General features: G+C 47.8%; 1 protein-coding gene and 1 long non-coding RNA gene across 3 annotated transcripts; one reads left to right on the top strand and one right to left on the bottom strand.

The window, feature by feature from the left end:
- Window positions 1-152,090: 152,090 nt before the first annotated feature.
- On the bottom strand, window positions 152,091-253,560 carry LOC140391435 (uncharacterized). Its single transcript, XR_011935067.1, has 3 exons — window positions 253,436-253,560; window positions 253,102-253,156; window positions 152,091-153,647 (listed from the first exon to the last, which is right to left on the bottom strand). It is a non-coding gene; the product is annotated as an uncharacterized lncRNA (long non-coding RNA).
- Window positions 253,561-295,191: 41,631 nt separating this feature from the next.
- pdgfd (platelet derived growth factor d) lies at window positions 295,192-561,363 on the top strand. 2 transcript variants are annotated; one of them, XM_072476742.1, is made up of 7 exons: window positions 295,192-295,894; window positions 476,935-477,121; window positions 489,637-489,823; window positions 501,945-502,004; window positions 513,176-513,377; window positions 531,683-531,897; window positions 559,118-561,363. In XM_072476742.1, exons 1-7 carry the CDS (start codon window positions 295,783-295,785, stop codon window positions 559,247-559,249), a joined length of 1,095 nt encoding a protein of 364 aa, XP_072332843.1. In that variant the 5' UTR covers window positions 295,192-295,782; the 3' UTR covers window positions 559,250-561,363. The 2 variants fall into 2 exon arrangements, with proteins under 2 accessions (XP_072332843.1, XP_072332842.1); XM_072476741.1 differs by having other exon boundaries at window positions 295,194-295,894; window positions 476,917-477,121.
- The last annotated feature ends 15,353 nt before the right edge of the window (window positions 561,364-576,716 follow it).

Raw genomic sequence — 576,716 nt, 5'->3', positions numbered from 1 at the left:
TCCTAAGCATGTCCCCATTTAGAAAATAGGCTATGTCTCCATTCCTCCTTCCAAAGTATAACCTAACACTTTTCCACTTTGTAATTCATCTGCCACTTCGTTGCCCACTCTCTAAGTCTGTCCAAGTCCTTCTGCAGTCCCCCTGCTTCCTCAAAATACCTGTCCTCTACAGATCTTTGTATCATCTGCCAACTCAGCAACAGTGCCTTCAGTTCCTTCTTCCAGATGATCAATGTATATTGGGAAAAGTTGTGGTCCCAGCACAGAGCTCTGAGGCACACCATCAGTCACCGGCTGCCATCCTGAAAAATACCCCTTTATCCCCACTCTCTGCCTTCTGTCAGTCAGCCAATTCTCTATCCATGCCAGGATCTTACCCTTAACACCATGGGCTCTTAACTTATTTAACAGTTTCCTATGCGGCACTTTGTCAAAGGCCTTCTGGAAATCTAAATAAATCACGTCCACTGGTTCTCCTTTGTCTAACTTCCTTGTTACCTCCTCAAAGAGCTCTAACAGATTTGTCAGACATGATCTCCCTTTGACAAAGCCGAGCTGACTCAATCCTATTTTATCAAGCTCTTCCGAGTACTTTGCGATTTCATCTTTAATAATGGACTCTAAAATCTTACCAAAGTCAGGCTAACCGGCCTATAATTTCCTATCTTCTACCTCCCTCCCTTCTTAACCAGTGGTGTTACATTAGCCACTTTCCAGTCCTCTGGGACCCTCCCTGCCTCCAGTGATTCCTGAAGGATCACCACCAATGCCTCCACAATCTCCTCAGCTACCTCTTTTATAACCCTGGGATGTAGTCCATCCAGTCTAGGTGATTTATCCACCTTCAGACCTTTCAGTTCCCCTGGAACCTTCTCCTTAGTGATGGCCACTGCACTCACCTCTGCCCCCTGGTTCTCCTGGAGCTCTGGCATCCCACTGGTGTCTTCCACCGTGAAGACTAATGCAAAGTAACTATTCAGTTTGTCTGCCATTTCTTGGTTTCCTATTATTACTTCTCCAGCCACGTTTTCCAGTGGTCCAATGTCAAATTTTGCTTCTCTCTTACCTTGTATATATTGAAAAAAACTTTTCCTATCTTCTTTTAAATTACTAGCTAGCTTGCACTCATATTTCATCTTCTCTCCCCTTATTGCTGTTTTACTTGTCCTCTGCTCGCTTTTAAAGGATTCCCAATCCTCTGGCTTCTCACTAATCCTTGCCATTTTGTATGCTTTTTCTTTTGCTTTTATGCTGTCCTTGATTTCCTTCACCCGCCAGGGATGCCTTGTCCTCCCCTCAGCATGTTTCCTCCTCCTTGGGATGAATTTCTGTTGTGCCTCCTAAATAACCCCCAAAACCCCTGCCAATGCTGTTCCATTGTCTTCCCTGCTGGACTCCTTTTCCAATCAACTCTGGCCAGCTCCTCCCTCATGACTTTGTAGTTACACTTATTTAATTGTAATATCGTTACATCTGGGGCGAAATTCTCCTACCCGCCCCGCCACATTTCTGCATCGACCAGCTGGCGGGAGTCTCCGTAACACCGGCCGATCAATGGGGTTTCCCATTGTGGGGCAGCCCCACGCCGTCGGGAAACCCCCGGGCGCCGGCAAAACGGAGACTCCCGCCGGCGGAGAATGACGCCCCTGATTCCAGCGTCTCCCTTTCAAACTGCAGGGTAAATTCTGTCATATTGTAGTCACTGCCCCCTCAGGGTCCCTAATCAATTCTGCCTCATTACACATCACCAAATCCAGAATTGCCTGTTCCCTAGTCGGCACTGTCACAAGCTGCTCCAAAAAAACATCTCTTAGACATTCCACAAACTCCTTTTCTTGGGATCCACTACCAACCTGATTTTCCCAGTCCACGTGTATATTGAAGTCCTCATGATTATTGTGATATTGCGTTTTTTACATGCTTTCTCTATCTCCTGATTTATTTTCTGCCCACATCCTGACTACTGCTAGGGGGCCTGTACGTAACTTCAATCAGGGTCTTTTTACCTTTTCGATTTCTCAACTCTACCCACAGAGATTCAATGCCTTCTGATCCTATGTTGCTTCTTGCTTGCCAAGACCAGTTTTCTTACGAATTCTTGAACTTCTTACAAGAAAGAAAATGAGTCAGCGTGGTTTAGGCTGTCACTCTTGCAGAGTGGGGCCTCAGAGCCGGAAACTGGCTCCAAAGAGATCAGGGCACCATCTTCAAAGGGCACCCCGATAAAGGCTGCTACCTATTGGCCCTCGACCCCATCACGGCGGTCCTCGCCGGCCTTCTGCTCCATCCCCACCCCACAGCCGACATTGAACCGCCCCCCCCCCCCCCCCACGCCCCACCCACACACACACACACAAACACCCCGGAACTATAGCCGACACTTCCCCTGCACCAACTTCAATGCATCCCCTCCATGGGGCTCCAATAAGAGCCTGCCCCAGCACTGTCTCCCGGTACAGATCGGCACTGCCAGTTTTGGTACTGTGCCAACCTGGCAATGCCAACCTGCGCGAGGGCTCTGCCCAGGTATGTCCCTCCCCTCTGGGGGCTCTACTTATCGCCACACCCCCAGATGGATCCCCTTTGCTGCCTCACGCCTGGTCAAACCTGTATGAATATGAGGTATTTAGTGAGAGGGGATTATTTGGCGTTGGGGGGAGTGGGGGGGGGGGTGGGATTCGCTAGTAATCTGTAAATCAATGCATTTACATTAAGATAATGTTCATGCCCTTGCGGGAATGAACCTCATGACATTGTTGGAGAGAGGTGGGGGAAATTGGGTAACGCAACCTCTCCGGTGAGAATCGCATTTCCTGATTCTCTCGGGGTTTTCCACCCATGCTGCGGATCCCACAGACGGTGACTGCGGGCTTAAGATTGCGCCGACCAGTGTCCGGTTTTCTATTAATTTCGGGCTCTTCAAAGTGTCAGGTTGACTGTCGTTTCTGATGAATGGAGAGCAGGGGCTGGATTCTCCGATTCTCAGGCTATGTCCTGACGGCGGCATGGGAACGGAAATTCAGCGCAAAACAGCCACCGATCTTCCGTTTGGCTGGGGGTTAGCAGTAAGGCAGCGTAGAGCATCCGGCTCTAGCTGCCGATATGGCTTGGAGAATTGTTGGGTCCCTGCAACATGGCGCCGGCCGCATGCGGACTCAGCCTGCAAAATAGTACCCCCATTTGGCGGGCTCGCGAGCCTGGACCACCCCCCAACAGGGCCCCCGGGTCCGCAGCCGCCACGCCGAGTTCCCGACAGGTAAGACCATGAGAGACGCACATTGTTGGGAACTTGGCCAGTTGGGGGCAGAGCATCGGTGAGGGGGTGGGCCTCAGGCAACAACCTAAGGCCATAGATACGGTGTTCAGCATACTCCTCGAGTACGCTGCTTTGGAGGGGGCGGAGCATCGTAAAGGCGGCGCCCCCCCCCAATTTTGTCGCAAACTGGCCTATCGCCGAACGTGTTTTCGCCATCGGCGACCGGAGAATCCCGCCCCTGATTCCTTAGGTTTCTATATACAGTATCTTCTGAAATATGTACAGGCAGTTCTCCACTTTGCACCGTTCGAGTTACGATGAACAGCACTTACAAGAACATAAGAACTAGGAGCAGGAGTAAGCTGATCTGGCCCCTCGAGCCTCCCCCACCATTCAATGAGATCATGGCTGATCTTTTGTGGACTCAGCTCCACTTTCCGGCCCGAACACCATAGCCCTTAATCCCTTTATTCTTCAAAAAACTATCTATCTTTATCTTTAAAACATTTAATGAAGGCGCCTCAACTGCTTCACTGGGCAAGGAATTCCAGAGATTCACAACCCTTTGGGTGAAGAGGTTCCTCCTAAACTCGGTCCCAAATCTACTTCCCCTTATTTTGAGGCTATTTTGAGGCTAGTTCTGCTTTCCCCGACCAGTGGAAACAACCTGCCCGCATCTATCCTATCTATTCATATTTTTATATGTTTCTATAAGATCCCCCCTCATCCTTCTAAATTCCAATGAGTAGAGTCCCAGTCTACTCAACCTCTCCTCGTAATCCAACCCCTTCAGTTCTGGGATTAACCTAGTGAATCTCCTCTGCACACCCTCCAGTGCCAGTACATCCTTTCTCAAGTAAGGAGACCAAAACTGAACAAAATACTCCAGATGTGGCCTCACTAACACCTTATACAATTGCAGCATAATCTCCCTAATCTTAAACTCCATCCCTCTAGCAATGAAGGACAACATTCCATTTGCCTTCTGAATTACCTGTTGCATCTGTAAACCAACGTTTTGCGACTCATGCACTAGCACACCCAGGTCTCTCTGCACAGCAGCATGTTTTAATATTTTATCATTTAAATAATAATCCTTTTGCTGTTATTCCTACCAAAATGGATAACCTCACATTTGTCAACATTGCATTCCATCTGCCAGACTCTTGCCCATTCACTTAACCTATCCAAATCCCTCTGCAGACTTCCAGTATCCTCTGTACTTTTTGCTTTACCACTCATCTTAGTGTCGTCTGCAAACTTGGACACATTGCCCTTGGTCCCCAACTCCAAATCATCTATGTAAATTGTGAACAATTGTGGGCCCAACACTGATCCCTGAGGGACACCACTATCTACTGATTGCCAACCAGAGAAACACCCATTAATCCCCACTCTTTGCTTTCTATTAATTAACCAATCCTCTATCCATGCTACTACTTTACCCTTAATGCCATGCATCTTTATCTTATGCAGCAACATTTTGTGTGGCACCTTGTCAAAGGCTTTCTGGAAATCCAGATATACCACATCCATTGGCTCCCCGGTATCTACTGCACTGGTAACGTCCTCAAAAAATTCCACTAAATTAGTTAGGCACAACCTGCCCTTTATGAACCCATGCTGCGTCTGCCCAATGGGACAATTTCCATCCAGATGCCTCGCTATTCCTTCCTTGATGATAGATTCCAGCATCTTCCCAACTACCGAAGTTAAGCTCACTGGCCTATAATTACCCACTTTCTGCCTACCTCCTTTTTTAAACAGTGGTGTCACGTTTGCTAATTTCCAATCCGCCGGGACCACCCCAGAGTCTAGTGAATTTTGGTAAATTATCACTAGTGCATTTGCAATTTCCCTTGCCATCTCTTTTAGCACTCTGGGATGCATTCCATCAGGGCCAGGAGACTTGTCTACCTTTAGCCCCATTAGCTTGCCCATCACTACCTCCTTAGTGATAACAATCCTCTCAAGGTCCTCACCTGTCATAGCCTCATTTCCATCAGTCACTGGCATGTTATTTGTGAACACCTACCCAAAAAACCTGTTCAGTTCCTCAGCCATTTCCTCATCTCCCATTATTAAATCTCCCTTCTCATCCACTAAAGGACCAATATTTACCTTAGCCACTCTCTTTTGTTTTACATAATTATATAACGTTTATAAATCGACACCCTGTTTTGAATTTACAATGGTGTTTTTGACTTTACGACATCACACCAGTGAACAAGATCAAACATTCATCTGTGTGCACCAATATTCTGCGCCAGCCATTCCTGACTCAAGACATTTAGTTGCTGTTCCGATTCGTTTTTACTTGGTGAATCTTTGTGTTTCCAAACCTTTACCTAAAATTCAATGGAAGAAATGAAAATAAATAGATAAAAATAAAAATGAGGGGCAGCTCGGTGGCGCAGTGGATTAGCCCTGCTGCCTCATGCACTGAGGTCCCAGGTTCGATCCCAACTCTGGGTCACTGTCCGTGTGAGGTTTGCGTGGGTCTCGCCCTTACAACCCAAAGAGGTGAGAGTTCACAATCTGAAGTTGTTGAACTTAATGTTCAGTCCGGAACGCTGGAACGTGCCTAATCAGAAGATGACGTGCTGTTCCTCCAGTTAGTGCTGGGCTTCAATGGAATATTGCAACAGGCCAAAGACAGACATGTGGACATGTGACTAGGATGGTGTGTTAAAATGGCAAGCAACAGGAAGGTCTGAGTCCTGCTTGTGGATGGACCAAAGGTGTTCTGCAAAGCAGTTGCCCAGTCTGAGTTTAGTCTCTTGAATGTAGAGTAGATCGCATTGGGAACAGAGAATGCAATCGGTCAGATTGAAGGAGGTGCATGTGAAGCACTGCTTCACCTAAAAAGTGTCCAGGCCCTTGGACGGTAAGCAGGGAGGAGGTAAAGCAGCAGGCGTTATACCTTTTGCGATTGCATGGGAAGGTGTCTGAGGAAGAGATGAGGTGTTGGAGTGATGGAGGAGAGGGCCAGGTGGGAAAGGTCCCTGCAGAATGTTGACTGGAGGAGTGAGGGGAAGATGTGTTTGGTGGTGGAGTTGGTGAAACTGGCAGAGGATGATCCTTTGAATGCAAAAGTTGGTGAGGTGGAAAATGAGGACAAGGGGGACCGAATGCTGCTTCTGGGAGGGAGGAGAAGGATTTAGGATAGAGGTGCAGGAGATGGGTCGGATACAATTGAGAGCCCTGTTGGCCACAGTGGGTGCATCCCCAACCCTCGCTGAAGCACCCCCCAGCCAGCAGCACAGCTCCCGCCCCCCCAACTATGGTGGCGCTGGACACCGTCCACAGCCGTCGCGCGAGGTACCCAAAAACTCAGAGCACGCGTGTTTCGTGCCGTCAGGAACTCAGCTCATCGGGGGAGGGCCTTCAGGTAGAGTCCTGAGGCCGTCCCAATGGCGTGAGGCATGCGGCGTACTCCCCGAGTTTACTTGGTTTAGCTGGCTGAGGGGCTGGTTTAGCACAGTGGGCTGAATAGCTGGCTTGGAATGCAGAACAATACCAGCAGCGCGGGTTCAATTCCCATACCGGCCTCCCCGAACAAGTGCCGGAATGTGGCGACTAGGGGCTTTTCACAGTAACTTCATTGAAGCCTACTTGCGACAATAAGCGATTATTATTATTGTTATTATAATACCATTTTGGAGGGGGCGGAGCATCCAAAAACAGGCACCACCCTAAAGAGCCATTCTCCGCCCGAGCTCCGATTATGAAATCAGCGTCGGCAAGCAGAGAATCCCGCCCGCATTGTTTTGCATTTCAAGTTTCCCTTGTACTAGAGTGTTGTGTGTAACTTTATCTTGACTTTTAGCCTAATGTTTCATAGAATCCCTACAGTGTAGATGGAGGCCATTCGGCCCATCAAGTCTATACCGACCCTAACTAGGCCCACTCCCCCACCCTATGCCAGTAACCCCATAACTCCATGTAACCGTTGGACACTACAGGCAATTTAGCCCAGCCAATCTACCTAACCCACACATCTTTGGACTGTGGATGGGAGGAAAGTGGAGCACCTAGAGGAAACCCACAAAGACATGGGCTGTACAGTTGGTTTTCTATTGGCTGCAGGAAATGTGTTTGATAAGAATTTGCATTAATTGCACTATCTAGTTTAAAGTTGATGGTATGTCCGTTGACATATATGCCTGCAGAATATCCAGAATGCATGACTGGGGCACTTAATCTCACCCAGCAAATATGTTGTGTCTCTTTGGGTGTAAATTCTTCAACTTCATTAATAACCTTGTGTGAGAAGAGCTTTTCTTCGAAAACTGCCATTCAAAGTTTTACTTCAGCACATCTTCCTGGAATAGTCAATTACTCAGCAGGGATAGTCTTCTGCAGTATTTTTCGGACATTCTTGGTGCCTGTAGGCCTTTATGATGCCAGAGTGTTGTACAGCACTTTTATGACATTGTGTACCATCCCTCCAAATGGTACCATCTGTTCTGATCAGCTTAAGGAACTGTAAGGCCACCTGAGCCAAGGTTTTTCTTCACCTATCAGTATTGCCTTGTTCAGTTTATGGACGTCTGTTTGTCTCACCAGATGTGTCGCTTTTTCCAATGTGAAGTCTTCCTTAGATTATAATAAGTCTGTTATGGATTCATTGGTAACCAGACTACATATTAATTCTGTATTTAGGTCTCCATGCTCGCATCCTTCAACCAACCTGGAAAGGTAATTAAAAAAAGCATTTCCTGGATCACTTGGTTTTTGGACCCTTTTGTTGAATTAGGCCCGTCCAGAATCTTTTGCTCCTCAGATTGAAATAGTTTTAAGACTTCTTCAATTTTGCCCAAGGTCTCATTGATGCCCTGTTTTGCAATAACATTTCTGCTCTTATTCCTATGGAATAAAGTAATGAGTTGACCCGCTTAGCTTCAGACTTGTTGTTCAACCCTGAAGCAATACTGAATCTCAGAATAGCTTTCTCCAAGTTGCCCAGTTTGGAGTTGGATTTGCTCTTTCCACCTGTCCAAACATCTGGGGCGAAATTCTCCCCCAACGGCACGATGTCCGCCGACTGGCGCCCAAATCGGCGCCAATCAGACGGGCATCGCGCCGCCCCAAAGGTGCGGAATGCTCCGCATCTTTGGGGGCAGAGCCCCAACATTGAGGGGCTAGGCCGACGCCGTTGGGATTTCCGCCCCGCCAGCTGGCGGAAATGGCGTTTGTTGCCCCGCCAGCTGGCGCGGAAATGCGGCGCATGCGCAGGAGCGTCAGCGGCCGCTGACAGTTTCCCGGCGCATGCGCGGGAGCGTCAGCGGCCGCTGACAGTTTCCCGCGCATCCGCAGTGGGGAGAGTCACTTCCGCCTCCGCCATGGTGGAGACCGTGGAGGAGGCGGAAGGGAAAGAGTGCCCCCACGGCACAGGCCCGCCCCCGGATCGGTGGGCCCCGATCGCGGGCCAGGCCACCGTGGGGGCACCCCCCCGGGGTCAGATCGCCCCGCGCCCCCCCCAGGTCCCCGGAGCCCACCCACGCCGCCTGGTCCCGCCGGTAAATACCAGGTTTAATTTACACCGGCGGGACAGGCAATTTCTGGGCGGGACTTCGGCCCATCCGGGCCGGAGAATTGAGCGGGGGGTCCCGCCAACCGGCGCGGCCCGATTCCCGCCCCCGCCCAATCTCCGGTACCGGAGACTTCGGCGGGGGCGGGGGCGGGATTCACGGCGGCCAACGGCCATTCTCCGACCCGGCGGGGGGTCGGAGAATGACACCCCCTGAAGTAGGATAAATCTAAGATCCATGGCTTTTCTATGCTTTTAGGTGATTTACCAAAATTATAAAGTTTTCTTCCAGTATTTGAAGCCTTTGTACGCTGTACAGCCTCTCACTGATAGCCGCTGTGTCGCTGTCTCCCCCTGAGGGATCTCTCAGGTAGACTTCCTATTTATTTCATGAACAACTTAAAAACTGCTTTGCTTTAAGCTATTCCATTAATCTCTTCACTCCCTTCCCCTGGGGTAGCAGGTATTTGTGTAATGGCATCAACCTCGGTTTTCCGTAACTTGCCCTTGTTAGGGATGTGTTCTTCCCAGTGCTGCCTGCTCAGTGCACCGTTAAAATCGAGTTTTACCTTTTTTAAGGGATGCTCATCAGTTCCATGGCCTTTGCTTGGTTTCTGAGAGGAAGATGCCGATCACTGGATCAGGATTTTCTTCACAGACCTCCAAGTGTTGCAGCCCTGAATGACTTTAAACGGTGATTTTCTGATGCTCCCTGTCCCCACTTCATCTAAGCAGCAGCTGTGGAGTTCTGCCACGGTGTGGCACAGAGTTCTGCAGTTTTGGTGCCACTTTCACAGGTCTGACATTTAATTTTCTTTAAGGTTGAATTTTCAGTGTTTTGGGGTCAATCATCACTGTCACAGTTTGCATATTGGTTAGCCTCACATCAGAATGATTACTGAGATGTTGGTAAGTTCAAATAGCAGCTGTTTTACATTTAACAACTGAATACGCATAACTATTCATGACTCAGTATTACACTGCTGAAACTATGAACATTCTCCCTCTCCTCTCCTGGTCATGTGTTCTCTTACATCATCATTCTGGGAGATACTATTTACACAGTATCACACATTACAAACACTGATACTACAGCATGCTCACCAAAGCTACTGCCTTTGGTTTCAGTTTCCACCAGTTGGCATTCACATGCCCCTTCTTTGGCAAGGGTAGCATTTTGGGCTTGCTGAAACATTTTATTTACTCTTAGAAGCATCTATCATTTTGGGCGGGATTCTCTGGTCCTGAACTCCACGTTACTCGGTGGCACACCGTTCGCTGGTGGATGGATTCTCTACTGCCACCGCTTGTCAATGGGATTTCCATTGAAGCCATCCCAAGCCACCGGGAAACCCGCAGGTGGACGCCTGCTGCCCGCGGGAATAGAGAATGCCAATGGCCAGAGAATTCCGGCCTTCATTTCTGCTATTCCCCTCATCATAATTGGTATTGTTAAGAAACTATAGTTAAGAAAGCCCACCAACGACTCTACTTTCTCAGAAGACAAAGGAAGTTTGGCCTGTCAGCTACGACCCTCACCAACTTCTACAGATGCACCACAGAAAGCATTCTTTCTGGTTGTATCACAGCTTGGTATGGCGCCTGCTCTGCCCAGGACCGCAGGAAACTACAAAAGGTTGTGAATGTAGCCCAGTCCATCACGCAAACCAGCCTCCCATCCATTGACTCTGTCTATAATTCCCGCAGCCTCAGAAAGGCAGCCAGCATAATTAAGGACTCCACACACCCCGGGCATACTCTCTTCCACCTTCTTCCGTCAGGAAAAAGATACCAAAGTTTGAGGTCATGTACCAACCGACTCAAGAACAGCTTCTTCGCGATTGCCATCAGACTTTTGAATGGACCTACCTCGTATTAAGTTGATCTTTTCTCTACACCTTGCTATAACTGTAACATTATATTCTGCCTATGTACGGTCTGCATTGTTTGTCGAGCATGCAAGAAACAATACTTTTCATTGTATACTAATACATATGACAGTAATAAATCAAATCAAAAATCTTGTTCAATATTGACTCATGCATCTCTACAGCTTGTGTGTGGGCCTGGAAACAGAGGTTTGCTGCCACCTATGTGCTTGAGGAATATGTCAGGGAGATCAGAGAAAACGGCTATCACTCTTATTTTAGAAACATTATGGTCCTTGAGGTGGGACTTGATTCCAAAATGAATGCTGTTTTAAATTATTCCATTAACAACAACTATCTCAGGTTTGCAAAATCTTGACATAGGCAATTAATTAAACACCTTCCTTTTTTCTCGAACCAATTCCGCAAAAGTTTAAATCCTTCTTGTTCTCAAATTTCTAAATTTTTGTGGATAAGTTTCTGGAACTTGCTTATATGCATAAACACAGCAGTATTAACAGTACCATAGTCTGCGGACCGTTCATGCAAGAGTCAAATAAACCTCCAATGCTTTTTCTACTGAAACATTGGGGGCGATTCTCCAAAATGGAGACCAGGGGCGAAATTCTCCCCCAACGGCGCGATGTCCGCCGACTGGCGCCCAAATCGGCGCCAATCAGACGGGCATCGCGCCGCCCCAAAGGTGCGGAATGCTCCGCATCTTTGGGGGCCGAGCCCCAACATTGAGGGGTTAGGCCGACGCTGGAGGGATTTCCGCCCCGCCAGCTGGCGGAAATGGCGTTTGTTGCCCCGCCAGCTGGCGCGGAAATGCGGCACATGCGCGGAAGCGTCAGCGGCCACTGACAGTTTCCCGCGCATCCGCAGTGGGGAGAGTCACTTCTGCCTCCGCCATGGTGGACACCATGGCGGAGGCGGAAGGGAAAGAGTGCCCCCACAGCACAGGCCCGCCCGCGGATCGGTGGGCACCGATCGCGGGCCAGGCCACCGTGGGGGCACATACCGGGGTCAGATCGCCCCGGGCCCCCCCCAGGACCCCGGAGCCCGCCCACGCCGCCTGGTCCCGCCGGTAAATACCAGCTTTGATTTACGCCGGCGGGACAGGCGATTTCTGGGTGGGACTTCGGCCCATCCGGGCCGGAGAATTGAGCGGGGGGTCCCGCCAACCGGTGCGGCCCGATTCCCGCCCCCGCCCAATCTCCGGTACCGGAGACTTCGGCGGGGGCGGGGGCGGTATCACGGCGGCCAACGGCCATTCTCCGACCCGGCGGGGGGTCGGAGAATGACACCCCATGTGTTTGCGCTGTTGTGAACACCGTCGCGTTTCACGACGGCGTGAAACGGGCCCGGTTACGACCGATTCTGTCCCCCACAGGGGGCCAGCATGGTGCTGGAGCTGTTCACGCCGCTCCAGCCTCCCTTCCTGGTGCCAAATGGGCGTCGCGCATACCCGCGCATGCGCAGTTGGGTCGTGCCAACCTGCGCATGCGTGGGGGACTTCTTCAGCGTGCCGGCCCCGACGCGACATGGCGTCGGTGTTCAGGGGCCGGCTGCGCAACAAAGTAGGCCCGGGGGGGAGAGGCCGGCCCACCGATCGGTGGGCCCTGATTGCAGACCCCATCGGAGGCCCACCCCGGTGAAGGATCGCTTTTCCCCGCCCCCACGCCGCCCCTCCGACCCTCCGCGCAGAGTTCCCGCCGACAGCGACCAGGGGTGAACGGCGCCGGCGGGACTCTGTCGTATCCACGTGGCCGCTCGGCCCATCCGGGCTGGAGAATCGGCGGCCCCGCCGATTCCAGCAGCCCGCGCCCAGCGCCGTGTCAAACACACCGGCGCCGGAGAATCGCGCGCCAGCGTCGTGGCGATTCTCTGGCCCGGCACAGGGCTCGGAGGATCGCCCCCATTCTGAAATAAGATTGTTTAAAAGTTACTGTCATGTTGTCACTATTTTTTCAAATAAGACTAAATGTATTTCAACTGTCTTCACTGAAATTAGGCACTAGGCAAATATTCCTTGCTGAATCAAAATCAGGAGTTAAAACTGACCACTCACCAAAACTTTCCTCTCATTCTTTGAAACGCTCGTCCTCTCACTATTTCTTTCTCTGAAATTCGAATCCAATGTTTTTGCATTTCTGCCTCCAATTATATTTGTTTCTTGAGTCCCAGCCAACTCAACCCTGCATTTTATCAGCATTACTTTTTTCTTCCTCAAGGTTCAAACGATAAGCCAATTCATCAACTATTTCTGCTTTCATAGTGCCTACTCTTAAATCTATTTCCAACTTTTCTGCCATTGATTTTAAATTAGCCTTTGCTAACTTGCAAGGCACTCAAAGACAAATCCTCTCCTTTGGTAAGAGACACAGCTATTATTAACTTTTCAATGAATACAACAAAAGTCATTGCGAAGTCTTGTACAAGTAAAATCTGGGTAATTCCACTTTACTCATCTCAGCCTATGGATTCAAAATTCCACAAAGAACCCCATATTTTGTTGGGCGGGATTTTCTGGCCGTTCATGCTGGCGGGATCTCGCTGTGGGTTTCGCAGTGGCAAAGGATATATTCAACAGGAAACTCCGTTGACAATGGCGGGACCAGAAGATCCCACCACCAGCCGCTGGTGAGGCACCCTTTGCTGCTGCACAACACACCAGAGGGGGAGGAAAATCCCACGCTCATCTCCATAGAGAAAGAACTTCAGAAAGAATGGCATGACAAGATTTCATGTTTGCAAACTTTTACTGTATTAAATGAATAAAAATGATCCTCATGTAAGGATAATGGCATGTCATCATTCCTGCCAAAAGGCTATTGGGAAGCTGTTCTGTATCTCATTGTTAGGGTTCAGATTAACACCTTATCGAAATTACACTGAAGATGGTGCGTTTATAACGTAGTCAAATGTGTTGAATTGTCAACCTGCAAATCCTTCCGAACACATCAGAGGCTGGTGGTAAGAGTGGGAGAGAGTCCTGGTCAGCCACTCTTAATGTGGGATGGCAACCTCTCTGGCAAAGGCTAGTGACCCATCCCAGGAATTACCAACGATGGAAATTGACAAAGTCTGACCCCGTACACCATGACGTATTGATGTCAGGAGAGTAAAGAGAAAGAGAAATGGCCAAGAGCTACACAGAATGTTTATGTTGGAATAATTGGACTACTTTACTAATCTGGGGCAAAATTCTCCGTAATCGGCGCGATGTCCGCCGACCGGCGCAAATCAGTCCGGCATCGCGCCGCCCCAAAGGTGCGGAATCCTCCGCATCTTGAGCGGCCGAGCCCTAACCTTGAGGGGCTAGGCCCACGCCGGACTGACTTCCGCCCCGCCAGCTGGTGGGAAAGGCCTTTGGTGCCCCGCCAGCTGGCGCGGAAATGACATTGCCGGGCAGCGCATGCGCAGGAGCGTCAGCGGCCGCTCACGGCATCCCCGCGCGTGCGCAGTGGAGGGGATCTCTTCCGCCTCCGCCATGGTGGAGACCATGGCGAAGGCGGAAGGAAAAGAGTGCCCCCACGGCACAGGCCCGCCCGCGGATCGATGGGCCCCGATCGCGGGCCAGGCCACCGCGGGGGCACCTCCCGGGGCCAGATAGCCCCGCGCCTCCCCCCAGGACCCCGGAGCCCGCCCGCGCCGCCATGACCTGCCGGTAAGAGAGGTGGTTTAATCCACGCCGGCGGGACAGGCAATCCAGCAGCGGGACTTCGGCCCATCCGGGCCAGAGAATCGCCGGGGGGGGGGGGGGCCCGCCAACTGGCGCGGCGCGATTCCCGCCCCCGCCGAATCTCCAATGCCAGAGAATTCGGCAACCGGCGGGGGCGGGATTCACGCCAGCCCCCGGCGATTCTCCGACCCGGCGGGGGGTCGGAGAATCCCGCCACTGAAAACTTGTGTTGCAGAAATTATGATAGAATTCCTACAGTGCCGAAAGAGGCCCTTTGGGCCATTAATCTGCACCAACCCTCTGAAAGAGTAACCACCTCGGCCCACTTCCCCCCCAGCCCCAATCTTTGGACACAAAGGGACAATTTAGCCTTTTCAATCCACCTAACCTGTAGATCTTTGGACTGTGGGAGGAAACCCATGCAGACACAGGGAGAAGTGAAATCTCCACACAGTCACCCAAGGTTGGAATTGAACCCAGGTCACTGACACTATGAGGCAGCAATGCAAACCACTGTGCCACAGTGCTGTCATTACTGGAGTAAGACAAATTTCTGAGTCATTTTTCAAGGTGTACATTGAGTTCCTCATAGACTGTGAAAGGAATGTGCTTGTTGAGCTGAATAGTATTTTCTTGCAGTACAGCCTCATTTTTATTTTATTCATTTATGGGATGTGGACGTCGCTGGTTAGGCCAGCATTTATTGCCCATCCCTAGTTGCCCTTCAGCAGGTGGCGGTGAGTTGCATTCTTAAATTGCTGCAGTCCCTGGGGTGTATGTATACCCACTGTGCTTTTCGGGAGGGAGTTTCAGGAATTTGTCTTAGCGACAGTGAAGGAACGACAATATATTTCCAAGTCAGGGTGGTGAGTGACTTGGAGGGGAGCCTCCAGGTGGTGGGGTTCCCAGATATCTGCTGCTCTTGTCCTTCTAGATAGCAATGGATGTGGGTTTTGAAGGTGCTGTTAAAGGAACCTTGGTGAGTTACTGCAGTGCATCTTGTGGATGGTACACACAGCTGCCACTGTTCGTCGGTGGTAGAGGGTTTGAATGTCTGTGGAAGGATGAGCAATCAAATGACCTGCTTCGCATTGGATGGTGTCAAGCTTCTCGAGTGCTGTTGGAGCTGCACACATCGAGGTCAGTGGAGAGTATTCCATTACATTCCATTACACATTACACATTACACATAGAGATTGTCGAAATAGAGTTAAGAGGGAAATCAGGAGGGCAAAAAGGGGACATGAAATTGCTTTGGCAAATAATGCAAAGGAGAATCCAAAGAGCTTCTACAGATACATAAAGGGAAAAAGAGTAACTAGGGACAGACTAGGGCCTCTTAAGGATCAACAAGGACATCTATGTGCAGAGCCACAAGAGTTGGGTGAGATCCTGAATGAATATTTCTCATCGGTATTCACGGTGGAGAAAGGCATGGATGTTAGGAAACTAAGGGAAATAAATAGTGATGTCTTGAGAAGTGTGCATATTACAGAGGAGGAGGTGCTGGAAGTCTTAAAGCGCATCAAGGTAGATAAATCCCCGGGACCTGATGAAATGTATCCCAGGATGTTGTGGGAGGCTAGGGAGGAAATTGCGGGTCCCCTAACAGAGATATTTGAATCATCGGCAGCCACAGGTGAGGTGCCTGAAGATTGGAGAGTAGCGAATGTTGTGCCCTTGTTTAAGAAGGGCAGCAGGGAAAAGCCTGGGAACTACAGACCGGTGAGCCTAACGTCTGTAGTAGGTAAGTTGCTCGAAGGTATTCTGAGAGACAGGATCTACAAGCATTTAGAGAGGCAAGGACTGATTCGGGGCAGTCAGCATGGCTTTGTGCGTGGAAAATCATGTCTCACAAATTTGATTGAGTTTTCTGAGGGGGTGACCAAGAAGGTAGATGAGGGCAGTGCAGTAGACGTTGTCTACATGGACTTTAGCAAAGCCTTTGACAAGGTACTGCATGGTAGGTTGTTGCAGAAGGTTAAAGCTCACGGGATCCAGGGTGAGGTTGCCAATTGGATTCAAAATTGGCTGGACGACAGAAGACAGAAGGTGGTTGTAGAGGGTTGTTTTTCAAACTGGAGGCCTGTGACCAGTGGTGTGCCTCAGGGATCGGTGCTGGGTCCACTGTTACTTGTGATTTATATTAATGATTTGGATGAGAATTTAGGAGGCATGGTTAGTAACTTTGCAGATGACACCAAGATTGGTGGCACAGTGGACAGTGAAGAAGGTTATCTAGGATTGCAACGGGATCTTGATCAATTAGGCCAGTGGGCCGACGAATGGCAGATGGAGTTTAATTTAGATAAATGTGAGGTGATGCATTTTGGCAGATCGAATCAGGCCAGGACCTACTCAGTTAATGGTATGGCGTTGGGGAGAGTTATAGAACAAAGAGATCTAGGAGTACAGGTTCATAGCTCCTTGAAGGTGGAGTCGCAGGTGGACAGGGTGGTGAAGAAGGCATTCGGCATGCTTGGTTTCATTGGTCAGAACATTGAATACAGGAGTTGGGACGTCTTGTTGAAGTTGTACAAGACATTGGTACGGCCGCACTTGGAATACTGTGTGCAGTTCTGGTCACCCTATTATAGAAAGGATATTATTAAACTAGAAAGAGTGCAGAAAAGATTTACTAGGATGTTACCGGGACTTGATGGTTTGAGTTATAAGGAGAGGCTGGATAGACTGGGACTTTTTTCCCTGGAGCGTAGGAGGCTTAGGGGTGATCTTATAGAGGTCTATAAAATAATGAGGGGCATAGATAAGGTAGATAGTCAACATCTTTTCCCAAAGGTAGGGGAGTCTAAAACTAGAGGGCATAGGTTTAAGGTGAGAGGGGAGAGATTCAGAAGGGCCCAGAGGGGCAATTTCTTCACTCAGAGGGTAGTGAGTGTCTGGAATGTGCTGCCAGAGGTAGTAGTAGAGGCGGGTACAATTGTGTCTTTTAAAAAGCATTTAGATAGTTACATGGGTAAGATGGGTATAGAGGGTTATGGGCCAAGTGCGGGCAACTGGGACTAGCTTAATGGTAAAAACTGGGCGGCATGGACTGGTTGGGCCAAAGGGCCTGTTTCCATGCTGTAAACTTCTATGATTCTATGATTCTATGATTCTATGACTCCTGACTTGTGCCTTGTAGATGGTTGACAGACTTTGGTGGGGTCAGGAAGTGAGTTACTCGCCGTAGGAGTCCTAGCCTTTGACTTGCCCTGGTAGCCGCAGTATTAATGTGGCTAATCCAGTTCAGTTTCTGATCAATGGTAACCATTGTGGGGATTCAGTGATGGTAATGCCATTGAATGTCAAGGGGTGATGGTTAGATCCTCTCTTGTAGTAGATGGTAATTGCCTGGCATTTGTGTGGCACGAATGTGACTTGCCACTTGTCCGCCCAAGCCTGGATATTGTCCAGGTCTTGGGACACGGACTGTTTCATTATCTGAGGAGTCACGAATGGTGCTGAACATTGTGCAGTCATCCACAAACATCCCCACTTCTGACCTTATGATAGAAGGGAGGTCATTGATGAAGCAGCTGAGGTTAGTTGGGCCTAGGACACTACCCTGAGGAACACCTACAGTGATGTCCTGGGCTGAGATGATTGAACTCCAACCACCTATCTTCTTTTGTGCCAGGTATGACTCCACCCAGCGGAGAGTTTTCCCGATTCCCATTGACTCCAGTTTTGCTCAGGCTCTTGATGCCATACTTGATGTCAAGGGCAGTCACTTTCACCTCACCTCTGGCATTCAGCTTTTTTGTCCATGTTTGAATCAAGGCTGTAATGAGGTCAGCAGCTGAGTGACCCTGGCAGAACACAAACTGAGCATCCGTGAGCAGGTTATTGCCTGTTTATAAAGCTAAGAGAACCTCTTCATTTGAATTACAGCCTTGTAATATAGTCGCTCAAGTATTTATTATTCTAGGTTTACATATATATATATATAGTATGAGTAATTCTTAGGAATAATAAAATCACTTCTTTGAGAATAATGTGAGGGGTTAAAATTTATTCTAATTACATACATAGATTTGAACACATGGCCAAAAGTTGCAACAGCCAGTTTTACTATTCCAGTAAAACCTATAATCTTTTTGGTTTATTTGGATATGAGTCAGTGTATAAACATATTGGCTCGTGCAGTAAATATTTTAAGTAGCACAGAATTAAAAGGCAACTCTTTAGTCAATTTTGCAAAATATTTGCCCAATGTGCTTATCAAGACTTATCATAACACAGACAAAAAAGTAATTGTGTCCTGAAGAACATAGGTCTCAAATTTTGCCTCAAGCCCTGTCATTGGCTGATCTTTAAGTCTCATGCTTCACACAGCAATGTTCCTCACAATATGGCAGCTCGGCGGTGCAGTGGTTAGCACTGCTGCCTCACAAAACTGAGGACCCAGGTTCGATCCCAGCCCTGGGTCAATGTTCGCGTGGAGTTTGCACATTCTCCCCGTGTCTGCGTGGGTCTCACCATTGATGCACCGTCAATTACCACAAAGACGAAAACGGTGTAACAATCGAGGCTTTATTGAGCAAAGATGTTGTGCCTCCTGTAGCTGGAACCAGAATGGCTGCAGCGGCGGAGAGCACACACTTTTATCCGCCGCTTACTGATGTACCATTGCACCTCTAATATACGGGCAGTGCCGTAATACATATAATATACCACTCGTGCTGACTACCACAACCACCACAACCCAAAGATGTGTAGGATAGGTGGATTGGTCAAGCTAAATTGCCTTTCTGGTGCCTAACTGGCCGGCCTTATATCTGCAAGGTTCACGGGAAGTTCATTTTTCCAACCCCATAAGATCCTTGTGGGTTATCCTTGCACAGGCTGCAGGGTTGCTGGGAGAGGTGAGTGCATATTTAAAAGAGACTTCAGTTCCTGGAGCACGCCACAGGCTGCAGGGTTGCTGGGAGAGGTGAGTGCATATTTAAAAGAGACTTCAGTTCCTGGAGCAGGCTGCAGGGTTGCTGGGAGAGGTGAGTGCATATTTAAAAGAGACTTCAGTTCCTGGAGCAGGCCACAGGCTGCAGGGTTGCTGGGAGAGGTGAGTGCATATTTAAAAGTGCTTAGTTTACAGGTCGAGTGGCAGTTGGAGACTTCACTTCCTGGAGCGGGCCTATTGGCTCATTGTAAATCAGGCAGGGTACAAAAGGTGTGGCAGGCGAGCCTTTAGTCACGGAGTGCTGATTGGAACAGAGTGCATCTGAGTTTAGGTGAGTGACTGAGTTCGGGTGAGTGGCGAGAGAGGGCTGTGTTTTTGTTGGTGTTCGGGTTTATCCTTGAGGTTCTATGAAAAAAATTGTTTTTAATTATTTAAATTAATTAACTAGTTGAATATGGCTGGTCAGGTGATGTGCTGTTGCTGTATGATGATGGAACTGGTGGATCCCATTGAGACCGTCAGTGACCACATCAGTGACCAACAAGTGTTGGCTGCTCGAGGCACTTCGACTCAGAATTGATGAGCTGGAGACCGAGCTGCACACACTGCGGCACATCAGGGAGGGGGAAAATTACCTGGACGCTTTGTTTCAGGAGGCAGTCACACCCGGTAGAATAAGTACTGTTAATTCGGTCAGTGGTCAGGGACAGAGTGGTGTGACTGCAAGGGAGGCAGGTAGGGGGATCCTGAATTTAGGAGTTGAGGAGCCTCAGCCCTTGACCTTGTCCAACAGGTCTGAGGTACTTGCTCCCTGTGTGGATGAGGAAGAAGGCTGTAGGGAGGATGCGTTGACTGACCACTGCACCGTGGTACAGGAAGCCATTCAAGAGGGGGGAGCAAAAAGACAAGTGGTAGTTGTAGGGGATTCTATAATTAGGGGGATTGATGGCATCCTTTGTAGGCCAGATTGAGAGTCCCGCATGGTATGTTGCCTGCCCGGTGCCAGGGTGAGGGACATCTCTGATCGGCTTAAAAGGATTTTGGAGAGGGAGGGGGAGGATCCAGTTGTTGTGGTCCACGTTGGGACTAACAACATAGGTAAGACTAGGAAAGAGGACCTGTTTGGGGATTATCAAACACTAGGGACTAAATTAAAGAACAGGTCCTCCAGGGTTATAATCTCTGGATTACTACCTGAGCCACGTGCCAATTGGTATAGGGTTGAGAAAATTAGGGAAATTAACACGTGGCTAAAGGAGTGGTGCGGGAAAGAGGGATTCCATTTCATGGGGCATTGGCATCAGTACTGGGGCAGGAGGGACCTGTACCGTTGGGACGGTCTTCACCTGAACCATTCTGGGACCAGTGTTCTCGCGAATAGGATAAATAGGTTGGTCACAAGGACTTTAAACTAGCAAGTTGGGGGGAAGGGAAGGGTAAAGCTATGCACAGTATAATGGTTAATGGAGACCAAGGCAGCAGGTTACGTGACAGGTTATTATGTAGAGATATGGGTTCAAAGACAAGGAAAATTAGGAGAACGGGTAAGAGGAAAAATAATTTGCGAAAAGTTACTGATCAAGGTGTTCGGATTCATAACAAAGACATAAAAAACAGCATAAGTGTACTTTACCTGAATGCTCGTAGTATACGGAATAAGGTGAATGAGTTGATGGCGCAAATCATCGTGAATGACTATGATTTAGTGGCCATTACTGAAACATGGTAAAAGATGGTCACGACTGGGAGTTAAATATCCAAGGGTATCAGACTATACGAAAGGATAGAATGGACGGTAAGGGCGGTGGTGTAGCTTTGCTGTTTAAGGATGGCATCCGGGCAATAGTAATGGATGATATTGGTGCTATGGAGGACAAGGTTGAATCAATTTGGGTGAAAATCAGGAATAGCAAGAAGAAAAGGTCACTGATAGGAGTAGTCTATAGACCACCAAATAGTAACAGGATGGTAGGGCAGGCAATAAGCAAAGAAATAACGAATGCATGTAGAAATGGTACAGCGGTTATCATGGGAGATTTTAATCTGCATGTCGATTGGTTTAACTAGGTTGGTAAAGGCAGCCTTGAGGAGGAGTTTATAGAATGTGTCCGGGATAATTTCCTGGAACAGTATGTAATGGAACCTACAAGGGAACAAGCGGTCCTAGATCTGGTCCTGTGTAATGAGGCAGGATTGATTAATGATCTCATAGTTCGGGATCCTCTTGGAAGGAGCGACCACAATATGGTGAAATTTAAAATACAGTTGGAGGATGACAAGGTAAAATCAAACACTAGTGTTTTATGCTTAAACAAAGGCGATTACAATGGGATGAGAGAAGAACTAGCTAAGGTAGACTGGGAGCAAAGACTTCATGGTGAAGCAGTTGAGGAACAGTGGAGAACCTTCCGAGCGATCTTTCACAGTGTTCAGGAAAGGTTCATACCGACAAAAAAGAAAGACGGTAGAAAGGGGAAAAATCGACCATGGATATCTAAGGAGGGGAGGGAGAGTATCAAATTGAAGGAAAAAACATACAAAGTGGATGAGAAGGGAGATTTAATAATAGGAGACGGGGAAATGGCTGAGGAGCTGAACAGGTTTTTGGGGTCAGTCTTCACAGTGGAAGACACAAATAACATGCCAGTGACTGATGGAAATAAAGATATGATAGGTGAGGATCTTGAGATGATTGTAATCACTAAGGAGGCAGTATTGGGCAAGCTAATGGGGCTAAGGTAGACAAGTCTCCTGGCCCTAATGGGATGCATCCCAGAGTGTTAAAAGAAATGGCTAGGGAAATTGTAAGCGCACTAGTGATAATTTATCTAAATTCACTAGACTCTGGGGTGGTCCCAGAGGATTGGAAAGTAGCAAACGTGACACAACTGTTTAAAAAAGGAAGTTGGCAGAAAGCGGGTAATTATAGGCCGGTAAGCTTAACTTCGGTTACAGGGAAAATACTGGAATCTATCATTAAGGAGGAAATAGCGGGGTACCTGGAGGGAAATTGTCCCATTGGGCAGACGCAGCATGGGTTCATAAAGGATAGGTCGTGTCTGACTAATTTGGTAGAATTTTTTGAGGACGTTACCAGTGCAGTAGATAACGGGGAGCCAATGGATGTGGTATATCTGGATTTCCAGAAAGCTTTTGACAAGGTGCCACACAAAAGGTTGCTGCATAAACTAAAGATGCATGGCATTGAGGGTAAAGTGGTAGCATGGGTAGAGGATTGGTTAACTAACAGAAAGCAGAGAGTGGGGATAAATGGGTGTTTCTCTGGTTGGCAACCTGTAACTAATGGGGTCCCTCAAGGATCAGTGTTGGGCCCGCAGTTGTTCACAATTTACATAGATGATTTGGAGTTGGGGACCAAGTGCAATGTGGCAAAGTTTGCAGACGACACTAAGATGAGTGGTAAAGCAAAAAGTGCAGAGGATACCGGAAGTCTGCAGAAGGACTTGGATAGGTTAGGTGAATGGGCTAGGGTCTGGCAGATGGAATTCAATGTTGCCAAGTGTGAGGCTATCCATTTTGGGAGGAATAACAGCAGAATGGATTATTATTTAAACGGTAAGATGTTAAAACATGCTGTTGTGCAGAGGGACCTGGGTGTCCTAGTGCACGAGTCGCAAAAAGTTGGTGTGCAGGTGCAACAGGTGATTAAGAAGGCTAATTGAGTTTTGTCTTTCATTGCTAGAGGGATGGAGTTCAAGACTAGGGAGGTTATGCTGCAATTGTATGAGGTGTTGGTGAGGCCCATCTGGAGTATTGTGTTCAGTTTTGGTCTCCTTACCTGAGAAAGGACATATTGGCACTGGAGGGAGTGCAGAGGAGATTCACTAGGTTGATCCCAGAGTTGAGGGGATTGTATTATGACGAGAGGTTGAGTAGACTGGGACTGTACTCATTGAAGTTTAGAAGGATGCGGGGGGGGGATCTTATTGAAACATATAAAATTATGAAGGGAATAGATAGGATAGATGCGGGCAGGTTGTTTCCACTGGTCGGGGAAAGCAGAACTAGGGGGCATAGTCTCAAACTAAGGGGAAGTAGATTTGGGACCGAGTTTAGGAGGAACTTCTTCACCCAAAGGGTTGTGAATCTCTGGAATTCCTTGCTCAGTGAAGCAGCTGAGGCTACTTCTTTAAACGTTTTTAAGAAAAAGATAGATACCTTTCTAAAGAATAAAAGGATTCGGGGATATGGTGTACGGGCTGGAGAGTGGAGCTGAGTCCACAAAGATCAGCCATGATCTCATTGAATGGCGGAGCAGGCTCGAGGGGCCAGATGGCCTACTCCTGTTCCTAGTTCTTATGTTCTTATGTTATAACACCATAGCTAATTAAAACAGCATATCCAAAATAAACGCAGCTAGATAAAGTAAAGTTTTGCTTTAAATACCTGCTGTTTTGGGACAATGTCAGGACCTGGGATTTTTTTGAACTCCCATTTTTTTCAACAGTGATACTTGAAACACCTCCAATTCCACTGTTAGAAGTTCATCAGTAAACATCACCACAAGAATTGAGATTTAAGTCTTGGCTGTAAGTGAAGAAAACTGAGGTTGACTGTCACTTCAAAACTAAATGTGGTTAGCGGCTAATTCCACATGGAGAAAGCTACTCATGTTCTCATAAATGGCCACAGATCGATGGTTCAGCCAACTTGCCACTTATATCTACCTTTCAGGAAGAATTGTCTAGGCCTATACAGTGCTCTTTCATAAGATAAAACAGGAAATGCTGGCCGTGCACAGCAAGCTAGTAGGATTCTTGTGAAGAGAAAATATAAGGCGGAATTTTACGGTCCCTCCCACCAGCGGGATCTTACGGTCCCGCCGAAGACAATTGAGATTTGAACGGTTCGCTGCATTTTCTGGCCCCGTCCCCTGATCCACCCATAGATTCTTCCGTTTCGGGCTCTAATGAAAATAGAATGGATCCTTAATGAAAGAGTGATAGATTTGCAGTACACTCTCAACACCAAGTGCAAATTTGCTGCTGGTGTCTGAGTACAAAGTGCGCTTCTAAGTAACATACCTGGATTTGAAATAAATAGTTCTCCAGAAAGCTAATGAGGGGCAATCAACGCCAGATTGCCACTCCATTCTCAGTTTTTTACCCAGAGTCCTGTCTTGCCCGTCATTCCTACTCAGGCCAGATGACACTCACTCACTCTGTGGAGCAGGTCCCCAGCATTGAGGGCAGCTCTGTCGAAGGGAAGGAAGCCACGCCCCATTTTTACAGCACTAGCTGCTCTAAGCAAGTAAGTTAAAGGTCCTTGACAGGACAGCGAAATGGTAAATGTAAAAGGTAAGTGGATAGGGTTTGAGAGGTGTGGATAAGGTTTGGAGGGAGTAAGGGGCGTCATATTCTCTCTTCCCTATCCTCGATTGTAATTTGCGTCACTGAGATTAGGAGCAAACATACATCAGTGAAGACAGAGGTAATGGATTGACACTACCTAATTAATTAGAATTAGAACACCCCTAGCAATTACTCTTCTGCCCACTTCAACACTATTAGCTTGGGAGTCCTCCAAGGATCAATCTTTGGTCGCTTCTTTCTCCTAGTCCCCAAATGATATGGAATTAGGGTAAAGGGACCAGAGTTTGTAACGGGGGATGGAAATGATGGCGAAAATTTCCCAACTGTTTGGTTGAAAGAAATTGTGGCTCATCTAAGACTGAATGTTCAATAAGCAGTATGAAAGTAAGAATGTGCTGGGAGGACCAAGAAAGGTTGTGGACAGAATGTGCAATCAATGCACATGTGGAAGCTGACCCCACCCTCCTTATGTTGTTGCCAAGGGGAAGCATATAGATAAGAAAGAGGAGAGTACCAAGGAGAGACCATTGGAGGACTGTAACAGTGTGGTAATGGCAAGAGTGGCCATTTCTAGAAATGCTCCAGCTATGATTGGATAGGAACTAAGAGAGGCCAATCCCACCAAACTGAAAACGAAGCAGAGATAACAGAGAGAGATTGTGTCATTAAGATGCAAAGAAGTTATGGAAAACCAGGAGGAAATGTACCACGGTGCCAGAGAAGATGTTTATAATTCATGGTGCTGTGGAGGAATAGCAACCTGATTGAAGGGATTTAAATCGAGAGGTCTAGACAGATGGGTATGAATTTGTGAAGCAACAATGCATTTGAGGATTTTTAGGGAGAAGCAATGGTTATCCAGTTGCAGGACATCACTGCAAGAGTTCCTCAGGATAAGGGTCCGAGGCCCAAACATCTTCAATTGCTTCAGCAATGACCTTCCCTCCAGCATAAGGTCAAAAAAGCGAAGTTCAATGTTCAGTACAATTCACGACTCCTCAAATACTGAAGCAGTCTGCTCATATGCAGCAAGACCTGGACAACATTCAGGCTTGGGCTAATAAGTGGCAAGTAGCATTTATGCCACACCAGCGGCACGCAATGGCCATCGCCAACAAAAGAGAATTTAACCATCGCCCCTTAATATTCAGTAGCAGTACCATCACTGAATCTGCCTCGATTAACAATGTAATGGTCACCATTGACCAGAAGCTGAACTGCACCAGCCATAAAATTACAATTGCTACAAAAGCAGGTTAGAAGCTGGGAATACTGCAGCAAGTAGCTCACCTCCTGACTCCCCAAAACCTGTCCACCATCGACAAGACACAAGTCAGGATTGTGATGGAATACTCTCCACTTGTCTGGATAAGAACAGTTCCAACAGCACTCAAGAAGCTCAACACCGAGGGCAGCAAGGTGGCACAGTGGTTAGCATGCTGCCTCATGGTGCCGAGGATCCCGGTTCAATCCCAGCCCGGGTCACGATCCATTTGCATATTCTCCCCAAGTATGCATGGGTCTCACCCCCACAACCCAAAGATGTGCAGGGTAGGTGGATTGGCCACGCTAAATTGCCCCTTAATTGGAAATGTTTTTTCAAAAAGCTCAACACCATCCAAGACAAAGCAGTCCACTTAATTCATATCCCATCCACCACTTTAAACATTTACTCCAATGAGCACAGATGCGCAGTGGCAGCAGTGTGTGCCATCTACAAGATGCACTGCAGAAATTTACCGAGGATCCTTCAATAGCACCTTTCAAAGCCATGACCTCTACCACTGTTATGTCCTTTGTTGTAGCCGCAAAGAGAAATAATCAGAGGTGGCACACGTCGAGTTCGTATAACATAGTGCAAGGGATTTAAAAACAAAATGCTGTTCAAACAACGTGCAATGATGGACATTACATCAGCCAACGGTGTTAGGCTGATACGTAACAATTACCTAGGAGGACAAGGGGAGCAGACAGATAGAGACACCACCTGCTGTAAGTTCCCCTCCAAGTCACATATCATCCTGATATGGAACTATATCGACATTCCTTCACTGTCACTGAGTCAAATCAAAGAGCTCCCTTTCTAACAGCACTGTGTGTATACCTACACCACATTGATGCAGCATTTCAAGAAGGCAGCTCACCACACCACCTTGTCAAGGAAATTTCAGGATGGGAAATAAATACTGGCCTTGCCAGTAATGCCCAATCCCATGAATGAATAAAGGTTAAAGGGAAATGGAGGAGCGATTGTGATTATTGATCCACAGGCAGTGTGTAAAATAGGACAGTAGTGAGTGAGGTGAGTGGAATGGTGAAGTTAGATTCCAGCAGGCATTTCAGTGAGACTGACTGATGGGGCTGTTGGGGTTGATGAACGTAAGGAGGCAGAAACGAGTGCTGTAATGAGTCCATCAATAAATGGCAAGCAGAGAGAGTAGCTCTGAGTTTGCTCAGAGAGCATTTGAATTTGTCTAGACAGTTGGAATTCAGTGGAGTTGCGATGGACTGTGATTGGGTTTGAAGAAGGAAAATATCTGAATGGGGAGAAATGAAAGGTGACATGGCTGGGTGACAAAGAGGAGAAATATTATGGGCCAAGAAGGGCTGAAGATAAAAAAGTACATAAGAAGCATTTTGGGGGGGTAATGACCCTTTACCAGGTCCTTCCCACATTACCTAGAATAGGAAAGAATGTGACTTTGTACTACCTTGCTGTTTATGAAAAGTCTGCAGTCCTCGCTAATTCGGAGGCAAAATAATATTTGACATGTGCATGTTGGAGCTGGAAGGGAAGAGAAAGCATCTGCTATTATCATTTGACGTATAACTCAATTTATAAGCCGACAAAGTTGTTTTGAAAAGTAATGCCTGACATGCCCTTCCTTTTGGTGGTGAAGTCAGTTATTAATTTGTAATGGTCTTCGAATAAAACATCTGCCCAGGTTTGTAGCCAACTTTCCAATGTGGGTACCCATCATTTCCTGCTTTGTTTAATTCCAGACAGCTTTTTAGTGTGGTTATGACTTTTTAAATGGTATATTCTGGTCATTATCCTCCTAGAAATTAACCACTGGTCGCTGAAATTTCTCCAAGACACAAGGTGGAATTGATGATCCACTCTTACCCGTTACTCTTACCGAGGATAAAACACTCAGAACGTAAATAGGGTTTGTTTTGAATGACTGACTGCAAAAAGGTTGTCTGAAAATGTTTAGTTCCTCTGAGTCATCATGCATATGCATCCTTTCCAAGCATTCTTTCCAAGACAATTTTCCAGACTACATCTTAAAGCAGTAGCAAGCTAATGTTTTGGTTGGATAGGTATGGTAATGGATGGATGACTATATAAAGAGCACCATTTTTCAGTTACACGTTCATCCACCTGCAGTAAAATTGGGTCTGGAAATCCACTTATAAACGGGCAACTTTGCAACATAGAAACAGTTGGTTAAGCTGCCAAGTTTAGCAATGGGTTTCTACACCAGCCCAATGACTTAGTCAATAAGAATAGGCTGAATTTTGTAGATGCCATGATCCCTGCTCCCCCACCAACCCAGTTAAAAAAGTAAAGGGGTGCCTGCTCATGATCCCTATGGCAAGGCATTTTGACAGCACTGGAGGTCAAGCAGCAACAGACATGCACAGTGGCCACTTGCTGGGTTTAGAGACAGTCCCACCTGATCGAGGATTTCAGATAAGTCATGGGTAGGGGATCTCTCGAAGGGGGTGAGGTGAGTGGGAGCCAGTTTCAAGAGACTGGAGGTTGGGGTGGGTGCCTCTGCTGGGCCCAGGGAACCAGCCCAAAGGAGGAATACCCCTCACCCCACAGTAGCCTGCACAACTAAAACTGCCAGGCTTCCGCATTGCTTGAAATGAAAAATGAAAATCGCTTATTCTCACAAGTAGGCTTCAAATGAAGTTACTGTGAAAAGCCCCTAGTCGCCACATTCCAGCGCCTGTTCGGGGAGGCTGGTACGGGAATTGAACCGTGCTGCTGGCCTGCCTTGGTCTGCTTTCAAAGCCAGCTATACAGCCCATACTGTTTGAGCTTCATCTCCTCCAAGGGTAAAATACCATCGACGGTGGAATGAGAGCCTTAAGTAGACATTAATTGGCCACTTAATGACCTCAATGCACTCAAGAGTAGACTGAGCTACCTGACATCAAATTGTAGAGGTGGTTGGCTTGCAGGTTGCATGCTAGATTTCATGAGCCCTCGGACCTCATACCCACTGGCGAGGGAACATGAAATCCAGCCCCATGTGTTTTCCTTTCACGGATCTGTTCGATCTTTGTGAGCCACATTCCAAATTTAAATAAATGTCCACTATGAATTTCATGAATCTCAACCTGATGAAACAAAGAAACCATGAGGTTCTGATTTTGAATTTATCTAGCAGTAAGGCAATCCTTGTGAAAACTTCTCCCATGACCATCTCGGTTCACATTATCCCTCTTTTCTTCCTGACACCATCCTCCCCTCTCAGTTCATGCTGGCATGCTTATCTATCCACCTATCCATCCTTTCTAGGTGTAACATGTGCATCATGGATTGATTTACTTGTTGATTTTTACCTTGCCATTCCCATACCAATCATTGTGTGGAATTTACTTCCTGTGTTCATTGATTCTTCTGGGCTGCAAACAGAAGTTCACCTTTTGTCCAATCAGCACAGCCCCCAACATCTCCCAGCAGCCTTTCGAAAAGGGTCAAACCTTTCCTGAGAGGAGGAATTGTTAATCTTGTGAAACTACTGAGAGAGTTCCAACCTATAGCAGCAGTACATCCATTGGAGGATCAGGAGCATTAGGTGGGAGGCAGGAGGGAGAGACCTGGAAAGTAGAACTGACATTCACCATCGATGGGGACAACTGAAACAGAACCTCTAAAACGCCGACTGTCGACATTTCATTGTTGCACAGGGAAACCTTTGTCTGCCCAAATGATCAAATGGTAAATTTTACAATTGAAGTAAAGTCACATGCCAACTGAGAAAAGATGCAAAAGCTGACATCTCTTTCTTCAGGTACCATGCCATATAACCATGGTAACCATGGAGCTCCATGTTAGCCTTGCACTGGGAGCATGGATCTTCTTCATTGGTGGCACATTCATCCTTTGCTGAGCTCTTTAGAAAGGTTGCTCGTTGTCTACCTCAACCTCTTTCACCATCAATCTTTCCAATCAGCACCAGACTTTCTAAATCATCATTTCTTATAACATGCTCAGACATCTGACATGGCTGCGAGAAAATAACAACAGAGCATCCCCGAATATTGGGCTAAAGGAGAGAATTCTGTTTGAGAACGCTTTGTTTATTTGTTCTTTGTAAGGAGATATTTCTTATTCAAAAACTCTGAGGCTGATTGGGGACGTTGCCATTTTGGTTGGTGTGGACTAGTTTTCAAAATCTAGGGGTCCAGGTGGTGGGGGATTTGGGGTAGCTTCGGATGTTGAACTGTACAAGCCTCGAGGATAGAGTTAAGGCGAACTGACAGAGCTGGGATAGTCTCCCGTTATCATTGGCAGGCTGGGTCAAATCGGTTAAGGTGAACAACTTGCTGAGATTTCTATTTTTATTTCAGTATCTCCCCGTGTTCCTGCCCAAGTTGTTTTTCATATTGGTCGAGTGGTTTATTTCCGGTTTTATTTGGACGGGTACGGCTCTCATGATTCGGGAGGGGTGCTTCAGAGGTGGCTTAGCGTTGCCAATATGTTGCGTTATTATTAGGCAGCTAACATGGAGAAAATGAGGGTGTGGATCGGGAACCAGGGGCTCTCTGGGTTCAGATGCAGTCAGAATCATGGAAGGGGATATGTTTGGGAGCATTTTATCAGCACCACTTCTATTGACGCTGGGTCACTATCTGTGTGGCGTCTGCACGTTCTCCCCATGTCTGCGTGGGTTTCCTCCGGATGCTCCGGTTTCTTCCCACAGTCTAATGACATGCAGGTTAGGTGGATTGGCCATGATAAATTGCCCTTAGTGTCCAAAAAAGGTTAGGATGGGGTTATTGAGTTACAGGGATTGGGTGGAAATGAGGGCTTAAGTGGGTTGGTGCAGACTCGATGGGCCGAATGGCCTCCTTCTGCACTGTATGTTCTATGTTCTATATTCATTGTGTGCGAGACTAAACCTTATTCAGTTAAAGGTGGTGTTTCAAGTGCACCTTAGGCGAGGATGAGCCATTTTTGGGGGGGAGGAGGATACGTGCTGGCGCTGTTCAAGAGGGTCCGCACACCACACACGCATATTCTGATCCAGTTCTAAGCTGGTGGGTTTCTGGAGGTCCTTTTTTGATACCATGTCAACGATTCTAAATATTGAGCCAGAACGCTGCCTCCTGGTGGCTATTCTGGGAGATTCAGATGTACTGGAGCTCCAGACGGGCAGATGTCTTGTCCTTCACCTCGTTGGTGGCACAGAGGCACATTCTGTTGGGTTGGAGATTGGCAACACCTCCGACTGCTTCGGCATCACGAGGGGATATGATGGAGTTTTTGCACCTCGAGAAGGTCAAATACATGAGATGGGTTTTTTCAGAGCTAGTGGCTGTTTAAATTGCATTTCAAAGAATTAGTCACTGTGGCTGTTGGGGGGAGGAAGGGGGGATGGGCAGATGAGGGGAGGTTTGGCTTTTTTCTGTTTTGTTTTGGTTGCGTTGTGGTAAGTTGTGGAGGGGATTTGTATGGGGTTGGTGGTTTTTCAAGGTATTTGTTTATATATTTTGTAATTTTGAATAAAATGCTAAAAGTTTAATAAAATAATTTTTTTTAAACTCTGAGGCACGTTTTAGAATTCATGGGAGGTCAATTCAGAAATGACTCTGAAGTTTCAATTCACCCAAATAAGGGAATTGCAAACAGGCAAAAAAGATGGGTCGGAGTCTCTGTCAGCCGACGCCGGAATTGGCAAACGCGATTGGATGGAGCATCTATTCCAACATCGAAATCGTGGCGGGCGCCCGTTTCACGGCAAATCGCAATTCTCTGTCACCTCAACAGCAGCGTCAATGCATTCCAGAATGCGAGTACAGTAAACACCATTGGCAAATCATTAGGGGGCCTGTCCCGGTGTTCTCCGGGGCCTCCGCGTTACTCAACCTCCAATGGGCCGAAGCCCTGATGGCACGGTTCACTTGTCCTTTTAAAAATCATGAACCCAGCGTTGTGGCTGATGAGAGAGAGAGAGAAGGCGAGACCGTGGGCTGCCGGGCCAGACACATGACAGGGCATCACACGGCCCCACCCCACAGTATTTCCCACAAGGTTGCGTGATGGGGGCCGCGGAACGTACTGCTGGCATGGGCAACACTAGCTGATGGTACCCCGGGCAGCAGTGCTGGGCACCGATGGGGCCCGATGTGCGGAGAGGAGGAGGGAGGGAGACACATGGAGGCTGAGTCCGTAATGCCAACCCGCAAGGCCACTGTGTACCCCGGTGGATCTGGTTGGGCACGGGGTATGCACCATGCTAACATGTCTGTCTTTTACCCCCTGCAGACAATGGATATTGGAATTCAACCAGAAATGGTAAGGTGCAGGAATAGGCCTTTTGGCTCTTCGAGCCTGCACCACCATTCAGTATGATCATGGCTGATCATGCAAATTCAGTATCCCACCGCCGCTTTCTCTCCATCTTCCTTGATCCCTTTAGTCGCAAGGGCCACATCCAGCTCCCTCTTGAATATATCCATGAACTGGCCCCAACAGCTTTCAGTGGTAGAGAATTCCACAAGGTCACAACTCTCTGAGAGAAGAAGTTCCTCCTCATCTTGGTCCTGAATGGCTTACCTCTTATTTTTAGGCTGTGACCTCTAGGTCTGGACATCCCCGCATTCTTCCCGCATCTAGCCTGTCCAGTCCCATCAGGATTTCATATATTTCTATGAGATCCCCTCTCAGTCATCTAAACTCCAGTGAGTACAAGCCCAGTCGATCCAGTCTTTCTTCATATGTCAGTCCTGCCATCCCGGGAATTAGTCTGGTGAACCTTCGCTGGACACCCTCAATAGCAAGAATATCCTTCCTCAAACTAGGAGAACAAAACTGCACACAATACTCAGGTGTGGCCTCACCAAAGCCCTGTATAACTGCAGCAAGACATCCCTACTCCTGTACTCAAATCCTCTCGCTATGAAAGACAGCAAACCATTAACTTTCCTCACCGCCTGCTGTACCTGCATGCCAACCTTCAGCGACTGTACCACCATGACACCCAGGTCTCGTTGCACTTCCCCTTTTCCTAAATTGCCACCATTCAGATAATAATCTGCCTTCCAGTTTTTGCCACCAAAGTGGATAACCTCACATTTACCCACATTATATTGCATTTGCCAAGTATTTCCCCACTCAGCCAGCCTGCCCAAGTCACCCTGCAGCCTCTTTGCATCCTCCTTACAGCACACACTGCCACCCAGCTTAGTATCATCTGCAAATTTGGCGATATTGCATGCAATTCCTTCGTCTAAATCATTAATGTATATTGTGAACAGCACTGAACTATTGTGGATATTTTGAAACAAATATTAACCTAGTATTATGCACAGATCATTATCCGCTGCTACTGATTGAAGACTTGTGTGCTGGACTTTTTGGTTGGTAGAAATTCAGTAAAATTAACCTTACACAGGCATATCTACAAATGAATGAGACGGCAAAATCACAACCACTGTCAACGCACAAAGATCTGTTTCAGTACAGAAGACTTCCTTTTGGAATAATATCTGCTCCTGCTTTTTTTCCGAGATCTATGGATCAAGTTCTAAGTGGACTAAATAGGGTGCAATTTTAGTCAAATTACATCCTCATCACTGGTTCAGGTGAACAGGAACACTTGAAAAACTTGGAAACGACGCCGAAACATTTACAGAACCACAATCTGAAGATTTAAAAAGAAAAGTGTAACTTTTTCAAGATATACATAAATTATCAGTTTCACATCATAGTAAAGATGGTTTACACAAGGAGCTGAAGAAATGTCAGCAATCTTAGAAGCACCACATCTACAAAATGTTACACAGGTAAGGTCATTTTTAGGATTGGCTAATGATTGTGGTAAACCTGTGCCAAACATAGCAACACGATTGAAGATTTTACACACCTTGCATTGTGTCAAACAGGTATGTCACTGGTCAGAATAATGCAAGAGGGCGTGCAATGAGATAAAAGGTACCTTACCGAAGTCAGACCTAGTGATTCACTACAATCCCAAGCTGAAGTTACAACCTGTTTGCAATGTGTCACCCTATGGGGTTGTGTCTCGCACATAATGCATTCCGGAGAGGGACGACTGATAGCAGTTGCATCACAAACTCTTACTAGCACATAAATGAAATACGCTCAGCTAGAAAAAGAGGCTTTGAGCATAATTTTGGGGTTTGTCATTTTACTCTTTTGATGGATCATCCACCTTTGATGACAATCTTTGGGTCATATAAAGGTATCCTTCTTTGGCAAAGATGGTCTTTGATATTGTTGGCACAAACGTCCGATATTCAGTATTGTAAATCAGATTAAGACACAAATGCTGTGCTTTGTAAAGATTGCGGTTAAAAGCCAAAAGTAAATCTGAAGAACATTCGTCAACATTCTGATTTGATTGATTTGATTTATTGTCACATGTACCAAAGTACAGTGAAAAGTATTTTTCTGCGACCGAGGGAACGTACGCAGTACACACATAGTAGACAAAAGAATAATCAACAGAGAACATTGACAAATGATATATCGACAGTGATTGGTTGCAGTGCGGATCAAGGGGCCAAACAAAGTTAATAAGTCAAATACATGAGAAAGAGCAGCATAGGGCGTCGTGAATAGTGTTCTTACAGGGAACAGATCAGTTTGAGGAGAAGTCGTTGAAGAGTCTTGTAGCTGTGGGGAAGAAGCTGTTCCTATGTCTGGATGTGCGGGTCTTCAGACTTCTGTACCTTCTGACTAATGGAAGGGTCTGGAAGAAGGCAATGCCTGGGTGGGAGGGCTCTCTGATAATGTTGTCTGCATTCCTGAGGCAGCGGGAGGAGTATACAGAATCAATGTGGGGGTGGCAAGCTTGTGTGATGCGTTGGGCTGAGTTCACCACACTCTACAGTTTCTTGTGATCTTGGACCGAGCAGTTGCCATACCAGGTTGTGATGCAGCCAGATAGGATGCACTCTTATCGCACAGCTGTAGAAGTTTGTGAGTGTCGATGCAGACATGCCAAATTTCTTTAGCTTCCGTAGGAAGTAGAGACGTTGTTGGGCTTTTTTGACCATTGCATCAATGTGTATTTGTCGCTCGTGGATAATGTACCTGTGACTTGATCTCAAGTACAGAGGTACACAAGAACCAATCCAGTGAAGGGGAAGGTGATGGACATGATCCTAAAAGGAACAATTCCACACTTCAAGCCCAGCATCACACAAAGGCTTGAGTTGACAGGTCAGAATGGAGTTTTATTAAGGGGAATCCGAGTGACTATTCCTCCGTGCTTGCGTAATATAGTCTTTGACCAACTACATGAGGGACATCCTGGTGTGGTGAGGATGAAGGGACTGGTACACAGTTAGTTTTGGTGGCCAGGATTAGATGCTCAAAGTGAAGAGAAATTGGGGCAATGTCAGTCCTGTGCAAAACTAAGGAACACTTCACCAGTACAACCATTATGTCCATGGGAATGGCCGACACAACTATGGCAGAGAACTCACATAGATTAAACTGGTCTCGTGGAGGGTCACATTTTCTTCGTGATTATGGATGCTCACTCAAAATGTCCAGAAGTCATAATTATAAAATCCACAACGAATGAGTAGACCACAGCGAAGCTGGACAAAATATTCACACGATTCAAAACACCGGAGCAGATTGTAAGTGGCAGTGGTGTTCAGTTATTTTGAAGGAGTTCGATGATTACTTGAAGGAAAATGGTATACACCATATCAAGTCGGCTCAGTATCATCCGATAATGAATGGATTGGCTGAAGGTTTTGCTCAATCATTAAAGCATTCTATCAAAGCATCAAAGGACCAGGGGACATTGGCAAGAAGAGTGAACAAATTCTTAATATTTTTCTTGAACACTGCACACACAACAACATAGCAGTGCAGCTGTTGAAAAGGAAACTGCGAGCACACTTTGATTTGTTAATTCTGCCTGATAGTTAAGAGACTGTCAACCAACAACAACAAACACAGATTTCTAGGATGAGTATTCAATCAAGAAGAGCGAGTGCTAGCCAGAAGTTCACCACCAACGAAAAATGGCTATCTGCTGTGATCCTGGCAAAGACAGTTCCGATATTATCCACTGTACAGATGGATGATGGAAAGGGTTGGTGATATCATGCTGACCAGCTACTAGTTTCATGAAGTGAAATCGCCGAAACTTCTCAAGAAGCGATCAGTATGGTGGCACAGTCGTTAGCACCGCTGCCTCACAATGCCGGAGACCCGCGTTAAATTCCAACCTTGGATCACTGTATGTGTGGAGTCTGTACATTCTCCCCGTGTCTGGGTGGGTTTCCTCCGGGTGCTCCAGTTTCCTCCCACAGTCCAAAGATGTGCAGGTTGTCGTGTTATTCACCCTGGGCTAACACGGACTGCAACTGGATGCAGTTGTACTGTAAAGTAGACACCAAACTTAGACGTTAGTTCAATACCTTTTATTGAACTTCTGGAGCAGCGCACACAGCTTGCTGTGGGTTGACACTCTACTAATCTAAGTGTGCTAACTATAACTAAATAGACCAGACTAGCTCTGAGCCACATGTAGAAGGTGCTAACTGATGTATACATCCTGACTGTCACTACAGTTGTCACCAGTGGAAAGAGGCAGAGTGTTGATGCCTTGTGTGTTTTATAGTGGGAAACCCCCCTCTAGTGTTCTGCCTGGTGATCGGTTGTGTTCTGTCCTGTGTGTTGATTGGCTGTACTGGGTGTCTGTCACTGCCTGTCTGTATCTCATTATGTGCATGAGTGCATATCATGACATCCTCCCCTTTAAAAAAAAAATGTGTCGATTGCTTAGATCATATGCGACTGTATGTACATGTATAACTATTTACATTAAATGGCGAGTGAATATGTACATGAAAGGTGTCTAGCGTGCAGATATAGAACAATATTTATTAGATAAATGTCTATAAGTCCAATCTTTGGAGCTGGTGTTGGATCCTTGTCGATCGCCGTAGAGGTGGAGGTGGGGACGATGGCGCCTTGACAGGCGGGATTGCTGCCAGATTGGTGGCCTCTTGGTGCGAGGTATCGGATGAGGCATAACAATATCTGGAAAGGTGAGATTTGGTGGCGGGCAGGCAAGTTTGCGTAGTGCCCTTCTGTTGCGCCTGACAATGGAGCCATCAGCCATACGAACCACAAACGAGCTGGGAGCAGCCTGTCGAACAACAACAGTTGGAGCTGACCAGCCTCCATCAGGTAGCTCGATGCGAACAGCATCTTCCGGAGATAGCACAGGCAAATAGGGAGCATGAGTATCGTCCGTCGTATGTCAGCTCCTGAGTTGCTGATTTGAAACGGGAGTACCGATTTCTCGCCTGTTCATGCACTTTACACGTCTCGATTGCGACCGACAGGGTCATGTTTTAATTTTGAGGAGCTGCTCCCGCAAAGAGTCGGAATGGACCCCAAACACGATCTGATCTCTGATGATGGAATCAGCGGTGTCACCATAGTTGCAGGACTGCGCTAATATACGGAGATGAGTTATAAAGGATTGGAAAGGTTCATCCTTACCCTGAAGGCGTTGCTGGAAGACATAGCGCTCAAAGCTCTCTTTCATTTTGACTTCACAGTGACTGTCGAATTTAGCTAAAACGGTCTTGATTTCGGTCTTGTCCTCGCCGTCGGCAAAAGTGAGCGAGTTGAAAATTTGGATGGCTTGGCCCCCGCAGTTGATAGGAGCAGCGCAAGTTTTTTGGCATTGGACGCATCCTCGATGCCCGAGGCCTCAATGTAGAGAAGGAACCTCTGCTTGAAGACCTGCCAGTTGGCGCCGAGATTGCCGGAGATCCGTAGCTGTGGCCTGGATATTCTCCATGCCGCTGGAAGGCTCTCGCTGGTCGTCACTGACTCATTTGAGGTAAACCACTTAGATAAAGTAGACTGGTACCATGTCGTGTTATTCACCCTGGGGTAACACAGACTGCAACTGGATGCAGTTGTACTGCAAAGTAGACACCAAACTTAGACGTTAGTTTAATACATTTTATTGAACTTCTGGAGCAGTGCACACAGCTTGCTGTGGTTTGACACTCTACTAATCTAAGTGTGCCAACTATAACTAACTAGACTAGAGTAGCTCTGAGCCACGTGTAGAAGGTGCTAACTGATGTATACACCCTGACTGTCACTACAGTTGTCACCAGTGGAAAGAGGCAGAGTGCTGATGCCTCGTGTGTTTTATAGTGGGAAACCCCCCTCTAGTGTTCTGCTTGGTGATTGGTTGTGTTCTGTCCTGTGTGTTGATTGGCTGTACTGGGTGTCTGCCACTGCCTGTCTGTATCTCATTATGTGCATGAGTGCATATCATGACACAGGTTAGGTAGATTGGCCATTTTAAATTGTCCTTTAGTGTCCAAAGGTTAGGTGAGGTTATGGGGTTACAGGGATAGGATGGGGGAATGGGCCTAGGTAGGGTGGTCTTTCAGAGGGTCGGTGTAGAATGTTGAATGCCCTCCTTCTGCACTGTAGGGATTCTATGATTCTATAAAGTACTTCCCTTGGAAATTATCGACAGTAACTCTTTGGATCAGACACAGCGACAAGTTCAGATTTTGTTTCTCAAGACTTTTCAATACCTATAGTGAGAGATACTGGAGTAACCTTCCAGGAAGTACCATCTATTGAAGGAACAAAGGACACTTCCAAGGTCTCGAGTAGCTAGGTTCCAGGACGTTGAATACAATCTAAAAGGAATAGACTTCCACCTGAGAAACTGTCTGATTGAATTGTATATATATGTCATAAGTGGTTCAGTTGTATAAAGGTAAAGTCACCATAGTCGCTTATGGCATTGGCCATGCACTCTGAAACAGCTTCCTAAATCCGCACTGACCTGCCTGCAATTTTGCATCCTCTATAAACTTAAGCTTGGCTAAAACCCTGTGTGGTAGTCACCACTGTTGTATTATATTGTATATACTGCACTGCATACGAGGGTGTTACGGTAAGGCCCCTGTACTACAGGTACGGGGGTAGATCTCTGCCTGCTGGCTCCACCCAGTAGGCGGAATATAAATGTGTGTGCTCTCTGAACTGCAGCCATTTCAGCAGAAGCTGTAGGAGGCCATACATCTCTGTGTAATAAAGCCTCGATTACTCTCTACTCTCATCTCATTGTAATTGATAGTGCATCACCCTGCTGGCTATGTTCTAATTCTGTCCAAGTCCCATTCACCCATCAGCCCTCTGCTTGCTGACTGACATTGTCTTCTGGGTCCACAACATCTCAATTTTTACATTCTCTTCATTATTTTCAATTATCTACTTGGCCTTTCTCTTCCCTATCTCAGTAACCTTCTCTAAACTTACAACCATTTCTGATATTCAATACTGGCCTCAACATTCCATTATTTCCAACCATAACTGCTTAGGTACTAAGTTCTAAAATTCTCTTTCTAAATCTCTTCACGTTTCTCTCTTTATTTCCCGCTGGTCCTTAAAACTAACCCTATCTGTTTTAATATCTCCTTATAAAGAAATTCTTGCATTTATATGTGGAGGAGGGGGCGGGATTATGGCCTTCAGTGGCTGTGTGGAGTTTACATGTTCTCCCCGTGTCTGCGTGGGTTTCCTGCAGGTGCTCCAGTTTCCTTCCACAGTCCAACTATGCACACATTAGATGGATTGGCCATAATCAATGCGCGGGGTTACGGGGATAGGGTGGGGGAATAGGTCTGGGTCGAATGCTCTTTCGGAGCGTTGATGCAGACTTGATGGGCCAAATAGCCACCTTCTGCACTGGAGGGATTCTTTGGAAATGCAAGCTAAGGCTACAGACCATAAGATATAGGAGCTGAATTAGACCATTCGGCCTATCGAGTCTGCTCCACCATTCAATCATGGCTGATATGTTTCTCGTCCCCATTCTCTTGCCTTCTCGTGAACCCTGATTCCCTTATTAATCAAGAACCTATCTATCACTGTCTTAAGACACTCAGTGCCTTGGCCTCCACAGCCTTCTGCGGCTATGAGTTCCACAGATTCACCACCCTCTGGCTGAAGAAATTCCACCTCAACTCAGTTTTAAAAGGTCGTCCGTTCAATCGTATTCTCTGTCCTTGGGTTCATGTTTCTCCTACCAGTGGAAACATCTTTTCCATGTCCCACTCTATCTGGGCCTCTCAATATCTGTAAGTTTCAATAAGATCCTCCCTCATCCTTCTGAACTCATTTGAGACCAGGCCCATAGTCCTCAACTGGTCCTCATGTAACAAGCCCTTCATTCCAGGGATCATTCTTGTGAACCTCCTCTGGACCCTCTCCAAGTTCAGCAAATCCTTCCTTAGATACGGGGCCCAAAACTGCTCACAGGGCACAACACTCGAGGGTGTTTGTAGAGTATTGGTTGATTGTTTACTAAAATCAACAGAACGGCATGTGATTGCAGTAAGGAAAGAAACCTAGATGCTAAATGTTGAAATGGTCATAACTGGAGTACAGTGTGCAATTCAGGTTGCCATACTGCAGATATTGGAGGCACTGAAGAAAGTAACCAGACACTTACCAAACTTAAAGGATCTGAGTTACGAGAAGACACACAAGAGCCAATATGGTTTACACTGGAGGAGAAAGTGCAAGCAAGATGTTATTCAAATACTCATGATCTGTAAAGGAATAACATGCTTGCCATTACCACAAAACAGAGGATATGAGTCAAGAGGTGAGGTGCATAAACAGTTTAAATTTAATTACATCATACAGCAGGTGGTGAATATGAGGAACACATTGTCTAGAAATTATTGGAGGTAGAGTGTGGAAAATTTAAAGGGAAATTAAATCCGTATTTGGGGGAACGAATGATGGTGAAGTGAGTGCTAGTTTTTGGAATCTGATAGATGGATTGCAGAATCTTTCTTTCCTGGATATTTTCTTGTGATAGTTTGCTCAATGAAAAAGAAGAAAAGATTAGAAAAAGAAGAAAAGGAAGGGAGTGCCTCAAAATGGAGAAAGGTGACTAAAGGTGTTCCACAGGGATCCGTGCTCGGACCACTGTTGTTTGTGGTATACATAAATGATCTGGACGAAGGTATAGGTGGTCTGATTAGCAAGTTTGCAGATGATACTAAGATTGGTGGAGTTGCAGATAGCGAGGAGGACTGTCAGAGAATACAGCAAAATATAGATAGATTGGAGATTTGGGCAGAGAAATGGCAGATGGAGTTAAATCCAGGCAAATGCGAGGTGATGCATTTTGGAAGATCTAATTCAAGAGCGGACCATACGGTCAATGGAAGAGTCCTGGGGAAAATTGATGGACAGAGAGATCTGGGAGTTCAGGTCCACTGTACCCTGAAGGTGGCAACGCAGGTCGATAGAGTGGTCAAGAAGGCATACAGCATGCTTGTCTTCATCGGACGGGGTATTGAATACAAGAGTCGGCAGGTCATGTTACAGTTGTGTCGGACTTTGGTTAGGCTACATTTGGAATACTGCATGCAGTTCTGGTCACCACATTACCAGAAGGACGCGGATGCTTTAGAGAGGGCGCAGAGGAAGTTCATCAGGATGTTGCCTGGTATGGAGGGTGCTAGCTATGAAGAAAGGTTGAGTAGATTAGGATTGTTTTCGTTGGAAAGACGGAGGTTGAGGGGGGACCTGATTGAGGTCTGCAAATTATGAGAGGTATAGACAGGGTGGATAGCAACAAGCTTTTTCCAAGAGTGGGGGTGTCAATTACAAGGGGTCACGATTTCAAGGTGAGAGGGGGAAAGTTTAAGGGCGATGTGCGTGGAAACACTTTGCCAGCGGAGGTGGTAGAGGCGGGCACGATAACATCATTTAAGATGCATCTAGGCAGATATATGAATGGGCGGGGAACAGAGGGAAGTAGATCCTTGGAAAATAGAAGACAGGTTTAGAAAAAGGATCTGGATCGACGCAGGCTCGGAGGGCCGAAGGGCCTGTTCCTGTGCTATAATTTTCTTTGTTCTTTGTATTGTAAATCTGAACCAAAACAGAACCTTCTAGAAACACATAGGAAGAGAAATGCACAGAAAACCATCACAAAGAGAGAAGATTGGTCATCAATCTCATAACGGCTGTTTCATTTGGCAGAGTAAAGTTAGCAATGAATCACACAATGGGCGGGATTCTCCGGGAATCGGCGGGGCGGGCAGAAACGGCGCAGTGGGGTGGCGGGAAACACTCCGGCGTCGGGCCGCACCTTCAGGGGCTAGGCCGGCACCGGAGCGGTTTGCGCCCTGCCGGCCGGTGTGGACGGTCTTTGGCGTCGTGCCAGCCGGAGCCGAAGGGATTCCGCCGGCCGGTGCAAGTCCGTGCATGCGCGGGAGCGTCAGCGTCTGCTGATGTCATCCCCGCGCATGCGCACATGGAGTCACTTCCCCACAGGGAATGGCGGATGACCACGGCCTCCGGTGTGGAAGGAATAGAGTGCCGCCAAGGCACAGGCCCGCCCGCGGATCGGTGGGCCCCGACCGCGGACCAGGCCACCGTGAGGGCACATCCCGGGTCCAGATCCCCCCCGCGGCCCCCCAATAGCCACGGAGGCCGCCCGCACCACCAGGTCCCACCGGTAAGGGACCAACTCCAATTTACGCCGGCGGGACTTCGGCCCATTGCGGGCCGGAGAATTCGGGCGACCCTGGGGCCCATTAAGTCGTGGCGGACCCCGCCATTCTCCAAGGCGGGCAGCGCGACTCACGCCATGCCGGTTTTTGGGGGGTGGGAGAATTCGGAGGCCAGCGAGGACGGGATTCACGCTGACCCCGCCGATTCTCCGACCCGGCGGGAGGTCAGAGAATCCCGCCCAATATGTCTAAATGTGTGAGACTTCACTTGGCACATTTGTTTAATTAATAAGGCTTAAGTTAGCAAATTGTACTGTACAACCTTAGTGATGAAAAGCCTTAATTTGTATGTATTATTCAAATGTTGTTAAACAGTCTTTAAGTTGTCATCTCTTTAAGTGGTAAAGCACTTTATTGTAGCTTTAAGAAAGAACATATGGAATTATAGCTGGGGTACATTTGTATATTTGGGTTCCAGTGAGCCGAGCATTAGCAGTAAACAGAAGCCAAGATTATAATGCTGATTGACTAGAAGATGGCCTGAGGGCTAGATGTGCCAGGTCCTTTAGTCAAAACAATACAAGTTAAGGTTAGTTTGTTGTTGGGAAATCAGGAGCACTCTTCCCATTCGTCAAAAGTTGTCAATTTGGGTGAAAGTTAAGGTGAACTTGTAGTGAAGTGAGAAACATTCTTCTTTGTGGTCAGGAATTGTAAGTATTTGGTTAGAGTTAGGTGCACAGACTTGCAGATGATGCTTGTGTATGCGTTCACTCAAAACCTGAGCTCCGGATTTGACAATTTGTCACAACACCTGGAAAAGTAAGGTCCTTTTCCAACCAGCTCCCACACCACATCACCTCCCCGCGTTGATTAATATCAAGGATGAGATACTGGAAAATGTGGGATATTTTCCATCTGGGAGCATCCTCGCGACAAAGGCAGACATAGACAACTGAATTCATCATCACCTCCAATGTGGTTGTAGGGAAAATGCTGGAATCTATCATTAAGGAGGAAATAGCGGGGCACCTGGAAGGAAATTGTCCCATTGGGCAGACGCAGCATGGGTTCACAAAGGGTAGGTCGTGTCTGACTAATTTGGTAGAATTTTTTGAGGACGTTACAAGTGCAGTAGATAACGGGGAGCCAATGGATGTGGTATATCTGGATTTCCAGAAAGCTTGTGACAAGGTGCCACACAAAAGGTTGCTGCATAAACTAAAGATGCATGGCATTGAGGGTAAAGTGGTGGCATGGGTAGAGGATTGGTTAACAAACAGAAAGCAGAGAGTGGGGATAAATGGGTGTTTCTCTGGTTGGCAACCTGTAACTAGTGGGGTCCCTCAAGGATCAGTGTTGGGCCCGCAGTTGTTCACAATTTACATAGACGATTTGGAGTTGGGGACCAAGTGCAATGTGTCAAAGTTTGCAGACGACACTAAGATGAGTGGTAAAGCAAAAAGGGCAGAGGATACCGGAAGTCTGCAGAAGGATTTGGATAGGTTAGGTGAATGGGCTAGGGTCTGGCAGATGGAATTCAATGTTGCCAAGTGTGAGGCTATCCATTTTGGGAGGAATAACAGCGGAATGGATTATTATTTAAACGGTAAGATGTTAAAACATGCTGCTGTGCAGAGGGACCTGGGTGTGCTGGTGTTCGAGTCGCAAAAAGTTGGTGTGCAGGTGCAACAGGTGATTAAGAAGGCTAATCAAGTTTTGTCTTTCATTGCTAGAGGGATGGAGTTCAAGACTAGGGAGGTTATGCTGCAATTGTATAGGGTGTTGGTGAGGCCGCATCTGGAGTATTGTGTTCAGTTTTGGTCTCCTTACCTGAGAAAGGACATATTGGCACTGGAGGGAGTGTAGAGGAGATTCACTAGGTTGATCCCAGAGTTGAGGGGGTTAGATTATGATGAGAGGTTAAGTAGACTGGGACTGTACTCATTGGAGTTTAGAAGGATGCGGGGGTATCTTATTGAAACATATAAAATTATGAAGGGAATAGATAGGATAGATGCGGGCAGGTTGTTTCCACTGGTCGGGGAAAGCAGAACTAGGGGGCATAGCCTCAAAATAAGGGGAAGTAGATTTAGGACGGAGTGTAGGAGGAACATCTTCACCCAAAGGGTTGTGAATCTCTGGAATTCCTTGCCCAGTGAAGCAGTTGAGGCTCCTTCTTTAAACGTTTTTAAGAAAAAGATAGATACCTTTCTAAAGAATAACGGGCTGGAGAGTGGAGCTGAGTCCACAAAGATCAGCCATGATCTCATTAAATGGCGGAGCAGGCTCGAGGGGCCAGATGGCCTACTCCTGTTCCTAGTTCTTATGTTCTTATGTGCCAGTTCAGCCTTCGGCTGACTGAGGAAAAGAGTACTTGAGAGCCAGGATCTCAAAACCGAGTCTACAGTCATGGTTTACTGAGCAGCAATGATCACCATACTCCGATATGCTGTGGACTGAGTCTACCTACAGCAGACACTAAAGCACTGAAGAAGAACCATCTTGCCTTCACAAGATCCTTATCATAGACAGCTCGCAGTCACAACACAGTCAAATCTTTGTCAAGGTATCACAGATGTTGATCTGCAGCTTGGTAATATTTCAAGTTTACACTATGCTACAAAAGCCTCAAATAGTGAGATTAAGTTTTCTCTGTTTTTGGTCGCTTAGTCTAGCTTTGTCTGATATAGGTTGAATTAATCTATTCTTTATTCAATAAAGTGAACGATTTGTCAATTTACAAAGACCTTCAGACTAGTATATGTATTGCATCATCGACATTTGTATGGACTACTTATTTATGAACACACAATCTTGGTCAATGGGCCCTGTGGGAAAGGAGGAAACTTACCCACACATTTGAAATTTGTATATACAATGCAAGAGGTTCATCTGGAGGTAGTGACATCCATATTTCCTGCAATACCACAAGTTTGGATGAAGTGAACATCCTCCAGATGATTCATGATGAATTGTCTTTAATTATTACTCTCCACGCTGTAAAACAGTTTTTTTATGGACTCACATATGTCTGCAGTAGAAACAACATGCTGCTTGACTGCATTATCATTAACTTTGTAAATTGGAAAAGTTCTTTATATCAAACCTGAAACAAACATTCAGCATACTTTAAGCAACCATTTGCTTTAATTAAACAAAAGCTCTTTGTCTATTTCTCTCTATATCTATGCTTCTAACTGCGGCTCTGCTTTTCATGCATCTATAGAAAAAAAGAAAGCCTTTCACATCCTCAGAATATCCCAGCGCATTTTACAGTCAATGACTTATAGTCACTGTTGCGATGTAGGCAAAATGGCAGCCAAGTTGTACACAGCAGGATCCCACAAACAGCATTGTGATAATGCTTGGACGATCTTTACCAATATCTTAAAAATAAAAAATAAAACAAAATACCTAGGTTTATACAGCAGCTTTCACAATCAGTTTACAGCCAATGAAACATTTTTGAAGTGTGGTCACTGTTGTAATGTAGGAAATGCAGCAGCCAATTTGTGCACAGCACGCTCCCACAAACAGCAAAATGAAATGAAAGTTGCCTTAGCCCTGAGGGCCATAGGTCGCTCTCCCCTGTCGAGAGAGAGCTGACTGATGGTGATTTACCCTGAGGGTCACCACAGCTAAGGCGAGGGGCAAGGTTGAGAAGGCGGGGTCTTCATGGATAACCTCCCACAAACAGCAATGTGGTAATGACCAGAAAATCTGTTCTGTTGATGTTCATTGAGGGATACGTATTGGAAATGACAGCAGGGATAACTCTCCTGCTCTGTTTTGAAATGTTGCCTGAGATCTTGTACATCCACCAAAGCAGGCAGGTGAGGGATTGGTTAAATGTCTCATCATAAAGATGGCACCTCCAACAGTGCAGCACTCCCTCAGTACTGCATTGGAGTGTCAGCCTTGTTCTTTGTTCTCAAACCCTGGAGTTGAACATAAATATGAACTTAAAACCTTGAGAGTGCCAACAGCTGACCTATGGCTGACATTAATAAAGATAATGGGGCAGCACGGTGGCGCAGTGGTTAGCATTGCTGCCCCACGGCGCCAAGGTCCCAGGTACGATCCTGGCTCCGGGTCACAGTCCATGTGGAGTTTGCACATTCTTCCCGTTTTTGCATGGATTTCGCTCCCACAACACAAAGATGTGCAGGGTAGGTAGATTGGCCACGCAAAATTGCCTCTTAATTGGAAACAATGAATTGGGTACTCTAAATTTATTTTTAAAAATAAAGATAATGATCCTTTCTGTTCAATATATTTTTAAAATTTTTTCCAATTAAGGGGCGATTTAGAGTGGCCAATCCACCTATCCTGCACATCTTTTGGGCTGTGGGGGTGAGACCCATGCAGACAGAGGGAGAATGTGCAAACTCTACGCAGACAGTGACCAGGGGTCGGGATCGAACCTGGGTCCTCAGCGCTGTGAGGCAGCAGTGCTAACCATTGCACCACCGTGCCACCCTCTTACTGTTCAATATTAATACAACCTTTTATAGTTCATGCATAAGGCCGTCACTTTGTGTAAAGGAAGCATGATGAGGGGGGTAGATTTCTTCAAAGTTTCCAAGCTCTATATTAACTCACCTTGCTGATTTGACCTCTCTCAGCTCTATTAAAGGGAACAGATAAGAATTGTGTTACATTATGGAACAGAAATGGATATTTAGTTTATGACATTCTGCTTAGTTCTGCAAATAACTCCTTGCAACTTGAAGAATGAAATCTTGGAATGATCCTCGCTGCTGTCCTTTGAACCTTGTTGACTGTGTTATTTGGAAGGTGGGATGCTGAAAACTTCACTGATTCAGGCCAATTTTCCGACTGGCAACATCATTCCGACCAGTGTGATTTGGGCAAGCAAAGATCAGGAAATATCATAAATTCCAATGTTGTTGGCTCCCACTGGATTCACACAGCATGCTATTTTCCATCCAGGCTTTTATACACAATGTGTGTGCTTGGTTTCTACAGTTGAATTAACAATGAAAAACTCTCACTCACTTTTCAAGTTTTATATTATTAATATCTCAGACCAGACCCCAGCAGTGGCTAGGGTACTGGACCAAAACCCCAATATTTTTGTTTATTTTAAGACTGTGCAGAAAAAATGGTTCGCTTCAGGTGCGATTGCATGAAAAAATAGTAAGAAGTCTTACAACACCAGGTTAAGGTCCAACAGGTTTGTTTCAAACACTAGCTTTCGGAGCGCTGCTGCTTCCTCAGGTGAATGAAGAGGTATGTTCCAGAAACATATATATAGACAGATTCAAAGTTGCCAGACAATGCTTGGAATACGAGCATTAGCAGGTGATTAAATCTTTGCAGATCCAGAGATGGGGTAACCCCAGGCTAAAGAGGTGTGAATTGTGTCAAGCCAGGACAGTTGGTAGGATTTAGCAGGCCAGTTGGTGGGGGGGGGGGGGGGGGGGGGTGAATGTAATGCGACATGAATCCCAGGTCCCGGTTGAGGCCGCACTCATGTGTGCGGAACTTGGCTATAAGTTTATGCTTGGCGATTCTGCGTTGTCGCGCGTCCTGAAGGCCGCCTTGGAGAACGCTTACCCGGACATCAGGGGCTGAATGCCCTTGACTGCTGAAGTGTTCCCCGACTGGAAGGGAACATTCCTGCCTGGCGATTGTCGCGCGATGTCCGTTCATTCGTTATCGCAGCGTCTGCATGGTCTCGCCAATGTACCATGCTTCTGGACATCCTTTCCTGCAGCGTATGAGGTAGGCATCGTTGGCCGAGTCGCACGAGTATGTACCGCGTACCTGGTGGGTGGTGTTCTCACGTGTAATGGTGGTATCCATGTCGATGATCTGGCACATCTTGCAGAGATTGCCATGGCAGGGTTGTGTGGTGTCGTGGTCACTGTTCTGAAGGCTGGGTAGTTTGCTGCAAACAATGGTTTGTTTGAGGTTGCGCGGTTGTTTGAAGGCAAGTAGTGGGGTGTGGGGATGACCTTGGCAAGATGTTCAGCTTCATCGATGACGTGTTGAAGGCTGTGAAGAAGATGTTGTAGTTTCTCCGCTCCGGGAAATTACTGGACGACGAAGGGTATTCTGTTGGTTGTGTCCCATATTTGTCTTCTGAGGAGGTTGTGCGTTTTTTTGCTGTGGCACGTTGGAACTGTCGATCGATGAGTCGAGCGCCATATCCCGTTCGTACGATGGCATCTTTCAACGTCTGTAGATGTCTGTTACGCTCCTCCTCGTCTGAGCAGATCCTGTAGAGATGGGGAGCTTGTCCATAGGGGATGGCTTCTTTAATGTGTTTAGGGTGGAAGCTGGAGAAGTGGAGCATCGTGAGGTGATCCGTGGGTTTGCGGTAAAGCGAAGTGCTGAGGTGACCGTCCTTGACGGAGACGAGTGTGTCCAAGAATGCAACTGATTTTGGCGAGTAGTCCATGGTGAGTCTGATGGTTGGATGGAACTTATTGATGTCATCGTGTAGTTGTTTCAGTGATTCTTCACCGTGGGTCCAAAGGAAAAACATGTCATCAATGTATCTGGTGTATAAAGTCGGTTGAAGGTCCTGTGCGGTGACTAGGTCTTGTTCAAACTTGTGCATGAAGATGTTGGCGTATTGGGGGGCGAATTTGGTCCCCATGGCTGTTCCGTGCATCTGGATGAAGAGCTTGTTGTCGAATGTGAAGACGTTGTGATCAGAATGAAGCGGATGAGTTGCAGAATTACGTCTGGAGATTGGCAGTTGTCGGTGTTGAGTAGTGAGGTTGTTGCAGCAATGCCGTCGTCATGGGGGATGCTGGTGTAGAGTGCTGAGACGTCCATTGTGACGAGGAATGTTCCTGGTTCAACTGGTCCATGGGTGCTGAGTTTCTGTAGGAAGTCCGTCGTGTCGCGACAGAAGCTGGGCGTACCTTGTACGATGGGTTTCAAGATGCCCTCGATGTAGCCAGAGAGGTTCTCACACAGGGTCCCATTGCCTGAAACGATAGGACGGCCTGGTGTGTTGGCCTTGTGTATTTCCGGGAGGCTAATGCTCGTATTCCAAGCATTGTCTGGCATCTTTGAATGTGTCGATATATATGTTTCTGGAACATACCTCTTCATTCACCTGAGGGAGGAGCAGCGCTCCGAAAGCTAGTGACATAAGACCATAAGACATAGGAGCGGAAGTAAGGCCATTCGGCCCATCGAGTCCACTCCACCATTCAATCATGGCTGATTTCAACTCCATTTACCCGCTCTCTCTCCATAGCCCTTAATTCCTCGAGAAATCAAGAATCTATCAACTTCTGTCTTAAAGACACTCAACGTCCCGGCCTCCACCGCCCTCTGTGGCAATGAATTCCACAGACCCACCACTCTCTGGCTGAAGAAATTTCTCCTCATCTCTGTTCTAAAGTAACTCCCTTTTATTCTAAGGCTGTGCCCCCGGGTCCTAGTCTCCCCTGCTAATGGAAACAACTTCCCTACATCCACCCTATCTGAGCCATTCATTATCTTGTAAGTTTCTATTAGATCTCCCCTCAACCTCCTAAACTCCAATGAATATAATCCCAGGATCCTCAGACGTTCATCGTATGTTAGGCCTACCATTCCTGGGATCATCCGTGTGAATGTCCGTTGGACCCGCTCCAGTGCCAGTATGTCCTTCCTGAGGTGTGGGGCCCAAAATTGCTCACAGTATTCTAAATGGGGCCTAACTAATGCTTTATAAAGCTTCAGAAGTACATCCCTGCTTTTATATTCCAAGCCTCTTGAGATGAATGACAACATTGCATTTGCTTTCTTAATTACGGACTCAACCTGCAAGTTTACCTTTAGAGAATCCTGGACTAGGACTCCCAAGTCCCTTTGCACTTCAGCATTATGAATTTTGTCACCGTTTAGAAAATAGTCCACGCCTCTATTCTTTTTTCCAAAGTGCAAGACCTCGCACTTGCCCACGTTGAATTTCATCAGCCATTTCTTAGACCACTCTCCGAAACTGTCTAAATCTTTCTGCAGCCTCCCCACCTCCTCCATACTACCTGCCCCTCCACCTATCTTTGTATCATCAGCAAACTTAGCCAGAATTCCCTCAGTCCCGTCATCTAGATCGTTAATATATAAAGAGAACAGCTGTGGCCCCAACACTGAACCCTGCGGGACACCACTCGTCACCGGTTGCCATTCCGAAAAAGAACCTTTTATCCCAACTCTCTGCCTTCTGCCTGACAGCCAATCGTCAATCCATGTTAGTACCTTGCCTCGAATACCATGGGCCCTTATTTTACTCAGCAGTCTCCCGTGAGGCACCTTATCAAAGGCCTTTTGGAAGTCAAGATAGATAACATCCATTGGCTCTCCTTGGTCTAACCTATTTGGTATCTCTTCAAAGAACTCTAACAGGTTTGTCAGGCACGACCTCCCCTTACTAAATCCATGCTGACTTGTCCTAATCCGACACTGCACTTCCAAGAATTTAGAAATCTCATCCTTAACAATGGATTCTAGAATCTTGCCAACAACCGAGGTTAGGCTAATTGGCCTATAATTTTCCATCTTTTTCCTTGTTCCCTTCTTGAACAGGGGGTTACAACATCAAAACAAACCTGTTGGACTTTAACCTGGTGTTGTAAGACTTCTTACTGTGCTCACCCCAGTCCAACGCCGGCATCTCCACATTATGAAAAAATAGGGCTTTGGAATTTTAAAAATAAAACATTATGAATACAATATTAAACTCTTTAATTTCACACCCCAAAAGAACAGCTTACATTTACCTTTCTACTCAATCCCTCATTAAACAACCAGAAAAGAAACATACAGCTCTCAATCCAGTTTAAAACCAGCATGGCATAAATTAATACTTGCTTTTTAGAACAGATTCTGGCTCTTGTTATAACCCCTTCAGAATTTAGGTGAATATCTTCAAATAGCTGCTTCAACTGGGTTGTTTCAGACACTTCCTTGTCTTCAGACAAGCTGCTCTTCTTTTAAATATTATTAATCTTTTGAAAAAAAATTCTACTGGGAGAGAATTGTCTTTACTTGTGGTCAAAACAATGGTTACCAGATCAGACTTCAACTCCTCTCCCAAAAGGTTTCTCAAAAATCTCTCTCTGAATCTTTTAGCTCCACCCAGCAATGGCATCATCTCCCCAAACTGAAAAACAAATGAACTTTCCAGGGACTGAACACACATTAACTCCCCAGGGACTGTCCCCAGTCAAACCACATTGCATTAGCCCAGACTGAAAAACACATTCCTCTGTCAATTTCACCTTCTGGCTGCTAAAAGCTCCCAGGACCTGCAAAACAAAATCCGTTTTTATAAAAGAACATGAGCACTGCAGTCAGTCACACTCTAACCCAGGCTTTTAACTCTTAAATTACCCAATACTTACAATATTATTTCTAATATCCACCGTTTGTCACAATATATGGATTGCGTACAAGTTCAATCCAAACATTCTAACTCAGCATTGCGGGTCAAGCATGCTCTGGTCCTTCAGAGAGGAATCTAGAAATTGGTTAGCCCTATTTTGTGACTCTGGGAGTCACAATTCATGACCTGCCCGCATCCTTTCAGATAAAGTTGTGCAACACACAAACTTCATATAGCCACCTTGCCTAAATGATTGTAGCATGGCCTGAGTGGCTCCAGCACAACTTTCTACTTCTGAAACCTGCCTGCAGCCTTTATGTACATCAGGAGGGCCCAGCAGCATTGTTTGCATACCAGGTGGTACAGCCCGCCTGCACTGCTTAAATTTAGGCTGCATCTTAAAAGGAAGCTGCACAAAAAATATTGCTGCAATTTAAATTATTGTAAAGTGAGCACCAGGATGGATGGAGTGATTCCTAAATGTCTATGCAGCACTGGAGGCACTAATGCTGAAGGTGGGCAGGAGGAAAGATGCCATGGGCCTGCAGAGGATCTAGGAGATCCTCATCGACCATCCACAGAGCAAATGGCCAGGAAGGCCAACTCCCAGAGTCTGAACCAAAAGACCTGACAACAATGCTACAAGAAGTTGAATGATCACATGTCGGTCAAGGTCAGTGAATGCGTCTTTACATGACTACTCCAATCCATTGTAGCAGCAAACTCTCATACTTCTTAATGCCTAAGGCAGTAGCACGTCCTGACATTCAGGACTCATGCTTAACTTCTAGATGTTCCACCTTATCTTCACACAGCTAATAACGCTAAACCTCACACACATACCTCACTGGAAATCTGTAAGGCAATATTTACAGACAGTAGACACTCCAACTTTCCTTCATCAACCATGCTAATGAACTCCTCAAAACAGTTTTAAATAGACACCGTTTTAAAGTGTACCGTCCGAGTCCCTTCTAGCCATTGGGTTTTCCTGTTTTCCAGGCAGCAGGCACTATGAGATTTCACCTGTGTGGCACTTCAAATTCCACTGAAACGCCACTGATATCATCAGGTCATGACTTTTGAACCTTGAGTATGTCCTTTTAATGGGAGTCATGTCCAGTGCTTCAGATCAGGTCCTGGAATGCAGCAGTGTGGAAATGGATCTCGTAATTTAGGGTATTAAGCTCTTGTCCGATCCTTCCCTGTTCATTGGTGGGTGCTGAAGGGGTTTGTCAGGATTAAAATTGAGGTTTATAATTCCCTAAATCATGGAAAATGTCATCCCTATATGCTCTAAAATTATTTTTACAGTTGTGCTGCTCCTCAAAGAAGCAATCTTCACCTGCAGTGAGCTCCGGAGTTTTTGATCTCTCCAGGTGTATGATGTTGAGGAGCAATGGAAAGGCCTATGCTTCCAGAAGGAAGTGGGGGATCTGTGCTAGGGAAAGATATCCACATGCTGAGCAGAGTAGAAGAAACAGGCTAGATGTTAGCTCAGCTGGAGAATGGTATTTAAGGGGAATTACAGAAGTCCAGCTTTTCGCCCTTTATAGAACTATTGGTATAGTTTAACTCAAAATCAGCAGTCGAAGAACTTTCTCTCATTTACTACAAGAGAGCACAGCTATCCACCTCCATATTATCTTTCATTTAAGTTTTGCAGGTCTGTTATACATCAAAATTTAAAGGAAATGATAGTCTGTCAGATCTTTATATTAGAATTTTAAAAGCTCTGAGAGTTGCACATGGCTCCACAGCAGGAGTCCTGAGGGCCGAGCATCTATCACTGAGGATTGCTGACACTCTCATTGCCATCTGTTTCATTCGAAAGAAATATGAGGAAGAAAATAAAAATTAGGTTAGAGTGAAAGCTCATTTTAAGACACAATAACAGCAAGAGAAATATTTATTAGAATTAGTGTCGAATTAGTTCTCATTTGTGATATTTGAGAGGATTAAGCAAATAATGTATTCATATGGAAGGGGAGAAGGCAGATCATCATCCAAAGGTCATCATTCATGGCTGATTACAGTTCCTTATATTAGGAACTGACAAGGTCTGCTGAATATATATGTGCTATAGGCAGATAGTCACTCATGCATTCTTCTACGTTTTTTCATATGGTTAGTGGAATGGTGCATTAATGCAGTTGACTTGAAGGTATGAGTTGAAAAACATGTTTGATGTTTACTTTTACGATCAGACTGCACCCAGATGGTGAGTTGTTGATCCTCGTCAGCTTGACTGGCATATTAGCAAGTAGAGGTGAGGTACCTAGCTGAGAGAAGGGACATAAAGGCAGCAGGGACTCCACCTTGGGTGACATTTCAACACTTTCTGTCACTTGTCACAGTTATCACAGTAACCTACCTATATAGTCCAGGAAGGCAGAAGGAGGAAAATAGTTAGAACAAAAAAAGCCTTTGGAAATAAGTCTCTGAAAACATTTATTTTTCTTCCTAGTTATTCTCCCATTTCATGCCTATGCTGCTCTCCTTTAGCTGGAAACAGATTAATTTTAAATGGTCCCTGTTAATAATGATGGGACACGGATTTTAACAACAAAGGAAGGATTCCATTATTCATTTTCTATAGCTGAGAGAGGCTGTATTACTGGTGGAAGACATTGATCAAATTCTGGAGGAATGTATGTATTATACCTATTGAGGAAAGATGCGCTGTTATCCTGAAATATATCTCCTTCCGGCAGTATAGTTTGGCAAAACTATAACAATAACAAAATTGTTCTCCAGCTTGCCTATTAATCTCACAAAGGATTTTGGTTCATATTTCTTCTCCTTTAAGATTAAAAACTCATGAGTTTTACAATACATCTTCACTTTGGATAACAATAATCTCACTCTTACCAGAATGCATTAAATAATATAGTGATGATAACACAGCTCTGGTAATGGTAAAAGATGAACTTTGTGCATATTTTCCATTGTTCTGAACACAAAGCAAAGATGATATTTGTGAGGAAACTACTTAAATGTACGGTTTTGAACAGAATAAAATTGTGTTGTACTATATTTCCAGATGTGTCTTTTAGAATTTAATCAGGAATCTTAAAGATTCAGGGGATCACAGAATCACACAGTGCAGAAGAGACCCTTCGGCCCATCGAGCCTGCACCGACACATGAAAAACCTCTGACCTACCTCCTAATCCCATTTACCAGCACTTGGCCCATCGTCTTGAATGTTATGACGTGCCAAGTGCTCATCCATGTACTTTTTAAAGGATGTGATCCAACCAGCCTCTACCACCCTCCCAGGCAGTGCATTCCAGACCGTCACCATCCTCTGGGCAAAAAGGTTTTTCCTCATCCTCCCCCAAACCTCCTGCCCCTCACTTTGAACTTGTGTTCCCTCATAACTGACCTTTCAATTAAGTGGAACAGCTGCTCCCTATCCACCATGTCCATATCCCTTATAATCTTATACACCTCAATCAGGTTACTCCTCAGTCTTCTCTGCTCCAACAAAAGCAACCCAAGCCTATCCAACGTCTCTTCATAACTTAAATGCTCCATCCCAGGCAACATCCTGGTAAATCTGGTTTGCACTGTTGCTTCACAGCGCCAGGATCCCAGGTTCGCTTCCAGGCTTGGGTCACTGTCTGTGCAGAGTCTGAACATTCTCCCCGTGTCTGCGTGGGTTTTCTCTAGGTGCTCCGGTTTCCTCCCACAAGTCCCAAAAGACACGCTGTTATGTAATTTGGACATTCAGAATTCTCCCTCAATGTACCCGAACAGGCGCCGGAGTGTGGCAACTAGGGCTTTTCACAGTAACTTCATTGCAGTGTTAACGTAAGCCTACTTGTGACAATAAAGATTATTATCAAATCTATTCTGCACCCTCTCCAGTGCAATCACATTCTTTTTATGGATGCAATTTAACCGGCACAAAAATCAATGTCCGGTTTTGGGCAGGTTTACCTGGGTGTTTCTCAGTGGCTGCAACACCGAGAAAGACCCCGCTATTCAATGCTACTTTGCCTTTATTTCCGTCTTGGTGATTTTCTCTCCGCCGAAGCCACACTTCGAGTAATTTCCTACTGGTGAGCCCAGCGGGAAAGTCTCCTCGCAGATTGGGGTACCATTTTGTCTGACTGACCCGACCTTCCCCCGTCTTTTCAGCACCCCCTGTTTTCGACATGACCCCTCACCCCCCCAACTGCGGGGAGACCCCTGGAAAGACGCACTCACCCCCTCACCACCTGGCCCGATCTCTGACAGTGCAAACCTAGCACCCGGGCACCCTGGCACTGCCACCGTGGCAGTTCCCCTGCCAGTCTGGCAGTGCCACCTGGGCATGCTGGCAGTGCCAGGCTGGCAGTGCCTGTATGCCAAAGGGAGTGGAAGGATGCCACCCTGTCCTGACCCTGATCACCCAGGAATCTCCAAAGATCTGGGAGACTCCTCCCTCCCCACTAGGTGCCATTACAATTGGTTCACATTTGTGGAACCCAGTACTAAACAGCGCCCTGGTGAGGACTCCCTAATGGCTCATTTAAATATGCTGATCTTGATCATGACCAGTGAGGGTGAGATCCAGATCGCAACGTCTCATCAGATTCCATTAAACTTTGTGAGGCATTTTGAGCCAAATCACGTGAGACTCAACGACTTTGTCCTGACACCAACTGGGGCGGAATGAGGTTGTTAAATTGCACCCATAATGTGATGACCAGAACTGCACACTGTACTCCAGCTGTGGCCTCCCCAAAGTTCTATACAACTCCAACAAACCTCCCTGCTTTTCTAATCTAGTCTTCAATTGACAAAGGCAAGTGTCCCATAAGCCTTTCTCACCACTCTATTAACCTGCCCTTCCACCTTCAGAGATCTATGGATGAACACGCCAAGGTGGCTTGGTTCCTCAGAACCTCCCAGTGTCATGCTGTTCATAGAATATTTCCTGATCAAATTACTCCTTCGCAAGTGTACACCTCACGCTTTTCAGGGTTAAATTCCATCTGCCACTTATCTGCTCATCTGACCATTGTGGTGTTGGGTGCTCTGGTGGACAGATGAGCCAACACAGTTGTATGTGGTACAACTCTATTTAATTTTAACTCTTATAATACAGTTCGTTCTGGATACTCTGCACGTGCTGTCTCCCTGAGTGTGTCGTGTAGCAGGTCTGTCCTGGTACTCCTCTCCAGCTAATACTGACCACCAGGTGTCGTGTTTGTGCTTTTATATCTTTCTGTGATTGGTTGTGGTGGTGTGTGTTCTGATTTGTCTGTTGGTGTGTCTATCATGATGTGTGTGTTTGAATATCATGACAACCATCCGTCTATATATTTCTGAAACTCAAAACACTCAATCTCATTGTTAAGCACTCAGCCAATCTTTGTGTCATCCTCAAACTTACTGATCCTGCCCCCACATTGTCATCAATGTTATTTATATAAATGATGAATAATAGGGGACCCAGCACAGATCCCTTTGGGTCTGGATTCTTCCGCCCCGCTGCTGCAAGAACGCCATGGGCGAGACGCAGACAATGGAATAATCCATTAACCTCGGGCGGGATTATCCAGTCGCCGGGCGAATGCGGCCGGAGAATCCCGCCCTCGGTATGCCACTGAACATTGGCTTCCAATTACTAAAGCAGCCATCTGTCGAGGCAGCATGGTGGCGTAGTGGGTTAGCACTGCGGCCTCATGGCGCTGAAGTCCCAGGTTCGATCCTGGCTCTGGGTCACTGTGCGTGTGGAGTTTGCACATTCTCCCCGTGTTTGCGTGGGTTTCGCCCCCACAACCCAAAGATGTGCAAGCTTGGTGGATTGACTGCGCTAAATTGCTCCTTAATTGGAAACAATGAATTGGGTACTCTAAAATTTTTTTAAAAAGCAGCCATCTGTCATCGCCCTCTGTCTCATGCAGCTAAGCCAAGTTTGAATCCACTTTATCAAGTTACCCTGTATCCCATGTGCAGTTGCCTTCTTTATAAGTCTCACATGTGGGACCTTGTCAAAGGCTTTGCTGAAATCCAAATAAATGACATCAACTGCTCTACCCTCATCTACAGACTTGGTCGCCTCCTCAAAAAATTCAATCAAATTTGTTAAGCATAACCTCCCTCTGACAAAGATATACTGATCAATTGGGCGATATCATAAATGGGATGATCACAAATCAGTTGTCAATTTTACACCGCATTCAATTGTCTTTCCCATTGGCTGTAAATATTCACCTCGATTATACAACCGTAGATGTGAAAAATTGCTGATCCTTAACATTTTGCTGCTTAACCATGTTTAAATTCACATCATTGTGTGCGGCTTGCAGACGTTGGCTGAAGGTATTTTAGCTCCTTATTTGCTGCTTGTGTGTAGAATTGAATATAGACTTGACACAATATCAGACATGAGTGAAGTTGCTTATCAGTCACACTTACTTGAACATATTCATCACTGTTTGCTCTGCTACCTTTTGTGATATTTTCTCTTATTGCCAAGGTCGATGCTAACACCAGCACTTATCAGTCACAGGCGAAGATTCAAAAAAAGCACAAAATTACTAAAACATCTAACATACTGGTCATTTCAAAAGATAGATGAAATAAACTCAAACTTTGTGATGTAATCATAACTTTTTGATATACTGGGAAGCAACTTTTTGGTATACTGAGAAGCAAAAAAACCAAGTTTAATACATTAACAAAGGCGACAGGAATTTTAATTTTGAAGTTAATATGTGAGTGCTCTAACCTCTGCAAAGCTTTCTTTTTAAGCTTCCTAAATTTCAAAATATTAGCATTAACGGATAAGTACAATTCCTTTCTCATACATTTAAAAGCACTTGAATTAACTATTTCTCCCTGCCCACATAGTTTTCATTGTTCCCCTTTTCACACTTCATATATCATTTATTTCACATTATAATTCTTACATTTAAAATGTTATTCTGCAATTGATGGCAAATCATTCCTGGACATTTTCAACCCAATCCTGAGAGTTTGGGATTCAAGTCAAATCACTATAAATCTGAGAAGATTTGCTCATGCAATAACAAAGAAGAGGGCTCAAAAGCTGCTGTTTATAGTGGGGCATAATTCTTTGAGACACTTGCATTTCAGAAATGTCTATGTGCACCACAGTAATTGAAGTGACCAACAAACTCTTATTCCAAATTAGGCTTCACTGAATGAACAATTGCAAATTGGAGTTAAACTATGGAATTCCTCAGAGGAATTTATCCCTGTGCTCTATCTCTGAACTAACTTGCAGCTGGCAATGTTGTCTGGTATTGGTCCCAGCAAATCTTATACATTTAGTTTATTTGCATGTCCTTTGCTGGTTGATCAGTGCAAACCCCATGTAACTTGGCAACATTGGACAGGGAACCCCAAAATGAGCAGCACAACCTTTCAAAAAGGAAGTGTGAATATTACAGCAGCAGCTTTAGCAACAGCCAGTAAGTAGTAGGAACTTCGCTCAGTTGAATTTAATTTCAGGTTTATGTTCAGTGGTTGTTAAAAAGTGCTGTATAAATTTAAGTCCTTTTTCAACAAAATCTTCATTCGATCTGCATGATCAAGGAATTCTTTAGTATTTTTGAATTTTAAATATTCGTCACGTTCTTGTTAATAATTAATGATGTCATCAAAGTGAAGAATTAAAATGAGTTGTGTTCAGTGATACTACAAAATTTCTACATTTGTTTCACTAATATAGTCCAAGATGACGTTCATCTATTAAAAGCTTAAGATATAAATCAAAATTATGTTTAATGTAATGTATATGTGCAGTGACTAGAAAGGCTTACCAAATAAGGATTTTTTTTTAGACTTTTCTAATTCTTCTTCAAAATACCTCTAGCCTCGAGTGAAATATTTTCTTGCCTTCTCCTGCCAAGGTGTAAGTTTACATTGAAGCACTATTTAATTTTCCTCAATGTTTAAAAGACCAGTTATATAACATGCTTTACATCAATGCCAAACTAGCTCCAGAACCCAAATGTGCCACGTAGCAAGCCACTTGTGAGCATTTTGAGGAGGTTGTCTCATACCACTTGCTGCAAAGTCACTGTCCTATTGGCCCATAGCTGACATTGAAAAGCAAGTCCTTTGGATGCGTGACTTGAGTGCAACATGTAAGTAACTATGAATGCTATAGTGGCAGTTATTTTGACCCTGGGTGAGAAGCTGATAGTTAGTGCAGTAATAGGCCTGGTCTATATTAACATCTTGGTCTACATTAACATTCCACCTGAAACTTCCTCCTTGAAAGAGGTGTCCAGATGCACTTACCAACTTTGGGCCTACGTGGATCAGGCTCCCTGGACTAGACCAACAGACAAATAGGTGGGCGTGAGAGAATATTGTCGGGTTCAGGGAAAAATTAGATGAGTCCAGAATGGAATGGCACAAACTTTCTTTGTGGGATCCAAATCCTTTGAGTTCCACAAAGATATATACTTAACGTATAAAAACTCCACTAGGTTTTACTGATTTCCATGTAGGCATGCCATTCCGTAGTGTACTATCTAAACAATAGTAGATATCTATTCATCTTGGGAAATGATGGACTGCTCCCCAGGGCGTATGTAACTTCTGGATTGAACATCATCCATTTTGGTTGTAGAGGCCAACTCCTGAGTGGTGTTCCTTCCACAACTGGCATAGTTGAATAGCCTGAGTTTGACTAATGTTAGCCCTGCTGGGTTCTCTTTTCCGCCATTTAGAAGTTTCTATTGTCTTTTGTTTTTTCCTTGCCCTTCCTAACTGCTGGTCTCTGGGAACTCCAGTCAGCAGCAAGGTCTTCCCATGCATTGACTCCATCAAAATTAATGTGAGGTCTTGCTTACAGCCATCTTTATATCACAGGCGTGACCTGTTGGTTTTATGCCGATAATGAACTCGCTACAAAGGGGTGACACATATTTCAGCTATTTTAGTCTTCGTGGGAAATGGTGTCACAGAGAGGACACAATTTAACTGATGCAGTCAAAAACACTCTTTCACGCAGGAGCAACCAGCAGTTCAACCTTTCCATAAAGTGCTGGGATGAAGGCAAAGAAATTAGACAAGAGAAGAAAAATCTCTGCTGATTGACCTCCTTTGGTTCTATTACCAGTCTGCCTCTGCTATATTTTACCTGCGCTATTTCCTTCGTGGCTGCCTGCTTTCTCCGCTGGTGAGCCAATAGGCGGCCAGCCTTGTCTCTGTGTTCGGAGGAGGTCCCCCATGTCTTGCAGAGTTGGTACACTGCTTTCCTAGTGGATAGCAGGTTAAAGTCCATTTACAGCTTTTTCCTCTCCGCCAGTAGCTCTGCGATCGGGGCCTCGGAGTATTTGCTGTCGACTTCCAGAATGGAGTCCACCAGTTGTTGCCTGGCAACTCTCCTTCCCATGTAGGCTACGATCTCTCCTCTAATCACGGCCTTCAGTGCCTCCCAGAACGTGGCGACCTCCCCATTTTGGTTGTTACTACTAACGTAGTCGCCTATGGTCCGCGATGTCTTTTGGCAGAAGGCCTCGTCGGCCAGGAGATCCATGTCCAGCCTCCACATGGGGCGCTGGGCACGGCCTGTCTCCATCCTCACATCCATGTAGTGTGTAGCGTGGTCAGAGATAATGATCGCGAAGTATTCCATTCCCGTGACCCCTAGAAGCACCGATTTCCCCACTGCAAAGAAGTTGATACGGGTGCATACCTTGTGCACTTGTGAAAAGTATGAGAATTACTTTACTCCCGGGTGCAGGAACCTCCATGGGTCCACCGCCCCCATCGGCTCCATGGAAGCTCCTAGTTCCCTAGTCATGCCAGTCTTTTTCTCTGCTCTGGGGATTTGATCGGTCAGTCAGTGGGTCCAGCATGCAGTTAAAGTCGCCCCTCATAATCAGTCGGTGTGTGTCAATGTCGGAGATTTCCGCCATGGTCTTCTTTATGAATTCTGTATTGTCCCAGTTGGGAGCGTACACATTTACCAGTACGACCGGTGCCCCTTCCAGGACACCGCTGACCTTGACGTACCGTCCCCCTGCGTCCGTAACTCTTTTGGTTTCCGTAAACCTCGACCTCTTGTTAATTAGTATTGCTACCCACCCGAGAATACGTCTGTCCCACCCAGCCCTTCCTTACCAGCCGCCGGTCCTTCTCCCTCAGGTGCATCTCTTGTAAGTAGATTATGTCTGCTTTTAGGCTTCTTAGGTGGGCGGTACAGGAAAGATTTGGGCTAGGAGCGGGGTTCACCACCTGGGTGAGGCTCCTGTACAACGCTCCCAAAGCGAATGTCCGAACTAACACCACCAGCTCTGAATACTTCCAGCTACAGAGAGTAACAAGACAGGGCTGCCCCTTGTCCCCACTCAACAAAGAACAAAGAAAAGTACAGCACAGGAACAGGCCCTTCGGTCCTCCAAGCCTGTGCGGACCATGTTGCCCGTCTAAACTAAAATCTTCTACACTTCCTGGGTCTGTATCCCTCTATTCCCATCCTATTCATGCATTTGTCAAGATGCCCCTTAAATGTCACTATCGTCCCTGCTTCCACCGCCTCCTCCGGCAGCGAGTTCCGGGCACCCACTACCCTCTGTGTAAAAAAACTTGTCTCGTACCTCTCCTCTAAACCTTGCCCCTCGCACCTTAAACCTATGCCCCCTAGTAATTGACCCCTCTACCCTGGGAAAAAGACTCTGACTATTGACTCTGTCTATGCCCCTCATAATTTTGTAGACCTCTATCAGGTACATCCTCAACCTCCGTCATTATAGTGAGAACAAACCAAATTTATTCAACCGCTCCTCATTGCTAATGCACTTGTTCACGCTAGAGATCTAACCCCTGGCGATAGCCCTGCGGGACACGAAAAGCTGGAAGGGAAACCGGAGAGGATTGAGAGAGCACAGAGTTTCACTCTATGCAGATGATCTGCTCCTCTATGTCTCAAAGCCACCACGTTGACCAGAATTCTACTGGGATCCCCTTTTCCCGCTGACAGTGCACCCCCGCACACTGGTTTCCCAGGAAATACCATTGACAAGCGGCAGGAAAAGAGAAAAATGCCACCAGCGAACAGCACGCCACAGATAAACACACGGCTGGAAGGCTGGAGAATCCCACCCAACATTTGTAAATAGTTAGCCTGTAAATAAATCTATTTTCACAAGACTATTGCCTCCAACAAGATCTTTTCTAGAGTAAGAAGTCAACAAATCCAGAGGTAAAGTCACATTAACAAACTCACCATAGTGCATGGTCTGAATTCTCCACTTCGCGATGCTGGATGCGAGAATTGCGATTGGGCAGATAATCGCGTGAAATGGAAAAAAATCTGTTTTGCATCTGACACAATTCCAACAACGTGCTCTGGTCTGGCTGGCGGCGATATCGAGGTTTGCGCCCCACGCCGGCAGATCCATGCAAAACCATCATTTACATGGATTTTTATATCAATAACGGCTTAGACACATCATGCTCCACCCCTCCGTGATTCTCCGCCCCTCTTAGGCGGAGGTCTGATGGTTGCAAATTGGTACATGTATATACAAGCAGGGCCTGGGCACCATGGCTGAAGAGGGCGGAGGGGGAGGCTGGAAAAACTCTCAAAAAGCATCAAGGATTGTCAGGCTTGCTGGGGCTGGCTGCCCATTCATACCCCAGCTGTTTCATCAAGGGCAGTGGGTGGCCAACTCCAATCAGCTGCCCACTAGGTGTTGTCGTTCCTCAGAAGCGCTGCCCAACTGGAGAGAAAGCAGGGGATTAGTGGAGCTCACCCCAACCAGAGGACACCGGCATCATTCCCTTTGGAGCTGTAGCCACCTAAGTTGGCCAACTCCGGCGAACGGCAAAGGCTGAAGGGAAATTCAGCCAACACAGGCAGAAACCAGCAGGTGCAGGTTTGCTGTGTATTAAAACTCTGCAAAAGCCCAGACAGCATCGGGACCAGCGACCATCAGCATAATAATGTAGCAGCCATCTACATGCTAATGCGCAATATGCGGGTGCAATTGAAACATTTGGGATAAACAAAGCAAAGCCAGACTCCCCGGCGCCAGCAGGAGCCAACACAAAAGAGGTTAACGGACACCTCAAGACCGCCCATCGATCAGGGAACCACTCCAGTATTGGAGAAATCGAACCAAGCGATTGGGACAAAGTCCAATCACATGCGACCAGGTACGGGGTCCGCCCGAAAGGCGGGAAGCCCCTGGGGACTATAAAGTTAAGCCTCCAAGTTCAACTCGCTCTCTTCTTCCTGCCCTGGTCACCCAGCAACGCGAGCCAACCTTGACCGTGACCGGTGCAGTGACCACCGAAAGATCGTAGGTCTTAATTCAACGCTCGCTACGAGACAGACGCCCCTAGCTACCAATCCATACCAACTTCGAATCCCGCAGACTCAGAACCTGAATGAAAGGCCATTTGTTTCCCTGACCTGGTGGGCCAGTCCAAAGTTAAGTACAGGCCTGTTAGTTGTAGAAGTAGCTTAGACGTAGAATGTGTGCATGAGTAGCTATTACTATGTATAATAAATGTGCTTTTATTTGAGTCTTACTAATCGGTGTATTGAGTTATTGATCATTACTTGGACTTGAACCTCGTGGCGGTATCATAAAGATACCTGGCGACTCGAGAGCAAAGGTAATAAAACAGAGCAATTGACCAACCGAAAAGTTAGCAACAGAGCCCTCCCCGGTTCTCTGTCCGTCTCAGGGCAGAGGCCTCACCAGTGACCCCACCCCACAGATCACCAGCTTTCTCTTCCTGGTGAGGCTGGCAGCACTGACTGCTTCTGCCACCACCTCCCAAGAAGTGTTCAGGCGGGCGAGCTTGAGTCTGCGGCCCACCCTGAGGAAGAAGGTGCTCCTTCGCTCCTCACTGACATGGAGCTGTGGATCCACCTCAGACTCCCGACCTTGGGGGGCAGGTCTTCTCTGAGCCATCTTGGTGGCTGCAGTGAGTGTGTGGGAAGTAGAGCGCTTAAAAACGGCTCCAGCTGTCGGGCTGTATTGCGCGACCTCTGGCCCCATCGGTTACAATGCATGGTGGGCCGGGAATTGCTCTCAATTCACGTCATCCAAGTGCTGGCCCATTTTCATGTCCTGACTCGCTTATCAAATAGCGTCCCTAACGGAATTGCAAATCGCACACTATCCAGTCCCGGTAGGAACTCTTAGGGTGGGATTCTCCGTTCCATTGCACCTGTTTTCTGGTTCTTCACACCACAACTGGCAGCGAGATTCTCCATCCCTGCAGCCGGCCAAGGGTTTTCCCATTGTGGGCATCCCTGTGCCGTCGGGATATCCGTGGGTGTGTGTGCGCTGCTAGTGAAACAGAGGATCCCGCCAATGGAAAATCCAGCCCTTAGTCTCCCAAATGGAGAATTAAGGCCCATGTGTTTGGGAATGCGGAAGCGATCCATGCCACACACATGACCCAGTCAACAAAGTCACCAGTGACTCAAGAAGGCAAACATGCTGGAAAGCAAGATTTCATAGAATTTATAGTGCCGAAGGAGGCCATTCGGCCCACCGAGTCTGCACTGGCCCTTGGAAAGAGCACCCTACCCAAGCTCACACCTCCACCCAATTCCCGTAACCCAGTAACCCCATCCCACCTTTTGGACACTAAGGGCAATTTAGCATGGTCAATCCACCCAACCTGCACATCTTTGGACTTGTGGGAGGAACCGGAGCACCCGGAGGAAACCCACGCAAATACGGGGAGAACGTGCAGACTCTGCACAGACAGTGACCCAAGCCGGGAATTGAAACCGGGACCCTGGAGCTGTGAAACAACTGTGCTAACCACTATGCTACCGCGCTGCAAGCCTACCAAGATGTATGATAACAAGAAACGGCTGAAGGCACTGAATACTGCAAAGGCTATGGGCCCTGACAATATTCCGGCAGTAGTACTGAAGACTTGTGCTGCAGAACTTGCCGCACCCCTAGCCAGTCTGTTCCAGTACAGATGCAACACTGGCATGTACCCGATTAAGTGGGAAAAATGCCCAGGTATGTCCTGAGCACGACAAATCAAACCCAGCCAGTTACTGGCCTATCAGTCTACTCTCAATCATCAGTAAAGTGATTGAAGTGGTCATCAAATGTGCTGTCATGCGTCGCTTACTTAGCAATAACCTGCTTACTGAGGCTCAGTTTGGGTTTTGCCAGGGGCACTGAGCTCCAGACCTCATTTCAGAACATGGTTCAAACATGGACAAAAGAGCTGAACTCCAGAGGTGAGGTAAGAGTGACTGCCCTTGAAATCAAGGAAGCATTTGATTCTCAGCAAAACTGGAGTCAATGGGAATCAGGGAGAAAACTCTCCACTGGTTGGGGTCATACCTGGCACAAAGGAAGATGATTGTGGTGATTGGAGGTTAGTCATCTCAGTCCCAGAAAAGCACTGCAGATGTTCCTCAGGGTAGTGTCCTATGCCCAACCATCTTCAGCTACTTCATCAATGACCTTCCTTCCAACACAAGGTCAGATGTGGGGATGTTAACTGATGATTGCACAACGTTCAGCACCATTCGTGACTCCTCAGACACCAAAGCAGTCCATTTGCATATACAGCAAGATCTGGACAATATCCAGGCTTGGGCTGTCCAGTGGCAAGTTACATTCATGCCACACAGGTGCCAGGCAATGACCATCTCCAATAAGAGAGAATAAAATCATTTCCCCTTGACATTCAATAGCATTACCATCACTGAATCCCCCACTATCAACATCCTGGTGGTTACCATTGACCAGAAATTGAACTGGACTCGCCACATTAATACTGTGGCTACATGAGCAGATCAGAGGCTAGGAATCCTGCAGCGAGTAACTCACCTCCAGACTCTCCAAAAGCTGTCCACAAGTCAGAAGTGAGATGGCCAGGTGGTAGATGTTTCAGTAGGGGAGCATTTCGGAAACAGTGACCACAATTCAGTAAGTTTTAAAGTACTAGTGGACAAGGATAAGAGTGGTCCGAGGATGAATGTGCTAAATTGGGGGAAGGCTAATTATAACAATATTAGGCGGGAACTGAAGAGCATAGATTGGGGGCGGATGTTTGAGGGCAAATCAACATCTGACATGTGGGAGGCTTTCAAGTGTCAGTTGATAGGAATACAGGACAGGCATGTTCCTGTGAGGAAGAAAGACAAATACGGCAATTTTCGGGAACCTTGGATGACGAATGATATTGTAGGCCTCGTCAAAAAGAAAAAGGAGGCATTTGTCAGGGCTAAAAGGCTGGGAACAGACGAAGCCTGTGTGGCATATAAGGAAAGTAGGAAGGAACTTAAGCAGGGAGTCAGGAGGGCTAGAAGGGGTCATGAAAAGTCATTGGCAAATAGGGTTAAGGAAAATCCCAAGGCTTTTTACACTTACATAAAAAGCAAGAGGGTAGCCAGGGAAAGGGTCGGCCCACTGAAGGATAGGCAAGGGAATCTATGTGTGGAGCCAGAGGAAATGGGCGAGGTACTAAATGAATACTTTGCATCAGTATTCACCAAAGAGAAGGAATTGGTAGATGTTGAGTCTGGAGAAGGGGGTGTAGATAGCCTGGGTCACATTGTGATCCAAAAAGACGAGGTGTTGGGTGTCTTAAAAAATATTAAGGTAGATAAGTCCCCAGGGCCGGATGGGATCTACCCCAGAATACTGAAGGAGGCTGGAGAGGAAATTGCTGAGGCCTTGACAGAAATCTTTGGATCCTCGCTGTCTTCAGGGGATGTCCCGGAGGACTGGAGAATAGCCAATGTTGTTCCTCTGTTTAAGAAGGGTGGCAGGGATAATCCCGGGAACTACAGGCCGGTGAGCCTTACTTCAGTGGTAGGGAAATTACTGGAGAGAATTCTTCGAGACAGGATCTACTCCCATTTGGAAGCAAATGGACGTATTAGTGAGAGGCAGCACGGTTTTGTGAAGGGGAGGTCGTGTCTCACTAACTTGATAGAGTTTTTCGAGGAGGTCACTAAGATGATTGATGCAGGTAGGGCAGTAGATGTTGTCTATATGGACTTCAGTAAGGCCTTTGACAAGGTCCCTCATGGTAGACTAGTACAAAAGGTGGAGTCACACGGGATCAGGGGTGAACTGGCAAGGTGGATACAGAACTGGCTAGGCCATAGAAGGCAGAGGGTAGCAATGGAGGGATGCTTTTCTAATTGGAGGGCTGTGACCAGTGGTGTTCCACAGGGATCAGTGCTGGGACCTTTGCTCTTTGTAGTATATATAAATGATTTGGAGGAAAATGTAACTGGTCTGATTAGTAAGTTTGCAGACGACACAAAGGTTGGTGGAATTGCGGATAGCGATGAGGACTGTCTGAGGATACAGCAGGATTTAGATTGTCTGGAGACTTGGGCGGAGAGATGGCAGATGGAGTTTAACCTGGACAAATGTGAGGTAATGCATTTTGGAAGGGCTAATGCAGGTAGGGAATATACGGTGAATGGTAGAACCCTCAAGAGTATTGAAAGTCAAAGAGATCTAGGAGTACAGGTCCACAGATCACTGAAAGGGGCTACACAGGTGGAGAAGGTAGTCAAGAAGGCATACGGCATGCTTGCCTTCATTGGCCGGGGCATTGAGTATAAGAATTGGCAAGTCATGTTGCAGCTGTATAGAACCTTAGTTAGGCCACACTTGGAGTATAGTGTTCAATTCTGGTCGCCACACTACCAGAAGGATGTGGAGGCTTTAGAGAGGGTGCAGAAGAGATTTACCAGAATGTTGCCTGGTATGGAGGGCATAAGCTATGAGGAGCGATTGAATAAACTCGGTTTGTTCTCACTGGAACGAAGGAGGTTGAGGGGCGACCTGATAGAGGTATACAAAATTATGAGGGGCATAGACAGAGTGGATAGTCAGAGGCTTTTCCCCAGGGTAGAGGGGTCAATTACTAGGGGGCATAGGTTTAAGGTGAGAGGGGCAAAGTTTAGAGTAGATGTACGAGGCAAGTTTTTTACGCAGAGGGTAGTGGGTGCCTGGAACTCACTACCGGAGGAGGTAGTGGAGGCAGGGACGATAGGGACATTTAAGGGGCATCTTGACAAATATATGAATAGGATGGGAATAGAAGGATACGGACCCAGGAAGTGTAGAAGATTGTAGTTTAGTCGGGCAGTATGGTCGGCGCGGGCTTGGAGGGCCGAAGGGCCTGTTCCTGTGCTGTACATTTCTTTGTTCTTTGTTCTTTGTTCTTTGTTTGTTCTTCTTTGGAATGCTCTCCACTTGCCTGGATGAGTGCAGCCCAACAACACTCAAGAAGCTCGGCACCATCCAGCGCAAAGCACCCCTTCCACAAACATACATTCCCTCCACCACTGACGCATAGCAGCAGCAACATGTACCAGCGACAAGATGCTCAGCAGAAACTCACCAAGGCTTCTTAGGCAGCACCTTCGAAACCCATGACCACAACCATCTAGAAGGACGAGGGCAGAAGGTACCTGGTAACACAATCACTTGGAAGTTCCCCTCCAAGTCAGTCACCATCTTGACTTGGAAATATATCGCCGTTCCTTCGCTGTCGCTGGGTCAAAATCCTGGAATTCCCTCCCTAACAACATAGTGGGTGATCCTACACCTCAGGGACTGCAGTGGTTCAAGAAGGCAGCTCACCACCACCTTCTCAAGGGCAATTAGGGATGGGCAACAGATGATGGCCCAGCAAACAAATTCCACATCCCGAGGGTAAATCCCTCGGTGCTGATATACTTTTGGATTCGGCATTCTGTCTTGTGAGTAGATGTGCAATATTCGTCTGAGGCAACAGAGGTGAAAACTGTTCAGCCACATTCCGTACATAAGTTGTCAATGCTTCGTTACGGTAAAGGAGGGTGCCGAGACCTCAAGCTCGGTACATGCGGAGATTAGAATATTTGGTTAGTTTGTTATTGCCCACATTTACTTTCTCAAACTTTGACTTGATGTTTGCAGCCTTGGCAATCCTGGTGTTAATTTTGGTATCAAGGGACTGGTTGCTGGTGATTGTTGATCAAGAGTATGTGAGGCTGTCGCGACCACCAGACTGAGGTTATCAATGCTTGTCTTCCTGACAACGATTGTCAGTCCAGACCCGTGCAGGCCTGGGAGAACCAATCTACAAACTGCTTCAATTGAGTTTCAGCAGAGCATCATCAGTAAACAGCAACTCATGGACAAAGACATTATGGACTTTGGTCTTGTCGTGCAGTCATCTCAAGTTAAATAGCTTACCATTAGCTCTGATATGCAGATGAACACCCTCATTTGAGTTGTCAGTAGTGGGCAATCACAGCATGGAGAAGAATATGCCAAGAAAGTCAGTGCCAGGATGCAGTCCTGCTATACCTTGCTGCTGATCGTGAAAGCCTCTGATGTTGCGTAAATGATAGAACCATACGTGTTCTTGTGGAAAGAAGAACTAATGTCCAAATGTCCAGGACAGCAACCTATTTTCTGTAGCAGTTTGAAGAGTCTATCTCCGCTAATGAGATTAAAGGCCTTTGTGAGGTCAATAAAGGCAAGGCTTTGTGGTCTGCACTTTCAGAGCACTTCTCCTGTAAATGCCTGTTACAGACAACGTAAGAGAGAATTCTAAAATTCATACTCCCTTCAAAACTGTCCGCAATCAGTAAGCTTTTGAGAGGAACATTTCTGCGTGTGCTTTTTAACCCCTGGTTGTGTGGACAATTTGAATACCAGCAGCAAGCTATTCATGTGTTTATTTGAAGAGGGTTGTTTATTCAGGAGCTCACCCCAAAATCCAAAACTACGACATACACTCACACAGTTGCATACAAACGGTTAGAGAAAATACTGCACTTTTCCATGATATTAGCAAAATAATAGTTCAGAATGCACGTGATTGGCTTGTTCTGGAAAATGCATGTTGTAATCCTCATGAAGGAAATGTCTTCATTATTGAAGGGTAGTTTAGGTCAATTCAACAGCCAAAGTTTTATGTCAAACCCATTTCAGGATCCTCCCAAGAGGTCACAAAGTTATTTACTTCCAGGTTTGTTACCAGGAGGTCAGTTTGCTGTGTTGCTGGACCCAAAAAGGAACAGGCATGGAGAGTTGTGATGTTACAGCCTTTGGTACTTTTAAGGAATTGGTGTTGCTGCTGTGTCTCACTTTCTGCAGTCAGCACTTGGGGGACAGAATGGCTGCCATGTCTCTCCTCTCAATTGAAGTTCCTTTTCCAGATATGGCGGCGGTCTTAGATGGATTAGTCACATCCAGGTTGAGCTTTGACAAAGGGTCATCTGGACTCGAAACGTTAACTCTTTTCTCTCCCTACAGATGCTGCCAGACCTGCTGAGATTTTCCAGCATTTTCTCTTTGGTTTCAGATTCCAGCATCCGCAGTAATTTTCTCTTATGCAGGTTTATTGTTTTGAGCCACTCATCCTGAGGGGGATTACAATAATCATCTTCTTTGTTTCAAAAAGACCTGTCCAATTTTGAAATATCTCCTGATGGGTTCAGGATGGGTGCAGTTGACAACTCTGAGATAAGAATGTATCGTTTTGACATTGTGAGACAGTGAGACAATTTTTGAATACATAAGCCAAATCTTCTGACCTTGGATGGTTATATTTGCAACACATTAGCTTTTCATTTTAGAAATATCCAATTTCACAGAGCCCACATTAAATAAAGTCAATATCTTGAAGGTTATGAATATCATATGCCTTTACTGGACGTAACACTGGTGAGATGAGAAATTCACGTTGATCGTTGATCTACCAAATCTGAGGTAATGCTGTGACTCAGAATCGATGCATGATGCCAGGGTCTGCAATCTAGTCAGAACAATGCATGCAAAGATCTTCCCACAATACTTAGCAAGGAGATGCCTCAGTAATTGTTGCAGTCATTGGGATCCCCTTTGCATCACTCATTACCAGAGGTACAAATCTTTCCTTCCAACAGAAGCTCATGAGTTCATGGAGATGCTGTAGCAGTGTTGGATTTCCACTTTTGATGAGTTCAGGTGGAAGGCCATCGTTTCCTGGGGCTTTACCGCTGACAAGATGGTCAATGACCTTGTTGAACTCTACTATGGTCGGCTCACTGCGCAGCTGCTCCATGACAGGAACGTCTGGAATGGAGTTAAGAGATCTCCAGTGACAAGGTTCTCCATTGCCTAAAATTTGATATAATGCTTCACCCACCTTTCAATCTGCTTGCTACGTTCAATGATGATCACCCCGGCTCTGTCTTCAAGGGAGCTGCTGGGCCCAATGTTTTCCCAATTCCTTCATACGGCCCTGTAGCACCCCCAGATTCAGCAGCATGTTGTATGCTGTTGCAGTGTTTGAACCAGTATCGAGTGGTACAGTCTTGATTCTAGCAGCTCTGAGAGCTTACAGACTTTGTTTGCTGGGGACTTGCTTGTTGTTCATGAGGGTTCCACCATCGGAAGTAACCCTGGTTACTTGTCTTCTATACCAATCGAGGAAAGTGTCTAACTGTCATTTCCTGTTCCGGGCAAACATTAAACCACAAAAAAAGAATGTCTTCTCTGGGGCGCAGGCCTGGGAAAATAATAAGGAGAGCCTGAGTTGCCCAAGTATCAGGGTGTACTGACCCCCACCTCCATTCCAACTCTCGGCTTAAGTGGGTCGGTGCAGACTCGGTGGGCCAAATGGCTTCCTTCTGCACTGTATGTTCTATGTTCTGTGTTCATTGCCAGTATCACCCACAGGAAAGGATAAAAGCAGTACTGTTTTGTACCAGTTCTGCTTCAGGAGATGCCCGAAAGCTGCCTGATAAGTGATATGTAACTGCCTTAGGGACTTAATTCTGGATTTTTTATTAGGGTTTATGTCATAAATATACACCAGTATATCATGGTGCAGACACACACACACACACTGATGGACATGCAGTGGGACCAATCAGCATACACAACACCGCAGCCAATCACCAGTGAGAGCACACGCACTATAAAGACAGGGGACAGGAGAGTTCCCGCTCATTCTAGTAGCAGCCAGCTCAGAGCACAGAGCTCACAGCCTGCAACACAGACATTCACCATGTGCTGAGTGCATCACCTGGTTAGGACTAGGCAAGGGTCAACAATTAAAGCTGGTATTACATTTACCCACAGTTCAAGTATGTTAATATAGTTAACCTTATAATAAAATAGAGTTGCACCACTTCCAGTGTTGGTGACCTGTTTGTGATCCAGAACACCCAACACATCATGGTACAAGGAGTGGTTGCATAATAGCACTTCTGAGACCCACCTGAAACTAATCGGCATTCCGGCATCCTGAAGTATGGAGATCATCAACCCGCTGCTGCCGCTCCGCATCGCCGGCAATCTCGGGGTCAATTGGAAGATTTTTAAACAATGCTTCCAGCTCTTCCTCGAAGCCACGGACAGGGAGAACGCCTCGGATACCAGGAAGATTGCTATGCTCCTCTCCACGGCCGGGCAACTCGCCATCCACATCTTCAACTCCCTCACATTCGCAGACGACGAGGACAAGACAAAGTACAAGACGGTTCTCCTCAAATTCGATACCCACTTCAGAATAGAGGTCAATGAAAGCTTCGAAATATACCTGTTCCTGCAGCGCTTGCAGGGTAAGGACGAGCCTTTCCAATCCTTTTTAACACACCTCCGCATCCTTGCACAGTCCTGCGGCTACGGGCCCACCACTGACTCCATGATAAACGACCAGATCGTACTTGATGTTCTGTCGGACCCCTTGCGTCAACAGCTCCTCAAAATTAAGCAACTCACCCTAGCGACTGCCATCGAGCCCTGCATGAAAATGCCACCAGCTGGTACTCCCACATACAGGCAGCTGAAACGGCGCGGCAAGGTCCCCATGAGGCGGAATGGATCCAAACAATTGAACACCTCCAAGGCTGTAGCCTGGATGAGGGCGGCCACTTTGCACGCTTTTTGCGGCCTCCCGCGCTTGTACGCACCAAACGAGGGGACGGTGAGGTGGAGGAACGTGATGCGCAGGACCACACAGGACCGCACCATGCATGCGCGGTGGCGCAACGAGCGTACTGTCATCACGACGTGCAGCAACTGTGGCTCCACCCATTTAAAGCGGCAATGTCCTGCAAAATCGCGACAATGCCTACGATGTGGCAGACTTGGCCACTATGTTGCCTGCTGTCGAGCAGCTCAGCCTGCCAATTCGCATCGCTTCTGCCAGCCTCACAGGAATGTTCGGGCAATTCAACCCACATTCACCGAGTCCGATTCCGACTTCCCGCAGATCAGTGACACCGAGAACCCGAGGGAGCCTTTTCGAGTCGCTGTTATAACAAAGAACAGGCTGTCCCCGAATCAAAACCACCAGCCGCTGTCGGTGCACAGCATTGATCCAGACGACGAGTGGTGTGCCACCCTGACGGTCAACCAATCACAGATACGATTCCGCCTGGACACTGGTGCTTCCGCTAATCTCCTAGCGTGGTCAGACTTTCAGACCCTTGGGGTTAAACCAACCATTCTTCCGTCGACCTGCCAACTAGTGGATTACAATGGCAAAGTCATTCCTGCTACCTGTTCATGCCAACTCGAAGTGACGCACAACTCGCAAAAAGCCATCCTTCCCTTCGAGATCGTGGGCCATTCGAAGGACTCTCTGCAAGGCGCACAGGCGTGCAAACTCCTGAACCTCGTTCAACGAGTACACTCTCTCTCTCCAGAGGACACGTCTGCCTTCCAGGATGCGGACTTCAGGGCGCAACTCAATGCCATCATCGACCAGCACCGCGACGTTTTCGAAGGCATGGGCACGCTTCCATACACTTACAAAATCCTGCTCAAACAAGCCTGTGGTTCATGCACCTCGCAGAGTCCCAGCACCCCTCAAGGACCGCCTCAAGCAGCAGCTGCAGGACCTCCAGGACCAAGGAGTGATCTCCAGAGTTACGGAACCAACCGACTGGGTCAGTTCCATGGTGTGCATTGACCCAAAGGATCTGAATCGCAACATAATGAAGGAGCATTGCCCTATCCCCAAGCGCAAGGAGATCACATGCGAGATGGCTCGGGCCAACACCTTCACCAAACTTGACGCCTCGAAAGGATTCTGGCAAATTCAACTAGACAGGTCCAGCAGAAAGCTGTGTACCTTTAATACACCGTTTGGCAGATACTGCTACACCAGGATGCCGTTTGGGATTATATCGGCATCAGAAGTATTCCACCGGATCATGGAGGGCATTGAGGGTGTTCGCGTCTATGTTGACGACATAGTCATTGGGTCCACCTCGCAGGAGCATATCAGTCGCCTCCAGCGAATTTTCAAATGAATACGGGACCAAGGCCTTCGCCTCAACAGAGCCAAATATTCCTTCGGCCAGACGGAACTCAAGTTCCTAGGGGACCACATCTCCCGGTTGGGTGTGCGGCCGGATGCGGACAAGGTGGCAGCCATCACGGTCATGCAGAAGCCAGCGGATAAGAATGCGGTCCTCTGATTTTTGGGCATGGTCAACTTCCTGGGGAGGTTCATCCCCAACCTCGCCTCCCATACCACAGCTCTCCGGAACCTGGTCAGGAAGACGACAGACTTCCAAAGGCTTCCCGCCCACAAGCGTGAATGGGAGTAGCTTAAGACCAAGCTTACCGCGGCCCCGGTATTGGCATTTTTTGATCCCACGAAAGAAACAAAAATTTCAACGGATGCCAGCCAATCCGGCATTGGGGCGGTGCTCATCATGGGCCCCCGTTGCATATGTGTCACGTGCCATGACCCCCACGGAACAGCGCTACGCACAGATCGAAAAGGAGTGCCTGGGCCTGTTGACTGGGTTCGACAAATTTCATGATTACGTGTACGGCCTCCCCCAATTAACTGTTGAGACCGACTATCGCCCGCTGGTCAACATTATACAAAAGGACCCGAATGATATGACCCCTCACCTCCAGCGCATTCTGCTTAAACTCTGGTGGTACGATTTCCGGGCAAGGACCTGATCATAGCCGACACTCTGTCCAGGGCAGTCAACACTCTGTGTGACCCAGAGGGGTTCGTCTGCCAGGTTGACGCCCATGTGGCCTTCACGGCCACGGATGAACGCCTTATCCACATTCGCCACAAAACTGTTGCTGACCCCCTACTACAACATGTCATGCGCCACATGACGGACGGGTGGCTCAAGGGCCAATGCCCGCAGTTCTACAATATCAGAGACGATCGGTCAGTAGTCGATGGTGTCCTCCTGAAGCTGGACTGCTTCGTGATCCCGCACGGCATGCGCCAGCTCATTTTGGAACAGCTACACGAGGGCCATCTTGGCGTGCAGAAGTGCCGACGGAGGGCCCGAGAGGCTGTGTACTGGCCCGGCATCAATGAGGACATAGCTAACACAGTGCTCAACTACCCCACCTGTCAGCAGTTCCAGCCGGCCCAACCACGTGAGACCCTATAGCCCCATGAGTTGGTCACGCCCCCTTGGTCTAATGTAGGCGTTGACCTGTTCCATGCGCTCGGCAGGGACTATCTTCTGATTGTAGACTATTTTTCGAATTACCCGGAGGTCGTACGCCTGCATGACATCACATCATCGGTGGTCATCCATGCCTGCAAGGAGACCCTTGCTCGTCACGGCATCCCACTCACTGTGATGTCGGACAATGGCCCCTGCTTCGCGAGCCAGGAATGGTCCAACTTTGCCAGCAGGTACAACTTTGTGCATGTGATATCCAGTCTCCTGCACCCCCAATCCAATGGCAAAGCGGAAAAGGGCGTCCACATCGTCAAACGGCTCCTCTGCAAGGCTGCCGATGCAGGATCCGACTTCTACCTCGCCTTGCTGGCCTGTCGTTCGGCCCCACTCTCCACGGGCCTGTCGCCAGCCCAGCTGCTCATGGGTCGCACTCTCAGGACCACGGTGCCGTCCATTCACGTCCCAGACCTCGACCACATTCCAGTCCTTCAGCAGATGCAACAGTCTCATGCACAACACAAGGCGGCGCATGACGCTCGGGCGACTGATCTCCCTGCTCTGGCGCTGTATGGCAACGCCCGCATCCATCTTCCGGAGGGTGGCTGGTCTGCAACTGCTGTGGTTCTTCAGCAGGTGTCTCCCCGTTCGTTCCTGGTTCGTTTGCCAGATGGTTCCATTCGCCGCTGCAATCGGCGTGCCCTTCGTCTCGTTCCACGCTCGCTACGAGATCCTCCATTGGTGCCACGCCCTCCTGTTGTCCCCAACCTGGACTATGTGGAGATTCCGAATACTCTGCATCCTCCTCACTCTGCCGTGGCCCAGCCCGTTCCTGAGCCGGTGGCTCCTGACCCACCATTGAGGCGGTCAACCAGAATTCGTCGCCCACCTCAGAGACTTGACTTATGAGTTTTACAATGTTGGACTCTTTGATCTGTTATGTTATCCTGTTTCATCGTTCCAGTAGTTTGTATATAATGTTCATTTCGTTGTTGGTGTGACACCCTATTTCTCTGCACCAGGCACCTTCCCGTGTAAATATATTATTAGCCTTATGTACATAGTCATGTAAATAACACGCGCACACGCATAGTCAGGTACATTCACTACACGATATTTATTGTCACGCAGGCACTTGTTCTTTATATAAAAGGGGGGATATCTTAATATACACCAGTATATCATGGTGCAGACACACACACACACACTGATGGACATGCAATGGGACCAATCAGCATACACAACACCGCAGCCAATCACCAGTGAGAGCACACGCACTATAAAGACAAGGGACGGGAGAGTTCCCGCTCAGTCTAGTATCAGCCAGCTCGGAGCACAGAGCTCACAGCCTGCAACACAGACATTCACCATGTGCTGAGTGCATCACCTGGTTAGGACTAGGCAAGGGTCAACAGTTAAAGCTGGTATTGCATTTACCCACAGTTCAAGTATGTTAATATAGTTAACCTTATAATAAAATAGAGTTGCACCACTTCCAGTGTTGGTGACCTGTTTGTGATCCAGAACACCCAACATATCAGTTTACTCCTATAGCTTTCTGCTTTCCTAAGGCACCCACAAGGTAGTTATCTAAACAAATTACTTCTCTAAATGACTGGACTTCAATTTGCATATACATGCAAGGCACCCGCCTCGATCAAGCAGGCAGCTTTGCCTCTTCATAAAAATGACATTAAAATGCTAACAGGACAGGTAACAAGCAGTAAGCCTATAGTTTTAATTTTTAACTACGGTTCTGCCTGGTCTGCACCAGATGGAGGGAGTTAAGATTTTCCTAACTAGGTTCCTCAACGCTCACAAATAAGCATCTGTCTCAAACCAGTGCTTATAGCCTGTGCCCTGAAATGCATTTTGTGCCATTTTATTGCTCGTTTTCTTGCTTCGCAATATATTTATTTGAAGGCACATTTATTATGGAAAACAGCACTATGAAGAGCCAAAGCACCCTGTTGATACACTGTTGCAAAGGTTTAATGAGCCATAAATTAATTCTACTACATTTGAGTTGACCTAAATGCGATTTTTAATATGAATATACTTCACGTCCTTTTTTTGGAGAAGTATTTTGAAACGATAATTGTCTCTTGGATAAGTTTAAAATGTAAAACATTTTCTGGAATGTAGTATTGTTAAAGCCACTTTTGTTCCTAAATGTAAGCTTTGGACAACATTTCCAAACAAGATAATATATTTTGCTTGAAATAATGACATGCACATGGTTAACCTTGCAATTAAATATGAATTCAATGTTAGAACACGTACATAAGCAAAAAGACTCTTTGGTGGAAAAGACCATACAAACTACATTAGTTCTAGAGCTTTACATTTTTAAAAAAGCAATATGACACTTTGCCTTGTGGATAGATATACGATTTGTTATTGATTTAAGGTTCTTTTATAAACGCATAGTGAATTCCATTTGCTGACATAATGGTAATTAAAAGCTGTTTAGAAAGCGGCTAATGGGCTTTTAGCTGAATGCTTGTTGACTGGCCAACAAGCATGCCTATTTTATCTACAGCTCTCCCTGACATTATCTCAGATGGACAAACTCAAGTAATTTTGGATCTTGGTCAAATTTGCATTTGCTTCATAAGCCATTGTGAAATTTGCAGAATTTCACCCAAGTGAATAAAACCAGATTCAGCTGCTATTTAAAGATCCTTTTTCGATGTAGAATGAGAGTCATTCAGTTGACTTCTGCTAATTTACCTACTGTCTTCCAGATCCAATCAAACAATAACCAAACTGTTATAAGTAATGCCACAAATAACCACAGTGCAGAATGAGGCATTTAGCCCAACATGTCTGTGTAGCTCTTTGCTGGACCAATCCAAAACTAATTCCACTGGCTTACTTTCTCCTCAAAGCCTTTCATCTTCCCTTGTTTAAAATATTCATCCAATTTTCCCTCAAAATAAGCAGTGGCCACAGTCTCAACTATTCCTTGTGGCAAAGCATTCCATAAAACAGCTCTCTACAATGGTCACGGCATTCCCAATCGCGGGAAGAAGTGTGCCAGCAGCCGCGACCGACTTTTAAATATGTCGACCGCGACCGGCTTTCAGAATACCAACCGTCCCACGCATGGATACCCCCTCAGCAGTGCACAGGCCAGGAGCTAAGGCTCCTGATGTCAGCACGTTGACCAGGAGCAGATTCTTTTTTTTAAATCGATGGACTCTTCTCTCCAGAAGCAACAGCAGAGAACAGGTCACTCGCTCCGTACACTGATGTCACAGACTCTGGGCGTGAGAGAGATTCCTCGATTTTGTAGCTGCTGGCAGTGCTGGTGTCAGCTCTAGGGCCTCTTGTGAACAACCCAAGAAGAAGGTGAAAACAGGAACAAAGCAGCATAAAGATGATTTCTTGTGGTATTCTTGTTTATTAATTGTGCCACTGCAAATCAAGATTCAAAGTTTGTGTTTGTTATATGCAGGGCAGTACTTGCAAACAAAAGATTAAAACCCTGGGATCTGGGAAGCTGAAAGTCATACCCCTTTCAGGTGGCATCCAACATTCTCTGACCTCCCTGGCATTCTCTTTCACAGCACTCCTCTGACTGACAAATCTGGCAGCTTGGCAAATTCCGTTCTCTCCAGCTTCCTCCTCACATCTCCATCTGAACATAGAACATAGAAAACTACAGCACAGAACAGGCCCTTCGGTCCACGATGTTCTGCCGAACCTTTGTCCTAGATTAATCATACATTATCTTAGAATTTACAGTGCAGAAGGATGCCATTCGGCCCATCGAGTCTGCACCGGCCCTTGGAAAGAGCACCCCACTCAACACCTCCACCCTATCCCCACAACCCAGCAACCCCACCCAACACTAAGGGCAATTTATCATGGCCAATCCACCTAATCTGAACAGATAACACTCCCATCACCCACATTCTATTGCCCCATTGCACCTGTTCCTCACAGTCATCCTCCTCCAATGTTATCATTCCATCCTCAACATTAATTCCACTTCACACATTCGTACCGCACTGCGTTCTCCCATAGCAGGAGAAGAGAGCTCACAACTCCAAGGAGAGGCAAAAAAACCAAGGGTAGATCTGTAACCGTTGCAACCTTGACCAATTTGGAGCAGGACAACCAGGGGATGGGTCCATTCAATGGACATCAGTGATCAGGAGGGGTGGGGGATGTGCAATCTCAGAGACCAGCTGACAGTGTGAGGGAATGCACTTAGCAGTTGTTCAAGTTGAATTGATGTCACCACTATGTGAACTGTCATAATAAGCAGTATCCTGAGTTTATACCCTTTGACACTCTCAGCACTACTCCCTGTCTTTCATCCTTCATAGGTGACAGAGGAGATGATGAGGCGACAGGCTGGCGAGCCCTCCAAGGAGGGCCAACACTCTGAGGATGTACCGACTTCTGTGTATACATCAGTTCAGAAATGCCTACCTCAGTGAATACTGCATTGGAGATAGCTAGGTTGTCACGTGAGGAGCACCTCACATGTGAGCAGGAGCAAGTGCTGAAGACAGGGACATCAGATTTTCTGATGGAGTTTGCACATTACTCTGCTCAGCTAGAAATAGATGCTAAGTCCTTGGGGGGGGGGGGGGGAGAGGGGTGGCGTCATCCATATCAAGGGACTTTGTAGAGCAGTGATGGGAAAAGTGCATTTGTTAGCATTTCCAGAGGAACTGTACACCCTTGTCAAGAGAATGAATAAGTCTATCTCTATCATGGGTACCATGAATGCTCAGATATTTGCTCTGATGGCCAGCTTCACTGGCCACTTGCATGGTGATCAGACACAACAGGTCACCAAATGCATGTTGGCCTAGAGTCTAACTGCCACTTTACATAGGATGGGGGAATACTTCACTGCTATGCAGTTAATTGCTCTCCAGCTCTTGGTTAGCAAGGAAGTGGGGTGCACCATGAGAGGAAATATGGGGAAATAGTCTATGCCAGTGGCGGCTCTTCTCAAGGCTCATCTCACTGCTCATCCCTGCTCTCCCTCCGCGGAGAGATCCACGTGCTGCCTCCTGTCCCAAGGCTGAGTCCATCCCTGAACAGGCGCAGGTCGGATAATCTTTGCTGGGGCCCTCACAGGCTCCAAAACCCATGGAGGTCGAGCATCCTGCCTCTAGCTCTGTTGAAACCACAGGGGCTAATCACATAGGAGTGATAGGAAATGGATGGGGAAAACATGAAGTGTACAAGGGGATTCACGTGTTTGCTAGTGCCAATGTTAATGGAGCTGTAATGATATTTATTTCAGGCCGTCAGAAGTAATCCTGCAAGAACAACTTAGTCACTATAGCTGGCAAATCGCTCAGTGCTTTCAGGCTTTAAAGTGTTCCCAGCATGTTAATTTCATGAAACAATTAAACTCTGCCTCATAGACCCTGGACAGATGTAGAGAGCTTGTGGAACCAATGTGCTGGCTATTCAAAGCCATGTGGATGGGTCAAAATGAAACTTAATTACCTATTTGTATATTCTAACCACTGCACAAATTGTGTGCACTCGTCTGATTGTGTGTGTGGGGGGGGGGGGGGGGGGGGGGATTATGTCAAGTTTGCAACCTGACACCAGGATTTAACCTCATGCCCACTCTGCAGTGTCCTTCCCAATGGCAGATAAAATCCTGCCCGATGACTTTGGATTCAAACAATAAACCTCGCTGTTTTGCAAAAGTTAACTTTGGAGATCATGGGCGTCATTCTCTGCCGGTGGGAGTCTCTGTTTTGCCGGCGCCCGGGGGTTTCCCGACGGCATGGGGCTGCCCCACAATGGGAAACCCCATTGACCGGCCGGTGTTACGGAGACTCCCGCCGGTCGGTCGGGGCAGAAATGTGGCGGGGCGGGTAGGAGAATTTCGCCCCTGAACTGTCACCTTCTTAAAATAATCATTGGGGAGAGAAATAGAGGGCATGATTTTAATGGAAAAGATTCTAAGGCCGCGATCTAACGGAAACGTTTCTAAGTGTAGTAGCGAGCGGATACACGAGCTTCCCAATGGTCGAACTGGCAAGGCCGTCATTGGTATCAAACATTGATTGGTGCACTTAACAAAGCCCCATGAGCTTCATGCTGCAAAGGAATGTCCCACCGGCTGATTCACCAAGACCACACTCGCCTGCTGCCCACTAATGAAGGGGAGTAGCACTAAAACTGATACTGCAGAGATAATCCCACACAGCATGGAGCCATGCCACCAAGGGGACTATCCTGCTGGACGCAATGGAGTCATAATGGTCCCTTTTCCCCAAGGGACTCAGTAGGTCACCCATAGGGCAGCTAGTGCCTCCTGGGAGGAAGTGGCAGTGGCCGGCAGTGCGGGGAACATGACCCGGAGGACTGTCATAAAGTGCCGCAAAAAGCTAAATGACCATCACCAGACCGCACAGGTGAGTTGGCATCAGCCCCCGGCACTGGTCTCGCCTGTTGCCCAGGCCACCCTTCCCTGACAACGATGTGCCTGGTCCTGCCCCTGCCCTTCACCCTACCCCATCCCCCCCAACGTCCAGCAGTGGTGCACACCCATGCCCCAACCCCATGCGTCCCAGGAGAACACCACAGAGGAGAGCTCCGAGGATGCCACCATAATAGTCACGGCACAGCCATCATTCCCACCCTCCATCAGTGCAGAGACATACACCTGGGTGGGTGAAAGTAGTGGACTTCTGCAGAGCACCACATAGTTGCTGATGCACATCAGGTGGAGGCAGGAACATCCAGGCAAGACACAATTTGAAGGCCTACTGGATTTCAGGACACAGCTGGGTCCCACTCAGATGCGGAGGCTCTGGACCAGGCTTGCACGGAGCTGATGCAGTCGATAGGGTGCGGCCGTGAGATGCAGAGGGGGATGTCAGCGACATACCAGCAGGTCCACAGTCAATTGCAGGAGTCCCAAAGGTTGAGGGCACAGGAGATGGCGCCGGCAATGCGTGGCACCGAGGCCAACAGTGCTAGAGTGGTGACCGCAGTGGAGAGCATGGAGCACAATGTCAGAACTATGAGCGGTGGTGTCCAAGGCGTTGCCCATTCAGTGACGGCCATGACGGAGCACCTCGGCAGCATGTCCCAGTCACTGGGGGGCATGTCCCTGACACAGGTGGATCTCTCTGAGGCACTGCGTGGCATTTCCCAGTCTCAGGTGGGCATTGCCGAGATGCTGCAAACATGTCCGAGTCTCATTGCTGAAGTGCTCCAGAGCATGCACTGGTCACTGAGGACCATGTCCCAGATGCAGGTGGACATTGGCGCGGCACTACAGAGCATGCACTGGTCACTGAGGACCATGTCCCAGATGCAGGTGGACATTGGCGCGGCACTACAGAGCATGCACTGGTCACTGAGGACCATGTCCCAGATGCAGGTGGACATTGATGCGGCACTACAGAGCATGCACTGGTCACTGAGGACCATGTCCCAGATGCAGGTGGACATTGATGCGGCACTACAGAGCATGCACTGGTCACTGAGGACCATGTCCCAGATGCAGGTGGACATTGATGCGGCACTACAGAGCATGCACTGGTCACTGAGGACCATGTCCCAGATGCAGGTGGACATTGGTGCGGCACTACAGAGCATGCACTGGTCACTGAGGACCATGTCCCAGATGCAGGTGGACATTGATGCGGCACTACAGAGCATGCACTGGTCACTAAGGACCATGTCCCAGATGCAGGTGGACATTGGTGCGGCACTACAGAGCATGCACTGGTCACTGAGGACCATGTCCCAGATGCAGGTGGACATTGATGCGGCACTACAGAGCATGCACTGGTCACTGAGGACCATGTCCCAGATGCAGGTGGACATTGATGCGGCACTACAGAGCATGCACTGGTCACTGAGGACCATGTCCCAGATGCAGGTGGACATTGGTGCGGCACTACAGAGCATGCACTGGTCACTGAGGACCATGTCCCAGATGCAGGTGGACATTGGTGCGGCACTACAGAGCATGCACTGGTCACTGAGGACCATGTCCCAGATGCAGGTGGACATTGGTGCGGCACTACAGAGCATGGCCCGCTCACAAAGGAGCCTCGTCGAGAGCATCGCCACCAATGGTGCAGACATTGGGAAACTGCCAAGGCTGGCAGAGCCAGATGACACAGGGGCATCCGATGCTCAGTCCAGCTGCTTCTCCAACCCGTTGTGACCCTCAGAGCCTTACAAGCACCGACTGGGAGGAGGGGATGCTGGGGCTTGACCCGGAGCCTCCCTAAAGGGTGGCGACGGCGGCCACTTGCACCCATGAGCCACTCGCGCGTCTTGGAGTCAACATCCGGAACAAGGTGGCATGGCAGGGCATGTTCCGCTGGCAAGTGGGCCGGAGCCCTCTGGCCCCGAGGGGACACCCACCAGGGTCATCAATGGCCACGGGATACGGTAAACAGCAGGCTGCCTCCACCCTTGCTGTGCATCCTGGGGAAATATCTAGATGTAGTGGCAGAGCACAAAGGGCTAAGCAGACAGAGAATCACTGAGAGGGAACTGGGGAGGTCGGGGTTGGGGAGGAGGGGTGGCGGGGAAGAGGATAGGTGGAAGTGGGGAAGTGTTGGAAAGGGGGCGACACCATTGGGGGCTAGGAGCAGTTGGGGTCATTATTGTACAATAATTGAAAACGCTGCACTCGAGACATGTAAAGCTTCTGGCACGTTATTCCGCAATGCAGGCCACCCTTCAACCCCCTGCCCCAGTCTGCCCTGGCTCAGTGGTCTGGATCTGTGCCCCCCCTCCCACCCAAGGCATACCACATGTGGGTGATGGGCACGACGAGCACACTGGGCTCTGGAATGGCGAGGAGAACCGGTGCTCAGCGCACAGTGGGTTATCATCACCCTCCTGTCCATGACATGGACCAGCTGACAGTGCCAACACAGGCCCATCCCCCTGGAGTAATGTAACACAGACCCTGGGAGGGTGGAACAGGGCGATTGTTTGGGAGCGAGTTGGTGAAGAGAGGGAAGATGAGGTGGGTCGGGTTGGGGGAACGGGTTTGGCAAGACAGTGAGTGGGAAGGAGGGGGGTGGGATGACAGACCAAGCCATGTCCTATGCGAAGCAGGCAAGGACGAGGTCCTCCCTACCCTCCAAGCATGCCTGACCCCCGCCGCTACCCCCTGTCCTCCATCCTTCGGCCAGTCCTGTGGGTCCTCCCCGGATTCACTCTCCAGCCCCTCCTGGTCCACTGCGTCCTCATCCTCCCCCTCGGAGGTGTCTGCATATTCCTCCTCCCCACCTCCAGCTCATTAGCCCCGCTGCTCTGCCAGGTTGCAGAGGGCACAGCAGACCAACACAAAGTGGCCGCCCCTCCCAGTTGGGGGGGGGGGGGTGCACTTCAATGCAGGGTGGTCGAGGCATTGGAACTGCATATTCAGCAGTCAGATGCACTACTCAATGAAAGCACAGGTGGCCTCATGGGCCTCGTTAAAAAGGGTCTCCACATCAGTCACCAGCCTCCACACTGGCATCATTAGCCAAGTCCTAAGCAGGTACCCCTTATCGCCCAAGAGCCATCCGGACACCCTGGGGTGTCTCTCAAAGATATCGGGGATCTCCAAGTGTCCTAGGATGTAGCTGCCATGCACACACCCTGGGAAGCATGCAGACACGTACATGATCTTCATGTGGTGGTCACACACAAGTTGGACGTTCAGGGAATGGACTCCTTCCTGATGTTGAAGGGCATTCACTGATGTCCTGGTGTGCGCAAAGCAATATGCGTGTCATCTATTACCCCCTGGACCTGGGGAATCCTGCTGCCCCGGCATCTTGATGGACTTGGTCCAGGTCAAAGTTTATGTAGTCAGCTGACCAGGCTGTGACTTCAAGGATGCACTTGTGAGCTATTGGTTGGGATAGGCCGCACAAGTCCCCACTTGAGGCCTGGAAAGATCCTGAGGCCTGAGACAGATGTGGAAACACTGGCAAGTTTCTGCTCCCTGGACCTAGAATACCTAAAATGCTGCTCCTACTACCTTCCGCGGGAGTTCAGCTCCGTTATCCTGATGGCAGTTTACATCCCACCCCATGCGGATGTGAAGATCGCGCTGGACAAAATATACACCACCACAAATAGCCTTGAAAGGAAACATCCCGAGGCCTTGTTCACCGTGACCGGGGACTTCAATCAGGCCAAGCTCAAGAGCGTACTACCAGGTTACCAGCAACAAGTCGCCTGGTCCACTAGAAGCCCAAATATCCTGGACCACTGCTACACAAATATCAAACATACCGACCATTCTATCGCCCGCTCACACTTTGGCAAATCTGACCACAAGGCTGTGTTCCTGCTCCCGGCTTATGAGCAAAAACTGAAGCGAGAGAATCCGTCACAGAAAGTCGTGCAATGTTGGTCTGAGGAATCGGATGATCTCCTACGGGACTGGTCAGTATTTAAAATTTCTGCGACCAGCCTGAACAAGTACGCCACTACAGTAACTGACTTCATTAGTAAGTGTGTAGAAGACTCTGTGCCAAAGAAGCAAATCCGCGTGTTTCCCAACCGGGAACCCTGGATGAACAGGGATCGCCACTGCTTGCTGAAGTCTAGGTCTGAGACGTTCAAGTCAGGCGACCCTGATCTATACAAGAAAGCCAAATATAATCTAAGGAAATCCATCAACACTGCCAAAAGACAATACCGATGCCCCAGGTCCAGGCTAGCCACACGGACCCCCGCTGACTATGGCAAGGTCTGCAAGACAAAACGGGCCACAAGATGAAGGCATGCAAAATCTCTGTCTCCATCGCACCCCTCCCTGATGAGCTCAACGCATTCTTTGACTGCTTTGAGCAAGAGGTCAGCGAGAGCGAGCCCTCCACCTCGTAAGCATCAGATGAACTTGTATCTGAGATCACCATTGCAGATGTCAGAGCAGCCGTCTCGAAGGAAGGTCAACTCACGGAAAGCCACTGGCCCCATGGGGTACCCGGACGGGCACTCGGGTCTTGCACGGATCAGCTGGTGGGGGTATTCGCAGACATCTTCAACCTCTCTTTACAACAATCTGAGGTCCCTATCTGCTTCAAGAAGACGACCATCATCCCTGTACCAAAGAAAAGCCAAGCAGCGTGCCTTAATGACTATCGTCCAGTGGCTCTAACATCTATCATTATGAAGTGCTTAGAAAGGTTAGTCATGGCACGAATCAACTCCAGTCTCCCGGGTTACCTTGATCCACTACAGTTCGCCTACCGCTGCAACAGGTCCACAACAGACGCCACCTCCGTGGCCCTGCACTCAACACTGGAACATCTAGATAACAAAGACATCCATGTCAGACTCCTATTTATTGACTACAGCTCAGCCTTCAACACCATCATTCCTACAAAATTCATCTCCAAACTCCATGGCCTGGGCCTCGGCTCCTCCTTCTGCAACTGGATCCTGAACTTCATAACCCACAGACCACTATCAGTAAGGATAGGCAACAGCACCTCCTCCATGATCATCCTCAACCCCCACAAGGCTGTGTCCTCAGCCCCCTACTATAATTTTTATACTCCAATGACTGTGTGGCCAAATTCCCCTCCAACTCGAATTTCAAATTTGCTGATGACACCACTGTTGTGGGTCGGATTTCAAACAATGACGATACAGAGTACAGGAATTAGATAGAGAATCTGGTGAACTGGTGCAACGACAATAATCTCTCCCCCAATGTCAACAAAGTGAAGGAGATTGTCATCGACTTCAGGAAGCGTAGTGGAGAACATGCCCCTGTCTGCATCAATGGGAATGAAGTAGAAAGGGTCGAGAGCTTCAAGTTTTTACGTGTCCAGATTGCCAACAGCCTGTCCTGGTCCCCCCCATGCCGACTCTATAGTTAAGAAAGCCCACTAACGACTCTACTTTCTCAGAAGACTAAGGAAATTTGGTATGTCAGCTACGACTCTCACCAACGTTTACAGATGCACCATTGAAGCATTCTTTCTGATTGTAGTACAGCTTGGTATGGATCCTGCTCTGTCCAAGGCCGCAGGAAACTACAAAAGGTCGTGAATGTAGCCCAGTCCATCACTCAAACCAGCCTCCCATCCATTGACTCTGTCTATAATTCCCGCTGCCTCGGAAAGGACCCCACGCACCCCGGACATACTGAGCCGGATTCTCTGATCCTGAGGCAGGTGTTGACGCCGTCGGAAACGCCGTCCCGTTTCTCAACGGGGTCAACACGGCCTCAGGATCAGCAATTCTGGCCCCTACATGGGGGCAGCATGGCACTGAAGCGGCCCACGCCGGTCCAGCTGCTGATCCCGGCATCATCTGGGCGCCGCGGAGTCCGCGCATGCTCAATGGCACCTGCGCCAACGCACGCATGCCCAGTGGCTCCCTTCTCCGTGCCGGCCCCGACGCAGCTTGGCGTAGGACTACTGGGGCCAGCGCGCAAGAATGGAGGCCCCCAGCCCGAGAGGCCGACCCGCCAATCGGTGGGCCCCGATCGAGGGCCAGGCCACAACGGAGGCACCCCCCCCCCGGGGTCGATCCCCCCTCCCCCCCCACAGGCCGCCCCCGGACCCTTCGACGCCAAGCTCCCACCGGCTGAGAGCAGATCAGAATAGAGCCGACGGGACTCGGGTTCTTTGCTACGACCGCTCGGCCCATCCCGGGCCGAGAATCGGCGGGGGGGGTCGCGTAGAATGGCCCCTGACCGGTGCCGCGTTGACCACGTCGGCGTTGGGGCGGTGTGCCGCGATTCACGCCAGTCGCGGGGATTCTCCGGCCCGGCCCCGGGCTGAGAGAGTCCCACCCACTCTCTTCCACCTTCTTCCATCAGGAAAAAAATACAAAGGTTTGAGGTCACGTACCAACCGACTCAAGAACAGCTTCTTCCCTGCTGCCATCAGACGTTTGAATGGACCTACCTCGTATTAAGTTGATATTTTCTCTACACCCTAGCTATGACTGTAACATTACATTCTGCAGTCTCTCCTTCCTTCCCCATGTACAGTATACGTTGTCTGTATGGCATGCAAGACACAATACTTTTCACTGTATACTAATACATGTGCGGCATTGGGCGGCAAGGTACCACAGTCGTTAGCACTGCCGCTTCACAGCTCCAGGGTCCAAGTTCGATTCCCCGCTTGGGCCACTGTCTGTGCGGAGTATGCACATTCTCCTCGTGCCTGCGTGGGTTTCCTCCGGGAGCTCCGGTTTCCTTCTACAGTCCAAAGACATGCAGGTTAGGTGGATTGGCCATGCTAAATTGCCCTTACTGTCCAAAGGGGTTGGGTGGGGTTGCTGGGTTACGGATATGGGGCGGAGTTGTGGGCTTAAATGGGGTGCTCTTTCCAAGGGCCGGTGCAGACTCGATGGGCCGAATGGCCTCCTTCTGCACTGTAAATTCTATGTCTATGTGACAATAATAAATCAAATCAAATCAAATGCTGTCGGTCATCTGTTCGAAAGACCGGTGACGCCTATACACCTTGGGCCATTGCTGGCCTCCCGCTCTGAGTCCTTCTCTGAAATGATGGGCAGCCGGGTCCTCAGGTTTGGGGCAGAGCCCTGCGAATGGGCCGCCACCTCGAGCCTCTGTCGATGCTGCTGCCATTGTCTTTTCCGATGTCTGGCCACCTGGCTTGCAAGCAGCACCGCGAGGGGAGCTTCCGTGGGGTCCAAGATATCATCCACCCGTGCAATAAATGTAAGGTATTGACAAAGGTGAGGGACAGCCAATCAGTGATGACCTCCAATCCCCCATTGCTCCCTCCCCTCACATTCCCAGCCATCCCTCATGCCCTGCACATGCACCCAGGCTGCAACGGGAGCCTCTGGGAGCCTGTACCCCAGATACCCACTGATAATGTGACCTGGACCAGGCACTGGTCCCCTCCCCAGTGCGCACATTCGCCCTCTGGTTGTGGGCATGTCCCCAGTGCTGAGGCTCAGCTCTTGGGTGTTTGGATGTTGCCTTCTACCTCTGTGGTGTTGAAGCCTCCGGCATTCAGGCAGAGTGTACAGGCCTCACAATCTGGCTGGGATGCACGGCAGTGACTTTCACCTGCAACATGGCATGTGTACCCACAGGAATTCACTTGGAGGCTGTAAAGTGCTCATATTTCTACAATTGCCAATTCCCTGTTAGCAATGACCTTGAGCTGTGAGGACACCGCACTATGGGGTCACTGAGAGGCCCCCCTTTTCAGGCCTTCCTGCAGCCCCCTTCAGGCCCCCACCCCTTCCAGGATCCTCACCCTTCACCCAGTCCAACCTTCTGGAAGTCTCTTCTTACGTGCCCTTCACCCCCCCCCCCCCCACCCTTCATACCCCAATCCCCCCTTTCAGGGACGTAGTATTCTTCAGGCCCTGATCCTTGGCAGTGACACCCTGGCACATAAGCACCTTGGCAGTGCCACGATGGCAGTACTCCTGCCAGCCTAGCAGTTCCAAAGGTGCCCGGGTGTCAGGGGGAGATTCAGGGTGCCACCCTACTTGTGCCTGACCACCCGGCAGATGCGGGTGCATGGTGGGCGCTGGGTTCAGTGGCGGCCCAGTGCAAAGTTTAACGGCAGCTGCCAGAGGCTACTGAAGGTAATGGAGGTGGCAGAGGGAGGTCTTCATCATTTTTGCTGCAGCACCAGGAAGACACAGCAGGCAGGAGAGAACTTCAGGCAGTCAGCGAGCCCCTTGTTTCTCTGACGAGTATTTGCATTCCCTTGTGGAGGTAGTGACAGTCAAGTGGGATATCCTCATGCTGAGGGATGGAAGGAGGAGGCCACCCCAGCTAACCAAGAAGACCTGTGCAGAGTGGTAACTGAGGTCAGCGGGCATAGCCTGATCTAGCGCACATGGATCAATTGCCAGAAAAGTTTCAATGATTCTCTTCGTACATCAATGGTGAGTTCTGAGTGGACATTGTCCAGTGTGGTGGACTGAGGAAGTGTGCCCGTCCATAGTTGCACTCAAACGTGTGGACAATCGGGCGGCATGTAGCGCAGTGGTTAGCACTGGGACTGCGGCGCTGAGGACCCGGGTTCGAATCCCGCCCCTGGGTCACTGTCTGTGTGGAGTTTGCACATTCTCCCCGTGTATGCGTGGGTTTCACCCCCACAACCCAAAGATGTTCAGGTTAGGTGGATTGATCACACTAAATTGCCCCTTCATGGGGAAAAAAAAATAATTGGGTACTCTAAATTGGAAAAAAAAAAGTGTGGAAATCAGGGAGTTTCAGAACACACCACTGCCCATGTGTGTTAAGGCTGGAAAGAAAATCTGAAGCCCTGCGTGCATCAAGGTATCAGGTGTAGAAAGGGGTTGGGAACGTCCAATTGCCTTGCTGGGGTGGAGGTCGTGTGAGCCAGCATGGTCTGTTGCTACAGGTGGAGGGTTGAGAAGTCAGTGAACTTACACTGTTTGCACCTGCAGGAGAAATGTTGCCATCACAACTGTGTGATTTGTTACTGATGGCGGGGTTCCCAACCTGTCAATTGAACGTCGGGATCCCCATTTGAATATGTTTACGTGCCATTATCAGGTTTTCACGCATGATCATGCCCCCACTCCCACTGTTAAATTGTGCATCACGAAAGGCCTCCCATGATGCGCATCTGGTCAGCAGAACCCCCTGGAGGTGCGCAGCTGAGTACATCCCCCACAGAACTCTCCCCGACGCTGCTCCCTGTGGGGGGATGAGGGCCGATGTAGGTGATGGGGTTGTGTGCGTGTGGTAGCCTGTATTAGGGGTATTACGGTACCTAGGTTGAGGCTGTAAGACCATGGGTGTGGGAGGTACCTGAAACAAGACGATCATTGGCGAAGCCTGCCTGCTGGTTCCGCCCAGTAAGGCGGAGGATAAGAGTCTGTGTCTCCTTAGCAGCCGCATTCTGTACCTGCGCTGCTGCGGGAAACATCTAGTCCAATAAAGCCTTCCATTGTCATCCAATCTCGCTTCTGGAGTTATTGATCGAGCATCAGGGGTGTGGTCTATTTTTATTTTAAAAGTGTGCCCCAATCTTTTAAATACCTCCCTCAGTTGCTGGCGGGACTTGCTCAATCAGTGCTCACCCCATCAGCATGGCATTGTGGGACCTGGCCCTTTACTGTTTTTTGACTAAGCTTAAAAATCTAGTAGAGGAAGCTGCCCTTGGGACCGGTGACTCCCAGCCTGATTTCCCGCCCACTGTGCCACTCTGCAAAAAAAATGAGAAAATCCCGGCCTTTGTCTTTGACCTTACATTAAACCACACCCCAGTCTACAAGAATTAACAAGATGTCAAGGGCTCCACGGACTCTGGTATCTTGTTTTTTTGGAAGTATGAGCAACAAAGTCATTACAAAGTACTGCACCTGGTCAATTGTTTTATTAATAACACTGAAGCAGAGGCTTTTTGTGATCTCAAATGTGAGGGTTACTGTGGCTGAATTCAGGATAAAACCGATAATGCAGGTTATTCTAGCCTTGTGTTATGAGAACAGTATTTCAAATTCTCTGATTTCCACGTTTAATCTGCAGTTTGCAGTAAATATCTACTTTAAAAGCTGCAGAAGATATTTTATCAAATTGTAATGAAGTGTGGATACACTGTTGACATTCATCAAGATAACTGAATGTTCATATTTTAGAAGCTAAGTCTTTACAAATATTGATTTCAGTAAAAATGTAACAGTTTTATTCTCACATTGTTACAACAGCTCATATCACATTCATATTTTGTTCTGTGATTGTTACAGTCTAGCTGGTATCACATCAAAAGCAATGTAAGAAGCAGATAAAGAGATGTGCTCATCTAGCTGTGTTGTTGATGTAAGGAGTGGATAAGAATAGCCATCCAGAGGATATTTATTTTATAAAGCTGAACCTTCATTTGGCTTTATTGATTTACCTGTGTAAAAAGGATACCAGATGCAAGCGACAGTAGAGAATAATCATTGCAGAAATAATGAGAATGAATGCCCTTGTGTGGCAATGGAACATATTACAGTGGGAAAATTACATTGTTCAGGCATATATAAGAGGCACAGTAGTGCTTTGGTAATGTTACTGGAGACCTAGACATTACTGAGGCAATGGGAGTTCAAATCTCACCATGATGTTTGAAAATTGAAGATCAGGGGCGGGATTCTCCGATCCCCCGCCAGGTCGGAGAATCGCCGGGGGGCGGCGTGAATCCCGCCCCCGCTGGCTGCCAAATTCTCCGGCGCCGGGGTTTTCGCGGGGGCAGGAATCGCGCCGTGCCGGTCGGTGGCCACTGGCAGTGGCCCCTCCGGCGATTGTCCGGCCCGCGACAGGTCAAGTAGCCACCCATTTTCGCCTGGTCCCGCCGGCATAAATCACAACAGGACCTTACCGGCGGGACCTGGTTCCACGGACGGCCTGCAGAGTCCTCGGGCGGGCGGGGGTTGGGGGGGGGGATGTGGCCCCGGGGCGTGCCCCCACGGTGGCCTGGCCCGCGATCGGGGGCCCACCGTTCCGCGGGCGGGCCTGTGCCGTGGGGGCACTCTTTCCTTCCGCACTGGCTGCTGTCAACCTCCGCCATGGATGGTGCGGAGAACCCCCCTGCGCATGAGCTGGGATGAAGCCAGCACACGCTGGCGCTACCGCGCATGTGCCATCTCGCGCCGGCTGGCGGAGGCCCTTCGGCGTGTTGGCGTGGCGCCAAGCCCTTCCGTGCCGGCTGGCGGGCGGCAAACACTCCGCCACCGGCCACCTTCAGGGCAGCCCGCCGCCGGAGTGGTTCACGCCACTCCTCGGCGCCGGAGAGGCCCGCCCACCGGTTCGCGGAAAATCCCGCCCCATGAATCTGGGGTGGGATTCTCCATCGGCCAACGTCAGAATCGAGAAACGCGATTGGACGGTGAATCCGTTTTAATGCCGAAATCGTGGCGGGTGTCGAGTTCACGCCAAATTGCAATTCTTCTGTCCCTCGACAGCAGTGTCAGTGCGTTCCACTCCGCATGTACAGTAAACGCCATTGGCATATCATTAGCGGGCCTGACCTGGTATTCTCCGGGGCCTCCGTGATTCTCGGTCTCCACCGAGGGGAATTCCCGACAGCAAGGTTCACTTGTGCTTTCAAAAATTGTGAAACAGGTGCCGTGGCTGATGAGAGCGGGGGTACGGAAAGTGTCTACCATAGTGTGCTGACAGTTATGCTGCTGACAAGGGGACTTCTGTCAGGGCTGGGGGGAGCAGAGTGAGGCAGCCAGGAGGTGGGCTGTGGGATCAGAATGGACGGGCATGGAACACCATTGCCAGGCAGACATGCAACTGTACACGCCGCTGACTGCCCACTGTGAACTTATGCCACAGGTCGTATGGGGGTCCCCTCAGGCCACCCCTCCTACGTACCCTCTGCCCCCAGCCGACCCATCAACAGGATGGGCGTGCTTCAGTGCAACCAGTGCCATCTTGTTAGCCGGGATGAGTGTGTGTGGGGAATGGAGTGCTAATATGCGGCTGCCTCCCGAGTGTCAATCCCAACCCTGACGAATACGACACCGTTTGCCATTGTAATCAATCATGTTCACGTGGCTCCGTTGTTTGCTCCTCAAAGGTGTGGCGCCAGTTTTGCTGCGGAGAACTCCACTAATCCTGCCCCGGCATCAACACTTAGTCTCAGGAATGGAGAATCGCTGCTATTGTTTTGTCTTAAAAATCCAATGGGTTCACTAATGCCCTTTCGAGAAGGAAGCTTGGTGTCCTCCTGTCTCGTTGATCAGCAATTAACAACAACCTTACCAGCAATGCCCACATCCTGAGGATGAATGAAAGAAATGTTCAGAACCCTTTGGGTTGCAATCCAGGGAAGGAATCTGATTATCCATTCGGAAAAAGATGACATGAATCCCAATTGCAAGGCTGTATACAGTAAGTTATCATGAGGGAAATGTAACAATGAGCAGATATCTGCAGGAACTGTGCACAGGGGAGCATGATGGGACACCTAGTGGTATTGTAGTTCAACCTGATTCATAACGTATTCAATATTGCTTGCATAGATAACGGTGCCTCGCATGTTGGTTATGATTGCACAGATAAAGCACAAGTTATTAACTTTATCTGTAATTTTACTAAATTACAATACTGACTATACTTTGAATGTACCTCATTCGCTCCAATGTCCTGATGTTGTAAAAGATGCATTGCAAGTTATTTCTTGCTTTTTTCTTTAATTTGAGCAATATCAACTGCAGTGTAAGGATCTGGCACATAAAGGGGTAATGTGGAACAGAGTACAGTATTACCCACACAATGATATGATGGAACATAAGACCCTCATCTGGAGGTCAGTGTAGTGTTGGGCAGAGCCATGTGTCGAAGCAAGCACGGAGGTAACTTCTAGCTTGGAGTCTGTCAACAGGTCCACCAGTATAAGTTTCAATGACTGAGGCAAGAACCAGGTGAGCCTGCTGACAATTTCTTAACAAGATTGGAAAAAATACACCAGAAAATGTAAATTCAAGGAAACAGATGAAAGGCTGGTAGATCATCTAATTCAGGGTTTTGCATACCTTGTAGTGCAAAATGGTCTGATTAGAAAAGGCAAGTTCACAATATCACTGGCTCTCGACACTGCCAGAACACAAGAAGCCACGAGTAGTCAACTGAAGACATTAACTAGCCAAATGGCTAGCCTTCAGTTAAATCAAGGGAAAGGCAGCATTGAATCAGAAACAAAAGGCAGCTTCTTATTGAATTCCTCTGCTCTCTGATTCTGTGCCCTATGTTGTCACAGCCAAATCAAACTATTATTTTGCTGAGCACAATTTTGGCAAATATTTGCAAATGAAATTGGTAGATCCCTAAATGGAGAGGGTGGCATGGTGGCGCAGTGGTTAGCACTGCTGCCTCACGGCATCAAGGACCCGGGGTCGACCCCTGCCCCAGGTCACTGTCCATGTGGAGTTTGCACATTCTTCCACTTGTCTGCGTGGGTCTCACCCCCACAACCCAAAGATGTGAAGGTAGGTGGATTGGCCACACTAAATTGCCCCTTAATTGGAAGAAAATAATTGGGCACTCCAAATTTATTTTTTAAAAAGATACAAAAGAATGAGCACCAGACAGTGAGAAAGATGCATAGGATCTGTGGACATCCACATGAGTTCACAAGCAGAAGGAAATATTCCATATATAGATCAAACAGCTGGGCTTGTGGAGCACCCACTCACTGGGGAAAATGTGAGTCAGAACAACAGTGTGAATGTGAAGGAAAAGAAACCAAACCATCCACGCCCTGGAAGATGACGATGAGTTTGAGAACAAAGGAGGCATCAGAACCATACAGCTGCATGAAATGGTGAGATGTGACAGTTCAGAAAACAAAATCACACAACCATTATATCAAGCAGAGGATGAGAAATAAGCCCACCACCATAAATCTGAAGCGGACAATACCAGAGGATCTTTCCTGAAAACTTGAAAGAAAATGGTTACCCATGGAAAACCAAGCAATGGCATGCTCTGTCAATGGGGGAACTGAAATTTGACAGCGAGGAACAACCCAAGTCAAGGACACGCACAAAGGAAAAGATATTAACCCTATGTTCTACAGCACTGAGACAGATGGTCCAGATATCCTTGAGTGGAGCATTCGCAAAGTACTGCAGATCATCTTACTAAACTATACAGTGAAGGAGGCGGTCTTCATGGTCGAACATTGTACACGCATCAGGGACATGTCCCCCAGTGACTGCGACATGGCCATCATAGACTGAGCAATGCCTTGGACACCACCACTTATGGTGTGACGTTGTGCTTCAGGCTTTCGCCAACCTAGCACTGTTGACCTCAGTTCTACGTATTGCCGGCACCGTCTCCTGCGCCCATAGCCTTTGGAACTCCTCAAATCGGCTATGGACCGGCTGGAGTGTCGCTGACACCCCCGTCTGAATCTCATGCCCGCACCCTAGCTTATGCACCAGCTCTGCGATGACCTTGTCCAGAGGCTAGGTGTCAGACTGGGACCCAGTTGGGTCCTGGGATCCAGCAGACCTCGACTGCTGTCCACCCCCCCCCCCCCCCCCCCCCCCCCCCCCCCGGATGCTCCTGCCTCTGCTTAATGTGCATCCGCAACTGTTTGGTTCTCACCAGACTTTTCCCCAGAAGCCTGTCCATGACTTTCGCCCACCGAGGCGTGTGTTTCTGCACTGGTGGAAGGTGGGAATGATAGCTGTGACACATTGATGGTGGCATTCTCAGAGCTCTCCTCCGTGATGTTTTCTTGGAAGGTGGGGGGTGGCACTTTGGATAGGCCGGAACCATCACACGGAGCTCCTGCAGTATAATGGACATGTGGCCAGTGGGAGGGTATAACCATTAAAAAAAATGTTTTTTAAGAGTATCCATTTGTTTTTCTTTCCCAATTAAAGGGCAATTTAGTGTGGCCAATTCACCTACCCTGCACATCATTTTGGGTTGTGGAGGTGAGACGCGGGGAGAATGTGCAAACTACACATGGACAGTGACCCGGGGCCAGGATTGAACCCAGGTCCTCAGCACGTGAGACAACATTGCTAAGGGAGGGAATAATCATTATGTCTGGCATGAACAACTCACGTGTGACAGGTCATCTGGGTGCGGATCAGTGGATCCTCACCTCTATGGCACAGGCCAAGTTCGATGTAGGTGTCAGCTCTTTCCTCGGTCACCCCCGCGACCTCCAGGGACCGTTCCTCATAGAGGGTGAGGACTCTGTGTCTGACACTCCATCGCCCATCATGGCCCTTTCCCACCTGTTACGGGCAGCACGATTCATGCATCGCAAGGGCAGGAACAGGTGTGGGCACCGCCACTGGGCATGGGTAGGGTGTGCTGGTGGGTGCCAGGGTGTGTTGGGGCACAGGCATGGTATCGTATTGGGCAGGGGGGTGCGGTGACAACCGTCGGATTGTCCGGACAGGGCAGCGGGGGTGGCAAGCGAGACCAGTGCCAGGGTGCTGATGCCAACTCATCCGCGCAGCCTGGTGGATGTCATTGGGCTTCTTACGGCACTGGGTGACTGTTCTCCTTGTGACACTCCCACACCGATGGCTGCTATCGCTGCCTCACAGACGGCACTGGCTGCCCTGTGGCTGACCCTCTGACCCCTTAGGGGAACAGAGTGCCCAGTCGCGACTCCACCGCGTCAAACATCCGGGCCTGGTCGGCATACCTGAATCGTGGGGCTGGTGTGCGTGGTGACATGCTGTGTGCTATCTGGGGTTTGTTCCGAGGGGGTGGTTTACGTGCTGTTCCCCCTCATTAGCGGGGAGCTGCTGGGCGTGGTCCAGGCAAATTATTTGGCGGGACAGCCATTTCCGACGTGAAGCCATGCGGGGTTGTTACCGGCCCTAATTGGCGTTAACATATCGGTTGCAGCCTCGCCGGGTTGGCCATCGGGAAGCAATCCCTGTTAGCTACAGCACTTAGTGCTTCTCCCGTTAGATTGTGCCCAAAGACTCTGGCCTGCCGGGTGCGCAAGGCGTCCTGCACCAAGCTGAAAAGAAGGATAAGGAAGAGAAACTGCAAGTTGTACAGTTAGCAGAGGAGATATCCAAGAGACTGATCCTCAGGTCAAAGCTAACAGCAGATGCTTCAAATAGAAGAACTTGCAAAAGAGAAAACTAACAGTGCTGAGTTCAGACTGTAAATTAGTGAACTGCAAATGCAGCTTAACATGATGTTACAGTCAGAGAATAATTTACTCGAGACCAATAACAAATGACGGGCAATGCTGGAGAGTTTAAAAGAGGAAATACAAAATACAAGGTCCAGCGAACACAGCAGAAAGGTGAAAACCAGTGGAGGACAGGCGCAGAGAGGTTTGTAATAAAAATGTACGCTGTAGAATCATAATACACAGCTTGAGGAGAAGTACTGCCAAACCTAATATACTGACTGCGAGGCACTGCTTTGCCTCAGAAGAAGGGTCATCACATCTTATCATCAAAGTGTTACTCTGAATAATGTTATTTGAGAAAAGAAAACAAGCTATAACAGGAAAGGCATTCCATTTAATTGTAAAAGGCAATTGTTAATCTTCTTTTAGTTAGATATAATATAAATATGACAAAAAAGTTAATTTAGGCAGCTATATTGAATAGGGGAATTGTATTTTTTAAAGAAAGACTCGGAACTAATTGTTATGTGGATATACAACTAGTCTGTCACATTTGCTGTTCTGTTGTACTGCAAGCCAGGTGCTGAGCAACAATGTATCACTCCACCAGCCACATGTAGAACTGAAACAAATTCACTTCATGAAGCTCCAGCATTTGGAGACTGAAAGTGTAATTATTTTGAATCTCTGAGCACGAGATGATAGGATAGTCCCCCACAACTAGAACTAGGAATTAACCTTTTTAAAAATCTTTAATACCTATATAAGCAATACCACGACTCAGGAATCCTAACAGAAAACCCTCAGTCTAATGAACTGTAACACAAGCCATTGTGAATATTCTCTGCATTATTGAAGTGGGATTGAATAAGCACTCTGCCAAAATGAGGCACAGGCTTCAAACCAGTACTGTTTAATTTACATAGATTAAAATAAGGATAAAATAGTGATATTATTTATTTCTCTGCCATCCTCGTTTTTTGAAATAATAAATACCGCTGGCTTTCTCCCTAAATGGGGGTCTTCCAAACGAAAATTACTGATTTGATTTGAATCCTTCAAAGCCAGTCTGCCTCATCCTTTGACATTTACGGACAGCCGTATTTTTTGCTGGATTCAAAACCACAAACAATCTTTTGATTAGGAGAAAGAGAGAGGGGGCGAGAGAGAGAGAGAGAGAAACAGACGATGTGGGCATCGCTGGCTGGGCCAGCATTTATTGTCCATTTTTAGTTGCCCATGGAAGCTCGTGGGGAACTGCCTTCTCGGACTGCTGCAGTCTCTGACGTGTACGTACATGTGATGTTCCTGTCACAAACAACTACCTCCTTAAGACAATAAGTTGTGTTTGCTACAAAGTTATCCGTGCAATTCCCCATAGTCTTTTCATTTCCTCGTTCTCAAAAGTGATTTTTAGTCTGGCAAGGAAGATATTTCGACCGAGAAGTTGGTTTTGATTCTGAGCACAAAGCTAGCAGCAAATGCGAAAAACCAGTTGGTGGATGATCAATAAAAAGTTGATCCTATTGCATCAGCAGGATACGACTGGTGTACTGGGGGATATCCGTCGTGCTATATGAGTCAGTGTGGCAGACATGCTGAAGATTGGTTGGTGAGAATATTGCCCCAAGAGCAACTGGAGGTGAGGATGGAAATGATCAGGAGACGTACAAATAATGGCTGGCAGTGGATTTAATGACATGATGACCTCCTCCACCTGGTTCCACATTAAAATATCCTCTGTTGCATTCAATTTTGGGAAGTGGTCTGAAACATTAATTTTAACCCAGATTTGAACAGGCCGAATGACTAATTTTGGCCTTTGATGTTATATTTAAACCAGTCTGATTTTGAAGGCAAGAATCGAACTAGAAAGCCCCAAAACACTCAATGGTTTTAAACAGTATTAACAGCCCTATTGAGCAGTGATTTCTAGACTCTCTGATCATTAGGCTCATGGAGCTTTTCCACTGCAGCATCTGTGGTGGAGCAAAGGAAACTCCATTTTTCCCTGAACTCTGAGACTTTTTTGTAAGGGCCACGACGAATCCAGCACGAGTTTTAAGGATACAAAGTAATAACATTTATTTACTATAACATATATACATAACAGTAGCAGTAACTTCCCTTGCTACATACTCCTTCCTGCTGGTTCCTGAACTGACCAGCTTTATTTATACTAGGAGTTTACTAGTGGTTTCTCCGCCCCCCTCATTGGGGAAGCTCATACTCCCACAGGATTGTGGGATAGTCATTAGTCCCCAGCCAATGGTAAGTAGGCAGGTTATAACACTCTTCCACTGAAGTTATGATGAATAAATGATCCGCAGCAATTCACATACTGCCGCAACCGGTTCACAGTAGATGTTTTCTCCCTGGCCCTGCACTCAACCCTGGAGCATCTCAACAACAAGGACTCCTATATCAGACTGCTATTCATTGACTATAGCTCCACATTTAACACCATAATCCCAGCCAAGCTCATTTCAAAGCTCCAACACCTAGGACTTGGCTCCTCCCGCTGCAACTGGATACCCCACTTCCTGACCCATAGACCACAATCAATAAGGATAAACAACAACACCTTCTGCACGATAGTCCTCAATAATGGCGCCCCGCAAGGTTTCATACTTAGCCCCCTACTATACTCCCTATACACACATGACTGAGTGGTAAAGTTTGGCTCCAACTCCGTCTACAAGTTTGCTGATGACATGACCTTAGTGGGTCGGATCTTGAAAAACGATGAGTCAGAGTACAGGAGTGAGATAGAACAGCAAGTGGCATGGCGTAATGACAATAATTTCTCCCTCTGAGAGGAGCTCTCTGAAGAGCTAGTCATTGACTCCAAGAAGCTGAGTATCGTACACACCCCTGTCTGCATCAATGGTGCCGAGGTGGAGATTGTTGAAAGCTTCAAATCCCGAGGTGCGCACATCACCAACAATCTTTCCTGGTCCACCCAAGTCAACGCTTCGACCAAGAAAACACAACAGCACCTACACTTCCTCAGGAAACCAGGGAAATTCAGCACGTCAGCATTGATTCTTACCAATTTTTACAGATGCACCATAGAACTGGGGCGGCACGGTAGCACATTGATTAGCACTGTTGCTTACAGCGCCAGGGACCTGGGTTCAATTCCCGGCTGGGTCACTGTCTGTGTAGAGTCTGCACATTCTCCCCATGTCTGCGTGGGTTTCCTCCCACAGTCCAAAGATTTGCGGGTTAGGTGGATTGGTCACGCTAAATTGCCCCATAGTGTCCAAAACGTTAGATGGGGTTGCTGGGTTACGTGGATAAGGTGGAGGTGTGGGCTTAGGTAGGCTGCTCTTTCAGTGGCTGGTGTAGACTCGATGGGCCGAATGGCCATCTTTTGCACTGTAAATTCTATGACACTATGAGAAAGCATCCTACCTGGCTGCACAACAGCTTGGTTGGAAACTGCTCAGTCCAAGACCTTAAGAAATTACAGAGAGTCATGAACACAGCCCAGTCCATCATGCGAACCCACCTCCCATCCAATGACTCTGTCTACACCGCCCGCTGCCTTGGGAAAGCGGGCAGCATAATCAAAGACCCCTTCCTCTTGGGTTATTCTCTCTTTCAACCTCTTCCATCGGGCTGGAGATTGTTGACTTCTATCTTTATTATTATTAATAACCACAATATGTGAGTGTGTTCCGTGTATTAGACAAATGACCACACGACCAGTATTTTAGTACAATTATAGTTTATTATCAAACATAGGATTGGTTCTATACTTAATAACTTACACGCTATTATGCATTGGACTATATCTAGCGGTTTAAATGACCTTTACTTAACTTTCAAGTGACTGGCTCTGTGCAGGTTAGATAAGGCCTTTGTCTGGTTCCCCACGTGTGGTGGCTGGAAGTTGTCTGGTTTGTCTAGGGCGCGGTTTGTCCTTCAGGTGGAGATTGCGGGTCCTTGAACTTGGCTGGTCGATTTGCTGCAATTGGTAGACAGAAGCCGGTCCCAAAAGAGGCAGAGCGTTGATCGCGCAGTTCTTCTTATCCTCCGATCTTTTGCACTCTTTTGGGCCGTCCCAGGTAGGGATCCAATGGATCAATAGGATTTCAATCACCCAAATCGGTTCTGGCCAATTAGGGACGAGTACCTCAATAGCTGGGCGGGTCCTAGTTGTTATTGTCCAAGGCACGTATGCATTCCCAAATAAAGTCAATAGGCACCCCTGAGTCTGCTACTAATGTTATGTTTCAATCTGAGGCCCATTATCCTGGGGAGATCTGTGAATGACCTCTAGCAGGTGTGAGTTTCTGTATAGGTCTGGGTTGTTATTTGCAAATACACACAAGCGGTGTCTTGTCTGTGTCCCAACCTGGCCACAATTCCCATCATCTTTTCCGGGCGGCCATTTTAGATGGCCACAAATCGAAAGGTTCAAGAACATGCACTAACTGGTTCAAAAAAAGCTTCTTCCCCGTTGTTACCAGGCTCCTGAATTACCCTCTTATGGACTGAAGTGATCTCTCCATACACATTCTCTACTGAGTAGCACTATACTCTGTATGCTTCACCCAATGTCTATGTCTATGCATTTACTTTGTGTATTTATCGTATGTTCTGTTTTTTATGTGTGGAACGATCTAACTGGACTGTATGCAGAAAATACTTTTCACTGTACCTCCGTATACACGACAATAAAACAAATCAAAATTCAAAGGGAGAATTCCACTCAAAATTCACCCCTTCTGCACATTTAAAGACTTGTCTTTAAGTCTCTCGTCATTGGCAATTTAGACTTCAGAGACTGAAGTAAAGTGATAATTTCTGACTCGGGAAATGGTCTTTGATATTCCCGTTCCTGACTGGGAATGTGTCCAATGAATAGAAACACAAATTAATCATTTCACCATTCCTTGGCAAGAGAGTACTGCCACCTCCCAAAAAAGATCCAATGGCTTTCACTAATGCTGCTCATCTGACCCTTCTTATCTAATATTGCAATAACCCACTCCATTTCCTGTGTAATTGCAGAGTATGGGGAAAATGTCACCAAGTGCAGATTCCCTGGCTCTGAATGTACAGTTTCATTAGAACTAAACACCAGTTACAACATGATTCAATGTCACCTACTGGATCTTTTTGTTATCTATATTACTGGGATCAACATTCTGGTAAACTGTATGGTAGGGCTGTGTATAGGGCATTAAACTAAAAAAGGGGAGAAAGGTCAGGAAAAGTGGAATTTCAAAATCTAAAGAGATTGAACAATGTAGCTATTTGCTATGTTAAGACCAGCAGTGTGGGACAAGAAGGCACAGAAAGTTTAATGGTAATATTCTTCAGCGATCACTCACTAACAGGTTTGATTGTCCACCTAAGAAACTCTGTGTTACTGGTCATGGGTTCTCTGGGTTCGTGCATGGCTGATGAGCTTGATTCTAGAGCCACATCTTCGATTGCACACTTCTGGGAAGTAGGAAGGTCCTTGGACTCCACATCGCTGGTTTACTTTCTCAGGCTCTTTCCTCGCCTCCTCTTGCCATCGGGTGTCCTTGAAGAATTGTGTCCCTTCAATCAGGAGGTTCCTCCAAGTAGATCTCTTCTGAGCGATGTTGATGTTGCATTTCTTGAGGGAAGCCTTCAGGGTGTCTTTGAAGTGCTTCCTTTGTCCTTTTGTTCGGAAGCTTCCCTTGAGCTGGGCAAAGAAGATTTGCTTTTGAACTCCAGACTCTGACACCCGAAGTACATGGTAGTCCCAGGAGAGTTGGTTTTGGATTATCATGACCTCGATGCTGGTACTCTTGGCTCCTTCATGGACACTGTTATTAGTATGCTTGTCTTTGCAGCAAATCAGAGAATCCATCTCGGACAGCGATGATTGTACCTCTCCAGGGCCTTGAGGTAACGTCTGTTCAATGTCCAAGTTTCTGAGGTGTATCGGAGTTGGGAGGGTGACCGCCTTGTTTACGAGGATCTTGATATCAGCACAGATGTCACGGTCGTTAAAGACTCTCGTCTTTATGAGTCCAAAGGAGGCGCTGGCGGATTGGATACGATGTTGGATCTCCGCATTGATGTCAGCCTGAGAAGAATGGTGGTTGCCCAGTTATGGGAAATGTTCCACATTTGGGAAGGTTTCTGATGTTGCTCTGGGACAGGTTGATAAAGGACTTGAGTCTTCTTGAGTTTGAGGCTGAGACTGATTCTTTGCCATGCTCCCACGAAGGTGTCAAACATGTCTTGGAGATTCTCTTCTGAGAGAGTGAGATGGTGACGTCATCCACATACTGAAGCTTCATGAGCAATGTCAGTGTTGTTTTCTTCTTGGATTTCAACCAGTTGAGGTTGAAAGGTTTTCCGTTCATCCTGTAGACAATATCCACTCCACTGGGAAGCTTGCTCAAGGTGAAGGATGGAGGCGATGAAGATGGAGAAAAGGGTGGGGGCGATGACACATCCTTGTTTGACTCCAGTCTTGACCTCAAAAGTTTCTGTCTTACTTTCATCGGTGAGGACTGTGGCCAACATCTTGTCTTGGTGGAGTCAGAGGATGTTGATGAATTTCTCTATACAGCAGGCTTTTGACAGGATCTTCCATTGCACTTCCCAATTGACAGAGTCAGAAGCCTTGGTCAGCCCCACAAAGGCCATGTGGAGTGGTTGATATTGCTCCTGGAATTTCTCTTTAGGTTGTCGAGCAGTGAAAATCATGTTAATGGTTCCACGGTTTAGTCAGAAGCCACACTGGCTTTCGAGAAGGATTTCTTCAGACTGGGAGACGGTTGACTCATGAGGATTCAGGCGCTGATCTTCCCAGCGATGGAGAGTACGGAGAATCCTCGGAGTTCCCACAGTCTGCTTTGTCTCCTTGCTTGAAGACGGTGGCAATGACGGCATTCCTGACGTCGGCAGGAATTCTCCACTGTCCCAGGTTTTAACAACAGCTGATGGAGATGACTGATGATCTCTTCACCTCCAAGTTTGGAAGTCTCCGCTGGGATCCCATCCACTCCTGAGACATTTCCCTTCTTCATGTGCTTCATGATGACTTTGACTTCGTCCACACTTGGTGGGAGTCCAAGATCATCTTTGATGGAGATTGGGGAGATTTCCTCAAAACATCCACATCTATGGTTACATCATGGTTTAGGAGATCTTTGAAGTACTCTCTCCATCAAAGGCCAATGTTTTATCTGTCTCTCAAGAGGGTTCTGTCCTTACTCCACACCGGTTTGAGGCCTAGGGTATTGGGTCCATGTGTTGCCTTGGTTGCGATAATATGCATAAAGCCATTCTGTGCATAATGTTATACACGACCTCCGACCACTAGGTGGCAGTGTAATCCCACCACGTGACCCTGTGGCTGGGAAGTTGGGAGTTGGTTGTTTTGGAGGATAGACGTATTTTGCAGTAACTCTACAATAGTTAATTAGTGTTCGTAGTTCATTATTTTATTTATCCAAGTTATCTTTATCTCGCAGTTGTTTCATAATAAATTATTTAAATTAAATGTTCTGTAGTGCATCATTCATATTGGCCAGTCTACAGGACATAACATTGGTGACACTGAAGAAGAAGCCCTGAGTGTCATGTTTGTTAGTGAGAACATGCAGCTTCTTAGATTTCTCAGTCCACCATTGATTCTTGATTTCCCACAGTGGTTAGCACTGTTGCTTCACAGCGCCAGGGACCCGGGTTCGATTCCCGGCTTGGGTCACTGTCTGTGTGGAGTCCACATGTTCTCCCCGTGTCTGCGTGGGTTTCCTCCGGGTGCTCCGGTTTCCTCCCACAAGTCCCGAAAGACGTGCTTGTTTGGTGAATTGGACATTCTGAATTCTCCCTCAATGTACACGAACAGGCATCAAAATGTGCTGATGAGGGGTTTTTCACAGTAACTTCATTGCAGTGTTAATGTAAGCCGACTTGTGATACGAATAAAGATTCTTATTCTTATTATTATTGTACCTTCACCTTGGCTAATTGGTTTGTTTCGATGTCACTAGCTTTCGGAGCGCTGCTCCTTCCTCAGGTGAATGAAGAGGTCTGTTCCAGAAACACATATATAGACAAATTCAAAGATGCCAAACAATGCTAGGAATGCGACCATTAGCAGATGATTAAATCCTTACAGATCCAGAAATGGGGTAACCCCAGGTTAAAGAGGTGTGAATTGTATCAAGCCAGGACAGTTGGTAGGATTTCGCAGGCCAGATGGTGGGGGATGAATGTAATGCGACATGAATCCCAGGTCCCGGTTGAGGCCGCAATCATGTGTGCGGAACTTGGCTATAAGTTTCTGCTCGGCGATTCTGCGTTGTCGCGGGTCCTGAAGGCCGCCTTGGAGAACGCTTACCCGGAGATCAGAGGCTGAATGCCCTTGACTGCTGAAGTGTTCCCCGACTGGAAGGGAACATTCCTGCCTGGTGATTGTTGCGCGATGTCCGTTCATTCGTTGTTGCAGCGTCTGCATGGTCTCGCCAATGTACCACGCTTCGGGACATCCTTTCCTGCAGCGTATGAGGTAGACAACGTTGGCCGAGTCGCACGAGTATGTACCGCGTACCTGGTGGGTGGTGTTCTCACGTGTAATAGTGGTATCCATGTCGATGATCTGGCACGTCTTGCAGAGATTGCCATGACAGGGTTGTGTGCTGTCGTGGTCACTGTTCTGAAGACTGGGTAGTTTGCTGCAAACAATGGTTCGTTTGAGGTTGCACGGTTGTTTGAAGGCAAGTAGTGGGGGTGTGGGGATGACCTTGGCAAGATGTTCATCGTCATCAATGACGTGTTGAAGGCTGTGAAGAAGATGACGTAGTTTCTCCGCTCCGGGGAAGTACTGGACGATGAAGGGTATTCTGTCGGTTGTGTCCCATGTTTGTCTTCTGAGGAGGTCGGTCCGGTTTTTCGCTGTGGCGCGTTGGAACTGTCGATCGATGAGTCGAGTGCCATATCCCGTTCGTACGAGGGCATCTTTCAACGTCTGTAGATGTCTGTTACGCTCCTTCCCCGGAGCGGAGAAACTACGTCATCTTCTTCACAGCCTTCAACACGCCATTGATGACGATGAACATCTTGCCAAGGTCATCCCCACACCCCCACTACTTGCCTTCAAACAACTGCGCAACCTCAAACGAACCATTGTTTGCAGCAAACTACCCAGTCTTCAGAACAGTGACCACGACAGCACACAACCCTGTCATGGCAATCTCTGCAAGACGTGCCAGATCATCGACATGGATACCACTATTACACGTGAGAACACCACCCACCAGGTACGCGGTACATACTCGTGCGACTTGGCCAACGTTGTCTACCTCATACGCTGCAGGAAAGGATGTCCCGAAGCGTGGTACATTGGCGAGACCATGCAGACGCTGCAACAACGAATGAACGGACATCACGCAACAATCACCAGGCAGGAATGTTCCCTTCCAGTCGGGGAACACTTCAGCAGTCAAGGGCATTCAGCCTCTGATCTCCGGGTAAGCGTTCTCCAAGGCGGCCTTCAGGACCCGCGACAACGCAGAATCGCCGAGCAGAAACTTATAGCCAAGTTCCGCACACATGAGTGCGGCCTCAACCGGGACCTGGGATTCATGTCGCATTACATTCATCCCCCACCATCTGGCCTGCAAAATCCTACCAACTGTCCTGGCTTGATACAATTCACACCTCTTTAACCTGGGGTTACCCCATTTCTGGATCTGTAAGGATTTAATCACCTGCTAATGGTCGCATTCCTAGCATTGTTTGGCATCTTTGAATTTGTCTATATATGTGTTTCTGGAACAGACCTCTTCATTCACCTGAGGAAGGAGCAGCGCTCCGAAAGCTAGTGACATCGAAACAAACCTGTTGGACTTTAACCTGGTGTTGTAAGACTTCGTACTGTGCTCACCCCAGTCCAACGCCGGCATCTCCACATCTTGGCTAATTGATGAGCTCTCCTCTTTGTCTTGCTGGTTCGGTGAGTTCTTGGATGGTGTGGTAGTTCTCATCGAACCAGTCTTGGTGTTTCCTGGTCTTGTAGCCAATGGTTTCGTCACAGCTTGAAGATGGCTGTCTTCAGCTCTTCCCAGTTTTCCGCCACTCCATTAGAATGGACATGTGGAGATTTTGGAGAAGACATTGTTGGAAGTTCACTTGCTGGTTCTTGAGAAGTTTTATAAAAATTAATTTTTACGGGATGTGGGCATCGCTGGTTAGGCCAGCATTTATTGTCCATCCCTAGCTGCCTTTCCGAAGGTGGTGGTGAGTTGTCTTCTTGAACCGCTGCAGTCCTTGAGTTGATGAGTTTGTTCTTGATGGCGAAACCAATTCCATGCAACCTGTGCTAATCCTTGGGTCTTCCTCTCCAGAAGATGGTGTACCCACTGCGATCTTCCCTCAGTCGCCCTTCGCTTGCTCTTCAGGTCTCTTACAGGGCAGTGACGTCAAGGTTGAAGTGACTGAGTTCAAGGGTAATAAGGGCAGTTCTCCATTCCGGTCAATTGTTTTGTTCATTATTCATGAGGGCTTGCACATTCCGGGTTCTGAAATTCAGTTTAACTTTGATTTCCTGATAACGGGTTGATGTGCCTGCTGGATGCCGTTTTGCAGCCAAGTCGGGGACAGAACAGGTTATTTTTAGGGCACCTTTTCTAGCCCTTTCCCCATAAGGGGTAAGCAGAGTGGATCCTGAAGAGGGCTGCTCAGTCATGAAGGAAGCTGCCAAAGTGCTCTCCTGTTCCTATTCCAAGAGCGAGACAACTGAATCAAACTCCACACCTACGTGCCGGTCTGAAGCTAGGGAGATGCAGATCTCACGGTACTGTCCCCGTCACCTCTCGCCATTCACCGCAGGGCTTGTCTGTGCGTGGTGTGTACTGGTTTCCACTAGCTAGACGCCTGGTCCAGGACATCGTTTAACGCGGATATGCTGTTGCACATCAGCAGACACATGGTCCTTGACGAAGGGTAGCTCCAGTTCGGTGGCAAGGGAACCTCAATGACTGGGGATCTCCCTACTGCCTCAGCCCTCATCCACCATTGCAACCGTTAATACCATATGAGCAACTTCCGCCTGGTCCGCCATTGAAGACTTGTTTTGGATTTTGCTTTGTCTGGTTCCTCTCCTCTGACTTTACCATCATGGGTGGTCCTGCCAAGAGCTTAACACTCTTGACGGCATTGCTCTCGGGATCAACGGAACGTTCAAGCCTCTCCACAATGGCAAGGTGGCAATTCATGCAGTTTAACGGTAATAGTACAGTCAATAAGGGCCGACAAACTGAAAACTCTTTATCTGAAAACTCAAAGCTTTCTTAATAAGATTGACAAACAAGCAACACAAATACAGATAAATGGGTTTTTACCGAATAGATTGTGGAGACATCGGGTGGAATTTAGTGGTTGAAAAGCTGGACCTAGCAAAGAAATGAAGAAGAAAGAAAGCAGGAAACGACTAGCCAGTTAGCCTGACATCAGTCATTGGGAAAATGCTGGAATCTATTATTAAGGAAGTCTTAAAAATTTACTGAGAAAATCACAGATCAGACAGTCAAGAAAGTTTTATGATGTTTGACAAATGTATTACAGGTTTTTGGGAATATAACTAGCAGGGTAGATCAAGAGAAGCTGGTGGGTGTTTTATGTTGTAAGGGTTTGTTCAGTAGGTCTCATGAAGAGGTTCAGAGGCATTTAAACTTGAATGATAGTATTCATTGGTACCACAGAACTGTGTATGTGCAAAGTATAGCCCAGCCTAGAAGCTAACTTCATGCTGACTTCTCTTGAGTCTCTCCATACATTTGTGTTTCCTGTCTACCTATGTCTCTGTATATCATACTGTGGGTCGTATTCTTCTCCAATCCCACATTAACCCTTGCTATGCCAAACACCCATACAATACATAGTGTACTTGGATTTCAAAAAGTCACCCAGACAGGTGCCACACACAATGTCAGTATGCAAGATAAGGGCTCATGACATTGGGGGTAATGTATTAGTATTGATGGAGAATTGGTACACAACAGGAAGCAGAGAGGAGAGATAAAAAGGACATTTTCAATTTGGCAGGCTGTAACTAATAGAGTGGCGCAAGGATCAATGCTGGGCTCTATGCTATTTACAATCTATATTAATGACTTAGGCAAAGAGATCAAGAAGAACGTATCCAAGTTTGCTGATGATGCAAAGCTAATTAAGAATAGAAACTGTGAGGAGGACACAAAGAGGCTACAAAGGTTAAACGAGGGCCGATGGAATATAATTAAAGGCAATGTGAGGTTATCAAGTTTAGTTGTAAGAATTGACAAGTAGAATATATTTTAGAAGGCATGAAAATTGTAAATGTTGATGTTCAAATGGAATTGGATATGCTTGTACAAGGAACACAGCAAGTTAGAGGTGCAGCAAATAGTTAAGAAGGCAAGTGGCATGTTGGCCTTTATTGTAAGGGAATTGAAGTGCAAGAATAAGGGAATTTTGCACAATTGTGTGGGCCTTTAGTGGTACCACAGCTAGTGCACTGTGTGTAGTTCCTATCTTCAAATCTAAAGAAGGATATACTTACAATTGAAGCAGCACTGCCAAGGTTCGCTAGGTTGGTCCCTGGGATGAGAGGGATGGCCAATGATGAGAGACTGAGTAAATTAGGCCTCTACTTCTGGAGTTTAGAAGAATGAAAGTTGATCCCAGAAGATTCTGACGGGGTTTAACACTAAGCGGTTGTTTCTGCTGGGTGGGGAATCTGGAACACAGGGCACAGTCTCAGAATTATGGGGTCAATCATCTAGCACTGAGATTGGAGGAGAAATGTCTTCAATCAAAGGATTGTGCATCTTTGGAATTCTTTACCACTGTGGGCATTGGATATTTCACGGTTCAATATATTCAAGGCTGTGATAGATTGTGGTTGTCTCAAGGAGTCAGAGGATATGGGAAGTAGGCAGGAAGCTGGTGTTGAAGCACATGATCAGCCGCAATCACTTTGAATGGCAGAGCAGACTCGAGGGACTGCATGGTCAACTCGAGCTCCTATTTCTTAAGTTCTTACACCAGCAGCATCTGTCACCTGGTGTTGTTGTCCATGTGCAATTTCTAGTTTTTTTGCCCCTTTTGCAGTTTGGGTAACACACATCCAGATGAAAGAGACACAAAATCTCCCCCATCACCTGAACCAAATAGTTATGTCAAGTTTCCAAGTTTTGAAGGACGGAATAATCTGGTTGTTACCACATTGCTGTTTGTAGGAGTTTGCTGTGGGCAAACCTGTTGCCCCATTTCCTATATTACAACTGTGACTAATATTCAAAAGCACTTCACTGTCTGAAAAGCACCTTGGGATGTGCTGAGGTTGTGCAAGGCACTGTATAAATGCAAGTCTTTCTTTTTTTTGTTTATTAACAGCTTCATTGTATTTTCAACAGTGACATCCATCCCCACAAACTGTAAATTGTTGAGGGGATGGTGATGTACTGGAGGAGCAATCCCAAGGGTTAGGCTAATGCTCTGGGGAAATGGGTTCAAATCCCACCATGGCAGCTGATGTAATTTAAATTCAATTTATACATCTGGAATATAAAGCTAATGATGGTGTATAAATGAGTAATTATGATGATTAAACTATCGTTCATTGTTGTAAAATGCCATCTGCTTCCTTGATGTTGTTTAAAGAAGGAAGCCTGCCATCCTTACCTGGACTCCAGGCCACAACAATGTGACTGATTCTTAACTGCCCTGAGCAAGTCTCACAGTTCAAGGGCAATTAGGGATGGACAATAAATGCTGGCCTTGCCCGTGATGCCCACATCTCATGAAAAAAGAAAGAAAAAGAAGCATGGCATCCTCTTGCAGTGATGCTGTAGTCCCTCAACATAACAATTTCTGAAAATTGCAGTAAACTGCTTATTGGTAATGACAGTGCATGCTACATTCTCAATTCACTGTGGCACGCAGACTAACTCTCCAGTTGGTAGTCCACGTTTACTTTTTGCTTCAATACATCACACTATTCTATACACCAGTCCAGGAAAAGAGGAAAAACAAGAGGGAAAATTAAGTCCTGAGCAGTTGGGTTTGTGCAGCACTATGTTTAGTCCCACTAATTAATACGTTTGTGTAAATTTACCCCCACGCTATTGTGATGAATAAAGAAAATCCTACTTCTGCTCATCCCGCAGGCCTCACATTTAACACTACCCCAGTCCAACAGGCAAGTATGGACAGATGTTGTGACTCTACCTGCAATTTAGTTGGAATAAAACAGTTTGCATTGCATTGATGTTGGATTCCAGTCAGTGATGTTCTCAGTATGAGCACTCAGTATGCTTGTACATATTTCTTCTGTACTATTTTTATACAGGTTTAACTACCAGGATCAATTACAATTCTACTGTGCAGTGCAAAGGATGATAACAAGAGTGATTTTCTACTAACTACTGTTGGAAATTTCGTCAGATTTCTCCTGATCGACTGCCATAAACTCAGCCTTCCATAAACCCCAGAAAAATGCATAAATTTAGATTTAGATTTATTGTCACGTGTACCGAGATACAGTGAAAAGTATTGTTCTGCATACAGTCCAAGCAGATCTTTCTGAAAAAAACATAGGACATATGAAAAATACAAAATGTAAATACATAGACATTGGGTGAAGCATACAGAGTGCAGTCCTACACAGTAGAGAAGATGCTTAGAGAGATCATTTCAGTCCATAAGAGGGTCATTCAGGCGCCTGGTAACAGCAGGGAAGAAGCTGTTTTTGAACCTGTTGGTGCGTGTTCTCAGACTTTTGTATCTCCTGCCCAATGGACGAGGTTGGAAGAGAGAATAACCCGAGTGGGAGGGGTCTTTGATTATGCTGCCTGCTTTCCCAGGGCAGCGGGAGGTGTAGTCAGAGTCAATGGATGGGAGGCAGTTCTGTGTGATGTATTGGGAGTTGACATCAAATTTACAGTGGCTCGTTTATAAAATGCTGATGTGAATGCAGAGTGTGAAAATTTTAATGACTATACTCCCTTAAGATAACAGTTGACTTAAGAACCTTTGGTATTATTTTGGTCAAGAACATGAATAATGAGGTTAGGAACCATCCAACACAGTCATCTGTCAACTGCATGGCCCTGACAGTTTAACAATGAAGCACTCAATGGAAAGAAGATTATAAATATCATGAATCCAGGAAGAATTTTGCATGCTATGCTTATCAAGCACTACCTTACTGCGGTAGAAATTGTCCACCAACTCCATACATCTTTCAAAATAAATATCACCATCATAAATATTTCCACTGTTAATGAAATATCAGTTGTATGTTTATGAACAATGGCAATTTATGAAAAATAATTTGAGGCTGCATTATTATAACAATTTATTAACGCTCCCTGGTGACAGTTGATTGTTAGTACTGTGATAACACTTTGAGGTGCTTCATGTTGTTATTGAAGACAATATAAAAGTATGTTCCATACCCAACCATCCATAAATAAATATCGAGTGACTTGCTAAAATTTAATTGACAGCATTTTAACTAAATTCAAAGTGCACACTGTGCAGGAACTAATGTTAGAAGTGTGGCAATGCAACCCGCAGTCCTTTATTTTTTTAACTGTTAACTTTGTTATCCAGTGCTTTCCTTTTTGTCATCTGGAACTGGAATTGCCTGCACCATGGCCAACTACAAATACTATATTTGTGCAGTAGATTACGTGCTCCTGTTGATTTGTGCGCTTGCCACCAAATGAACTGTTACCACAGTGGAGTTTATCTCGTGGTTCAACCAGGAAACAATACAACTTACCCATGGAAATAACTGATTCTGAATGTTTGTCATGGTAGAGAATCAATGTTGAAAGGGATGGTTGTCTGACTGTCTTCTTTTGTGCCCTTGAACTGCTAACATGCCTGGATGGCACTGCCAAGCCAGCAGGAGTACTGCCTAGGTGCCAGCGTGGCAGTGCAAGGGTGCCTGAGTGCCAGGTGGCACTGCCAAGGGTCAGGGGGCAAGAGGGCTCATGCCCATGAAACGATGGTGGAGGAAGGATTTTAAGGATGGGAGAGTGCAGGGCAGGTAGGTAGGCAGGGGCCTCCGAGTGGGTGGGTGATGGGTGGGAGTCCTAGAAGGAAGGGGGTGCTATAAGGGTGCTTGTGGGGGCCTAAAGAGGAGGGAACCCGCAGGGTTCCCTTTGGGGCTGAATTCTCTGGGCGGCATTCTCCGGTCTCCTTCGCCGAAATCGATTTCGGTGATTGGTTGTAGAATCCATGTTGGCGCCGAAATCGGGGCGGTGCCGCTTTTGTGAGGCTCCGCCCCGTCCAAAACAGCGTACTCCAGGATTACGCCACTCGCCGAAAGGACGGCCTCAGGACGTTACCTGAGACCCTCCTCCTGATGCTCTTTCCCTGATGGGCCGAGTTCCCGACGGCGTTGGTCACTTGTGGTATTTATTTTCGGGAACTCGGTGTGGCGGCTGCGGACTAAGTCCAGCGCCGCCACAGTCGGTGGGGGGGGTGCGGATCGGCGGGCAGGGGTTGCTTTGCTGGGGGCTAGGGGCACTGGTGTGGCGTGGTCCAGGGTGGCAAGCCTGGCCAAAGGGGGGCACTACTTGGCAGGCCGGGTCTGCGCGTGGTCGGCGCCATGTTGCAAGGCGCGGCCGCTGCAGGCCGCTGCCATGCGCATGCACGGCCACGGACCCAGCAATTCCTCGGCCGTATCCGCAGCTAGAGCTAGGTGCTCTATGCTGCGTGCCTGCTAGCCCCCCACTAGATGGGGGATCGGTGGCTAACGGAGAATCCATGGACTTTAACGACTGGAAAATCCCGCCCCAGGAACATACGATATACGTCTGAGGATCCTGGGATTATATTCATTGGAGTTTAGGAGGTTGAGGGGAGATCTAATGGAAACTTACAAGATAATGAATGGTTTAGATAGGGTGGATGTAGGGAAGTTGTTTCCATTAGCAGAGGAGACTAGGACCCGGGGGCACAGCCTTAGAATAAAAGGGAGTCACTTTAGAACAGAGATGAGGAGAAATTTCTTCAGCCAGAGAGTGGTGGGTCTGTGGAATTCATTCCCACAGAGGGCGGTGGAGGCCGGGACGTTGAGTGTCTTTAAGACAGAAGTTGATAAATTCTTGATTTCTCGAGGAATTAAGGGCTATGGAGAGAGAGCGGGTAAATGGAGTTGAAATCAGCCATGATTGAATGGTGGAGTGGACTCGATGGGCCGAATGGCCTTACTTCCACTCCTATGTCTTATGGTCTTATCACAACAATTAACCTGCCCTTTCCACGCCACTATGAGCGTGGCTTCCAGTTCAATCCCCGATAATCGTTATTTATAATTTGTGTGCTCCATCAGCAGCATCATTCAGAAGCCTGGGGCGTCATTCTCCGACCCCCCGTCGGGTCGGAGAATCGCCGGGGGCTGGCGTGAATCCCGCCCCCGCCGGTTGCCGAAGTCTCCGGCACCGGAGATTCGGCGGGGGCGGGAATCGCGCCGCGCCGGTTGGCGGGCCCCCCCGCTCGATTCTCCGGCCCGAATGGGCCGAAGTCCCGCCGGCGTGGATTAAACCACCTTTTGAACGGCGGGACAAGGCGGTGTGGGCGGGCTCCGGGGTCCTGGGGGGGGTGCGGGGCGATCTGGCCCCGGGGGGTGCCCCCACGGTGGCCTGGCCCGCGATCGGGGCCCACCGATCCGCGGGCGGGCCTGTGCCGTGGGGGCACTCTTTCCCTTCCGCCTCCGCCACGGTCTCCACCATGGCGGAGGGGGAAGAGACTCCCTCCACTGCGCATGCGTGGGAAACTGTCAGCGGCCGCTGACGCTCCCGCGCATGCGCCGCCCGGGTATGTCATTTCCGTGCCAGCTGGCGGGGCAACAAAGGCCGTTTCCGCCAGCTGGCGGGGCGGAAATCCCTCCGGCGCCGGCCTAGCCCCTCAATGTTGGGGCTCGGTCCCCAAAGATGTGGAGCATTCCGCACCTTTGGGGCGGCGCGATGCCCGTCTGATTGGCACCGTTTTGGGCGCCAGTCGGCAGACATCGCGCCGTTTCGGGAGAATTCCGCCCATGGAGTCAGTTCCTACATGTATGCTAATGTATACCCACATCTACAACTTGGCTAACACCACTCCTACGCGTTCTTCCTCCTTTGCCATCATAACTTTGCTGAAAATGTGGCGGAAACTCATTTTAATACATAATCTTTATTGTCACAAGTAGGCTTACATTAACACTGCAATGAAGTTACTGGGAAAAAACCCTAGCCGCCACATTCCGGCACCTGTTCTGGTGCACGGAGGGAGAATTCAGAATGTTCCAATTACCTAACAGCACGTCTTTCGGGACTTGTGGGAGGAAACCGGAGCATCCGGAGGAAACCCACACAGACATGGAGAGAACGTGCAGACTCTGCACAGAAAGTGACCCAAGCCGGGAATCAAACCTGGGACTCTGGCACTGTGAAGCAACAGTGCTAACCACTGTGCTGCCGGGCAGCTACATGCACAAAAGGGGGGAGTCTTCATTCCGCTTCCAATGAAGTTATCATTGTGATGCAGGAGCAGTTCACAGGAAACTCCTACCTACAGGTTGATACCTACAGTGATGGTCAGCCGGCACAGGTTTACCTTAAAAATTGGTCACATCAGCAATGATTTGGAAGGTAGATGGGACCTGCACCATACCATAAATTGATAACTCAGGATAGTCAAGCAGGACATTGGAAAAATAAATTCGGAAAATTATTCTCTCGTTTACACTTTCGGATTGCAAAGTTGCTCACTGAAGTATTGACAGAGGAAAAACACTACTGCAAAATTAAGAATAACTGGTGCTGATAACTACGGTCACCTTTAATGAATCACTGTCCCACACCCCTAAGCAGTTGAGTATTATAAATATATGTCTGACTGACTGGTTTCTTGCCATCAGTATGTTTGCGTGCTGTCTAGACCATAACCATATAACCCACCAGCTTTGTGCATTTTCCTTGAGGGAAACAAAGGCATCTACCTCCAAATATGATCGGCCCCAAGGGAAGGAAATCATCTGACAAGCTCAGGCTAAACATTCAGCTGCAGCTCATGCAGAAAGTCAGAAATAATATTCAGCTCGTGTTATTAAATTGAAAAGATTGGTCAGAACTGCTTCAGAAAAGCTGGATCTATTCATATGTTTCTGATAAACGTGTTCTGTTGGCAAAAAAAAAAATGCTTTCAGCATTTTCCTCATTTTAATTTTACAGCTTTGGATCCTTTGCCTTTTGGGGAAATGCTATTAACCGTACACATCATAAAAACATCTCTTTCGTACTACAAGCACAAGATGACGGTCAGAAAGAGGTCAGAACATTTTTTTAAATGCAAATGAATCTGAAAGTGAGGATGAGCACATGATATTAATTTTGTACGATTACATTCTTAAAGTATTCACTCAGGGAGATATGAATAACCTGATCTCCCAAAAGAAACTCCAATTGTAAAATTTAGAATTTTGATATAAGTGAGATGGAAAGAACCTCAATCAAATGGACTCCCTCTATTGAGTTCTTATATATCCCTGAGTGTCAAGACTCTAGTGATGATCATGAGGTATTTATTGGTCACTGCAGAGTGTCATGATATTCAAACACACACATCATGATAGACACACCAACAGACAAATCAGAACACACAACACCACAACCAATGACAGAAAGATATAAAAGCACAGACACGACCCCCGGTGGTCAGTATTAGCTGCAGAGGAGAACCAGGACACATCTATTGCCAAACACACTCAGGGAGACAGCACGTGCAGAGTATCCAGAACGAACTGTATTATAAGAGTTATAATAAAATAGAGTTGTACCACATACAACTGTGTTGGCTCATCTGTGCACCAGAGCACCCAACACCACATGGTACAGGAGTGGATCGATACCTGCCGGCATACCTCAGTGTACACAGACAACCAGCAGTGCCCAGGCATGATGTACGAGCTCCCGGTTCCGCAGGCGCTCCAGTGCCACGGCGACCTCCACGAAAACTGGCGGCGATTCCGGCAAAATTTCGAATTGTTCCTGGTGGCAGCTGAACTCAAAGACCTGGATGATAGGGAAAAAATTGAATTTCTCCTCACCGTCGCCGGTGCAAGGGCAAGAGAAATATTCAGAAGGTTCAGGTTCTTCAGGAGGCAGCAAAGGTACGATTACCAGGCAGTCCTGGGCAAATTCTCCAAGTACTGTGAAGAATACGCAATCCAATGGGCACTTAAAGGTAAGGAAAGCTGCAGTACTCACCTCGTGGCTGGGATCCCGGAGCCCGAAATCCCGGGCCTGAGAGAAGGCTGGGTCGAGGTCGGCGGCCATCTTGCTAAAGGTATAACGCTAGCACAGTTGCGCGAGAAGTGCGCAGAACCGGAAGTTTCGTTTGCGCATGCGCGAGATGCTGCGCATGCGCAGTCAAGAAAACGGCCATCGGTAAAGGAACAGCGATCTGAGCATGCGCAGTCGCTTCCTACGTGCTACATACCGAGCGTCAGGATGTCAGAGGCCCCAGACTGCACCAATTTAAAAGGGAAATGTCCCAAATCCAATTTAAAAGGGAAACGTCCCAAATCAAAAAAACAAAAATCTGTTAAAGCTGTAAAACAACCTTCCCTCACCTGGAATGACAGCACAGTGCCGCAAATTGACCCAGGAGATGAATTTGACCTCCGAAGAACCCTCCGACAAGCAGTTACCTACGCACAAGCCGATGATTCTGACCTTGAATACTTCGATGACGATTTTTACAGTGTTTCCGGACCTCGCGAGCCCAATGATAGCTCCGTGGTCCTATATGACTATGACTCGGACGAACCTTTCGTGTTGCACATTGGCGGCCCCCACATTGAATCCGACGCAGATGCGGATTCATTTTTCGGATTTGAGGATCTTCAATCCAGCAGATATGACGTTCCAACTTATCAGTACCGGATGATGCTGCAGCCTGACATTAACAGACAGGGAGCGGTGCAAGCACACGGAGAGTGCCCTGCTGCCACACAGAGCGTGGTCCACGTCCCGCTCAACGTTCCCGACTCTATGAAAGAAGACATGCAAGACTCCAGAGTGCAGTCCTCGCATGAACCAGAAGTGACTCCAGTGTCACAAGCTTCCACAGCAAGCTCGTGGACAGACTCCACAATTGCAGAAATGCAAGACTCCAGAGCGCAGTCCTTGCACGGACAAGAAGTGACTCCGGTGTCACAAGCCTCCACAGAGAGCTCGTGGACAGCCTCCACGATAGAAGCAACGCAAGACTCCAGAGCGCAGTCCTTGCACGAACAAGAAGTGACTCCAGTGTCACAAGCCTCCACAGAGAGCTCGTGGACAGCCTCCACGATAGAAGCAACGCAAGACTCCAGAGCGCAGTCCTTGCACGAACAAGAAGTGACTCCAGTGTCACAAGCCTCCACAGAGAGCTCGTGGACGGACTCCACGATGGAAGGAACGCAAGACTCCAGAGCGCAGTCCTTGCAGGAACAAGACCATGAGGGTCTAGCAACCTCTCCTGACCAACCAGCGGCAGACGATGCAAGTCTGCCATGCTCACGTGAACAGCAAGAAGGCTATAACAGCCTACCATGCTCCACTGCACAGCAGCATGACCATGACGGTCTCTCATGCTACAATGAAGGGCACAGCGCTGAAGACTGTTCAAGCCCAACTGAAGACAAGCCAAAGGAATCGCCTCGTCCAAGCCCGAAGAAAAAAGGTTTATGCGCTGACCTTCAGGATCATTGTAGCCGAACAGAGATTAATAATGCTGCACGGCCACAGAAGGATGCTGAGGATTTGCTAACGAAATTAATTGAATGTTTAACTTGCAAGGAGCAGACTGAGAATTGCCAGTGTTTTAGTACGGATCGAAAAAATGGACAAGACATTGATCCTCAGGTAATGGAAATAACACAACCTGAATCATATCTACAGCAGGGACAAATGTCTCCCTTCAACACAATGCCGCAAAATCCCAACTTCGGAGACCAGCAGTTAGTCAGTAATGACTCTTCAAACCTTGAGGGGAACATTAATTGCATTGAACCTATATACACTCCACTGATTATTGAGCAGAACATTGGAGCAAGAATCCTGAGGACACCGACATCGAGTAGCCAGATAACGAATTTAAAACCCACAGCAGTTTCAAGTGAACCAAGTGTGCTTTCCACTAATGGTGAAGATGCAGATAAGGTCGACCCGATTATCCATTGTACCACACTAACCCCAGTGATTAAGCAGTTATGTATGGGGAGTATAATGTGGGCAATTGAGAACAGTAAAAGAGAGACTGTGACCATGCCAGTCCCAGCAAAATCAGACCCAGAGACCATGAAGGCATGTACATTAAACAAAGTTACATATGAGGTACCTGAGAAGAAAAGTGAAACGGAATGTTCTTTGGAAAATGGTACAATGTCGATAGAAACAGTGGATCCTATATTCGAGACCATACATATGGGAGAATTTGGGGGTAATAAACAAGGTTCTGCAATGTCTGGGGGAAGATTTAAAGTTCCAAAGAAGAAAAGCCCAAATGAAGGACAATGGCAAGACAATGACAGTCCACCGACATGGTGTGCACCACCAGATGAAAACTCTGACAATTTACCCAACCCTAGTGAACAGCAAGCTGCTAATGACGATCTATCCACGGGATGTGAGACGAGTGACGACAGCATCCCACTTCCCATGCAAAAGGTGCAAGGTGACAGACCTCGCCTAGTGCGTACCGAGGCACTCGACGATCACGGTGGGACCACTGACGACTGCGGTGGCGGCGCACTGCTTCCACCCTCGACGGCTCGAGCCTCTCCACTGGTTGGTACATTCCTGCATGTTCCGACTCCAGAAGTGCAGCTTCAGGGAATCTCGGCTGCCTCCAGTGAACCTGTTGGGACTCCGGACGGGGGGCATCGACGGAAGGCAGACCGGACTCCAGATGGGGAGCAGCCAAGCGCCGACTCTGATTTGCGCACGCCAGACCTTGCTCCGGACGGGCGGTGTCGCGGCCTCGGTGATGGCACGCTCAGGGTGACGGCAGATGCCACGGCGACAGGGAATGGATCGCGTGGCAGTCCCACTGGGTCGGCAGTGGCAACCAGCACCGGCGGTCCAAGATGGACACACCAATTCGCGCCATTGCCAGACGTTGATGCGAGCAACAATTCTCTCTCCAAGGCGACATGCTTCGACGTTTCTCTGCGGAGTCGCCCTTCCGGCACAGCAGGTGGCCGGAACCAGCGTACACGGTCTCGGCCAACTTCCACATCTGGCACAGTCATCGCCTTGCATGATATTAGTGATGGTGCTACTTCGATGGCAACGACCCATCGGCTACAAGATGCCGTCCACCACAAACATAAAAAGAAAACAGACTCCACCTTGTTCCTGGCATGCAGGGCGGATGGATTGGTGCGTAGGCGCAATCAGCGGGCTTTGTGCCGCCTTCCACGCTCGCAACTGCACCGTTCGCACACGCCGGATCCTCCACTGGTTCCCAAGGATGACTTCGTGGAGATGCGACGGATCATGCCCCTTCCATCGCCACCAGAACCAAACCACAGCCAGGGCACCACTAACAAAGATGTTGAATGTTATATTTGCACGAATGAAAAAACCAAGCACTGCACGAAGTACAACAAATGGTAAAGTAGAGACTTCGGCAACAGCATCACCTCCAACAGTGCAAGGTGAACCAGTGTGACCCCAAATCTCCACAGCTGAACCGGCTTGAGGGCCAGCCCATTCTTGGGGCGGTCACCCATTAGACTGGACTTATAACGCTGTTCATACGTTCAAAAAGTCAAACACTTCTGTATTATAACCTGTTGTTGTTTATTGTTCCAGATATCGTCTGACCGGACCAATGTTCAAGTTTTTTTTTTTTTCTCTCGCATCCAAGTTTTGTTATGGTACAACCTTGTTAGTGTGACGCACCCGACATCGCCCCATGTAAATAGTTACGTCATAAACACACGCTGTACACAACACACACACACACTCTTAGATGCACTCACGACACAATTATATTTATAACCACGTAGGCACTTATCTTTGTAAAAAGGGGGGATGTCATGATATTCAAACACACACATCATGATAGACACACCAACAGACAAATCAGAACACACAACACCACAACCAATGACAGAAAGATATAAAAGCACAGACACGACCCCCGGTGGTCAGTATTAGCTGCAGAGGAGAACCAGGACACATCTATTGCCAAACACACTCAGGGAGACAGCACGTGCAGAGTATCCAGAACGAACTGTATTATAAGAGTTATAATAAAATAGAGTTGTACCACATACAACTGTGTTGGCTCATCTGTGCACCAGAGCACCCAACACCACACAGAGGTGCCAGCGGTTTGGATCTAGGCGAACATTCAAAAAGGGAAATAAAGGGGAGCGGTTGCATTTTTGCGAGATTCGGCTCCGTTCACCTTTTAATCCATCGTTTCATCCTGGGCCTTGCCTTTAGTGGAGCAGTTGCTTTTGAGCGGGCTCCTGCCCTAACGGTGCAGTGTGCATTGACGGAGGATGACAGTCAAAGAAGATGCTGTTCTGGCTTGAAATCACAGCTCTAAGGTACAGGTCGTCAAGGCCCCATTCCAAGAGTTGTTAGGTGTTTTTGTGGAGGCATTGGAGTTGCACGAGGAGGTTCTTGCAATAGAGAGAGCACTGCCTCTGGCAGGCGCCTGACTCTGTATGGTCGAGTTCCTGATGCATGGCCTGTCAATCATCCTGATAGAGTCGGGGGAGAGAGAAGGGGAACAGGAGAGGAGTGATTTGAGACCGATTTCTGAGGTGATGGGTTGGAGAAGTTTGAGAATTGGATGCCATGTTTCAGGAATCCCGATCTGGAGGCTGGGCAAACTAAATTAGATGGAGCACATGTAATCCTGTCTTCTAGACCTGGGGTTGATGTGGTCTTCCAACCGTTGGTCCTGTCTTGTCCTGTTCTGGATGTCGGTTGTCAGGGGTTGGAGGTGACCGAGCCAATCGAGTCATCCCTCCCCCCTGGCTGGAGCCTAGGTTGTTGACCGCTTGGGTTCTGTTGAAACGGCATGATGGGAGTAGTGCTAACTTGTGCTTCATTCATGAAAACCCTTGAGAGATCCTGATGAATGCTCATTGATCCTGCTTCATCCTTGATTTTGGTCTTCTTCGTGCGCCAGTCTTTAGCCTGAGGACTGCCATATATTTCATCTTGGTTATTATACTGGACCTCACTCCCTGTTTCTCATGTTGTTGTCTGCTTGATGTTGTCAATTTTGTCCGTTTACAGGGGAGTGAATAATGAATAATATTGTTGTAATGACCTGTACCTTTGGTTATCCTGATTTAACAAGTTGATAAAATCTAAAAACAGGTGGGGGCGGGGAGTCAATTCAGGCCAATTTAAAAAGAGCAACTTGTAACTCACTCCCAGTGAGTTCTCCCAGTGAGCCAGAGAAGACACAGCCAGAGTGAGACACAACCAAGAGTGAGTTTGGGAATCTGAATCTAGGTGGGAATTCGAAGCTTGGGGGGGAGGAGGTGTTTTTTATCCCTGGTAAGTGACTGGTAAGTAGTTTTTCTTTTCATTGTCTAATTTATTTATTTTTTCTTTTGTTTTTTGGAATTGTAGTCGTATAAGTTTACCTAAGATTTAAGACATGGCAGGAGATCCCAGACCCGTGTCATGCTCCTCGTGTGCGATGTGGGAGCTCAGGGACACTGTCCCTGGCTCCTTCACGTGCAAGAAGCGTGTTCAGTTGCAGCTCCTGTTAGACCACTTGACGGCTCTGGAGCTGTGGATGGACTCATTTTGGAGCATCCGTGATGATGAGGATGTCGTGGATAGCACGTTTAGCGAGTTGGTCACACCGCAGGGAGATAGAAAATGGGCGGCCAAAAGACAGAGCAAGAGTAGGAAGGCAGTGCAGGTGCCCCCAGCGGTCATCTCCCTGCAAAACAGATATACCGCTTTGGATACTGTTGAGGGAGATGGCTCACCAGGAGAAGGCAGCAGCAGCCAGGTACATGGCACCGTGGCTGGCTCTGCTATGCAGCTGGGCAGGAAGAAGAATTGCAGGGCTATAGTGATAGGGGACTCAATCGTAAGAGAATAGACAGGTGGTTCTGCGGACACAATCGAGACTCCAGGATGATGTGTTGCCTCCCTGGTGCAAGGGTTAAGGGTGTCTTGGAGCGGCTGCAGGACATTCTGGGGGGGGGGGGGTGAACAGCCAGCTGTCGTGGCGCACATAGGCACCAACAATATAGGTAAAAAATGGGATGAGGTCCTACAAGCTGAATTCAGGGAGTTAGCAGTTAAACTAAAAAGTAGGACCTCAAAGGTAGTAATCTCAGGATTGCTACCAGTGCCACGAGCTAGTCAGAGTAGGAATGTCAGGATAGATAGGATGAATGCGTGGCTCGAGAGATGGTGCAAGAGGGAGGAATTCAATTTCCTGGGGCATTGGAACTGGTTCTGGGGGAAGTGGGACCAGTACAAACTGGACGGTCTGCACCTGGGCAGGACAGGAACCGATGTCCTCGGGGGGATGTTTGCTAGAGCTGTTGGGGAGGGTTTAAACTAATGTGGCAGGGGGATGGGAACCGATGCAGGAAGTTGGAAGGTGGTAAAACAGGAACAGAAACAAAAGGCAGTAAGGGGGAAAGTGTAAGGCAGAGAAGCCATAGTCAAAAATCAATAAGGGTGACAGTACAAGGTACAGTAACTGAGGGGAGCTCAGTGAATAGGCCCAGTAATACTGAAAGGAATAAAACGGGAAGTAAAAACATTAATGGTAAGCGACACGGCAGGTTGTTACATGAAGATATGGGTTCAACAACAAGGAAAGTTAGGAGAAAAGTTAAGAGGAAATATAACTTAGGAGAGGTTACTGATTGAGGTGTTAAGATTCAAAACAGAGGTAAAAAAAGCCAACATAAGTGTACTTTACCTGAATGCTCGTAGTATTCGGAATAAGGTAAATGAGTTGATGGCGCAAATCATCGTGAATGACTATGATTTAGTGGCCATTACTGAAACATGGTTAAAGGATGGTCACGACTGGGAGTTAAATATCCGAGCGTATCAAACTATTCAGAAGGACAGAGTGGATGTCAAGGGAGGTGGTGTAGCTCTGTTATTTAAGGATGACATCCGGGCAATAGTAAGGGATGACATCGGTGCAATGGAGGATAAGGTTGAATCCAATTCGGTGGAAATCAGGAATAGTAAGGCAAAAAAGTCACTGATAGTCTATAGGCCACCAAATAGTAGCATTATGGTGGGGCAGGCAATAAACAAAGAAATAATGGATGCATGTAGAAATGGTACAGCAGTTATCACAGGGGATTTTAATCTACATGTCGATTGGATTAACCAGGTCGCTCAAGGCAGCCTTGAGGAAGAGTTTATAGAATGTATCCGCGATAGTTTCCTCGAGCTGTATGTAATGGAACCTACGAGGGAACAAGCGGTCCTAGATTTGGTCCTGTGTAATGAGACAGGATTCATTCATGATCTCATAGTTAGGGATCGTCTTGGAAGGAGTGATCACAATATGGTGGAATTTAAAATACAGATGGAGGGTGAGAAGGTAAAATCAAACACTCGTGTTTTGTGCTTAAACAAAGGAGATTACAATGGGAAGAGAGAAGAACTAGCTAAGGTAGACTGGGAGCAAAGACATTTTGGTGAAACAGTTGAGGAACAGTGGAGAACCTTCCAAGCAATTTTTCACAGTGCTCAGCAAAGGTTTATACCAACAAAAAGGAAGGACGGTAGAAAGAGGGAAAATCGACCATGGATATCTAAGGAAATAAGGGAGAGTATCAAATTGAAGGAAAAAGCATACAAAGTGGCAAATATTAGTGGGAGGCTAGAGGACTGGGAAATCTTTGGGGGTGGGGCAACAGAAAGTTACGAAAAAAGCTATAAAGAAGAGTAAAATAGATTATGAGAGTAAACTTGCTCAGAATATAAAAACAGATAGTAAAAGTTTCTACAAATATATAAAACAAAAAAGAGCGGCAAAGGTAAATATTGGTCCTTGAGGATGAGAAGGGAGATTTAATAATGGGAGATGAGGAAATGGCTGAGGAACTGAACAGGTTTTTTGGGTCAGTCTTCACAGTGGAGGACACACATAACATGCCAGTGACTGATGGAAATGAGGCTATGACAGGTGAGGACCTTGAGAGGATTGTTATCACTAAGGGGGTAGTGATGGGCAAGCTAATGGGGCTAAAGGTAGACAAGTCTCCTGGCCCTGATGGAATGCATCCCAGAGTGCTAAAAGAGATGGCTAGGGAAATTGCAAATGCACTGGTGATAATTTACCAAAATTCACTAAACTCTGGGGTGGTCCCGGCGGATTGAGAATTAGCAAACGTGACACCACTGTTTAAAAAAGGAGGCAGGCAGAAAGCGGGTAATTATAGGCCAGTGAGCTTAACTTCGGTAGTAGGGAAGATGCTGGAATCTATCCTCAAGGAAGAAATAGCGAGGCACCTGGATGGAAATTGTCCCATTGGGCAGACGCAGCATGGGTTCATAAAGGGCAGGTCATGCCTAACTAATTTAGTGGAATTTTTTGAGGACATTGCCAGTGCGGTAGATAACGGGGAGCCAATGGATGTGGTATATCTGGATTTCCAGAAAGCCTTTGACAAGGTGCCACACAAAAGGTTGCTGCATAAGATAAAGATGCATGGCATTAAGGGGAAAGTAGTAGCATGGATAGAGGATTGGTTAATTAATAGAAAGCAAAAAGTGGGGATTAATGGGTGTTTCTCTGGTTGGCAATCAGTAGCTAGTGGTGTCCCTCAGCGATCAGTGTTGGGCCCACAATTGTTCACAATTTACATAGATGATTTGGAGGTGGGGACCAAGGGCAATGTGTCCAAGTTTGCAGACGACACTAAGATGAGTGGTAAAGCAAAAAGTGCAGAGGATACTGGAAGTCTGCAGAGGGATTTGGATAGGCTAAATGAATGGGCTGGGGTCTGGCAGATGAAATACAATGTTGACAAATATGAGGTTATCCATTTTGGTAGGAATAACAGCAAAAGGGATTATTATTTAAATGATAAAATATTAAAACACGCTGCTGTGCAGAGAGACCTGGTTGTGCTCGTGCATGAGTCGTAAAAAGTTGGTTTACAGGTGCAACAGGTGATTAAGAAGGCGAATGGAATTTTGTCCTTCACTGCTAGAGGGATGGAGTTTAAGACTAGGAAGGTTATGCTGCAATTGTATAAGGTGTTAGTGAGGCCACACCTGGAGTATTGTGTTCAGTTTTGGTCTCCTTACTTGAGAAAGGACGTACTGGCACTGGAGGGTGTGCAGAAGAGATTCACTAGGTTAATGCCAGAGCTGAAGGGGTTGGATTATGAGGAGAGGTTGAGAAGACTGGGACTGTAATCGTTGGAATTTAGAAGGATGAGGGGGGATCTTTTAGAAACATATGAAGGGAATAGATAGGATAGATGTGGGCTGGTTGTTTCCACTGGCGGGTGAAAGCAGAACTAGGGGGCATAGCCTCAAAATAAGGGGGAGTAGATTTAGGACTGAGTTTAGGAGGAACTTCTTCACCCAAAGGGTTGTGAATCTATGGACTTCCTTGCCCAGCGAAGCAGTAGAGGTTCCTTCATTAAATGTTTTAAAGATAAAGATAGATAGTTTTTTGAAGAATAAAGGGGTTAAGGGTTATGGTGTTCAGGCCGGAAAGTGGAGCTGAGTCCACAAAAGATCAGCCATGATCTCATTGAATGGCGGAGCAGGCTCGAGGGGCCAGATGACCTACTCCTGTTCCTAGTTCTTACGTTCTTATATCACTGATGTGTTATGTACTCTGGGATAACACAGGCTGCAACTGGATGCAGCTTTGACCAAAAGATACTCCAGACCTTGAAGTTAGTTCAATCTGATTTATTGAACCAGTAGCACAGTTCTCTATGAGTTTGACTCTCTGCTAACCTAAGTGTGGTTACTCTGTCTGACTGAACCAGACTAGCTCTTAGCCACGTGCTGGAGGTGTGATACTGTACATACACCCTGACTCAGCCTGTAGATGTTCATCAGTGGAAAGAGGCGGAGTATGAATGCCTCATGCCTTTTATAGTGAGATACCACCCCTGAATGCCCTGCCTGCTCATTGGTCATGTCCTGTTCTCTGTGTTCATTAGCTGCCTGTTTGGGCCTGTCTGTATATCATTATCTGCATGTCTGCATATCATGACATCTCCCTTTTTTTCTGTATGTTCTGTTGGCATGTGGAAATTTATATACAAGTGGTGTCATAGACTAATATATTTACAAACGGTGGCATATGTGAATGTATTTACATGTGAAGACAGCTGTCTAATGCGAGAAAACAGAACATAACAAACAACACAAGTGTTCATAAGTCCAGTCTCTGGGGCTTGCGTCTGATCCTTGTCGACTGCCAGAGAGGTGGTGGTGGGGACAATAGCGCTTGACAGGCAGGATGGAAGCCTGACTGGTGGCCTCATAGTTTGAGGTATCAGGAGTTGGCAAAACAACGGACAGAAATGGAGAACAAAGCGGATGCGGGCAGGCAACCTTGCGCAGTGCCCGTCTGTTCCATCGCACAACAGAACCATCAGCCATATGTACCACATACGAGCGGAGCGCAGCCTGTCGAACGACAGCTGGAGCAGACGAGCCACCATCCGGTCTCTTGATCCTGACAGTGTCTGCCGGGGATAACACGGGCAAATCGATGGCATGAGCATCATAGCCCTGCTTTTGCTGGTTTCGGAGCTGCTGCACCTTCTGCAGCAACGGGAGGTGATCAGGGTTGGGCAAGTGTATGGCTGGAAGTTCGTCCGCCGGTCCCTATTCAGCAGGAGCTGAGCTGGCGACATGCCAGTAGACAGTGGGGTCGCCCTGTACGCAAGCAGCGCGAGGTAGATGTCAGAAGCAGAATCCACTGCCTTGCAGATGAGCTGTTTCACAATGTCCACCCCTTTTTCAACCTTCCCATTGGACTGCGGATAGTGTGGGCTGGAAGTGACATGTTTGAAATGGTACAACTTGGCAAACATAGACCACTCGTGGCTGCTGAAGCACGGGCCATTGTCACTCATGACAGTGAGTGGGATACCATGCCTGGAGAAGGTCTCCTTACAGGCCTTGATGACATTCCGAGAAGTGAGGTCTGAGAGCTTCACGACTTCAGGGTAATTGGAGAAATAGTCAAGAATCAACACGTAGTCATGATCATTCGCACAAAAGAGGTCGATGCCAACCTTGGACCACGGGGAGGTCTCGATCTCATGCTGCTGGAACGTCTCCTTGCTCTGCGCTGGCTGGAAGCGTTGACAGGTCACACAGTTGAGGACCATGTTCGAGATATCCTGGCTAATACCGGGCCAATAGACAGCCTGCCTGGCTCTGAATTTGCACTTCTCGATGCCCAGGTGTTCCTCATGGATTTGGCTGAGCACCAAGCTCTGGAGACTGAGTGGAATGACAATCCAGCCCAGCTTGAGGAGGATACCATCAATCACCGTCAGGTCGTCCTTTACATTATAAAATTGAGGGCACTGCCCTTTCTGCCAGCCATTGGCGAGGTGGTGCATGACACGCTGCAAGAGGGGGTCTTTGGCTGTCTCCTCGCGGATACGAACAACCTCCTCATCAGACGCCGGGAGGGTGCTAGCACACAGCTGCACCTGTGATTCAATCTGCCGGATGATTTGTGGACCAGAGGCCTATGATCCGTCTCGACAGTGAACGTCGGCAGGCCGTAGACATCGTCGTGAAACTTGAGAATTCCAGTGAGAAGACCCAGGCAATCCTTCTCTATCTGCGCATATCTTGTTTCGGTGGGCGTCATGGCCCTCGATGCGTAGGCTACCAGTGCCCAGGATGAAGTGTCATCACGTTGAAGCAGCACCACACCAATGCCATCCTGGCTCGCATCTGTTGAGATCTTAGTCTCCCTGTCAGGGTCGAAAAATGCCAAGACGGGCACAGTGGGAAGCTTGGTTTCAGCTCCAACCACTCTGCCTGATTTGCTGCCTGCCACTCAAAGGCAGTGGACTTTTTCACCAGGTTTCGTAGGGCCGTGGTGTGTGAGGCCAGGTTTGGGATGAACTTGCCCAGAAAATTGACCATGCCCAGGAAGCGCAACACCGCCTTCTTGTCCTCAGGGACCTTTATAGCTTTGATGGCCTTGATCTTGTCTTTGCTGGGCGCACACCCTGCTGAGAGATCTGGTCACCTAGGAACTTGAGTGTCGACATGCCAAAGCAAAATTTGGACCTGTTCAGCTTCAGGCCATTGGCATGGACGCAGCGGAATACCTGCTGGAGACGGGAAACATGCTCTTCAGGGGTCGTGGACCATATGATGACGTCGTCCACGTACACACAAACCCCTTCAATGCCCTCCATCATCTGCTCCATGATGCAATGAAAGATCTCCGATACCGAGACAATGCCAAAGGGCATGTGATTATAGCAGTATTCGCCAAACGGTGTGTTGAAGGTGCAGAGCCTTCTGCTGGACTCATCCAGCTGGATTTGCCAAAATCCATGTGACGCATCTAATTTGGTAAAAAAACGTGCGTGTGCCATCTCACTGGTGAGTTCCTTCCACTTCGGGATGGGGTACTGTTCACACATTATATTTTTATTGAGATCCTTGGGATCAATGCAGATGCGCAGGTCTCCTGAAGGCTTTCTAACACATACCATCGAGCTGACCCAGTCAGTCGGTTCGGTTACCTTGGAAATGTTGCCCTGTTGCTGAAGATCCTTGAGCTGTGCCTTCAGGCGCTCCCTCAGCGGAGCCGGGACCCGGCGTGGTGCGTGGACCACTGGCTTGGCATCAGGTCGTAGCAGAATCTTGTATCGATATGGCAGCTTGTCCATCCCGTCAAACACATCCGGATACTGAGCGAGGATGTCGTCAATGCCGGCCTGATGATCCACATTGGGTATGTTGTTGTGTAGACCCGCTGCTCGAGGTTCAGCTGCTTGCAGGCATGCGCGCCAAGTAGGGATGCCCTGTCTGGCTTAATAATTTCAAAACGTAACCGTGCATCGGTGCTCCGGTTGGAGACGAGTAGATGGCAGGTTCCCAGTGCCATGATGGCATTCCCATTGTAGTCCAGGAGCCTGCAAGCTGCTGGAAGGACCTTGGGGGGCTTCTTGATGGGTTTGAAATCTGGCTGTGAGAGGAGGTTGGCAGAAGCACCTGTGTCCAGTTTAAACTGGATGGAGCAGTGGTTGACCTGCATCACCGCACACCATTCTTCTGCAGAATTCACAGCGAGGATGGATTGAATTTGTGATGAGTTGGATGTGGCATATTCACATTTGGTAATGATGCCCACACAGTAGGCGAAGTCCAGGCATTCTTCCTCTGGATCCGTTGTGCTGCCAGGATCAGAATCCTGTAATCGTTGTTGCACATTCTGAACGCGCCGTCTTCGGAATTCGGAGCGCTGGCCCCTGACTGGTGGTGCAGACCTGCACAAGGCTGCAGAGTGTCCAGGCTTCCCGCAGTTTAAACACTGCCTGCCACTTGCAGGGCAGTGTTTCTTTCAGTGGTTGTTGCCGCAGCTCGAGCACGTCATGACATCGGCGTCCTGATGCTCCACTCGCCGTCGCACATGCGCAGTGCGGGTGTTGGCCGCTTCGTTATCCTGTTCGCATCGCGCATGCGTGGGGCCCCTTGAAAACGTGCGAAATGGCCGCTTTCATCAATGCTGAGGTGCTGCATCCAGGAGATGGCCTGCACACTCTCTGCATCGTGGGAGGTAGGTTTCTAATTTTCAACCGATTTGGACAGGGCATAGTGATTTTTGGTGTGCTTATGCACTGTGCATGTTTCAATCGCGACTGGCAGGGTCATATGCTTGATTTTCAGTAGCTGCTCTGTCAGAGGATCAGAGTGAACTCCAAAAATGTTTTGGTCTCTGATCATAGAGTCAGCAATATCACCAAAGTTGCAGGACAGCGTTAGCAGGTGGCAGTTAGTTAAGAAGGAGTTGAAAGATTCAACTTTACCTTGTAGGTGCTGTGTCCACTTCACAGTGACTGTCAAACTTGTCCAGGATGGTCGGAAACTTTGTCTTGTCCTGGCCTTCGGTGAAGTGAAAAGAGTTGAAGAGTTTGATTGCTTGATCACCCGCTGTTGAGAGGAAAAGCGTGATCTTCCTTGCATCAGACGCACCCACGAGGTCTGATGCTTCGAGGTACAGCAGAACCTTTTGCTTGAATGTCCGCCAATTGACACTGAGATTGCCAGAGGTCCTGAGCTGGTGAGGAGCCTGAATCTTCTCCATGGTGCCGGGGTACATTCGCTGGTCGTCACGGAACGGACTGAAGTAAACCACCTAGATTAAGCAGTCTCCTGGTATCATGATGTGTTATGTACGCTGGGATAACACAGGCTGCAACTGGATGCAGCTTTGACCAAAAGATACTCCAGACCGTGAAGTTAGTTCAGTCTGATTTATTGAACCAGTAGCATAGTTAGCACAGTTCTCTATGAGTTTGACTCTCTGCTAACGTAAGTGTGGTTACTCTGTCTGACTGAACCAGACTAGCTCTTAGCCACGTGCTGGAGGTGTGTTACTGTACCTACCACCTGACTCACTCTGTCGATGTTCATCAGTGGGAAGAGGTGGGGTGTGAGTGCCTCATGCCTTTTATAGTGCGATACCACCCCAGAGTGTCCTGCCTGCTCATTGGTCATGTCCTGTTCTCTGTATTCATTAGCTGCCAGTCTGCATATCAGTATGTGCATGTTTGCATATCATGACAATCATGTTAAGCCGAATGTTGACTATGGGATTTTTTTCACAGCCTTTATTCTTTATCCAAAGTGTATTTTGGACTTGCATGCTCTGGTGATCCTCATGGTGGATAGTGGAAGTAAGTTTTGTTGCTTTCCCTCCTGTCTCACCTAGCAGGAAGATGAGTAGAGCCGGAACGGGGTGAAGGGTGGATGAAGGCAGTCGATAGGGTTAGTTTGTACCCGTTGTGTTCGAGGAAGGTTCCCCCCAGTTAGAGTTAACCAGTTTCAGTTTGCTTTCTGTTTTATCCTTTTAATTCCAATCCAGAGTGTGGTAGTATGCATTAGGGGTCATGTGGGACTGAGAAGCCGTGATGTCATTGGCTGACAGATCCCGGGTCCTGGTTGGCTGTTGACCTCTAGCTCCGCCCTGAAGGCGGAGTATAAGAACCTGGAGTTCTCCCCCGCAGGCCAGTCAGCTACTGAACTGCGGGGAACTAAGTCACGCTTAATAAAGCCTCATCGACTTCATCTCTATTCGTCTCTCGTGAGTCTTTGTGCGCTACAATTTATTAAGCGTGCTTAAAAGAACTATGGAGCTCAGGATCATCCCGGAATGCATGAGGATCAGCCCCAACGCAGTGAACTCAGCAGCAGTTTTCAAACACTGGCAGACTTGTTTCGAGGCCTACCTCAGAACGGCCCCCCGGCCGGGTCACAGAAGACCAGAAACTACAGGTCCTGCACTCGAGGGTAAGCCCGGAAATTTTCCCTCTCATCGAAGACGCAGAGGATTACCAGACGGCGTTCGCAGCACTAAAAAGCATCTATGTTCGCCCAGTGAACCAGATCTACGCACGCTACCAACTCGCAACGAGACGGCAAAGTCCCGGAGAATCGATAGATGATTTCTACGCCGCGCTACTAATTTTGGGACGGGCCTGCAGCTGCCCGCCGGTAAACGCGATGGAACACACGGACATGTTGATGCGTGATGCTTTTGTGGCTGGTATGAACTCTTCCCAAATCCGCCAAAGACTTTTAGAAAAAGAGTCGCTAGGACTCTCAGAGGCACGGGCCCTTGCAGCCTCACTAGATGTGGCCGCGCGAAACGCCCGTGCCTACGGCCCCGACCGCGCGGCAGCCCCTTGGGCTCCGTGGACCTCCGTCGCGACAAACCCCCCCCTCCCCCCCCCACCCCACAGGCTTGCGCGGTTCAGATGCAAAGTCGTCCCGGGGGAGCCCGCTGCTATTTCTGCGGCCAGGCGAAACACCCCCGCGCAGCGACTTGTAAGAGCTGCGGGGAAAAGGGCCATTTCGCGGCTGAGTGCCGGTCCCGGGAGGTCGCCGCGGTCCCCGGCGAACAAGGATTCCTGCGCGCTTCTAACGCTCCCCAACCCCCCCAGCGCCCCATGTACGACCCGCAGGCGCAACCAGTTTGGGTCCCGGCCACCGCTGTCCAGCGCCCCATGTACGACCCGCAGGCGCAACCAGTTTGGGTCCCGACTACCGCTGTCCCCGGAGAACAAGGCGATCTGCGCGTTTCTGACGCTCCCCAACCCCCCCAGCGCCCCATGTGCGACCCGCAGGCGCCGCCATTTTGGGTCCCGGCCACCACGAGGGGAGGAGGGGCGCCGCCATCTTGGGATCCCCCAAACCTGTGCGACGCATGGGGACGGCCATTTTGTCCACCCCCGCCGCCATCTTGTGATCCCCAGCCATGTGCGATGCATGGGGGCGGCCATTTTGTTCACCCCCGCCGCCATCTTGGACGGCAACAACGGACCCCAGTGTCGACGGCTCCACGGGGTTCGAGGAAGAAGCTCAAACACTACGATCACGTCTGGCCTCAATGATGCTGGACCAAGCACAGCCCCGGACGCTCCAGACGACGACAACAACGGTGCTGATAAATGGGCACGAGACACCATGCCTGGTCGACTCCGGGAGCACGGAAAGCTTCATCCACCCCGACACGGTAAGACGCTGTTTTCTGACCATCCGTCCCAGTGCGCAAAAGATTTCCCTAGCTGCAGGATCCCACTCCGTACAGATTAAAGGTTTCTGCATAGTGACCCTAACGGTGCAAGGGAGGGAGTTTAAAAACTATAGGCTCTACGTCCTTCCCCAACTCTGCGCGCCCACATTACTGGGATTAGATTTCCAGTGCAACCTGCAGAGCCTAACGTTTCAATTTGGCGGCCCAATACCCCCACTCACTATCTGCGGCCTCACAACCCTCAAGGTTGAGCCCCCATCCTTGTTTGCAAACCTCACCCCGGATTGCAAACCCGTCGCCACTAGGAGCAGACGGTACAGCGCCCAGGACCGGACATTCATTCGGTCCGAAGTCCAGCGGCTACTGAAGGAAGGCATAATCCAGGCCAGCAACAGTCCCTGGAGAGCACAGGTGGTAGTAGTCAAGACAGGGGAGAAGCAAAGGATGGTCATAGACTATAGCCAGACCATCAACAGGTACACACAACTAGATGCGTACCCTCTCCCCCGCATATCCGACATGGTCAATCGGATTGCCCAATATAAGGTCTTCTCCACCGTGGATCTCAAGTCCGCCTACCATCAGCTCCCCATCCGCCCAAGTGACCGCAAGTACACAGCCTTCGAGGCAGACGGGCGATTATACCACTTCCTAAGGGTCCCATTTGGCATCACAAACGGGGTCTCGGCCTTCCATCGAGCGATGGACCGAATGGTTGATCAACACGGGTTGCAGGCCACGTTCCCGTACCTCGACAACGTGACCATCTGCGGCCACGATCAGCAGGACCACGACGCCAACCTCCAAAAATTCCTCCAGACCGCGAAAGCCTTGAACCTCACATACAACGAGGACAAGTGCGTGTTTAGCACAAACCGGCTAGCCATCTTGGGATATGTAGTGCGCAATGGGATAATAGGCCCCGACCCCGAACGCATGCGCCTCCTCATGGAATTTCCCCTCCCGCACTGCTCAAAAGCCCTAAAACGCTGCCTGTTTTTTTTTTCATATTACGCCCAGTGGGTCCCCCAGTACGCAGACAAGGCCCGCCCCCTAATACAGACCACGACCTTCCCCCTGTCGACAGAGGCTTGCCAGGCCTTCAGCCGCATCAAAGCGGATATCGCAAAGGCCACGATGCGCGCCATCGACGAGTCCCTCCCTTTCCAGGTCGAGAGCGACGCCTCCGATGTAGCTCTAGGGCCACCCTTAACCAAGCGGGCAGGTTTTTCTCCCGAACCCGCCACGCTTCAGAAATCCGCCACTCCTCAGTGGAAAAGGAAGCCCAAGCCATAGTGGAAGCTGTGCGACATTGGAGGCATTACCTGACCGGCAGGAGATTCACTCTCCTCACGGACCAACGGTCGGTAGCTTTCATGTTCGATAATGCAGAGCGGGGCAAAATTAAGAACGACAAGATCTTAAGGTGGAGGATCGAGCTCTCCACCTTCAACTATGAGATCATGTATCGTCCCGGAAAGCTGAACGAGCGGTCCGACGCCCTATCCCGCGGCACATGTGCCAACGCACAAATTGACCGCCTCCAAACCTTCCACGAGGACCTCTGCCACCCGGGGGTCACTCGGTTCTACCACTTTATAAAGTCCCGCAACCTCCCCTACTCTGTGGAGGAGGTCCGTACAGTCACAAGGAACTGCCACATCTGCGCAGAGTGCAAACCGCACTTTTTCAGGCCGGATGGTGCGCACCTGATCAAGGCTTCCCGTCCCTTTGAACGCCTTGGTCTGGATTTCAAAGGGCCCCTCCCCTCCACTGACCGCAACATATACTTCCTGAACGTGGTGGACGAGTACTCCCGTTTCCCCTTCGCCATCCCCTGCCCTGACATGACAGCGGCTACAGTCATTAAAGCCCTTAACACCATATTCACACTGTTCGGTTGCCCCGCATACGTCCACAGCGACAGGGGGTCCACCTTTATGAGTGACGAGCTGCGCCAGTTCCTGCTCAGCAACGGTATAGCCTCGAGCAGGACGACCAGCTACAACCCCCGGGGGAACGGGCAAGTAGAGAGGGAGAACGGCACGGTCTGGAAGACCGTCCTACTGGCCCTACGGTCCAGGGACCTCCCAGTTTCACGGTGGCAGGAGGTCCTCCCGGACGCTCTCCACTCCATCCGGTCGCTACTGTGTACTAGCACTAACCAAACGCCTCATGAGCGCCTCCTTGTCTTCCCCAGGAAGTCCTCCTCTGGAACGTCGCTGCCGACCTGGCTGGCGGTCCCAGGACCCATCCTGCTCCGAAAACATGTGCGGGCGCACAAGTCGGACCCGTTGGTCGAGAAGGTTCGCCTCCTCCACGCGAACCCGCAGTACGCCTCCGTGGAGTACCCCGACGGCCGACAGGACACGGTCTCCCTGCGAGATCTGGCGCCCGCCGGCAACACACACACACCCCCGACACCAATCACCCCCTCCCTGCCACCGGCGCACCCCGCGAGCGCCCCCTTCCCGGGAGGATCGGTCCTCCTCCCAGGTCCGACCAGAAGTGAAGCGGAAGCAGAAACCATAAGGCTCCCGGAGACGACAACACGGGAACAAGCACCACCACCGGGGCCAAGGCGATCGACGAGGACGACCAGACCGCCCGACCGACTTGTGGCATCAATGTAACATTACTATATTGTGGACTGTAGCGAGAACGTTTTTTCCTTTTCCCCTTTTACTGTAAATAGTTCAAAACAAAAAAAAAAATTCTCTGTACATGCAAAAGTTTTCCTCCCAGGACCAGCCTTGTAAACCCTTACCACCATACGAAGCACCACCCCGCCGGGTTCATTTTTAACAAGGGGTGAATGTGGTAGTATGCATTAGGGATCATGTGGGACTGAGAAGCCGTGATGTCATTGGCTGACAGATCCCAGGTCCTGGTTGGCTGTTGACCTCTAGCTCCGCCCTGAAAGCGGAGTATAAGAACCTGGAGTTCTCCCCCGCAGGCCAGTCAGCTACTGAACTGCGGGGAACTAAGTCACGCTTAATAAAGCCTCATCGACTTCATCTCTATTCGTCTCTCGTGAGTCTTTGTGCGCTACACAGAGCATGTGTGCTTTTATCTTTTTAGGCCCATGCCTGTTGTTGTGATGAGCAGTGGGCTATATTTGTCTCTTTGTTTGCTCGGGTCGAGTCAGTCTTTTCTTCCCCATACAGATCTCCATCTCTGACCATTTGCATTGCTGTTGGAACTTTTCAGAGGACAAGGCCAGCCCCGAGTATCCCTGGATGTGTGCCTCCCCACTTCGTGTTTTTTTCTCTTCTTCTCTCACATCTGGGAGGGTTGTGGTGTTGGTTTTGGTGTTGGCATGGCCTCGTGGGAGGCCCCGAGCCCTTCCTCCCAGAGTATCCGTGATGTAGGTATCTTAACAGTTCTTCTTCCACCATGCTGGGGTTCCCCATTGGTTATGGCCAATTTGTATGTCCCTTCTTCCTGGAGGGGGGAGAAGTGCCTTGACTTGATTAGGATTTGGCTGGCACAACTTCAGTGGGCTGGGGTCATATGATAGTTCCTGCGTTCTGTGTCTTTTATGACGGCGCTGGACTAGGCCAGGTTTGGTATCCTGCTGGCCCAAGGGCACCCATAGGGGGAGTCGTGTGTCACTGTGTCTGGCACCTAGCTGCGCAATGACTTTGGGATGGCCCGAACATTGTACCCAAGGGTTATTCTTTTCTTTTTCCCTGGGTAGGAGTGAAGTTTCCCCTGTAGCTCAGTTGGCAGGCTCTTGTCCATTTTTACATGCCTTGGGTGGCACGCTGGGCAGCTCTGCCATCCATTATACGAATAATTAGTGCTGATAGTTCTTATTCTTTCTTCTTGTCTTTTTCTTCTTCTGAGAAACCCTGGAGGTGTAGCTTCTGTTGGGTCCCTCTCTTTGTTCTTGGTTTTCTCCTGAGCACATTGTAGGGGCGAAACCCATGCAAATACGGGGAGAATGTGCAAACTCCACACGGACAGTGACCCAGTGTCGGGATCGAACCTGGGACCTCGGCACCATGAGGCAGCAGTGCTAGCCACTGGCCACCATGCTGCCCCTTCTCCTGAGTACATGTGGGGATGTTAAAATGGCGGGTCACGATGCCATGGTTAAATGAACGGGCCTTTTTGGTAGGTGGTCTTGTGGTAGCCTTACCCCTTTTTTCCAAGTGGCCCTGATTGTCGGGTTGAGTGCCATGGTGTTGTGGCCAGGCCCTCCCTCCCATGGTGCCTCCCCCCCTCTTTTCAGGGGATACTAAAACGGCCCTCCTCTCCTTGGGGCAGGGTTCCCCCTTTCTGACTGGTACCTGTTGATATCCTTTTTGACCTTGTGCTTTCTGGCTACTCTGGTACCCCCTGAAGGGATCTGTCGCTGTTCGTTGGTTCAGTGGCTTGTTCTTCCCTCGGAGCTGAGATCCGATGGGCGGGGTCTGGTGGCTCGAGTCTTGCTTGCTGTTTGTTCTTACTCTTTAATCTTTTGTTAATTTTCTATGTGAGAGTCTGGGTTTAAGGTTTGAAGTCCTAGACCTGAGATTTCCTTGAACGTGTGGTACCTGGCCCTCTCTTTATTGTCTTGTAGCCGTATGATAGTTGCCTGCTCTGTCCTGGGCCAGGAAGGGAGTTTCATTGTGTTGCAGGTGTCAGTGTCATTCCCCAATGGCTCTGGGGCTCTTGGCTTTTTGTTATTCTGCAGTCCTGTGTTGTTGACTGTATCCTACTTGGTCCATTCTTGGGGGGAACATGTTATGGATTTAGTCCCCAACTCACCCAGTCTTGTTTGTTGTTTTGTTGGCAATGACTCTTGTGATGTCCTGTACCTGTTTTGCGTTGATATCTGTGGGTTTTTTCTCTCTTTTCATTGTTTTGACGTGACAAATGTCAAAAAAAATGAAAAAGTCAATAAAAATACATTTTTTAAAAAAGGGGAATGAAACAGACACAGGCCAATTAGTCCAAAATAACAGAATCAATTATCTGGAATGTGTTTAAGGACTATTTGTACAACATTCACCGAGAAATGAGCAATGCTTTCAGTGGGGGAGATCCGGTAAAACAATCCTTCATGATTTTGATGAAAAGCAGCAACCAAAGTGAACTGTGAGAATGCCAATTTCAAAAGGGGCATTTAAAGAAGTTTCCCACAATAGCCAAGGAGCAAAGCTCAAAGCTATGGGTAAAAGTTGAGAACGGACAAGAAACTGCATCGACTATAGTGTCATTGAAGTTGATTGAATGGGAGAAATCCCCAAATCATTTTTGTTTTGGGATGAATGTTGTTTCTAATTTACATCGACCACCTGCACTGAAAAAAAAATGTGGACATCAGTCAAGTTTAGAGACCGTATTAAACCAGGGTGGACTTGAAGGAAGACACAGTTAAGCAGACGGAGGGTGAATTTCTGCAGCTTTCTTCAGATCTTCCGCTACAAATCAGTGAAGAATTATTCAGACACCCCAGGGAAAGAGCATAATGATTATTTTTTTGAATATATTTTATTCCAAACATTATCAAATTCTCACATACAAAGGCATAACTACATAATACAAACTGTTTGAACAAAGTAACAGGAACAACCTTCCAATCCTCTCAAGGCATACTTTAATCTTTTCCAATCTCAGGAAATCTGCCAAGTCTCCCAGCCATGTTGAGGCCTTGGGTGTCACTGCCGACCTCCATCCACCAGGGAAGCAAAGGCCAAGACATCAGCCCTCCTCCCCTCAAGAAGCTCTGGCAGTCCGACACCCTAAAGATTGCCACCAGTGGGCACGGCTCCAGATTGACCACAATGATCTCTGAAATGATCAAAAAATGAGACTGTACAAGTCTGAACTACCGAAGGATGTTTCAGAGTTGTAACAGTTTTTGGGCGGATTGGACTTCCCGGTGGTGAAGAGGATGAAGAGTCAAGGGTAGGAGGCACCGTTGGGGTTGGAGGAAGATGGATTGTATTAGTTCCATGCAATCGGGGATGCACCGGGGCCGGATGGTTTGCCGGCGGAATTTTACAAAGTTTCCGGCCTAGTTGGCACCGCATTTACTGGGGATGTTCAATGACTGTCTGGCAAGGGGAGTACTGCGGCCACGTCGGCACAGGCATTGATCTCTCTGATCCCCAAAAAGAACAACGATTCCCTGTTTTGTGGTTCCCACAGGTCTATTTCACTGTCAAATACTGATGCGAAAATAATAGCAAAGGTTCTGGTGAAGCGTCTGGTGGGAGCTAGCCAGAGGTGATCGCTGAGAACCAGACATGATTTTTCAAGGGTGACAGTTGCTGACCAACATCAGGAGGCTTTTAAACGTGGTCATGTCACCCTCTGTGGAGCAGGTCCCAGAGATAATCATCTCCGTGGATGCATTTTTAGCTGTCACACCATTTCTCATGGAATTGCACCTATTTCCTAGTGGAAAACCCTGCTCAAATCCCAAGCAAATATCTCACTCTCTCTAGCAGTCACTCAAAGTGAGAAGGATGAGAGCCAGTGACATGGGTTTGTACGAGACATCCTTTAGTGTGTCTAGGCTGTTGCACTGTCCCTGCTACACGGTTCTGGGCTGACCAGAAAACTCTCCCACTCTTATTGCCTGCAATAGACATACCAGATGGACTTACAGGTTGACAATTAACCTGCTTGGCCACACCACAAACATACCTTCCTTGGCCATCAAGTCCTGGGTAGGACTTGAACTTGCAGCTTCCAGCTCAGTTATCGGGGCACCACCCACTGTGCCATAAGATTTCCTCAAAGCAAATTTATGAATGGACTGAACAATAAACAGTGATATTTAATGCAGAGAAATATAAAGTTCTGCAAATAAGAAGGAAAATGGGTGCAATGCATTCTATTTGTATGGTATTGATACATAAAAAGGATGAAGTTGCAATAGGTCCAGGAGACTTAATAGACTTAAAGCTAAAAATGTCCACTCCTTTGCAGGAGTGTATTATCATTCTGGATGAAAGAATTAAGATGGGCCATATGGCCTTCATCATCTGAATCTCAGTAGCTTCCAAGATACTGAATATCTTATGATAGTTGAAGAAGACTAGAAGGCACGTATTCTGCTGGGAAGGTGAATCTATATACCAGTTGTAGAGTTGTATTGAATTACATTTGTTTAGGAAATTGTGCATTGACTTTTTGAAGATAACATACTTAAATGAACAATTTTCAAACCCATTTTTCCTTGGGCTACAAATTTTCCGATTTAAAAGAAAATGGGGCAGGATTCTCCGCTTGCCGATGTCGTTTTCGTAATCAGCGATCGGGCGGAGAATCCGTTTTCCCGGGCCGGAGCTTGTTTTCAGATGCTCCGCTCCCTCCAAAACAGTGGCACCGGGGGAATACGCTGTACGCCCTCAGGATGTTACCTGAAGGCCCTCTCCCGATGCTCCGCCCCCAATGGTCCGAGTTCACGACAGCGCGGTTCACTTGTTCTCTGTTTTTGTGAACGTCGCGTGGTGGCTGCGGACTGTGTCCAGCGCCGCCACATCGGGGGGGGGGGGGGGGGAGAAGCCGTGTTGCTGACTGGGAGCCTTTGTTGAGGGCTGGGGGAACTGGTGATGGTTGGTCCGGGGATGGCGAGGGGAGATGCAGGGGGCACTATCTGACAGGTCGGGTCCGCTCGCGGCCAGCATCATATTGTACGGCACGACCGCTGCAGGTCGTCACCTTGCATGTGCGTGGCCACGGACCTGGTCAATCTCTGCCCGTTTTTGACACGGGAGCCAGGAGTTATGCCCAGCGCCACTGCTTGCTCCTCACCGGTCCCGGAATCGGTGAGGGTTCGGCGCCGATTTTAGCATCGTAAAACGTCACAGTTCCCATGCCGGCACCAGCACTTAGCCACAGAATCCAGCCCGTGATTTACTGTCAATATACTATTACTATGTTTCAATTTTTGTGGTTCAAGTTAACACTATATTCATCTGAGTTTTAAAAAATTACTTTGCATTTTCAACTGAGTAGTTAAGAAACACCATTTGCCTTGCAGAAAATTGTTCAGTTTATACAAATGCAATGTGACCATTGATGTAATGTCATTGAATATTGTTGCACAAATAGAAATCTAGTATGAATTAGTTGCAAAGTTAATTAAGAACACCTAGGAGCAGCAAACTCAATTGTAATTTAGAAACTAGAATTTTTCCCATTATACCTGTAAGGAATTACTTTTGATGGGAATGTACTCTTTAAACATGATACCCATTATCAAAAGGGCATATTATTCGTAGATCTATCAAACCATTGTTTCAGGACACATTTCAATATGCTCTGGGTCAGTTGCATGTAATACCCGGTGCTCCTCAGAGCTAGCGAAGTCTTTGAGAAAAATGTATTCTTGTGTTGTGGTAAACTTATGAAAACACTTATTATCAAATAAAATATCCAGTTCATCAAAGGAAGATTTAAAACCCAAGTTATTTTCCATTAATATTAAAGTCATGACAACAACTTTATTTTAAAAACTTTAATAATTGTTTTCAGATATATCAGCACAATGGTGCTGTAGGTGAATGTTTCAGCTTCCAATAGTACCTTCCCTAATCATGAATTTCAGTGAATAATGCCTTTTAATAATTTAAAACTTCCATTTCATTTCTGCTCTCAACTATGGCAGTATATTCTGAGAGACATCTGTTCATACCTTCCATTTAATTTTTTAATGGAATGTATAAATTTTAAATGATTTGGCCTGCAGAAATGCTTAATAGATGCTTACCACTGTAACCTTTAGTAAATGCACTTACTTGGAGCATCAGATTAAATTCTAAATTCAGGGTGACCTGAATGGGACTAATTTAGGTCAATTCACAGATTACTTTTATTCCAAATGAATTCTTGCCTTGTAGGCATCACTGACAAGGCTGGTTATTATCCATCCTTAGTTGCCCCTGAAAAGATGGCGTTGGACCTTCTTCTTGAACTGCTACAGTTCAGGAGTTGAAGGTGATCCCACATGCTGTTAATTAATGCACTCCAGCACTTTGAACCAACCACAATGAAGGAAAGGTAAAATATACCCAAGCCATGATGGTGAGTGACTTGAAGGGGAACTTGGAGCTAATGGACCTGCTCTCCTTGTCCTGCTAGGCGGTGAAGGTCACGCGTTTGGGAGACATGAAAGAAGATGTGTTAAGTTGCTGAGTGCATCCTGTCGATGGTACATACAGCTGCCAAGGTGAGTTGGTGGTGGAGGGTTTGAATATTTAAGAACATGTGAACATAAGAACATAAGCAGCCAGTGGATGGCATAGACAGTGGCAAGTTTATTTAATGTTGTTGGAACTGCACCTATACGTTTCGTGGGGACTATTCCATCCTTGTCTTGACTTATGCATTGTATGTGTGGAGAGAATTTGATGAGTCGGGGAGTGAGCCAGTTTCCCCACAATGGCCAGCTTCTGACCCGCTCTAGCAGCCACATTACATATATGGTGGATCCAGTTCATTCTCTGGGTATTGGTGACCCCGAGAATGTTAATGTCGGAGGATTAGATGATGCTAATCCATAGATTGTCAAGGGCAGGTAGTTATGCTCTTTCTCGTTGGAGATGGTCGTTGGCCAACAATTGTTGGGTGCAATCGTTACTTTCCACATCAGCCACAAATCTGGATGTTGTCCAGTTCTTGTTTCATGTTGCCACAGACTGCTTCAGTATCTGAGAGATACAAGTAAAGCAAAAAATGCAATCATCAGTGAAAAGGCTCAACTCTGACCTTATAAAGCAGGAATATCAGGATGAAGAAGCTTAGAATGGTTGGACACAGAACACTGTAAAGAACTCCTGAAACAATGTTCCAATGCTGGGGTAATTGACCTCCAATGACTAGAATCATCTTCGATGTGTCATTGAAGATTTTGCCCTGGATCACAATTGACCAGTTTTACAAGGTAGTCTTGGTCCATACTGAGTCAAACACTGTCAAAGAGATTACATATTACAGTGGTGTGCAATTCCCTTTTTGAAGATGTATAATACCTCTTGGATGCCCAGTTTGATCTGCAAGGTCTGTTCATTGTCTATATAACTTAGCACAGTTACAGTGCCACAAAGCACAAAAGAGTGTGTGCTCAGCTGTAGCCATCATGTCACAGAGGTCTACAACACAGAAAAGGCTCTTCGGCCCATCGCGTCTGCGCCAGTCCAAAGCAACCACCTCACTATTCTAATCCCATTTTGCAGCATTGCAAGTGCACATTTAAATACTTCTTAAATGCTATGAGGGCCTCTGCCTCAAAACCCCTTTCAGGCAGCGGGTTCCAGACTCCCACCACCCTCTGGGTGAAAATGTTTTTTCTCACATCCCCCTAAACCTCCTGCCCCTTATCTTAAGTCTATGCCCCCTGGTCATTGATCCCTCCACCAAGGGGAAATGTTTCTTCCTGTCTACTCTATCTTTGTCCCTCATAATTGTGTACATCTCAATCAGGTTCGCCCCCTCAGTACCCTCTGCTCCAAGGAAAATAATCCAAATCTATCCAATCTCTCTTCATAACTAACACTCAGGCAACATCCCAATAAATCTCCTCTGCACCCTTTCCAGTGCTATCACATCCCTTCTATAATGTGGATATCAGAACTGCTCACTTCAGCTGTGGCCTAACCAATGTTTTATACAGTTCCAGTATAACCTCCCTGCTCTTAAACTCTATGCCTCGGCTAATAAAGACAGGGATGCCGGGCTGAATTCTCCGTTTGGGAGACGTTCTCCTGCTGGAGGTGAATTGCAACTTGTTTACATTCCCCCTGGGAGCACAAACCGGCAAGTAATTCAATATTCCTTGCCATGCAAATGTATGTGTGGTATGGAATACGAGGGATTCCCGGGGGAATCCATTATTGGGCCGTGAATTTGAATGGGCAGCCTGCTAGCAGAGTCCCGTGGCTGACCACCACCCCCAAAAATGGCAAAGCAGCCCCATACCACCCCCCCCCACCCCCGCCGCACAGCAGCCCCTCATCCCCAATTATCTCAGTGCCCCCTACCCCTATGTACGGGGGTTAACCAACCTGCCCCCCCTTCTGTGGGTCCCCTATAATAGGAGACCTCCCAGGGACCCTTATAATAAGGCAACTCCCCCGGGACCCCTGTAATAGAGAGACCCCACAGGGATCCCTGTAATCGGGGAACCCCCCTCCAGCGACCCCTGTAATAGGGATACAACCCCCAGAGCCCCTCATCTTAGAGGACCCCCTTACAAGGATCCCTGTAATAGGGGGGCACCCCACAAGGACTCCCTGCTGAAAGGGACCCCCCTACAGACACACACAGACCACGACCCAACACCCCCCCAGAAAAGAGACCCCTTCCTGGAAGCTAGAGAGCAGCCCAGACAGGGGCCGTGAAAAGTATTCCCGCTTGAACACATATTTTGAAGCTTCATGTGTCCATTCCGCGAAAGAGATCAGCTGCGACCTGCTTCTGGTTCCCATGGATCCATTAGCTGCAAGCCATTAATAGCTTTCTGGTAATATGCTGTGCTTGACAACTTCGACAAACAATCTGAAGCTTTGATTCATTAATTTCCTTTCACGGTGCAGTGGCCTAAGTGGTGAAACCCCAATGTTTACAAACATTGACCACATTAAAGAGAGGGAAGTGCATTTCGAGCACTAGGTATATTCCAATCACTCAAGCATGTGATTGCACTGCACTTATCTCTCTGTGACCCCACCGTGGGATCCACCATGCCAGGGCCATGCTGGTGGAGACCACAAGTAGTCCGCACTCACGTGATTCCCGGCCGCGGGGATCAGAGAATCGTGGAGGGCCAGACCTTGGGGCGCCTGGCCCGCTAAATTGATGCAACTGGGTCATTAAGACCCATTTTCATTAATTTACCTGCTCCCTCTGGCGCGTGGTGTAGATCTCAATTTTGGGGTTTGCAGCATCATGTTCGGGTTGCTGCCTACCGTTGATATCGATTTTTCCCAGACGCCCAAATCTCCGTCATATCAGGGAACGTGATCAAGGCGTCCCAGGATGGAGAATCCCACCCATCATATGCAAATTAATTTATCCACCTACCCTGCTATTCTAATACACTCCGGAACTGAGTGCCTTTTCCGAGTATTAACGTCGCCCGTCGATGGTTCTTAAATACCACCAAGCGTTTTACCACAGCCCATGAGAACTGTGTGGTGGACCAGGGGATCTTGATACAGCACGAATGACCATTCATTACACGGGATCACAAGCGTGGTGTCACCACCCACCAACTGCAAGCTGGGAACCGGTTAGTTGTAATACAAAGTGTCTGGAGACGTCCTACCCGCAGGTACAGACTGACAAGTCATCATTTGATTATCTAGGTTTATTAACAGCAGACAAATAATGTAACAACAACTGGGGGCTACACAAGTATATTGGAGGCGACAAGCCAGCTCGCACATCTCGGGAGAAGGCCATCCATCTGCCTTCACCCAACCCTTCGGAGATCGGGCAGATGGGACTGTCGAAAGTCAATTCAATGTTTTGTGTGGTTCCCCAGAACCTCTCCTCTCACGTCACCACCGATATCCCCACGAACGAACCGACAAGCCGAGATGAATGAGAGCTCTTGGCCTAGTGTTCCTTCTCCATCATGACCGCCTGGGCATCCGAGGGTTCTCGGGCATTGTAAATTGCTCGATCGAGCTGACTTCCTCAAGATGTAATGAGGCGGCATACATTTCTCTCCTCTGGCTGGTGCATCCAAGGATGTCGGATGTGGCGGAGCTCCCCCTTTTACCGAAGTAAACATTCCACGTTTTTCATGGGTGCTAGCGAGGGTACTAACATGTTGGTTATGCTCGGCCAGCTGAATTCCTTGCCTGCGGAACCAATAGCCAGGCTGACTGTGGTGTAGAACAAGCAAGATTCCCACAGCTACTGTGTCAGCATCCACCGTCACGTGAGTAACGCGTTCACGATCTGGAGGTCTCGCCGCCACTCCGCAAGTTCTTCGAGGTCGCTTTGGCGCAACCACAGATGTTATGTGGAGGCGAGGTGGGACCAGCCCAGGCACAACCCGCTACAGTATAGAACTCATGATTTCCGTAGCTAAAGTAACCGTAGCCCGCCACCGGCTCTCTCTCCAGGGAGACACACGAGATACCTCCACCTTTTCTCGGCCAGTCGCTTTTTATCGTTCCTCCCAGTGCACCTGGGGGAATCGGCGCGGGAATCCCAGGCAACTGGGGTGCAACTCGTTGGGGTATAGAACCCCTGATTCCCGCAATTACAGGTAACTGAGATCTTCTCTGTAGAAAGGGTGAGTGGTCACTACCATCCCCTCATTAAGAGATCCCAGTTACTCCTGCTTTGTTCTAGGCCAGTTGTTCTTGGCCAGTTGCTTTAGCCGGTTCCATGCTCCACTCCCCCAACAATGGAACCGTTGCCCGGCGGGACCGATGCGGAGCCGCAACTCACTACAGTATGGAACCATGCTTAATTTTTAGATTCCCGTAGTTACCATAGCCATGACTCTGGCCATTAAGAGAGTCATAGTTACTCCCGTTAAGGGACTGATGTGTACATATACACAAAGGTCCCTCTGATCCTTGCTGCATCCCAGGATCCTGTTGTTCATCATGTATTCCCTTGCCTTGATTGTCCTGCCCAAGTACATCACCTCACACTTATCTGGATTGAATTCCATCTGCCACTGATCAGCCCATCTGACCATTCCTTCTACATCCTCCTGTAATCGAAGGCTATCTTCCTCACTACTTATGACCACACCAATTTTCATATCATTCACAAACTTACTGATCAACCTTCCCACATTCACGTCAAAATCATTTATATAAACCACAAGCAGCAAGGTCCCCAATACTGATCCCTGTGAGACCCGCCGCCCCCAAACTGGATACAAGCTTCCAATCCAAAAAACACTCCTTGACTATCACCCTCTGCGCCTGCCGTTCAACCAATTCTGAATCCAATTTACCAAATTTCCTTGGATCCCATGGGCTCCTACCTTTGCTATCAGTCTCCCATGTGGGTCTTTATCTATAGCCTTGCTCAAGTCCAAGTAAACAACATCAAACGCATCGCCCTTATCTATACACTTGGTCACCATTTCGAAAAATTCAATCAAGTTAATCAGACATGACTTATCCTGAACAAAACCGCGCTAACTGTTCTTGATTAATTCTTGCCTCTCAAAATGCAGAATTGCTTCCTCTCAGGATTACTTCCAATAGTTTCCCCACCACTGAGCTTAGACTGACTGGCCTGTAGTTTCCTAGTTTATCCCTACCTTTCTTCTCCAATAATGGTACCACATTGATTATCCTCCAGCCCTCTGGCACCTCTCCTGTGGTCAGAGAAGAATTGAAAATTATTGCCAATGCCCCTGCTAATGCCTCCCTTGCCTCATTCAACAACCTCGGATGCATTTCATCCAGCCCTAGAAATGTATCTACTTTAAGCCTGCCAGACCACTCAGCACCTTCTCTCTGTCTATGTTAGTTTCTTTAACTTATCACAGTCCTTCTCCCTGATTTCTATCTCAACATCATCCCTTTCACTAATTACCTGCACAAAGTATTCATTTAGAGCCCTATCTATTCCTCCAGCTCCACACACAAATGACCACTGTGGTCCTTAATGGGTCTACTCTTTCTCTAGTTATCCTTTCGCCATTAATGTCCTTGTAAAATAACATGTTACTTTTAATAGGACTTGAGCATTCCTACCAATGCTGCCATGGAGAAATTAATCTGAGAAAGGTGAGAAGGACAAACAGATTATTGTCTTATGTTGGTTCTTTCAGAACCATTGTAAGCTCAATCTAACAGCGATATCCATCTAGACTTGACTAGTTAGGTCAGCAATGGCACAACCAAGTCATACATGGTGATTAACATTGAGGTTCCCCAACTGGAGTACATTCTGCATCTTTGCCATTGTTGCAAATGTCTAGTTCATAATTCATTTGTTTTAGAATGTAATTTATAGTTTTAGGAATTCAAAATTTTAACTGTGAAAATGGGAGCAACTGATTGAGAAACTCTGAAATAATTGTAAATAAAACAAGCTTGGTATTAATTGCAATTAAAAGCTAACTTGTGTTTGTCTTACAAGGTCAGAATGATAGTGAAAAAAACTTGAATGGTGAATTATCCACCTCTAAGTTTGTAATGTAGCCGGTGAGGCTAAAGAAAGGGAGATTAAATGAATATAAATTATTCATATGTGTCACAGCATTGAAGTGTTGTGTTGAAGATAAAATAATTTGTTTGCATTTCTGTTTGAAAACATCCAAAACTATGCCATGTTGCCACAGAGACAGTGATTCAGCAAGGTTGCTTCACAGCGCCAGGGTCTCAGGTTCGATTCCCGGCTAGGGCCACTGTTTGTGCAGAGTGTGCACCTCCCACCCCCCCCCCCCCCCACCCCCGTGTCTGTGTGGGTTTCCTCCAGCTGCTCCAGTTTTCTCCCACAAGTCCCGAAAGACGTGCTGTTAGGTAATTTGGACATTCTGAATTCTCCCTCCGTGTACCCAAACAGGTGCCGGAATGTGGCAACTAGGGACTTTTCACAGTCACTTCATTGCAGTGTTATTGTAAGCCTACTTGTGACAACAAAGATTATTAAATTATCAAATTAGAGATTGGAGGCTGCCGGATGCAGAGGTGGGTTGGACAAAATGTCAGTCTTGGTTTTCTAGCACTTACTTGGAGATATGAAAAAATGAATAAAGCAAAGAACAATCCTTTATCCCTTAAACCCTTTTGCACACACTCCCATTCCCCACCCATGCCAAGACATGCCTTGGTTAGAATTTTCTTTTGTTTCATTTGATTTGTTTGCTGGCAGAGGCAGGATGCACAGTTTAGATTTCATGAGGAAAAGGTAGCTGGAAGATTTACTTTAGCTTTCAGCTAGTGGAAGAAATCTACAGTGGTCCTCACAGAACCTTGTACCAGAATGCAGTCAACATGAATAACCAGCAGGAAAGATTTGTACAGAAGTTGTTGGAGTAGTTTGTACGTCCAAACGAAGGGAAATTGAAGTAAATCCTGTCAGGCTGTAGTACACCTTTGGGTTCATCCCACGAAAAGTAACTCAGTCAAATGTCACAGTGGCACAGTGGTCAGCACTGCTGCCTCTAGTGACCCAGATTCAATTCCAACCTTGTTGACTGTGTGGAGTTTGCACTTTCTCCCCTTGACTGCATCAGTTTCCTCCGGGTGCTCCGGTTTCCTCTCACAGTCCAAAGATGTGCAGGTTAGGTGAATTGGCCATGTTAAATTGACCCTTAGTGTCCAAAAGGTTAGGTGGGGTTACTGGGTTAGGAGGATTGGGTGGAAACGTGGGCTTAAGTGGGGTGCCCATTCCAAGGACCAGTGCAGACTCGATGGGCCGACTGGCCTCTTTCTGCACTGTAAATTCTATAAACGTCGACATATAGGCTGCAAACGGCGGTATTCTGAAAATTACCACAATTCTGTTTTGTCACTATCCAGCGTTCTAGTAATTGAGTTCAGGGGACACACATGATTTCACCAACTAATGGATAGCTGTGATTTCATGGAAGTAATGTTTTCTTTTTTCACTTTCATATGCACATAACAGCCTGGGCTACATGGGCTATGGGCTTTTGGCAGTTGGAAATAAAATAAACCCTGTAGTATTTTCTGCCGAGGTTAAGGATTGCTTTATTTAATACTTCATTTAAATTTCAGTTAATTCTTCAGATACGGCTGACATAACAATTGATAAAATTTGAAAATTATATTTCATCGCAACTAAAATATGAAACATATTTATACACTAAACAGATTATTATTATTAGTAGTATTTCATAATCCTGGCTTCAGCAAGTGTGAATCTACCAAATTGTTTCTTTTCTGGTACAAACGTAAACTACAATTTATTGTTTGAATCAGTGACCTTGGACAACATCATGCTGAGCTGATGTACCGGGGGGGGGGCAAGAAGAGCCACAACAATGTCTCAGCCTTTGAAGCAAGAATCGAGGAAAATAGCTTTGTCACTTTTTTCATATGTGCCATGGCTTCAAAGGAGCAGAAATGTTGAATCTAGTTTATGCTAAGCAGTTGGTGGTGTCTCACCATGGAAATGATCATTAAACATCTTAACACTGAAGAATGAAGGTTACTATCAATTAAAATGGGATGACGTATGGGTCTCCCTGTGCAGGGAAATGATAACATTAGCTCAAAGAACTGACAGGAGAAAGGAACAAGAGAAATGACAACCAGCAGGAGGTTAATTGTGAATGTAATACATTAAACACGAGCTCTTTATAGTGCCTGTTAAAATGCCAGCTGAAAGCTTCTCAGAAAGTGAAGTTAATTTTATGATTGTCATGAACTTTCTTCAAAGTCCATGAGAATTAAGAAAGAAATATCAATTGATTGTCAAAAGCATGCACGTGGAAACTTACAAGATTAATTTTTTCTTCACCCATGCCAGGTGTTTTAAAATATGACATATAGTTCATCTTAGAATTGTAAACTAAATGGTCAAGCTGATATTAAAATTCATTGTCTGCCCTTCACTGACAAGAACCTGGGTTGTGGCACAGATCTATCATTATTATAACATCAGTTAACCACAGTGAACTCAATCCTCTACAGTAACCTACTAAGCACAACCTAAACTGAAGAATCGTTAGGAATTTAGATCTAGAATTAATCTCTCTGGTACCATGCATGTCAATGGGCAGCAAGACTCTGCCAACATCTGAGGTGCATCAGAATTTCTTTTGTTTGAACCTAGGTGTTGTCTGCTTTTGAAGGCCTTGGCTTCTTCAGCCGCCCTATCTTCTTTTTCCATCTGTTGGTCTCCATTCTTCTATCAATCTGGCAGGGAGAACATCTGGGAGGCGAAATACATGTACTGCTAATCTCAGTTGTCTCTTCATCATGGTGTCTTGCAGTCACTTCTGGCCAGTTCTCTGCAGCACTCATTCACTGGTGATACTGTCTCTCCATGTGATGCCCAGGATCATAAGTAGACAACGCTGGTGAAAGTCACCCAACGTACGCAGCACCTTTATTGTTCTTTTCCATGTCTAACTGGCATAGATTGAAGTTCTATGGACATGTAGAGTGTTATATATGTGGGTTATTGTGCATGGTATTTTATGAGTTTAGTCACGTGATAGCCTGTGACTTTATTGGCTACTTCACGGGGTTTCTCTGAGTCTAGATCAAGTGTATAGTTCACAACCATCTAATAAACCTCTGTTAATTATGGTGTTCAATCCACGTGCTTCAGCATTTCCATTCTTTTTTCCTGCAAATACAACACACAACATAGAGTTTTTAAAGAAATACATCTTACTCCAAACACCGTCAAAGACAGACAACAAATAACACCTCAAAATAAATATATCACACACAGTTTGTCCAATTTTCCCCCTTATTCACTCCAATTCCCCCCATCTCGCCCCCCCTTCCCCCCCCCCCCCCACCCCCATGGAGATCTCTTTAATCACTGATCGAAACGGTCTCCACCTATAAAGTCCCACTTGCAACCCCCGAAGGACGAACTTAATCTTTTCCTTTTTTAAAATGTTTTTTCCAATTAAGGGTCAATTTAACGCGGCCTATCCACCTACTCTGCACACCTTTGGGTTGTAGGGGTGAGACTCACGCAGACACGGAGAGAACGTGTAAACTCTACACAGATAGTGACCAGGGGCCTGGATTAAACCCGGATCCTCGGTGCCGTGAGGCAGCAGTGCTAACCACTGCTCCACCGTGCCGCCCCAACTTGTCTTTTCCAACCTCAAGATTCGTACAGATCGGGGCAACATGTGCCGCAGTGGTTAGCACTGGGACTGCGGCGCTGAGGACCCGGGTTCGAATCCCGGCCCTGGGTCACTGTCCGTGTGGAGTTTGCACATTCTCCCCATGTCTGCGTGGGTTTCACCCCAACAACCCAAAGATGTGCAGGTTAGGTGGATTGGCCTTGCTACAATTGCCCCTTAATTGGAAAAAAATTATAATTGGGTACTCTAAATTTAAAAAAAAAAGATTCGTCCAGATCCCCCAACCACGCCGTGACCTTCGATGGCACCACCGACCTTCAACTCAGTAATATCCATTACCGGGCAATCCGAGAGGCAAATGCTACAATTTAGGCCCCCCTCCCCTCCAGCAGCCACCGCAATAGCGACACACCAAAAATCACCAACAAATGCCATAGCGCCATCCAAACCCCCATACTCCCCGACAGAGTCTTGAGTACCATCTCCCAGAAGTTCTCCAGCTTTGCACACCCCCGGAACATATGAGCATGGTTCGCTGGCCCCCTCCCACACCTGTCACATACATCTTCCACGCCTGGGAAAAACCCATTCATTCGGGTCCATTTCATATCGACCCTGTGCAGCACCGTAAATTGTATAAGGCTCATTCTCGCTAAAGAGGAGGTCGAGTTGACTCGATGCATTATTTTGCTCCAAGCCCCCCATCCCATCTCAATGCCCAGCTCTTCCTCCCACCTCCGCTTAATCCTTTCCACTAGTGCCTTCTCCTTCCCCCCCAACCACCCACAGATATCCCGATCTTCCCTTCCCCCTACTCATCCGGAACCAACAACTTCTCCAACAACGTATACTCTACGAGGGAAACTGCTTCCGTGCAAAGTCCTACACCTGTAAATATCTAAACTCACTCCTCCTCGGCAACTCAAACCTCTCCCACAGTGCCTCCAACCTTGCAAACTTATCATCTACAAACAGGTCCCTTACCCGCTCTATATCTTCACCACGGCACCTCCCATACATCCCATCCATCCTTCCAGGTTTAAACGTATTGGGGCCTATATTGACATATGTCCTAGCTTAAAATGCCTCCTCAACTAGTTCCAACTTTGATCGATGACACCGCTACTGGACTGCTAGTATACCTCCCACGAGAAAACGGGAGCGGAGTTGTCACCAGGGCCCTCAAATGCATCCCCCTGCAAGAGGCCTCCTCCACCTGCACCCATTCAGACCCCCGTCCCCCCCCACCATCGGTCTCACCTTCTCAGCACTCGCCACCCAATAATAATGCAACAGGTTTGGGAGAGGTAGTCCCCCCCCCCCCCCCCCCCCCACCACCAAAGCTGCCTATCCCTCTGGCATAAAAGCCCTATTATCCTTGGCATCTTGTCTGCCAAAACAAATTCAGAAATCAATTTATCCACTCTCAGGAAAAAGGTCTTGTGAAGGAAAATTGGAAGAGGTTGAATGATAAATAAAATTCTTGGCAGCAGGTTCATTTTCATGGTCTGTACCCACACTGCCAACAATAACAACAGGGCATCCCACGTCTTCAAATCCCCTTTGACCCCTTCTACCAGAACAATCAGATTCCAGTAGTGTACAGTTGCCCAGTTATGAGCCACCTGAATCCCCAAGTATCAAAATGACAAGACACCAAGATTCACACTTCGCCCCTGGGCATTCACCAGAAAAACCTCGCTTTTTCCCTCATTCAATTTATACCCAGAAAATGCCCCAAATTTCCCCAACAAGTCCATAATTCTGCTCATACTCGCCAGTGGATTTGCAACAAACAACAATAAATCATCGGTGTACACCCCCTCACAATCCCCTGCCATTCATTCGAAGCTCAGAGTGTAATCGCTAAAGGCTCATAGCCAATGCGAACAACAGAGACAACGGGCATCGCTGTCTTGTCCCCCTATGCAACCTAAAATACCCAAAATTCATTACCTTTGTTGTCCCTTAACAAACCCTGTCTGATCCTCCGATACCACATCTGGCACTTACCCCTCCAACCTCCTATCCCAGAGCTTGGTCAATACCTTCACGTCCATATTCAGTAATGAGATGGGCTTGTAGGACCCACACCGCGTCGGGTTCTTATCCTTCTTGGGGATCAAAGAGATAGAAGACTGTGCCAGCATCGCTGGCCAATCCCCTTTGCCAACGATTCATTAAATTTTCTCAAAAATGAGGTGCCAACCCTGCCGAAAACCGCTTATAAAATTCAACCGGAAAGCCACCAGGCTCTGCTGCCTTCTCCGATTGCATCAACCCACAGACTCAATTATCGCCTGCAGCTCTAATGGCGCCTCCCCTGCCTGTTGTTTCTCCTCTTCCACCTCCAGAAACACCAAACTATCCAAAAAGTGCCCAATATCCGCGTCCTCCCCCCCAGGTTCAGATCTGAATAACCGCCGGTAAAAGGCATCAACTGCCTCATTGATTTTCTCCAGTGCTGACAACAACCCCCCCCCCCCCCCCCCCCCCCCCCCCCCGCCGCCACACTCAGCTGCCCAATCTCCTGTGCCCCTGCCTGCCACCTCAGCTGGTAGGCTAGCGGGCGCCTAGCCTCTTCCCAATACCCAAACTGAACCCTCCTTGACCGGCGAAGCTGACCCACTGCCTTCCCCGTTGTCAACTAATCAAACTGCCCCTGCGATTTCTTCCTTTCAACTCTCTAATCGTGGCCACCGAATATCTACGATCCGCATCTACAATACCTTCCAAGAACCTGTGTCTCTCCTCCCTCTCAACCCTAGGGTCCAATACACAATTAAAATTACCCCCAGGAACCAACTGATAGGAATCCAAGTCTGAAATGGACACTTCTTAATAAAGTCCCAGTTGGCGCGTACATATTCACTCGTAACACTAACACTGCTAACACCCCACACACCATCACAAATCTACGCACTGGGTCCCGCACCTCTCTGGCCACCACAAAGACCATCTTTTTATTGAACAGTATCGCAATCCCCCTCGACTTAGAATCAAACCCCGAGTGGAATGTTTGGCCCACCATCCCTCCCTTAGCTGCATCTTATCCTTCACCCGTAGGTGTGTCTCTTGCAGGAAAACCATATTCTCCCTCAAACTCTTTAGGGTGTGCAAATACCTGAGACCAGTTAATTGGACCACTTAACCCACGCACATTCCATGTTAAAATCCACACCGGGGATTTCTGACCTTCCCCTTTGCTAAGGTCTGCCATTGCCACCTAACCCAAACCCCACACAACCATCTGTCCCCTTGCTAACCTGGGCCCATCCAAAATGGCCGCACCCTCCATACTCATCTAATCCCAGCCCAAAAAATCGACTGCATCGCCAAGTCCACTCCCCTCCCCCATCCCTCCCCCACCCATCCCTCCATGCAAGCCCCACCCCACCCTTCCCCGCACACCTCTCCCCTCGTACCGCTTGGGCTACTCAATGCAGCTCCCACCCCACACAGCTTCTGTTCACTAGCATACCCTACTAGCATGGCGATTCCAACCTTGATGTCCAAACAAAGGACCCCATCCAAACCACGCAACCTGCTCATCCCCCCACTCTGTTTACTCCACACCATCCCCTCTTCGACCCACCCCAATAACCAGCCACCCTGTGCAAAAACAAAAAATGGACTGCAAACCAAATATTACATGTCTTATAAAAGCTCCATTCATAATAAAACAACAACAGTAAAAAGCACACATGTGCTAAAAAACACCACATATCAATTGCAAACAAAAGTTGGCATGAACATAATAAATCATAATCCATACAAAAGTTCCAACATGACCCCTCCCCTACCCCATACTCCTTGGCAACATCGTTAGCCTCCTCCAGGGTCAAAAACTAATGTTACCTGTCCTGGAAAGTCACGCACAGTTTGGCTGGGTACAGCACCCCATACCGAATCTTGCTCCGAAAGAGCGCCGTCTTGGCTTTGTTAAACCCCACTATCGCTTGGCTAGGTCTGCCCCAATGTTTTGGTAAATCCAGATCTGATTCCCTTCCCAGGCATCACCCTGTCCCACCTCAGAACCTGTTCCTTCTCCTGGACTTTGTGCATAGACATAATCACCGCCTGAGGCAGCTCCCCAGACCTTCGACTCTGTCTCAACGATTGGTGGGCATGATCCACTTCTGGGGCCTTATCGGAGATCCTCTCCTTCACCAACTTCTCAAACATCCTCGAGACATAGCCCGTGGCACTGGTTCCCTCCACTCCCTCCGGTAAATCCATGATTCGCAGGATCTGCCACCTGGACCGATTCCGCTGGCCGTTCACCCTCGCTCGCAGCACCATGCAGGACTCCGCCAACCTCCGCCCCCAACAAAACTCACGATGGTCCAACATCGCCTTTTCCACATCTTGGATCGACACACCTTGTGCTTCCAAACACTTCTTCACACAATTCAAAGTCCCGCAAAGAGGGGATTCTGCTCCTTCAATCATTCTAGACCAGTCACCCTGCATCTCCTTTTGCTGTTGACGAAATTCCCCCTTAATAAAGTCCATCAATTGCTCCACAGGCAACCTGGCAGACCACGATGACCCTTCGTCCTCTGCCATTTTTTCCAAAGGTGCTGCACCACGAGCATCCTCCAACTCATGAGCCAAGGCTCTCATCAACATTTGCCTGGTTTGGTATCCTGCCGACATTCCACCACCATCCTCCTCCCACTTCACACTTTATCTACAAAGGTTACACATTAATTGGGCAGCAAGTTTCAAAACCAACACCTCCAAGCAGGATCCACATTGTGTGCGACCGATCAGACCATAGCTGCCACTGAAAGTCCCACAACATGGAGTTGCAGCTTCATGGCGGTATTAATGGTGTTGGATGCCCACACTGTGTGGAACCGCTGGAAGACTGATTCTTGTGTAGACGTAATCTCTACATCACCCTCCCTGGAGCTGTTGCTTCCTGGGTAGGGGAAATGTTTCATCTCCCGTTGCGCGATGATGATAGGAGGGCCTTGTTGCGGTTCAGCCATCAGTAACTTGGTCTCCTCACAGATGATGCATAGACCAACCTTGGTGCCACTACTCTCAAGATTGGTGGTCATGTCTTAGAATGTATGTGATTCATTGGCCACCGAGGCAATGTCATCTGTGAATTCACATTCGTCAACTGGTGGCGTTGTAATGGGATACCAAAATTTAAATCCACCATTACCTTCCTCATGGTGACATCAATAACCAAGAGGAAAAGGAATGGGGAGTAAATACATCTTTCATGTGTTCCTTGTGATGTTGTTTGTTGTGTCAGTCATGATAAAAGGCTTTGAAGATGTTAATATACTACTCCAGCATGCTGTATTGTCTTGTGATGTTCCAAAGTAACTGCAGGTGGATGCTATTGAAAGCCTCCTTGAAATCGATGAAGTTGATAACATGTGGCTTCTGATACCCTAGGCTTTGCTCCACAATGTTCCTGAGCATAAAGATTGTTATCATCTACCAACCCTGGTATTCACAAAGTTACTGTCTACTTCTGCTTTCAGATTGTCATAGAGTCATAGATTCAGAATTTTACAGTACAGAAAGAGGCCGTTCGGCCCATTGTGTCTGTGCTGGCCATCAAGCTCTTACTAGTCTAATCCCATTTTCCAGTACTTGCTTCATAGCCTTGTATGCTATGGCATTTCAAGTGCTCATCTAAATGCTTCTTGAATGTTGTGGAGATGCCAGTGTTGGACTGGGGTGGAAAGTCTTACAACACCAGGGTAAGTCCAATAAGTTTATTTGGAATCACGAGCTTCCAGAGCACAGTTCCTTCATCAGGTGAGTGGAAAGATAGGTTACACAAACAAAGCATATATAGACAAAGCCAATCATGCAAGATGATACTTTTAATGTGACTCTTTGCAGGCAATTAAGTCTTTACAGGCCCAGACAGTGCGACTGGAGAGAGGGATAAACCAGGTTAAAGAGGTGTGAATTGTCTCAAGCCAGGACAGTTGGTAGGATTTTGCAATCCATGGCCAGATGGTGGGGGGTTAAATGTAATGTGACATGAATCCCAGGTCCCGGTTGAGGCCGTACTCATGCGTGCGGAATTTGTCTTTCAGTTTCTGCTCGGCGATTCTGCGTTGTCGCGGGTCCTGAGGCCGCCTTGGAGAACGCTTACCCAAAGATCAGATACTGAATGCCCTTGACTGCTGAAGTGTTCCCTGACTGGAAGGGAACATTCCTGCCTGGTGATTGTCGCGCAATGTCCGTTCATTCGTTGTCGCAGCGTCTGCATGGTCTCGCCAATGTACCCGCCTCGGGACACTCTTTCCTGCAGCGTATGAGGTAGAGAAAGTTGGCCGCGTCGCATGAGTATGTACTGCGTACCTGGTGGGTGGTGTTCTCATGGGTAATGGTGGTATCTATGTTGATAATTTGGCACGTCTTGTAGAGGTTGCCATGACAGGGTTGTGTGGTGTTGTGGTCACTGTTCTCCTGAAGGCTGGGTAGTTTGCTGCAAACAATGGTTTGTTTGAAGGCAAGTAGTGGGGGTGTGGGGATGGCCTTAGCAAGATGTTCATAATCATCGATGACGTGTTGAAGGCTCCAAAGAAGATGTCGTAGTTGCACCGCTCCGGGGAAGTACTGGACGACGAAGGGTACTCAGTTGGTTGTGTCCCGTGATTGTCTTCTGAGGAGGTCGGTGCGTTTTTTGCTGTGGCTCGTTGGAACTGTCAATCGATGAGTCGAGTGCCATATCCCGTTCTTACGAGGGTGTCTTTCTGCGTCTGTAGATGTCTGTCACGTTCCTCCTCGTCTGAGCAGTTCCTGTGTATAAGCATGGTCTTATTCATAGGGGATGGCTTCTTGAATGTGTTTAGGGTGGAAGCTGGGGAAGTGGAGCATCGTGAAGTTATCCATTGGTTTATGGTAAACCAAAGTGCTTGATGGAGATGCGTGTGTCCAAGAATGCAACCGATTCTGGAGAGTAGTCCATGGCGAGTCTGATGGTGGGATGGAACTTATTGATGTCATTGTGTAGTCGCTTCAGTGATTCTTTGCCGTGGGTCCAAAGGAAAAAAATGTCAGCAATGTATCTGGTGTATAGCATCGGTTGAAGGTCCTATGCGGTGAAGAGGTCTTGTTCGAACTTCTGCATGAAGATGTTGGTGTATTGAGGTGCGGATGTGGTCCCCATGGCTGTTCTGTGTGTCTGGAAAATAACTTGTTGTCAAAAGTGAAGACGTTGTGATTGAATATGAAGCGGATGAGTTGTAGAATTGTGTCTGGAGATTGGCAGTTGCCAGTGTCGAGTACTGAGGCTGTTGCAGCAATGTAATCGTCATGGGGGATGCTGGTGTAGAGTGCCGAGACGTTCATTGTGACGAGGAATGTTCCTGGTTCAACTGGTCCATTGATGCTGAGTTTCTGTAAGAAGTCCGTAGTGTCATGACAGAAGCTGGGCGTACCTTGTACGATGGGTTTCAAGATGCCCTCGATCTGGCCAGAGAGGTTCTCACATGGGGTCCCATTGCCTGAAACGATAGGATGGCCTGGTGTGTTGGCCTTGTGTATTTTCGGGAGACAGTAGAGATCTCCAACGCGGGGAGTATGTGGAATGAGAGCATGTAGGGTGCTCTGAAGGTCTGGATCAAAGGTCTTGACCAGTCCGTTGAGCTGGCGGGTGTGTTCTTTGGTCGGATCTTTGAACTTAAATGTTGTGAGGGTTCCCGCCTCAACCACCCTTTCAGGCAGTGAGTACCAGATTCACACCACCCTCTGGGAGAAAATGTTTTCTCTCAAGTCCCCTCTAAACCTTACCTTAAATCTATGCCCCCTGGTTATTGACCCCTCTAATAAGGGGAAAAGTTTCTTCCTATGTTCTCCATCCATATCCCTCATAATTTTGTACACCTTGATGAGGTCCCCCCTCAGCCTTCACTGCTCTAAGGAAAACAACTCCTTCATGGCTGACATGCTCCAGCTCAGGCAACATCCTGTTGAATCTCCTATGCACCTTTTCTAGTCCAATCACTTCCTATTGTGTGGTGACCATAACTGCACACAGTACTCTAGCTGTGGTATAACAAGCGTTTCATACAGTTCCATCATAACTTCCCTGCTCTTATATTCTATGCTCAGCTAATAAAGGCAACTATCTCATTTGCCTTCTCAACCACCTATCTACCTGTGCTACTGCCTTCAGGAGGCGCACAGTACTAAAGTCCATGCCAGGTACTGAGTGCAATGTTATGCTCCTCCAGCTGTTGAGTCACTGAGGTGCCCCCTCTTTGGCAGCTTGACGATTCCTCCTTGCCTCCAGTAACCTAGGCTGTCCTCCACGGTACAGACACATCAATTCCTGTCTGATCTTGTCATGTAGCTTGATCACAACAGCCATTTGTTCTCCATTTCTGGCTTGCTTAAAGAATCTTTGAGCTACACAAGTGTTCTCAAATCAAGACTTTCTAAAGACTTATAAAATGCATCAAATGTGATGCTTTAGAGATGACAAAGGTGTTAGGGGAGGCAATGGCATAGTAGTATTGTCACTGGACGAGTAAACCAGAGTAATGCTCTGGGGACCCAAGTGCAAATCCCGCCATGGCAGATGGTGGAATTTGAATTCAATAAAAATCTGGAATTCTAATGATGACAATGAAACCATTGTTGATTGTTGTAAAAACCCACCTGGTTCACTAATGCACGGTAGCACAGTGGTTAGCACTGTTGCGTCAGAGCGCCAGGGACCCAGGTTCGATTCCCGGGAGCTCCGATTACCTCCCACAAGTCCCAAAAGATGTCCTTGTTAGGTGAATTGGATAATCTGAATTCTCCCTCCGTGTACCCTCACAGAAATGTCATTGCAGTGTTAATGTAAGCCTACTTGTGACACTAATAAAGATTATTATTAATGTCCTTTAGGGAAGGAAATCTGTCGTCCTTACCACCTGGCCTACATGTGATGCCAGACCCACAGCAATGTGGTTGACTCTCAACTGTCCCCTCAAGGGCAATTAGGGACAGACAATAAATGCTGGCACAGCTTGTGGCACCCAGGTTCCATTAATTTTTTAAAAAATTAACTAAAAGCCGAGGGACTTCAATGGCGCGTTTAGCAGGGTGTTTCTTGGTGGCTGCAGTGCTGAGAAACACCTCGCTATCCAATGGCACTTTGCCTTTTTTTTGCCTCGGGGAGTTTCTCCCCACTAAGCCCACACTTCGAGGGGTTTCCTGCTGCCGAGGAAAGGTTCCTCGCAGGTCGGGGCATCATTTTGTCCAGCAGCACCGATCTCTTCCACCCCACCCCCTCCCCCCCTTTCAAGCCACCCCTGCATTTTTGACACACCCTCTCACCCCCCAACCCTGGGAAATACCCCCCCCCCTTCCCACCACTCCCCGGACCTGACCTCTGCCAGTGCCAATGTGGCACCTGGGCACCCTGATGCTGCCAGCCTGGCAACTTGACCATTCCCCTGGCGCCCCGGAAGCACCACCTGGTACCTTGGCAGTGCCAATATGGCGCTGCCAAGGTGTCAGACTGGCAGTACAAAGGTGCCCAGGTGCCAGGGGACTGCCAGGATGCCACCCCTGCCCTGTTCCTGACCACATGGGGTCTCCAATGGCCTGGATGATCCCCAGATGCCATTACAACTGGTCCACATTTGTATGGACCAATAAATGGTCCCCTGGCAAAGCCTCCCAGGTGCGGTAGGTGAGTCACGGGTGCCAGGTGAATCCGGCGTCTGGGTATTTAAATGAGCCCCAACGAGGGCGAAACCCAGATCTTGTCAGGCAGAGTGAGTCGTGTGACTCGCCATCGGCCCGACGCAGAGTCCAATTTGGGGCTTGGTGCCTGGCGCAACAGGGTCACTGAATCACGCCCAAGAGCATTTACAAACATTCTCACCCCAGTCAACAGTTAATTACAACAGTGTAAATGATGTGATTTTTTAAATTGAAATAAATGGCACAGTAACCACATGTGACAACACATTGCTACACATGCATTTCATGAACAATCAAACATAGTTTTCAAATGATGCTCTCCTCAATTATATCAACCCTAACCTTTGACTTCTCTGATGAAAATAGTTCCAACTCCTTCAGGATAATTTAGACTTTCCAGTGATACAAAAATCAATTGCGATGTATAAGGGTGCACGATTCATTAATGCCAGTCCTCTGTTGCCACCAAAACTGAAAATTAACCTATCTTGACACCAAGCCATAATACTTTTAGTTACCTTCCTCTGTCATGTGTGGAGATCAAACCTGACCATAGAGCTCCCAAGTACAATCATTGTTAGCACCGGCCCCCTGGCACCGGTCTCGCCCGCCACCCCTTCACCCCTCCACCCCCGATGAACATGCACCTTCCACCCCCTCCTCCCACCACCCCCTGTCCAGCAGTATACCCCCTGTCCAGCACCCACCCATGTCCAGCAGTGGTGCCCATGCCTACACCCCCCCATCCACTCTCCCCCACAACCCCACGATTCACGAAGTGTGTGGCTTACAATGCCCTTTCTGTGTCCCCACAGGAGAAGCTGGCCCACAACAGCCTGCGCAACAGGGTCTGCACGGTGAGGAATGTGCCAAGTGGTCCGGGGCCCTCCAGCTCCTGGGACCCCAGAGAACACCCACCAGGGACCACAGAGTGTGGTTAGCAACAGGCTGCCTCCACCTTCGATGTGCATCCCGGGGACACATCGAGATGTAGCAGCAGAGCATGGAAGGCTAAACAAGTCGAGGAGCACTAAGAGGGCACCTGGGAGGAGGGGGTCAAGAGGGGGCTGGAGGTGTGGGAATAGGAGGAAGAGGGGGGTGAGGAGGAGGGGAAGGGGGCACCATCGGGGGTTAGGGACAGTTGGCGTCACACTTGCACAGCATTATAAAGCATTGCACCCGAGAAATGTGACACCTCTGGCACGTTATTCCACAATGCAGGGTGACCTTCAAGCCCCTACCCCAGCCCCCGGTCATGGTGGTCCTGGATTTCACCCCCCCCTCCCCCTCACTGAAGGTATACCACATGCAGTTGATGGGTGTGAGCGAGCACTCAGCGGACAGGCAGGAGTCAGACTATGGCATAGATTGAGATGCACCAGAGCTCAGCTTGCACGAGGGTATCATCGGCCACCCTGGGGTTGTCCTCGAAGAGGCAGAGGATATCTGACTACCCCAGGATAGCTTTCATGCACATTCCCTGGGAAGCATGCACCGGAGTGCATGATCCAGAGGTGGTGGTCACACATAAGTTGAACACTCGGAGTGGAATCCCGTCCTGTTAATGTCGGGCAGTCTCTGATGCCCCGGTGTACACAAGGCAACCTGCATGCCATCAATTACTCAATGGATTTGGGGCATTCCAGTGATGGTGGAAAATCCTGCTGCCCCGGCATCTTGTTGGGTTGGTCCAGGTCAAAGTTTATATTGTTAGCTGCCCAGGCAAACAGGGCATCCATGACTTCACGGATGCATTTGTGGTCTGTAGCTTGTGAAATTCTGCACAAGTCCCTACTCGAGCCCTGGAAATAACCCGATGTGTAGAGATTTGGGGCTGCGGTGATCTTTGATGGCCACCGGGAGCCTCCTTCTCCATGTGGTGGCAAGCCTGCAAGGACATGGCACAGGGGCCGCACGGTCCCCTTGTTGAGTCGGAGCCACCTGTGGCACACGCTGACCGTCATCTGTTTGAAAGACCAGCGACACCTGGACACCTTGGTCCGTCGCCAGTCTCCCCCTCTGGGAACCTCCCTGGCCTGATGGGCATTCAGGTCCTCAGGGTGTGAGGCGGGGCCCTGCACTCAGTCCGCCGCCTCAAGCCTCTGTCAATGGTGCTGCCGTTGTCTTCTCCGGCGTCTGGCCTGCCACCAGCACTGCGGGTGCAGCTTCCGCGGGGTCCAAATTATCCTCCACCTTGTGTAATATCTGTAAGAAATTGGGGAGGGTGAGAGAAAAACAACCAGTGGTGGCTTCCACCCTGCGACCCTCCAGTGCTTCATGTCTTCCCCACCTCCCCCCTATACATCCCATGCCATCCTTCATGGATGCCATGTGACCCACCGTGCATGACCGGCCACAACGGAAGCCACTGGGAACGGATTCCAGCACCTGTACCACAGACACCTGCTGATAACATTATCTGGACTGGACGCTGGTTCCCTCACTGGTGCACACATCCACCATCTGGTTGTGGGAATGTCCCCAGTGCAAGGCCCAGTCTCTGGGTGTTTGGATGTTGGCTTCTAAGTCTGTGGTGTTGAGGCCTCCAGTGTTCAGGCAACGTCTCCAGGCCTCGCAGTCTGATAGGGATGCTAGGCAATAACTCTCATCTGTGACTGACACACTATCCACAGGAATCCACTTGAGGGGCGGGATTCTCCGACCCCCCGCCGGGTCGGAGAATCACCGGGGAGCAGCTTGAATCCCGCCCCCGCCGGCCGCCGAATTCTCCGGCACCGGAGATTCGGCGGGGGCGGGAATCGCGGCGCGCCGGTCGGCGGCCCCCCCCGGATATTCTGCAGCCCGCGATGGACCGAAGTCCCGCTGCTGTAATGCCGGTCCCGCCGGCGTGAATTAAACCACCTCCCTTAACGGCGGGACCAGGCGGCGCGAGCGGGCTCCGGGGTCCTGGGGGGGCACGGGCCGATCTGGCCCCAGGGGGTGCCCCCACGGTGGCCTGGCTCGCGATCAGGGCCCACTGATCCGCGGGCGGGCCCGTGCCGTGGGGGCACTCTTTCCCCTCCGCGTCGGCCATAGCCACCGCGATGGCCGACGCGGAGGTGACCCCCTCCTGCGCATGCGCGGGGGTGACGCTCCTGCACACGCCCGGACTTCCGCCGGACGGCGGAGTCCCTTCGGCCCCGGCTGGCGTGGCGCCAAAGGCTTTACACGCCAGCCCGCGGGATGGCAACAACTCCGACGCGGGCTTAGCCCCTAAAGGTGAGGGCTTGGCCCCTAAAGGTGCGGATCGGGTTGGGGAGAACCTCGCCCGAGATGTGTGAAGTGCTCACTTTACTACGATTGTCAATTCCCTATTAGCAATACCTTTAGCCGCGCAGCCAGAGGCCACCACGGTCAGTGGGAGTTGTGGGTGGTCGGTGGGTCAGACGGGCAGGAGCTGGAATTGCCCCCGTTATGGGAACACGATCCAGGGGTGACATGGAGGACCTGCAGGTGCTGAGTCACCCACCCCTACATCCCAAGGCTGATTCACACACCCCCACCACTCCCCCACTGATGGCGGCCCACCCCCGCTCCCTCGGCTGAGGCCGAACCCCGGGGGCTCTCCCAACGTCCCCCGAGCACTGGGGCAGCTACCCCAATGCACGGGGCTCACTGCCCGGGATCGAAGATGGCTGCTCACCTCTTCAGATCCCACAGCAGCCATTCCACCAGCTTCACGTTTTCACTAATTGGCGCCCAGATAACCGTTTGCCGGGGAGCAGTTAGATCACCGGAAGCCATTAGATAGGGGGTCGTTCACGATAATTTCATGGAGAGTTGCTTTAATTGGTGACTATTGGTTTCTCACTACGCCACACCAGGATTCAGTTCCCGCCAATCTGTATGGGTCAGTTAGATTGCAAACCGATCGACACCCGGCGCGCATCTCAATTTTGGCCTCTTCCGTGATCTAACGGCCACATTGCGCCCTTGCTCAAGCACGGCACGGCCGTTAAAGCGTGCCCGTAAGGTCTGTTACAGTCACGTTTAGTAGCTTACCAGTATTCTTGGCTTTATATAATATTGTCAGAGCAAAGCAACTCAATGGCCTATTTACACAGTTCTAAATTTTAATAATTTATCAGTTATAATGCCTAGATCTTCCTCTTGCTTTGTAATCTTTAATACATAGTCCAACATCATGTGTACATGCTTGCAGTTTCCCAGATCCCAAAGCAGATAACACTATGCTCATCCATATTGAAGGATATCTGTCATGCACTCGCACATTCTCCTAACTTACTGAAATCATTCAGCAATCTATTTCTAAATCCCCTGGGCAGGATCTTCCGTTAGCGACGCCGAAATCGGGAACCACGACTGGGCGGAGAATGGCTTCCGACGCCAAAATCGCTGCAGGTGCCGATTTGACACCAAATCGTAGACAAAAATGTCATAGACACAGATTGCATATCATTAGTGGGCCCGATCCGGTATTCTCTGGGGTCTCCATGATTCTCCGCCTCCGATGGGCCGAGTTCCCGTTGGCGTGGTTCACCTGTGCTTTTAAAGATCGTGAAACCGTCGTAGCAGCTGCTGAGGGAGAGAGAGGGGATGCGGAAAGTGTCCAACATTGCCATAGTTTGCTGACAGTTGTGCAACTGGCCGGGGGGCTTCTGCCAGGGCTGGGGGGGGGGAGTAGTGGGGGGTGGCCAGGAGGTGGGTTGTGGGGTTGGGGTGGACAGGTAGGGAACACTGTTGCCGCAGCCGGCAACGCAGCCATGCAGCTGCGCACGCCACTAACAGTCCACTTTGAACTTGGTGCCATGGATCGTGTAGGTGTCCCACCGGGGCACCCCCTTGAGTGCCCTTTGGCCCCAGATGATCCATCAGCTGGGCGCAGTCCAACACAACCAGTGACATCTTTTTGGCTGGGATGAGTAATGTGGGGATTGTAATGTGTATGTGCGGCTGCAGCTTGTCAGCCTCCTGAGTATCAATCACGGCCCCAGCAAATCCCGCGCCGTCTTTTATTAGAATGGATTGTGTTCCACGCGGCGCCGGTGCTCGCCCATTAATTGGGGCAGGTGCGGCGCCGATTTTTCTGTCGCGGAAGTCCACGGATTCTGCGTTGGCGTCAACACTTAAGGCTGGATTGTCCGATTCTGAGGCTATGTCCAGAGGAAGCGTCTAGTTCTACGATGAAAAAATTGGCGAGGCCCCAGCACCGACCCTCCGACCGGTGAGGGCTAGCAGCCACACCACGTAAAACATACGGCCATCACAAAATAAACGGCCGGAGAATTGTCGGGTCCGAGGCCGTGCATGCGCATGGCGACGACCTGCAGCGGTCGTGCCTTACAACATGGCGCCGTCCGCACGCGGACCCGACCTGCTAGATCGTGCCCCCCTGGACACCCCCTCGCCACCCCCGGGCCACCCACCAGCAGTCCCCCCAGCCCTCGCTGAACCCCTCAGGCCAGCGGCATGGCTTCCCCCCGAATGCAGTGCCGCTGGACACAGTCCGCAGCTGCCATGCCAGGTTCTGGAAAACTGAGAGTACATGTGCCCCGTGCCATCGGGAACTTGGCCCTTCGGGGAGGGAGCATCGGGGGAGGGCCTTCAGGTAATATTCTGAGGCCTTCCCAACGGCGTGCACTGTACTCCCTGATGATACTGTTTTGGAGGGGGCGGAGCATCCAAAAACAGGCACCGCCTCCCATTTGGTCATAAAAAGGGATTCCCGTCCGATCGCCGATTCCAAAATCGGTGTCAGCAGGTGCAGAATCCCGCCCTTAGTCTCAGAAATGGAGATTCCCGCCCCCTATGTCTTGTACAGATTTTTCCCTGTACAGATTTTTGTGTTATCTGCAAATTTGTACATGGTCCTATTAATGAGCTCATCCAAATCATTAATGAAAGTAATGACCGATGGGCTTCACTTGCAGCCATGATCAATGCAGATCTCCTTCACTAAAGATTTTGGACATAATGAAGATTATCCTGAAGTCTAAAATGACAATTTACAGTATTATTACATCATGGAAAATGGGTCAAGGTCAAATCCTCGGACTAAATACGATTCTAACCAAACAACACTTTTTATGTTTTCTTGGAACTGCCTTCCTAACAGCGCTATGGGTGTACCTACATCAGATGGACTGCAACGATTCAAGAAGGCAGTTCACAACCACCTTCTCGAGGGGCAGTTCAGGATCAACAATAATTGCTGGCCTAGCCACCATTGATCCCATCCTATTTGTAATGATGCACTTTCACAGACTTCATTAGAAACACAAAAGGATTTATTAATATGAATAATTGTGTAGCAGTACAGCAGCCACCTGGCTCTACCTAGTGTGGCACAACCAATTACTCACGAGACGAGAAGTGACAAAGTCAATCGAAGGCTTTATTAAGCAAGACTTGTTCCCCAGCAACTCAGTTACAGAATGTGGCTGCTGGGAGAACCCGGGCTCTTATACTCCGTCTTACTGGGCGGAGCCAGCAGGCGGCAGATCCAATCAGGATCCAGTGTCTGTCTACCAATAGCCTCTCAGCATCACAGGTACCGTACTACTCCTAATACATACCACCACACCTAGTTCAGGACAGTTCTTCAGCCTAAGAGAGGACTCCACGCCCTGGGGTGATTACCCACTTTGAAATCTCAATTGGTCCCCCAAGCCAAGTGACCCTTACTCTGCTGTGTTGCACTTAAAGGGACAGTCACCACAAATCACCACACTATTATATAATTTTAAAAGTAATCAGACATATGCACATTGATAGAAATTACAAAAGTCCTAGCCCTCTTCGTTTGGAGGAAGATACAGAATACACAAATGGAATAGTTGACTGAATTAATTTGTACAAAAGTACAGTGATTCATAACTCAACTGTGATTCAATAATCATTGTGACATATATTTTATTTCTATCGGAAGCTGTACTTTTCCACCATGAAGGCCACAATGGTTTAAAACATTAGGAGCCATTGCATGTTAAAGCTTTTGTGTCCTGTTGCTTCAACATCTGGCACAACATGGTCCCAGAAATAAATAGAGAGGTCTCATTTACTTCCTTCAACCTCCCACGCATTCATAAGAAACTATTCCAATGAATGACCACATCCTGGATGTGTTTTTAGACAGGAAAGTCTGAGCATTTCCGCTTATCTTAAATAGAATTAGTAGGCTTAGCATTGCTTTTAAATTGTCTAGAAAAGAAAGTTTGCTGAGGCACATTAGATCTTGTAGGCTGGATTTTCAATCCAGGTTGGAAAACCAATGCCGGGACATTTTCAGTGACACCATTTTCGAAGTGAAATCTACCAATTGACCCAGAGTCAAATTGGTCACCCAATTTGGGGTGGCGGCAGGACAGGGAGAAAACAGGGATGAGTTATGGAGGGTGATTTTAAAAGCAGCCATCACTGGAGTTGCCACTGTCTGAAGGAATAGAGCAGGCAGGAGAGTAGAGGGCCAATGGCCTCATGGCCCGCACACTCACTCCTGAAGTACTCAAGCTGCCTTGCTGAAGCAATGGCAACTTTGTACCACTGCATGAGCACCTCTGTGTGACTATCTAATAATCTTAATAATAATAATCTTTATGAGTGCCACAAGTAGGCTTACATTAACACTGCAATGAAGTTACTGTGAAAATCCCCTAGTCACCACATTCCGGTGACTGTTCGGGTATAGAGGGTGAATTCAGAATGTCCAATTCACCTAACAAGCACGTGTTTGGGGACTTATGGGAAGAAACCAGAGCGTGCGGTGAATATGCAGACTCCGCAGAGACAGTTACCCAAGCCGGGATTCGAATCCAGTCCCTGGTGCTGCGAAGCAACAGTGCGAACCACCATGCTCCCGTGCTGCCCTTTTTTATACAAGATTTTTCATCAGCAATTCCAAAGCACCCCTAAGTTTCCCACAAGCTTGTGCAGTGCGGCAGCCAGGAAACCCCGGGGGGGGGGATGCTATTTTTGCGGGCAAAACAAACACCCCCGGCAATGCTGCCCGGCCCGATCCGCAATCTGCAAGGGCTGCGGGAAGAAGGGGCACCTCGTGGCTGTATGCCAGGCCCGGTCGGCCGCCGCTGTCTCCACAGGCGAACCGGGCCCGCTGCCATTCCTCTCCTCACAGGCCATGTACGATTCATGGGGGAAGCCATCTTGGATGACGTCTCAGGACCCCGACTCGGCTAGTCATGTATCGACTGATGAGATCTCTCAGCTTCTGCCACAACTTGCCTCAGTGACACTGGACCAGTCTCGGCCCTGAACGCTTTCAACCGCTACGGCGTCGGTACTCATCAACGGGCACAAGACATCCTGCTTGATCGACTCTGGGAGCACGGAGAGCTTCATCCATCCCAATATGCTAAAACACTGCTCCCTCCTGTACACCCGATTAAACAAAAGATCTCCCTGGCCTCTGGGTCCCACTCTGGAGATCCGGGGGTACTGCATAGCCAACGTCACGGTCTAGGGCATGGAGTTCAATAACTTCCGACTCTACGTCCTCCCCCACCTCTGTGCTGCCACACTTCTGGGACTGGACTTCCAGTGTAACCTGCAAAGTTTAACGTTCAAATTCGGCGGCCCCATACCCCCCCCCCCTCACTGTCTGCGGCCTCGCGACCCTCAAGGTCAACCTGCCTTCCCTGTTTGCAAACCTTACCCCCGATTGCAAACCCGTCGCCACCAGGAGCAGACGGTACAGTGCCCAGGACCGGACCTTCATTAGGTCGGAAGTCCAACGGTTACTAAAGGAAGGCATTATTGAGGCCAGCAACAGCCCCTGGAGAGCTCAAGTGGTGGTTGTAAAGACCGGGGAGAAACATAGGATGGCCATGGACTACAGTCAGACCATCAACAGGTATACGCAGCTCGACGCGTACCCTCTCCCCCGCTGATGCACGATCAATGATCACTAAAGCGAGGTTGTAGTCCAACTGAAGGCTTTAATAAGCTGGATGTTTCCCCAGCAGCTCAGGTACAGAATGACGGCTGCTGGGGCGGCACGGGTTCTTATACCCCGCCTATCAGGCCGGAGCTATTATACACTCTAGCCAATAGAAAGCGTACAGTTTCCACCAATGGTGCTTTAGCCTATCAGGTACCGTAATACCTATAATACCACATTCACCCCCTGTTTAAAAAAAAAGAGTCCGGCGTGGGTGGTGGCCAGAAACGACAAAACATAACAACATGTTATAATTAGTTATGGAGGTACTGTAATACCTCCGTACAGTGTTTAGTAACTATTTACAAGTCTGGTAGCTATGTACATTTGATGGTTTATATTTACAGATTACAGTTAAAATGAAGCAATCAGTCGATCGGGGACCCTGGTCATCCTCTGTGATCGTCGGAGCCACGGTGGCGACTCCGGTGGAGGCTCGGGCGTCTGTGACTCCGGGAGCATGGCTTCGATCTCCATGGCAGCTTCGTCACCCCTAGACGGCGCTGGTGGGGAAAATGGCTGACCTGAGAAGGGAGCGCCTCAGGGGGGTGTCGGTGGGTGGGGGGGCCTAGACGGGGGTGGCAGAAGGACCAATCCTCCTGTAAGGTGCTGTGGTGGAAGGGAGGGTGGGACTGATAGTGACACAATCAATTACTCACGAGTCGAGACGTGATGAAGTCAATCGAGGCTTTATTAAGCAAGACTCGTTCCCCAGCAGCTCAGTTACAGAATGCGGCTGCTGGGAGAACCCGGGCTCTTATACTCCGCCTTACTGGGTGGAGCAAGCAGGCGGCAGATCCAACGAGGACCCAGTGTCTGTCTACCAATAGCCTCTCGGCATCACAGGTACCGTACTACCCCTAATACATACCACCACATTCACCCCTTGTCAAAAAGGAACCCGGCGGGGTGGTGGGTCGCATGGTGGCAGGGGTTTACAAAGCTGGTCCTGGAATTATTTTCATACAGTGGCTTTGCATTGATGTCAACAGTTAACTATTTACAGGTTTTGTCAGAATTATTTACAGATTTTTGTTTTGTCACACGGATTCCATGGGTCGAGCGGGTGCCCTGGTCATCCTCGTCGATCGTCTCAGCCCCGGTGGTGGTGCAGGTGCTGGCTCGGGCACTGTCGTCTCTGGGAGCGTTGCGCAGTTTGTCCCTGTTTCCTTACTCCTGGGCGGGCACGGGAGGAGGACTGATCCACCCGGGAAGGGAGCGGCCGTGGGGTGCGCCGGTGGGAGAGAGGGGGTGATTGGTGTTGGGGGGGGGGTGGTTCTGGCGGGCGCCAGGTCCCGCAGTCCTGTCGGCCGTCGGGGTACGTCACGTAGGCGTACTGAGGGTTTGCGTGGAGAAGGTGAACCCTCTCGACCGACGGGTCTGATTTGTGCGCCCGCACATGCTTTCGGAGCAAGATGGGTCCTGGGGCCGCCAGCCAGGTCGGCAGCGCCGTTCCGGAGGAGGACTTCCTAGGGAAGACAAGGAGGCACTCGTGAGGCGTTTGATTAGTGGTGGTACACAGCAGCGACCGGATGGAGTGGAGGGCATCCGGGAGGACTTCCTGCCAATGGGAAACTGGGAGATTTCTGGACCGTAGGGCCAGTAGGACGGTCTTCCAGACCGTACCGTTCTCCCTCGCTACCTGACCGTTCCCCCGGGGGTTGTAACTGGTCGTCCTGCTCGAGGCAATGCCCTTGCTTAGCAGGAACTGACGCAGTTCATCGCTCATGAAGGAGGACCCCCTGTCGCTATGGAAACCGAACAGTGTAAAGATGGTGCCGAGAGCTTTAATGACTGTGGCCGCTGTCATGTCGGGGCAGGGGATGGCGAAAGGGAAACGGGAGTATTCGTCCACCACGTTTAGGAAGTATGCGTTACGGTCGGTGGAGGGGAGGGGGTCTTTGAAATCCAAACTGAGACATTCAAAGGGACGGGAAGCCTTGATCAGGTGCGCTCTAACTGGCCTGAAAAAGTGCGGTTTGCACTCTGCACAGATTTGGCAGCCCTGGTGGCTGTACGGACCTTCTCAACAGAGTAGGGGAGGTTGCGGGTCTTCACAAAGTGGTAGAATCGAGTGACCCCCCTGGGTGGCAGAGGTCCTCGTGGAGGGCTTGGAGGCGTTCTACTTGTGCGTGGGCACATGTGCCGCGGGATAGGGCATCGGACAGCTCGTTTAGCTTTCCGTGACGATACAAGATCTCATAGTTATAGGTGGAGAGCTCAATCCTCCACCTCAAGATCTTGTCATTCTTGATTTTGCCTCGCTGTGCATTATCGAACATAAAGGCTACCGACCATTGGTCAGTGAGGAGAGTGAATCTCCTGCTGGCCAGGTAATGCCTCCAATGTCGCACAGCTTCCACTATGGCTTGGGCTTCCTTTTCCACTGAGGAGTGGCGGATTTCTGAGGCGTGGAGGGTCCAGGAGAAAATGGCCACGGGTCTGCCCGCTTGTTTGAGAGTGGCCGCCAGAGCTACATCGGCTGCGTCGCTCTCGACTTGGAAGGGGAGGGACTCGTCGATTGCGTGCATTGTGGCCTTTGCGATATCTGCTTTGATGCGGCTGAAGGCCTGGCGGGCCTCTGTCAACAGGGGGAAGGTAGTGGACTGTATTAACGGGCGGGCCTTGTCTGCGTATTGGGGAACCCACTGGGCGTAGTACGAGAAGAAGCCCAGGCAGCGTTTCAGGGCTTTGGAGAAGTGGGGGAGGGGAAATTCCATAAGGGGGCGCATACGTTCAGGGTCGGGGCCTATCACTCCATTACGCTCTACGTATCCCAGGATGGCCAGATGGTTGGTGCTAAACACACATTTTTCCTCGTTATAGGTGAGGTTCAGGGCGTTAGCGGTCTGGAGGAATTTGCGGAGGTTGGCGTAGTGGTCCTGCTGGTCATGGCCGCAGATGGTTACATTGTCGAGGTATGGGAACGTGGCCCGCAAACCGTGCTGATCAACCATTCGGTCCATCTCCCGTTGGAAGACCGAGACTCCGTTCGTGACGCCAAATGGGTCCCTTAAAAAATGGTAGAGCCGCCCGTCTGCCTCGAAAGCCGTGTACTTGCGGTCACTCAGGCGGATGGGGAGCTGGTGGTATGCGGACTTGAGGTCCACGGTAGAAAAGACTTTGTACTGTGCAATCCAATTGACCATGTCGATATGCGGGGGAGAGGGTACGCATCTAGCTGCGTGTACCTATTGATGGTCTGACTATAGTCTACGACCATCCTCTGCTTCTCCCCGGTCTTCACAGCTACCACCTGTGCTCTCCAGGGACTATTGCTGGCCTGGACCATGCCTTCCTTCAGCAGCCGCTGGACTTCAGACCGGATAAACGTTCGATCCTGGGCACTGTATCGTCTGCTCCTAGTGGCGACGGGCTTGCAATCCGGGGTGAGGTTCGCAAACAAGGAAGGCGGTTCAACCTTGAGGGTCGCGAGGCTGCAGATAGTGAGTGGGTGTATTGGGCCACTGAATTGGAACGTTAGGCTCTGGAGGTTACATTGGAAATCTAACCCCAAGAGAGTGGGAGCGCAGAGTTGGGGAAGGACATAAAGCCGATAATTCTTAAACTCCCTCCCTTGCACCGTTAGGTTCGCGATGCCGAACCCTTTGATCTCTACGGAATGGGATCCCGCTGCCAGGAAAATCTTTTGGGTGCTCGGACGAATGGAAAGAAAACAGCGTCTTACCGTATCCGGGTGGATAAAACTTTCCGTGCTCCCAGAGTCGATCAGGCATGGCGTCTCGTACCCGTTGACCAGCACCGTTGTCGTTGCCGTTTGGAGCGTCCGGGGCCGCGACTGGTCCAGGGTCACCGAAGCCAGTCGTGGTTGTTGCATCGGGGCGTGTTCTTCAGACCCCGTGGAGTCGTCTATGCTGGGGTCCTTGGCTATCAGCCAAGATGGCGGCGTCCATGGATCGCACGCGGTCGGGTCGGACAAAATGGCCACGCCCATGGATCGCACGTGGCCGGGGGGGGTCACAAGATGACAGCGCCCATTCTCCCCGCATGGTGTCCGGGACTCAAAATGGCGGCGCCCGCTGGCCGCACATGGATCGTTGGGGGGGTTGAGTCTGCTGTCCCCTTTCTCCCCCGGAGATAGCGGCGACCCCCCGGGATCGCACACATCTGAGTAGTGCCCCTTTTTGCCGCAGCTTTTACAGATGGCCGAGCGGGCCGGGCAGTGCTGCCGGGGGTGTTTCAACTGCCCGCAAAAATAGCAGCGGGGCCCACCCGGATGGTCTGGTGCTCTGGCCGCGCAGGCTTGCGGAGGGGTGGGGGGTGCCGGGGAGTCGGTCGCAACGGGGGTCCATGGAGCCCAAGGGGCTGCCGCGCGGTCGGGGCCATAGGCGTGGGCATTTTGTGAGGCCACGTCGAGGGAGGCCGCAAGGGCCCGTGCCTCTGTGAGTCCTAATGAGTCTCTCTCTAGCAGCCGCTGGCGAATTTGAGAAGAAGTCATACCTGCCACAAAAGCATCCCTGATTAGGAGCTCCGTATGTTTGTTTGCGCTCACCGACGGGCAGTTGCAGTTCCTTCCCAATATCAACAGCGCGCTGTAGAACTCGTCCAGCGATTCTCCATGGATTTGCCGTCGCATCGCGAGTTGGTGGCGTGCGTAGACTTGGTTTATGGGTCGAATGTAGACCCCTTTCAGCATGGTGAGTGCCGTCGGGACCACATTTGTGACACCAAAGGGAACCCATAGAAAGTGGTAGAGCCGCCCATCTGCTTCGAATGCAGTGTACCTGCGGTCGTCCGGGCGAATGGGGAGCTGGTGGTAGGCTGATTTAAGGTCTACTGTGGAGAAAACCTTGTATTGTGCTATCTGGTTGAGCATTTCAGATATGCGGGTGTGGTATTATAGGTATTATGGTACCTGATAGGCTAAAGCACCATTGGTGGAAACTGTATGCTTTCTATTGGCTAGAGTATATAATAGCTCCGCCCTGATAGGCGGAGTATAAGAACCCGTGCCGCCCCAGCAGCCCTCATTCTGTACCTGAGCTGCTGGGGAAACATCTAACTTATTAAAGCCTTCAGTTGGACTACAACCTCGCTTTAGTGGTCATTGATCGTGCATCAATTTAATAAGCTAGATTTTAAGAAGAAAGGATGGAGCTCCGAATCAAGCTGGAGTGTCTGCAACTTAGCCCCCGCGGCGAACTCAGCGGGAACCTTTAAGCACTGGCTGGCGTGCTTTAAAGAGTATCTCGAGACGGCCGAAAACGCACCCACAGGAGAGCAGAAACTGCACGTCCTGCACTCAAGGGTGAGCCCGGAGATTTACACCCTCATCAAGGAAGCGGATGACTTCGATGCAGCAATTGAGCTGCTAAAAGGACACTATATTCGCCCGGTAAACCAGGTCTGCGCCCGGCACCTGCTTGCAACAAGGTGACAAACCCCTGGGGAATCGCTGGAGGAATTCTACCGTGCACTCCTGGTGCTGGGAAGAAGCTGCGGCTGCCCGCACGTTTCGGCGAGCGAACCCACGGAACTCTTAGTCCGGGACGCTTTCGTGGCAGGTATGCTTTCGTCACAAATTCGGCAGCGCCTGTTAGACAAGGACACCCTGGGTCTCAGGGAGGCACGGGCCCTTGCAGGCTCCCTGGACATGGCCTCCAGGTACATTCCCTACCGCGGGGCAGCCCCCTGGGCAGCGTGGAAACCCGCCGCGACCGACCCTGAGACTTCCCCCGTTCCCTCACAGGCCTGCGCTGTAAGGCAGCCTGGCAACCCCGAGGGGCTCCGCTGCTACTTTTGCGGGCAGGCCAAGCACCCCCGCCAGCGCTGCCCGGCCCACGCATCCACCTGCAAGGGATGCGACAAAAAGGGCCATTTCGTGGGGGTATGTCAGGCTCGAACGGTGGCTGCGGTCTCCAGCGGCGGATGCGGACCGCAACCACAAACATCTACACGGGCCCCGCGCGGCCAGCGGTCGCTGCCACCTCCATATTCCAGGGCCACGTCTCCTCCATGCTAACCCCCAGTACGCCTATGTGGCGCACCCCGACGGCCGACAAGACATGGTCTCCCTCCAGGATCTGACCCCCGTTGGATCCCCACACTCATCCCCCCCCCCCCCCCCCCCACCAACCCCAACCATTTTATCACCGGCGCACACCACCGCAGCCCCCTTCCCAGGAGGATCCGTCCTCCTACTGGCCCCATCCGGATGCAATGAAGCTGAAGACGACACGCTGCCAGAGCCGCGGATGCCCGAGCCGACGCCAGCAGCACCGCTGGGACTGCGACGATCGCAGAGGATGACCAGGGCCCCAGACCGGCTGATAGTTTCATTGTAAAATGAACTTGTAAATAATTGTCTGTAAATATGAGTATTGCGTGTAAAGGCACCAAAGGGTACCGCTATAACCTCTACCACTGTAAAAGCAAGGCCACCACCCCCGCCGGACTCTTTTTTAAACAGGGGGTGAATGTGGTAGGCTATATTAGTGGTATCATGGTACCTAGGTGGGATGTACCTTATACTGTAGTATGAGTGGTAGAACCTGCCTGCTGGTTCCGCCCAGCAGGTGGAGCATAAGAGTCTGTGTTTCACCCACAGCAGTCATTCTGTACCAGAGCTGCTGGGGTAACTACTGGTTCATTAAAGCCTTCAATTGGACTACAATCTCGCTTCAGTAGTGATTGATCGTGCATCACAGCTTGCTTGGAAGAATGTGTGTTGCCCTATCCCCAAAAGCCCCCACACCACCACCCTCCCTTTAAAAATTCCAGGATGTCACGAAGGCAACAGAAGATGGATATGCCATGTGACTTATATGATTTTCAAAGCACGCCCGCATTTGACTTTAATGATTGAATAAAAATGCAGCCCTTGTATCTATAAGAAACCCCTATCTTATGAAAGGTGCAACAGGTCTGACACATTTTCATATAATTGTTGAGGACTATTTCTTATGTTCTTATAAATTGTGTATTAAGAACCAGTAGAATTTCCTCATTTTAAATGTTACCCTTGTTTGAGTTTCCAATGTGTCTGTTCAGAGTGATGCAAGGAACCTATTTACAGTACCTGAAGTACCAAGCAATGTGTAATTTCCCCTTTCTTTGTATCAACTCATTCAGTCATAGGGAGAGACAGGCAACAATAAGCAAGAGCTCAAGAGATAAATCATTGTGTCTTCCACATTAAAATCCATTTCAATCCCTTTGTTCATGCTTTTCAAATACAAATTCTGTACGTTTTAATCAGGCTCCTTCATGCTTGCCATAGGAATGGATAATTGGATTTCACCAGTGAATGCTCTGTCATTGTTTAAAACATCCTCATTTATGGGTCAGGTAGACACAGGGAACTGAGAACAGACTATATGGCACCATAGCACTATATATGATTGAGCATTCTGTGAAGTATAGCTGCACCCGGAAGGCACTTCTTTGGGTTGTAACTTCACACACACGCTTTTTCCTGCCTCGTGGGGTATAGTGGGTGAATGTTGGGAGGCTTAGTACGCTAATTATCTGTAGATTGAACCATATTTTAAATAGTCTTTCCAAGGCCAGCAAGTCCTAAAGCTGTTGCTTTTGGTTCAGAGGCAGGGGTGTTAGCAGCTGAGTGACACAAACTCCTCACTAAACGGACAGGCGACATATCAAAGAGTACAAAAATCAACTATGAGCTGTGATTGAAAAGTGACACGGAGGCAGAGACGGACTTACAGCTCTGGGGGGCCTTTCCTCTCCTGCTTTGCGGGGACCCTATACCACACCCCACCTCGCGGTGAAGTGGCAGACCTCTGTAGTGCTCTTTAATCTATGTCAACAACAACCTGTAATGTAATTGATGCATTGAAATCCAAGCCTACCATGTCAGCATGTCAGTAGAAATGGTCAATATTGCGATCTGTGTATCTTGAGGCAGCAAACATGAACTGGATGAGCAACAGGATGGAGAAATCGGTCGCTGATGTGACTGCAGCACAACACAGGCCAGTGCAGCACTGAATGAGCTCGAAAAAGTCCTGTGTAGGAGCAAATACTCCAATGAAGTGGAGTATCCAGTCCAATATAATGTCAGTGGCTTTGCTGACAACAGTCTGCCAGGATCCGTTCTTTGTCCAGAAGAGAAGAGACCATCTGAAGGTGACGAATGTGATATAAAATAGTTACTTTAGAGATATTAGTTAATGTAATGTAGAAATAAGCCACTTTGATTCTGACAAGTAGAGACAAAGGATTTTAGACCGCATGGGAAAAAGCAGGAAGAGGTGTGTCTATGAGAGTGATGCTGAATTGATAGGGGCCGGAGAAAGGGATTGGAAGTGAGCCAATCAGAATAGATCAAACAAGTCAGGAGTGACATAGGATGACCTATGGGTGTCGAGTATGTGAAACTTGATGCCATTTGAATGTATCAGTACTGATCTCTTTGTCTGGGACATTCACTTAGTTCCCGGGGCTGCAGAAAGCAACATGTTATCTGTATCACTGTGGACTAGGTAGCTTGCAAGCTGAATAAAATAACTTTTGTTATACTTGCAAATCCATCTCGACTTTTATTGAGGCCAGACTGATGGATAAAGAAATTTGGGAATCAACATTTGGTGCCGAAAACCGGGATTTCTCAGAGCGATCCTGGTCCAACTGCGAAATCAGAATTAGACTGATTATGAACAGGAGGATGGGGAACGAGGGCCCTCAATGTAGAACTGGAAAATGACCGCGCATTGATTGTTCCCCTCTTCTTATCGTCTGATTAGTCTGGTCACTCGTGGTTGGCACAGAAAGACCGCCTCGACGAAATCACAGGTCAGTCTGGGGATTAGCAATTTAATTGATGGGATTTCATATTGTTGTTTCGGCTTGGGTTAGGGTTTTGGGTTGATGTGACATCTCAAATGATGATTCAATTCCAAGTATAAGGGTTCAGAGGCTGATGGGACTTCAGCAATGAAGGTTCAGTCTATTATATGGGTTCAGGGGCTGATGGGACTTCAGTACTGAAGGTTCAGTCCAGTATAACTGTTTTTAAATCTGAAGATGGTTCAACTCTATGTGTGAGTGTTTTAAATATATAGTTGATTAAGCTAAAATTGTCTCCTTGGACTGTATTGGCGAAAAACGCAGTTCCGAGGACTAGTTGAGATTGTGGGGAATGCTGCATATTGGTTGAAGCAGAAGTCTCTCAAAGGGTTAACAGCAGCAGGCAAAGTTAAAGACAGATAGTGCTTCTCACTCAGGCCTTGAGATAACAGCACCAGTCTGTAGTGTAATCGGATACCTTTCCTTTGAGTCAGTGAACACCAGCAAAGTTACGTTTTGAATTAATTAAAGGAAACCAGTGGGTTTCTCCACCTCTTTGATAAAAGTTATTGTTTTCGAAAGCAATTGATTGAAATTGCCAGAATCTTAAGTTTTACTTACTTGAAATAAGGTTTATCTCATTTTATCTGGAGATTAATAGAAACTTAAAGAAGATCATGGACACCATTTTAAAAAGTGTAAATCTGGAGATGATAGTTGATTTTGCTAATACTTATGTGTATGTAAAAGAAAAAAAAACTTGTTAAAAGAAAAATTGTTAAGATAAAGAAATAATTAAGTTGTAAATGTTATACAAGTTTGTGTTAAGCAAATTGTAAATTTAGTTCTGAGTTGAGATCAGAGCTAAGCTTGCAAGTTGCAGTAATTCAATTTGAATTTTCAAACATTTTTAAGTTTTTTAAAAAAGCGCAAGTAGAGGAAAGACGCGGGTCAAACAAGAGATGAGCTACGTAGTTCAATGGCTGGCCTTGAATTGACAGAAAAAGAAAAATTCAATAATTTGGAAAAGTAAGCATATCACCTAAGTCTCTCCAAACTAAGCAGAAACCACAAGGTTCGGGAACAAAGGAAGCTGAAACATTCTTTTGAAGAGAAAGAACTCCCCTAGTGACAGGGAGAGATGTTGAAGTCCTGGAACAACCAGGGGAAATAGCTAGAGTGCCCCCTGGTGACATTCGGAGACAGTTACCGATTAGGAAGGTGCGAAACCCCGACGCAGTGACTGTGGGAGCGAACCCCACGATAGACGTTTACTTCCCATGGACACCCAGTGAGATGATGGCTATTATGTCTACAATCCCAAATAGAAAAAATCTCCTGCTGCCTTCATGGATTCCTTGAGAACTACCATCTCAATTTATCAAGCTGATTTAAGGGACCTCTGGGCCCTAGTCCAGCAGATTTTAACCCCAGCAGAGTACTGCAATTATCTTAACCACCTGAATTATGCTAGTCATGCCGCACTTCAGCAGGCCTATGCGTTAGACGACGATAGAAGGACACAGATCTTGAATGCGTTGAATAGCACATTTCAAAGGCCCATAAATCTTTCTGTTATCTTAGACCTAAAACCGAAGAAGACTGAAGAGCCAGAGGAATTTCTGGAGCATTTTAATGAAATCTACCGGGGGCAGTCAGGCGATTTGCTGTATCAAAATGGTCAGAATTCCCCTCAATATTGTGCTATGTTAATGCATTGCCTACCCACCTTCTGTGGTTACTGCTGTGAAATGTAATAACACGAATTGGACAGAGAACGACCCTTCCCAGATGGCAAGGGCAGTCAGATTTTATTGGAAGGATGGTGTAGGCCAAGAAGGAGGCTCAGTTACAAAGGTTAAGACTGAGTATGTAATGAAAAAGGATGATCTGCGACCCCAACAAGCGGCAGAAATGGTAGTTTACCAGCAGGAGCCCCAATATAGTGACTTTGGGTGGGTGGATCAGCGAAGAGGAGGATACCAAACCCACCCACAGGGACCCTCACCCCCTTTTTATGGCCCACCGAATGAATCAATAGCTCTACAACCGCAGCCCCCTCTGAGGGGCCGTTGGTCTACTGGAAGAAGAGGACGGGGCAGAAATAGAGGGAGCAATGCATGTTTTAATTGCGGCCGTGTAGATCACTGGCAACAGGAATGCCCCTTTAAAAGACAGGCAGTAGAAGGAGATTATCCGACCCACAGGAGAGGGTACCCACCAAGGGGAGGACAGACGAGATACACTGACTTCTCCCAGGAAAACCCTTTCCCAACACAGGATTGACTAGCTAATTTAGCCATAAGGACTCTCCAATCGGACAGGGAACCTATTATCTCTCTGCAGATAGGAGATCAACATCACTCATTTGTAATCGACACCGGGGCAGCCATGTCTTCTGTGCAATCAGCACTTAAATTACCATTATCCGACCACACGCAGCAATTGTCAGGGTTCCAAGGACAGGTGTGTGAGTATCCTATTTCTCAACCTGTGACAGTCACTTACGAGAATAAGTCTGCAGAGCATCAGGTTGTAGTGACTACTGGATTGGACTGTAACTTGTTGGCCCGAGATTTACTGTGTATCTTCCAGCTACAGCTAGAATGCGGAGATGAGGGGGTAACGGTTACATCATGGAGGATGAGACAACAGTGCTATATTTCTATCACCCCCCAGTGGTGGACGTTAGACGTTGAACAGTCACTGCATCACGTTACCCTGGCCTATGACAGAACTGGACGAAACAGGGAGTTGGAGGACAAATACCGGCCATTACTTGAGACCGAATGGCCAGTCAAGGTTACAGCCACAGTCACGGGAAAAGAAGGTACAGCCGATTTTGTTACAATATCACCACATTTATGGCCACAGTCAGCTTCGGTAAGCCCTCATATTACACGTCAGGTCCATGACCAGTACCATGCCAGGGATATGGGGCGAATGGTCAGGAGGGCAGTGGATCATTCGGATCCAACAGACTACGCACTTCAAGCCATGCCGGACGGCACTACCATAAAATATTTTGAGATCCCTGAAACGATTAACACTCGACTGCAGCATCACAGGGGACATGATGTGTTGGAATATGTCAATCCACAGGTCTGGGCGGAATACCCATCACAAGTGGGAAAGACAAATGTTACACCTATTAAGGTGATGATTAAGGATCATGTAAAGCTACCTTCCATTCGACAATACCCCCTGAAATCTCAAGCTGCTCCATCAATAGATAAATTAATTCAAGAGCTGTTGAAACAGGGTATTTTGGTCCCTTGCCAATCAGAATGTAACACCCCCATACTTGCTGTGCCTAAACCAGCCAAACCAGACCAGTACCGATTAGTACAGGATTTACGTTCAATCAATGCCATCGCATAGCCGTTACATGCTCTCACCCTCCAACAGGATATTACGGTGTATAGCTCCCACTCGGTCATCGCACTACTGAGGCAACTGCAGACTCAGCATCATACCGCAGCTCGTCAGAATAGGTATGAGATATACCTTTTGAACAATCCACGTCTGACATTTAAATACTGTAACACTATCAATCCAGCCTGTTTTCTTAGTGGTCCCCCTGTCCATGAAGACGCACCTGGCCACGACTGTTTAGCCTTGATTCAGGAAACTACCACAATAAGGGGCGATTTGAGTGACATTTCGTCAGAACAACCTGACATGATTATGTGTGGTCAAATATCCCACCGGGGTTTAGTTAATGACCTACTGCAGGCCCTCCTTATGCCCGCGCAGATTTCCGTTATTAAATGCGCTGCCCACACGAATGGTACAACCCCAGTTGACGTTGGTAATGAACGAGCAGATTGTGCAGCGCGAACAGCCGCGCAAATTCAGCAAGTGATGGTGCCTAAGATGTTAAGTCAGACTAAACGATCTACTATAAATATGTCTGCTTCTGACAAGTCAATGCCAACCATCCAAGATGTCATAAGGTTACAGGAGGACGCTCCTGAGAGTGATAAACAAATGTGGAAATGGTTAGGTTGTACATATGATTCTGTTTCCTCTTTATGGACCACGCCTGATGTGCTGGCTTTATGGGTCATTGAATGTGTACACTTTGCAACTCATTGTGGGGCTCGAGGGACTAGTGATTTGTTGCTGGACACTTGGTGGCACCCTAAAATGCAGGGGTTGGCCCAAAGTATCAGTAATCGGTGTTTGATTTGTCAGCAATATAACACCGGAAAAGGTATCCCTTGTGGGATGGGGCAAACCCCGTTGCCCAGTGGTCCCTTTGAGACGCTCCAAATGGATTACATTGAGTTGGAAAGGTGTCAATGTTATAAATATGTTTTGGTCATTGTGGATGTGTTCAGCAGATGGGTTGAGGCGTATCCGACTATCGATAATAAAGCTGCTACTGTGGTTAAAGTCTTGATGAGGGAAATCATTCCCCGGTACGGTATACCAGCTCAGTTAAGTTCTGATAATGGGCCTCATTTTATTGGACAAATTAACAAGGAGTTTTGCTCCCAGTTGGGCATACGCCAGCAGTTACACTGTGCTTATAGACCGCAGGCGGCCGGGTTGGTTGAGAGACACAATCAGACCCTCAAAACTAAATTGGCTAAATTAAGAGCAGACACGGGACTGACATGGCTTAAGTTGCTCCCCGTTGCCCTCTTCCAGCTGCGGGTTACACCTGCGGGACCGGCCCGGCTCTCTCCCGCCGAGATTCTTTATGGCAGGCCTCTTAGAACTCCCTGGAGCCTGCAGGTTCCCAGACTGGTTCAGTTTCATCAGATGACTGAAGAGATGACCACCTATGTTCTAGCCCTCACGCAAGTGCTCAAGGAACTCCATGGCCAGGTCCGCGCGGCTCACCAGCCATCGCCCCCAGTACCTAGCTCACTTTCAGTCCAGCCCGGTAGTTATGTCATGGTCAAAAATTGGACTAGGAAGGGGTCGGAGCCGCGATGGGACGGGCCCTTCCAAGTTCTCCTTACCACCCCCACAGCAGTTAAAGTGGAGGGGCGAAGTGCTTGGGTCCACCTACATCACTGTAAATTGAGTCCATCTCCACTACTGTAAAAGGTCGGATACTAACCTGCCTCCCTTCTCCAGTGCTATTTTACAGGTGTGGAGCATGATGGAGTGGCTACGCATCGTCTGTATGATATTTGGCCTCACTTCGCTTGGCGTGTTATTGGCGATGGACATGGAAAAGGGGAATATTATGTATCTGTGTAGCCCCAACCAATCTACAAGGTTACATCACCTCTGCAAAGGTGATGTTCTTCGCTGCCCCCATATACGAGGACATGGTATCGACTCATGGAAGGTCATCAAAGTTAAGGAGAATGCAGGAGTCATGAAGCAGTTGCACCGGTCCCGGCGATGGGAAGGGAACATTATATGGACATTGCCTTGTTTTTGGAATACATGTAAATTCGATTTTGGATGTGTTAAGAGTGGTGCAATAAAGGTAATATCAGGCTGTCAGAAGAGCGTAGGAAGAGGCTATGAGGAAGTGAAAGGGACTAGAGAGAGGATGGGCGTATGAGAAGGGAAGTACAGCTAGAACGTAGGTTACCGGGAGATACACTTAAGTTAGTTAAAGGGCAAACTGAGGAAAACCCGGGTAGTAAACCTTGGGAGCCCTCGGGGCAATAACCAAGGAATTGTCTCAGCTACGGTTGTTTGCAATGCAGAACCGGTATGCTCTTGACTATCTTCTGGCCCGTGAGGGTGGGGTATGCGCCATAGTGCAGGGCAAGTGTATCATGGGAGTTCAGGATAACATCACTAAATTTATGGATCACATACGGGATCACCTGGACAGAATGCAGGATCCTGGCTCTTGGGGTAACTGGGGATTTGGAGGTTGGAAGGACTGGTTGATAAATATGGCCATGTATCTAGTGGTAGCTATCGGCTGCATCTTTGTGGGCCTGGTCATCCTTAAATGTGTGATGGGTAAAATTTAACAAAAAAAAAAATTTAACTGTTAAAATCCATGAGGGTGAAGCAGATGAAGGGGGGTTAAGACAGGAATTGGAAATGCAGCGACGGATCTTTTTAGATGAGGAACCGTAGCTATGGATTGGATAGTTCGGTTATCATGGAATGATAAAAGGAGGGAATGACGAATGTGATATAAAATAGTTACTTTAGAGATATTAGTTAATGTAATGTAGAAATAAGCCACTTTGATTCTGGCAAGTAGAGACAAAGGATTTTAGACCGCATGGGAAAAAGCAGGAAGAGGTGTGTCTATGAGAGTGATGCTGAATTGATAGGGGCCGGAGAAAGGGATTGGAAGTGAGCCAATCAGAATAGATCAAACAAGTCAGGAGGGACATAGGATGACCTATGGGTGTCGAGTATGTGAAACTTGATGCCATTTGAATGTATCAGTACTGATCTCTTTGCCTGGGACATTCACTTAGTTCCCGGGGCTGCAGAAAGCAACATGTTATCTGTATCACTGTGGACTAGGTAGCTTGCAAGCTGAATAAAATAACTTTTGTTATACTTGCAAATCCATCTCGACTTTTATTGAGGCCAGACTGACGGATATAGAAATTTGGGAATCAACAAAGGCCAGTAAAGAGTGATAAGGGATGGAGGTCACTCACCAGTTATAACTGTCTGCCTGTGACCAGCAGCTATTATATCAGATCAGCATGTGTTCTCTTTTGAAAAACAGAATTTTAGACTGGAGAACATGGTAGAGGGACAGATTTTCTTGCTTCATCATTTGTTTGCAATGCATGGCAGATTAGATATCTTTTCTTCTGTACTTTTCCTTCACAAAATCATCAATCACATCATTGTAAGTAAAATCTTGTGAGGATGCACTTTCGATTATCAGTATTACTGAACCTGTCAAATGTTCCTGATCCATCGTACTTTGCAGATAATTTTTCACTCTTCAAAACAGAGAAGGAACACCAGAAGCATTTGTGTCAGGTTTTCATAGAATCCCTTCAGTGCAGAAGGAGGCCATTCGGCCCACCCAAGGGAAATGCCCACAGATGCTATAGGAGGGTGCCGGACAGGGTTGCCAAGCGTACCGCTGGCATGGGTAGTCCTAGTCACCAGCACCCCTGCTGGCAGGTGGGTACCAGGCACCGATGGTGCCAAGGGTGCAGTGTGGAGGACAGAGTGCCAGGGGCAATGGCATAATTGTGGGTGGTGGGGATGGGGAGTGGCGGAAATGGGGGCAACTGTACGGCTTGTGTCGCTCTGCACAACTGTGAGCCACAGTGGGCGGTCAGGGGCTAAGCAGCAAGATGTCTGGCCTGCAGGCCGCAGCAGTGATGGTCTGTGCATCCTGACCCACGGCCCAGCCCTGTCACCTCCCTGCTATTCCCCCCCCCGAGCTCTGGCATATGCTTCCCCCCCCACAGCCAGCGGCAGGACTGGCCGCTCACGGTCGCATCTCTGTGAACGTGTCCGACCTCGTCTCTCTCCCTCAGCAATCCCGGCGCCTGTTTTCCGATTTTAAATACCACAAGTGAACCCTGCCAAGTGAATTCCTACTGACTGAGAAGTAGCATCGTGGGAAGCCTCAGAGAATAAATATCGGGTGGGCCCATTAATGATATTCCAACAACATTTCATAGTCATAGAGTCATACTCATAGGATTTACAGTGCAGAAGGAGGCCATTTGGCCCATAGAGTCTGCACCAGCTCTTGGAAAGAGCACCCCACCCAAGCCCACACCTCCACCCTATCCCCGCGACCCACCCCACCTTTTTGGACACTAAGGCCAACCTACCTAAGCTGCACATCGTTGGACTGTGGGAGGAAACCGTAGCACCCGGAGGAAACCCACGCAGACACGGGGAGAATGTGCAGACTCCGCACAGACAGTGACCCAAGCCAGGAATCGAACCTGGGACCCTGGAGCTGTGAAGCAACTGTGCTAACCACTGTGCTACAATGTTGCCCTACTGTACAATTTACTGTACAATTTGCATGTCCACGCCGGCATGCGGCATAGAACGCATTCACGCCGCTGTCAAGGCACCGGAGCAAGGCATTCTGTTGGGTGCCCGGCGGCATCCTTGATTTTCGGCTCACGCGTGATTCTCCACCCTATCGGGTTTTGCGATACAGGCGTCGCTGAATGGAGAATCCCGCCCCTCATCTTGAAATGCCTTTTTTCTTTTATCTGCATTTTAATATTTGTATCTGCATTTTAGGTAATAACTTTATTACTTTTAAATATGTAACTTCCAGTAGTAGCTATGTAATAAACAAACTCTTTTCTTGCTAAAGACAAAAACCTGTCTGCTGAGTTATTCTTATTTTGAACCACTCATAAATTAAAAGAGGGCTTTAACAGACACACTCACAAATTCTGAGCTCATGGATCACTTTGAGGACACGCCTGTGTAATTGTGGCATTCATTCGATAAAATGTACAACAGTCAACAATGGAAAACGCACTTGTATTTGCATTAAACGTCTGTCTCCATTATTGCAAATAATGGCCTTGAACCTTTAAAATAAATGTAGTAATTCTTTGATATACTAATAACACACAACATAACTTTATTTCAATAGCATGATAAACAAGATACAACTGATTCATGACTGTCTGCTTTTTCAAGGCACAATGTGCGCAGGTATACAAACTGCTATCTACAAGGTTGGTGAGAACCCATCATTTGAAAGATCCTTCACATGGCGATATAGTGAATTAGGAAGCAGGTCAGTTACAGAAGAATGAGATACTAGAGGCAGAAACCAAGGATCATTTACAATTCAGGCAACTCAAGAAAGATCTGAAGGACAATGGGTGCGATCGAACCCAACAAATTCAGAGTCCATTCTGGGCGGGATTAGCGAGGCTGTTCCCGGCGCTTTGGGCCCTGGTGTGACCCACTAAGGCTGCACGTCGTGTGATTTCCTGCAGGTCCTGATGAGTAGAGGTCCTCAGTGCAGGAAGCGATCAGGATGCCATTTTAAAATGACGCCCCGATCTCTCGACCCCCCAATGCGATCCCCGAAACCCCTCAATTCACCTATACGGTGGTCCTCGAGCCACCCCGCACCCCACCTCACAAGGGCATGGTACACCCAGGCCAGCCTGGCAGCTTGGCACTGCCAACCTTGCACCCTGGCAGTATCCCTGCCAGCCTGGCAGTACCACCTGGACACCCTGGCACTGCCAAGCTAGCAGTGTTAAGTTGCCTAGGTGGCACCAACAGTGCCGCAGTGCCATCCTGCCTGGAGCCAACCAGGTGCCTCCAATTGCCTGGGAAAAGCCCCAAAGTCCATTCCATCTGATCCCCATTTGTGGGGACCAGGGCTGACAGGCAGCCAGCTGGGGTCTCCTCGGTAAGGCTGATAAATGCAGGGTGGCCGTTCCATCTGGCATCAGCCCGGTTAAGTGGGTTTTTAAACTCATTTAACAGTGCGAGACTGGGTCCCGCCTATTGTGTGCGGGATCCAGGTCACGATGTCTCGTGAGATCTGGTAAGCTTTTGCAAGGTGTAACGGCTGTCAGGAATCCTGTGGGGAAGCCTCTGCTGGGATCTACTGGCTGCGTCCCGCGATGATTCCGGAGGGCCGCGGCCAGTAAATCGCGTCCTGAGTTTTTTAGAAGGGTGTGTTGCTGGATTTCTGTTAATACCAGAGAGACAATCTCCACAGTTATTATGCATAGTAAATGGTCTCCATATTTAAGGGACTATGTAAATGCGTTAGTGTTGTGAGTGTGTCCCTTTAATGGGGTGAACTATTTAATTGGGCAGGGAGGGATTGGGTAGGTCAGGGGGAGGGGGACATGTGGGAGAGAGGATAGGCTTAAGGCTGTGGATGAGTAGGAGGGTAGGGGTGGGGTTCGATCTTCGGGGTCCCGTCCCACAATCGGAGCAGCCCTCGAAGAGTGAACCAGCCACTTCATTCCCACCTTTAGAAGAGCTTTCTAATACATCGGGCTGCCCACTCCTGCCCAGCTGCCCATTTTGCAGTGTGCACAACCTATTATCAGCATCAAACCTTCATAACAAGCCTAATTGACCCTTGACTACTTCTTTGAATATGCCCATTTTTGCATATCATGGGGGTGAGCTCGGGGGGGTGCGGGAAAATTGCGCGCTAGGCACCCACTTTATTTTACTTGTCACCCCACCCCCCACCCCCACCCCCGCCACCCTATGCAAGCACGTCGGGATATATAAAATTCAGCCCAAAGTACCAGTGATTTCTCAGATATAAGACAGATTTCCTCAAATCCGTCTTAAATAAACACCCCTTATTCTGTAACTATGCCCTCTGATCCTACACTCTCCCATGAGTGGAAATATCCTCCCAACATTTACCCTGACTAACCCCTTAAGAATCTTATATATTTCAATCATACCATCTCTCATTCTTCTGAACTCCAGGGAGTATAGACCCAACCTGTTTAATCTTTACTCATAAGGCAGTCACTCCATACCTGGGATCATCCCAGTAAAATTCCTCTATACTGCCTCCAATGTCCTTCCTTAAATAATGGGACCAAAACTGGACACAATATTCTAAATGTGGCCTCACTAGTACATTGTGCAGTTGCAGCAACACCTCTTTACTTTCATGAACAAGGATGTCCCAGTCCCTATTGTGCTACAGCTTTCTGCAGTCTCTCTCAATTTAAATAATAATAATCCACGTTCTCATTCTTTCATTCTTTGAAATGATTACTGACGGTCAATTGAAGAATTGCATTGAGTTGTCCAATGAACCCGAGCTTTATATTTCCTGGCCCTTGTAGTTCTTAGCATGATAACTGGAGAGAACCTTCCTCCAACCATGGTTCAGCATCAGAAAGAACAGAAAATGTTCCACCTATGTCTAACTTAAAGTGTGTCTTGGTCTTCTCTACTAGGATATAACTAGATGGGGTTATTGGGTTACAGGGATAGGGTGGAAGTGAGGACTTAAGTGGCTCAGTGCAGATGCGATGGGCCGAATGGCCTCCTTCTGCATTGTATGTTCTATATTCTATGTTCACTTCAGTAACTTCCACTCGGCCCCTGGGCCTGACCAAGAAAAGGTATCTTATTGTCATTGACATCTTCTTGTTGTTAATCCTGTACAGGCTTCTTGCTGCGACACACAGCCAGAAAACTGCAAAACTGGCATTCTGCCTCTTTGGCGGGACACTTTTCACACCTGTGTTTTTTCCTGTCACATTGATTAAATTTAGCTGGGCCGGTTAATAGACACTGTTCCTGCTTTTGTACAGCCATCTCTCTGCTTTTAAATTTAACATACTCCAGTGAGTAAGACATTTCTGAGAGATGGTTATCCCTGTCAGTCTAAATCACTGATCGATTTTACTTTCTGACCCCAGCTTGCCTACTCAGCTGAATCACCTTGGTTAAGGTTAAATCATCTCTTCACTCAAATGGTCAGACAATGCTTCTTCATCCAAGACTCCGACAGCAATTCTGTCCCTGATTAATTCATCTTGTAAGCTTTCATATTCAGTTTCCTGCAAGTCTATGCAGAGTGTTGACAAATGTATCCATGCTTTATTTACCCTTGTTGTTGGGTATGCTTATTAAAATTAGCCAGCTCCACATTTGCAGATTAAAGGTGGCATCAAGAGCTTTCATCACTTCTTCATACTCAGCTTCTTCTTTGTTGATCCCTTGCCTGACTAGGAAATCATCTGCACAGCCACCAATCGCGTGTGATCGCATACTCAGCTTTGCACTGCACAATTTTGCAGCGAAACGTGATGTGGTGCGATATCTGGCAAATCTGTGGCACTCGCTCAGCAATACTTCTGCTTGATTGAGAACTCTGACTTCCTCGGAGCTTTCCAGTCATATCAGATAACTTTCCATATTTGCCCTTTCACTTGTTGCCACCATGTAATAAATTTGATCTCATTGTGATAACACAGAATACATGCAGAGTCTGCTGAGGTAAGAAAATGTTAACTTTATTAAGAAACATCTTACAGTAACTTCATCTTGACATGAGGTCTACAAGAGAGAACAGGATCATGAAGCATTGATGATGTATCTAGTGTCTCATTAGCATATCACATAGTTAGAATTAACTATTAACGAGGGGAGACAGTGGCATAGTGGTATTGACACTGGCCTAGTAATCCAGAGACCCAGAGTCATGCATATCCGTTTCTCCGGCGGGAAGGAGTGGTGTGAACCACTCCGGCGTCGGGCCGCCCCAAAGGTGCGGAATCCTCCGCACCTTCAGGGGCTAGGCTGGCGCCGGAGTGGTTTGCGCCGCGCCGGCTGGCGGGGAAGGGGCTTAGCCCCACGGCGAAGGACCTCCGCTGGCTGGCGCGTGTTGGAGCATGTGCGGGAGCGCCAGCATGTGCTGGCGTCAACCCAGCGCATGCGAGGTGGAGGGGGTTCATCTCCGCGTCGGCCATGGCGTAGGAATAGAGTGCCCCCACGGCGCAGGCCTGCCCACGGATCGGTGCGCCCCGATCGCGGGCCAGGCCACCGTGGGGGCACCTCCTGGGGCCAGATCCCCCTGTGCCCCCCCGAGGACCCTGGAGGCCGTCCGCGCCGCCATATCCCGCCGGTAAGCACCTACTCTAATTTACGCTGGCGGGACCGGCAAATAAACGGGCGGCCATTCGGCCCATCACGGCCACTCGGCCCCCCAGCGGCCGCCGACCGGCGCGGCGCATTTCCCGCCCCGACAAATCTCCAGCGCCGGAGAATTAGGCAGTCGGCGGGGGCGGGATTCACGCCGCCCCCCTCCGGCGATTCTCCGACCCGGCGGCGGGGGGGTCGGAGAATCCCACCCCATATGCTTCAATTAGGTTCTTTGAGCTCTGAAATAAACTTAACGGACTGGATTCTTCGTTTCTGAGACTCAGTGTTGACGACGCGGCAGGTCTTGTGGACTTTCACGACAGCAAAACTGGCTCCGAACCTTGACCGATTCAGCGATTGTAGAGGGGCTAGCACCAGCACCATGTGCAATACAATCGATTCCAATGAAAAACCATGTGGAATTCACCAGATCCATGATTGACACTCGGTAGGCTGACAGGCGGCAGCCGCATGTACACATTATACTCACCACGCACACTCATCCCAGCTAACAAGATGGCACTGGTTGTGCTGGGGTCAGAGATCACCTCGGAGAGAGGCCTGGGGGGACACCTATACAACCAGTGGGCTGTCAGCGGCGTGCACAGCTGCATGGCTGCCTTTCCGGCTGCGGCAATGGTGTTCCATACCCGTCCACCCCGACCCCATAGCCCACCTCCTGCTGTCCCCCAGCCCTAGCAGAAGCCCTCCGAACCCCCCCAGCCAGTGGCACAACTGTCAGAAAACTATGGCGATGTTGGACACTTTCCGTATCCCCTCTCTCTCCCTCAGCAGCCATGACGCTGGTTTCATGATTTTGAAAAGCACAAGTGAACCTCACATCAGGAACTCCGCCCATTGGGAGCGGAGAGTCGCAAAGGCCCCGGAGAATACTGGGTCAGGTCCGCTAATGATGTGCAAACTATGTTTCCTGTACATGCGTTCCGGAATGCATTGACTTGGTTGTCGAGGTGATGGAGAATTGTGATTTGGCGTCAAATTTGTGCCCGCCGCGATTTTGGAGTCGGAACCTATTCTCCGCCCAATCGCGTTTCCCAATTTCGTGTCAGCCAATGGAGAATCCCGCCCAACATCTTCTTGCGCATTCTCACTGTGCTCTCAATTAGAGCTGCTATAATATCACAGTTTGCAGCACAACAGGCCATGCTAACTGATATGTTAGGCAGGTTGGTTCAATGTGGACTGCACTCGATGCAGGGAAGTTAGAAACAGACGTCTAACACAGGAGAAGATCCAACACTGTTTTATTCAACTAGATGAACTGCTGTACATATTCAGCTGTCGGTCGATACTATACTGATCTGACTAGTGACCTTGTAGTAGCCTGACCAGACTTACTAGCTATTTATGCTTGCTAGATCGTGGACTCTGACTGTCTCAGTAGCTGGGTCCCGATAGAGCGGGAAACCTAGTGCCCTCTGGCTTTCTAGTGGTAGTGTCCTGTCTGGTGATTGGCTGTGCTGTGTTGTATGCTTACTGGTCATCCTATGTGTCAATCACTGCCTGTCTGCATCTCATTATATACATGAGTGGATATTATGACACTAACTTCTTTGCATTTATTTTGTACTGCACACTTGGCCTTTCTATAAACAAGCTACATTGTGGGAGAGGAGTCAATATTCTGTGCATGTCACAGCAGTCATAATGTTGTACTAAAACATCACAACAAACAAATGGGGAATGGTCATACAACATCATGTTACCACTTAAATGTGCAGTCGCATCACAACATTTTCTAAGTCTAATAAATTCTACTGCCGAACATACTCTACAGGAGGTGGCAGCCAAAAACATGTAAAATCACTGCCTCAGGTTGGATTCCGCAGACTTAGATGAAGAAAATAACATGAAGTACATTACTTGATTGACGACCTGGTGCTGAACATGTAATAATATTCTTTATTATTGTCACAAGTAGATTACATTAACACTGCAATGAAGTTACTGTCTTGGAAATGTGAAAAGACTGATGTCAAAGTAGTGCAACATTTTGTTTCAAGTGCACCAGAACAATGCGGACCCAGGACTCCATTTCATTTTGTGCTGATTAGCAAACTGATTGTGAAAGTTATTAGGAACAGTGCTTTCAAGCTACTTCAATTGAAATGGATTAATTGTGAAACTGTTAATGTAGCTTTTGTGCAGAACTGAATGTCCTTGTACTTGAAATTGTTTCACAATTATAACCAGTCCAGTTTTGGAAAAACGTAATTATCTTTACTCTTTCATTATCATTTTATGCTTCAAACTATAGTCAGCATAAAGTAGCATGTTTATTTAGAGGTCGGGTAGGTAATTCCTGTTCAAATAGCGTGAAAAATTGAATCATTTCCCATAGATTCTGATTTGTTGTTGATGTTGTACATTAGAATATGTGCATGCAGGTACTTTCACATTGGACGGGGTTTGCCGGCTGTTCATGGGAAATTCCGGTCCCTTGCTGGCGCACGGGTTTGCCAGCGACGAGGGGTGCTGTCAACAGGAAATCCCATTGACAATGGCGTGACCACTAGATCCCACTGGCGGGCTGCCTGCCCTGCTGAAAAACACGCAGCAAGGTGGTCGGTTAATCCCTTCCATTGGCGAGGACTTTCCATCCTTGACATAGCAGGTCCCGTCGCAGCAGATGTGGGGATCCAGTCAAAGGTCCATTGACTTCAGCGGGATTGGAAGATGACGCTGGTGGGTGGGGCTGGAAACTCCCACTCACTGTATCTCTTCAAATTGTGTAAATCTTGTGCATCAGGATTTTTTGCTTAAAGTCATAGGAAAAAGTCATACACTGTATCAATGCAGTATTATGTTTAAAGCTCAGTACAAACAAGCTAGTAGAACCACCACACCTATGGCCCCATTGGATAGGTTAAATAAACTAGAAATAACCATGAAATGAACTGTAAATAATTTCATCAGGGTCTTGGGGTCAGGGGTTTGAGACCATATCAGTTCAAGTTCAGGCTGGTCACATCAACTTCCAAGCAGCAGGCATGTGAGATTAGGAACTGAATAGGTCAGTTATTTAAAGAATATGATTATTCATAAGGGATTAAAAAGTTGGGTGTTCACTTTTCAAGCACAGGAATTTGGAAAAGTGCTGTGTGAGATTGTGGAAAAGTGGGTAGTGTCCAAGTGAACAATATTAGATACATTTTCCACAGTCCACTACTTTTAGCAACAGCATTGATGTCAATATAAGTCAGCTTGATAGTCATGTTGGCTTTTTCTTTAAACTTAAAGAATGAGGAAAACCGTATCAATTTCTACTCATGGGCCCCCTATAAATATATTAACCTATGACATAGGGTAAATTTACATTAATGGAATCTGGTGCGTAAGAGATTCCTTGACATGTCAGTGAGGATTAGATCCTTGCAATACATGACTAGGAACAGTGGGAGTGTGAGAAGAATTCAATAAGGATTCTTAAAATATTTTCTGAAAATTTGAAGCAGAAACATGTTTTGATTGTGCGTCCAAGTGTTCATACATGGCTTCAATTGTTGTGTTTTCTATTCTTGATTTATTGCAAGTAGACATTTACTCAAAACAGCTGGAACTTGCTGTTCAGCAGACTTGCTCAGTATTGCAAAGACCCGATAACAAAAACCAACACAGTAATGCTTTCTTAAGTGAAACAGCTGAAAAATCAGAGCAGAACATTTCATCAAAATGAAAGACCTCAGCTGACTCGGCAAATACATCCTTAAATGGTGGAGGACCTGCTCTGATTTTATTTCAGATTTCCGATTTATTTGCCTTTAGATTCTAGGGCGGAATTTTCTCATTTTTAAACAGAGTGGAGCCACGGCCAGGAGGCGGGCTTTCTCCATCGTATTTTTAGATGTGATGACACCCTGGACTAGTGTGCGGTCAATTTTAGCCCCATTTGACCCGGAGCCGCAACCCAATTGAAATTAGCTCTTAATTTTAAAAATGACCAAAGTCTTTGATCTCTTGCTGCCCAATAACTACAGGCCAGGTTTGTAATTTTAAACACAATTAGTTTTTATCAATAACAATAACTTTAATTAAATAGACAAGAAATACAACTGGTTAACTCATCCCACCCTCCACACACACGCAAGACAGACAAACACAGAGGGGAAAGAAGGGTGTAAAAATAATACTAAAAGTAAAAGGATAAGAGTCTCTGTTTCAGGTGGATGTCTTCCAGTTAGATCATTCTTCAGCCTAAGCCTGCAGTTGGATGTCTTTGCTTTCAGTCTATAATGGTTTTCATTGTAGACCTATCAGGATTTAGAGACTTCTCTGCAGACTCAGAAACTGCAGTCAGGAAACATTTGGGAGGGATAGAGAGAGAGAGAGCAACACACAACCTCTCCTCTCAGCATCCAGGGGCTTTCTGTTGGGTTCTCTGAAAGCCCCACCTGACAGGAACCAATCGCTGTCTGTTGCCGGGAAGATGACTGCCCTTGTCCAATCCATTGGCCACCAGCCAACCAATTAAACCAAATCCCTCCAATCTCTTGAGTGACATGCAGTCTGAGTTCTTCTGTTCAAAGCCTAAATATTCATAGCACATGTACTATTTTGCACCTTTTGGGTTCCTCACTTCCCCTGCTCGACTTAAAGGTATGCGTCCATTGAAGATCCATGGACGAAAAATGATAATGACAAAGTAAAAGAAATAAAATTAAGGGAGTCAACAGGGAGAGCCCTGACATAGGGTCTTAGTAAAATAAAGTTAAGGGGTAGTTCCCATGTTGTCATAGAGGCGGTGTCGGGGCAGTATCAGGATGCAGTGCCCCGGACAGTACGAGGGTACTGCCCAGGCATGACCCTCTACCCACCCCCCCCCCCCAAACCGGGGATGTACCCATCTGCACGCCACAGATTCTGCTTGCCAGTTGCACATCGTGGTGGACCTGTTGTGAGTCCCGTTGGCGTGTTCTCATGTCATCATGAATGGACATTCTAACAGGGGGGGAGCATAAAGGCCTGATAATTCAATTTAAATAGATTCAAATGGGTAAGGACTGGGACAATTGGAATGGAAAATGTCATCGCGTAAATTACATTTTGGGAGTCCTGCAGAACCTCCCGCTCCTGCCGCCAATGCTACCCCCCCCCCCCCCCTGAAAATGGGAGATGTTGGGCTGGATTCTCCATTATTGAGAATGTTCACACACTGGCGTAAAAACTGTGGCATTTTACTCCTGAAATTCCTGCAAAAATGTTAAACAAATTCCAAGCCCTGCAGGGGGCTAGCAGCGGCCACGCAATGCTCCATGGCGGACTCTGACCTCGGAGGCAGACCGAAGAAGAGACCCCCCCAATCGGCCACGTGCCCGAGCCTCAACCCCCGCACATTAAATCCCAGGCTGTCTATAAGGTCCCCCATGGTCTCCGATCTACCCGCCCCCAACCAGGGTGGCCGTGGCGGCGCAACGTACTCCATGGTGACGCCGATTTTCGGTGTCCGGAGAGTCGCAGAACAGGCGCTGTGCGCGATTACGGCGTCAAACTGGATTCTCCGCCCCGCCATCGGCCGCGATTTCGGCGTTGGGCTGCAGAGAATCCAGCCCTTGTGTTCTGGTGTTTCACTGAGCACCATGTTGTTTTATTGGTGTGGTTGTGGTGTCTCAATGATGAGATCTTGAGACTTTTATGTTTAAACATGACCACTAATTGTTCATCTTTTACTATTAACAGATCCCAGTTAATGTCATGCAAATGCTGCTTCTCCATGCATAGAACATAGAACATTACAGCGCAGTACAGGCCCTTCGGCACTCGATGTTGCGCCGACCTGTGAAACCACTCTAAAGCCCATCTACACTATTCCCTTATCGTCCATATGTCTATCCAATGACCATTTGAATGCCCTTGGTGTTGGCGAGTCCACTACTGTTGCAGGCAGGGCATTCCACGCCCTTACTACTCTCTGAGTAAAGAACCTACCTCTGACATCTGTCCTATATCTATCTCCCCTCAATTAAAGTTATGTCCCCTCGTGCTAGACATCACCATCCGAGGAAAAAGGCTCTCACTGTCCACCCTATCTAATCCTCTGATCATCTTGTATGCCTCAATTAAGTCACCTCTTAACCTTCTTCTCTCTAACGAAAACAGCCTCAAGTCCCTCAGCCTTCCCTCATAAGATCTTCCCTCCATACCAGGCAATATTCTGGTAAATCTCCTCTGCACCCTTTCCAATGCTTCCACATCATTCCTATAATGCGGCGACCAGAATTGGACGCAATACTCCAAATGCGGCCGCACCAGAGTTTTGCACAGCTGCAACATGACCTCATGGCTTCGAAACTCAATCCCTCTACCAATAAAAGCTAACACACCGTACGCCTTTTTAACAAACCTCTCAACCTGGGTGGCAACTTTCAGGGATCTATGTACATGGACACCGAGATCTCTCTGCTCATCCACACTGCCAAGAATCTTACCATTAGCCCAGTACTCTGTCTTCCTGTTATTCCTTCCAAAATGAATCACCTCACACTTTTCTGCATTAAACTCCATTTGCCACCTCTCAGCCCAGCGTTGCAGCTTATCTATGTCCCTCTGTAACTTGTAACATCCTTCCGCATTGTCCACAACTCCACCAACTTTAGTGTCGTCTGCAAATTTACTCACCCATCCTTCTACTCCCTTCTCCAGGTCATTTATAAAAATGACAAACAGCAGTGGCCCCAAAACAGATCCTTGTGATACGCCACTAGTAACTGGACTCCAGTCTGAACATTTCCCATCAACCACCAGCCTTTCTCTTCTTCCAGTGAGCCAATTTCTGATCCAAACTGCTAAATCACCCTGAATCCCATGCCTCCGTATTTTCTGCAGTATCCAGCAGAGGGCAGTAGTGCGGAGCTGCTGATTGGCTGTTGCAAGGGAAATTTGCATACCTCCGTTGTGGTCACCCTAACTTGAAGGTGTACCTGAGCTAGAGACCCTAGTTGTTCGAGTGAAGACAAGCATCCAGCAGAGGGCAGTAGAGCAGAGCTGCTGATTGGCGGTTGCAAGGGAAATTTGCATACCTCCGTTGTGGACACCCTAACTTGAAGGTGGTTTGTGGAGGAGCTATTGTCAAGTGACACTTATCAAAGCTTTACTGAAATCCATATACACCACATCAACTGCTAACCCTCATCCACCTGTTTGGTCACCTTCTCAAAGAACTCAATAAGGTTTGTGAGGCACGACCTACCCTTCACAAAACTGTGTTGACTATCTCTAATCAAATTATTCATTTCCAGACGATTATACATCCTATCTCTTATAAACCTTTCCAAGACTTTGCCCACAACAGAAGTAAGGCTCACTGGTCTATAGTTACCAAGGTTGTCTCTACTCCCCTTCTTGAACAAGGGGACAACATTTGCTATCCTCCAGTCTTCTGGCACTATTCCTGTAGACAAAGATGACTTAAAGATCAAAGCCAAAGGCTCAGCAATCTCCTCCCTAGCTTCCCAGAGAATCCTAGGATAAATCCCATCCGGCCCAGGGTCTTATCTATTTTCACACTTTCCAGAATTGCTAACACCTCCTCCTTATGAACCTCAAGCCCTTCTAGTCTAGTAGCCTGAATCTCAGTATTCCCCTCGACAACACTGTCTTTTTCTTGTGTGAACACTGACGAAAAATATTCATTTAGCACCTCTCCTATCTCCTCGGACTCCACGCGCAACTTCCCACTACTGTCCTTGACTGGCTCTACTCTTACCCTAGTCATTCTTTTATTCCTGACATATCTGTAGAAAGCTTTAGGGTTATCCTGGATCCTACCTGCCAAAGACTTCTCATGTCCCCTCCTGGCTCTTCTTAGCTCTCTCTTTAGGTCCTTCCTAGCTAACTTGTAACTCTCGAACGCTCTAACTGAACCTTCATGTCTCATCTTTACATAAGCCTCCTTCTTCCTCTTGACAAGTGTTTTGACTGCGTTAGTAAACCACGGTTTCCTCGCTCGACCATCTCCTCCCTGCCTGACAGGTACATACTTATCAAGGACACGCAGTAGCTGTTCCTTGAACAAGCTCCACATTTCCATTGTGCCCATCCCCTGCAGTTTTCCTTTCCATCCGATGCATCCTAAGTCTTGCCTCATCGCATCATAATTGCCTTTCCCCCAGATATAACTCTTGCCCTGCGGTATATACCTATCCCTTTCCATCACTAAAGTAAACGTAATCGAATTGTGGTCACTATCACCAAAGTGCTCACCTACCTCCAAATCTAACACCTGTCCTGGTTCATTACCCAGTACCAAATCCAATATGGCCTTGCCTCTCGTTGGCCTATCTACATACTGTGTCAGAAAACCCTCCTGCACACATTGGACAAAAACGGACCCATCTAAAGTACTCGAACAATAGCGTTTCCAGTCAATATTTGGAATGTTAAAGTCCTCCATAACAACTACCCTGTTGCTTTCGCTCCTATCCAAAATCATCTTTGCAATCCTTTCCTCTACATCTCTGGGACTTTTCGAAGGCCTATAGAAAACCCCTAACCGGGTGATCTCTCCTTTCCTGTTTCTAACCTCAGCCCATACTACCTCAGTAGACGAGTCCTCATCAAACGTCCTTTCTGCCACTGTAATACAGTCCTTGACTAACAATACCACACCTCCCCCTCTTTTACCACCATCCCTGAGCATACTGAAATATCTAAACCCTGGCACCTGCAACAACCATTCCTGTCCCTGCTCTATCCATGTCTCCGAAATGGCCACAACATCGAAGTCCCAGGTACCAACCCATGCCGCATGTTCACCCACCTTATTCCGGATGCTCCTGGCATTGAAGAAGACACACTTTAAACCACCTTCCTGCCTGCCGGTACACTCCTGCAACTTTGAAACCTTACTCATGACCTCACTACTCTCAACCTCCTGTATACTGGAGCTACAATTCAGGTTCCCAAGCCCCTGCTCAACTAGTTTAAACCCTCCCGAAGAGCATTAGCAAATTTCCCCCCAGGATATTGGTACCCCTCTGGTCCAGGTGTAGACCATCCCGTTTGTAGAGGTCCCACCGACTCCAGAATGAGCCCCAATTATACAGAAATCTGAAACCCTCCCTCCTGCACCATCCCTGTAGCCACGTGTTCAACTCCTCTCTCTCCCTATTCCTCGTCTCGCTAGCACGTGGCACGGGTAACAACCCAGAGATAATAGCTCTGTTTGTCCTGGATCTAAGTTTCCACCCTAGCTCCCTGAATTCCTGACTTACACCCCTATCCCTATTCCTACCTATGTCATTGGTACCTATGTGGACCACGATTTGGGGTGCTCCCCCTCCCCCTTAAGGATCCCGAAAACACGATCTGAGACATCACGGACCTTGGCACCTGGGAGGCAACACACCAACCGCGAGTCTCTCTTGTTCCCACAGAATCTCCTATCTATCCCCCTAACTATGGAGCCTCCAATGACTAATGCTCTACTCCTCTCCCCCTTCCCTTCTGAGCAACAGGGACAGACTCTGTGCCAGAGACCTGTAACCCATGGCTTACCCCTGGTAAGTCCCCCCCCCCAACAGTATCCAAAGCGGTATAGTATACTTGTTACTAAGGGGAACGACCACAGGGGATCCCTGTACTGACTGCTTCCTCCCAGCCCCTCTCACCGTCACCCATCTATCTTTATTCTTTGGAGTAACTACATCCCTGAAGCGTCTATCTATAACCACCTCTGCCTCCCGAATTATCCGAAGTTCATCCAGCTCCAGTTCTCTAACGCGGTTTCTGAGGAGCTGGAGATGGGTGCACTTTCCACAGATGAAATCAGCAGGGACACTGACGGCATCCCTCACCTCAAACATTCTGCAGGAGAAACATTGCACTACCTTCCCTGCCATCCCCTCTAGATAAAAAAAGAAAAAGAAAGAAAGCTTACCTGTTAAGAGCTTTACCTGTTATTCACTCTACCCCTTAGTTTAAAGGAGGTGGAAGGGTGGGGGACACTACAAGTGTAGTGTCTAGGGTTGAGAAACTGCCCAACTTAAATACAGGTAAAAATAAAACACTTAACCAGCAACCACTGCGCCACACATAAAAACAGCAATCAGCTATTAATTGCCTGCTCCTCCTCAAACCACCTTCACGTTAGGGTGACCACAATGCACGTATGCAAATTTCCCCCACAACAGCCAATCAGCAGCTCTGCTCTACTGCCCTCTGCTGGATGCTTGTCTTCACTTGAACAGCTAGGGTCTCTTGTTCAGGTACACCTTCAAGTTAGGTTGACCACTACGCAGGTATGCAAATTTCCCCCACAACAGCCAATCAGCATCTCCGCTCTACTGCCCTCGCTGGATGCTTGTCAGGCTGGCTCCAGAGTGTTCTATCTCAGTCCCTTACCATGTGACCTTACACGTCAGGCCGTGGGTGCCATTATTCTCCAATCCCATGTTAACCCTTGCTCTGCCAAGTGCCTTTACATTACAATGGCATGCAGGCACAAAATACAGCAAAAGGAGTGTTGCTTTGTGAGTTAAAAAAATGGTCAATTGTAATGGAAGCTATAAGCCAACATGTTGCAAATTATAAAATTATGGTTTTCATAATATACACCAGTATATCGTGGTGCAGATACACACACACTGATGGACACACAGCAAGACCAATCAACACACACAACACCGCAACCAATCACCAGTTAGAGCACACTCACTACAAAGACAGGGGGCAACAGAGTTCCCGCTCATTCGGGATACAGCTTCCACAAGGACAGAGCTTACAGCTTACAGCACAGATCCTCACCATGTGCTGAGTGCATAGACTGGTTCGGACAGGCATAGGTCTTTAGTTTAATCTAACATCGTGTTAACCCACAGTGAAAGTATGTTCAACAGTTTCTCACTTAATAAAATATTGTTGCACTATTTTAAGTGTTGGTGGCCTGTATGTTTTCCACGGATCCAGAGCACCCAACACATCATGATACCAGGAGTTGAGGGATATTAGAACTTCTTAGACCTACCTGCAAGTGATCTGCCTTCCATCAGCATACAGTCATCCTGCAAAATGGACAGCGTCCGCCCACCGCCACAGCTCCGCGTCCGGTAACCTAGGGGCCAACTGGAAGATATTCAAACAACGCTTCCAGCTCTACCTGGAAGCCACAGACCGGGAAGATGCCTCAGACACCATGAAGATCGCTCTCTTCCTATCCACGGCCGGGGAACATGGCATCCACATTTTCAATTCTCTCACCTTTGCTGATGATGAAGATAAATCAAAATTCAAGACGGTCCTCCCCAAGTTTGACACTCACTGCAACATAGAGGTGAATGAAAGTTTAGAGCGCTATGTATTCCAACAGCGTTTGCAGGCTAAGGATGAACCTTTCCAGTCCTTTCTCACCTACCTCCGCATCCTTGCGCAGTCCTGCAATTACGGGCCCACCTCTGACTCCATGATACACGACCAGATTGTTTTCGGTGTTCAGTCGGACCCCCTATGCCAGCAGCTCCTCAAGGTGAAGCAGTTCACCCTAGCGATTGCCATCGAGACCTGCGTGCTACACGAACATGCCACTCGTTGGTATTCCCACATCCAAGCGGCTGAAACGGAGCGGCAAGATCCCCACGAGGCAGAACGGGTCCAAGCAATCGAGCAACTCCAGGGCCTCAGCCTGGGTGAGGGCAGCCATTTTGCGCTCTTTTCATGGACTCCCGCGCTTGTGCGTACCGAACGAGGGGACGGCGACGTTGACGAACATGCTGCGCAGGCGCGCACCACGTACGGCCGCACCGCACATGCGCGGTGGCACAGCGAACGTACTGACGCTACAACGTGTGGCAACTGTGGCCCCGCCCACTTAAAGCAGCAACGCCCTGCAAAATCCCGACAATGCCTGAGATGTGGCAAGCTTGGCCACTATGCTGCTTTATGCAGATCAGCTCAGCCTGTCAATTCGTATCGCTCCAGCCAGCCTCGCAGGAATGTCCGGGCCATTCAACCCACGGTCACTGAGTCCGATGCGGACCTACTACCCAATATTGACACCAAGGACCCGAAGGCACCTTTCAAGTAGGTATCGTTACAAAAAACAGGGTGTCCCCGAAGCAAAGAATCCAGCCTCTGTCGGTTTACAGCATCGATCCGGACGATGAGTGGTGTGCCACCCTTCGGGCCAACCGGTCCCAAATACGATTCCGCCGGACACTGATGCCTCCGCCAATCTCATTGCGCGGTCTGACCTCCAAACTCTTCGTGTCAAACCAGCCATCCTCCCATCAGCCTGCCAGCTATTAGATTATAATGGCAATGCCATTGCTGCCAGCGGTTCGTGTCAACGTGAAGTGACACACAGGTCACGCAAAGCCATCCTTCCCTTTGAAATCGTGGGCTCCTCGAAAGCCTCCCTGCTTGGCGCGCAGGCATGCAAGCTGTTGAACCTAGTTCAGAGAGTTCACTCTCTCTCTACTGCTGACGCGTCTGCCTTTCAGGACACCGACTTCAGGGCGCAGCTCGATGCCATTATCAACCAGTACCACGACGTCTTCGAGGGCATGGGCACGCTCCCGCACACCTACAAGATTTTATTAAAACCGAAAGCCACGCCTGTGGTGCACGCACCTTGCAGGGTCCCACCACCCCTTAAGGACCGCCTCAAGCAGCAGCTGCAGGACCTCCAGAACCAAGGAGTGCTTTCCAAAGCCACGGAACCGACCAACTCGGCCAGTTCCATGGTATGTGTAAAAAAGCCGTCCGGCAAATTGAGAATTTGCATTGATCGCAAGGATCTAAATCACAATATCATGAGGGAGCATTATCCAATTCCCAAGCGCGAAGAGCTCACATGTGAGATGGCTCGCGCCAAGCTCTTCACCAAACTCGACGCCTCAAAAGGATTCTGGCAAATCAAGCTCGATAAATCCAGCAGGAAACTGTGCACATTTAATACCCCCTTTGGCAGATATTGTTACAACAGGATGTTGTTCGGGATCATATCTGCATCAGAAGTGTTCCATCGGATTATGGAACAAATGATGGAAGGCATTCAAGGTGTTCGCGTCTATGTTGATGACATAATCATTTGGTCCACCACCCCACAGGAGCATGTTAGTCGCCTCCAGCGCGTATTCAGATGTATACATGAGCCTAGCCTCCCCTCAACAGGGCCAAAAGCTCTTTTGGTCTGACGGAACTCAGGTTCCTCGGGGACCACATCTCCAAATTGGATGTGCAGCCGGATGCGGACAAGGTAGCTGGCATCACAGCTATGAAAACACCATAGGACAAGAAGGCGGTGCTCCGATTTCTGGGCATGGTCAATTTTTTAGGGAAGTTTATCCCTGACCTCGCCTCTCATACCACGGCACTCAGGTACCTGGTCAGGAAGACAACAGACTTCCAATGGCTCCCTGCCCACGAGTGCGATTGGAGAGAACTCAAAACAAAACTGACCACAGCCCCGGTCTTAGCTTTCTTTGATCCAGCAAAGGAGACCAAAATTTCGACTGATGCCAGTCAATCCGACATTGGGGCAGTACTCCTTCAACATGATGAGGCCTCATCATGGGCCCCCGTTGCATATGCGTCACGTGCGATGACCCCCACGGAGCAGTGCTACGCGCAGATAGAAAAGGAGTATCTGGGCCTTCTGACAGGTGTGGTTAAGTTTCACAATTATGTCTACGGACTTCCTCAATTCACCGTCGAGACCGACCATCGCCCGCTGGTCAATATAATTCAGAAAGACTTGAACGATATGACGACTCGCCTCCAGTGTATTCTTCTCAAGCTCCGGCGATATGACTTCCAGCTGGTATACACCCCAGGCAAAGACCTCATCATTGCGGACGCTCTCTCCAGGGCAGTCAACACTCCATGTGACCCAGCGGGATTTGTCTGCCAGGTTGACGCCCGTGTGGCATTCGCAGCCTCCAATCTACCTGCCTCAGATGAACGCCTTGTCCAAATTCGCCGCGAGACGGCGGCTGACCCCTTGCTACAGCGTGCCATGCGCCACCTAACGGACGGGTGGCTCAAGGGCCAATGCCCTCAGTTCTATAATATCAGAGATGATCTGGCGGTAGTAGATGGGGTTCTTCTAAAACTGGACCGCATTGTCATCCCGCATAGCATGCGCCAACTTTTCCTGGAACAACTACATGAGGGTCACCTTGGCGTGGAAAAGTGCCCCCGACGGGCCCAAGAGGCAGTGTACTGGCCCAGCATTAATGAGGACATAGCCAACACAGTGCTCAACTTCCCCACTTGTCAGCGCTTCCAGCCGGCCCAACCATGTGAGACCCTGTAGCCCCATGAGTTGATCATGTCACCATGGACCAAGGTGGGCATCGACCTGTTCCACGCGCTGGGTCGAGACTATGTCCTGATTGTGGACTACTTTTCGAATTACCCGGAGGTGATACGGTTGCACGACATCACCTCGTCTGCAGTCATTCGTGCATGTAAAGAAACCTTTGCTCGACACAGCATCCCGTTCACGGTTATGTCGGACAATGGCCCCTGCTTCGCCAGCCAGGAATGATCCAACTTTGCCAGGCGGTACAATTTTGCCCATGTGACATCCAGTCCCCTGTACCCCCAATCCAACGGCAAAGCGGAGAAGGGAGTACATACAGTCAAATGGCTCCTATGCAAGGCTGCCGATGCTGGGTCAGATTTCTACCTTGTCTTGCTGGCCTTTCACTCTGCCCCACTGTCCACTGGCCTGTCGCCAGCCCAGTTACTCATGGGTTGCACCCCGAGGACGACAGTGCCATCCATCCATGTCCCAGACCTCGACCACGTTCCGGTTCTTCGCCGGATTCAGATGTCTCGTGCACAGCCCAAAGCGGCTCATGACTCCCGTGCAGCTGATCTCCCTGCTCTGGCTCCAGGTGACAACGTCCGCGACCATCTTCCAGATGGGGGCTGGTCTGCAACCGCTGTTGTCCTTCGGCAGGTGGCCCCCCGCTCGTTCCTGGTTCGTCTACCAGTTGACTCTGTTCTGCGCCGCAATCGACGCGCCCTTCATCTCGTTCCACGCTCGCCACGTGATCCTCCACTGTCGCCGCACCCTCCTGCTGACCCTGCCACGGACTCTGCAGAGCTCCCTGTAACTCTGCCTCCCCCTGACTCTGACGCAGTCCAGTCCGCTCCTGAACCGGCGGCTCTCAACCCACCCTTGAGGCGGTCAACCAGAATTTGTCGCCCACCTCAGAGACTTGATTTATGAACTTTGAGGACTTAGAGACTCTCTGAATTGTTTTGTTGCTTTGTTTGATCGTTTCCCTGATTTGTATATAGTGTTGATCTCGTTATTCTTGTTGCATACTGCTTCTCTGCACCAGGCACCTTCCCATGTAAATAGCTTAGTTCTCATGTACGTAGTCCTGTAAATATGTCTTCGCACCCCACACGTAGTTAGGAACATTCTCACCATACATTATTTATTGGCACACACGTACATTCTTTTATAAAAGGGGGTTGTCATAATATACACCAGTATATCATGGTGCAGATATGCACACACTGATGGACACACAGCAAGACCAATCAACACACACAACAAAGCAGCCAATCACCAGTTAGACCACACTCACTATAAAGACAGGGGGCATCAGAGTACCCTCTCATTCAGGATACAGCCTCCTACAAGGACAGAGCTTACAGCTTACAGCACAGATCCTCACCATGTGCTGAGTGCATAGACTGGTTCGGATAGGCATAGGTCTTTAGTTTAATCTAACATCGTGTTAACCCACAGTGAAAGTATGTTCAACAGTTTCTCACTTAATAAAATAGTGTTGCACTATTTTAAGTGTTGGTGGCCTGTATGTGTTCCACGGATCCAGAGCACCCAACACATCAATGGTATTGTGTTGTTTCTTCAAGTATAGAAAGAAATGTAATTGGGGTTAAATTGGAAGGAGAATTTTCTCATAAAACCTACGACTTTGGAATGGAGCCTGACTGCCTGTGAGAAAGCATACCAGATTATTTGAGTGGATAATTAACCAGGTAAACAGAAGTGATGTAATACCTCCAACATTTAGCAGTTTCTAGATTATATGTGGCCTATATGAGCTGTGCTTCAAATGGCATCATGTTCAAAATAAAAACAGAAAATGCTGCAAATATTCATCACATCTGGCAGCATCAGTGGAGAGAAACAGATGTTTCAAGCCAATGAACTTTCATCAGGACTCTGATGAAAGGTCTACAACCTGAAATGTTAACTTGGTTATTTTTTTCTCCAAAGATGCTGCCTGACCTGCTTGAATTTCCAACCTATTCTGTTGTTACTTCTGATTTGCAACATCCGCACAATTTTGCTCTCATATTCATGATATCCAATTATGCCTTTGAACCTGCCTTGATTGACATTTCTGCACTTGGAGGTCTTTTAGGCTGTCATAATGGTCGTTGTGCCCTTCTTAATTTGCTTGTCTATAGTCACTGGGGTGAGATTAAGCTTGCAGTCTGTTAAGTATTTAGGGGATTTATGGAGAGGTGCAAAGATTCCACAAAATTATTGCAAACTGTGAATCGTGCCATGATGCAAATATGCCCTAATTTCCTCAGACTTTTGCAATGGGAAAGAAATCGTTACCAAATCACCATGGATGTATTGGCTATCAAAGGTTGTGGATTTTTATGTAAATGTTAATCAACTGACCAACAAATTTGTTGTCTATGATATATATTAACATATTAAGAGTTAATTTGGCATAATACATTTGTAATTACGGGATTTCAAATGGAACATAACATCCTTTGTATATTATAACCAGAAAGACATAACTACCTGTACTAATGGCATATAATACTGGTTGTACTAGTGGAGTACCTGTGGTATTATCATACCTGAAGTTAATGTAAGGGTTAATGGAATGGATACAGACAGACACTAGAGGAGCAATCCTAGAAGTATATAATGGATGATGCTGAGCCTTGTGGGACAGAATGTTGGAGTCGGTGGTAGGAGCAGGAGCTGGCTCGGAGTACTGAAGATAGTGAGAGAGCAAGAGTAGTTAATGAGTTTGTGAGTTACATGTTAGATAAACATATTTTATGTATGTTGTTGGTACTTTGTTAGGGATAAGTGTAAAATCCAACTGTAGTGTTAAATAAATAGTTTTGTTAGTTTACAAGACTCGTTCTCTGATCAACACTAGACATCAAAGCCATCTGGTTAGAGCAAGGCAGAGAACACAAGACCTATGTCAGCTGCAGAATTCCATCCAGTTACATTGATGCATTCCAATTAAACACAATCTTCATGAAAAGAGCTGAAGATTATCATGAAAATCATCAGACAGAACAACTAAACAGTCACTAACTGGAGGTAAATAGGTTCTGACATTAAGATGAATAAAAACTTTTATAATTGTTCAATAATTGCCAAGCAATCTATCAAAACTGTACCCATCTGATCACTGGCAAGCATTGGTTGACTATCCTGAAGGTTAGAGACAGTCAATGATAAGGTTCAACATTCCCAACAAGCATGCACTGCACATTTAAGTAATGGTGAATAATGATCTCTACTTTACAATTAGGCCTTTGATGAAAGTGATGTCAGTGCAGCTAACAGCATATAATCAATTTGTGGCTGAATCAGCTCCACATGGGCTTTTATAATAGCAGAACTAAGGAAATATTCATCTGAAACGTTTAAGTGAGAAATGGTATTAAACTAGTTCAGCCTATAAGTTACCCTTTCAAACACAGTGGAGGTCAATTCAGAAACATTAATCATGACAACAATTAGGAAATGAATAAGTTTGTATGACAAGTTGTAGAGACTGTGTATACCATTTGATTTAAGGAATTATACTCTTTTTCACAGGGTGAATAGGATCCTACCACGCTTACTGGTTTGCAGATTGGTGTTATATATTCAATGGCGCACAACATACGCCCGAGTTTGGTTTTCAACTCTGTGGCTGATTTTAATATGAAGAACAGAATAGCCTCTTGTGTATCTCTGATTTACATTGCTCCACCATTGTCCGTGAGCCTTCAGCTGCCTAGGCCTAAACTGTGGAATCCCTCCCTTAATTTTTCTGATGCAAGGGCCTTTCTGTTGATTCCCTTATTTCCCATTTCTTTATTTTTGTTTTTATCAGATTGACCCATGAATGCTGAATGGACATATAATTTAAGTTGAGCAGGGGAAGTGAGGAATGAAAACACGAGAGAACACTCTGATAGCTTTGGGATAACAGAACCCAGACTTTTCAGCACCCAAGAGATCGGTGGGACTTGGATCGATTGGTTGGCTGGTGGCCAATGAATTAGACAAAAGGCCGAATTCTGTCCGGTAACTGTCAGTGATTGGGTCCTGCCTGAGTGACATGATTTTCAGACAGTCAGGGGAAAGGCAGTTAGAGACCTTTTTAAAAAAGATATTTTATTACAAACACTTATCAAAACAGGTTACAGCAAATAAACACCCTGAGGAACTACTTCCCAGCAATCAACTAAGAGTGCTTTCACAGGTCGGCGCAACATCGAGGGCCGAAGGGCCTGTGCTGCGCTGTAATGGCCCCTTAACTCATAATTTATCTTCTCCAACCGCAAGAAATCGTGCAGGTCACCCAACCATGCCGCTATCCCCTGTAGCGATGCCGACCGCCACTCCAGCAAAATTCACCGCTGTGCAGTCAGAGAGGCAAAGGGCACGACATCGGCCTTCTTCCTCTCTATGAGCTCCGGCTTCTTTGAAACCCCAAATATCACCACTAAGGGTCCGGGTCCACTCCCTCCTCCACTATCCTGGCTAAGACCGCGAACAACCCGGCCTGTACCTTCCCAATTTTTCACGACCCCAAAACATGTGCGCATGATTCAATGGCCCCCGCCCACACCTCTCACACTCATCTGCTACCCCTGAAAGAACCCACTCAGTCTCACCCGAATCATATGCACCCTGTGCACCACCTTAATCTGTATCAGGCTCATCCTTGCACAAGAGGAGGTCCCGTTTACCCTTCGCAGTGCCTCACTCTATACTCCCCAACTGATCTCCCCTCCCAACTCCACTTCCCATTTCTCCTTGATCGTCACCAACCGTTCGCCTCCCTGCACCCCCAGCCACTTGTATATATCCCCAATTCTTCCCTCTCCTTCCACATCCGGAAGCAGCAGTCGCTCCAGCAGGATGCATCCCGGCAATGTAGGGAACCCTCTCCAGATATTTTGCGTAAAGTCCCAAACCTGCAGATACCTGAACTCACTCCCAATCGGCAGCTCTACCCTTTCCCTTAGCTCCTCCAGACTGATGAACCCTTCCTCCAAATACAGATCCCTCACCCTGGCCAGCCCCACTTCCCTCCACATTCTGTATACATTATCCATCGTCCCCCCCACTCAAACCCATGATTCTTGCACAGCGGCGTTAGCACCGACATCCCTTTCACCCTAAAAAGCCGCCTCAGCTGATTCCATATCTTCACCGTGGACTGTACCACTGGGCTCCCTGAATACCTACTCGGAGCCATTGGCAATGCTGCCGTCACCATAGCCCTCAAACTAGACCCCTTACAAGAATCCTCCTTAGCCAACACCTTAGCCAATACGTTCACATCCGTGTTCAATGTAATGTTCTCTGCACGCATGAATGGCGAGGTCCATGTGGTTGAAGTAAATGAACAAAACTGTTTATTAATTGTTTCTAAATCACTAAAGGGTTTCTATGATGTAAGATTGTGAAGTACAAATAACTGTGGTTAACTCTTATTAATAACTATTGTCTCAGGAGCTGCTCGATATGCGACTGTGCTCTGTACTTGTTGTCCATATTCTTTGTCTTTGTGCTGTGCAGGAGATTACCTCGTATCTCCATGAGACCTGTCTTCTAGTGACCGCCTCCTGTCACCACGCCACCTGTGGTCGGATGCCAGAATCTCAGTCTATGCAAACAACACCGATCCTAGCTTACAGTTCGGTTATTAAATTATAACAAATGATATTCCACATATCATTACATTCAATAGTGATATGGGCCTATATGACCCACATTCCACTGGATCCTTCCTCTTTTTCAGAATTAGCGTGATTACTGACTGCGTCACCGTCTCCGGCAGCACCCCCTTCTCCGACGCTTCATTAAACGCACCTAACAGATGTGGTGCCAGGTCCGTTGCAAATTCCTTATAAAATTCTGCCAAGTACCCATCTGGCTCTGGGGCCCTCCCAACCTCATACCCCTGATACTATCCAGCACCTCCCTCAGCCCCTGGGGATCCTCTTTGCTTCCTCCACCTGGGGAAATTCCAGCTTATCCAGAAACCGCCCCATGTCCCCCTCCTCTCCTCCCGGGTCCACCTCGTAAAGTCCCTGGTAGTACTCCCTAAACGCCTCGTTTATCTGCCCCGGCTCTGACACCACATCCTCAGCTCAGGTCCGTATCTTCAATATTTCCCTGGACGCAGCCTCCCTCCACAGCTGGTGCACCAGCATGTGGCTCGCCTTCTCTCTATACTCATATTGCGCCCCTCTTGCCCTACCGCCCTCCCCATTGTCAGCCTGTCAGACTGCCCCTGCAACATTTTCCTCCTTGCCAATCCCTCCGCGCTGGGCACCCTCAAATACTCCCTATCCACCTCTATTATCTTGCTCACTAGACGGTCATGTTCCTCCCTCCTTTCCACATGAGCTTTAAATGAAATAATTTCCCCCCCTGCCTTCAGTGCGTCCCAAAAAATGGATGTCGACACCTCCCCATCCTGATTCAACTCCACATACTCCTTAATCGCCGCCCGCACCTTGTCACAAAATCCTCCTTCCGCCAACAACCCCAAATCAAACCTCCTCCCCGGCTTCTGCTCTTGTCCCGATCTAAACTGAGTCTCCAGCCAGTGGCGCGCATGGTCCGAGATAATTATCCCCGCATACTTTGCCCCTTCCACCCCAACCAAAATCTCCCAACTCACTACAAAGTAATCAATCCTCGAATGCACCTTATAGATGTGTGCAAAGAAGGAATACTCCCTTCCCCCGGGTTCTGAAAGCGTCATGGATCCACCATACCTATCGTCTCCATAAAACCCCCAGCTCCCACGCCCTTCGTAGCCTACCCATCGACCTGGGGCTCGACCTATCCACCCTCGACTCCAGGACACAATTAAAATCTCCTCCCATGATCAACTGGTGCGTGGCCAAATCCGAGGTCGCTGCCAGCAATCCCCTCATAAAACCCACATTATCCCAATTTGGGGCATACACGTTTTGGGCAGTTGGAGATCTGGACACTCTCTCTTTCTCCCTTGTTTCTCTCCAGGAAAAGCTATATAGCTGCTGCCTTTCTGAAACTGCAGACACCTGAATGAATCAACAGCGAAAATCATTATAGACTGAAAGCAAAAAACCTCAAACTGAAAGCCCGGACTGAAGAAAGGTGTGCGAGACACAACCATCTGAAACAAAGACTCTTATCTTTTTACTTTCATTATTATTTTTTCACCCCTCTTTTCCCCTCACTGTTTGTTTGTCTGTCATGTATGTGTCAGTAGAATGTGGGGGTGAGTTAAAGGGGAGGGATGAATTAAATGATAGTTAACCTGTTGTATTTACTGCATACTTAGTTATAGTTCCTGTTATTAACAAAATTAATTGTGTTTCAGTTTACAATCCTGGTGATTGTAGTTTTTAGACAGCCAAAGGCCAAAGACATTGGGTGTTTTTCTGAGAATTATTTATTCATTTCAATTGTGTTGTGATTGCAGGTCAAGTGGGGCTGGAATTTAATTTCCATCTTACTTCTACTCAGCTCCTCGAAAGTCACGACTGGGTTTTTTTTATTCGTTCATGGGATCTGGACGTCGCAGGCTGTGCCAGCATTTATTGCCCATCGCTAATTGCCCTTGAGGGGCAGTTAAGTGTCAACCACATTGCTGTGGGTCTGGAGTCATATATAGGCCAGACCAGGTAAGGATGACCGATTTCCTTTCCTAAAGGGTATTAGTGAACCAGATGGCTTTTTAGGGCCATCGACAATGGTTTCCTGGTCATCACTAGACTTTTTTAAATTCCAGATTCTTATTGAACCTGGAACAGCAGAGTCTCTGAATTACTGGTCCAGCAACAATGTCACTAAGCCACCAACTCCCCACAAGGCGCTTTGTGGCCCCATCAACCTAATTATCTCTATTGGCCTTTCTACTCCCGAAGTCTCGCTCAATTCTCCCTGTAAGTTGGGTGGTGACCCAAAGGTCTCTGCACAGGCCATGCACATGTCAACCCCTAAATTACAGAGCGTGTGCGACCATGCAAAAGAAAAGGGATTACACGTTTAAATGAATTTACCTACATACTCTGAGGGAATTAGAATCATAGAATCCCTACAGTGCAGAAGGAGGCCATTCAGCCCATCACCGACCCTTTCTGTATTCTCCCTCAGTGTACCCGAACAGGCGCCAGAGTGTGGCAACTAAGGGATTTTCACAGTAACTTCATTGAAGTGTTGATGTAAACATACTTGTGACACTAATAAAGATTATTATTATTATTCTCCTAGGCCCAAGCCCCCACCCTTTCCCCGTAACCCAGTGACCGCACCTAACTTTTTGACACTAAGGGGCAATTTATCATGGCCAGTCCACCTAACCTGCACATCTTTGGACCTTGGGAGTAGCACCTGGAGGAAACCCACGCAGACACAGGGAGAAGGTGCAAACTCCACACAGACAGACACTCGAGGCCGAAATTGCGCTCGGGCGCTTTGAAGAAGCAGTGCTAACCATTGTGCCGCCCACGGAATTAGAAAGTACATTGGTCTTAATCACTGACAAAACTTTCTGTTTACACTTCTAGTATTCTTCATCACTCTTGTCTTGCTGTCATCCTTCAATTCCACTTCTTTCTACATCCATTCCAAGGTAAAGAAACTCTCCCCAGGTCACTACAACCACACTCTCAAATTTTCAACTCCCTAGTCTCTGATTCTCTGTCGCCATGGTACTTCTGTCACCCTAAATTTCTTCAACATTTTTCTTCCTTCCATCTTTCATGCCCAGGGAAAGGGATGGCAGCCATCCAGGATTGACCTGGAGTTTCCTGGAATTGAAGATCTATCTCCAGGACACTACTGTGTGCAAAGCTGGGGAAAAATCAGAGGGATATTGAAAAAGATGGGTTTTAAAAAAAATTCTTGAACATTTCTCTTTACCAGACATAAAAATATTGAAAGACTGTTTGGCTGACAGCCAAATATCATAAATTATTGGGTGGCATGTGGCACAGTGGATAGCACTGGGACTGCAGCGCTGAGGACCCGGGATCGAATCCCGGCCCTGGGTCACTGTCTGTGTGGCGTATGCACGTTCTCCCCGTGTCTGCTGTTAAGTAAAGGGTTAAGAGACATTCCAATTAGTTGTCTCATTTATGTTGAGTATCTAATAATTTACACTGATATGTAAAGAGGCTTCAGGTGGCCTTTGTGGCAGGAGATGCGAAGATATAGTTTTGTGCAGAGTCTGTTAAAGTGAAATAAAGGTGTTTGTTATAGTGATCTGTACATCTGTACATATATTTGCACATACACCAGGGACTGCAGACAGATGTAACAGCTACAGCATCACTAGAAGGCATCAGAAAAGGGAATAAAGGGTCGAGCCCAAGGTAGGATCCGCCTCTTTCAGAAGAACAGGTCTAGGGAGCAGCAGCACACAGAGACAGCTCAGCATAGGCAGTTTACCTTAGCTTCACTGGTCATACCTCGTGACTGTATTACATCTAGTTAAGCTCTGGAAATAGAACGAACCCATTGAATAAAGTATTTGTCTTAACTGGAAGTCTACAACCTTTATTCAGACTTAGAGAATAACATATGGTACCACGAGTGATTTCAGAAAGCTAGCTCGACACGAGCAAGAGAAGAAAAACTTAAACCGCATCTTCGACTGTGGAAGACTTCGCAGCAAATGGATCCTCAACGACTAACTGATTCGATGGAACTTGTTGGAACTCCATGGCAGCTGGAAACAACCGTGAAATAAAGGTGTTTGTAAAAGGAGCAGTACCTTTGACTCTTTATACAACAGCAGCTAAACATCTAACAAATGGTAGCAGAGGATGGTTGCTCTGCAAATGTGAAGGGTTGAAAGATACAACTTTTCCAGACCAAACCAAGGAGTGAATGAGAAGAAAAAAAAAGAAGATATATGGCTGAACCTAGGATAAAGATGGCCGGATATGACTTATTTTCTGAAAGGGGATCGTATGACCAATGGAGAAGTGCAGTAGTTATGTGGACTAAAGTAACTGCCTTAGGAAAGAGAAAACAAGGTATGACATTGGCTCTTTCTCGACCTTATGACAGTAAAATCTGAAGCAAAGTGTTTTCTGAGCTGGAATTGGAAGAGTTAGACTCAGAACAAGGTCTGGAGACTCTATTACATTACATGGATAAGATTTATAAAAAGGGTGACTTGTTGAGTGCATATTAAGCATGGTCAGATTTTGATAGGTTCCGGAAGACAGAGGATTTCTCCATGGAAGACTATATAATGGAATTTGGCAGACTATATAAAAGGCTGCAGAAACACAACCTGGAATTTCCACAGTCTGTGTAGGCCTTTAAATTACTTGATTGTGCTAGAGTGAGTAACATGGATAGGCTCCTGGTTTTGACAGGAGTTCAGTTTGCGGATAAGGATACCTTATTCGATCAGATGGCAGAAGCTTTAAAAAAGTTTCTAGGGAACATTCAATTCCGATGGCTCTGATGACCCAAATAGGTCAGTCTGCAATAAAGCAGAATATGGAAGATACACTATTAACAGGATGGTGAAATCGCACGGCTACAAACAGGTTCAAAGACTAGAGAAGGAGATCGGGACCCGGAAATTATGAAGACGGAAACCCAGTTAGAACCTACAATAGGAAGATGAACCCCAGAAATGCACGGGGTATGATAAATCGATATTTTCGATGTGATTCTCAATACCATTATGCTTTCAACTGTCCAACACGTTATAATAGAGTGTTTGAATCGACACATGATACAGAAGAGTCAGAAGAGGAAAAGATAGTGACCAGAAATAAGGCATTGTCCTATTAACAAGTAGTTTTACGCTGGTAATGAGGGTGTTGGTTGCAGAATCCTTCAATTGTGCTGTACTGGACAGTGTCTGCACATCTACTGTGCGTGGAATTGACAGGTTAAGATGTTACCTGGACTCCTTGAATGCTGAAAATCGTAACAAGATTAAGTAATTTGAAAGTTCCACAAGTTTCAGGTTTGGGGATGATAATACTCTGAAGTCGCTGAAAAGAGTGGTGATCCCTTGCAATATTGCCGGAGTGAGTCATTTCATTCACACGGATGTTGTATCAAGTGAGATACCTTTGCTTCTGAGCAGACTGTCGATGAGGAAAGCACACATGAAACTGGATATGGGACAGAATAAGGGAGCAGTTTTTGGCAAGGTGGTGGACTTACAATTTACACAGTTGGGACACTATTGTATTCCATTACTGACAAATAATATTTCAAGTACAGTTGTTAAGGATGTGTTAATGGCAGTTGAAAATGAGACTTTCGCTGATAAAAAGCTTGTTGTATTAAAACTCCATAGGCAATTTGATTCGTCTCCTCGAAGGCTGAAAAATGTATTAAAGGATGCAGGGGTAAGGGATGAAGACTACACTAAACTGATAGAAAAACGTTAACAAACTTGGCATCCACAGGAACAGAGAAAAAAGAGAATACAGGAGCAAGACGGGAGGGCTGGCTGAAGCGGAGGTGAGCGTGAGACGACAACGGCAGCGAAATCCGTCCGGGAGAAGCAAGGGACAACACCAGCACCAGACCCATTCGAGTATTGCCCTCTGTCATTGTTTCTCTGGCACCCAAATGTATATCTACTGCACCCCCCCAGTCTCCGCACACCGCTCCCCCCCCCGCACAAACAGATGCCTACTTATGTGTGTAAATAATTGATTTTGTATTTCTCTCGTATTGTTACCTTTTTTCTTTTTTTGTTCTTTCCCTTTGTGATTTGTGTGTGTGTGCCCTTCTCTTCTTATATCATACCCTATGTCCATAACGGCAAATATACTTTGTCCAAAAACCCAATAAAAAACATTTTTTTTAAAAAAATTATTTTTATTCAGATTTTTATCGAAACAAAATTTTTACATAACCATTAACAACATTTAACAAAACAAGGTGAACGTTAACATTATATAAAGAGGGGAAAAACACACCGCCCCACTCCGTCATGTGTGCCCGGTGGACCACCTTAAACTGAATTAAGCTAAGCCTGGCACAAGATGAGGAGGAATTAACCCTACTTAGGGCATCCGCCCACAGGCCCGCATCCAGCTCCCCACCTAGCTCCTCCTCCCACTTGCCCTTAAGCTCCACCACTGGGGCTTCCTCCGCCTCCGGTAGTTCTTGGCAAATATCCGACACCTTCCCCTCCCCAACCCAGGTGCCAGAGACCACACTATCCTGTATCCTACGCGGGGCTAGCATCGGAAATGTCACCACCTGTTTTTTTAGGAAGGTGCGTATCTGAAGCCATTTCCAGGGGGCAGATTAAATTTCTCCTCCAGCACCTTCAAGCTGGGAAACGTCCCTTCTATGAACAGGTCCCCCATCCTTTTAATTCCTGCCCTATGCCAGCTTTGAAACCCTCCGTCTATCTTGCCCGGAACAAATCTATGATTGTTGCGTATCGGGGTCCAAACTGAGGCTCCTTCCACCTCCCTGTGCCTTCTCCACTGACCCCAGATCCTTAGTGCTGCCGCCACCACCGGACTTGAGGAGTAGCGCGCCGGTGAGAACGGCAGAGTGCCCAAGCTGGTGCCTTTGCATGAGGCCGCCTCTAACCGCTCCCACGTCGACCCCTCCCCCATTACCCTTTTCCTAATCATGGCTATATTAGCTGCCCAGTAGTAGCTGCAAAATTTTGGCAGCTCCAGCCCCCCACCTCCCGACTGCGCTCTAGATACAGTCTCTTTACTCGCGGGGTCTTATTTGCCCACACAAATCCCGAGATGATCTTGTTTACCCGCTTAAAGAAGGACTAACGGTTGAAGATGGGAAGGCACTGGAAGACAAAGAAAAATCCGGGGAGGACCGACATCTTAACAGACTGCACCCTCCCCGCTAGAGAAAGCAGGAGCATGTCCACCCTTTTCAAGTCCCCCTCCATCTGCTCTACCAGCCGGGGTAAGTTAAGCTTGTGGAGGGCATCCCAGTTTCGAGCCAGCTGTATGCCAAGGTACCAAAAGCTCTTCTCTACCATCTTAAGCGGAAGCTCTCCCAGTCTCTTCTCCTGCCCTTTAGCTTGGATCACGAACATCTCGTTTTCCCTCTCGTTTAATTTGTGCCCCGAAAAGTTACCAAAGTCCCTCAGAATCTGCATGACCTCCCCCATCCCCTCTAGTGGGTTCAAAATATACAGGAGCAGATCATCCGCGTAGAGTGAGACCCGATGTTCCTCCACCCCCCTGAACCAACCCCTGCCAGTTCTTTGAAGCCCTCAGTTATTTGACCAACGGCTCTATTGCAAGGGCAAATAGTAACGGGGAGAGGGGGCATCCCTGCCTCGTCCCCCGATGAAGCCTAAAATACTCCGACCTCACCCTGTTCATGCATACACTTGCTACGGGGGCCTGATAAAGTAGCTGGACCCACTCTATGAATCCCTCACCGAATCCAAACCTTCTTAGCATTTCCCACAGGTACCCCCATTCCACCCGGTCAAAGGCTTTCTCTGCATCCATCGCAGCCACTACTTCTGCCTCCCCTCCTTCTGAGGGCATCATAATAATGTTTAGGAACCTCCGTACATTGGAGTTCAGTTGCTTGCCCTTAACAAAGCCTGTCTGATCCTCCCATATCACTCCTGGGGCACAGTCCTCCATTCTAGCGGCCAAAATCTTGGCCAACAATTTGGCATCCACGTTCAAGAGCGATATCGGTCTGTAGGACCCACATTGTAACGGATCTTTCTCCCATTTGAGAATGAGTGAGATTGAGGCCTGTGATATTGTTGGGGGTAGGGTCCCTCTCTCTTTAGCCTCATTAAAGGTCCTTAGCAGGAGTGGACTCAACAGTTCTGAACATTTCTTGCAGAATTATATCGGATAGCCATCCGGCCCCGGGGCCTTGCCCGACTGCATACTCCATAGGCCCTTCACAATCTCCTCCAACTCTATCGGGGCCCCCAGTCCCACCACCAGATCCTCTTCCACCTTTGGAAACCTCAATTGGTCCATGAATTGCTTCATCCATTCCCCTCCCGCCGGGGGTTCTGACTCGTACAGTTTACCATAAAACTCCTTAAAGACTTTGTTCACCTCCTCTGGGTCCAAGACCGTGTTACCTTCCTTATCCCTAACTCCCCCAATTTCCCTGGCCACCTCTCTCCTATGAAGCTGATGCGCCAGCATTCTACTCGCTTTCTCCCCATACTCATAGGCGGACCCTTTTGCTTTCCTCAGCTGTGCTACCGCTTTCCCTGTGGTCAGCAGATCAAACTCCGCCTGCAGTCTCAGGCGCTTCTTCAGTAGCCCCGTCTCGGGGGTCTCTGCGTAATTCCTGTCTACTCTGAGTATATCCGCTACTAGCCTCTCTCTCTCCGCTCTTTATTTCTTCTCCCTATGGGATCTGATAGAAATTAACTCCCCTCTAATAACTGCCTTCAGAGCCTCCCAAACCGTAGTCGCCGTTACCTCTCCCGGATCGTTTGTTTCCAAGTAGTTTTGGATATTCCTGTTTATCCGCCCACAAACCACATCATCCGCTCGCAGTCCCACATCTAGTCTCCAGAGTGGGCGCTGCCCTCTCACTTCACCAAGTTGCAAGTCCACCCAGTGCGGGGTATGGTCAGAGACTGCAATGGCCGAGTATTCAGTCCCCTCCACCCTGTTCACAACAAGAAAATCTATACGAGAATAAACGTTGTGGATGTAGGAGAAAAAAAGAGAACTCCTTCGCCCTCGGCCGAGCGAACCTCCATGGGTCTGCGCCCCCCACCTGTTCCATGAAACCCCTCAGTTCCTTAGCCGCTGCTGGTCGCTTTCCTGACCTGGACTTTGACCGGTCCAATACAGGATCAATGACTGTGTTGAAGTCACCCTCCATAATTGTGGTAGTATGTATTGGGGGTCATGTGGGACTGGAAGCCCTAATGTCATTGGCTGACAGATCCCGGGTCCTGGTTGGCCGTTGACCTCAAGCTCCGCCCTGAAGGCGGAGTATAAGAAGCCGGAGTCTTCCCCCGCAGGCCAGTATACTATCGAGCTGCGGGGGAACAGACACGCTTAATAAAGCCTCATCAACTTCACTCTATTCGTCTCACGGAGTCTTTGTGCGCTACAATTTATTAAGCGTGCCTAAAAAAAAAAAAGAGGACTATGGAGCTCAGGATCATTCCAGAATGCCTGAGGATCAGCCCCCACGCAGTGAATGCGGCAGCAGCCTTCAAGCACTGGCAGACTTGCTTCGAGGCCTACCTCAGAACGACCACCGGCCGAGTCTCAGAAGACCAAAAACTGCAGGTCCTGCACTCGAGGGTGAGCACGGAGATTTTCTCCCTCATCGAAGACTCGGACGATTTCCAGACGGCGTTCGCAGCACTGAAAAGTCTCTACGTTCGCCCAGTTAACCAAATCTACGCTCGCTACCAGCTCGCGACGAGACGGCAAGCTCCCGGAGAATCGATGGACGAGTTCTACGCCGCGCTGCTGATTTTGGGACGAGCCTGCAGCTGCCCGTCGGTGAACGCAAACGAACACACGGACATGTTAATGCACGATGCTTTTGTGGCAGGTATGCAATCCTCCCAAATCCGCCAAAGACTTCTAGAAAAAGAGTCGCTAGGACTCTCAGAGGCCCGGGCCCTAGCAGCCTCCCTAGACGTGGCCGCGCGTAATACCCGCGCCTACGGCCCCGACCGCGCGGCAACCCATTGGGCCCTGTATGTACCCGTCGCGGCAAACCCCCTACCCCCCCCACAGGCTTGCGCGGTCCAAACGCCGAGTCGCACCGGGGGCGCCCGCTGTTATTTCTGCGGCCAGGCGAAACACCCCCGGCAGCGCTGCCCGGCCCGCGCAGCAATCTGCAAGAGCTGCGGGAAAAAGGGCCATTATGCGGTTGTGTGCCGGTCCCGCGAGGTCGCCGCTGTCCCGGCAGAACAGGGAGCCCTGCAAGCCGTTTACGCGCCCCAACCCCCCCAGCACGCTATGTACGACCCGCAGGCGCAGCCGCTCTGGGTCCCAACCACCGCGGTCCCGGGAGAACTGGGAGCCCTGCACGCTGCCTACGCTCCCCAACCCCCCTCCCTGCAGCCCATGTATGACCCGCCGCCGGCGCTACCGCTTTGGGTCCCGGCCAACACTCTCCACGGAGAGGAGGGAGTTTTCCGCGTCCCTAACGCCACCCTAACCCCCACCCCGCGCCCCACGCCTGACCCGCCGGCACCACCTACTTGGGCCCCGACCACCGCTGTCCCCGGTGAGGGAGCTCCGCGCGGTCCTAGCGCTCGCGGTCCTAGCGCACCCCAGCCCCCCCAGCACACCATGTGCGACCTGCAGACGCCACCATTTTGGGTCCCGGCCACCACGAGGGGAGGAGGGGCACCGATGTGCGACCCGCAGACGCCGCCATTTTGGGTCCTGGCCACCACGAGGGGAGGAGGGGCGCCGCCATCTTGGACCGCCCCAGACCTGTACGACGCGTGGGGGTGGCCATTTTGTCCATCCCCGCCGCCATCTTGTGACCCCCCAGCCACGTGCGATGTATGGGGCGGCCATTTTGTTCATCCCCGACGCCATCTTGGACGGCAACAACGGACCCCACTCCACTACTACAACCACGGCTCGCTTCGATTACGCTCGATCAAGCTCGGCCCCGGACACTCCAGACGACGACGACAACGGTACTAATAAACGGCCACGAGACGCCATGCCTAGTCGACTCCGGGAGCATGGAAAGCTTTATACACCCCAACACGGTAAGACGCTGTTCCTTAACCACCTATCCCAGCGCACAAAAGATTTGCCTAGCTGCAGGATCCCACTCCGTACAGATCCAGGGATTCTGCATAGTTACCCTAACGGTGCAGGGGTGGGAGTTCAAAAACTACAAACTAAACGTCCTTCCCCAACTCTGTGCCCCCACCTTGCTGGGATTAGATTTCCAATGCAATCTACAGAGCCTTACGTTCAAATTCGGCGGCCCCATACCCCCACTCACTATCTGCGGCCTCGCAACCCTCAAGGTGCAACCCCCGTCCTTGTTTGCGAACCTCACCCCGGATTGCAAACCCGTCGCCACTAGGAGCAGACGGTACAGCGCCCAGGACCGGACCTTCATTCGGTCCGAAGTCCAGCGGCTACTAAAGGAGGGCATAATCCAGGCCAGCAATAGTCTCTGGAGAGCGCAGGTGGTAGTAGTGAAGACAGGGGAGAAACAAAGGATGGTCATTGCCTATAGCCAGACCATCAACAGGTACACACAACTAGACGCGTACCCTCTCCCCCGCATATCCGACATGGTCAATCGGATTGCCCAATATAAAGTCTTCTCCACCGTGGACCTCAAGTCCGCCTACCATCAGCTCCCCATCCGCCCAAGTGACCGCAAGTACACAGCCTTCGAGGCAGACGGGCGATTATACCATTTCCTACGGATCCCTTTTGGCGTCACAAACGGGGTTTCGGTCTTCCAACGGGAGATGGACCGAATGGTTGATCAACATGGGTTGCGGGCCACGTTCCCGTATCTCGACAATGTAACCATCTGCGGCCACGATCAGCAGGACCACGACGCCAACCTCCAGAAATTCCTCCAGACCGCCAAAGCCTTGAACCTCACGTACAACGAGGACAAGTGCGTTTTTAGCACCGACTGGCTAGCCATTGTGGGCTACGTAGTGCGCAATGGGATAATAGGCCCCGACCCCGAACGTATGCGCGCACTCATGGAATTTCCCCTCCCGCACTGCCCAAAAGCCCTGAAACGCTGCTTGGGGTTCTTTTCATATTACGCCCAGTGGGTCCCCCAGTACGCAGACAAGGCCCGCCTCCTAATACAGACCACGACCTTCCCTCTGTCGACAGAGGCTTGCCAGGCCTTCAGCCGCATCAAAGCGGATATCGCAAAGGCCACGATGCGCACCATCGACGAGTCTCTCCCCTTCCAGGTCGAGAGCGACGCCTCCGACGTAGCTCTAGCGGCCACCCTTAACCAAGCGGGCAGACCCGTGGCCTTTTTCTCCCGGACCCTCCACGCCTCAGAAATCCGCCACTCTTCAGTAGAAAAGGAAGCCCAAGCCATAGTGGAAGCTGTGCGACATTGGAGGCATTACCTGGCCGGCAGGAGATTCACTCTCCTCACGGACCAACGGTCGGTAGCCTTCATGTTCGATCATGCACAGCGGGGCAAAATCAAAAACGACAAAATCTTAAGGTGGAGGATCGAGCTCTCCACCTTCAACTATGAGATTTTGTATCGTCCCGGAAAGCTGAACGAGCCGTCCGATGCCCTATCCCGCGGTGCATGTGCCAACGCACAAATTAACCGCCTCCAAACCCTCCACGAGGACCTCTGCCACCCGGGAGTCACTCGGTTTTACCACTTCATCAAGTCCCGCAATCTCCCATACTCTTTAGAGGAGGTCCGTACAGTCACAAGGGACTGCCACATCTGCGCGGAATGCAAGCCGCATTTTTTCAGGCCAGATGGAACGCACCTGATTACGGCTTCCCGCCCCTTTGAACGCCTCAGTCTCGATTTCAAAGGGCCCCTCCCCTCCACCGACCGCAACGCATATTTTCTGAATGTAGTGGACGAATACTCCCGCTTCCCTTTTGCCATTCCCTGTTCTGACATGACCGCGGCCACAGTCATTAAAGCCCTGAACAGCATCTTCACACTGTTCGGTTACCCCGCATACGTCCACAGCGACAGGGGGTCCTCTTTCATGAGTGACGAGCTGCGCCAGTTCCTGCTCAGCAAGGGCATAGCCTCAAGCAGGACGACCAGCTACAACCCCCGGGGGAACGGGCAAGTAGAAAGGGAGAACGGCATGGTCTGGAAGGCCGTCCTACTGGCCCTACGGTCCAGGGACCTCCCAGTTTCACGGTGGCAGGAGGTCCTCCCGGACGCTCTCCATTCCATCCGGTCGTTATTATGTACGAGCACTAATCAAACGCCACATGAGCGTCTCCTTGTCTTCCCTAGGAGGTCCTCCTCTGGAACGTCGCTGCCGACCTGGCTGGCGGCCCCAGGACCCATCCTGCTCCGAAAGCATGTGCGGGCACATAAAGTGGACCCGTTGGTCGAAAGGGTTCACCTCCTCCACGCAAACCCCCAGTACGCCTACGTGGAGTACCCCGACGGCCGACAGGACACGGTCTCCCTGCGGGATCTGGCGCCCGCCGGCAACACGCACACCCCCCCGAAACCATCAACCCAACCCCCCCCCCTTCCTGCCACCGCCGCACCCCGCGACCGCCCCCTTCCCAGGAGGATCGGTTCCCCTCCCCTCAGCTCCGACCAAGAATCAAGCCCAAGATGAAACCGTACGGCTCCTGGAGGCGACAACACTGGTACAAGCACCACCACCACCGCCGGGGCCGAGGCGATCGACACGGACGACCAGACCGCCCGACCGACTCGTGGCGTCAATGTAAAACAAATATGGACTGTTCACAAGAACATTTTGCTTTTCTTCCTATACCCTCTGTAAATAGTTGCAACAGGACAAAATTGTCCAATACTGTATTGCCATGTGAATGTTTTGTCCTCCCAGGACCAGCCCTGTAAACCCTTACCACCATACGAAGCATCACCCCGCCGGGTTCATTATTGACAAGGGGTGAATGTGGTAGTATGTATTGGGGGTCATGTGGGACTGGAAGCCCTAATGTCATTGGCTGACAGATCCCGGGTCCTGGTTGGCCGTTGACCTCAAGCTCCGCCCTGAAGGCGGAGTATAAGAAGCCGGAGTCTTCCCCCGCAGGCCAGTTTACTATCGAGCTGCGGGGGAACAGACACGCTTAATAAAGCCTCATCGACTTCACTCTATTCGTCTCACGGAGTCTTTGTGCGCTACAATAATCAAATTGTGTGAGTCTAAGTCCGGAAATTTACCCAGCATGCGTCTCATGAATTCCACGTCATCCCAGTTCGGGGCATAGACGTTCACTAGCACCAGCTGGACCCCTGCAGCTTCCCACTAAACATTATGTATCTGCCCCTTTATCAGCCACAATACTCCCTGCCTCGAATGCCACCCGTTTACTGACCAGAATTGCTACCCCTCTGGTCTTTGAATCCAACCCCGAATGGAACATCTGGTCCACCCATCCCTTTCTCAACCTTGTTTGATCTGAGAGTTTTAGATGCGTCTCCTGTAGCATGGCTACGTCTGCCTTAACACCTTTAGGTGCGACAACACGCAAGCCCTCTTGACCGGTCCATTCAGACCCCTCACATTCCACGTGGTCAGCCTGGACAGGGGGTTAACCCCCCCCCCCCGCCACTCCCCCCCCCCCCCCGCTCCCTGCCGACTAGCCATCCCCCTTTTCCGCCCAGCCATGAGCCCGCATCCCCCGCTTACTCAAGCACTCCCACTGGAGGCCCCCCCCACTCTCCAACTGTTCCCCAAAGTTGGCTCTTCCTCTGTCAGCAAAGCAGCATCTCCCCCCACCCCCAAGCAGCGCCACGATCCCAATCCCCCAAGTCAAGCACCAGCTTAACACTAACTCTCCCCCCATTACGCTTCCGTAAGTCAGCTGACCCATGCTGACCCTGGACGCTCCTGCCTCAGTCTCCGATCATCCTGTTGCCTCGTTATTCGGGCCCCTCTCTTCCCATGGAAAGCCCAATTTAACTGCCTTTACAGCCCCCAAAGAATACCGCCCCCCCACCCCCCCGCCAGTGAAACAAGAAACAAACCCTGGGCGCCAACCCGGCCCCACAAAAGAAATGGCTCCAGATGCCTGAAGAGCAGCCCGAAGTATAGGGCCCCTCTCCCCCCTCTGTGGCTGAACTCCGCAAACGCAGAGAGCATGGCCAGAAAAATAGGGAACAAAAAGGGAAACAACATAATATATCTCCCTCCAGCCACCTCCCCAGCCCCCTCAAGCATTTAACATTACTCCCAATCTTATGTTAGGACAGCATCATGTTACCCCTCCCCACCAGAGCATTTCATCAAAGTGTGGCTGCCCTTTAGTTCGAGTCCAACTTTCCCTGTTTGATAAATGTCCTTGCCTTTCCCGGTGTATCAAAGTAGTGGTGACGATCTTGATACGTGACCCAAAGCCTCGCCGGATGCAGCAGTCCGAACTTCACCCCTTTGTTGTGGAGGGCCGCCTTAGCACGGTTGAATCCAGTGTGACTCTTGGCCAGTTCTGCTCCCAGGTCCTGGTATATGAGAATTACGCTGTTCTCCCACTTGCTGCTCTGCTCCTTTTTGGCCCACCGCAAGACACAGTCCTTGTCTGAGAAGCGGTGAAATTGTCCCACCATATTCCTCGGCGGTTCGTTAGTCTTGGGCTTCCTTGCAAGGACTCTGTGTACCCCGTCCAGTTCCAGAGGCCGAGGAAATGCCCCCGTCCCCATCAGAGTCCCCAGCAACGTGGTCACAAATGCACTCGCATCCAACCCCTCCGCACCCTCAGGGAGGCCCAGAATTTGCAGGTTTTGTCTCCTGGACGTGTTTTCAAGGTCTTCCAATCTCTCTTGCCATCTCTTATGCAAGGCATCATGCGCCTCCACCCTGACGGCCAGACCAAGTATCTCATCTTCGTTATCAGAGACCTTTTTCTCGATCTCCTTGATCGCCTTCTCCTGCATCTTCTGGGTCTCAACCATTTTCTCCATTGAGGTCTTCATCGGGGCCAGCATCTCCGTTATTAGTTCTGCAAAACAGCTTCTGAGGAAATCCTGCTGTTCCCGCGACCACTGGGCCCACGCTGCCTGATCCAAGCCGGCCGCCATTTTGTGTTCCCGCGTCCGTTCCACCCGCTTCTCGGCACTCGCTTGCTTAGCTGCCCTATTTCTGGTCCCCTCCATAAACCGATGCGGGGAACCTATCCAGCGTTGCTTTCCCCGCCAAGTTTCACCGAGGGGGAGCCGCAAAAACTCCTAAAAAGGGCCCGTAAGTCCGTTCGTGGCGGGAGCGGCCGTATTCGTGACCTGCCCTCGCATGGCCGCCACCGGAAGTCTCAATAAAAAACATTTATGAAAAAAAGGAACAGGTTAGTGATCGCTGTGAAGTTTGTAGGAAGGAAAGAAAGGAAGGAAAGATTCTTTACGCAAAGAGTAGTGAGGCCGTGGAATGCCCTACCTGCTACAGTGGTGAACTCGCCAACATTGAGGGCATTTAAAAGTTTATTGGATAAACATATGGATGATAATGGCATAGTGTAGGTTGGATGGCTTTTGTTTCGGTGCAACATCGTGGGCCGAAGGGCCTGTACTGCGCTGTATTGTTCTATGTTCTATGAAAGAAGGACACCAGAATGACCGATAGTAACCCTACGATTGGCCAGAGATTTTAACGACATTGTGGCCATAGACCTTAAAATCTGGGATAAAGCCAATAATATATTTATTTTGCATTTTGTGGATTTAGCAACCAGATTTAGTCAATCAACGATTGTACGAAGTAAAGAAAAGAGAGTAATCCTGGATCAAATTGTGGAAAAATGGAATAGGGACAGCAATGGGCCCACTGGCAAAATTCCTTACGGACAATGGGAGAGAATTTGCTAATGATGAGTTTAGGGATATGTGTGAAAACGTGAATATCACAGTTATGAATACGGCTGCGGAAAGCCCATTTAGTAATGGTGTCAGTGAAAGAAACCATGCGGTAATAGATAACATGCTCTGGAACATTTTGGCAGATAGACCAAACTGCAAGCTAAATTCAGCTTTAGCATGGGCGGTACATGCAAAAAATTAATTGCAGATGGTTGGGGGCTATAGTCCCTATCAATTAGTTTTTGGTTAAAATCCTAAAATTCCGTCCATTTTAGATGACCAGCCTCCAGCTTGGGAAGGGACTACAATTAGTTCTGCCTTTGTGAGCATTTAAATGCATTACATAGCAGTAGAAAAGCTTTTTTGGAAGCAAAAGTCTCTGAAAGAATTTGCAGAGCTTTAAGACATAATGTACGGCCATCAAATGCCGTTTTTCAGCAAGGAGACATAGTATAGGCGACATAGCAAGGAGACATAGCATTGCGCAGGTCAAGGAGACACAGCCTGAGTGAGAGAGATACAGACCGAGTGAGAATTTGGTAATTTGGTGCAGTGAGGTAATTCGGTGAAGAGTGGGAGAAGGTGCTTTTTCCCTACTGTTTTGTTCTCTCTCTTTCTTTCTTCGGGCCTAATTTCGGGAGCCGTTCGGAGGAGGAGGAGCAGTCTCTGTGAGTATAAAAACCCAACGGTAACTTCGTGTTTTCCAGTTTTTTTTTCCAAAAGTGACGTCAGAAGGAAGCTGTGATCTGAGTGGTTGATGGCAAATCTGCCCCAAATTTAAAAAAAAAACACAGCTAAACTCGTAAACTTAAATTAAACTAATTAATTAATTAGTGATGGCTGGTCAGGTGATGTGCTTGAGCTGCTTGATGTGGGAGCTGGCAGATCCCATTGCGAGCTGCAGCGACCACACCTGTAGTAAGTGTTGGCTGCTCGAAGAGCTCCAGCTCAGAGTTGGTGAGCTGGAGTCTGAGCTTCAAACACTGACGCACATCCGAGAGGGGGAGACTTACCTGGACACTGTGTTTCAGGAGGCAGTCACACCTGTCAGAGTAAGTAGTTTAAATCCTGCCCGTGGCCAGGGACAGCAGGGTGTGACTGCAAGTCAGGCAGGTAAAGGGAACCAGCAGTCAGGAACTCAGGAGCCTCAGCCCTTGACTCTGTCCAACAGGTATGAGGCACTTGCTCCCTGTGTGGATGGCGAACAGGGCTGCAGGAAGGATGAGTCAGCTGACCAAGGCACCATGGTTCAGCAGGCCATTCAAGGGGAGGGAGTAAATAGGCAAGTTGTAGTTGTAGGGGATTCTATTATCAGGGGGATAGATAGTATCCTTTGTGAGCAGGATAAAGAGTCCCGCATGGTATGTTGCCTGCCCGGTGCTAGGGTGCGGGACATCTCTGACCGGCTTGAAAGGATACTGGAGAAGGAGGGGGAGGATCCAGTTGTTGTGGTCCATGTCGGTACCAACAACATAGGCAAGTCTAGGAAAGAGGACCTGTTTAGAGATTATAAAGAGCTAGGATTCAAATTAAAAAACAGGTCCTCAAGGGTCATAATCTCCAGATTACTGCCCGAGCCACGTGCAAATTGGCATAGGAAGGCAAGAATAAGGGAAGTTAACACGTGGCTGAAAGAGTGGTGTGGGAAAGAGGGGTTCCTTTTCATGGGACACTGGCATCAGTTTTGGGACAGGGGGGACCTATACCGTTGGGATGGTCTCCACCTGAACCGAGCTGGGACCAGCGTTCTGGCGAAAAGAATAAATAGGGTGGTCAATAGGACTTTAAACTAAAGATTGGGGGGGGAAGGGAAAGTCAGGGAACCAAGAGGTGAAGTAATCAGTGGGAAGCGTAGCTGCTTAGGAATACAAAAAAGCACGAAAAGACAAAACTCAGGAGAGGTTACGATAGTCCCCATCCCACAAAATATGACACAGTGTATGGAAAGGCTCAGTAAACCAAGGTCCACCACACTAAGAAAACAAAAAGGGACAGTCAATAGAGAATTAAAGGTGCTATATTTACATGCGCGCAGTGTACGGAACAAGGTAGATGAGCTTGTGGCCCAGATTGTGACTGGCAGGTATGATGTGGTAGGCATCACAGAGATATGGTTGCAGGGGGTTCAGGACTGACATTTAAACATCCAGGATTTCACAACCTATCGAAAAGACAGGGAGGTGGGCAGAGGGGGCGGGGTTGCCTTGTTAATTAGGAATGAAATTAAATCAATAGCACTAAATGACATAGGGTCAGATGATGTGGAGTCTGTGTGGGTAGAGTTGAGGAACCACAAAGGCAAAAAAACCATAATGGGAGTTATGTACAGGCCTCCTAACAGTGGTCAGGACCGGGGGCACAAAATGCACCACAAAATAGAAAGTGCATGTCAGAAAGGCAAGGTCACAGTGATCATGGGGGACTTCAATATGCAGGTGGACTGGGTAAATAATGCTGCCAGTGGACCCAAGGAAAGGGAATTCATTGAATGTTTACAGGAGGGCTTTTTGGAACAGCTTGTGATGGAGCCCACGAGGGAACAGGCCATTCTGGACTTAGTGTTATGTAATGAGCCAGACTTGATTAAAGATCTTAAAGTAAGGGAGCACTTCGGAGGCAGTGATCATAATATGGTAGAATTCAATCTCCAATTTGAAAGAAAGAAGGTAGAATCAGATGTAAAGGTGTTACAGTTAAATAAAGGTAACTACAGGGGCATGAGGGAGGAACTGACGAAAATCGACTGGGAGCAGAGCCTAGTGGGAAAGACAGTAGAACAGCAATGGCAGGAGTTTCTGGGAGTAATTGAGGACACAGTACAGAGGTTCATCCCAAAGAAAAGAAAGGTTATCAGAGGGGGGATTAGGCAGCCATGGCTGACAAAGGAAGTTAGGGAATGCATCAAAGCAAAAGAGAAAGCCTATAATGTGGCAAAGAGTAGTTGGAAGTCAGAAGATTGGGAAGGCTACAAAAACAAACAGAGGACAACAAAGAGAGAAATAAGTTAAGAGAGGATCAAATATGAAGGTAGGCTAGCCAGTAACATTAGGAATGATAGTAAAAGTTTGTTTAAATACATTAAAAACAAACGGGAGGCAAAAGTTGACATTGGGCCGCTCCACAATGACGCTGGTAATTTTGTGATGGGAGACAAGGAAATAGCTGAGGAACTAAATAAGTACTTTGCGTCAGTCTTCACAGTAGAAGACATGAATAATATCCCAACAATTCCGGAGGCGTTAGATATGATCTTTCAAAAGTCACTGGAGTCAGGGAAAGTCCCGGAGGATTGGAAAATCGCTGTTGTAACCCCCCTGTTCAAGAAGGGAACAAGGAAAAAGATGGAAAATTATAGGCCAATTAGCCTAACCTCGGTTGTTGGCAAGATTCTAGAATCCATTGTTAAGGATGAGATTTCTAAATTCTTGGAAGTGCAGGGTCAGATTCGGACAAGTCAGCATGGATTTAGTAAGGGGAGGTCGTGCCTGACAAACCTGTTAGAGTTCTTTGAAGAGATAACAAATAGGTTAGACCAAGGAGAGCCAATGGATGTTATCTATCTTGACTTCCAAAAGGCCTTTGATAAGGTGCCTCACGGGAGACTGCTGAGTAAAATAAGGGCCCATGGTATTCGAGGCAAGGTACTAACATGGATTGACGATTGGCTGTCAGGCAGAAGGCAGAGAGTTGGGATAAAAGGTTATTTTTCGGAATGGGAACCGGTGACGAGTGGTGTCCCGCAGGGTTCAGTGTTGGGGCCACAGCTGTTCTCTTTATATATTAACGATCTAGATGACGGGACTGGGGGCATTCTGGCTAAGTTTTCCGATGATACAAAGATAGGTGGAGGGGCAGGTAGTATGGAGGAGGTGGGGAGGCTGCAGAAAGATTTAGACAGTTTCGGAGAGTGGTCTAAGAAATGGCTGATGAAATTCAACGTGGGCAAGTGCGAGGTCTTGCACTTTGGAAAAAAGAATAGAGGCGTGGACTATTTTCTAAACGGTGACAAAATTCATAATGCTGAAGTGCAAAGGGACTTGGGAGTCCTAGTCCAGGATTCTCTAAAGGTAAACTTGCAGGTTGAGTCCGTAATTAAGAAAGCAAATGCAATGTTGTCATTCATCTCAAGAGGCTTGGAATATAAAAGCAGGGATGTACTTTTGAAGCTTTATAAAGCATTAGTTAGGCCCCATGTAGAATACTGTGAGCAATTTTGGGCCCCACACCTCAGGAAGGACATACTGGCACTGGAGCGGGTCCAGCGGAGATTCACACGGATGATCCCAGGAATGGTAGGCCTAACATACGATGAACGTCTGAGGATCCTGGGATTATATTCATTGGAGTTTAGGAGGTTGAGGGGAGATCTAATAGAAACTTACAAGATAATGAATGGCTTAGTTAGGGTGGATGTAGGGAAGTTGTTTCCATTAGCAGGGGAGACTAGGACCCGGGGGCACAGCCTTAGAATAAAAGGGAGTCACTTTAGAACAGAGATGAGGAGAAATTTCTTCAGCCAGAGAGTGGTGGGTCAGTGGAATTCATTGCCACAGAGGGCGGTGGGGGCCGGGACGTTGAGTGTCTTTAAGACAGAAGTTGATAAATTCTTGATTTCTCGAGGAATTAAGGGCTATAGAGAGAGAGCGGGTAAATGGAGTTGAAATCAGCCATGATTGAATGGTGGAGTGGACACGATGGGCCGAATGGCCTTACTTCCGCTCCTATGTCTTATGGTCTTATACTGTAAGAGAGACAATTTTAATGAATGGAAAGGCCCAGGGAAAATCATAGGCAGATGGCAAAACAATTATTTTGCAACATGGCAATAAAACTGTTAGGGTACATTCATCAAAGATAATGGGTACAGATTACAAATTTTCAAATTTAGACAGAGCAGACAGACATGACGAGGAACCAGAGTCATCTGGTACACACGTGTTACAGAACTATGATGACCAGTTAACTGATATAGACTGGGTTTCTGTAGAGAAACACAACAGTTCTGATGAATTAGAACAGGCCATTTTTCCAAAAGGACAACTGCCTAAAGTTGGTACAAAGGTGACATACATGCCTGAAGGGTCTAGTCAATGGAAGGATGCAACTGTTATTAGTACAGCAGGGAAGGCCACTGGAAAGTATAAACATTAGTTGAATGTACAGCATTCAGGGGAAGGAGTCATGACAATTGATTGGGAACACGAAGTTCTAAATTGGAGGGCACAGAAATGCAGTGCCAGTTCAGATAGTACATTGGATAGTGAACAGGTCTGCAGGAAAAGGTTGACAACTACTAAAAGGACATCCCACAGCAGAAGGGAAAGTTCAAGCAGTAGCTTGAAGGGAAAGTTCAAGCAAGTACAGGACGAGATACGAGACAGGAGAGGGGACATAGTTAACCAAGATCTCGGAACATGAGTAAGCCTACAAATACCAATAGGAGTAGATGCCCACATGCACGTGAGATTTTGGTGGCTTCCAATAAATTAGATGAGAAAGTTATCAAAGATGCCAAAGAGCAAGAAATGCATAGTTGGAGTGAATTTGGGGTATACACGGAGGTACCGGATAGGGGACAAAGAGCTCTATCCCACAGATGGATTGCATGGAAAAGGTTCTTCCGGATGGAACTTATAAGGCAAAGGCCAGGCATGTGGCAAGGGGATTTGAAGAAAACTTAGAAGTTCAGGATTTAAGGGTAGATTCATCTATGACAGGAAAGGTTATTTTAAAGATCTTCTTGACTCTATTAGCCACAAAGGCATGGGAATGCAAATCTATAGATATAAAAGCTGCCTTTTTGCAGGGGCATCAGCTCCAGAGAGATATTTTTCTCCGTCCTCCTAAAGAGGCAGCTAACCCAGAAGGGGTACTCTGGAAGTTGAACAAATGCGTATATGGATTAAATGAAGCGTCTAGAGTCTGGTGCTTGTCGGTGAGGTCAGTTTTGTTAACGTTAGGCTGTTGCCAGTTGAAAGCAGATCCTGCAATGTTTTACTGGCACTATGAATGAAATCTTTCTGGCATCTTTATGATGCATGTCGATGATTTTTTGTGCGGTGGGACTAGTGATTTCGAAGCTATTGTAATCTCTTGTTTGAGGAACGAATTCAGGGCTGGAAGTACATTTAAATGCTTCCGGTGCATTTAAATATATTGGACTGGAAATCGGACAGATTAAGTTAGGGGTAACTTTACGCCAGCAATCTTATTTGGAAAGCATCAGCCCAATAGCAATTAGTCGTGGCCTGGTTTCACAAAAATACGCAATGGTTTAAAAATGGAAAAAGAGCAACTGCGAAGTTTAATTGGGCAACTGAATTGGTTAGGTAGACAGACTAGACCAGACGTTAGTTTTGATGTCTTAGAGTTGAGTACAATAATAAATGATCGCAAAGTGGAAGACATAAGATGAGCAAATAAAAGGTTGGTCAGACTAAAAATGCAGGAGTGTATTTTGAGGTTTCCGGTTTTAGGCGACCTTAGGCATTTGAAACTCATAGTTTATAGTCATGCGTCCTACGCAAATTTATGTGATGGGGTTTCAAGCGCAGGAGGTTTTATAATTTTCCTTTTGGGGAACTGTGGTAAATGTTGCCCTCTTGTGTGGGAAACAAAGAAAATAAGGAGAGTGGTCAAAAGCACTTTGGCTGCTGACACGGTAAGCCTTGTAGAGGCGGTGGATATGGCCTTTTATATATTTCAGATATGAACAGAAATTTTGGGATTAGGCGATTTGGGTAATATACCTATTGAATGTCACATTGACAATAAATCCCTGTGGGAAAATGTGCACTCTACAAAAAGTGTCAATGAAAAAAGGTTAAGGATAGACATCGCAAGTTTGAAGCAGGTGTTGGACAGAGCGGAAATAGCAAAAATTAAATGGGTCAACAGTAACTGTCAATTGTCAGACTGTTTTACAAAAAAGGGGCTAGCTCACAGAAACTTTTGGATATTGTTAATGAAGGATGCCTGTTTCTGTGACTGTTTTTTTTCCAAAAAAAAAGAGAAAAAAAAGAAGGGGGGAAATTGCATGTGTGTTTTGGGGTTTCTTGTAATTTTGTTTTCACCTAATTATTTTTTTTTCTCCAAGGGGAGACTGTTAAGTAATGGGTTAAGAGACATTCCAATTAGTTGTCTCATTTATCTAAAGTATCCAATAATTTACACTGATATGTAAAGAGGCTTCAGGATGCCTTTGTGGCAGGTGATGTGAAGATATAGTTATGTGCAGAGTCTGTTGAAGTGAAATGAAGGTGTTTGTAAAAGGAGCAGTACCTTTGACTCTTTAGACAACAGCAGCTAAACGTCTAACATCTGCATGGGTTTCACCCCCACAACCCAAAGATGTGCAGGTTAGGTAGATTGGCCACGCTAAATTGTCCCTTAATTGGAAAATAAAATAATTGGGTACTCTAAATTTATTTTAAAAATGTATCATAAATTATATAATGAGTATTTTTGATTTCTGATTGGTATTGGAAGGCATTGCATCACAAGGATGGATGTGTGGCCAACCAATGGCTGGAGGATGGGGGTAAGTCAAGTCTTGGCAACCTTCGTCCTAACCCTGTAATTTCCTTGATACGTCCCTCGTACCCTCATATTGTTCCATCAAAAGAAGAGCTGCAAAGTTGAGCATATCTGGCATTCAGCTGGCTTCGCCATGCATCAACAGTACATCTTCAGCTGCCTCACTTGCTTCGCCCCTTTTCCCTTGGCTGTCAAGCTAAACCTCTCCATAAGTTCCTCTTCACCCTGAATTCCATCTCCCTCTAATTCCTCTCCCATCTTGCCCATTGCCTTCCCCAAATTCACTTGTCTATGAGACCCAAAAACTTCTGCTTCCTCAATTTTAATTCTATCGGCTCCTAATTACCCAACTTCCCTTTCAGTGACCCTATTTTAGCCAACAATAAAAATTATTCACATTGTTCCCCTCTTTTTCAAACCATCCCCTCTATCATTTAAGCACACCAAGCGAACATCTCTAATTTCTTTTTCAAAGTTTTAAAACATGTTGTTGTCGATTGGACCTGTTCTCATCTCTCCCACAAATCTCTTTCAATTCTTCCAATCAAGTTTTCAACTCTCCCACAGCTGCCAAACAGCCATTAATGAAATTAAAAATTGTAATCTCTAAGTATGGCCTATTATCCATTCACATCCTCCTTGGCCTCTTTTCAGCCTTTGAGTTGATTAAATGCACCATCCTTTTCCATCAGCTTTCTATATTTTCGAGCTCAATAGCACTGCTCTCTCTTGGTTCCATTCACATGTTTTGATCTCGGCAAAATATCCAGGATTCAGCCATGCCTCGCTGGTAACACCTTCCATCTAAAACAGAACCAATTGAACATAAAATCTCAGCTGATGCCTCCGAGCTGTAATGGGAGTACTGTAGTGCCCACCTTTCAAATTGGACATCAAATCAAGTTTCTCTTGCCTCTTCAGGTTGTAAGGTGTTATTCAAAGAGCAGAGGGTTTATTTTTTTTAAACTAGAAAAAGAAACTATACCACACATTTCACATAGAAAACACTCGCGTTCTTACTGGCATTTCCAAATGAAAAGCCAACACATCAATGTAAATTGACACACTTAAACCTTTTGAAATTTGGACTGTATTCATTAGTGACTCACTCTCAAAACCATTTGCCTCATTCTCCCTTACATTCCTAATCCTGTCCATTTCACTCTTCTGCCTTCACTTCCATCCCTGTCTCTTTCGTTCTCACTCTAATTTCTATTTCTTCTGTGTCATTCCATACTTTCATTCTCCCACCATCTGCATCTTTCATTTCTGCTCACTCACATGCATTCTGCGTCCTTCTCATATAACCACTAGCAATAAATTCCATGTGTAACAATGTTTCCACTTAATGCCTCACCCAATAATAATAACAACCTCATTTGTGTGGCAGAGACAAACGCTGCATTCAAGGTTCATAACTGTGGCAGTCGTAATGTTTTTCTTGCATAGTCTTTTGCCAATTCCATATTAATCTGTAATCATTGAATCCCTACAGTACAGAAGGAGATAATTCGGCCCATCATGTCTTCACCGACCCTCTGAAAGAACACTCCACCCAAGTCCACTCCATCGCCCTACCTCAATAACCCCTTAACCTACTTGTTCTGACCCCCGATGAGGCTAGAACCTACATTTAATCTGGTTCCCCTCCTACACCCTGGAGTAGGAGCTCCCTAGGTGATTTGAGGATCCCCACAGGATATAAATTCCGACCTAGGTGCAGGTCAGGGAGGGAGACCCTGCGGGAAGAGGAGGAGAGTGATTAGTGAATTGTTAGTTAGAAATAAACCAAGTTGTAACCTGCCTACCTGTCTTCGTGTGGAGTCCGTACCCTTTGTCTTAATACTAAACCACAAATCTTTGGACACTAATGGCAATTTATCATGACCAATCCACCTAACCTGCACATCTTTGGACTGTGGGAGGAAACCGGAGCCCGTGGTGGAAACCCACGCAGACACGGGAAGAACGTGAAAATTCCACACAGATAGTCACCCAAGGCTGGAATTGAACCTGGGTTCCTGGCGCTGTGAGGCAGCAGTGCTAACCACTGTGCCACCATGCTTCCCCATAATATCCTGACATATGTGACCATGAGGTACACTGATGAATGAAGGTTTATTAAAGTATTAACGTAAACTATATACATAGAGTGAGGTGAAAAGCTATCATGTTCTAAGACTCCAAACTCCTCCCCAACTGGGAACCCAGGCTCTGTCCCAATGGCCGATCAGGTCACATGACCCTCCAGAAATTTGCCCCCTTAAAGGACATGCTACCACTTCCCTCCTTCTTTAAATTCCTGATTAACATTCTTCAATTAACAGAGGAATTATTTACAAAAATAGACTACAAGTGTCTCTCAAGGCAGTCTCTTATAAGTTAAATTGGGCAGGGGACTTCTTAATCCTTTGAGAGCGATGCAATTCATTCACGGATGCTTCTGCAGTAAAGGTAACTTTGGTTTGAACCTCAATGGGTTGACTCTTGATTTGTAAAGTTACATCTGTGCAGGAAGTTTCCTCAGTCCCCCCTGGAACATTACCACTTTGTCCTCGGGGTAGCTTGCTGCGGCATCAGTTTCATTGGTAACCATATCACTGCAATTTTTACCTCTGCTGATTAGGTCATGGACTTCATTTTGTGTATTTCCAACTACTTGGAGTGAGCATTAACAATAATCAAGAACGTGGTGCCCATACATGGGCCCACAAAGTCGATGTTCTATCTCGCCCAGGATCAAACTGGCTACTCCTAAGGGTGCATGAGGGCCACAGATGGCAAGTGTTGCTACATTTGACACTGGTTACACTGTTTGACTGGATTTTCTATGTCAATATTCATCCCAGGCCATCTGTGTGCAAGCACCTTCATCTTTGTCAGTGTAGCTCCTGTAACTAGCTTCCTAGTGGGGTGGGAACGACCCTTGCTCCCTTTAATAATATGCCACTTTCACAACTTAACTCGTCTTTTCATATCTGAAAGGGTCGTAGCAGTTCAGACCTGTTACCATAATGCCAGCCATGAAGGACCATGTGCTTGATTTGAGATAATAAGGGATCCTTTTGGGTCTAAAGCTTGACCTGCCGTGCCAACACTGGTAATGTATCAAGAAAGTGCAACGCAAGAATGATCTCCTGTGGTACAGGTGGAGGCGGCATACTCTGAGGTCAGGGAAGGAGGCTCAAAGCATCCGCATTTGAAATGAGGGTGCCCATTGTCATGTGAGAGTACCTTTAAGAAATGGGTGTTTATAAATGGGTGTGTATATAAATATCTGTAGTGAGAGTACCTTTAAGAAATGGGTATTTATAAATGGGTGTGTATATAAATATCTGTAGTGAGAGTACATTTAAGAAATGGGTGTTTACTACTGCAGTGATGTCAGAGAGTGGGTGGAGTTGGGCTGTCTGTCAGCTTTTTACTTTCGTTTTTGAGCAGGCTGCAGGGTGTGTTTTCGTTTCATTTTCAGAGCTGGTTAGCTGAAGTCACAGCCAGAAGGTTTATGAATCTCTCTCTGTAAACTAAAGACTGTAAATCGATCCTGGTGATTTAAAACTAATAACAGTAGTGACTTTAACCTAATGTGCTTCTGCTAAAAGGTGTTTTAAGTCGTATGGATGTTAAAAGGAAAGGTTCAAGGATTACTTAGTGTTGTAGTCTTTGGGGGTTGTATTTGAATTAATAGTTGCTAAGATGTTCACTGTATGTTTTAAAAAGGTTAACTTGAGTTCAGAGAATAAACATTGTTTTGTTTTAAAAAATACTTTTCCATTTCTGCTGTACCACACCTGTAGAGTGGGCCGTGTGCTCCCCATACCACAATCTATTAAAAGTTGTGGGTCAGGTGAACTCCATGATACACTTTGGGGTTCTCTAAACCCTGGCCCATAACACCATCCTATTTTAAAATGTACACTCGTAGGCTGCTAACAATAGAGCCCAACATTGGATGCCAGCTGAAGCTGTGTGGGAAATGGCCTTATCTTCCCTAAATAACTCCAACAGGGGTTTGTGGACGGTAACGACTATGAAATGTCATCCATAGATGTATTGCCATACCAGCCTCCCTGAACAGGCGCTGGAATGTTGCGACTAGGAGCTTTTCACAGTAACTTCATTTGAAGCCTACTTGTGACAATAAGCAATTTTCATTTCATTTTTTTCATTTCATATTGGCGGAATATTTTGATTCCAAACATTATGGCCAGTCCCTCCTTTTCAATTTGGGAGTACGTTTGTTCAGCACTTTCAATGCCCTCGAGGCATAGGTGATAGGCGTCTCTGCGCAATCTTCCATCTTATGGGCCAAAACCACCCTAATTCCATAAGGGGATGCATCATGGGTGAGGATTATGGCGCAATCTACCCAAATGGAGGCAGTGTCTCGTAGCGCAAGATTAATCAGGTGTATCCCAATGCTTGGAGCACCAAGAAACACCCCGCTATTTAACGCCCATCCGGGTAGATCAGGGCAGCAGTAACTCACCAACGAGGCTGCACTTGGCCCTGTTTTCTGCACTGAGGAGCTCCATTCACCGGAACTCCTCAGTGCAGCAAGAGACCGGGACACCATTTTAAATGGTGTCCCGATCTCTTGAGCCCCCACGTGGCCCCTGAACTCCCTCCAATTCCCAATTCACTATAAGGGGGTCCTTGCCTCTACCCCACACCTGCACAGGGCATCCCTACCGGCTCGATCACCGCCGCATACAAAATGGCAGCTTGGCACCTTGGCAGTGCCGATCCGGCAGTTCCAGGGTGTCCAGATGGCACCAGCAGTGCCAGGCTATCACCCTGCCCAGTGGGCTTTCGCTTAGGGGCCTTCAATCCCCTGGGAGACCCCCTTGAATGCCGATCCGTCTGGCCCCCATTTGGGACTGGTTTAGCACACTGGACGAAACAGCTGATTTGTAATGCAGAACAAGACCAGCAGCGCGGGTTCAATTCCCGTACCAGCCTCCCCGAACAGGCGCCGGAATGTGGCGACTAGGGGCTTTTCACAGTAACTTCATTGAAGCCTACTTGTGACAATAAGTGATTATTATTATTATTATGTTGTTGTTTAAACTGTATACTTCAGATTCATTCTCAGGGTTATTCTCAACACTGTATAGGAACTCTCTGTAAAGGAATCTCAAGAGACGTCACGATCTGGATCTCGCTCTCACTGGGCTTGCTCCAGATCAGCATATTTAAATGACCCACACGGCTCATTGAAATATATGTTGTCGGATTTACCCACCGTCTTGGACTCAAGAACTGTGACTGGGAGACCTGGCCAGGGTGCCATTTAGCACTGGTCCACACAAACATGTAATGGCAATTGGGGGTACCCAGGTTGCACTGCCAGAGTGCCAGGGCACTATCAGGGTGCCAGTGATCAGGCCTGGGGGGCCTAGCCAGGTAGAGGGGGGGTGAGGGTGTGTTCCTGGGGGCCTCCCCAAGGTTGGGGGATTGTAGTGCTTGTAAGATGGTTATTGGTTATTCCTGTTATCACGCTTTTGAAGATGTTACAGATATGTTATGAATAAAAATTATGTTATTATAAATTTATGCAGAAATCTAAATGTTGATTGCCACAATATTCTGGCAGATAGCTCGGCCTTTATCCATTTCCTGAAGAAATGGTTCTATGCTTAAATTAAAATTTTATTTTTAAATGTTATTTTATATCTCGGTGGAAGGAGTTTAAGTAATGAGGTTATTGAGAATAAGGATTGGCTGTGTGTTGAAGTGACGAGCATTCTTTCAAATTAACATTCTGTGGTAAAAATGAGAACACTAAATGGAAAATTACAGTTGATGCATGTCGGCCACAACTTTGTCACACTCTGTCTGGCTACTCCCAATTCCACCCAATTGTTGGCAAATATACCAGATGTTGACTACAATCACATCACCACCATTTGGAATAGTTGTCTCACAGCATCACCCCAGTGAATATAACTAGAAGCAAATGAATAAAGTACCAAAATATTAGACCTTATGTTTGGTTTAAAATATAAAGCAAATAAAAATATCAGCCAGACAGAGAAAGAGATTTGAATACTGCAAAATCTGAAATAAAATCAGAAAATGGTGGCTCCATTACCATTCCAAAAGATAACAATGGGAGTTAATATTTCAAATGGAGACCTTGGAATAAAAATTCAAACGTTGCCAAAAAATGGACATGAACATGGTGACGTATGCCTGCGGGAACATGTTGGGTGAGATTTTAACTCAGAAGTAAAATTGGACCATAATATTTGTGCTATCTTCTAGTAATCACAGGTCAGGCATGCAATCGACACTTCCTGCACAATTTATTGGCTACACCCCTGTTTAGAGGGTCAGTTATCAGGCCTCCCAGATGCCGCTTAAATACAACCAGGTGCATATTGGTTGCAAACACCAGGGAAAAATCTCTCAAAACAGAAATGGTTGCAGCAAGCACTGGGAAGGAAGGACAATGGCCAAGAAAAGGACATCTTCCCCAGGCTCTCCAGGCAATAACTCAAATGCTAGTGGGCAGCCATCAATGAGAAGGTTAATGACTGAAGCTTAACTCCAAAGGTATTGGACAGCTGCAATACTAAAAGAAGTTTAAAGACGAGGGGCAAAATTCTCCTACCCGCCCCGCCACATTTCTGCGCTGACCGGCCGGCGGGAGTCTCCGTAACACCGGCCGGTCAATGGGGTTTCCCATTGTGGGGCAGCCCCACGCCGTCGGGAAACCCCCCGGTGCCGGCAGAATGGAGACTCCCGCCGGCGGAGAATGACGCCCGAGATCAGAGATGTCAAGATCAGGGGCGTCATTCTCCGACCCCCCAGCGGGTCGGAGAATGGCCGTTGGCCGCCGTGAATCCCGCCCCCGCCGGTTGCCGAAGTCTCCGAAGGGAGAAAAGTCGGCGGGGCGTTAATGTCGCTGCTGCCGCGGAGAATGTCACGGGTCTGCGCAAGGCAGCCGATTTTCGGCCTGCTGATATTCTCCCTTCCGGATGGGCCGAAGTCCCGTCGACGTGATGACCGTTCACATCGACGTAAATTAAACCTCCTTTTCATCGGCGTGACCCGGTGCTCCAGGCTCACGCCGACCAGCGTGGGGGTGAGTGACGGCCTGGGGGGTTGGCTCTGGGCAGGCAATGGCGTGGCCGCAGTCTGAATGCGTGAGGAGAGGTGTGTCTCGGGTTGTGTGTGTGTGTGTGCGGCGGGGGGGGGGGTGGTTAGAGTAGGCTGGGCTCCGGGGGAGTGCCGGGAGGGGGTCCGTGCCGGGGAGGTGGATGGGGGGTCCGTGCCGGGGTGGAGGTTGGGGGGGGGTCCGTGCCGGGGTGGAGGTTGGGGGGGGGGTCCGTGCCAGGGTGGAGGTTGGGGGGGGTCCGTGCCGGGGTGGAGGTTGGGGGGGGGTCCGTGCCGGGGTGGAGGTTGGGGGGGGTCCGTGCCAGGGTGGAGGTTGGGGGGGGTCCGTGCCGGGGTGGAGGTTGGGGGGGGTCCGTGCCGGGGTGGAGGTTGGGGGGGTTCCGTGCCGGGGTGAAGGTTGGGGGGGGCCCGTGCCGGGGTGGAGGTTGGGGGGATCCGTGCCGGGGTGGAGGTTGGGGGGGGTCGGTGCCGGGGTGGAGGTTGGGGGGGTCCGTGCTGGGGTGGAGGTTGGGGGGGGGTCCGTGCCGGGGTGGAGGTTGGGGGGGAATCCGTGCCGGGGTGGAGGTTGGGGGGGGTCCGTGCCGGGGTGGTGGTTGGGGGGGGGTCCGTGCCGGGGTGGAGGTTGGGGGGGGGGGGTCCGTGCCGGGTTGGAGGTTGGGGGGGGGTCCGTGCCGAGGAGGGGGATGGGAGGGCAAGTGAGTTGGTCCACCTGGCCAGGTGCCAGCCTCCAACAGTTGGACCCATGCGGTCCATGCCACCTGGCTGGGGGGAGGAGGGGATATGGGCAATGATGACATGTCGTCGTTCCCCTCACCCCCACCAGGCCGTCATGTTTTCAGATCATCCAGCGATGTTGGCCGCCATGGTGGCAGCCGCTCATGTCTATGTTGCCCTGGATGAGGAGGAGGAGGAGCGTGCCAGAGAGGCGGCGCAGGCTGCCGCAGAGGGGCAGGCGGCAGCCGCCCAGGCTGGAGGGACATCTGACCGACAGGACGAGGAGGGGGAGGAGGACGTCGCGGCCCCACGGCAACGGAGGCACCCGAGGGCGCCCCGTGTGTACCGGCCCCGGCAGTCATACCAGGACCTCACGGACCGGGAATGCAGGAGGAGACTCCGGATGAGCCGGGAAACCGTGGCACACATCTCCCACCTGCTGGCACACCTGTCACCGCGTGGCACTGGCGGGGGACACCCTCTCCCCATGTCCGTCAAGGTTACGGTGGCCCTGAACTTTTATGCAACGGGGTCATTCCAGGCACCGAGTGGGGACCTGTCCGGCATATCGCAGACATCGGTGCACCGGTGAATCCGGGCAGTGACAGATGCCCTATATGCCATGGCGCACCGCTACATCCGCTTCCCCGTGGACCAGGCCAGCCAAGATGCCCGGGCCGTGGGCTTCTCTGCCGTGGCCGGGTTCCCCATGGTCCAGGGCGCGATCGATGGGATGCACGTCGCCGTGCGGCCACCTGCAGATAACAGGGCCGTGTTCACTAATAGGAAGGGGACCTATTCGACGAACGTACAGGTGGTCTGCGACCACCGCATGATGATCCTGCACGTCTGCGCCCGTCACCCAGGCAGTGTACACGACTCATTCGTGTTGTCGCGGTCATCCATCCCCGGCATGTACGAGGGACGCCATCCCCGGCTGAGGGGCTGGTTGCTGGGCGACAGGGGCTACCCATTGCGATCGTGGCTGATGACGCCTATACGGAGGCCACGCAATGAGGCGGAGAACCACTACAATGATGCCCATGTAGCGACAAGGGGAGTGATAGAGAGGTGCTTTGGCGTGCTGAAGATGCGTTTCAGGTGCCTGGACCTCTCTGGGGGCGCCCTCCAGTATCGGTCAGATAGGGTCGGCCGCATCATTGTGGTGTGCTGCGTCCTGCACAACATTGCCCAGCAGAGGGGCGATGTGCCGCAGGCAGAGGAGGGCGGAGTGGAGGAGCAGCAGGAAGAGGCCCAGTCCTCCCTAGATGAGGGGGATGGGGGCAATGGTCAGGGCAGACGGGGTAGACACAGGCGGGTGGCTGTCCACCGTTACCGGCTGGCCCAGCGGGCACGGGACAGACTGATAGACGCCCGCTTCACTGACTAGATGGGCGTTGAATCGGGTAGTATGACCACAGACCGCACACCATGGCAACAGCCGACCACCCACACCCCCCACCCATCCACCCACCCAGCAACCTCACCCCCCTCCCCAACCCCACCCACCCCACCCGGATGCACACCACCCCCCCCCCCCCCCCCCCATTGACGATCCACCTGCGGCACAACGGGCCGGGTTCACACAGTTGCGGGTGGACGCGTGTCTATCGCAGGCCATGGAGGATGATGACAACCCGCCCTGCGGTGAGCTCCTGGCTCTACATCGTTGGACCATGTCTGACCCATGGCCACAGTACCACCATCCACCCGGACCATCCCTGCATGCGGCTGTGACACTGCAGCGCACGGTCCCGTCCTCTGCCCGGGGGATGTTGATGGCGGCCCAGGGGGAAGGGGGCAGACTCACCTGGGGCTGAGGTAAGACCAGCCCTCACACACACACTTGCGCTCAACGTACATGACACCCCCGCACACTTTGGACAGAGCACAAAGGCAGCTTCGGTAGGTGTAACATTGACTTTAATAACCAAAGGAGTTCATGCACGTGCCCTAGCCCCTAAAACTCATCTGTGCCCTGCACCCGTGCCAACTTACTCAGTGTCTAATTGTTTGGCCTTACGGGCCCTTTGACTACATCTACGTGGTTCCCCAGACGGTGCAGCAGAACTGGAGGTGGACTCCTGTGATTCCTGCCCTCTGACACTGGATCCCTTTGGCGGCCGTTTCCTGGGGCGTCCTGGCCTAGATGGGCCAGGCTGCGGCCCGGGCGACTGGGATGGCGAGCTGCCAGCCTGTCCTGCCCGTTGCCCACCCGATGCACCTGGGACGGAAGGGGGGGAGTCCGAGGTGTCGCGGTGTACCGGGACCTCCCCTACAGAGGGAGCCGGGACGGACCACACCACCTCCTCCTCCCTCGGGGTGCCCGATGGCCCCCAGGCCTCTACGTGGGTGGGGGATGCGAACGGACTGGCCATCCGACGCCCCCCCGACATCTGGCGCTGCCAGTCCTGGAGGCCCGTGCTGGTATCGACAGGGGTCTGCAGGTTTGCAGCCATGGAGCCCAGGGGGTTGGCAAACCCTGTCTGTGACAGTGCGATGCCGGCTCGCACATGGCCACTGGCGCCGATGCCCTCAGCGATGGCCTGCAGAGACTGGGCCATGGCCTGCAGAGACTGGGCCATGGCCTGCTGAGACTGGGCTATGGCGTTGAGCGCCTCTGCCATCTGGCGCTGGCACTGGCTCATGGCCTCCTGTGAGAGGGCAGCCATTTCCTGGGCCACAGACGCCGCCTGCACGGAAGGCCCCAGGCCTCACAAACTGTTCCCCATGTCTGACACCGTCGCACCCATTGCCTCCACCGCGGACGCCACCCGTGCGGTGTCGGCCTGGGTGGCACGCATGACCGGCACCACTCCCAGCTCCTGGACGCGGGTGGACTCCTCCACCTGCGACCGCAGCCGCCGCAAGCCGCCCGTCACCCTCTTCGCTCGTATCCGGGTCGGTGGTTGCATCGGATCTATGTGTGGGTGTGGTAACTGCAGGAACCCGGGATCCATCTGGGCGGCAGATGTTCGCTTGGGCTGGGCTGCCCTCCGACCGCCCGGTCCCTCTGCTGCTCCTACCTCCACCTGCTGTACCGGGACGGCTGTGTTGTGCGCACCAGTGAGTGTACCAGACGCCTCATCACTAAAGTGCACAACCGTGGTGAGTGTTTCTGCGATGGTGGAGGGTGTTGGTGACAGCAGTGGCGTTGTGTCGTGCTCTTCGTCCCACTCTGAGTGCATGGCACTTTGGAGTGGCGGTTCGTCTCCACCCATCCACTCTGAGTCACTGTCCGGTATTTCGTCTTCCTGGGTAGTGCTGTCCCGGGTAGGGGTGTCCTGGGTAGTGGTAACCTGGGTAGTGGTGTCCTGGGTAGTGGTGTCCTGGCTCGGATGTGACGGGGGCCTGTGGCTGCCCCCCTCGTCGCTGGGTGGTCGCTCCCGCACGTGACGGGGGTGTCGTCTCCCTGTTGCTCCAGGTCTCTCCGTCTCCCGTGGTGTGCGAGGGGCATCCTGCGGGCGTCGCATGCTGGAGGGTGCGGGTCTCTCCGTCTCCTGTGGTCTCCGAGGGGCATCCTGCGGGCGGTCTGCATCTGCGGGGATGGGTGCCTGGACGTTTGGTCCTGCGATACACAATGAAGCATGCATGGTTAGACATCAGGCAGTGATCAGGTGATACGGGGGAGGGGGATATAGGGGAGGGGGGATATGGGGACGGGCTGTCGGTGGCTCACTTGCTAGTACGCCCCCGACCTCTGCATCAGCAACCTCCCGGTCCTCAGGTCCGCCAGCCAGTTCCAGGGCCCTTTCCTGGTGTTCGATCAGTGGCCTCTCATCAGCGGGCCCTCCTCCAGTCCTCACATGCTCCCTATTGTTGTGTGCGCGCTTCTCCTGTGGGGGGGGGGGGGGCAGGTGTAAAAGGCAACAGTGTTAGGCAGGTATATGAATGCACGCCATCGGTTGCGCGTGCATTGCAGAGGTTAAGGTTAGGGCTGGATTCACTTGGGGATATGGGGGATATGGGGGAGGGGGGATATGGGGGAGGGGGGATATGGGGGAGGGGGGATATGGGGGAGGGGGGGATATGGGGAGGGGGGATATGGGGGAGGGGGGATATGGGGGAGGGGGGATATGGGGGACGGGGGATATGGGGGACGGGGGATATGGGGGACGGGGGATATGGGGGATATGGGGGAGGGGGGATATGGGGGAGGGGGGATATGGGGAGGGGGGGGATATGGGGAAGGCTCACCCTGCCTGCTCTGACGAGGTTGTTCACCTTCTTGTGGCACTGGGTGCCTGTCCGTGGTGTCAGGGCCACAGCGGTGACGGCCTCTGCCACTTCCCTCCACAGACGCCGGCTGTGGCGTGGGGCAACTCTGCGGCCGTGCCCGAGATACAGGGCGTCCCTCCTCTGCTCCACCGCTTCCAGGAGCGCCTCCACATCGCGTGACTCGAACCTCGGGGCTGAGCGACGGCCAGCCATCCAGTCGGGTGTTGCGGTCGGGTGTTGCGGTCGGGTGGGGGGGAGCAGCGCGGCCTTATGAGCCGTCACACCATGCAGCGCGTATGACGCTGCACGGCGTGAACCACTGCGCAAGCGCGGATCCCGTTACGTCGCTGCTAGCCCATTTCGGGCCGGAGACTATCGACCCATTTTTCCGACGTGACGCAAGTCGGGTTTGCGCCGTTTTTTGCGCCGATCGGCGGACTTTCCGCCGATAACGGAGAATTTCGCCCCAGATTAGTGCTCTGTTGCTCTTTGCTGCCATCTCCACCTCACATTTATAATAATATTTCTACCCTCCCCCACTTCCCTTAGCACTCCTACACTGACTGCACCACACTTCACTACACCTCCTTTTACTCCCATTGACAACCATTGCAACCTTCACTTCCCCACACCTTACATCTTACACACTGCATACCAGCTATTCTACCATGATAGGTACATTATTTAAATACCTCACATAACTAACCTGCAAGCACTGTATGAAACCTTCAATTAGGAAGGAGGGCAATTTCTGCCTGTTAGTGCAATGTATTGCTGGGTAGGTTTAGAATGTGGCGAATCAGCGCTGGGGCATACCAAAATTGGAAAAGCATCTTCCAGAAACATATTTGAATATGCTTTTCATTACTTTAACTCATTCCAGTGTATACTCTAGACGTCTGTGAAAAAGCCCGGATACAATATGGCAGGCAGCACATTTTGGCACAAGACGCGAACAGTAAGGCTGAAGATCGAGGACTCAGAAGGAATAAGGGGTGCCATCTCTTCCACGCCAAATAGCCATGTTTCCTGAAGGCCACAGGAATTACATGAGGCCTGTGTATCCATGAAGTGGCTCAAAACATTTGGCTTCACTGCTCCATATAACTGTCTTCAACCCAAGTACCCAAAAATGTAGGGGAAGATCCCTAAGTACAGTCATGTATTGAGGACCTCGCCTCTGCTCAAAGCGAAGATGGTACATCAAGGCCTGACCAGGCAGAAGACAATTGTGAAACGGTAGAGAGGGTGCAGGACAAACTCTGAAGGAAGTGTCTTCATGCAAATGTAAGTGGCATCATGGATGTTTTGGAAAGAAGGCTCAAACTGTGAGGGTGGAGGTTCCTGAGGGTTAGGGTTTATGGTCTTTGCATCAATGAGGAACTCCATCTGAATGGGAGTGAGATCAGACAGAATTACTAATGTTTGATCTTTGGAATCAAGTGCCAGATGCAGCAGCAAGATATCCGGCAGCTAAGGGGACACTGTTGATATCTAGCCTGTCAAGCTGTCATCCTGTATGTCCCTGAGTCCGTTACCTTCACAAGTGGATACACATGTATTTTTTGTCATTCTATGATAAACTGCGTCCTGTCATAGTTCATATTGTACACCAGATGGAAGAAAGCTATTTCCAGTGCCTGCCGCTAGGGAGGAACCTCTATGTACAAGTATGTCTGCAGGGTCCAATTGTGGAATGTCACAAGTTGGGGGTTAACGGACAGAAATTGCTGCAGTTGCTTTCACATTTTTTAATGACCTCAACAAGTTTCAAGCATCATTCACAGCAGCTGCAATTAACACAATGGTAAACTACAAATAAAATATATTCTGCATTAAGACATGAGTCCAAGGTTTGGTGAAAAGGCTGAAAGCTCTCCATTTCACTTCCAGCTGTAGCCTATTGTCAGAAAGTCCTCCACGTATGGTGTATATTCCCATGTAAATTGATGCCTCTCATAAGCTATTTATCAACCTTACCAAAACTAATAATGAGTGATAGTATTAGGTGTCAGCACTTTTGAAGCAAGCAAATACTGTTTGTTTTGTGGGTGACTGCAGTATGGCGTGGGGTTTTTAATGAGTGGATTCTTTTTTATATTTTACAGATTTCTCAATAAAGAAAAATCTGCCACAGTAAATCCCAAACTGTCCTTCCAATCTGAAAAAACATGAGATACGCTCCACTGCACCAGCATCAGTTAAACTCACCTGAGATAAGCCAGCAGTAAATTTCGAATAAAATATATTCAATACTGAGGCACCAGTCCAATATTTGATGAGAATGCAGAAAGGACAAAGTTATCACCTCTTTTGAACTGGCAGAAAGCTGCCCATTATTACTTGAATTTGCAGCACATCTTCAGAAAGCGTTCTATGTGATGTATATTCCCAGGGAGATTACCCTGTGTGATTTAAGTAATTCAACACTGTCTTGAGCCCATGAGATTAAACTGCTTAATAATGGGTTTTGCCACTGGTTTGAGGATAATCCTTTGCAAAGGGGAAAAAAATACCAGTTTCTTACCCTTGGTGGAATAATATATATAGATGTAAAAAGCAAAATTTTATACAACAAAGTTTGATAGCAATTATTAATGACCTAAAACCCAGACTGACAGACGCCAAATTCCATCCTTCCAGTAACCATAGCTTCTCTCTTATAATTACCATTTTCTCTCTGCTGTACTCTTGGTGGCACACTTAATCACATGTATACTAAAACATTATAGTGAGGAGCTGGGAACCAGGAACAAAGAAGTAATCATTTACAGACCTTTTCTGGACTCAGCCACCTGTTGTGTGCCTCTGGTTACGTGCCTTTTCATTTCCTTTAGCAATAAGAAGTATGTGAACAAAGGTTTGTTACGATACACAGTTTATAATATTCTATAATTTTAGAAAATCTACTTTGAAGGTCACATTTTTGTAAACCTTGGACTGGGTTTAAAGACTGTTTCCAAAATGGATTCTGAGGGTCATCTGACTTTCTCCTTGGGGATTTGGGCTGGAATCCCTTCAACCAGGCAAAGAGGAGGCATCCTCAGGCACATACATTTAAAATGTAATGAGTATTCCAAGTGGAGTAACCAGAAACTAATTAACACTACCTGATTAGCCACTGATCCTTTTGATCACTATAGAGGGTAAAGAGACTTCTGGTAACTGCAGCGGAATTACCAATTGCGTCGAATGGAAAGTGGCCCACATTCTTGTACAGGTCACATGATAACAGTGGCTACATTGGTTTACTTGCAAGAAACATTGAAAAGGGCATGAAGCTGCAGATGCACAGGGAACCATCTTGAAGAAGCTTCAACCCAAGAAGAGAGAGAAAGGCAGTTAATAGGCGTTCCTAGTCTGCTGTAAAGTAGCTAAGCAGCTGGAAGTGCCACGCCTACACAACAGAAGGAATTTTCTGCCCTCACTGTAAAACCAATTCCACCCACTGAGCCCACTTGTCAAAGCAACTTACAACAATTCAACAGTTGAAGTCATCGCAGCTGCAGGACATGCTTACAACTTCAAAACTCACTTCAGACAATATAACTGCTCGACTTCAAAAACATCAAGTAAACTGTTCAAATTTTACAATAACTTTTTTTATTTCTGTGTGTGTGTATGTGTTTGTAGATTTATCTTTTCTTACGAGACTTTCCAGGGCAATAGAGTAAAATAAACTCACCTTTATTTTAAGCTACAGGCTTTGCTGCAGAGATTAATTTTTAATTGAGTTTCTCACCCTGCAGGTAAAAAAATACACCCACCCACACACACACAAATACATTGTTCATGGGCGACTTTGGGGAAACAAACACATTTAACATCTGTGACAGGTTGGATTGTCGATTTTTAATTCATACTTTGCTCAATGATCATAAAAATAAGGTAATCAGAAGCTAAGTGCTGATGCCAGGACTGAATTAACAACAAGTAAATTGGCGCCGGTCCCAGAGCAATTCATGATCCGTTAATGGGCTAGCAGCGGCACCACGTGGAACTCGATCAATTCCAATGAAAAATGGTGTCCGATTCGCCGGGGTCGGGATTGCCACCCGAGAGGCTGCAAAGCTGCAGCCACATATTAGCACTCCACTCCCCACACACACTCATCCCAGCCAACAAGGTGGCAGCAAGAAGAGCAACACGTCTTTTCGCAGATGCGGAACTTGAGACCCTACTGAACGGCGGGGAGGAGAGGCGTGCCACCCTGTTCCCTGGGTTGGGAAGGTGCCACCTGCCGCCATACACCGCGCCTGAGTGCAGGTGGCAGAAGCCATGAGTGCTGTGGGCCCCATCGCCAGGACCGGACAGCAGTGTCGCAAGAAGCTGCATGACCTCCTCAGGGCAGCCAGGGTGAGTAGGCAGCACTGTGCCACTTGCACCAATACCCGTTCCACACACACTTTACCACCCCCGCACCCGGGGGACGGCAGAACCCACCCGATGGCAGTATGGTCGCTCATCACCATGCAGCACATGCCAGCACCCATACCGATCGCCATGGCCAGGTGCCCTGGCCACAAAGGCCACCAGCTGCCTCCCACCCATGCTGCTCGTGTCTAACAGTCTAACACTGTGTGCTTTCTGTCTTCCCCCTCTAGGGAAGGCAGCACATAACCAGAGAGAGAAGATCGGAAGGGGATGGCCGGACATTTGGCCCCTCACTGGACCTGGTCAGTGGGCCAAGAGAGAGGGTAGTTACCAAGGTGGAGGTCGGCAACAGGCAACCAAGGGAGACCCCGCTGTGTTTTGGTTTCCCATGGCATGCGTGGTATGATTCCCCCACCCCATCCCCTCGCTCCACCCCCACACCAACCCTCACCATCCATCTCCACCCCTACACCACCTCTCACACCGACCCTCACCACCCCCACACCACCCCTTAACCAATCCCTCACCACCCCCACACCATTCCAACTTACGATCCAATCATGCATCATGTCTTGTGTATTGCAGGATCACATGGCGATGAGGAGAGCCCTTCTGGTGTCCACGGTGCCCAATCCCAAACAGAATCCAGCGAAGATAAGGGAATAGACAATGATGTGAGCCCCAAACGCCAACCCGAGACACCCCGGATCACCAGTCCTGGGACAACACAGACTTCCCATCACAGATGTATCCAACACCCTCCACCATGCCAGAGACACTCACCTCAGTTGGGAATGTTAGTGAAGAGGCTAACTGATGCGGACCACACACGTGTTGGGGTACATCAGGTGGAGGTAGGAACTCCCGAGGCATCGGACGGTCGGAGGGCAGCCCGACCCCAGGGACTAGCTGCCATCCAAATGGGTTTCGGGCTTACAAAAAACAATACAACACAGAAACAGGCTCCATCGGCCCTCCAAGCCTGTACTGGCCATGATACCACCCTTGGCGAAAACCCCCAGCACTTCCTTGTGCCGTATCCCTCTATATCCATCTTATACGTGTATTTGTCAAGATGCCTTTTGAACGCCGTCAATATATTTGCTTCCACAACCTCCCTTGACATTCACCACCAGTCTTGTGTAAAAAAACCTGCATCGCACATCTCCTCTAAACTTTGCCCCACGGACCTTAAATCTATGCTGCTAGTGACCCCTCCACCCTGGGAAAGAGTGTCTGCCCATCCACTCTATCCATGCCTCTTATAATCTTGTAGACCTCTATCAGGTCGCCCCTCAATTTCCGTTGTTCTAATGAAAATAGACCAGGCAACATCCTGGTAAACCTCCTTTGCAACCTCTCCAAAGCCTCCACATCCTTCTGGCAGTATGGCGACCAGAATTGTGTGCAATATTCCAAGTGCGGCCTTACTAGGGTTCTGTACAATTGTCGCACGACTTGCCAGTTTTTATACTCGATGCCCCATCCAATGAAGGCAAGCATTCCATACGCTTTCTTGACTACCTTATTCACTTGTTTTGCCACCTTCAAAGATCTGTGGGCCTGTACGCCCAGATCTCTCTGACTTTCTATATTCCTAAGAGTTTTGCCATTTACTGTATATTTCCCTTCCATGTTAAACCTACCAAAATGCATTACTTCACCTTTGTCTGGATTAAACTCCATTTGTCATTTCTCTACCCACAACTCCAATCTATCCAATCTATGTCCTGCACGGTAGCGTGGTGGATAGCACAATTGCTTCACAGCCCTAGGGTCCCAGGTTCGATTCCCAGCTTGGGTCACTGTCTGTGCGGAGTCTGCACGTCCTCCCCGTGTGTGCGTGGGTTTCCTCCGGGTGCTCCGGTTTCCTCCCACAGTCCAAAGATGTGCAGGTTAGGTGGATTGGGCATGCTAAATTGCTCTTAGTGTCTAAAATTGCCCTTAGTGGGGTTACTGGGTTATGGGGATAGGGTGGAGGTGTGGGCTTGGGTAGGGTGCTCTTTCAAAGAGCCGGTGCAGACTCGATGGGCCGAATGGCCTCCTTCTGCACTGTAAATTCTATGATTCTATGTACCCTCTGACAATCCTTAACACTATCTGCCACTCCACCAACCTTGGTGCCATCTGCGAATTTACGAATCAGACCAACTACATTTTCCTCCAAATCATTTATGCATACTACAAACAACAGAGGCCCAGCACCGATCCCTGCGGAACACCACTCGTCACAACCTTCCATTCAGAAAAACACCCTTCCACTGCTATCCTCTACCTTCTCTGACCGAGCCAATTGTGTACCCAAAACTCTTCTGGAAAGAGTGGTCCCTTCATTAATAGAGATGCAGACACAGAGCCGCAGACTACATGAGGGGCTGGCAGCAACCATCCAGCACCTGTGGGTGTAGCTGGAGGAGTCCAACCGCCTGCAATGGGAGGAAATGGTGCCGACTATGTGTGCCACCCAGGCCAATGCCAGTTAAGTTGGCACAGGTGCAGCACATAAGATAGCGTTAGGGGCTGGGGCACAAACCTTCATAGTGATGTTCACATGTTATTTGCATAATGAACATCCGTGCACATGGTTGAGGTGAGCACAGGATGGGGTCCCATGTTAAGTAATGGGTTAAGAGACATTCCAATTAGTTGGAATTAGTTATCCAACAATAATTGACACTGATATGTAAAGGGGCTTCAGGTGGCCTTTGTGTCAGGTGATGTGATGATAGAGTTTTGTGCAGTCTATTAAAGTGTGATAAAGGTGTTTGTGGAAAAGGAGCAGTACCTTTGACTCTTTATACAACAGCAGCTAAACGTTTAACAAATGGTAGCAGAGGATGGTTGCTGTGCAAATGTGAAGGGTTGAAAGATACAACTTTTCCAGACCAAACCAAGGAGTGAGTGAGAAGAAAAAAACCCGGATATATGGCTGAACCTAGGATAAAGATGGCTGGATATGACTATCCCCCTTTATTTTCTGAAAGGGGATCGTACAACCAATGGAGAAGTGCAGTAGTTATGTGGACTAAGGTAACTGCCTTGGGAAAGAGAAAACAAGGTATGGCATTGGCTCTTTCTCGACCTTATGACAGTAAAATCCAGAGCAAAGTGTTTTCTGAGCTGGAATTGGAAGAGTTAGACTCAGAAGAAAGTTTGGAGACTCTATTACGTTATATGGATAAGATTTATAAAAAGGATGACTTGTTTTAAGTGCGTATGAAGCATGGTCGGATTTTGATAGGTTGCTGAAAATATAGGATATCTCCATGGAAGACTATATAATGGAATTTGGCAGACTATATAAAAGGCTGCAGAAACACAACCTGGAATTTCCAGTCTGTGTTGACCTTTAAATTACTTGACTGTGCTAGAGTGAGCAAAGTGGATAGGCTCCTGGTTTTGACAGGAGTTCAGTTTGCGGATAAGGATACCTTATTCGATCAGGTGGCAGAAGCTTTAAAAAGTTTCTGGGGAAACATTCGATTCCGATGGCTCTGATGACCCAAATAGGTCAGTCTGCAATAAAGCAGGATATGGAAGATACACTACTAACAGGATGGCAAAATCGTACGGCTACGAACCGGTTCCAAGACTACAGAAGGAGATCGGGACCCGGAAATTATGAAGACAGAAACCCAGGTAAAACCTACAATAGGAAGATGAACCCCAGAAATGCACAGGGCATGATAAATCGATGTTTTCAATGTGACTCTCAATACCATTATGCTTTCAACTGTCAACACGTTATAATAGAGTGTTTGAAGCGACACATGACACGGAAGAGTCAGAAGAGGAAAAAGACAATGACCAGAAAGAAGACATTGTCCTATTAACAAGCAGTTTTACGCCGGTAATGAGGGTGTTGGTTGCAATACCTTTCAATTGTGCTGAATTGGACAGTGTCTGCACATCTACTGTGTGTGGAATTGACTGGTTAAAATGTTACCTGGACTCTTTGAATGCTGAAAATCGTAACAAGGTTAAGGAATTTGAAAGTTCCACAAGTTTCAGGTTTGGGGATGATAATACTCTGAAGTCGCTGAAAAGAGTGGTGAACCCTTGCAATATTGCCGGAGTGAATCATTTCATTCACACGGATGTTGTATCAAGTGAGATACCTTTGCTTCTGAGCAGACCGTCGATGAAGAAAGTACACATGAAACTGGATATGGGACAGAATAAGGCAACAGTTTTTGGAAGGATGGTGGACTTCCAATTGACAGTTGGGACACTGTATTCCATTACTGACAAATAATATTTCAAGTAGAGTTGTTAAGAATGTGTTAATGCAGTTGAAAATGGGACTTTAGCTGATAAAAAGCTTGCTGTATTAAAACTGCATTGGTAATTTTTTGCGCATCCATCTCCTCGGAGGCTGAAAAATTTACTAAAGGATGCAGGGGTAAGGGATGAAGACTATACTAAACTGATAGAACAGGTTAGTGATCGCTGTGAAGTTTGTAGGATGTACAGAAGGACATCAGCACGACCAATAGTAACCCTACCTTTGGCCAGGGATTTTAACAACATTGTGGCCATGGACCTTAAGATCTGGGATAAAGCCAATGATATATTTATTTTGCATTTTGTAGATTTAGCAACCAGATTTAGTCAAGAATGTATGAAGTAAAGAAAAGAGAGTAATTCTGGATCAAATTGAAGAAAAATGGATAGGGACAGGAATGGGCCCACCGTCAAAATTATTTACCGACAATGGGGGAGAATTTGCTAATGGTGGGTTTAGGGATATGTGTGAAAATGTGAATATCACAGTTATGAATACGGCTGTGGAAAACCCATTTAGTAAAGGTGTCTGTGAAAGAAACCATGCTGTAATCGATGACATGCTCCGGATAATTTTGGCAGATAGACCGAATTGCAAGCTAAATTCAGCTTTAGCATGGGCGATACATACAAAGAATTAATCGCAGATGATTGGGACTATAGTCCCTATCAATCTGTGTTCGGTAGAAATCCTAAAGTTCCGTCCATTTTGGATGAATAGCCTCCAGCTTGGGAAGGGACTACAATTAGCTCTGCCTTTGCTGAGCATTTAAATACATTACATAGCTGTAGAAAAGCTTTTTTGGAAACAGAAGTCTCTGAAAGAATTCGCAGAGCTTTAAGGCATAATGTACGGCCATCAAATACCGCTTTTCAGCAAGGAGACATAGTATACTGTAAGAGAGACAATTTTAATGAATGGAAAACCCTAAGGAAAATCATAGGCATAGATGGCAAAACAATTATTTTGCAACATGGCAATTAAACTGTTAGGGTACATTCATCAAAGATAATGGGTTCAGACGACAAATTTTCAAATTTCGACAGAGCAGACAGACATGACGAGGAACCAGGTCATCTGGTACGCACCTGTTACAGAACTATGAGGACCAGTTAACTGATATAGACAGGGTTTCTGTCAAGGAAAACAACACTTCTGATGAATTAGAACAGGCCATTTTTCCGAAAGGACAACTGCCAAAAGTTGGTACAACAGTGACATACTTGCCAGAAGGGTCCAGTCAATGGAAGGATGCAACTGTTATTAGTAGAGCAGGGAAGGCCACTGGAAAGTATAAATATTGGTTGAATGTACAGCATTCAGGGGAGGAAATCAAGACAATGGATTGGGAACACGAAGTTCAAAAATGGAGGGCACAGAAACACAGTCCCAGTTCAGGTAGTACATCGGATAGTGAACAGGTCCACAGGATAAGGCCGAGAACTATTGAAAGGACATCCCACATCAGAAGGGAAAGTTCAAGCAGTAGCAGTACAGAACAAGATACAAAGCGGGAGAGGGGACATAGTTTATCAAGGTCTCGGAACATGAGTAAGACTCCAAATACGAATAGGAGTAGAAGCCCACATGCATGTGAGATTTTGGTGGCTTCCAATAAATTAGCTGAAAAAGTTATCAAAGATGCCAAACAGCAGGAACTGCATAGTTGGAGTGAATTTGGGGTATACACGGAAGTACCGGCTAGGGGACAAAGAGCTCTATTCCACAGATGGATTTACACAGAAAAGTTTCTTCCGGATGGAACTAACAAGGCAAATGCCAGGCTTGTGGCAATGGGATTTGAAGAAAACTTAGAAGATCAGGATTTAAGGGTAGATTCACCTACGGCAGGAAAGGTTATTTTAAAGATCTTCTTGGCTCTATTAGCCACCAAGGCATGGGAATGCAAATCTATAGATATAAAAGCTGCCTTTTTGCAGGGGCATCAGCTCCAAAGAGACATTTTTCTCCGTCCTCCTAAAGAGGCAGCTAACACAGAAGGGGTACTCTGAAAGTTGAACAAATGCATATATGGATTAAATGATGCGTCTAGACTCTGGTATTTTTCGGTAAGGTCAGTTTTGTTAAAGTTAGGCTGTTGCCAGTTGAAAGCAGATCCGGCAATGTTTTACTGGCACTATAAAGGAGATCTTTCTGGCATCTTTATGATGCATGTCGATGATTTTTTGTGCGGTGGGACTAATGATTTCAAAGCTATTGTAATCTCTGGTTTGAGGAAAGAATTCAGGGTTGGAAGTCAGGCTTCCGGTGCATTTAAATATATTGGACTGGAAATCGGACAGACTAAGTTAGGGGCAACTTTACGTCAGCAATCTTATATGGAAAGCATCAGTCTAATAGCAATTAGTCATGGCCGGGTTTCACAAATAGACGCAATGGTTCCAAAGATGGAAAAAGAGCAACTGCAAAGTTTAATTGGGCAACTGAATTGGTTAGGTAGACAGACTAGACCGGACTTGAGTTTTGATGTCTTAGAGTTGAGTACAAAAATGCATGATCGCAAAGTGGAAGACATAATAAGAGCAAATAAAGCGTTGGTCAAACTATAAATGCAGGAGTGTGTTTTGAGGTTCCCGGTTTTAGGTGACCTTAGGCACTTGAAACTCGTGGTTAATAGTGATGTGTCCTATGCAAATTTATGTGATGGGGTTTCAAGCGCAGGAGGTTTTATAATTTTCCGTTTGGGGAACAATGGTAAATGTTGCCCTCTTGTGTGCGGAACAAAGAAAATAAGGAGAGTGGTAAAAAGCACTTTGGCTGCTGAGACTTGTAGAGGCGGTGGATATGGCCTTTTATATATCTCAGATATTGACAGAAATGTTGGGATTCGGAGGTTTGGTTACTATTGAATGTCACATTGACAATAAATCCCTGTGGGAAAATGTGCAGTCTACAAAAAGTGTCCATGAAAAAAGGTTCAGGATAGACATCGCAAGTTTGAAGCAGATGTTGGATGGAGGGGAAATAGCAAAAATTAAATGGATCAACAGTAGCTATCAATTGTCAGACTGTTTTACAAAAAGAGGGGCTGGCTCACAGAAACGTTTGGATATGAAGGGCACCTGTTTCTGTGACTGTTTATGAAAAAAAAAGAAGGGGGGAAATTGCTTGTGTGTTTTTGAGTTTCTTGTAATTTTGTTTTCACCTAATTATTTTTTTTCTCCAAGAAAGGGGAGACAAGTAATGGGTTAAGAGACATTCCAATTAATTGTCTCATTTATGTGAAGTATCTACTAATTGACACTGATATGTAAAGATGCTTCAGGTGGCCTTTGTGTCAGGTGATGTGATGATAAGAGTTTTGTGCAGCATCTGTTAAAGTGTAATAAAGGTGTTTGTGGAAAAGGATCGGTCGTGACGTCGGCCATGCCCCCTAGTCCGTGAACCTGGAGGCGATTAGAGCATCGCCTGCGCGCCGACCCTGATGCATATGTTGTGTGGCCTCATGTGCCTGCCTGGGCCACGTGCCGTGCCCATCCAGGCCATCCTCCGGATCCTCGTCTTTGGACGGAGCCTGCCGTTCATTCTCCTCCTCCAGCACTTAGCGCCTCTGCTGAGCGATGTTGTGGAGGATGCAGCAGGCCACGCTGATGCAGGCCACCATCCTAGCGCTATACTGGAGACTCCCTCCAGAGCAGTCCAGCCACCTGAACCACATCTTCAGGATGCCAATGCACTGCTCGATCATGCTCCTGGTCACGGCATGAGCCTCGTTGTACTGGGTCTCTGCATCGATTTGTGTCCTCCGGATAGGTATCATCAACCTCGACCGCAGCGGATAACCCCTGTCGCCCAAGAGCCAACCCCTCACCTAGAGGTGCGCCTAGGGGCTGGTTTAGCACAGGGCTAAATAGCTGGCTTTTAAAGCAGACCAAGGCAGGCCAGCAGCGCGGGTTCAATTCCCGTACCAGCCTCCCCGAACAGGCGCCGTAATGTGGCGACTAGGGGCTTTTCACAGTAACTTCATTTGAAGCCTACTTGTGACAATAAGCGATTTTCATTTCATTTCAGAAGATGTCAGGAACTGTCAAGTGTACCAGGATGAAGGCGTCATGTACACTGCCCAGGTATCAGGCGCAGACATGGTCACACACCGGCTGTACATTCATCGAATGGGACCCCTTTCAGTTTGTGAAAATTGGCCTGTCATGGGCCAGTGTTTGTAGGGGGACATACATCCCATTAATCACCCCCTGGACCTAGGGCATCCTGGCAATGGCAGCGAATCCCATTGCCTGGGCATTCTGGTGGGCTAGGTGCATATTCAGGCTAATGTATTGCGCAGACTGGGCATATGGTGCCTCCGTGACTGCGTGGATGCACCTGTGCACCGAGGTCTGTGAGATCCCTGACAGGTTCCCACTCGGCACCTAGAAGGACCCCGTTGCGTAAAGGTTCAAGGCAACTGTCACCTTGATGGCCACTGGGAGCGGGTGTCCTTTCCCATTACCCCGCAGTTCCAGGCGCGCCATGATCCGGCACATATGTCGCACTGTCTCCCTGCTCAGCCGGAGTGTTCGACAGCATGCCCAGTCCGGCAGATCCTCGTATGACAAGCACTGCCGGGACACACAGGGCCTAATGTGGCGCCATTTTCCCACCTCCTCATCAGCCTGCTTGGTTCCATTGTCACCGGCTACTCGTGTTGCTCTGGGACAGGTTCTGCTGCTGCAGGGCCCTCCCCGTGCAGCTCCTGCTTGTGCAATGTTAATGGGCAGCACGGTAGCATAGTGATTAGCACAATTGCTTCACAGCTCCAGGGTCCCAGGTTCTACTCCTGGCTTGGGTCACTGTCTGTGCGGAGTCTGCACGTTCTCCCCGTGTGTGCGTGGGTTTCCTCCGGGTGCTCTGGCTTCCTCCCACAGTCCAAACATGTGCGGGTTAGGTGGACTGGTCATGCTAAATTGCCTTTAGTGTCCAAAATCGCTCTTAGTGTTGGGTGGGTAACTAGGTTATGGGGATAGGGTGGAGGTGCGCGGTTGGGAGGGGTGCTCTTTCCAAGAGCCGGTGCAGACTGAATGGGCCGAATGGCCTCCTTCTGCACTTTAAATTCTATGAATAAATTCTATGAATGATTGCCCCAGGGCTGTGGCGGCTAAGATGAAGGCCACCATTCCTAATTGGATTCCGAAGTCTATTGTCTGCAGGTGGTGAAAAGCAGGCATGTTAGCAGGGCGCATACCCCCCTATGCCCAATCAGATCCAACTGGCTACACAGTGGCACTAGCCTGCACTGCAGCCCCTGCCCCTGCTTGTCCCCCTCCCCCACTCCCTCCTCCCCCATTCCTACACCCACCGGCCTTCCCCTTGGGACTCTGCCCTCTGCACCGCTCCCCTGGCCCCATCGGTACCCGGCACCCATCCCTGCTGGCAGGCACTTGTCCTTACAGGCAGAAGTACCGGTGGTTGGCCTTACCCATGCCGCGGTATGTTCTGTGCCCCTGTCCGGTGCCCTCCTGTCAGGGCCACTATGGGCATCCCCCTTGTGTAGGCCATGTGCTGCCCTGCTGCCGGGTGGTGCCCAGTTGTGTGGGGGGGGGGGGTTGGTGGTGGGGCGGAGGGGGGTTTGTGGAGTGTGGGAGTGGTGGGGTGGTGGGGTTGGAGCACTCATATGGCCGGTGTCGCTCAGAGCAACCACGGGACAAGGTGGGTGGTCATTGGGTTGCGCAGCAAGATGGCGGCCTTGCAGGCTACGACAATGGCTGTCCATGCCTGGACACCCCAGTCCCGGTGGGGTCATCCCTACCCCACAGCCCATCCCCTGGTTCCATTCCCCCCCCCGTCATCCACTCGCCCCAGCCCTGGCAGACGCATCTCCAGCCAGCCATGCCAGCGGCGCGACCATCAGCCCACAGATGCATCTCTGTGAACATATCCGACCTCCTCTCTTCCTCAGCAGACATGGCTCTTGATTCCCGATTTTGAAAACCACAAGTGAAACCTGCTGATGGTAATTCCTCCTGGCGGAAGCGGAGACTTGCGCCAACCCCGGGAATACCGGGTCAGGCCCGTTAGTGATATACCAATGGCGTTTACTGTACGTGCGGAGCAGAATGCATTGACGCTGCTGTCAAGGTGCCGGAGCATGGCATTCTGTTGGGTGCCCGACGTCGGCCACGATTTTTGGCTCACGCTCAATTCTTCACCCAATCGCTTTTCGCAATTCCAGCGTCGCTGGACAGAGAATCCCGCCCAAGGTCTTTAAATTTATAATCAACATGTATGCTCATTATATCCATATTGCAGGGTAATCTGACAATTATCTAATTTTATGTCAATTAATGTGTAACATAAATTTGCACTGCAGTGCAGGCTAAGGAGTTGGGAGACAGAAAACTGAGCTATCACAACACCACGGCTTGCAAGATAAGGTGTGACAAGTTTGCATACCCAATTTCCATTTTAAATGTAGACATAGGACATTATAATGGGAAACATTAATAAAAATGTTTGATTCCAATGTAACAAGAAGATTATTGATATATTACACAAATACTAATTGCCTTGGCACAGTGAGGTTTTTCATGATGATGGTGGGTTTGGAAGAGCAGGCACTGTGGGTTGTGCATGTGTAGACGAGGCAAATTACACTTCTTTCTGAAGGGTTAAGCAAGACAACTGTTATATTTCTTCATTGCCACAAAGAGAAAAGGTATGGAGGTGTCCACACTCTGGATTCTTGTAAAACATGATGAGAGGTTTATGAAGGGTGTTGCTCGTACAATCAAGATGGTGAACTGTCCAAAACCCGTGCAAAATCTCTGCTGACGTCAATACACATCGCGTGACACAGAACCAGCAAGAATGTATTCCCAGACTCATAATAACAATGAAACACATATTTAAAGGTTATCAGGGGGTCGGTTAGCTCAGTTGGCTGGATGGCTGGTTTGTGATGCGGAGTTGAGATTATCCATGATTACCCCGTCTCCTCAACCTTGCACCTCGTCTGAGGTGTGGTGACCCTCAGGTAAAATGACCACCAATGAGATCTCCCTATCAGAGCTTCTGGTACCCTGGAGCTTGGGCGACTCTTATTCTGATTGGATTGAATAATGAGGAGTCTTGCCCGCTCCAAATGCAGATGGTTGGCAACAATGGAGCAGAATATGGAGGAAGCTAATGAAATGTTAGTTGACTCAATGGTGCTAAGCACTCCGGAAAATTGTGTGCACTTCATATTTATAGACTGCACAATTCCAAATGCAGCTCACAAACTCACAGCTTTAAACAAAAATGTCAAATCCCAATTTTGAGAGACATTGACACCTTCAATCACAGAATGTCATGATAGGCAAAATTCATTATAAGTGTGGAGATGAATGTATAATTGGAAAAGGTGTGCAAATATGTCACAACAGTAGGGACAGAATTTAGTGCTCTCCCATGTGGTGAATTTGACATCGGGGGGCATTTAATAAATCTAGAGGGTGGTGGAAAGGGACTCCATTGCCTTCCCTCCCTCCACCCCGCTTAACTCTTTAGCAGGAAGGCCCTGGGTGACCTTCACACCCTGCTGTCAATTCAGGTGCTGAAGTGGACAATTAATGCAGCGATGGATGGGGGCTTGCAAACCTGTGAGGCATTGCTTTCACGCTCCTGGGGTGCGGGGGAATTCCTTGTTCAAAGACACTCAGTGCCTGATTGAGGGGCCCAGAACTAGGAAGTGGGGGCAGGAGAGAGGGGGTGGACTGGTTGTTGGGGAGGAGATGTATGTTGAAAGTCACCTCCCCTGACCTCATGGTGACCCGTCCCCGAGCGAATCCCCACCCCGTGACTTCCCCTCTCACCATCACTAACCCACGACCTGAAATCCAGCGACAATACTGGGTGTCAGGTGGGTGTCAAACTGGCAACAGAGCCAGGCAGCTCTTAGCAGTTGGGACTTCTGCCTCCAGAATCCTTGGTCCCAGGGAAGTCCTACCCCTCTCCAGATCGCTGTAAAAGATCGTCGCTAAAAGAGGCAATATCGGGTTGCCGCTGGCTCTTCAGCCAATGGGTCAGACCCCTGCCATCTCCAGCTCTAGGTATGCCCAAACATAAATGTGTCCCTGACTAATTTATGGGGGGTGGACAGGGGAGAGGACATGGGCAGAGTGCTGATTCGAAGAGCCGGTGTGGACTCTTGGGCCGAATGGCCTCTTTCTGCACTGTAGGGATTCTATGAACAGCTAAGTGCCGATTAAACTGATTCAAAAAATGAAAATGATATCATTATTGATGTGTCATAATGGGATAATGTTTCGCCTCCTCCATCAAATTTCTGTTTTGCAAAACTAACTATAGGCAAATTGTAAGAAGCACAATTTGGATTGGCTTCCAAATATCCTTTTATAAAATGCTCTGAAAGGCTGTCTCTGACCAAAAGATTAAAATGTACCCGGCGGTCTTGATCATGCTCCTCTGGCTTGAGTTTAAAGTTAGGTCTTCAAAGTTGATTGAGAGTATATTTTTATTGAATGTTCTTGGGGCTGAGTTTCTTTGTATTATGCACTTAAACAAATAGCACCTTTGCCAGTTAAATTACTCGCTCAACTTTTTACACAGTTCAGTACTTATAAGGTTAGCAGTCAGCATATTTTTCTTTAACTTGCTATCTTAAGGGACTTGTCAGAACGTTGAAACAAAAATAGAAAAATGCTGGAAATACACAGCAACTCCATAACCAGCTGAAAAGATGAAACAAAAACACAGTATTCGAGTCTTCAAAACATTATTTTTACAAAGTGTACTGATTTAAGGATTATTAAGTGTGAGTACTTCTTAATAGCTCACCTCATGGTGACCTGGGTGTTGGGAAATTGTCTGCATCATTCTAGGGACGTTTAACATCAGCCAACATTTGTTTTAGATTTAAAACAATGGGATCCCTTCATTAGTATTTGCTGGCAGATGGAATGATAAATTATCATCGTACTTGTTAAGATACTAAGTATCTCAAGAATTGAGTAAAATGTAACTGGGACAAAACAAAGTAAAGAAATTGAATGAAAGGGTGGCTGATGAGTGCAGCTGTCTGAAGGGGTGTTTTTGATTTGTGAATCAGTGCAGCAGTAGGAAAAGTGTTCACTGAGGTGATGAGGGGAAAACCATGGTAAACAGAAATAGATGTTAGAACTATAGAAGAGGTGTGTTCAACGTAGAGAAAGAAGAATATAATTTGCACCTATATTCTAAAGCCTGGTCTGAGGTGTTATTAAGTTAGCATAACAGGGCGGCACGGCGGCGCAGTGGTTAGTGCTGCTACCACACGGCGCCGAGGAGCCGGGTTCGATCCCGGCCCCAGGTCACTGTCTCTGTGGAGTTTACACATTCTCCCCGTGTCTGCGTGGGTCCCCTACAACCCAAAGATGTGCAGGGTAGGTGGATTGGCCACGCTAAATTGCTCCTTAATTGGAGAAAAAAAAAAGAATTGGGTACTCTAAATTTTTTTTAAATGGCAGCATAACCTCAAAGGGAAAGGACAGGAGAACCATAGGAGGATAGATCAATACAGTGGGAGAGAAGCAGCTAACATCAAAGCCAAACACAGATGGAGAAAGTAGGCACTCCCAAAAACAAGTTGGGAAGGATTCTCCGGAAAGATTTCCAAGTGTGGTAGCGAGCGGGAACTGCCGTGGGTGATGTGTTGGGTGTTCTGGATCACATACAGGTCACCAACACTTGAAGTAGTGCAACACTATTTTATTAAAAGGTTAACTATTTAAACATTCTTGAACTGTGGGTAAATACGACACCAGCTTTAACTAAAGACTTTTGCCTTGTCCTAACCAGTTGCTGCACTCAGCACATGGTGAATGTCTGTGTTGCAGGCTGTGAGCTCTGTGCTCCTAGCTAGCTGCTACTCGAATGAGCGGGAACTCTGATGTCCCTTGTCTTTATAGTGCATGTGCTCTCATTGGTGATTGGCTGCGCTGTTGTGTATGTTGATTGGTCCCACTGTGTGTCCATCAGTGTCTGCTCCATGACATACTGGTGTATATTATGACATCCCCCTTTTATATAAAAAAAATGTGCCTGCGTGACAATAAATTGTGTGTGGTGAATGTTCCTGACTAAGTGTGTGCGAAATATTTACAGGACTATGTACATAAAACAAAGCTATTTACAGGGGAAGGTGCCTGGTGCAGAAAAAAAGTGTGTCACACAAATAACAAGATGAACACTATATACAAACCACTTGAACGATTAAACCAGAGAGTCCATTAGGGCAAAGTTCACAAATCAAGGGGGCGATTCTTCGCTCCCGCGCCGGTTGGGATAATCTCCTGGCACGCCATTTTTCCCCGCGATGCCGATCCGACGCCCTCCCGCGATTCACCCAAGTGGCGAGAACGGCCCTGTCGGGTTCTGCACGGCGCAGGCCGGAGAATCACCCGGGACACCCAAAATGGCGATTCTCCGCTACACCCGCTATTCTCCGGCGCGGATGGGCCGAGCGGCCAGCCCAAATCAACGGCTTCCTGCTGGCGCCATCCACACCTGGTCGCTGCCGGCGGGAACAGCGCGGGAATTCTGGGGGGGGGCGGCCTGTGGGGGGGGGGGCAGCCTGTGGGGGGTCGAGGGGGGTTCTTTCACCGGGGTAGGACTCAAAAGGGGTCTGGCCCGCGGTCGGTGCCCACCGATTGGCGGGCCGGCCTCTCTGAAGGAGGACCTCCTTTCCTCCGCGCCCCGCAAGATCCATCCGACATCTTCTTGCGGGGCGACCTCGGAGAGGACGGCAACGACGCATGCGCGGGTGACGCCAGTTACGCCTTTTACTCGGCGCCAATGCCCGGCGCGCGCTGACGACGCTGCTTTCGCGACACGCCCCTTGAGTTTCTCGCGGCCCCGATCCTAGCCCATTTTCGGGCCCTGAATCGGTCGAGATCGGGGCCATTTCGCGCCATCGTGAACCTCGATGGCGTTCACGACGGCGTGGGCACTGAGTCGCGGGAGCGGAGAATTGAGCCCCAAGTCTCTGAGGTGGGTGACGAATTCTGGTTGACCGCCGCAAGGGTGGGTCAGGAGCCACCAGCTGAGGAGCGGGCTGGACTGCGTCAGAGTGAGGAGGATGCAGAGTAACCAGAATCTCTGCATAGTCCATGTCAGGGACAACAGGAGTGCGTGGCACTGGCGGAGGATCACATAGCGAGCGCGGAACGAGACGAAGAGCACTCGATTACGGCGCAGAATGGAACCATCCGGTAGACGAACCAGGAACGAGTGGGGAGCCCCCTACCGAAGAACCACAGCAGTTGCAGACCAGCCACCATCTGGAAGATGGATGCGGACATTGTCATCTGGAGCCAGAGCAGGGAGATCAGCTGCACGGGAGTCATGAGCCGCCTTGTGCTGTGCACGAGACAGTTGCATTCGTTGAAGGACCGGAACGTGGTCGAGGTCTGGGACGTGAATGGATGGCACCGTCTCCTCAGGGTGCGACCCATGAACAGCTTGGCTGGCGACAGGCCACTGGACAGTGGGGCCAAGCGATAGGCCAGCAGGGCGAGGTAGAAGTCGGATCCCGCATCGGCAGCCTTGCAGAGGAGCCGTTTGACGATGTGGACGCCCTTCTCCGCTTTGCCATTGGATTGGGGGTACAGGGGACTGGATGTCACATGCACAAAGTTGTACCTCCTGGCAAAGTTGGACCATTCCTGGCTTGCAAAGCAGGGGCCATTGTCCGACATCACAGTGAGTGGGATGCCATGACAAGCAAAGGTGTCCTTACAGGCACGGATGACTACAGACGATGTGATGTCATGCAAACATACCACCTCCAGGTAGTTTGAAAAATAGTCTACAATCAGAACATAGTCCCTGCCCAGCGCGTGGAACAGGTCGATGCCGACCTTGGACCAAGGGGACGTGACCAACTCATGGGGCTGTAGGGTCTCACGTGGTTGGGCCGGCTGGAACCGCTGACAGGTGGGGCAGTTGAGCACTGTGTTGGCGATGTCGTCATTGATGCCGGGCCAGTACACTGCCTCTCGGGCCCATCGGAGGCACTTCTCCACGCCAAGATGGCCCTCGTGTAGCTGTTCCAAGATGAGCTGGCGCATGCTGTGCGGGATAACAATGCGGTCCAGCTTCAGGAGGACACCATCGACTACCGCCAGATCGTCTCTGATGTTGTAGAACTGCGGGCATTGGCCCGTTAGCCACACGTCTGTTAGGTGGCACATGACACGCTGTAGCAGGGGGTTAGCCGCAGTCTCGCAGCGAATTTGGACGAGGCGTTCACCTGTGGCCGGTAGATTGGAGGGCACGAAGGCCACATGGGCGTCAACCTGACAGATGAATCCTGCTGGGTCACACGGGGTGTTGACTGCCCTGGACAGAGCGTCGGCTATGATCAGGTCTTTGCCCGGGGTGTATACGAGCTGAAAGTCGTATCGCCGGAGTTTGAGCAGAATGCGCTGGAGGCGAGGCGTCATGTTGTTCAAGTCTTTTTGTATTATATTGACCAGCGGGCGATGGTCGGTCTCGACGGTGAATTGGGGAAGGCCGTACACATAATCATGAAATTTGACAACACCGGTCAACAGGCCCAGGCACTCCTTTTCTATCTGCGCGTAGCGCTGTTCCGTGGGGGTCATGGCACGTGACGCAAATGCAACGGGGGCCCATGAGGCCTCATCGCGTTGCAGGAGCACTGCCCCAATGCCAGATTGGCTGGCATCGGTCAAAATTTTTGTCTCTTTCGCTGGATCAAAAAAGGCCAATACCGGGCCATGGTAAGTTTGGTTTAAAGTTCTGTCCATTCGCTCTCGTGGGCAGGAAGCCATTGGAAGTCTGTCGTCTTCCTGACCAGGTTCCTGAGAGCTGTGGTATGAGAGGCGAGGTTAGGGATGATCTTCCCTAGGAAGTTGACCATGCCCAGTAATCGGAGGACCGCCTTCTTGTCCTCTGGCTTTTTCATGGCTGTGATAGCAGCTACCTTGTCCGCATCCGGCCGCACACCCAACTGGGAGATGTGGTCCCCTAGGAACTTGGGTTCCGTCTGGCCGAAGGAGCACTTGGCTCTATTGAGGTGTAGGCCCTGCTCCCGTATACGTTTGAACACGTGCTGGAGGCGACTGATATGTTCCTGGGGGGTGGTGGAGCAAATGATTATGTCGTCAACATAGACGCGAAGACCTTCAATGCCTTCCATCATTTGTTCCATGATCCTGTGGAATACTTCTGATGCTGACATGATCCCAAATGGCATCCTGTTGTAACAATATCTGCCAAAAGGGGTGTTAAAGGTACACAGTTTCCTGCTGGATCTGTCTAGTTGAATTTGCCAGAATCCTTTCGAGGTGTCAAGTTTGGTGAAGAGCTTGGCCTGAGCCATCTCGCATGTGATCTCTTCACGCTTGGGGATTGGGTAATGCTCCCTCATTATGTTGCGATTCAGATCCTTTGGAACAATGCAGATTCTGAGTTCGCCGGATGGCTTCTTTACGCACACCATGGAACTAACCCAGTCGGTTGGTTCCGTAACTCTGGAGATCACTCCTTGGTCTTGGTGATCCTGCAGCTGCTACTTGAGGCGGTCCTTGAGGGGTGCTGGGACTCTGGGAGGTGCGTGCACCACAGGCGTGGCGTTCTGTTTGAGTATGATCTTGTACGTATATGGGAGCGTGCCCATGCCTTCGAAGATGTCGCGGTGCTGGTCGATGATGGCGTTGAGTTGCGCCCTGAAGTCAACATCCTGGAAGGCAGACGTGTCATCAGAAGAGAGAGAGTGAACTCTTTGAATGAGGTTTAGCAATTTGCACGCCTGTGCGCCAAGCAGAGAGTCCTTCGAGGAGCACACGATCTTGAAAGGAAGGATGGCTTTTCGTGACTTGTGCGTCACTTCGAGTTGGCATGAGCCGGTAGCAGGAATGATGTTGCCATTGTAGTCCAATAGCTGGCAGGCCGATGGAAGAATGGTTGGTTTGACACAAAGGCTTTGGAAAACAGACCATGCCATGAGATTGGCGGAGGCACCAGTGTCCAGGCGGAATCGTATTTGAGACCGGTTGACCGTCAGGGTGGCACACCACTCATCGTCTGGATCGATGCTGTATACCAACAGCAGCTGGTGTCTTTGCTTCGGGGACAGCCTATTTTTCGCTACGACACCAACTCGAAAAGGTGCCTTCGGGTCCTCGGTGTCACTGCTGTGTGGGAGGTCGGAATCGGACTCGGTGACCGTGGGTTGAATTGCCCGAAATTTCCTGCGAGGCTGGCTGAAGCGATATGAATTGGAAGGCTGAGCTGCTCGACAGCAGGCAGCATAGTGGCCAAGTCTTCCACATCGTAGGCATTGTCGAGATTTTGCGGGGCATTGCCGCTTTAAATGGGCGGAGCCACAGTTGCCGCACATCGTGACGTCAGCACGTTCGCTGCGCCACCGCGCATGTGTGGTACGGTCCTGCGTGGTGCCCGCCTGCGCATTACGTTCCTCCATGTCGCCGTCCCCTTGTTAGGTGCGTACAAGCTCGGGAGTCCGCGAAAAACGCGCGAAATGGCCGCCCTCATCCAGGCTGAGGCCCTGGAGGTGTTCAATCACTTGGACCCGTTCCGCCTCGTGGGGACGTTGCCGCGCCATTTCAGCCGCTTGTATATGGGAGTACCGACTGGTGGCATTTTCATGTAGGACACAGGTCTCGATGGCGGTCGCTAGGGTGAGTTGCTTTACTTTGAGGAGCTGCTGACGTAGGGGGTCCGACTGAACACCAAAAATGATCTGGTCGCGTATCATGGAGTCGGAGGTGGACCGTAGCTGCAAGATTGCACAAGGATGCGGAGGTGCGTTAGAAAGGATTGGAAAGGTTCATCCTTACCCTGCAAACGCTGCTGGAACACGTAGCGTTCAAAACTTTCATTCACCTCTACGCTGCAGTGAGTGTCAAATTTGAGGAGAACCGTCTTGACCTTCGTCTTGTCTTCGTCATCTGCAAAGGTGAGAGAGTTGAAAATATGGATGGCATGGTCCCCGCCATGGAGAGGAGAAGAGCAATCTTTCTGGTGTCCGAGGCGCCCTCCCTGTCCGTGGCTTTGAGGAAGAGCTGGAAGCGCTGTTTGAAAATCTTCCAGTTGGCCCCGAGGTTGCCGGCGATGTGGAGCGGCGGCGGCGGGCTGATGTTGTCCATGTTGCAGGATGATGGAATGCTGGCGGAAGGCAGATCACTTGCAGGTAGGTCTAAGAAGTGCTCGTATGCAACCACACCTGGTATCATGATGTGTTGGGTGTTCAGGATCACATACAGGTCACCAACACTTGAAGTAGTGCAACACTATTTTATTAAAAGGTTAACTATTTCAATATACTTGAACTGTGGGTAAATAGGATACCAGCTTTAACTAAAGACCTTTGTCCTGTCCTAACCAGTTGATGCACTCAGCACATGGTGAATGTCTGTGTTGCAGGTTGTGAGCTCTGCTGCTATTCGAATGAGCGGGAACTCTGATGTCCCCTGTCTTTATAGTGCATGTGCTCTCACTGATGATTGGCTGCGGTGTTGTGTATGTTGATTGGTCTCACTGTGTGTCCATCAGTGTGTGTCTGCACCATGATATACTGGTGTTTATTATGACAGTGGGCTTCACGGTGCTCGGCCCAGCAAGTCAGCACGCTATTTAATGTTGATTGGTCGACTTAATGAGGCCCCAAAGGCTTCGCGCCACAAACGAGGGCTCACCAGCCGATTCGCCGGCATCGCGCTCGCCAGCCCCCCGCTAACAAGGTCGAGCAGCACTGAAACAGCTCTTGCATAGCCAACCCCAGCCAGCTCACAACAATGGTGCCCAGGTGACCAGCCCCAAGATTCGGGGATGCAGATCTGACCAGGCTCATAGACACAGTGGAGGCCAGAAGGGATGGCCTGTTCCCCCGAGGTCTCCAGCAGGTGAGCCACAGGGCAGTCTTTGCTGCCTTGGACAAGGTGGTGGTGGCTGTGAGCGCTGGGAGTGTGGCCAGGAGAACTGACCTCCAGTGCCGTAAAAAGGTCAACGACCTACACCGGGCAGGATGAGCGAGTCGACACCAACACAGCGGCTGCCCGCCATCCCCCACCAAGACGTTTCCGCCCCCATGTGAGCATCCATCCCCCCAATTCTTCATGCGACCCCCAACCCTCCCTCCACACCCCCTTCAAACCCCAACCCTGCCTTCACACTCCCCCCTTCCCACCACAGTGGACTACGTGTTTGGCTAACGATGCCTCTATGTGTCTCCTCAGGAAAAGCTCTCCCACAACAGTCGGGAGAGTGCCCAGACTGACGGTGGATGCCGGACATAAGAATCCTCACCTCCTTCGAGGAACGGGCCCTGGAGGTTACAGGGATGGTCGAGGACAGGGTGGTCACCAACGCGGAGGCTGGCAGAAGCCTCAGAGTTGAGGGACCACCAGGCCCCACCCAGAGGACCTGTCAAATGTGAGTAGTGATTGCCTTACTGACTGACCAATCCCTCCCACTGACCACATGTCCATTCTCCAGCACGTCCTCCAGCCGACGGCACCGGCCCACCCCGGGTGGCCCCTCTCCAGCCTTCCTGGAGAACACCTCGGAGGGGAGTTTTGAGGAAGACACGATTGAGGTGTCATAGCTGTCATCCCCCACTCTCCACTAATGCACATACAGGTGCAAATACGGGCACCTCGGTGGGAAATGGTAGTGGTCAGGATTCTGGGGCACAATCCCATGGAGTGGCGATGGTGACCACCACCTCCCCCGAATTCCACCCCTCTGATGAGGCCGTGTCGCGCAGCTAGCACCCGGAACAGGGCGGGCACGGCTGAGCATGTGCCGCAGACAAGTGAGCCGGGGCACTCTGACCCCACTGTCCCCAGGGAATCGAAGCCCTCAGGATATGGTAAGCAGCTGGCTGCCTTCATCTCTGATGTGCATCCTGGGGACAAATCTAGACGTAGCATTAGAGTTAGGAAGGCAAAGCACATTGAGGATCACTGAACGCACCAGGGGAGAGGGTGGGAGGGAGGGGGATGGCACCATCGGGAAAGTGGGGAATTGTTGCACACAATAAACACCCTTGTGCACAACCAGTATGATGCCTGTCACTTTCTTCCACAATGCAAACCGACCTCCGAACCCTTGGCCCACCTCGACAGGCCTCCGCCCCTCCCCGTGGCACTCACCCACCCTGTAGCTGTGGACATGTCCCTGGAGCTGTGTCCCATCCCCTGGGTGTTCGGATGTTGGCTGCTGCATGAGTGATGTTGCCTCCCGCAGTGTTCATGCACAGTATCCAGACATCATGGTCTGATTAGGATGTTAGGCAATGCATCCCACATGCTGCATGGCCCGCCTACCCACTGGAATCTATTTGGGTTCTGTGAAGTGCTCACTTAACTAAGATTGCCAATTCCCCATTAGCGAAAGCCTTCAGCCACACGGGCAGAGGCTTTGGCAGTCGGTGGGGGTTTTGGGTGGTCGGTAGGGCAGACGGGAAGGGACAAGATAAAAGCAAATTACTGCAGATTCTGGAATCTGAAACCAAAGAGAAAATGCTGGAAAATCTCAGCAGGTCTGGCAGCATCTGGTGGGGGGGAAAAGAGCTAATGTTTCGAGTCCAGGTGACCCTTTGTCAAAGCTCGAGATTTTGTCAAAGCACCAGTGTACCCCGCAGCTGGTGAGAGTAAAAGGCCGGACAGTGCCCTGGAACAGCTCACTGGTACCCTGGGGCCAGTCTGATGCTGCGCGGTGTGCAGGGTGGGGGTGGTTGGTTAGGGGGTGGGGCCAGTCTGATGCTGCGCGGTGTGCAGGGTGGGGGTGGTTGGTTAGGGGGTGGGGCCAGTCTGATGCTGCGCGGTGTGCAGGGTGGGGGTGGTTGGTTAGGGGGTGGGGCCAGTCTGATGCTGTGCGGTGTGCAGGGTGGGGGTGGTTGGTTAGGGGGTGGGGCCAGTCTGATGCTGCGCGGTGTGCAGGGTGGACTGGTTGGTTAGGGGGTGGGGCCAGTCTGATGCTGCGCGGTGTGCAGGGTGGGGGTGGTTGGTTAGGGGGTGGGGCCAGTCTGATGCTGCGCGGTGTGCAGGGTGGGGGTGGTTGGTTAGGGGGTGGGGCCAGTCTGATGCTGCGCGGTGTGCAGGGTGGGGGTGGTTGGTTAGGGGGTGGGGCCAGTCTGATGCTGTGCGGTGTGCAGGGTGGGGGTGGTTGGTTAGGGGGTGGGGCCAGTCTGATGCTGCGCGGTGTGCAGGGTGGGGGTGGTTGGTTAGGGGGTGGGGCCAGTCTGATGCTGCGCGGTGTGCAGGGTGGGGGTGGTTGGTTACCTGACCATTGAGTAGTGGATGGGAGGTTGGTCCTCTGCTTTGGAGAGTTGGGGATTTCCCCTTGTCTACCAGGGCATCCCGATATCCAGGGTGGGGAGGGGGTGCTTTAACTTCACTTTGAAATCAGGGCGTCCTTCAAAATAGGTGCCCTGATGTCTGAATCCCAACTGATCTGGCGAGTGTAGGACCCCCAGCTGACTGATCCTCGTCAGCACTCTGCAATTGCACGGAGTGCCATTTGGCTGGAAAAGGCAATTGTGAAACTAGCGAGTTTCAAATTGCTTTTCTCATCTGATCCAGCGCTCTGTGTATAGTCATTACTGTAGTTAAGTGGACTGTTATAATGGATTAGAATCTTGCTTGTGTGTTTTCTGTTAAGTTTAGAAATATTCTTTACTAACTGATTACAACAAGACTGGACTGTTCCTCACTGGTTTGCATATTTTTCCTCACACTATACCAAACTGAAAATGTACACCACCAAGAACCTGTGTTTCAAGTTACCATTCTGGGTTTTGGGATACCTCCGCATTTAACATCAGGAGGGTTCTTATCATACTCCACAAAGTCTTTTAATTTCAACATATTTTAAAACATTCCAACTAGTTCCAAAATATCTTCTTCATGGTGTAACAGGTAATTCTGCTACCACACTGCTTGGTAGGCTTGGCACTGGTGCCCCCCCACCCCCCAGGTACCTCAACAGTGGCTAGGGCAGCCATTCTAACATTTTGATTCTTCCTCCAAGTTAGAATAAACATTGAATGGCAGTCCCTGGGGAGTAAGGGATGCCTTAGGGGAGAAAGAGGTGGCGGCAGAGGGATAAGGGTCTGAACAGGGGTGACAAGGCAGCTTCTGGAGCGGACACAGGGAGTGGGTACTGACACTGGCACGCAAATCTGGTTCACGGAACACACAGAGGAGGGACTGCAGCTCTGCCCTTTGCTGGGAATTCAGCCTCCACCCCACCTTCAAGCGACACCCAAGTAGATACAAGAGTCAACTGGCTGTCCCAAACAAAATACACATTGGACGGGATTCTCCGTTGGCTGACACCCAAGTCGGGAAACGCGGTTGGGCGGAGAGTAGGTTCCAATGCCAAAATTGCGCGGGGCGCCGATTTGACGCCAAATCACAATTCTCCGTCACTTCAACAGCTGCATCAATGCGGTCCAGAACACACATACTGTAAACACCGTTTGCATATTATTAGCGGGCCTCCGTGATTCCCCGCCTCTAATGGGCCGATTTCCCAACGGCGCGGTTCACTTGTGCTTTCAAGAATCGTGAAACCAGCGCCGTTGTTGCTGAGGGACAGAGAGGAGGTACAGAAAGTGTCCATAGTGTGCCGACAGTTGTGCTGCTGGCCAGTGGGTTTCTGCCAGGGCCGGGAGGAGTAGCGCGGGGTGGTCAGGAGGTGGGCTGTGGGGTCGGGGTGGACGGACATGGAACACCATTACCGCTGCTAGAAAAACAGCCATGCAGCTGCGCACACTGCTGACAGCCCACTGTCAACTTAGGGCCACTGGTCATATAGGTCCAACCCCCCCCCCCCCCCCCCCCCCCACACACGCCCCAGCCGACCCATCAGCTGTATGGAAGTGCTCCAGGGCAACCAGTGCCATCTTGTTGGCTGGGATGAGTGTGCATGGGGATTGTAATGTGTATGTGCGGCTGCAGATTGTCAGCCTCCTGAGTATTATTCACAGACCTGGCGAATCCTGCATCATTTTGTCATTGGAATCGGTTGTGTTCTATGTGCCGCAGGTTCTAGCCTCTCCACAGACGCTGTATCGGTCGAGGTTTGCCGCCAGTTTTGCTGTGGTGAAAGTCCACAAATCCGGCCCCAGCATCAACACTTAGTCTCGGGATCGGAGAATTCTGCCCCTAGACTTTATACTGGGCTGAAAGAGCACTACAGTGCCAAGTGAACTCTGAATCAAGTTTCGGGGAGGAGGACAGATTTGGAGGAGGTAGGAGATTCCACTACCTCTCCAGTGAAACTGCTCAGAGGCAGTCACCGGGATTTGACTCCATGGCCCGAAGCTTGTGTGGTAGTATCGGGTATTGCAGTACCCGAGAGGCTGTAGACCATTGGGTAAGCCTAGCAGCTTACCATTGGCTGTTTGGTATGTGGCTCCGCCCTGACAGGTGGGGTATAAGAACAGGTGCCGTCCCAGCAGCCCTCATTCTGTACCGAAGCTGCTGGGGAACAGATCTAGTCTATTAAAGCCTTCAGTTATGATACAACCTCGTCTTTGAGTTTAATTGATCGTGCATCAATTTAATAGACTACTCTTAAGCTGAAAGAATGGATCTCCGAATCAAGCCGGAGTGTCTACAACTCAGCCCCCATGCGGAGAACTCGGCGGCGATATTTAAGCGCTGGCTGGCGTGTTTTAAAGGCTACCTCGAGACGGCCGGAGGCACCCCCTCAGGAGAACAGAAACTGCATCTCCTGCACTCGAGAGTAAGCCCTGGAATCTTCACCCTCATCGAGGAGGCAGAGGACTATGATGATGCGATCAAACTGCTAAAGGGACATTATATACGCCCTGTAAACCAGGTCTACGCACGTCACCTGCTTGCAACTAGACGGCAAAGCCCCGGGAATCGCTGGAGGACTTCTACCGTGCGCTACAGGTGCTGGGCAGAAACTGTGGCTGCCCGCAAGTTTCGGGCAGCGAGCACATGGAACTTCTAATCCAGGATGCCTTTGTGGCAGGTATGAGCTCTTCAGAGATCCGCCAAAGACTTTTAGAAAAGGATACCCTGGGACTGAGAGAAGCACGGGCCCTGGCAGGGTCCATGGATGTTGCCTCTAGAAACGCGCAGTCCTATGCGCCCAACCGCGCAGCGGCCCCCTGGGCTGCGTGGCAGCCCACAGCGGCAGCCCCACTGACCTTCCCCGTGTCCCCGCAGGCCTGCGCTGTAAGACGGCCCGCTAACTCCGTTGGGCCCCGTTGTTTCCTCTGCGGGCTGGCGAAGCACCCCCGCCAGCGCTGCCCAGCCCGCACCTCCACCTGCAAAGGGTGCGGCAAGAAGGGCCATTTTGTGGGGGTCTGCCAAGCACGAGCCGTGGCCGCAGTCTCCAACGACTCCGGACCGCCGCGGCAACCTTCCCTTCGGGCCCCAGGTGGCCAGCACTTACCGCCACCCCCCTATCCTAGGGCCACGCCCGACCCACGGCCGTGGCCATCTTGCCCCTCGGACGCCACGTTAGACGGATGGGCGCCGCCATTTTGTCCATCCCTGCCGCCATTTTGTCCATCCCCGACCACCATGTGCGATCCATGGGAGACGCCATCTTGGATGGGGCCCCAGGTCCCCAGCACGGCCGACTACACGCTGCCCGGTCACAACCCACAACTGCTCCATCTGGCCTCGGTGACGCTGGACCAAAATCGACCTCGGACACTCGCAACAGCAACGACGACGATCTTCATCAACGGCCACGAGACGTCTTGCCTGATCGACTCTGGGAGCACGGAGAGCTTTATACACCCCAACACGGTAAGGCGCTGTTCACTTGTTACCCACCCTGTAAACCAAAGAATCTCCCTGTCCTCCGGGTCACACTCGGTGGAAATAAAGGGGTTCTGCCTAGCAAACCTCACTGTCCAAGGCAGGAAATTCAACAATTTCCGCCTTTATGTCCTGCCGCACCTCTGCGCAGCTACACTCCTGGGGTTGGACTTCCAATGTAACTTGCAAAGTCTGACCTTTCAATTCGGCGGCCCTATACCCCCCCCATACTGTCTGCGGCCTCGCGACCCTTAAGGTCGACCCGCCTTCCCTGTTTGCGAACCTCACCCCGGATTGCAAACCCGACGCCACCAGGAGCAGACGGTACAGTGCCCAGGACCGGACCTTCATCAGGTCCGAGGTCCAAAGGCTACTGAGGGAAGGAGTCATTGAAGCTAGCAACAGTCCCTGGAGAGCTCAAGTAGTGGTGGTAAAGACCGGGGAGAAACATAGGATGGTCATTGACTACAGTCAGACCATCAACAGGTTTACGCAGCTGGATGCGTACCCTCTCCCCCGCATATCCGACCTGGTGAACAGGATTTCAAAATACAAGGTCTTCTCCACGGTGGATCTCAAGTTCGCCTACCATCAGCTACCCCTCCGCACTAGTGACCGCCAGTACACTGCCTTCGAAGCAGATGGGCGGCTCTACCAATTTTTAAGGGTTCCCTTTGGTGTCACTAATGGGGTCTCGGACTTCCAACATGAGATGGACCGAATGGTTGACCAGTACGGCTTAGGCGCAACGTTCCCGTATCTTGCTAACGTCACCATCTGCGGCCATTACCAGCAGGAGCACGACACGAACCTCCGAAAATTTCTCCAGACCGCGGAAATCCTTAACTTAACGTACACTAAGGATAAATGCATCTTTAGCACCGACCGCCTAGCCATCCTTGGCTATGTAGTGTGAAATGGAGTTACGGGCCCCAACCCTGAACGCATGCGCCCCCTTATGGAGTTCCCTGTCCCTCACTGCTCCAAGGCCCTGAAGCGCTGCCTCAGTTATTCCGCACAGTGGGTCCCCAACTACGCAGACAAAGCCCGACCCCTAATCCAGTCCACAACCTTCCCCCTGTCGACGGAGGCCCGCCAGGCCTTCAGCCGCATCAAAGCAGACATTGCAAAGGCCACGATGCGCGCCATCGACGAGTCCCTCCCCTTCCAGGTCGAGAGCGATGCGTCCGACGTAGCTCTGGCGCCACCCTCAACCAAGCGGGCAGGCCCGTGGGTTTCTTCTCCCGCACCCTCCATGCTTCAGAAATTGGCCATTCCTCGGTCGAAAAAGAGGCACAAGCCATAGTAGAAGCTGTGTGACACTGGAGGCATTACCTGGCCGGCAGGAGATTCACTCTCCTCACTGACCAACGGTCGGTGGCGTTCATGTTTGATAATGCACAGCGGGGCAAGATAAAGAACGACAAGATCTTACGGTGGAGGATAGAACTCTCCACCTACAACTACGAGATCTTGTACCGTCCTGGGAAGCTAAACGATCCTTCCGATGCCCTGTCCCGCGGCACGTGTGCCACTGCACAAGTGAACCACCTCCAAGCCCTCCACGAGGACCTCTGCCACCCGGGGGTCACTTGCCTTTTCCACTTCATTAAGGCACGCAACCTGCCCTACTCCATCGAGGAGGTCAGGACAGTCATCGGGGACTGCCAAATCTGCGTGGAGTGCAAACCGCACTTCTACCGGCCAGAGAGGGTGCACCTGATTAAGGCTTCCCGTCCCTTTGAGTGCCTCAGCATGGACTTCAAAGGCCCCCTCCCCTCCACCGACCGCAACACGCATTTCCTGAACGTGACTGACGAGTACTCCCGGTTCCCGTTCGCCATCCCCTGCCCCGACATGACCACCACCACTGTCATCAAGGCCCTCCAGGGTATCTTTACACTGTTCGGGTTCCCCGCGTACATTCACAGTGATAGGGGGTCCTCCTTTATGAGCAACGAACTGCGTCAATTCCTGCTCAGCAAGGGCATCGCCTCGAGCAGGACGACCAGTTACAACACCCGGGGAAACGGGCAGGTAGAGAGGGAAAACGGAACGGTCAGGAAGACCGTCCTACTGGCCCTGCGGTCCAGGACTCTCCCCATCTCCCGCTGGCAGGAAGTGCTCCCGGAGGCCCTTCACGCCATCTGGTCGCTGCTCTGTACAACTACCAATCAGACACCTCATGAACGTCTCCTTGTCTTCCCCAGGAAGTCCTCCTCCGGGATCTCGCTCCCAACCTGGCTAGCGACACCCGGACCCATCCTGCTTCGGAGGCACGTGCGGGTGCACAAGTCGGACCCGTTGGTCGAGAGGGTCCACCTGCTGCACGCTAACCCCCAGTACGCCTACGTGGCATTCCCTGACGGCCGGCAAGATACAGTCTCCCTCTGGGACCTGGCGCCCGCCGGAATCCCACGCGCACCCAAACCATTATCACACCCCCCCCCCCCCCCCCCCCCCCCCACCCACAGCACCTCACTGGGCGGTCTGTCCTCCCGCCGCTCCTACCTAGGCCATCCCACCCACCGACGCTCCCTACAGGCACCCCCCTCTCGTGTCAACCGTTTGCCCCACCAGCGCCGTCTAAGGGTGACGAAGCTGCCATGGATGACGAAGCCACGCTCCCGGAGTCGCAGATGCCCGGACCCCAACCAGAACCACCACAGAGGCTCAGATGATCCGGGAGGACGACCAGGCCACCAGACCAACTGATTGCTACACTGTAACTGTAACTGTAAATGAACACTGACTATATATATCTTCCACGCTTGTAAATACTCACGGTACCTCCATATCTGATCATACCATGTTCAATGCAATTGTAATCACTGGCCACCACCCCTGCTGGACTCTTTTTTTAACAGGGGGTGAATGTGGTAGTATCAGGTATTGCAGTACCCGAGAGGCTGTAGACCATTGGGTAAGCCTAGCAGCTTACCATTTGCTGTTTGGTATGTGGCTCCTCCCTGACAGGCAGGGTATAAGAACAGGTGCCGTCCCAGCAACCCTCATTCTATACCGAAGCTGCTGGGGAACAGATCTAGTCGATTAAAGCCTTCAGTTATGATACAACCTCGTCTTTGAGTTTAATTGATCGTGCATCAGCTTGTGAGGCAGCAAGGTTTCACTAACGTTCAGTACGTTAAGGGATTGCAAGCCCTTTCTGTTCATGCAGTTGTGTGAATTCTGAAGAGGTGGTCTTCAATATCACATGAGTTACGTTAATCACATTCAGCCATCTCAGGGAACCTGTAATTCCATAGAGGCTCTGGACTTTCTGCCTTTGTTCCAAACCTGACAATTTAAACGATATGAAAACTCCAGCCTTGCGGAACTAGGGAGTGGTGACCGGTTCAATTGTGTTTCCATTTCTCCATGTCTGAACCATGACCGGTTTCCCATGGATGCCTGGCATGATCCAGAGCTGTAATTGTTCATTGGTTCGGACTCCTCAGAGTGCAGTAAGTGCTGGGAAAGTGAGTCAATTTAAGGAGGAGTTAGACAGATCTTTAATTGATAATTGGTTGAAGGGCTATGGAGAACGGGCAGGACAATGGAGTTAAGGCCAGGATTAAATCAGCCATGATCGAATGGTGGAGCATTTAAGTTTTAAATTTACATCTTGGTAAAATTACACTGAGCACATCAGATGTACAAGTTTCAACTATCATTTCAAATGTATCCCAATGCAGTTGACATTTTTTTATATAATCTATTTACAAGCACTCACAATGTATGACTTACTCTACTGTTTCCTTTTATTATTTAGACAGATGTCTATCAAATACTTATTTTCAGATGTCCATTGTTAAAAGAAACAGATATGTGATAAATGCTGATCATGGAATATCACACTATATCAATGGGCCAAATGGCCAATTCTTCTCCTAAATCGTGTGAACTTATGAACTGATGACTCTGCAGCGTCTGAACCAAGGCTTCAAATCATCTTGGAGTAAGTTGCACTGTCAGTCAATGGCATTCTTTGTGAAGGCCAACCAGTACAATGTGAGCCCCTCTGATATCTCCTCGAGTGTCATTTGGGGCCTTCATACTCTTTAGGCTTGTTTCCTGTGAATGGACGCAGGTTCATTTTGGGGTGCTTCCTTTTTTGAGCCTCCTGTCTCTGATTCTTCTCTCTTCCTTCAATACACCATAAAATAAGGGGTAGAGCCATAAAATGAGTCCCCTTTCTATTTTGCGTAAGAAATTCCCTGTATCCCTGTAAGATGCTGCAACACCAAGAGGCAATTGAGGCTCCACTTCCCTCCTCAACAGCTGACCTGCACATTCTTCGCCTAACACAGGTACCTGTACACCTGAAATTCCGATATTTGCATTGTTGAGACACCCCAAATAAGCACAATTGGAGGATACATCTGTCTGAGAGGTGTTGGACGTGGCCAGGTTTGTGGGTAAAGCTTCGTTCAAATGAAAAGTTTGATGGGGTGATGTAATGATCACAAAGACTTGGGTACATTGAAGTTATGTGCATTAATTAGCTTGCACTCAAAATTCTGCAACTGAAAAAGTCTGAAGGGAAAGCAACCCTACTAATATTAGCAGCCCAGCAGCAATTTCCTTCTCTGTGGTGTATTAATTGGCTGGAGAGGGGAATTCTGCTCCTCACTCAGGAGGATGTCCCATGTCATATTGGCTGGCCAATATGATTCTTCAGCAGCTCTGTAGTTCCAGTAGTGCCACCAGGTACCATGGCCATTGTGGGGCTCCGAGCAGTCCCCAGATTCCAAGTCTTGGGAGTCCAGGACAAAGGTAAGTCTCAGGATTTCCAGGAGGGAGGGGTGGCTGTTGGAAAGGATGGGTGTGGGGAGGGGTCATCTGGGCATGGCAGACCTTGGAGGGGACTGAGACACTTCCTGAGCTGTGCACCGCTATAGATAGAACTCCTTAAGCCTCAAAGTTGCATCAAGGCAGAAATTGGCTCCCAGGTGGCCTAGGGGGGCCTCAATTGGCGTTGAGAGCAGATGGGCTACCCTAGGGGCTCACCCACTGTATGTCCACGTGCACAAAGTAAGTTCATCGCAATGTGAAAGTCTGTTTGTAAGCCCTCTCAAATAAAAGGAAAAAAATCCAATTTTTTGTGGGCACAAGGCAGCCTGCTGGAGGCCTGCTCTCTCAGGATGCAGGTTCCAGCTGAATGGAATGCACGTTGATTTATTTTAAGCAAGAATCTGCAATCTTCCTGGTCTTTGATCCTACTTCTGCCCCTCCAGTGCAGTGTTAAAGTTCAGCATTCGCCAAGGTTTCATTATACGTTACCCCAGTGGTGCTTCTCTAACTGGGAGGAGTTCAGACTTGGCTGTTCCCCACTTGGCTGCAGGCAATGAAAATCTTTCTTTGAAAACAATATATTTGACTATATTTACGAATGGAATGTCTTAAATCGTAGGTATTTGTCCCTTGAGTATTGTTCATCTTTAAACAAATAATTTATATTCATTTAAAACTTGTCAAAAGTGATTACAGTAATTTTGTACTCAAGAATTCTGCAGACGTATTCCCCAAACTGCCATTTGGGTCTGCTGTCAAGGCTTTTTATATAAATTTGGTCGTGGTACTTCTTGCCAACTTTTCAAAACTGTAGTGCCCATCACATGCATTAAAATAATTCCTACATTAAAATAACCGAAAGTCTGCTGTCCACATCCTTTACCTTGCTATATTCTCTTTGTGAACAAAATGAACAAGGAGCGACAAAATAATATTGCTTGTGTTGAAACATTAAACCATCATTTGCTGCAGCTGGGCATTTAACAATACCTCACATTCGTCAGAATTACCCATTTAGATTTTTAAAAGTTTTGCATGACAAGTTTCTGAAAGTGTGAGCTGATCATCTAGCGCCCAGGGAAAACTGAGTATCGGGGACTCGAGTGTTAGTACTGTCCAAATGTGTAAGAGCGTTGGTTTATAGTAATTAACACTGATCACATTATTAAAAAGGGTCTTTGACAGAAATAGACAAGGCTGAGCTTTTTGTGGTGAATTTAGTTAATCTCAACCACACAAGTATAAAAGCTTTACCCCTTTCAAAGCACGTCAACTGTGAGTCGAACAGTCAGATATCTTTGCAAAGTTATTGGAAGAACAGCATTCATGACAGAGTTATGATTAGTGAATCCTCACTAGAAATTGCTACGGCATGCTTATAATTAATGGTGGCGTCAATGTTCTCATTGGTATTTTGACTGCAAATTGTGAACAAATCTGTCTGTAAACTCACAATTATGTTTTTGGGTTGATTCAATGTGGGGTCATATTTGAATTTCTCATTGGTTTATTGAATCTGATTAGTGAAGATCACATTTCTCTGTGATTCAGTCACAAAACCAGAAGTTTCATTCCAATAATGAGTAAATCAATGATACAAAACCCATGAAGGAAATCGTAATTGTTTGTTTGTCTCTGAGTACTCACTCTTCAGGCCTCACGATAAAACCCTCAACATTCCGTACAACATCCTCACCATTGTCTAATTAGCCCAATCCTGAACCAATTCAATCAATAGCTCACTCCCTGCTCTGCCTCAGCTCTATCCTCACACGTGTTCAAAGGGCCTTTGCATCCATTTGCAATTGTATAGGGCATTGTTGAGGCCACACCTGGAGTATTGTGTGCAGTTTTGGTGCCCTTATCGGAGAAAGGATGTTGTTGCTATGGGGAGAGTGCAATGAAGGTTTGCCAGGTTGATTCCTGGGATGGCGAGACTGTCATATGTGGAGAGAGTAAATTGGTTAGGATTATATTCCATAAAACATAGGAGCAGAATTAGGCCACTTGGCCCATCGAGTCTGCTCCGTTGGAGTTTAGAAGAGTGAGTGAGGATCTCGTAAAAATTCTAACAGGATTAGTATCTACCAGGGTAGGTTCAGAAATAATGGGGCGGGATTCTCCCCTAACCGGCAGGGCGAGCCGTACCGGCGCCGAGGAGTGACGTGAGCCACTCCGGCGTCGGGCTGCCTGGCAGGTGCAGAATCCTCCGCACCTTCAGGGGTTAGGCCGGTGCCGGAGGGGTTGGCCCCGCGCCAGCCGGCGCCGAAGGAGCTCCGCCGGCCCCCGTGAGTTGGCGCATGAGCGGGAGTGCCAGCGTGTACTCCCGTCATCCCAGCGCATGCGCAGGGGGGTTCTTCTCCACACCGGCCATAGCGGACCGTTACAGCGGCCGGCGCCGAGGGAAAGAGTGCCCCCACGGCACAGGCCCACCCATGGATTGGTGGGCCTCGATCACAGGCCAGTCCACAGTGGGGGCCCCCCCGGGGCCAAATCCCCCCCCCCCCCCCCCCCCGACGACTCCGCAGGCCGCCCGCAGAGCCAGGTCCCGCCGCTACGGACCTTGTTCGATTTACGCCAGCAGGACCGGCCAAAAACGGGCGGCCACTTGGCCCATCGCGGGGCGGAGAATCGCCGGGGGGGCCGCTACCAACGGCCCCCGACCGGCGCAATGCGATTCCCGCCCCCGCCGAAAAAACAGCACCAGAGATTCCGGCAGCCGCCAGCGGGGCGGCAGGGCGGGATTCACGCCGCCACCCCCTGGCGATTCTCCGGCTGGCGGGGGGTCGGAGAATCCCGCCCATGTTCCTAATGGTGGGGGAGTCCAGAACTAGGGTCATAGTTCGAGGATAAGGGGGTCAACCTTTTAGGGCAGAGGTGAGGAGAAATTTCTTCACCCAGAAATTCATGAATCTGTGGAATTCGCTATCACAGAAAGTAGTTGCGGCCAAAATATTGTGTGATTTCAAGAAGGAATTAGATATAACTATTGGGTCTAAAGGGATCGAGGGAATTTGATGATTAGCCTTGATCATAATGAATGATGGAACAGATTCGAAGGACCGAATGGCCTCCTCCTGCTTCTATTTCCTTTTTATGTTTTGATGTATGTTTCTATGTATCACAATTATTCAAGCTTCATTCTTATTCCAGGAACAATGCTACAGAAGATGAACTAATTTAAGGATTATATATGAATAAATGGTCTAACTTTGCCTCTTTTTCTCCAAAGGTGACAACTTATTTTGGGGTAAAGCTGCCATCCAGCACTTTCCCTAAGAGGCAATTTTTCCTTTGTGAACTGGACAGTCCAAAATCAACTATTGCACTAACCAGTGCCTAGTTGAATCCTGTTCTTAAGTGACTTAAGTGACGTCCACATTGAAATATTTCAAGCAGTAGTCAGTAGCGGAAACTACCTGATTCTCCCCCTTTCCAGGCTCAGGATGTAGAAGCCAATTTTAGAAACTCTAATCACTGTCTCAACCGAGATGATTTACTCAGTACAGCCGAAGAAATATTACTGGCTTGTGTGACTCACCATGCAGTGCCTACACCATCACTGAAATATTATCAGAAAATGAAAGATTCTAGAGTTTCTGCTTGGAGTGTAATGGAAAAATAGTGCCCAAAATATGCTGGTTACTTCTCAAGTATCCAATAAAATTAATTTGTATAATCACAAACGTGAACTATTCAATAAGCCAGAGCAATAGAACCTGATTTTTCTTTTCTGAAACTGCTAAACCTCTGACCAACAAACTTTCCTTCATAGCTGCCATGTCAGTAAATGTTTCCTTCAGGTACTATGTTGCTCCTTGATTAATATTACCCTTTCTCCAAAAAAAACTTAGATCTCTCTGTTCTTGCAAACTACCACCCATCTTTTTTAATTCATTCAATTTGGTGCCCTAGCCTTCATAAATCTTTAGTTTTCTCACATCCTTGTTGTTCCTATAGTATGTAAAGTCGCCATAGTCCCAGGACAGCACGGTGGCATAGTGGGGGCAGCACAGTAGCCTAGTGGCTAGCACAGTTGCCTCACAGCTCCAGGGTCCCAGGTTCGATTCCCGGCTTGGGTGACTGCACGTTCTCCCCGTGATTGCGTGGGTTTCCTCCGGGTGCTCCGGTTTCCTCCCACAATCCAAAGATGTGCAGGTTAAGTTGATTGGCTATGCTAAATGACCCTTTGTATCCTAAAAAGGTTAGGTGAGGTTACGGGGATAGGGTGGAGGTGTGGGGATAGGGTGGAGGTATGGGCTTAGGTAGGGTGCTCTTTCCAAGGGCCTGTGCAGACTCGATGGGCCGAATGGCCTCCTTCTGCACTGTAAATTCTATGATTCTATGATTCTATAACCATAGGCTGCTTTCCCCTTTTCGGGGGGAGAGCTGACTTGTGGTTATTTAACCTGAGGGTCACCACACCTCAGGCAAGGTTGAGAAGGATGGGCCTTCACGAATAACCTCAACCGGTACGGGAATTGAGCCCACGCTGCTGGCCTCGTTCTGCATCACAAACCAGCAGTATAGCCAAGTGGCAGCACGGTAGCACAATGGGTAGCACTGTTGCTTCACAGCTCCAGGGTCTCAGGTCCCAGGTTCGATTCCGAGTTTGGGCCACTGTCTGTGTGGAGGCTGCACGTTCTCCCAGTGTCTGTGTGGGTTTCCTCCAGGTGCTCCGGTTTCCTCCCACAAGTCCCGAAAGACATGTTGTTAGGTGAGTTGGGCACTCTGAATACTCCCCTTCTGTGTACCCGAACAGGCACCGGAATTTGGCGACTAGGGGCTTTTCATTGCAGTGTTAATGTAAGCCTACTTGTGACAATAAAGATTAGAAGATAAGAATAACTGCTGCCTACAGTATAACAGTGGCTGCACTTCAAAAGTTACTTCATTGACTGTAGAATGCTTTGAGACATCTGGTGAACATCTGCAGCAAGGCCAGTAATAATTGTCCATCCCAAATTGGCCTTAAGAAGGTGGTAGTAAGCCATCTTCTTGACCACTGCACTGTGTGTGGGAAAGGTCATCCTACATTGATTATGCTTTGTCAAAGGATTTTGGCATCATTGAATCGCAGTTAATTGGCCACCATTACTGATACAAACCTTTTATTCCAGATTTATTTGCTTAACTAAATGTAATTTCCCAACTACAATGATGGGATTTGATCTCATATCTCTAGATCGCCAAGGTTTTCTGTTTTCCAGTACCCCTGTTATGTTCTAAATGTATTTATTGTAATAGCCAAAGTATCCTTATCAAAAGCAACTCCACCTGCCTTTGAATGTTTACCTCTAAACCATTTTTCTCGCAACAATATTGAAAGATTATAGGGTCATTTTTCACATGCTGAAGATCACTCAACCTACCTCTCTACCACTGTTTAACCAGAATAGCGAGGATTCAGTGTTGATGGTTCTTGAAGCAGACCTGACGATGGATGGCAGGGCTAAATCGCTGGCTTTGAAAGCAGACCAAGACAGGCCAGCAGCACGGTTCAATTCCCGTAACAGCCTCCCCGAACAGGTGCCAGAATGTGGCGACTAGGGGCTTTTCACAGTAACTTCATTGAAGCTAACTTGTGACAATAAGCGATTTTCATTTCATTTCATTATATACATAGGGGCTAGATGCGCTCAAATCTGCACCCCTTAGACTTGGGGCCATCTAAAGGGGAAAAAATGAAAATATTTGCATTTATTTTGTGCTGTTTATGACCACCAGGTGTCTCAGGGTACTTTACAGCCAATAAAGTGATTTTGAAATGCAGTCCCTGTTATCATGTAGGAAATGTGGAAATATAGAAACAAGGATGGAAGACTTTAAGGGCTTTATTGTGGAGCAGAGCAATAAAGATGGAAAGAGGGAGCAGCTGAGCAGATCGGCAGAGAAGTATTTGGCTGAATAGAGGCTAGGCCATTGGCATCTTTAAATATAATTGTAAGTTCTTCAAGAGACTTCATAGAGAATCAGGTTCCAGTGGCAAAGCAGATTACAATCAAATGTAATTTCAAAGATGTGGAGCAATCCCAATTTTAATGATATAATGGTACATGAAGTCTTGTGCTCTTAAAATCTATTGTGAAACATATTAACTTCCTTTTCCTATAAAACGCTTGGGAAACTATCAGATGGTACTCTGCTGACTTTCAGAAGATAATAACAGTTTAGTGGCGTTGCTTTGTCTAATTTTAGCACAAATTTCAGGAATTGATAAGGAGCTCATTATTTCCAGTAAGAAATGATATTTCACACAGAGGTCACTGGCCATGAATTACTGTATGCACAGCTGTAAGTTTGCATATCACCTGCTCAGAAATAAGTCAGTTCATTTGTGGTCGAGAAATGCTTTATGGAAGTTCATAGATCATAGAATTTACTGTGCAGAAGGAGGCCATTCGGCCCATCGAGTCCATTTTTCTCGCAACAATATTGAAAGATTATAGGGTCATTTTTCACATGCAAGGAAAGAGCACCCTACTTAAGCCCACACATCCCCCTATCCCCATAAACTAGTAACCCCACCTAACCTGTTTTTCTGGACACTAAGGGCAATATAGCATGGCCAACCCACCTAACTAGCACATCTTTGGACTATGGGAGGAAACTGGAACACCCGGAAGAAACCCATGCAGACTCGAGGAGAAAGTGCAGACTCCACACAGACTGTGACCCAAGCCGGGAATCGAACCTGGGACCCTGGAGCTGTGAAGCAACTGTGCTAACCAATGTGCTACAGTACCACCCACAGATTCTCATAAATCTTTTCATTGGTGAGTAGTTACTCTCCTGGAGAGATTTAATTCTAAGTACACATATTTCCTTCACCGTATAAATTTGTTTCTTTCTCTACCAGATGATTTAGCAAGCTTACAGTCGACTAATAAACCTCAGGATCTCTGAGGTTTCAGGGCAGAGTATGTCTCAGTATTTTTGGGAAGCAGTGAAAGAATGTACTTTGAAAAATATGTTACAGCTACTAACCATTATTATGCAATGATGCAATGATGCAGGAGGAGCAATAGCCTCAGTATTTCCTCCCCACACAAAAAAGGGGACTAATATCAACAGATGATGTTTAAAGTGTAAGAATCACCATCTCCATACCTTTCAAATAATGAAGACATGCAAATGTTCAGTTTTGAATTTAAACCTGACATTCTGAAATACATTTTGCTAAAACACAAGTCATTAAGAAATCTGTCATTATGAGCAAAAATGAAAGCACAGTTGTATGATGAGATTAATTAATTTGCACAATTATGTGAAGGTTGCCTTAACACTGAAATTAATTGACTGCATCTATCCTGAAGTTGAATTACTCCACTCACATTGTGGAGATAATTATCTCTTTCCTGCCAGGAACCCATCTAATCCAACTAATACTGCAATTATACTGCACATTTGATGTTGGTCAGCACCAATCATCATGCAAAATGATATTGCTGATGCCCCCTCAAGTACAAAATGGACTGGCAGCAAGAAATTGGAAGGATGTCTTTGCATCAAGTGGCAATCTCCTCATTGGCCAGTAACTTTTACAGATATTCAAACTTCCAGATACTCTAGCTAAAAAATGACACAGCAAGAATTCATGTACACATGACTAATAAAATGCTATTTTGTTTTTAAGGGAACTTATACCTTATACGACAGAAAGTGACAATCTCTTTGTATACTTATCACACATCACACTCTCCACAGAATTAGCAAACAGTGCGCAGTTGCTCCCAGCTTCCAATGAGTTTCTGTACCCCATTTCACTGAGCAATAACTTCGAGTGACTGTCACCAGGCACTTTCCTCAGTCTTCAGAGAACTCATTAAATCCACCACCAATAATAAAACCAGTTCTGGTGATTCTTCTTCCCCATGACCACTCAGGAGAAATCTCCGAGAGTCCTTAGAAAGTTGTAGGACATTTCCTTTTGAATATAGACTGTCTTCTTCTGGAATCCAGTTATGATAGCTTGCAAAACCAAGCAGCCTTTTCACTCTGCTGACGATATAACACTGCTGCTGTCGGTTTGTGTTATTCATTGATTTGTAGGGCAGCCTGTTACCTGATCTCAAAAATGGCTTCTTCTGCCCTCTTCCCCATGGCACTGTGAAACATGCACATCCAAGTAGAAATGCTATCCTTGATCCCAACTCTGTTTAATATTTGAAGTAAATGGCCAGTTTACAGCACAATTGTTTACAACCTGATACCAATAACACCCTTCTTGAATTTTGAGAGATGTGGAGTGTACTCATTGTTAGCTTAGAGATGTTGCCATTGTCTCCAAGCATTAATGCCTTATATATTTTCTTCAGTAAATTAATGTACACATTACTTTGATTTCTCACAATCAACCATCTAGGCCTACTGTCAGGCAAACCTTAGGTCATATGACCCCCATTATTTACCTGAAACTTAAGGCCAAAGACCTAAAATAAAACAATCTTATAACCCTCATAATTGTAACAGTAACGATTCATTTTGGTAGCAAGAAGGAGGAAAGGCAATATGAAATAGAGGGTACAATTCTAAATGGATTTCAGGAATGGCGAAACATGGGAGTTATACATGCAGAAATCATAGAATGGAACAGGACAACTTGAGAAAGCAAGGCCATTGGAACGACGTTGGCGTGTCATCGGAAGGCCCTCCCCTGATGCTCCACCCACGATGGACCGGGTTCCCGACTGCGCGGTATGGTCTGTGTGAGCGGGAACCCGGCGTGGCGGCCACGGACTGTGTCCAGCGCCACCACAGTTGGCCGGGAGCCGTGCCACTGACTGGGGGAGCTTCCGTGAGGGCTGGGGGACTAGTGGGGAGTTGCCAGGGGTTGTCCTGTGGGACTGTATTTGGCAGGTCGGGTCCGCGCATGGCCGGTGCCAAGTTGTACGGCGCGACCGCTGCAGGTTGTCGCCCTGAGCATTCGCGGCCATGGACCTGGCCATTCTCCGGCCATTTTTGGCGCAGGAGCCAAGAGTTTTACCCAGTGCTGTTGCCAGCCCCTCACCGGTCCGGAATCGGTGAGGGTTCGGCGCTGATTTCGGCATTGTAAAACGCCAAATTTCCCACACCAGCGTTGGCACTTAGCTGCAGTATGGGAGAATGCAGCCCTTTGTTCTGCGCAGTATGCTCCTACTCTAACCCAGAGGAACCAGAGTTAACCACTGCTCAATTTGAACACTTACTGCAATTATCCACCAGGCACCTCCCCCACTCTCAAAACCTAAGTGGTCTATGAGTTGGCTAACAAGGCTCCAAAAACAATGCCACCTTTAGCAACATTGCAGATAGAATAAATGAATAATATTATTTCCAGGCGTTGGCTTGTTAAAACTGGTGTTAATACAGAGAATTCCCGTTTAACCCAACCAGGTGTTCATTCTGAGAAAGGGATAACCTCAGTGGGGTAAAAGTGCTGAGTGCAGGTGATTACAAAGGTTGCTTCGAATGCAGTGCTAATATGGTGACCTGCACCAAATATTTCACGGGTTGTCGGTGCGACATACAAACTGCATCCTAAGATTGATTTCTTATCCTATAAAGTGTCGGGCTGGTTGGGGGGGGGGGGGGGGGGCAGCACCAGCGCGTTGCCAAGTCTGAATCATATAAGGACTGTGCACTATGGATGACATTCCCAGCGTCAAACAGAAACTGCTACGTGTAGACTTTTTCCTTTTAAACGTGAACGCTTCAGCTGTAGCCTGCAATGCTTTTTTCCTTTGTTTACACTGATATTTCCTTATGCTTTACCCGGCGTATTTCCTCACCAGGACTGTGGGAGTACACGCGCGATCCGCACCGCTCACCGCCTCTGCATTTTTACACCACATACATGTCAGGGCTGTCGGAAGGCACTCGCAGGCAAAAGGTTTTTATTGCGTTTTGAAAGCTTTGATGATGCGTTCGCACTCTTTGAAGATGAGATCGCCACAGGACACAGTCTTTGGGTGAAATTTGGACTCCGGTGTTTATTCCTGATCGGGGACTCGGCAGAATCAACCTGTTACATCTTTTGTCCCCTGGGCTTTCTTTTCTGCAGGTCTTGGACAGGCAAATCGCTCTGTGGCGCCACATTAATGATGCTGAAAGTTTGCTAACAAAAAAACACGAGAGACTTTGGAGAGCGTTTTGAAGATTTAAAGAGCACACCTCGCCTAACTGGATCTGATATTAATTGAGCAGTGGAGCCTGGTTATAAAAAATCCCAATGTTATTGCTATTCATATTGGTCACAGTGTTTGGAGACTTTCGCCTTCATGGCACCAAAGCTCAAGGTGGATCTATTAAAGCTTTGCGATCCTCTACCATACAGAGAGATGGTAAGTTGCAGTTTTGGTTTCAAGTCTCATCCAAGTGTTGAAAGTTGTTTAAGCATCGATGTTTTCAGTTAATAATGTAAGCTGGCTCTGTTGAGCGACTCCTGTTGGGCTGAATGCAGTGAAGAAAACATCAATTACAAAACTTTCCCCCCCTGTTTTCCCGTATTTCGAGGTCTTGGCAGAACATTTAGCTCATCCCAAGGAAACGTTCCAACTCTTCTATTTTTAAAATGTTTTTTTAAATTTTACTATGGTGCTCGTTTGACACTTGGCCTTTATTCAATTCTTAATTTGCAATAGGCAACACATTTTTTCAGTGTACATTTGGATCTCTTTAATGGCCTTTAACCGAAGTTTACCTCACAACTGAAATAAAGGCATTTTTATATTGCCGTTTTTGTACGTTTTAAAATAGCTTTAAGAGAAGATCGGGGACACGAAGTATGCAGCCAGACTTTATTAGTGGGCATATTTTAAACTTTATTCTAGTTTTGTTACAGTCGGAGCCTGCCTGAACAAAGGCCACACCAAATTTCCTGCTTTCTAAAATTGTTTTCTTTCCCCTCGCCAGGAATGATTGTGGTTTGGGTCACGAAGTTTCAGTGGTGAAATAAATGAAGACAAGAGCTGCCCGCCTGAGTTGCTGCTGGGGTTGTTTTGGCTGAGGGCGCTTTGCTGGCCTGCCTGTTGTATTAATGTTGACAGATGCGTGTCCATTGTGCAGGGGCTCTGGTTTCAGAGCATGAGCTGCTGTATTCCAGCAGCTGGAAGAATGTGTCAGCTTTATTGGGGGCAGCGGGATATATTACCCTGCGGCAAGACACATTACTCGGCACTCCGGTCTGGGTGGAGCAAAGCATGAGCTCATCAGTGCTATTGTCCAAGCTGCAGTGAGAGGGGATGTGCCTCCTTAAAGGCCACAATCTCATCCGCAAAACGAGCATTTATCACCAGAGAACGGGGTGGGCCTGTGAGGTGCGGATCATTGACAGGCGTCGCCGCCTGGTTTGTTCAATTTACCCCGTTTGAACTGACAGGGGGAGGAGGAGGGGCTGCCGCCTTACGTCATGTTCTAACCTGCACTGGACTCACAGGGGAGGGGTGATCCACTACCGCGTGGAGTTTGCAGATTGCGAGCACCCTCTATCTCCCACCCCCCCATTACAGGGCAGGACCCTGAACACAGTTCATGTGCCTTTGCATAACTAGAGTCGCGAGTCAGGCACCAAGCAGAGAAGACCCAGTAGGGAAACTAATGGAGCTGTACATAATAGTTAACGTGTTAAATAAAAAAGGTTTTGTTTTTCTCAGCAACTGGATGTAGACACCTTCCCTTACAAAACTTCCCATACAGGTTGTGATGTCAGTGTTAACAAACAGGTTGTGATGTCAGCGATAACAAACAGGTTGTGACATCAGCGATAACAAACAGGTTGTGATGTCAGCGATAACAAACAGGTTGTGATGTCAGTGATAACAAACAGGTTGTGATGTCAGCGATAACAAACAGGTTGTGACGTCAGCGATAACAAACAGGTTGTGATGTCAGCGATAACAAACAGGTTGTGATGTCAGCGATAACAAACAGGTTGTGATATCAGCGGTAACAAACAGGTTGTGAAGTCAGTGATAACAAACAGGTTGTGATGTCAGCGATAACAAACAGGTTGTGACGTCAGCGATAACAAACAGGTTGTGATGTCAGTGATAACAAACAGGTTGTGATATCAGTGATAACAAACAGGTTGTGATATCAGCGACAACAAACAGGTTGTGATATCAGTGGTAACAAACAGGTTGTGATATCAGCGATAACAAACAGGTTGTGACATCAGCGATAACAAACAGGTTGTGATATCAGCGATAACAAACAGGTTGTGATATCAGCGACAACAAACAGGTTGTGATATCAGTGGTAACAAACAGGTTGTGATATCAGCGATAACAAACAGGTTGTGACATCAGCGACAACAAACAGGTTGTGATATCAGTGATAACAAACAGGTTGTGATATCAGTGATAACAAACAGGTTGTGATATCAGCGATAACAAACAGGTTGTGACGTCAGTGATAACAAACAGGTTGTGATGTCAGCGATAACAAACAGGTTGTGATATCAGCGATAACAAACAGGTTATGATATCAGCGATAACAAACATATTGTGATATCAGCGATAACAAACAGGTTGTGATATCAGCGATAACAAACAGGTTGTGACGTCAGCGATGACAAGCAGGTTATGATGTCAGCGATAACAACCTGGTTGTGACGTCAGCGATAACAAACAGGTTGTGATATCAGCGATAACAAACAGGTTGTGATATCAGTGATATGAAACAGGTTGTGATATCAGCGATAACAAACAGGTTGTGATGTCTGTGATATGAAACAGGTTTTGATGTCAGTGATAACAAACAGGTTGTGATGTCAGTGATAACAAAGAGGTTATGATATCAGCGATAACAAACAGGTTGTGATGTCAGTGATAACAAACAGGTTGAGAAGTCAGCAATAACAAACAGGTTGTGATGTCAGTGATAACAAACAGGTTGTGATGTCAGTGATAACAAACAGGTTGTGATGTCAGCGATAACAAACAGGTTGTGATATCAGCGATAACAAACAGGTTGTGATGTCAGTGATAACAAACAGGTTGAGAAGTCAGCAATAACAAACAGGTTGTGATGTCAGTGATAACAAACAGGTTGTGATGTCAGTGATAACAAACAGGTTGTGATGTCAGTGAAAGCAAACAGGTTGTGATGTCAGCGATAACAAACAGGTTGTGATATCAGCGATAACAAACAGGTTGTGACGTCAGCGATAACAAACAGGTTGTGACGTCAGTGATAACAAACAGGTTGTGATGTCAGTGATGACAAACAGGTTGTGATGTCAGTGATAACAAAGAGGTTATGATATCAGCGATAACAAACAGGTTGTGATGTCAGCGATAACAAACAGGTTGTAATGTCAGCGATAACAAACAGGTTGTGATATCAGCGATAACAAACAGGTTATGATATCAGCGATAACAAACAGGGTGTGATGTCAGTGATAACAAAGAGGTTATGATATCAGCGATAACAAACAGGTTGTGATATCAGCGATAACAAACAGGTTGTGATGTCAGTGATAACAAACAGGTTGTAACGTCAGTGATAACAAACGGGTTGAGAAGTCAGCAATAACAAACAGGTTGTGATGTCAGTGATAACAAACAGGTTGTGATGTCAGTGATAACAAACGGGTTGTGATGTCAGTGATAACAAACAGGTTGAGAAGTCAGCAATAACAAACAGGTTGTGATATCAGCGACAACAAACAGGTGGTGATATCAGCGATAACAAACAGGTTATGATATCAGCGATAACAAACAGGTTGTGATATCAGCGATAACAAACAGGTTATGATATCAGCGATAACAAACAGGTTGTGATGTCAGCGATAACAAACAGGTTGTGATATTAGCGACAACAAACAGGTTGTGATATCAGCGATAACAAACAGGTTGTGACATCAGCGACAACAAACAGGTTGTGATATCAGCGATAACAAACAGGTTGTGACGTCAGCGATAACAAACAGGTTGTGATGTCAGCGATAACAAACAGGTTGTGATATCAGCGATAACAAACAGGTTGTGACGTCAGTGATAACAAACAGGTTGTGATGTCAGCGATAACAAACAGGTTGTGATATCAGCGATAACAAACATATTGTGATGTCAACGATAACAACCAGGTTATGATATCAGCGATAACAAACAGGTTGTGATATCAGCGATAACAAACAGGTTGTGATATCAGCGATAACAAACAGGTTGTGACGTCAGCGATGACAAGCAGGTTATGATGTCAGCGATAACAACCTGGTTGTGACGTCAGCGATAACAAACAGGTTGTGATATCAGCGATAACAAACAGGTTGTGATATCAGTGATATGAAACAGGTTGTGATATCAGCGATAACAAACAGGTTGTGATGTCTGTGATATGAAACAGGTTTTGATGTCAATGATAACAAACAGGTTGTGATGTCAGTGATAACAAAGAGGTTATGATATCAGCGATAACAAACAGGTTGTGATATCAGCGATAACAAACAGGTTATGATATCAGCGATAACAAACAGGTTGTGATGTCAGCGATAACAAACAGGTTGTGATATTAGCGACAACAAACAGGTTGTGATATCAGCGATAACAAACAGGTTGTGACATCAGCGACAACAAACAGGTTGTGATATCAGCGATAACAAACAGGTTGTGACGTCAGCGATAACAAACAGGTTGTGATGTCAGCGATAACAAACAGGTTGTGATATCAGCGATAACAAACAGGTTGTGACGTCAGTGATAACAAACAGGTTGTGATGTCAGCGATAACAAACAGGTTGTGATATCAGCGATAACAAACATATTGTGATGTCAACGATAACAACCAGGTTATGATATCAGCGATAACAAACAGGTTGTGATATCAGCGATAACAAACAGGTTGTGATATCAGCGATAACAAACAGGTTGTGACGTCAGCGATGACAAGCAGGTTATGATGTCAGCGATAACAACCTGGTTGTGACGTCAGCGATAACAAACAGGTTGTGATATCAGCGATAACAAACAGGTTGTGATATCAGTGATATGAAACAGGTTGTGATATCAGCGATAACAAACAGGTTGTGATGTCTGTGATATGAAACAGGTTTTGATGTCAATGATAACAAACAGGTTGTGATGTCAGTGATAACAAAGAGGTTATGATATCAGCGATAACAAACAGGTTGTGATATCAACGATAACAAACAGGTTGTGATGTCAGTGATAACAAACAGGTTGAGATATCAGTGATAACAAACAGGTTGTGACGTCAGTGATAACAAACAGGTTGTGATGTCAGCGATAAGAAACAGGTTGTGATGTCAGTGATAACAAACAGGTTGTGATGTCAGCGATAACAAACAGGTTGTGATATCAGCAATAATAAACAGGTTGTGATGTCAGTGATAACAAACAGGTTGTGACGTCAGTGGTAATAAACAGGTTGTGATGTCAGTGATAACAAACAGGTTCTGATGTCAGTGATAACAAACAGGTTATGATATCAGCGATAACAAACAGGTTATGATATCAGCGATAACAAACAGGTTGTGATATCAGCGATAACAAACAGGTTGTGAAGTCAGTGATAACAAAAAGGTTGTGATGTCAGTGATAACAAACAGGCTATGATATCAGCGATAACAAACAGGTTGTGAAGTCAGTGATAACAAACAGGTTGTGAAGTCAGTGGTAACAAACAGGTTGTGATGTCAGTGATAACAAACAGGTTGTGAAGTCAGTGATAACAAACAGGTTGTGATGTCAGTGATAACAAACAGGTTGTGATATCAGCGATAACAAACAGGTTGTGATATCAGCGATAACAAACAGGTTGTGATATCAGCGATAACAAACAGGTTGTGACGTCAGTGATAACAAACAGGTTGTGATGTTAGTGATAACAAACAGGTTATGATATCAGCGATAACAAACAGGTTATGATATCAGCGATAACAAACAGGTTGTGAAGTCAGTGATAACAAACAGGTTGTGATGTCAGTGATAACAAACAGGTTATGATATCAGCGATAACAAACAGGTTATGATATCAGCGATAACAAACAGGTTGTGATGTCAGCGAAAACAAACAGGTTGTGAAGTCAGTGATAACAAACAGGTTGTGATATCAGTGATAACAAACAGGTTGTGATATCAGCGATAACAAACAGGTTATGATATCAGCGATAACAAACAGGTTGTGATGTCAGTGATAACAAACAGGTTGTGACATCAGTGATAACAAACAGGTTATGATATCAGTGATAACAAACAGGTTGTGATGTCAGTGATAACAAACAGGTTGTGACATCAGTGATAACAAACAGGTTATGATATCAGCGATAACAAACAGGTTGTGATGTCAGTGATAACAAACAGGTTGTGACATCAGTGATAACAAACAGGTTATGATATCAGCGATAACAAACAGGTTGTAAAGTCAGTGATAACAAACAGGTTGTGATATCAGTGATAACAAACAGGTTGTGACATCAGTGATAACAAACAGGTTATGATATCAGCGATAACAAACAGGTTGTGACATCAGCGATAACAAACAGGTTGTGACATCAGCGATAACAAACAGGTTATGATATCAGCGATAACAAACAGGTTGTGACATCAGCGATAACGAACAGGTTGTGAAGTTAGGGATAACAAACAGGTTGTGATGTCAGCGATAACAAACAGGTTGTGATGTCAGCGACAACAAACAGGTTGTGATGTCAGCGAAAACAAACAGGTTGTGAAGTCAGTGATAACAAACAGGTTGTGATATCAGCGATAACAAACAGTTTGTGACGTCAGTGATAACAAACAGGTTGTGATATCAGCGATAACAAACAGGTTGTGACGTTAGTGATAACAAACAGGTTGTGATATCAGCGATAACAAACAGGTTATGATATCAGCGATAACAAACAGGTTGTGAAGTCAGTGATAACAAACAGGTTGTGATGTCAGTGAAAACAAACAGGTTATGATATCAGCGATAACAAACAGGTTGTGATGTCAGTGATAACAAACAGGTTGTGATGTCAGTGATAACAAACGGGTTGTGATGTCAGCGATAACAAACAGGTTGTGAAGTCAGCGATAACAAACAGGTTGTGATGTCAATGATAACAAACAGGTTGTGACATCAGTGATAAACAGGTGGTGATGTCAGCGATAACAAACAGGTTGTGATGTCAGCGATAACAAACAGGTTGTGACATCAGTGATAACAAACAGGTTGTGACATCAGTGATAAACAGGTTGTGATGTCAGCGATAACAAACAGGTTGTGACATCAGTGATAAACAGGTTGTGACGTCAGTGATAACAAACAGGTTGTGATGTCAGTGATAACAAACAGGTTGTGACGTCAGTGATAACAAAGAGGTTATGATATCAGCGATAACAAACAGGTTGTGGTGTCAGTGATAACAAACAGGTTGTGATGTCAGTGATAACAAACAGGTTGTAACATCAACGATAACAAACAGGTTGTGGTGTCAGTGATAACAAACAGGTTCTGACATCAGTGATAACAAACAGGTTGTGACATCAGTGATAAACAGGTGGTGATGTCAGCGATAACAAACAGGTTGTGGTGTCAGTGATAACAAACAGATTGTGATATCAATGATAACAAACAGGTTGTGACATCAGCGATAACAAACAGGTTGTGGTGTCAGTGATAACAAACAGGTTGTGATGTCAGCGATAACAAACAGGTTGTGATGTCAGCGATAACAAACAGGTTGTGGTGTCAGTGATTACAAACAGATTGTGATATCAATGATAACAAACAGGTTGTGGTGTCAGTGATAACAAACAGGTTGTGACGTCAGCGATAACAAACAGGTTGTGATGTCAGCGATAACAAACAGGTTGTGACATCAGCGATGACAAACAGGTTGTGATGTCAGCGATAACAAACAGGTTGTGACATCAGCGATAACAAACAGGTTGTGACGTCAGTGATAACAAACAGGTTGTGATGTCAGCGATAACAAACAGGTTGTGATATCAATGATAACAAACAGGTTGTGGTGTCAGTGATAACAAACAGATTGTGATATCAATGATAACAAACAGGTTGTGATATCAGCGATAACAAACAGGTTGTGGTGTCAGTGATAACAAACAGGTTGTGATATCAGCGATAACAAACAGGTTGTGTTGTCAGTGATAACAAACAGGTTGTGATATCAGCGATAACAAACAGGTTGTGGTGTCAGTGATAACAAACAGGTTGTCGTGTCAGTGATAACAAACAGGTTGTGAAGTCAGCGATAACAAACAGATTGTGATATCAATGATAACAAACAGGTTGTGGTGTCAGTGATAAAAAACAGGTTGTGATATCAATGATAACAAACAGGTTGTGACATCAGCGATAACAAACAGGTTGTGGTGTCAGTGATAACAAACAGGTTGTGATATCAATGATAACAAACAGGTTGTGATATCAGCGATAACAAACAGGTTGTGGTGTCAGTGATAACAAACAGGTTGTGACATCAGTGATAACAAACAGGTTGTGACATCAGCGATAACAAACAGGTTGTGATATCAGTGATAACAAACAGGTTGTGATATCAATGATAACAAACAGGTTGTGACATCAGCGATAACAAACAGGTTGTGATGTCAGCGATAACAAACAGGTTGTGATGTCAGTGATAACAAACAGGTTGTGAAGTCAGCGGTAACAAGCAGGTTGTGATATCAGCGATAACAAAGAGGTTGTGATGTCAGCGATAACAAACAGGTTGTGATGTCAGCGATAACAAACAGGTTGTGATGTCAGCGATAACAAACAGGTTGTGAAGTCAGCGATAACAAACAGGTTGTGATGTCAGTGACAACAAACAGGTTGTGACGTCAGTGATAACAAACAGGTTGTGACATCAGTGATAACAAACAGGTTGTGACATCAGCGATAACAAACAGGTTGTGACGTCAGTGATAACAAACAGGTTGTGACATCAGTGATAACAAACAGGTTGTGACATCAGCGATAACAAACAGGTTGTGACGTCAGTGATAACAAACAGGTTGTGACATCAGCGATAACAAACAGGTTGTGATGTCAGCGATAACAAACAGGTTGTGACTTCAGCGACAACAAACAGGTTGTGATATCAGTGATAACAAACAGGTTGTGAAGTCAGCGATAACAAACAGGTTGTGATGTCAGTGATAACAAACAGGTTGTGACATCAGCGACAACAAACAGGTTGTGATATCAGTGATAACAAACAGGTTGTGATGTCAGTGATAACAAACAGGTTGTGACATCAGCGATAACAAACAGGTTGTGAAGTCAGCGATAACAAACAGGTTGTGATGTCAGTGATAACAAACAGGTTGTGACATCAGTGATAACAAACAGGTTGTGACATCTGTGATAACAAACAGGTTGTGTTGACAGTGATAACAAACAGGTTGTGACCTCAGGGATAACAAACAGGTGGTGATGTCAGTGATAACACACAGGTTGTGATGTCAGCGATAACAAACAGGTTGTGACATCTGTGATAACAAACAGGTTGTGTTGACAGTGATAACAAACAGGTTGTGACCTCAGGGATAACAAACAGGTGGTGATGTCAGTGTTAACAAACAGGTTGTGATGTGTGTGATAAACAGTTTGTGATTGCTGTGATAACAAACATGTTGTGATATCAGCGATAACAAACAGGTTGTGATAGCAGCGAAAACAAACAGGTTATGATGTCAGCGATAACAAACAGGTTGTGATGTCAGCAATAACAAACAGGTTGTGATGTCAGCGATAACAAACAGGTTGTGGCGTCAACGATAACAAACAAGTTGTGACATCAGTGATAACAAACACGGTATGATGTCAGTGACAACAAACAGATTGTGACGTCAACAATAGCAAACAGGTTGTGATGTCAGTGATTACAAACAGGTTGTGATGTCAGCGATAACAAACAGGTTGTGACATCAACGAAACAAATCGGCTGTGACATCAGCAATAATAAAATCGACTGCGATGTCAGCAATAACAAACAGTTTGTGACTACAGTGATAACAAACAGGTTGTGACGTCAGTGATAACAAACAGGTTGTGATGTCAGTGTTAACAAACAGGTTGTGATGTCAGCGATAACAAACAGTTTGTGATGTGTGTGGTAACAAACAGGTTGTGATGTCAGTGATAACAAACAGGTTGTGATGTGTGTGAAAGCAAACAGTTTGTGATGTCAGCGATAACAAACAGGTTGTGATGTGTGTGATAACAAACAGGTTGTGATGTCAGTGATAACAAACAAGTTGTGGATCAACGATAACAAACAGGTTGTGATGTCAACAACAACAAACAGGTTGTGATGTCTGTGATAACAAACAGGTTGTGACATCAGTGATAACAAACAGGTTGTGACGTCAGTGATAACAAACAGGTTGTGACATCAGCGATAACAAACAGGTTGTGGTGTCAGTGATAACAAACAGGTTGTGATATCAATGATAACAAACAGGTTGTGACATCAGCGATAACAAACAGGTTGTGATGTCAGCGATAACAAACAGGTTGTGTTGACAGTGATAACAAACAGGTTGTGACCTCAGCGATAACAAACAGGTGGTGATGTCAGTGATAACAAACAGGTTGTGATGTGTGTGATAAACAGTTTGTGATGTCTGTGATAACAAACATGTTGTGATATCAGCGATAACAAACAGGTTGTGATAGCAGCGAAAACAAACCGTTTATGATGTCAGTGATAACAAACAGGTTGTGATGTCAGCGAAAACAAACAGGTTGTGATGTCAGCGATAACAAACAGGTTGTGGCGTCAACGATAACAAACAGGTTGTGACATCAGTGATAACAAACACGGTATGATGTCAGTGACAACAAACAGATTGTGACGTGAACAATAGCAAACAGGTTGTGATGTCAGTGATTACAAACAGGTTGTGATGTCAGCGATAACAAACAGGTTGTGACATCAACGAAACAAATCGGCTGTGACATCAGCAATAACAAATCGACTGCGATGTCAGCAATAACAAACAGTTTGTGACTACAGTGATAACAAACAGGTTGTGATGTGTGTGACAGCAAACAGGTTGTGATGTCAGCGATAACAAACAGGTTGTGATGTGTGTGATAACAAACAGGTTGTGATGTCTGTGATAACAAACAAGTTGTGGATCAACGATAACAAACAGGTTGTGATGTCAACAACAACAAACAGGTTGTGACGTCTGTGATAACAAACAGGTTGTGACATCAGTGATAACAAACAGGTTGTGACGTCAGTGATAACAAACGGGTTGTGATATCAGCGATAACAAACAGGTTGTGACGTCAGTGATAACAAACGGGTTGTGATGTCAGCGATAACAAACAGGTTGTGACGTCAGTGATAACAAACAGGTTGTGATATCAGCGATAACAAACAGGTTGTGACGTTAGTGATAACAAACAGGTTGTGACGTCAGTGATAACAAACAGTTTGTGACGTCAGTGATAACAAACGGGTTGTGATATCAGCGATAACAAACAGGTTGTGACGTTAGTGATAACAAACAGGTTGTGACATCAGTGATAACAAACAGGTTGTGATATCAGCGATAACAAACAGGTTGTGACGTCAGTGATAACAAACAGGTTGTGACGTCAGTGATAACAAACGGATTGTGATATCAGCGATAACAAACAGGTTATGACGTCAGTGATAACAAACAGGTTGTGACGTCAATGATAACAAACGGGTTGTGATATCAGCGATAACAAACAGGTTGTGATGTCAGTGATAACAAACAGGTTGTGATGTCAGCGATAACAAACAGGTTGTGACGTCAGTGATAACAAACAGGTTGTGATGTCAGTGATAACAAACAGGTTGTGACGTCAGTGATAACAAACAGGTTGTGACGTCAGTGATAACAAACAGGTTGTGACGTCAGTGATAACAAACAGGTTGTGATGTCAGCGATAACAAACAGGTTGTGATGTCAGTGATAACAAACAGGTTGTGATATCAGTGATAACAAACAGGTTGTGATGTCTGTGATAACAAACAGGCTGTGACGTCAGTGGTAACAAACAGGTTGTGATATCAGCGATAACAAACAGGTTGTGATGTCAGCGATAACACACAGGTTGTGATGTCAGTGATAACAAACAGGTTGTGATGTCAGTGATAACAAACAAGTTGTGATGTCTGTGATAACAAACAGTTTGTGTTGACAGTGATAACAAAGAGGTTGTGACATCAGTGATAACAAAGAAGTTGTGATGTCAGTGATAACAAACAAGTTGTGACATCAACGGCAACAAAAATGTTGTGACATCAATAACAAACAGCAGTTGTGATGTCAACAATAACAAACAGGTTGTGATGTCGTCAATAACAAACAGATTGTGACATCAGCGATAACAAACAGGTTGTGATATCAGTGATAACAAAGAGGTTCTGACATCAGCGTTAACAAACAGGTTGTGATGTCAGCGATAATTGGAACCTTGCAACATCAATGGTAAGAAACAGGTTGTGATGTCAGCAATGGCTGGAACACTGCGATGTTAGGTGGAAGAAAAAAATGTGATTTCAGCTATTATGGGCACATTGTGGTAGCGGATGGATTGTGGCGTCAGCAGTAGGTGGAGCACACTATGACGTCAGCGTGGTATAAATCCCACTCATTTTTGTTACCACTTTCGAGTTGGAACATGCACTGTTCTAAGCACTTCATGGAAGCTGCCCACCTTTGTAGCGTTTTTTGGGAAAAACGTTCACATAATTATGCATTCATGGTGCAGGAAATTCCTTTTCCAACCTTACTGATGACAGGATGTGCTGAAAGAGGGAGATGAAAGGGAATGGAAATACAGAAAGAGAAAATTAATTACGTTTCAAAACAAGGAAGGACTTTTTGTTGCAGAAATTCCATCGAGCTGATATAATCTCCTGGATCCAGAAGGCACCTCCTTATTCCAACCTCCTGCTCTGATCAATATTCAATTCAAATCCCATTGTCACAATGTTACAGTACCTAACATCCTTAGTGGTATTATCACTATTATCAAATATTGCTTAGTTAATTACTTCTGAGGTCAAAAATGTTTAATTTTTTCAAGTCAAATGTTAAAATTAATTGCAAAGGATATTTGCTTCCAAATTACCATTTTGAGTTAATTCACAGATGTAGTCACCAATTTATTTAAATTAAATTAATTTAATCTTATTTATTAAATGCTTGGAATTGAATTCCAACATTAAGACTTTCTGTATTAATCTATGAATGAATTAAAATTGACTTGTGCCTTTCATTTGAACAGCATAGCTTAAATTGCACTACTTGCTATCAAAGTCATTTTAACTTAAACAGGTGTTTGGGCTTAATTTAAATTGAGAAAATTTTAGTTATATAATTACTCACTAGAAAAAAAACTGTGCTCTATTTATTTTGGCTGAAAATGTAATTTCGCAGTTCAGTGAGGGCGAATTAGGTTACTGACAGCTTTTGAATTCTGCTTCCCAATACCAATAATTTTTAGATACTGGACATTGTTTTCAAAATATTGGAAGAAAGTCTGTGAGAAAACTGTTCACAAAACGTAACTAAATGAAGTTGAAAGGTTTAAAAGGGAACAATCCAGGCAAATATACAGATTGTTTTTATTTCTCCTAATTATGTTGTTGTACTAATTTCCATCCACCCCCTCAGTTTGTCAAACACAAATAGAATTCTATTCCCAAAACCATGTACCAATGCTGTTTTGGGACAACTTTTCAGAGAGCTATGAGTGCAGCCCAGTGAAGGCTGCACATTCATTTTACTTATCCCTCTTCCATTATCTCTGCTGGACACTGCCTCATGGCTGCGATTGGGAGTCCAGTGACGTGAAAGATTGAATCTGTGCCTGAGCAAAATTTGGCTTCACACCATAACAAAAACATGCATTTATATAACATAAAAGAAAAATGTTACAATTGCTGGAAATCTGAAATAAAAAACAAAAATGCTGGAAATATTCATCAGATCAGGCAGCAACAATGGAAAGTGAAACAGAGTTAACATTTCAGATTGACGACCATCATCAGAATGCAATGCCTATGTATCTGAACCCCCAAGTCTCTTTGGAAATTCACTACACCTAATCTCTTTCCATTTAGAAAGTACTCTGCTCTATCCTTCTTGGTCCAAAATGGATAACCTCACTCTTGCTTATATTGAATTCGATCTGCCACAATTTTGCCCATTCACCTAGTCTGTCAATATCTCCTTGCAATTTTATGCTATCATCCAGTCTGTCTACAATATTAACTGTATGAATTAACTTATTATTACTTACATTAATTGTACTAAGTCCCTGTCTCATATAGATTATTAACTTTCGCAGGACTTCCGACAAGTTATCCTCCTTTTCAACTGTAAATATTGAAGCAAAGTAATTGTTCAACATGTCTGCCATTTCCCCATTATCACTGACAATATCTCAATTTTCAGATTTTAGTGGGCCTACATTGCTCTTCACCTCCTGTTTTGCCTTTATATAACTCTAAAATTTCTTCTTGATTTTGATGTCCCTTGCAGGTTTCCTTTCATAATCCCTTTTAGCAGCTCTTATGAATTTCTTTGTGACCCTTTGCTGGTCTTTGTACCTATCCCATTCGTCCGGATCTGTGATTTGTTTTGCTTTTTTGTCAGCCCTTTCTGTCAGTTTTATGCTGTCCCTAATCTCTATAATTGGCTATGGTGTATTTTGTGAAGTGGAGCATTTTCCTCTCAGGGGTATATACTTACTCTGTATCTTGTTAAATGTTTCTTTAAATATTCTCCACTGATCTTCAGTCGTTTGACCCATTAACAGATCTTCCCAGTTTACCGTGGACAGTCTCTGTCTCATCCCATCCCATCTCATCACACACATACATTAACCTTCCTCACACACATTCACCTCCCTCTCTCACACACATACACACTCACTTCTCCCTCTCATGCACACACTCATCTCTCTGTCTCTCAAACACACACTCACCTCACACACACATGAAACTATGTGTAAGGTGGTGGATGGAGTGCCAATCAAAGAGGCTATTTTGCCCTGGATGGTGTTGAGTTTCTTTGTTCGGGTTGCACTCATCCAGGCAAGTGGAGAGTATTTCATTACACTCCTGACTTGTGTTGTAGATGATGGACAGGCTTTGGGGAGTCGGGAGGTGAGTCACTCATTGCAAAATTCCCAGGCTCTGAGTTTCCCCCCTTATGAAATGAAAATGAAAATTGCTTATTGTCATAAGTAGGCTTCAAATGAAGTTACTGTGAAAAGCCCCTAGTCACCCCATTCCGGCGCCTGTTCGGGGAGGCTGGTACGGGAACCTTACTCCCATTGACTCAGGTTCAGTAAGTGCCTCTTGTTGCCTCACTCAGTCAAATGCTACCTTGATGTCAAGGGCAGTCATTCTCACCTCTTGAGCCAAGTTCTTTTGTCTAAGTTTGGACTAAAGCCATAATGAGTTCAAGAGTTGAATGGCCCCGGTGGAACCCAAATTGAGTGTCAGTGAGCAGGTTATTGATCAGTAAGAGTCGCTTGATAGTACTGTTGTTCGCACTTTCCATCACTTTGCTGATGATCAAGAATAGGCTGAGGGGAGCTATTGTCTGGGTTGGATTTGTCCTGCTTGTTTTTTCAATCACCCACATTGTCGGGTGCCTGTGTTGTCGCTGTATTGAAGCAGCTTGGTTAAGGGGGCAGCTAGGTTCTGTAGCACAAGTCTTCAGTGCAATTTATGAGATGTTGTCATCCCGTGAATCAATAATAAAAAAAATTCTACTGATTTGAATACCTACCATGTTGCATCTGGGAGCTAATGAATAGGTAAAACAAAACAATTGGTGAACATTTTTAGTATCTATGTTCGTTTATGGTTCAAATTGTTTAGTAAGCAATGTTTTGTTTTTTCAATTTCATCTAATGGATAAAACTAAGTAATGTTTTGATGCATAAAAGCTCATTTTTCCAGTCTTGGGAAAGTAGAATATCCAGTGGTGGTCTTATGAAGTTTTTTTGCAGAGCCCAGCATCACTTATAATGTTAGAGGTTAAAAGGTGAAGTTCCTAGCCACAGAATCATCATCAGCCAAAGTGATGCTCATGGCTGCAGTAATGTTTCCTGTGTGGCATCAAACCTGATTTGAAAATTGCTCAAAACATTTGGACACTTTATAAAGTTAAGCCAAGTATTTTTATCGCGGAAGAAAATAGACATTTCCACACAGGATTTCAAAAATGTAGGTATAGTGCTGGACATTGTGCAATCATCAGCGAATGTCCCTGCTTCTGACATGGAGGGGAATCCATTGATTCTGAGATCTGTGAATGTGCTCAAGTATCCATTCTTGTAGCTCTTTCACGTCAATTGGAGTTTGATCCACAGTCTGCAGCACAACTTGGGTGTTACTGGCTGTGCTTTCTGCTCTGCACCCACTGATCCCCAACTGGAGCATGAGAACTATTCATTTCAGAATAAAGTAAACATAACATTGAACATGGAAAACATCCAACCCTATTCTACTGATGCACTCATTGCAGTGGAAACTTTGAACTTGAGACTGCAAATGTTAAATTTAATAACACGCCTCATAAATTACTTTATTATTAATTCCTCAGTTACCAAATAGCACTGAGCATTCCCTTGAACCTTTTAAGTGTGGCCATATTTCAACATAAATCAATTATATAATTTGCAAGCCAGATAAATACTCCCTAGAATACTACAATAGCTATTCTAACTGTACTGCATTGTGTGAGCCTAACATTATTACAACAAAAGTTTCAATACTCAATTATGGCACTTGTATGGACAATCCATTAGATATTCCAATATACAAGACAAAAAAGATTTTCTCCATGAGAAATGTGGATATGTACGATTATGAAAAGCTATAATCAAAACTCCTGTAATGAGAGTGGTTTCTTTTTGCTTTTGATCTCTTTGGGCTGGATGCTCCATTCTGGAAAATAGGGGCTGGATTCTCCCTTTTTGCGCTATGTCCGGAGGAAACGTCTGGTCTTGTGACCAAAAAGACGTCGTCGCCCCCGATGCTCCGGGGGGGCTAGAAACTGCACCACATTACCTGCATATACAGAAGGAAAATGGCCGGGTCTGTGGCCGCGCATGCACACGGCGCTGACCTGTGGCGGCCGCGCCGTACAACATGGCGCCGGCCATGCGCAGACCTGGCCTGCCAGATAGTGCTCCCCTTTACCCCCGTCACCCCCGGACCACCCCCCTACCAGTCCCCCAGCCCTCACCGAGGCCCCCCCCCCGGCCAGCAGAACGGCTTCCCCTCCCCCGACTGTGGCGCCGCTGGACACAGTCCGCAGCCGCCACGCGAGGTCCCTGAAAACTGAGAGGACACGCGACCGATGCTGTTGGAAAGTTTGCCACCATGCCGTCCCACATTTTACAATATTCCAGGTGTTGCCTCACCAGGCCCTGAATAACTGTAGCAAGACATCTTTGTTCCTGTACTCAAATCCTCTCTTTATGAAGACCAACATCTGCCTTCATCACTGCCTGTTGCATATGCATGCCCACCTTCAGCAACTGGTGTATGGGGACACCCAGGTCTCATTGCACATTCCCCTCTCTTAATTTATATCCATTCAAATAATAATCTGCCTTCCTCTTTTTCTCAGCAGAAAGCACTTAGCTGCTTTTGGTGTGGTGAGGAGCTCTCAATCATAGCAAGAGTTTCTAAACATTGTAGTTAGCATAAAAGCAGGATAATTGAGATGCATTCAAGCGTGAGATAAATAAATAAACCCCCTATGCAGCTGTGCCTGGACCAAGAAAACTGTCAATCACTGGCTAGTGATATATTGCTCTGTGAAATTGAATGGAAGATTTGTATTTCAAAAGCTGTCAAGGAATTTGAAGCCCTTTGAAGTGTACTTGGCTTTAGAAGATGTATGTGACATTTGTGACAGCTGCTGCTTTAATCACTTTTGTCTGAGACTGTAATGGGGGACTGTGGGGTAGGTGGGGGGGGGGGGTCAGTGAGGGGGGAGGGCATTGGGTCACCCTCATGCATGCGTGCTGTAGGATTGGGGGGGGGGGTGACCCGTTATCCTATAGTGAGGGGAGGGGAGATTTGGGCTTAGAGCCCATTAATGACATTAACATTTACTTAAATGCTTGATTTGCATCCACCCGCCAGCATGGGGTGGGTGTCCCGCTAAGGCCACCAATGGGGGATTGGAGCATCGCAATGGGTTTGCTGGCCAGCACCAAACCCCTTTTGGATTGTATTGGATTGTATTTGTTTATTGTCACGTGTACTGAGGTACAGTGAAAAGTATTTTTCTGCGAGCAACTCAACAGATCATTAAGTACATGAGAAGAAAAGGGAATAAAAGAAAATACATAATAGGGCAACACAACATATACAATGTAACTACATAAGCACTGGCATTGGATGAAGCATACAGGGTGTAGTGTTAATGAAGTCAGTCCATAAGAGGGTCATTAAGGAGTCTGGTGACAGTGGGGAAGAAGCTGTTTTTGAGTCTGTTCGTGCGTGTTCTTAGACTTCTGTATCTCCTGCCCGATGGAAGAGTGAGTAAGCCGGGTGGGAAGGATCTTTAATTATACTGCCCACTTTCCCCAGGCAGCGGGAGGTGTAGATGGAGTCAATGGATGGGAGGCAGGTTCGTGTGATGGACTGGGCGGTGTTCACGACTCTCTGAAGTTTCTTGCGGTCCTGGGCCGAGCAGTTGCCATACCAGGCTGTGATGCAGCCCGATAGGATGCTTTCTATGGTGCATCTGTAAAAGTTGGTAAGAGTCAATGTGGACATGTCGAATTTCCTTAGTTTCCTGAGGAAGTATAGGCGCTGTTGTGCTTTCTTGGTGGTAGCGTCGACGTGGGTGGACCAGGACAGATTTTTGGAGATGTGCACCCCTAGGAATTTGAAACTGCTAACCATCTCTACCTCGGCCCGGTTGATGCTGACAGGGGTGTGTACAGTACTTTGCATCCTGAAGTCAATTAGCAGCTCTTTAGTTTTGCTGGCATTGAGGGAGAGATTGTTGTCGCTACACCACTCCAATAGGTTCTCTATCTCTCTCCTGTATTCGGACTCATCATTATTCGAGATCCGGCCCACTATGGTTGTTTCGTCAGCAAACTTGTAGATGGAGTTGGAACCAAGTTTTGCCACGCAGTCGTGTGTGTACAGGGAGTAGAGTAGGGGGCTAAGTACGCAGCCTTGCGGGGCGCCGGTGTTGAGGACTATTGTGGAGGAGGTGTTGTTGTTCATTCTTACTGATTGTGGTCTGTTGGTCAGAAAATCGAGGATCCAGTTGCAGAGTGGGGAGCCAAGTCCTAGGTTTTGGAGCTTTGATATGAGCTTGTCTGGGATTATGGTGTTGAAGGCGGAGCTGTAGTCAATAAATAGGAGTCTAATGTAGGAGTCCTTGTTTTCGAGATGCTCTAGGGATGAGTGTAGGGCCAGGGAAATGGTGTCTGATGTGGACCGGTTGCAGCGGTATGCGAATTGCAGTGGATCAAGGCGTTCTGGGAGTATGGAGGTGATGCGCTTCATGATCAACCTCTCGAAGCACTTCATTACGACTGAAGTCAGGTCCACTGGTCGGTAGTCACTGAGGCACGTTGCCTGGTTCTTCTTTGGTACCGGTATGATGGTGGTCTTCTTGAAGCAGGTGGGGACCTCGGAGTGGAGTAGGGACAGGTTAAAGATGTGACAGGTTAAAGATGTCCGTGAATACCTCTGCCAGCTGGTCCGCGCAGGCTCTGAGTGCACGACCAGGGATCCCGTCTGGGCCCGTCGCCTTCCGAGGGTTCACTTTCAGGAAGGCCAATCTGACTTTGGAAGCTGTGATGGTGGGTATGGGTGAATTATGGGCTGCTGGGGCACTCGCCAGCGGATTGTTGGTTACCTGCTCGAACCAAGCATAGAATGCATTGAGTTCATCAGGGAGGGGTGCGCTGCTGCCAGAGATACTGTTCGGCTTCACTTTGTAGCCCGTTATGTTGTTTAGTCCTTGCCACAACCGCCAAGAGTCTGTCTGTGACTCTAGCTTGGTTTGATATTCTCTCTTGGCATTCCGGATGGCTTTGCGGAGGTCGTACCTGGATTTCTTGTATAGGTCAGGGTCGACTACCTTGAACGCCCCAGATCTGTCCTTCAGTAGGAGTCAACCTCGCGATTGAGCCATGGTTTCCGGTTGGGGAACGCACGTACTGCTTTCTTTGGCACGCAGTCGTCCACACATTTGCTGATGAAGTCTGTGACAGTGGTGGCATACTCATTTAAGTTGGTCGCTGAATTCTTAAATATGGACCAGTCCACTGTCTCTAAGCAGTCCCCTTGACGCTCCATTCTCTGCCTGATCGGGAATCCCGTTCAGGGCAGTGTTTAATGGAGAATCCACCCCAGGGAGTCTATCCTTCCATCTGAAGTAAATGTTGCTTTAGTTGGAGCATAGGTCTAGAGATTGTCTTGATCTAATCACGGTGATGCACATTTCAAACTTGCTAAACGGCTGGTTTTTTTTAACCAACGCAGAGAATCCTTTACTTGGTCGAGAAAAGAGTTGATAGCTCAGTGCAATTTGAAGTTGAGTAAGACAGCTGGCATTATTTTCAGCATTTCTTTGGAGGTAGTTGATGGAAGATTCTGCTGGACATCTGGCAGCTTCTGCTCTCCAAAAGCAAGCAGTAGAGAGTGCAGCTGATATCACTCCAGCACCACTGTGCAAAATGTTTATGTTTGTCCTGTAACCCCTTGCCTGTTATTATTGCACATTGTGCTACTGTACTGTCTGTTAAAATCTATATTACTGTCTCTTGCTCGATAGGTCAATGATTTTTAGACTGTTAACAAGTCAATCTTTCGGGAAAAAATATGCCTCTCAGTTAGTGAAACTAAGCTTAAGTCACATGCTGGTTAATAAGTTGCTTTGTTGTCCTTTGTTGGCCAGATGTAAGTTTGAACAATTTTGGAAAAACTTACTTTTCTTTGCAACTAGTAGCAATATTTTTCTCAGGCTAAGTTGTAATATAGTTGCATAAGAGATCCTTTATGCAAAGGAATCTGCTTTGCACTTTGTATTTTATAACTCTTTGAAAATTTATCATCAAAACAAATAGGTAGAGGATTTTCCATGTTCAAATTGCATTCTGACTAAAAGCTGGATTTGAGACTTTTATCTTTCGAATAAAATATTGCATTTGCTCACTTTGCAAGATCCAGTGGACATTTTATCACTAATATATCAAAAACCTTGGGCACGATCTGACGGAAATGAAACAGAGTCCCATGTTGAGCGCATTTAGCCAGGTGTGAGCATCAGGAAAGACCCCACTAACGGGGTCTCAGCGAGGAATGTCCCTCCGAGGCCACACTTGCTCTCATTTCCTACAAGGAGCTCGCCAGTAAAAACGCCACCTGGATCTCAAGACCCCCCAATGTGACCCCAGGCCCCATCAATGCCCAAACTCACCTATAAGGGGGTAATTGAGCCCCTCACACCCCATCTAATGAGGCAGGGCATCCCTGGGCCCGATACCTGGCACAGGCAAAATGCTACCCGGGCATTGTCCCTGCCAGGCTGGCAGTGTCAGTGTGGCACCCAGGTGGCACTGCCAGGGTACCAGGCTGGCAGTGTCAACATAGTATTTTGCCTACACCAGGGATTGGATCCTGCCAGAGTATCCAGGTGGTACTGCCAGTGTACCAAGATTGCCTGGGAGAACCCCGCCTACAAGTGCCCTTTCGCCTGGTCCCGATTTGTGGAGACCAGTGCAAAATGGCACTCGCCTGGAGTCTCCTATGCAAAGGGATGTGATCCCAACATCTTGGGTTGATCAGGCGAGCACACATTAAAGTGAGACTAGCTGCTCACTTTAATATGCAAATTTGCCAATACAGAGCCCGCCCATTGTGTGTGGTATCTGGATTGTGACACGTGGCGAACGGATAAATCTTGCGAGAGGTCTCTCGCGAGATTTATCGGCCCTGTTGCGCCCCGAGTCGGGCGCGGCATGGCTGTTAGATCGTGCCCCTTACATCTCACAGAATCACAGAAAAATACAGTGCAGAAAAGGCTGTTTGGCCCATCAGGTCCGCACTGCCGCATGAAAGGCAGCTGAACTGCAAATCCTAATTCCATTTGCCAGCACTTGGCCCATAGCCACAAATGTTAAGACCTGCCAAGTGCTCATCCAGGTGCTTTTTAAAGAATGTGAGTCAGCCTGCCTCTATCACCCTCCCAGGCAGTGCGTTCCAGGCTGTCACCACCCTCTGGGTAAAAACTCTTTTCCTCAAATCCTCCCGAACCTCCCGCCCTTCACCTTGAACTCGTGTCCCCTTGTAATCAACCATTCAGCTAAGGGGAACAGCTGTTCCCTATCCACCCAGTCCATGCCACTCATAATCTTGTACACCTCGATCAGGCCACCCCAGTCTTCTCTGCTCCAGCGAAACAACCCAAGCCTATCCAACCTCTCTTCATAACTTAAATGTTCCAACCCAGGCAACATCCTGGTGAAATATCTCTGCACCCGCTCTAGTGCAATCACATCCTTCCTATAATGTGGTGACCAGAACTGCACCTAGTACTCCAGCTGTGGCCTCACCAATGTTCTATATAACTCTTACATGACTTCCATGCTTTTGTAATCTATGCCATGACTGATAAAGGCCAGTGTACCATCTGCTTTTTTCACCACCCTATTAACCTGCCCTTCTGCCTTCAGAGACCTATTTGCCAACACGCAACGGTCTCGTTGTTCCTCAGGACTTCCCAGAGTGGTGTCATTCATTGAATATTTCCTTGTCAGATTGCTGCTTCCAAAGTGTAACACCTTACACTTTTCAGGATTAAATTCCATCTGCCACTTTCCTGCCAATTTGACCATCCCATCTATATCTTCCTGCAACCCAAGACTCTCAGCCTCACTGTTAACCAGCCTATCTTTGTGTCATCCACAAACTTACTGATCCTACCCCCGACATAGTCATCTAAATCATTTATATAAATGACAAATAATCGGGGACCCAGCACAGATCCCTCTGGCACACCACTGGACACCGGCTTCCAGTCACTAAAGCAGCCGCCTATCATCACCCTCTGTCTCCTACAGCTTAGCCAGCTTTGAACCTATCTTATCAAGTTCCCCTGTAACCCATGTGCATTTGCCTCCTTTATAAGTCTCCCATGTGGGACTTTGTAAAATGCTTTGTTGAAATCCATGTAAACTACATCAATTACACTACCCTCATCTACAGACTTCATCACGTGCTTAAAAACGTCAATCAAATTTGTTAGGCTTGACCTTCATCTGACAAAGCCATGCTGGCTATTCCTTGCCTCTCCAAGTGGAGATAGATTCTCTCCTTCAGGATTTTCTCCATTAGTTTCCCCACCACTGACAGGAGACCCACTGGCCTGTAGTTCCCTGGCTTAGCCCTACAGCCATTCTTAAATAGTAGGTTCACATTCACGGTACTCCTGTCCTCTGGCACCTCTCCCGTGGCCAGAGAAGAATTAAAAATTTGGATCAGGACTCCTGCAATCTCCTCTCTCACCTTCCACAGCAACCTGGGACACAATTCGTTCAAACCCAGAGATTTATCCACTTTTAAGCCCACCAACACCTCCAATACCTTGTCCCTCCCTATGACAACTTGCTCAATAACGTCACAGTCTCTCTCCCCGAGTTCCATATCTGCCTCCTCATTCTCTTGGGTGAAGACAGATGTGAAATATTCATTTAACACCCAACCAATGTCCTCGGTCTTCACCCACAGATTTCCCCTTTGGTTCCTAATGGGCCCTACTTTTTCCCTAGTTATCCTCTTCCTATTGATATACTTATAGAATCTGAATGTACCTTTTATGCGCAGAGTTTTAATTCCTTTTGTCATGTTTATGCAACTTTTCTCGATCACCTTTTGCCATTGTAAATTCCATTTCAAATGGAAATTGCCTGTTTAGACTTGTCACTTTGCTCACATTCTCTCACTCAAGCTAGCAATAGAGCCTAATTTTTCACTTCCCATTCTCGGGTAGTATGGTGGAAAAACTGATACTTCCAATAAACTCTATTCCCTACTTACCAAATTGCTGGAAAATGTGCTTTTTAATTGTAAACAACATAAAATAAAAGAATAATATGTAAAGGACATAGCAGATGACTTTAAAATAGGGACTGAATTATGCCAGCATTCCCTGGTCCAGTTCTTCTTCAATTTCGAGCCTTACCTAATCCAAAGACTAAAATCGAAATATTGCTATTACAGCAGTTACTTAACCAAAACCTTTGCAGCAAAAGCCATTTTGTTCCTTTTGCAGAACTGGTGAACTGGAAAATCTGACTCATGGTCGCAGTGCTAGAGTGCACTGGATTGTACAAGTTTGTGGGATAGCATCCCACGGGATATTTTAATTGAGGTGAACGGAAAGTGGAATTTTCGCAATGAACTAGAAGTTGTTCAGCAGTCAAAAGAGAAAACAGGTTAACATTTTGGCTTAATAGTTTACCTGACCTATTTTAATTCCACTTGAATATTTTAAGCAATCGGTACTGAAGGTTTTCCTCCCTCAATTTGTTTATGCCTGAATGCTATTATGGCAAAGATAACAACGTACCAAAACTGATTCAAAGTTAGATGAAGGACTCAGCAGATAATCAGTCAGAATATTGACAGGCTTCAATGACTTAGTAGAAAAGCAATTAAAATGCATTTTTGTTCTTTTGTTTGCTTGGTTTAAAGATTAGTGAAAGATGAAAGCTACAAACAGAGAATACACAAAATAGTCAAACTTAATATTAGATTGAATTCAGACACCTGGGGGTCAGATTCTGCAGACTCAGAGCGGGGCAGAGCAGAAATGGATGGGAAAAGATAATGACAACCGAGGCACAAACCAAGCCCCATCCTCCCATTCCCTTGGTGGCCATTTTCAGTGGCATAGAAGGGGACGGGGGCAGAGGGTATGAACTCCACATGCTGAGATGTTGAATTTTCCAGCATCATTCTAGGAGTGGGTATTTCAGAACTCCAATTTTCACCAAGGCAGCTGTGCTTTAAAAAACGTTGTTTTTGAAAAAAACGCTGGCAAAGGAGAGGCAGAAAGAGTAAACAAGTTGACAACTGTACAAGGTGTAGCCTTCTTTACAGTTTATCATGAAATACTATAGCTTGAATTATGTCTTTGCTTTTGAAAGTGAGTGATGACAGTGCAGTGATTGGAAAGATTAAGTGAATATTACAAAATGTGGTTGCCAGTTTGTTACTTCTAACAACTGGCAAGGTGTCAAGTGAAAGAGCTACATTATACAAGTGGCAACGTTTTCAGATGCATTAGAGTAGGTTATGCAATAGATAAACTCTTGTTCTGAATTGCACAACATTTAAAGTCTAGCCCACTATGACATCCAGAACTAATTGTCTAAACTCTTACTATATTTTCCATTCATTCTTAGAAGAACACCTAAACTGTCTGTTCAGCAGTTTGAAAACTTTGTCATATGTATGTCCTTCTGTTCGTTCATTGCAGAACAGCTCAGCCATCTGTTTGGCTGCCTTCAAAAGTACAGTTGAATTCTGTTGAGCCTAGTTTGTTTCCCCAGCTGTCCTAGGGAATGTGAGTTTGATGGCTTAGCTACCTTCCCAAAGCACTAATAGATTCTTTACTGCAAAGTTTATTTACTCAGCTGGACTAGGGAATGAGAGTTTGATGGTTTTGACAGATTTATGAGGTTCTAAGGAACACAATGATTTTTTAAGAACCTATTCGTGTGCTTTGTTTAATTTAAAAAAAAATATTTTTTAAATTAAAGTTTTGCAAAGTTTTTCATAATAAATAGTAATAATCCTAACACAGCAAAATAGAGTGAACATTAACATAGTGCAAAAAGAGAATATACATTAGCAATTGACTAGACGTGACCCCACGTGCCTCAGTCTTCCCACACAATCCCAACGGAGCACTCACCCCCACTCCCCTACGGGTCGCTGCTGCTGACGTTTTAATTTTCCCTGAGAAGCCATCGGACGGTATTATGCCCCCGCTCAACAGCAGCAGCTCTGTACACTTGGCAAAATTATTTACACACATAAATAGGCATCTGTTCATGGTGTTGTCGTCCCTTGCTTCTCCCAGACGGAGTTCGCTGCCGTTGTCGTCTCGTTCCGCTTCTGCGCACTTCCACTTCTGCGGCCCACCCGTCTTCCCCGTTTTCTCTGTTCCTGTGGACGTTAAGTTTGTTAACGTTTCCCTGCCTCCCCCTCCCCCTCCCTGGCTCTCCTCTATTGTTCCGTCTCTTCCCTCTACCCCCCCCCCCTGCTCCTGCCCCTCCCCCCCCTGTGGCTCGCCTTTCCTTCCTCTTAGATTTAGCTGCCCCGCCCCCCCCCCCCCCCCCCCCCGGTCTATCTCTCCCTCTCATGCTTTGGCGACTCTCCCCTGTTTCTTGGCTACCTGGCTATTCTTCTGCTTGTTTGTTAGCCACAAACAGGTCTCGGAACAATTGGGTAAATGGCTCCCACGTTCTGTGGAAGCCGAATTCTGACCCTCGGATGGCGAATTTGATTTTCTCCATTTGGAGAGATTCCGAGAGCTCGGACAGCCAGTCTGCAGCTTTGGGTGGTGCTGCTGACCGCCAGCCGAACAGGATTCTACGGCGGGCGATCAGGGAGGCAAAGGCAAGGGCGTCCGCCCTCCTCCCCAGGAATAGACCTGGCTGGTCTGAAACCCCGAAGACTGCCACTTTCGGGCATGGCTCCATCCTCACCCCCACCACCTTGGACATTGCCTCGAAGAAGGCTGTCCAGTACTCCACAAGTCTGGGGCAGGACCAGAACATGTGGGCGTGGTTGGCTGGACCTCCTTGGCACCGCTCACATCTGTCCTCCACCTCCGGGAAGAACCTACTCATACGGGTTCTTGTTAAGTGGGCTCTATGTACCACTTTTAGTTGTGTCAGGCTGAGCCTTGCGCACGTGGAGGTGGAGTTGACCCTATGCAGTGCTTCGCTCCAAAGTCCCCACCCTATTTCGATCCCCAGGTCCTCCTCCCACTTCATTCTTGTTGCGTCCAATATGGTGTCAGCCGCTTCTACCAGTCGGTCATACATGTCACTACAGTTTCCTTTATCTAGTATGCTTGCGTCCAGTAACTCTTCTAGTAGTGTCTGTCATGGTGGTTGTGGGTATGTCCCTGTCTCCTTTCGTAGGAAGTTTTTTTGTTGCAGGTACCTTAGCTCGTTCCCCCTGGTTAGCTGGGATTTCTCTGTCAGTTCGCCCAGTGTTGCGATCCTGCCGTCCGTGTATAGGTCCCTGACTGTCAGTGTCCTTCTGTCCTGTCCCCACCTTTTGAAGGTGGCGTCAGTCAGCACTGGCGTGAACCTATGGTTGTTGCAGATGGGAGCTTTGTCCGACATTCTGGTCAGGCCAAATTGTTGCCGTAGTTGGTTCCAGGGCTGGAGGGTGGCTATTACCACCGGGCTTCTGGAGTGTTTTTTGGGTGGGGATGGGAGCGCCACAGTGGAGAGGGCCTGGAGGGAGGTCCCCATGCAGGAGGCCTCTTCCGCGTGAACCCACTCGGCATCTGGCTCCTTGATCCATCCCCTTATTCGCTCGGCCGTCGCCGCCCAGTGGTAAAGTTGTAGATTTGGGAGGGCAAGCCCCCCCCTGATTTTGTTTTTTGTAAGACCTTCTTTGGGATCCTAGCATTCTTCCCCCCCTAAATGAACACCATGATTAGTTTGTCTAGTGCTTTGAAAAAGACCTTGGGGATGTAGATCGGGATGGATCTGAATAGGAAGAGGTACCTGGGCAGCGCGTTCATTTTGATCGTCTGGACTCTCCCCGCGAGGGAGAGTGGGAGTGTGTTCCATCTTTGCAGGTCCTTTTTTACTTCCTCTGTCAGACTGGTGAGGTTCCATTTGTGGATCCCTTTCCAGTCATGGGCTATTTGGATCCCCAGGTAGCGGAATTTGTGTCGGGCTTGTTTAAGCGGCAGTCCCGTTAGGGCTGCCCCACCTACTTGTGGGTGTATCGGGAAGATCTCGCTTTTGCTCATGTTGCGTTTGTAGCCCAAGAAGGCGCCAAACTCTTTCAGGAGCGCGATGGTTCCATCCATGCTGCTTTGTGGATCTGAAATGTAGAGGAGCAGGTCATCTGCATAGAGTGAGACTCTGTGCTCTCTGCCTCCCCTTCGGATCCCCCTCCAGCTTTTTGCTGCTCTGAGCGCGATTGCTAGTGGTTCGATCGCTAGAGCGAACAGCAGCGGGGACAGTGGGCATCCTTGTCTGATGCCCCTGTGCAGCTGGAAGTATCGGGAGTTGGTATTGTTGATCCGTACGCTCGCCATGGGAGCGTTGTATAGGAGCTTTACCCAGGAGGTGAACCCTGTTCCAAGCCCGAACCGCTCCAGTACCTCTATGAGGTATTTCCATTCGACTCTGTCGAAGGCCTTTTCTGCATCTAGGGAGACGATCACCTCTGGTGTTCTCTCCCCGGATGGGTCATTATCACGTTCAGCAGGCGCCTGATGTTCGAGGTAAGCTGTCTACCTTTGACAAAGCCCGTCTGGTCCTTTGCGACCACCTCAGGTACACAGTCTTCTAACCTTTTGGCTAGAATTTTGGCCAGTATTTTGGCATCTGCATTCAGCAGTGAAATGGGTCTGTATGACCCACATTCCGTTGAGTCTTTGTCTTTCTTAGGTATCAGCGAGATTGGGGCCTGTGCTAGCGTGGGTGGCAGTGTGCCCCTAGCTAGCGAGTCTGTGAACATCTCCCGCAGGTGCGGGGCCAGTGCTGTCGCAAATCTTTTGTCGAAGTCCACCGGGAAACCATCGGGTCCCGGCGCCTTCCCCGCCTGCATGGAGCTAATGCTGTCCATGATCTCTCCCAGTGCTAGTGGTGTTCCAAGCCCTGTTTTTTGCCCTCGCCCATGACTGGAATGTCCAGTCCATCAAGTAACCGTTTCATCCCAGACTCCCCCATTGGGGGCTCTGAGGTGTACACCCTTGGTAGAAGGCCTTGAAGGTTTTGTTGATCTTTTCTGTTTCTGTTTCTAGCGTGCCTCTGGTATCCCTGATTTGTGCAATTTCCCTGGTGGCTGCCTGCTTTCTCAGCTGGTGTGCCAACAGGCGGCTGGCTTTGTCTCCGTGTTCGTATAGGGTCCCACGTGCCTGGCGGAGTTGGTGCACTGCTTTCCTGGTGGAGAGCAGGTCAAAGTTCCTTTGTAGCTCTTTCCTCTCCGCCAGGAGCTCTACGGTCGGGGCCTCAGAGTATTTACGATCTACCTCCAGTATGGAGTCGACCAGCTGCTGCCTCGCCACCCTTTCCTCCCTATCTCTTCGCGCTTTGAAAGGGATGATTTGCCCTCTTAGTACGGCCTTTAGTGCTTCCCAGAACGTGAAGGGTGAGACCTCCCCGTTCTGGTTGTTCTCTGTGTACTCTGCAATGGCCCGTGATAACCTTTCCTTGAAGGCCTTGTCTGCCAGTAGGGCGACATCCAACCTCCATGTGGGGCGTTGGGCCCTGCCCGTCTCCAGCCTCATGTCCATGTAGTGTGGAGCATGGTCTGATATCACAATTGCGGAGTTTTCCACCTTGTCTATCCCCGGAAGCACCATTTTCCCTACCACAAAGAAGTCAATTCTGGTGTATACGTTGTGTACTGGGGAGAAGAAGGAGAATTCCTTCTCCCTCGGGTGGGCGAACCTCCAGGGGTCCACCGCTCCCATCTGCTCCATAAAGTGACTGAGTTCTCTTGCCATGCTTGAGGTTTTCCCCGTTTTGGGGTTTGATCTGTCTGTCTTTGGGTCCTGTACACAGTTGAAGTCCCCCCCCCACCCCCATGATTAGTCGATGCGTCGCTATGTCAGGGATTTCTGCCATGGTCTTCTTGATGAAGCTCGTGTCGTCCCAGTTGGGTGCGTACACGTTAACTAGTACTACCGGTGCCCCATCCAGGGCCCCGCTGACCATGATATACCGTCCCCCTGGGTCCGTAACCATCTTTGTCGCCCTAAGCATCGTCCTCTTGCCGATCAGTATCGCCACCCCCCTGGGCCTTGTCCAATAGCTGGAATGGTAGGTTTGTCCCACCCAGCCCTTTCTTACCCGCAGTCGGTCCTGCTATCTCAGGTGTGTCTCTTGGAGGAAGACTATGTCGGCCCTCATATTTCTTAGGTGGGTGAGGACTCTGGATCTCTTCACTAGGCCGTTGAGTCCCCTTACGTTCCAGGTGACTATCCTGGTGGGGGGCTTCTGCCCCCTCGCTCCTGTGGGATTAAAGGTACTTACCTGGTGGACGCACCCCTGCCCTCTGGGGTTTCCCTTTGTTAGGGGGCCGTCCAGGATGGCCGCTGTCACTGCTCTCCATGCGGTTGGGTCCCTGCGCTCCAGGGTTCCCTTTGTCCCAGGGGCACCTGACATGGCCGCCCACTGTGCGTCCTCCATGCGGGTAGTCCCCTGCACTCTGGGGTCTCCCTTCGCCCAGAGACCGTACTGGGTGGGTACTTGCAGCGATTCCTTGTTTCGAGCACTTTGTAGCCCAATTCCTTTTCTAGCCCTGTTTGTCCCTCCTTCCCTGTGTCCCCCCCGCCCTCCCGGTCTCTCCCCTTTCCTCCCTCTCCCTTGTACCCCTCCTTTGTCCCTCTTTCCCCTGTTCCTGTCCCAGTTTGTTCTCCCGTCTCTGTTGAGTGGTCCCCCCCACCTCCAGCCTGGCACCTTTCGCCCTGTTGGGGGCGCACTGCGGCCCTGCTTTGTTGCATGCCCCCGGCGCTAGCTTTCCCGCTTGTACGGTGGCCCCCCTCTCGGGAGTTACTGTCTCGCTTTTCCCCTGCCCGGCCTCTACGGTTTTCTGCCCGCTCTTCCCCTATCCTACCCTGCACTCCTCTTGCTTGCTCCCCCTTCTCCGCTACTCTCGTTCCCTCGTGCTGGGGCCTGGCCTCCCACCTGAAGCGGTCCCTCGGGCAGTGGTCCGTTCTTAGTTCAGGGTGCTCTCGCCGTGGTGGGGTTGGGGGGGGACTGGCGTTGCCTCCCCCCTCCCCTCCCCCCCGTCGGCCTGTTGTTGCCCCCTGTCAGGGGCCCCTCATTTCTACCTTCGCTGGTGGTTTTCCAGCCCGTATTCCTCGACAAACGTGTTTGCTTCGGCAGCGGCTGTAAAGAAGTATTCTCTTTCTTGGTATGTGACCCAGAGTTTTGCTGGGTACAGCATACCAAAACGCACGTTGCTCTTGTCAAGAGCTGCTTTCGCTCTATTAAACTTGGCCCGTCTCCTGGCTAGGTCTGCCCCAATGTCCTCGTAAATGGCATGTCCTTCCCATTTGCAGGTTCTGTTTTTCCTGGCCCAGCGTAGGATTGTCTCCCTATCTTGGTACCGGTGCAGTTTAGCTATAACTGCTCTCGGGTGTTTCCCTGCTTTGGACTTCGGGCGTAGCGACCGGTGTGCTCTGTCCATTTCTGGTGGGCTGGGAAAGGTTTTCTTCCCCACTAAGTTGCCCAGCATCTCGGCCACGTATGCCGTGGGGTTTCTACCCTCGATCCCCTCTGGTAAGCCCACTATCCTAAAGTTTTGCCTCCTCGAGCGGTTTTCCTGGTCGTCCACTCTGCCCTTCAGGCTCCCCTGTGTTGTGCCCAGTCTCGCCACCTCCCTCTCCAGGGCCGTGATCCGGTCGCTCACGTCAGTCGCTGCTTTCTCCAGCTCCTTGATGGTCGCCTCATGGGCTTCCAGTTTCTTCCCTTGGGCGACCAATTTCTCCTCTGCTCTGCCCAGGGCCTGCTGCACCTCCGCCAGGGCTTTGGCCATTGCTGCCTGCACTGCGGCCTCTATGTCTACCCAAACCTCTGCCTTGTTTACCTGCTGATGTTCCCTCAGCGCATCGGCAAAGGCTGCCTTCCAGTTGCAGCTCCCCCCCTGGCCCCCGGGGAGACTGCACCTGTCAGCCCAGCTCTTTTTGATGAGGCGATACTTCCATTCTGCTGCTTTGCTCGCTGATTGGCTCGTCTGAACTGGCTCGCCCATTGCCCCGTCTGCCTTTGGTGCCCCTTCTCCCTCAGCTTTGGCTCCTTGCTGGCATTTTTCCCCCCTTTTTTTTCCTCCCCCCCCTCTTATTTATTTATTTATTTTCTCCCCACCTTCCCTTTTTCTTCTCCCCTCCCTTCTCTCCTTTACCACTTTATTTTTCCCTCTTTTATAACATTCTTCTCAGGTGAACTTGTTTTGGCTGAGAACAAGAAAAGTGCAAAAATAATTTTTTTTAAAAAAAGTTTTAAAAGTTTAAAAGTTTTCTTTTCAAAGTTTTGTTTTTGCAAAAGTTCTTTTTTCCTTCCTTTTCCGTCACTCACCCAAGTCGAGAGAGAGAGACATTTTAGCCTGGCCACATCTCTGCCTGCAGCAGAAGGCCCCACTCCAAGCTGTCCCACGCTCCAAGATATGGCGCATGCGCCGCCCGGAGATGTCGTTTCCACGCCAGCTGGCGGGGCACCAAAGGTCTTTTCGTCCGCCGCCGACCTAGCCCCTCAATGTTGGGGCTCGGCCCCCAAAGATGCGGAGCATTCCACACCTTTGGGGCGGCGCGATGCCCGTCTGATTTGCGCCGTTTTGGGCGCCAGTCGGCGGACATCACGCCGTTTCCGGAGAATTTCGCCCCAGATTCCCATTTCTGGCCCCAATATCCATTTACTCTTGTTTAATGAAATTATGTAGGAAGAAACAACGGAAAAGAAATAAAGAAAGAATATAGTAAATATTAGATTCATGCCTTTCATATGTCCTTCAATTAATTGTGTTTGAAGTGCAAATACTATGGTTTCTGTAGGTAAATGCATTTGTGCATTATAAGCACAAGTTTAGGTGGCTGCAATCGAAATGCTGCTGTTATAAAGGAATTATTAAACTGGTTCTGCTGGATGATTTTGGCATGTTTGAACAGTTTCTGGTTCTGTTTCCACATCTCCCTCACTCAATGGATCTTCTGAATCTCAGCTTTCTAATAGGAGAATCTTAACTCACTAAACCCATTGGCACAGGATGGAAACATTTTTGACCTCAACATTTTCCAAAGGAATATTTAAACAGAATCAAACTTTCATATTACTTGTTCAAGATTTCTTCTGAGTTCGCCCTTCTTCTTCAAACCTCATGAAACAAATACTCCAGTTGTGTGTTCAAAGTTTGCACAATGATGTCCTATTATTCCCTGACACATATTTTGACTTTCTTACTCCTTCCAATTAGTTTTCAGGTTCAATCCACTGCAAAAATTTAAATTTGGCAGCAATGCAAGCATTTATAGCATTTGAACCTAACATATAAATTAGGTCCAGGTCAATATTACACGTATGGACATGGGAAAAGAGCACAAGAGTGGAGAACTTTGGATGTTTAAATTATTATGCATCATAAAATGCATATTTCATCAAACTGAATCTAGTGGCAACAGTTGGCAAGCATTCTTCACAAATTCTAATTCCCTCCAGAACTAATAACTTCATTGTCTGCATTGTCAGTGGAGCTGTATTAAATGGCATTAGCTTAAACAGGTGCTACGTTAATACAATCGCTATTACCTTAGCTGTAGTTACAACTGTTGTTCATAAACATATTGAAAAATAAATCATGACAACTCCATGAATCAGGAAATTAGAAACACAAACATAACCCAGTGTTGCAAAATGGATCACTTACACTTACCACGTTGCATTGACACCAAACACGTGTCTATTGTGGCAGAGCTCCAAGTTTTTTTGAGGTTACAGATTGTTGCCATGTGTTGGAAATGCTTGCCAAACCACTGCAGGATGTGCTTCAGCAAATTCAGATACACAAGTTATGTGAGCATGTTGTGCAGTATGCAACTTTCAGTATATTGAATCACCATACCAAGGGAGGAGCATTTGCCAAATACATGTGCTTGTGTTGAAGATAAACTTGGTGGCATCCAATTATTGAGAATTATTTCAGTAAGATACCCAATCCAGATCTCACAATGTCCTCCAGTACTAGGGACTGCAGCAACTGATGCATAATTCTAACCCGCAGTTGCGGGGCAAGAGTTATAGCTGGGGGAAGGGCAATTATGATGCCATTAGACATGACTTGGGAGGGTTAGGTTGGAGAAGTAGGCTGCAAGTGTTGGGCACACTGGATATGTGGAGCTTGTTCAAGGAACATCTACTGCGTGTTCTTGATAAGTACGTACCGGTCAGGCAGGGAGGAAGGCATCGAGCGAGGGAACCGTGGTTTACCAAAGAAGTGGAATCTCTTGTTAAGAGGAAGAAGGAGGCCTATGTGAAGATGAGGTGTGAAGTTTCAGTTGGGGCGCTTGATAGTTACAAGGTAGCGAGGAAGGATCTAAAGAGAGAGCTAAGACGAGCAAGGAGGGGACATGAGAAGTATTTGGCAGGTAGGATCAAGGAAAACCCAAAAGCTTTCTATAGGTATGTCAGGAATAAAAGAATGACTAGGGTAAGAGTAGGGCCAGTCAAGGACAGGGATGGGAAGTTGTGTGTGGAGTCTGAAGAGATAGGCGAGATACTAAATGAATATTTTTCGTCAGTATTCACTCAGGAAAAAGAGAATGTTGTGGAGGAGAATGCTGAGCCCCAGGCTATTAGAATAGATGGCATTGAGGTAAGAAGGGAAGAGGTGTTGGCAATTCTGGACAGGCTGAAAATAGATAAGTCCCCGGGGCCTGATGGGATTTATCCTAGGATTCTCTGGGAAGCCAGGGAAGAGATTGCTGAGCCTTTGGCTTTGATTTTTATGTCATCGTTGGCTACAGGAATAGTGCCAGAGGACTGGAGGATAGCAAATGTGGTCCCTTTGTTCAAGAAGGGGAGTAGAGACAACCCCGGCAACTATAGACTGGTGAGCCTCACGTCTGTTGTGGGTAAAGTCTTGGAGGGGATTATTAGAGACAAGATTTATAATCATCTAGATAGGAATAATATGATTAGGGATAGTCAGCATGGCTTTGTGAAGGGTAGGTCATGCCTTACAAACCTTATCAAGTTCTTTGAGAAGGTGACTGAACAGGTAGACAAGGGTAGAGCAGTTGATGTGGTGTATATGATTTCAGTAAAGCGTTTGATAAGGTTCTCCATGGTAGGCTATTGCAGAAAATACGGAGGCTGGGGATTGAGGGTGATTTAGAGATGTGGATCAGAAATTGGCTAGCTGAAAGAAGACAGAGGGTGGTGGTTGATGGGAAATGTTCAGAATGGAGTTCAGTTACAAGTAGCATACCACACGGATCTGTTCTGGGGCCGTTGCTGTTTGTCATTTTTATAAATGACCTAGAGGAGGGCGCAGAAGGGTGGGTGAGTAAATTTGCAGACGACACTAAAGTCGGTGGTGTTCTCGACAGTGCGGAAGGATGTTGCAGGTTACAGAGGGACATAGATAAGCTGCAGAGCTGGGCTGAGAGGTGGCAAATGGAGTTTAATGTAGAGAAGTGTGAGGTGATTCACTTTGGAAGGAATAACAGGAATGCGGAATATTTGGCTAATGGTAAAATTCTTGGAAGTGTGGATGAGCAGAGGGATCTCGGTGTCCATGTACATAGATCCCTGAAAGTTGCCACCCAGGTTGATAGGGTTGTGAAGAAGGCCTATGGTGTGTTGGCCTTTATTAGTAGAGGGATTGAGTTCCGGAGTCATGAGGTCATGTTGCAGCTGTACAAAACTCTGGTACGGCTGCATTTGGAGTATTGCGTACAGTTCTGGTCACTTCATTATAGGAAGGACGTGGAAGCTTTGGAACGGGTGCAGAGGAGATTTACCAGGATGTTGCCTGGTATGGAGGGAAAATCTTATGAGGAAAGGCTGATGGACTTGAGGTTGTTTTCGTTAGAGAGAAGAAGGTTAAGAGGAGACTTAGGTTAAGGGGCATACAAAAGGATCAGAGGGTTAGATAGGGTGGACAGTGAGAGCCTTCTCCCGCGGATGGGAATGGCTAGCACGAGGGGACATAGCTTTAAACTGAGGGGTAATAGATATAGGACAGAGGTCAGAGGTAGGTTCTTTACGCAAAGAGTGGTGAGGCCGTGGAATGCCCTACCTGCAACAGTAGTGAACTCGCCAACATTGAGGACATTTAGAAGTTTATTGGATAAGCATATGGATGATAATGGCATAGTGTAGGTTAGATGGCTTTTGTTTTTTGACTTCCCATGTCGGTGCAACATCGTGGGCCGAAGGGCCTGTACTGCGTTGTATCGTTCTATGTTCTATGTTCTCTGTTATAACTGCAGCTATCTGAGTTTGATACTTGCTTCAGTGTAATATGAGCCAGCAGGACTTAGCTGCTTTTGCAAAGCTGCGAAATTACGGTATTGCAGATTACCCTATATGGATAATTAAACACATGTAGACTGAATGATTAACTGGCACGAATATCAGTGAAATTTTCATTTAAGTGAACAGATGACTGAAAAGTGTAGAGGCAACAGGAAACATTTGAAACTTAAAAACTTAAATGTTCTCTTGGCACTGATTTACACTGCAAATATGAAACCAAAAGTGTATGAACTATCCCCTTAAGACTGTTCTTCTGAATATTGCAACGTCAACTTTGTAAATAGCTGCTGCTCTCATTTTGCATTAACTGCACTGACAAAAATATAAGTAAATAATATAAATGTGATGTGGGGTGGTAATTCTGCTACCATGTCCACACAGGGAAAATAAAAACTCAGTTGAGCTCATCTGAAAGATGGCATCTGCACTCCCCTACAGTTGGGTGGCACGATACCACAGTGGTTACCACTGTTGCTCCACAGCGCCAGGGACCCGGGTTTGATTCCCGGCTTGGGTCACCGTCTGTGCAGAGTCTGCATGTCCTCCCCGTGTTTATGTGGGTTTCCTCTGGCCGCTCCAGTTTCCTCCCACAAGCCTCGAAAGACGTGCTTGTTAGGTAATTTGGACATTCTGAATTCTCCCTCAGTGTACCCGAACAGGCGGCGGAGTGTGGTGACTAGGGGCTTTTCACAGTAACTTCACTGCAGTGTTAATGTAAGCCCACTTGTGATACTAATAAAGATTATTATTATTACTGGAGTATGTTGTTTTTCGGCCTAGATTCAAGCTTCTAAAGTGGGGTGTGAACCCACAACCTTCTGACTGTGAGGTGAGAGTGCTGATTCATAGCTCACACCAGAAACGGAGGTTTTGGAAGGTGAAGGATGGAAGGCCAGCCAGGAGAGCATTGGAATAGTCAAGGTTAAAGGTGATAAAGGCACGAACATGGGTTTCAGCAGCAGATTGGCTGAGATAGGGGTAGATACAGGTAATGTCAGTGAGGTGTGAGTTTGTGTTTTTTGTGCTGAAATGGACACTGGGAAGGAAGCTTCGATTGGGATCAAACAGGATGTGCCGGTTGCAAAATTTCCGATTCAATCTGAATGGCGGAGAGGGCAGTTAATTCAGTGGCAAATGCACCAAGTTTGTGATAGGACTCCAGTCAATGGTTCAGTCTTACCAATGTTTAACTGGAGGAAATTCTGACTGATTCATGACTGCATGTTAGACAAGGAACTTGATGAGACAGAAGCAGTAAAATAATCAGTTCAAATAGTGGTGAAAAGGCTTGATGTTTTTAGCAATAATGTGGAAGGCTGACCCCATGTCTGGGGTCATGTAGTTTAAAGGGCACCAGGAAGTGGTGGAAGAGGAGAGGTTCAAGAATAACCCTTCGGGAACCTGGACAGGAACAGAGCAGGGGCAGGAAGGGAAACATCGTGTAAGATGTTCTGGCTATGTTTTAATGGGCGAGAGTGGAACCACGGGAAAGTAGACCTCTCAATAGAGGAGGTACTTGGTGTGTTGGGTGCTCTGGATCCATGGAACACATACAGGCCACCAACACTTAAAATAGTACAACACTATTTTATTAAGTTAGGGCGCGTTGATTGCAGCGCTGAATAGAGCCATCCGGTAGACGAACCAGGAACGAGCGGGGGGCCACCTGCCGAAGGACAACAGCGGTTGCAGACCAGCCACCATCCGGAAGATGGACGCGAACATTGTCATCTGGAGCCAGAGCAGGGAGATCAGCTGCACAGGAGTCATGAGCCGCCTTGTGCTGTGCACGAGACAGCTGCATCCGGCGAAGGACCGGAACGTGGTCGAGGTCTGGGACATGGATGGACGGCACCGCCGTCCTCAGGGTGCGACTCATGAGTAACTGGGCTGGCGACAGGCCAGTGGACAATGGGGCGGAGCGATAGGCCTTAAGGCAAGGTAGAAATCAGACCCAGCATCGGCAGCCTTACATAGGAGCCGTTTGACGATATGTACTCCCTTCTCTGCTTTGCCGTTGGATTGGGGGTACAGGGGACTGGACGTTACATGCGCAAAATTGTACCGCTTGGCTAAGCTGGACCATTCTTGGCTGGCGAAGCAGGGGCCATTGTCCGACATAACCGTGAGCGGGATGCCGTGTCGAGCAAAGATTTCTTTACGTGCACGAATGACTGCAGACGGGGTGAGGTCGTGCAACCGTATCACCTCCGGGTAATTCGAAAAGTAGACCACGTTCAGGACATAGTCTCTAGCCACCGCGTGGAACAGGTCAATGCCCACCTTGGTCCATGGTGACGTGACCAACTCATGGGGCTGCAGGGTCTCACGTGGTTGGGCCGGCTGGAAGCGCTGACAAGTGGGGCAGTTGAGCACTGTGTTGGCTATGTCGTCATTAATGCCGGGCCAGTCCACTGCCTCTCGGGCCCATCGCCGGCACGTTTCCACACCAAGGTGGCCCTCGTGTAGTTGTTCCAGGACAAGCTGGCGCATACTATGCGGGATGACAATGCGGTCCAGTTTTAGACGAGCCCCGTCTACTACCGCCAGATCATCTCTGACATTATAGAATTGAGGGCATTGGCCCTTGAGCCACCCGTCCATTAGGTGGCGCATGACACGCTGTAGCAAGGGGTCAGCTGCCGTCTCGCGGCAAATTTGGACAAGGCGTTCATCTGAGGCAGTAGGTTGGAGGCCGCGAATGCCACAGGGGCGTCAACCTGGCAGACAAATCCCGCGGTCACATGGAATGTTGACTGCCCTGGAGAGAGCGTCAGCAATGATGAGGTCCTTGCCTGGGGTGTATACCAGCTGGAAGTCGTATCGCCGGAACTTGAGAACAATACACTGGAGGCGAGGCGTCATGTCGTTCAAGCCTTTCTGTATTATATTGACCAGCGGGCGATGGTCGGTCTCGACGGTGAATTGAGGAAGTCCGTAAACATAATCGTGAAACTTGACCACACCGGTCAGAAGGCCCAGACACTCCTTTTCTATCTGCGCGCAGCGCTGCTCCGTGGGGGTCATCGCACGTGATGCATATGCAACGGGGGCCCATGATGAGGCCTCATCACGTTGAAGGAGCACTGCCCCAATGCAGGATTGACTGGCATCGGTCAAAATTTTGGTCTCCTTTGCTGGATCAAAGAAAGCTAAGACCGGGGCCGTGGTCAGTTTTGCCTTGAGTTCTCTCCATTCGTGCTCGTGGGCAGGGACCCATTGGAAGTCTGTCGTCTTCCTGACCAGGTGCTTGAGAGCCGTGGTATGAGAGGCGAGATTAGGGATGAATTTCCCGAAAAGATTGACGTGCCCAGAAATCGGAGAACCGCCTTCTTGTCCTCTGGTGTTTTCATAGCTGTAATGGCAGCTACCTTGTCCGCATCCGGCTGCACACCCAATTGGGAGATGTGGTCCCTGAGGAACTTAAGTTCTGTCTGACCAAAAGAGCATTTGGCCCTGTTGAGGCGGAGGCCATGCTCATGTATATGTCTGAATACGCGCTGGAGGCGACTAACATGCTCCTGCGATTATTCCAAATGATTATGTCATCGACAGAGACGCGAACACCTTCAATACCTTCCATCATTTGTTCCATAATCCTATGGAACACTTCTGATGCAGAGATGATCCCAAACGGCATCCTGTTGTAACAATATCTGCCAAAGGGGGTATTAAATGTGCAGAGTTTCCTGCTGGACTTATTGAGCTGGATTTGCCAGAATCCTTTTGAGGCGTCGAGTTTGGTAAAGAGCTTGGCGCGATCCATCTCACATGTGAGCTCTTCGCGCTTGGGAATTGGATAGTGCTCTCTCATAATATTGTGATTTAGATCCTTGCAAATTCTCAATTCGCCGGAAGGCATTTTTACACATAGACATAGAACATACAGTGCAGAAGGAGGCCATTCGGCCCATCGAGTCTGCACCGACCCACTTAAGCCCTCACTTCCACCCTATCCCCATAACCCAATAACCCCTCCTAAGCTTTTGGGTCACTGAGGGCAATTTATCATGGCCAATCTACCTAATCTGCACGTCTTTGGACAGTGGGAGGAAACCAGAGCACCCGGAGGAAACCCACGCAGACACGGGGAGAACGTGCAGACTCCGCACAGACAGTGACCCAGCAGGGAATTGAACCTGGGACCCTGGCGCTGTGAAGCCACAGTGCTATCCACTTGTGCTACCGTGCATACCATGGAACTGACCCAGTCGGTCGGTTCCGTGACTTTGGAAATCACTCCTTGGTTCTGGAGGTCCTGCAGCTGCTGCTTAAGGTGGTCCTTAAGTGTTGGGTGAGATTGCTGGGTTGTGGGGATAGCGTGAAGGTGTTGACCTTGGGTAGGGTGCTCTTTCCAGGAGCCGGTGCAGACTCGATGGGCCGGGTGGCCTCCTTCTGCACTGTAAATTCTATGATTAAGGGGTGCTGGGACCCTGCGAGGTGCGTGCACTCCAGGCGTGGCATTCGGTTTTAATAAAATCTTGTAGGTGTACGGAAGCGTGCCCATGCCCTCGAAGACTTGGTGGTACTGGTTGATAATGTCGTCGAGCTGCGCCCTGAAGTCAGTGTCCTGAAAGGCAAACGCGTCAGCAGGAGAGAGAGAGTGAACTCTCTGAACTAGGTTCAACAGCTTGCATGCCTGCGCACCAATCAGGGAGGCTTTTGAGGAGACCACGATTTCAAAGGGAAGGATGGCTTTGCGGACCTGTGCGTCCCTTCAAGTTGGCATGAGCCGCTGGCAGCAATGGCATAGTCTAATAGCTGGCAGGCTGATGGCAGGATGGTTGGTTTGACACAAAGGCTTTGGAGGTCAAACCGCACAATGAGATTGGCGGAGGCACCAGTGTCCAGGCGGAATCGTATTTGGGACCGGTTGACCGTAAGGGAGCCACTCCTTATCGATACTATATACCGATAGAGGCTGGATTCTTTGCTTCGGGGACACCCTGTTGTTTGTAATGATACCGACTTGAAAAGGCGCCTTCGGGTCCTCGGTGTCAATATCGGGTAGCATGTCCGAATCGGGCTCGGTGACCGTGGGTTGAATGACCCGGACATTCCTGCGAGGCTGGCTGGAGCGACGAGAGTTGGCAGGCTGAGCTGATCTGCATAAAGCAGCATAGTGGCCAAGTTTGCCACATCGCAGGCATCGTTGGGATTTGGCAGGACATTGCCACTTTAAGTGGGCGGAGCCACAGTTGCCACACATTGTAGAGTCAGTACGTTCGCTGCGCCACCGTGCATGCGTGGTGTGGTCGTACGTGGTGCACACCTGCGCAGTACGTTCGTCGACGTCGCCATCCACTCGTTCGGTGCGCACAAGCGCGGGAGTCCGTGAAAAGCGCGCGAAATGGCCGCCCTCATCCAGGCTGAGGCCCTGGAGTTGCTCGATTGCTTGGACCCGTTCTGCCTCGTGGGGACCTTGCCACGTCGTTTCAGCTGCTTGGATGTGGGAATACCGACTAGTGGCGTGTTCATGTAGCACGCAGGTCTCGATGGCAATCGCTAGGGTGAGCTGCTTTACCTTGAGGAGCTGGGGGTCCGACTGAACACCGAAAACGATCTGGTCGCGTATCATGGAGTCGGAGGTGGGCCCGTATTTACAGGACTGCGCAAGGATGCGGAGGTGGCTGAGAAAGGACTGCAAAGATTCATGCTTACCCTGCAAACGCTGTTGGAATACATAGCACTCGAAACTTTCATTCACCTCGATGTCGCAGTGACTGTCAAACTTAAGGAGGACCGTCTTGAATTTTGATTTATCTTCATCATCAGCAAAGGTGAGAGAATTGAAAATGTGGATGGCATGTTCCCCGGCCGTGGATAGGAAGAGAGCGATCTTCCTGGTGTCTGAGGCAGTTACCCGGTCTGTGGCTTCAAGGTAGAGCTGGAAGCTGGAATCGTTACCGGTGATGCGGAGCGGCGGCGGCGGGCAGACGCTGTCCATTTTGCAGGATGACTGTATGCTGGTGGAAGGCAGATCACTTGCAGGTAGGTCTAAGAAGTTCTAACATCCCTCAACAGCTGGTACCATGATGTGTTGGGTGCTCTGGATCCGTGGAACACATACAGGCCACCAACACTTAAAATAGTACAACACTATTTTATTAAGTTAGAAACTGTTGAACATACTTTCACTGTGGGTTAACACGATGTTAGATTAAACTAAAGACCTATGCCTGTCCTAACCAGTCTATGCACTCAGCACATGGTGAAGATCTGTGCTGTAAGCTGTAAGCTCTGTCCTTCTGAGAGGCTGCATCCCGAATGAGCGGGAACTCTGATGCCCTCTGTCTATATAGTGATTGTGCTCTAACTGGTGATTGGCTGCGGTGTTGTGTGTGTTGATTGGTCTTGCTGTGTGTCCATCAGTGTGTGTGTCTGCACCATGATATACTGGTGTATATTATGACAGTGTTGAATATAAATGGTGTGGTAAACTGTCAAATGCTGCAGAGACATCAAGGAGGACAAGGAATGAAATGTAACAACATCGATTATAGCCATGTATGATGTAATTTCTAATCATTGTGATGATATGCCTAAAGCAGTTATGTACATAATGTTATGCATGACCTCCGACCACTAGGTGGCAGTGTTAACCCACCACGCTACTCTGGTTCTGAGAATTGGGAGCCAATCGTGCAAAGAGACAGATGTATTTTGCATTAGCTCTATATTAGTTAATTAGTGTTGGTAGGTCAATATTTTATTAACCTTAGTTATCTTAATCACATAATTGTTAAATGAATTATTTAAATTAGATGTTCTGTAATTTATCATTTACTTCGGCCAGTCTACAGAACATAACAACCATATCGCAATGAAAGTGCCAATTACACATCAACAACCGCCATTTTGAAGCTATGGCAGGAGAGGTTTCAGGAAAGATAAATACTGATTTGGGAGACAACATCACTTTCAAGGATTTTGATGAGGAAAAGGAAATTGGAGACAGATACTTGGACAGAGAAGTTGATGATGATTTATGACACTGGTTTTAGACGAGTTATGTCAAGTCTACAATACAGATACAGATAATTTCACCCAACTGGTCTGTGACAGAGTTTATACCTCCATCCACCCCCTTAACTTTATTGGTGTCTCCTTCTATTCCTTTATCCTTCCTATACTTATCTAGCTCCTCAATGATGTTTTCCTCAACTATTCCTTGTTGTAATATATTCCATATGCTACTGGGTAAAGAATTCACTCTTGGAGTTGTTAGATACTGTCTTATAGTCATATTTTGGACTTCCTGACAAGGAAAGCATTTTACATTTACTCCACCATACTCTTTAATTATCTTAAATACCTCTATCCGGTCACCTCCTGGTCTTTTATCTATAGATTGGAGGCCCAGCTTGTTCACCCTTTCCTGATGAGAATATCCTATCAGGTTGTTTTATAATTTCTATGAATAGTTTTCACACCTTCTCCAATGTCTGCACATCCTTTTTATAATATGGAGACCAGTACTGTCACAGAACTCCAAGCAGTTGCCTAACTAATGTTCGATGCAAGTGTAACAGAACTTCTCTTCTTTCAGTTGTATCATCTTGAAATGAGCTCTATTTTTGGGTTTGTTTTTAAATGGCTTTACCAACTTGCTCCGCTATTTTTAGAGGTATGTATGCCTGTAACTCTAGTCTCCCTTCCTCTTTTACCCATTCACTCTTATTAACCCAGCAGGATGTGATCTGCTTCTTACCCCACGCAAAATATACCACCTCACACTCTTTCTATATTGAAATTAATGTGCCAATTGCAGGTCAATTCCGCCAGTTTATGGGCGGCACAGTGGTGCCTTAGTTAGCACTGCTGCCTCACAGTGCCAAGAACCCGGGTTCGATCCCGGACCCATAGAATCATAGAATCATAGAAGTTTACAGCATGGAAACAGGCCCTTCGGCCCAACCAGTCCATGCCGCCCAGTTTTTACCATTAAGCTAGTCCCAGTTGCCCGCACTTGGCCCATAACCCTCTATACCCATCTTACCCATGTAACTTTCTTAATGCTTTTTAAAAGACACAATTGTACCCGCCTCTACTACTACCTCTGGCAGCACATTCCAGACACTCACTACCCTCTGAGTGAAGAAATTGCCCCTCTGGGCCCTTCTGAATCTCTCCCCTCTCACCTTAAACCTATGCCCTCTAGTTTTAGACTCCCCTACCTTTGGGAAAAGATGTTGACTATCTACCTTATCTATGCCCCTCATTATTTTATAGACCTCTATAAGATCACCCCTCAGCCTCCTACGCTCCAGGGGAAAAAGTCCCAGTCTATCCAGCCTCTCCTTACTCGAACCATCAAGTCCTGGTAACATCCTAGTAAATCTTTTCTGCACTCTTTCTAGTTTAATAATATCCTTTCTATAATAGGGTGACCAGAACTGCACACAGTATTCCAAGTGTGGCCGTACCAATGTCTTGTACAACTTCAACAAGACGTCCCAAATCCTGTATTCAATGTTCTGACCAATGAAACCAAGCATGCCGAATGCCTTCTTCACCACCCTGTCCACCTGCGACTCCACCTTCAAGGAGCTATGAACCTGTACTCCTAGATCTCTTTGTTCTATAACTCTCCCCAACGCCATACCATTAGCTGAGTAGGTCCTGGCCTGATTCGATCTGCCAAAATGTATCACCTCACATTTATGTAAATTAAACTCCATCTGCCATTCGTCGGCCCACTGGCCTAATTGATCAAGATCCCGTTGCAATCCTAGATAATCTTCTTCACTATCCACTGTGCCACCAATCTTGGTGTCATCTGCAAACTTACTAACCATGCCTCCTAAATTCTCATCCAAATCATTAATATAAATCACAAATAATAGTGGACCCAGCACCGATCCCTGAGGCACACCACTGGTCACAGGCCTCCAGTTTGAAAAACAACCCTCTACAACCACCTTCTGTCTTCTGTCGTCCAGCCAATTTTGAATCCAATTGGCAACCTCACCCTGGATCCCGTGAGCTTTAACCTTCTGCAACAACCTACCATGTGGTACCTTGTCAAAGGCTTTGCTAAAGTCCATGTAGACAACGTCTACTGCACTGCCCTCATCTACCTTCTTGGTCACCCCCTCAAAAAACTCAATCAAATTTGTGAGACCTGATTTTCCACGCACAAAGCCATGCTGACTGCCCCGAATCAGTCCTTGCCTCTCTAAATGCTTGTAGATCCTGTCTCTCAGAATACCTTCTAGCAACTTACCTACTACAGACGTTAGGCTCACCGGTCTGTAGTTCCCAGGCTTTTCCCTGCTGCCCTTCTTAAACAAGGGCACAACATTCGCCACTCTCCAATCTTCAGGCACCTCACCTGTGGCTGCCGATGATTCAAATATCTCTGTTAGGGGACCTGCAATTTCCTCCCTAGCCTCCCACAACATCCTGGGATACATTTCATCAGGTCCCGGGGATTTATCTACCTTGATGCGCTTTAAGACTTCCAGCACCTCCTCCTCTGTAATATGCACACTTCTCAAGACATCACTATTTATTTCCCTTAGTTTCCTAACATCCATGCCTTTCTCCACCGTGAATACCGATGAGAAATATTCATTCAGGATCTCACCCAACTCTTGTGGCTCTGCACGTAGATGTCCTTGTTGATCCTTAAGAGGCCCTACTCTGTCCCTAGTTACTCTTTTTCCCTTTATGTATCTGTAGAAGCTCTTCGGATTCTCCTTTGCATTATTTGCCAAAGCAGTTTCATGTCCCCTTTTTGTCCTCCTGATTTCCCTCTTAACTCTATTTCGACAATCTCTATACTCTTCAAGGGATCCACTTGATCCCAGTTGTTTATGTATGTCATATGCCTCCTTCTTCTTTTTGACCAGAGTCTCAATATCTCGAGTCATCCAGGGTTCCCTACTTCTACCAGCCTTGCCCTTCACTCTAAAGGGAATGTGCTTACCCTGAACCCTGGTTAACACATTTTTAAAAGCCTCCCATTTACCAGCCGTCCCTTTGCCTGCCAACAGTCTCCCCCAATCTACCTCTGAAAGTTCCTGTCTGATACCATCAAAATTGGCCTTGCCCCAATTAAGAATTTTAACTCTTGGGCCAGACCTATCATTCTCCATAGCTATCTTAAAACTAATGGAGTTATGGTCACTTGTCCCAAAGTGATCCCTCACCAACACTTCTGTCACTTGCCCTTCCTTATTTCCCAAGACGAGGTCAAGTTTTGCCCCCTCTCTAGTCGGTCCATCCACATACTGAATGAGAAATTCCTCCTGAATACACTCAACAAATTTCCCTCCATCCAAGCCCCTAATGCTATGGCTGTCCCAGTCAATGTTGGGAAAGTTAAAGTCCCCTACTATTGCCACCCCATTTTTCTTGCAGCTATCTGTAATCTCCTTACATATTTGCTCCTCAATTTCCCGCTAACTATTTGGGGGTCTGTAGTACAGTCCTATCAAGGTGATCTCTCCCTTCTTATTTTTCAGTTCCACCCATATAGACTCAGTGGGCGAACCCTCGGATATATCCCCTCTAAGTGCTGCCGTGATGTTCTCCCTAATCAAAAACGCCATTCCCCCTCCTCTCTTACCTCCTGTTCTATCCTTTCTATAGCATCTGTACCCCGGAACATTGAGCTGCCAGTCCTGCCCCTCCCTTAGCCATGTTTCAGTCATAGCTATAATATCCCAGTCCCATGTGTCCATCCATGCCCTGAGTTCATCCGCTTTGCCCGTCAGGCCCCTTGCATTGAAATAAATGCGGTTTAATGTAGACTTTCCTTGCTCTCTGCCTTGCTTTCTCTGGTCATGCTTTACACACTCTCCCTTCCTGCCTTTTGTTTCCGTCCCCACTGACTTCCTACATCGGTTCCCATCCCCCTGCCACATTAGTTTAAACCCTCCCCAACTGCACTAGCAAACACACCCCCGAGAACATTGGTTCCGGTCCCACCCAGATGCAGACCGTCCGATTTGTACAGGTCCCACCTCCCCCAGAACCGGTCCCAATGTCCCAGGAATTTGAAACCCTCCCTCTTGCACCATCTCTCAAGCCACGTATTCATCCTAGCTATCCTGTCATTCCTACTCTGACTATCACATGGCACTGGTAGCAATCCTGAGATTATAGATATAGATAGGAGATTCTGTGGTCGCGAGCGAGACTCCCGGAAGGTATGTTGCCTCCCGGGTGCCAGGGCCAGGGATGTCTCGGATCGTGTCTTCAGGATCCTTAAGGGGGAGGGGGAGCAGCCAGAAGTCGTGGTGCACATTGGTACCAACGACATAGGTAGGAAAAGGGGTGTGGAGGTAATAAACAAGTTTAGGGAGTTAGGCTGGAAGTTAAAAGCCAGGACAGACAGAGTTGTCATCTCTGGTTTGTTGCCGGTGCCACGTGATAGCGAGGCTAGGAATAGGGAGAGAGTGCAGTTGAACACGTGGCTGCAGGAATGGTGTAGGAGGGAGGGCTTCAGGTATTTGGATAATTGGAGCGCATTCTGGGGAAGGTGGGACCTGTACAAGCAGGACGGGTTGCATCTGAACCAGAGGGGCACCAATATCCTGGGAGGGAGGTTTTCTAGTACTCTTCGGGAGGGTTTAAACAAATTTGGCAGGGGAATGGGAACCGGATTTGTAGTCCAGCAACGAAGGTAGCCGATATTCAGGACGCCAAAGCGTGTAATGAGGCAGTGGGAAGGGAACACTGACAAAGGAGAGTACTTGCAGGCACGGAGATGGGTTGAAGTGTGTATACTTCAACGCAAGAAGCATCAGGAATAAGGTGGGTGAACTTAAGGCATGGATCGGTACTTGGGACTACGATGTGGTGGCCATCACGGAAACTTGGATAGAAGAGAGGCAGAAATGGTTGTTGGAGGTCCCTGGTTATACATGTTTCAATAAGATTAGGGAGGGTGGTAAAAGAGGTGGGGGGGGGTGGCATTATTAATTAGAGATAGTATAACAGCTGCAGAAAGGCAGTTCGAGGAGTATCAGCCTACTGAGGTAGTATGGGTTGAAGTCAGAAATAGGAAAGGAGCAGTCACCTTGTTAGGAGCTTTCTATAGGCCCCCCAATAGTAGCAGAGATGTGGAGGAACAGATTGGGAAACAGATTTTGGAAAGGTGCAGAAGTCATAGGGTAGTAGTCATGGGCGACTTTAACTTCCCAAATATTGAGTGGAAACTCTTTAGATCAAATAGTTTGGATGGGGTGGTGTTTGTGCAGTGTGTCCAGGAAGCTTTTCTAACACAGTATGTAGATTGTCCGACCAGAGGAGGGGCAATATTGGATTTAGTACTGGGTAATGAGCCAGGGCAAGTGATAGATTTGTTAGTGGGGGAGCATTTTGGAGATAGTGACCACAATTCTGTGACTTTCACTTTAGTAATGGAGAGGGATAGGTACGTGCAACAGGGCAAGGTTTACAATTGGGGGAAGGGTAAATACGATGTTGTCAGACAAGAATTGAAGTGCATAAGTTGGGAACATAGGCTGGCAGGGAAGGACACAAGTGAAATGTGGAACTTGTTCAAGGAACAGGTGCTACGTGTCCTTGATATGTATGTCCCTGTCAGGCAGGGAAGAGATGGTCGAGTGAGGGAACCATGGTTGACAAGAGAGGTTGAATGTCTTGTTAAGAGGAAAAAGGAGACTTATGTAAGGCTGAGGAAACAAGGTTCAGACAGGGCGTTGGAGGGATACAAGATAGCCAGGAGGGAACTGAAGAAAGGGATTAGGAGAGCTAAGAGAGGGCATGAACAATCTTTGGCGGGTAGGATCAAGGAAAACCCCAAGGCCTTTTACACATATGTGAGAAATATGAGAATGACTAGAGCGAGGGTAGGTCCGATCAAGGACAGTAGCGGGAGATTGTGTATTGAGTCTGAAGAGATAGGAGAAGTCTTGAACGAGTACTTTTCTTCTGTATTTACAAATGAGAGGGGCCATATTGTTGGAGAGGACAGTGTGAAACAGACCGGTAAGCTTGAGGAAATACTTGTTAGGAAGGAAGATGTGTTGGGCATTTTGAAAAACTTGAGGATAGACAAGTCCCCCGGGCCTGACGGGATATATCCAAGGATTCTATGGGAAGCAAGAGATGAAATTGCAGAGCCGTTGGCAATGATCTTTTCATCCTCACTGTCAACAGGGGTGGTACCAGGGGATTGGAGAGTGGCGAATGTCGTGCCCCTGTTCAAAAAAGGGACTCGGGATAACCCTGGGAATTACAGGCCAGTTAGTCTTACTTCGGTGGTAGGCAAAGTAATGGAAAGGGTACTGAAGGATAGGATTTCTGAGTATCTGGAAAGACACTGCTTGATTAGGGATAGTCAGCACGGATTTGTGAGGGGTAGGTCTTGCCTTACAAATCTTATTGAATTCTTTGAGGAGGTGACCAAGCATGTGGATGAAGGTAAAGCAGTGGATGTAGTGTACATGGATTTTAGTAAGGCATTTGATAAAGTTCCCCATGGTAGGCTTATGCAGAAAGTAAGGAGGCATGGGATAGTGGGAAATTTGGCCAGTTGGATAACGAACTGGCTAACCGATAGAAGTCAGAGAGTGGTGGTGGATGGCAAATATTCAGCCTGGATCCCAGTTACCAGTGGCGTACCGCAGGGATCAGTTCTGGGTCCTCTGCTGTTTGTGATTTTCATTAATGACTTGGATGAGGGAGTTGAAGGGTGGGTCAGTAAATTTGCAGACGATACGAAGATTGGTGGAGTTGTGGATAGTACGGAGGGCTGTTGTCGGCTGCAAAGAGACATAGATAGGATGCAGAGCTGGGCTGAGAAGTGGCAGATGGAGTTTAACCCTGAAAAGTGTGAGGTTGTCCATTTTGGAAGGACAAATATGAATGCGGAATACAGGGTTAACGGTAGAGTTCTTGGCAATGTGGCGGAGCAGAGAGATCTTGGGGTCTATGTTCATACATCTTTGAAAGTTGCCACTCAAGTGGATAGAGCTGTGAAGAAGGCCTATGGTGTGCTCGCGTTCATTAACAGACGGATTGAATTTAAGAGCCGTGAGGTGATGATGCAGCTGTACAAAACTTTGGTAAGGCCACATTTGGAGTACTGTGTACCGTTCTGGTCGCCTCATTTTAGGAAGGATGTGGAAGCTTTGGAAAAGGTGCAAAGAAGATTTACCAGGATGTTGCCTGGAATGGAGAGTAGGTCTTACGAGGAAAGGTTGAGGGTGCTAGGCCTTTTCTCATTAGAACGGAGAAGGATGAGGGGCGACTTGATAGAGGTTTATAAGATGATCAGGGGAATAGATAGAGGAGACAGTCAGAGACTTTTTCCCCGGGTGGAACAAACCATTACAAGGGGACATAAATTTAAGGTGAAAGGTGGAAGATATAGGAGGGATATCAGAGGTAGGTTCTTTACCCAGAGAGTAGTGGGGGCATGGAATGCACTGCCTGTGGAAGTAGTTGAGTCGGAAACATTAGGGACCTTCAAGCAGCTATTGGATAGGTACATGGATTACGGTAAAATGATATAGTGTAGATTTATTTGTTCTCAAGGGCAGCACGGTAGCATTGTGGATAGCACAATTGCTTCACAGCTCCAGGGTCCCAGGTTCGATTCCGGCTTGGGTCACTGTCTGTGCGGAGTCTGCACGTCCTCCCCGTGTCTGCGTGGGTTTCCTCCGGGTGCTCCGGTTTCCTCCCACAGTCCAAAGATGTGCGGGTTAGGTGAATTGGCCAATGATAAATTGCCCTTAATGTCCAAATTGCCCTTGGTGTTGGGTGGAGGTGTTGAGTTTGGGTAGGGTGCTCTTTCCAAGAGCCGGTGCAGACTCAAAGGGCCGAATGGCCTCCTTCTGCACTGTAAATTCAATGATAATCTATGATTAATCTAGGACAAAGGTTCGGCACAACATCGTGGGCCGAAGGGCCTGTTCTGTGCTGTATTTTCTATGTTCTATGTTCTATATTACTACCTTTGAGGTCCTACCTTTTAGTTTAACTCCTAACTCCCTAAATTCAGCTTGTAGGACCTCATCCCATTTTTTACCTATATCGTTGGTGCCTATATGCACCACGACAGCTGGCTGTTCACCCTCCCCCTCCAGAATGCCCTGCAGCCGCTCCGAGACATCCTTGACCCTTGCACCAGGGAGGCAACATACCAACCTGGATTCTCGTTTGCGTCCGCAGAAACGCCTGTCTATTCCCCTTACAATTGAATCCCCTAACACTAGAGCTCTGCCACTCATTTTCCCGCCCTTCTGTGCAGCAGAGCCAGCCACGGTGCCATGAACCTGGCTGCTGCCACCTTCCCCTGGTGAGCCATCTCCCCCAACAGTTTCCAAAACGGTAAATCTGTTTTGGAGGGAGATAACCACAGGGGATCCCTGCACTGCCTTCCTACTCTTCCTCTGTCTGTTGGTCACCCATTCCCTATCTGCCTCAGTAATTTTAATCTGCGGTGTGACCAACTCACTGAATGTGCTATCCACAACTTCCTCAGCATCGCGGATGCTCCAAAGTGAATCCATCTGCAGCTCCAGAGCCATCAAGCGGTCTAACAGGAGCTGCAGTTGGACACACTTCTTGCAGATGAAGGAGTCAGGGACACCAGAAGGGTCCCTGACTTGCCACATCTCACAAGAGGAGCATGACATGGGTCTGAGCTCTCCTGCCATGACTTAAACCTGAAGTTAAATTTGAACTACACTACACAGCTAAGAGAAAGTCAAAGAGAGAAAAATCACTTACCAGTCACAAGCCAATCACTTACCTGCTGGCTGTGATGTAATTGCTCCCGAGACTCCCTCACAGGTGTGCTTCTCTGCACCTCCTTAAGATGAGCACCAAATTCCCTTACTAGTTAATTAATTTACTTAATTAATTGGATTTTTTTTTTTTGGAAACTCAACCCCAAACACCAAACTCCAAAAAACACAGCCCTCACTCACCTCTTACCCGAACTCAGCCTTACCCAAACTCAGATACACTCTGTTTGCTTCCAGCACTCCGTTTCTAAAGGCTCTTCAGCCACACCTTTTGTATCCTTCCTGATTTACAGTCAGCCAATAGGCCTGCTCCCGAAACTGATCTCCCGAAACTAACAGCTGACCTGCAAGGTAAGGAAGTTTTTAAACAGTACTTACCTCACCCAGGCCGCGAACTTTTAAACTGTCCGCTCTGCCTCGCATCTCCCGCGCTTTTTAAATCTCCGTTTTCTGTTTTCAATGTCCCGGCTCTCTCTCTCTCCCGCTCCCAGCTGACCTGCAAGGTAAGGAAGTTTTTAAACAGTACTTACCTCACCCAGGCCGCGAACTTTTAAACTGTCCGCTCTGCCTCGCAACTCCCGCGCTTTTTAAATCTCCCGCGCTGTTTTCAATGTCCCGGCTCTCTCTCGCTCCCGCTCCCAACTGACCTGCAAGGTAAGGAGGTCACTGTCCATGTGGAGTTTGCACGTTCTCCCCATGTCTGCGTGGGCCTCACCCCCACAACCCAAATATTTGCAGGCTAGGTGGATTAGCCATGCTTAATTGCCCCTTAATTAGAATTTTTTTAAAAATTCTGCCAGTTCATTAATGTCCACTTGTATTTTATTGCATTCCTCTGCTATATTAAATACACCTCCGAATTTGGCACCAAATGTAAATTTTGGAATTGCACTTCCAGTTCCTGAGTCCAAATCATCAGTGTGAATTGTGAACAGCAATGGTCCCAGCACGGAACCCTGTGGAGCACCACTTCCCAGCCTTTGCCTGCCTGAGTACATATGCTTAACCAGAGCTCTCACTTTCCTATTTAGCATCCAGCTTTCCATCCATAATTGAAATGAAGAGTTACTGATGGCACTGTCAGGTCACGTGTTCTCAGCCGAAAGGCAGGCCGTTGACTCATTGTATGCTGATGCTTCAACCTGAACTGTTTTCTTGGCAGTTTTTAACCAGTAGTTCTTTACTATTGCCTTCCACACTCAGGGGCAGGATGAAGGATCAGGTTCCAAGTCCACCACAGCCAGAGTGGTAAGTTAACCCAGGCTGTTGGCATTATTCATACACTAGCCATCCAGCCAACAGAGCTACCCAGCCCCCACTGATAAAACCAGTGCAAGATAATAGCAATGCAAAGTTTGCCAGTAAAGGGACAGTTAACGATTAAAATATATATTTTTAAATATTTCATGTAATGTGGGTGTCGCTGGCTTAACCGCCATTTATTACAAATCCCTAATTTCCTTTGAGAAGGTACTGGTGGGCTGCCTTCTTGAATTGTTGCAGTCCAGGTGGTGAAGGTACACTCACAGTGCTGGTGCTGTTAGTAAGGGAGTTCCAGGATTTTGATCCAGTGACAGTGAAGGAATGATATCGTCCCAAGGTCTGGATGGTTTGTGATTTGGAGGGGAACTTGCAGATGGTGATGTTCCCATCCATCTGCTCTCCTTGTCCTTCTAGGCCATAGAGGTTTCAAAGGTGCGGTCAAAGGAACCTTAGTGAGCTGCTATAGTGCATCATGTAGATTGTACACACTGCTGCTACTGTGTACCGATGATGGAGGGAGTAAATGTTGAAGATGGATGGGGTATCAATCAAGCGAGCTGCTTTGCCTTGGATAGTGTCGTGTTTCTTGAGTGTTGTTGGAGCTGCACCCATTCAGGCAAGGGAAGAGTATTCCATTACATTTCTGACTTGTGCCTTGTAGATATTGGACAGGCTTTAGTAGATCAGGAGGTTTATTATTTGCCACAGAATTCCCAACATTTGACCTGCTCTTGTAGCCACAGTATTTATATGGCTAGTTCAATGCAATTTCAATGCAATTTCTGATCAATGGTAATCCCTCAGGACATTGATAGTGGGAGATTCAGAATTGGTAATGCCATTGAATGTCTTGGTGGGTGGGGTGGGGGCGGCGGGAAGGTTAGATTCTCTCTTTTTGGAGATGGTCATTGCTTGGCACCTTGGTGGTGTGAATGTTATTTTTTTTAAAGACAGAACATAGCTGGACAACATCGGTGCAACATCGTGGGCCGAAGGGCCTGTACTGCACTGTATCGTTCTATGTATGTTCTATGGACAATTTTCCACATTGTCGGGTAGATGCCAGTGTTGCAAATGGACTGCAAAAACATGGCTACGGCATAGCAATTTCTGCAGCACAAGTCTTCAGTTTTATTGCAGGAATATTATACACGCCTGTAGCCTTTGCAATATCCAGTGACTTCAGCCATTTCTTGATATCACATGGAGTGAATCGAATTGACTGATGCTGGGGAGCTCAAGAGGAGTCCGAGATGGATCATCCACTTCGCTCTTCTCGCTGATGATGGTTGTAAATGCTTCAGCCTCGTCTTTTGCGCTGGTGTACTGGGCACCCCCATCATTGAGGATGTGGATATTTGTGGAGCCTTCTCCTCTAATTAAATGTTTAATTGTCCACCACCATGGATGTGGCAGGACTGCAGAACTTAGATATGATTCGCTGGTTGGGGGATCACTTAGTTCTGTCTATTACTTGCTGTTTCCGCTCTTTGGCATGCCGGTATTCCTGTGTTGTAACTTCACCAGGTTGACATCTCATTTTTAATTATGCCTGGTGCTATTCCTGGTGTGTTCTACTGAACTCTTCATTGAACAAAGGTGACCCGCTGGCTTGGAGGTAATGGTAGATGGGGGGTATATATTGCACCATGATATTCCAGATTGTCGTTGTATATAATTTTACTTCTGTTGATGACCTACAGTGCCTCATGGATACCAAGTTTTGAGTTGCAAATCTGTTTGAAAAGTATTCCATTTACCACAGCACAATGTAGGGTATCCTGAATGTGAAGGCAGGACTTCTTCTCCAAAAATAATGTGCAGTGGTTACTCCTACTGATACTGTCATGGACAGATGCATCTGCAACAGGTAGATTCATGAGGGCACAGTTCAGCAGTCTTTTTGCTTTTGTTGGTTCCCTGACCACCTTCAGCAGACCAAACCTGGCAAATATGCCATTCAGTACTTTGACAACTCAATTAGTAATGGTGTGCTACTGAGTTACTGTTGGTGATGAACATCAAAGTCCCTCAGCCAGATTACATTCTGCACCCTTGCCACCCTCAGTTTTTCTTCCAAGTTGTATTTAACATGGAAGAGTACTGATTCATCAGCTCAGGGGCAGGTTGGGGGGTGTGGCTGTAGGTGGTAATCAATAAGATGTTTCTTGTTCATGTTTGACCTGATAGTGTGACAGTTCATGGGGTCCATAGTCCATTGAACTGTTAAGATTAAGATTTTCTGAGTTGAAGAATTAAGCATATGTTGGATATCCAGGTTACACAGTTCAGACATTAGTGTTCATTGATGAGTTCAAGTCAAGTGCAATAAATGTCATAACCCTGATGCCAACATTGTTAAGATTGTATCAATTTGTGCAGGCAGTACAACTTTATGAGATCTGGAAAACACTCAGTCAAAGTATATATTTTGTATACAATGCAGAGCCGTTACAAATTAATTGTGCATTGTGTTATTAACAGTACAGCAGCGAGCTACCTTCACAGTGGTATAAGTGGTCAGATGTGGCAGAGTGCTGTTGCACTCTTAACAATTGGCAAACAGGCACATTGATCATAGAATTATAGAATTTACAGTGCAGAAGGAGGCCATTCGGCCCACCGAGTCTGCACCGGCTCTTGAAAAGAGCACCCTACCCAATGTCAACACCTCCACCCTATCCCCATAATCCAGTAACCCCACCCAACACTAAGGACAATTTTGGACACGAAGGGCAATTTATCATGGCCAATCCACCTAACCTGTACATCTTTGGACTGTGGGAGGAAACCGGAGCACCCGGAGGAAACGCACGCACACACGGGGAGGATGTGCAGACTCCGCACAGACAGTGACCCAAGCCGGAATCGAACCTGGGACCCTGGAGCTGTGAAGCAATTGTGCTATCCACAATGCTACCGTGCTGCCCACGGTACCACTCTCTCCAGTGGTAAGAAAATTGAGATCGCATTCACATTACTTTGATTTATGTCTTCGCAGGCACCAAAACAATCAATGTTATGCTGTTAATTCCTCAATAATAAGCTCCCTTACAAGCTACCTGATGTGTACTGACATGAATAATTTAATTTCCAAAAAAAATACTTGTTCAGATGCTGCCTTTAATTGTAAATTAAATGAATTGTTTAACCACTTCTCAATTAATGAATCCCAAAAGATATGCTGGGATTTATAGTTTTAAGCTTAATGTATTTTGGAATTTTGTAGATTATTGCTGAAAAGAGAGACATGTTGCAGAAGCTTTTCATCTCACACTCACCAGGACAATTTTTTAGCAATCACAACAATTTATACCGTAGAAGAAAAGGGTCCTGATTGGTTGGCAAGTCTACTCTGAGGCTTCCCATTTCTTGTGAAACTCAAAAAAGGTGCAAGGCTTGAACATATTCCTTTTGTTTTGAGAGAATAGGGCCCTGTGTCTGAACGTATGTCACTTCTAGCAAGTTAAATGTGCTCTGTTATGAACCTGACTGATGATCTTAAATTGTTTGTTGGTGTAGCTATTTACGCACTCAGGGTTATTCAGCTAGTGCTGCCCAATTGTGAAATCACATCTAACAGTCGCATGGGCTGCAGTCTGTACTCTGCCTATTACAATCAATCGAAGGAACATGCTAATTGACTTGATCAGTTAATTGCTGAGACTTGGGGCCAGGCATTGAAATTCCTACACGTTGTTGTTCAAATGTATGGTAAACAGAATATCTTTTTGGACTGATGACAGCATCCTGTAAGTGGAAAGTACCACTCATGTGGCCATGCAGAGGAGCAGCATGAAACATTTTCCTTAACCTGTATTTTGAGTAGACCGGGCACTTTTCAGTTGTGAAAGTAGCAGCCTTTGGCCCATTTACACGTTTGTGTGATTCACAATTATCTGCTCAGGATAGGTATTGCGTCACAGGATGACTTTGATGCCCTTTCTTTTTGCTCCAGTCTCACAAGATGAGGAAATGGCGAGGGCCCTATTTACAAGATTGCTGAGAGTGTGTGGAGCTTTAGGAATCCCAACATGTATATTCACTGGTAAATTTAAGTTTGTTGTAAACATGAGTGGAGAACCCATTAGCAGATTTCTCAACCAGCACATTGTGTATGAATTTCAGAGCTGGTGCCATGCCAGGTACATAGATCGCACATACGCCCAGCAGCTAGCTGATCAAGTTAAACAGAATGTTCCTATGGTTGTTTGTAAAGGCAAATAACCAGCGTGCGTTTGCAAAATCCCAAACAAAACATCTTCTGTTTAATCTGATTCTGTGATTGGGCATCATTTGCTGAACAATCCTAAATGTGCTAATAGCTAAGTAACAACAAAGAGATAATCAATCGAGCTTGTAATGTGACTCATTTACATTTGCTAAACGTGACATACATTCATATGGGGGACCCATTCTCTGCAAAGAAAATGAACATGTTGAAGCCTTGCAACTTTATTGAATTACCCAGGAACTTAGGAAGTCTAGTTCCCTGTTGCTTTCCCCATGGCAACGCCTCAGCCAATCAGTTCCAACTAATCAGCACCCATTTCGCTTGTAGTATAAATTGCTGTGGTCGTTTGAAATTTTGCATTCTTGTGCTTGTCCTGACGGGTACAAGATGAAAAACTTTGACAATGTGTCTCTCTTTTAAACAATAACGATAGATCTCTCAGATTTATTAAGAACACCCCCCTCAACATATATGGCCCCAAGTTCAGCCACAAAGTCCTTAAAACCATTAATGTTCTTCGGGTGGAATTCCATCTTGTTTTCTTTGAGGATTTAACGACTGATTCTCATCTGACAGCAGCGTTTCACAGTAACTTCATTGCAGTGTTAACGTAAGCCTACTTGTGACACTAATAAAGATTATTATTATTGTTATTATTAAGTGTGCACACATGCACCATTTTGCCGGCAAAACAGGACTCATAGCATCGAAAAACCTGAATGTTACAAATCCAAAATTTGCAGCGATGGCCTCTTACTTTTTTTATCCTTTCATGGAATGTGGGCATCATTGACAAGACCAGCATTTGTTGCTCATCCCGGATTGCCTTGAATTGCATAATCAGAGGGCAATTAAGAGTCAACCACGTTGCTGTGGGTCTGAATTCACACAAAGGCCAGTCCAGGTGAGGATTGCAGATTCCCTTTCTTAGAGGACATTAGGGAACCACATGAGTTTTTAAACAACAATTGACAATAGTTGTCATAATCACCATTACTCAGCTTTATATTCCAGATATTCCAAGACACTGTTGCTAAATTTGCAGATGATACAAAGACTTGTAGAGGGATGGGTAGTATTGAGGAAGTAGGGGAGCTGAAGAAGGATTTGGAAAGGTTAGGAGAGTAGGCAAAGAAGGGGCAGATGGATTACAATGTGGAAAAGTGTGAGGTTATGCACTTTGGAAGGAGGAATGGAGGAATAGACTATTTTCGAAATGGGGAAATGCTTAGGAAATCAGAAGGACAAAGGGACTTAGGAGTCCTTATTCGCGATTCTCTTAAAGTTAACGTGCAGGACCGGTTTAGCTCAGTGGGCTAGACAGTTGGTTTGTAATGCAGAACAAGGCCAGCAGCACTGGTTCAATTCCCGTACCGGTGGACCCAAACAGGGGCCGGAATGTGGCAACTAGGGGCTTTTCACAGTAACTTCATACTTGTGACAATAAAAGATTATTATTATATTAGGTTCAGTTGGCGGTTAGGAAGGCAAATGCAATGTTATCATTCATGATGAGAGGGCTAGAATACAAGAACAGGGATGTACTTCTGAGACTGTATAAGGCACTGGTCAGATCCCATTTGGAGTATTGTGAGCAGTTTTAGGCCCCGTATCTAAGGAAGGGTGTGCTGGCCTTGGAAAGGGTCCAGAGCAGGTTCACAAGAATGATGCCTGGAATGATGACGAGCTTGTCGTATGAAGAACAGTTGAGGACTCTGGGTCTGTACTCGTTGGAGTTCAGAAGGATGAGGGGGAATCTTACTGAAACTTACAGGATACAGCGAGGCCTGTATAGAGTGGGTGTGGAGAGGATGTTTCCATTTGTAGAAAAAACTAGAACCAGAGGACACAATCTCAGACTAAAACAGAGATGAGGGTGGTAAATCTGTGGAACTCTTTGCCGCAGAAGGCTGTGGAGGCCAAATCACTGAGTGTCTTTAAGACAGAGATAGATAAGGGGATCAGGGGTTATGGGGAGAAGGCATGACAATGGGGATGAGAAAAATATCAGCCATGATTGAATGGCGGAGCAGACTCGATGGGCCGAGTGGTCTAATTCTGCTCCTATTTCTTCTGGTCTTATGGTCTTATTTATTGATTGAATTTAAATTAGACTTGCTGCTGTGGTGCGATTTGAACCATTGTCCCCAGGGCATTAACCTGGGCCTATGGATTGTAAATCATCATAGAATGCCTACAATGCAGAAGGAAGCCATTTCGTCCACCGAGTCTGCAGTAACGCTCTGAGAGAGTACCTACCTAAGCCCACTCCCTGTAATTTGCACATCCTTGGACACTAAGGGGAAATTTAGCATGGCCAGTCCACCTAACATGCACGTCTTTGGACTGTAGGAGGAAACCGGAGCACCCAAAGGAAACCCAAGCAGACACAGGGAGAATGTGCAAACTCCACACTGACAGTCACCCAAGGCTGGAATTGAACCCGGGTCCCCGGCACTGTGAGGCAGCAGTGCTACCACTGTGCCATCATGCTAACTCAGTGACGTTGGCATCACGCCACTTTCCCGTAGCTGATCAATAAGGTGTGTAACAGCCTCCCAATCTTGATGCTGAAACAACACCAATAAGAAACATAGCCTTAAACCGTTCATCTCATTTTCCAGTAATAGTCACATGCGTAGAAGGTGACCCCATTCTGTAAGTGTGAATGCTTTTCACTTCCCATATCAGCAGTCCCAATCTCTCGCGAGTGGGATTGCGATTTCATGAACTGGATTGAGATTCTCCAAACACTTTTCACACAGACATGAGGTAGATATTCGGACTTTGCAAGCTCTTTCGCTGCCCTCAGGACAGACGTGTTTTTTTAGAATGATGTAATCTGTACAGTTTGCTGGTTGTTTTCACCAGCGACGTTTGTATCGGAAGACAAGAAATTTTAGAAACAGGAAAGGGTCACTTGGTTCAACATACCAATCCCTTTTGGACTGATCTCAGCCTACCTTTTGCAGACAAAATCGGAAACATCTCCAGGCTTTCTGCCAAGATGGTGAAAACAAATCGGAAACACTTATTCCAACACTGGAAATGGATGTGATGAGTAAGAGTGTCTGGAATCTGAATAGTCAGTGACACAAGAAGGATTTTACAGCATATTGTAAACTCTAATTGTCGACTCTGAACTCGTACGGAAATGTGTTAAAACCACATGCATTCCATTAGCTTTCATTATTTACTAAGTTGCAATCAATGAACTTAAAAGTTTTAGATACCTTTGTCCTTTGTCACAGAGGACTCCAGGTATTAATGGCTGAATTCATTAACTTAGAACTAACTCTGTTCAAATACAACATGAGACTAAACTCTAGCAGCACAGTATTGTTACGCCCTTCTGCCCCAGTCCCGTTTTTGCTCTCATTTTTCTTGAAGGTGATAATTCATGCTGGGCCCTATTTCCAAAGGCACACACAGCCGTTGCAGTACCTTACCATTTCTCATGAGTGAATCTTGATGGGGCTATTTAACCGTGAATCCTGTAGCAGAGATCAGTGAAGAATAATGGGAAGTGGGAAGTCCCATTGCTGTTGTGGCTGAGATTAGTTAAATCATCAAAGTTCAAGGAATGAGCATGGCAGCTTTTTCGTCTTTATGACCCAGTCCCACATTGAGTGGTACACTGTTTTCAAGGATCAAACTTTCCAAACTTCAGATTGTCGGAGACCATGACTGAGTGGGTTGCGAGCCTGCAGAAGTCCTGACACATGGGCCTACTCGGGAATTGCCTGGAAAGTTTAATTCTGCGATGGGCAATTGCCCTGATCCCCAGAACTCTATGTGAATGTCATTGACTCTGAGTTAGATTGGGAGACATGAGACAATTCCATGGGTGTTACCGGAATAATTACCCAGGAAATGTGAGAGATTAAAACTTTGTCTAACACCTGAGGAACTCCACATTTGGACCGCCCTCCCATCACATCTTTACCCCCGACTAACCCTCTGTGATCACCCAATTCAAAATGATTATCCTTGCTACCTGACTACCCCGGACTACTTGACTATCCCCTGACCACCCAATTATATCCCTGACCCGACTACCCCCTGACCTGACGACCATCCCCAACCACCCGAATAACCCCCGACCTGAATACCCTTCTCACATGACCCAATCTGACTACCTCTCCGACCACTCAACTACCCTCCACTCAGCAGACCTCACGACTCCTCTGACCTGAATACCACACCTTGACCATCCAGCAACAAACCCCAAACCTGACTATCCCTTCCAACCACCTATATTCCCAACTAACCTTATTTCACCCCCCCCCACCCTCCCACCCAGGCTGCCCAGTTTCAACCCAACTAACCCTCCCCCTCTGCCTCCAGACCCAGTTACCTCCATTTCCAACCCAAATACCCACTCTCCAACCTCACCACTTACCACCTTATCCACCAATCCACCCACCCTAAACACTTACTCACTTCACCACTTACCCACCCACCCAGCTCACCCACGTAACCTACACACTTACCTACCTATCACTTACTCACCTACCAATTTACCCACGCACCCATTCACTCATCCATTCTCTAACATTAAGACTGGACCTATAAACTTACCAAAAGTCAACTAGTACCGTAAAAAGTGTGTGTGTCCTGTCTTCCCCCGAGTCTACTCTGCCCAAATGGGGTTACCAAAGGGATGCTGCACTGCGCATTTCTGTGAACCCAGGATCAGAAGACCTGGCGGCACTGTTGCTTCACAAGGCCAGCGTCCCAGGATCGATTTGCAGCTTGGGTCACTGTCTGTGGAGAATCTGCACCTTCTCCCAGTGTCTGCGCGGTTTCCTCCGGCTCCGCTTTCCCCCCACAAGTCCCGAAAGATGTGCTGTTAGGTGAATTGGACATTCTGAATTCTCCCTCTGTGTACCTGAACAGGCGCCGGAATGTGGCAACTAGGGAATTTTCACAGTAACTTCATTGCATTGTTAATGTGAGCCTACTTGTGACAATAAAGATTATTATTATTAAAAATGTGTAGCAGTATTGAGTTGGGTGAGTTTTTGAAAGCTGTGGAAAACCAACCATCATCGTTGCTGCTTCGAAGTCCCCAGGCCATGTATTTAATGTGAACCATGCAGCTTTTATTTAAACCTCGATTTGTGTTGGTAGCTTCAAAATTGAAAAAAAAAGAATGGTTCGGTGGTTGTTTTTGACTAGGGCGGACGCGATTGGACGATGGGTTTTTCTCTGCTGTATGATTCTATGACTCTATAACACCTGGGCTGCAACTTTAGGCTGTATAGACAGCTGCCTGGATCTCTTCTTGTCTGAGTCAGAATGTCGGGTGAGCAGGCACGGTAGACATTTTACATAAATTACTGGGCACAGCATGGCAATCCAAGGATTGCCACTCCAAAGAAGTTACGGCCTATAGTTAAACTCATTGCAAATTCTGCAAGAGACACTCTGAACAATTTAAGATAGTTGGCAATTTAAATCAGAAATGTGAGACAGATGTTATTAATGTAAATTTACTGGCTTGCTCTTAAAAGTTAACTTGACAAAATATTTAATCGTGAGTAGTTGGGCTTTACAATGAAGCAATAGTGCAGTAAGATGGCAGAGTTACGATGACCCAAGTGCATAATGCTGGCATTCTGGAGCTTTTCACTCTGAAGAATTCATTGGCACTCATTAATGTGGGAGATGATAACACTGCATAATGGAACATTTTACCACATATAATAAGGAATGGATTGGGTCAAGTCCAGCATTGAATATTAGACTATATTTTTCGGTCTCCCTTGGAGCCTAAATTGGGAATACTGCAAATCACATGAATTTGTTCAACAAGTAAAAATAAAAATTGATTAGTGCTTCAGAGGTGTTTTTTCAGCCAGAAATCTCCGGTCATCGCGATTCTCTTTTCCCACCGGCTGCGCACCAACACCTGTGGGATTCCCTGGTGGCATTGGGTGGTTACAATGTGTAGCGCAACAATTACTCACTCAAGTCGAGAAGTGATGAAGTCAATCGAGGCTTTATTAAGCAAGACTTGTTCCCCAGCAGCTGTTACAGAATGCGGCTGCTGGGAGAACCCGGGCTCTTATACTCCGCCTTACTGGGCGGAGCCAGCAGGTGGCAGATCCAACCAGAACCCGGGACCTGTCAGCCAATAGCCTCTCGGCTTCACAGGTACCGTACTACCCCTAATACGTACCACCACATTCACTCCTTGTTAAAAAAGAACCCGGCGGGGTGGTGGTTCGCATGGTGGTAGGGGTTTACAAGGCTGGTCATGGAGCTAATTTTGTACAGTGGCTATGCATTTAGCTGAACAGTTAACTATTTACAGGTTTTGTCAGAATTATTTACAGATTTTTGTCACGCGGATTCCATGAGTCGAGCAGGTGCCCTGGTCGTCCTTGTCGATCGCCTCAGCCCCGGTGGTGGTGCAGGTGCTGGCTCGGGCACTGTCGTTTCTGGGAGCGGTGCGCTGTTCGTCCCTGATTCTTTACTCCTGGGCGGGCACGGGAGGAGGACCGATCCACCCGGGAAGGGAGCGGTCGTGGGGTGCGCCGGTGGGAGAGAGGGGGTGATCGGTGTTGGGGGTGTGTGTGTGTTTCCGACGGGCGCCAGGTCCCGCAGGGAGACCACGTCCTGTCGGCCGTCGGGGTACGCCATCTGAGGGTTTCCGTGGAGAAGGTGAACCCTCTCGACTAACGAGTCCGATTTGTGCGCCCGCACATGCTTTCAGAGCAAGATGAGTCCTGGGGCTGCCAGCCAGGTCGGCAGCGACGTTGCGGAGGAGGACTTCCTACGGAAGACAAGGAGGCGCTCGTGAGGCATTTGGTTAGTGGTGGTATACAGCAGCGACCGGATGGAGTGGAGGGCATCCGGGAGGACTTTCTGCCACTGGGAAACTGGGAGATTTCTGGACCGTAGGGCCAGTAGGACAGTCTTCCAGACCGTACCGTTCTCCCTCTCTACCTGACCGTTCCCCCGGGGGTTGTAACTGGTCGTCCTGCTCGAGGCAATGCCCTTGCTGAGCAGGAACTGATGCAGTTCGTCGCTCATGAAGGAGGACCCCCTGTCGCTGTGGATGTACGCGGGGAAACCGAACAGTGTAAAGATGGTGCCCAGGGCTTTAATGACTGTGGCCGCTGCCATGTCGGGGCAGGGGATGGTGAAGGGGAAACGGGAGTACTCGTCCACCACATTGAGGAAGTATGCGTTGCGGTCGGTGGAGGGGAGGGGGCCTTTGAAATCCAAACTGAGGCGTTCAAAGGGACGGGAAGCCTTTATCAGGTGTGCTCTATCTGGCCTGAAAAAGTGCGGTTTGCACTCTGCGCAGATTTGGCAGTTCCTGGTGGCTGTACGCACCTCCTCAACAGAGTAGGGGAGGTTGCGGGACTTCACAAAATGGTAGAATCGAATGACCCCCGGGTGGCAGAGGTCCTCGTGGAGGGCTTGGACGCGGTCTACTTGTGCGTTGGCACATGTGCCGCGGGATAGGGCAATGGACGGCTCGTTCAGCTTTCCGGGACGATACAAGACCTCATAGTTATAGGTGGAGAGCTCAATCCTCCACCTCAAGACCTTGTCATTCTTGATTTTGCCTCGCTGTGCATTATCGAACATAAAGGCTACCGACCGTTGGTCAGTGAGGAGAGTGAATCTCCTGCCGGCCAGGTAATGCCTCCAAAGTCGCACAGCTTCCACTATGGCTTGGGCTTCCTTTTCTACTGAGCAGTGGTGGATTTTTGAGGCGTGGAGGGTCCGGGAGAAAAAGGCCATGGGTCAGCCCGCTTGGTTGAGGGTGGCCGCCAGAGCTACATCGGATGCGTCGCTCTCGACCTGGAAGGGGAGGGACTCATCGATTGCGTGCATCGTGGCCTTTGCGATATCCGCTTTGATGTGGCTGAAGGCCTGGGGGGCCTCTGTCGACAGGGGGAAGGTAGCGGACTGGATTAACGGGCGGGCCTTGTCTGCGTACTGGGGGACCCACTGTGCGTAGTATGAAAAGAAGCCCAGGCAGCGTTTCAGGGCTTTGGAGCAGTGGGGGAGGCGAAATTCCATAAGGGGGCGCATGGGTCGGGGCCTATCACTCCATTGTGCACTACGTATCCCAGGATGGCCAGGCGGTTGGTGCTAAAAACGCATTTTTCCTCGTTATAGGTGAGATTCAGGGCGTTAGCAGTCTGGAGGAATTTGCGGAGGTTGGCGTTGTGGTCCTGCTGGTCATGGCCACAGATGGTTACATTGTCGAGGTATGGGAACGTGGCCCGCAAACCGCGCTGGTCAACCATTTGGTCCATCTCCCGTTGGAAGACCGAGACTCCGTTCGTGACGCCAAATGGGACCCTTAAAAAATGGTAGAGCTGCCCATCTGCCTCGAAGGCCGTGTACTTGCGGTCACCCGGGCGGATGGGGAGCTGGTGGTATGCGGACTTGAGGTCCACGGTGGAAAAGACCTTGTACTGTGCAATCCAATTGACCATGTCGGATATGCGGGGGAGAGGGTACGCATCGAGCTGCGCGTACAGATTGATGGTCTGACTATAGTCTACGACCATCCTCTGCTTCTCTCCGGTCTTCACAACTACCACCTGGGCTCTCCAGGGACTATTGCTGGCCTGGATTATGCCTTCCTTCAGCAGCCGCTGGACTTCAGACCGGATAAACGTCCGGTCCTGGGCGCTGTATTGTCTGCTCCTAGTGGCGACGGGTTTGCAATCCGGGGTGAGGTTCGCAAACAAGGAAGGTGGTTCAACCTTGAGGGTCGCGAGGCTGCAGATAGTGAGTGGGGGTATTGGGCCGCCGAATTAAAACGTTAGGCTCTGGAGGTTACACTGGAAATCTAACCCTAAGAGAGTTGGAGCGCAGAGTTGGGAAAGGACGTAAAGCCTATAATTCTTAAACTCCCTCCCTTGCACCATTAGGTTCGTGATGCAGAACCCTTTGATCTCTACGGAATGGGATCCCGCTGCCAGGAAAATCTTTTGGGTGCTCGGACGAATGGAAAGAAAACAGCGTCTTACCGTATCCGGGTGGATAAAACTTTCCATGTTCCCAGAGTCGATCAGGCATGGCGTCTCGTACCCGTTGACCAGCACTGTTGTTGTTGCCGTTTGGAGCGTCCGGGGCCGCGATTGGGCCAGGGTCACTGAAGCCAGTCTTGGTTGTTGCATCGCTGCGTTTTCTTCAGACCCGTGGAGCCGTCAATCCTGGGGTCCTTGGCTATCAGCCAAGATGGCGCCGTCCATGGATCGCACGCGGTCGGGGGTGGACAAAATGGCCGCCCCCATGGATGGCACGTGGCCGGGGGTCACAAGATGGCGGCGCCCATCCTCCCCGCCAGGTTTCCGGGACCCAAAATGGCGGCGCCCGCGGGCCGCACATGGATCGTTGGGGAGGTTGAGTCTGCTGTCCCCGTTCTCCCCCGGAGATAGCGGCGACCCCCCGGGACTGGCACACCGCTGCGTAATGCCCCTTTTTGCCACAGCTCTTACAGATAGCTGAGCGGGCCGGGCTGAGCGGGCCGGGCAGCGCTGCCGGGGGTGTTTCGCCTGCCCGCAACAATAGCAGCAGGGCCCACCGGGATGGTCTGGTGCTCTAGCCGCACAGGCCTGCGGTGGGGGGGGGGGGGGTGGGGGGTGCCGGGGCATCGGTCGCAATGGGGGTCCACAGAGCACAAGGGGCTGCTGCGCGGTCGGGGCCGTAGGCGCGGGCATTTTGAGAGGCCACGTCAAGGGAGGCCGCAAGGGCCTGTGCCTCTGCGAGTCCTAACGAGCCTCTCTCTAACAGTCTTTGGCGAATTTGAGAAGAAGTCATACCTGCCACAAAAGCATCCCTGATTAGGAGCTCTGTGTGCTCGTTTGTGCTCACCGACGGGCAGTTGCAGTTCCTTCCCAAAATCAACAGTGCGCTGTAAAACTCGTCGAGCGATTCTCCGGGGATTTGCCGTCTCGTCGCGAGTTGGTGGCGTGCGTAGACCTGGTTTATGGGCCGAATGTAGACTCCTTTCAGCATGGTGAGCGCCGTCGGGAAATCCTCCGCGTCTTCGATGAGCGTGTAGATCTCCTGGCTCACCCTGGAATGCAGGACCTGCATTTTCTGATCTTCCGTTGTCCGGCCGGGGGCCGTTCGAAGGTAACCTTCGAAGCATGCTCGCCAGTGTTTAAACATGGCGGCCGAGTTTGCTGCATGGGGGCTGATTCGCAGACACTCCGGGGCGATCCGGAGCTCCATAGTTTTTTTAAGCTTGCTTAATAAATTGTAGCGCAACAATTACTCACTCAAGTCGAGAAGTGATGAAGTCAATCGAGGCTTTATTAAGCAAGACTTGTTCCCCAGCAGCTCAGTTATAGAATGCGGCTGCTGGGAGAACCCGGGCTCTTATACTCCGCCTTTCTGGGCGGAGCCAGCAAGCGGCAGATCCAACCAGGACCCGGGACCTGTCAGCCAATAGCCTCTCGGCTTCACAGGTACCGTACTACCCCTAATACATACCACCACACAATGGGAAATCCCATTGGCAAGCGGCGGGAAGATAAAATCCCGCTGCCGTTGAAGATTGCCGCTGATAAACATGTGGCGGAGAACCCCGCCCTTCATTAGAATGTGTATGACAAAGAGGCGAAGCTAAATTTCTCTTTCAGAACATGTTGACTTGTGCCTTTCCAATATTTTCTATTTTTTGTTCAGATTTTAAGCTCTGCACTGTAGATTATTACAGACTTTAGGTTCAAGGGTGTAAGGATACTGAACGAGCAATCCAACATGCTAGACTAATAATCATGAGGCATTGTTTTCTGCACTTAGCCCTTGTTGGAATGACAGGACCAATGGCAGATTGGGGAATGGTGAAGGAGAGGTTTTTGTTAAGGTTCTTTCCTAGACCCACACCATTAGCATTCCACCTCTGGTTTTCCAAACCAACCAAGGAGTATAGGCAGGATGACATGCTTATTTCGTCAAAGGAAAGATTTCTAATGAAAGGGACCACACGAGTTTCAAGGATTGACAAACAGTTGGATTTTTGAGCCAAAAAACACAGAAATGAAGTGGAGACCTGAGAAGGTAACACCCCACATCTCTTTCTCTTACCTGCAAGTCCTGCTGAGGGAACATAACGGCAGCATTGAGGTGATATTTCCAACCGAACCAGTGCGGATGGAAGTGGCCGAGGAAGTGAGGAGTAGGAGTGTAGTTGCTGGTGTTGCTCCTGCTGGAGTTGTTGGCACTGGTGTTGCCTCTGCTCACTGTGCAGTTTTATGCCCAGCAGTCTTCAGGAAAACTCTCCTTGCAGCTCCATTCATTCTACTCTCTTCAGGTCGCTCACATCAGCTCCATCTGAACAGCCACCATTTTCCTCTCAGCCGTTTGTCCTCTCACACCGATGCCTCACAGTGCCATTCCACATCTGTTGTACTTTCCTTTTCTCCTCTTTGCACAAGCTATTACAAGCTCTCAGCAATCTGCTTTGTCACTCCTGTCAGGAGGAGAGAGCACACAACCTTAGATAGGAAGTGGTGGGATGGCAGCCTTTTAACAGCTCCTTGCAATGTGAACCCACCTTCTCCACAGGCCTTGTAGGATGCTGTTGGTGTTAGCAGTGGTCTACTGTGAGAGCCTGAGAGGCGCTGGTGCTCAGAGATGGGGAGAGAGCGGATCCACTGTCTGTGGACTCTGTGTTGAGGGTCTCACCTCCTTTGATCTAAATCCCTGTGCCCTCTCCTCTGCCCTGTGGAGGAACATGAGGCTGAGGAGAAAGAAACTGGTACAGTTTGAGGTGTTGCTCCTGCTGGAGCTGTTGGCGTTAGTGTTGCTTCTGCTGTTGATCTTCACAAGAGTCGGAAAATGGAGCTGCATAATCTGCTGCCATGCTGTGGTGACGGCTGCAGGAAGGAAGTGCAGCTGAAGGTAAGTGATGTACTCTACAGACGAAGTGCTTGCAAGAAGTAGGAAATCACCTGTCAAACAATGAGTCCTCTCTCTGAGAGGACAGAAAGTGCTTTCAACAGCAGGTTTTCAATAGCTATGACTAGAGCTCTTCAGTCTTAACTGATCAAATCCTTCCAGGCTTGCCAGTTGTAATGTTCTTGCCAGATGACCTGATTTATATTACAAGAACACTTGTAGCTAAAGCTACAAATGATTTATTAACATTAACTGTGGGTCAAATATATACAAAACAACAGACGAAAAACAGTATGAACACGCACCAGCAACCTCTTTCCCAGCTCCCAAGTCAGTCTGAGGTGACCTGACTCTAACATTCACTTATATCCTAATGGAACACCTAGTGGTTAATTGGTGAATTACAACATGACCATGATATCACTACATCCCTTTTCCTTTGAAGGAATAAATTAATACATTATTATCAGTATATTTACATGTGATATCATTAGCCTGTGAGTCTAACAGTATTAATTTTTTCTTTAACAGTTTTAAAACTGGTTTAACAAGTATATATACATAATATAGAACAGCAAACATAGTAAGTACAAATAGTCCAAATCTATAAATTGAGTCGATCAGGTTTTCTTCTGACACTGGTTGATCTTCTCAAAGTTGACCTTGCTACTCAGAACTTGTAGATTCAATGTTCACCATGACATTCGCATGCTCAGGAACTGCTGAACTATCCGACACTGCAGCTGACGCAGATTCTGATATAGATTCGTCACCCATCACGTTGTTGTGAAAGTCTCTGGTTTTCAAGAGCGCATGATGGTTTCTTCTCAATACCAACCCTTCCTCTGTCTGTACATTGTAGGAATGAGGTGCTACTTCTTCAAGTACAATGGCTTTTCTCGACTAATTGCCTGAATCTTTAATTCTCACAAGGTCATCACTATTCAGAGGTGGTAAAGTTCCAGACACTCTACCATAGAACTGCTTTTGTTTTGCTTTAATGTTTTGCATTTCCTGCAGTATCACTGCATTCTTCTCCTTTTCCATTTTCTATTCATGAATAACTCTGCTGGTGATCTACCATATGACAATGGTAATGCTTTATAACGTGATTTTGTGAAATATGGATCAGATTGGCTGTCCATTGTTTTCTGTAATGATTGTTTTACAATATGTACACTTTTTTCATTAAGATCTTTGAGATCTATGCCTATATGAACATCACCATTTTTTAGTTTCACACATATCATGGAATTTACCCCATTGGTAGGTTCTTCTCTCTTCTTGATAACTTATGGTTTTGTATCTGATATGGGTGGTAGGGTAGAAATGAGATTGACATGCAGATCTACATCTTCAGCAATTTCACTACTAATAGTTTGGCACTCGGTGCTTTAGCTAATGCATTTTCTTTAAATTGTATTGCGTTGGCAAATGGTAGTGCACTAAAATCAGTGAACACATCGCTGAATTTGCTGATAATGTTCTCAGAATCGCAGGAGTGTTGATTCAATCCTTTGTGGATGCTATATACCAACTGCACTAGACCTAATTCTTCACAGGACTGATCAATTAATAATGAATCCAAGCCCTCGGATACAACACAGAATGGGACAGAATAAACTGTGTTCTTCCCCATCACAATCAGGTCACAAGCACCATAACATTTAATGCTTGAACAATTATAACCTCTCAGAGATATTTTGTGATTTCTTCTAATTGGCTGAATTTTTAGATTATTTTAAATCATTCATGCTGATTAAATTGGCTTTGGCGCCAGTGTCTAACCTCAATTGGACCAGTGTACAATTCCCTTCAAGTGGTAGCAGCCATTTGTCCTGATCAACCGCGTTTATTTTAAATGGCGTTTCACTTTGCATTTTTTAAGTGCTTGAGAATTTTTTGATGTCTCCCAAAGATTATTCTTCTCTGTTATTACGTCAACAAAAATGGTGTTTCATCACTGGAAACTGTGTGTCTTCCAATGTGCTGACTGACCTGTGGTTGAGCTTAGAGTAACAATTCTGAGCAAAGTGATTTTTTTTTCCTTTGCACCTGGAACAAAACTTGCCAAATTCTGGACACTGCCTTAATTTGTGCCTTTGACCACATCTTTGCCACAGAAATACTTTGTCCTGATCTTTAACCTGTATGCTGGTGTGTGAGGAGCTGCAGGAACTTTCCCGCCTTTTTTGGGAAGAAGACGCAGCCATTACTGAGAAACATTTAGAATGCTGTGCTGCTAGCTCGTGAGCCTGACGAATCTTAACTGCTTGTGCCAAAGACAGCTCCGATTTCCTCAGTAACCATTCCCTCAGCTTATTGTCATTCACACTAAACACAATTTGGTCCCGAATCATGGAAGGTTCCACTACAGAAAAATTACAGGTTTTAGCTTTTAACTTTAAATCAGTGATGAAATGATCTATGGACTCTTTTGTCTTCTATAAACGTGATCTGAACACATAGCGTTCATAAATTTAATTATTTCTGGGGGTGCAATGTTTATCAAATCTTCAAAATACTTTGTTAAAATTTTTACTATCTTCATTGTTTGGAAATGTAAACGTATTAAACACAGCAATTGCTTCGGGCCCTGCCGCTGTTGGAAGCATCGCTGCCTTACACAAATCTGATTGATCTCCTAAATTTACTGCAGTAAGAAACAGATTAAATTGATGTCTAAACACATGCCAGTTGCTGCCCACATTACCATGAAATCTGAGACTCAGTGGTTGCTTCAACGACTCCACGTGGTTCATTCTTGCAGTCTGCAAAATCTTCAAATCTCTGTGGACCTCGTGGCAGGCTTTCCCGGTGCGGTGCACCCCCGCCGGCAGCGGGATCCTCCATTCCAGCAGCCAGTCAATGGGGTTTCCCATTGTGGGCACCACCAGGTTGTCGGGAAATCCGCGGGTGTGAGTGAGCTGTTGGCGAAGTGGAGGATCCCGCCGATGGAAATCCAGCCCACTGTCTTTCTGGTGAGGTATAAAAGCAGAGCACCATCTTCTGTCCCAGGTGGATGTAAAAGATCCCACAGAACACTTCAAAGAAGAGCTGGAGCAGTACTCTGGGTGCGTTGGCCAACATTTATTCCTCAACTGAAGTCTCTAATAAAATGGTTTACCTGTTCATTTATTCTTTGGCTAGTTCTGAGATCTTGCGATGTGTATTTTGAATAAGCATTTTGTACATTACAGCAGTGACTACGTTACAAAAGTACTTCGCTGGCTGTAAAGGGCTTCAAAACATCCTGATGTTATGCAAGTGCAAATTATTTATTTTAATAATAATGTGCAACATCATGTTTTGTAGACTGTAGATCTTTCAATGTCTCAAAACATTGTAGACTGTAGATCTTTCAATGTCTCAAAACATTGTCACCATTACAGACAACATGACTGTTCTTTTAAAAAGCAGCTTTCCAGGAACAAAGTACATTTTATTGTGCTTTAGTGCAACCATTCTTTGACCAATGGGCCACCAGTTGGTACACCTTATACGTACTCACACAACACCTCCAGTTTGTATTCCAGATGAAGAAAGAGTTGTGTGTGTGGCTTTACAAGTGTGCTAAATAAGTGCAATTTGTGAAAAAATAAACAAAACTATTGCAATTCTGCAAGCCAAATCACACTCCGTCCAAAATGAACAAGCTGAATGGGGGTCAGTGTAAGTCGCTGCATGGATAGCCAAACTTGGCTTCATTTGGAAAACTCAAATTTGGCCTCTCCCATTTAGAAAACAAACCCGTGAGCAGAAAAATAAAATGCTTTCCACATATAAGCAATACTCACCCTCAAGAAAGTTTCCCATTGTTAGGCTAATGGGTCATCGACCCTTTGATACAGTGAGAGCAATCATGACTAAATCGTGTTTAAGGGAATGGTTTTACATGTTTTTGTCATTCTCATTTACATGATTAGTAGATTGGAGGGAGGCTTCCCACTGATGAGAGGGTGGACCAATTTCCTGCACATAATGAATCAGTATGATTCAAATCCTTTGCAATGTATTACCATATTTATACAGCCTTACTTTAAGTGGAAAGCATTGATTTAATTTCAGCATGTCATTTATATGTCAGCTATTTATAGTTATACTTATCATTATCTTTTCTCCTGAGGTTAGGACTCAGACTCTGGGGAAGATAACCTGTCTGAGAACAAACAGCACATGTCTTATATAATCAATCCTCTCTAGTTTGCTACATAGAATCGTGCAGCCTCATGGCGGCAAGCAGCAAGTAGGTGAGGAAGCTGCAGCTGGGAATCAGTGGGAATAATTCCCAGCATATTGAAGATGATATTTAATGCAGGAGAGTTGGTGAAAGTCCCGCGTTGCCTGCTTTGAGAAAGGACTGGCATACTAAGTGCCAGTTAGGCTCATAACTGCCCAGCAGTGGGCCTTCTTTGGGATCAAGGGTTTGCTTTACGGACCTCCCGCCTGGTGACTGCCCAACTCACCGGCGGTTGAATATCAGCAGCAGCGGAAGGAGGCATTAACTGCCCACTTGAGGGCCTGGATTGACGGCGGGGCAGGCAAAATATCCACAAACCTTCCTGCCTGGGGTTTAATCAGGGCAGAGGCAGGAAGGCGGCGGGATCCCTGCCCAACACTTTCTTGACTGGTTACATGCCCTCCCTGCCTCAAAACGTGTGTCGGAGAAGGACATTAAATTGCAGCCCAATTATTGAGTGAAGGTGGGTCCAATCTGATTACGGAAAGTTTGGATCAAGGAGTGCCAACCATTCTCAGAAGGGGGGTGCAGGAGGAGCACACATAATGCCGAGTAGCTCAGGTGGGGAAAGTAATATGTGGTCTCCTGGAAAGGTTTTCTATTCGACCCTTGTACCCAGTAGATAAGAGACCTAGTTGGTCTTATGTTGGAGATAGATTTATCAATCTAGATAGCGGAATAGTAAGTATTACCAAGTAAAACATTACAGGACAACTTTCAACTACACCAGGGTAATGGATAAATGGAAGGAATGTTTGACTTTTCTAATTGGATGAGGATTTAAATTCCAATTTGATCACCCGCATTCAATGCAAACAGGGTGTGTGTGGGGTAGCGATGGTTGGTGACAGGAGGGGAATTAAAATATTGGCAGTCTGGGGGTCCCCAGAGAAGTGTTACACAACAGTTTGTGCTATTTTATTGGGTGGAATTTGAGGCCCTTACCTCAGGCAGGCAAGGCTGATGGTTGGTAAGAGAATCATTGACATTCAAAAGTCAGGATCTGATTTGATCATTCAGACCCCGACCACATTTTAATCATCTACAGTGAGGTCAGCAGCCCTCTGCCGGCCTCAACACTGAAATCCAGTGCTGAAGTTCAGCAGACCCACATTTGGTCTTTAACAGTTTATTATTTTGATTTCTCAGGCTCCCTTGGGGGTCAGGAAGAGCAATGAATCTTTCAGGTACCTCAGCCTCATGTTTTCTACGATTTTATCAAAACTCCCACCTCCCTTCCCCATTCACAACTTATTGAGACAGTTCCTATTGTCATAGAAAATCAGGTGCCTTAAGGATTAAGGGTTAATCTGGGACTGAATACAGTACTGCCCACCGGTGAAGTAAGAAGGCGCCTGACCTAGAGTTTCAGGCAGATGTAGAGCTAGGTAGAAACATGTAACGACATGCCATGGTATATTCTCCGTACCTGTACCCTCCACTGCAAATGTTAACTTCAGCAATGTGAAGAAAAATGTGTTGGTAACTTCTAAAAGACTGCTTAATGGTGTCTCTGAGCAGTATACACCATAATGACTATCTAACAAAACATGGTGGCAGCGGTGGCATCAAAATCCACATCCCCTGTAAAAACAAACTTAAGGAATCAAGAAAAGGACATCAGCAACAGAATTTATTTTCTGAAATTTATTTTTATAAATGACCTGGAGGAGGGCGTAGAAGGATGGGTGAGTAAATTTGCGGATGACACTAAAGTCGGTGGAGTTGTGGGCAGTGCGGAAGGATGTTGCAGGTTACAGAGAGATATAGATAAGCTGCAGAGCTGGGCTGAGAAGTGGCAAATGGAGTTTAATGCAGAAAAGTGTGAGGTGATTCATTTTGGAAGGAATAACAGGAAGTCAGAGTACTGGGCTAATGGTAAGATTCTTGGTAGTGTGGATGAGCAGAGAGACCTCGGTGTCCATGTACATAGATCCCTGAAAGTTGCAACCCAGGTTGATAGGGTTGTTAAGAAGGCGTACGATGTGTTAGCTTTTATTGGTAGAGGGATTGAGTTTCGGAGCCATGAGGTCATGTTGCAGCTGTACAAAACTCTGGCTGCATTTGGAGTATTGCGTGGTATGGAGGGAAGATCTTATGAGGAAAGGCTGAGGGAATTAAGACTGTTTTCGTTAGAGAGAAGAAGGTTAAGAGGTGACTTAATAGAGCCATACAAGATGATCAGAGGATTAGATAGGGTGGACAGTGAGAGCCTCTTTCCTCGGATGGTGATGTCTAGCACGAGGGGACATAGCTTTAAATTGAGGGGAGATAGATATAGGACAGATGTCAGAGGTAGGTTCTTTACTCAGAGAGTAGTAGGGGTGTGGAATGCCCTACCTGCAACAGTAGTGGACTCGCCAACATTAAGGGCATTTAAATGGTCATTGGATAAACATATGGATGATAATGGAATAGTGTAGATGGGCTTTAGATTGGTTTCACAGGTCAGCGCAACATCGAGGGCCGAAGGGCCTGTACTGCGCTGTAATGTTCTATTGTTCTATTGAAAAAACATTATGCACGAAGCTGAGAAACCTCATTTGAAAAACTCCAGGGACAGAAGATCCTGGCAGCAGAAAAAAGGCAGAAGTAAAGCTCAAGATAAATTCTCCACAAGATCCCTGTGGAAGTTGTTTCAACAAAGCAGAACGGATGGACAACAGCCTGCAAGCTGAGTGTAGGACCTCTTATTTTCTAATAAGAAACGGGGTCTGGTGGTAGCTTGTGATTGAGTTTATTGCAAAAACTTGGTTAGTACATTTTCAAAATACAAACAAAAGAGATACACACCCAGAAGGGCATAAGGAAGAGAACAATGGAAAGAGAACAAATAAGAGAGAGAGAACAATATGCACCAAGAGCTTTTTACCTGCACTTTCTGGTACCACCCCCTCGCCCCTAATTGGCTCACAAGCTTTTTTTACATAGATTACATAGAACATACAGTGCAGAAGGAGGCCATTCGGCCCATCGAGTCTGCACCGACCCACATTAATCCCTCACTTCCACCCAATAACCCCTCCCAACCCTTATGGACACTACGGGTAATTTAGCATGGCCAATCCACCTAACCTGCACGTCTTTGGACTGTGGGAGGAAACCGGAGCACCCGGAGGAAACCCACGCGGACACGGGGAGAACGTGCAAACTCCGCACAGACAGTGACCCAGCGGGGAATCGAACCTGGGACCCTGGCGCTGTGAAGCCACAGTGCTAATCACTTGTGCTACCGTGCTGCCCTTGTGACTTCTGAATGGTGCTCCATACCATCACTCACGCTGGAATCTAACTTACTGGCTCTACACATTTGCAGTCTGGATCCTGAAAGGCTGGTGTAACAGTTAACTTTTATCACCACCAAACTGCAAATGTATAATATGATCTTGACTCAGAACAATACAAGCTTGTATTTCATCCCACACTTACAATATTTTCAAAACTTGGTTTTAATATTTCCTCACAGTGAGATAAAACATTTTTAAAGTTCCAGGAAAGCCAGTCCATAGAACCATAGAATTCCTACAATGCAAAAGGAAGCCATTTAGCCCATCGAGTCTATAACGACCCTCTGAAAGAGCATCCACTAAGCCCACTCCCCTGCCCTATCTCCATAATTCCATAACCCCACCTAACCTGCACATCTTTGGACTGTGGGAGGAAACTGGAGCATCTGGAGGAAAGGTCACCCAAGGCCGGAATTGAACCTGGGTCCCTGGTGCTGTGAGGCACCAGTGCTAACCACTGTGCCATCATGCCACCCCTGTCCTGTGAATAGTCCTGTGAACTATTTATTTTGGAAATCAATCAGGCAGAAAATTCAATTGCACGTACATCGCTAGTCCTACCTGTGACTTGCCGTCCCTTCCATGTGACCCCCAAGTCCGGAATGCAACAAAGGAAATTTTAAAAAACATGGAACAGCCAGAAATCCCTGCTTAATGAAAGCCAGAATGCCTTGCAAACCTACGAAACCTCTGCCCTCCTAACCTAATCCGGCTTACGTCAGGCTGTTGCCATTCACCTGACGCAGTGTGGCAAACCAACCAGTGATCATTTTGCAGTTGCGTTTTCCATGGATCACAATTCATCATTGCCACCCCAATGTACCTTACCTATGGCCCGGATCAATCTCACAATTGGAATCATTGGAGAAATAGGTTACTCAGATATAACACATCTGCAGGACTAAAGAAAAGGTTGGAGGCAGAACAAGTTATCATTCTACTTTATTCAATTGCAGAAGATATCGTCACCAGGCAAGCCACATGCTAAGTTTGAAGATGTTTTAAAATCTTTTGCCCTCATTTTCAACCTGCCATCCAACAAAATCTTGGAAAGCACTAAATTTAACTGGAGAATCCAGCTGGGAAGTCTATTGATTCTTTGTCATAGAATCATAGAATTTACAGTGCAGAAGAGTCATAGACCTCTACAGCATGGCAGAAGGATGCAAATATGAAATCAGAACGCAATACATAAGTGTGGGGCGTGTCACAGACAATTCACTCGCCGACTTTCCCCAAACCAAGGAATACCTCACTCTCGATAAGGCTAACCAGCTAGTCAGGCTATCCAAGGAAGGAATAAACACTGGACCATTTTTTAAAATAAATTTATAGAGTATCCCAATTAATTTTTTCCAATTAGGGGCAATTTAGCCTGGCCAAACTACCTGCCCTGCATATCTTTGGTTGTGGGGGTGAAACCCATTAAAACACGGGGAGAATGTGCAAACTCCACACGGATAGTGACCCAGAGCCGGGATACGAACCTGGGACCTCAGCGCTGTGAGTCAGCAGTGCTAACCACTGCGCCACCGTGCTGGCCTACACGGACAATTCTTAAAGGTGAGAGCACATCATGGGGCAGATGTCAGACCTTGGTCCACTTCATCTGGCCATAGAAGCGCAGAGACCATCCAAACTAGGGTGAGCCAACCCCCAAAAGCCCTGCTGGACATCCGTGCCAGCACTACAGGGCAAAGCACACCCAGTGCTGCTAAATTCTTCTACTGTTACAAACAGGGACACTTCAGCAGGCCATGCCAATTGTGCCTTCTGCATAATCCAAGAGCCATTACGATGTTGAGGTCACTGATCCAGAAGAAACACTTCTTCCTGGGCTACCTCAGACATTGTGGCTCCCCCTACAGGAAAATGGACATCTCGGTAAATGACCAATAACCAGTTTCATTTTAGACTCTGACGCCAGGCTGCTCATCTAACAGATGAAGAACAGTGGTTGCAAGGCCGCTGGGTGCAGACCACGGACACCCCACTGCACACTGCAGGGGAACATAGAACATAGAACAGTACAGCACAGAACAGGCCCTTCGGCCCTCGATGTGGTGCCGAGCATTGTCCGAAACCAAGATCAAGCTATCCCACTCCCTGTCATTCTGGTGTGCTCCATGTGCCTATCCAATAACCGCTTGAAAGTTCCTAAAGTGTCCGACTCCACTATCACAGCAGGCAGTCCATTCCACACCCTAACCACTCTCTGAGTAAAGAACCTACCTCGGATATCCCTCCTATATCTCCCACCCTGAACCTTACAGTTATGCCCCCTTGTAACAGCTACATCCACCCAAGGAAATAGTCTCTGAACGTCCACTCTATCTATCCCCTTCATCACCTTATAGATGGAGTTTAACCCTGATAAGTGCGAGATGATTCATTTTGGTCGAACAAATTTGAATGCGGATTACAGAGTCAACGGCAGAGTTCTGAGGAATGTGGAGGAACAGAGAGATCTTGGTGTTCATGTCCACAGATCTCTGAAGGTTGCCACTCCAGTGGATAGAGCCGTGAAGAAGGCCTATAGTGTGTTAGCGTTTATTAACAGGGGGCTTGAGTTTAAGAGCCGCGGGGTTATGCTGCAACTATACATGACCCTGGTGAGACCACATTTGGAGTATTGTGTGCAGTTCTGGTCACCTCACTATAGGAAGGATGTGGAAGCATTGGAAAGGGTGCAAAGGAGATTTACCAGGATGCTGCCTGGTTTGCAGGATAGGTCTCATGAGGAAAGGTTGAGGGAGCTAGGGCTTTTCTCTTTGGAGCGGAAGAGGATGAGAGGCGACTTAATAGAGGTTTATAAGATCTGACTCCCAGTTATTGCAATGATTTCACAACCATTACAGTGACAAACTGATCACAGAATGTATGTACATTGTGCAAAATAAGTCTCTTTCACTCCACAGTAGAGATTCTGGCATTTCTCTTGACCTGCTTTAACCCGCAGAAAATATGAAGACAGCCACAATCCCGATGCAGCCAGGAGCTCATCCTCCCGAAAGCAACAACCGAAAGTGGAAATCCAATGTTGATTTTGTTTGTAACTTCTGTTAAAAGTTTAATAAACGTGTTAAAGCTATCGCCAAGTCTGAACCTTCCTTTGTCAGAGTGCACATCAAGGAAGCAGCTTATGCAATGTCAAGAGCATAACTAAACATGGTACCCAGGAGTGACTGTTAAATCCACATAGTTAAAACTCAGCAAACAGTGACAACCAGCAACAACACCAAGGCAAGACGATCGAGATTCCGGTTTCACAGCGGCTCAGGTGCCACCGCAATCTCAGTGCAAACTGGCGGGCATTCAGGCAAAGGTTTGAGATCTTCCTGGTAGCAGCCGACCTACAAGACATGGCCGATGCTGAAAAGACAGAGCTTCTGCTCACCATCGTGGGTGCCAGAGCAGAAGAAATGTTCAAAACATTCAAATTCTCCAAAGGGCAAAACAGGAGCGACTTCCAGGCAGTCCTGGACAAATTTGAACAAACCAACAGAAAACGGTAAGAGAGGCGCCAGTACTCATCACGAGGCCGAGGTCATGGAGAAACAAATGACAATTTTGATCGGCGGCCATCTTGGAAAAGGTACTGCACATGTGCAGTTGAGAGAAATGAGCAAAGTAAAGGAACAGCGATCTGCGCATGTGCAATCCATTCCTACACTCTACGTCACACGCGTCGTGATGTCAGACTTAAAGGGAATGACAACGTCACCATTGACACTTCTATACCAGACCATATAAATTCATGAACTTTGGACCCATAACTTTTATTTTGTATTGTCTTATCCTCAAAGTCATCGCAACTATTATTTGGTCTTGTATACTATTGTACAGTCATCACAGTCATCATAACTTGTTCATAGCATCACTCATCTACCTAGTTTGTTCAATTTTCTTTAATGCTGTACAGAAAATATGTAACACGAAAAAGGGGGATGTCGTGCTATACATCACTGTAAGTGCACAAAGGGTTAATGTACATACACTACACCTAGCTAGACACTAGAGGGAGCACCAGAGACATGACACACAGACAGTCAACCAATAGGTCAGTAAGATAGGACACGACCAATGGGCATTCAAGATACAAACAGAGGTGACACTGCCACAGGAGGGCATTGCACCAACCCATATAAAAAGACACATCACACATGCTCAGTGGAGACACTCAGTGAGTACAGACACAGGGTTGATTCAACATCACACCCACCACGTGGATTGAAGCAGACTGGTTCGTCAGTCTGAGTAGCTATAACAGGATTAACAGTAGCGTCAAATCCAAGTAGGAGAATTGTTAATAGTTTAATAAACGTGTTAAAGCTATCTCCAAGTCTGAACCTTCCTTTGTTAGAGTGCACATCAAGGAAGCAGCTTATGCTACGCCAAGAGCATAACAAAACAACTTCTTGTCCCTGTATACAGAGCAAGTCTGATCTTCTCCTTTTCCCCGAACTGAACCAAGAGCCAAACCCTCCCACAATGCAGGAAGTTGTGTTGTTCTGTGATTTAACCACTGTAAGGGTGAACACAGAATATCTCGCTGTTTAACTAGAACAATTATTTATTGATGAACACGTGTAAAGATAAGATAGAAACTATAAAACAGACAAAGGTTACTGGATGAATTAAGTGAATTCTACTGGAACTACTCCAACTACAACTATCCTCTCGTACATCCTACTACCAACTGGCAGGTGTCTCCAGTCACGGATGCCACCTGCTGGTCTGAGGTCGTATCAATACTATGTGCTATGATATACAATGACATACATTGATGTGTACATGTATATCACCACAGAGGTTACCACAGCACCCCTGTGGAGGTTGAAGCCAGAGTCAGGATGACTTCCAACAGAACCTCTGTCGCCACCAGTGACCAAGGTGCAGTTGGTTGAGATGATGAACTACACACGATCCCAGCAACTACCAGACAGTGTGATGAAACCGCAGAGTACACTGGAACCAGGTAACAGCTTGACACAAGTACTGCTCAACAAAGGTGAGAGACCCCTACACTCCTCTTCTTCCATCCACAGGACAGTCCCACCCCAACCCCAGAAGCATTCCAGATCCCTGAAGAGGCAGAAGAAGAAGGAACGCAATCGATAGCCGGACGGTAACGTTCCCATCCTTCCAGAAAGAAACGAGCTCCACTCACGGTACCAAACCACCACCACAGCAAACTGACTGACCAGGCATGGTGTAACACTCATCAATGGAGAAAGCACATGAAACCACACTTGCACCTGGCTCCAACTAACGATCCACCATCAAGATCAACAGCCCCTTGATCCTTCACCCACCCAATTGGATGACAAATGAAACGTGACAAGGCTACAAGACTTCCAGACCACCTCAAACATTGATTTCAAAAACTTGAAATGGGGAGATGGGGTAGTATGAATTTAGTTGATGCTTGCTGTTAATGTTATAATATTAATGACAGAAGTAGTTTAGAGTTAGAGCAGTTTTCGTTATGAGCCTTATGACAACATTCAACTTGAATCAAACTGTAAGTAACTATTGACAGTCGATAGCCAGGAGATAAAGACTTGGGGGGAGGTGCAGTAAAAGGATCTGGTATATTAAATATTAAGCTGGGACTGAGTACAGTACCATCCACTGTGAGGTTAAAAGAACATTTGACCTAGCACCAGGTTGCAACATATAAGGTCATGCCGTGGAGTCCTCTCCATACCAATCCCCTCTACTGTAAAATATGTACATAATTCAGCAATGTTAATAAAGACCTTTTGTAACTTTTACAAGACTGCTTAATGGTGTCTAAGCAGTGCACACCACAGCCATGACAACCCAACAAATGAGCCCTTGACTGTGCTTTCATGCTATATTGGCCGAATGCCGTTCAGGTAAGTTAGGGCAGGAGTCGGACTTGGTCTATTTAAATAAGGCTTGGGATTAAAATTGACCCATCTTCACCGCTCTGCTCAAGTTAAAACAGCAGCATTAGATTTTAGATAACCCACGTTTTAACCCCTTCAGTACAGGGTTATAAAACCAAAAGTGATTTGAATTAAACTCTTCCCACAAAAACAGTTACAACACTTAAGCAATTAATTGTCTGTGAAGAGCTTGGCAAAGTTTCTGACTCACTAAAATGTGAAATAAATGCATGTCTTCCTTTCCTACTGTGCGGTCTGCTAGATAATGATAACATTTTCAGGAGAGATTGGAATAAAGGGAGCATTGGGCTGATAAAAGATGATGGGTGCGATTCAGCCATGGACGCGGCAGGTGAATCCTGGGGCAGCCCCAAATTGGGCCTCTTGCCGGGCTGATCGTGAGTCACTGGACTCGTTACGCCTGGTGCGATCTAGATCTTGCCTTCATTGGCGTCATCCAGATAGTGATATTTAAGGCTCCTTTGAATATCCTGAAGCCCCATTCACCCGGCTCTCGGGAGTCAACAACCATGCCTGCGAGGCCTCAACCAAGGGCCGATTAGCAATGGTTTCCACAAGCGTGGACTAGGTGTGATGGCACCTTGGGGGGTTTGGAGACCTTTTGAGGCCACTGTTGGCCGGGGACAGGGCAGGGTAGCACCCTGGCACTTCCCCAGCACTGCCACCCTGACTCCCTGGCAGTGCCAACCTGGAACTGCCAGGGTGCCTGGCTGACACTGCCAGGGTGCCAGGCTGGCAGTGCCAAGGTGCCTGGGTGCCAGTTTGGCACTATATAGGGTCGGAATGGGAAACCATGCCCATGAAACGAGAGTTGGGAGGGGAGGTTTGAGGGGGTGCAGAAAGGTTGAGGATGAAGGGAGGGTCCTGAAAGGGGTGGTCCTGAAAGGGGGGTGATGTAGAGGCCTTTCAAAATGACGCCCAGATCTGTGAGGAGCCGGTCCTCCAGGCTAATTCAGTTCCCCAGTGCCGGAAAAACTTCAAAGTATGGCCTCAACCAGGAGAAGCTACCCAAGGCCCAATAAAACAGCTAAGTGCCGTTGAATAGCGGTCTCAATCTCGACATTGCAGCCGTCAAGAAACGTGCCCGAAACCGCATTTTGAAATTTTTCTGGTGAATCGCGCTCTCTACAAAAGGATTGCATGAAGGTGGAATCGATTTGATAAGAGTCAAGAAACAAGAAGGGAAATTCCTGGCCACCAAATAGTAATAATGAGGTCTTCAGAAAGATCATCATTTCATATCTGCACACTGTGCCCGTTGGGGAATAGTGTAAAGGATCCATTGGCAAACATCCCATCTGACAGGCTGTACCGTGAACTGTACTGATACAATGGAAAAAATGTCTGGTTTTGGGCACGTTTAGCGGGCTGTTTCCCGCTGTCTGCTATTCTATGGCATTTGCCGGTTTCTTTGGCCTTGGGGAGTTTCTTTATCCATTCCCAAAACTCCATAGGGTGGAGATGGGGTGGGGCAGCAGAGGGATATGTTGGGGACACACGGACTTGGCCTACCTGTCCAGAAATCATAACTAGATCTCTGATCTCCACTGACCCGAACTGTCTAGTGTGAGCTATGAACCTTCTGATGGGGACAGAAATGCTGCTATTTAGAAAAAATCATTCCATAATTGAAGATGATCACAACAAATAGAAAACGAGAAGAGTAGTGAGGATGTGATAAAGGAGATTAAATGGATGCAAAAAAATTGGTAAAAGGGCCGAATTCTTCCGCCCTGCCTGCTGCAAGAACGTAAACAGGTAGACACGGCCGGAGAATCCTGCCCTGAGAATTTCTTTTTGCACTGGGAGCTGAACTCAGAGATCAGGCCGCCATTTTGAAAGGGTGCCCGATCTCTGAGTGAGATTGTGAGTCCCCTTCACCCATGGATATTGTCACCCCCCACACACATGTTCATTGCCCCAAACCACCCAAGTGCAGACACCCCGCAATGGGGTCCCTGGGGATTCCCCCTCTTCACACCCCCCACAAGTCCCCTTTCAGCATTTCCTCCCTTCTAGGACCCTCATCCATCACCCTCCAATCTCTCAGAAGCCCCTACTTAACTGCCCTGCATTCCCCCACCCTTCAAACACTCCCTCCACCCTCATTTCATGGGCAGGGCCTCCCTCGGCCCCTGACCCTTGGCAGTGCCATTCTGGCACCCAGGCACCCTTGCACTGCCACCCTGACACCCAGGCAGTGCTCTTTCAAGCTTGGCAGTGCCATCCGGGCACTTTGACAGTGCTAGGGTGGCAGTGCTAAGGTGCCAGCATTCCAGAAGGAAGGCCAGGGAGCCACCCTGCACTTACCGTGATCCACCAAGGGGTCTTCGGTGACCTAGAAGGCCCCCTGGGTGCTGTTCCACCTGGTACACGTTTGTGTGGACCAATACTGATGGCCGCCCGGCTGCAGCCTCCCTGGGAAGGCCGGAGAGTCCAGGGAGGCCGATGGATCCCAGGCAGGTAGGTCATAAGTAGGTTTCCGAGCAGCTTCCAGGAGCGGCCAGCGGCTGCCGACCGGCGCGGTGCAATTCCCGGCGCCGGAGAATTCGGCAGCCGGCGGGGGCGGGAGTCACGCCGCTGCCCCCGCCCCCCCCCCCCCCCCCCCCCCCCCGCGATTCTCCGACCCGGTGGGGGGTCAGAGAATCCCGCCCCGTGAATGAATAAAAAAATAAGAATCACCTGCAACAGAAGACACTCACAATGAACAATCAAGTGGCAGATAAAATTTAATACAGGCCTGAAATCTCGGGTCATCGGGATTCAGTTTTCCGGCTGGCAGCGCACCCTCCTGAAAGTGAGTTCTTGGAAAAATTCATTGACAAGCGGCAGGAAGATAGAATCCCACCACCAGCAAACATCGTGCCGTCGAGAAACACGTAGTTGGGGGATTGGACAATCCAGCTGATGGAGTATGAGGTGCAGCATTTTGGTCAAAGGTATGGAGAGGCAATATAGACTTAATCACACCAGTTTAAAATAGTGTGCAGGAACAGAGGAGCTTGGGTGTGGCTATGCATCAGTCTTTGAAGGTGGTAGAGTATATTGTGAGCGAGGCTAGTAAAGCCTATAGAATCTTATGCTTCTTAAATAGAAGTATTGAGCACATTAATGGGGAAGTTATGTTGGACCTCTTTAAAGCTATGGTTAGGCCTTAATGAGAGTTTTGGAGGCGATTTTACGGCTGCATTGCAGCCGGTGCAAATTCCGCTATGTCGGGGAAATACCGGGAGAGCCTTGAAACGGAACTTGCGCCAGGTACTAAACTGTTCATGGTGTTTCCAGGCCCTCCCAGCAGACGTAATCAGGTTCACGTCCAACGAGGAAGTGAACTTGATTACCATGCATTTAAATGGATTTAAAACGCAGAGTCGGCTTGGTGCCGAATCTCCCAGGGACATGTAATGTTCCCACCCTCCAGTTTGACATGGCACGTCGGGAATAAAATGAAGACCAGACGTGAATACCATGTCAGGGGGCTCAGAGGCCATAGTAGCCCCTGGGTGGTCAGGGATATGGCACCCTGGCACTGCCAACCTGATCCTGCCAGTGTGTCAGATTGGTGCTGCCAAGGTGCCAGTTTGGCCTGCCAAGAGGAGGGCCCTGAAGGGGCGCCTGAAGAGGGTGAGGCCTTATGGTGAGCCTTATGGCGACCCATGCTGGAGTGCCGCTCACTTGGGAGGGGAGTCTGATTGAGGGGAGGTGTCAGGACACCCTGATGGCTGTATGGTGTGTTTGGGGGGGAACGATTACGATTAGATTCACACCCGAACAGCAGGTGCGATTCACACCGATTTCAGCACATGAAAGGGTAGTCATTTTTGAGGAACATTTCCCCATTGTGTTCAGTTCTGATCACCACACGTTAAAAGAAAGATTAAGGTCCTTGGCAATGTACAAAGGAGATTTGCCAGAATGGCTCCGGGGAGTTCAGTTTCTTCAAGGTTAGGTTGTTCTCTTTGGTGCAAAGGAGATTGAGGGGAAATTTGATAGAGGCGTACACAATAATGACAGGTTTATATAAGGTAGATGAGAAAAATCTCTTTGCATGAGCTTAAATTATAAGAACTAGGGGAGTTTTCAGACTTTGGCCAAGAGATACATGGTAATGAACGGAGATTTTTTTAATGCAACAATTGGCAAAGATCTGGGGCGGAATTCTCCAATCCCGCGGCAGTGTGTCCACACAGTCGTAAATGCCGTTGCGTTTTACGATGGCGTGAACTCCTGCAGTAATGGCCTGGAACTGAGATGATTGAACTCCAACAACTATGACCATCTTCCTTTGTGCTGAGTATCACTCCAACCAGCAGAGAGTTTTCCCTCGATTCCTATTGACTCCAGTTTTGCTAGAGCTCCTTGAAGCCGTATTCGGTCAAATGTTGTCTTGGTGTCAAGGGCAGTCACTCTCATCTCACCTCTGGAGTTCAGCTCTTTAGTCCATGTTTAAACCAAAGCTGTGATGAGGTCAGAAGCTGAGTGATCCTGGTGGAACCTGTCAGGAAGCAGGTTGCTGCTAAGAAAGCCCTGCTTGATTGCACTGTTGATCCTTTCCACTCTACTGATGATCGAGGGTAGCCTGATGGGGCAGTAATTGGCTGGGATTTGTCCTGTTTTTTGTATACAGGATATACCTGGGCAATTTTCCACATCTCTGGAGAAGTTGCCAGTTTTGTAGCTGTACTGAAAAAGCTCGGTACAGGACACGTTCTGGCCACATCCTCACTGTTTGTCACTCCTCATGGACAAAATTTGAAATTTTATTCTGAATTCTAACATCTAAGTCATTTATATGTAGCAAAAGAAGCACCCGTGTTCTGTCACAAATCCTTGGGAAACACCAGTATGCCAAACTCCCGTCCAAAAAAACAACTATCTACCATGACCTGCTGCGTTAAAACCAATTTTTTTATCCAATTAGACATTGACCTTGATATTCCAGAAGCCTGAATTTTGTTAACCAGCCTTTTATGTGCTTCCTTGTTCACCGCTTTCTTAAAATCCATATGGATAGCATCCAACATATTCCCTTCATCAACCTCCTCTGTTACTTCATCAAAAAATTAATATTTTCCATCAACTCATAGGTGTACAGGCTGCATGGTGGTGCAGTGGTTATCACTGCTGCCTCACGGCACCAAGGACCCGGGGTTCAATCCTGGCCCTGAGCCACTGTCCATGTGGAGTTTGCACATTCTCCCCGTGTCTGTGTGGGTCTCACCTCCACAACCCAAAGATGTGCAGGGTAGGTGGATTGGTCATGCCCCTTAATTAGAAACGTTAAAAAAAATTAAATTAAAAAAACTTACAGGTGCAGTAGAGGAACATTTGGAACAACTGATAGAAATTGATTGCCCTTAAATTAGACTGGAGGCATAATACACTTTGCCAGGCCTTGTGGGTGGAATTGTGAGGCTTTCAACGCATTGTCATGGTGGGATTTTGGTTAGCAATGGTTGTTTTGCCAACCTTCTAAGGTTAATTGGGGAGTCTACCAGAATTGGCATCTATCTCTTTGGCAGGGAAAAATTGCACAAAATGAAGTCAGGCTTAAGTCCCAACGTCTTTACGCTCTCATGCAATATTGAGGTCACCGGCATGAGTTGGAGTCGGAGCCACGTCCGTTGACATTTAAAGGGCCAATTAATGCAATTAAAACGTTTACTAACACAAGTTTTATGTTGCCTGTGCGATTTTTGGCGCTCATCGCACAGACAAAAACAGCAGGTGGGTATTGCGTTTTTATCAATTTGTCACCCAATGGCAAGATAAAAGGCCCTCAGCATACAAGCACGTTCATTTAAGTTGTGATTTTGCTGCGGTCATATGAGTATAGCCAGATTTCCTCTTTGATTGCATTAGCTCTCTAAGCTGGTTCACCTACAGATCAGTGCCAAAGTTCTCACAAAATAGAACAGTCTATACAAACCGTGGAGAACATTGGTGTTCGCAAAAGGTATTGGCCGTGAAAATCCACGACCATTTGGCATAATACCATTATATTGGGAAGGGGGTGTTTGACCTGAGGGTAGGGGCTCTCAGACCCTCCATGTTCCAGGACTTCATTATACTCCAGCACACAGATACTGCAGGTTTGTCATCAGAGGTGTCCCGACTGACCCAGCAGTAGATGTAAATATGACCATCTCCCTTCTTCATTAAAAAGTTTTTTTAAAAGGATATTCCTACAAATACGTTTGGTATGTTGCCTCCCAGGTGCAAGGGTACGTGATGTCTCGGATCGTGTTTTCCGGGTCCTTAAGGGGGAGGGGGAGCAGCCCCAAGTCGTGGTCCACATTGGCACTAACGACATAGGTAGGAAAGGGGACAAGGATGTCAGGCAGGCTTTCAGGGAGCTAGGATGGAAGCTCTGAACTAGAACAAACAGAGTTGTTATCTCTGAGTTGTTGCCTGTGCCACGTGATAGTGAGATGAGGAATAGGGAGAGAGAGCAATTAAACACGTGGCTACAGGGATGGTGCAGGCGGGAGGGATTCAGATTTCTGGAAAACTGGGGCTCTTTCTGGGGAAGGTGGGACCTCTACAGACAGGATGGTCTACATCTGAACCTGAGGGGCACAAATATCTTGGGGGGGAAGATTTGTTAGTGCTCTTTGGGGGTGTTTAAACTAATGCAGCAGGGGCATGGGAACCTGGATTGTAGTTTTAGGTTAAGGGAGAATGAGAGTATAGAGGTCAGGAGCACAGATTTGATGTCGCAGGAGGAGGCCAGTGTTCAGGTAGGTGGTTTGAAGTATGTCTACTTCAATGCCAGGAGTATACGAAATAAGGTAGGGGAACTGGCAGCATGGGTTGGTACCTGGGACTTCGATGTTGTGGCCATTTCGGAGACATGGATAGAGCAGGGACAGGAATGGATGTTGCAGGTTCCGGGGTATAGGTGTTTTAGTAAGCTCAGAGAAGGAGGCAAAAGAGGGGGAGGTTGGCGCTGCTAGTCAAGAGCAGTATTACGGTGGCGGAGAGGATGCTAGATGGGGACTCATCTTCCGAGGTAGTATGGGCTGAGGTTAGAAACAGGAAAGGAGAGGTCACCCTGTTGGGAGTTTTCTATAGGCCTCCAAATAGTTCTAGGGATGTAGAGGAAAGGATGGCAAGGATGATCCTGGAGAAGAGCGAAAGTAACAGGGTAGTTATTATGGGAGACTTTAACTTTCCAAATATTGACTGGAAGAGATATAGTTCGAGTACATTAGATGGGTCGTTTTTTGTACAGTGTGTGCAGGAGGGTTTCCTGACACAATATGTTGACAGGCCAACAAGAGGCGAGGCCACGTTGGATTTGGTTTTGGGTAATGAACCAGGCCAGGTGTTGGATTTGGAGGTAGGAGAGCACTTTGGGGACAGTGACCACAATTCGGTGACGTTTACGTTAATGATGGAAAGGGATAACTATACACCGCAGGGCAAGAGTTATAGCTGGGGGAAGGGCAATTATGATGCCATTAGACGTGACTTGGGGGGGGTAGGGTGGAGAAGTAGGCTTCAAGTGTTGGGCACACTGGATAAGAGGGGCTTGTTCAAGGATCAGCTACTGCGTGTTCTTGATAAGTATGTACCGGTCAGGCAGGGAGGAAGGCGTAGAGCGAGTGAACCGTGGTTTACCAAAGAAGTGGAATCTCTTGTTAAGAGGAAGAAGGAGGCCTATGTGAAGATGAGGTGTGAAGTTTCAGTTGGGGCGCTTGATAGTTACAAGGTAGCGAGGAAGGATCTAAAGAGAGAGCTAAGACGAGCAAGGAGGGGACATGAGAAGTATTTGGCAGGTAGGATCAAGGAAAACCCAAAAGCTTTCTATAGGTATGTCAGGAATAAAAGAATGACTAGGGTAAGAGTAGGGCCAGTCAAGGACAGGGATGGGAAGTTGTGTGTGGAGTCTGAAGAGATAGGCGAGATACTAAATGAATATTTTTCGTCAGTATTCACTCAGGAAAAAGATAATGTTGTGGAGGAGAATGCTGAGACCCAGGCTATTAGAATAGATGGCATTGAGGTACGTAGGGAAGAGGTGTTGCCAATTCTGGACAGGCTGAAAATAGATAAGTCCCCGGGGCCTGATGGGATTTATCCTAGGATTCTCTGGGAGGCCAGGGAAGAGATTGCTGAGCCTTTGGCTTTGATTTTTATGTCATCATTGGCAACAGGAATAGTGCCAGAGGACTGGAGGATAGCAAATGTGGTCCCTTTGTTCAAAAAGGGGAGCAGAGACAACCCCGGCAACTATAGACCGGTGAATCTCACATCTGTAGTGGGTAAAGTCTTGGAGGGGATTATAAGAGACAAGATTTATAATCATCTAGATAGGAATAATATGATTAGGGATAGTCAGCATGGCTTTGTGAAGGGTAGGTCATGCCTCACAAACCTTATCGAGTTCTTTGAGAAGGTGACTGAACAGGTAGACGAGGGTAGAGCAGTTGATGTGGTGTATATGGATTTCAGTAAAGCGTTTGATAAGGTTCCCCACGGTAGGCTATTGCAGAAAATACAGAGGCTGGGGATTGAGGGTGATTTAGAGATGTGGATCAGGAATTGGCTAGCTGAAAGAAGACAGAGGGTGGTGGTTGATGGGAAATGTTCAGAATGGAGTTCAGTTACAAGTGGCGTACCACAAGGATCTGTTCTGGGGCCGTTGCTGTTTGTCATTTTTATCAATGACCTAGAGGAAGGCGCAGAAGGGTGGGTGAGTAAATTTGCAGACGACACTAAAGTCGGTGGTGTTGTCGACAGTGTGGAAGGATGTAGCAGGTTACAGAGGGATATAGATAAGCTGCAGAGCTGGGCTGAGAGGTGGCAAATGGAGTTTAATGTAGAGAAGTGTGAGGTGATTCACTTTGGAAGGAATAACAGGAATGCGGAACATTTGGCTAATGGTAAAGTTGTTGGAAGTGTGGATGAGCAGAGGGATCTAGGTGTCCATGTACATAGATCCCTGAAAGTTGCCACCCAGGTTGATAGGGTTGTGAAGAAGGCCTATGGAGTGTTGGCATTTATTGGTAGAGGGATTGAGTTCCGGAGTCGGGAGGTCATGTTGCAGCTGTACAAAACTCTGGTACGGCCGCATTTGGAGTATTGCGTACAGTTCTGGTCACCGCATTATAGGAAGGACGTGGAGGCTTTGGAGCGGGTGCAGAGGAGATTTACCAGGATGTTGCCTGGTATGGAGGGAAAATCTTATGAGGAAAGGCTGATGGACTTGAGGTTGTTTTCGTTGGAGAGAAGAAGGTTAAGAGGAGACTTAATAGAGGCATACAAAATGATCAGGGGGTTAGATAGGGTGGACAGTGAGAGCCTTCTCCCACGGATGGAAATGGCTGGCACGAGGGGACATAGCTTTAAACTGAGGGGTAATAGATATAGGACAGAGGTCAGAGGTAGGTTCTTTGCGCAAAGAGTAGTGAGGCCGTGGAATGCCCTACCTGCTACAGTAGTGAACTCGCCAACATTGAGGGCATTTAAAAGTTTATTGGATAAACATATGGATGATAATGGCATAGTGTAGGTTAGATGGCTTTTGTTTCGGTGCAACATCGTGGGCCGAAGGGCCTGTACTGCGCTGTATCATTCTATGTTCTGAAAGGGAATAACCACACTTCGTTTGTGGACCCCACTCTCCTCACTATGGCCATTATCTGCACCACCTCAACTGGGCAGTCAGAGCTGCTGCAGTAGCAGCTAGACCAGATACACCCTTGATTGCATGGGTATCTACCATGTTGATTAAGGGTGGAAGTCCTACTCCAGAGAGTTGAGCATGTGGACTTCCAGTCTCAGCGCAGTCCTGAAAATGTGTTGCACTGTCTATAGTGTCGGCGTTCAGGTGAGATATTAATCTGAGACCGTGGTCTACCCTCGTAGATCAGTGTTTTTCAAACTTCTTTTCAGGGGAACCATTTTTACCAACCGGCCAACCTTCATGACCTATGCCGGCCGACCTTCATGACCCACACCGGACGACCTTCGTGATCCACCATTTTTGCTTACCTTTAATGCGACAGGTGAGCCTGCGTGGTCCTCATGATCTCACTTGCTTTGTTATTCAATGTTACATTTCTGTATTGGTTGTTCATCAGAAGTCCTGGAGCTCACACCACCACTGCTTTGTCCTGCTGTAGATTATCCTGAGCCACTCTTTCCAGCAGTTTTAGTTGGGAGATCCTGGCCTGCTTGTGTCTCTGGCCCTCGCTTCCTAATTAATAAATGATCCATTTTTAATTTTACAGTCCTGCTGCTTGTTTGCTGCTGACAACATGGAGGAATCGCAATCGCGCCCAGAGCACGGAACGTCAGTGTTCGGGGCGCGTTATCTGCTCTCTTCCGACGCTTCAGGCAGGAAGACGGCGTTGAATTTTTAACAAATCTTCTGCTGGGTCAGAGCGCTGACGTCAGGAGGAGGCGGTGTTTCTTGCTGTACTCCGGGCATGCGCACTGATGAGCAGCGCGTCAGCATTTTGAAAGCCGGTCGTGGCCATCATTTTTAAAGCCGGTCGCAGCTTTAAAAGCCAGTTGCTGTGGCGGTTGCGCATTAATTCCCGTAATCGGGAACTCCGCGATGGATGGCTCCGTGACCCTCCTGACACAGTCATCCGTGACCCTCCCGCGGGTCACGATCCCGACTTGGAAAATAACTGTCTTAGATGAATGAAATCAGCCAATATGGCTGTCTAGGGGAGCTTGCTGTGCGCAAATTGGTTGGTTGGCACATTTTCCACATTCTAGCAGAGACCACACTTCAAAAAAATGTGAGGCACTCTGGAATGCCCTGAAGTTGTGAAAGGTGCTGGAAAAATGCTTACCCATTATTCTTCCTTTCGTCCTCCACTGATGTAAGTAGATGAACCCTCCCCAGCTTGTTCTCCCCCTCCCAAACCTCCCTGATTTTAAAGGCATATTTCGGAACTACTACATGCAAATACATTGAGTCAGTCAAGGTTTTATAGTCAGATTTAGTTCATAGATGAAAAGCCACATTATTAGCACCAGGTTTGTTTCTGTGTTCTAGGAATCATTGGAAGTTGAACTGAAGTTACCAAAGTCCTAGGGGATACGATTGGACCCCATGCCTGACATGTTCCCATTCTCAGCTGCACTGTCAGGCCAAGCGGAAGATGCGTTTCACATTGGAAAAGTCTGAATGGGCCACCCAGTGTGATATTGGATTGAGAACTCTCTCCTGGGAGCAGATTCTACATCTGCTCTGGGACGTGCTGCCTTTCCATGCAAGCCAAGTGTGAAATGCAGGCCTTGGTGACCATTGAAAGCAATCAGGGAGATAGAGGATATTTGAAATGTTAATAGATATAAATAGCGTGAATGAGTGGACGGAGTTGGCAGCAGCTGAACCTTTGATGGATGCTGGACATTCGCAGAACACCAGGTCTAGTTAAAGGATAGCAGCCGGGTTGAGGCCACTGTTGCTTCTCTGTGGAGCCTGTGGATTTCTTTGAGTCTGGTTGCTGCCCACTGAACTTCTGAGACGGAAGAAGTGCAGATGGGGAACGCTGTGCTTGGGTATTAATTCTCACCAAAAAAAAACGACCATTTTCAGTTGGTGTGTGAAGCAGAAGAGGAGCCTGGCCTGAAATATTCTTAGTGCTGGGCCCCGGGCTCCATTGCTCTCACACTGGTTCCAATGGCAGGAGTCTGGGGAGGAGAAAATGAAGGTGAGAGGTCATGTGACATCTCCCAGAACCTGTCCAGCCAGAGTTGACAATCTTGAGCAGTGAGTTGGCGGTAAAGGAAAACTATGGGGCTGGATTCTCCGCCTGCGGGATTCTCCGTTTTGCTGGCAGCCTGGGGGTTTCCCGACGGCGTGGGGCAGCCCCACAATGGGAGACTCCATTGACCGGCCAGCGTAATGGAGCATCCTGCCAGCGAGGTGAAACAGAAATGTGGCGTGGTGGGGCAGAGAATCCAGCCCCATCCGTTTGAGAAATGCCTACAAATTCTCAATGCCGTAGCTGGGCATCAAGGACAGTTATTATGACTTGGCAAGTTCCAGAATTGCCAATGCATTAATACAACATCAATGGAGTTTGCTCCGGTGGCCTAATTTTCAAAGCTGGTTTGAAATGCAGCATCATTTACTGAGGATCTGGGTTACAATAAGAAGCAATTCCTCTTTATCGTTCAATTTTAGTGTTGTCCCATTGTGGTAAAACACCAAACAACCGGCAATAACCTTGCCCACAGGGAGGTAGGGATTGGAAGTAAAGCCACCTCTTTGAACTGGTTATTTTCCCAGAAAGGTGTGGTGTGTGGCATTGGAAGGAGAGACAGGAAACAAAAATATTTACAAGATAACTTGTCCCCTGCAAAACAAAATTAATTCCCTGCTCAGTGCATATCCTGGAATGTTTCCCAGGCTATGTTTCAATACAAGATCACAGAGAGAGATTGCTTTTAAGTTGGACTTGGTAAAGGAAAGGAATTTGAAAAAGAAAAACAAGAGAGAAACTCTGTGGTCTGGTGGCCAAGTGTAAGCCAAGGGAGCTATTTTCATATCAGTGTCTGCAAACTGTTGCTTACATAACTTTCATGACATTTTCAGATGTTTCATTTGGAGTCATGAAAGCAACGAGTGCCTTCACGTGCCATTTTTCTCTTCAATCAGTTCTTTCCCCAGGAATCAACTACATCTTTAACAGCTTCTCCATCAAAAACGCCGCCCACTTCCACTTCCATAGCATGCCCAGCAACAGCTGTACCTCTGCTGTCAATACTCTAATCCCTCCACTAGCCACCCTTAGACTCAGTTATAACAATGCTTTCTTATTTTATTTCCATTTTCTTCTGTAAACGTTAGCTGAATCAAACATCTACTTCCGTCTCCTATCCTGTTCACCCACCACTATGTTTTTCACTGCCCTGCTGACTCCCAGTCCGCCAACACCTCGAATTTTAAATTTGCATTCTTGTATCCATCCACGGGCTTGCCTCTCCCTCCCTCTTCAACCTCTTCAGTACTACAACACAGCCATTAAAATTCTCTTTTCATCCATCTATTCACCCCCCCCCCAACTCTATATTCTCCATTGCTAAACGGCATGCCTTCAGTTGCTTCTGGCCCACATTCTGGAATTTCCCCCCCCCCCCATATCCTGCTGTTTCTCTACTTTGCTCCTGTCATTTAAGGCTCGCCTTTAAATTCACCTCTTTTCTCAAGCGTTTGGTCACTCATTTTCCTTTTAACTCAGCATTCATTTTACCCCTTATGCTTTTGTGAAGCACCATGGGGTATTTTTCTCTGTTAAAGGCTCTATATAAATGGCAGTTATATTAATACGCTACAGCAAAATTGTTGGCAGCGTGTTGTTCTTTGTCTATTCAGTTCAGGTTCGGTGCAGCACACAGTGCAAAAAGCACACGGTCCTGGAATTTCCTGAAACTGTTCCCACACCACTACCGTAATTTCACAAAATGTGCAGATGTGTAAAAGGAGTTTCCTCTGCACTTCCAGTGAAGCTATGGTGGAGGCGCGGCTTCAGGGAAATTCCCAGCTATGGAAATTAACACTTGAAAAGAAGTGTAAAATAATTAAATAAAAATCCCAGAGTTGGACACAGGGAAATATAGTGCAGGTATGACATTCCGTTTCAAAGCCATAAAATGGGATTACCTATGGAAAAGGAGTCATATTTTTATTATTCACTTCTTTCCATATTAAATTGGAAATATTTCACAACTTTTTCTAATAGGTCCCAACACCACAATTAGTCCAGCCACCAAAAGAAAATGATCTGGATAATTCTAATGTCTGAACTCAAATGTGAAAATTCATTTAGGAAGAAGTGGCCTATGTGGGTTTCTGTCTGAAGGTGCCCACTCCGTACTTTCATGTAAATCCTACTTCTTGACATGCAGTATAATTACTTGCCCATATTGTGCGATGCCGCAACAAATCAAACTGCGGGTACTGCAACATTAAGGTCAGAATTAAGATGAGGAATCATCAATAAAGAACATATAGGCTGGAATTCTCCACCCATTCATACCAGTGGGATTCTGCAGTCCCACTGCAAGATAGTGATCAGCAATAAAGTTTACCTGGTGGAACTTGTGAAACGATTGTGGAAAGGCTGGCTATTGAGAATCCTAAAGAGTACAAGAAGATTTGTAGGAAAAAGAGATTTGTGAAACTAAATGAGGACCAAGCACGAGAGGAATTTTTCATTAATTGAATTATAATAAAGGTAAGATATTTAAGACACTAATTGTTATAATTAATAAGGCGAAAGAAATTCACTGATTATTAGTTGAAACATGCCAATAATCTGTTAACATGAGGAAAGTCAATTAAAGAAAATACAGATTGCAAATAAAATACAGTAGTTGTCTTGGATTATTGAACCTTGCAACCTCCAGTCATGCTTGATTCTACATAGAAATGAAAAAATAATTTCATAGCAGAAAGTCGATGCCGAAAAGATAGCAGGTATCAAGACAGCGAGTTACAAAAGTAGTAATTCAAATAAGGAGTTTGGAATGCATGAACAGTAAGGGTGAAACTTGAATATATTCAAGAGGCGGCTGGATATAGCACTTGGGGAGAATGGGATCAAAGGCTATGGGGAGAAAGCAGGATTAGGCTATTGAGTTGGATGATCAGCCATGATCACGATGAATGGGGGAGCAGGCTTGAGGGGCCAAAAGGCCTCCTCCTGCTCCTATCTTCTATGTATCTATATTACTGCTGCATTAAATCAACTGCAGCTCATCTGTTATTCCTCAGGGTTTATATTTATATGTTTATTTTTAACAGTATCTTTTTCTCAAATTCATGCTGCACTTTATGTTGGCTACATTGAGTATAGTAGAGGCAGTATGTCATTAATGAAAGGGTAATAAAAATGATAGTGATGTAGGAACTGAGGATATGTGGAATCATTAGGAAGAATTCACGGGAAGATACATTAAATAAAGAAAAGTTACTGTGCATCTCGAATACAGTACATGAAGGAAATGTGTGTGTATAATGTGAGTGATTGCAGATCGGGATTTTGGGCACATGCCTGAATTGCTGTGCATTGCTATTTACAGCAGGTAAACAAGATGAACAAAGAAAGGCTGTGCTGCCAGCCAGCATCCCTGTCTTTGCCAAGGGGCAGTTGTATTAATGAATTCCCACAAAGAAATCCATGTTGTTTGGGTGAACTCTGCTTCGTGCTCTCTTTGCCCAAACAAAATAGGGAAATTAGTAAGTCAATGATGTGGCCTAGCCTACTGTCATTGGATTCTTAAAAGTTCCTTGGCTGCTCTGAGGCTACATTGCAAAGTTACATTTCTTTTCATGGAAGCAAAGGAACGTAGTTATATTCACCCCCTCTCTCCCTGTCCTCCAACCATCAATCACCCATAGAATCCATAGAATCCCTACAGTGCAGAAGGAGGCCATTTGGCCCTCTGAAAGAGCACCCTACATAGGCCCTGGCCCCCGCCCTATCCCCATACCCCATTTAACCTACACATCTTTGCAGACTAAGGGGCATTTTTTTTTAGCATTGCCAATCCACCTAACCTGCACATCTTTGGACTGTGGGAAGAAACCAGAGCACTCAGAGGAAACTGACGCAGACACGGGGAGAACGTGCAAACTCCACAGACAGTCACCCAAGGTCAGAATTGAACCCGGGTCCCTGCCACTGTGAGGCAGCAGTGCTAACCACTATGCCATTGTGCTGTCCTGCTCTAATTGGCAAGGCAGTGGCAACCCCCATTATGGCTCCACGTGCCATTGCTGTTGGCATCAGGCAGGCAGCACCTGTCTCTTGGAGGAATTGGTGACGCTGAGTGCTCAGCTCACCTCCTGGCCAAGTTGGCCATTTACCTTTAAAAATAACGGGGTGGATTCTCCATTGCTCAACGCCAGTAGTGGGTTTCCTGCTCTGACGGAGAATGGAGCATAGGCTGAAAAACGGGTTCAGCGCCGTCGCCAATCCAGTTCTGATGCTCCAGTCCCCCGCCGGCAGCGGCAGTGAGCTACACACCTCATGCCGGCGGAAGGATGCAAATCGGTCATTTGCACCAATTTTCCTCCAATTAACAAGCTGGACACCCAGGTCTCCACCACCCCATTATGTGCTGACCGTAACAGCGGGAAATCCTCCCGGCAGGACTTGGTGCAAGTTTTCCTTAGCATGGCCCTGATGTGGTGGACCCCACGTGTATAATTGAGGTCCCCCCCCAAATTCAATTGGAAGGACCCCCCAAATGCAAATCCTGCCCTACCCACCAACCCCATCAGAGACCCTATGAGAGACCACCATCAGTTACCTCTGGCTGAGAGCTGAAAGCTGAAGAGCAGTCAAGGCAGAAGAATCCTAAATTCTAAAACATCCACTGACCCTTCATTGACATCTGCTGACTCAGACAAAAGTGTTTAAAGCAGCAGCTGGTATAAGTGTCAGAGGTTTCCTCAAAAGCCAAGTACAATTCAAAGGGCTTGGAATCCCTTGACAGCCGTTGAAATGCAAATCTTCCATTCAATTTCTCACAGTAAAACATCGCATTACCCAGTGATTGATAATTTTATTGCTCCACTGCTTGGTGGATTATTGATAAGTTCACCTACACGCTTGAACGCATCTCCATCACTCGGCTTTGATGCTAACCACAATGTTTATAAACACTCTTGCTATGATTGACAGTTCCCCACCACATCAAAAGCAGCTAAGTGCTTTCACTTCCTCTTTTTCACAGCAGAAACCACTTAAAATCACATGGAACTGTCTTGAATTCCTGAGTATAAAATATAAATCTTTAATTCTAATCTCAAGCTAGGTAAATTTACACAGAACAGAAATATTGAGATTAAATATCAGTTGATAACCAGGCTGGAATTCTTCCGCTGTTCACTGACCATGGGATTCTCTTGCACACCCCTGCCCATGGGTTTCCCAACAGCGTGGGGTGGCTTCAATGGGAATCCCCATTGACAGCGGCGGGATCAGAAAATCCTGCCACCGAGACACACATGGCTGGGAGGCCGGAGAATCCCGCCCCTCATGTCTCCAAGTTAATTTGGTAGATTGATGTTAAATGCCAGTTGAAATGCCAGCCTTCAAGCCATATCATGAACATTTCATCAACAGATAACTGGATAAATAATGACATAATTCATAATCAGTTCTGTTCAGATAAAACTCTAGTGTAAAATATGAAAGTAAATCTTGAAACAGAATATACTCAGCGGTAAGAGATCAATAGAAGTAGTTTTTTGTCTACCTTCCCAGAGCAGTAATCTGGTGGGATGGTTTTCTTGCCCATCATAGAACCCACTATTTATTTGCACTACGTTTCTGCTGAACTATAACCCCTTCGTTATTCAACAGTGCCAGAAAATGCATCCAATTTTCAAAATTTTCGATCTTACTTTAGTTACGACTGACGTTTATTTTCTATCCCTTTTGAGAGCAAAAATCTTAATAAGGTGCGATTTATCCAGCAAAATTTAGTTCAAAAAATATTAGCATGAGTCAAAAGCAGGAAATCAGGCCTACCCTTATCCTGAATTCATAAAGTTTTTACTTGTCCCCTATGAAGATACTGATACATGCTGACGAACAGTTCCAAAGCATGTACTACGCTATGGCACCTCTGCTAACTAACCATGCTTCAGATGAGTCTAGACAGTGAGTGTTGGCAGGCTAACCAACTGTGGTAGGGAATCACGGCTGGGTTTAACCTTGGATTTTTATTCTTCCTCGCCCAGGAATCAGTTGGACTGTCCCTGCTAACATCCAGGCTGAGAGGTCAGCAAACCACGGTTCAAACCTGGATCTCTCAGGTTTGCAAAGCTCAGTATCACACTGAGTGATGTCCTTTACCAATTGGTGAATTGCTTTTGGGACACTCATGAAAAAATATTCTGTTGTTTTGGTGCCCCATGGGATTTCCGTTGTGGGCCCGGAAACCACGTCTGGTACAGTGGGATCTCCATCCCTGCAGGAACAATATCTTACGTGCCAAGAATACTGTACAGAGCCGAATTAAACTCCTTGGATGAAACTTTGACACAAGGTTCTATAGACCCTGCTAGACAGTGGGAGAGTGTGTTAAGGTGCCACAGACTGCATTCTTCATGAAGAACAGACTAGCTAAGGCCAGTTTTAGCCAAATATATGCAGTTATTACACACTTTTTATAAAGGGGGTCTTAAAACAAGTGTAGGCAGCTTAATGTGTTCTAACAAATGGAATTCAAACAGTTTGCAGTTACTTCCCCAAATATTTTAACAGTCCCTATGTTCTCCAAAATTTATATTAGTACAAGGAATAAATGATAAATGAGGCAATTTTAAAAATAAGCTGACTGATCATTCCTGTTTCCTTTCACAGATTTGCTGCTGGTATAAGCCAGAGAGTGTTGTAATAACACATTCTCCAAATATCCATTATTGATATGATATCAGGGCTGAAAATGCAGATATTCCGTAGCCACATTTAGATTTTACTGACAAACTAGTAAAACATACTGTTGCTTTACATACCTGAAAGTAGGACAGGAATCAGTATTCATACGATTTGAGTAGAGGCACTGTAACCTTTACAAAAGCAAAAGAAAGTTGATGCTATATTTTATGACTAACAGATGACTCAATGCATTCAGAAGAAAAAATGATGCCACGAGGGCAGTCAAAAGGTTTCTGGAATTTGTTTTTTTTTACTTTGCAAGATGGGCTTAAGTGTTGTACACAGAGAACTCGAGTTTTTCTTTACCTCCACAGTGTTTCAGGCAACATTCCAGCCTGTAATTATGTTTACTTTTATATATTACAAAATACTGTATATTGTAAGCACATTTCATTTTTAAAATAGATATGTCCTGGTTCCCATGTCTTTTCAGCTTTTCAAATAATTTCATATGCTTTTAGAGAGATGGTTATCTTGTGCAGGTTTGACAGTGCTACCCAGCATTAGAGTGATCTGAACTGTCAGCACCAGCCCACTCCTATCACTCTCAAGTCGAGGAAAGCATAAATCTATACATGTAATTGCTTTCGCTTTGACTGTTACATGCAAAGTGTGAGACCGCCTCCTGGAGGTGGTTTCATCCTGGCATTAAATCCTAAACCCGCACTTCAACTGCAGGTAATGGAAATAAGTGAAATATATCACAGATGGCTGATCCTGTTTAATTGCTGTGTTAAGTTAAAAGTTTGTCCAGGGTGCCCACCAGATACAGTCATTGTTTTTGTTTAAATTGCCTCCCACTCCTATCTTTCCAGTCTTAGTAAATGCGATTGTGTAAGCCCCTCAAAGTCTAGCCATGTACCTGAAAGTTGCAATCAGAGTACTAGCTGCATCACAGCACTCCACTTTGCATACAATCAAAAGGCTTCTTCCCCGAAACAGGCAGGCATTCTGGGCTCCCAAGAAAAAAGCACTTTCAGAATGTCAGTGGCTGAAAGTGTCTACTGAATCTATTTTGAGGCAGTTACTGTAAAGGGTTAACATCAGAAGCATACATGATGTATGTGTCGAGTTCCAAATGTGTAAATATTTGCTGTAAATAAATAGCTCTCATTAAAAAGACTATGGACCCAAACCTTGTCTAAACCCCTACCACACAACAGGAAATGGTGGTAGTGAGTGAAAGTCCCGCCAAGTCTGAAAGAAGCAACATGGATGGAAAGAAAACGGAATCTCAAAGGAAGGACAAAAGAAGAAAAAAAAATCAAGGTTCACCAAGACGTTGGAATATGGCAGGAGCAGCAGAAGTAATCTGTAACACAGACCCAGAGACCAGACAGCAGTAAGCATTGGCCTGAAATAGCAAGCGGAGAAGCAGGGTCAAATGTCGGAACAATTCCAGGGCAGTGGCAGTGAATCCACCCCATAATTTCAGAGTGCGAAAGGCCTACAGCAGGTCCAGAAGTGGGACAACCAGAGAAACATGTGCACAAGGTACAGAACTGCTTCAGGATTACATAAAATAGACCAGAAAGACCAGGTCAACACTCTACCTTACATTGTAGAAACTAGTGCTGATGATGTGATAGCAAAACCAAGGAGTTAGTGAGATTTCAGCTTCTCATAAAGAAGTCAAGTAAGCTTTCAACTCTTATTTCAGCATCTGTTGGCATGCAGTAATTGAGAGGGCTAAATTTAACCGAAGAAAACAAAGGTCAGGAGAAAGGCCATGGATTCATTTATCCAGGATCTCTATAGACTGACAGGAAACTATGACAATAGAATTTTAAAAGATGAGCTGATTTGTGACAGGATTGTGGGGGTGTTAGACAAAGCATTATCAGATTTCTCACAGACAAGGGAGGATTTAACACTGGTGAGAGCTGTTCAGATTGGGAGACAAAAGGAACTTAGAAAACAGAATTAAATGTTTGTTCGCGAGGAAGAAGAGGTCCCGTGGAGAAGATCGAGCGAGACCATTCAATTCATAGGCTGTAACATTGAAAATGCACTAAAAGCAAAGATGCCAAAACTGGGAAAAGCGCACCAATTGCCATTTTAAAATGTCGCCAGTGTGGCGGAAATAAGCCTCTTTAAAACTGTTTGTAGCACAACAATGCTGACAACTTGCAAAGCGAGGGAGAACATTTAAAGCAGAGCCACTTACAAAAAATGGAACTTCAAAAATGGAAATTAATCTTTCCAGGCCAGATAATGACAGTGAAAAGTATTGGAGTGTTAAACTTGAAGTAGATGGACACCCCACAGAGCTTTAAATGTTAGATACAGGAGCTGAGCTTTCTGTTTTCCCAGGTGGCTCAAACAGATTCCATTGCAACTCTCCTCTATTAAACTACAAGGTCCTGGGAGGACTATACTAAAAGTAAAAGGCCAGCTCACGGCATAGCTGAACTGTAATATTGAGAAATGTTTAAACATCTCTATGTCATACAAAATCAAGAATTTTGTCTAGTAAGCTGAAACCAAAAGTTTAATGTAAGGTGGATGAAGTGCTGAGAATTACAGCATTATATTCAGAAAAAAAATTCTAAAATTGTTTACAGGGCTCGTAAAATTAAAAGCCACATCACCTTATGAGCTGTTGCTCAATTTGCCTCTTTACACTGAGGGAAGTCCCTCACCCACTCTTGTGTCTGGATTTTCAGGATAGCAAGCATTCGGCGCCCATCGTGAGAGTCAGCAGGGAACGCATCCCGCTGATTCTGACAGGCCCACTGCCATTTTACGCTTACCTGAGCATTGATTGGCAAGAGGCGGGACTCCTATCTGCACTTGGACGGACATCCCGCCTTGGAGAGTTGTCGGCCAATCTAATTGGCCTCCACCCCTCCAAACACAGCGCTGCAGTGGCTGGAAGAGATACTTCAATGCTGTGTTTGAACCTAGGCCCTGGCAGTACACTTCAGACAATTTCTCTGGGGCCATTGTTAATTAGGGGATGTCCTGAGGGGTTGGGAGGGGCTGTTAAAATTGAGATAGGACAGGAAAAGGCCCTTAAGTGGCAATTAAGTGGCCACTTCAGGGCCTTAATAGGGGCATGAGCGGGCTTTTTGTCCAAGGCCATGGATCCCACTGTAAAATTGCATCAGGGTCGGGATGGGCAGGACCCCAGAAGGAATCCCATCCATGCAATTATATGCTCCGTGCCCCCACCCACCCACAACAGCCCCCCCCGCTCCCGCCTCAGAACCCACTGGGGGGAGTGCTAAATTCTGGCCTTGGACAAAGTCAAGGTCAAAATTGAAAAGACGCAGCAGCAATCTCACTGTCACCATGCCAATAAAATGGTGTTCAGGTACGGTTACAGTCCCAAAGTCTATTGTTGTTATAACAATTTGTTTGAATTTAACTCTGAAAACAAAGCAGCGGAACATGGATTCACCCCACGGCGTCAATGGATGAGATTGTGTTACAACTAGTCAAGAGGTTCTGCTGCAACTGTATAAGGTGTTAGTGAGGCCACCCCTGGAGTACTGTGTTCAGTTTTGGTCTCCTTACCTGAGAAAGAGCATACTGGTGCTGGAGGGTGTGCAGAGGAGATTCACTGGGTTAATCCTGGAGTTGAGGGATTGGATTACAAGGAGAGGTTGAGTAGACTGGGACTGTACTCATTGGAATTCAGAAGGATGCAGGGGGATCTTATAGAAACATATAAAATCATGAAGGGAATAGACAGCATAGATGCAGGGAGGTTGTTTCCACTAGCGGGTGAAAGCAAAACTAGGGGGCATAGCCTCAAAATAAGGGGAAGTAGATTTAGGACTGATCTTAGGAGGAACTTCTTCACCCAAAGGGTTGTGAATCTATGGAATTCCTTGTCCAGTGAAGCAGTTGAAGCTCCTTCATTGAATGCTTTCAAAATAAAGAAAGATAGTTTATTGAAGAATAAAGGAATAAAGAGTTATGGTGTTCAGGCGGGAAAGTGGAGCTGAGTCCACAAAAGACCAGCCATGATCTCATTGAATGGTGGAGCAGGCTCGAAGTGCCTGTTGGCCTACTCCTGCTCCTAGTTCTTATGTTCTAAGAGCACTTTGTTCACCAAATTGGATGTGAACACTGGATTTTGGTAGTTCTGGACATAGAATCAGATTTCTGACTGCATTTATAACGCCCTTTGATCATTATTGTTTGAATAGGTTGCCCTTTGCAATTACGTCTGCTCCAGAAACTATCTAGAGAATGATATCCAATACTTTAGAAGGCACCTGAGGAGTAAAATGCCATATGGACGATATACTTATATTTAGATACATGGGAGGGGATCATGAGGCCTTACAAGATGGACCCCTATCACCAAATGAAAGCTGTGAGTTTGCCAAACCCATCATTTGGTTTCTATGGCACGTAGTTCAAACCACCAGCATCAGAGTTGATTCGCAAAAAATGAAAGTTGTGAGAGGTTTTCTGTAACCCAGGAACATGGCCTAGCTTCAAAATTCCTAGGGATAGTGAACCAAGTGGGGAAATCCTGACTATATTTAGCAGGTCAACAAGCCCTTGGGACAGCTTTTGAGACAGGGCAACAGTGGTGTTGGAACATGGAGCAGCAAAATGCTTTTGAAAGGATTAAACAGCATTTAATCCCTTCTGAAGGCTTAACACATTACGATTCAGAACTACTGACCACGGTAACAGTGGATATAGTGTCTACAAGTATTACCAGAAATGCAAAAAGGCAGCAAATATAAATCAGTCTACTTCGACTCTAGGTCATGGACAGAAACTGAACAATGATATACCATGATAGAAAAATGTTGGCAGCAACATGGGTGAGAGAAATATTTTCAGACGATGTTGTGGGATTAAATTTCAAAACTGAAAATGACCATAAACTACTCTTCATCCTCCTGAACATGAAACAAATTGTGAGGATGCTGCCCAGAATCCAGCAGTTCAGATTAAGATTGACAAAATGTGACTCCATCGCAGAATAACATAGAATCATAAAATCCCTACAGTGCAGAAGGAGGCCATTCAGCCCATCGTGTCTGCATCGGCGCTCTGAAAGAGCTCCCTACCTCAGCTGACTCCCCTATCGCTGCAATCCCATAACCCGACCTAACTTGCACATCCTGGATACTAAGTGCAATCCACCTAACCTGCACATGTTTGGACAGTGGGAGGAAACCGGTGCACCCGGAGGAAAGCCACACAGACACGGGGAGAATGTGCAAACTCCACACAGACAAGGAAACTGTCAAGTAACAGTGGACACACTGTGATGAATATCATCAGAAGGAGCTGAACAAGAGGATTTAGACATCATCACAGAGGCTAAAGCACATACATCCTTAATCACTCACCACTTAACTAGCTACTGTAAGAAAGCTACAGGAAATGAGGCAAGCCCAGAAACAGGAAGGAGATTGTCTTCACATCCAAGGAATATTGTCTGGAAAGATAGCAAAACTATACTCCCATAAATCTGGTACCATGCCAGTATTCTGAACAGCGCAAGCACCTGACCATACTTCAAAGAGCAATTAGTCATTCATACCAGGGGTTCTTCAGCTTGATATTCTTCAAAGGTTTCACCACAAATATTTAGGAATTACAAAGTATCATGGGAGGGCCCAACAATCAGTCTGGCGGTCAGATGTTACTCACTATATAGAAGAAATGATTTCTAATCGTATTGCATGTGTCGTAAACAGCCAAGAACAAAAGCAACTCCTATTACCTTTTTTTTGTCAAGGCTGTGAGAGTATCCAGGGAATGGTCTTAAAACTTTCCCTCTTGTTACTAACTATTATTCATGGTGGACTGAAGTAAACCAATTGCTTAGTATCACGGCAGAAGTAATCAAACTCATTCAACATATGGCATTCCAAACATGGCAATGTCTGACAATGGGCCGCATTTTGCAAATGAACTATTCCAAAATTTTGCAAATGTATATGGCTTTTTTCTTGTAACCAGTTCACCTCAAGCAAATGGGGAAGCTGAGAGAGGAGTACGAACTATCACTGAGTTATTGAAGAAAAACAAAGACCATACTGGGAAGGAGGTTGAGAACACAGCTTCCATCTCTGACATAAAAACCCAAACCTAACATCACCATAACTAATCAAGAGAGAGTAAAACAATGTGCGGAAGAACAGAGGAACAACAAACGCCAGAACTTTAATCACAAGCATTGAGTACAAATGCTGAAACCCGGGAGAGAACATGGGTCCGACACTAACAGAGGGAAGGTATTATCATTGAGAAAGCTCCACAGCCATGATTGTACAGGATTGAGATAGGCTGGGACATTATAATGAGAAACTGCAGTACCTTAATATCGTTGAAAAGAAAACCGATAGAAACTTGGGCTTCCCACTCAGATCCTGAAGAAGAGGAAAGGCCTGCAATCTGCTCTACAGGCACCCAGGAAAAGAGCACTCGCACCGATAAAAGGGAGAGCGCAATGAGGCCTGAGAATCACACCCAAAGACTTTGTTGGGGGGGTGTGGGGGGGAATATGTAGAGTAAAGGATTAACTTCAGAAGCAAACATGATGCTGAGGTAATAATGCTGTCAGGTCACGTGACTGAGCAGTTGGAGATCTTGAAGAGAGCAAAAACTCTTAGCTCGTGTCATTGTCCAAATGTGAAAATACTTGCGGTAAATAAATCGTTCTGGTTATAAAGCCTGTGGAATTGAGCAGTATATTTCTGGGAATCTTGGCAATCCCCAAACTCTGTCTAAAACCCTTACCACAGAACCGTAACCCTGTTAACACTAATTCTCAGCAGTCAAAAACTGAAGAAATTCAGATATAATAGAATACCTTGGCTGCCATGTGACCTTACCTTAGTTGACTACTGACTACATTGTTTTACTATTACCCACGCTCATTTGGCATTAACATTTAGATTCTACAAATATTCAATTACATAGTCAAATTAATCCAAAATATTTATTTTGTTTCCTTTCAGTTGCTCCTCGTCATGATGTCAAATTTCATGGCGCCACATCAAAGGCAGTTTTGTTCCTAATCTGCTTTGAGCTTGTCATTTTAAAACTCAAAGCAGCAACAAGATGTGACTGCAAGGAACAGCTTGCCAGAATGCAGGCAGCGAACTGAGTCTGGTAGCTGGACTAAATATTGAGGAGGCAGATACTGGTGAAGGGTGCAGGTTGTGGCCAGGGCTGAGGATTTTAGGGGTAACAGGCAAATATGGTAGATGTTGGCTAATGGATTCAGGAACAGACAGCAGCCTGAGGCTGAAGTTAAAGGTAAACAGCAAAGGCAGAGCACTTGGGAGGTCTCTCAATGCCTTTAAGTGGGAAGTCAGGCCTGGATTCAGAGAACCAGGTCAGAAGCAAAACAGGTTGAGTAGCTCGCTGGAAGGAAGAAGCACAATTCTGGGCCAGGAGTCGAGCTTTGATGAATAGAGACTGACAACCAGCGCATGTTGGAAGAAGAATAAATAACTAGTTTCTGAATCTGAGAGAGGGAACCTGAAGACTGAAGAGGCCAAGACAAATGACTGAAGCTGAGGCTGGGAAGTGGTGAGCGCCAGATGTAAGAGGTGCACCCTCCTATTTACCCCTCCTGTCAGTTCTTGACTTTAGGATGTCACAAAGCAGTGTTTTTCAAACCTTTTAGCCCAGGCCACATCTTTTAACAACCGGCCATCCTTGAGGACCCACGGTGTCCGATCTTCGCAACCCATGTCGCCAAAACCTTGCAATCCACCATTTTCGCTTACTTTAATGTGACAGGTGAACTTGCTTGGTCCTCATGATCTCACTTGATTTGTCATTTAATGTTACATTTCTGCGAATAACTTCAGCTGATAATTTAAGATCTCACTGTATCCGGTGAAAAATATCAAGAGTTTTGTCTTCGAACTCGTCTTCAAATGCCTTTGAAGTTTTGAAGGTTTTAATTTTTCATTTCCCTGCATATAACACACATGAATTTTGCATCCTGATTTGCAGTGGCACAATTAATAAACCCATATCTCAAGAAATCTATTTGACTGCTTTGTTCTGTTTTCAGCTTCTTTTTCATGGGTTGTTCACCAGAGGCCTTGGGGTTCGCACTAGCACTGCTGGCAGCTACAAAATGGAGGAATCTCTTTCATGGCCAGAATACGTGATGTCAGTGTACGAGACCTGCTCTCTGCCACCGCTTCTGGAGAGCAGATTCCATTGATTATTTTAAAGAATCTGCTCCTGGGTCAGTGCGCTGATGTCAGGAGGAAGCAGTCTGCCACATTAAGCTCCAGACCTGCACACTGCTGGGAGGACACGCATGCGCAGGATGACCGGCATTTTAAAAGCCGATCGTGGCAGGCATTTTTTAAAGACGCATGCGCGGAACGGCCAGCGTATTTCCGCGCATGCGCATGGGTTCCCTTCTCCGCGCCAGCCCCCGGGCAATATGGCGGAGCCCTAGAGGGGCCTGGTGCGGAAGAACATAGGCCCCCACGGACCCAGCCTGCCCGCCGATCGGTAGGCTCCGATCGTGGGCCAGGCCACCGTGCCCGCCCCCCCCCCCCCCCTCCCCTGGGGCGGAACTCCCTGCCTCCCTTCCAGGACGGCCCCCGCAGACACATCTTCCAGGTCCCACTGTGTGGGACCTGAGTAACCCACGCCGACGGGACTCGGCCGAACTCGTCGGCCACTCAGCCTCTCAGGGCCCGGAGAATTGCCCGGGGGGGGGGGGGGGGGGGGGGGTGCGCTTTCAACGGCCCCCTACCAGCGTGGCGGGAATCCCGCGGGCGCCCGAGAATTGGCAGGGGAGAATCGGAAAGCCAGTGGCGGGGCACGTTTCCCGCGTCCCCCAGGGGATTCTCCGACCCGGCGCGGGGCCGGAGAACCCTGGCCATCCATGTTTCCCCTCAGTTACTCTGGATTCCCAACTCTGCACTCTAGCACCAACTGACAGGCGCAACTTGAGCAGAATGCCAGTACTCCAAAAGGTTAGCTTTACACCAACGGCACATAGCATCGAATCACCAACTTCCCCCTGCCTTTATAGCTCTCCAAATCTTCTCCCAAGCCCTTACTACTTGGTGTCTGTCAACTGCCCTGTTACTGCTTCATTTTGCTCTTTCTTTACTCCTCCCTAATAGACCCTTCCACTGGTCTCCTTTTCATGTTCTCCTCCTTGTGGTGTCCTCCTCTCAGTTCTCTCTCTGCCTTGTCCTTGTCCCCTCTCTCTGGATTCCCGATCTGGGTTCCCTCTCCCTCTGAGGGTCCTCTCCGTCTCCTATCTCCCTGCCTCCTGTCCTGGGACTCCTCTTGTTAAGGGTGCCAAATTAGTTGGTCCCATTTTTTTCCACTCAGGGAGACTTGGCAATTGCCGTTGCCTGAAGATTTCATGATGCTGAACTGCGGCTATACAGCCCACTCCCAATTCACACATGTACAGAAATACTTGAAGATGGCAGAACTTGTGGTTCCCAATTTCCACTCAAAAATCACTTAAGTTCTTCCTATTTCTGGACTTAATTTTGGCAAGGGCATCTGAATGCAGAGTGCATCATCACCACTAAATATAGAGTAGAGAGATCATGAGGTCAACAGCATGCAAAGCTGAGTTGATGACAGCAGTGCTATTTTGGAGATCATTGCTCTAACTAAAGCCCTTTCTTAACCTCGCACAGCAGTCCCCGCATCCGGCAGAAAAATGGATCCACCAGCAAGGCTATTAAAAGAGATAAAACCAGAAAATGCTGGGAAGACTCAGCAGGTCTGTCAGCATCTGTGGAGAGAGAAACAGAGTTAACATTTCTCTGAAGAAGAGTAATATTGGACTCATAGAATCCCTACAATGAAGGAGACCATTCGGCTCAAACAGTCTGCACCGACCATCTAGGAGGACCCCACCCAGGCCCACTCCCCCTTCCCTATCCCCGCAACCCCACCTAACCTTCACATCTTTGGACATCAAGGAGAAATTTAGCCTGGCCAATCCACCTAACCTGCACATCTTTGGACAGTGGGAGGAAACCCATCCAGACACGGGGAGAACGTGCAAAACTCCACACAGATAGTCACCCAAGGCCGGAATTGAACCCAGGCCCCTGCTGCTGTGAGCACTGTACCACTGTACCACCGTGTTCATTTCTGTACTCACCTCTCACAATTTTGAGCTCCTTGCTTAGATGTGCAGCCACTTGACAGTACACCTATCACCAGCTGCATATGCCAATCATTTAAATGAGCCATCAGCACAAAGCTTGTTTGCTGCTTGCTTCAGAATCAATGAACAGGGGTTAATGGTGCATGCCAATCCCCGCACATGTTTTCAATTGAACGTCACTTGATTGTTTACTGGTATATTTTCATCTCTTTCCCCGTGTACATCCAGAAGCAGCAGAATAGAACTCTCGGATGTGCACCAATGCCAGGCTTCAGCGCATCATTGACTGTATCCATATTGCTGTGTGGGCCCTTTAAGATGAGTGCATTTTCATGGATTTCCAGCGGCACAGCCATTTGCCTGCTTTCCTGTCAGTTGCCGTGATGCATTTACCTTGCGACAGTTCCTCATCTCCCCACCTTTTCCCCCAGCACAGCTGCTTAGTAGCAAGGTCCCTCCTGCACTCTGAAGAAGAGTTTTATTGAACTTAAAACAGTAACCCGGTTTCTCTTTCCACAGATTCTGCCAGACCTGCTGAGTTTTTCTTGCATTTTATTTCCCACCTCCTGTGCACATGAGAAACCCACGTTCCGTAATCAAATTGCATTAAGTTCGACGGCTCAACTGGGCCTTCATCAAACAGGCCGCTGAAGTCCTGAAGCAACAATTCCTTTGCTTGGATTCATCTGATGCCTGCTTGTGATATAGCTCACATAGAAAGATCCACATGATTGTGATTTGCTGTATTGCACGTTGGACAAGGGTTCTGAGCATGATGAGGGAGAGAACATGAAATTCTGATATGCTGGTCTCACAAAGCCAGCAGCAGCCCCAAAGAAAAACTTGCCGTCGGCTTTCGGCCAGTCCCGCAAGTGTCGATTAGACATGATCCCACACGATGGGACCTGGCAGGTAAGTTGGCTGGGGCAGTCCTTGGGGCGGCGCAGGGGGTCCCGACCCCGGGGGGGGCCACGGTGGCCTGGCCCGCGATCGGGACCCACCGATCTGCGGACAGGCCTGTGCCATGGTGGCACCTCTTCCTCCCGCGCCAGCCCCTGTAGTGCTCCGCCATGGCCGGCGTGGAGAAGACACCCCCTGCGCATGCTCCAGAATACGCCGGTGGTTCCGCCCATGCGCGGGATCACGCCAGCCCTTTGCCGCTGGATTCCGCTACTTCCGGTCGGCCTGATGCCAGAGTGGTTCGCGCCATTTTTGATGCTGGCGCTGGGCCACTGCGCCAATTTCGGAGAATCCCGCTGATGGAATTTGACTCTACCAGTCAGAATTAAAGCAGATGGAGAATTTCCCAGTATTTAATCAATCTCAACCTCTGGAGTCAACTCCGAAAGAACAAATGTCCTCATGATTGAACATGTGCATTAATATGAAGTCATTTGGTACTTTAGCATTCATGACATGGTCGTGAATTTTTGTCCATGTTCTGAAAATTCCTGCAAGGGCTGAAGCAATTTAGCAATAGTGCATGGTGCCTCAATAATGTTCTTGGCTTATTAGAGGGAAGTGTGCAGATAATAATACCAATAATCTTTATTAGTGTCACAAGTAGGCTTACATTAACACTACTATGAAGTTACTGTGAAAAACCCCGAGTCGCCACATTCCGGCGCCTGTTCGGGTACACAGAGGGAGAATTCAGAATGTCCAATTCACCTAACAGCACGTGTTTCGGGACTTGTGGGAGGAAACCGGACCACTCGGAAGAAACCCACGCAGACACAGGGAGAATGTGCAGGCTCCGTGCAGACAATGACCCAAGCCGGGAATCAAACCTGGGACTCTGGCGCTGTGAAGCAACAGTGCTAAACACTGTGCTACCATGCCGCCCCATTTGCATATGCCTATCTTCCAATGCATATTCTTCTAATGATGTTATCGTAAAGCTTGTGCTGAGTCAACCAAAAGTATTGACAGGGAACATAAGACTATAATAACATAAGAAATAGGAGTGAGAGCAGGAAATTTGGCTCCTTGTGCCTGCTCAACCATTCAATAAGATCATGGCCGATCTGATTGTGGCTTTAACTCCGCTTTTGTGCCTGCACACCAAAACCCTTAATGTAATCTCCTGTAGGTCAAAAGTCTGCCCAGCTCAGCCTTGAATATACTCAATGACTCAGTCTCCACTGCTGTCTGGGGTAGTGAATTCTAAAGATTAATTGAGAGTAGAGAAATGGATGGATCGTGCATAGACCTTCTTGTCCAAAGAGACTGCCAATCAAGAAAGATAAGAAAGTCCTCCTCATCTCCATTTGAATCCGAGCTCCAATATGACGAAGAGAAGAGATTATTATAAGAAGCAGATTGACTTACTTCAGTCCATTCTGCTGCATGTGTGCACCAGGCCTGATTTTTTACAGTAAGTGTTGGAGGTATGGGGGGAACAAGACAAGGCAGCGAAGGAACAGGAAGGTGCCAGGCTGAAGGAGGCAGGCCCTGTCACAATGATTGCAGGAAACTCACTATTGAGGGACTGTTGCATTGTCAGATGCCATTCTAAACAGAGGCCTCATTTGCCTGTCCAGCTAGATGTAAAAGGTCCCATGATAGAGCAGGCAGTCTCCTGTCATTGTGGAAAACATTTTTCCCTCAAATAATACCACTGAGAAATGAAGTAGTCATTAACCTAATTTATTGATTGTGCAAATTGTTTGCTGTGGTTACATTTAAGGTGGCAGAAAAGGTAGAGAGAGCAGTTAATAAAGCATATAGTATCCTGGGCTTCATTAATAGGGGCATAGAGTACAAGAGCAAGAAGATTATGCTGAACTTATAAAATATACTAGTTAGACCTCAGCTGGAATATAGTGCAGAGTTCTGGGTGCCATACTACAGGAAGGATGTGAATGCATTGGAGAGAGAGTGCAGAAGAGGTTTACAAGAATGGTTCCAGGGATGAGAAACTTCAGTTATGAGGATAGATTGGAGAGGTTGGGACTGTTCCCCTTGGAGAGAAGAAGGCTAAGAGGAGATTTGATAGTGATGTTCTGTGATGAATGGTTACTGTATTACTGTACCCTTATCATCATGTAAGGTGATGTCCCCTTTAAGACCAGGTTTGGAACCCTGGGGTACACTGCCTCCAGCTCCGTCCACCTGGGAGCCGTATATAAGGGGCCGTCTTTTGGGCGGCACCTAGTAAGCACCCGTCTCGGCACCAGGCTAGTTCTTAGCTTATTAAATTGTAGTACCCTCAATAACGACGCTTAGAGAGTAAAACGGTAAAGAAGGCTTTAATAAGCTAAGAACTAGCCTGGTGCCGAGACGGGTGCTTACTGAGTGCCGCCCACAAGGCGGCCCCTTACATACAGCTCCCAGGTGGGCGGAGCCGGAGGCGGAATCCCCCAGAGTTCCAAGCCCGGTCTTAAAGGGGACATCACCTTACATGATGATAAGGGTACAGTAATACAGTAACCATTCATCACATGTTCAAAATCATGAGGGGGTGAAATAGAGCAGATAGGGACTGTTTCTGCTCATAAAAGAATCAAGAACAAGGGGGGCACAGATTTCAAGTGATTTGCAAAAGAAGCAAACCTGGGGCGTCATTCTCCGCCGGCGGGAGTCTCCGTTTTGCCGGCGCCCAGGGGTTTCCCGACGGCGTGGGGCTGCCCCACAATGGGAAACCCCATTGACCGGCCGGTGTTACGGAGACTCCCGACGGCCGGTCGGGCAGAAATGTGACGGGGCGGGTAGGAGAATTTCTCCCGTGATCTGAGAAAAAGCTTTTTACACAGCGAGTGATTCGAGTCTGGAATGTACTGCCTAGAAGGGTGCTGGAGGCAGGTTCAATCGAGGCACTGAATACGGCATTAGATGATTATTTGAATAGAAGCGATGTGCAGGGGTATGGGGAAAAGGCAGGAGAATGACACTAAGTGATAACGTTCATTTGGAGAGCCGGTGTCAAACTGCTGGGAAACTTTGCTGTAACAATTCTGTGATCCCGTGATTCTGTTACCTGTGTTAAGTGACTATACTTCAACAATAATTTATGGGCTCTGAAATGTTTTGGGACATTCCGAGGACAAAATATACTCCGTAAATAAAAGCTTTCCTTTATTACCAGTGAGAAAGCTACCAAACCTCACAAAGAAATGTGTGAGGAAGCTGTGCTTTACTAAGGATGCCATGATGAATTGTACCAACTCCTGAAACCAGAGACGGAACCAAGGAACACATTGCCAGCAGAACTAAAAATGAAAACAGCACCCAGTTCCTTTGCTACAGGCTGCTTTTGAGCAGTGTAGAAAACTTCACATTGATTATCCAGTTCCAATTCTCTCAAATGCCTTGCTTCAACATGTTAGTGAATTTTAAAAAGCTTTTGTGTTCAGGGGAGAAGGGTGGGGATATGGATGTAACCTATCCTGCATGTCAGGAAACTGGTGGAATTATTGGGCACCTTTTTACCTTTGTCCAATTCTGAAGCCAGTGGAAAGTAAAAATCGGGTTATAAAATGGATTGCTGATCCAAAAGACCCGCCGGGTTTTTGAACGATGTAACATTCTCCACATACTGGTTGGCAACAACTGCATATAATGTACACAGCAGAAGGGCATTGCAGATTGTCCCTTTGTTGTATGAAGCCACACACAGTTAGCTTGTCTAAGAAATAGGTTTACCGTATGAAGTAACAACACTAAGTGATGTTCATCCTCCTAGTGAACATGCATATTTGAGAACATAAACAGCTGACGTTTCAGCATTTTTTCTGACATGTGGGCTGCAATAGGTCCTATAGGAGCCCTCTGCAATATGCCCTAGAAATAGTTGATAGAATGGCAGTAGATGCTGTGTATTGCACAACATGGTCATCAAAAATAACTGGCAAATAGGTCTGCCCTAATTTTCTGACACAATGTACTATTGGAAGGTGAGATTATCTCACAGACCTTTTTTGCACTTAATTGAAACCTCAATGTATGGGCAGTCTTCTGGCTATGGATTCTCAGTTACTTTCAGGAGCATTATCATTTCACAGAATGGAGACTTCAACACCATTTTTTGGAAGCAGTCCTAAGGGACACTCCTTCCTCATGCCTGAAGTCTATCTTGCCAATGCACGAATTATTCACGCTGTTCAAAAGCTATTCAAATTCACAACTGTTGCTATATGGTGAAAGTGGCTGATGCATCTTGAAATATATTCCCTCTTGTGAAATAAGATTGGAAAACAACTCAATGTGCCCCATGGTGATGCCAGATTGCAGTAGTGGTAATAACTGCCAGCCATTCTTTAGTCATTGACCCTGTGCCTTCCGCATGAGAAGTGGCTCAGCTTGTTCTATCTTTCAAAATATTCATTTAATCATTGCTACTCTTAAATTACTAAAATCTTCCAGAATCCTCTGAATGGCTGAGTGCTCCACAACTAGATACTGAAAGATGTGCAGAAACATGTGGAAAGGGTTCAGCTTGTGCAGTGGAGTTTGTTGAAACAATAGAGATTGGTGTTGTGTGAAGTGAAGAAAATGCAAACAGATTTAGAAATGAAGATTTGCAGATCATATTATACAGCATACAGGCAGACCAAAATGTCCTATTGAATAAATTGTAGTCACCAGACAGTGAAACACATGTGAAAACACATCACAGAGTTCAGTGAGGGTTTGTATATTGGAAGACACCAGAGAAATATCCAGAGGATGAGAAAAGTATTGAGGTGAAAATTGAGATTGTGTGTGAATACATCTATCCTACCCTTTATGGAGGTTAGCCATAAATTAGACTATATGAGTCTTCTTAGCCTCCCTTCAGTGCACAAAGCATCTTGGTAAAAGCCCAAGTTAGGATCAGCCACCCTGAGGATGATCCAAGTAAATTGGTTCCAAACTCTAATTAAAGAGACCAACCAACTTATTGGCTAGCAGTGCACTTAATGACTTCTCCTGAAAGCCATCAGCTGAACAGGAACAAAGAAATTGTAGGTTGGGATTGAAAGTACAATTTAAACCTTCACTACTGATTGTTGCTGGATATTGGACATGGCTACACTGCATATGAGGAGAATTTTTGATTCACAAATGGACACTTTGCAGGACAATTTTCTTGCGATTTTACCAATACTCTGGAAATTCTCGCAGGACCTCTCCTACTGTGCTACCATACCTTATAGGAGATACCAGAAGAAAGGGGATTGCCGACTGTGGGCATCTTGCTTGAGGTCCCTTTTTATCTGGATAAGGATGGAAGAAGGGGACAATGCCAGGTCAATAGAGGAGAAAGGGAGAGGAGGGCAAGGCAGGCTCCAGATGTGGTAACTGGCTGCACACTCCGCAATTCAACAGTCAGAGACCAGCCATTACCATGAGCAATGGTGCCACGGGGTCAAACTCAGGAGCCACAAGAGGATTGAGAAGAAAGGGGATAAAGTTGAGGTTGAGGAGATGGAAGATAGAGGGGAACCACATAGATGGAGCAATAGCTTCCATCCAGATAACCTGAGCGGTTTGTTCACCAATAAGTCATTGAAAACCGCTCTTTGGCGATTTCCTTCATCAACATTCAGTGCACTTTTGACACATGCCTTACTTTCCGAAACTAAGGGTCCATCAGTAAATACATTTATCTGCATTAAAATCTTTCATCCCTATACAGGAAGAATACAGTTACAAAGAAAAATCATGGGGCATTTATTGGTACACATTGTGGAGGATTTTAGTGAATTTAAAATGCAGCAGTGAATATTTTGAATGGGCGAAGAAGCTGAGTACTTGCACATTCCAAACTATTCACCATGGTGCGTCCACTTAGTAACTATTGTATAACTGTTCTTACCTACTCCAGTGCTTCTATAACGTGCAACCCAAGTGGCCGAAGAATGTAAATTGGATTGAAGCTGAGAATCTGAATAGTGCTGTCCTCCTACATTACCCTTGAGAGGCTAAATTCATAAAACTACACCAACATAATACAACAATAAAGTGACAGTCTTGATATTAAAGGACTGTCTATCAAAGCTTAATTTTCAAAATTAGCAGAAGGAACTTAATTGTCTCAACGATTCACAACAATTTGAACATTTCCCCCAGCCACAGGGAAATAAGAACTGTAGATAGCTCATTCTTTTCATTCACTTTTCTAGCAATGATAACTATGGGCAGGATTTCCTATTCCACCAACCAAAAAGTCAAAGGGGAATGCATCCATTCTGATCCCAGCTTCGCTGCAGCCATTTAACATTCCACAGGGTGTTAATTGCCCAATCTGATTGGCCAGCAGTTCTGTAGTCTCAGCAGCACCAGGTTCGAGCAATGGCCACTGCTGGGATTATAGGTTTGATTTGATTTGAATTGATTTATTTGATTTGATTTATTGTCACATGTACCGAAGTACAGTGAAAAGTATTTTTCTGCGGCCAAGGGAACGTACACAGTATGTACATAGTAGACCAAAAAAAATAATCAACGAGTACATTAACAATGGTACATCGACAAACAGTGATTGGTTACTGTCATAATATACACCAGTATATCATGGTGCAGACACACACTGATGGACACACAGCAAGACCAATCAACACACACAACACCGCAGCCAATCACCAGTTAGAGCACACTCACTATATAGACAGAGGGCATCAGAGTTCCCGCTCATTCGGGATGCAGCCTCCTACAAGGACAGAGCTTACAGCTGACAGCACAGATCCTCACCATGTGCTGAGTGCATAGACTGGTTCGGACATGCAAGGTCTTTAGCTTAATCTAACATCGTGTTAACCCACAGTGAAAGTATGTTCAACAGTTTCTAATTTAATAAAATAGTGTTGCACTATTTTAAGTGTTGGTGGCCTGTATGTGTACCACGGATCCAGAGCACCCATCACATCATGATACCAGGAGTTGAGGGATATTAGAACTTCTTAGACCTACCTGCAAGTGATCTGCCTTCCACCAGCATACAGTCATCCTGCAAAATGGACAGCGTCCGCCCCCGCCGCCGGTCCGCATCACCAGTAACCTGGGGGCCAACTGGAAGATATTCAAACAACGCTTCCAGGTCTACCTAGAAGCCACAGACCGGGAAGATGCCTCGGACACCAAGAAGATCGCTCTCTTCCTATCCACAGCCGGGGGACATGCCATCCACATTTTCAATTCTCTCACCTTTGCTGATGATGAAAATAAATCAAAATTCAAGACAGTCCTCCTCAAGTTTGACACTCACTGAAACATAGAGGTGAATGAAAGTTTCGAGCGCTATGTATTCCAACAGCGTTTGCAAGTTAAGGATGAACCTTTCCAGTCCTTTCTCACCCACTTCCGCATCCTTGCGCAGTCCTGTAATTACGGACCCATCTCCGACTCCATGATACGCGACCAGATCGTTTTCGGTGTTCAGTCGGACCCCCTACGCCAGCAGCTCCTCACGGTAAAGCAGCTCACCCTAGCAACCGCCATCGAGACCTGCGTGCTGCACGAACACGCCACTAGTCGGTATTCCCACATCCAAGCGGCTGAAACGGCGTGGCAAGGTCCCCACGAGACAGAACGGGTCCAAGCAATCGAGCAAGTCCAGTGCCTCAGCCTGGATGAGGGCGGCCATTTTGCACGCTTTTCGCGGACTCCCACGCTTGTGCACACCGAACGAGGAGACGGCGACGTTGACGAACGTACTGCGCAGGCGCGCACCACGTATGGCCGCACCGCGCATGCGCGGTGGCGCAGCGAACGTACTGACGCTACAACGTGCGGCAACTGTGGCTCCGCCCATTTAAAGCGGCAATGCCCTGCCAAATCCCGACAATGCCTGAGATGTGGCAAACTTGGCCACTATGCTGCTTTATGCAGATCAGCTCGGCCTGCCAATTCGTATCGCTCCGGCCAGCCTCACAGGAATGTCCGGGCCATTCAACCCATGGTCACTGAGTCCGATGCGGACCGACAACCCGATATTGACACCGAGGACCCGAAGACACCTTTTCGAATCGGTATCGTTACAAAAAACAGGGTGTCCCTGAAGCAAAGAATCCAGCCTCTATCGGTATACAGCATCGATCCGGACGATGAGTGGTGTGCCACCCTTATGGTCAACCGGTCCCAAATACAATTCCGCCTGGACACTGGTGCCTCCGCCAATCTCATTGCGCGGTCTGACCTCCAAAGCCTTCGTGTCAAACCAGCCATCCTCCCATCAGCCTGCCAGCTTTCAGATTATAATGGCAATGCCAATGCCCGGCGGGGGGTCGGAGAATCTCGCCCCATATCTGCATCAGAAGTGTTCCATAGGATTATGGAACAAATGATGGAAGGCATTGAAGGTGTTCGCGTCAATGTCAATGCAATAATCATTTGGTCCACCACCCCGCAGGAGCATGTTAGTCGCCTCCAGCGCATATTCAGACGTATGAGCATGCCCTCCGCCTCAACGGGCAAATGGAACTCAAGTTCCTCGGGGACCACATCTCCCAATTGGGTGTGCAGCCGGATGCGGACAAGGTAGCTGCCATCACAGCTATGAAAACACCAGAGGACAAGAAGGCGGTCCTCCGATTTCTGGGCATGGTCAATTTTTTAGGGAAATTTATCCCTAACCTCGCCTCTCATACCACGGCTCTCAGGAACCTGGTCAGGAAGACGACAGACTTCCAATGGCTCCCTGCCCATGAGCGCGAATGGAGAGAACTCAAAGCAAAACTGACCACGGCCCAGGTCTTAGCTTTCTTTGATCCAGCAAAGGAGACCAAAATTTTGACTGATGCCAGTCCATCCGGCATTGGGGCAGTGCTCCTTTAATGTAATGCGGCCTCATCATGGGCCCCCGTTGCATATGCATCACGTGCGATGACCCCCACAGAGCAGCGCTATGCGCAGATAGAAAAAGAGTGCCTGGGCCTTCTGACCGGTGTGGTTAAGTTTCACGATTATGTCTACGGACTTCCTCAATTCACCGTCGATACCGACCATCGCCCGCTGGACAATATAATACAGAAAGATTTGAACGATATGACGCCTCGCCTCCAGCGTATTCTTCTCAAGCTCCAGCGATATGACTTCCAGCTGGTATACACCCCAGGCAAAGACCTCATCATTGCTAACGCTCTCTCCAGGGCAGTGAACACTCCATGTGACCCAGTGGGATTTGTCTGCCAGGTTGACGCCCATGTGGCATTCGCAGCCTCCACTCTACCTGCCTCAGATGAACGCTTCATCCAAATTCGTCGGGAGACGGCGGCTGACCCCTTGCTACAGCGTGTCATGCGCCACCTAACGGACGGGTAGCTCAAGGGCAAATGCCCTCAGTTCTATAATATCAAAGATGATCTGGCGGTAGTAGACGGGGTTCTTCTAAAACTGGACCGCATTGTCATCCCGCATAGCATGCGCCAGCTTGTCCTGGAACAACTACACGAGGGACACCTTGGCATGGAAACGTGCCACTGACGGGCCCGAGAGGCAGTGTACTGGCCCAGCATTAATGAGGACATAGCCAACACAGTGCTCAACTGCCCCACTTGTCAGCGCTTCCAGCCGGCCCAACCACGTGAGACCCTGCAGCCCCATGAGTTGGTCACGTCACCATGGACCAAGGTGGGCATCGACCTGTTCCACGCGCTGGGTAGAGACTATGTCCTGATCGTGGACTACTTTTCGAATTACCCGGAGGTGATACGGTTGCACGACATCACCTCGTCTGCCGTCATTCGTGCATGTAAAGAAACATTTGCTCGACACGGCATCCTGCTCATTGTTATGTCGGACAATGGCCCCTGCTTCGCCAGCCAGGAATGGTCCAACTTTGCCAGGCGGTACAATTTTGCCCATGTGACATCCAGTCCCCTGTCCCCCCAATCCAATGGCAAAGCAGAGAAGGGAGTACATATAGTCAAATGGCTCCTATGCAAGGCTGTCGATGCTGGGTCCGATTTCCACCTTGCCTTGCTGGCCTATCGCTCCGCCCCGCTGTCCACTGGCCTGTCGCCAGCCCAGTTAATCATGGGTCGTACCCTGAGGACGATGGTGCCGTCCATCCATGTCCCAGACCTCGACCACGTTCCGGTCCTTCGCCGGATGCAGCTGTCTCGTGCACAGCCCAAGGCAGCTCATGACTCCCATGCAGCTGATCTCCCTGCTCTGGCTCCAGATGACAACGTCCGCATCCATCTTCCGGATGGAGGCTGGTCTGCAACTGCTGTTGCCCTTCGGCAGGTGGCCCCCCGCTCGTTCCTGGTTCGTCTACCGGACGGTTCTGTTCTGCGCCGCAATCGATGCGCCCTTCGTCTCGTTCCTCGCTCGCCACATGATCCTCCACTGTCACGCTGCCTCCCCCTGACTCTGACGCAGTCCAGCCCGCTCCTGAACCAGTGGCTCTCGACCGACCCTTGAGGGGTCAACCAGAATTCGTCGCCCGCCTCAGAGACTTCATTTATGAACTTTGCGGACTTACAGACTCTCTGAATTGTTTTGTTGCTTTGTTTGATCGTTTCCCTGGTTTGTATATAGTGTTGATCTCGTTATTCTTATTGCATACTGCTTCTCTGCACCAGGCACCTTCCCATGTAAATAGCTTAGTTCTCATGTACGTAATCCTGTAAATATGTCTTCGCACCCCACACATAGTTAGGAACATTCTCACCATACATTATTTATAGCCACACACATACATTCTTTTATAAAAGGGGGATGTCATAATATACACCACATAAATGCCAGGCAATGACCATCTCCAATAAGAGACAAGCAAATCATTGCCCCTTGATATTCAATGGCATTACCATCACTGAATCCCCCACTATCAACTAGTTACAATTGCCCACAAACTGGACTGGACTAGCCATATAAATACTGTGGCTACAAGAGCAGATCAGAGGCTAGAAGTCCTGTGGCAAGTAACTCACTCCTGACTCTCCAAAGCCTGTCCATCACCTACAAGGCACAAGTCAAAAGTGTGATGTGGAATACTCTCCACTTGCCTGGATGAGTGCAGCACCAATGATGCTCAAGACCAAAGAACAATACAGCACAGGAACAGGCCCTTTGGCCCTCCAAGCCTGCACCGATCACATGTCCTATCTAGACCAACTGCCTGTATCCTTCTATACCCCGTCTGTTCATGTGCCTATCCAGATAAGTCTTAAAGGTCGCTAATGTATCTGCCTCAACCACCTCACTTGGCAGTGCATTCCAGGCCACCACCACCCTCTGTGTAAAAAACTTCCCCCGCACATCTCCACTGAACCTTTCCCCCCCTTACCTTGAACTTGTGCCCACTTATAATTTTCAATTCCACCCTGGGAAAGGCCTCCAACTGTTTACCCTATCTATACCCCTAATAATTTTATAAATTTCTACCATGTCGCCCTTCAGCCTCCGTCACTCTAGGGAGAACAATCCCAGTTTATTCAATCTCTCCTCATAGCTAATACCCTCCATACCAGGCAGCATTCTGGTAAACCTTTTCTCTACTCTCTCCAAAGCCTCCACGATCTTCTGGTAGTGCAGTGACCAGAATTGGACACAGTATTCCAAATGTGGCCTAACCAATGTTCTATATACCTGCAACATAATTGTCGAACTTTTATACTATACCCCGTCCTATGAAGGGAAGCATGCCATATGCTTTCTTTACCGCCATTTCCATCTGTGCTGCCATTTTTAAGGATATGTGGACCTGCACGCCCAGATCTCTCTCTGTCTCTATGCTCCTGATGGTTCTGCCATTTATTTTATAGCTTCCACCTAAATTGGATCTACCAAAATGCATCACCTCGCATTTGACCAGGTTAAATTCCATCTGCCATTTCTCTGCCCAATTTTGCAGCCTATCTATAATCTGTTGTATTCTCTGACAATCTTATCACTATCCGCAACTCCTGCAATCTTGGTATCATCCACAAACTTGCTAATCAGACCCGCTCAGTTTTCTTCCAAGTCATTTGTATATATTACAAACAGCAGAGGTCCCAGTACTGATCCCTGCGGAACACCACTAGTTACAGACCTCCATTCGGAAAAACACCTTTCCAGAACATAGAACATACACTGCAGAAGGAGGCCATTCGGCCCACTGAGTCTACACCGACCCACTTAAGCCCTCACTTCCACCCTATCTCCGTAACCCAGTAACCCCTCCTAACCTTTTTGGTCATTGAGGGCAATTTATCATGGCAAATCTACCTAACCTGCACGTATTTGGACTGTGGGAGGAAACCGGAGCACCCGGAGGAAACCCACGCTGACAGAGGGAGAACATGCAGATTCCGCACAGACAGTGACTCGGCGGGGAATCGAACCTGGGACCCTGGCATTGTGAAGCCACACTGCTAGCCACTTGTGCTACCGTGCTGCCAGAAGCTCGATACCATCCAGGATGAAGCTTCCCCTTTCATTGGCACCCCTTCCACAAGCATTCATAGATTCATAGAATTTACAGTGCAGAGGGAGGCCATTCGGCCCATCGAGTCTGCACCGGCTCTTGGAAAGGGCACCCCACCCAAGGTCAACACCTCCACCCTATCCCCATAACCCAGTAACCCCACCCAACACTAAGGGCAATTTTGGACACTAAGGGCAATTTATCATGGCCAATCCACCTAACCTGCACATCGTTGGACTGTGGGAGGAAACCGGAGCACCCGGAGGAAACCCACGCACACACGGGGAGGATGTGCAGACTCCGCACAGACAGTGACCCAAGCCGGAATTGAACCTGGGACCCTGGAGCTGTGAAGCAATTGTGCTATCCACAATGCTGCCGTACTACCCTCCAACACCGACGCATAGTAGCAGCAGTGAATAACATCTACAATGTCCACTACAGGGGAGGCGGTGGCAAAGTGGTATTGTCACTGGACTAGTAATCCAGAGGCACAGGATAATAATCTGAGGACATGGGTTCAAATCCCACCATGGCAGATGATGGAATTTAAACTCAATACAATATCTGAAATTAAAAGTCTAATAATGACCATGAAACCATTGTCGATTGTTGTAAAAACCCATCTGGTTCACTCATGTCCCTTCGGGAAGGAAACCTGCCCTCCTTACCTGGTCTGGCCTACATGTGACTCCAGACCCACAGCAATGTGTTGACTTTTAATGCCCTTTGAAACGGCCTAGCAAGCCACTCAGTTGTATTCAACCGCTATGGAAACACAAAAAAGGAATGAAACTGGATGGACTATCCAGCATCGAACTATAGTCATACTCACAGAATCATACCTTACAGACAATGTCCCGAACACTGCTATCAACATTCCTGGGTATGTTCCTCACTGGAAGGACAGACAGAGCAGAAGTGGTGACACAGTGATATACAGTCGGGAGGGAGTTGCGCTGTAAGTCCTCAACATCGACTCTGGACCCCATGAAGTCTCATGGCTTAAGGTTAGACATGGCCAAGGAAACCTCCTGCTGATTAACACGTCCCGGCCACCGTCAGCTGATGAATCAGCACTCCTCTATGCTGAACACTACTTGGAGGAAGCACTGGGGGTGCAAGGGCGCAGAATATTCTCTGGGTGGGGGACTTCAATGTCCATTACCAAAAGTGGCTCGATAGTACCACCACAGACGAGCTGGTCGGGTCCTAAAGGACATAACTGCTAGACTGGGACTGCAGCAGGTGGTGATCGAACCAAGAGCGAAAAATATACTTGACCTCATCCCCGCCAATCTGCCTGCTGCAGATATATCTGTCCCTGACACTAGCGGTAGCAGGGAGTGACCACCACACAGTCCTTGTGAAGACAAAGTCCCATCTTCACAATGAGGATACTCTCCATCGTGTTGTGTGGCACGGCCACTGTGCTAAATGGGATAGACTTCGAACAGATCTAGCAACTCAAGACTGGGCATCCATGAGGCACTGTGGGCCATCAGCAGCAGCAGAATTATATTCAAACACAATCTGCAAGGTTCCAGCATTCACAGTAATTTTCTTTTGTACAATCAGCAACCTCATGGCCCGGCCTATCCCCACTCAATTGCCACCAAGCAAGGGGTTCAACCCTGTTTCAATGAAGAGTGCAGGAGAGCATGCCAGGAGCAATGTCAGGCATACAAAAAAATGAGGTGCCAACCTTGTGAAGGTTGAACACAGGACTAATTGTGTGCCAAATAGCATAAGCAGCAAGTAATAGAGTTACGCGATTCCACAACTAGGGCATCAGATCTAAGCTCTGCAATCCTGCCACATCCCACCCGTGAATGGTGGTGGTCAATTAAACAACCCATTAAAGGAGGAGGCTCCACAAATATCCCCATACTCAATGATGGACGAGCCCAGCACATATGTGCAAAAGTCAACGCTGAGGCATTCACAACAATCTTCAGTCAGAAGAGCCGAGTGGATGATCCATCGCGGTTTCCTCCGGACGTCCTCAGCATAACAGATGTCAGTCTTCAGCCAATACAATTCCCTCCACGTGATATCAAGAAACGGCTGGGCGCAACCATTTTCAACTGCTTCATCAATGACCTCCCTTCCATTATAAGGTCAGAAGGGGGATGTTTGCGGATGACTGCACAATGTTCAGTACCATTCGTGACTCCTCAGATAATTAAGCAATCCATGTCCAAATGCAGCAAGACCTGGACAATATCCAGGCTTGGGCTGACAAATGACAAGTTACATTCGCACCACACAAGTGGCAGGCAATTACCATCTCCTAAAAGAGAGGATCGAACTATCACCCTTGACATTCAACGGCATTACCATCGCTGAACCCCACACATTCAACATCCTGGGGATAACCATTGATCAGAAACTGAACTGGGTGAGTCATATTAATACTGTGGCTACCAGGGCAGGTCAGACGCTAGGAATCCCATGGCGTGTAACTCACCTCCTGACCCCCCAAAAGATTGCCCACCATCTACAAGGCACAAGTCAGGAGTGTAATGGAATACTCTCCACTTGCCTCGATGAGTGCAGCTCCAACAACACCCAAGAAACTCGACACCATCCAGGACAGAGCAGCTCTCTTGATTGCTCCCCTTTCCACAAACATTCAAACCCTCCACCACCGACGAACAGTGGCAGCCATGTGTACCATCTATAATATGCACTGCAGGAACTCACCAAGGTTCCTTAGACAGCACCTTCCAAACCCATGACCACTACCATCTAGAAGGACAAGAGCACCACCACCTGGAGGTTTCCCTCCAAGTCACTCACCATCCTGACTTGGAAATATATCGCCGATCCTTCTCTGTTGCTGGGGCAACATCCAGGAACTCTCTCCCTAATAGCACAGTGGATATATCTACACCTCAGTGACTGCAGCGGTTTCTAGAAGGCAACTCACCACCACCTTCTGAAGGGCAACTAGGGATGAGCAATAAATGCTGGCTTAATCAGCGATGCCCACATCCCGTAAATGAATAACCAAAAACAAACACACAAAGGCTCCTTAGGCAGCACATTCTAAACCCACGACCACTACCAATTAGAAGGACAAGGGCAGCAGGTACCTGGGAACACCACCACCTGGGAACACCACCACCTTAAAGTTCCCCTCCAAGTCACTCATCATCCTGACTTGGAAATATATCGCCGTTCCTTCACTGTCACTCTGTCAAAATCCTGGAACTTCCTCCCTAACAGGACAGTAGGTGTACCTACCCAACACGGACTGCAGCAGTTAAAGAGGGCAGCTCCGCACCACCGCACCACCTTCTCAAGGGCAACTAGGGATGGGCTACAAATGCTGGCCTATGTGGGGTTACAGGGAGAGTGCGGGTGAGTGGGCCTATGTAGATTGCTCTTTCAGAGGGTGGGTGCAAACTCAATGGGCCAAATCGAGTCCTTCTGTATCGTGGATTCTATGGGTTATCGTCTCTGGAATATTTGTGCTTATCTTCCCTTGCATGGACCCAATATTATTATTGTTAGAATGACCAGCCTTGTCATTGTTTATACTTTTTGCCGACAAAAAGCTCTTTGATACATGGGAATTGACAGGACCACCCAAGTTGCTCTCGACTGGTTTCATTTGATGAAAATCTGACGATCCCCATAAACTTCAAATAAAGTTCCCCACCACTGTTGTTTGAACTGGCAACTAACGTCAGTTCTATTTTTATCTATTCAGATTTTGGAAAGGACTGATGTTTGGCCTTGGGATTCAATTTTAGGGATTGAAGAGCTTGCAATTTTACAATCCTCTTCTCAAGAATTCTGTCTTGGAATGATCCTGAATACGTTAAGGTTAAATTTTTGAGAGGCAAAGATTAATTCAAATCATCACAGTGCTGTCACATTTAGATGTCTGCCTACGATTGCAGCTATGTTCTTAAATTATTAAAACTTGTGGGGCTGGATTCTCTGCACCCCGACGCCGAAATCGTGTTCGGCGACGGGGCGGAGAATCTGTTTTTGCGCATGAAATCGGGACCGGCACCAATTTCGCAATTCTCCGCCCCCCAAAATGAGTACTCCGCACCGAGTATCCACCTCCTCAAGCTATTGCCTGAGGCCCCCACCTGCGATTCTCCGTCCCCGACCGGCCGAATTCCCGAAGGCGTGGTCCTAAAATGGTCTCACCGTTCATGATACTAGCGTGGCGGCTGCGGACTCAGTCCAGGGCCGCCACAGTTGGGGGAGGGCCGATCGGCGGGCAGGGGAGGCTTCATTCGGGGCTTGGGGCAATATGTGCGGGCGATCCGGGATGGGCGAGCGGCCAATGCGGGGCATTATTTTGGTGGTCCATGTCCGCAGGCTGAGTCCGCCATGGAGCACGGCGCGGCTGCTGGAGGCAGCGGACCCGGACATGCGGTGGGCCGTATTGGCAACTAGAGCTGCGAGCTCTATGACAGCAGCCTGCTAGCGCCCTGCAAGGCGGTGAATCTGTGGCATTTTGACGCCAATTTCCCTAGCATAAAAGACCACAGTTTTCACGACGGCATGGGTACTTAGTCCCAAAAACGGAGAATCAAGCCCCTGGTCTCTTGCTGCACCACCAATATTCAGCTGGTCTGAAAGCCATGGTCATATGTGTGAAAGGAAAACAGAGAATCCACTGTGTCTCTACTTAAGAGCATGAGAGGTTACTTTGCCAATTCATAATTTCTAATCAATTAAAAAATTTACAATGGAGTAAAGGCCAACACATGGGTGGGATTCTCCGACCCCCCGCCGGGTCAGAGAATCGCCGGGGTGCAGCGTGAATCCCGCCCCGCCGCTCCGACAGCGGCTGCCGAATTCTCCGGTGCCGGTTTTCAGGCGGGGGCCGTTAGCAGCGACCCCCCCCGGCAATTCTCCGGGCCCCGATGGGCGAAGCGGCCACCCGTTTTCGGCCAGTCCCGCCGGCGTGAAATGGACATGGTCCATTCCGGCGGGACCTGGCTTGGAGGGCGATCGGGGCCCACCGATCTGCGGGTGGGCCTATGCCGTGGGGGCACTCTTTCCCTCCGCGCCGGCCTCTGTAAGGCTCCGCCATGGCCGGCTTGGAGAAGAAACTCCCCGCGCATGTGCAGGAAACACGCCGGCGGTTCTGCGCATGTGCCAACTCACGGCGGCCCTTCAGGGCTGGTTGATGCAGCGCCAGCCCCTCCGGCGCCGGCCTAGTCCCCGGAAGTGCGGAGGATTCCGCAACTTCCGGGCGCCCGACGCCGGAGTGGTTCGCGCCGTTCTTGGCTCCGGCGCCAGGCCATCCAGCCAGTTGCGGAAGAATCCTGCCCCATATTTTTTAATTGAATAATGCAGACATTGGTCCATGGTGAATTAAAAAGCAGCTGTTAGTGGAAAGGGTTACCTTCTTTGTACATTTTTGAGATATTGTCAGACACAATTGCATCAAAACAAGTAAATGTAAAAACAACTTTCACAAGTTAAAAACAAACACCATTTAACTTCCCCCACCACACCTCCTCGCTCCCCAAGTCTTTGTAACTTTTAAAACTTGATCATCTTTATCCTTTGAAAATCTGTTAAAACAGAAATCATTAGTAACATTATTAACTTCAAAAGAAGTTATCAGGGCATTTTAAATTAAACTCTATTAGCATTTTTCTTGAAAAAAAATAATGTTTTGCAGATCCAATTTTTTCAGTATAACCAAGATGGTCAAACAAGCAGAAATCAATTCAACTGTCTCAAATTCCAACTCAAATGATTAGACATTGAAAAAGTTCAAATCTGCAAATGTTTATGTAATATTCTCATGTCTAGAATTAGAGACCTACACATAATTTAAAATAACAACCAGAATTTCAATGTAGCCCTATAAGAGTCTGTTTTTCACATTTAATAAATAGGTTAGCTAACCTCAATATCTGTAATTTAATTGAGACCAAAATTTTATTAACTAAACACATTTTTTTTGACTGAGTAGATAAAACAAAAGGAATGCAAATTACAACATCTTTCCCTTTTTCTTTTCCCCTGGTTACTTTCTAAATAACTAATAAAATTGAATTTAACCAGAAAAAGTTCGTTTTTCCTTTCAACAAACCTTCAGCATTCTTAAACAAAAGTGGGAAAAGGACAAGCGTCCAACAGCTGTGGGCTCTAAAATATTCATGCCAGCTTTTTAAAAGGACAGATGTTGAGAACAAAAGATTTCTTGCATCTTGGAATTAGAACTGGGACTGAATCTTTTTCTGTCTCTCCTTAATTGCATCCGAGACTAATTTAGAACTTTTTTTTCTCTCTAACCAATTCATATTTTCTGAAGTTTCCTACATTCAGTTCGAAGCAGGACATGCTGGCTACTATTTTGAGTCTTGTAAAACAATCTAAGCATTTACTGCAGTTTATAGACACTATGGCATGGCTCTATCAGGCAGTCATTAATAATGCCATCCATAGTCTGATTCTGATGCACTTACAGTTTGGACCTCTGTCGCCTTTGAAGCACCACTGGGAGTGCAGCTTTATGGACCGCCTCCTTATCATTTAGCCGACTAAAATAGTCCTGTGAAAATCAAAATCCTTTGTTGGAAGCATTTCTGGGCCCTGAACCCTCGGTTTTGGTGGTCACCTGAGCTGTATCCTGCAACACTCAAAGATTGGAAGGGATTGTTTCACCTTCAATGTTTTCTTTAACTTACCTTGCATTGCATGATGGTGGTTCACTTAGCTCTTTCCAACTTTTGGCAAACCCATCTGGCTTGTCATTTTCGTGTGCCCTTGTCTGATTTAAACTGCATAAAGCAATAGCAGTTTTTAACTTCACTCCAATTCAAATCAAGTGCTTTGAAAAGAACACAGTGATCTAATACCCTGCTTTTCATGGTAACATAAGTGAGCTTTCATCAAAATAAACTCAATCACAGCAGCCTCCAAACATATTCAAAGTTTCTCAATTTTTAGTTTTAAATTGAATCAGGTGACGGTCACAAATTGATGCAACTTAAATATCAAATTCAGTGGCAAATTTTTCTGTGATATTCCCAGGCAAAAAGCCCAAGAAATAATTACATGGTTTAAGTCAGTTTAAAACTAAAAACATGGTGCGCGATTTAAAGGAAAAGTTTCTAAGTGTGGTAGAGAGCGGGAACTGCCGCGAGCTTCCCGACGTTTGGCCCCGCCAGGCCGTCACAGCTATAAAACGTTAACTGGTCCACATAATGAGGCCCCACGGCCTTCACGCTGCAAATGATGGACCCGCTGCTGATTCGCCGGGACCATGCTTGCCAGCCCCCTGCTAACAAGCGAGAGCAGCACTTAAACCGCTCCTGCACAGCCAACCCCACTCAGCTCGTAGCCATAATGCCAAGAAGCCCAGCCCCCCAATTCGGGAATGTCAACCTGGGCAGATTACTGGAGATGGTGCCCTGGTCTTGGAACTCCTATAGCTGTACCTTTAAATGTTCCTTCAGAGGAGCCGGCACCCGGCGTGGTGCATGGATTACAGGCGTGGCATCAGGCCTGAGTAGGATCTTGTAGCAGTATGGCAGAGTGCCCATTCCATCAAACACATCCAGATATTGAGCAAGGATGTCATCCATGTCAGCCTGAAGATCCACATTGGAAGAAGACATGGCATGGACTGGCTGAAGAGGTTGAGTAGCTTGCATGCATGGGCACCGAGCAGGGATGCCTTATCAGGCTTGGCGATTTCAAATCGCAGTGTGACATTGATGGTCTTGTTGGAGATGAATAGATGACAAGATCCTAGTGCAGTTATGGCATTGCCATTATAATCGAGGAGCTGGCAGGCTGGAGGAAGAATTTCGGGTTGTTTTTTAATGCGGTCAAAATCAGCTTGAGAGATGAGATTGGCAGAAGCACCAGTGTCCAGCTTGAACTGGATGCTGCATTGATTTACGTGTATGACAGCACGCCATTCGTCCGCGGAATCCACATTGAGGATAGATAGGCATCTTGCTGAATTTGAAGAGGCATACTCACATGTAATGATGATGCCCACACGATAGGATGACTCCAGGCAGTCGTCCTCTGGATCCGTACTGCTACCAGGATCAGAATCCAGTAAACCTTGCTGTACACATCGAACGTGCTTGCGGTGGAATTGGGATCGCTGGCCCTTGACTGGTGGTGCAGACCTGCACAAGGCTGCATAACGTCCAGGCTTCCCGCAATTTAAACACTGCCTGCCTTTTGCAGGGCATTGCCGCTTTAAGTGGGCGGTGCCGCAGTTCCGGCACGTCATGATGTTGACGTCGTTACGCTCCGTGCGTCGTCGCACATGCGCAGTGCGGTCAGCCGACGTTCGCACCTGCGCAGTTTGGTTTTCCGCCGCTTCGTTCTCCCGTTCATGTTGCGCATGCGTGGGACCCCGGGAAAAGTGCGTGAAATGGCCGCTTTCATCGATACTGAGGCACTGCTTCCGGGTGATGGCCTGTACACTCTCTGCCTCGTGAGAGACAAGTTTTTCGTATTCTGCCGATTTGAAACAGGAGTACCGATTTCCCGCATGCTCATGCACTATACACATCTCGATTGCGACTGGCAGGGTCATGGGCTTAATTTTGAGGAGTTGCTCCCGCAAGGAATCGGAGTGCACCCCAAACACGATCTGATCCCTGATCATGGAATCAGCGGTTGCACCATAATTGCAGGACTGCGCTAATATACGGAGATGAGTTAAAAAGGATTGGAATGGTTCATCCTTACCCTGAAGGCATTGCTGGAAGATATAGCGCTCAAAGGTCTCGTTTGTTTTGACTTCACCGTGACTGTCGAACTTCTCCAAAATGGTCTTGAATTTGGTCTTGTCCTGGCTATCGGTAAAACTAAGCGAGTTGAAAATCTGGATGGCTTGGTATCCCGCAGTTGATAGGAGCAGCACGATTTTTCTGGCATCGGACGCATCCTTGAGGTCAGAGGCCTCAATGTAGAGAAGGAACCTTTGCTTGAAGACCCGCCAATTGGCACCGAGATTGCCGAAGATCCCTAGCTGTGGAGGGTCTTGGATCTTCTCCATGCCGCTGGAAGGCACTTGCTGGTCGTCACGGAATCACTCGAGGTAAACCACTTAGAGATAGTAGACTACTGGTGCCATGTCGTGTTGTTCACCCTGGGGTAACACGGACTGCAACTGAATGCAGTTGTACTTGAAAGTAGACTCCAAACTTTGGTGTTGGTTCAATACGCTTTATTGAACTTGTTAAGCAGTGCACACAGTTCGCTGTGGGTTTGACACTCTACTAATCTAAGCGTGCTTACTATAACTAACTAGACCAGACTAGCTCTAAGCCCACATGTAGAAGGTGCTAACTGATATATACACCCTGACTGTCACTCCAGTGGTCACCAGTGGAAAGAGGCAGAGTGTTGATGCCTCGTTTGTTTTATAATGGGAGACCACCTTCTAGTGTTCTGCCTGGTGATTGGTTGTGTTCTGACCTGTGTGTTGATTGGCTGTACTGGGTGTCTGTCACTGCCTGTTTGTATCTCCTTATGTGCATGAGTGCATATCATGACACAGAGCATGTCCCAGTCACTGAGGAACATCATCGAGGGTGTTGACACCATATGGACACTGTGACCAGTGGTGTTCCACAGGGATCAGTGCTGGGACCTTTGCTCTTTGTAGTATATATAAATGATTTTGAGGAAAATGTAACTGGTCTGATTAGTAAGTTTGCAGACGACACAAAGGTTGGTGGAATTGCGGATAGCGATGAGGACTGTCTGAGGATACAGCAGGATTTAGATTGTCTGGAGACTTGGGCGGAGAGATGGTAGATGGAGTTTAATCCGGACAAATGTGAGGTAATGCATTTTGGAAGGGCTAATGCAGGTAGGGAATATACAGTGAATGGTAGAACCCTCAAGAGTATTGAAAGTCAAAGAGATCTAGGAGTACAGGTCCACAGGTCATTGAAAGGGGCAACACAGGTGGAGAAGGTAGTCAAGAAGGCATACGGCATGCTTGCCTTCATTGGCCGGGGCATTGAGTATAAGAATTGGCAAGTCATGTTGCAGCTGTATAGAACCTTAGTTAGGCCACACTTGGAGTATAGTGTTCAATTCTGGTCGCCACACTACCAGAAGGATGTGGAGGCTTTAGAGAGGGTGCAGAAGAGATTTACCAGAATGTTGCCTGGTATGGAGGGCATAAGCTATGAGGAGCGATTGAATAAACTCGGTTTGTTCTCACTGGAACGAAGGAGGTTGAGGGGCGACCTGATAGAGGTATACAAAATTATGAGGGGCATAGACAGAGTGGATAGTCAGAGGCTTTTCCCCAGGGTAGAGGGGTCAATTACTAGGGGGCATAGGTTTAAGGTGAGAGGGGCAAGGTTTAGAGTAGATGTACGAGGCAAGTTTTTTACGCAGAGGGTAGTGGGTGCCTGGAACTCACTACCGGAGGAGGTAGTGGAAGCAGGGACGATAGGGACATTTAAGGGGCATCTTGACAAATATATGAATAGGATGGGAATAGAAGGATACGGACCCAGGAAGTGTAGAAGATTGTAGTTTAGTCGGGCAGTATGGTCGGCACGGGCTTGGAGGGCCGAAGGGCCTGTTCCTGTGCTGTACATTTCTTTGTTCTTTGTTCTTTGTAATATTGGGGAGCCGCCAGGGCTGGCAGAACCAGATGACGCAGGGGCAACCGGGGCTCGATCCAGCTGCCCCTCCATCTCGAGCTGAACCTCAGGGCTCTATGGGCACTTACCGGGAGCATGGGTGCTGAGTGTCAACATGGAGCCACCCTTTGGAGTGGGGATTTGGGCCACCCACTCCTCCAAGGCCCACCACACTGACAATGGCGCATTTCGGAATCAGCATTCGGAACAAGGCAGCAGGGCAGGGCACTCTGGCCCCAGAGGACACCCGCCACGGACATCGAAGTCCCCGGGACGTGGTCAGCAGCTGGCTGCCTCCACCTCTGATGTGTATCCTGGGGACACACCTGGACGCAGCGTTATAACGTGGAAGGCTAAGCAGGTTGAGGATCACTGAGACGGCGCTCGGGTGGGGTGGGGGAGTAGTGGGGAAGGGGTGTATCGCAGTGCAGGTGGGGACGGAGTAATAGGGGGTTGGATGCTTTGGTTGGGGGGAAGAGGGGGGAGTCTGGAAGGAGTGGAGAAGGGGGACTGGCACCATCAGGGGATTTAGGGCAGTTGGGGAAAGATTTGTTAATTTATAAAAATCGTTCACCTCGACCAATATGACGCCTCTGGCACTTTCTTCCACAATGCAGGCATAGCACCAATCCTGTGCCACATCTCCCCAGACATGGAGGCCTTGGATACTGCCTCTTCCCAGCCTCTCCCACGCTCGGGATGGGGGAGAGGCGAGAAGAGGAAGGTTGGGGAGAGGAGGAATGACGGACAAGGCCAAGTTCTATTTAAGCCAGCAAGTATAAGGGCCTCCCTGGTCCTCCAGGTTTGCCAGACCCTTTCTGCTGCCCCCTGTCCTCCATCCTCCGGCTGGTCCCCTCCCCGTCCAGTGTCTCCTCGACCTCATCCTCCTCCTTGGAGGTGGCCACATGTTCCTCCCGCTCCAGTTCCAGCATGTTGCCCCACTGCTGTGCCAGGTTGTGGAGGACACAGCAGACCACCACAAAGCGGGCGACCCTCCGGAGGATATACTGTAGTGCACCATGAGATCGGTCAAGACATCAGAACCGCATCTTGAGGAGTCCGATGCACCGCCCAATGACAGCCTGGATGGCCACATGGGCCTCACTCTATCGAGTCTCCATTTTGGTCTCCGGCCTTTGTACTGGCGTCATTAGCTATGTCCTCAGCGAATACCCCTTATCCCTCAAGAGCTAAAGCCATCCTAGGTGGTCCTCGGAGATGCCGGGACATCTGACCGCCCCAGGATGCAGCTGCCGTGCACACTCCCTGGGAAGCGTGCACACAAGTGCATGATCTTCATGTGGTGGTCACGCATAAGCTGGATGTTCAGGGAGTGGAACCCCTTCCTGATGATGTAGGGCACTCCCAGACTGCCCGGTGAGCAGAAGGCGACATGCGTGCCATATATTAGCCATTGGACCTGGGCATTCCTTTGATGGCAGAGAATCCTGCTGCCCGGGCATCTTGTTGGGATTGGTCCATGTCAAAGCTTATATAGCTCGCTGCCCGGGTTAACAGGACATCTGTGATCTCATGGATTCACTTGTAGGTTTTAGCTTGTGAGATGCCACACAAGTCTCTGCTCGAGCCCTGGAATGATCCTGAGGTGTAGAAGTTCAGGGCTGCGGTGACCTTGAAAGCCATCAGGAGCGGTTATCTACCTTCTCCAAGTGGTGCCACATCCACAAGGACATGGCACAGAGGCTACACCTTCTCTTTGTTGAGGCGGAGCCTCCTGTGGCACACGCCGTACGTCATCTGTTCCAAAGGCCTGTACACCTTGGGTCATTGCCGGCCTCCTCCTCTGGATCCCTCCCTAGCCTGTTGGGTGGCCAGGTCCACAGGTTGTGGGGCGGGGCCCTGCACATGGGCTGCCACCTCGAGCCTCTGTTGATGCTGTTGCCGCTGTCTCCTTCGGCATCTGGCTGCCTGGCCTGCCAACGACACCACTAGAGCAGCTTCCGCGGGGTCCAAGATATCGTCCATGCCGTGTAATATCTGTAAGGAATTGGGAGAATGTTGAGGGATTGACAACCAGCAGTGACTTCCACCCCGGGACCCTCCAGTCCCATTGTTCCGCCCCTCCGCCCAGCACGCCCAGGCCACACAGCCCTGCTGCAGCAGGGACCCTGGTCACAGGACCCCTCACCCTGTACCCAAGACATCCGCCCGTAACGTTATCTGGACCGGGCGCTGGGCCCTTCCCTGGTGACCACCTCATGTGGTTGCAGAGATGTTCCCGGTGCTGGACCCCAGCACCTGGGTGTTCGGATGTTGGCCGCTGCATCCGTGGGTTTGCCACTGCAGTGCTCAGGCACAATGTCCCGGCATCGCGGTCTGATTGGGGTGCCAGGCAATAACTCCCACACGCTACATGGCACCTCCACCCACGGAAATCCACTTGGGATGTGTGAAGAGCTCACTTAACTACGATTGTCAATTCCCAATTAGCAATAGCTTTCAGCCATGCAGCCCGAGGCCTCTGCAGTCACTGGGAGTAATGGGTGGTAAGTGAGGCAGGTGGGAAGGGGCTGGGTTTACCCCGGAACAGGACCACACTATCCAGTGGTGGCATGCAGAACCCGCGAGTGCTGAAACACCCATTTCTCCTCCCCCCCCCCCCCACCCCCCGAGCCCAGCCCAATCCATGGGCAGCCTCCTGCTCCACTACCCCCCAACCAATGGTGGCCCACCCCGACCAAGGCTGAGCCCCCAAGGGCCCCCCAACCCCGCTCTGAGCTTCGTGGCCACAACCCCAGTGCCCCCGAATTCATTGGGTGGGATTGACGACCCCCCCTATTCCCCACAACTCAACCTCACAGGCCCCCCCTCCTCCCCACAACTCAACCTCACAGGCCCTCCCTCCTCCCCACAACTCAACCTCACAGGCCCCCCCTCCTCCCCACAACTCAACCTCACAAGCCCCTCCTCCTCCCCACAACTCAACCTCACAGGCCCCCCCTCCTCCTCACAACTCAACCTCACAGGCCCCCTCTCCTCCCCACAACTCAACCACTCATGCCACCTCTCCTCCCCACAACTCAACCTTACAGGCCCCCTCTCCTCCCCACAACTCAACCTCACAGGCCCCCCCTCTTCCCCACAACTCAACCTCACAGGGCCCCCTCCTCCCCACAACTCAACCTCACAGGCCCCCCCTATTCCCCACAACTCAACCTCACAGGCCCCCCTTCTCCCCACAACTCAACCTCACAGGGCCCCCTCCTCCCCACAACTCAACCTCACAGGCCCCCCCTATTCCCCACAACTCAACCTCACAGGCCCCCCTTCTCCCCACAACTCAACCTCACAGGCCCCCCCTCCTCCCCACAACTCAACCTCACAGGCCCCCCTCCTCCCCACAACTCAACCTCACAGGCCCCCCTCCTCCCCACAACTCAACCACACAGGCCCCCCTCCTCCCCACAACTCAACCTCACAGGCCCCCCCTCCTCCCCACAACTCAACCTCACAGGCCCTCCCTCCTCCCCACAACTCAACCCCACAGGCCCCCCTCCTCCCCACAACTCAACCTCACAGGCCCCCCTCCTCCCCACAACTCAACCTCACAGGCCCCCCCTCCTCCCCACAACTCAACCTCACAAGCCCCTCCTCCTCCCCACAACTCTGAGAATCCCCGGGGGGGCGGCGTGAATCCCGCCCCGCCGCTCTGACGCTGTATTCTCCAGCGCCGGTTTTCTGGCGGGTGCAGGGAGCACGCCACTCCGGTCGGGGGCCATTGGCAGCGGCCCCCCCAGCAATTCTCCAGGCCCAGATGGGCTGAGCGGCCGTCTTTATCTGGCCAGTCCCGCCAGCGTGGATTGGACATGGTCCCAGAAGGCAGGACCTGGCTGGTAGGCTGGCTGGTGCGGTCCTCGGGGGGGGCGCGGGGGGATCCGGCCCTGGGGTGGCCCCCCCACGGTGGCCTGGCCTGCGATCGGGGCCCACCGATCTGCCGGCGGGCCTGTGCCGTGGGGGCACTCCTTCCTTCCACGTCGGCCCCTGTAAGGCTCCGCCATGTCTGGCGCGGAGAAGACATCCCCCTGCGCATGCGGCAGAATACGCCTGCCGATCTGTGCATGCGCTAAACCACGCCGGCGGTTCTGCGCACGCGCTAACCTGCACAGTCCTTTCGGCGCCGGCCTGGCCCCCGGAAGTGCGGAGGATTACGCAACTTCCGGTTGGCCCGACACCGGAGTGGTTCACGCCGTTCTTGGCGCCGGCGTTGGGCCAATTCGCCGATTGCGGTGAATCCGGCCCATTGCCTGGGTGCGAAGATGGCTACCCACTTCCTCAGATCGCCACAGCAGCCTTTCTAAGGAGTACTGATCGGCGCCCACGTAACCACTTGCTGGCTAGGCCGTTAGATCACGGGGGGGCCATTAAATAGCAGACCACTCCCGTTAATTGTATGGAGATTGGGTTTAAGTGGTGATTACGGTTTCTCGCCACACTAAGGCGGGATCCTGATTTGGCCAACAGGAGCGGGCCGGTTAAATCACAAACAGATCAGCGCCTGGCGCTGTTCTCGATTTTGGTCTCTCTCATGATTTAATGGCCTCGTCGCGTTCTCACTTAAGCACAATGCAGCCATTAAATCGCACCCATGATTCAAGTCCCTCAAAAACAATACGAGTATAGATACAATGAGAAAACAATCAATAAACTTTAAAGTAGCATCTGTTTTTCAGAGACGGTTTTGATTAAAATCCTTAACATTCTTCCTTTAAAAATAGGACTATGGAGGGTTAAATGGCTTTGAGCCAAGTGTTGACAATAAAACAGTCACAGACACTTTTTATTCAGGCAAACATTCAAACAGAAATGGTATAACCTCTTATTCCACCAGCCTCTTAAGTTTCTTTTCACTCGGTCATTCCAGACTTTCATTTTTATCAGCACAGAAGCTGGCAGCATTCAGCCTCGGGTTCAGCGCTGACTTCAATTTTCTGATTCCTTGTTGTTGCCTTTTGAACTGTCACTTCAGCAGCTTGTTTTGCTTTTCTAACTCTGTGTTCTTTTTTGCCATTTGCTGGGTTCCCAGATCTTGTAAGGGCGGGATTCTTCGCTGCTGTGGGAGGCCACACATCAGGGGCGAGATTCTCCGACCCCCCGCCGGGTTGGAGAATCGCTGGGGGCTGGCGTGAATCCCGCCTCCGCCGGTTGCCGAAGTCTCCGGCACCGGATATTCAGCGGGGGCGGGAATCGCGCTGGGCCAGTTGGCGAGCGCCCCCCTCCCCCCGGCGATTCTCAGGCCCGCGATGGGCCGAAGTCCCGCTGCTGGAATGCCTGTCCCGCCAGCGAGAATCAAACCACCTCTCTTACCGGCGGGGCCGGCCGGCGAAGTCCTTTCGGCCCCGGCTGGCGTGGCGCCAAAGGCCTTTCCCGCCGGTCGGCGGTGCGCCAACTACTCCGGTGCAGGCCTAGCCCCTCAAGGAGAGGGCTTGGCCCCTAAAGGTGTGGAGAAATCCGCACCTTTAGGGCGGCCCGACGCCGGAGTGGTTCCCGCCACTCCATCCCGCCGAGACGTCCCGCCCCGCCGGGTAGGGGAGAATCCCGGTGAGGCTGCTACTGCAGTTGGGTTAATATGCAGCTTATACCACCATTCCTGATTTCTAGCTGTTGGTGTTCTTTTGCCCAGTTGGCTTTTAGCCACCGGCGTCCTTTCTCCTTCCCTATTTCACCTTTGATAATTGCCCCTGATGTCTGCACATTTTGCATAAGGGTCTCCATAACTATCAGCTTTTATCTAATTTGATGCTGCCCAAAGTCATTTGGCTCTGGATCCAGTATGTTCCATTTTAATACGAGTTCCCTCCTGAACGGCAGTAAAACTACAATAAATCTGTCACATAACTTCTCAAATTCTTACCTTTGGTTCTCTTGGCATAATAGTCTTTAATTCTGTCACTCTTTGAGTTTTTTTTATCCATCTGACTGGGGAAGCGGCGATATTGAACAACCCATTCATAATCATGACAGATTTTGATGTCACCAGGAGTGGAGGCCTCAGGTCAAGAGTTCAGTAATCAGATGATGGTCTGAAGTAGATAGCCACAGACGCAATTTGAGCTGTTTCTCTTGCTCCATTTGTGGTGCCAGTGGCAATGTCTCCCCTGGCCCATAAGCAGTGGAGGACTGCTCCACAAACATTCACTCCCTCCAGCACCGATGCACATGTTACAGCAACATGTGCCATCTACAAGACGCGCTGCAGGAACTACCAAATCTCCTTAGACCTTAGACAGCATCTTCCAAATGCATGCCCACTTCCATCTAGGATAAGGGCAGCAGACACATGGGAACACCACCACCTGGACGTTCCCCTCCAAGCCTCTTACCATCCTAACTTGGAAATAAATAATGCTGCTCCTTCAGTGTCGCTGGGTCAAAAGCCTGGAACTCCCTCCCTAACAGCACTGTGGATGTACTTACACCACATGGATTTCAGCCATTGAGGAAGACAGTTCACTACCAAATTCTCAAGAATAATTAGGAATGGGCAATAAATGCTGGGAGAGCCAACAGCCACATCCTGTGAATTAATTTAAAAAATATATTTTCCATGGTAAGTTGAAATCTGGAACTTCACCCAGTTCAGTAATGTGGTAAACCACTGTGTTCTGATATTAGGGGTTGTACGGTAGAACCTGCACTACAGGTTCACCTGTGGCCCCTGCATGCTAGCTCCGCCCAGGAGGCGGGGTATAAATATGCATGGTCTCCAGCTCGCAGCCATTTCACCAGCTGCTGTGGGAGGCCACACATCTGATACTAACAAAGCCTCAGTTTGGATTCAACTTCGTCTCCAGTCAAATTGATCGTGCCTCAATTTATTAGTATCAGATTCAGAAAATGGACCTCCGCATTAAACCAGATCGCCTGCAGCTGGACCCACACTCGAGCGACGCCAGAAAGGACTTCCAGCACTGGGTAGCTTGTTTTGCAGTGTACATCAACGCGGCGCCGACCCCTATTCCAGAGGCTCAGAAGATTCAAATCTTATATTCCAGGCTCAGCTGCAAAGTCTTCTCGCTGATCCAGGATGCGGCAAACTACGTCGAAGCCATGACTCGACTCAAGGACAATTGCGAGCAGAAGACAAACACGCTCTTCGCCAGGCACGCACTCGCAACTCGTGCTCAACTACCTGGTGAGTCCATCGAAGACTTCTGGAGGGCCCTAATCCCACTAGTTTGGGACTGTGACTGCCAGGACGTTACAGCTAAGGAGCACTCAGATCTCCTTATGCGGGACGCTTTTGTGACGGGATTGGGTCCGATATTATCAGGCAGCGGCTTCTAGAAGGGGCCACGCACGGCCTCGCAGAGACTGAAACACTAGCGCTCTCCATGACGGTCACCCTGCGCAATGTCCAGTCCTATGCCCCCAACTCCTCCTATGCTTCATGGGCCCCACATGCAGTCGCCCCAGCGGGGGAGCTACCCACCCAATACACCTGCGCTAATCGGCAGCCAGCGATCCCCGGGGGGGCCACAATGCTATTTTTGCCGCCAGCAAAAACACCCCCGCCAACGCTGCCCGGCCCGTGCTGCCCTTTGTAAGGCCTGCGGGAAGAAGGGCCACTTCGCTGCGGTGTGCCAGGCCCCCTCAGCGGCCGTGGTCGCCCCCACCCACCCCCCCTGGTCACGGACAATGGGCGCCGCCATCCTCCTCTCCTCCCCTGGCTATGTGCGACCAATGGGCGCCGCCATCTTCTCCTCCGCACAACACGTACGTTTCATGGGTGCTGCCATCTTGCTCCACCCCCACAACGTGCATTCCATGGGCGCCGCCATTTTGTAACCCCCAGGATCTCATAGCGCCGCCATCTTGTCCACCCCGCAGCACATGGACACCAACGGTGTTCTAGGACCTCAACTCAACGGCCACCTCACTACCCGACGATCAACCAAGGCTCGCCTCCATGGCACTCGACCAGTCTCAACCACATTACCTGGCCAACGCATCCACCAGCGTGAAAGTCAACGGCCATGTGACCTCCTGCCTACTGGACTCCGGGAGCACCAAGAGCTTTATACACCCAAATACGGTAAGGTGCTGCTCCCTTAGGGTACATCCTACCAATCAAAAAATCTCCCTGCCCTCCGGATCCCATCGCGTAGTGATCCGGGGGTACTGCACGGTCACGCTCACGGTCCAAGGCATAGAGTTCCACGGTTTTCGCCTCTACATCCTCCCTAACCTCTGCACTGCACTTATCCTCGGCCTGGACTTCCAGTTCAACCTCCAGAGCTTGATCCTTAAATTCGGCAGACCCTTACCACCCCTCACTGTGTGCGGCCTCGCGACCCCAAAAATTCGATCCTCCTTCCCTCTTTGCCAATCTAACTCCTGATTGCAAACCCGTCGCCACCAGGAGCAGATGGTACAGCACCCAGGATAAGGCCTTCATCAGGTTTGAGGTCCAGCGGTTGCTTCGGGAAGGCATCATCGAGGCCAGCAACAGTCCCTGGAGAGCTCAAGTGGTAGTGGTTAAATCGGGGGAGAAAAACCGAATGGTCGTGTACTACAGCCAGACCATCAACACGTACACGCAGCTCAAAGCGTACCCCCTCCCACGCATATCTGACATGGTTAACCAGATTGCACAGTACTAGGTCTTCTCAACGGTGGACCTGAAATCCGCTTACCACCAGCACCCCATCCGTAAATCGGACCATCCATACACCGCCTTCGAGGCAGACGGCTGGCGATATCACTTCCTTAGGGTCCCCTTCGACGTCACCAACGGGGTTTCGGTCTTCCAAAGGGAGATGGGCTGAATGGTCAACCGGTACGGTTTGTGGGCCACGTTTCCGTACGTAGACAATGTGACCATCTGCGGCCATGATCAGCAGGACCACAACGCCAACCTCGCAAAATTTCTCCGCACCGTCACTCTCCTCAACCTCACATATAACAAGGAGAAGTGTGTGTTCCGCACAAACCGCCTAGCCAACCTCGGCTACGTGGTCCAGAACGGACTTCTGGGGCCCGATCCTGACCGCATGTGCCCCTTCATGGAGCTCCGCCTCCCCCACTGCCCCAAGGCCCTCAAACGTTGCCTGGCGTTCTTCTCATACTACGCGCAGTGGGTCTCAAACTATGCGGACAAGGCCCGCCCACTCATACAGTCCACTCACTTGCCCCTGATGGCCGAGGCCCAACAGGCCTTCGCCCGGATCAGAGCTGATATTGCCAAAGCAGGAATGCACGCTGTAGCCGAAATACTTCCCTTCCAAGTAGAAAGCGACGCATCGGACATTGCCCTTGCCGCCACCCTCAATCAGGCAGGCAGGCCGGTGACATTCTTTTCCTGCATGCTCCATGCCTCTGAAATTCGGCACTCGTCCGTCGAAAAAGAGGCCCAAGCTATCGTTGAGGCTGTGCGACATTGGAGGCATTACCTGGCCGCCAGGAGATTTAATCTCCTCACTGACCAACGGTCGATAGCCTTCATGTTCAACAACACACAGCGGGGCAAGATCAAAAATGATAAAATCTTGCAGTGGAGGATCGAGCTCTCCACCTATAATTACAAGATTAAGTATCGCCCTGGCAAACTCAACAAGCCCCCAGACGCCCTATCCAGAGATACATGTGCCAGCGCACAGGTAGACCGACTCCGGACCCTGCACGACAGCCTTTAGGGGCTGGTTTAGCACACTAGGCTAAATCACTGGCTTTTAAAGCAGACCAAGGCAGGCCAGCAGCATGGTTCGATTCCTGTACCAGCCTCCCCGAACAGGTGCCGGAATGTGGCGACTAGGGGCTTTTCACAGTAACTTCATTGAAGCCTACTCGTGACAATAAGCGATTTTCATTTTCATTTCATTTTCTTTGTCATCCAGGGGTCACTCGGTTGTAACATTTCATTAAGGCACAAAATTTGCCCTACTCCGTCGAGGAAGTAAGGACAATCACCAGGGATTGCCAGTTCTGTGTGGAGTGCAAGCCGCACTTCTACCGGCCGGACCCGCGCACCTGGTGAAAGCCTCCTGCCCCTTTGAACGCCTCAGCGTGGATTTCAAAGGCCCCCTCCCCTCCACCGACCGACACACATATTTCCTCAGTGTGATTGATGAATACTCCCGGTTTCCCTTCGCCATCCCATGCCCCAACATGACGTCTGCCACCGTCATTAAAGCCCTTAATTCTATCTTCACTCAGTTCGGTTTCCCCGCCTACATCCACAGTGACAGGGGATTCTCATTCATGAGCGATGAGCTACGCCAGTTCCTGCTCAGCAGGGGTATTGCCTCCAGCAGAACGACAAGCTACAACCCCCGGGGAAATGGACAGGTAGAAAGGGAGAATGGGACGGTATGGAGCGCCGTCCAGAAATCTCCCGGCCTTCTGCTGGCAAGGGGTCCTCCCTGACGCATTACATTCCATTTGCTCATTACTCTACACTGCCACTAACAGTACACCACATGAACGTCTTTTTGCCTTCCCCAGGAAGTCCACATCCGGGGTATCGCTCCCAACTTTGCTTACAGCTCCAGGAACCGTGCTTCTCCGTAAACATGTGCAGCTCCACAAGGCAGATCCGTTGGTGGAGAGGGTCCACCTACTCCACGCAAACCCACAATACACCTACGTGGCGTACCCCAATGGCCACCAGGATACCGTCTCCCTCAGGGACCTGGCACCAGCAGGTTCCACCCCCACACCACCCCCGTCGCCCCCGGCACCACCCTCCCCTCCCCGTCGCTCCAATCACCTCCCCCCCTAGGACGGTCCGTCCTCCCCCTGCCCACACCCGTCGACGAAGAGGATTTCGGCACGCTCCCGGAGTCATCTTCGACCACAACAGCGCCAACATCGCCGTCACCACTTCACCGATCTCAAAGGACCATCCAAGGCACCGGACCGGCTGAACATCTGACCGGCCCGCCGGATGCCAAGAGAAATTTTTTTGTTGCAGCTCTGTAAATATTAAAATTTCTAATTGTATATAGTTATCCACCACCCCCGCCGGACTCAATTTTAACAGGGGGTGAATGTGGTAAACCACTGTGTTCTGATATTAGAGGTTGTACGATAGAACCTGCAGTACTGGTTCACCTGTGGCCCCTGCATGTGAGCTCCGTCCAGGAGGCGGGGTATAAATATGCGTGGCCTCCAGCTCGCAGCCATTTCGCTGCTGTGGGAGGCCACACATCAGGGGCGAGATTCTCCGACCCCCCGCCGGGTCGGAGAATCGCCGGGGGCTGGCGTGAATCCCGCCCCCGCTGGTTGCCGAAGTCTCCGGCACCGGAGATTCGGCGGGGGCGGGAATCACGCCGCGCCGGTTGCCGGGCCCCCCCCGCGCGATTCTCCGGACCGGATGGGCCAAAGTCCCGCCGCTAAAATGCCTGTCCCGCCGGCGTAAATTAAACCACCTACCTTACCGGCGGGACAAGGCGGCGCAGGCGTGCTCCGGGGTCCTGGGGGGGGCGCGGGGCGATCTGGCACCGGGGGGGTGCCCCCACGGTGGCCTGGCCCGCGATCGGGGCCCACCGATCCGCGGGCGGGCCTGTGCCGTGGGGGGCACTCTTTCCCTTCCGCCTCCGCCCCGGTCTCCACCATGGCGGAGGCAGAAGAGACTCCCTCTACTGCGCATGCGTGGGAAGCTGTCAGCAGCCGCTGACGCTCCCGCGCACGCGCCGCCCGGAGATGTCATTTCCGCACCAGCTGGCGGGGCACCAAAGGGCTTTTCCACCAGCTGGCGGAGCGGAAATTCGTCCGCCGCCAACCTAGCCCCTCAAGGTTGGGGCTCGGCCCCCAAAGATGCGGAGCATTCCGCACCTTTGGGGCAGCGCGATGCCCGTCTGATTTGCGCCGATTTGGACGCCAGTCGGCGGACATCGCGCCGTTTCCGGAGAATTTCGCCCCTGATACTAATAAAGCCTCAGTTTTGATTCAACTTTGTCTCCAGTCAAATTGATCGTGCCTCAGTTACCAAGTTGAGTATGTGATATTTTCAGTCTCCCAGGAGGTGTGTGATCAGGAGATGGGGCTGTTGTCAGTTTGAAGGCTGTGGTATGTCTTCCAAAAGGGGCTATGAGATTTCAGGCACGTGCATGGGATATTTATTTGAGGTTCTTTGTCAATGGGAGTGATTCATTTACTGTCACCTAATGGTATTCTTTAAAAAGATGTTTTTCCTGTGGACATCTTTGATATGAGTTCAGGACTGAACAGTTCAAAAACAACAATAAATCTGTCACGCAACTTCTCAAATGTTTTATCTCTGGCCTTCACTACATAGTTTGAGTCTTCTATCCTTCATGAATTATTACAATATTGCTGGTAGGTCAAGATGTCTGGCACTCCCTTCAAGTATTTCCTTCCTTAATTGTCTAGGCAGCACTAGTCACACCAGTCCTAGGATCCCACTCATCCCAAATTATGCCAATATCAGTTCATCAACCTCTAGCTGGTTCTCCATTGAAAGATGTGGGTCCAAATCTTCCATTCCCCAGAGATACCGTGGAGGATGGGCTAGGGCACCCTTCAGACGTTCCCAGACAAGGACGGCACAGGAATTACCCAAGAAGTTTCAACTTCCATTGGTCAGTTACCCTGATTCTGGAACCTTCCAAAACTCCTATTTAAAGTTGCAGGCCATAAGACCATACGTCAGACAGTTCCGACTTACGTGGCAAAATAGTTGGAAAAAAAAGAGTAGGGCACTTTAAATTTAAGAAACAAAATGCAGTAGGAGGGTGTAAATGATGACACCATATGGAGCCCTGTGCCTGAAGTTAGATTTGTGTGTTTCAGGGTCAGGATTTGTTGGGATATGTAAGGAAGCTGGAATGTTTCTCCTGCTCAGCCAGTGGCCATGGTATCTCCCACTCTGCATCCATTCAAGGAAGTTATCACATGCATTCTTGCTTCCCCTCCCCGGCTAGGTTCCTTTGATGTCTTTACTGTGCTGTTATCCCAGAAGATAAAGCATATTGGGCGGGAATCTCTGATCCTGAGTCTAAGTGTTGTTGCCGTCGGAAACGCCGTCGCGTTTCTCGACGGCGTCAACGCGGTCCCAGGATCAGCAAATCTGGCCCCTACAGAGGGGCCGTGGAATGAGCGCCGGGGGATGTGCGCAAGCGCAGTGGGTCCGTCGCGAACCCGCGCATGCGCAGTCCCACCGGCGCGATTTCCGCACATGCGCGGTGTCTCCCTTGTCCACGACGGCCCCGACCCAACATGGCGCAGGAGTACAGGCGCCGGCGTGGAAGAATGGAGGCCGGGAGACAGAGAGGCCGGCCCGCTGATCGGTGGGTCCCGATCACGGGCCAGGCCACATCGGAGTCCCCCCCCCCCCCCCCCCGCACAGGCTGCCCCCAGACCCTTCAACGCCGAGGTCCCGCCGGCTCAGAGCATGTTAGAACGGCGCCGGTGGGCTTCGTTTTTTTTTTAAGGCCACTCAGCCCATCCGGGCCAGAGAATCGCGGGGGGGCCCGCGTAGAGCGGCACCCAACCGGTGCCACGCCGACCACGCCGGCACCAATGGCGCCGATTCTCAGCTGTGCGGAGAATTGTGTACCGGCGTCGGAGCAGCGTGGCACGATTCGCGCAGCCCAACGCCGATGCCGTGTCGGAGAATGCCGTCCACTACTTTTGAATGAATGTATCTGTGGGCGTGATTGTGTATGTATGTATGTGCCTGGGTGATGTTTCAAATTGTTGAAGAGCTATGCAATGCTTCTGAGGTGTGATCAGTACCTGTGAAGAATACATTAGAATGGGGCTTGTGAATGTTAATGCATAGTTTAATGATGGGAAGCGTGCTGAGATTTGATGCTGATGAGGTTATTAACAAATGCATTTATGAGATGGGATCTTACATAGGCCACTCATGTCATTTAGTTAAATGCTTTGTGGCACTGGAGCCATGTACTGAGGGCAGAGCTTCTGGTCGTGACCTCCTTGATCTCTTACACATCAACACGTTAGTTGCCTCTGGTGTCCTCCTTTCCCCTACAGGGCTCTTACCTGCAGCCCTCCAATGTCATTATTTGAGAACCTGTGGGCCCATTCGCTTGGTCCCTGAGCCAAGCTCAGACTCAGTGCAGACTCGATTGGCCGAATGGCCTCCTTCTGCACTGTATGTTCTATGTATGTTCTATGTAAGCTGATATGTGCCACTGTCTGTCAGCCAGGACATTCCAGACCCTCAATGGGCAGGACAATTGATCCTAACAAGTGCTTGAGTGCTAAATGTGAATGTGTCCATTTTAGCAATCTGCAAGCAGGTTTAAATCATGGTAATTATCAGTTAGCCCCAAATTGATGAAGTTTAAGCAGACATGTCTTATCATAACAACACTCACTTAGTGCCTGCTTTCACCTTTCCCCAAAATAACCCCTTTTCTGTCATTAAAAGTGATTAAATCCTTTTTTTCTATATAGCAATCATTAACTTGGCTGTGCATACAACAGATTTTAAAGCCTGGAATATTCTGGTCACTTTCAGGCAAGAATGAGCCTGTTGCCTAGGAATGGGAATTCCTGCGTCACCCATTGTTACAAATAATGGTTCACAAGGTGAAGATTGACAACATTCTTAGCTGAGCACAGCCTCTGATGTATTTACATCGCTTATTTTTGAAGATTAGAGCCAAACTGTTCAGCCAACAGTTACATGAAGAAGTTGTTATGCTTAGTAGCTAAGACGAATGGCGCGAGTTTCTCCTACTTAGTTCACACAAACAGCCCTGACCGACAAACATTGTCACTGGGATGAAATTTAAATCCCACTTTTTGACACTGCAGCCATCCATTTCCATATGAAGCAAGACCTGGACAACATTCAGGTTTGGGCTGATAAGTGGCAACTAACATTTGCACAACACTTTGGCACTTTGGCACAACAATTTGGGCAGCATAGTGGTTAGCACAATTGCTTCACAGCTCCAGGGTCCCAGGTTCGATTCCGGCTTGGGTCACTGACTGTGCGGAGTCTGCACATCCTCCCCGTGTGTGCGTGGGTTTCCTCCGGGTGCTCCGGTTTCCTCCCACAGTCCAAAGATGTGCCGTTTAGGTGGATTGGCCATGATAAATTGCCCTTAGTGTCCAAAATTACCCTTAAGTGTTGGGTGTGGTTGCTGGGTTATGGGGATAGGGTGGAGGTGTTGACCTTGTGTGGGGTGCTCTTTCCAAGAGCCGGTGCAGACTCGATGGGCCGAATGGCCTCCTTCTGCACTGTAAATTCTATGACATCTATGACAACACCAGGCCAGACAATGACCATCTCCAACAAGAGAGAATCCAACCAGCTCCACTTGATATTGTACGGTTTAGAGTTATGAGGTATAAGACGCTGCTCATTAAAAAAAGCTCTAAGGTCCAAATTCTTACTAGCGTTTTCAGTTGTGCTTGACCTACAAGATACAAATAACTAGTATCTGTGAATCAAATAGAATTTATGCAGCAAGATTTTACATATACTTAACAAGAAGCAGTGAGAACAACTTAGAGGTTTTTCATCTCTTAAGATCCTAGGAATTCTTGGTGTTGGCAATAGTGCACAGCCTGCCTTTCTCTGGGGTCTGCCGACGGGGAATCTGGCACCCTATCGCAGAATTGCCATGAGTTTCCTGGCGCCCGGCCCAGTGAGCCCGGCAATGCTATTCAACATTAATTTGTCCACTTAACGATATCCCATGGGCTTCTCGCCGCAAATAACGCCTCGCCAGCTGATTCGCCGGGACCGCACTCGCTAGCCCCCCCCCACTAAGAAGGCCGAGCAGCACTTAAGCTGCACAGCCAACCTCAGCCAGCTCTCAACAATGCCCCCCCCCGACCCCAACCCTCCCTGCATAACGCACCCCCCCACCACCACTGTCAGGTGGCGGCAATGAGTGGCACAGAGGCAACACTGCTAGGGTGCCGACTGCAGTGGAAAGCCTGGTGCACCACGTCGGCATCCTTAGTGAAGATGTCCAAGGCATCGCGCAGTCGAAGACGGCCATGGCTGAGGGTCTCGGCAGAATGTCCGACTTGCTGGGGGATGTCACCCAGCACCAGCTGACCTTGATGAGGTTCTGCAGGACATGTCCCGCTCTCAGATGGGCGTGGCCGAGGCACTGCGGAGCTTGTCCCAGACGCAGGTGGGCATTGCCGAGCACTGCAGAGCGTGGCCCAATCACTGAGAAGTATCAACAGACCATGGGGAACCGCCAGAGCTGGCAGAGCCAGATGATGCAGGGGTATCCGGGGCGCGAACGTGCTGTCACTCCATCCCAAGGTGGATCCCAGGGCCCTATGACAACGACCGGGAGGAGGGGGCACTGGGTGCCAATCCGGACCCGTACCGTGGAGTGGCGATGGTGGCCACCAGCAACCCCGAATTTGACTCCTCTGATGAGGCCACGTCTTGGAGTCAGCACACGGGACAGGGCGGCATGGCTGTGCACATGCTGCCGACAAGTGAGCCGGGGCCTTCCGGCCAAGAGCCCCATGAGGGCGCCCACCAAAGGCATCAAAGGCCGCAGGACGAGTTAGGCAACTGGCAGCCTCCATCGCTGATGTGCATCCTCGGGAGACACCTTGACGTAGTGGTACAGCTAGGAGGGCTAAGCACATCGAGAATCACTGAGGGCAACGGGGTAGGGGAAGACGGGGTGTGGGGGGTAGGTATGGAGTGAGGGGAGGTGTGGAGGCTGAGGGTTGGGAGGGTGGGGTGCGGCAGAATCCAGAGAGCTTCAACCTGTATATATCATTAAACACCCTTGTGCACAACCAGTAGGATGCCTCTGTCACTTTCTTCTGCAATGCATCACCGCCTGCAGGTGGTGAGTGTGAGCGAGCACTCAGCAGACAGGCAGAGGTCAGACTATGGAGACTGAGGAGCACTGACACTCAGCTCTTAAAAGGGCCAGACACCACAGTTACATTCATCTCCATTGAAGTAGCTGGATCCAGAATTGAGCAATAAGAGGTTCAGGAGTGCGTTTGGAAGCTAAAGAGTCAGATTGGGTCAGCGAACATGAGGCTAGCGGGCTGGTTCAGTCAGGTTGAATTGGGAGCCCTTTAAAAGTAGAGGGCAGGCCCTGCTTTTGGAGTTCATGACTCCATTCACAGTATTTTCAATTTTTGGGAGTGCCATAACACCGAAGCAAGCCTTCCACCCAACGGACAACCTCTGCGTTTATTCAAGGTCACCTGGCCCAAATCCCAGAAAGCCTCACCACTCCGGATCAAAAATCCCAACTTCTGGGGCACTTTCTCCTGACTGGGTTTGCAGAGCTAGATAATGAAGTTGGGGCGTGATTTATCAATGGATTTTCCAATTGTTCACACCCTTCAATTCCAGGGAACCATCGGTGGGACTGGAAGATTCTGTCAGCGGGAATCGCCAGAACATTTTGGCCTTAGAATCAGTGAATTTACAGTGCAGAAGGAGGCCACTCAGACCATCGAATCTGTACCGGCCCTTGGAAAGAGCACCCAACTTAAGGCCACGCCTCCACCCTATCCCAGTAACTCAGTAACCCCATCTAACCTTTGGACACTAAGGGAAAGTTTAGCGTGGCCAATCCACCTAACCTGCACATCTTTCGACTGTGAGAGGAAACCAGAGCACCCGGAGGAAACCCACGATCACCCGAGGTCAGAACTGAACCTGGGTCCCTTGAGCTGTAAGGCAGCAGTGCTAACCACTGTACCACCGTGCCGCCTTGGTTTAGAAATAAATATTAACCAGGACAGGGCAGGAGAACTACCACCCTTTCAAATATTGTCATGAGGCTGAAGTATGCAAGGCCCCATGATTCCCTCCACACCCCTGCACCTCTACCTCCCCCCCCTGCAATCGCTAATTTGATCAGTCAGCAAGCATAAATGTGAGCATGAACTGACCTATTACAAGGAGAAGTGTCTGACCGATCAGCAGTGGCATCCGGTCCACATTCCCTTCCTCCCCTTTATGGACTACTGCTTTCATCTGTTCCAATTATTCTTTCAGATGCTGGACAGAATATTCGTAGAATCATAGGATCCCTGCAAAATGAGGCCATTTGGCCCATTGAGTCTGCACTGACCAATCACCCACCTTATCCCCACCCAAGCTTTGGACACATTATTTAGCATGGCCAATCCACCTAAACTTTTCTTTGTACTGTGGGAGGAAACTGGAGCACCCGGAGAAAACCCACGTGGACACGGGGAGAACATGAAAACTCCACACAGACAGTCACCCAAGACCGGAGTTGAACCTGAGTCCCTGGCGCTGTGAGGCAGCAGTACTAACCATTGTGCTACCGTCCCACGCTTGTATTTTGTTTGAAATGTTGAGGCTGGTCAATTCTTATAGTAACAACTGGTCTTCTTGGAGCAACATTTTACATGGCGTAATTGTAAATTTGTCATCCTCAACGTTACTGCTCTCACCATGAAAACCTGGGAGCAACTTTTATTTAGAACAATGTAGGGTGATTGTCTTGACAATCTAACTAAAGCTCATTTTAGGAGACATCAGAGTGCAGAGAAAAAGAGGAAACTAACAGAATTAGATCATTTGGGGGGGTGGGGGGGGGGGGGGGCATGGTCCTTCAAATAATTCTGCTGCTTAAATTCCAATTAAATTGCAGACATCTATGGGGAAAAAAAGATGTTTTCTTCATGTGGTTTCACATCATTCTGGTTACTTATGCAGAGTAATGCTGCAAAAGTGGAAATGTTTTACATGTCAATACAAATTCGTTCTGTGAATTTTGGAGACTTGCAATCCACTCCCCAATGTTATGGTCAAGGTGAACTATCGAGGAACAAAAAACATCTTTTGTGATAAATTTCCCATCTGTACGTGCTTCTGCCGACTGATTGATCTTTTTCATAGCTTTCAATATGTTCTAATGATAAGGTTATATTATTTATATTGAGTGAAATGTTCAATGGAAATAACAATCAGGAGTGACGTAAAAGAAGCTGCTAAATTGTTACCATATGCTTTACAGAATTGTACAAATTCAAGACACGCCAGTGAATTTCAGATCTTGGCCAAACCCTCCCTATTGGAGATGTTAATCAGTGATTCCTACCTCCACAGGGAAGGTTAAAATCATAGGGTGAGGCAAGCTAATGGACCTTAATGCTGGCAATCAAGCAGTCTTGGCAGAGAGTTAGAAACAGATCGCCTGATTATCCTCTTGGTGTTTGATATAAATGGACCTATCTTAAAAGGAGAGATGGGTGGAGGGTCAAATGTAATTGAAAACGTATAAATTTGTAGTTACATTTTTAGTCATGGACCAACAATCTTAACAAATTGCTACCATTATATTTTTATGTACATTAGTTGCCACTTACAGAACATGAACAATATCACTTAATAAAGATATTACTGTGGTGTGATTACAAAATTAATTGTTTGACAGTACAGGATTTGAGTATTGCTGAAAAAAGGAGACTTGCAGTCGCAGATTTTCATCTTACACTCATCAGGACAGCTGGCAAGAAAATACCAACGGTAAAAGGAACAACAATTTGTACTGCATGAGAAGAGCATGCTGATTGACTGGCAAGTGGACTCTGATTGGTAGAGACATTGCCATGGAAAATGTAGCAGACATATATATTTGTAAAGCAGACAAAGGGACTAGAACAGTCATCCTCAACAAGTGTGACTCTCAACAAAACGCACACCATTCATGACGATGGGTCAAAATTTGTATCCATTGGACCGGCCACTAAGCGTGACCAGACAACCCTGCTTGAAAGTAAATTACAAAGATGCTTGTTGAACTTGTGCAAGGGCAACAAGCTGCCTGATAGGATTCCTCCACGTATGTCTGGGCTGCCCAAGACACACAAAAGTAATGTCCCTCTACACCCTATCTTATCAATGAACCTACGCATGCTCGAAGCCACATATAATCAGACAAAAGACCCTGGGCGAAATTCTCCGTTATCGGCGGAAACTCCGCCGATCGGCGCAAAAAACGGCGCAAATCCCACTTGCGTCACGTCATAAAAATGGGCCGATAGTCTGCGGCCCGAAATGGGCTAGCAGCGACGTAACGGGATCCGCGCTTGCGCAGTGGTTCACGCCGTGCAGCGTCATACGCGCTGCACGGCGTGACGGCTCATAAGGCCGCGCAGCTCCCCCCCACCCGACCGGAACAGCCGACCGCAACACCCGACTTGATGGCTGGCCGTCGCTCAGCCCCGAGGTTCGAGTCACGCGATGTGGAGGCGCTCCTGGATGCGGTGGAGCAGAGGAGGGACGCCCTGTATCCCGGGCACGGCCGCAGAGTTGCCCCACGCCACAGCCGGCGTCTGTGGAGGGAGGTGGCAGAGGCCGTCACCGCTGTGGCCCTAACACCACGGACAGGCACCCAGTGCCACAAGAAGGTGAACGACCTCGTCAGAGCAGGCAGGGTGAGCGTCCCCCATATCCCCCATATCCCCTCTCCCCCAAATCCCCCCCTCCCCCATATCCCCCCCTCCCCCATATCCCCCCCTCCCCCATATCCCCCATATCCCCCCTCCCCCATATCCCCCCCTCCCCCATATCCCCGCCTCCCCCATATCCCCCCTCCCCCATATCCCCCATATCCCCCCTCCCCCATATCCCCCCCTCCCCCATATCCCCCATATCCCCCATATCCCCCCTCCCCCATATCCCCCCCTCCCCCATATCCCCCCTCCCCATATTCCCCATATCCCCCCCTCCCCCATATCCCCCCTCCCACATATCCCCCCTCCCCCATATCCCCCATATCCCCCCTCCCCCATATCCCCCATATTCCCCCCTCCCCCATATCCCCCCTCCCCCATATCCCCATCCCCCATATCCCCCCTCCCCCATATCCCCCCCTCCCCCATATCCCCCATATCCCCCCTCCCCCATATCCCCCATATTCCCCCCTCCCCCATATCCCCCCTCCCCCATATCCCCCATCCCCCATATCCCCCATATCCCCCTCCCCCATATCCCCCCCTCCCCCATATCCCCCATATCCCCCCTCCCCCATATCCCCCCTCCCCCATATCCCCCCTCCCCCATATCCCCCATATCCCCCCTCCCCCATATCCCCCCCTCCCCCATATCCCCCATATCCCCCCTCCCCCATATCCCCCATATTCCCCCCTCCCCCATATCCCCCCTCCCCCATATCCCCCATATCCCCCTCCCCCATATTCCCCATATCCCCCCCTCCCCCATATCCCCCCTCCCACATATCCCCCTCCCCCATATCCCCCATATCCCCCCTCCCCCATATCCCCCATATCCCCCCTCCCCATATCCCCCCCTCCCCCATATCCCCCATATCCCCCCTCCCCCATATCCCCCATATCCCCCCTCCACCATATCCCCCATATTCCCCCCTCCCCCATATCCCCCATATCCCCCCTCCCCCATATCCCCCATATCCCCCCTCCCCCATATCCCCCCTCCCCCATATCCCCCATATCCCCAAGTGAATCCAGCCCTAACCTTAACCTCTGCAATGCACGCGCAACCGATGGCGTGCATTCATATACCTGCCTAACACTGTTGCCTTTTACCCCTGCCACCCCCCCCCCCCCCCCCAGGAGAAGCGCGCACACAACAATAGGGAGCATGTGAGGACTGGAGGAGGGCCCGCTGATGAGAGGCCACTGACCGTACACGAGGAAAGGGCCCTGGAACTGGCTGGCGGACCTGAGGACCGGGAGGTTGCTGATGCAGAGGTCGGGGCCCCACGAGCAAGTGAGCCACCAACAGCCCGTCCCCATATCCCCCCTCCCCTATATCCCCCTCTCCCGTATCACCTGATCACTGCCTGATGTCTAACCATGCATGCTTCATTGTGTATCGCAGGACCAAACGTCCAGGCACCCATCCCCGCAGATGCAGACCGCCCGCAGGATGCCCCTCGGAGACCACGGGAGACGGAGAGACCCGCACCCTCCAACATGCGACGCCCGCAGGATGCCCCTCGGAGACCACGGGAGACGGAGAGACCCGAACCCTCCAGCATGCGACGCCCGCAGGATGCCCCTCGGAGACCACGGGAGACGGAGAGACCCGAACCCTCCAGCATGCGACGCCCGCAGGATGCCCCTCGGAGACCACGGGAGACGGAGAGACCCGAACCCTCCAGCATGCGACGCCCGCAGGATGCCCCTCGGAGACCACGGGAGACGGAGAGACCCGAACCCTCCAGCATGCGACGCCCGCAGGATGCCCCTCGGAGACCACGGGAGACGGAGAGACCCGAACCCTCCAGCATGCGACGCCCGCAGGATGCCCCTCGGAGACCACGGGAGACGGAGAGACCCGAACCCTCCAGCATGCGACGCCCGCAGGATGCCCCTCGGAGACCACGGGAGACGGAGAGACCTGGAGCAACAGGGAGACGACACCCCCGTCATGTGCGGGAGCGACCACCCAGCGATGAGGGGGGCAGCCACAGGCCCCCGTCACATCCGAGCCAGGACACCACTACCCAGGACACCACTATCCAGGACACCCCTACCCGGGACACCACTACCCAGGACACCCCTACCCGGGACACCACTACCCGGGACACCACTATCCAGGACACCCCTACCCGGGACACCACTACCCAGGACACCCCTACCCGGGAGACCACTACCCGGGACACCACTACCCAGGACACCCCTACCCGGGAAGACGAAATACCGGACAGTGACTCAGAGTGGATGGGTGGAGACGAACCCCCACCCCAAAGTGCCATGGACTCAGAGTGGGACGAAGAGCACGACACAACGCCACTGCTGTCACCAACACCCTCCACCATCGCAGAAACACTCACCACGGTTGGGCACTTTAGTGATGAGGCGTCTGGTACACTCACTGGTGCGCACAACACAGCCGTCCCGGTACAGCAGGTGGAGGTAGGAGCAGCAGAGGGACCGGGCGGTCGGAGGGCAGCCCAGGCCAAGCGAACATCTGCCGCCCAGATGGATCCCGGGTTCCTGCAGTTACCACACCCACACATAGATCCGATGCAACCACCGACACGGAGACGAGCGAATAGGGTGACGGGTGGCTTGCGGCGGCTGCGGTCGCAGGTGGAGGAGTCCACCCGCGTCCAGGAGCTGGGAGTGGTCCCGGTCATGCGTGCCACCCAGGCTGACACCGCACGGGTGGCGTCCGCGGTGGAGGCAATGGGTGCGACGGTGTCAGACATGGGGAACGGTTTGCGAGGCCTGGGGCCTTCCGTGCAGGCGGCGTCTGTGGCCCAGGAAATGGCTGCCCTCTCACAGGAGGCCATGAGCCAGTGCCAGCGCCAGATGGCAGAGGCGCTCAACGCCATAGCCCAGTCTCAGCAGGCCATGGCCCAGTCTCAGCAGGCCATAGCCCAGTCTCTGCAGGCCATGGCCCAGTCTCTGCAGGCCATGGCCCAGTCTCAGCAGGCCATCGCTGAGGGCATCGGCGCCAGTGGCCATGTGCGAGCTGGCGTCGCACTGTCGCAGACAGGGTTCGACAACCCCCTGGGCTCCATGGCTGCAAACCTGCAGACCCCTGTCGATACCAGCTCGGGCCTCCAGGACTGGCAGCGCCAGATGTCGGGGGCGCGTCGGATGGCCAGTCCGTTCGCATCCCCCACCCATGTAGAGGCCTGGGGGCCATCGGGCACCCCGAGGGAGGAGGAGGTGGTGTGGTCCGTCCTGGCTCCCTCTGTAGGGGAGGTCCCGGTACACCGCGACACCTCGGACTCCCCCCCTTCCGTCCCAGGTGCATCGGGTGGGCAACGGGCAGGACAGGCTGGCAGCTCGCCATCCCAGTCGCCCGGGCCGCAGCCTGGCCCATCTAGGCCAGGACGCCCCAGGAAACGGCCGCCAAAGGGATCCAGTGTCAGAGGGCAGGAATCACAGGAGTCCACCTCCAGTTCTGCTGTACCGTCTGGGGAACCACGTAGACGTAGTCAAAGGGCCCGTAAGGCCAAACAATTAGACACTGAGTAAGTTGGCACGGGTGCAGGGCACAGATGAGTTTTAGGCGCTAGGGCACGTGCATGAACTCCTTTGGTTATTAAAGTCATTGTTACACCTACCGAAGCTGCCTTTGTGCTCTGTCCAAAGTGTGCGGGGGTGTCATGTACGTTGAGCGCAAGTGTGTGTGTGAGGGGTGGTCTTACCTCAGCCCCAGGTGAGTCTGCCCCCTTCCCCCTGGGCCGCCATCAACATCCCCCGGGCAGAGGACGGGACCGTGCGCTGCAGTGTCACAGCCGCATGCAGGGATGGTCCGGGTGGATGGTGGTACTGTGGCCATGGGTCAGACATAGTCCAACGATGTAGAGCCAGGAGCTCATCGGAGGCGGGTTGTCATCATTCTCCATGGCCTGCGATAGACACGCGTCCACCCGCAACTGGGTGAGCCCGGCCCGTTGTGCCGCCGGTGGATCGGCAATTGGGAGTGGGGGGGTGGTGTGCATGCAGGTGGGGTGTGTGGGGTTGGGGAGGGGGGTGAGGGTGCTGGGTGGGTGGATGGGTGGGGGGTGTGGGTGGTCGGCTGTTGTCATGGTGTGCGGTCTGTGGCCATACTACCCGATTCCCACGCCCATCTAGTCAGTGAAGCGGGCGTCTATCAGTCTGTCCCGTGCCCGCTGGGCCAGCCAGTAACGGTGGACAGCCACCCGTCTGTGTCTACCCCGTCTGCCCTGACCATTGCCCCCATCCCCCTCATCTGGGGAGGACTGGGCCTCTTCCTGCTGCTCCTCCACTCCGCCCTCCTCTGCCTGCGGCACATCGCCCCTCTGCTGGGCTATGTTGTGCAGGACGCAGCACACCACAATGATGCGGCCGACCCTATCTGACCGATACTGGAGGGCGCCCCCAGAGAGGTCCAGGCACCTGAAACGCATCTTCAGCACGCCAAAGCACCTCTCGATCACTCCCCTTGTCGCTACATGGGCATCATTGTAGCGGTTCTCCGCCTCATTGCGTGGCCTCCGTATAGGCGTCATCAGCCACGATCGCAATGGGTAGCCCCTGTCGCCCAGCAACCAGCCCCTCAGCCGGGGATGGCGTCCCTCGTACATGCCGGGGATGGATGACCGCGACAACACGAATGAGTCGTGTACACTGCCTGGGTGACGGGCGCAGACGTGCAGGATCATCATGCGGTGATCGCAGACCACCTGTACGTTCATCGAATAGGTCCCCTTCCTATTAGTGAACACGGCCCTGTTATCTGCAGGTGGCCGCACGGCGACGTGCATCCCATCGATCGCGCCCTGGACCATGGGGAACCCGGCAACGGCAGAGAAGCCCACGGCCCGGGCATCTTGGCTGGCCCGGTCCACGGGGAAGCGGATGTAGCGGTGCGCCATGGCATAAAGGGCATCTGTCACTGCCCGGATGCACCGATGCACCGATGTCTGCGATATGCCGGACAGGTCCCCACTCGGTGCCTGGAATGACCCCGTTGCATAAAAGTTCAGGGCCACCGTAACCTTGACGGACACGGGGAGAGGGTGTCCCCCGCCAGTGCCACGCGGTGACAGGTGTGCCAGCAGGTGGCAGATGTGTGCCACGGTTTCCCGGCTCATCCGGCGTCTCCTCCTGCATTCCCGGTCCGTGAGGTCCTGGTATGACTGCCGGGGCCGGTACACACGGGGCGCCCTCGGGTGCCTCCGTTGCCGTGGGGCCGCGACGTCGTCCTCCCCCTCCTCGTCCTGTCGGTCAGGTGTCCCTCCAGCCTGGGCGGCTGCCGCCTGCCCCTCTGCGGCAGCCTGCGCCGCCTCTCTGGCACGCTCCTCCTCCTCCTCCTCCTCATCCAGGGCAACATAGACATGAGCGGCTGCCACCACGGCGGCCAACATCGCTGGATGGTCTGAAAACATGACGGCCTGGTGGGGGGGAGGGGAACGACGACATGTCATCATTGCCCATATCCCCTCCTCCCCCCAGCCAGGTGGAATGGACCGCATGGGTCCAACTGTTGGAGGCTGGCACCTGGCCAGGTGGACCAACTCATTTGCCCTCCCATCACCCACCCCGGCACGGGCCCCCTCCCCAACCCCCAACCTCCACCCCAGCACAGACCCCCTCCCCAACCTCCACCCCGGCACGGACCCCCTCCCCAACCTCCACCCCGGAACGGACCCCCTCCCCAACCCCCAACCTCCACCCCAGCACGGACCCCCCCCCAACCTCCACCCCAGCACGGACCCCCCCCCCAACCTCCACCCCGGCACGGACCCCCTCCCCAACCTCCACCCCGGCACGGGCCCCCTCCCCAACCTCCACCCCGGCACGGACCCCCTCCCCAACCCCCAACCTCCACCCCAGCACAGACCCCCTCCCCAACCTCCACCCCGGCACGGACCCCCTCCCCAACCCCCAACCTCCACCCCAGCACGGACCCCCCCCCCAACCTCCACCCCAGCACGGACCTCCCCCCCAAACTCCACCCCGGCACGGACCCCCTCCCCAACCCCCAACCTCCACCCCGGCACGGACCCCCTCCCCAACCCCCAACCTCCACCCCAGCACGGACCCCCCCCCAACCTCCACCCCGGCACGGACCCCCTCCACAACCCCCAACCTCCACCCCGGCACGGACCCCCTCCCCAACCTCCACCCCGGCACGGACCCCCTCCCCAACCTCCACCCCGGCACGGACCCCCTCCCCAACCTCCACCCCGGCACGGACCCCCTCCCCAACCTCCACCCCGGCACGGACCCCCTCCCCAACCTCCACCCCGGCACGGACCCCCTCCCCAACCTCCACCCCGGCACGGACCCCCTCCCCAACCTCCACCCCGGCACGGACCCCCTCCCCAACCCCCAACCTCCACCCCAGCACGGACCCCCCCCCCAACCTCCACCCCAGCACGGACCCCCCCCCAACCTCCACCCCGGCACGGACCCCCTCCCCAACCCCCAACCTCCACCCCGGCACGGACCCCCTCCCCAACCCCCAACCTCCACCCCAGCACGGACCCCCCCCCAACCTCCACCCTGGCACGGACCCCCTCCCCAACCTCCACCCCGGCACGGACCCCCTCCCCAACCTCCACCCCGGCACGGACCCCCTCCCCAACCTCCACCCCGGCACGGACCCCCTCCCCAACCTCCACCCCGGCACGGACCCCCTCCCCAACCTCCACCCCGGCACGGACCCCCTCCCCAACCCCCAACCTCCACCCCAGCACGGACCCCCCCCCCAACCTCCACCCCGGCACGGACCCCCTCCACAACCCCCAACCTCCACCCCGGCACGGACCCCCTCCCCAACCTCCACCCCGGCACGGACCCCCTCCCCAATCTCCACCCCGGCACGGACCCCCTCCCCAACCTCCACCCCGGCACGGACCCCCTCCCCAACCTCCACCCCGGCACGGACCCCCTCCCCAACCCCCAACCTCCACCCCAGCACGGACCCCCCCCCCAACCTCCACCCCGGCACGGACCCCCTCCACAACCCCCAACCTCCACCCCGGCACGGACCCCCTCCCGGCACTCCCCCGGAGCCCAGCCTACTCTAACCACCCCCCCCCCCCCGCCGCACACACACACAAGCCGAGACACACCTCTCCTCAGGGGCAATCAGTCTGCGGCCACGCCATTTCCTGCCCAGAGCCAACCCCCCAGGCCGTCACTCACCTCCTCGCTGGTCGGCGTGAGCCTGGAGCACCGGGTCACGCCGATGAAAAGGAGGTTTGATTCACGTCGACGTGAACGGTCATCACGTCGACGGGACTTCGGCCCATCCGGAAGGGAGAATATCGGCAGGCCGAAAATCGGCTGCCTTGCGCAGACCCATGACATTCTCCGCGGCAGCGGCGCCATTAACGCCCCGCCGACTTTTCTTCCTTCGGAGACTTCGGCGGGGGCGGGGGCGGGATTCACGGCGGCCAACGGCCATTCTCCGACCCGGCGGGGGGTCGGAGAATGACGCCCCCTATTCTTTGCTGACAGAAGGAGCATGCCCACACATTGTGCCTTTTTCTACTAAGCAAAAGCTTGATGGCAGAGCCGTTTCCTGGTTCATTCTCCATTTTCATGCCTTGAAGTCGACCTGCCCAGTTTAAATTTGGACAAAAATCTTGGCAGCTAACTGTTTTGAGCTGCATTCCCCATGGCAACATCTCTATCAATCAGAGTCGACTTGCCAACCAATCAGCATTCTCGTCTCATGCAGTATGAATTGTTGTTCCCTTTACTATTAATTGCAAGCTGTCCAGATGATGGCAGGGTGAAAAGCCTCAACAGCATGTCTTTTGTCAGCAATACAAAATAACTACTCTATAATGGCATTTGTACAATTTAAAATAACATGTTAATTGAATCATTTTTTGGCAGTTATGAGCACAATTAAATAATAATCTTTATTAGTGTCACAAGCAGGCTCACATTAACACTGCAATGACGTTACTGTGAAAATCCCCTAGTCGCCACACTTTGGCGCCTGTTCGGGTACACTGAGGGAGAATTCAGAATGTCGAATTCACCGAACAGCATGTCTTTTGGGACTTGTGGGAGGAAACCGGAGCACCCGGAGGAAACCCACACAGACACGGGGAAAATGTGGATGCCACTCGGCTACATTTTATCAGTTGCATGGTGTTGGCTACAATCTAATTTTATATTCACTATTATGAAATTCTGATTAAGTTATGGTAGTTATATTTGTTTATTTCCAATCATCTTGCTGAGCTGAAGTGTTTAGTGGTGGAATAGAGTATCTCCTGAAGGTGACTGATGGATCTCTGTGTGTATTCAGAGCCCTGGATATGCATTATCCCTTCTTCGTTCCCAAATAACAGAAATTCAGGCTGTGTTTTTTGGCAAAGTTTTGTTCAACTTTATTCATCAGCTTTTAGTGTCTACTGGTAAACTCTCTGGTTACAATACAAATTTAGGTCAGATTGATTGTCTTTAGCGAATACACTGGTTGAGTTTAAAAATACAACTTGTGGTAATTCTTCAAATCATGATGCACAGTACAAAATTATTGATTGATTTAAAACAAAAGGAAAATGGCGATAGCAAAGGCAGCAGCAAGACATAGGTTTCAGAAAGTGATAGATTGATTCCGGAATGAATTTTTCCATCCCGACAATTGATTTTTAAGGAGATCATTATCTTAAAGTTTCACCTTCTTTACAGCTGTGATTAGCTTCAACTAATTTATAATTCACTCAATTCGACCAAACTGTCTGTCAATTTAAGAGATAAATGTTTGGGTGTGATTTTGTAATTTTCCATACCCTGGTTTGCCAATGTGCCTCTAACATTAATTAGATGTTTTCAGTTAACAGTTTTCGAAAAGTCATTATGACCCTAACCCTGACTGACTGTTACCATGGAAATGGATCTGTCCAGGCCTGGGAAGGCATCTGCCTACAATAAAGTCTTTTGTCACTGGCCTTGGATTCTGGCCAGTCTCGAACAATTTGCAAAATATGAACATTTTAAGTCTTATCTAATTAATTCCCAGCTTGTCAGCTTTTCTTACTCTCATGGTTTACATGATCTAGTCAATTACTCTTCATGATTTCTTAATTAAGCCTTCTATCTACCTCATCTATAGCTAAACAAAAAATCTGGGGCAGAATTCTTCGTAATCGGCGCGATGTCCGCCGACCGGCGCCAAAAACGGCGCAAATCAGTCCGGCATCGCACCGCCCCAAAGGTGCGGAATCCTCCACATCTTGACCGGCCGAGCCCTAACCTTGAGGGGCTAGGCCCATGCCGGACTGATTTCCACCCCGCCAGCTGGCGGGAGAGGCCTTTGGTGCCCCGCCAGCTGGGGCGGAAATGACATTGCCGGGCGGCACATGCGCGGGAGCGTCAGCGGCCGCTCACGGCATCCCCGCGCATGCGCTGTGGAGGGAGTCTCTTCCGCCTCCGCCATGGTGGAGACCGTGGCGAACGCGGAAGGAAAAGAGTGCCCCCACGGCACAGGCCTGCCCGCGGATCGGTGGGCCCCGATCGTGGGCCAGGCCACCGTGGGGGCACCCCCCGGGGCCAGATCGCTCCGCGCCCCCCCCCCCCAGGGCCCCGGAGCTCGCCCGCGCCACCTTGTCCCGCCGGTAAGGTAGGTGGTTTAATCCACGCCGGCGGGACAGGCATTCTAGCAGCGGGACTTTGGCCCATCCGGGCCGGAGAATCGCGGGGGGGGGGGGGGGGGGGGGGGCCGCCAACCGGCGTGGCGCGATTCCCGTCCCCGCCAAATCTCCGGTGCCGGAGATTTCGGCAACCGGCGGGGGCGGGATTCACGCCAGCCCCCAGCGATTCTCCAACCCGGCGGGGGGGTCGGAGAATCTCGCCCCTGATTTCTATCAGTGACAAATGTGTGGCTTTCTAATGGGTCGCATTTTAGGAATAATTTTGGTTCAATTTTTCAGAAGATGTCACAATGCGCACAGTGGTCCTTGTTTGTATATTGCTGCAACTATACAATCTCACCACCCTCAATATTTAAAACAACTCACTTCTAACAGCCTGATTAAAGTCTCTTTTATTCTGGGTCTAACAGCATCAAAGTTAAAAAAAAGGCCTTTTTGTCCAGATGATGATGTTTTTTACTGGATCCTTGTTGTTAGGGGTGACTCAGTATTGTTTCCCATATCCTATTCTTGCACCAAGATAATGATTAGTTTTTAAAAAAAATTGTAGCTGTTGCTAACTTTTGGTTGGCTCTTAAATCGGAATTTGCTCTGTTTGTTTAACCTTTGCTCTAAAGTCGGCAGGTATCTTTATGATACCGCCACGAGGTTCACGTTCAAGTAATGATCAATAACTCAACACACCAATTAGTAAGATTCAAATCAAAACGCATTTATTATACCCAGTAAATCACTACTCATGCATAAACTCTACTTTCTAGGCTATTCCTATCACTAAAAGGCCTATACTTAGTTTCGGACTGGCCCACCAGGTCAGGGGAACAAATGGCCTTTTGTTCAGGTCCTGAGGCTTTCCCCCAGGGTAGAGGGGTCAATTACTAGGGGGCATAGGTTTAAGGTGAGAGGGGCAAGGTTTAGAGTAGATGTACGAGGCAAGTTTTTTACGCAGAGGGTAGTGGGTGCCTGGAACTCGCTACCGGAGGAGGTAGTGGAAGCAGGGACGATAGGGACATTTAAGGGGCATCTTGATAAATATATGAATAGGATGGGAATAGAAGGATACGGACCCAGGAAGTGTAGAAGATTGTAGGTTAGTCGGGCAGCATGGTCGGCACGGGCTTGGAGGGCCGAAGGGCCTGTTCCTGTGCTGTACATTTCTTTGTTCTTTGTTGTTGTTGAGTCTGCAGGATTCAAAAGCTGGTATGGACTGGTAGCTAGGAGCGCCTTGACTTAAGACTTACTTGCTTGGCGGCAACAAGACAGGTCACCATCAAGCGTTGGTTCAAGTTGCTGAGTGACCCTGCCAAAGAAGGACGATTTGAACTTGGGAGCTTTACTTTATAGTCCCCAGGGGCTTCCCGCCCTTCAGGGCGGACCCCGTACCTGGTTCCAAGTGATTGGACTATTTTCCGATCACTTGGATCGATTTCTCCAATGCTGGAGCGGTTCCCTGATCGTTGAGTGGTCCCTAAATGTCTGTTGGCCTTCCTTTGTCTTGGGTCCTGCTGGCGCCGAGGAGTCTGGCTTGGCTTTATTTACCTTAACTGTTGCCATTGTGCCTGGGAATCGCACATTACTATGTAGATGGCTGCTACATTACTATGCAGATGGCTGCTGGTTTTGGTGCTGTCTGGTTGTTTTGCAGGTTCCAATATACATGATTTCTGTATTTGCTAGTCTTTGCCTGTGAAGGCTGAATTTCCCTTCAGCCTTTGCGGTTCTCCATTTTAAGTCGGGAAGTGGCCAACTCAGGTGGCTACATAGCTCTTTCAATTAAGATATATTTACAAAAGAAAAACAATTAAAAACTATGAATTCTGTCTTCAGCAGCTCACCTTGATGTACTGTTCCTCTTAATTCATTTTTACCTATCACAAAGATAACATATTGTTACATTGGGATGGTAGGGAGTGCAGTTTGGGAAGAGTGTGCAGTTGCTCTTGCCCCACTACTCCGCAGATCACACCATTAGTTTAAAAGTTTAATTCACTCACCAAAAAGGCCTGTTTTTTAAACTTTGGTGCTGTTAGACGCAGAATAAAAGAGACTTTAACCAGGCCTCTTTCAATAAACTCAGAACGATTGATTTTTATATTTTTTAAAAATTGTTTTTGTAAAACACGTTGCAATAACTGGTACATACACAATTGTACTCTGGAAGTAATAATAATAATCTTTATTAGTGTCACGAGTAGTCTTAAATTAACACTACAATGAAGTTACTGTGAAAATCGCCTAGTCGCCACACTCCGACACCTGTTCAGGTACATTGAGAGAGAATTCAGAATGTCCAATTCACCTAACAAGCATGTCTTTCAGGACTTGTGGGAGGAAACGGTAGCACCTGGAGGAAACCCACGCAGACACAGGTGAACATGCTGACTCCGCACATAGTGACCCAAGCCAGGAATCGAACCTGGGTCTCTGGTCCTGTGAAAAAACAGTGCTAACCATTGTGCTACTGTGGTATAACTACCAATCACTTTTTAAAAGTACTCTAGTGCACACACACATATGCACACAAACAAAAGACAAAAGGATCTCTGCAGAAATGGGCTTTGGACGATAAGCTTTATAAAATAACCTCACGGGGATTAAATGCTTTCAATATGGAACTCCCTCATATGGAAACAGACAGCTGGCCCCAGTAGATGTCTGGAGGTTCTCACCAACAGAGCTTTGGCGTGGAGGAGAATACAGAACTGGATCGGTCCTCCTTGTCCCAGATTTGCAGATTTCCAAATGCAGACAAGTTATACTCAGATGAGGATTCTCTGGCTGCAGGTTGATAATCACACATGGAATTTCAGACAAGACAGCGAGAGAGTTAGGGTAGCCTTTCTTCTTGGCTTATTCCCCAAAACTGAGTTCAAAAACAACACGTTCAAAATGTAAAGGTCCTCTCTGCCAGGTGATTTCCAGAAAACCACCAGGCCTTTGCCCTTAAACTAGTTTTTTCCATAACAATTAAAATAATTAAGGCGCAAACAAATAACTAGTTTTCCCCCTTCAAGGGCCATGCTGATCAGGCAGCTGGAATTGTGTGATTTCCTCGAAAAAGCATGCTTGTTGACAGTCCGAGGTGTACATATGATCTTCTTTGAAAAAAAACTATGGGCGTCATTCTCCGACCCCCCGCCGGGTCGGAGAATGGCCGTTGGCCGCCGTGAATCCCGCCCCCGCCCCCGCCGAAGTCTCCGCTCCCGGAGATTGGGCGGGGGCGGGAATCCGGCCGCGCCGGTTGGCGGGACCCCCCGCTGGATTCTCCGGCCCGGATGGGCCGAAGTCCCGCCCAGGAATTGCCTGTCCCGCCGACGTAAATCAAACCTGGTATTTACCGGCGGGACCAGGCGGCGTGGGCGGGCTCCGGGGTCCTGGGGCCCACCGATCCGCGGGCGGGCCTGTGCCGTGGGGGCACTCTTTCCCTTCCGCCTCCGCTACAGCCTCCACCATGGCGGAGGAGGAAGAGACTCTCCCCACTGCGCATGCGCGGGAAACTGACAGCGGCCGCTGACGCTCCCGCGCATGCGCTGGGAAACTGACAGCGGCCGCTGACGCTCCCGCGCATGCACCGCATTTCCGCGCCAGCTGGTGGGGAAACAAACGCCATTTCCGCCAGCTGGCGGGGCGGAAATCCCTCCGGCGTCGGCCTAGCCCCTCAATGTTGGGGCTAGGCCGCCAAAGGTGCGGAGCATTCCACACCTTTGGGCCGGCGCGATGCCCGTCTGATTGGCACCCGCCGTTGGGGGAGAATTTCGCCCCAAGTCTTTGAATAATGCAATGTCCTTCCAAATTTTGAAAGAAAAATACAGTTCATGAATATACGTTTCCCAACACCTACTCCCTTAAGAAATGAAACACCATTCTCAAATGCGTTTCATTAAACAGTGTACAGGAAAGATGCACATAATAAGTAAACAAAATTCAAACATTATAGTCACTCAGCCAGTCACTCTGTGGACAGTCTGTCCAGCTTGCTCTGAATTTCTTGCTAATCCTGCTAATTCTACAAAAATTGCATTCTTGACAGTGCATCAACAATTACATTATCCTTCCCAGCAACATGAATAATCTTTTAGAACAGTCTGGCATTCTGAATGTTAAATTTTTCCACAAATGCCTAGGGATTATGGTCAATACTTTCCAGTCTTTCTTTACAACCATGATGGATATATTCCTCAAAATGTTTAAGAGCCAGCAACAATCCCAAGGTTTTGTTTGCTATCGCAGAGTACTTCTTTTGATGCTGATTTAACATTTTGGAAAGTACCCCACTGGCGTATCTGTATCTGATTGGTCTTCTTGCAATAGGATCACACCCACCCCCAAGTCAGAAGCATCAATTGCCACCTCGAAAGGTTTGCCTAAATTAATGACACACTGGTTCATTGGTTAGGATCACCTACAGCTGCTCAAAAGCTGTCTGGCACTCCCTTGGCCATACCATCTTTGCCTTCTTTTGTAAAAATCCATTCGTTGAGCAGCTGCTGTGCTAAAGTTTGGCACAAACATATGATGGAACTTACACATCCCTAAAAATCTCATGATTTCCCATTTAGTTTTAGGGACAGGGTCTGTACTTCTGCTGTTCTTGGAAACATGGGACCCTGCCTCACGATATGTCTCAGATAAGTTACGAACGCCTTTGCAAACTTACTCTTGGCAACAGAGGTGGATGTACGATGAAACCCACCGTGTCAAGGCCCTTGAAGGGGGAAAACGAGTTATTTGTTTAATTGTTATGGAAATAACTGGTTTAAGGGCAAAGGCCAATGGTTAGAGCAGGAAAACACTTGTGAAGTTGAGATGTCGAGGAGAGAGAGAGGCAGCAGTCAAGGCGAAGTCATCCAGTGTTTACTTCACTAACCTTTTTACGAATTGGCAAAAAAGCCACAAGGGAGGTGGTGAGAGAGCCTGCTAGCCGGTCGGGACTCAGGGTAGCCATCGTTGAACAGTGAGGGGAGAAGGGGCAACTCGACCCCCACAGCTAAGGAGGGCGAGAAAAGCCTGCTCTTTCAGAAAATTCATATTTATTAAAATGAAGAAAGATCAGTTCATATGAAGCGACACTATCAATCTGGCAGTCAGAAATGCAGAAACATGAAGGTGAGGCAAGAGGATGAAGCTAGGCAAAAATACAGTTTGTCAGTTTACTTTAAAAAATGTGAAATTTTGAACAGTGCACAAACTGCACTCATCCTCATCCACCAAAAGTATGGTTGAATTATCTGATGGCTTAGACTTGCTGGTTTCCAGAGGAACCACAATACCAGACGAAGCTAGAGTCCCAGACTAACAACACAAACTTTTGTGGTTGTAGCAAGGCTTAATCAATATAATGGGCTACAAAACAAAGCTGAGTAGTATCTCTGGCAACTGAGCATCCCTTCCCCAATGAACTCAATGCATTCTATGCTCGCTTTGAGCAGGAAGCCAACAAACCATTTCACCTGTCCCAACATCCTCGGACATACCCATACTTACTGTCACAGCCTCAGAAGTTAGATCGGCCTTCTCGAAAGTGAACCCATGGAAAGCAACAGGTCTTGGCGGAATCCCTGGTTGTGCACTCAGATTCTGTGTGGACCAACTGGCGGGTGTGTTTGCAGACATCTTTAACTTCTCCCTACTCTGTTCCAAGTTCCCACCTGCTTCAAGAAGACCACTATCATACCGGTGCCAAACAACGTGTCTTAATGACTATCGACTGGTGGCCTTGACAGTGATCATTATGAAGTGCTTCGAAAGGTTGTCATGAGACACATCAACTCCAAACTCCCAGATTGTATTGATCCACTGCAATTTGCCAACCGCCACAACCGATCCACAGCAGCTGCTATCTCCCTGGCCCTACACTCATCCCTGGAACATCTCGACAACAAGGACACCTACATCAGACTCCTGCTCATTGACTAGAGCTCTTCCTTCAACACCATTATCCCAGCAAAGCTCATATCCAAACTCCAAAACCTAGGACTGGGCTACTCCTTCTGCAACTGGATCCTCGACTTCTTGACCCACAGACTACAATCAGTAAGGATAAACAACAATAACTCCTCCACGATAGTCCTCAATACCGGGGCCCCACAAGGCTGCGTACGTAGCCCCCTACTATACTCCCTATATACACACGAATGTGTGGCAAAATTAGGCTCCAACTCCACCTACAAGTTTGCTGATGACGTGACGGTAGTGGGTGAAAATATAGGAAGGAGATAGAGAACCTCGTGGCGTGGTGTAATGACTCCCTAATCACTCCCTAAACATCAGCTAAGCTAAAGAGCTGGTCATTGACTTCAGGAAGGGAAGTGTCGCACACTCCCCTCTCTGTATCAATGGTGTTGATGTGGAGATGGTTGACAACTTCAAATTCCGCGGTGTGCACATCACCATCAATCTGTCCTGGTCCACCCACCCGACGATATGACCAAAAAAGCACAACAGCGCTTATACTTCCTTAGGAAATTAAGGAAATTCAACATGTCCACAATTACTCCTACTAATTTTTACAGATGCACCATCGAAAACATCTTGGGCGAGATTCTCCGATCGCCTGCCGGGTCGGAGAATCGCCGGGGGCTGGCGTGAATCCCGCCCCCGCCAGTTGCCGAATTCTCCAGCACCGGATATTCGGCAGGGGCGGGAATCGCGCCGCGCCAGTTGGCGGGCCCCCCCACGCGATTCTCCAGCCCGGATGGGCCGAAGTCCCACCGCTATAAATGCCTGTCCCGACGGCATAGATTAAACCACCTACCTTACCGGCGGGACAAGGCGGCGCGGGCGGGCTCCGGGGTCCTGGGGGGGGGGGGGGCGTGGGGCGATCTGGCCACGGGGGGGGGTGCCCCCACGGTGGCCTGGCCCGCGATCGGGGCCCACCGATCCGCGGGCGGGCCTGTGCCGTGGGGGCACTCTTTCCCTTCCGCCTTCGCCACGGTCTCCACCATGGCGGAGGCGGAAGAGACACCCTCCACTGCGCATGCGCGGGAATGCCGTCAGCGGCCGCTAACGCTCCCGCGCATGCGCCGCCCGGAGATGTCATTTCCGCACCAGCTGGCGGGGCACCAAAGGCCTTTTCCGCAAGCTGGCGGGGCGAAATTCCGTCCGGCGCCGGCCTAGCCCCTTAAGGTTGGGGCTCGGCCCCCCAAGATGCGGAACATTCCGCACCTTTGGGGCGGCGTGATGCCCGACTGATTTGCACCGTTTTGGGCACCAGTCGGCGGACATCGCGCCGATACCAGAGAATTTTGCCCCTTATCTGGCTGTATCACAGCTTTGTACGGCAACTGCTCGGTCCAAGACCTTAAAAAACTACAAAGAGGCGTGAACACTACCCAGTCCAACTCCCATCCATTGATTCTGTCTACACCTCGCACTGCTTTGGGAAAGCGAGCAGCATAATCAAAGATACCTCCGACCCGGATTATTCTCTCTTCCAATCTGTTCCATTGGGCAGAGGATACAAAAGTTTCAAAACACGCACTGAACAGGTTCAAAAACAGCTTTGTCCCCACTGTTACCAGACACCTAAACAACTCTTTTATGGACTGAACTAATCCTTCTAAGCATCTTCTCTACAGCACTGTAATCCATATGCTTCACCCGATAGCTATGTTTATCTACTTGTATTTATCATATGTTCTATGTTTACATGTACGGAGCGATCTGCCTGGACTGTACACAGAACAATGGGCGAGATCCTCCAATCCCGTGGCAAAGTGTCCACGCCGTCGTAAACGCCATCGCGTTTTACGACGGCGTGAACGGGCCGATCCCACGACTAATTCTGGCCCCTACACGGGGCCAGCACGGCGCTGGAGCAGTCCGCGCTGCTCCAGCTGCAGATCCCGGCGCGAACTGTGCGCCGCGGGATCCGTGCATGGCCAGTTGCGCCGGTGCCAATGAGGACATGCGCAGTGGCCTCCTTCAACGCACCGGCCCCGACACAACATGGCGCAGGACTTAGGGGTCGCCGCGTAGGAAAGGAGGCCCCCAGCCACAGAGGCCGGCCCACCGATCAGTGGCCACCGATCGCGGGGCAGGACACATCGGAGCACCCCCCCCCCCCCCTCCCCGGGGTTGGACCCCCCCTCCCCCCCTCCAAAGGCCGCCACCCGACCCTTACACGCCGAGGTCCCGCCGGCCCAGAGCAGGTTAGAAAGGCGCCGGCAGGACTCGGCTCTTTTCTGCCGGCCGAATCGCGTGCCGGCGTCGGATTCTCCGGCCCGGCCCAGGGCTGGGAGAATTCTGCCCCCTACTTTTCACTGTTATTCGGTACACATGACAATAAATCTAAATCTAAATCACCTGAAAAGGTTGAACAAGAAGTGGAATCTGAATTAGCAATGGAACAACAGGATGTTTCCTCTGTTGAAGTGAGGGAAGCGACCTACCCTGAAGAAATTGCCTTATGGTTAAAATCTGTTCCACTGAGTATGATAGAATATTACATACTAATAAACCAGAGAACATAGGCAATAAGGAAAACTTGAGCAAAGCGTTTGAGGTTAGAGACTGAAAGCAGGTTAGAGGTCCTCATAAGTTCCATTTTCTGAGGGTGAAGAGAAATGGCATGACAAAATGGAGAAATTGGCTAATTTTCTCAGAAAACTCTAAGGTAGTCACTGTTATGTTTGCAAATTATTCCCTAGCCCCAGTAAAGGGAAACAAACATTTGTTGATGTGTTCTCGAACTGGAGAAATGTTGAAAGACATTTTGCTGACAATGAAACTTCCAAAGCTCATATCAAAGCTATGAGTGCGTTTGTTCAAAGATGCAAGTTATCTGGAAGAATTGATTCTGCGTTATCAGCTCAGTTTGAAAAGGAGTGCCAGGTTGGCTCTGCCAGGGTGCCCGGGGGGTAGTGCCAAGTTGCCAGGCTGTAGTGACAATGTGACAAAGTGGCAATGGGAGTGCCAGAGTACCACCCTGTACAGAGTCTGACCACCCCGAGGTTTCAGATGGCCTGGGAGACCACCCCCCCAGGTGCCATTATGCCTGGTCCACGTTTGTATGGACCAGCACTAATTGGCGCCATGGCGAGGTGTCCCAGGCGCCTGTGTTTGTTTCCGGGCCTCAGGTGGACATAATTAAATGAGTCTAATGGCTGACTGAAATATGTTAAGGGCAAGATCCAGTTGAGGCATCTCGCGAGAACTTGTTAGATCTCACGAGGTGTTCCGAGCATTGTAAATCTCGTGAGAGGCCTCTTGCGAGATTTAACGGCCTTGTCACGTCACTGAATCGGGAGCGCCGACTCAGTTCGATCACGCACAATGAGTCAAGAACATTTGAAAGTTCAGCAATACTGACAATTGAAAGTGCGTCTTCATAAGATTTTGCCTACGATGATGTCATTGATGATTGTGTGAAGAAAAAGTTTAGAAGAAAAACTATCTAAATTGCCATGCCAACAAGGGATGACGCAGGAAATCTCAAAAATCTGTCCGTCTTGCATATTGGAACCATAGAATTTATGATAATAACTTCTTTGATTTTGTGAGAGGAAGTACGGAAGTTAACTTTTGAATCTGATCAAGGCTCTGAAATATACTGAATGGCAGTATTTGCATTTTGTTGATTGGAGTATTTGCTCCTGCAATGGACTGGCTCATTCTGTCCTGCACTGACCTGTGCTGCAGTGATGTCATCGGCTAATTTTTGCATCTCGTTGCTCATCAGCAAACCATCTTTATCGTCATTCTGACCAGCGGTAAGCTTAGATTTCAATTCAGCAATTATTCTTGCAGGCGTTGGTATAACCCATTTAGCCTTACAAAACCTGATATCTCCTTAGCTTGCAATGTTAAAGATAGTATCCTTTCAATAATCTATCTTAGTTCGGAACACGGAACTGCCAACGCTGTTAATGCAATTTTCAAACAAGGGATTGGATAGGAATTGTTCTTGTTACTGCAATTACCTTTCGATTGTCACAATGCCCTGGACTAGTGCATGGTCAATTCCAACTCCTCTTGACCCAGAGTCACAATACAGGTGATATGCAATATTATTTAAAATACCCGAGGTCCTTGATTGATCCCAATAAACTGCTGCCACCAGGGGTGTAACTTTAACAGAAGTAACCTTTTATTATGTGCAGTGTTTTAGTTAAATGGACTGAAAATGTAACTACCCCTTTTCCAATCCCCCTTCTAACTACCTCCACTCTCTACATACACACACAGATAAACAGCACAGAGTGAAAGGGTGATGGAATGGGAAAGAAAATAATAATAAAAATTAAAGCATAATGATCTTTGATGCACTGGGATGACTTCTAGATAGTGCTTTTCTGAAGTTCAGCTTTTGTTTTGATATTTCTTCCTTCCAAATGGTTTTCTTTGGCAAGGTTCCAAAGAATCCTTACAGTGCAGAAGGAGGCCCTTTGGTTCATCAAGTCTGCACCGACACTCTGAAAGAGCACTCTACGTAGGCCCACTGCCCCGCCCTATCCCTTTAAGCCAATCTAATGTGCACACTTTTGGACTGTTTGGTTGTCTATCTTCTCTGCAGACTCCGCATCATTCCAAGTTCACAGCAAAGGATGTGCCGGGCACTCACTGCTTTCAGAACAATAAGGCAGTTCTTTCACTTCAACAAGCAGGAGAGAGAGAGAGAGCGTTCCTTGCACTTGCAAGTTTGAAACACTTCTGCCCTGGGGCGAAATTCGCCGACCCCCCGCCGGGTCGGAGAATCGCCGGGGGCTGGCGTGAATCCCGCCCCCGCCGGTTGCCGAAGTCTCCGGCACCTGAGAGCCCCCCGCCGGTTGGCGCCCCCCCCCCCCCCCCCCGCGCGATTCTCCGGCCCGGATGGGCCGAAGTCCCGCCGCTAAAATGCCTGTCCCGCCGGCGTAAATTAAACCACCTACCTTACCGGCGGGACAAGGCGGCGCGGGTGGGTTCCGGGGTCCTGGGGGGGGCGCGGGGCGATCTGGCCCCGGGGGGTGCCCCCACGGTGGCCTGGCCCGCGATCGGGGCCCACCGATCCGCGGGCGGGCCTGTGCCGTGGGGGCACTCTTTCCCTTCCGCCTCTGCCACGGTCTCTGCCATGGTGGAGGCGGAAGAGACTCTCTCCACTGCGCATGCGCAGGGATGCCGTGAGCGGCCGCTGACGCTCCCGCGCATGCGCCGCCCGGAGATGTCATTTCCGCGCCAGCTGGCGGGGCACCAAAGGCCTTTTCCGCCAGCTGGCGGGGCGGAAATTCGTCCGGCGCCGACCTAGCCCCTCAAGGTTGGGGCTCGGCCCCCAAAGATGTGGAGCATTCCGCACCTTTGGGGCGGCGCGATGCCCGTCTGATTTGTGCCGTTTTGGGCGCCAGTCGGCGGACATCGCGCCGTTTCCAGAGAATTTCACCCAAGGTTTTGTTTTAAAATACCAAATCCCTACTTCTTTGTGAAATCACCTCTGGAGCTAAGTATTCTTTCCACACAGTCTTACAAAATAAACTAAAATATTAGTTTTTCAGTCCGGCATCCCAGCCACGGTTGGGGTCTAGTCAGGAATTGTAATATTACCTAAATCTCTTTGACTGTGGGGATGAGAAACAGAAGTTTAACTAAGGGAATGATCTGAAGAACTAAACCCCACAAAACATCTTGTGTAAATGAGGAAAGATGCCAAAAACAATGAAAATGTAGAGAGAAGACAATTGAAAGTGGTACTGTCTCTGTAACACAGAGGCCAAGGCTAAAGCTCTGGGGCAAGGGTACAATCCCATCACAGTAGCTGGTGGAATTTAAGTGCAATTAATAAACAAAGATGTATAGTTCAGGTGGATTGGCCATGCTAAATTAATGTCCAAAGATGTGCGGGTCAGGTGGATTGGCAATGATTGATGCACAAGATTACAGGAATAGGGTGGGGGTGTGGGCCTAGGTGGACTGCTGTTTTGGAAGGTTAGTGCAAACTCGATGGGTTGAATGGCCTCCTTAACCATCCTATGGATTCTAAGGAAATATGAAATTTAAAGATAGTAATTTTTTTAAAGAATCATTTACGGGATGCGGGTGTTGCAGGTTAGGCCAGCATTTATTGCCCATCCCTAGTTGCCCTTCAGAGGTGGTGATGAATTGCCTTCTTGGATCACTGCAATCCTTGAGGTGTAGGTGCACCCACTGTGCTGTTGGGGAGGGTGTTCCAGGATTTTGCGCAAGTAACAGTGAAGGAGCAGTGATATATTTCCAAGTCAGGGTGGTGAGTGACTCAGAGGGGAACCTCCAGGTGGTGGGGTTCCCAGGTATCTGCTGCTAGATGGTAGTGGTCATGGGTTTGGAAGGTGCTGTCTAAGGTATCTTGGTGAGTTACTGTAGTGCATCTTGTAGATGGTACACACGGCTGCCACTGTTCATCGCTGGTGGAGGGTTTGAATGTTTGTGGAAGGTGGAGCAAGTAAATGGGCTGCTTTGTCCTGGATGGTGTTGAGTTTCCTGAGTGTTGTTGGAACTGCACTCATCCATGCAAGTGGACAGTATTCCATTACACTCCTGACTTATGCCTTGTAGATGGTGAACAGGCTTTGGGGGTCAGGAGGTGAGTTACTCACCGTAGGATTCCTAGCCTTTGACCAGCCCTGGTAGCCACAGTATTAATATGGCTAGTCCAGTTCAGTTCCTGATCAGTGTAACCCACAGGATGTTGATTGTAGGGGAATCAACGATGGCAATGCCATTGAGTGTCAAAGGGCGATGGTTAGATCCTCTCTTGTAGGAGAGGGTCATTGCTTGGCACATGTGTGGTGCAAATGTTACTTGCCACTTGTCAGCCCAAGCCTCGATATTGTCCAGGTCTTGCTGCATTTGGACATGGACTGCTTCATTATCTGAGGAGTCACAGAAGGTGGCCAACTAACTGATTGTCATAAAAACCCAATTGGTTCACTAATGTCCTTCAGGGAAAGAAATGTGTCCCCTTACCCAGCCTGACCTAAATGTGACTCCGGACCAACAGCAATGTGATTTACTCTTAACTTCCCTCTGAAATGGTTTAGCAAACCATACACTTACACTAAATTGCGACCGACAAGTCACAAGATAGAATGTAGCGATTCAAGAAGGCGGTTCACCCGAGACCTTCTTAAGGACAATTAGGGATGGGCTAGCCTTGCCAGTGATACCCACCTCAAATGAAAACATTTTCAAAAGCTGTTTTTTCAGCCACAATACCATGCTCCTGGATCTCGCTCCTAAATTCCTCCACCTTTCCTCTCTAAAATCCCCTCAATGCTATTTTATCCCACAACTACTCTGTTGGCTCCATTTTTGAATTATTTCTAGTTCCTTTTCCTTTCTGTTCGGAGATTTTTCTTCCCGGTTTCCGATGTTATAAAGTATTCTAAAACCTCTTTCCAACATGAGAAACACCAATTAAAAGTCAGTTGTTCTTGCACCTGGCCTAAGGTAACTGGACACTAACTGGGTGCCTGGAATGAAATGTGTCCCACATTCTAGCACTGACGTCGGTAAATGAATAAAGACAAGAAAACATTGGAAAACATGTAGGAGGTTTTTACAAAATGATCTTTTCTACCTACTGTTTAGTTTGTTGGCGGGGGGGTCGGGGGGTGAGGACCTCTCATTTCAATGCAGTGCACAAAAATATTATTACTGCTTTCATAAGATTGATCATGCACATTCCTAAACTCTGGATTTGAGCTCAGTGTCATCAGAGCAGCAAAGGTTTGATGGGATTTGCACAGTTACTAGCTTGCATTCAAACCACTAACATTTTCCAGCCAGGCTGATATAAAACCCAGATATTCAACCTGCACTTTTTCATCCAGACAGCTATCCTGGCCTTAGTTTGGATTCCTTTTTACTAGTGGAAACAAGCCTTCGCTGATGAAGGGGAGGGGGAAAAAAAACAACAGCATCTGCTGATAAAAACAAATGAAGTTTAGGGTCTGCCTGGATAGGTTTTACCTGAGGCAGAATCCACCAATTGTACACTACCAGTGATATGATATATCAATCGTTTCCATTTGCTGAGGTCATGTCTATTATTTGTGCATTGGTCTGCTCTCATTTCTGCCTCCGCTGAAATATAATGTTAAAAGCAGGGTAAATGGAGAAGTTATGTGAGGGCATGATAATTGCCTTGCCAATTATATGTAGAATTATTAGTAACTGCAGCACAGGAGGAAGTCATTTTTCTCATCTTGCCTGTGCAAAGAAAATGCCGATTGTAAACACCGGGTTATTCCAAATCCCAGAAGGGAAACTTGAAACAAATGTTCTCAACTCTATTTTGCAATTTGACGGGCAGCACAATAGTATAGTGGTTAGCACAGTTGCTTCATAGCTCCAGGGTCCCAGGTTCGATTCCGGGCTGGGTCACTGTCTGTGCGGAGTCTGCACGTTCTCCCAGTGTCTGCGTGGGTTTCCTCCGGGTGCTCCGGTTTCCTCCTACAGTCCAAAGATGTGCGGGTTAGGCGGATTGGCCATGATAAATTGCCCTTCGTGTCCGAAAAATATTATGTGGGGGTTACTGGGTTACCGGGATAGGGTAGATACATGGGCTTCAGTAGGGTGCTCTTTGTAAGGGCCGGTGCAGAATCAATGGGCCGAATGGCCTCCTTCTGCACTGTAAATTCTATGATATAATGTGAGAAATGTTTGAAATCCAGAAAATGATCTCACAGATGTTGGTGATGATATTAAATTAAATAAAGAAGCAATACTACTACTACCATATGCACCGATGAACAGCCAGATGCCAAATATGAAATTCTTCAGCTGATTTGTAGCCTCCTCCTCAGCCTGATGTAGGGCAGTGAGACCACCACTGAAACATCAGTCAGCACATTTGTCGATTATATGCACAATGAGTTTGCACCTCGCACAGTTGCACAGGGGTGAGTCACAGTATCCCCAATGGAAGAGGCTGTTGCGGCAGGGTCTGACTCCAGTGCAAAAGCTGTTCAGTTTAACCCATTCATCACGTGAGAGGTCGAAGCCTGGGATTTCTAATGTAGGATCATCAACCAGGTGCTGATTCTAGGCTGTGTTGTTGATGTTGTGCCACAGGTCCTTCCACAGGTCCACAGCAGAACTGCCTAGCTCGGGCAGGTTGGTCCAGATTGGCTCCCTTGAGATGACACGTTTTCTGGGTGGGTGAATGGGAGATTGTCCTCTACCAATGGCAGATCCGGATTTTTGCACATTCTTTCTAGGAATCATGCTGTGCGAACTACACAATGGATTTTTGGTGGCGCAATGTTGCAGAGCACAGGTCGCCAATTTGTGTTTGTGGACCAGATTACTCCTGAGATGTTCCTCATAGGCTTATTCAGCTGAACATCTAAGCAATAAAATTATCTAAGACAATGACTATACACAGTATCATTTACTTTACCCAATTCTAAACAACCTTTATTTCACTACCTTCAGAGGTAATTCTTACGGAACATTCCACAATATCTTATAGATTTTTAAAACCATAAAAGAAAGCCAGTAACAGTTACCACACCAGGCAGTTATATCTCTTCTGGGTTTTGCTTCTGAGGTAAAACAAACAGGGCAAACGTTCTTCACAGACACTGCCCACTGGGAATTAAACAGCTAGTCCTGCTGTAGCTGAGATCACAAATAGTTCCAGGCATCTGATGTGCTAGAATTTCAGCTAATATTTTCCCAGTAGCCTTAGCCTATTCCCGACCTATTGGGTATGAAGTAATTATGCTATTATGCTATGTTATCCATGATTCTCTTTCGCTTGATTATAACCAGCATTTAACTCGTTCTGGTCTCCGCAGGCCCACAAAGTCTGCATGTCAGTAATTCAAGCCAACTGAATAACAGCTGATGATATGTACATGTATCTTACCTGAAAGGCACCGTTCAAAGCTAACAGTTTTGACCGCTTGCATTTTTAAAAATGCAATATCATTAATTGCAGGAAATGTTAAAAGTATGAAGATTTATCATTCACTGTAAACTTGGTGCTTTTATTGCATTGTTCTTCAATAATTAAACAGCAGACTAATTCGTACAAGTTGTGACTACTAACAGAGAGCAATCACCTCACAGCAATTTATCGGCAAGAAGATACAATCAATGCCGTGAATAATGGATTTGTACAGAGTCCACGATTTCCTCTCAACTATCCAAGGAGCATTTTATTGACGTGGAGATTGCTGTCTCCTGAAAACACAAGGATACAGTTGGTGTTTGATACTCGCTTTGGACTGGAGGAACCAGAAAATGATATTTGCAGGTAAGCAGAAAAAGTGGGTAAGTTATGAAAAACTCTCTTCCTATTAATGCTTAAACTACTTCTTCCCATGTTCATGCTGTGGTGAGCATTAGGATTATAAACTTTAACGATCTTTGATTATCACATGAAAAGAGTTGATATTTATGGGTCAAATTGACTTGAGGTTGGTATGTACATGAATGGTGCAGTTGCAATTGTGTTTACAATGTCAAATAACAGCAGATGGTGCAGTGCTTTAGAATGAGAAGTCAAAACTCCAAACTGGCATTACACAAGGGTGTTTGGCATTGATGCACATTTTGCAGCTGTTGATTGGAAATGGAAGCCTTGAATTTTGTATATTCCATGTTATCCCTGACACACTGTGTGCAAAAAGTGCAATTTCTGGCAACACTGTTTCCTGGATTTGCATCAATGTTCTCTCCCAACAAGACCCTGTGCCATTTCATTGTGTTTAAACTCACTTGTGCAGAGGGGGAATGAGGTTTTGCTTTTTTGCCTCCTATACTTGGAGTGTTGAAGGTAAATATTTAATTTATCATGTTACACTAGTATCAGGCAATGTTTTTGGATTGTGAAGACATTAAACCCTTTAAACTCTCTGTCAGCATGTCAATCCAGGGTAGCACGGTAGCACAGTGGTTAGCACAGTTGCTTCACAGCTCCAGGATCCCAGGTTCGATTCCCAGCTTGGGTCACTGTCTGTGTGGAGTCTGCACGTTCTCTCCGTGTCTGCGTGGGTTTCCTCCGGGTGCTCCGGTTTCCTCCCACAGTCCAACAATGCACAGGTTAGATGGATTGGCCATGCTAAATTGCCTTCAGTGTCCAAAAAGGTTAGGTGGGGTTACAGGGATAGGGTGGAGGTGTGGGCTTAAGTAGGGAGCCCTTACCAACGGCTGGTGCTGTCTCGATGGGCCGAATGGTCTCCTTCTGCACTGTAAATTCTATGATTATATGAAATGCTGAAGAACACTTCCAGAGCTGTCCAAGTACCTGATGCATTTCTTCAGCATCCCAATTGATGGCTGTATTGAGGATCACATCATAAAAAGGCTTTTAGGGCCTCATTGGGCTCCTCGAAGGTAAAATCAGCCTTATGGTTCACAAGCCCTCCTGGGTAATTTGAGATGCCATGACTGTCACGTGTCCTGTTTGTCCACCTGCACCGAGATCCACAAACTTCTGCACCTGCCTGTCTGACTGACCTCATCAGTGGCAAAGTATACACTTCCTGACAATATTAAACCAACTTGGCATCAATGACCTGTGTGATGTGTTTGCGGATAAATTTCTATGATATTTTCAAATGTCCCCTGTGGATCTCTGGAATAAAAATGACACAAATAAAAGTTGAAGATGGTGGTCACTTTGACAGCCAGTGGCAAAGCATGGCCACCAGATCCACTTGGCAGCAGACTGAAAATGTCTGCGACCACCTGACAATACGCTCAGCCTTCTGAGCCACTGATATTTAGACATGGGGAGGAAGTTGATTCTCTGCTTATATTCATCATGAGGCAAGCATCAGCTCCTGCGAGCTGCACCCCTGAGCTCTTTCCAGCTCTCCTGTGGAGCAGCAGCAGGTCTGTGAGATCCTGCTCATTCCCCTGCTATTGATGTTCTTTCTGCTACTCTTCTTATCTTCTTAGCCCTTTATTTGAGGTCCAAGGTAAAGTAGAATAAGCAGCAACCATGGTGAATCTTTGTATGACGGATGGAAAGTGGAGATCGTACATTCAATCCTCCCATGTAGTGAAGGTCAAATCGAGTGTAGGAAAAGTCACCTCTAATGTAACAAAAATACTGCTAAAGTTGTTAAACCACAATCTCAAAACAAGTACTGTGAGCAACGCCTGTCGCTTAGGCAAGGAAACAGATGAGAGGTGTCAACATTTATGGGACTTTTTTGCCTGTTATTGCTTCAGTCTTCTCATTTGCTACAGTGCTCTCACCTTGGTTCCATTGGTGATTGGAGGAAGCCCAGGATAGCCGTGCATCCACAGTTAAAGTGAAAGTTCCGGTTAAAATATCTGTGATTGAATTCTTCGCAAACTTAAATTGGCAACCTATTGTGTTGATATGCACATGCATAGTGATATAGATAGTTAGATATACAACCTCCGACCAGCAGGTGGGGACAGAGAACCACCAGGTCACTCCAGAGATTGAGGAGATGGTAGTAAGTCGTATCAGAGGACAGTCGTATTAGACGTAGCTGCAGGAGAATTCACTAATCGTTACCATTTGTATTGTAGTTTTGTCAGTAAACAATCTTACTAGTCAAGACCTAAATGTTCTGTGTGTATCTCTACCATGGCCACAAAGCAGAACATAACATGGTAGCAGGAGTGTTTAACAATTGAAGATAACTACAGCAAAGATGGGACGAAACAGACCGAAGAAAGAAAAAATAAAATTCTTCCACCTACCTGGTAAACTACGGGCAACTGGAACTCAACGCTCGTAAGGACTGTGAAGTTCGAGGTGGAAGATCTGAAGGCATGTCACCAGCTTCAAGTCACTGGTACATAATGTGGATGAGATTTGGATTGTTTTGAAGTAGCAATACAAACTCTATGTTGCAGCCCTTGGCCTGCAGGCACAGCCTGACGAGAGGCGTATTGTGTTGCAGCTCATGGTAGCAGGTCTTCAAGCCACCAAAATTTATAATACCTTCGCGTTCGACAGCGAGGCGGACAGCAAAAGCTTCGAAGAAGTGCTTAAATAATTCGATCAGCAGCACTCCCATAGAAAAAACAAAACCTTCAAATGCTATATATTCCATTCGCGCACCCAGAACGGAGGCATTTGATAGCTTCCTCACTGACTTGCGATTGAAAGTGCAGTAGTACAACTTCAGCACACTCCAATCATCAATGATACGAGACCAGATAATTTTTGGAATCTCCAATAATAAAGTGCGCGAGAGGCTACTGCAGGAAACAGACCTGCAACTTGAAAGTGCCGTTTGAATCTGTCATGCTAGTGAGCTTGTTGCAAAGCAGCTTGACACATTGAATCTCCATCGTTTTAGCGCGAAGGAAGAAGAGGTGGAAGATGGCATTAGTGTGCTGATGCAGCTGAATAAGAAATGTGCTCCCTGTGCGGGCGGCCATTTTAAGCAGCTGAACGGATTCGCCACGCTATGCAGCGATGCAGCACTCAACATTTGCCACGAAGATGTCCAGCTTTTGGATTGATCTGTTACAAATGTGGCAGAGCAAACCACTTTGCCTGGCAATGTCACTCCCGTCAGATGGTGGAGTGAGCAAGACCTGTTCAACTGGTTAACAGCCAACTGGTAACTGAAGAAATAATCCCATTTTGAAGAAATTGGCTCCAGAGAAATACGATGATTTACCCTATGCCCACGGAATAGCTCCTGCGGTGGATTCTCAAGTACTCGAGGCCAGTCCATCAAAAAACTTGCAGCAAGAACAGATGGATGCATTTTCGTGCAGTTCTCCAACAACAGATGAAGCATGTATCATTATATCAGATGAGGATCAGCCATTAATTGAGACTAAAGCACAAATTGAAGAAGTAATGCCTAACTTTGAGGACATTGATCCAGTAAGATACCAGAATGCAAGGGTTTGCAGATCATTTCTGAAGTCGCAAACCTGCCTACAACTGCAAGAGTGTCCAAAAGTATGCTGACATTAGATGCCTCATCAGTCGATGGGTATATGGTGAAGCGTTCGAGCGCAAGCACCAGGGATCAACCAAAACTCCTCAATCCGGCAAAGGATCCAGAAACCTATCACAGCAGAAGATCTAGAGACAGCTATTGCAGCAAGGGATCCAGAAACAGCTAATCCCTTGGCCAAGACCAGTAGCAAGAATGATACTCTAGGTGCACAGGCAGATGTGAGTGTGGATGGCACCAAAGATAAGAAGGAAAGAGCTGATTATTCAAAAAAGAAAGAAGAGTAAGGGAAGAGTCGATGACACAGTCTGTCAGCCGGGTAGCAGCTGCAACAGTGAAGAAATGAGCATCGGCGATAAGGCTAATGTACAAGGACAAACACAGAGTAGGAAGCATCATTTCAGAAGACTTAAAGAGTTGGTGACTCAAAGACCAGACAGAAAACTGGTCTTTCGAAAAATACATGATCACGTATTCGTTCAATGCTCAGGAGACCAACAAGAAGATGTTGTTAACCTGAAAGACTGAATGTGTAATGAACTGTGTACAGGGACATGTTTGAAATTGTTATGCGTATCATGTTTGGTAGCACAGTTATATTTGTTAAACATTGGGCAGCATGGTGGCGCAATGGTTAGCATTTCTGCATCATGGTGCCGAGGTCCCAGGTTCGATCCCGGCTCTGTCCATGTGGAGTTTGCACGTTCTCCCCGTGTTTGCGTGGGTTTCGCCCCCACAACCCAAAGATGTAAAAGGTAGGTGGATTGGCCACTCTAAATTGCCCTTTAATTTGGAAAAATTAATTGGGCATTCTAAATTTATATTAAAAAAATATTTGTGAAACATTCACGTTTCCAAAGGAAGGGGGGTGTGGTGATATGCATATGTATAGTAATGTAGGTAGTTAGATATAACAACCTCTGACCAGCAGATGGGGACCACCAGGTCACTCCAGAGATCAAGGATATGGTAGTAAGTCGTATCAGAGGACAGTCGCATTAGATGTAGCTTCAGGAGAATTCACTAATGGTTACCGTTTGTATCATAGTTTCTTTAGTTATCTTTCCACGTGTTCATTTTATCAATAAACAATTTTACTCATCAAGATGTTCTGTATACATCTCTACCATGACCACAACACAGAACATAGTACCCGCCTCTCCTGGTTTCTCACTTGTGGCCAAACACGTGGCAAAGGTCAGCAGATCGGAGCCAGCTTCTCAACCCACTATCAATTTCAGCACTTTTAACCATACACCTGCTCCCAAACACACTCGCTCTTTGAAGTTAAAATTCCCCGTGGGGTTATAAACTCAACTCTTCATCCAATTCAATTTCTCTGCACTTAACACTTTTCACCTTGATGAGCACACACAGACCAAAACCCGAGTTGTGTGCAGAGAGAAGAGCACTCGCGTTCTCATCACGATGATATTTATTTATGATGATGATCAGAGGCCATTTATTTGTCATAGTACCAAAGATTTGAAAATACTCAGAACTCATCTCACGAGCAGTGCCTCATTAAATGATCGTTGAACAGGTCTAATATTGCTGATGGCAAATATTATGTTGAAAGTACATAAGGTCGTTTTCAAAGCTCTTCCACATATGTGTTCAAATTTATGCTCCCAAGAGTCTCTGAGCTGCTAATCAGACCTCATTAATTCTAAAATTTGAAAGAAGTAATTAAACAAAATTTGAACTATCTTACTTTTTGGTGAGGTCCAATTATTTGTGCAGTAAAGAATATTGGGAGCCAATTAAAAATGGTAGGTTAGAAATCACTATCATTTACATTCTTGAATGCTTAACGCTCTCATTTCAAACTTTTCTTTCCATTAGTTTAATGGATATGTTAACCCGATATGTTAATCATTCCAATGAAAGAGCACTGAAGAATTGTGCAGAATAAGACTGCAGGACTAATTTCTACTCTACTATTTAAAGCAAAATAGTCTGGCAACACTTGCAAATGATACAACGTTTCAGTTGAGCAAATATTTTCTTTGCATATATTTATAGCCAATGAACGTATCAATAAATTCTCAGTATGCATGGAGTAATTAGATATTTAAAATGAAAATTACTAAATAGTATACATCTTGCAAAGCAGGTGCAGTCAGCCGAATTGACTTTACCGAAAGGTGGGATAATTGACTAAATTGCCTATGAAGTGCAATTTTGAGCAGTTTTAAATGTGAAACAAATTATCCTGATTTTCATCATGGATATTATTGCATCAGCTTTTGTTAAGTAGATGCTTCAAATTCAAAAGCACTCAGTAAGGGAAGATCAGTGCATGATGCTGTCTCATAACAATGAGATGCAAATGTTGTTGCTTTCACTGGTACATTAGTATTTTGACAAAATGGAAAAAAATCCAAATGCCACCACAGTAGTGAGACTAACTGGTTTAAATTCTGTTCTATTTACAAAGTTAAGGGTGATCTAATGAAGGTGGTTAGAATAATTAAAGCATTTGTCATGATAGATAAAGAGAAACTAATACCTCTAGCGTGAGGGTCCAGAATAAGTGTTTTTTTTGAGGGAATGGTAAAATGAGACCATTTATTCTGAATCAGGCAGCTTTCAAATTAGGGGGTAAGGGAACTTTAGTTGTGGATTCTGGATCCGTTCAAAATTTCCTGACTGAGATTAATAGATTTTAGTTATGTAAGGATATCAAAGGATAAGGAGCAGAGTTGAGTAATTGGAGTTGAGATATAATCAGCTATGATTTAACTCAATGATCTAACAGGCTCGAGGGGTGAATTACCTACTCCTCTCCTGTTCCTACTTCTTGTTTTTCTAACTCAAAAAGTTTACAGGAGGAACTTTACAACCCCTCCCGCTTGCGGGATCTTCTGTTCCTGCTGAAGTCAGTGGAGTTTTGAACGGTTTGCTGCATTTTGCAGCCCTGCCCCTGCCGTTACAGGGCTGTAGAATTCCGCGCTATCTTTTGAAAGAATAGTGGGGGAATCCTATCACATTGCCCCTTTATATTTATTGGTTTTAAGTGTTGGCAGCATAAGCAGGCACAAAAAATATACTTTCAACATTACCTGAGTTGAACCCCTTTGAAAGTGTAATGGACAGCTGGAAAAATAATTAACCATGTTTTTATCTTTTCTCAAATGGAATCTTGGCTGATTTCAATCGGTCTCATTTTCCTGTTAAACAAAAGAACGAGATTCAACCTGGCTGTTCTCGCAGCGTTTTGAAAAAGTTGCATACAATTGTTAATAATTTAATTTTCTGTTAATGATGCCTGCCAGAAACCAATGCAAGAATTGACGGGGACCATGTAATTTGGCATCTTTAATGTGTCTAGAAATTATTTAACCAAAAGAAAATGCATCGGAATACTGCACACCCTTAGCTTAGCATTTTGGTACAGATACATATTTTAAAATTAAACATAGGGTGAGAAAATATAGGAGCATTTTATTACCCTTCTCCTAATCATCATGATATACTGCCCCTGAGATAAATCCAGGAATCAAAATAGAACAAACCACATTCGAAGCATTTCAGTTCTTTGACTTCCCAGAAAGTAATTTTAATAATTAGGACATAGGACATAGAACATACAGTGCAGAAGGAGGCCATTCGGTCCATCGAGTCTGCACCGACCCACTTAAGCCCTCACTTCCACCCTATCCCTGTAACCCAATAACCCCTCCTAACCTTTTCTGGTCACTAAGGGCAATTTAACATGGCCTATCCACCTAATCAATTAAGAAGGACACCCTTGATTCCTGACTGGAAATGAAGGTTCTGCTTCTGTCCCATTTTTCACAATGTAAAATGGGTCTGTACTCTGTTAATTTTTGCCTCTGGTGGATCATTTTATATTTTGACATGCCACGTAACATGGCCACTAGCCTTATTATACATGCTGGGCACTTATTCTGCCTGTTTTCAACAAACTGTCCTTATTATTGTTTGTGTTTTCCAACAGAACATGTATGCAAGCTTCTTGTCATTTTTCACCAGCTATCAGACAGCAACTGTGCTGTGAAAGATATGACTTCACAAGCACAGATGGCTTCTTGAACTGTGTGGTCAGCCCACCGTGACAATGTCTTCATGCAACAGCAACACAGAAAAAAAATGACTGTGCATAGATTACATTAATTTGTGGATTCCTGTCTAGCTTTAGATATTGGGAAAGGGCACCTACATACTCATCCCAACAAAGTTTGACTTTGAGATCACATTTAAATTTTATTCATTCTAACCATCAATTAATTGATCCATATCCCTTTCAATGTGCATTTACTTAAATATTTAAATGAAATTCTGCTTAAAATGAAAGTAAAAAAGCTGTTTGAATAATACTTAAATTTCAAGGACAATTAATTTGCACTGGCTGCTCTGAAGGACACTGATGCTATTATTGAAACCATTTGCATGTGAACATTACCAGGTGACTATCCATGTTTCTTTGCATACAGCTAAACTAGCAGTGTAAGATTCCACACAAACTTGAGGACTGCAAATTGCAAATGTTCTGCATGGTACCCCATCTCCATTTTAACTTCAAAAACAGAAATTATATCACTTCAAGCAAGGTATATGTCATCCCTGCACTAAATCTCTGTCTGATTTGATCTATGTTTAATAAAATCAATGAATGTAATAAATTGTATCGACACTGATAAAGGTCAAGAAGGTCTTATGGAGCAGTAGTTGTGTCCCTGCCTCTGAGGAAAAGCTGTGGGTTCATGTTCCACTTGAGGACTTGATGGCAAAGGAAGGCACATTCATAATACGGTCCAATAGGTTGAGTGTCAACCTTCAAATCCTTTCAACACACCAAAGTTGGTGACAAGAGTGGGAGAGATTCCTGGTCAGCCATGTTTGCTGTGGAGTGGCGGAGTTTGGTGACTGGGGGAATTTCACAGTAACTTCATTGTAGTGTTAATGTAAGCCTACTTGTGACACTAATAAAGATTATTATTATTATTATTGGTCATCATATAATCTAAGGAACTAATTATCTTATTCTAAATCTTTTCAACAGTCACATTTTAACCATTTTATAAACTAAGAATTAGGAAATGCGATTCCACAATGGAAAACAGTAATACATTTAAATATATGCAATGGAAATGAAATTTAATTTATTTCTTAAACTCCCACAATTCCAGGAAACATCACTGCTTGAGGTTTTATGGTGTGAGATAATGCACTTGGGGAGCGTGAACTAAGGTAAAGACATTTACAGTAAATGTAGGCCACCGAGAAATGTAGAGGAAAAGAAGGGGCTTGGAGTAAAGGTAAGTAAAGTTGTGACAGGTGAAGATTTAATCTGAGGATCACCACGTCACAGGCTAGGGGCAAGGTTGAGAAGGCGGGGCCTTCATGAATAACCTCAGCTGGTACAGGAGTACTTGGAATATATGTCAACAGATCCCCAAAAGTAGCGGGACAATTAGATAAGGTGGTTACAACGGTAAAAGAGAGTTATTTTTTAGTTGAGACTTAGAACACAAAAATAGGAAGGTTATGCTAGAACTGTATAAAGCACCAGTTAATCCACAGAGTACTGCATATAGTTCAGCTCACCACATTGCAGAAAGGATGTGATCGCACTAGAGAGGGTACAGAGATGATTTACGAGGAAGTTGACAGGGCTCGAGAATTTTAGCCACAAAACAAAGATCCAATAGTCTGGAGTTGTTTTCTTGCACATGGGGGATTTAATTCAAGTGTATGAAATTGGGGGAATCTCAATAGAGTGGATAGGAAGGACCTATCCAGGGGATATACATTTAAAGTAACTGGCAGAAGTTTAGCTGGGAGCTGAGAATTTCTTTCACCCAGACGATTGTGGGGGTCTAGAGTTCATTGCCTGAAAGGGTGGTAAAGGCATACACCCCTCTCCCCCCCCCCCCCCCCCCCCCCCCCGGTCACATTTAAAAAATACTTGGCTTTGCACTTTAGATGCCACAAACTCACTGCTATGGTCGAAGAGCTGGAAAGTTGGAGCCAGTTAATTATTTGTTTGGCTGTAAGAGACAATATGCCTATCTCATTTAAGAATGTAACAGATTTTCTTTTTAAATACCCAAGCTTGATATTGTTTAGCTGGTCTCCATTCATGTACATATTCAGGGTAACTTTCAGAGATGCTGTAGGACAAAATAAATGTTTGCTTTCATCCCTTGTTAGTTTGTTCTTCCAACTTGAAGGTGATATCCTGTGCTGGAGTATCAATGCAGCAAGCACGTTGTTGCCCCTTCCAGGTTACCATTCTCCAGATATGATCGAGAAAGTGAGGGGAAAATTTGCCAACCAGCAGAGACTTTTGGGCCAAATGGATTCCTTTTGTGCCATATATCCTATATAAGCTTGGGAGGTGCATGAGTTGGCTTGTTTGTGTGGAGTTAAATCCCCTGAAATTGATGACAGACCCAAAGCCCGATATCGTCCCACCCTTTCATTGGATCCTTTAGGATGGGATTGACGATAAGCAGGAAATCACCTTTTATTAGTCAGTTAAATTATTAAGGTACCTAAAAAAAACATTTTAGGATTTCTTTTAATCCTCAATTCTGGATTCCCAGCCAGCGCATGTGTTTCCCGACTGGACAACAACACAATAGGATCTCTGAAGTGAGTGCTCAATGGGAAGAACTTCTTCAGTGGAGGCTTTGACTGCTTCCACTGGAGAGCTCAAGCCATGGCTAGGTGAGAGGCTGCTTCTGTTCAAAGCATTTCGTCTCAGAGTGCTAGCATTGCTTGAAAGATGCCTGACAACCTGTTAGAAAGAACTTCACCTATCTAGCACTTCTCTCACCCTCAGCTAGGGAGCAATGCACTGTCGAAGGTGCTGTCTTGCAGATAAGATGTGATGCTAAGGCCCATCTGCCTGCGTGGGTGGGTGTAAAAGCTCCCATGGCACTATTTCGAAGATGAGTAGGAGTTATCCCTGGTGTCTTGACTAATATTTATCTCTCAACCAACAGCACCAAAGCAAATTATTTGGTCATTACGACATTGCTGTTTGTGAGATACGTTTGCTGTGCAGAACTTAGCTGCTGTGTATCCTACATTAGAACAGTGACTACATTTCAAGATTACGTTATTTGTTGTGAAGCACTTTCAGACGTCTGGTGGCGGTGAAAGGCAGTATATAAATCATGTCTCTCTTTTCCAACCTGAAAATGGTGCAGCCGTTTCTGCAAGAATCAAGTCCAGAAGATTTCTTCCTGAATGTTCCCATTGTGGAGTTGGTGGGAGAAATAACCACAACTCAGTCCAACTCTGCTCCCCCCCGCACGTTGACACGCACACATTTACCAGCCAATGTGATGGGATAGTGATCAATAATGGGAACTCTGGCTGTGCTTTTTCTCTTTAACCCAGGTCTGCTGAGGCCCACTGTAACACCTGTAACCCAGCTAGTGTCAGGCAGCTGAATACTGATCAGAGGTCGAGGGCTGGATTTTTAACTTGGAGACGGGTAGCAGGAGTCGGGAAATTTAGAGTCAAGCAAGCGGCCCCCCACCCCATGTTGGAAAGGTTCCGGAAGCAGCCCACAGAGGCTGCCAGCTGCCAAGGCAGGCTGTTTAAAAGCTCTGCATCAGTGCTCTTGAATTCAGTCCCAGTTGTAATAACAACAGCAAAACAAAGAACAGCCGTCTAGCCTTCTCCCCTTACACCCTCTCACCTCCCACACCCTCCCTATGGACCATTTGTGCGAACTCAGGCTAACTCATGCTCACCAGCCACAACACACCCCTGCATGATCCCTTATACCCTCCGTGCCAAACTATGGCATTCCACCCATCCCCAGGACCCCTTATATCTTACATGTCAAACTCTGCCCCCACCCAGCCCCCATGGCCCCTCATATCCTCCACCGACCCAAAATAGCCCTTCGTTCACTCCATGCCAAGCTATATCCGCTAGCCACACCCAATGATTCCTCATACCCTCCATGCTAAGCCCTGGAACTTCCATGCCCATTCCCCCACTATAAACTGTGTACAAAATCAATGAACCCCTTACTTAAAATCATATGTGTGTTAAAGCAAAGGGAAGAAAATAGTCATTTATTCAGAACTTCCTATTTTCTTAAAAAGCACTCATTTCACTCCAGCCCTTTAAAAGTGACAATCAACCAGATCCTTTAAAGTATCAATAGCTGAAACTGTAATCAATTAAAAACTCTCCATCTTGTGCAAATGAACATCATGCAATTGACAGAATACATCAGGATGCAAGAACTGTCAATCAGCTGCTTCAACACCCTAATAAAACTGGGGGTGCTGGGAATGGGGTTGGAAATCATGGCTTTGCGTCCAAGCCACCATTTTCACATCTCCATGGATTGTCCCCCCAATTCAATGAAATCCAACCACAAAGGAGGGATATTCTTAGAAGAATCATACAATCCTTATAGTGCAGAAGGAAGCCATTCAGCCCATCGAGTCTGCACCGACCCTCTGAAAGAGTACTCCACCCAACTCCACTTTCCCACCCTATTCCTATAACCCCTTAACCTAACCCACACATCCCTGAACACTAAGGGTCAATTTAGCTAGGCCAATCCACCTAACCTGCACATTGGACTGTAGAAGGAAACCGGAGCACACGGAGCAAATCCACGCAGACACAGGGAAAAAGTGCAAACTCCACATAGTCACCCGAGGACAGAATTGATCCCAGGTCCCTGGCGCAGTGAGGCAGCAGTGCTCGCCACCGTGCCACCTTGTATTGGACTGTATTAATCAGTGCTGCATGACATGCTTTATTTACCCACAGAATCTCCCAGGATACACAACTTTTATTTTGAAAGAAAGTATATTAATTAGAAAAGTAACCATTCATCTTTACATTCTCTACCATTTAGATACGACTTTGTAGAGGTGGAAGATATCTCTGACACAAACCAAATTATTCGTGGAAGATGGTGTGGAAATAAAGAAGTTCCCCCAAGACTAATATCAAAAAATAATAGGCTAAGGATAACCTTTAAATCAGATGAATATTTTGTGGCCAAGCCTGGATTTCGCATTTATTACTCTCCAGTGGAAGTGGTAAGTAATATTCGTCAGTAGATTTGTAACTCGGAATCACAGATATGATCATCAGTGGACTTTTCAATTCACAGTTTAGTTGAATGATGGAGTTTGGATAGATGCTGTGAAGACACGGTCAGTTAGGCTATTACACTCCAGTGTGAAGCTAAATGTCATGTGTGATAATCATGTCTAAAGATACCCCATATAAAATAACAAATATTGCAATTTGTGCATATTTCCAGGCAGTTTTTGAAATGAATTTGGAGAGAATGTATAACAATTCTATTACATTGGAAAACAACTTCCCTACACTTCTCTGTCTCTCCCATGCGTTTCTCCTTTCAGGCACTCTTTAAGACTTTGACCAAGGTTTTGGTCATCTGACCTAATTGCTCCTTATGTGGCTCAGTGACATGGGGCGTGATTCTCCGGCCTCCCAGCTGCCTGCTTCCTGGAGGCGGCATGCCATCCGTTGGCAATGGGATTCTCTGCTCCAACCACGGTCAATGGGAATTCCCTTTGAGGCCACCCCATCCCATCAGGAAAGCTGTGGGTGGGGCTATGCTGCCGGCGGTGCCAGAAAATCCCACTGCCAGCAAACAGCCAGATACTTTCGGCCATAATTTGTCAGATAGCTCTCCTGTGAAGCTCTCTGGGATGTTTTATTATTTAATTTATGATTATCTATTAAATGAATTTAATTTGTTGACATCGTTCGACACAAGATTGATTGTCAACTTTACCAGCAGTTTATGGAAAATGTTCTATTCCATCATGATACGAATTGACAAAATGGACCTATATTTATCAGAAATTAGCAGCATCAAAAGAATTCACCTGAAATAAAGATGAGAATTATTTTATACTTTGCATGAAGACAGAGGCAAATGCATCTGTTTATTTACCCTCCTTCCGCAGGCTAAATTGAGGGAGAAGGGCAGCATGATGATGCAGTGGTTAGCACTGCTGCCTCACGGCGCCGAGGCCCCAGGTTCGATCCCGGCTCTGGGTCACTGTCTGTCTGGAGTTTGCACATTCTCCACGTGTTTGCATGGGTTTCGCCCCCACAACCCAAAGATGTGCAGTGTAGGTGGATTGGCCATGCTAAATTGCCTCTTAATTGGAAAAAATTAATTGGTTACTCTAAAAAAAAATTCAATTGAGAGAGAATATTGGCAAGAGAAGAAGGCAGATAAATCATTAATTGTTCCCAGCATAGATGTGGATGTGTGTGAATATGATGCCAGACAGGTCTGCACTGATCCTCTCCGTTGTGTGTCAATGAGAGGACAAGTACTGTGAGTTGACAGCCTCCCAAGTGAACATCCTATGGGATAGTGAATGCCAAGCACTCCAGGAAAAGATTTGTTATTTCCCAAAAGAAAAAATAGAGGTTTCTCAGAGGATAATTTGTAAAATGAGCAAGTGTTCTGGGGAAAGGTGCATCATAAATGATAGACAGGCTAACCACCTGCCAGATATATCTGGAGGGACCTTTGGAAAATTACAAAATGTTCGTCAAATGTATTCCTCACTCAAAGTAAAAAAGAAACATGAAAGATGTACAATCTATTGCCACAAAATAATTACTAAGAAAGATAAATGTTTGTCATGCTGCATGCCTTGGTTGAGCAAAACCAGTGACTTGCACAATGAGTATTTACAATTAGCATTAACTGCTGTCAGCTTGTTTATGCTTTCTCATCTGATTCTGAAGAAAATGCTATTGTTAAAATAATGGAAATTCTTCACCGTAAGCATTAGAATTGTCATTAAAAGTATCTTATTTATACAACATATTTTACATTATAAAAAGTGCCAAGACATTTTTACGGGAGTATTATAAAACAGAATTCAACACCGAACCACATAAAGTGCTTATAGGGCAGATAGCAAAAAGCTTGGTCAAACAGAGAGGTGTTTAGGAATGTCTTAAAAGTAGGAAAAAGGGAATGAGAGAAAGCGACATTCAAGTAGTGTATTCCAGGTCTTAGAGCCTGAAGACAAAGCCACCAATGGCAGTGCAATTAAAATTGGTGATGCTCAAGAGGCCAGAATTAGATGGGCGCACTATCTTGCAGAGTGGTGACACTGGAAGATACAACAGAGGTAGGGAGGTGTCAGGCTCTGGAGCAATTTGAAACAATTGGAATAAAAAGGATGAGAATTTTAAAATTGTGATGTTGCTTGACTGGAAGTCAGAGTAGGCCAAATAGAATGGGTGATCGAGGTGATCAGGGCTGTAAGTGTGAGTTAGGTCACAGACGGGAGAGTTTTTGATGATTTCAAGTTTACGGAGGGTAGAATGTAAAAGGCTGGCTTTGTGTACAGTGGAACAATCAAGTCCAGAGATTAAAAATGAATGGATGAGGATTTCAGTAGGAGACTAACTAAGGCAGGGTGGAGATTGTCGATATAAGAAGTGGAAATAGGAGATTTTAATGATAGTGTTGACCTGTGGTTTGGAGCCTATCCCGACGTCAAGTTTGGCACGACGGCTGCAAACAGATTGGTTCAGCCTCAGTTTCCAGGAAGAGGGAAGTTGGGGGTTAGGGAGTGGTGTTTGTAGCAGGGACACAAAACAATGGCTTCGGTCTTCCCAATATTTAGTTGAAGAAAACTTCTGCTTGTCCAGTCCTGTGTGTGAGACAAGAATCTGATAATTTATTAATTAATGGTGGAGGATGGAGGAGTCCATAGTGGCAAAGATGAGAAAGAATTGGGTGTCTTCAGCATGCATATGAAAGTTAACACTTTTGTCTTCTCATGGTGTTGCCAATGAGCAGAATGTAATTGAAGAATAGGAGGGGGCCAAGGATAAATCATTTGAGGACCACCAGAGGTAATGGTTGAACGCAGGAACAGAACCCATTGCAAGTGACACAATTAATAGGAATGGAACCAAGCACATCCAGTCGCACCCAGCAGGAAGACCATAGAGAGGCACTGGAGGAGGATTATGTGGTTAACCATGTCAAAGTGTGCAGACAGGCTGAGATAGACAAGGAGGGATAATTTGCCTGTGTCATAGTTTCACAGCATAAGATTAGATTGATTAGATTCGTCTTGGACTAGGACAAGGGAAGAAATCTAATTAGAGGGAGTCAGACATGGACTTCTGGGAAAGATGCGCAAAGATTTGGGAGGCAACAATACGTTAAGACCTTAAGACGTAGGGGCAGAAGTAGTCCATTCGGCCCATCGTGTCTGCTATTTAATAAGATCATGATTGATCTGATATGATAATCCTCACCTCCAATTTCCTGTCTTATCCCTGGTAACCCTTGATTCCCTTACTGAACCGGTCTACCTCAGTCTTGAGCATACTTAACGACCCAGCCTCCACAGCTCTCTGCGGTAAGGAATTCCACAGCTTCACTAACCTCTGAGAGAAGAAATTCCTCATCTTTGTCGGAAACGGGCGACCGCATACTCTGAGATTATGCCCTCTAGTTCGAGACTATCCCACAAAGGGAAACAACCTTTCAACATCTACCCTGTCAAGCCCCCTGCGAATTCCAGATTTTTCAATAAGGTCACCTCTTATTCTTCTAAACTCCAATGACTCCTTCACCCCTCCTCATAAGAAAATCCCTCCATACCTGGGATCAATGTAATGAACCTTCTCTGTCCTGCCTCCAATGCCAGTATATCTTTCCTTCATTAAGGGTCCAAAACTGTTCACAGCATTCCAGACATAGTGTGACTATTGCCTGGTATAGTTTTAACAAGATTTCCCTCTTTTTATACTCCATTCTCTTTGAAATAAAGGCCAGCATTTCATTTGACTTCCAATTATCTGCTGAACCTATATGCTAACCTTTTGTGATCCCCAAATCTCTCTGTGCCGCAGTTTTCGGCAGCCTTTCTCCAATTAAATGATATTCAGCTCCTATATTCTTCCAAACAAAGCGCATAACTTCACATTTTCCTGCATTATATTCCCGCTGCCAAGTTTTTTGCCCACTCACTTAACCTGTTTATAGCCCTCCATAGACTCTTAGTGACATCCTCACCATTTGCCTTCCCACTTATTTTTGTGTCATCCGCAAACTTGGCAATAGTGCATTCACTTCCCTCCTCCAAGTTATGAATATACATTGTACATAATTGTGTCCCAGCACTGATCGCTGTGGCAGTCCACTAATTACAGGTTGCCATCCGAAAAAGTCCCTCTTATCTCAACTCTCTGTCTTCTATTAGTTAGGCAATCCTCTATCCGTGTTAATATACTACCCAACACCATGGGCTCTTATCTTATTAAGTAACTTTTTGCGTGATACTAACCACATGAGCACTTGTCTGACAGTTCCATTCCCTCAGGAGGATAGAGATTTGCAGTCGTGACTTAGCTACCATTCACTATCATGCCCCTTGTAGGGATCCTCCTCCATTCCTTTCTTCCTTCTTCCCCAACTACTCCTGGAGCTGATGGCCAATGGCTCAGAGTTAATGGCAGCTCTACACCTTCCCAAGATCTGGTTGGCATGAGAACCCTCTGGGTCAAAACTACTGCCATGTGGTTTTCACCAAATAGTGAGGCATAGCAAATGAGAAAGCTCTCATACATTCTCCACATCTTTATTAGGGATTTCTTTAAGCTGTTCCTGCAGCCGCACATCGACTCCAAATTCTCTCTCGCCAAGTGCACGCCGTCAATGTCCACTCGGGTTACAGAACAACATAAATTCTCGCAGGTGAGGCATTGGTCGGGGGAACACAATTCTGTTCTGGTGTGCTTTTAATGAACATGCGTGAGATACAAAGTGGGTTCCTGCTGAGCTTCAGCGGGAACCATCAACTTGCCTTGAACATCAAGAGGAGACAATCCCAACAAGGTTTCCCAATGTCAGGAAACCAATCTGATGCTCCCTGCCAATTTTTTTTAAAAATTCATTTACATGTTGGATGCATCACTGGTTAGGCCAGCAGTTATTGCCCGTCCTGAGTTCACTTTCAGAAGGTGGTGGTGAGCTGCCTTCTTAAACTGCTGCAGTCCGTGGTGTAGGTTCATCCACTGTGTTGTTAAGGAGGGAGTCCCTGGATTTTGACCCAACGACATTGAAGGAACGATGATAAGTTTCCATGTCAGGGTGATGAGTGACTTGGAATGGAAACTCCAGGTGGTGGTGTTCCCAGATATCCACTGCTCTTGTCCTTCTAGATGGTAGTGGTCATGGGTTTGGAAGGTGTTGTCTAAGGAACCTTGGTGAAGTGCAGTGCATCTTATAAATGGTACAAACGGCTGCCACTGTGCGTCGATGGTGGAGAGTTTGAATGCTTGTGAAAAGGGGAGAAATCAAGCGGTCTGCTTTGTCCTGGGTAGTGTCGAGCTTTTTGAGAGTTGCCGGAGCTTCACTCATCCAGGCAAGTCCCTCACCTGATGAAGGAGCTGTGCTCCGAAAGCTAGTGATCCCAAACAAATCTGTTGGATTTTAACCTGGTGTTGTAAGACTTTTTACTGAGGAACTCCTGCAGTGATGTCCTGGAGCTGAGATGATTGAACTCCAACCACCACAGCCACCTTCCTTTGTCCAGGTGTGACTCCAACCAGCAGAGAGATTTCCTCAGATTCCCATTGACCCCAGTTTAGCTAGGGCTCCTTGATGCCATACTCGGTCAAATGCTGCCTTGATGTCGAGGGCAGTCACTCTCACCTCACCTCTATATTCAGCTCTTTTGTCCATGTTTGAACCAAGGCTGTAATGAGGTCAGAAGCTGAGTGACCCTGGCAGAATCCAAACTGAGCATCCGTGAGCAGGTTATTGCTGAGTAAGTACCGCTTGATAACACTGTTAATGACTCATTCCATCGCTTTGACTGATAGGGTGGTAATTGTCTGGGTTGGATTTGTCCTGTTTCATGTGTACAGGACACACCTGGGCAATTTTCCACATTGCTGGGTAGATGCCAGTGTTGTAGCTGTACGAGAACAACTTCCACTTGAATCAAATAGTGTTCATACTTGTACATGGTTATTATGATGGCAGATAAGAGGAGCGGGGGGGGGGGGGGGGGGGGGGGGGGGCGGTGAGAGACCCCTGGTCAGAATAGTAACATGGAACATGAGGAGGTTAGGGGGGCCTGTGAAGAGGTTGAGGGTTTTTACACATTTAAAGAGCTTAAAGGCCAATATTGTGATGCTGCAGGAGACTCATCTGAGGGTGAAGGGTCAGGTAAGGCCTTACGTGAGTCAGGTTTTCTATTCGGGATTCGATAGAGTGTCTGTGGGGTAGCAGTATTGGTGGGCAAGAGAGTGAGCTTTCAGATTGAACGGTGGTGGCGGACCAGGGAGGCAGGTATGTGATAGTGACAGAGGCGTTAGAAGAGAGCTTGGTGGCACTGACGAGCGCATATGGCCCAACTGGGATGATGCGGGATTGGTGAAAAGGGTGCTGGGTGCCTTTCGGATTTTGGATACCCACAAGTTAATAGTGGTGGGAGGGGCATTGGAATATGGTGCAAGAGCCGAGGATGGACAGGTCTCAGCCACCCTCGCTGGCCCAGTCAGTGGGGCGGGGGGGGGGGGGGGGGGGGCGATGGCACTGGCTGGGCTCATGAGAGGGCTGGGAGGAGTGGATCCGTGGAGGTCTTACATCCGATGGAACGGGAGTATTCATTTTTCTCCCCGGTACATAAAGTGTATTCGAAGATAGACATTTTCAAGGTGGGGGAGGCACTATTGGCTGGGGTTAAGAGGTCCAAGTATTCAGCAATAGTGATTTCGGACCACACTCCACATTGGGTTGATCTGGTTTTGGAGAAGAGGGTGGCCCGGACAAGGGTAGAGAATGGACTTGGGACTGTTAGCGGACCAGAGTTTTTGTGATAAGATCGGGAAGGTAATCGAGGAATATGTGGGGTTTAACTTCATAGGAGAAGTTTTGCAGTCGGTGGTTTGGGAGGCTCTGAAGGCAGTGCTGAGGGGAGAGTTGATTTCGTTCAGGGCTAAGGTGGACAAGGAGGAGAGAGAGGAGCATCAAAAATTGATAGAGGGCATTCTGAGGGGGATGGGAGGTACACAGGGGCCCCGGACCCAGCCCTCTTGGCCAAGAGGAAGGCGCTTCAGGCAAGGTTCAACCAGTTGTCCACAGGGAAAGCGGTGCACCAGTTGAGAAGGGTGAGGGGGACAGTCTATGAGCAAGGGGAAAAGGCAGGGCATATGCTGGCCGGCCTGCTCCAGAGGGAGGCTGTGGCAAGGGAGATAATCCAGGTGCAGGACAAGATGAGGAAGCTAGTGGTGGCTCCAGAGCAGATCAATAACGTATTTGAAGAGTTTTAGAAGGAGCTATATAAGTCGGAGCCAACGGGGGAGGAGCGGCAGATGAGGGTGTTCCTGGACGGGCAGGAGTATCCGAGGTTGAGTGAAGAGGATAGAGTAGGCTTGGAGGGGCCAGTGGGCGAGCAGGAGGTGAAGGATGTGAATGGGATAATGCAGGCAGGGAAGGTGGCGGGCCTGATGGGTTCCCAGCTGAATTCTACAGGAAATGTAAGTGTAAGTTGGCGCCGCTGATGGTGGGAATGTTTGAGGATGCGATAGGCAGGGGTGTCTTGCCACAGATGATGGGGCAGGCTTCGATTTCACTGCTCCTAAAGAAGGATAAGGACCCAGTGGAGTGTGGGTCGCATAGGTCTATATCCCTACTGAATGTAGATGCCAAGATATTGGCAAAGGTTCTGGCGGTAAGGCTGGAGGGATGTCTCCCAAAGATGATTGGGAGGGACCAAACGGAGTCCATGGAGGGAAGGCAGCTGTTCTCGAACGTGAGGACATTGCTGAATGTGATCCTGTCTCCGGCAAAGGGAAAGAGATTGAGGTGGTGGTGGCACTGGACGTGGAGAAGGCATTTGATCGGGTAGCGTGGGGTTACTTGATGGCGGTATTGGAGAGATTTGGAATTGGGCCAAGGTTTGTGGCCTGGGTGCGGCTGTTGTACAAGGGGCCGATGGCGAGAGTTCACATTAATAGTATGAATTTGGGGGACTTTGCACTGCACTGGGGTACGAGGCAAGGGTGCCCTATGTCCCCCCTGTTGTTTGCACTGACTATTAAGCCCTTGGCCATCGCGCTCAGGTGCTTGGGGCTGTGGAAGGGGATAGTGAGGGGAGTGGGGGTGGAGTACAGAGTTCCTTAAACGATGAGGATCTGTTATTGTATATCTCAGAACCGAGCATATCAATGGGGAGTATAATTGAGCTGCTCCAAAGATTTGGGATGTTCTCAGGGTATAAATTGAACCAAGGCAAGAGCGAGTATTTCATGGGGGGGCGATTCTCCAATATTGGGCCCAAGTGTTCGCGCCGTCGTGAACGTCGTCACATTTCACGACGGCGTGAACTGGGCCCGGAACGACGGATTCTAGCCCCCACAGGGGGCCAGCACGGCGCTGGAGCGGTTCATGATGCTCCAGCCTCCTTACGTGGCGCCAAATGGGCACTGCGCCAACTCACACATGCGCAGTGGGTCGGTGTTCAGTGGCCGGCCACGCCAGAAAGTAGGCCCGGGGGTGGAGAGGCCGGCCTGCCGATCGGTGGGCCCGATCGCGGGACAGACCCCATCAGAGCCCCCCCCCCCCCCTCCCCGGTGAAGGAGCCCCACTCCCCTCCCCACAGGCTACGCCCCGACCGTTCCCGCAGAGTTCCCGCCGGCAGCGACCAGGGGTGAATGGCACCGGTGGGACTCTGTCGTATCGGCGCGGCCGCTCGACCCATCCGGGCCGGAGAATCGGCGGCTCCGCCGATTCCAGCGGCTCGCAGCCAGTGCCGCGCCAAACGCACCGGTGCAAATGCCGCCTATTCTCCGCACCTCTTGGTTGCGGCTATTCTCCAGCCCGGCGGGTTTCGGAGAATCGCCCCCAAGGTCTCCCAGCCGGGTGTAGGGGCAGGGTTGTTGGGGCTGCCATTCCATTTAGCAGCACCCACTTTAGGTCCTTGAAGGTGCAGCTGGCCCAATATTGGGGAGTGCTCTGAAAATACAATTTTACTAGTTTGGTGGGGCGGATGAATGCTGATATGTCGAGGTGGGACAACCTCCCTCTGTCGTTGCCGGGCCGGGTGGAGGCAGTTAAAATAAATGATTTCTTATTCCAGTGCCTGCCGGTCTTTTTACCAAAGTTCTTCTTCAGGGGGGTGGACAAATTGATCTCCTCGTTTATCTGGGCGGGGGGGGGGGGAAGGTGGCCAGGAGTAGGAGGGTGGTCTTGCAGAGAGGGTGACAGGTGGGGGGGGGGCTAGGCCTCTCGAAACGTACTGTACTATTGGGCGCTGAATGCGGAGATGGTGCGGGGCTGGGCCAAGGAGGGGGAGGCCCGATGGGTTTAGATGGAGAGGGGTCCTGCGAACCATGTTCATATGTTTTGGTCCTGCCCGAAGCTGGAAAGGTTTTGGAGGACGGTGTTCAATACCATCTCGGGGGTCTTGCATATGGATGTGGAACCCGGTCCCACGGAAGCTTAATTCAGGGTGTCGGGGCAGATGTTTTAACCTTCGCCTCGCTGATTACTCGTAGGCGGGTCCCATTGGGTTGGAAGTCAGTCTCGGAAGGGGGGTGAGGGATTGGGGTGACGGGGGTTGTGGGTTTGGGGGGCATCGTTTCCTTTTTTATATTGTTGCGATTGTTTTTGTTTCACTTTAGTATGGTGAAAATGATGAAAATATGGCAAAAAAAATTACTTGTACATGGTAAATGCTGTAACGTATAAAGTCATAAGATACTCTCTCAATAATACCCCATGCAAATAATTTGTGAAAACACCAAATGCCAGGTATAGATAGAGCACAAGATAAATGTTGCAGAGCTAAGCCCATGAAATGGAACCTTACTCAACATGGCTCAGAGAATTGGACATGAAGATCATTTTATAGTGCTTCTATTTCTAAGTAATAATAAATGATCAGAAGGAAATTTGGAGTACCATGAATCAGTTACACTTACCTCCATGTCTGATTCTTAAACTGTACTCCCAACAAATGAGACTGTACGCCAGCAGCCTTTCAGAATTTACTCTGTACACATAAAACCAATCCTACAGCTAACCTTTAATCCCAGGTTAAATACAAATTAGTTTAATGTCATATTAGACACCCTTCCTCAACCCACTTTGTAATTGATATATATCTTCCATGTGTTCATTCCAATCCTATGACTCACCACGCCAATGGGTACACAGGTGATCTGTTCGCAGGCTTATGTTATCACTGCATCCAGTCAGTCACAGATTGACCTTCATCCGGTGGGAGATTTCGGCATCAGCTCAAGGTGGTCCAGCTTGGACCAGAGCTCAACATGTGAGGAATGACATGGGAAAACAAAGCATGCCATTTCATTCCTTCCAGGATGGCACGGGGGCACAGTGGTTGCCCCTGCTGCCTCATAACGCCAGGGACCCGGGTTCAATTCCAACCTCAGGTGACTGTCTGTGTGGAGTCTGCACGTTCTCCCCGTGTCTACGTGTGTTTCCTCCGGATGCTCCGGTTTCCTCCCATGTTCTCCCCGTGTCTGCGTGGATTTCCTCCGGGTGTTCCGGTTTCCTCCCACAGTCCAAAGATGTGCAGGTTAGGTGGATTGGCCATGTATGCTGGTGGTGGAGGAAGTGAATCTTTCAGGCAATGGATGAGATAATGATTGAATGGGCTGCTTTGCCATTGAGGGCAGTTGCGCTCCAGGTAACTAAGCAGTATTCCATCATGACTTGTGCCTTGGCGATGATGGACAGGCTTTGGGGAGTTCGGAGGTGAGGTATTTGCTGCTGAATTGGCAACCTCTGACCTCTTTCATAGCCACAGTATTAATATGGCTCGCCCTGTCAGTGGGACACAACATAACCAGGGATGAGGATGGAAGAGCCTGGGACCTAAGCGTTAAGGCAGGATTCAATGAGTGTTATTATATCTGGTTGATTCTTGATTAATCTCTGGGACAGTTCTCCCAACTGGCACAAGTCTCCAGATGTTAGAGAAAAGGACTTTGCAGAGTCGACTGGGCTGACGGTGCCTTTGTTGTTTCCGGTGCCGAGGTGAAAATGAAAATGAAATGAAAATCGCTTATTGTCACAAGTAGGCTTCAAATGAAGTTACTGTGAAAAGCCCCTAGTCGCCACATTCCGGCGCCTGTTCGGGGAGGCTGGTACGGGAAAATGTGAAAATGTGCAGGTGATGTGAAAAAGCAACCCAGAGAGTGGAAGACACTAAGACGAATGACACTATGCTATTTGCTATAGTTTCTTCAAGCACACTGTACCTTTTCTTGGTATATTCATTGGCGTTTCCTGGAAGAAAATCTTGTTGTACAGAAATTGCTCTGATAAATAAGGGTCTGAACATAATGAAGCTGCAGAGTCTACAAGTCACTTTAGGCTGTGGGTGCAGAGCGAGGCTATACAAAGAAAAAAAGAAACCATGAAATGTTTGGATATGAAAAGATCAGCCGTGAGAGGGAAGGGAAATTGTTCTGAGGTGAATTCTGAGAACATTGCAGCATTCAGTTAATCTGAATTTAGTCCCGCACACAATTCAGTTTCTTCCCATGAAATTCAACATTCAGTACAAATAAATACCTGTGACGGTCCAAAACTGTCAATTCCATCCTTGAAGCTGAGACTTTATAACTAATTGAGACTGATAATAAATATAACGATGCACATTCATACAGTTACATTGTTACATTGTGACACTGAGTCCTTACAAGTTCACTTCACAAAAAAAACTCTTCAAAACATTCATTTTCTAACATTGTGAAAATGGAGTTTGGATTGAGCTTCACAGTAAAGCAAAAACAAAATCAGCTGCCAGCCAGAAAACTGAAGCATCACATTTTGTAAAATCTTTCAACATGTCTTGAAGAAGGACCTCCTGCCTTTATAAATTGATTTCATTGCAAATGTGAGCCATATCATGCAATTTACCTTTATTATACAAAGAAAACACAGCTACTATCGCAAAATCACTTCATTAGAGGGACATTAATGAATTTGGTGCTAGCATTCATTAGAACCCACTCTTCCCCCCCACCTCCTCACCCAACCCCCCCACCTTGTCAGGAAGAGCACATTTAACACTTTCATCGCAAAGCTACAAGACACACGAATCACATGAATAAGGACTTTGATCAATGGATGTTTATTTTGTTCTGTTTCAGGATGATTTACAGCCGCAGCCCTCAAAATCGAACTGGGAAGCGGTCACAAGTTCTGTATCGGTAAGTAATTTTTGACCCTGTTCTGTTACAAAGCATTTAATAAATTTCATAATCCAGAATGCCCTTAAGGTCAGATCAGGGTAGACCATAATTAGCCCCTCAAACCTCTTTTGCTATTTACTGAGATCTGGGGCGTCATTCTCCGACCCCCCGCCGGGTTGGAGAATCGCCGGGGGCTGCCGTGAATCCCGCCCCCGCCGGTTGCCGAAGTCTCTTGTACCGGATATTCGGCGGGGGCGGGAATCGGGCCGCGCCAGTTGGCGGGCCCCCCCGCTGGATTCTCCGGCCCGGGTGGGCCGAAGTCCCGCCGATAAATTGCCTGTCCCGCCGGCGTGGATTAAACCATCTTTTGAACGGCGGGACAAGGCGGCGTGGGCGGGCTACGGGCTCCGCACTTCCGGGGGCTAGGCCGGCGCTGGAGGGGTTGGCGCCACGCCAACTGGCACCGAATGGCCGCCTTGGTCCCGCGCATGCGCAAAACTGCCGACGTGTTCCTGCGCATGCGCAGAGGGCCCTATTCTTCTCCGCGCCGGCCATGACGGAGCCCGACAGAGGCCGGCGCGGAGGGAAAGAGTGCCCCCACGGCACAGGCCCGCCTGCAGATCGGTGGGCCCCGATCGCGGGCCAGGCCACCGTGCCCCGCCCCCCCCGGGGCCAGATCCCCTTGCTAGACCCGAGGACCCCACTAGATGGCCGATAAGCCAGGTCCCGCCGTGATGAACCATGTCCATTTCACGCCGGCGGGACTGGCCGAAAACGGGTGGCCGCTCGGCCAATCGGGGCCCGGAGAATTGCCGGGGGGGCGCTGCCAACGGCCCCTGACCAACGCGGAGTAAACGCCGCCCCCGCTCGCAAACCGGCGCCAGAGAATACGGCAGCCGGCGTCGGAGCGGCGTGGCGGGATTCACGCTGCTCCCCGGGGATTCTCCGACCCGACGGGGGGTCAGAGAATCCTGCCCCTTATTCCTTAATATTTTGTGGATAACAAAAATCTATCAATATCAGATTTAAAATCATCAGTTGATCTCGCTATTTGTGGAAAAGAGTTCCAAACTTCTACTCTGCTTTGTGTGCAGAAATCTTTTCAATTTCACTCCATACTCTTCCCTTGGTAATAGACTCCCCAATAACACAATCCTTCTGTTTCTCTGAATATTTTGAAAACTTTGATCAAATCACCCTTTGGCTTCTAAATTCTAGGGAAATATTATTAGTTTGCATAATCAATCCTTGGATAACCAAGAAGCTTGGGTACAATTCTGGTAAAGATATGTTGCACTCCCTCCAAGGTGTGTATCCTTTCTGAGGTGTGGTGCCCAGAACTAATCACGGTATTCCAGATATGGCCAGATCAGGGGCGTCATTCTCCGACCCCCGCCGGGTCGGAGAATGGCCGTTGGCCGCCATGAATCCCGCCCCCGACCCCGCCGAAGTCTCCGGTACCGGAGATTGGGCGGGGGCGGGAATCAGGCCGCGCCAGTTGGCGGGACCCCCCGCTCAATTCTCCGGCCCGGATGGGCCGAAGTCCCGCCCAGAAATTGCCTGTCCCGCCGGCGTAAATCAAAGCTGGTATTTACCGGCGGGACCAGGCGGCGTGGGCGGGCTCCGGGGTCCTGGGGGGGGGGGCGCAGGGCGATCTGACCCCGGGGGTGCCCCCACGGTGGCCTGGCCCGCGATCGGGGCCCACCGATCCGCGGGCGGGCCTGTGCCGTGGGGGCACTCTTTCCCTTCTGCCTCCGCCACGGCATCCACCATGGCAGAGGCGGAAGAGACTCTCCCCACTGCGCATGCGCGGGAAACTGTCAGTGGCCACTGATGCTCCTGCGCATGCGCCGCATTTCCGCGCCAGCTGGCGGGGCACCAAACGCCATTTCCACCAGCTGGCGGGGCAACAAACGCCATTTCCGCCAGCTGGCGGGGCAACAAACGCCATTTCCGCCAGCTGGCGGGGCGGAAATCCCTCCGGCGCCGGCCTAGCCCCTCAATGTTGGGGCTCGGCCCCCAAAGATGTGGAGCATTCCGCACCTTTGGGCCGGCGCGATGCCCGTCTGATTGGCGCCGTTTTTGGCGCCAGTCGGCGGACATCGCGCCGTTGGGGGAGAATTTCGCCCCAGAGCTTTATTTAGTCAGAGCTTGACTTCTACCCTTGTATTCTAATTATTTAGGTATAAAACCCAGCTCCAATAGCCATTATATGTTTGTGCTATTTTAATGATCTAAATGCCTGGAGCACCAAGTCTTATAGAATTATTATGGCACCGAAGGTGGCCATTCAGCCCATTGAGTTCATGCCAGCACTCCTTACAGCATTCCATTTCGTCCATGCCCCTGCTCTATAATAATAATCTTTATTATTGTCACAAGTAGGCTTACATTAAAACTGCAATGAAGTTACTGTGAAAATCCCCATAGCTCTGCAAGTGCCCATTCAATTTTCTTTTGAAATCATTGATTGTTTCTGCGTCCACGACCAATATAGACAGCAAGTTTCAGATCATTACCACTTGCTGTATAAAAAAACATTCTTCCTAACATTCCCTTGTATTACTTGCACAAATTCTTAGATCTGTGTCCCTTAGTCATTGTAAGAAGTCTTACAACACCAGGTTAAAGTCCAACAGGTTTGTTTCGATGTCACTAGAAACTTGGCTATAATTATAGTTCTGGGCACCACACCTCAGAAAGGATATAATTATAGCCAAGATCCGCACAATTGAGTGCGGCCTCAACCGAGACCTGGGATTCATGTCGCTTTACATTCATCCCCCACCATCTGGCCTGCAAAATCCTACCAACTGTCCTGGCTTGATGCAATTCACACCTCATTAACCTGGGGTTACCCCATCTCTGGATCTGTAAAGATTTAATCACCTGCTAATGCTCGCATTCCAAGCATTGTTTGGCATCTTTGAATTTGTCTATATATGTGTTTCTGGAACATGCCACTTCATTCACCTGAGGAAGGAGCAGCGCTCCGAAAGCTAGTGACATCGAAACAAACCTGTTGGACTTTAAGCTGGTGTTGTAAGACTTCTTACTGTGCTTACCCCAGTCCAACGCCGGCATCTCCACACCTTAGTCATTGCTAATGGGAATGGTTTTTCCTTGTATACTTTATCTAAACTTCTCATCACCTTGTACACTTCTACCAGTTCTCAATTCATTTTCTTTTGCCCTGAGGAGAACAAACCTAACTTCTCCAATTTCATCTCACAGTGAAAATTCCTCATGGAAACTAAAAATAGGAACAGGAGTGGGCCATTTGGCCCATCGAGTCTGCTCTGTCGATCAATGTGATCAACGCTGATCTTCTATCTCAGTGCCACAGTCCCTCTCTCCATACCACTTGGTGCCTTTGGTACCTAGAAATCTATTTATTTCTTAAATGCATTTAGTGACTTGGCCTCCATAGCCTTCTGTGGTACAAAATTCCACAGGTTCACCACCCTCTGCGTGAAGACATTTCTCTTCACCTCAATCCTACATGACTTACCCCATATCCTGAGACCGTGATTCCTTGTTCTAGACCCCTCCAGCCAGGGGGAACATTATCCCTGCATCAAGTATGTCCATCCCTGTCAGAATTGTAAACATTTCAATGAGATCCCCCTCACTCTTCTAAACTCCAGTGAATACAGGCCAAGTCAACCGAAGTCAACATTTGGAATACTGCGTACAGTTCTGGTCGCCACATTACCAAAAGGATGTGGGTGCTTTGGAGAAGGTGCAGAGGAGGTTCACCAGGATGTTGCCTGGTATGGAGGGCGCTAGCTATGAAGAGAGGTTGAGTAGATTAGGATTATTTTCATTAGAAAGACAGAGGTTGAGGGGGGTCCTCATTGAGGTCTACATAATCATGAGAGGTATAGACAGGGTGGATAGGAAGAAGCTTTTTCCCAGAGTGGGAGACTCAATTACTAGGGGTCACGAGTTCAAGGTGAGAGGGGAAAAGTTTAAGGGAGATATGCGTGGAAAGTTCTTTACGCAGAGGGTGATGGGTGCCTGGAACGCATTGCCGGCGGAGGTGGTAGAGGCGGGCATGATAGCATCATTTAAGATGTATCTAGAAAGATACATGAATGGGCAGGGAGCAGAGGGATACGGATCCTTAGAAAATAGGCGACAGTTTTAGATAGAGGATCTGGATCGGCGCAGGCTTGGAGGGCCGAAGGGCCAGTTCCTGTGCAGTAATTTTTCTTTGTTCTTTGTTCTCTTTGTTCTCATCTCTCCTCATATGACAATCCTGCCATCCCAGGGGTTAGTCTGATAAATTTCCTCTGCGTCCTTTTAAGGACCCTCACATCCTTACTAAGGTTTTGTGGCCAGAGCTGGACGCAATAATCTAATTGTCCTAATCAGAGCTTTAGAAAAGTTCAGCATACCTTAATCAATGTCCATATTTATGAAGGCTAAGATCCTATATGCTTAGCTAACTTCTAAATCGATACACATGAACCCCCAGCTCCCTCTGTCTCTGCACACATTTTGGAACTGTGGCATGAAGTAGATATTGCCTCTCCCTCCCGCTTCTGCCAAAATACATCATCTCACATTTGTCCGCCTTTTCTGCGAGCCTATCTAGATAGTAATGCAGTTGATATGTATCATCCTCATTCTTTGGTTTCATCGTCAGATTTTGAAATTGTACTGTATTCCAAGATCCAAGTCATTTATATCTTGCAAAAAAGCAGTGATCCCAGCACTGACCCTTGAGAAATATCAGCCTGCCATCCTGCAGGCTGAAGGACAATCATTTACCACAACTTGCTGTTTTCTGTGCTCAAGACGATTTTTTATTCAAGCTCACATTGATCCTCCTATTCCATGAGCTCAATTTTGTTAACCACCCTTTGATGTTGTACTTTGTCCAATGCTTACTTAAAATCTATAAAGATAGATTGCTAACCCCTCATTAACCTTCTTATTTCATCAAAAAAATTCAATTAGTCAGACATAATCTGCCTTTTTCAAATCTGTGTTGTTTCTCCTTAAATAACTAAAACCTCTCATAATCGCAGAATAATAGAGTGCAGAAGAGGCCCTTCGGCACCAACGCATGAAAAATACCTGAACTGTCTACCTAATCCCATTTGCTGGCCCATAGCCTTGAATGTTGTGGCGTGCCATGTGCTCATCCAGGTACTTTTTAAAGGATGTGAAGCAACCAGCCTCTATCACCCTCCCGGGCAGTGCATTCCAGACCATCACCACCCTCTGGATAAAAACAAATTTGCCTCAAATCTCCCCTAAACATCCTGCCCCTCACTTTTAACTTGTGTCCCCTCATAACTGACCCTTCAACTAAGGGGAATAGCTGCTCCCTATCCACTCTGTTCATGCCCCTCATAATCTTGTACACCTCAATTAGGTCCCTCCCTCCGTCTTCTCTCCAGTGAAAATAACCCAAGCCTATCCAACCTCTCTTCATAACTTCAATGTCCCATCCCAGGCAACATCCTGGTGAATCACCTCTGCACCCACTCCAGTGCAAGCACATCCTTCCTTAATGTGGTGACCAGAATTTCACACAGTACTCCAGCTGTGGCCTCACCAAAGTTCTATGCAACTTCAACATAACCCCCCTGCTTTTGTAATCTATGCCTCGATTGATAAAGGCAAGTGTTCCATATGCCTTTTTCACTACCCTATTAATCTGCCCTTTTGCCTTCCGAGATCTATGGACAAACATGCCAGGGTCCCTTTGTTCCTCAGAACTTCCCAGTGTCAGCCTATTCATTGAATATTTCCTTGTCACATTACTCCTTCCAAAGTGTATCGCCTCACACTTTTCAGGGTTAAATTCCATCTGCCACTTTTCTGTCCATTTGACCAATCCGTCTCTCTCTTCCTGTAACACAAGACACCCAACCTCACTGTTAACCACCTGGCCAATCTTTGTTTCATCCGCACCCTCCAAGTGCCTGTTATTTGTTTTCTCTGACTGTTGTTTTTAAAACTGTTAAACTGACTGGTCTATGGTTACTAGGGATATCCTTACACTCTTTCTTGGACAAGGGTGCCACATATATCACTTTCCAACCCTCTGACATCTCTCCCCCATCTAGCAAATATTGGAAGATTACAGCAAACTCTCCCATTGTCTCCACCCCCACTTCCCTTGGCAACCTGGGATACAAGTCATCTAGACCATGTGACATATCCATTGCAAGTAAAGGCAGCCTTTTCAGTATATCCTACCTATCAATTTTTACCTTGTCCATTCCCTCTACCGTCTCCACTTCTACCAACATTTGTCAGATTCCTATCTTTAGTAAACACTAATACAAAACGTTCATTCAGTATTCTAGCCTCGCCAGTGTTCCAAAGCATATATTGCCTTCTGACTCCAATAGGTCCAAGTCCGCCTCTTTCTACCCGCTTACTATTTATATGCCATTGGATAATTTTCGGCTTCCTATTTTCTTTAAGTCCATTTTATTCTCATTCTTTCTTCCCCATCATCCACATTTCAAAAAATCCTTTCCCTCCTTTCCTTTTCTCTAACATTATCCCAATCAATATCGGGGAATTGAAGTCCCCAAATATCACCACTCTCTAAATCTTGCACATCTCTAATTTCTTTGGCGATTTGCTCCTCTATTTCATTCAGGCCTGTAGATTACCCCAGTTGCATGCCAACAGCCATTTTGCTTCTCAACGTGAACAAGCTGGATTCCATCCTTGCCTCATCTAGGACCCCACCTCTTTTTTCCTTCCCTATCTTTCATGAACACTTTGTGTTTGTGCATGTTAGGTTCTCAGTCCTCACCATTTTTAAGGAATGTTTCCATTACTGCCTCTACACCACATTCCCACATGGCTATTTGCACTTGTAGCTCACTGACCACACTTACCACATTTTATGCATTGACATACATTCATTCTAAACTTGTCTTTGTATTCCTCATGGTTGTACTTAGTCTGTTCCTAAATAATATGGTATTGCTTTAATCTCTGGTATTATCCAACACAGTCACTACTTTATGCACTTATTCTCCTTTTCTACTTCAGAAACTGGTGCCCATTCTCCTGTCACTTCAGTTTAAACCCTCTCCAACCACATTAGTGAAACCTCATGAGGACATTGGTCCCAGTCCAACTGAAATACACTCTGTCCCATTTGAACAGATGCCTCCTGTCTCAGAATTGGTCTCAATGACCAAGAATCTGAAGCTCTCCTTCCTACACCATGCCTCAAGCCATGTATTAAACCTCCCTATCTCCTTATTTCTACTCTTGCTAGGACATGGCTTTGGGAATAATCAGACATGACTACCTTCAATGTCCTGCTTTTTATGTTCTTCGCTAGCAACCAAAAGTCTGACTATAGGACCTGAATACTTGCACACTTAATGTTGTTGGTATTCACATGTACCACAACTTCTGGCAGCACGGTGGCACAGTGGTTAACACTGCTGCTTCACAGCACGAGGGAACTGGGCTCAACTCCGGCCTTGGGTGACTCTGTGTGGAGTTTGCACTATCTCCCCATCTCTGCCTGGGTTTCCATCGGGTGCTGTGGTTTCCTCCTACAGTCCAAGGATGTGCAGGTTAGGTGGATTGGCCAACTTAAATTGCCCCCTAGTGTCCAAAGATGTGCATTTAGGTGGGGTTGCGGGGATGAGGTTTGGGGGGGTGGGGTGGCAGTTTGGCCTGGGTGTGGTGCTCTTTCAGGGGCTTGGTGCAGTCTTGATGGACTGCATGGCCTTCTTCTGCACTGTAGGAAGTCTATGATTCTGGATCATTCCCTTCTCTCTGTAGAATATTCTGCACTTTCTTCATGATGTTCTTTACATTGGCACCAGGGAGACAACAGAAAACGTGGGTCTGATGATGACAGTTAGAGATATGCCTATCCCCTGACTGTGCAATCTTCTGTGAGACTGCATTTCTATTCTTTGCTGTTTCTCCTTGGTGCCATGGTCGGGATTGCGTTCCTTCAAAGCGGGTCATTCACAGCAGCCTTCAATTTTGAATACCAATTTGAGAGTTGCACACTCCCCCGGAAGACCCATGTATTTCCTGCCTCTCCCTACTCTTCTGGATGGTCATCCGTCTACCATCCTGAGCTTTGTATGCCTGTGGGGTGGCCACCTTCTGGAACTTATGTTCAGGGAAACTGTCAGCCTCCTTGAAGCTGTCTCACAATCTTCAAAATCCTGAGCTCGAGCTCAAACAGCTACAGACTCTTCCGACACATCTGGTCCCACACATGAATTGTCCTGAGGTTCCCACATGACACAGGAACAGGCCTCAGCTGTCTATCCATTATCTAAAAACAATTCTATTTCCTATTTTCAGATCTAGTTAGCAGCTCAATTAAAGAATACATTTTAATTAATGCCTCTCGATCTCTGCTCGCAAGCCTCGCTGTCTCCTGGTCTCTTTTCTGGTTTCGATTTCTTGTAGCTTATTTTTTTTAAGTACAAGAATAGCACTCTATCTCTTCTCTCACTGCACAGAATTCCCTCATTCACTAGAATTTAGTGCTCTATAGTAGCAGTACTCCATAGAACTAGACAATTATAAAAGCCTACAAACAAAAATTTCAAAGGCCCACTGACAGTGATTACCAGTTCTAATACACCACCTAATTAATTAACTGTGTATCTGCCATTAGCAGACTTGTTTCTAATTTTCTCATTGAGAAAGTACTCTGTTTTACCCTATTCAGGATGAACCTAACCTTTGCCTACATTGAAATCCATTTGGCACAGTTGAACCCAGTTCACTCAATCTATCAATGAACCTTTGTAATGTTATGCTTCCCTGTACAATATTTGCAATGGCTACCTTTGTGGTTTCAGAAAACTTGGATATTTGATTTTTTTATCTTACTATCTTAGTTGTTGATAAATATGGTGGAAAGGTGAGGGCCAAGATGCAATTCTCACGACATAGTGGGATTTGCGCTAGACTCAACGTGGCCGGAGAATCGGCAGCTTGACTTCGATTGCCACCACGGAAGCAGGGGCAATTTAAATTTAATTAGTAAATAATAAAAAGCAAGGTCTCAATTTACCAGCCGCATTCTGCTGGAATTGGGATGGGATGTGGCCATTAGATCCCAGGAGAGGCCTCCTCCAGAATTCCAGACAGTTGTTCATAGAATTCCTACGGTGTAGAAGGAGACCATTTGGCCCATCAAGTCTGCACCAACCCCTCGAAAGAGCACCCTACCTAGATCCTATCCCCGTAAACTCACCCAACCTTGGCACTTATCATGGCCAATCCACCTAACCTGCACATCTTTGGACTGTGGGAGCAAACGCACACATACACGGGGAGAATGTGCAAACTCCACACATACAGTCACCCGAGATCGGAATCAAACCCGGGTCTCTGGAGCAGTGAGGCAACAGTGCTAACCATCGCACCACTGTGCCACCCTAATGAGATCTCGCGAGACATCACGATCAGGATCCTGCCCACAAAACGCCAGATCAAACCAGTTCCTGGGATGTACCGGCTTTGCCGAGGAGTCCCCAACCAGGCACCATTTAGCACTGGTCCCCACAAAAGGGACCTGGGGTGACAGCACCAAACATGCAACTCTGATGGGGCGAGAGCATGCCATTTCCAAGCTGCTGACTCCACCAACATTGGTTGAGTCTGTGATGGAGTTGGCAGGTGGAAGCATCCTGGCACCTGGCCAGATTTTTGGCTTTGTGCCATTCATTCAGCACAATGATGATTTGTACCCCAAAGCACGCCAGACGTTGCACCAAATTTAACAATAAAATTAAGCGGGATTATTTTATAATCATGTAGTTCAGAATACTTTGAATAAGCTGTGCGCTTTTAAGTTTGAAGTTTTTTAAATCCTTATTTGATACTTGGAAATATAATTGAAGTATAAGTTATTTTAGTAGAGGCTAAGGCTTCCTGTTTAAGATGTTAGATGGCTTGCACTGATTTGAATGAATACTTTCCTCTAGCTAACTCACAATTTAATTTAAATTTAACTGGACTTTAATTCAGCCATAATATCAATGCATATGCCTTTTAGAAAAGGTTAAGGTATAGATTCAAGACCACATGCTGCAAAGGGGTTATTGATCTTCACTCTGCATTTCACCATTCATGCACTGAACCACTGCGACATGTGTGGCAAACCCAGGACTGTTCATCTCACCGATTTTGTGAAGTAGCTTTTTACAAGACAGTTTTACTGCATGATTCACTGAAGCATTATCAGTTCAACTCGTGTGCAAAATAGAAATAGATTGCAGGCCATTTCAAACATCTATCATTCTGAAATCATTCCAGTATTGAGTGAGGTCAAGTGGAGAAGCTGTCCAAAACCTCTGGGAATTACTCAAGAGCAGGAGGCTGTTGTGAATTAATAATCTAACTGTGAAGTCATTTACAGATTCTCACAGTGTCCTTTTACAAACAGCTACAGAATTCAAACCGCTGGTTTAGTTGGAACCCCCTTCCCAAAAAAAGATGACGGACAGGTGCAGTCAGCAAACCCTAGCTAAGATATGAGGCTGCATGGCAGGTCCATTTTTTACATGGAAAGAAACAATTGACAGTTAAATTCAACTGCTACAGACACTAATGTATATTCATACAGGCATTTTCTAAGGGCAACACAGTCTATTGGGGAAAGAAAACCTGACCTCCTCCCAAAAATCCCCGCAAGTTAAATATGTACACTCTTCATTTGCTGTTAAATTTACTGGCCAAGCCAGAGGCACCATATTAAATCAATGACATTCCAATACAAACAATCTTTCCTTAAGATATTGCAAGGGTTTATTTGGTAGTTCGCTCTTTAAATTGTGTTACTTGAATGCAAGCTTAAATGTTTATACACTGTTAGGGTTCTTAATATGAATTTAAGTAAGAGTGCTGGCTCATTACTGAGGATTAGCCTAAACAGTGATGCCATCAGTGATTAATTGACCAGTAAGTACATTGGTACTAATTAGCAGAACATGATTATTACTGTGCTGTGTATCTGGCCTGTAGGCTGTTGGAAAATTTTGAGCAATGGAGCTACAACTAGCCTGCTGAACTTTGAAGTATTTCATTGTGTGAAACATTTTGAGACATTTTGACACAAAAGAGCACTCTCTAGATAGAAACACTCTTGTTAGTGGTTTTGAAACAATACAATAATGTTGGGGTAAAAGACTGAAATCTGTTTATGCTTTTGTGTACAGGGGCCACTGTGGCATTCCTCAGCAGTTACTGCTTCACCACTGACTGCAGAATCTTTGGATGAGACTATTGCTGGATTTGACACAATAGAAGAATTTCTCAGGCATTTAGATCCAGATTTCTGGGAAGAAGACTTGAACAATATTTTTCAAGCAACACCCCGGTTTCGTGGCAGAACATTTCATCATCAACGGAAGACCAAAGGTAAAAAGTGAATTAATTATTGAATGATAATGAATAAAACATTATTATGCATTAAAATCAATAATATCTTTTGGCATTTCCTATTACAGGATCAGTCAATGAAAATTCCATTAAAAATAAATCAACATTTACCTGCAGTCCCTGTTATGTCTAAAAGTGTTGCTGTGATAGGTAGTTCTACTGTTAAACATGTCTTGTAACATAGATGTAAAAGCAAGAGCAGATACTGTGCCGGAAATCTCCGGTGGTCGAGAATCACCTTTCCCGCTAGCAGCGCACTCCAGTGGGTTTCGCAGCGGCTTGGGGTGGTTTCAATGGCAAATCCCATTGACAAGCATCAGGAGGATAGAATCCTGCTGCCAGCAAATGGAGCGGCACTGAGAAACAAACAGCTAGGGGACCACAGAATCCCATTCTCTGTAGTTTACTTATCGCGAGAAGTTGTGCAGTTCTGGCCACCTAATGGCCCCGCAGGAAGCTTTATATTCTCACTTAAATGCATACATCAGTGAGAATAGGCTATCCAAAATGAACCCACAAAATTCAAACCTGTTCCTACCAGTTCTAATCTGCACACGTCTGGGTTCCGACAACTATTTCCCCAAAATCATACGGCTAATTTATCCGGGCAACCACCCACGTAAACCATGGATGTACAATTTATAACACGTCCCCATTTCCCCTCCTGAGAAAATAGCAAAGGCCAGATTCAGGTCGGCACTTCCAATATTTTTGTATAGACGGGAGAGCATCTTCCCTGTCACCTTTCTTCCCTTCCCAATCGTCCCCCATTATTCCATACTCCCATTATCCCATTACCCCTTGCATCTGCCTGTCCCATTCTCCCAACCCCATCCCTCCCTAGCTCCAATTATCCCACCTGAAAACATCTGTTCATGTGCAATGTGACAAGAAATCACCTTGCAGTGTTTAAAAAGTATCTACTGGGGAGATCTCTTGATGGCCCATGAAGTAATGAACCAGACAAGATCCAAGTTCAATCCCCGATCTGAATTAATTGATCTTGCCAGTCTGCAATGGGACAGGAAAATTGAGCTCAGTTAATCCAGGCCATGAAGGAAAAAAATCAGCTATATTTCCTATAGCTAATCACAATCCAATGCTTTCTACTCAACGTCAGATAATGGCAGGATCACTGCAGTCGAGACTGCCACAACCTTTCTGTATAATTTGCCGAAACTGTCTGTTGAAAGCCCCACTTGAAGATTGACAACTTGAGGAGATATTGGGGTGTTGTCAGTGGATGTTTAAAAATCAAAAGGTAAAAAAATTAAGTACTTTGAATGCTAACATCTTGAAAAATTACACCAGAAACTATCAAGACACAATAATACGGCAATCGTCATAACTACAAGCAAAGGACAATAGGATTTCATATTCAATAATTTTCTGCTAATGTCCATTCAAACTGAAATCCCCAAATTCTAACTGCTCTAACAGCCTGTTTCTATTCTGTATTTTAACTTTTAAAAGTACAAGGGCATGAATGAAAAGCAGGGGGATGGGAACCGATGTAGGAAGTCAGTGGGGACAGAAACAAAAGGCAGGAAGGGAGAGTGTGTAAAGCATGACCAGAGAAAGCAGGGCAGAGAGCAAGGAAGGTCTACATTAAACTGCATTTATTTCAATGCAAGGGGCCTGACGGGCAAAGCGGATGAACTCAGGGCATGGACGGGCACATGGGACTGGGATATTATAGCTATGACTGAAACATGGCTAAGGGAGGGGCAGGACTGGCAGCTCAATGTTCCGGGGTACAGATGCTATAGAAAGGATAGAACAGGAGGTAAGAGAGGAGGGGGAGTGGCGTTTTTGATTAGGGAGAACATCACGGCAGTACTTAGAGGGGATATATCCGAGGGTTCGCCCACTGAGTCTATATGGGTGGAACTGAAAAATAAGAAGGGAGAGATCACCTTGGTAGGACTGTACTACAGGTCCCCAAATAGTCAGCGGGAAATTGAGGAGCAAATATGTAAGGAGATTACAGATAGCTGCAAGAATAATAGGGTGGTAGTAGTAGGGGACTTTAACTTTCCCAACATTGACTGGGACAGCCATAGCATTAGGGGCTTGGATGGAGGGAAATTTGTTGAGTGTATTCAGGAGGAATTTCTCATTCAGTATGTGGATGGACCGACTAGAGAGGGGGCAAAACTTGACCTCGTCTTGGGAAATAAGGAAGGGCAAGTGACAGAAGTGTTGGTGAGGGATCACTTTGGGACAAGTGACCATAACTCCATTAGTTTTAAGATAGCTATGGAGAATGATAGGTCTGGCCCAAGAGTTAAAATTCTTAATTGGGGCAAGGCCAATTTTGATGGTAACAGACAGGAACTTGCAGAGGTAGATTGGGGGAGACTGTTGGCAGGCAAAGGGACGGCTGGTAAATGGGAGGTTTTTAAAAATGTGTTAACCAGGGTGCAGGGTAAGCACATTCCCTTTAGAGTGAAGGGTAAGGCTGGTAGAAGTAGGGAACCCTGGATGACTCGAGATATTGAGACTCTGGTCAAAAAGAAGAAGGAGGCATATGACGTACATAAGCAACTGGGATCAAGTGGATCCCTTGAAGAGTATAGAGATTGTCGAAATAGAGTTAAGAGGGAAATCAGGAGGGCAAAAAGGGGACATGAAATTGCTTTGGCAAATAATGCAAGGGAGAATCCAAAGAGATTCTACAGATACATAAAGGGGAAAAGAGTAACTAGGGACAGAGTAGGGCCTCTTAAGGATCAACAAGGACATCTATGTGCAGAGCCACAAGAGTTGGGTGAGATCCTGAATGAATATTTCTCATCGGTATTCACGGTGGAGAAAGGCATGGATGTTAGGAAACTAAGGGAAATAAATAGTGATGTCTTGAGAAGTGTGCATATTACAGAGGAGGAGGTGCTGGAAGTCTTAAAGCGCATCAAGGTAGATAAATCCCCGGGACCTGATGAAATGTATCCCAGGATGTTGTGGGAGGCTATGGAGGAAATTACGGGTCCCCTAACAGAGATATTTGAATCATCGGCAGCCACAGGTGAGATGCCTGAAGTCTGGAGAGTGGCGAATGTTGTGCCCTTGTTTAAGAAGGACAGCAGGGAAAAGCCTGGGAACTACAGACCGGTGAGCCTAACGTCTGTAGTAGGTAAGTTGCTCGAAGGTATTCTGAGAGACAGGATCTACAAGCATTTAGAGAGGCAAGGACTGATTCGGGGCAGTCAGCATGGCTTTGTGCGTGGAAAATCATGTCTCACAAATTTGATTGAGTTTTTTGAGGGGGTGACCAAGAAGGTAGATGAGGGCAGTGCAGTAGACGCTGTCTACATGGACTTTAGCAAAGCCTTTGACAAGGTACCGCATGGTAGGTTGTTGCAGAAGGTTAAAGCTTACGGGATCCAGGGTGAGGTTGCCAATTGGATTCAAAATTGGCTGGACGACAGAAGGCAGAGGGTGGTTGTAGACGGTTGTTTTTCAAACAGGAGGCCTGTGACCAGTGGTGTGCCTCAAGGATCGGTGCTGGGTCCACTGTTATTTGTGATTTATATTAATGATTTGGATGAGAATTTAGGAGGCATGGTTAGTAAGTTTGCAGATGACACCAAGATTGGTGGCACAGTGGATAGTGAAGAAGGTTATCTAGGATTGCAACTGGATCTTGATCAATTAGGCCAGTGGGCCGACGAATGGCAGATGGAGTTTAATTTAGATAAATGTGAGGTGATGCATTTTGGCAGATCGAATCAGGCCAGGACCTACTCAGTTAATGGTATGGCGTTGGGGAGAGTTATAGAACAAAGAGATCTAGGAGTACAGGTTCATAGCTCCTTGAAGGTGGAGTCGCAGGTGGACAGGGTGGTGAAGAAGGCATTCGGCATGCTTGGTTTCATTGGTCAGAACATTGAATACAGGAATTGGGACATCTTGTTGAAGTTGTACATGACATTGGTACGGCCACACTTGGAATACTGTGTGCAGTTCTGGTCACCCTATTATAGAAAGGATATTATTAAACTGGAAAGAGTGCAGAAAAGATTTACTAGGATGTTGCCGGGACTTGATGGTTTGAGTTATAAGGAGAGGCTGGATAGACTGGGACTTTTTTCCCTGGAGCGTAGGAGGCTTAGGGGTGATCTTATAGAGGTCTATAAAATAATGAGGGGCATAGCTAAGGTAGATAGTCAACATCTTTTCCCAAAGGTAGGGGAGTCTAAAACTAGAGGGCATAGGTTTAAGGTGAGAGGGGAGAGATTCAGAAGGGCCCAGAGGGGCAATTTCTTCACTCAGGGGGTAGTGAGTGTCTGGAATGGGCTGCCAGAGGTAGTAGTAGAGGCGGGTACAATTGTGTCTTTTAAAAAGCATTTAGATGGTTACATGGGTAAGGTGGGTATAGAGGGTTATGGGCCAAGTGCGGGCAACTGGGACTAGCTTAATGGTAAAAACTGGGCGGCATGGACTGGTTGGGCCGAAGGGCCTGTTTCCATGCTGTAAACTTCTATGATTCTATGATTCATTCAGTATTATTTGCATTGTGACCTCTCTTTTTAAATAGAATTTGATTGTTTTTATTCCTGCCTTTAACAGCAATATTTGTAAGATGTCACAGGATGAGAGTAGCTGTCCACTATGGCAGCAAATCTCTAAATGAGAGTTAAATTGAACAAATGTCCAATTTAAAAAGCAAGGAGATAAAAATGTGTGAGGAAATGTCAAAGCACTAGGGGTATGGGGGATATTTTTGTTTGTTGGCGTTGAGGAAGATATGTCTCTATTGGATCCAGTGATCTCTAATACTGGATTCTTAAGGCAACCCTTGATCCTTGGCAGTTACATTAGTCAGGAGCTAAGACTGACGCTGGTTTCTTATGGCAATCCCTCAAACTGTGACAAATACTCGTCACTGGCAAAGTCTGACACAAATGCTAACTTCCCAGCTAGTGGCCTACTCCTAACTCTTTCCCCTGACAATATTTTAAAATTGAATTGATTCCTTTCTGTTACTGAGCCAATGTGCGGAGTGGACAGGACAAGCCTTGCCTGGTCCAAAAACCAATTCAATTCATGGTCCCCAGACAAGGGACATACCAGATCCAAGCTGAAAGAACAGGCATTATATGCTTGCTCTTAACCAAAATGCTGAGAAAAGCATCCCAGCAAGTAACCTGTGACAAAAGCAAATCAAAATCTGAGTGATGCACCCTTATATTCAAACCCTTTTTGCAGGTAGCTTTGCAATATTTAGACCAACGTCTGCAATTCTTGACCAATGGGAAGATCATTCCTAGCTTCCCTGCAGCAATTTAAGCCTAATTTTTATCTCTTACCGGAGGTCCTTGGAACACCATCAGGCCACCATCTTGGCCTATCAGCATTGCAGTTTTGGCTTCCCTTCTAACTGCTGAACTATAACTTGCATCTTTTGATCAGCGGTCTTGGCACATCTAATCCTCAAGTGTGTCTGAGCTATAACTTCAGTTCCCTCCACGTGTTCTTCCTTAAAGATTTGGTACTTAAAGAGGTGCAAACTTTAAGATTTTCTTAGCAGAATAGCCCAAAATTAATTCACCATCCCATTTATACATGCAAATTATGTACAGTACAATTTGATCATTTAAGCCTTATTAATTACACAAATGTGCCAATGGGGTGACATCTAACAGGTGGCATTATGCAACATTAGTTTTCCATTTGAAATAAACTTTGATTGTGAAACACTTATAAACGTTCTGCAATTTGAATTACAATTGAGCTAATAGTATGATTTTAAAAAATTCATCCAGCAGCTCTTTGTTCTGTCCATCAAAATATGTTGAAATTAGAACTGATAATTCCTTGGCTTTAGTTCACCATTAACTGCAACAGTTTCTACCTAAGTTATGGAATCCATGTGTCACTTGCTACATACATCCCTATAGCTCTACAGCCCTGATGATTCGCTCAAGTTTGGGATGACAATTTTATCCTTCAAATAATCGAGGAAGTTAGAAAAACGTAACCTGAACAAATTAAGCATTAACTTGATGCTTTACTAGTGTTGCCAGTATCATGTCCTCTGTCAATTTGTCGAAAGAACAAAGAACAATACAGCACAGGAGCAGGCCCTTTGGCCATCTAAGCCTGTACCGGTCATGATACCACTAAAAATGTGTTTGCTATTTTTGATTTACACTTGTGAGATATAGAGGAATGGCTGCACTGAGTATCCAATGAGTAAAGGTCTTCCCCCATCCTTTTTACTGCGATCATTACCACGTTTCTGCCTCATTTAATTTTTATTCATCAATTTTTGAAGTTGGACTAACGCCCTTGATTTTATTTCAGAGGAAGATATTTGTAGATCTTTATTAAGGTATTCCAGACACACCATGTCACACAAAACAAAACCATTTTGTGATACCCCAAGACATTTTTGTGCAAATGTTTCAATAGGCATAGATGTAATCCGTTAATCTGCTAATCCCTTATCCTGAAACCCTGGCTTTCGCCAACACACCATGACATTCATTCCTCAGAACTATTTATAGTAACAATGTTTCTGCATTTTTTTTACAAGTACAAAGTCACAGTTCTAACCACTTAAATGTGCACAAGCTGTAATAGCACAGAAAGGAACAGAGTTCTGTGATAATGAAATGCACTGTGATGTTGACTTGGCATTTTTAATATGGCTTTGATGCAGCACTATAATTATGTGTAATATTTATACATAAGTAATATCATATTATTATTCCTGCGCAAATTAACCTCTTTGGGATAGAGTGAAGGTTCGCTAAATTGGTCCCTGTGATGAGGTGGTTGTCGATTGATGAGGCTAAGTAAATTGGGCTTATACTCTATGGAGTTTAGAAGAATGAGAGGCGATCTCATTGAAAACTACAAAATTCTGAAAAGGCTTGATATTCGAAACGTTGAGAGATTGTTTCTGCTTGTTGAGGCTATAAAAACGGGGATACAGTCTCAGGATATGGGGCCAATCAGTTAGGTCTGAGATGAAGGGAAATTTCTTCACTCAAATAGTTGTGAATCTTTGGGATTCTCTACCCCAGGGGTTGTGGGTGACCCGTTGTTGAATACATTTAAGGCTGGGAAACATTTTTTAATCTCTCAGGGAATTAAAGAATATAGGGGAAAATGGAGTTGATGCCGAAGATCAGGCATGATCACATTGAAAAACAGAGCAGGCTCAATGGGTAAAATGGTCCACTCTTGCTCCTTTTTTTGTGTTCTTGAGTGGAAATGAGTTTCAGAGTCTTTGCAAAATTATAGAATAGGTCTTGAAAATGATGTCCTCGTCAGGTGAAATGATCAGGAAGAGTTATTGATAGTTGCAATGAGATGATCTTTTCCTCTCTGTTCAAGGATAAACATTCTGTGAGTCAGGCATAGTAAAAAGATGTTATTGGAAAAGTAAAAACGCATAAAATATAAACTAGTGCAAGACCTCTTTTTAACCTTTGTTTATTGCTAACACCCCATGAAAATTCCTTTTCTAAGCATTAGAGGTGTTCCTCTAACACCCGTTATTCCTTGAACAAGAAGACATGGCAGTCCCAAGCCTTTGTTAATGGTGTTCTGTGAATCCGATAGCTTATAAGGAAATGTATCTGGTTAGCAGATCGGCAACAATATATAGCAAACATCATATAAATTGTCTGGTTATTAAGAGCGATATAAGCAAGAAAAATTTGGGAATATTTTGAAATTGTTCTCATCATATCTCCACCCATTGCACACATCCATTGGAAGATGAGTTTGTCATAGAACAAAGAACAAAAAACACACAGCACAGGAACATGCCCTTTGGCCCTCTAAACCTTTACAAGTCATGATACTAACCTTGGCCAAAACCTTCAGCACTTCCTTGTGCCGTATCCCTCTATACCCATCATATCTATGTATTTGTCAAGATGCCTTTTGAACGGCGTTAATGTATCTGCTTCCACATCCTCCCCTGGCAACACGTTCCAGGTACTCACCACCCTCTGTGTAAAAAACCTGCCTTGCATATCTCCTCTAAACTTTGCCACATGGATCTTAAACCTATGCCCTCTGGTGACTGACCCCTCAACCCTCTATCAGGTCGCCCCTCATCCTCCATCTTTCTAATAAAAACAGTCCGAGTCTATTCAGCCTCTCTGCATAGCTAACACCCTCCAGACCAGGCAACATCCTGGTAAACCTCCTCTGCACCATCTCCAAAGCCTCCACATTCTTATGGTAGTGTGGCAACCAGATTTGTGTGCAATATTCCAAGTGCGGCTTTACCAAGGTTCCATACAACTGTAGCATGACTTGCCAGTTTTTATACTCGATGTCACTTCCAATGAAGGCAAGCATTCCATACGCTTTCTTGACTACCTTGTCCACTTGTGTTGCCACTTTCAACAATCTGTGGACCTGCACGCCCAGACCTCTCTGACTTTCAATATTCCTAAGAGTTTTGCCATTTACGGTATTTTTCCCCTCTATGCTAGGCCTACCAAAATGGATTACCTCACATTCATAGAATTATAGAACTTACAGTGCAGAAGGAGGCCATGCGGCCCATCGTGTCTGCACTGGCCCTTGGAAAGAGCACCTCACCCAAGCCAACACCTTACCACATCCCCACAACCCAGTAACCCCACTTAACCTTTTTGGACACAAAGGGCAATTTAGCACGGCCAATCCATCTAACCGGCACATCTTAGGTCTGTGAGAGGAAACCGGAGCACCCAGAGGAAACCCACACAGACATGCGGAGAATGTGCGGACTCCGCATAGACAGTGACCCAAGACGGGAATCGAACATGGGGCCCTGGGAGCTGTGAAACAACAGTGCTAACCACTGTGCTACCTTGCGGCCCTTTATCTGGATTAAACTCTATTTGCCATTTCCCTTCCCAAGTCTCCAACCTACCTATGTCCTGTTATATCCCCTGACAATCCTCAACACTATCTGCCACTCCACCAACCTTGGTGTCATCCACAAACTTACTAATCAGACCAGCTACGTTTTCCTCCAAATCGTTTCTGTTTCGTATAAACAACAGAGGCCCCAGCACAGATCGCTGTGGAACACCACTAGTCACAACCTTCCATTCAGAAAAACACCCTTCTACTGCTTCCCTTTGCCTTCTGTGATCGAGCCAGTTCTGTATCCATTCTGCCACCTCACATCTGACCCCGTGTGACTTCACCTTTTGTACCAGCCATGAGGCACCTCGTCAAAGGATTTACTGAAGTCCATGTAACAACATCCACTGCCCTTCCCTCATCAATCATCTTTGTAACCTCTTCAAAAAACTCGACCTAGTTAGTGAGGCATTACCTCCCCTTCATAAAACCATGCTGTTTATTGCTAATGAATCCATTTGTTTCCAAATGGGTATAAATCCTGTCCCTGAGAATTCTCTCCAATAATTTACCTACTACCGACGTGAGGTTCACCGGCCTATAGTTTCCTGGATTATTCCTGCTACCTTTCTTAAACAGCGGTACCACATTAGCTGTTCTCTAGTCTTCTAGGATCTCACCTGTAGCCAATGAGGATACAAAGATGTTTACTCCCTTGCTTCCCTCAGTATTCTGGGGTAAATCTCATCGGGCCCAGGAGACTTATCTACCTTAATGTCTTTCAAAACACCCAATACCTCTTTTTTGATGTCAACATGACCCAGACTGTCCAAACACCCTACCCAAGAATCACCTTCCACAAAGTCCTTTTCTTTGGTGAACACTGATGCAAAGTGCTTATTTAGTACCTCGCACATTTCCGCTGGCTCAACACATAGATTCCCCCCACTGTCCTTAGGTGGTCCAATCCTTTCCCTGGCCACTTTTTGCTTTTTACATATGGATAAAAAGCTTTGGGATTCACCTTAATACTACTTTTCATGACCCCTCCTAGCCTTCCTAATTCCCCACTTAAGTACCTTCCTACTTTCTTTATACCCCTCAAGGATTTTGACTGTCCCCACCCTCTAGACCGTACAAAAACCTTTTTGTTTTTGACGAGGTTCACAATATCCCTCGTTATCCAAGGCTCCTAGACTTCCCATATTTATCCTTCATTCTCTCAGGAATGTGACTTTCCTGAATCCTAATCAACTGTCGCTTGAAAGATTCCCACATGCCCGATGTTGGTTTACTCTCCAACAGCCGCACCCACCAAATTCTTCAATTACTGTCTAATGTTATCGGAATTTGCCATTCCCCAGTTTAGCACCTTAAACCAAGGGTTACCCTCATCCCTATCCAAAAGTACCCTAAAATGTAAGGAGTTGTGGTCACTACTCCCAAAATGTCCCTCTACTTAAACCTCAACCACCTGTCCAGGCTCATTCCCAAATATCAGATGCAGTACTGCCCCTTCCCTAGTTGGACTGTCTACATATTGCATCAAGAAGGCTTCCTGGACACACCTTACAAACTCTGCCCCATCCAAGCCCCAAGAACTAAGTGATCCCAGTCAATATAAGGGAAGTAAAATCCCCTACCATAACAACCCTGTTACTTTTGCACCTATCCAAAATCTCTCTACCTATCTGCTCCTCTATCTCTCGCAGGCAGTTGGAGGGCCTGTAATAAACCCCCAACATTGTGATTGACCCGTTCCTGTTCCTGAGCTCTACCCAGATTGCCTCATTATATGAGCCTCCGAGGTGCCCTCCTCCAGTACGGCAATAATATTTTCCTTAACCAGTAATGCTACTCCCCCTCCCATTTTACATCCCCCTCTTTCTCTCCTGAAGCATCCATATCATCCAATGTAAAGCTGCCAATCCTGCCCTTCCTTTAACCACGTTTCTGTGATAGCCACAACATCATAGTTCCAAGTACTAATAAGTGCTCTAAGTTCACCTGCCTTCCCTGCTATATTTATGGCCGAGAAACAAATACACTTCAAACCATTGCGTTTGAGCAGACAGGATGATGTTGTTTTCTTATTTTTGTTCTCTATTTCACTTCAGTTATTACACCTTCAAAGCTAACGCTCTGGTTCCCACCCCCCTGCTATACTAGTTTAAATCCTCCTGAGTTATATGCTCCATTGTGGGCTACATTCATGCGCAACCACATTTGGACAATCGGCTTTTTCAAAGTTGCCAGCACACCCTATATTCTGCCTGGTTGACTTTTTAATGACAACTACAAATGTTGTTGCTGGAATAGAATGCTTCTTTTCAATGCTAGCCTTCTGATGAGGCACTTCTCAGGCTCCTCATCTGCAACAATATATGCTCCTGCTCAGTCTGTATTTGACTTACCTAGTGCACCCTCGTGTAATTGACTGTCTAAATCTGCAGCGGTGCTCTGAAGTATTGCATTGCTGAATATTTGGGGCAGGTTAGGCTGACTGTTGTTGGCATCTACAGAATCAAAAGAAGAGTAGATGGTGGAATGTTTATAAAGCAAACTGCGTTATGCTGCAGTTCATATGCTGCAGGGCAGCACGGTAGCATTGTGGATAGCACAATTGCTTCACAGCTCCAGGGTCCCAGGTTCGATTCCGGCTTGGGTCACTGTCTGTGCAGAGTCTACACATCCTCCCCGTGTGTGCGTGGGTTTCCTCCGGGTGCTCCGGTTTCCTCCCACAGTCCAAAGATGTGCAGGCTAGGTGGATTGGCCATGATAAATTGCCCTTAGTGTCCAAAATTGCCCTTAGTGTTGGGTGGGGTTATTGGGTTATGGGGACAGGGTGGAGGTGTTGACCTTGGGTAGGGTGCTCTTTCCAGGAGCCGGTGCAGACCCGATGGGCCGAATGGCCTCCTTCTGCACTGTAAATTCTATGATATGTACAAGTGAAAAAATCTTCTGAGGAAGGATTCCTGTTTCAGGCTGGCCTCTAAATCTATCATGATCCACTCCTTCAATGCTCTCCAACCTCTGAATGCTCAACATAACCTGTTCAAGAGACTCATGGCTTTTGACCTTTCGAAACTTCTTATTTGATTATCTTATATGGAAACATATCCTGTAAACAAAGTATGAATGTTGATAAATTTAAAGACTGTATATAGAGCAGGCAATTTTAACATTTTCCATCATTTTGGGAAGCTGATAGGATCTGGTGCAATGTTGGTTTTACACCCCAAATAATTTTATTCTTCACTGAAGTGGATGAAGAGTAATATTGAACAGAGTGTAAACAAGCAGTCCATCTTATCCTGTGAGTCTCCCATCCAGTGGATAGTATTTAACATAGACAATAGGAGTCCTGCCTGCTGGCTGGGGAACCGGTCGGAGCCAAGATTATTAACTACCACTTAGATGGAAAACATTTTAACTTCAGTGGCTTCTGTGCCAAAATTAAGCTGACTAGCACAGACATACATGACCTACAGTTTGCTAATAAGTACAGTGACGTTGCCCACTCTGCGCCAGATTTGTAATCCATTCTCGATCTCATCAACTCTGCATACAAGAAAGCCAGCCAAAACAAAACCCATAAATCAACCTACACCCGATCAATGAAATATTCCACCTATGCATGTTGAAGGCCAGGAATATGTTGAGCATTTCTATACCTTGGAAGCCACTTCTCTCAAAAGGCCACCATTTGATAACAAGAACCTCTGCAAGATAACAGAAGTCGCAGTGTACAGAGCAGTTGTTGTCACCGCAATCCTGTACTGCAGCGAGACCTGGACTGTGTATCAGTGACACATGAGAGTGCTAGAGAAACTCCATTAACAATGTCTCTGCCACCACCTCAGGCTTCATTGGGAGGACTGTCAAATAAATGCGAGTGTCCTTCTGTAAGCCAGCTCCACAAACATTCAGGCAACTCTCCTACAAAATCAACATGGATGGACTGGACTCTGCGTCCAGATGGTTAAAGCATCTTTCCCCACCAGTTCCAGTTTTCTCAACTCTTAAGTGGCTAACTTTCCTGGGGAAGACAAAGAAAAAACTTCAAAGTCATCCTGAAGCTCTCCGTGATGCACAGCAGCATCGCTTCAATGACTGGGAGGAGCTTGGACCCAATTGGTCAGAATGGTGACAGTCAAGCTGCATCATGCTTCAAGTCCAAACACCTCAATGATGAGGCAGAGCAACAATGGAGAAGGAAAGATAAGGAAGCAAATTCTATGCTGCAGATCGCACTACCTCTGGGGTGTGCTGCCCTACGATCTGCGGGTCAAGAATCAGCCTGCTCAGTCACATATGAAGACCCATGACAGACACGCAACCTTGAGTAGACGTCATCTTCAAATCGAGGGGCAGTCTACAACCATGATGTATCACAGATTTAACACTAATTCCCATTTTAAATGGCAGGGATAAAGTGTTCCCAGCTGCTGAAAACAGGTCCACTGTTTGCCTGTCTTACTGGGCCCCAGCAGCTTTATTTGTGGCTTTGGTGTTTGCAAGAGGGCCACAGTTCAAGAGCCCTGAGGCACTCGCATTGGTTTCACACAGAAGTACAGATCTGTAGTTCATTAGATAGATGGCTATTTGTGTAAGTAGCTTGACAAATGCGCAGTGACGTTATGTAAATAGCTTTCACGAGTGGCAGGAAGTGGCTGCAGTTGGAGAAGATAGATAGTGCTGGGATCATTTTTCAAACTCAGGCAGCTTGTTGGCCAGGAATACTGGTGAAGAATTTGGGTGCAAATGCCTGATTAGTTTCTTTTCCATGAAATTCGAGCAAGTGAAATTCCTGCCAATAGTATGATTTTGTAAAATTACTTTTTATAAGTTGCAAGGAGCTTCTTGTGACACATACCAGGAACAGAAAATTCTGATAATTATATAATTTTGCTTCAGAGCTGCCAATCGGGAACACCAAGCAAGGGCTAATATTCTCTCTTTTTATCGTGATGTAACTGAGAAATGTCTATGGGCATGATTTAACTACCGTGTTGTGCCTGTGGTGGTTTCATGACCGGTACAGGCTTGGCGGGCCGAAGAGTCTGTTCCTGTGCTGTATTGTTCTTTGGTGTGGATCTGGGCACACCTGTTAAATAGGCCGAAAGGCTAAAATTAAGATTTGTGAATTAGTTTGCTATCTAACCGGCCCACTCCCAATGGTGAGTTCTAGATCTTGCCCAAATATTGCGAGCATGTCATTAACCCTAATTTGCATTAATTTCCACCTCATTAGCGAGATTGAAGTTGAATGTAACGGCCTCCCGGAAATTAACCGGCTCCCCAGCGAGAAATCCCATGGGCGTCATTTTTACTACTTTTTAAAAACGTGAAGCTGGCACATTGGCGGTATTAGTGGCCCTGTTGCTGGCCCTCTGGCCCCCTCCGGGGAACAGGATGTCCCATCTCTCATTCACAACGTCGAGGTTGGCACCTCCAAAGCGAGGAGCAGGTCTGCGCGCTGCCATGCTTGTATGTTGACTGGGAGTGAGGAGGGAGCGTTTAAAAGCAGCTCCCCCTTGTTAGTGGTGAGACGCTGAGGCACGAGTCTGGCAAATCAGATGGCGAGACAGCCAGCAATGGCGAGATGCTCATGGGGGCTCATTTTCGGCACTAAGTGTTATTCAATATGGGTCTCAAGTTTGCTAACCTGGCCGTCGAGAAACACCCCGCCAATCGAGCCCAAAATGACACTTTGAAATGTTTCCATTAAATTGCGCTCATTCTCGGAGGAACTTCCGGTGACGGCGAGCGGGAGGCAGCCGCACGTTGGAGGGCTCCCACTCGGGAATGGAATTTTTGGGGTTTTAATGCCCGGTCCCAGGGGCAACAGAGGCTGAAAAAGTTGTAGCAAGGCACAGTGAGGAGAAATGCCCAAGTCTGCGAAAGAAACAGCTGTGAAAAAAGGGGTTAATGAAAGTCTGCCAGTGAGTGAAAAAGTGGGCGCGGGAACTGTAAGGAAAGTCGAGGCTGGGGTGCCGGGGGAGGCCGCATTGCTCACGGCAGAAGCAATGACCAAGGTGATGGCCGTGGACCTTGAAAGACAGTTCACAAAGCACATGGAAGCGATGAAGAAAAAGATGGGTGCGGTATTGAAAGTGTTGGTGGAGGAGGCGATTGCCCCGGTGAGGGCGGTGGTATAGTGCGCAGCGGCGGAGGTGCGGTAGCAAGGTGAGACACTGAAGGAAGTGGAAGAGGCCTTGTCGCAACACAGTTATCAACTCACCTCGATGGGGAAGGAGCTACGGAGGGTGATAGATACCAACAAGGGTTGGCGAGCCAAAATGGAAGACCTGGAAAACAGATCCAGACGGCAGAATCTGAGGATCGTGGGTCTGCCCGAAGGGGTGGAAGGCCCAAGGCCGATGGAGCATTTTGCACAGTGTTGGTGGAGCTATTGGGGGAGGGGACGATCCCTCTCGATATGAATTGGATCGGGCTCATAGGTCGTGGAGGCCTATACCAAAGGCGAGTGAGCCGCCAAGAGTAGTGACTGTTTGTTTCCGTTGGTAGAGCATGAAGGTGAAGGTCCTGTGCGGGGCAAAGTTGAAGCGGGTGGTGCAGTGGGCTGGAGCTGGTATCCGCATATACCAGGACTTTACGGTGGAGTTGGCGAGGAGGCGACGGCCTTCGGCCAGGTGATGAAGGCACTGTACAACAGCAAGGTGCAGTGCGGCATAGTGTATCCAGCTAAGTTGAGGGTGGCCTACAAATCCAAGGACTTTTATTTTGGGACGGCGGAAGCGGCAGAAGGGTTTGCGAAGGCGGAAGGACTGTGGCAGAATTGAGAAATGTGACTGAGAGCTGGTCTTGTAGTGATGTAGCCTCATGTAACTTTATTTTTTCACTACGTGCTGGTGTATGTACTAAATGAGTCGACACTGTATGTTTGGACAAGGGAAGAGTTGGGACATTCATTTGCAATGATGGTTCTTGGTGGTTTGGGTGTGTCTGCTGGGTATGTTAAAGTGGATTTCTTTGTTTCCCTGGGGCCGGGCAGGGGGGCAGAAGGCCCGGGCGGGGGCCTCCACGCTGGTCGGTTTTAGCCAGCCAGCGAACGGGAGGGAGGTATGAGGAGGGGCTGCGGCCATCTGAGCCTGGTAGAACAGGTTTTGATGAGTCTAGCCGGGGTGAAAAGTTGGGGGAAGGAACCGATGCTGGGGGGACGAGTTTACAAGAGGAAGTGGAGGGGAGGAATGTGTGTGTGTGTGGGGGGGGGTCCACAATTCATGGGTGCCATTCACAGTACATTTTCAGGGATTGGATGGCTTTGAATATCGGGGGTGGGGGGGGGTGGACTATGTAGGTTAATGGTGACCATGGGCGATTTTTTTTTTTTTAATTTTAAGTACCCAATTCATTTTTTCCAATTAAGGGGCAATTTAGTGTGGCCAATCCATGCAAACACAGGGAAAATGTGCAAACTCCACACGGACAGTGACCCAGAGCCGGGATCGAACCTGGGACCTCGGCGCCGTGAGGCCGCAATGCTAACCCACTGCACCTTTTTCTTTTTTTTTTCTTGGGAGATTTCTTTTTATTTGTTGCTTATATTGTCATGCAGGCCTTTGAGGGTTGGTGGGAGGATGGGATCATTGTTGTTAACAAGGGGATTGACATTGTATTCGTTACTGCTTACTGTTTGTTGGTGGGGTGTAAATTCTGAAGAAAATATGAAAAAACATATTTTTTTAAAAATTGCGCTCATTCTCAAGTTCAAAATCTGTATTTTAGCTAACAGTTCAAACAAGTACAGCCTTATTCCAATGATAAAAAGGACTAAGTAAAAAACACCTAATACTTTATTGTAGCAATTATTGAGGAATCATGTTAGATATATTGTGGGTCTAATTTTATATTTAATACTAATGACAATACCAATGGACACAGTGGTTTTTCATTGACTCATTGTTAATACACATAATTATAAAATATGCTTCAAGTACATACATATATAGCTTAATCAATGACACAAAACACAATGGGCTGGATTCTCCACTGTCGGGATTCTCTGGAAACACCACAACCTGCAAGTTCCCATCCAAACAGCACACCATTCTGACATGGAACTATATCACCATGCCTTTACTGTTGCTGAATCAAACTCCTGGACCTCCCTTCTGAACAGCACTGTATGATGTCTATACACCAATGACTGCAGCACCTCTGGAAGACACCACCACCTTCTCAAAGGCAAATTTGGTTGGGCAACAAATGTTGGCTTATCCAACAATGCCAACATTCAATGAACAAATAAAAATGCTTCACTATTTTCAGCAGAGTGACATGGTAAATTGTGACTGTAGCCTAGGAACGTCAATGGCAACTCACAGGATGGACATTTCTTCAGCATTAAATTATTGGAGCTATCTCAGGATAGGACCCAAAATCTTGTGTTACGGCTCATACATTGAAATTATATGTATATTGACTGGGATGTAAAGAGTTAACAAGTTCATGATAATGTTTCATACCACTAGAGGGAACCACAGAACAGTCATATATATATCATGTGATTTGGGAATTCTGGGAGTTAAGAATTGGGAGTTAGAAGGAGTGAGAAGAGTGTCAGGCGCAAAGCGCAGTTGTGTACTTGAGAGTTCTGTTAATTAGAGATAGCATAGTTTAGTACAGAAACCTTCTACTTTAGGAATGTGCACAAATCTTAGTAGTGTAATAAATTTATAGTTTTGTTTATTAACAAAGCTTTGTGTTATTTATTCAACACTACGCATCCAAGACATCCACGTAAAGCAAAATAGAGAACACAACATAAATCATTGTAAGTTCTTACTAGTTAAACCTTAATTTACTGCCAAACATAATAAAATGACATTCGTTTTCTCAATGGGTAAAATGGCAACACCAGATTGTATATCTGTGTGCAAAGTGCAGCATAAATAACAGTTGAAATCATTATTATTTGGTGAAACCTACTTCAATATGTACAACACTCTGGGAGCAGGACTGACAGCCCAGGAGAAAATACTTTCTAAACTAAGAGCACATCTTGTTACCTTGTGCATATAATGAGAGTGCTAACTGGAACACCTTAATTTGTGGCTTGGGGTAGTTTGTACCAGGTACAAGGCAATTTTTGTCATTAGCATAATTACCTATAGCAAAACAGTGAAACAAATAGGGTGATCACTGGGTTTGGTAATAGCTTTTGAATATAGTGTATAGTATATGTTCATAATGTTTAAATGATGATTGCACAGCTTCATATGAAAGAATATTTCAGAAATGTAATAGCATAATAAACCATTTAGCCTAATTGCTGAGATCAAATAAAATTGTGATGCATTTGTCAGAAGAAAGTATTTTTGTTTGCAAGTCTGGAAAGCCTGCAAAAGGTATCAATGAGCACTTTCTGAACCAACTACCCCAAACAAGCTCTTCTAATATCAAAACAAAACTTACTTTCTTTAAATCTTCTTTTATAGCTGACTTGAACAGGATGAATAGTGATGTTAGACGCTACAGCTGTACACCAAGGAACTACTCTGTTAATCTTCGAGAAGAGCTCAGACAGACGAATGCAGTCTTCTTCCCTCGCTGCCTCCTTGTTCAACGTTGTGGTGGAAACTGTGCCTGTGGCACTGAACACTGGCGATCCTGCAACTGCATGTCAGCCAAAACTATTATGAAATATCATGAGGTATTTGTCATTAAATTTTCCATAACTGAGACTGTGATATAATATGATTGTTCCAAAAAATGTCAGATACACATCAGCACTAAAAGTGTGCAACATCCCTTGTTATCTTTTACCTTTAAAAATGTCATATTTGGGGTTTTTAAAGATGGAAGAATAGCTGAAATAAAAACAGAAAATTCTGAAAATAGTCAGCAGATGAGCCAGCATCGGGGGAGGGAGGAGCAGAGGTAAGGGCCAGGATTTTACAGGGTGGTGGTGGTCCCATCCACTGGCCTGTTACTCAGGGGCACCAAACTTTGGGTTCTCAAGCCACGTTTTACATTGATGAGACATTATTGCCTGGCATCAGGGCTCTCATACCTTTAGGGAGGAGGTTCCACCTCCAAGACCTGCTGGTCGATTTGAGGGCTGGTAGCTCGTCAGTCCCAGGCAGCAGTGCCACCAGGAGAAGTGGCCACTGTTGGGACTGCACCCTGCCAGGAACAACATCATGGACAGCACCCTGGCTCCAAGGTAAGTGGGGTCAAGGTCACTAGGGCCAGTCAGGCAGACCCCAGAAGGGGGGCGTGGTTGGTGAGGGGAGGCATTACAGCCTGGCATTGCTTGCAGCCAGAGAATCCCTCCACGAGCCACAAGGTGCCTGACCAGTATGCCCCCATCCTGGAGCCTGCAACGATGCCCCGAGGGTACACCTGTCAGTCTGCCATATGGTGGAGGCCTCCCTCGCCACTGGTAAAATGCCAGAAGCAAAAAACAGGGGCCTTTAACTAATCCTTAGCCACTTAAGGACCTCAACTGACATTGGAGCAGGAGCGCAGTCAGCTACCTTGCCACCACTGGTAAACTGTCTGCAGAAGTGGGAAGGTGACAGGCATGCCATCCCCACCTCCTTCTCTCTCACCTGCCTTTTGGTCTCCCACCTACCGGCACATTCCATGAGGCCCTGTGATATCCCAGCCAACATTTTAAGGCAACCACCTTTGCTCAGAATGGGAAAAGATTAGAGTTACGCAGGTTTAAGCAAGTACACAGGCAGGGAAAAGGAGAGGGAAGAACAAAAGGTCACTTTGGGGGCAAGTTGGAAGGCAGGGAGATTAAGTGACAATACGGATGATCGTGCCAGGGAAAAGGAGGTGGTAATGGGACAAGAAAAGAAACAAATGATGAGTCTAGAGATGATGTAAATTGAAATGTAACAGGCTAGTCTCCAGGGAGTAGTCTCAGAGGGCGGATCATCAGACCGGTGAGTATATAAATGACTTACCTCAGGGATTCGTGACCCAGTCTCCAAGGAGCAGTCTCAGAGGCAGAGCATCGGAGTGGTGATTATATAGAGTAACTTACCTTAGCGATTTGCATCCTGGTCTCCAGGTAGCAATCTCAGATTGCGGAGAAGCGGAGCGGTGAGTATTTAAAGTAACTTACCTCAGGGATTTGCAGCCTAGCCTCCAGGAAGCAATCTCAGAGGGCTGAACATTAGAGCGCTGAGTATCGGGGATTCCACTGAAGTTGAAAGGAAAGCTGTGACCTGATTGGCTGGTAGGGAATTTATGCTAAATTTGAAATTAAAAAAACACTACAAAACTAATTAAATAATTAATTAACTAAGTGGAGAAGGCCGGGCAGGCGATGTGCTGTAGCTGCATGATGTGGGAACTGGCAAGTCCCATTGCAAGCTGCAGTGACCACATCTGCAGCAAGTGTTTGTTGCTCCCAGTGTTCTGGCTCAGAATTGATGAGCTGAAGTCTGAGCTTCGGGACACTGTGAGACATCTGGGAGGGGGAGAGTTACATGGATGCTTTGTTTCAGGAGGCCGTCACACCCCAAGGATTAATACCTCAATTTGGCCAGTGGTCAGGGACAGCAAGTTGTGACTGTGAGCGAGGCAGGTAGAGGGATCCTGAATTCAGGTATGGAGGAGCCTCAGCTCTTGACCTTGTCTAATACCTGTGTGCTCCCTGTGTGGATGAGGAAAAGAACTGTAGGGAGGATGAGCTAGCTGACCATTGCGATGATACAGGAGGCCATTCAAACTGGGAGCTAAAAGACAAGTGATAGTTGTAGGGGATTCTATAATTACCATATGGCATCCTTTGTAAGCAGGACCGAGAGTCCCGCATGGTATGTTGCCTGCCCAATGAGGGACATCTCTAACTGGCTTGAAAGTGGTCAATGTTGGGACAAACAACATAGGCAAGACTAAGAAAGAGGACCTGTTTGGGGATTATCAGGAACTAGGAACAACTAAAGAACAGTTCCTCAAGGGTTAGAATCTCTGGATTATTACCCGAGCCACATGCAAATTGACATAGGGATGAGAAAAGTAGGGAAGTAAACACCTGGCTAAAGGAGTGGTGCGGGGAAAAGGGGTTCCATTTCATGGGGCACTGGCATCAGGGTGGATATGTGCAGTTGGGTCGGTCTCCACCTGAACCGGTCTGGGATCAGTGGTCTAGTGAAAAGGATAAATAGGGTGCTCACAAGGACTTCATACTAGCAAATGGGAAGGGAAGAGAAAGGTAAAATGACAAGAAATAAAATGGTTAATGGGAACCAAAGCAGCAGGTCTGCATGTGAAGAGAAGGTAGAGGTTAATAGTATGAATAGGCAGGGCCAGTGTAATGACGACGGAGGGGAAAGGAAGTTAAGAAGGCAAATGCAATGTTAGCATTCATGTCGCGAGGGCTAGAATACAAGAGCAGGGATGTACTTCTGAGGCTGTACAAGTCTATGGTCAGACCCTATTTGGAGTATTGTGAGCGGTTTTGAGCCCCATATGTAAGGAAGGGTGTGTTGTCGTTGGAAAGGGTCCAGAGGTTCACAAGAATGATCCCTGGAATGAAGAGCTTGTCGTATGAGGAACGGTTGAGGACTCTGGGTCTGTACTCGTTGGAGTTTAGAAGGATGACGGGGGATCTTATTGAAACTTACAGGATACTGCGAGGCCTGGACAGACTGGACATGGAGAAGGTGTTTCCACTTGTAGGAAAAACTAGAATCAGGAGGACACAATCTCAGACTGAGTGGACGATACTTTAAAACAGAGTTGAGGAGGAATTTCTTCAGCCAGAGGGTGGTGAATCTGTGGAACCCTTTGCCGCAGAACATAAAGATTCATTTAGTTAACTTTTTGAGCAAAATGATCTTCAGTGATTTGGCCTCCACAGCAAGCACAGCTCTCACAATGCTCAATGAAGGCAGTCCAGAGCCACCATAGTGTCAGAGGAACCCTGGCAATCAAGCAACACCCTGCCTTTATGTATCACACATCTTAAATACAAGGTGAAGTTATGAACCACACAGGAGAATGCGGGTATTCTAGATGGCTTCCCTGCTAATCAGAATATCAATAGACCATGATCCGAATTAAAGTACAGCCAACATCGTCCTTCAACTACAATTCTGTACATGTTAGCAGAGGCATGTTACTAGCTGTGCTGCAAAGATCACCTTATTCTCTCCGAAACCATCCTTCCATTACTTATTTCAGATAAGGGTGACATAAGTGTTTGTCTTAAAATGAAAGCAAATGTGAACCTCTAGAGGAATACATTTCTACTCTTATTACCTGCACTTGGCACAAAAAGCTGTAATGTAGCAGTGGGTGGCCCTTTACTGTACTTCATGCAATCCGTATCACATCATGGCCAACATTTCCGGTACTTGCTCATCTTTCTTCACCTAGTCCTGTAAATGGATAATGCACAAAAATCAAAAAAATTGAAAACGATTGAACCAACTCATCTTTAAATGAAAAATTTGTGACTTTCCTTTGACACATTTTCATTTATATCTATCAAGCCAACAATGTGTTAGTGCTAAATTGTCAATTCATCCTCTTTAAGTGCCCAATTTGTAGGCATGATTGGCCAAACATACAGATTGCGTGTATTTGCACTTGAACTACTAAGCCTCAGTATCAGTGAGTAAGCAATCTACTGCACTTCCAACAACACTGTCTGTTACTTTAAGCTACACTTTCTACTCTGCACACACAGTGAACGCCGTTGGCATATTATCAGCGGGCCTGACCCGGCATAGATGTAGCTCTTGCGGCAAAGAGGATGAAAGAGGATGGGGGGGAAAGTGAGAACAGATTATAGTGTTGGATGATCAGCCATGATCATAACGAATGGCAGAGGAGACTCAAAGGGCCAAATGGCTTCCTCCTGCTCCTATTTTCTATGTTTCCATGACTCCTTATTTATTAGTAGGCACATAGACCCAGGCGTCTTACATGCTTTTGACATCATAATCGACCGTTAACCTCATTCAGTCATGTGTACAATATAGTCCATATCAACATCTTAATCATCTCACATGATCGAAGCATTGGGCAACCTTGATAGAGACTGAGAAAACATAAGACATGTGAGTGATACACATGCTGGATATGATCTCACTGCCACTCTTAGTTACAGAGTTATCGTCCAATAAATAGAAAAGTGTCCCTTCCTTTGCCAATTTCCTGTTATTAACATCTCAAGTCAAGCCTGGGCATTCAGGTCATGACTTTAAATGCTCCAGGCAGCACGGTGGTGCAGTGAATAGCACTGCTGTTTCACGGCGCCGAGGTCCCAGGTTCGATCCCGGCTCTGGGTGACTGTCCGTGTGGAGTTTGCACATTCTCCCCGTGTTTGCATGGGTTTCGCCCCCACAACCCAGGGTAGGTGGATTGGCCACGCTAAATTGCCCCTTAATTGGAAAAAAATGAATGAGTTACTCTAAATTTATATTTTAAAAAATGACTTTAAATGCTCCCATAGAAACAGATCAATCTTTTACACTGAGACTCACTCATATACAAATTGGTGATGGCGTTCTTTTCAGGCAGATAGTCAAAACGTCCGCAGACATTGGGCTAGATTCTTCCACCCCACCCTGCCGCAAGAACGCCACGGGCGAGTCACCGACAATGGAAAACTCCATTGACCTCGAGCGGGATTCTCCAATCGCTGGACGAATGCGACCGGAGAATCCCGCCCATTGCTAGATACAAATTTTGACATGAGAAATGGCTATTCTATAGTCTTGCCATCCTATTAACTGTCAAAATCCTTGGATAATCCTGCTGAACCTTCAAACATTGGACATAAGTAATTCTCACAGATCTAATCATATCAGGACCACAGCAAACCTCTAAACTGATTTAATATTCATGAACTAATATGACTTTGCTGAATAAAAATTCAAACGAGAGGCTGCTTTCCTTTTGTATTTCACTTCACATCGAAGTCCACACAAGCCTAACTTTTAACATGAGCATGTACGATCACTCAGGAGGCCAATTATTCTTGAGTTGTGGAACAGCTCAGAAAACGTAAATTAATTTCAAAGTCTAGAAAGGCGGCTGTCATCGCGTTAGCCTCAGACCTGATCAATCAAACCTCTTTCTATACTCTTACGCTGAAAGGTATTTATGCATAATGAATTTGGAAAGGATTCAGTTGAAAGCTCTTTTTGATATTTCTGATATATACAGCGTGGAAATTACTTAGTGTTCTGAGTGTACAAAAAGTCTCATGAACTAGATTTATGATCCCCTTCACAATACAGTTTACGTCAACTTTCTGTGAGATGTGTTGTGAGACTTGCGCAAGTCTTTTGCCTAAAAATAATAATCTGGGTCATGATTCAAACGTGACTGAATATTGCCTTGGCAATCAAATATTAATTGATCTGAATTACACTGATAGCAATGTTAGTTGGGATTGTATAAATTTAGTGAAAGAAAATAGACAATTTTGGATTAGTCACTGTTAGGAACAAGGCTTAAGTGGCATTACTTTACAACTTTGTGGTGAATACTTAATCTATTACACATTGACAAGAATCAAGACATTCAATTGTTTAACGCCATCCGACCTCCTTATGCTGTTATTGTCTGTCGATTCAGCTTAATGAACAGCTTAGCAACAGAAATCTTTGGCCCTCTTAATTGTCCAGCTTGCAATCAAATAAATATGTTTAGAAATGAACCTCACCTGACTCCGCTTTCCAACAAAGGGTCATGGGTCATCTGGAAGGTGAAAACAAACTCATTAGTATTAATGACCAAAATCAATATTTTTATGATGTAGTAGATTTAATCTGTTAATATTGCCCAAGAAATAATTCTCCAGCTCTGTCGAATCATGCAGGTAGAATGTGAACTAGCTGTCCAAAGAAATCCATCAGAAGCTAAAAAGGTACATGAGAACAGCAAGAACCTTAATACATGAGATTGAAAGAAATTGAATTTTCAATAAATCAAAATTCCAAACAAGAATAGGGTACATGAGAATAGGATGATTGCAGAACAATAATCCCTTCCAAAGTTTCATGTTTTAATTTTAATATTCATGAAGCTATGGCTCAGTGGTAGCACTCTCGTATGAGTCGGAGGAGTGTAGGCTCAAACATCACTGCAGAGAGTTGAGTGCACAATATTGGCCAATGCAGTACAGAGGGAGCACAAATAGATCTCCTAAAAAGAGTCATATTGGACTCGGAACATGGACTGTTTCTCTCTCCATAGCTGCTGCCAGAACTTGCTGAGTTTTTTGGCACTTTCAGTTGTTATTCCAGTTTTTTTAAATTCATTTTTCCGGGATGTGTGTTTCACTGGCTAGGCCAGCACTTGTTGCCCATCTCTAATTGCCCTTGCGAAGATGGTGGTGGGCTGCCTTCGTGATGCGCTGCAGTCCATGTGTACGCCCGCTGTGCTGTTAGGGAGGGAATTCTAGGATTTTGACTCAGTGACAGTGAAGGAACGGCAATAGAAATCCAAGTCAGGATGGTGAGTGACTTGGAAGGAAACTTCCAAGTAGTGGTGTTGCCAAGTATTTGCTGCCCTTGTCCTTCAAAATAATAGTGGTCATGGGTTTGGAAGGTGCTCCCTAAGGAGACTTGGTATGTTCCTGCAGCACATCTTGCAGATGGTACACACGGCTGTGCCTCAGTGGTGAATGGAGTGAATGTTTGCGGAAGGGGTGCCAATCAAGCGGGTTGCTTTGTCCTGGATAGTGTCTCACTTTTGAGTGTTGTTGGAGCCTGCACACATTCAGGCAAGTAGGGAGTATTTCATCACACTCCTCACTTGTGCCTTTTAGGTGGTGAACAGACTTTGGGGAATCAGGCGGTAAGTTACTCGCCACAGGATGCCTAGCCTCTGACCTGCTCATGTCGCCACAGTATTTATATGGCTAGTCCAGTTTAGTTTCTGGTCAACCTTAACTCCTTGGATGTTGGTAGTGGGAAATTCAGTGATGGTAATGCCATTGAATGTCAAGTGCCATTGTTTGATTCTCATTTATTGGTGGTGGTCATTGCCTGGCACTTCTGTGGCATGAATGTTACTTGCCACTTGTCAGTCCCAGCCTGGATATTGCCCAGGTCTTCTTGCATTTACACGTGGACTACTTCAGTGTCTGAGGAGTCATGAATGGTGCTGAACATTGTGCAGTCATCCGTAAACATCCCCACATTTGACATTAGCTTGGAAGGAAGTTCATTGATGAAGCAGCTGAAGAGGGTTGGGCCTAGGTGACCCTGAGGAACTGCTGCATCGATGTCGAAGACTGAGATGACTGACCTCCAGCAACCATAACCATCTTCATTTGAGCTAGATATGACTCCTATCAGTAGAGAGTTTTCCCCTGATTCCCACTGACTCAAGTTTTGCTCAAGCTCCTTGATGCCATACCTGATCAAATGCTGCCTTGATATCATGAGGTCAAGAGCTGAGTGACCCTGCTGGAAGTGAAGCTGAGCGTCATTGTTGAATAAGTGCTGCTTGACAGCACTGTTTAATGACCCCTTCCATCACTTTACTGATGATTGAGAGAAAACTGATCGGGCGGCACTTGGCTGGGTTGGATTTCTACTGCTTTTTGTGTGCAGGACATATCTGGGCAATTTTCCACATTGCTGAGCAGGTGCCAGTGTTGGAGCTTTTTTTAATATTCATTCATGGGACGTGGGTGTGGGTGTCGCAGGCTGTGCCAGCATTTATTGCCCATCCCTAATTGCCCTTGAGGGACAGTTAAGTGTCAATCACATTGCTGTGGATCTGGAGTCACATGTAGGCCAGACCAGGTAAGGGTGACAGATTTCCTTCCCTCAAGGACATTAGTGAACCAGATGGGTTTTCACGCCATTCGACATGGTAATTTAATTCCAGATTTTTATTGAATTCAAATTTCACCATCTGCAGTGGTGGGATTTGAACCTGAATCCCCAGAGTATTACTCTGGGTCTCTGGTTTACTAATCCAGTGACAATACCACTCCGCCACCGCCTCCTGTACTGGAACAACTTGGCTAGCGGCACGGCAAGTACTGGAGTCTTCAGTACTATTGCCGGAATATTGTCAGACCTTATTGCCTTCAGAATATCCAGTGCCTTCAGCTGTTTCTTGATATCATGTGGGGTGAATCGGATTGGTTGAAGACTGGCATCTGTGATGCTGGAGACGAAGATGGATCATACACTCGGCACCTCTAGCTGAAGATTGTTGCAAATGCTTCAACCTTGTCTTTTGCACAGATGTGCTGGGCCCCTCTATAATTGAGGATGGATATATATGTGGAGCCTCCTCCTTCACTGAGTTGTTTAATTGTCCACCACCATTCACGATCAGCATCTGCAGTATTTTGCTTTTATTTTATTAGAGAGGGAATGCTGCACCATTAAAGGTGCTGTCCTTTGAATGAGGTGTTAAATCGAGGCCTCATTTTCTCTCTCAGGTGGATATAAAATATTTCATTGTACGGCTCTAAAACAACCAAGTCAACATTTATTCATCAACTAACATCACAAAGGGGCTTTATCGTGTTGCTGCTTATGGAACATTGCTTTTCGTAATTTGACAACCACATTCCCTATAGTATAATCGTGAATTCATTGCTGATTTTGGGATGTTCTGAGGTTATGAAAAACACTACATAAATGCAAATTCTTATTTCATAATAAACAATAAATTTAAAATATTCCTGTATCTTTGAAATGTAATATGCATTTCAGGCAGTTGGAAGACACTCAATTACTTTGGCCAGGATTTTACAGCCCCTCCCGCCCAGCAGGATATTACAGTCCCGCCAAACTAACTGGAGATTTAAATGGCTCGCCGCATCTGTGCGGGTGGGTGGAGGGGAGCAGTGTTACATGCTGCAATGGGTCTGTAAATGCCTGGGCATTACTTCCATGATGACTAGACGTCTGGAACATCTGCTCTAATTCAATGTCAGTATAAATAGGGAAACCATACAATCCGGACATCAGTATTTTTAGCTGACCTCAACATTTTAATCCACGTTATGCAAAATAAAAATCAGCATTTTTACATTAGGACGTTGTTCCAACCAGTTTGGTTGAAGGTCAGCAGTCAGCATTGTTAGAAGGGTGGCATGGTGGCACAGTGGTTAGCACTGCTGCCTCACAGTGCTGGGGACCCGGGTTCGATTCTGGCCTCGGGTGACTGTCTGTGTGGAGTTTGCACTTTCTCCCCGTGTCTGCGTGGGTTTCCTCCGGGTGCTCCGGTTTTCTCCCACAGTCCAAAGATGTGCAGGTTAGGTGGATTGCCCACGCTAAATTGCCCCTTAGGGTAGGGTTGCAGGAATAGGACATGGGATTGGGCCTAGGTAGGGTGGTCTTTCAAAGGGTTAGTGCTGGCTCAATGGGCTGAATGGCCTCCTGCTGCACTGTAGGGATTCTGTGATGATTCAGAGATATTACATTCTGGGGCTGTTACATTCTGGGGCTGGTTTAGCACAGGGCTAAATAGCTAGCTTTTAAAGCAGACTAAGGCAGGCCAGCTGCGCGGGTTCAATTCCCGTACCAGCCTCCCCGAACAGGCGCCGGAATGTGGCGACGAGGGGCTTTTCACAGTAACTTCATTTGAAGCCTACTGATGACAATAAGCGATTTTCATTCCATTTCATTCATTTCCCCACAGTAAGTCGTCAGGCCCATGAGGCAGAAATATTTTCAGTTTAGCTCATGGTTTCTGAGAGTATCTCTGAAGAAGTCATGTTAACAAGTTGGCTGATAAAGTGCAGCTTCAAAGAAAAACTTGGACTGTGACCGTAGTTTTCTATGTGAAAAGTAATTTTTGCTTGACTACTTGCAGACACGTTGAGATGAGAAGGATGAGGGTTTGTTCAAGCATTCATGTCACTGTACTTGCAGAGTTTCTAGTATTTGAAATGAAAGAGGGAGTGGGCTTAAGTGTAACACTATGATCTTCATCAGTAAAATTTTCTCACAGGAAAATTCAACTCCAGCAATGAGAGTGTTGCAGATGGCAAATTGTAGTCTGATGAGGGGTGGGCAGAAATCAGCCATTAGCCCAAAATGCAGCCATGCCATTCCAGAAAACTCTGCTCTTGCGCAACCTATAATCATTTTTATTTCGAATATTAAAGAAATAAACTTTTTGACAAGTTCCACATGGAATGCCGACAAGCTGGCATGGATTAAAATATATTTTCAGCAACTACAATTTAGCTCCAATTACCATTAAAATGTATTCACTTTGTGTTATGTCAGACTTTTAACCAGCCAAGAATCCTGTCACTACTTCAAGGGAGAAGTATGGAAATATGAAGGCAACAAGAATTTTGTGAGAACGCATTTTGTTAATTCCACAGCAATGCATCACAGCACTTTGAGTTTCACAGTCAATGGTGTGTTAGCATTTTAAATTTTGGAATGCCACAGCCAGCAAGCTAGCTTAGCTTCATAACTTCAACCTCAATTGGGCAATAGCTTTAGCGCATCGAAATAATTTTCTGCACAAATATTGCATAATTACTATAAAGCTAAATAATTATTTGTGAGCATTTTATTTTGAGCCCTACAAAAGGTTTCCTGTGTGCAAATATTTATTTAAGAATCATAAATCTGTAATTTATGAACAGGCTCACATTTTTTTCAAATGCACCGCACAGTGATGAAACGTTCCTAGAGTGTAATTTCTGCTGTTTCAGTAGCTCAGTAAAAAAAAGTGAAGTGGCCATCGTCCCAGATGACCAGAGCTGACAGGTGGTGATTTGACCTGAGAGTCACCACACCTGAGGCACGCAGCAAAGTAGAGAAGGTGGGGTCTTCATGAATAACCTCAGTCGGAATGGGAATTGAATCCATGCTGCTGGCCTTGCTCTGCATCACAGACAAACCCCTATGGCTCAGTTGCTCAATATCTCTAAACTTAATGAGTAACCCTCACTTGCATTGAATTAAAATAGTGGGACCATGCAATGTTTCCTTGTTTTGAAACAGTAAGAGGGGGAAAATGACAATTGAAGCCGTTTTCCTTCATTTGAAAAAAAACTTTCTAACGTAAGGTACAAATGTTAAAATCTATTTCAAACCATATTGCTTAGTACTTTTGAAAGAGTGCGATAAAAAAAATTACCTCCTCAAATTGCACACATGCACTTTACTATAGGTGTCAGTACATATTCATCAGCAGCACAAATACTTGTGAAATACTCGATTTGTATGAACTGAAGATGACCTCACTTACTCAAAGCCATAGTCACCTAGCATATTTTTCTAACGGTAGCTGTTTTGTCTGGTATACTGTTCACCAATGTGAATTTCTGTGGTTGTTAGCAACCCACAAAGAAGTCTGAGAAATAACACTTTCGGATAGTCCCCAAGCTATCATAACACTTGAAGCATCAATAAGATTTGGTAAACATGTTTGTTGACTTATATTGGCCATAACTCAACTTCTGTCCACAAAGCCATTCGCTCACATGTGCTTGAAGTTCCTAAAATTCTTCTGTAACTGTGTATAATGCGGAATGTTTTCCAAATTGTACAGCTGAATAAATTAGTGCAGTATTTATTAGCACTTTCATGTTCTTGTTTGAACACTTCCCAAACTGCATGAATCATATTGTTATTCAAGTCCTGTTTATTAGGTTAATGCAACCAAGAATGTTTTCTAATTAAACCCTTCACAAATATATATGTATATTAAAATTTACTTCAAATTTTATATTAAGTAAATCAGTATTATTTTAAAAATATACAATTCAGTAAGGAATGCAATCACATTGTATAGATTTAAAATGAGAGATTCAAAAGTGTCATAGTGGACAATGAACATCCCTGTGCTACTGTACTCCATTCACCCTTTACATTATGAAGGGACTTGTCAAACTGCAAAAACCCTAACCAGTGCTGTCGTGACATGGTTTCTAAATGGTGGTGTCTTTAAAGTGATCTTTTTATAATTGTGACTTAATTTACAATTTTATTAAATTCTTCCCAAAAAGTAATATGATTTTTTTATCTTCAGCTACAATATCACAATCAGCAAGAAGGGAAATTTAGTAGTTCGGGAACAGAGATGATTTAGAATTATAGACCAACACTACTTACATGGTTAAGATTAACACGCACGCCTATAGTTCTTTTTAATATCCATGTGTTCTCTCACAATAAAATGTAGCTCATTTTTTTACTGAGTTTCTCCCTCAGTTTCTTTAGACATGAAAACAGAATAGGTTGCAGTGGTATAATTGCTATTCTTTCCCAGGGAACGTTAACTTTCTGACCCTTTGCATACATTTGTTCATGTACAGTTTACTGACATTGCACACTCAGTCATTGTAAGCTTCATGTATCTACTCGATCTGGAAGCAGAATTTCCACCTGGTATCCCCAATCTCCTGACTTAATTTTGGCACAAGATTAGTGAAACTCCTGGAGATCGGATGTTAATGGGAGGGTTTATTTTCCAATTAAGGGTCAATTTAGTGTAGCCAATCCACCTAACCTTACATCTTTGGGTTGTGGAGATGAGACCCACACAGGCACGGGGAGAATGTGCTAACTCCACATGGACAGTGATCCGGGGCCGGGATCGAACCTGGGACCTTGGTGCCATGAGGCAGCAGTGCTAACCACTGCGGCACCGTGCTGCCCTGTAAATGGGAGTTTGCGCCATTTCTTTGGGGGTTTTGCCATCATCACCAAACTTGCAGCAGGCTTTTGGCGAACACCACTGAAATTAATGGAAATGGGCATTATTAGATGTTTCCTTGTATTGCTATTATGTAATACATACATCCTGTTCACAATAGGATAAGCATTCTCATCTGGAAATTCCAGGGATCTAAGTTTGCACCTGATCTTACAGAGTTTTAAAAGATAATTAAGAATATAGAAAAAGCAAATCTGTAATGTTATTTAAATTGCATGCTAAAGTCAGAGGTCTTGTAGTACAGTAGGTAGTGTTCCTCCCTCTGCACCAGAAGCTCTGCTTCAAATTCCATCCCAGGACTTGATGGCCACGGAAGGTGTGTTCATAACAGGTGGACAAACAAGTTGATTATCACCCTTCCAATATGCTTGTGGCGGGTGGTAAAAGCGTGGGACCTTACTGGTCAGTCATCTACAGAAAGCAATGGTAAACCAATGCAGTATATTTCCAAATAAAACCATGGTCCAACACAGAAGTCTATGGTCACCCGTGCCCTTTCAGGACATATTACCTAGATAAAGTGATTCGCTCAGTGGACACGGTATTAAACTTATAAAAGCAAAATTTAGGACTGTTATAAATAATTTCATTCGTCCCACCAAGCACATGAAACTCTCAAATAGAGCAGTGAAATATTTGGTAAATATCTAACTATTTGCTAAAATGGAGGCATGTTGGGGTGAATCTGAATGAATGAATTAAGATGGGCTGAATGGGCTTCATCACTTTCGTATCTTGCGATGTTGTGAATTGAAATTGAAATATGTTAAAGTTTTCTAAGTGGAAACGAATATGGCATTACAATGGGCAGATCCTAGTGTTCCAATTGTTATATGTCAAATGTGGTGAAGCGTCATATGATCCACAGTGACGTCAGCAGTGAGTGTTTGTCCGGGCTTCAGTTCTCCATCCTAGATAGTATGAGCACCATTCAGAAATGAAGCACCTCTTCTCTTTGCAGAAAACACAAAGATATAACAAAAGAAAAAAACTGGTGATGAGGATTGAAGCAAGAAAACGTAATTGCTGAAATAAAAAAAACATCGACTGGATCGGTGGAGACGGCGTTGAAAGCGGAGAAGATTCTCAGGACCAAACTCTCAGACATATGGCAGTGAAACAAGCAGCCAGTGCTGAAGGTTTAAAAAAAACAACTCGAATCGTGAATAAAGAAGAATGGCAGTTCAAAAACTTACTTGCCCATTGAAGGGGTAGAGTCTCGGTTGTAGAGACCTCCCATGTAGCAAAGCTAAACTGGCTTTGGGTACAGGAATTCAGAAGTCTTCCAACTCTGTACAGGCCTCTATTCAGGGAAAAAGTCAAGCGATAGTAAAACACAAAGGAAAGAATTCCCTGCTGCAGCGTGGATAAAGGGATTGTTTATGCTGTACATCCAAAAGAATTGGAAGGGAGGAAGTTGGTTTAACTATAGACCCTAGGAGCCAGGATAATAATAAAATAAACAAATAATCTTTATTGTCACAAGTAGACTTACATTAACACTGCAATGAAGTTACTGTGAAAAGCCCCGAGTCACCACATTCCAGCGTCTGTTCGGGTACACAGAGAGAGAATTCAGAATTCTCAGCTGGTACGGGAATTGAACCCATGCTGCTGGCTTCGTTCTGCATCACCAACTAGCTGTCTAGCCCACTGAGCTAAACCACCCCCAGCTCAGACCTCATGGGAAAAACAGGCACCTTGGCTGCATTTGATGTAGACTGGGGGACTTGGAACTAATATGAGGAAAGATTCCAATTATATCTCAATGTGAATCAAGCACCAAATGACTTAGAGATCACAACTTTTCTCAGTTCGGTAGAGCGTAAGACTTTTATGTTTTTTATGTTTTTACAAAATTTAGTTCATCCAGCAAACTGGGCGATATGTCCTACATCAAACTGATGGAGATTTTAGAAGGGCATTTCTCACCAACCTGTTGCTAATTGCAGAAATTTTTCATTTCCATCACTGTAGACAGGAATAAAGTGAAAGCATTTTACAATTTATAATGACTTTAAGAACATTAGCAAAATAGTGTGAGTATGGTGCAACACTTGATGATACTCTCAGTGATAGGCTGGTTTGGGGATTCCACAGTGAAGCTAGTCAGAGGGAGTTGCTTACTGTAAGTCTCATCTATGGAGCTAGTAACAAAAGAGGTTTCACAGATCGGGGCTGGAGTGAAGATCCACAAAATGGATACCACAAGAAATAAGGCTGCAAGGGGACAGCCATGTCACCGATGTACACAAGTTGGACATTCAGCGGTGGGATTCAGGAGTAGAGAAAATAAGTGCAAGAATTGTGAAAAAAGGGCCATTTTGCGAGGCAAGTGGGCTCATAAAACATGGTAGCACAGTGATTAGCACTGTTGCTGCACAGCGCCAGAGACCCGGGTACGATTTCCGGCTTAGGTCACTTTTTGTGCAGAGTCTGCGCGTTCTCCCCGTGTCTGCGTGGGTTTCCTCCGGGTGCTCTGGTTTCCTCCCACAAGTCTCAAAAGATGTACTTGTTCGGTGGATTAGACAGTCTGAATTCTCCCTCTGTGTACCCGAACAGGCGCCGGAGTGTGGCGACTAGGAGCTTTTCACAGTAACTCCATTGCAGTATTAATGTAAGCCTACTTGTGACACTAATAAAGATTATTATTAAAACTTTGTCCAAGGATGTGCAAGAAAACCCCCCACATCTAAACAGACCAGTTGTGTCTATAAATTAGTATATGAGGTTCAAGACAACTCAGAAGATGACCCATCCGAGCAACTGCAGGAGTTGAAACTAGGTGTCTTGTTGGGCGATCAACAACATTTTGGGGCATATCCAAAACTTAATGGTCATCAAATTAAGATGGAAGTGGATGAGGGCGCAGCTATATCATTAATGCCTGAGGCAATTTATGATCAAAAGTTGAAGCATCTACTTTTAAAATTATCGAATGTGATCCTAAGGACGTACACAAAAGAAGTTGTACCATTAAAAGGACGCATTGTGGTGAAAACAGAAGATAATGGACAGACGGTGGACTTGCCTCTTCACATTGTCCATGGAAATATTCCTGCTTAATTTGGTAGAGCATAGCTTACAAAGCTTCGAATCATAGAATCCCTACAGTGCAGAAGGAGGCTATTCGGCCCATCGAGTCTGCCTCAATCCTCTGAAACAGCATCCTACTTGGCCCACTCCCTCATCCTATCCCCCTAATCATTGGACATGGAGAGGCAATTTTGCAGAGCCAATCCACCTAATTTGCGCATCTTTGGATTGTCGGAAGAAACCAGAGCACCCGGAGGAAACCCATGCAGACGTGGGGAGAATGTACAAACTCCACACAGCAGTGACCCAAGGTCAGAATCAAACCCAGGTCTCTGGCGCTCTGAGGTAGCAGTGCTAACCATGGGCCACCGTGCCGTCCAGCTTTTAAAAATTACGTCCCTCCCCAAAAAACTCAACTGAGGAGCAGTAAATCAACTAGTGGAGTTCAAAAACAACCTACAACAACTCCTAGAGAAGTATGAGAAAACGTTTGAAGGTTCACTAGGATCTATGACCAAGGCTGAAGCATAATTAAAGGTCAAGCCAAACAATACACCAAAATGTCTCAAAGCTGAAACAGTATCATGCGCTATCAGGCCAAATGTCGAAGAAGAACTAGGCAGGCTTGCTCAAACAGGAGTCATTGAACCAGTTGTTACAAGTGAATAGGCAACATAAATAGTTCCTGTATTGAAACATCATGGCTCAGTGCGAATATGTGGAGACATTAAAACAACTATTAACCCGGTATTGTGCACAGATCACTATCCAGTGCCACTGATTGAAGGTTTGTTTGCTGGACTTTCTGGAGGACAGAAATTCAGTAAAATTGATTTATCACAGATGTATTTATAAATGAATATGGCTGCAAAATGGGGGAGCAGCAGCCAATGGGAAAATGTGACCAGAAGCCAGGGCTGAGAGTGTGAGGGCTAGTTGGCAACTGGGCCAGGCGGTGGGGGTGACTGAGCAGAGATCAGGCCAGATAGCCAGCGGCAGCAGCCTGTCAGCCAGCCAGGAGCACACACGGCCGTCGAGCCTCAGCCGCCCAGCGAAAGGTGTGAGCAGTCGGGAGGTATGAGAGCCAAGCAGGCACCAGTGTCGTAGTTTTTTTGGGAGCAGTGGCCGATTTGACCAGAGACCAGGGTTGACAGTGATAGGGCTGGTTGGCAGCCGATAGCGCTTTGGAATATCGTCTTGGAATTCAGTTATTCTTAATTCAACAGAAGGTCCAGTTGCTACTGTCTGCAAAGTGACAGCGCCATCCATTTCCGTGAATTCTCCGATTTGGGATTCTGCAGGGAAAGATTTAATGGAGCATTCTATCTTGACACTTTGATAAAGATTTTGTGTCAAGGAGTGATGATTTCTGTGTGGAGTCGATTTGCAGTTCATTTCTGCCGGGGATTAACTACCCCAGGCTTTAGAGGCAGTTTTGTTATCCCGAGAGGAGACGGAGGATCCAATTTTTGAACCGGTCAGGAAAACCATTCCTGATCCAACATGTTTAATGTTTGCCGTTCGATCTTTGACCGGTGATTGTATTGCTTTGAATTCACACTGGGATTGTCGAGGCCACCGATTTTCAAATTGACTCTCTGTTCCTTGCAGTTCAATGGGGAGTTTCAATTGTTGTCCTTCGCCCAGAGACTCGACTGTTCCAAAAGCAAGGGGAATTTTCACTTTCTGGGGCTTGTCCAAGAATTTTGCCATTTGAGCGTTAAAGCCAGATTTTATTCCCAGGCATCAACAGGAAATTCTTGTATCATTTCTGTTCCTGTTTCTCCCCCAACAAACAATCCATCCTCTTGGGAGTCGACATCCAATTCCATTTGGCATTCCTCAGGTCTGCAGTTGGATGGGGATTCCCATAGTTTTGTTTCTGCTGGGTGCTCCACTACGTCAGCACTCACCAAATGATGTTCACCTCTTACTGGCTGATAGAATTCGGTCCAATATTTGTAACTGAGAATTTTTTAAAAAAACTGAACGTAGAAAGTGCATTCCACAACCTCAGGACGTCCCGAAGTGCTTTGCAGCAAATGGAGTATTTTTGGAGCCGATAGTCACACTCGTAATGTAAGGAATGTGGCAATCAATTTATACACTGCAAGTTCCCACAAACAGCAATGAGATTATGACCGGATCATTTGTTTTTTGCACAGGTGTTCACTGAGGGATAAACACTTGCCAGGACATTGGGGATTTTCTTTGAACTAGAGCCATGTGATCTTTTACATCCTCCTGACAGAGAGCAAGTGAGACCTCAGTTTAACATCCCATCTGAAAGAGTCCCTCCGACAGTGCAGTAGTTCCTCAGTACCATTTGAAGTATCACATTTTTGTGTTCATGTTTCTGGTATGGGAGCTGAATCCATCACCTTCAAACTCATGGGTGAGGGTGCTGCCAACTGAGGCTCAGTTGACGCACAGACCTACTCAATGAAATGTAATACCATGGGCTGGATTCACCGCTGTCGGGATTCTCCATTGCGCCAGCAGCCCGGGGATTTCCCGTGGCGGGTGGCTGCCCACAATGGGAAACCCCATTGGCTGGTGAGACGGAGAATCCAGGGGGCGCACCGCACTGGAAATCTGGTGCGGCGGGATGGAGAAACCCACCCCTTTTCTTAATCATTGAAGGAAAAATAGAGGGCATACTTAATCAGTAACGACATAACTGTTCAGGATCAAAGTGATGAAGCAGGTTCATCTCTGATCAAATGTAGCCTTTACAGAAACAGGAATTAACAAAACAAACCGAATACTCAAATAAAATACTGCGAATAGTGGAAATTTGAAATGGAAACAGAAGACACTATAAATGCTCAGCAGGTCTGGCAGCATCTGTAGAGAGAGAAACAGAGTTAGAGGGCGGGACATAATCAGCCCAGCTGGGGTCTCACCCATGGTCAGAGAATCAGAAAGGAATCCCTGGCAGTTCTCCACGGGGGAAGCCTGGTCACTGCCGAGCTTTCTCTGGGATTCATGACCCCAAGAGCAGAAGTCTCGCTCGCTCGGAGTTGCCAGCCACTCAGAGGCAGCTTCCAACAATGTGCCACTTGAGGTTCAGGATCTCCAAGGGACTCCAGGCCAGTGTGAGTGAGGGCGGGATGGGATCATGGGGGTTGCGGGGAGGGGTGCAGTGTTGGAGGCAAGGGGAACGCGGTGACTTTCAGTGGGACACATTTCCCAATGCCAGGTCCCTCAATTGGGCACAGTGTCTGATAGCGAGGGACCCCACTAGGAGGCCACTTTACCAGAGGCCTTCAGGCCTCTGAGTTTGCAGTGGGCTCAGAGATGATGGTGTCATGAATGAGCCTACTTAACATTTTGTCACCAGTGACCAGGAATTCTGTTTCAGCCCTTTCCATCCTCTTATTCAATCGGGGGATGTTTTCTGAGGCCTCTCCCACCATGAAATGGGCTCACTTGCCATGGTACCCTGTGCGACGGGCTGGATGAATTTGCACTCAGTGTTTCAAGTCAATGGCCTCTCATCAGAAATAATAATATAGTCGAGTGACTGGCATGCTCATGCTAGTTTGGATGTGTCTTACATTTAGTTCTAGTCAGTAAGGAAATTTAGTTCTAGTCAGTAAGGAAAATGTTCAATTTCGAAAAGTGATGCGGAGAAGGGCCAGAAAACTAATGGTTATAGAGATTGAGTTCGTAAGAAAGTTTAGAAAAACGGACAACTCCTCATTTTTGATTGAAAATAGATCTTATGGAAGTATACAACTACATGGAATAGAAACATTAATCGTGAGCATTTGATGCCAAACCATTTCTTCCTTGCAAAGGGACAATTGGAGAGGCTGGTAGAGGGCAACTTCAGGACTGATAACAAGAAGCACATTCTCAAACAATACTTGGAAAGATTTTCCAAGTACCATTATGATGGCAAAAGTTCTCGAGTCATATAAAAGATTGTTAGATGTTCTAATGATCTGTGAAATGAAATGAAAATGGCTTATTGTCACAAGTAGGCTTCAATGAAGTTACTGTGAAAAGCCCCTAGTCACCACATTCCGGCGCCTGTTCAGGGAGGCTGTTACAGGAATTGAACCGTGCTGCTAGCCTGCCTTGGTCTGCTTTCAAAGCCAGTGATTTAGCCCTGTGCTAAACAGCCCCAGTGGAAAGATGAGATAAGAGTAAAAGATAGGTAAATATGATTAGGAATATTTGCTCACTTAAAGAGTGAACATCAACATTGACTAGTTAGGCCTGATGAACAACAATGAATAAAACCTTACCATATTTTTTCAGAGTGTCGGGTGCAGCCTAAAGCAACTTACAGGTGATGGAGTCTTCCAACTATTTTGTTATGTTTGAGGCTAGTTTTCCAACTATTTTGTTTGACATAAATAACCAATTAAATTAAATCAAATGAACTGAGGGATAAATTAAAGAGACAGTCCCTTGAAGGGAAACTAATGCGACTTAAAACATTAAACCAAAATGTGATTAAAGGGGAAAATAAGAATGTCTCAAAGGTGTCAGTGGGCACTACATACTCCCTCTCCAGGGACACCCAGCCACAAATGTAGCCATGGAAGAGGAGCAGACAGTTGGGTCAGCCAACCCCCTCCGTTGCCCGCTGCCTGGGCCTGTTTTTAAAAAAATATATTTTATTGAAAAGTTTTTCCATCAAAATTTTTTCCCTTTACAAATCAAACATAACAGTAAAGAAAATTTAACAATAAACAAATGGCTAATCAACATGGTAATCTAATCGTTTAACATAAACTAAAGCTTCCACCACCCCCCCTGGGTTGCTGCTGCTGGTCATCTGTCTTCCCTCTAACGTTCCCCGAGGTAGTCGAGGAATGGTTGCCACCGCCTGGTGAACCCTTGAGCCGATCCTCTCAGCGCAACCTTTATCTGCTCCAGTTTTATGAACCCCGCCATATAGTTTACCCAGGCCTCCAGTCCGGGGGGTTTCGCCTCTTTCCACATGAGTAGAATCCTACGCCGGGCTACTAGGGACGCAAAGGCCACAACGTCGGCCTCTTTCGCCTCCTGCACTCCCGGCTCATCCGCAACTCCAAATAAAGCTAGCCCCCAGCCTGGTTTGACCCGGGCCTTCACCACCTTGGAAATCACTCCCGTCACTCCCTTCCAATACCCCTCCAGTGCCGGGCACGACCAAAACATATGTGCGTGGTTTGCCGGGCTTCCGCCGCACCTCCCACACTTGTCCTCCACTCCGAAGAACCTGCTCAGTCTTTCTCCCGTTATGTGTGCTCTATGTAGCACCTTGAATTGAATCAGGCTAAGCCTGGCGCACAAGGAAGAGGAATTTACCCTGCTTAGGGCATCAGCCCACATACCCTCCTCTATCTCCTCCCCTAGCTCTTCTTCCCACTTTCCTTTTAATTCGCCCACCAACTCCTCCCCCTCCTCCCTCACCTCTCGGTATATCTCTGACACCTTGCCCTCTCCGACCCACACCCCCGAAAGCACTCTGTCCTGAATCCCCTGTGCCGGGAGCAGCGGAAATTCCCTCACCTGTTGTCTTGTGAACGCCCTCACCTGCATATATCTAAGGAAGTTTCCCCGGGGCAACTTATACTTTTCCTCCAATGCTCCCAAGCGTCCCATCTATAAATAAATCTCCCACCCTCCTAATTCCCAACTGGTGCCAGCTCTGAAATCCTCCATCCATTCTTCCTGGGGCAAACCTATGGTTGTTCCTGATTGGGGACCCCACCAGGGCTCCCCGCACACCTCTCTGTCGCCGCCATTGTCCCCAGATATTCAATGTTGCCACCACCACCGGGTTCGTAGTAAACTTTTTTGGTGAGAGCGGTAGCGGCGCCGTCACCAGCGCCTCTAAGCTCGTCCTTTTACAGGACTTTCTCTCCAGTCTTTTCCACGCCGCTCCCTCTCCCTCCATCATCCATTTACGAATCATCGCCACATTGGCGGCCCAATAGAAGTCGCCCAAATTCGGTAGCGCCAATCCTCCTCAGTCCCTGCTACGTTGTAGGAATCCCCTCCTTACCCTCGGGACTTTCCCTGCCCACACGAAGCTCGTGATGCTCCTGTCTATTTTTTTAAAAAAGGTCTTAGTGATTAGTATAGGGAGACATTGAAATACAAATAAGAACCTCGGGAGGACCATCATCTTAATTGCCTGCACTCTGCCCGCCAACGACAGAGGCTGCATGTCCCACCTCTTGAAGTCCTCCTCCATTTGTTCTACCAATCGTGTCAGATTAAGTCTGTGTAAGGTTCCCCAGCTCCTAGCGATCTGAATCCCCAGATATCGGAAGTTTCTTTCCACTTTCCTTAGAGGCAGGCCTTCTATCTCTCTACTCTGGTCCCCTGGGTGTATCACGAATAGTTCACTCTTCCCCATGTTAAGCCTATATCCCGAGAAATCTCCGAACTCCCTCAACATCTGCATGACCTCTATCATCCCCCCCGCTGGGTCCGACACATACAACAGTAGGTCATCCGCGTATAGCGAGACTCGGTGTTCTTCTCCCCCTCTAATCACCCCTCTCCATTTCCTGGAGTCTCTCAACGCCATGGCCAGAGGTTCAATTGCCAACGCGAACAACAGTGGAGATAGCGGGCATCCCTGTCTTGTTCCCCTATAAAATCGGAAATACTCCGATCTTTGCCGACCCGTGTCTACACTTGCCGTTGGGGCCCCATAAAGAAGTTTGACCCAGCTAATAAACCCGTTCCCGAACCCAAAGCTCCTTAACAACTCCCATAAGTACTCCCACTCCACCCTATCAAATGCCTTCTCTGCATCCATTGCCGCCACTATCTCTGCCTCCCCCTCCACTGGGGGCATCATTATCACCCCTAATAGTCGTCGCACGTTAACATTCAGTTGTCTCCCCTTTACGAACCCCGTCTGGTCCTCGTGCACCACCCCCGGGACACAGTCCTCTATCCTCGATGCCAGTACCTTTGCCAGCAATTTGGCGTCCACATTCAATAATGAAATAGGTCTATAGGACCCGCACTGCAACGGATCTTTATCCCTCTTCAGAATTAGCGATATCGTCGCCTCCGACATTGTCGGGGGTAAAGTCCCTCCTTCCCTGGCCTCATTGAACGTTCTCACCAACAACGGGGCCAACAAGTCCACGTATTTTCTATAAAATTCCACCGGGAACCCGTCTGGTCCCGGAGCCTTCCCTGCTTGCATGTTCCCCAGCCCCTTACTAACCTCGTCCACCCCAATCGGTGCCCCCAGGCCTTCCACCTCCTGCTCCTCCACCCTCGGGAACCTCAATTGATCCAGGAACTGCCGCATCCCCTCCTCTCCCTCTGGGGTTGGGACCTATACAGTCCCTCATAAAAGGTCTTGAACACCTCGTTTATCTTCCCTGCTCTTCGCACCGTGGCTCCCTTTTCGTCTCTAATTCCCCCTATCTCCCTCGCCGCTGTCCTCTTTCGCAACTGATGAGCCAGCAGGCGACTAGCCTTTTCCCCATATTCATACCTCCTCCCCTGTGCCTTCCTCCACAGCACCTCCGCCTTTCTGGTGGTCAGGAGGTCAAACTCCGTCTGGAGTCGTCTCCTCTCCCTGTACAGTCCCTCCTCCGGGATCTCTGCAAATTCCCTGTCCACCCTTAAAATCTCCCCCAGTAATCTTTCCCTTTCCTTGGCCTCTGTTTTCCCTTTGTGGGCCCCAATGGAGATCAGCTCTCCTCTGACCACCGCTTTTAGTGCTTCCCATACCACTCCCACACGGACTTCCCCGTCGTCATTGGCCTCCAGGTACCTCTAAATACACCCCCGCACTCTTCCACACACTCCCTTGTCCGCCATCAATCCCACATCTAATCGCCAGAGTGATCTCTGCTCCCTTTCCTCTCCTAGTTCCAGGTCCACCCAGTGTGGGGCACGGTCCGAAACCGGTATGGCTGAATACTCAGCTTCTTCCACCCTTGAGATCAACGACCTTCCCAGAACAAAGAAATCTATCCGGGAGTACACTTTATGGACATGGGAGAAGAAGGAGAACTCCCTGGCCCTCGGTCTAAGAAATCGCCATGGATCCACTCCCCCCCATTTGGTCCATAAACCCCTTGAGCACCTTGGCCGCTGCCGGCCTTCTTCCGGTCTTTGATCAGGATCTATCTAACCCTGGGTCCAGCACGGTATTGAAGTCCCCTCCCAATATCAAGTTTCCTACCTCCAGGTCCGGTATACGACCCAACATCCGTCTCATAAATCCCGCATCGTCCCAATTCGGGGCATATACATTAACCAACACGACCTCCATTCCCTCCAACCTGCCACTCACCATTACATATATACCTCCGCTATCTGCTACGATGTTCTTTGCTTCAAATGCTACCCGTTTCCCCACCAATATGGCCACCCCTCTATTCTTTGCATCTAGTCCTGAGTGGAACACCTGTCCCACCCATCCTTTCCTTAACCTAACTTGGTCCGCCACCTTCAGGTGCGTCTCTTGGAGCATAGCCACGTCTGCCCTTAGTCCTTTCAAGTGCGCGAGCACTCGGGCCCTTTTGATCGGTCCAATCAGGCCTCTCACGTTCCACGTGATCAGCCTCACTCGGGGGCTACCTGCCCCCCTCCCGTGTCGACTAGCCATCACCTTCTCTAGTGCGCGAGCACTCGGGCCCTTTTGATCGGTTCCATGTGATCAGCCTCACTAGGGGGCTACCTGCCCCCCTCCCGTGTCGACTAGCCATCACCTTCTCTAGGCCAGTCCCATATCCTGCCTCCGCGCTCCCACTCGCGCCCCAGGCGTCGCATTCCATCCCCGTCCACCCACTCTTTAGCCATTTCCTTTTTGATTTCCGCAGCAGCAACCCAGTTGTCCCCCCCCCCCCCCCCCCCCCGCTAGATCCCTTTCTAGCGTGATTGCTCCCCCAATATTACTTCGCAAGTCAGCTGACTTCAACTGACCCCGGCTACTCCTGCTCACTCCTTGACCCTCCCGTGTGGGGAACTCCCATCCGCCTTGCGCCTGTCTTCCCGCCATAATCTTTCTGGCGCGGGAACATCCCTTTATCTGACCCGCCTCTTGTGGCGCAGCTCCCTTTCCTCTCCCCCTCCCATTCCTCATTCTCCGCCTATGTCCCTTCTTTGCCCCCCCACCGGCGCCCACATTTCCTAGTGTCTCCCCCCATCCCAATTTACTTCTCTATTTACATCAACCAGAACAATAACAATAACAATTCTTACAGTATCAGTCCCTCAGTTCCGATCCAATTTCTCCTCTTTAATAAAGGTCCATGCTTCTTCCGCCGTATCGAAATAATGATGTCTCTCCTGGTGCGTAACCCATAGTCGTGCCGGCTGCAGCATCCCGAACTTCACCTTTTTGTGTAACACCTCCTTGGCTCGGTTAAAACTCGCCCTCCTTCTCGCCACCTCCGCACTCCAATCCTGGTACGCCCGTACCACTGCATTCTCCCATCTGCTACTCCGCACCTTTTTAGCCCATCTCAGGACCTCTTCTCTATCTTTAAGGCGGTGAAATCGCACGATTGTCGCCCTGGGTGGTTCTCCCGCTTTTGGTCTTCTCGCCGGGACCCGATGTGCCCACTCCACCTCCAAGGGGCCCGTAGGGGCCTCAGCTCCCATCAATGAGCTTAGCATCGTACTTACATAAGCTCCACAGTCCGCTCCTTCCACTCCCTCAGGGAGACCCAGTATCCGAAGGTTCTTCCTTTGCGCTCTGTTTTCTAGTGCCTCAATCCTTTCAATGGAGTGCCTCGTGCATCTGTGTTTTGACCGCCAGGCCCAGGATCTCGTCCTCATTATCCGTCACCTTCTGCTCCACCACGCAGAGCTCTGTCTCCTGGGTCCTTTGTGCCTCCTTGAGCCCCTCAATTGCCTGTAGCATCGGGGTCAGCACCTCCCTCTTTAGTAGCTCCACACACCGTCTCAGGAATTCGTCTTGCTCGGGCCCCCATGTCGCCTGGGTTTTCTCCGTCGCCATCTTGTGTCTTCTCCCTTTCTGACCCTTTCGTCGAAGATTCCTCGCGCTGCAGCCGCCGCTGCCGATATTTCCCTCTTTCGTTGGGGGGGGGGGGGGGGGGCGGGGGGGGGGAGACGACTCCCTATTCACTCACCCCACACCGGGTTTCGTCGCCCAAAAATTTCCCGTTGGGGCTCTTAAAAGAGCCCGAAGGTCCATTGGAGCTGGAGCCGCCGAAACGTGCGGCTTAGCTGGGCATCGCTGCAACCGGAAGTCCTGCCTGGGCCTGTTGATGGCAAGTTTGGCCAGGCCCAGGTGCAGGCTCACGAAGTGGTGGAAAATGCTTCCAAAGGGTTAAAAATTAGACGGCAATCAGTGGCACACTCATGCATTGCAATTCTGACTAAATTAGCACAATTGACTTGTCAAGGACGGGTTAGGGCACTGATTAGGCAACTGGTTTCCTCTGTGGTAGGTGAGGGACACCCTGGTGCATGTGGAGACTGCAAGTAGAGTGTCAACTTCATCCTTAAGAGGCACCCTCGTTTCCTCCAGCACTCATGAGCTATGGATTAAACGAGCCTTCCAACTTGTACAGCCAGCCACCTAGACAGTAATCCTTGACAGCCTGACCTCCATAACCACTCGCCTTGAACTTCCATACAGTTCATGCCACCTGGTTTCACAGTGCTGCCCCCCCCCCCCCCAATGACTCTAAGTTGCAATTATCTGGGTTCCCCTCATCATCTCCGCTGCTCCCTTTGTACATGGCACCCTGGATGTTAATGGCGACCTGAGCGCTTACCTCCGATATCCCTTTCGGAGGTAAGGTTGGCAGGTTCTCGTTTTCGTACAGCTGCTGCAAATCACGCTGGCGAGCCATCACTCTGGCGACCGATGAATATTCAGTGGCGGGGGTGGGTATGTCTCGACGGATGGACTCGCTAATTATATTAGAATGTATTAAAATGACGTTTCCAGCCTTCTGTGGTGTTTATCCCATTACGCCATCGGCCAAGGGGCCTTGAAATCAGAAAGAAACCCATCTTGCCGGTGAGAATCGCATTTTCCAATTCTCGCTGAATTTCCCGCCCGTGTCGCCGGTTCTCACTGACGGCGAACGCAGGCTCAAAATCACCCCCTCCCCATGCATTGGTTGAGAGGTTTTCGTTATTTATATTTACCTTTATGCTCTTCGGGTGCAAGAATCAAGATTTTGATTTAAGATGTTAAGGCAATGAAAGAATTCTATTTCCTGATGGTGCACATGGTTTCATTTCAGGTGCTGAGATTTATTCCTGAACCTGGTCAGTCACGCAGGAGGGGTAGAAACAAGAACATGGCCCTTGTGGACATCCAATTGGAGCATCATGAACGTTGTGACTGCATTTGCAGTTCCAAGCCACCGCGATAAATTAAGAATTGGAATACTGATGGAGACTGTTAAGGACCTTATTTTTTAACAGGATTGCATTGTGTGTACAGATGATTGCTGACACCAGAATTAATGTTTTCCAACACTACAGAAAGTAATTAACTGCTGTGCTTGAATATATTCTTTAACTAGCATTGTGGCAGCCAGACTTTCATAATAATGCCTTGCTTATTGTAGTCAGAATATTATAAAACTTGAGTTTTATTAATTTGACTAGCTTTAATGCAGAGACAATCTTCCATTTTTTTCCTAATGCTCAGAATATCATCTCAATCAGTTTACTGGATTTAAGTATGAGAACATATCAATTGTAAAGCATTGTTTAATGACCAGAGTATTTGTTGAATGTTGAAGAAGGAAGTTAATTCACAGATGGGGCTTTCCTATTAGAAGCACCTTGAAAGTTTCACATTGTAACAACTATTTCAGATTAAAAATGAACCTGCTTTATGCAAAGCGCTTTTATGAGACTATTTGGGGTTAAATTGTTTCTCAGGCAATGTTTGTTAATGCTTTGATTTCTTTCAACTACTTATATCACTGAACATGTAAATGATATTTAAATTCCTTCCTTCCAGCCCATTGCAAGTCTACTGAAATATAATGCAAGTTTTTAAATATTATTGGTCAAGGAATTTCTTTCTGTCTGTTACAGTTTTTGTTTTATTTTTTAATACATAACACAACGATTGATGATTACTCTCCACAATCTTCCTCTGAAAAGGCAGAACCTTTTTTTAAAATCACGAATGATTGAACTCGTACTGGCAATGTACTTTGAGTTTGATCGAGCCTGATCGTAAAGCTTACTTTGACCTGATCTTCCAGATCTTTTAAATATGAAAAACATCCTTCTGGAGGAAACATGAATGCCTCCTTGCTGAATGAAATAGACTCGAATGGGGCTAATAACTGCATGAAACAATGGTTGACGCAAAGTGTTTTAAATTGAAGTCATTCAGCTTCATTCTGTTATAGGTGAATATACTTGGTCCAAATGCTCTTATTTATAATCACACCAGTCTTCAAATAATCAGCATTCAAATCAATCTGATTGTCCATTAAAGGCACAAAGCCTGTTATACCTAACATGTTCAATTCAAACCTTAATCTGAACATGAGAACAATTATTTCAGCTACTTTCTAAGAATATGGCCCAGTACGTACATTCATTATAATGGATGTAGTGTACAATAGAGAGCAATTTCACCACTTTCTGCTCACATCAAAAGTCACTTGCCCATTGTCAGTGCCGATGACCTGTGAATCATACTTCCTGGAGAAGCTAAGCAATGAGAAAAAAAGGATACTGCATTCTGGCAATAACTATTAAAATCTTATTTGAAAATCCTGTAAGATTCAAAGATTTCCAATATGGAAAAACTTTAAAACCAATTAAATATTTACTGTTCCATTTAGAGTCACGCAAAGCAATTTCATAATCTTTTAGGATTAATGGTGAAGAATTTTGAACAATGTAAATACAAATCACTTAATGAATGGAATGGATTTCACATGAGGAGGTTCATGTGCCATCTTTTAATAGTGCTGCCTGCTTAAGATCATGAACCTGTAAAGCTCTCTGCACCTTATAAATTAATGCAATATTATCTTTCAAATTCATATCCCAAAGTACCTTTTTTGAGAATTTTCAGAGTCAACCATCACATTTACAAGTTACCAAATAAGCAACAGAAAGTGATTTTCTTAAGAAAGCATTCATTTTATCTTAAGAATAGGCATTTTTTAGTTTCCTACATGTTGTACAATAATACGCCGGGCTACATTATTAGTGCACTTCCAGTACTGCAAGGCTTAACAGCCTTTAGAACAATTCTGCAGGGTCCTGGGATACTGATTTTGTTCTTGTGTAATAAGAACACAATTATCTAAAATGCAATTCCTGCATTTTAGCACAACTTATTTTTAAATATATATTTGGCATTTCAAAAAGCTTCTTTTGTTTTTGTATGTATTATTATGATTAGAATTATGATCTGTTCTTTAATTTGATGGAATGTAAAGATTGCTTGAGAAAGGGAATTGTAGAGGATTATTTTTTGTTACAAAATAAACTAAAATTTTCAACTTTCCTTGCTATGCCATTTCTTGGACAATTCTCAAGTGTCCATTATTAGCAGAGGACTTGCCGGATGGTTGAATCAGGTTGAAGAAAAAGTTTGCAAATATCATCAGCAGGATTCTCAGTTTGGGAGATATTGGGGTGTGATTCTCCGGACCGCCAGCTGCGTTTTCCTACGCGGCGCCACCCCCGCCGGCAGCAGGATTCTCCGTTCCCACAGCCGGCCTATGGGATTTCCCATTGTGACCACCACATGCCATCGAGAAACCCGTGGCCGTGGGTGAGCTGCTGGCAAAACGGAGGATCCCGCCGACAGAGAATTCCGCATTTGTTCTCCAGCCAGAGGTGAATTGCAACCAGTTTACAAACCTGGAACTGCAAACCGGCAAGCAATTCAGTGTTCCTTGCCATGCAAGTTTATGCAGGGTGTATAATATGAGAGATTCCCGAAGGAATCCCTCTGTCAAGTTGCCATTTTGAGCGGGCAGCCCGATAGTGAGGTCCCGTGGACGGCCACCCACTGGCACCGCAATTCAGCCTCAAATATACACTACGCACCACACAGCAGCCCCCCTACCCCAGGTTTGCCTGCGTGCCCCCCCCCCCATCCCCAAGAAGGGGGGTGACCCGACCAGCCACTGAAATAAGGAGGGAGACCATCCAGGAAGGAGAGAGACCCACCCAGGGACCCCAGTATTAAGGAGACCCCCCAGGGGCCCCTGTAATAGAGGGACTCCACACAGGGACCCCTGTAATAGGGAGACCTCAGGACCCCTGGCATAGGGAGACCCCCCACATGGACCCCTTTAATAGGGAGACCCCTGTAAAAGGGAGAGCCCCCGCTAGGGTCCCCAGCAATAGGGAGATCCCCCAGGTACCCCTGTAATAGGGAGACCCATGTAATAGGGAGAGTCCCCCCAGGGACCCATGCACTCCACCTTGCACCACATGGCAGCACCCATACCGCCCACCGAGTGCCCTGTTCACAAAGGCCACCAACCGTCCACCACTGTGCTACCCACACCCAACTGCCAAACACTCTGCTTTTTATGTCTCTTTCCATGCCAGCGCCCCCCCCCCCCCCCTGGGCCAACAACTGCAGGCATTAAGAGAAGACTGGAGTGGGCCCGTTGAGCCTGCGACTCCTCACCTGGTCAGTGGATCCGGAGAGAGCCGTCGCTAAGGCGGAGGTCGGAATTGGGGAGAACCAACTGAGTCCCGCTGAATTGCGTGACCCTGTGGCACACGTAGCACAACCCCCACACCACCCCCACACTACCCTTCCACCCAGCTCTCCCACACCACCCCAAATCCAGCACCCTCCACACCACCACCTCACCTCCCCCAGACCACCCCCACACCCCACCTCCCCACACCAACCCAACCCCACCACCTCACCTCCCCACCACCCCCACACCCCACCTCCCCACACCCACCACACCTCCCCGCCACCCCCACCCCACCCCAAATCCAGCACCCTCCACACCACCCCACCACCTCACCTCCCCCAGACCACCCCACACCCCACCTCCCCACACCTACCTCACCTCCCCGCCACCCCCACATCACCCCACCACCTCACCTCCCCCAGACCACCCCACACCCCACCTCCCCACACCCACCTCCCCGCCACCCCCATATCACCCCACCACCTCACCTCCTCACCACCCCCACACCCCACCTCCCCACACCCACCTCACCTCCCCGCCACCCCCCATCACCCCACCACCTCACCTCCCCCAGACCACCCCACCTCCCCACACCAACCCAACCCCACCACCTCACCTCCCCACCACCCCCACACCCCATCTCCCCACACCCACCTCACCTCCCCGCCACCTCCACCCCACCCCAAATCCTGCACCCTCCACACCACACCACCACCTCACCTCCCCCAGACTACCCCACACCCCACCTCCCCACACCCACCTCACCTCCCCACCACCCCCACATCACCCCACCACCTCACCTCCCCAGACCACCCCACACCCCACCTCCCCACACCCACCTCACCTCCCCGCCACCCCCACATCACACCACAACCTCACCTCCCCCAGACCACCCCCACACTCCACCTCCCCACACCAACCCCACCACCCCATCGCCCCACCACCCCCACCCCAAACCCAGCACCCACCACCCCCACACCACCCTACCACCCCCACACCCTACCTCCCCACACCAACCCATCCCCAACCACCCGACACCACCCCTCCACCACCCCAATCCGAGGGCCAAACATGCGTCATTTCATGTGTCTTGCACTGAGGTGGGCTATTCTGGTGCCCCCAGCACCCGGCACAACCCCATGACACATCAAGCGATGAGGCAGCACTAGACAGTGAAACGAGGCCCCAAGCACCAGCCCACAACACTCATGGGCACCAGTCCTGGGATGACACCGACTTTCCGTCACAGCTGTCTCCAACACCCTCCACCATCCCAGAGACATTCACCTTGTTTGGGTATTATAGCGAAAAGGTTCCTGGGACACTATCTGGTGCACACCACACACGTGCAGCGATACATCAGGTGGAGGCAGGACGCCCCAAGGGGGCGGACGGTCAGATGGTGCCCAACCTCAGGGACTAGCTGCCGTCAACGGGTGTCGGGCTTCTGGAAAGGGCAGTCACATCGATGCTTCAGACGCAGACACAGAGCCAAGGACTGCACGAGGGGCTGTCACCAATCATCCAGCGCCTGCAGGTGCAGTTGGAGGAGTCCAACCGCCTGTAGGGGCAGGAGGCGGTGGCAACCATACGTGCCACCCAGGCAAACACCGCACGTATGGCATCCACGGTGGAGGCCTTGAGGGCGAAGGTATCGGCCCTGGGTCAGGATGTCCAAGGCCTGAGACACTCTGTTCGGGTGGTGGCTAAGGCACAGGACAGGGCAACCTTGTCAGAGGCAGCTATGTAACAGAGCCACCTGGACATTGCAGCAGCGCTCCAGAGCTTGGCCCAGTAACAACGGTCATGGCTGCGGGCATCGACGGCGTTGCCTGGGCACTGGCTGACCAGCGCCAGTTACAGAGGGTCATGACACAGTCCCAGAGGGAGGTGGCCCAGTCCCTGTGCTCCATGGTGTGAACATTGAGACCTGGTCGAGACGAGAGCGGGCCTCCAGGACTGGCAGCAGCAGGTGACGGGGGAGCCACCAAACCTCACTCCCCATCCCAAGGAGTAGCCCGGCAGCCATCGGGCACCCGAAGGAGGAGATGATAGGGCCCATGCCGGTGACCCCCCGCAGGGGAGGCGTTGGAGACCACAGCGCCTCAGACTCCCTCCCCTTCCTGTCCCTGGCGCCTCCGATGGGCAGCAGGCAGAACAAGGTCGCACCACACTGCCTGAGAAACTGCCAAACCAGTCCATGCATGTTCACCCCAGAGAACGGCCGCCAAAGGGACCCAGGTCACAGGGTGGGATTCGCAGCAGGTTGCCTCCACACAAAGTGCCGCCTGCGGATCCACCTAGATGTAGCATTAGGGCCAAAAAGGCCAGAAAGTTAGACACCAGTTAAGTTGGCACGGGTACAGCACACAGGATATCGACAATGCCAGTCCGTGCCTGGGGCACTCCAGTTCCAGGGAGAAACTGCAACCCCACAGCCCATCCCCTGGTTACCCCGCCACTACTTCCCCTGGCCCTGGCATACGGCCGCTCCTCAGCTAGCCATGCCAGCAGCAGGACAGGCAGCCCATGGTTGCGCCTCTAGGAACATAACCTACCTCCCCTCTCTCCCTCAGCAGCCACTCCAATTATTTCACGATTTTTAAAATCATAAGTGAACCTCACCGTCAGCAATTCCTCCTGGCGGAGGCAGAACATCGCCCAGGCCCCGGAGAATACCTGGATGGGCCCCGTTAATAATATGCCAATGGACGTTACTGTACAAATGTCGTAGAATGCACTCACGCCACTGTCGAGACACCGGAGCACGGCATTGTCGGGCGCCCAGCGCCGACCTCCATTTTCGGCAGACGCCAAATCCTGTTTCCCGATTCCACCGCCGGACTGTGGAAAGGCACAAAAAGCCTGATCCTGTGAAAAAGTTCCTCAGTGCCATTGCACTAGCGGGAATCTAACCAGTTTTCCTGCTGACGGGAGCACTTTGCCTTCATCTGGCAGAACTGCGTCCTAACTCTCAGCGACTGTTCCACCATGACACCCAGGTCTTGTTGCACTTCCCCTTTTCCTAAACTGCCACCATTCAGATAATCTGCCTTCCTGTTTTTGCCACCAAAGTGGATAACCTCACATTTACCCACATTATATTGCACTTGCCAAGTTTTGCCCACTCACCCAGCCTCTCCGAATCACCCTGCAGCCTCTTTGCATCTCCTTACAGCACACACTCACACCTAGCTTAGTGTCTGATGTGTTGGGTGCTCTGGATCCGTGGAACACATACAGGTCACCAACACTTAAAATAGTGCAACACTATTTTATTAAATCAGAAACTGTTTGTCATGATATTCAGGTAAACGTCATGGTGCAAACATACATACATACTGATGGACAGATCAACGGACCAACCAATACACACACAATGCCACAGCCAATCACAGGCAAGAGCATACACACTATAAAACGGGGAACACGACACTTCCCGCTTTTTCCAGCAGGAGACAGCGCAGGGCACAGAGCTCACAGCAAGCCACTCAGACATCCACCATGTGCTGAGTGCCACTCCAAGATAGTGTCAGGGATAGGTCGACAGATTCAAGGGTAATGAACGAACCACAGTAACCAGTTTACCATTGTAAATATTGTTAGTAATAAAACTGAGTTGTACCATCCGTGTTGGTTCGTCTGTGTAGCAGAGCACCCAACACGACACTGTTGAACATACTTTCACTGTGGGTTAACATGATATTAGATTGAACTAAAGACCTATGCCTTGTCCTAACCAGTCTATGCACTCAGCACATGGTGAAGATCTGTGCTGTAGGCTGTGAGCTCTGTCCTACTAGGAGGCTGCAGCTAGAATGAGCGGGAACTCTGATGCCCCCTGCCTTTATAGTGTGTGTGCTCTAACTGGTGATTGGCTGCGGTGTTGTGTGTGTTGATTGGTCCCACTGTGTGTCCATCAGTGTGTGTGTGGCTGCACCATGATATACTGGTGTATATTATGACAGTGTCATCTGCAAATTTGGAAATATTGCATGCAATTCCCTCGTCCAAATCATTCAGGTCCATTGTGAAGATCTGGGGTCCCAGCACTGAACCCTATGTACCCTACTAGTCACTCTGAAAATGACCGTTTATTCACACTCTCTGCTTCCTGTCTGCCACTTTTTTGCAGGGGGTAAAAGGCTGACATTTAGCATGGTGCTTACGCCCTGCTCAACCGGTTCCACCGGGCTCCGTGGTGGCCCCGGTTGTATCTGCGGGCTTTGCCCCCGCATTTCTACCCCCCAACCCCGCAACCTTGGCCCGTCAGTGGCCGGCACAGTGGGGGCCTCTTTCCTGGCCCCTGGTCCTGATGTCAGGAGTACCGTTGGCTGACGGTGCCCTTGCCAGCATAATGCGCCGTGGCCCCTGCCTGGCGTCCCCATTGTGGCTACTTGGGTGTGGGATTGGCTGGGTGGGTGCACCCATACGGCCGATGTCACTCTGCAGAACCAGGGGCCAGGGTGGGTGGTCAATGGGGTGCGCAGCAGGCTGGCTGCCTTGCAAGTCACAGCAATGGAGGTTCCAGCCTGGACACTGCCCCAGTCACCTGGGAGGTCACTCCGGCCACGTGGCCCATATGCCCATCATCGCCCCCTCCCCCAGTCCTGGCAGGGCCCCTCCACTCCAGCCAGCCTGGCCAGTGTCTGCCCCAGCAGCCCACGGTCACGCCTCTCTGTGTCCTACCTTCTCCCTCTCCCTCATCAGCCACACTACCGGTTTCACGATTTTTAAAAGCACAAGTGAACCGCGCCGTCGGGAACTCGGCCCATTGGAGGCAGAGAATCACGGAGGCCCCGGAGAAGACCGGGTCAGGTTCGCTAATTATATACAAACAGTGTTTACTGTACGTGCGTTCCTGACCGCATTGACAGTGCTGTTGAGGTGTCGGAGAATTAAAAGCGGCACGATGGCACAGTGATTAGCACTGCTGCCTCACAGCTTCAAGGACCCGGGTTCCATTCCGGCCTCGGGCGACTGTCTGTGTGGAGTTTGCACTATCTCCCAGTGTCTGCGTGGGTTTCCTTCGGGCGCTCCCACTGTCCACAGACATGCAGGTTAGGTGGATTGGCCATGCTAAATGGCCCCTTAGTGTCCAGGAAGTTAGGTGGGGTTGCTGGGTTACGGGGATAGGTTGGAGGTGTGGGCTTGAGTATGGTGCTCTTTCGGGCAGCACGGTAGCCTTGTGGATAGCACAATTGCTTCACAGTTCCAGGGTCCCAGGTTCGATTCCGGCTTGGGCCACTGTCTGTGCGGAGTCTGCACATCCTCCCCGTGTCTGCGTGGGTTTCCTCCGGGTGCTCCGGTTTCCTCCCACAGTCCAAAGATGTGCAGGCTAGGTGGATCGGCCATGATAAATTGCCCTTAGTGTCCAAAATTGCCCTAAGTGTTGGGTGGGGTTACTGGGTTATGGGGATAGGGTGGAGGTGTTGACCTTGGGTAGGGTGCTCTTTCCAAGAGCCGGTGTAGATTCGATGGGCCGAATGGCCTCCTTCTGCACTGTAAATTCTATGACACACTAAAATTGTGATTTAGCTTCAAATTGGCGCATGCCGCAATTTTGGCGTTGGAAACGTATTCTCCGCCCAATTGCGTTTTGCGATTTTGGAGTCAGCCAACGGAGAACTCCGCCCATAGCCTCCCAAACGGAGAATCTTGCCCACTATATTTAATTTTTTTAGTTAACCACAAAAGGTGGGCCTCTCCCATGGAATTTTTCCCATTGGAATGTATCTATTCTGTGTATTCTGAAAAATCCCCTTAAGTGTCTGCCAGCACTTCTATATTGACTTATCCTTTAACCTAAATTGCCAGTTCACTTTCATGAGCTCTATTCTCATGTCCTCATAATTATCCTTACTTAAGTTTAAAATACTAGTCTTAGGGTGGGAGGCAGCTCGCAGCGGTGGTATCTTCATTGCTGTCAATGTCTATGGCATTTTGCATTGCTCACGTCACCGGGAAGCTACCATGGTAGGGTCACCATCAGCAGGACGGGAAGACCTCACCACCAGGAAGGGCCAGAAAATTCAGCCTTCAGACCTACTATTCCCTCACTCAAACTGAATGTAAAATTCAACATATTATTATCACTGTTACCTAGGGCACCTTCATTCTGCAGTCATTAATTAATCCTATCTGATCACACATTACCAGGCCTAATATATCCTGTTTGACTCCAGAAGGTGCTGATTTAAGAAATTATCCTGTAAACATTCTATGAATTCATCATCTATGCCACCATTGCCCTTCTGATTATTCCAGTCTCTATGTAGATTAAAACCCTTCATGATAATTGGCGTACCTTTCTGACAAATTGCCACTAAGTCTTCTTTGATACCCCATTCTACCATCATTCCCACAAGTGACTTCTTGCTTTTATCATTCTACATCTCTACCCAAATCGCTGGTTTCCTGAACTTAAGCCACCCCTTTCTAATCTTCAAATGTCATTTTTCATCAACAGAACTACCCCTTCACTTTTTTCTTACTTCCAATCCTTCCTAAAAATGACAGATCCTTCAGTACTAACCCCAAATCAATGCTATCCCACAGCTGTGTCTCTGTAATGGCTATTCGATCATAATTATTCATTTCAGTTTGCGTTGTTCATTTGTTTTGTTTCAAATACTACCTGCATTAAGGTATAGAGCCTTAAGTCATGTCCTTTTATTACTTTTGTAACCTCTAGTCTTATCTGTTGATTTACTCTAAGATTTATACTCCCTGTTCCTCCCTGACGCAGTCTGTTTATCATTTCCCATATCAACACCTTCCTCAATTTCCTGACTACCTTTGATCACTTGCTCCCACTATTTATTTCAAGACCCTCTCTACTTCCCTTGTGATGCAGTTTGCAAGTACACCAGTCCCAGCATAGTTTAGGTGTAGACCGCCCCAATGTTACATCCCCCACTTTCCCCAGTACTGATGCCATTGGCCCACAAACCGGATCCCACTTCTCCCACACCAGTCTTTGAGCCATGCAGTCAACGCTCTAATTTTAAGCACCCTATGCCAATTTGCTGAGATATTAATCCAGAGATTATAAGATTCGAGATTCTGAATATTAATTTATTGCTTAGTTTCTCATGCTCTCTATGCCGAACCTCTGGGATTGGATTGGATTGGATTTGTTTATTGTCACATGTACCGAGGTACAGTGAAAAGTATTTTTCTGCGAGCAGCTCAACAGATCATTAAGTACATGAGAAGAAAAGGGAATAAAAGAAAATACATAATAGGGCAACACAACATTACAATGTAACTACAAAAGCACTGGCATCGGATGAAGCATACAGGGTGTAGTGTTAATGAAATCAGTCCATAAGAGGGTCATTTAGGAGTCTGGTGACAGTGGGGAAGAAGCTGTTTTTGAGTCTGTTCGTGCGTGTTCTCAGACTTCTGTATCTCCTGCCCAATGGAAGAAGTTGGAAGAGTGAGTAAGCCGGGTGGGAGGGATCTTTGATTATACTGCCCGCTTTCCCCAGGCAGCGGGAGGTGTAGATGGAGTCAATGGATGGGAGGCAGGTTCGTGTGATGGACTGGGCAGTGTTCACGACTCTCTGAAGTTTCTTGCGGTCCTGGGCCGAGCAGTTGCCATACCAGGCTGTGATGCAGCCTGATAGGATGCTTTCTATGGTGCATCTGTAAAAGTTGGTAAGAGTTAATGTGGACATGCCGAATTTCCTTAGTTTCCTGAGGAAGTATAGGTGCTGGTGTGCTTTCTTGGTGGTAGCGTCGACGTGGGTGGACCAGGACAGATTTTTGGAGATGTACACCCCTAGGAATTTGAAACTGCTAACCATCTCCACCTCGGCCCCGTTGATGCTGACAGGGGTGTGTACAGTACTTTGCTTCCTGAAGTCAATTACCAGCTCTTTAGTTTTGCTGGCATTGAGGGAGAGATTGTTGTCGCTACACCACTCCACTAGGTTCTCTATCTCCCTCCTGTATTCGGACTCATCGTTATTCGAGATCCGGCCCACTATGGTTGTATCGTCAGCAAACTTGTAGATGGAGTTGGAATCAAGTTTTGCCACGCAGTCGTGTGTGTACAGGGAGTAGAGTAGGGGGCTAAGTACGCCGCCTTGCGGGGCGCCGGTGTTGAGGACTATTGTGGAGGAGGTGTTGTTGTTCATTCTTACTGATTGTGGTCTGTTGGTCAGAAAATCGAGGATCCAGTTGCAGAGTGGGGAGCCAAGTCCTAGGTTTTGGAGCTTTGATATGAGCTTGGCTGGGATTATGGTGTTGAAGGCGGAGCTGTAGTCAATAAATAGGAGTCTAATGTAGGAGTCCTTGTTTTCGAGATGCTCTAGGGATGAGTGTAGGGCCAGGGAAATGGTGTCTAATGTGGACCGGTTGCAGCGGTATGCGAATTGCAGTGGATCAAGGCATTCTGGGAGTATAGAGGAGATGCGCTTCATGATCAACCTCTCGAAGCACTTCATTACGACTGAAGTCAGGGCCACTGGTTGGTAGTCATTGAGGCACGTTGCCTGGTTCTTCTTTGGTACCGGTATGATGGTGGTCTTCTTGAAGCAGGTGGGGACCTCGGAGTGGAGTAGGGACAGGTTAAAGATGTCCGTGAATACCTCTGCCAGCTGGTCCGCGCAGGCTCTGAGTGCACGACCAGGGATCCCGTCTGGGCCCGTCGCCTTCCGAGGGTTCACTTTCAGGAAGGCCAATCTGACTTTGGAAGCTGTGATGGTGGGTATAGGTGAATTATGGGCTGCTGGGGCACTCACCAGCAGATTGTTGGTTACCTGCTCGAACCGAGCATAGAACGCATTGAGTTCATCGGGGAGGGGTGCGTTGCTGCCAGAGATACTGTTCGGCTTCGCTTTGTAACCCGTTATGTTGTTTAGTCCTTGCCACAACCGCCGAGAGTCTGTCTGTGACTCTAGCTTGGTTTGATATTCTCTCTTGGCATTCCGGATGGCTTTGCGGAGGTCGTACCTGGATTTCTTGTATAGGTCAGGGTCGTCTGCCTTGAACGCCTCAGATCTGTCCTTCAGTAGGGAGTCAATCTCGCGATTGAGCCATGGTTTCCGATTGGGGAACGCACGTACTGCTTTCTTTGGCACGCAGTCGTCCACACATTTGCTGATGAAGTCTGTGACGGTGGTGGCATACTCATTTAAGTTGGTCGCTGAGTTCTTAAATATGGACCAGTCCACTGTCTCTAAGCAATCACGTAAGAGCTCTTCTGTCTCCTCGGACCAGCACTGCACAACCTTCTTAGCTGGATTCTCCCGTTTGAGTTTCTGCTTGTATGCCGGGAGAAGGAGCACCGTCTTATGGTCTGATTTCCCAAAGTGCGGTCGGGGGATGGAACGGTAGGCACCCTTGATTTTTGAGTGGCAGTGGTCAAGAGTGTTGTCGCCCCTGGTGGGACAGGAGATGTGCTGGTGGAATTTTGACAGTACACTCTTGAGGTTGGCCTTGTTGAAGTCTCCGGCCACGATGAACAAGGCCTCCGGGTGTTCTGTTTCGTAGTTGTTTATTACTGTGTATAGTTCGTCCAGCGCCTTCCTCACTACTGCCTGGGGTGGGATGTAGACCGCTGTGATAATGGCTGAAGTGAACTCACGTGGAAGATAATATGGGCGACACTTCACGGTCAGGTATTCCAGGTCTGGGGAGCAGTAGGTCAGCAGAGTCGCCACATCCAACCAGGAGGAGTTGATGAGGAGGCAAACCCCTCCACCCTTCGCTTTGCCTGATGATGCCGTGCGGTCCGCCCGGTGAATTGAGAAGCCTTCAGGTTGTATGGCACAGTCCGGTGAGGCAGGGGTGAGCCATGTCTCTGTGAAACAGAGCACACAGCAGTCTCTTACTTCCCTCTGAGAGGTAAGTCTGGCGTGAAGTTCATCCAGCTTGTTTTCGATCGCTTGGACGTTTGCCAGGAGTATGCTGGGGAGAGGGGTCTTGAAATCGCGTTGCTTCAGTCTAACCTGCAGACCGCCGCGTTTCCCTCACTTCCTCGGTCGGCGGCTGCTGCTGGATGATCCTGGGATCCAATAGCCGACGTCAGCTCTTGTGGAAGGTAGGTGGTTGCGTCTGGCGGGGTCCAGGGCGCTGGCGGGGACCAGGGCGCTGTCTACGTATCTGGGGTCGCGTCTGGCAGGGTCCCGGGCGCTGGTTGAGGGAGAGGCGTTGCTCGGGGGGCATGTTTGCGGTCTGGATGGGTCCCGGCATTCTGCGGGCGTGGGAATACCTTGCAGCGCGTTCGGGTCCTCGTGCGCGGTCTCTGCCGTTTCGGGGGTCCTGGGTCGTGGGCAGGGGCTTCCTGAGGCAAGTTGCGCTGTGTCCCGTGGTCTGTTCCCTCCCTGGGCGCTCCTGGGGTTGGATCTTGAAGTAGGCCCGGTCGAGCCTCCACGTGGATTTTTCTTTCTTCCATCACCAGGTAGGTCGGGTCGCTGGGCGGGCCTCTTCGGGTCGGGTCGCTGGGCGGGTCTCTGGGGGTCGAGTTGGGCCGGGTTTTGCCGTCGAGGGTCGGGTCGGGAGCTCCGGGGACTGGGCAAGGCGATCCAGGGGCTGGCGTCGGTAGTTAGGCCGGGTTTGGTGCTCCGAGGTCCGGGTCAGCTCCAAATCCAGGTTGGGGCTTCACTTCCGGTTTGGGCCCGATCTTCTTCCAGGTCGCGGAGGTCAGGTTGGGTCGGGTCAAAAGGTCTCCAAGGGCCTCGGAGGATGTTCAAGCCTACAAGAGAAGATAAAAGGTGATCTTTCCCTCGTTCTACCTTATGCCATTGGCACCTACCTGGACGATGAGAACTTGATCCTCCCACTTCCCACTGCAAGTTCCTCGTCAGCCTGGAGCAAATGTCCCGAACTCTGTAACTGGGCAGGCAACACAGCCAACTGAACCCTTACTCTTCGCTGCAGAGAACAGTGTTAATCCCCTCACGATACTGTTTCCAACTACCACTACATTTCTTTTTGCTCCCCCCACTTGAATGTTTCCTGTACCATCATGCCATGGTCCTTTTGCTCATTTACCTTGCAATCCCCACCCTCATTCAAACAAGCAACTTTCCCCCTGCCTGATGTGTAGCTCAGTGTCCAGCTCAAGGACTCTGAGCCGAAGGTCCTTGAGCCACAAGAACTGTAGACGTGTTTACCCTGGATCACACTGGCATCCAGCTGCTCCCACATACTGCAGCCTTGAAACATCACCTAGCCTGCCAACAGTAATGTATTATAATTAATTATTTAATTGTACTATTCACTTATTTATGTTCCTTTTTAATACATTTTATTAACGTCACCACCATTTTGTATACTATTTTAAACCTTAGGACTGGAACAGACCTTATCGACTCACCAGATACTCACCAAACAGTAGGCTAGCTCCTTTCCCTGAAGTAGAATAAGAACCAATTCCTTACAGGGTAAGAAAAATAGAAGAGGTAAAAGAAAACAAACACCTTCTTACCACCCCCTTTACCTAACACCACTACTCACCAAACCTTCAGGTATGCACTCAGTTCCTCACCTGCACTCCATTCTCCAAGGATTCTGCCTCAGTCAGAGTCGGAGGTAGAAAATGACACATCAATACTTCATATAAAATTGACATTATACACACCACACACTCAAGTAGGTGTTGTAATAACTACTTACTGCAAACTGCAGGCCTTCACTAAAGATCTTGGAAGTAAGAGTGTATATTGTGTCACACTAATGCTGCAAGCAAATCTAATTTCCTGTCCCCCTGTTCAATCTGCCAGCTAATCTTTTATGGATCTTCAATGCACTTGTTACCTGTCTGTCTGATTTGAAATGACAGCAAATCATTCCTTAGTAGACTTCCTGTAAAAGGATAACATTATTATTTAATGCATTTATATAACCATGATGCCACCATTGTAAAATTCCAGCAAGTGCACCAATGATTTAATCCATTAAATGCACCAAGAATGTTCTTTTGTTTCGGATATCTATAATCGCTTATAGTATTGATCATACATCAGCAGCAAAATTAATACAATGTGATTGATAGATTGACAGAAATAACTTGCATTTATCTGCTACCTTAAATGTAGAAATTCATTCTAAGATGCTTCACACAAGCGTAGGGAAAAATGGACACTGACCCAAAGAAGGATACATTAGATGCGATGACTAAAAGCTTGGCTAAAGAGATGGGTTTTAAAGAGAGGGCGACGACCAGTTAGAGAGTACATGTATATCTAAATTTGCATGTTACCCAAGCTATAGGGCACAAGCTAAATGGACTCCTCTTGCGCTCAGCTTCGAAAATGTACCTAACTGACTTCCAAATGGGAAGTGTTTCTAAGCTTGCACAATGACTTTGATAAGTGGCCATCATAGATCATCAGCACATTTTTGATCTTTGTTGTGGAGGTTCATAGAGAAATGGGGCGTCATTCTCCGACCCCCCCGCCGGGTCGGAGAATCGCCTGGGGCTGCCGTGAATCCCGCCCCCGCCGGTTGCCGAAGTCTCTGGCACCGGAGATTCGGCGGGGGCGGGAATCGCGCCGCGCCGGTTGGCGGGCCCCCCCGCTCGATTCTCCGGCCCGGATGGGCCGAAGTCCCGCCGATAAATTGCCTGTCCCGCCGGCGTAAATTAAAGAACCTATTTACCGGCGGTACAAGGCGGCGTGGGCGGGCTCCAGGGTCCTGGGGGGTCCCCGCGATCTGACCCCGGGGGGTGCCCCCACGGTGGCCTGGCCCGCGATCGGGGCCCACCGATCCGCGGGCGGGCCTGTGCCGTGGGGGCACTCTTTCCCTTCCGCCTCCGCCACGGTCTCCACCATGGCGGAGGCGGAAGAGACTCCCTCCACTGCGCATGCGTGGGAAACTTTCAGCGGCCGCTGACGCTCCCGCGCACGCGCCGCCCCGACATGTCATTTCCCCGCCAGCTGGGCGGGCAACAAAGGCCGTTTCCGCCAGCTGGCGGGGCGGAAATTCCTCCGGCGTCGGCCTAGCAACTCAATGTTGGGGCTCGGCCCCCAAAGATGCAGAGCATTCCGCACCTTTGGGGCGGCGCGATGCCCGTCTGATTGGCGCCATTTTGGGCGCCAGTCGGCGGACATCGCGCCGTTTCGGGAGAATTTCACCCATGGTTCTGATCTAAACTTTTTCACAAAGGATTCTCAACAATGAAAGTTCAGTTAGCTGGGCAATCTTGCAACAAACTATAATATTTAAGAAGCTACCTGTAAGCTGAAATTCAACCGAGTAACATAATGCAACAAAGGCTACATTGGTCAACAAATATTAATGATGGTAGAAACTGCTGCTAGGTTAAACTTCAAGGTTACCGGCAAGAGGGTCTTTTTAACCACAGGAAGATCAGCAGTCAATACAAATGCTAATATGAGAATAAGGGAAATCTCCAGCAGGCTAGGCCACTATAGCCAATACATTTAACATTAACTCAGGTCTTCCAATAATATCCCGCGTGCGACCTATGGGGTGGGAATAATTATCTTCTCCGTGGTCCTCGCAGAGTATGAGCTCTCCCAGTAGGCACGGGAGAATTCCGGTTAATGCATAAAAGGTCGGCCAGTAAGGCCCCGACCAGAAAGAGACACGGTAGGGATCTAACAGAAACGGTAGATACCATGGGCGGGATTCTCCGACCCCCCGCCGGGTCGGAGAATCGCCGGGGGCTGGCGTGAATCCCGCCCCCGCCGGTTGCCGAGTTCTCCGGCACCGGATATTCGGCGGGGGTGGGAATCGCGCCAGCAGCTCCATCACTCCTGGCAGTGCCAGAACTGAGGATTGGATGCTGCCTGTACTGCAGCTTAAGAGGAAGATAGCTCCCCCGAGAAGTTAAGTCCCAGGGTTTTAGGACGGTGAGGGATCCCAGAGCTCAGGGAGTGGGGTGGGGGGTGCTCAGGGTGGCATGTTCTCTCAGCACACACAAGAAAACAAGAAATAGGAGCAGGGGTAGACCATATAGCCCGTCGAATCTGCTCCACCGTTCAGAACTATTATGGTGGAGCTTGAGCTTCAATTCTATTTTCCTACCCATTTCTCATATACATTCATTCCCTGAAAGACCAAAACTCTGTCTAACCCAGGCTTACATGTATCCAACTATAGAGCATCCACCCTCTGGGGGAAAGAATTCCAAAGATTCACAATGCTTTGAGTGAAGAAATGTCTCCTCAGCTCAGTCCTAAATGATTGGCACCTGATGCCGAGACTGTGCCCTGTG

This window comes from Scyliorhinus torazame, chromosome 15 (assembly GCF_047496885.1).
Source record: "Scyliorhinus torazame isolate Kashiwa2021f chromosome 15, sScyTor2.1, whole genome shotgun sequence".
NCBI lineage: Eukaryota > Metazoa > Chordata > Chondrichthyes > Carcharhiniformes > Scyliorhinidae > Scyliorhinus > Scyliorhinus torazame.
The sequence above is the reverse complement of the archived record's forward strand: the minus strand, read 5'-3'. Positions and strand labels throughout refer to the sequence as shown.

Bases quoted from the DNA above. Each gene is read 5' to 3' on its own strand.
- pdgfd (XM_072476741.1), top strand. From the start codon at position 295,783: ATGTTATTGCTATTCATATTGGTCACAGTGTTTGGAGACTTTCGCCTT. The intron at 477,122-489,636 runs GTAAGCAGAAAA...TCTACCATTTAG, and splicing joins CCAGAAAATGATATTTGCAG to ATACGACTTTGTAGAGGTGG. The intron at 489,824-501,944 runs GTAAGTAATATT...GTTCTGTTTCAG, and splicing joins ATTACTCTCCAGTGGAAGTG to GATGATTTACAGCCGCAGCC.